The sequence below is a fragment of the Cnephaeus nilssonii genome (assembly GCF_951640355.1).
Source record: "Cnephaeus nilssonii genome assembly, chromosome: 17".
Lineage (NCBI taxonomy): Eukaryota > Metazoa > Chordata > Mammalia > Chiroptera > Vespertilionidae > Cnephaeus > Cnephaeus nilssonii.
In genome coordinates this window covers 40,725,169-41,288,305 of record NC_137088.1, presented here as the reverse complement: position 1 = coordinate 41,288,305, position 563,137 = coordinate 40,725,169, and the positions used below count along the sequence as shown (strand labels likewise).

The window sequence follows — 563,137 nt, the reverse complement described above, 5'->3', positions numbered from 1 at the left end:
TAGTAAACATGGGGTGAGTGTCCTGCATACTGTATGTTACCAGGGGGAGCGCAGACACCTTAGAGCACCTCTTGATCACCGCCCCCCCCACTACTTTCTTGACAAGGGTACTTTTCACTATCTTGAAACCCTTGTAGAAGTGACAGTATCATGAAGCCTGATTGTGTGTGTGTGATAAATTCTACTTAGTTCTTAAGGAAATCAGAGTGATTAGTAGTTTCCCAGAGTTAGTCAGGCTTTTCTGAAAGTATGTTAGGCAAGATATTATCCTTAGGGTACTAGTGAGTACCTTTTTTACACCATTCTGTCCTTATTGTGTATCATTATCTCCTGAATTGACAGTTAAATATTTTGAAAAATCTAGTTTATATACCAGAGGCAGTTTGTTAATTTGTAAAATATGAATTGGAGTTTCTAAGTAAATTGTTAAAAGAGACATCTTTTTTTTTTTTAAGAAAAGAAATGAATAGGTAGTGTTTTTTCCAGTAATATTGTTTCCTTTTGGTTAGTTTTCATTTTTATTATTGAGCAAAATGGGCAGAAGTAGGTGTCTAGTGGCAAAAGCTAGAAATTTGAAAAACTTGGGGTGTTTTATTGTTACAGTCACTTACGATACCTGAACCTTTTGATCTCTTACTGTAATTAATGTTTATTATTTTTGTTTTGTTTCTTTACAAGTAACACTGTATACAAATTGGGAAATAAACTTAGATCTGCCCCTAGACTTAACTGCACCTGGTTTTCCTCGAGGGCACATAGTAGCTCCCGGGTGAACTGAGAGAAGCTTTAAATGACTCTGTTGCCGACCCCCATTGCCAGCCGTGGCTGTGCCAAGGGAAACAGGCTGGCTCCTCTGGCCTCCCGTTTTTGCGTGGGCCTCCCTCCTCTGCAGTGAGTGCTTGAGGAGGGCTCCATGACTCCTGCAGCCAGACCTGGGGCTCCCCTCTCAACCCCGCCCCCCCTTGGCCTTTACCCTGATTTTGACTTCCTATTTTTTTTTTTTTTTTGGTTGTTGTTGTTAATCCTCACCCGAGGATATTTTTCCATTGATTTTTAGGAAGAGTGGAAGAGAGAGGGAAAGACAGAGAGAGACATTGATGTGAGAGAAACACATGGATTGGTTCCCTCCTGCAGGGTCCCTGACCAGGGCCCCGGGCTGGGGAGGAGCCTGTAACCAAGGTACGTGCCCTTGATCAGAATCGAACCCGGGACCTTTTGGTCCACAGGCCGATGCTCTATCCACTGAGCCTAACTGACTAGGGCTGGGCTTCCTATTAACGTTAGCTGAAAGGAGTTCTTTCCGGAGCAGCTCTACCAGTGAAACCTTAGGTTCTGATGCTGTATTTTTCACCAGCCTCCTGGAGGGGCTTCCCTACTCTCCCTGTCCCATCTTTGACCTCCTTGTGACCTCTTTTTTCTCTCAGAGTTTCAGCCCCTTCAGGCCTGGACCATTGTCTAAAATTTCATTCGCTTCCTGGCCAATGCCCTTTGCTCTGGCCCTCTTGCCTTTCTGAGGCCTCCGCTCTGTAGAATACCACCCCCAGCCAGTCCAGTCTGTGCCTTCTCTGCTCCTGGATACAGAGTACCCCAGAGTCAGGGACTCCTCCTGAGGTGGCCCTCAGTAGCTCCACACAGTCCAGTCTCGAGGCAGACCCTTTCTTTTTGCTTTCTGCGACCTTTTCAAACCTTCCCTCGCTTCTCTTTTTACATCTCTCGGTGGCTTCATCCACAGTTAGACTTCACAAGCTCTCCTGCCCTCCTACACCTTTCTGCTGAGCTCCAGGTGCCTGTCTCTGCTGTGTGGGCCGCTCCAATTTGGATGCCCACTGGCCCACCCAGAATCCCTCATGCTACCCTAAAGCTGCTGCTCCTTGCCTCCCTGGGTCTCTCCCTGGGTTCCTCCTCAGGGATGGTGTTTGTTTTGTCCCCTTGGCCGCTTTCCTGTGGAACTTGGAATCTTATTCCGAAATTACCGATCTCTGACTGAAGAACGTGCAGTTCTGACTCCTTGGCTTTCAAATATACTTAAAGTTATGGGACTCTTTGTTCAAACGCAATCTTTCTAGGAAGCCCAACATAAATAGAGCTGGAGTTCTGGTGGAGGGGTCTGAAGGACGCGTTTGCCAGGAAGGCCGCCTGGCTACAGCCTTCCCCTGGAGCGCTGCAATGGAGCTCCTGGGAGTTGCTGTCCGTAGCGCCCTGAGGGCACTCTGCCTGTTTGAAAACTGGTATCCATTCTGCACCCCACCCGTTTCCCATTGGTTTTCTTTGGAAATTTTATTTTTAGTGTGACTGATAAACATAAAACCAGTGCCAGTGATGAATCTTGCCAAGGAAAAAGAAAAGCCACTTTGGAAAATGAAACTAGGTATTTAAGAGCCAGCTCTGCTCTGGTCGGGTGCTCAGTTGGTTGGAGTGTTGTCTTGTACACCAAACGGTTGCGGGTTTGATTCTTGGTCAGGGCGTATACCTGGGTTTCAGGTTCAATCCCTGGTCAGGGCACATAATGGAGGCAACCGATCAATATGTGCTTCTCTCTCTCTCTCTCTCTCTCTCTCTCTCTCTCTCTCTCCCCCTCTCCCTCTTCCCACCCCCCCTCCCCCCGCCCCACCTTCACTCAAATCATAAAAAAAAAAAAAAGAGCCAGCTCTATTAAATGCTTCAAAAGTGCTCAGGGTTCCTTTTAAAATTTACATGTCTCTGCTGACTCTCTTTAACGCTGCATTCCTACAACATAAACATTCAATTACAGATGACAAAAGCTGTAAAATGTTACAAAATTCCTGTTAACTTGAATATATCACTAAAAGTGAAAATATTTTTATTCTTAAAGCGTATCCTAAAAAAAGAAATGGAGATGGAATTATGAATTTTTAGAAACTTAAGTTCTATTTGGGTTATCTGCTCCTGAATCTAGTGAGCTACAATATGAACATTCAAGGTATACTTAGTTTGGTTTTATTTTTGTTTTGTTCTTTTACCAGCATCTCAGGTTTGTTCAACTCTAACTAAAATGCTATATATTTTCTGTGAAAAAAATATAAACCTTGTTTGGTTGCCTTTAGTTGCCCCCCATCTCTCCTCTTCAGTCTATCCAACACACTGGGACCAGATAGATTTTTCTAAATAAACTTGATTTTATCACAAAAAAATCCCACTGCCGGCAGGGTAAAGTTCAGAATTCTCAGGAAGACGCACAGAATGCTTGAAGAGCTTCTCCCCAGGCACCTGGCCAGCGCATCTCCTTCTCACAGGTGCCCTCTCTCCGCCAGCCTGAGATCACGCTCTTCTGTAACCCTTTCCTCGGATGTCCCTCTGCCTAGAGTGTCCTTCCACCAGTGCAGTGCTCCCAAAATGCCAGCCTGGCATGTACCACTTTCATACTTTTTGCCACGTTTTACTATAATTATTTTAATATTCTTAAAATTAACTTTTAAAAATCTGACTTTCTAACCTAAATTTTTATAAAGTATTATCACATTTTAAAAATAAAAGTAATGGAATACAAGTAATAATAAATCTAATCAATTTAGGCAATGATTTTATTTTTTACTCTGACACCAAAAGCAAAAGCAACAAAAGCAAAAATAAAAAAGTGGGACTACATCAAACTAAAAAGTTTCCAAATAGCAAAGGAAACCATCAAAGAATGAAATGGAAACTGCTGGCCCTGGCCAGTGTGGCTTGGTTGGTTGGAGTGTCATCTGTACACCAAAAGGTGGTGCGTTGGATCACCAGTCGATCAGTGTTTCTCTCTCTCATCGATGTTTCTCTCTCTCTCTCTAAAAAAAAAAGTCAGTAATAAAAAAAGGCAACCTACTGAATGGGAAAAAAATATTTGCAAATCATATATCTGATAAGGGGCTAATATTCAAATATATAAAGTATTCATACAACTCAATAGCAAAAAAACCCAAATAATCTGATTTAAAAATGGGCAGAAGATCTGCATAGACATTTTTTTCTAAAGAAGATATACAGATGGTCAACAGGTACATGAAAAGATGCTCAAGATCACTAATCATCAGGGAAATGAAATCAAAACCACAATAAGATATCACCTCCTGTTAGAATGACTATCATAAAAAAGACAAGAAGCCAGACTGCATGGCTCAGTGGTTGAGCATTGACCTATGAACCAGGAGGTCAGGGCACATACCCGGGCTGCGAGCTCAACTCCCAGTACGGGGTGTGCAGGAGGTAGCCGATTAATGATTCCCTCCCCCTCCTCCTCCCCCCCCCTCCGTCCCTCTGAAATCAAAATATATTAAAATATATTAAAAATATATTAAAAACAAAAGAAATGTGTTGTCAAGGATGTGGAGAGAAGGGAACCCTTGTGCATTGTTGGTGGAAATGTAAATTGGTGCAGCCACTATGGAAAAAAGTATGGAGGTTCCTCAAAAAATTAAAAATAGAGCTACCATATGATCCAGCAAATCCCCTTTTGGGTATTTATCTGAAAGAAACAAAAACATTAACTTGAAAAGATATCTGTACCCCCATGTTCACTGCAGCATTATTTTCAATATATGGAAACAACTTAAGAGTTCATCCACGGATGGAAGGATAAAGAAATTGTGTTATATATCTACAGTGGAATATTATTTGGCCATAGAAAAGAGTGAAATCTTGTCATTTGTGACAATATGGATGGACCTTGAGGGCATTCTGCTAAGTGAAATAAGTAAAATAGAGAATGATTTCACTTAATATGTAGACTCTAAAATGAAAAAACAAGCTCATAGGTAAAAAGAATATGTTGGTGGTTGCCAGAGGTAGAGAGGTGGGTAGGGGCAAAGAAATAAAAATAAAATAATGAAATACAAGTAATATATTTAATCAGTTTATTAAAATACATTCCTGTAAAGTTCTCAACAAAGCACTTTGTACTTAAAATTTTAAAAATATGTACCTGATAATAGGTGATATTAGAGAATTATTTATTTATTAAAAGTACTAGAGGCCCCGGTGCACGAAATTCATGCATGGGAGGGGGATGTGTGTCCCTCAGCCCAGCCTGCACCCTCTCCAATCTGGGACCCCTCAAGGGATGTCCGACTCACAGTCCAGGACTACTGGATCCCAACCGCTTGCCTGCCTGCCTGCCTGATTGCCCCTAACCGCTTCTGCCTGCCAGCCTGATCACCCCCTAACCACTCCCCTGCCATCCTGATCTATGCCTAACTGCCCTCCCCTGGCGACCTGCACACCCCTAACTGCCCTCCCCTGCCGGCCTGGTTGCCACCAACTGCCCTCCCCTGCTGGCCATCTTGTGGTGGCCATCTTGTGTCCACAGGGGGGCGGCCATCTTGTGTGTTGGAGTAGTGGTCAATTTGCATATTACCTCTTTATTATATAGGACTAGAGGCCTGGTGCACGAAATTCGTGCACGGGGCGTGTATGTCCCTCAGCCCAGCCTGCACCCTCTCCAATCTGGGACCCTTCAAGGGATGTCCGACTGCCCGTTTAGGCCTGATCCCGGTAGGATCCTCTCACAATCCAGGACTGCTCTCTCCCAACTGCTCGCCTGCCTGCCTTCCTGATTGCCCCTAACCGCTTCTGCCTGCCAGCCTGATCACCCCCTAACCACTCCCCTGCCAGCCTGATTGATGCCTAACTGCTCCCCTGCCAGCCTGATTGACCCTAACTGCCTTCCCCTGAAGGCCTGGTTACCCATAACTGCCCTCCCCTTCAGGCCTGGTCACCCCTAACTGCCCTCCCCTGAAGGCCTGGTCACCCCTAACTGCTCTCCCCTGCAGGCCTGGTCACCCCTAACTGCCCTCCCCTGCAGGCCTGGTCCCCCCAACTGTTCTTCCCTGCAGGCCCGGTTGCCCCCAACTTCCCTCCCCTGCCGGCCTGGTCACCCATAACTGCCCTCCCCCGCAGGCTTGATCGTCCCCAACTGCCCTCCCCTGCTGGCCTGATCGCCCACAACTGCCCTCCCTTGCAGGCCTTGTCCCTCCCAACTGCCCTCCCCTGCTGGCCATCTTGTGGTGGCCATCTTGTGTCCACATGGGGGCAGCCATCTTTGACCACATGGGGGCAGCCATCTTTGACCACATGGGGGCAGCCATCTTGTGTGTTGGAGTGATGGTCAATTTGCATATTACTATTCATTAGATAGGATGTTTTTATTGATTTCAAAGAGAGGAAGGGAAAGAAAGAGGGATAGAAACATCAATGTTGAGAGAAAGTCATTGATGGGCTGCCTCCTGCATGCCTCCTACTGGAGATCAAGTCCACAACCTGGGCACGTGCCCTGATTGGGAATCAAACCATGACCTCTTGGTTCATAGGTCGATGCTCAACCACTGAGGCACACTGGCTGGGCAAGAATTTTTTTTTTTTTTTTTTTTTTTAGTGTGATAATGACATTGTGATTATATAGGATAATGCCCTTATTTTGGGAGATGCAAGTTGAAGAGTTTTTTTTTTTTTTAATAAATATATTTTATTGATTTTTTTTACAGAGAGGAAGAGAGAGGGATAGAGAGTTAGAAACATTGATGAGAGAGAAACATCGATCAGCTGCTTCCTGTACACCTCGTACTGGGGATGTGCCCGCAACCAAGTACATGCCCTTGACCGGAATCGAACCTGGGACCTTTCAGTCCGCAGGCCGACACTCTATCCACTGAGTCAAACCAGTTAGGGCAAGTTGAAGAGTTTTGAGGTGAGGTATCATGAGGTCGTCTACACTTTCAAATGGCTCATAAGTTACATACATATATATGTATGCACATGTATAAAACGTTAAAGCAAATAAGGAAATTTTTAATTTTTAATCTGGTGGAGAGTATTTGGAATATTTTCAAGATCTCTGTGTTTGAAGTTCGTTTTGAAGTTTTGACATGTTTGAAGTTCTAACCCCAACTCACAATGGGCAACACACACACACACACACACGAATAGAGTTACAGACCAACTTGTTAAAGTGACATTTAGATTATTGCATTTCAGTGTTGTAGGAAAATAAAATAATTGAGATTCTTAATAAGCCTTATTTAAGCAATACATTTGCAAGTTTTATATGTTAACTCCTTCTTTTGTCCCATTCCACCTTAATAATCTTACTTAAATGCTTTACTTTTTAAAGATTTTTAATTGATTTTTAGAAAGAGGAAGGGAGAGGCAAGGAGAGAGAAACATTGATGTGAGAGCGAAACATCCATCTACTGCCTCCTGCTCCCCTCCTGAGGATCCAGCCCACAACCAGGGCATGTGCCCTAAACGGCAACCCTTTGGTGCATGGCACAAGACCAACTACCTGAGCCACACTGGCCAGGGCTTACATGACTTAAAAAGAGTCTTTGGTATTCTTGTGTTCCAACAGTGGTGTGGGTGTTATGCACCAAGGACATCCCTGCCTGTACTCTAAGACTCAGGTATTCTGTGAAGTATTTCTGGACTCTTCCAGGCCGATTAACTACCCTTTGTCACAGCATTGTACATATCCCACTCTTATAAATATCACAGTTGTAATCATTTGTTCAGTGTTTCTTATCTCTACCAGCCTGTGAGCTGAAGGTCAGAGACCCTGTTTTATTCCTCACCACTATTTTGCACATAACTTCGCAGAGAATAGACGGTAGGTAAATAAAGGTACAGAAGCAATACTGCAGCACCGCCATTGGTAACATTATTTCTACTTGAAAATGTGTCATGGAGGAACTGTTATATGCTTAATCAGATTTCATTTTGCTACTTCCAGGCTTAACGCCTATCAGTGGCTTTCTGTAATAATTAGAATAAAATCCAAACTCCTTATGTGGCCTGTAAATGGCCTTTGTGATTTGTTCCCTGCCCTTCACTTTTCTGCCTGCTTTCCCACAATCCAGCCACTTGTTTTTTCTGCCCCTCCAAGTACACTGCTGCTTTTCATCAGAGAGGGTTAGCTCAACCATGAAGCCTTCCCTACACATCCTCACCTCCCGTCCTCGGGAGCTTTTTCTCATTACTGTTTGGTTTTCTTCATGGCAGGTATCACTATATGAAATTATCTTACTTTTATTTCATTTTAATATGTTAATTTTCAAATTTTAAATTATTATAAAATGTTTTGAAGCTACGCTGTAGAGAATATTAAAACCTACTCCAAGAATTATTTCCTTATTGTTCCTTGTGGGAAAGCTAGACAGTACACTAATGCCGTGGTCGGCAAACTGCGGCTCGAGAGCCACATGCGGCTCTTTGGCCCCTTGAGTGTGGCTCTTCCACAAAATACCACAGCCTGGGCGAGTCTATTTTGAAGAAGTGGCATTAGAAGAAGTTTAAGTTTAAAAAATTTGGCTCTCAAAAGAAATTTCAGTCGTTGTACTGTTGATATTTGGCTCTGTTGACTAATGAGAGTGCCGACCACTGCACTAATGCATTGTTCCTGTGTTTGCTATTGTAAAGTCCGTAAAGACAGGAACCGGATCTGTCTTTTAATCAGCAAGACATCCCTGGTACTGAAGACAGTGTATGGCAAATATATGGTAAACGGAGGTATGAAGAAGCAACCAATTTGTAAATGACTTGAGAAATATTTTTTTTTCTAACTCCAGAGATTTTTCTGTAGTGTTATAGTTTAGTTCTGAATATTCAGAACATTTTTTTATGAGAAATCAGTATTTTGCTGCATGGAATATCAATTTTGATTGTTTTAGGTTAGCAAAGTTTCTTTCCTCAACTTCATTTTTTTTATCATATTAATTTATAACATCACTTTTCCCAAGAGAACTGCATACCTTTAGATCTGTGACAAATGCATTTCCATTAGTCAAAATCAAATCGAAGGGCATAGTCATTTGTTTGACTTTTCATGGTAGTAGTTACAAAGAGACAATCAGCAGTCTGGTTCTAGGTGGGCTTGGGGTGTGGCAACTGCACTTCCTTTGCCCTGGTGTGACTTAAGAGAGCCTATCACGTGTAGGTGCGTGAGCCCCAGGTTTCGCTTCAGAATCAAATGCAGGAATTCACTGTTATTGAATCAGTGCTCTTACCATGGTGGGAGCATTGAAGATGGCTGTACCTGAATGAGGACCTGGGGGTCCCTGAGACAAGGGCAGGCGTCTACAGAGGTGGAAGAGGGTTGGATAGGCTTAGGCTTTGCCTATAATCTCCACCCCCTACTCTGGGCCAGTCCTGCTTGGAAATGGAAAAGGTTTCTAAAAATTGAAGCTATTGGGGGGAAAAACCTCTAATTGTTACTGAATTGATTTTTGGCTGGGGAGAGCTTAGGAAATTTGGACTCTTTGGTAATTCTAAAGTTCTTTGTTAATTTAAAATAAAAAATATGTTATGCCGAAGCCGGTTTGGCTCAGTGGATAGAGCGTCGGCCTGCGGACTCAAGGGTCCTGGGTTCGATTCCGGTCAAGGGGCATGTACCTTGGTTGCGGGCACATCCCCAGTAGGGGGTGTGCAAGAGGCAGCTGATCGATGATTCTCTCTCATCGATGTTTCTAACTCTCTATCCCTCTCTCTTCCTCTCTGTAAAAAATCAATAAAATCTAAAAAAAATATATATTAAAAAAAAAGTTGAACTTTACTCAAAATATGCTTAGCATATAATATTAACATATGATATGTAATTAACTGAACTTTAGTTGAGGACTTAATATATTAAAATCTTTTAAACTTTGATTACAACAGAGCAAACATTTAAGGGATTTTTGCATCTTGGTTTGAGAACAAGTATAACTTTTCTTTTAGCATTATGGCAAGAAATTGAAGTTACTGTTTTTGAAAAAGGGTAAAACAGACCTCTCCATATCCATCTGCCCACCCACCCATGTTTTACTGAATTTGAATTTTGCCACAAAGAACTTAGAGATAGTTAAGAAAGATGAGTTTGCTTTTAATAGGCATCACTTTTTCTACCATAATCCACAGACTTACCCATTTGTACGCCATAAGTGTCTATAGATGCAAGCGGCGGACCTTTTTTAAATTAAATTCAAAATATCGTGGCAGTTAACCGATTAAGTACTCTTTAATTTTTTTTAAAACAGGGATACATGTACACAGTAAAATATTTCTTGAATAGTGAAAGAGAGTGTACTCCTTACTGAGACCCCCAGTCCCACAGACTCTTCTGTAGGCCATTGCTATTCCTAGTTTCTTTTGTATTTTTCCAGAAAAACTCTATTTGTATAAAAACATAAATTTCCTCCTTTAAAAGATTAATTGGTAATGCCCTTTTCATTTAAAATATCTTGGATGTATCCAAGTACAGATGAATCTTCCTCATTCTTTTCATGGTTGAATAGTAGTCCATGATACACACACACACACACACACACACACACACACACACACACCAAAATTTATTCAGTTGGTTCTCTGTTTGTATATGTTCTGGGTTATTTCTAGGTTTTTAATTCCACAAGCGGTATCATGGACTGAGTTTGCTTAGATTAATACAAGCTTTTTAATACTTAAAATGTTTGTGTTTTTTTTTGGAGTTAGTATATTTGTAAAGGTAGATAGTTCTACAACCACACCCTCCCCTCCCCCCGAAAATGCAGAAGAGAACGGAACTGATGTAGTAGAGAAGACGAATGAGCTGGAGGTGAAGTCATGCAGAGCTTTCCACCTGCCCCACCATTCTTTCCCGGCCCCATGTTGCAGAAGAGGTGGCGGAGGCAGAAGTCTTGGGAGATGAAGCATCTGAGGTCTGACCATGCCTTTAAAGCCCAAGGCCTGTGTGCATGCTGCTTGTTATAAATTAATTAATTTATTTTAAAATGTTTTAATTGATATTTCGTTGTTTTTTAGAGAGAGGAAGGGAGAGGGGGAGAGAGAAACATCCATCGGCTGCTTCCTGCACAACCCCTCCCAGGGATTGAGCCTGCAACCTGGTCATGTGCCCTGACTGGGAGTGGAACCAACGGCCTCTCAGTGCTTGGGACTGCGCTCCACCAACTGAGCCGCACCAGCAGGACTGCTTGTTACAAATATAGCTAATTTTTTTGTATTTTGGTTTTGAGAAACTTGCAGCAGCATGGATTGGCTAACAAATTATATCAGTTTCTGGAAAAATTTTTCTATATTTTTTATTAATTGGCAGCTGATTTTTATCTGAGTTACTTGGTAAGGAATTTTTAATATTATGCTCTGGTTTCAGTGCAGTATTTCTGAAGACACTGAATTTGGAATCTTTAGGCATTCTGTAGTTGAACCCTACCTACACTGTTGTATATCTCGGTACTCCAAGTTCTTCGTTATTACCTTTATTGGGAGAACTTCAGAACATTTCTCAGAGCATATTTTCACACTTCCATCCATATCTCCTTTGTGTTCTGTCATTGCCTGCAAAATGCTTTCCAAAAATGTGTAACAATTTATGGTAGTATATTGTGTGTGTGTGTGTGTGTGTGTGTGTGTGTGTGTGTAGGTGTTGGTGTATTCCTAACCCATGACTGTTGTTGCTTGCTCAAAGTGTACGCACACTGAGCCAGTGGTGGGTGGTCTGTGAGCACAGTACACTTTCCTGCAGGGGTTCTCAGTCACTGAATGCTCTACTGGGCTTTCCTGAGTCAAGTGAGTTTGCTCTGCTGTAGTCTTCTTTCTGCCCTTAATTTTGTGTTCTCGTGAGCAGTTTTGACCCAGAAAGCAGACAGAGGGTGCAGCTTGTCAAATTGCACTTGTGGCAAAGAAACACTATCACATTGTATGTCAAAAAGCAAGTTTTATGGATCAGTAATGTGCTTTCAAGAAGTGATCTGAGAAAAAAAAAAGTATAGTAATTCCCACGTATCTGCGGTTTTGCTTTCTTGTTTCAATTACCTGTAGTTAACCATGATCCAAACATATTAAATGGAAAATTCCAGAAATAACATATGTGTTAAATTGTGCTTTGTTCCGAGTATGAACAATGAAAACTCGTGCCATCCGACTTAGTTCTGCCTGGGAAGTGATTCCTCCCTTTGTCCAGGGTGTTCATGCAGTATAAGCTTTCTCTGTTACCAGACCAACTGTCATGGTGTCACAGTGTTTGTGTTCAGATAACCCTTATTTTGGCCCCCAAAATAACCCTTAATAATGTTCAAGTAACCTTTAATAATAGGCCCTTAGTGCAAGAGTAGTGATGTGGCAATTCAGATATGTCAGAGAGAAGCTGCAAATGCTGCCTTTAGGGTTCGATACTATTCTGGGTTTCAGGCATTCACTAGGGGTCTTGGAATGTATCCCCCATCTATAAAGGGGGGACTACTGTATAGAAATCAGCAGGCAATCAGGGTTATTCAAGTTCTTTGCATTGTGAAAGGCTTTGTAAATAATAGGACAACCTGATAAATTGGACCATCCAAAAGTCTAAAGAACAGGTGGAAGAAACAATGGCTTGAAGGTATGTTTTAACCAGAGGGTTTAAGAAGACTAAGCAAATTGTGTATGGATAATGCCTAATAAATTTACACAGGGACTCTGCTTTCTTGACCTCTCAGATCCTTCCATCCATTCTTACTGAGAAAGGCACTCCTGGTGAGCTGGTGTGCACACTAGGGCTAGTCAGAGTGCTGGCCTCAAGGCAGGTGCCAGGCACTGCATTTCCTTCTCATGTGAAAAGGACAGTACCCCTCCGTGGGGCAGCCATTGCTGCATTAAAAAGTTGTATGTATATTTTCCTCATTAGTGAATTGGAGGTACCATGATCTGATACCTTAGAAATTCATTTAGCAAATGCTAAATAGGTGTGAAGTGAAGCAGTGGTGCCGGGGTTTAGGGAATGCAAAGTTGCCTAAAGTCCCTGGCCTGGAGAAGCTTACAGTACTGGGATAAGATAGGAGACAGAAGAGCTTGTTGAAAAGGTACAAAGTGACTATTATGGAAGATATTTTGACAGCGGTGTGGGAAGGGGCTAACCTTTCTGTAGGGTATTGTTTTGAGCAATATTTTTTGTGGGAGTAAATACCAGGGAGTGAGTCATCTGTGAATACTTATTCATATATTGTACTGTTAGCGTAAGAATTTCTAATAAGCTAAAATATTTGTTTTTAATGGAGAACAGGCTCAGTGTAAAATAAAAAACCCCGAACGTTTCCTTTTCAAATCCCTTTCCAAGCCTTTATCTCTAATGCTGCTTACCCCTGAAGCTGCCTTGGTTAGGTCCCTGCCTACTCCTCCTCCCTGAGAGAGGTAGAGGAAGCAGAACCCGCCACAGAGCTCGGGGCTGTTACATCTGGAACTGTGGGCAGACCCACATATGACTCTTGCTATTCTGTAACATGCCAAGGGGCTCCCTCCTTAGCACCTTTGCACATGCTGTTCCCTCTGCCTTGGAAGGCTCTTCCTGTAGATATGTTTGCATGATTAGCTCCTTTACTTCCTTGGGGTCTTTTCTCAAAAATCACCTCAGTGACCTGTGTAGCTAAAATTTCAATCCCCTTCCAACACTTCACTCCCTGCCCCTGCTTAGTTTTTTTTTTTTTCTACTTAGTATTTGTTGCCTCACACTGTATTTCACTTATCTGTCCTGTGTAGTGTCTCTCTTCTCCTAGAATGTAAGCTCTTCAAGGATGAGGATTTTTGTGCTATTTACTACTAAATCACCAGCGCCTAGAACAGGGTCTGGCCTATAGTAGGTGCTCAGTAAGAAAAATATTGTTGAATGAATGGATGAATGAACATTTCATAGCATAGCTCCCCATGCTGGTCTGTGACAGAGAAATTCTGATTTTGGCGGCTATCCACCAATTAGTGTCTAGTTAGGAAACCACTCCAGGTGCTTCAATCAAAAGGGGATATAATTATAGGACTTGGATATAAAAGGAAAGGCTGGAGGAGTTGGGGGAAGGTGGTATTACCCAGAGCCCACAAACTCCCAATTTTCTCTCTTGCTGCTGGAGTTCACTGCCACCACGGAGGAGCTTGTCCGTCTGCCAGGGCTGCTGCCAGTGGTCCTGGCAGCACAGCTGACAAGGGGGGTGGGGTGGGGAGGTAGATGAGTTGGGGAGAGTGTAGACGGGTAGGTGTGGGGCAGAGTACCAACATAAACTATCCAGCACAGGTGTATTATTCAGCTCACGTGTGGAGATAAACTTAGGTGCAGGACAAACTGAAGGGGGTAGTTTGGGCTGTGATGCCAATTAATAGCACAGGGAAAGATATTAGATTGCTAGTGAAACATTAAAAAGCTAAGAATTAAATCCCAGCTTAGCCTAGTCACATCCATGTGTTGAACCACAAAACTGAACTCGGCTCTAGAAATGGGGCACAACAGGAAATACATCTTCACTGTGGCCGTGATCTCTCTGTGTGATTAAGTGCTCATTTCCGTGACTTCAGTAAATCTGTGTTTAGGCCCAGTTGTGTCCCAGATTAGATCACTGTCACCGAAAGGATCGTATGGCCTCCCCTAATCTAATTACAGTCTTTACTCAGAGCCCTGCTGTCACTTATTTGCAGGTTTAAGATGCAACAGGCATGTGTTTGTGGCACCTCTAGGTGCTGCTCCCTTTGCTACTCAAATCATGCCTTGCTCCCCACTCCCCCAGGACACATGCCAGGATCTTGTTGCTCCTCTCCTCCCTCTCCTCCTCTTCTCACTTTGTAAACAAGGACTCCAGTGTCTCAGTATACTTTCTTGCTAATTATATTCATGTTCAGTGCTTGTCGATATTTATGACGTGAATCCACACTAATAAGCTTATATTTTTAAATTAGGGTTAGCAACATTTTTAATTTCTTGAGATGTAGAGGGAGAAAGTAGTGGATATGGAAGGAATTGGTGGGACGTCTGTTCGCCTTGCTTTTTTTTCCCACTTCCCTACGTCCAGGGACTTAGGTTGAGTGTCTGTTTCTTGGATGTGAGGTCTGTCATTAATAGACTAAGAAACTACCTTCTCCACCCACACCTCCCTAAAAAAAAAAAAAAAAAAAAAAAAAGACAAAATGAAATTCTATAAAATGATTACATCTACAGATTTAGAATTCTACCATAATTTATTTATTTATAAATATACATTTTTATTGATTTCAGAGAGGAAGGGAGAGGGAGAGAGAGAGATAGAAACATCAGTGATGAGAGAGAATCATTGATTGGCTGCCTCCTGCACGCCTCCTACTGGACATTGAGCCCGCAACCTGGGCATCACACCATGGGATTTGGTTTGGTGACCGGGAATCAAACCATGACCTCCTGTCTCATAGGTTCCTGCTCAACCACTGAGCTACACTGGTAAGGCCCATAATTTTTACAAAATTTACGTCCGTTATTTTTCCTCAAAACCTAAAATTCCTAAGGTATTTTAATGTTAAAAATCTTCAGAGTAATATGTCATGTTTTTGATGAATTAAACAATTTATGTTCAAGTACCAGATTATTTCACTCATCAGGTTGTTTCAGATTTCTGTATTGCTAGTTATTTTTATTTAAGGGTGGTCCTGTGCTGACATAAATAAATGGACCTTTCATGTGCTGGTTTGGATCCATCTTGTCATGTTTATGGATCCACTTGTAGGGATATAATTAGCTTTTAAAAATTACACCTCGCTGCAGTTCCTTAATTTCCTAATAGAATTTTATAATTTTTCTGCAAGCCAAGAAAACTAAAATAAACCTCTATTATTTTTGTTTTCCCATAGTCCAGAGTATTCCCATAGCAAGAAAGTTAAGCCCGGCCGGCGTGGCTCAGCAGTTGAACGTGGACCTGTGAACCAGGAGGCTATGGTTCAATTTCTGATCAGGGCACATGCCCACCCGGGTTGCAGACTTGATCCCCAGTGTGGGACGTGCAGGAGGCAGCCAATCAGTGATTCTCTGTCATCATTGATGTTTCTCTCTCTCTCCCTCTCCCACCCTCTCTGAAATCAATAAAAATATATTAAAAAAGAAAAAGAAAGTTAACTGCCAGCGCACTTTAGATTCTTCTGTTCTTTGTGCCTCCTCATAATTGAGGGCTTAATATTTGCATTTTCACCACTGAAAGCCATAACATTCTATTTAATGTTATAGAGAAGGAACCCATGAGAGGAGGAGCTATATTGGGCAGGGATACTGGCCTCTGGTGTATTTGCATTTTGTCTTCTGTAAGGTCCTTTCTGAATTTGAAGTGCCACTTTAAAGAGAAATATCACCTCATCAGACTTCTAGGAGAAAAATATTCTGTTTGAAATTTAAGCAAAAAACATTTTTCTCTTCCTGAATGCTTCCACTCCTTCCCCCTTTAAATGATTTCATTCTTCTCCTGAAGGTGCTCTGTTTTCGAGCTGTAGTTATTGCCGATGCATAGAAAGGTGCTGGCTGGTCGGGCTGGGGTTGCAGTGCTGGGACACTGAGCAGATGGGAGGACAGCCCTGCTTTCCTGTGTCCTCAGGGCTCCCAACGAGCTGATGTCTTATGAAAACACCTTTAAAAATTACCAACTGGTTTAAATTAAATCTCCAAATGGCAACAGAATACACGTGACCAGGAAAATATCTGTGACTCAGAGATATTTATTTGCTTTTAACTTCTTAGAGGCATTTACTTTTATTTATTTAACTTTTTATTATTGGAAATTTTAAACATACTTAAATGAAGAGATACTAATATAATGTATCCTCATTTACTGATCACCCTGCATTAATATTTTGCTATTTTAGAGGCATTTTCTAATGAATTGAGGCATAAAAACTTGCATTTTATATTTTCCTCTGTTTTAAGCAGACTTTTCTCCTAATTTACATTGACAAATTTACGTGTGCATTAGGAACTCCCAAGACAAGTTATAAAGAAGCAATAACTAAATTTGATCTTTCAATAGAAAGGCAACGAGTGTAAAATGAACACCTTGCTGCTAGAGCTATACGTTATGAATAGGTTGTTATATATAGAATATTACTGTTAGGCTCAACTTAGCCAGTGGGGAACCTCTATTTTCACTTACAGTATGGAAAAATCTGTATTATAAAACTCTGGTGGAAACCTATGTATAGATTGGGAATATTTTATTTCTCCCTTCTTTTTCTCCTTTCTCCATTTCCCATTTGTGTTCTTTTTGCTATTCATTCTACAAATATTTATTGACACTGCATATACAACCTAAAGAAGACGGAAGCTTATATGGTAGTAAAGTAGGCAGATAATAAACCAGTAAGGAAATAAATAGAATCTAGTATGTGTGATAAGTATTTAGCAGGTAGACTGAGTGATAATGATAGAGAATAAGATGGGGGTGTGCTCAGTAGGGTGAACAGAAAACATTTTATGTGCTGGTGATTTTAGACTAAGAGTGAAGGGTGAGAAGCAGCTGTGTTTAGGGAAAGGGAAAAGCGCTTGCAAAGGCCCTGCAGCAGGAGATAGTGTGTGGCGAATTAGAAAGCCGTAGAGGGGCTATGGATGGAAGGAAGGTGGAGTGGTAAGTAGGGACTTGTAGATCCTGGTAAGGAGTTTGGTGTTTATTATTTAGGAGGCTCCTGGAAGCCTTTATGTGGCATTGTGACAGGGTCTGCTTTGCCTTTTAAAAAGATACCTATCTGCTGTGTGGAGAATGGATTTATAAGGGTAAAGGGGAAGCAGTTTAGAGGCTACTGAGATAGTCCAGCGGATTGGATTAGGATGATGGCCGTGAAAACAGAGAGAAGTGATTGATTTCAAGATACATGGTGATAGTAGACTCAATAGAGTTTGCTAATGGACAGGGTGAAGGTGAGGGAGCCATCAGTGATGGTTTCTAAGTTTGGCTTGGTTGGTTGCATACTACTGAGATAGGGAAGCCTGGGGAGAGTTGGGTTTGAAGAAAATTAGAGTCAGTTTTGGATCCCTGCCCAACATTAAAGTGGAGATTCCAAATGTGTAGTTGGACATATGTGTCTGGAGGCCAGAGAGTAAACCTCTTAAGATTCATGTGTTTATAGCCATGAATTTACATAACACCACCTAGGAAGAGATTGTGAAATGTGTATGGGGGAAAGAAATAATTTAGCACCCAATTCTTAGGAATTCCAAGATTAAGAGTTTGTGTTACTCTGGAGGAGCCAGCGAAGAAGACTGAGAAGGGTTGGCCAGAGGGGAAGAAGAAAAACCAGGGGAGCAATGTCACAGTAGCTCAGAGAGGAAAATGCTTTGAGCAGGAGGTACAGTGAGGCTGGGGACCTGGTAAGATCGGAGAGGGAACCAATCATTGGATTTGGTGATTGGAAGGTCATTGGTGTGCTGGACAAGGGCAATGACAGTGTGTTAGGATAGCCTGTAGCCAGATTGGGGAGGAAGTGAGGAAATAGTGTATGTGTATGTGTATATGTATATGTATATGTATACGTATACGTATACGTGTATGTATATGTATATGTGATAAGACTTCTTACTGTGAAAGGAAAGCAGAGATATGGTAAGTTCTTGGAGGGCGTGAGGGGTTTTATTATTGAGATGGCAGCATTAGAGCATGCTTGCATGTTGTTTTGATGGGACTCATTTGGTAGAGAGGGATCGAGTACAGACAGAATAACTGAAGGTTATGTTATTAAGTAGGTGGAAGGGGTGAATCTAGAGCCTCGGGGGGTTTTCCTTTGAGGATAGAAGCAGAGGCTGCAGGTGGTGGGAAAATCAAGGAAGTTCTTGACACCCTCACATGCTCTGCATAGTTAACTTTTTTCTCTCCTAGCTCTTGCATAGATAGCCAATTTGTGTTAAATAAGTAAAGAAGCAGAAGTTTACTACTGCTTATTGTACATTGAAATGTATCTTTTAAGAAGAGGAGGAAAGGGGTTTAGAAATTGCCCAAGATGTACTGGTATATAGGTGCTTATAAGAAGTCACAATCATTTTGTTAAGGTAATTACTTTTGGAAGATTGCTAATAACGTTTGACAAGTGAAAAATGTAAACTGCAGGAGAAGGAAAGAGGCCGGGAAGCTTTATTTTGTGGGGTTCTCGCAGCATGAATACTGGAATTTCTCCGAGTTGCTGCAACTCGTGTGGCAGTCCTGTGATTGTGCTCTTTGAGGAAGGTTTCCTTTTTTTATGTGCTACAAGACACATCACTTTTCACAATTCTTTTTAAAAAAAATACGTTTTTATTGATTTTAGAGAGAGGGGTAGAGAGAGAGAAACATTGATGAGGGAAAGACATCATTGATCGGCTGCCTCCTGCATGCCCCCTTCTGAGGATCAAGCCCGCAACTCCAGCACGTGTCCTAACCTGGAATGGTCGGTGACCTCTTGGTTCCTGGGTTGAGGCTCAACCACTGACCCACACCAGCTGGACAAGGAAGTTTTTCTTTATTAAGTGTATAAGACTAAGTCATGTAGAAGGGACGTGGGAGAGTGCTTATGATCAGTTTAGGCTGTAAGACCCCCAAGAGGATAGGGACTTTGTTCACCACTTCTTCTCCAGAGCAAGGAACTATGTCAGGCAGGTAAAGGCACTCAGTAAGTATCTGTTACATGAGTAGTGTCACTATATTAGTGGGCCAGGAGAGTAAGTGACTGCAGCATCCTCAAAATGAAAGTTTCGCCCAGCCGGCGTGGCTCAGTGGTTGAGCATCGACCTATGAACCAGGAGGTCACGGTTCGATTCCCAGTCAGGGCACATGCCTGGGTTGCGGGCTTGATCCCCAGGACGGCGGGGGGGGGGGGGGGGGCGCGTGCAGGAGGCAGCCGATCCATGATTTTCTCTCATCATGGATGTTTCTCTCTCTCTCTTCCTCTCCCTTCCTCTCTGAAGTCAATAAAAAAAATATTTAAGCCCTAACTGGTTTGGCTCAGTGGATAGAGCGTCAGCCTGCCGACTGAAAGGGTCCCAGGTTCGATTCTGGTCAAGGGCATGTACCTTGGTTGCAGGCACATCCCCAGTAGGAGGTGTGCAGGAGGCAGCTGACCGATGTTTCTCTCTCATCGATGTTTCTAACTCTATCCCTCTCCCTTCCTCTCTGTAAAAAAAAAATGAATAAAATATATTAAAAAAATTAAAAAAATGAAAGTTTCTTCTTTTATCCAGAGATCAAATTCTTACATAAAGCAATGAGGTACGGTAGAAAAAACACAGGCATTAAAATAGGTAACGATCCCATCTTTATCTTTTAATACCATGGTCATGTTTCTTAGCCTCAATTTCTTTATATCTGTAAGATGGAAATAGTAATAATGTACTTTACATAATTGTATACTTATATAATGTATATAAAATACTGAATATACTGCCTGGCTTAGTAGGTCCTCAACAAAAGGACCATTTTATTAGTTTCCCTTTGTTTAGTGGTTGAGTCTAGCTCAGTACTGAGTCAAATCTAGTTCCCAGTGATTAGTTTTCTAGATAGGGAAAAAAGAGTGAAATTGGAGCTTTCCCTCATATCAGCTGGATTAAAGAACTGAATGTAAAAGGCATGATTAGAAAACTTTTAGATTATAATAGAAGAGATCTCTGTGACCTCAGAGTGAGGAAGAATTTCTCTTTTTCTTTTGTGATATTTAATTTATTGTGGTGGTCTGGAACCTAACCTGCAACATCATCTTTTTTTAAAATTAAATTTATTGAAGTGACATGGTTAATAAGATTCTGATACATCATCTGTGTATTGCACTGTGTGACCACTATCCAAAATCAAATCCTCTTCTGTCACCATATATTTGACCCCCTTTATCCTTCACCACCTCCAAACCCCCTTCCCTCTGTTAACCACCAGACTCTTGCCTGTGTCTGTGAGTTAAGAATTTCTTAAACAAGGTACAAAAAGCACTATCTAAAAAGAAAAGATTAATAAGTATGACTACATTAAAATTAAAACCATTATCAATAGATACCATAAAGAGAATGAAAACATTAGCCATAGAGTAGAGAATAAATCTTAATCATATGTAACTATCAGAATGTATAAAGAGCTTTCAAATCAGTAAGTAAAACGGATAGCCAGTAGAAAAAGGACTTGAGCAGGCTCTTATCAAAAGAGGAAATCCAGTGGTCAATAAACATAAGAAAAGGCGTTTCACTTCACTTTAACTGGGGAAATACAAATTAAAACACTGTTAGATACCATTACACACTCAGAGATTTGCAAAAATCTAAAAATCTCACTGTAGGAAGTGAGTATGTGGAGAATGAGAGCTTTATTCAACCTGTGAGACGGTACAACCACTTTGGGAAAGTTAGACATTTTTTTAAAAGTCAGCTATGTATACTCTTCCTGACCTCAGCTAGATTGGCAGGGCTGTGGCCTGAGGCTGGCATTGAGATGACCAGGGCTATGATTGTGAGGGTGCTAGAGCTCAGAATGGCCCTTGGTGTCTGATACTAAGCAAATTGCTCCTACTTTGGAGTTAGGAGTGAAGTTCTAACAATTTTTCTTCCTCTGTCCTTTTCTTTATTAACTAGAGGCCCGATGCACGAAATTTGTGCAAGAGTAGGCCTTCCTTCTCCCAGCTGCCGGCACCGGCTTCCCTTTGGCCACCCTCCGGCACCCGGGACCCAGGCTGGCTTCCGTCCGGCTGCCCACAGGCACTGGGACCCGGGTTTCCCTCTAGCCCTGGCTTTATCCGGAAGGACGTCTGGAATGATGTCTGGAAGGACGTCCAGTCTAATTAGCATATTACCCTTTTATTATTATAGATTACTCTGTTCTGGATTTTAGAAAGCCCATATTTTATTTTATTTTTAAAAGAAAGTTCTTTTACAGCTAAAAGTAGGATGCCCAAAAGCCCATATTTTCTTTTCTTTTTAAAAGAAAGTTCTTTTGCCGAAACCGGTTTGGCTCAGTGGATAGAGCGTCGGTCTGCGGACTGGAAGGTCCCAGGTTCGATTCCGGTCAAGGGCATGTACATTGGTTGTGGGCACATCCCCAGTAGGGGTTGTGAAGGAGGCAGCTGGTCGATGTCTCTCTCTCATCGATGTTTCTAGCTCTCTATCCCTCTCTCTTCCTCTCTGTGAAAATCAATAAAATATATTTTAAAAAAAATAAAAGAAAGTTCTTTTACAGCTAAAAGTAGGATGCCAAAAAGACAGCAGTTTAAATAAAAGAATAAAAAATTATATTGTTTTTGATGAAATAAGTCTTCCCTACTCCGTACCTTGCCATGTGAGGCAGAAAATTGAAAAACACAATTGTAGGCTTAACTTTTTTCTCTTATTTTTTACTAGGGGCCCAGTGCATGAATTCGTGCACCTTGAAAAGAACTGTGGGCTGCGAGGCTGCGGTAGGCACAGGGGCGAATCTTAGCCCATCCTCTGCGCCCCTACCCGGTCCCTCCCGCTGCGTCCCCCGGTCCCCTGTCTGCCAGAAGCCCCCCTCCCGCCGGCCCCGCTTGCACCTGTTGATGGCGCGGAGTGATTGGGGCCAGCACCAGCAGCGGGTGCGAGTGGCAGCTGCTGCTCCGATCGCCCCTCAGGAGCAGAAGGAGGTGGAGAAGCCCTCGGGGGCAATCAGGGCCAGCAGCCACTGCTCGCACCTGCTGATGGCACCGAGTGGTCGGGACTGGCACAGGCAGTGGGTGCGAGCGGGGCCAGCGCCAGCAGCAGGTGTGTGCCAGGTGGGATCACCTCCCGTGGAAGCAAAGAATTTTCAGTAACCACCAGAGGCTCGCCCTGATGACAGCAACTGGCGCTCCGCCTTGGTCTGGCATCCCTGCTCACCTTCACTATCCCACTGTGGCCAATGCCTGCCATGTTCCGCACACGCCCCCCGGTGGTCAGCGCATGTCATAGCGACTGGTTGTTCGGTTGTTCCAGTTGTTTCGCTGTTTGGTCTATTTGCATATTAGCCTTTTATTATATAGGATAGCTTAATTGAGTTATGGTTTACATGTTATACAGTTCACCTATTTAAAGTATACAATTCAGTGTTTTTTAGTATATTTATAGAATTGTGCAGCCCTCATCATCAACTTAATTTTAGCGCATTTTCATTATTCCAAAAAGAAACTTTGTACCCATTAGCAGTTACTCCCTGTTCCTCCTCCCCCTGCCTCCTCAGCCTGAGGGAACCCCCAATCCACTTTCTATCTCTTGATTGCCTATTCTGGACATTTTGTGTAAATGATATATGTGATCTTTTGTGATTTGCTTTTTTAACATAGTATAAAGTTTTTGAGATTCATCTATGTTGTAGCATGTATTAGTGCTTTATTTATTTTTATTGCTAGATAATCTACTTTCTGGATGTATCACATTTTATTTATTCATTATTTGATGGAAATTTGAATTGTGATAAATAATGCTGTTATGGACATTCATGTACAAGTTTTTGTGTGTAATATTTTCATATACCTAGAAGTGGAATTTCTGGGTCATATGGAAATTTTATATTTAACTTTTTGAAAAAAAATGCAAAACTGTTTTCCAAAGTGGTTGCATCCCACCAGCAATGTATGGGGCCTTTAGTTTGTCACATTTTCTTTTTTTTTTTTAAATTTCAATTACAGTTGATGTTCAGTATCATTTTATATTTGTTTTAGATCAGTCTGTCCACATTTTGCTCTCTCTTTTTTTAAATGTATTTTTTATTGTTGATAGTATTACAGGTATCTCCCGTCTCTCTTTTTATAGCCATCTTATGGCTTTACATGAGGAAACAGAAATTAAAACACAGTGAGATTCCATTACAAATTTATCACATGCAGATATTTATAGGCAGTGAGTATGTGGAAGTGTTTTGTTTTTTTAAAAATCTGATTCAGAAATGATTTTGGCTTTTTAAATGACTTTTGTTGAGGTGAAGTTGCTTTATGCTTTGGGGTGGGGTTCGCCAGCTTTATGATTTCTCTCTGCTGTATTGACGTTTATGCTAGCTGTGTCTATTCACTCCATCAGCACTCATGAAGGGCCTGTCTCTTCTCAAAACTCCCATCCTGTGTCCTAGGGACTAGGACATCTGATTTTGTGATGTGAGAATAAAGAGTGTTGTAAAATTAACTATAAAAGCTTATGTGTAAAGATTATGGTTTTGAATTGCAGCTTGGTATGATGGAGAAAGAACTTATATTTTCGATTTGGCTGTCCTTTAGTAGTTGTATAACCTTGGGCAGTTAAATTAACTTCTCCAACCTTCATTTCCTGACCTTTGCTATGGGAATATTTCAAAGGGTGGTGAAATGGATGCAGTTACCATATTGCAGAGTGTCTCGCATAACAAGCATTCACGTGTACTTTCCTTCCTCCCTGACCTCAATACATTAAAAAAAAATTCTTCATAAGTTAGCCGTGTTCCTTCTTGAAGTAATTACAGCTACTAGTTCACTGATTATTATCTAAGAGTAACAAAATTGTGAGAGCAGTTTGGGGAAATAAAAAATAAGAGTAAACATAGTAATATGTTTGGTTATAATCATTTTTTGAAATGTGACATAACTGATGAAATTTTGAATAAATTTTTTTTTTAATCCTCACATGAGGATATTTTTTCCATTGATCTTTAGAGAGAGAGTGGAAGTGAGGGAGGAGGGGTGGAGAGAAAAAGAGAGAAACATCGATGAGAGAGAGACACACACATTGACTGGTTGCCTCCCACAGGCACTCTGACGCGGCTGGGGATTGAACCTGCAACAGGTACGTGTCCTTGACAGGGAATCTACCCTTGACCCTTTGGTCCACAGCTGGCCTCTAACAACTGAACAAAAACCGGCCAGGGCTTAAATCACCCTTAATTCATATGAGATACACTGCTTTTTGTTAATTCTAGATTCTTCTGTTACTTCGAGGTATAAGTATAATTAAAAATTCTTCTCAGGAGATTTTTTAGGAGTCCTGGTTAAACGTATTCTAAAACAAAATGTACTTTTTTGTTATAGTAATATGTAAGAATGTTTCTGTTAAAAGCAGGGGAAAACGATAATAAAGTCAACATTTTATTATTTTCTATCCTTTTATTGAAAATCATTAATATGTCCTTACCTGAAAAAATGCTTTTTTAATATGTGGTAAGATGGCACCAGGCCGTGCTTTGTAAAACGTGAGGTTTGCATCCTGAATCAGTGACTCAGAAAGTATAGTAAACGTCTCCTACATTTCAAATGAATTTATGAATCCATAGGAATCTGTTGTTCAGAATTCTTTTGTCTTGTGGCATATTCTTGCATTCTGTTCAGTAGTAAGCAATTCAGAACCAGCAGTGGATAGAAAGGTGAATTTAGCAGAATACTTGCCTGTGGTCAGCTTTGAACAACCCAGCCATATGCCACTAAGAGTTGTTCTCATGTCATATTCTGCCCATTCTAGGTGTATATATTACTTATGGTTCCCTCTGTAGAAAAGCTTATTCTTCAGGGGGAGGATTGAAGAATGGCTACTTTTATTATTTTGAATATAGACTAATGCATAAGTTGTAACTAATGCATAAGTTATGACTGGGTTGGACTATCTGCATTTAAGGCTCAGCACTGGAATCAGATAAAAAATGTTTTTTTCATCCAGCCAGTAAGTGTTTTTGCCATTATAATCAAATCCTCTAGCACTACTATTCCTATAGCAAGTTTCTAGATGATTGTGATTGGTCTTTCAGATATTTTACTTGTAAAAATGTGATTTAGGATTTGGGAAAGGTGGAATGAAATATTTGTAATTTTTTATAGCATAACAATCTTTGTATTTTTGTTGTTAGTCTCTTTAGCATTCAGTTTTGAGAGATGTTAGCTTTTCAGCTGTAAAGCAGGTGGAATATGCTTTAATTAGTATATGCTAATTTGTTATATTTATAGCTGAACTCCATTTGTTGGTCATGGAATTGAGCCTGCAAAAACTAAATTGTGTCTGTCATTTTCCTTTAATTTTAGCACCTTAAGTCATATGCATGATGGGCCCTAACCTTTGAGTTTATTGGTCAGTATTTTGCTAATTAAAAAAAAAAAAAGGATTATAAGAACTGCATGACATTGCTGCCCTCTTTAAGAGGCCTTACTCATTTGTTGCCCAGATACCTAAATATACACATACTTTTCATTAATTGTATTCACTTTGTGCCTACCCATTCTCTTCTCAGCCCCCATCCTCACAGCCTCTGCTTCTGCCACACAGCGGGAAGTCTCCCAGGGGTGCTGTGGTCTTGGTCTTGGAAATCTAGTGCCATTTCTCAGTCTTCTTTCTCCTTCCTTTCCTGTTTGGCCTTGATGATGGTACACTCTTTGTGAGGAGGTTTTCTAATTTCCTCTCTATTTAATGTGTATGAGTGACTCTCCTAGTGGATGACAGAAAGTGTTAATTCCTTTCCCCCCTTTTTTCTTACCTCCTGTTCTTCATCCTCTGTTCTTTCTCCTTGGGTTTTTCTGATATATAGCTACTTGCATTGTGTGGTTTGACTTGTAAATTTACAGCTTAGCCTGTCTCATACTTTGTTGTCTGACAGCAGCCTGGTTTTTAGCTACTTCTGGAACTCTAAACCTGGGTGGCCCACTCTTGACCCCAGAATCCATAGAAGTCACAGTGGAATGCACCAGTCTTTGGCATGTCCCCCAATCACAAAGCTCAGTTCTTCTTCACTACTATTTGGCCTTTTACATGATAGAATTTGGAGTCATTTCTGATTTTTCTGTTGCTTCCTACTTTGCAGTGCCTCTGAGGTTCAGTCTTCCTTACCGTTCTGATGGCTGCTTCTCTGCCTTTCAACCAGGCCTTCAGCCTTTTTTCCCTGGGCTAGTCCCGCACCGCTCTGAAGGTCTGCCTCTAGTCCTAACTGCCCTTTAACTGTGTGTGTGTGACAAACTTTAAAATGTAGTAATTCTCAAATCTTCCTGTTTGTTGCCTTTTGTGTAGTATATAACTTCTGCATGCTATGTACACTCTTCTGTGTGGCCTTGTTATCCTGTACACCAGCAGGCTGATCTTTCCTGTCACCTTACATGCAAGCATGTCCCCTTCCTACACACACAGCTGATGCCTGCCTTGCTGCCTTTTGCATGTTGCTGGCCCTTCTTGGAATGTCTTTCACTCTGTTCTTTACCTTCCCATAGTTCTGTTCATCCTTCAAGATGAAGTTCATGCTTTGCTTTTTGGTGAAGCTCTTTGCAGCTATCTTGACCCACAGTTAATGCTCTTCCTGCATTTCAAAAATATTTGCCGTGGCTCTATCCATACTGTAAAACCCTTTAGGGCAAGGCTGAGCTTTGCATCATGCTCAGCCATCCCTAGGGTAGTGCCAGGAACAAAGGAGGTGCTCAGTAGAGGATGGAGGGAAATCGGGAGAATGGTCAAAAAAAATGTAAACATACAGGTTTCTAATAGTGTAGGTAAATATTGGAAGGCAGTTCCAAAGGTATAAAATAGATGTTTATAAGTTTGTGATCTTTCCCTAGGATGATTTTATCTTTTACCTGGTGGTGTTTTGTTGATATGGTGTAACAGTATTGTGGAATTTAAATTCAATGGGGGACGCTTTGAGCGAATCACCTTATTTAAACATCGTTTTATAAGTTAACCTCTAGATGTATAGAGAGGCTCATTTGCCTCTTTCTTAGCTCCTGTAAAACAAGTACAGTAAAGTCGTTGGACATACATACTATATTTTGGTTGTACAAATTAAGTGAATGTCATCTTACTTTGAAACATGGCTCCACTTATCCCTTATAAAGAAAGTTTCTTGTGTACATTCCTTTCCCAAAAGCATCTCTGGAATAGCAAGGGCTTACCAGCTCTACCGAGCGTTAGAGAAGGCCCCAGGAGTTGCTTTCCCGGCTGGGCAGTAGTGCTCAGTCACTGCCAGCTGCTGCTCCTGATGCCCGTCTCCCTGCGCCCTCTCCTGGACCAGGCCAGGAGGGGTTGCCTGCACCCCCGAGCCCCTTGCACTCCAGGGTGTAGGAGCAGAGTTTCCTGTTCTTCTCCTTTGACCTGTGCCTTGTTTGTTTGGTGAGAATGAGAGAATCTCTTCATTGTTTGCGTTCAAAGGTTTCTTTTCTCCTTCTCTGCTTGTGCTTCAGACAGTCTACCTTGTTACTTGCTTTTGTCTTCTTTCCTACTAGTTTGAGGAAAGGGTAATGTTTTATCTTTGTAGCTGCTACATAGGAGAGCACAGTATAGGAACAAGTTGAATGTGTAAGCGACTCATGTGTTTAAAAGCCAAACTTTAAACCCCCTCCCCCCCCCCCTGTATTCTCTCAAATTCTCAGTCAATTAACAACATGGTTGTTCAAAACTAGGGGTTCTTGTCCTGGCTTTTTTTTTTTTTTTCCTTTTCTTTTTTCTGGCCGGTTTTGCTCAGTGGTTAGAGTGTCAGCCTGTGGCCAAAGGGTTTGCTTTCCGGTCAAGGGCATATACCTAGGTTGCGCCAGTAGGGGCGAGTGTGGGAGGCAACCAATGGATGTGTCTCCCCCCACCCCCCTCCTTCCCACTCTCTCTAGAAATCAATGGAAAAAATATCCTGGAGTTAGGATTAAAAAACAAAACAAAACAAAACAAAACAAAAAACCCCAGTAGGGGGTTCTTAAGCCTTTTTGGTATTCATGTATCCCTTTGGTAAACTAGTGAAGCTGGTGGACTTGTTCTCGATTAATGGTTTTAAATAAATAAAATACATAGGATTGCCCTGGCTGGGTGGCTCAGTTGATTGGAGCTTTGTCCTGTACACCAAAAGGTTGTGGGTTTGATTCCTGGTCAGGACACATACCTCGGTGTGTATAGGAGGCAACCAATCAATGTTTCTCTCTCACATCGATGTTTCTTTCTCTCTCCCTCACTCTTCCTCTCTATCTAAAAAATCAATAAAACATATCCTCGGGTGAGGATTAAAAAAAGAAAGAAAATTACACAGAATTAAAAAGGAAATCAATTATATATAGATCTGCATAATCTGTAATGTGATAGGAAAATATCTGTTCGGTGGTGACAGAGTTACTGCTGATGTTGCTGTGGTTTGTTGCCTACACTCTTATTGGAAGGAAAGCTTAAACTTCTATTTGAGGTTAGTGAAAGCAAATGTAAAAACTTTCATTCAAATCCACAGACCCCCGAGTTCTCTTCATGGACCCTAGGACTCCAGGTCGTGATCCTTGTAAACAGCAGGAATAAGAGAAACTGCTTAAAGTAGAAAGACATTTTGAGAAATTTATCTCATATAACACTGTTGCTGATTTTTAGTAAACAAGTTTAGGATAGAGTAGACAAGATCATTGTGAATTGCTGAGGATGCTGATGGACAAAGACTTAGTGGTTAAATGATTTGTTTTACACAGATAACATTTTGACAACTGTGTGAGTAACGGAATAATTTCTTGAGTGCATAGGGTACAGAAATACCTTTCAAACACGTGTGTTGTTTCTTTCTTATTCACGTTTGGAAATGACAGAGATAACATTGGAAAAATTTATGAATTTTAGAGTAAGAGAGACCTGAATTCTGAGTTTTTAAATCTTGCTTGAGCCTTGATTTCCTCCCCTATAAAATAATCATACTTGCTTCAGAGAAGATGAAATGGGAGCATGTCAGGTGCCTGGTGCTCCAGACCAATGCTGTGTCTCTGTGATGGGAGACGCTTCGCCTTGCCTTGCGTAAATCCAGGTCCCATTTCCTTATCTGTAAAGCAAGGGTGTCAGAGTAAAGGATCTTTAACATCCCTTAAACTTGAAGAGTGTTTCAGATTAGGAAGCCTACTTTGGAGGCTCACTAAGATGTAAACTTATTAAGTAGATGGAAGCAGTAAATAGATTGCTTGGAAATGGGAGATAACTAGTTTTGAGTGTTTATAATCTGATAGGCATTCTCAAACATGCCATCTTATTTCATCCTCAGAGCCACTCTATAAAAAAGGTGTTTTTTCCACTTTTATTTATAAAGATATCGAGACCCCTCAGAAGGGTGAAACATCTTCCACGGTCAGTAAACGTCCTCTGGAAACCAGAAGTGCCTATGTTACATCTCTCTCTATATTTTTGGTTAAATCTCTACACCTTTTAAACAACAACAAAACCCCAATGCCCCTCCTCTTTTTCCCTTAAAAACTATGTTTTTCTCCTACCATTAATTATTTAAGTAAACTTAAATATAACACTACAATGGTTGCCAGTTTTCTAAGATCATCAGTTACCAATCTGTTCCACTTTCTAGCATGTAATACAAAAGTATCTACATAATTTTCAATCCTTAATAATACTGACTATGCTACAATAATTTTCATGTTTTACTTAAAAAATCATCTTTACAAAATATAAAACTTTTCAGTCTTGGACAAAACTATCATTGAAACAGAGACAGGTGCCTGAAGTTATCAAAACAAGTGGAAAAGAATTCAAAGCCTTGTTATTTGCAGATGAACAAAAAGCAGCCTTAAGGCAAATAACTGGTTATTAATTTTTCTCGGAAAAATATCCAGCTTGTGTTCCAAAGGCTGGTTGTTTTTTAGGATGTGGCAAGGGTAGAGAAAACAAGATTATTTTAATTGTATTTAAGCTGTTCAGAAAGTAAATGAGCTAGTTGGTCAAAATACAGCCCCTCACTCAGGAAAAACCAAGCACACACTGCATCAACATGTTTTCCTCAGTATTTTCTCACAGGACCTGAGACTATAAATACAGTATTATTCCCTATTAAAGTATGAAAAAGAATTTGGTTCAGTTGTTTAAGTTTACACTAAATTCTTCCAAAATGGTAATTTGAAGATTATCACAAGCTTAGCCACATCAAGGTTGGAATTTCATGGCCTACAGTCAGTTGATAGGATACTCAGTCAATCCTCGCTGACTTGGAAACCAAAACCCAATGATTGAAGAGTCTTCCTGTCAAATCTAACTATGAAAAAGTCATAAGCTTACTTCAGATTCCTCTCAGAGCAACCTTTTAAGAAATAAAAAGATCAATAAGCCATTCAAACACTTGACTGAATCTTTAAGAAAATGTCAAACAAATTCAGATTGCCAGTTAGATTTCAAAGAGCCACCTTACTGAAAAAGTCTCGTCAAGAAGGAAGGGAAAGAGCTCAGCTGGTGTGGCTCAGTGGTTGAGCAACAACCTATGAACCAGTAAGTCAGTTCCGGTCAGTGCATGTGCCCAGGTTGCGGTCTCAATCCCCAATAGGGGGCGTGTAGGAGGCCGCTGATCAATGATTCTCTCTTATCATTGATGTTTCTACCTATCCCTCTATCCCTTCCTCTCTGAAATCAATAAAAAAATATTTTTTAAAAAAGAAAGAAAGAAGGGAAGGAAAGTGTTCCCAACTTCAGCAAATACGATGATGAGAACTTTTACACATTATGGAATTTTGGCCTTGGGAATTTTGACATTAGCACAATTTGTAAAACAAACAGATAAACATTACTACAGTAGGGTTTGCCTGGTCAACATTGCAATTTTGAAGAGATATTGACGGAGTGGGGTAAAGTATGAAGAGAATAAAATAATTTTTCCATTCATCAAATGATGAGTGATGAAGTTCAAAATATAAACATTTTTTTCCTTTTGCTCACTCCCCCGCTCAATACTTAAATACTTCATACTCAAATCACTGTCTTATTTTCAAACATTTGCTTAGTGCCTGGCTGCCCCCTAACTGACCCCCTGCCGGCCTGGCCACCCCCTAACTGCCCCCCTGACAGCCTGGCTGCCCCCTAACTGACCCCCTGCTGGCCTGGCCGCCCCCTAACTGCTCCCCTGCTGGCCTACCTGCTTGCCTGATCACCCCTAACTGCTTCTGCTTGCCGGCCTGGCTGCCCCCTAACTGCTCCTCTGCTGGCCTGGTCTTCCCCTAACTGGTTCCCTGCCAGCCTGGCCGCCCCCTAACTGCCCCCCTTTTGGCCTGGTCACCCCCTAACTGCTCCCCTTGCTGGCCTGATCGCCCCCTAACTGGTCCCCTGCTGGCCTGGTTGCCCCCTAACTGGTTCCCTGCCAGCCTGGTCTTCCCCTAACTGGTTCTCTGCTGGCCTGGTCATCCCCTAACTGCCCCCCTGCCTGCCTGGTCACCACTTAACTGCTCCCCTGCTGGCCTGGTCACCCCCTAACTGCCACCCTGCTGGCCTGGTCCCCCCCTAACTGCTCTACTGCTGGTCTGGTCGCCCCCTAACTGTCTGGAAGGAAGTCGGACGTCCTGAAGATGTTCGGTTGACCCGGTCTAATTAGAATATTACCCTTTTATTAGTATAGATATAGATGCTGTGTAGGTGCCTGCAGTGATTTTGAGGGTTAGTAAGCTATCCAAAGGTCGTTGGTATTCACAGCTGATAATCTGCTTATTTTAGGGCCTTAAATTCTTTATAAAATTCCAGTGAAAATTACACAGCACCTGTGATTATAGTCTAGGAGTCTTTAAAGTCTAACAAAGTTTTTAAAAATACCTGTGTGCTTAATATAACAAAACAAAATGGCAAAAACCCAAAGCATCCGGCCTTAAAATCACCCTTTGAAGGCTTTGAGGAGAAAGAGAGGGAGTTAAAATTTTGTGAATGATTGGACAAGAGGCAGCCTCCAGGGATCTGGGCGCGTGAGTCACTGCTTCCCTCTGCCCCTGGGGTGAGGCAGAAGCTTCCTGCTCCTTAGTGCAAAGGCTTTGCTTCTGTGCTTTCCTCCTGAGTCTACGAAAGGGTTGTACCATCTGTGCTCTTCACCTGGTAACGAGAGCATCTGTTTCTCCCTGTCTTCTCCCAAATTGGATGTTATTAATCTTTTGTTTTTGCCAGTCTGATTGAAAAATAACTCGTAGCTATTGATGTTGAACATATTATCATGTAATTATTGGTCAATTGCATTTCTTTTGTAAAATTTCTGTTCATACCTTTTTTTCCCTATTAGGTTGGGGGTTTTTTTCTTTATGGATTTATATGGGCTTTCTGCTGTGATTATGGCTATTAATCCTTTGTCTATTATAAATACTGGAAATATTTTCTTCTAGTCGGTAGCTTGGCTTTTAAAATTGTTTTTGCCAATCAGAAGTTTTAAATGTTTATGTGGTCAAATGTAATCTATTTTATGGCTTCCTTGCTTAAGAAGTATACCCCAAAGTTATGCTTACAACTACTATATTCTCTTACGTTTTCTTTTTAATTTGTTTGGAATCTTGTTTTTCATGTTTTGCTCTTTTAATTCACCTGGAATTTTTTAATGTGACAGCATGAAGTAAGGATCTAATTTTTTCCCCTCTCTGAATAGTTTGCCAATTCTTACACGCTGTTTGTTCACCCTTTCACAATTGATATGCAATTCCATTTGATCACAGACTATACTCTCATGTAAATAGATCTACTTCTCAACCTTATTCTACGTTATCCATGTACTTGGCTTTTCTTGTACTAATACTGCACTGTGTTCATATTTTAATTAATTTCAGAGAGCAAGAAAGAGGGAGAGAGATAGAAACATCAATGATGAGAGAGAATCATTGATCGGCTGCCTCCTGCACGTTCCCCACTGGGGATTGAGCCCGCAACCCGAGCTGAGCATGTGCCCCGACTGGGAATCGAACCTCGACCTCCTGATTCATAGGTTTTTGCTTAAACACTGAGCTACACTGGTGGGCTATCAGACTTATATTTTTATCTCCCTAGTTAGACATGTAGCAGTAGTTTAAGAACAACAGCAACAAACAACTAATGAAGCAATAGATCTCTACCCCTAATAGGTAAGTTATTTGGCATTTGACAGATGGAAGCACAATATTTAATTAAGATAATCTGTCAAATAGGACATGTACAAGATCAGGGAGTGATGATGGACTTGTAGAGAGTGAAAAGTCAACAAATCTATAGCTGTTAGGAAATAAAAAATACAGTGACTGTACCACTAGCTTCCTGTCAGGGTTAGGGTCAACTGCAGATCTGCCAAAAATAGAGCATCTGATTTGCTGAATGTTTGCACTTACCAAATTTAAGAGTGTATTTGAAATTATTATTGGATTTTCATCTGTTGAGTAGAGGGATAGGAGTGTAAATTCAAAGATTTCAATGGAAAATTTCCATCACTTTTTAATCTATCTACCTACCTACTTACCTACCTACCTTCCTACCTACCTACCTATCTATCTTAACTGCCAGGTAAATGTTTATTGAATTAAAGTATTTTGTTGCAACCACCATACATACTGGATACATATATCTTTAGAGCCACACTGACTTCCTGTCCTTCCTAAGTGCTTTAAAAGTTATTTGTTGGACATGTCAGATCATTTGGCTGAGGAATCATCCTACAGAAGTCTCTCTCGCATTATTGTAACTTTTCACATATTCTTACTCATTGTTTCATTTTAGCCTTGGAAACAAAGTTCATTAACACTAAGGTAGTATAGGCTTAGAGTGTGGATTGCATGTGTGGACTCGATTGTTGTTCAGATGGCTTTTAGATCTTTTAAAAAACCTGTTAAAAGGTTAATTATTCCATGGTAGTTTTGTTTGATGTATCACTAAAAATGAAATAGTGAACTCAGTTTGATTTTATTCTAACTGGGTTTTGTGTTCGTGTGTGTGTGTGTGTGTGTGTGTGTGTGTAATCAAAGCTTATTTTGTACACTTTACTTTTTACATTTTTATTTATATTTCTTAGAAGTGTTTCAGATTTTAGTATGGCTCATTCTGGCTTCAAGTCTTATTAGCATCCCCTATAAATGTATAGGCATCTATATATTCTAAATAAGAAATATTCTAAATAAGATGAGCAAGGTCCAGATCAGTTAGTTCATGAAAACTTATTTAAATAAATAACTTTTGATGTATTCTGGTCACCACAAAAAGAAGTATACTACTAAATTCAACAATAAAATAAAGAGCGTAAAACAATTTAACATGAATAGGAAATAGATGGAATAAAAGGAAAAAAATGAAAGGTGAATTAAATGTCCATATTCTAAGCTGGATGTTTTATGGCTTTTTTTCTCCATCACTTCATAAGAAGGTAGCAGACTAGCAATAAAGAGAGAGATCTAACAGATGTTCCACAGCAAAAGGCTTCATCAATTTATTTCTCATGATCCTATTAACACAATGAGCTGATTGATTGTTCTTTGGTTAAAATTAAGTAATGTAAGATTGAGCAAAAAAGAACAAAAAGGAACTAATGGACATGGACAACAGTGTGATGATTGTGGGAGGGAGGGGGGTTAGGGGAAGGTAGAAGAGGGTATGTGGGGATAAATGATGATGGAAAAGAATGAAATTAAAAACAGAATAAAGCTTCTTTGCTTAAAAAAAAAAAGAGAAAGGATATCACAGTGTTCGCTTTTCAGCTACATAGGACTTGCATTTCTCCCAACTCATGTCTTTTTGGCTTTGAAACTTAATTTGTTGTTGCTGCTATTATTTTGTACTGTGTGGTTCTCTGTACAAAATATGCTGGCATATTTCAAGAGTTTATGAATATAAGCAGTGGATGACATCTTCAAAGCGTAGTGAACCTACAGGTATTTACTTAGCACTAGCTTTGTTATATCAAACCATGATGAAGTGTTAAGACTGTATAAAACTTAAAAAAGAATAAATGGGTTCAGAGCTTATTTTGGAGGGGTTCTCTTTTATACATATAATTGTAAACTAATATAGTTGATACTTTTTGGTTCTGTATAATATTTTAGGTAAGTGGAATGGAAAACTGAATAAGGTAATATACTGTATCTTAAGTATCATTTGTTAGGTAAGACAGAACATTGAAAGGTAACCCTCCACCCCCATAAATTCATTAAGAGTTAGAGTTTTTATGGATAGGAATTATGGAGCTAAGCATTATAATCTAAGTTTAAAGGTTAGTGATTCAAATATATGTTAATCTCTTGTGATTTTTAGATATCAAGATCTTGATAGTATGCTCTCTTTCTACACACACACACACACACACACACAATCTTCAAAATTAGAAAAGGTATTGGTATTTTCTCTAATCTCATCTATTCTGCCACTGTGTTTTTGTTTTATCTGCCCTCTCAACCCACGGGAGTGCCATGTCTTATGAATGAGTAAACACACTTGGGCTTCAGGCTATTTATATGTTCTTTTTTTTTATTTTTAGCACTTTCATTTTATTTGGACCCTTGGATGCCCATTGACGGATGCTTGAGACCTGCAAGTAATCTTCAGATCATAGCAGAACTGTAAGGCCCTTTGTATGGGAAGGAGATAGTCCGTGTGCTGTGGAAATGAACGGGGAGCAGCAGCTTGATGCAGGTATTGGTTTTGGTGAGCAGAATTCCTTCTTCAGAGTGCAGAATCATACTACCTTCCTGTGTGACGTTGTCTGACTTACCTTCTGACACTAAAGAGAGAGCTGGTTGAGGATATGAGTTGTCTTTCTCTGTACCTGGCAGAGAGCCTGGCACTAGGGGATACTCACAATGTTTCCTGAAAAACTAAATAACTTTTATGAATAGACTTCTGTTTTGAAAAAACAACATTTTAATTTTGATGGTTATTTTTAAATTATTTTGAAATAATTATATATTCATAGGAAGTTGCAAAGATAATACTGACAGGTCCCCGGTATCCATAACCAGTTTCTACCATTAGTTACATCGCATATAAGTATAGTACAGTGTAAAAGCCAGGAAATTGACATATGTAAAAAGTGTATGTAGTTCTATGTCATTTTATCACATACTAGAGGCCCGGTGCATGAAATTCGTGCATTCGGGGGGGGGGGGGGTTTCCCTCAGCCCAACCTGCGCCCTCTCGCAGTCCAGGAGCCCTCATGGGACATCCAACTGACAACTTAGGCCCGCTCCCTGGGGAGCAGCAGTTGGACATCCTGAGCACTGCCACTGTGCTCGCCAGCCGTGAGCCCAGCTTCTGGCTGAGTGGCACTCCCCCTGTAGGAGTGCACTGACCACCAGGGGCAGCTCCTATGTTGAGCATCTGTCCCCTGGTGGTCAGTGCGTGTCATAGCGACCCATCATTCTGCCATTCGGTCGATTTGCATATTAGCCTTTTATTATATAGGATAGATTCCTGTAACCACCACCTCAGTCAAGATACAGAACTGCTCCATCACCACAAAGAGCTCCCTATTCTACCCCTTCACACTTACACCTACTTTCTTTCCCCCAGCCTTCCCTAAGTCAGGCAACCATTAATCTGTTCTCTATAATTTTGTCATTTCAGGAATATTACACATATAGAACCACATAGTATGTGACTTTTTGAGGTTGGCTTTCATTACCCAAAATAATGCCCTTGAGATCCATCCAAATTCTTGCATATATCAATAGTTTGTTTCCTTTTATTGCTGAGCAGTGTTCCATGGATATACTACAGTTTGGTTAACTATTCATCTACTGTTGTACATTTTGGTTGCTTTCAGTTTTGGGCTACTAAAAATAAAGCTGCTTGAACAATAGTATACATTAGGTTTCATTTTTCTGGGGTACATGTCTAGGAACACAATTGCTGGATCATACATTTAATAAAGAAACTGCCAAACTATTTTCCAGGATGATTATACTATTTTACATTCTCACCATCCATGTGTGAGAGAGGTAGTTTCTTCTCATTCTCACTATCATTTGCTATTGTCACTATTTTTTATTTAACTCTGATGGGCATCTAATAATGACAGCTTATCCTGATCTTAATTTGCATTTTCCTAATGGCTAGTGATGTTGAACATGTGCTGTATCCTCTTCAGCACAATGTTCATTTCTTTGGTTTGTTTATTGTTTGTCTGCCTTTTTTGTTTTGTTTTTTAAATATACTTTTATTTATTTCACAGAGTAAGGGAGAGGGAGAGAGAGATAGAAACATCAGTGATGAGACAGAATCATTGACTGGCTGTCTCCTGCACACCCCCAACTGGGGATCGAGCCTGCAACCTGGGCACGTGCCCTTGACTGGAATCGAACTGGAATCGAACCCGGGACCCTTCAGTCTGCAGTCGGATGCTCTATCCATTGAGCCAAACCAGCGAGGGCCTTTTGTTGTTTTTTTTCAATCCTCACCTGAGGATATTTTTCCATTGCTCTTTAGAAAGAGTAGAGGGGAGGGAGGGAAAGAGAGAGACATATCAATTGGTTGCCTCCCACACAAGCCCCTACTGACTGGGGCCGGGGATCAAACCCATAACCCAAGTACATGTCCTTGATCAGGAATTGAACCTGAGACCTTTGATGTGCGGGATGATGTTCTCACCAGCCAGGGCTGTATGTCTGCTTTTTAATTAATAATTACTTCTTTAAACATTGAGCTTTTAAAAAACCAGCTTTATTGAGGTGTTTTTCTTTTTTTGAGGTATAATTGTGCCCTTATAGAGTGTACAGTTCAGTGCCTTTCAGCATATTCACACAATTTGTGACCATCACTACTATTTCTAAAACATTTTCATCACCCCCTAAAGGAAACAGTTAGCAGTTGTTTCTTGCCCCACTCAGCCTCTGGCAACCACCATTCATCTACTTTCTGTCTGTATGGATTTACCTGTTTCTGCTTCCTTTTGATAAATGCTTATTTACATGGTATATCTTTTTCATTCTTATACCTTCAACCTGCCTATATGTCATTATATTTGAAGTAAGTTTCTTATAACAGCACATAATCTTTTTTAAATTTCAGTCTTATAATTATTGTGTATTTAGACCTTCTACATTTAATGTAATTATTGGTTAGGGCTCAAGTGTGCTATTTTTGTTCATTTGTTTTCTGGGATTATTTTTGTCTTCTACCCCCTGCCTTCCTATGGGTTACTTGACTATTTTTTTTAGAATTCCATTTACATTTGTCTATAGTGTTTTTTAGTGTATCTTTTTGTATAGCACTTTAGTGGTTGCTCTAGGCATTACATTTTATGTACATAACTTATCAGTGTGCTGGTATATCATCATTTTATTGGTTTGAGTCACATATAGAAACTTTACCTATTTTTATGTCTTTACCTTGTAATATAATTATCATAAATATTTCCTTTTCATATTTTGAGAACCATATCAGATATTAAAATTTTTGTTTCAACTTTCAAACATAATTTAGAAAACTCAAGGAGAAGGAAAAATATTTTTAAATATTTTTATTCTTTCCATTGTTCTTCTTATACTAACTAGTTTTATTTATTTCTACTGTTCATTCAAAAATATAAACAGCCATAGCTGGTTTGGTTCAGTGGATAGAGCGTCAGCCCACGGCCTGAAGGGTCCCAGGTTCTATCCCGGTCAAGGGCATGTACCTCAGCTGCAGGCTCAATCCCTGGCCCTGGTCTGGTTGAGGTGCATGCTGGAGGCAACCAGTCGATGTGTCTCTCTTACATCCGCTGTTTCTCTCTCTCTGTCTCTCTCCTTCCCTTCCACTCTCTAAAAATCAGTGGGAAAATATCCTCCAGTGTGAATTAACAAGAAAATTTTAAAAAATAAACAAATAGGTTTGAGTATGTACAGGTATATTTATTTCTATACCTCTCTCACCATACACAAAAGTAGAGATACAATAAAAACTGATTTGTAGTTTCCAGTTTCACTGAATATATACTGGAAAGTATTCCACAGCAATATGTAGGAATTGTTCTCATTCCTTTTTACAGTTGTATAGTGCTGGATGTATAAACCATAGATCGTTCAGCCAGTTCCTTATTGATGGACATTGGGTCTTTGCAGTCTTGTTATCACAAGTAGTGCTGCAGTGAATAGCTTGTACATATGTCTTTTTGTATTTTGCCAGCATATCTTTGGAATATATTCCTAGAAGTGGGATTGCTGGATCAAAAGGTAAATACATATATCATTTTGCTAGATATTGCCAAGTTTTCTTTCACTAGGGTTGTATCATTATGCTTTACCTGCTTAACTTTAGCCTCACCATAGAGTATGTTGTCAAAGTTTGGAATTTTTCCCAATGTGATATTTCAGTGTAGTTTTAATTTGCATTTCTCTTAAAAATGAGTAGATTTTCATATCTTTCCATATGTTCCAGGACCTTCGAATTCCTTTTTTATAAATTTTCTTTTCCTGTATTTTGCTCATTTTTCTATCCAGTCATTAACCTGTTTCTTCTCCGTTCTTTAATAGTTTTTAATGTATGAGAAACTTTAGTTCCTTAGCTCATTATTTTTATTGTTGTTGTTTATTTTTATTTTTAAATTGGCATGCTGTTTCAGGGACTAGGCTCCTCCTAAGGACCAGGAGTGTTCAGCCCTGCTATGTGTTAGTAATGGAAATTGACTTTCCACTGGCCCATACTTCTAGGATATTTCCAATGTAGTCTTTGTTGGCTTGTTATATTTCTAGTGAAAAATTTCAAATACATAAAAATGAGTGGGAAACAATGTAAGAACACCCACATAGCTACCCTGAAGAATTAGTAAATGTTAACATTGTCTTACATTTGTTTCCATTGTTTTATTGTGGTAAAATATCCATTGTACACAGTTTACCATTTTAACCATTTTTAAAAGAGTGTACTGTTCAGTGGCATTAAGTACATTCATATTGTTGTGCACTCATGACCACAGTCCATCCCTAGAACATTTTTCATTTTCTCAAACTGAAGCTCTATACTCGTTAAACACAAACTCCCCATTCTTGTTGCCCCACAGTTCTGGAAACTACCATGTATCTTTCTGCCTCTGTGAATTTGACTACTCTGGCTACCTCGTATAACTGGAATCATACAGTAGTTATCCTTTTGCAGGGGGCTTATTTCACTTAGCATAATGTCCTCTAGGTTCATCCATGTTGTATTATGTGTCAGAATTCCTTCTTTTTTTTTAAAGACTGAATAAAATACTCCATTGAATGGATGTATCATATTTTAATTTCTTCTTCTATCAATGGATACTTGGGTTGCTTCCACCTTTTGGGTATTGTGAATATTGCTGCTGTGAACATTTGTGTTCAGATGTCTGTTTGAGTCTGCTTTCACTTCTTTTGGATATATACCCAGAAGTAGAAATGGTGTGGATCCTATGGCAATTATATTTTTAATTTTTGAGAAACCACCATATAGTTTTCCACAGTGGCTATATCATTTTACATTCCAACACCAGCAGTGCACAAAGATTCTAATTTCTCACTTCCTTGCCAACATGTATTTTCTGCTTTTTTTTTGTTAATCCTCACCTGAGGATATTTTTTCCATTGCTTTTCAGAGAGAAGAGTGGAAAGGAGGGGCGGAGAGAGAGAGAGAGGAGGAGAGAGGGAGGGATTTTTTAAAAAATTTTTTTCATTTTTTAAATTAAGGTATTATATGTGTACATACCTTACCATAGCCCACCCCACCCCACTCCCATACATGCCCTCACCCCCCAGTGTTTTGCATCCATTGGTTATGCTTATATGCATGCATGCAAGTCCTTCGGTTGATCTCTTATCTCCCCCACCTGAGAGAGGGATATTGATGTGAGAGAGACACATTGATTGGTTTGCCTTCTGTATGCGCTGGAATCAGAGCAGGTAGCGAACCTGCAACCCTGTGTACATGCCCTTGACCGGAATCGAACCCGGGACTCTTGGTCTGCAGGCCACTGCTCTATCCACTGAGCTAAATCGGCTAGGGCTGTTTGCATTTTTTAAAATAAATAAGTACTAGATAGGCACAACCAAGTTTATGCCTCCGTAGTATTTTTCTTCTAATCATGTTTTCTCCTCTTCATCCCCAAAGGTAGCACTGTTTATTGCAAACTTACTAGTGCCGGGCATTGGTTTGGTCAGCGGGGATACAAAGTTTCTGTCTTCATAGAGCTTGTTTTCTAAAGGGGAAGATAAAAAGACATGGTGTCCTGTCCAATAGGAATGAATGCCTTGAAGACCAGAAGGCAGAGCCTGGGAGTTTTCTACTGTGGGCACTGCTTGGAAGGCCTTTTTGGAGACAATTGAGTAGAGGCTTGAATGCAATGAAGATGTGAATGACACTGGGAAATCAGTCTTGGAGCTGCGGAAATAGCAAATGCAGAGGCTTTGAGGAAAGAACATGATTAAATTAAAAGAAGAATAAATTCGGTGTCACTTGAGTGCAGTGAGCAAACAAGAGGCTGGTTGGGAATGAAGTGGCAGGGTAGGTAGCAAGAGGGTCAGATCATGTAGCGAATTTGCAATCTCAAAGATTTTAGATTTTTCATAAATGTGATTAAAAAGTGAGTGATGGCATGGTTAGGCCTTGGACGAGAGAGAACAATAGGAATGGTGAGATGTGATTAGATTTGGGATCTATTTTAAAGGTGCTACCTAGAGAATTTTCTGATAGTTTGGATATGGGATGTTGGATGTGAAGGAAAGGGAGGAAAGCAAGGATAATCTCACATTTTTTTTGGATTGAGCCAAAATACCGACGAGGATATGTTTTACTTAGTTGGAGAGAGAGCACTAAGGAAGAAATCAGATTAAAAATTCAAGTTTGAAATGCCTACCTATTACGTATCTCAAATACTTGGTGTTAGGTACTAAATACAATCCAAAATGGTGGTAGTAGTTACACTCTCACCAGCGTTATGTGATCCATTTGGGTGAATCCCAGATGGATCCCAACAGGAGGCCGCATGTCACACTTCTGTGCTGTTGAGGTTCATTGACGCTCAGTGCACCAAAGGGAACCTACCATAAAGCCAGTTAACTTGTGAAGTAAATTGTAAGTTAGGTTTATTACTAAATTTATGTTTTTGCACCTTGAGTTTTCTTGGGGTTCACCTGTTTTTTATTTCTTTTATTTTGTCTTTGATTCCAGATGCTGGGTCTGGTGTGGAAGAAGTGGAATTAAGCTGGGAAGATTATCTAGAAGAGACGGGGTCCACAGCAGTTCCCTATGGATCTTTTAAACATGTGAGCAGCAACGGCATTGCTTCACTGTTTACATCTGTTTCCTTTGACTGTGCCATCATTAGACAGTTTGGAGTTGTTTTAAGTTGGGGGGCTTGAATGCCTTTTCCTGTTTTCTCCCCCTTGACACCCTTATTAAGAAAACTTGATATACTCTTAAAATTATTTTTGGTTTTGTGTACTTTCTGCCACTTAATGCAGGAATTGTTTTTTTGACTGGTCATGAATATTCCTTTATTTTTGTCAAACAATCTTTTTATAAAGATAATGTTTTTTCTTGCACTTTACATTCTAACATTTTATGACTATTGGTTTGCTTATTGAAAGTAATTTCAATAACACTGTTGTTTTCTATTATGTTGAGCAGAATTGTAGTAATGTCATCCAGTGAGTCACATGAGTGGCCTGTGCAGCATAGTTTTATGCCCTAACAGCCCAATTTAATGCTCTATCCATGGATAACGTATTTGCCTATGAAATGCCTTTAGAGTGTAAGAAAATACTCCCAAATTTTATTAATAATTTATATTTAGACTGAGTTTTCTTTAATCTGTTCACCCTTCACTCCTTCTTAAAAGACACAAAATTATTGATTCTTAAACTAATTATTTCATGTTTGTCGTAGTCTCCTCAGGAGCCCATAACAAATAACACAGACTGGGTGGCTTAAACGACAGAAGTTTATTTTCTTACAGTTCTGGAGATTAGAAGTCTAAGATTAGGATACCAGCATGGTCATTTTCTAGTGAAGACTCTTCCTGGTTTGCAGACAGCCGCCTTCTTGCTGTGTCCTCACATGGTGGATGTGAGAGAGCAGGCTCTCTGGTGTCTCTTCTTATAAGGACACGAATCCTATTGGATCAGGGCTCCATCACTGGGGCCTCATTTCATCCTTCCTGTCTTCATAAAGGTTCTATCTTCAAATATAGGTGCATTGGGAGCTAGGATTTGAACATAGGAATTTGGGGGGAAGGCAATTCAGTCGATAGCACTATTCAACAGGACATAGTTCCTTTTGTTCTAGGATTTGCAAAGATACTCAGTATTGTCTATGATTTTGTGAAGTTGAACTGTATTTTTTAGGTGTCTTTATAACCAAACGAGTACTGCTGTTTGCAGTTTGTTCTCATGTAAAAACTCTGGCACAGTAATTTACATTAAAAAAAAAAAAAAAGAGAATTGTTTAATGATTTTTAGAGAGAGAGGAAGGGAGAGAGAGAAACATCGATGTGTGAGTGTAACATCAATTGGCTGCCTCCTGCACCCGTTCTACCAGGGATCAGGCCCACAACCCGGGCTTGTGTCCTGACTGGGAATCAAACTGGCAACCTTTGGTACACAGCAGGACACCCAGCCAACTGAGCCACACTGGCCGGAGCATGGTTGTCGTTTTTTAGTATGTCTTCGTTCATTTTGTCTCTCTTAAGTTGAAGTGAGAATTACATATTTTAGGTAAGGAATTTATTTTGTATTGCATTGGCAAATCTTTTATAGTAGTTTTCAATATTGTTTTAACATAGAAAATCTGTGAGTGAGATACCTTTGAATTTTTATTTTTAATGTTATTACGAATCTGATATGTATTTACACAAGCTTATTTATTTATACTAAAATGCAAATGATGGACAAATTCCCTGATCAAAATTCTTGTCTAAAAAAAATCACTTTAAAGAGACAGATTTTACCTTTTCTTCTTTGAATGACAAAGCAACAAAATGAAAAATAAATGCATGCATACTCTTTCACTGTCAAATGTAGGAAGTATTTATTAACCTGAATCAGTATGTGGTGAAGGGCTGCCAAATATGCTGAAAATCAAGCCTGGGTGTAGGAAGATGCTGAGAAGGGATGCTTTTGGCTAGCAGATCACAGACAAAGCTAACACAGCTCAAATCTTCAGAATAATGGAGATGGATGTGACAGCCACTGGCAAGAGTTTTGTAGGACCCGGTTGGGAATAAAGGCGGGAAGGAAGACAGGCTTACGAAGGAATTAGAGATAAACCACATGTACAAGGAGGACACATCTAAGATAGTGAAAAAGCCTTCCTCAAGGTACATGTCTGGTGGATAGAACAGCACTCACTATGGGGAAAGGCACTATGCTTTACCTGGGTCTTTAAAAATAAAAACTTGAGCTCCTAGTGGAAGGGATGCAAACCCTATTAACCCCAGGGTACAGGTGGAGATCTCTGGTAGCCTGGAGCTAGAACAGAAGGAATAAAAGCCCTCTGTCTCTGGGACAGGGGTAGAAATTCATGCTGGAGCATTAAAGATCCTCTATAGTTGGGAGAGGGGTAAGATATCTGAGAAGTTCTCACCCCCTAGACCCAGGAACACAAAACCTGACAGACTAAGGCTACATCTCAGAGAATGCTCCTTTCAGCCTGTCCCTAACCACCAGTAAGAAAATGTTGGATAACAGCAGTTTATTTGTGGGAGAGAGGCAAAAGAGTATGGAGAGAGATGGTCTGTGAGATGCAGACACAAAGACCCTAATCTGAGGATGGAGCAGCAAACATTGAGGGGAATAAAATCCTCTAGCAAATGAGCTTACACCCTAAACACCAGAAAATGCCAATGGACTAAAAAGCCTGTGGTGCCCTGTGAATAATCATAGCAACAACAAAACCCAAACCCAGCTCCACTCCTTAGTAGATTGACTTAACATTCTCCCTCAGACTGATGGTATAAGAAAGAACATGCCCATTCCCAGGCATAAGTACTATTTACCTTCACCTTGACTGTTTTACACAGGATGTCTGGCTTTCAACCAAAAATTATGGGACACATAAAGAAGCAAGAGGAAAACAGCAGACTGTCAAGAGACAAAGCAGTCAACAGAACCAGGCTTACATGATTCAGATGTTGGAACTATCTGAAAATTTTAAATAACTGTGATCAGTATGTTAAAGGCTCTAGCATAATAGGTGGACAACATATGTGAATAGTAAAGGAGCATCACAGAGATGGAAACTATTAGAAAGAATCAAATGGGAATCATAGAAATGAGAAACCAGGTAAAGGAAATGGTGACTGCCTTTGATACAGGCTTATCAGTAGGTTGACACAGATGAGGAAATAATCAGTATACCTGAAGATAAGTCAATAGAAATGAAACACAAAGAGAAAAAAGAGTGAGAAATAAACAGATTCTAATACCAAACAGCTGTGGACAATATAAAAAAGTCTAATGCATGTGTAATTGGAATCTCAGAAGAAGAAAGTGAGGAAGAGATATTGGAAGAGATAATGGCAAACAATTTTCCAGTGAATGAAAGATTTCACATCACAGGTTGAAGAAGCTCAGGGAATGCAAAACAGAATAAATAATAAACAACAAACAAAACCCATCCTGGCACATTATATTCAAACTACTGAAAACCAAATATAAAAAACCTTGAAGGCAGACAGAGAAAATAGCCTATATAATAAAAGGCTAATATGCAAATTGACCGAACGGCGGAACCACTGGTCACTATGACATGCATTGACCACCAGGGGGCTGACGCTCAACGCAGGAGCTGCCCCCTGGTGGTCATTGTGCTCCCGCAGGGGGTGCGCTGCTCAGCCAGAAGCCGGGCTCATGGCTGGCAGGCGCAGCGTCGGTGGCAGGAGCCTCTCCCGCCACCGTGGCAATGCTAAGGATGTCTGACTGATGGCCATCACACAAAGGCTCCCAGACTGCGAGAGGGCACAGGCCAGGCTGAGGGACCCCCCTGAGTGCATGAATTTCCTGCACCGGGCCTCTAGTACATTACATAAAGAGGAATAAACGGGAAGATGATAGTAACATTTTTTGCAGAAACTATCCAAACCAGAAGACAATAGAGGAAGAAGATATTGTAAAAAAAAATAAACCTGTCAATCCATAATTCTATACCCAGCAGAAACTTATTCTAAAAGTAAAGAAGAAATAACGACTTTTTCAGGAAAACAAACATTGAGAGAATTCATTATTTGGAAAAAGATACTAAAGGAAGTTGTTAAGGTAGAAGGAGTTTGATTGATATAAGACAGAAATTTAGATCTATACAAAGAAATAAAGAACAATAGAAATGACATAAATGTAAGTGGATATAAATTTCATTTCTTTTATTATGTCTAAATAACTGTTTGAAACAAAAATGGTAGCAATATAATGTGTGTTTATAGCATATATAAAACTACACTAGCACAAAGGATGAGAGGGAGGATTTGTGAGTATATGGTTGTAAGATCTTTATGCATCACATGAAGTAGTGTATTATTATTTGTAAGTAGACCTCAATTGAAGATGCATATTGAAAACAATTCAGCAACCACTGAATTAAAAATATAATTATTATATTGAAATATACATAAAACTTACCATTTAACAATTCAGTGGCATTAAGTACTTCCTCAGTGTTGTACAGCCACTATCACTATCCATTTCCAGAGCTTTTCATAATCTCAAACAGAAACCCTATATCCATTAAACAAGAACTCCCCTTTTCCTTCTCTCCCTAGCCCCCAGTAACCTCTATTATACTTTCTGTCTTAATGTATTAACCTATGTAACCTAAGTGGAATTATACAGTATTTGTCCCTTTTATATCTGGCATATATCTGAACAATGCAGGGGTTAGAGGCACTAACCCCCCCCCCCCCCCCCACACACACACACCCCGGGCACTTGAAAATCCACATACAACTTTTGGCTCCCTAAAAACTTAACTAGTAACAGCCTACTGTTGACCTTACAGATAACATATAGTTGATTAACATATTTTGTATCGAATGTAGTCTTACAATAAAGTAAGCTAGAGAAAAGAAAATCATAAGGAAGATAAAATACACTTACAGTATTTATTGAAAAAATCTGCCTATAAGTGGATCCATGCAGTTCAAACCTGTATTGTTCAAGTGTCAATTGAAATTCTTTTTAAGACTTTTTTAGTGGTTGCCCTTGAGTTTGCAACATATACTTACAATTAATCCAAGTCCTCTTTCAAGTAACACTATACCACTTCATGGGTTGTGTTAGTATCTTAGAATATTCCCAGTTACTCTCTCCTGTCCCTTATAACATTGCTGTAATTTATTTCTCTCGTGCATAAGCTATATAATCACCAAATACTTTACTGCTATTATTGTTTTGAACAAACTTATCTATTAGATGAATTAAGAATAAGAAAAATTAGATTTTATTTTATCTTTATTCCTTTTGTAACACCCTTTCTTTATTACATCTGAGTTTCTGACCTATATCATTTTCCTTATTTCGGAAGAATTTATTTTAGAATTTCTTGTGAGACAGCTCTACTGGCAACAAAATCCCTCAATCTTTATTTGTCTGAGAAAGTCTTTATTTACCTGGATGTAGAATTTTAGGTTGGTAGCTTTTCTTTCAGTAATTTAAATACTTTACTCCACTCTCACCTTGCTTCCATGGTTTCTGAAGAGAAGTCTGATGTAATTTTTATCCTTGCTTCTCTATAGGTAGAGTAGTTTTTTCTCTTTCTTCTTTCAATTATTTCTTTTGTCTTTGTCTGCAGTTTGAATATGATATGTCTAGGTTTAAGTATTTTTTGGTTTTTATTCTGCTTGGTCTCTGGGATTCTTGGATCTGTGGTTCGGTATCTCATTGATTTTGGGACATCTCAGTGACTATTGCTTCAAATATTTCTTCTGTTCCTTTCTCTCTTCTACTTCTAGTATTCCCATTACACATATGTTACATTTGTAATTATCCCACCATTCTTTGATATTGTTTTATATTTTTCATTCCTTTTTCAGTTTTGTAAGTTTCTGTTGACATTTTTTTCTCTAGCTCACTGATTCTTTCCTTGGCTGAGCCCAGTCTCTTGGTGAATCCAGCAAGGCAGTCTTAATTTCTGTTACAGTGTTTCTGGTTTCTAACATTTCCTTTTAATTTGTTTCTTAAGATTTCTACCTCTCTCTTTACATTATCCACCTGTTCTTGCATGTTGTCCTCTTTTTCTATTAGAGGTTTGCTTTTTTAATGTAGTCATTTAGCTGTACATTTCCCTCTTAGCACTGCTTTTACTGCCACTCATCAGTTTTGATATGTTGTATTTTTGTTATGTCTCAAGGTATTTTCTAATCTCCCTTGTGATTTTTTCTTGAACCAACAGTAGTTCTCTCTTATCTACAGTTTCACTTTCCACAATTTTAGTTTAGTCAACTGTGACCCAAAAACATGAAATTGAAATTTCCAGAAACAAACAATAAGTTTTATTTATGCTTATTTTACTATATTTTTTTCATAAGTTTTAACTTGCATGCTGTTCTGAGTAGCATGATGAAATTTTGTGCTGTCCCACACCATTGCATCCATCCCACCCTGGACATGCGTCATCCCTTTGTCCAGCTGTACATGCTACCTGCTTTTTAGTCACTTAATAGCTGTCTTGGTTATCAGATCCACTGTCAGGGTATTGCAGTGCTTGTGTTCAAGTACTTATTTTACTTAATAATGCTACATTCATGTAACTTATTACAGTATATTGTTATAATTGTTCTATTTTAGTATTGTTGTTAATCTCTTACTGTGCCTAGTTTATAAATTAAACTTGATTATAGACTAGAGGCCCGGTGCACGAAATTTGTGCACGGGAGGGTGTTTGTCCCTCAGCCCAGCCTGCACCCTCTCCAATCTGGGACCCCTTGAGGGATGTCCGACTGCATGTTTAGGCCCGAGCCCGGTAGGATCGGGCCTAAACGGGCAATCGGACATCCCTCTCACAATCCAGGACTGCTGGCTCCCAACTGCTCGCCTGCCTGCCTTCCTTTTTGCCCCTTACTGCTTCTGTCTGCCAGCCTGATCATGCCTAACCACTCCCCTGCCAGCCTGATTGATGCCTAACTGTTCCCCTGCCAGCCTGATTGCCCCTAACTGCCCTCCCCTGCAGGCCTGGTCACCCCTAACTGCCCTACCCTGCAGGCCTGGGTTCCCCCCAGCTGCCCTCCCTTGCAGGCCTGGTCCCTCCCAACAGCCCTCTCCTGCTGGCCATCTTGTGGTGGCCATCTTGTGTCCACATGGGGGCAGCCATCTTGTGTGTTGGAGTGACAGTCAATTTGCATATTACTCTTTCATTAGATAGCATAGAGGCCTGGTGCACGGGTAGAGGCCGGCTGGTTTGCCCTGAAGGGTGTCCCGGATCAGGGTGGGGGTTCCCTTGGGGCATGGGGCGGCCTGGGCGAGAGGCCTGTGGTGGTTTGCAGGCCGGCCACGCCCCCCGGTGACCCAAGCGCAGGCCCTGGTATCTGGGTTTTATTTATCTCCTATAATTGAAACTTTGTAGCCTTGAGCGGAGGCCAGGGCCGGCCAGGAAGCTTGGCTTCCTCCATCGCCGGGGGCAACCCAAGCCTCCTGCTCTCTCCAGCTCCATGGCTGCTGCCATTTTTGTTGGGATTTATTTATCTTCTATAATTGAAACTTTGTAGCCTTGAGCGGAGGCCAGGGCCGGCCAGAGCAGGCGGTAAGCTTGGTTTCCTCCATTGCTGGGGAAACCCAAGCCTCTTGCTTGATCCGTGGCCACAGCCATCTTGGTTGGGTTAATTTGCATACTCGCTCCTGATTGGCTGGTGGGTGTGGCCTGTGGATGTAGCGGAGGTACGGTCAATTTGCATGTTTCTCTTTTATTAGTGTAGATATGTATGTATAGGAAAAAAACATATAGGTATATAGGGTTTGGTACTATCTGGGAATTCAGGCATCCACTGGGGGTCTTGGAAAATACCCTTTGTGGTTAAGGGAGATGGCCCCCATATTAGTTGTTTAAGAGTATTTAATCTTCAAATATTTGTGAATTTCCTAGTTTTCCTTCTGTTACTACATACCAGTTTTATTCCATTTTGATCAGAAAAGATACTTTGAATGATTTCAGTCTTTTTAAATTTGAGACTTGTTTTGTGGCCTAACATTATGGTGTGTCCTAGAAAACATGAGAAGAATGTATATTTTGCTGTTGCTGAGTGGGGTGTTCTGTTAATGTCTGTTAGTTTGCATTGGTTTATAGTCTTGTTCAAGTCCTCTGTTTCCTTTCTGGCTAGTGTTCTATCTATTATTGATTGTAGGGTACCAGTTTGTTTAGAGATTGTATAACCTTGATATCAAACCTAACATGAGTATTTTAGGAAAGGAAAATTACAGAGCAGTGTCACTCATGAAGATTGATGCATAAATATCTTCATACAAAATAATAGCAAGCTGAATGTAGCTGTATTTAGAAAGGATAATACATTAATAACAAGTTGATTTTTCCAGGAATGCAAGGTGGTTTGACACTTAAAAATCAACCAGCATAATAATGGTAGCAGAATAAAGGAGAAAAATCACATTATCATGTTACTATATAAAGAAAATTATTAATAAAATTTCATACCCACCATGATAAAACTTTTAGCAAACTGTAGATAGTAATTTTTTTTAACCTAATAAAGGATATCTACCCCCAAAAAAGCTACAGGAAATTTTATTAATGGTAATATAATACATGCTTTCTTTTTAATATGGAGCAAGACAAAGATACTGGTTAGCATGATTTTTGTTTGATACTGTTATAGAGGTTCTAGCCAGTACAGTTAGGTTAAAAAAACACAGTAAAATGTATAAGGATTAGAAAGGAAGGGAAAAAAATGTTATTTTTGCAGATAAATAAAATAATTTTAAGATAATTAATGAGTAATTTCAGCAGATTATTTGATACAGGATAGCATAAAAAATCTATTATATTCCTACTAGAGGTCTGGTGCACGAATTCGTGCATGAGTTGGTTCCCTCTGGGTGGCCTTCAGGGATCGTGCCGAAACCCACAGTCCAACGCACCTTGCAGCTCCTACCTGCCGCTCCCGCGCATCCCGGCCCCACTGTGCCTGCCGCGGGCTCACGCCCAGTCAGTCTCTGTATCAGGAGAGGCTTGTGCTGCCGCAGCAGCGCTCACCAGCCATGAGCCCTGTGTCTGGCATCCTCCCAAGGGGAGTGGCCTGTGGGATCGGCTGAAACCAGCTCTCCAGCATCCCCCGAATCCCCCGAGGGGTCCCAGATTGTGAGAGGGCGCCAGACACAGGGCTCACGACTGGCGAGAGCTGCTGTGGTAGCATGAACCTCTCCCAATCTGGGAAACTTGTTTCAAAATATGGAAAAAGAACTAATTTTTTAAAGGAGAACCTCTCCTGATTGGGCGTGAGCCTGTGGCAGGCGCAGTGGGGCCCCACCCGTGCACGAATTTGTGCACCGGGCTTCTAGTTATTGATATAAGTTAAAATGAAGGAAAACCTTGTTCATGTATTGGAAAATTCACTATGTAAAGATGTCAGTTCCCTGTAAATAGATCTGTAGATTTACTGTAAACCAAGTCAAATACCACCTGCCCATCCCCCCAAAAAAATCTAGGTAGAAATTGACAAGCTGATTGTAAAGTTTATGTAGAATATAAAGGAGCAAGGCTCGTCAGACAAAGCTAAAGAATAAGATGAAAAGACTTGCTGTGCTAGATATCAAAGTTAATTAAGGCAGTGTAGTGCTACTCTAAGGAAAAACAAATCAGAAACATCCACTTTTGTAGTGATGATATATAACAAAGGTGGCAATTTACAGTGGTGAGGAAAGGTAATAGGTCAATTGTATATGCATTTTCAAACAAAACCTGACCCCTATCAATATCTTATATAGATATTAATTCAAGGTGGACATTAGTCCTAAATATGAGAGGCTTATAGAAAAGAATGTGGTATATCCTTATTACCTCTAGCAGTAGGGAAACATTTGTTTCAAAATATGGGAAAAGCACTAACTTTTTAAAGGAGAAACATTGATAAATCTGACTGTATTAAAATTATGAACTTCTGTTTCTCAAATAACATCGTCAAGAAAGTGAGAAAATATTTGTAACACAAGTAACTGACAAAGAACTGATACTCAAAATATCCTATATAATAAAAGCCTAATATGCTAAGTGTCTGGTCATCTGATTGGCCGTTCAACCAATCAAAGTGTAATATGCTAATGATATGCTAAGGCCGCTCAACTGCTCACTATGATGTGAACTGACCACCAGGGGGCAGACAGTTGACCGGTCGACCAGTTACTATGAGGTGCACTGACCACCAGGGGGAAGACACTCCGACTGGTAGGTGAGCTTGTTGCTGGGGTCTGGCTCATCAGGGTTGAGCGAAACGGGCCGGATACATCCTGGAGCCCTCCCGTGGTCCCTCCCCAGCTGGCCAACCTCCTGCGTCCCTCCCCAGCCCCGATTGTGCACTGGTCAGGTCCCTCAGCCTGTTCTGCACCCTCTCGCAATCCTGGACCCCTCGGGGGATGTCAGAGAGCTGGTTTCAGCCTGATCCTGCAGGCCAGGCCAAGGGACCCCACTGGTGCATGAATTCGTGCACTGGGCCTCTAGTAGACTCAATAAAAAAATTGATAAGAAACTTAGCCATTTCCCAAAAGAAGAAATATGAATAGCTAATAAATATAAAAGTTCTTGACTTTATTATTTAGGTAATGCAAATTAAAATCATAATGAGCTTTACTACACACTTTCTAAAATGGTTAAAACGAAGACAGAAAACACAAAAATGTTGGAACAAAAGGATTTTTGCTATTGGGAGAGTAAATTGGTACAACCACTTTGTAAAACAGTTTGACTGTCTGTTATAGAAATCCATGTATGTATGCACCAAGGGACGTACAAAAATATTCATATAATCATGGTAGTAGTATTCTTTATAGTCTTCCAAAACTTGGAATTACCAGAAATGCTTACTATTAGCATTAGAATGGATAAATTGTGTCACATTTGTAAAGATGGAGTACTATACACCAATGAAAAGAAATAAAATACTGTTACATGCAACAGCATTTGTCTCATAAGCAACGTTGGGAAAGAGTAGCCTCACACAGAATAACATTGATACTGCATAATTCTACTAACAGAGTGTGAAAACTCAGGCACTATTAAAACATCCTATCTAATAAAAGAGTAATATGCAAATTGACCATCACTCCAACACACAAGATGGCTGCCCCCATGTGGTCAAAGATGGCTGCCCCATGTGGTCAAAGATGGCTGCCCCATGTGGTCAAAGATGGCTGCCCCCATGTGTACACAAGATGGCCGTCACAAGATAGCCTGCAGGGGAGGGCAGTTGTGGGCGATCAGAACAGCAGGGGAGGGAAGTAGGAAGGGGCCAGGCCTGCAAGGGAGGACAGTTGGGGGAATCCAGGCCTGCAGGGGAGGGCAGTTTGGGGGAAACAGGCTGCAGGGGAGGACAGTTGGGAGGGACCAGGCCTGCAGGAGAGGGCAGTTGGGAGGGTACCAGCCCTGCAAGGGAGGACAGTTGGGGGAATCCAGGCCTGCAGAGGAGGGCACTTGGGAGGGACCAGGCCTGCAGGGGAGGGCAGTTGTGGGCGATCAGGCCAGCAGGGGAGGGCACTTAGGGGTGACTGGGCCAGCAGAGGAGGGCAGTTGGGAGAGACCAGGCCAGCAGGGGAGGGCAGTTGGGGGGGACCAGGCCTACAGGGGAGGGCAGTTAGGGGTTACCAGGACTTCAAGGGAGGGAAGTTGGGGGCGACCAGGCCAGCCAGGGAGGGCAGTCAGGGGCAATCGGGCCGGCAGGGGAACAGTTAGGCGTCGATCAGACTGGCAGGGGAGAGGTTAGGGGGTGATCAGGCTGGCAGGCAGAAGCAGTTAGGGGCAATCAGGCAGGCAGGCAGGCAGGCAGGCAGGTGAGCGGTTGGGAGCCAGCAGTCCTGGATTGTGAGAGGGATGTCCAACTGCCTGCTTAGGTGGGATCAGACCTAAACGGGCAGTTGGACATCCCTCGAGGGGTGCCAGATTGGAAAGGGTGCAGGATGGGCTGAGGAACACACACACTCCCGTGCATGAATTTCATGCACCGGGCCTCTAGTCTATATATATAAAACCCTAAGCAACTGGTCGACCGTTTGACCTGTCGCTATGACGTGCACTGACCACCCTGGAGCGCCACTCAGCTGACCGACCCCGGGCTCATGGCTGGCGAATGCAGCTGTGGTGGCGCGAGCCTCTTCCACCTCCTTGGTAGCACTACCAGCGGTGGCAGGGGCAATGGGGCCGGGATGATCGGGAGTGGCGCCTGGCTGGGCTTGGGCTCCTCCCTGGCCGCCTGCCGCTTCGCACACTACTACATCCTCCAAGGGGTCCTGGATTGCGAGAGGGTGCAGGCCAGGCTGAGGGACCCCACTGGTGCACAAATCCATGCACTGGACCTCTAGTAGTGTTATAATTCAGGATAGTGATTACCTTTCAAGAGTTCAATGGGGGTAGGGAGGATTTTTACACAGAATGTGGGACTTTGCGTCTCTGGCTCTCTCCTTTCCAGAGGTTGTTATTACCCGTTGCATTTAGTGGTCAGGGCTCCATAGTCTCCTTCATTGCCTGGCAGTTCCTTAGCTTTCCTTGTCTTTCATGGCCTGGATACTTTTGAAGAGCAAATTACTTATCAGTTATTGTATAGAATATTCCACAATTTAGGTTTCGTTCTTCTCATGCTTAGCTCGAGTTTATGCAGATTTGGCAAAATGTCATAAAAATGATTTTGTGCTTTTTTTGTTTTATGATATCAAGGGTGTATGATATTGATGTTTTCAGACTGGTGATGTTAACTTTGATCACTTAGTTAGGGTAGTTTCTGCCAGATTTCTTTATTGTAATGTTACTGTTTTCCCCTTTGTAGTTAATAAGAATCTTGCAGGAAGAACCTTTGAGATTATGTAAATATCATAGCATCATAGTAATATTAGCACTGACTCATGATTCTTGCCTGCAGTGTTTACTTCTGTGGTGTTTGTCTAAAGTTGATTTTCTATTTTCATCATTTCCCCCTATTTTTATTAATTGGTCTACTCTAAGGAATTTCTGTCCCCTCTTCTCCGTTAATTATTTTTAACAGTATGAACTCATGGATATCAATGTAAATTGGTGGGTTATAATCTACTAACCTCATTTATTTTATTGCTCAAATTGTCCCACATGTGTCCATTGGAAGATGCTTCTAATTGGCTCTCATGTCCTTTCCAAATGCCCCCATCATTTTTGGAGCATTTCCATATTTTTTGGCATCACAAGATATTCCAGGTTCCTACTATGTTTTCCCTACCCTGGAATTTGGATCAGTTATTTCTCCTTGGAGACTTTGTTCTTTTTTATTGGAGGATGCTATTTAGAAATCAATATTTAAAAACTAAATTTGCTGTTGGTACTGAGTATCATTACTTCTACTGTGTCTGTCAGTTCACAGAGCTAGGAAATATATCTATGTTAACACATACATACATATACATCTATACTTTTTTCTGTATCTCTTTCTATTTATCTTTCTGTATGTCTGTAATCATGCCCTCATTCTGATACCTTGATTCCAATTCAGCACCACAAGATTCATTCTCCTCTTCCCCCTTCCTTATTTTCACTTCTTTCTCCCACATCACAAACCTGTCTCTCATCATCTACAATATACTGATTTATTTAATCTTAGTATACACATGCAATAGTCCTAAAATTGTTAACTCATACCTTTGTGACCATATAATTTTTCATCTAAAGTAGGACACTTTTGAGAGAGAAAGGGGCATTTTTAATTATTTTTCAAGGACAATTATTGAATAGTAATTAAACATAGACTCTTTCCCAGTGTGACTGGGAGGTATAGCTCCCTACATATGGCACATGTCATACTAATTTTTTAAAAATATATTTTATTGATTTTTTACAGAGAGGAAGGGAGAGGGATAGAGAGTTAGAAACATCGATGAGAGAGAAACATCGATCAGCTGCCTCTTGCACACCCCTTGGTTGGGGATGTGCCCGCAATCAAGGTACATGCCCTTGACCGGAATCGAACCTGGGACCCTTCAGTCCGCAGGCTGACGCTCTATCCACTGAGCCAAACCGGTTTCGGCTAATTTTTTATTATTATAGTTTATTTTTATCTCACCTCTTTTCTAGACTCATAAATTTTCTCTAGAATGATCTAGAAATCACTCCTGACAACTTAATATGTCAAGTATTAAGCTGTTAAAATGGTGAACATTTAGTGATGTATTTATTTACTAGAAAACATGTCTGTGATCATAATAGACTGATGGTGGTGAAAATACTGAGTTCTGCTGAGATGGAACAGAACAGCATTGCTGTTCCCTGCTTTGTTTGGGTCACTCCTGAGTTAGAATTGGAATTTCTCGAGTTTCCCTTGAGAGGATCTTACTGCATTTAGTACTTCAGAATTGTAAGTCTTAAAAAGAACGCCAGCCAAAGAAACACTCATTTGAGGTACTTGTCTGGTGGTTAATAACATTTCCCTGTTCAGGTGGACACACGTTTGCAAAACGGATTTGCTCCTGGAATGAAACTGGAGGTGATTGTGAAAAAAGATCCTGAAATCTACTGGGTTGCCACCATCATTACCACCTGTGAGCAGCTGCTCCTCCTCCGCTACGATGGCTATGGAGAGGACCGGAGAGCGGACTTCTGGTGTGACATCAGGAAGGCTGACCTTTACCCCATTGGGTGGTGTGAGCAGAATAAGAAGACCCTCGAAGCCCCGGAAGGTAATAAAATACTTCCTATTGCGACATAATAGAATATTGCTGTAGGAAAGCCTGTCCGTAATCTTTTTAAAAAATATATATTTCATTGATTTCAGAGCAGAAGGGAGAGGGAGAGAGAGACAGAAACATCAATGGTGAGAGAATCATTGACTGGCTGCTTCCTGCACGCCCCACACTGGGGATTGAGCCCACAACCTGGGCACTTGCCCCTACCAGGAATTGAACCATGACCTTCTGGTTCATAGGTTGATGCTCATCCACCGAGTCACACTGGCCGAGCTTCTTGTCCATAATCTTGAGGTTTTCAGTCTCCCATACACATAGGTTTTTCTAACTTTTTTGGTTTAGCATTTTGAAGGAAAATATTTATAAAGAATAATGCACATTCTCTTATCTTTTAAAGTTATTTTCTGTGCTCTATAAAGCCTCATGTTTTTGTGACACTCATAGGGAGCATCACTTATCGTTCTGTAAGACTGTGAGGCTCTCTGAGTTTGAGGATGTCTTTAGGTGCATTGGGCCAGATTGATTCTCTTTTTTGACTTGATTGTCCTCTCATCTCTCACCCACAAGTGATCTGGGACCTATGAACTAACTGAGGTTTTCTTCCAGATAAAAGCCTACTGGGAGTAGAATCCAAATTCAGTAAGACAGAGACAGTCGGACAAAAGAGAGGAGTCATATAAAAGTGGAGAAAGGCAAGAGAGACTGCAGATTTATGAAAATACCAGACCTTATATGTTTTTCTTTCAGCCTTTTATTCTGATACTAGAGGCCCGGTGCACGAGTTCGTGCATGGGTGGGGTCCCTCGGGGTGGCCTGCGGGGATCGGGCCCCAGTTCATGCCCCCAGGCTTGCAGCCCTGCAGCCTCACCTGGCACCCCTCAGTGGCCTGGCACCGCCCCCTCTCCTGCTCCACCATCCCACTGCGGTCCCGCTCTCATTGGGGCCCATCAGGGCCAGCAGCGCCTCCACTGCTGCCCACTGCCAGGGCCGTGTCACCGACGTCCGCCATGTTCTGCGCCACCTCCTGGTGGTCAGTGCACGTCATAGCGAGCGGTCGAACTCCTGGTCTCCCAGTCGAATTCCCAGTTGAACGACTGCCCGAGGGGACAATTTGCCAACCTGAAGAGATTCCCTCTGGGTAAAGAGACAGTTGAGCATCAATAGGACAAGAGCTGCAATGGCCTGAAACATATCATATGTGACTTAGTCTATAATTTTATAATTTTTAAACAAAATTCTCATTGGTCACTTTTGGATGATGGAAATATGCTGATAATTTTGAAGGCTGGTAAATACAGGGGAAGTATAAAGACAATTAAGCATATATCCTGTCTTCTTTTTGTGAACTTTAATACCTTAGGGCAGCGATTTTCAAACCGGTGTTCCACAAGAATTTTTAAAGCATGCAATACCTGACTATTTAGTCAGGGGCACTGACCTCTTGTCCCTTAGATTGTCAAATTAAAAAATAACTGCCAATACAACAGTAGCCATCTGGTGTGAATAAATAAAAATGATACCTATTTTTTGTCAGATCAGCAAAAAATACAGAATTCTGTGCCACAGAATTTTAATAATTAGTTTATGTGTGCCATGAGATGAAAAAAGTTACCTTAGGGTAATCACGCAGTTGAAGAAGAGAATTTTTTCTTCATAGAAGTGGTATATTGCTTAGTAAACGAAGGAGGGGTGATAGAAAAATTATCGTTTGTAGCCCCCAATGAATGAATGTATCTGTGTAGTGACATTGCAAAAGGAGAGACAAACAGACTGAATATGCCTCTTGATGGAAGGATGTAACTCCACTTACGAAATACTAGAGGCCCAGTGCATGAATTCATGCATGGATGGGGTCTAGCCGGCCTGGCCCCAATTGGGGCGGATCTTGTCTGGGCCTGTCGGAAGGAGGTGACGACGGGAGGTTGGCTGGCCAGCCTGCCCCAATCGGGGCCTGATCAGGGCCGGGCTGGCTGGGGGGAGGGGCTGTGGGCGATTGGCCAGTGGGCCCTGCCCCCCATTGGGGTGGGGTGGGGCCAATTGGGGGCTGGGCCGGCCGTGGGGAGGGGTTGTGCGCGGTGGGCCGATCCAGGGCCAGCGACCTGGGGGAGGGGCCATGGGTGATTGGCCAGCTGGCTCTGCCCCTGATTGGGGTGGGGGGGGCTGATCTGGGGTGGGGCCAGGTGGGGCAGGGGCTGTAGGAGGTTGGCCGGCCGGCCCCACCCCCCAGATCGGGCTGGTTTGCTGGCCGCAGTGAGTGTCATAGCGACCAGTCATTCTGGTTGTTAATGGCGTTCCGGTTGCTGGCTTTTTATATATATATATAGAGAGATTCTTGCTCCCTTTCCCCAAATCTAAATTTGATCAAGCCTACCAATTTTATAGAAAATGTAGAGGTCAGTAGAAGAACAACTGGTTACCACAAGGAGGCAACCAGGAAAAGCAGATTCAGAAAAACTCTATCCTATATAATAAAGAGGTAATATGCAAATTGACCATCACTCCCAACACGCAAGATGGCCGCCCCCTTGTGGACACAAGATGGCGCCACAAGATGGCCGGCAGGTGAGGGCACTTGGGAGGGACCAGGTCTGCAGGGGAGGGCAGTTAGGGGTGATTGGGCTGGCAGAGCAGGGCAGTTGGGGGTGACCAGGCCTACAGGGGAGGACAGTTATGGGTGACCAGGTCGGCAGGGGAGGGCAGTTAGGGGTGACTGTGCCAGCAGGGGAGGGCAGTTAGGGGTGATTGGGCTGGCAGAGCAAGGCAGTGGGGGGTGACCAGGCCTACAGGGGAGGACAGTTATGGGTGACCAGGTCGGCAGGGGAGGGCAGTTAGGGGTGACTGTGCCTGCAGGGGAGGGCAGTTAGAGGCAATTGGGCTGGCAGGGGAGCAGTTAGGCGTCGATCAGGCCTGCAGGGAAGTGGTTAGGGGCTGATCAGGCTGGCAGGCAGAAGCGGTTAGGGGCAATCAGGCAGGCAGGCAGGTGAGCAATTGGGAGCCAGCAGTCCTATATTGTGAGAAGGCAGTCATACATCCTTCAAGGGGTCCCAGATTGGAGAGGGTGCAGCACTGGGCCTATAGTATAGGATAAAAGGCTGAGTCAAGAAATATGCGGCAAGAAAAAGAGAGAGACGGGGTTGCAGAGGAGGAGAAGGAACATACAGATTAAATAAGGTGATACATCAACCATTTGTAATATAGATCTCATTTGGATCCTGATTTGACTGAGCAAATTGAAAAAATCATTTTTGAGACATTTCAGAAAATTTGAACATGGACTATATATATTTGATGTTAAGGAATTATTGCTAATTGTTTAAGGAGTGGTTATGTAAAAAGTTCTTTTATTTTGTAAATATATACTGATGTTATATTGGATGAAATTATATAATATCAGGAATTGGTTGGGTGGCTGTGGAGTGTGTAAAGTATAGATCAGGGGGTGGCAAAATATCTGTAAAGGATCAGATAGTAAAAGTTTTAGGTTTTACTAGCCATGCGGTTTCTGTAACAGTTGCCCACCTCTACCTTTGCAGTGTGAAAGCAGCCACAGACAGTATGTAAACAAACAAGCATAGCTGTGTTCCAATAAAACTTTATTTACAAAATAGACAGCAGGCTGAATTCAGCCCACATGTTGTAGTTTGCTAACTTCTCCAGATCTAGATGAAAAGATTGACCATGAAGTTACCATTGTACCTAGGATACAAGAGGATTCATTATACTATTTTCTGTACTTTTATATATATTTGAAAATTCTCATAATAAAAAATAAACTAGGTACCTTTTGGATAATTGTCCTTGTTTTGCCTACAACTCCTACTAAACTATTCAGTTGTAGCTCTTACCTAGGAGGATTTTGTTTTTACTGCCTCCTTACGTCCTCTCCTGGGGATCGAGCCTGCAACCCAGGCATATGCCCTTACGGGGAATCAAACCCTGGCTTCCTGGTTCATAGGTCGACACTCAGCCACTGAGTCATGCTGGTCAGTCAGGCGAATTTTTATCTTAAGCTCTCAAAGAAGCAATTGTTGGACTCTTTGATATTAAAACGACATACCTCTAAACCATTTTCACTGGTTTAATTCTCTGTATTCTGTTTAGTTTAGTTTCTCTGTGTTCCATGGCTGATTATTATGAGTAATCACTCATTTTATTCCCTCATCTAGGCATCAGAGACAAGGTGTCTGACTGGGAGGAGTTCCTGCGGCAGACTCTGAAGGAAGCGTGTAGTCCTCCTGTCCCGCTGCTAGAGGGCGTGAGTATGATGGCTTGCAGGATCAGTGTGGAAAACCCTTCCAGTCTTTAGTGAGATTTCCTGTCTAAGGAATCTTAAAATTAGTCGCTCATTTACTACCCCAAGGCAAATAGGCATTATTATTAAAGACATAGGCATGCGTACTGGGAGGTTTAAGCTTATTGTCCTCAGAGGTTACAAACTGCCGGCTTGCTCAGTGCCTAAAGTATTCTGAATTAGTTGCTAACACATAAAAATCTAGTTTTCCAGATGCTGTTATGTAGCTGGAAAATGTGGTGTTTTGGTGTTCTCACTCTGTAACGGAGCAGGCGTTGACTCGGCTTGAGGATGGGCATTTGTAACTCCCACACCAGGTGACTTGAGACTCTCCCCTTTTTAAAAAATATGTATATTTTTGCTTTCAGAGAGAAGGGAGAGAGAGAGAGAGAGAGAGAGAGAGAGAGAGAGAGAGAGAGAGAGAGAGAGAGAGAGAGAGAGAGAGAGAAACATCAGTGATGAGAGAGAATCATTGATCTGCTGCTTCCTGCTTGTCCCCCACTGGCATGTGCCCTGATTGGACATCGAACCATGACCTCCTTGTTCATAAGTTGGCACTCAACCACTGAGCCACACTGGCTGGGCAAGACTCCCTTTTTTTCAGTCAGAAGACAGTAGTGGATCTGTAGTACTTCTACCACCTACTTGCTTTCAGCAGTCCTTTTACGTTATTGTAGGTTTTGAGCTTGTTAGTAATAATAGATTTCTTGTTTTTATAAAAATCAGTTTATTGGTTATGACATTTCTAAATTATATTTTGTTACATTGTGCAATTGCAAAATGTAATGTATGAAGTTTCCAATTTCTCTACATCGTTGACAACGCTTATATTCTCTTTTTGGTTATAGCTATTCTGGTGAGTATAAAGTAGTACCTCATTTTGATTTAGGGAAGTCACTCATTTCCCTAATGACTGAGGATGTTGAGCATCTTTTTAAGTGCTTATTTGCGATTTGTGTATCTTTTTCTAGAGAAATGTCTTTGCCCATTTTAAAAATTTTAATTATTTATTTGCTTGTTTATATATTTATATGTTTTTTATTGCTTTTTTTTTTAGAGGAATGGAGGGGGGTAAGGGGGGGGGGAGAGAGAGAGAGAGAGAGAGAGAGAGAGAGAGAGAGAGAGAGAAGAGAGAGAGAGAGAGAGAGAGAGAGAGAGAGAGAGAGAGATATCTATTGGTTGCCTCTCATGGGCGCCCCAGCCAGGGATTGAACCCACAATCTAGGTATGTGCCCTGACTGAGAATTGAACTCACAACCTTTTGGTATAGGAGATTACTCTCCAATCAACTGAGCCACCTTGCCAGGGCGTCCATTTTTAAATTGGGTTATGTCTTTTAATTATTGAGTTGTAAGAGTTTCTTATGAATTCTAGTTGCAAGTCTAGATCAGATAAATGATTTCCAAATATTATCTCCAGTTCTGTGAATTATCTTTTCACTTTCTTGATATCATTTACAGCACAAACATTTTTTATTTTTATGTAGTCCATTTTATCTGTTTTTTCTTTTTTTTTTTTGCTTGTGCTTTTGGTGTCATATCTAGGAAAGCTTTGCTTAACCTGACTCATTTCATTATGTTTAGCTAGGACTTGGTACATGTTAAAGACTCAGTAAAATTTGAGCAAATACGTGAAATCATGAACAAATGAATTAATAAGTATTCTTCTGTACATTGACCTTGATTCTGCCATTTTATCTTTAGCTGTGAATGTGTTTCCTCCACTTGTTCCCATGTTCATTTGCATAATAAGAATATGCAAGTGTCACAGAGCAGTTCTTATTAGAAAAAATGTAAGTTTGAATATTAAGAAATGGTTATATAATAATGTTGGAATTAGCATTCCTCTTTATTCTTTATTGTAGCTTTTAATATATATCTAGAGTGTGAGACTTAAACTTTTCCTTTCTATCGGTGTAATCAAAGCACTGTGTTCTTAAGAACATTGTGAAATGAATAAAAACATCAGAAACAACCTAAATGCCATCAGTATATAAGTGGATCAATCACTGCCCATTTATAATACTGGATAGCAATAAAACAGTTTAAAATAATGAGGAAGCCCTAGCCGGTTTGGCTCAGTGGATGGAGTGTTGGCCTGCAGACCAAAGGCCTGGGTTTGATTCTGGTCAAGGGCAAGTACCTCGGTCAGCCTGGACCCTGGTGCAGGAGGCAACCAATTGATGTGTTTCTCTCACATTGATGTTTCTCTCTGTCTTTCCCTCTCTCTTCCACTCTTTCTAAAAATCAATAGAAAAATATCCTTGAGCAAGGATTAAAACTAATAGTAGAACAATGAGGAAGATTTGCATGTGCTATTATAGAAAGATAGCTATGATTTATTAGGTGACAGGCACAAATTGAAAAACAGTATACAGTGTTCCTATTAAAAAAAAGTGAGAGAGTGAAAGACACAGACTGTGTGTAGAAAACCCAGTCTCAGAGAGTGTGTGCCAAAGTGTTTATTTTGTTTTTCTTTTTAAAGGTGGGATTGTGAGGTATTTTGACTTCTGTTGTTTTTTTTTCCTTTGATGATCATATTTGCTTTTACAACAATCAGAGACTAATGATGATATTTTAAAAATCATTATTAGATTAAACTATATAACCTAATCCTCAAGGCAGAGATCTGTTAGGATAGTTTTATTGCAGGATAGGTAGATTTTTTTAAGACAAACATTTTATATCACCTACAAATAATATTATAGGTTCTTGTATACTATTAGACAGTTCAGTATCACTGACTTTGAATGGGTAAAAATATAAAGGCTTGTTTGAGGTTATTTAAACTTGACTTTGAAAAATATTATGTTAACTTCTCTTATTTAATATTGTCTCTTTTTTTACCTACAGCTCCGTAACGGGAGGAATCCTTTAGATCTCATTGCTCCAGGTTCCAAGCTAGAATGTCAAGCTTTCCAGGACACTCTAAGCACTTGGATTGTTACTGTAGTAGAAAACATTGGGGGAAGGCTGAAGCTACGTTATGAAGGACTTGAAAGTTCTGACAATTTTGAACATTGGTTGTATTACTTGGATCCATTTCTTCATCACGTTGGTTGGGCAGCTCAACAAGGATATGAACTTCAGCCCCCATTAGGTGAAGAGAAATATAACATTTTTCTTTTAACTACTATTGTTGTGTTATGTTTTTATTAATATTTATGAGGCTGAGAAAAGCATTATTCTGCATATTATAAAAGCCTTTGTTACTTTGCATAGAGATATTGAAAAAATATATAGGGAGTTGTTAAGCTAAACACCTATTATTCTTTTCATTTTTTTGCTTTTGAACTTTGCCACACATACTAATATGCATACCTTATAGATTTCTGCCTCACCTGATACTGACCTCTTACCAAAATTAAAGAAAAATTCCCTAGGTAGCATTCATATAGGTATTGGAGTGGGACAGATCTTGAGTTCAAAGCAGATTGTTGATTAAGATATTATAACTGGAGTTACTGTTTAAATCAATTTGCATTTATGATTATGTGCCCCAATTTGGATGTCGTATTATGTTATTTTGTGGACTACAGCAGTGCTTGATCTCACTAGAGGTGTTTCCCCTATACTTTACTACCCAGGCTCTGAACCGAGGAGACAAAGAAGGTGTAAATTCTTTGAGTGAAGATGGTATAAGTGGGCTTGAACCCTTTTCTTTCCCAGTGGAAAGTGATTTTTTTTATTTATGTAAATGCTTTTACAATGGTTACTAATATGTATATTCTGTAGTTATTTAAAGTTACCTGTCTTATTTTACTAAAGCCATCAGGCATCTGAAAAATGAAACTGAGTGGCAAGAGATCTTGGCCAAACTGAAAGAAGAAGAGGAAGAGCCATTACCATCTTACTTATTTAAGGTAAAAACAAAAATGAGTGAAACAGTCTGAGGGAGGTGCAAAGCATAAAATAACCCTGGAGTCAGAGAGTGTTGTGGCGTCCGAAGGAGGGAAGAGGTTTGAAGGCTGGACTGATGCTCATCCTTTTCTTCTTCTAAAAATAGTCTAGATTTTCTTCCCAAAGACCTCTTAGAGCATTTTGAACCTTTTCTACCCTTAAAGTTTTTTTTTTTTAATTTCCAATTATGGCTGACACAATATTACATTAGTTTCAGGTATACAACATAGTGGTTAGACATTTATGTAACTTACAAAGTGATCCCCCCAATAAAGTACCCATCTAACACCATACAGAGTTATTATAATACTAGAGTCCCGGTGCACGAAATTCGTGCATGGGTGGGGGGTGTTTCCTCAGCCCATCTTGCACCCTCTCCAATCCGGGACCCCTTGGGGGATGTCCGACTGCCGGCAGTCGGACATCCCTCTCACAATCCTGGACCACTGGCTCCTATTCGCTCACCTGCCTGCCTGCCTCGTCGCCCCTAACTGTCCCCCCCCCGCTGCTGGCCTGATCGCCTCTCATTGCCTCTGCGTGCTGGCCTGGTTGCCCCCAACTGCCCCCTGCTGCCAGCCAGGTTGCCCCCAACTGCCCCCTCCCTACTGGCCTGGTCACTCCTAACTGCCCCCTCCCCTCCAGACTGGTCACCCCTTACTGCCCCCCCTGCCAGCCTGGTCGCCCCCAACTGTCTCCCCCCCCCCCCCCCCCCCCCCGCCCCGCCTGCCGGCCTGGTCGCCCTATGCAGCCTGCTTGTTCAGTTGTTTGGTAGTCCCTCACTAACCCCCCTGCAGGCCTGGTCGCCCCACACAGCCTGCTGTTCAGTTATTTGGTAGTCCCTCACTAACCCCCCTGCAGGCCTGGTCGCCCCATGCAGCCTGCTTGTTCAGTCATTTGGTCGTCCCTCGCTAACCCGCCTGCTGGCCTGGTCATAGGCAGCCATCTTGTGAGAGCGTGAGGGTCAATTTGCATACTACCCCCTTATTATATAGGATTATTGTTATATTTCCTATGCTGATTTCTACATCCCTATTACTGTTTTATAACTGGTAATTTGTACTTCTTAATCCCTTCAAAGTGAAGGAATTTTTCCTACTCTTAACTATACAGTTTTGACTTATCAAGTAAACTTGCTTTTCTGTCAGATAGCCTTTGTGTTTAAAATGTAGAGAGTAGGAGTGCCTCCTGTGGTTTTATTCCTGAATAATGTTTTTCAGGGAAGAAAATGATAGGATTAGGTTATTTACCAGAAATTGGACAGGTCCATTATTTTAATTAACTAAGGGGTAGTATTCAGTTATATATGAGTATAAAATTAATGTGAAAATACTATGTTCTTATTCCCTCTTGGTGTTTGCATTTCAGGACAAACAAGTGATTGGTACACATTCATTCTCTGTAAATATGAAATTGGAAGCTGTGGATCCCTGGTCTCCTTTTGGGATCTCTCCTGCTACAGTTGTTAAGGTAAAATGGGGGCAACTTTCTTGGTAAGAATTCCTGTCAGGGTGACTGGTTTAGGAAATTAATAGTACCGTATTTTCCGGCGTGTAAGACGACCCCCAACTTTTCCAGTTAAAATATAGAGTTTGGGATATACCCGCCCTATAAGATGACACCCGGTTTATAAGACGACCCTGACTTTTGAGAAGATTTTTCTGGGTTAAAAAGTCGTCTTATACGCCGGAAAATACAGTATTTGGTTTCAGGCTCTCCTAATCCAACCTCTTCTACTGCCCACTTCTCTATGGCCTATTCCTTCTTTGGAGGTTGGTTGCCCCAGCGAACCAAAGCGCGGGCACCAGAGTGGAGGGGCATGTTTTGGGGGCAGGCCTGCCTGTAGTAGAGGAGATTCAGCCGGCAGGTGAGCCATGGTACCCGAAAAGCCTGGAGGCGCGGTGTCACTGTGTCCAGCAGGTGCAGGAGATGTGTGGGCAGCGGGTGATCAGTGTCACAGGATCTGCCACTTGGATTGCCCAGCCATGGTTTCCAGGTTCCGACTTTAATCTTTTGAAAGACTGACAAAAGCAAGGCTCTTGTTAGGAGTAGCCACAAGAACTGGGCAGGTGTCAAGGCCCAGTTTCTCAGTTACTAGACCTGGGGCATAAAGGAGAGAATTTCAGTTGAAAAGCCCCATTTACTGAAAGAAAAACCAAACGTCGTGCACAACTAGAGGAATAGTTGCTTTGATGCTGAGACATCCAACCTGTTAAGATTTAACCCTTTGTACTCGCTTGCTTTTTTCTCGAGCTGCTACCGATGCTAACCGTGTCGAGTCACACTCAACATCCGAGTGCAAAAGGTTAAAGTTTCTTTGCCTTGGAAAAAGAATCATTCTTAGAATGGGGAGGAATTCTGACCCTGCAATGGGGTCAGAAGACCGTAACTAGAGTCTAAAGGCTGTAGGTTGGTAAGGAGCCAGAGGAGGTTCATGCAACCTCTTTGACATTTGAAACTAGGCTAGGATCTGAAAATCGAATATACAGTCCAATTGACTCCTCAGTAAGCCTACACTAAATTTTCTTTGGAACCATAATACTAAGATTTGAATCCAGGTTCTGCTAGTTCCTGCTTGCTCCTGGCTATGTAACACGGGTCAAGTTATTTAACCTCTTTTCTTTTTTGGAGGGGGGGATTGTTGTTAATCCTCACCTGAGGATATTTTTTCCATTAATTTTTAGAGAGAGGGGAGGGAAGCAAGGGAGAGGGGGAGAGAGAGAGAGAAGGGGGGGGGGGAGGGAGAGAGAGAGAAACATCAGTGTGAGAGAGACATATCAATTGGTTGCCTGCCGCATGCTCCCTGACTGGGGCTAGGGAACAAATCTGCAACCCAGATATGTGCCTTTGACCAGGAATCGAACCTTTGGTGTGCTGGCTAATGCTCTGACTACTGAGACACATGGCTTAACCTGTTTTTAAACTTAGTTTATCTGCAAAATGGAGTTGATAATAGTGCCTACCTTGTTAAGATTGTCAGGAAGATTAAAACTGATTAATACAGGGAAAGTATTCAATTAAAATAGTGTCTGACACAGAGAAAACATTTATTGAATAAGTAGTAGTATTAATACCCATTGTAGTTAAGAACTTTTTTTTTTAATCATCATCCAAGAACATGTTTTCATTGATTTTTAGAGAGAGAGAGGAAACATCAATCTGTTGCCTTCTGTATGCACCCGACCAGGATCGACCCTGCAACCTGGGTGTGTACCCTGACCAGGAATTGAACATGCAACCTTTTTGGTATATGGGACAATGCTCCAACCAACCGAGCCACCTGGCCAGGGCATAGCTATGTACTTTTGTAACATGTTCAGTTGTGCCAAGGAAATGACTGTGTGTGTGTGTGTGTGTGTGTGTGTGTGTACATGTGCGCATGCACATGCATGCGTGCATGGGTATATACACATAAAACTATTCATCTATTTTATCATTGTATGTACAGGTTTTTGACGAGAAGTACTTTCTGGTGGAAATGGATGATTTGCGATCAGAGAATCATGCAAGGCGATCCTTTGTGTGTCATGTCGACAGTCCTGGTATTTTCCCTGTGCAGTGGAGTCTGAAGAATGGTTTACACATCACACCCCCTCCTGGTATTCATTCGTTCTGTTCTGAATTGTTTATCAGGAACTTTCCTTTAAAATGAGATTTATCAGATACATTACCTGGATCTCTTGTCCCTTTCTCTCTTTATGCCCCAGGCTATCCTTAACATTTCGGAGCCCAGGACAAGTATAAATGAAGGCCTAGGTTCCATATATTTAATATTTGAAAGTTATAAATTGTTAAGCTACTAAATGAAGTCTGTTCTGTCCTACCTTGACAAATGCATCTTCATGACAACCTGGGGTTCAATGTGGGTTCCTTAGTTCCTTCCATCTTGTTTCTGTTGGGAGGTCACAGAAGAGTGGGAATAGTTTGTACAGTGGATGTTGGGAGCTGACTTATGAGGAGAGATGTGATGAGAGCCAGAGCTAAGGAGGTAGATTACTGGTGATTTTTAGGTATCTGGGCCTTATCTTAGAGGAAGACTGTACAGATTCCAGAGAGAGGTTTATGGTCAAGAGTAGGATATAGAGCGGTTGTACATAGGAAAGTAGCAGCTCATGTTCTGGTGTTTGCAGCTTTGCAAAATATAATCTTTGACCCTTTAATCAAAACATAAATATGACTTCGTTGAGCTTGAATGAAATTTTTAAATTTTTTAACTTGGAATATTTGGAAGTGTCAGACATTTCTCTGACTTTTCTATCAGCAAACGAGATTGGTTGGCAGACTCTGCATCTTTTTTTAGTAGGCTTCTAGTGAAGTCCAGTTAAATGCTGACTGCTTGGGCATGGGGCTGGGAGTGCCCTGCGTGTGAGCAGGAGTCAGGAACTCAGAACTTTTGCCTTCCATTCAGTTTCTTTCATCCAGCAAACATTTATGGAATGTTTGCTATGAACCAGCATTGCCTTGTCACTAGGGGGTACAACACATTTCCTTCAAGGAGCAAGAGGGTGAACAGGAACAGAGCCTCCCAGGTCCCCTTCGTCAGTGGACAGAATGGGAGAGCCTGCCTGGTGGGGATGGGGTGAGGGGCACATCTGTAAGAGCAAGTTCTTGTTTTTCAGGAAGGCTCTGTGCATCCCAAGTTCTTTATCCTGCCTGCTGACTTTCGTGAAAAGGAAAACCCATGATGAAAGCTATTGGAACTTTCAGCATTGTTATAGACAACTCAACTGTCTTTGTAAATAGAAGGAAGTAGTGGAATATCTCATTGAAAATGGCAGATAATTTACTGTGGAATTGAGGTGGAGGCAGAGGTGGAACATGATACCAATCTCTTCTGTTGGGCAGAAGAGGTGATTGCAGGGGCTGTTTGGCTGTAGGACTGGCATAGTCTTGAGTAGCTTGCTTTGTACCTGTGAGATATAAGCTCTGCAGAGCCAAGAGACCTCAGCACAGCAGGCGCAGCCCAGCTCCTTGCACACAGATGCAGACACTTCTACTCGGAACCTGGTAGATTTAAGTGGAGAGTTAAGTTCAACTATTTTTCTAAAATGAATTCATGAGTCAGGTTATAAGAGCATTGAAATTCTGTAGGGCATGAATCATAGTCAAGAGTATCATATTCGTAGGAGCTAAGATATGTTTAAGGAAATAGCTTTATGATAGGAAAAAGTCTTCACTGATTAAGTAGTACTGCTGTCTCTCCTTTAGAGCCTGAGTCATAATAGGATTGATAATAAGATGAGATTTATTGGTAGAAATCAAATCCAATTATAACTGTCTTAAAATTTTTTTGTAAATTGCCAGTAATTAATCATATAAAATATTGTTCAAAATAAATGCCTAGTTTGAAATTAAAAGTTTAAAAATTTATCCAAAGAATTGTATTGTCATGTAGTTTGATCACATTTGTTCTGTTTTATAAAATTAACAATGCTTTGGGTTTATAAGGTGTTTTACCCCCATCTCTAGAATAATCAGAATCCCCAAATTAGCAAAATTAGAAGTTGTGTGTGTATGTTTGGCAGAGCAATAAAGCCAGGCATGCTTTTGTGATGTGAATCATTGTTTTTGTTTGTTTCTTTGTTTGTTTTTAATTATTATTTAAGGTATTACATATGTCTCCTTTTTCCCCCATCATCCCTTCCCCGGCCACGCCCACCCCCCAGGATATGTCCTCACAGCCCCCGTGTCCATGTCCATTGGTTATGCTTATATGCATGCATACAAGTCCTTTGGTTGATCTCTTACTTCCCCATCCCCTCCCCTGCCTTTCCTCTGAGGTTTGACAGTCTGTTCAGTGCTTCTCTGTCTCTGGATCTATTTTTGTTCATCAGTTTATGTTGTTTGTTATATTCCACAAATGAGTGAGATCATGTGATATTTATCTTCTCCGACTGGCATTGTTCTCTTGTCTCTGCCTAGGCTACCCTGGCCAGGACTTTGATTGGGCCGACTACCTCAAACAGTGTGGTGCTGAAGCTGCTCCCCAGAGGTGCTTCCCTGAGGTGAGAACCCCGGACCCGACCTCTCGACCCCTCGCAGCCACTGCTTCCTGTGCTGTTTATGATGAGTACTCTGAAGTCAGCCCTCTCACTCAACCCGAATAAGCATCTTGTTGATTGTAATCAAATGGTCCAAGGAAAAATCCATTCACTGCAGAAGCTAATTTGTTAATTTAATTATTTAAAGTTTATCAGTTTTATTTTTTATTAACTGAAATGTGAATTTAAAATTGTAGTTCATAATGATTTTTGATGGTTTAATAATATGAGATAAATATTAAGTGGAAAAAATTGTTAAACTTATTTAAAACTACTCTCAAAATAATTATGTTATTATTAACATGATAATAAATAATTTATTTATCAAAATAAAACCATGCACATGGCTTACAAAGCCAAACAGCAGTAAAAAGCTTTGAACGTAAAACAACAGTTCTCGCCCTAACCAGTTTGGCTCAGTGGATAGAGCATTGGCCTGCGGACTGAAGGGTCCCAGGTTCAATTCCGGTCAAGGGCATGTACCTTGGTTGCAGGCACATCCCCAGTAGTGGGTGTGTAGGAGGCAGCTGATCGATGTTTCTAACTCTATCCCTCTCCCTTCCTCTCTGCAAAAAAATCAATAAAATATATATATTTTTTATATAAGGAAAACCCACACAACAGTTCTCTGTCCTGTCCCTTTCCAATATCCCTTCCCATAGGAGTCACTTCTACTCTTCTTACTGTTGTTCTGATAGTTACCCTTCTCATTTCTAAAATAACAGGCTGTTTTTTGAATCATTCATTTTAAACATGTCTATTGGTTCTACATTATAGTAAATGAACATTTAGCTATTTTATATTACCTTTCTCCTCTGTCTTACCCCCACCTCTTCTTTCTATTAAAGTTATATTATAATTTTTGGTTCAATGTGAATTAAGTATTTATATTATCATGTGCATTCCGATATTATTCATAGCTTAGTACTGCAATATTTTATGATTGGTTCCTTCTTTAATTGCCTTGTTTTTCATAGCTTAATTTTCTTTGTTTTTTTGCTAGTTTTCCCCACACCTTCCAGTAGCCTGCCATAACTATTTCCACAAAGGCAATCACATTAGGAGATCTGTCATTCCCCCACTTTATGAAACAATTTATTTGAGAGATGGGAAAGACATGAATAATATATGCAGATGTTCCCTTATCTGACTCTGTCAGACAGATAATTAGTGGGTTAATTGAAAGTCAGATAAATCAGGGAATCATTTTTTTTGATGAAGCAGACTTTTAATTTAAGATGTATAAATATGCATTCATTTGTTTATCTTTTGGTAAGGCTTTTCCTTTGAGTATAGATTGTCAACAAGTGTTCCCTCGAGTGTTTTCTTGCATGAACTACACCTAACATAAACTCTGATTTTCAGTAAAATGACAACTTTGTTACTTTGAAACAATTTGAATGTAAAATTCTTATGCAACCAGACACTTTTGCAGGTGTTTCTTTCTAGTTAAAGGATTTTGTTATTGTTGCTGCTGTTGTTGCTTTAGGGTAGAGAGGTTAAAATATATTATCTCCTCTAGCTGTGTTTTCTTTTTCTCATATACATGCCATTCTAACACCCTGATATAGGAAATCTGTCTTATCTAATATTTTTCTTAGAGATATCCCTCTTAGCAACCTCCATTCTCTCTCCCTGGATGGGTTGCTCTCTAGGCTTGCAGTGTAGTTTTAATCCTGGAAACTGCCCTTCAGTGCCACCCAAGGAATTGACTCTCCACTTTCTGTTTTGTGTAGCTTGTGGCCTCCTCTTTCTTGGTTTACTCCCTTGTTTTGATGGAGCCTGTCTCTCAGTAGCTTCCTGAAATGTGATGTAAGGGAGGTAAATTTGTATAGGCTTTGCATTTTTGAAAATATCTTCATTCTGCTAATTTGATTGATTGTTTGGCTCAATGTGGAATTTTGAGTCAGAAGTTATTTTACTTAAGAGTTTTGAAAATATTACTTAGTTGTTTTCTACCTTCCAGTGTTGCTCTACCTTTGAGGCAAGTTGAAAGCCATTCTTTTTCTTGATCTTTCATAGATGGCCTGCCTTTTCCTTCCTCCTGGAAGGTTATAGACTCTCTCACCACGTTTCCCAGTGACGAGCTACGGGTGGCCTCTCTTCATTCACATGCTGGCTATTCAGTGAGCACCTTCTCTCTGGACATTCGTACCTCTCTGTGGGGAGGTTCTCTTGAATGTCTTCTTTGATTTCCTTCCATTTCTCTATTTTCTTTTTCTAGGATTTTTGAATTTGTATATTGGGGTTCTGGATGAGACCTCTGCTTTTCTTGTTTTCCATTTTTTAGTCTTTTTGCTTTGCTTGCTGCAAGATTTCCTAAACTTTATCTTTCAACCCTTCTTTTCATTATTAATTAATTTTGAGAGAGAGAGAGAGAGATAAACATTGATTTGATGTGCCCTGACCAGAGATCAAACCTGAAAACTTGGTGTTATTGGGTTGATGCTCTAACCCAGTGGTCGGCAAACTCATTAGTCAACAGAGCCAAATATCAACAGTACAATGATTGAAATTTCTTTTGAGAGCCAAATTTTTAAAACTTAAACTTCTTCTAACGCCACTTCTTCAAAATAGACTCTCCCCAGTCCATGGTATTTTGTGGAAAAGCCACACTCAAGGGGCCAAAGAGCCGCATGTGGCTCGCGAGCCGCAGTTTGCCGACCACGGCTCTAACCAACTGAGTGACCTGGTCAGGGCTTTCATACCTTCTTTTGAGTTTTCAATTTTTAATATCATAGTTTTGATATCCAGAACTATTTCTGTTCTGAGCATTTGGTTTTAATAGCATATTACTCTTGTTTTAAGGATGCAGTAGTTTTTCTTTTTTTAATTTATTGATTTCAAAGAGGAAGGGAGAGGGAGAGAGAGAGAGAAACATCAGTGATAAGAGAGAATCATTGATTGGCTGCCTGCGGCATGCCCCCTACTGGGGATCGAGCCTGCAACCCAGGCATGTACCCTGACCTGGAATCGAACTGTGACCTTCTTGTTCATAGTTCAGTGCTCAACCACGGAGCCAGGCATGATAGTTTTTCTTGTCAGAGGATGTTAATTATCCCTTCCTTTTGGGAAGGTTTCTTCTCACTTGATCTGTTTTTTCCAAATTGCTTGCTTTGTTTGTCTTGGTCTCTAGCTTTCATATCTTTAGTGCCTTGTAATTCTTGGTTGGTTGCTTATATTTAAGAATGGGAGACTAAAAGAAAAAGCTGACTGGGAGCTCTGAGTGTGTTGGTGGGGCTTGTCAACCTTGAACTTCCCTATAGGGTGGATCTGGCTGGTCATTTGTTGGGGACACCTAATCCATATTTTTATGTGTTTCTTCTTGGGCTTATCATGTTGCCATAAGAAGTTTCTTCTAGTCCCTTGCCTGGAGAGTAGAGGCAAGGGCTGGGTCTCTCACATTCCATATGCAAATCCTGTTTTGGGCACTGCATGCATTCCTTCACCAGTTCCTGTGTCCTCCTGCTCAGGGGTCTCGTGTGTTACCCTCTCTGGAGGGTAAATTTCATCTTATGTAGGGGAGTGGAAGGGACAGTTGTCCTGAGCTGTGGCGTGGAGGAGCTGATGGCATGACCCAAAGTTCAACAAATCTCTTTGTTTTACCTATTTCTCTTCCAACACTAATTTCCCCCTACCTGCTGCTGCCAATTTTTAGCTTTCTTCACTGTCAGCTTAGATTTACTTTTCTTTAATCTGCTGAGTTAGTTCTAGACCCTATTCTGAATTTTAGCTTATAGAATGTTGTCTCCTTTCTTGTTTATCCTAGCAGGTTTATGTCTTAAAAAATCACATAACAAAACCCTTTGATTTTAGTGAGTTGTCAAAAGAAAGAGAAAACAATCAAATACAGTTCAGTTCTTTATTTTGACCCAGAAGTTGCACGTTTTTAAGACATACATTTGAAATCACCCTTTCCCTTTATTCATAAGCATTATTCATCCTGACTGCCTTTTATGATACACATAGTGGTAGGAACCAGACAGTTTATTGTATGATGGGGTCCTTTATGGGAGGATCAGCGAACCAATAGTGGTGAGAAGCCATTTGATTCAGGCACAGAGCCTTAGGTATTTTATTTTATGGAAACATCATACTGACCCAGTGAGATAGGTGTTCTCAATTTCATCTGACATAAGAGGAAATTGAGTCAAAGGAAGTTATGTAACTTGAGCAAGGTCACAAAGCAAGCAGTAATGCAGGTATATCTGACTTCAGAGACTGCCCATAACACCAAAAAGAAAGACATTTTCCCGTTACTTCATTAGAAAACAAAACAAAGCAAAATAGACTTATAGCCTTAAAGTATTACTCTAGGATTAACTCTCAGAGGTCTCTCAGATTAGCTCATGAGTTAATATTTAGTATGTGTTGGACTTACCTTCTAGTCAGTTTCTGAGCACGAATTTAAGGAGCACATGAAGCTTGAGGCGGTGAACCCCCTGCTCCCCGAGGAAGTGTGCGTGGCCACCATCAGCGCCGTGCGCGGCTCCTACCTGTGGCTCCAGCTGGAGGGTGAGTGCCAGTGCCCCGAGAAGCCTTCGGGGCCACTCTCCTCCGCCTTTTCTGTTCACCCCTGTAACGTGGTTTGTTAAACTTAATCGATTAGCTAAAGAGGACTCTTGTTCAGACTTCTAATTTATAATTGCGATCCTAAGGTAAGCGTTTCTTTTCTTGTTCTTGCCTTTCAAATTTTAAGAAATGAATGTAAATAAAAAGCCTTTACTAGAGTCCCTTGTTTTCTTGAAGGGGAAAGAATAAGTCAAATAGCATATATTTTTATTTGACCAAAATATATGGGCACGTGCATTAACAACTAGCTCATTCAAGAGATGATATTTTGGCTGTCCTCATCCATTAGGACCAAAAAATATGTAAGTTAAAAGAGATATATTATACTAAAAGTAATAGTCAACAGTTGGACAGGTTTGTAGACAGAGGCACAGGGCACGTACTCAGCTCTGCAGTTATTGTGTGTGGCCTGGGTTTCGTTTTTATTCGGCTGCCAAATAGACTCAGTACTTTCTGTTTCCAGTTTGTAGAACTGGCATTTGGTACAGATATCAAGGACAGTGTTGAATATAAACTATTTTTTTAACCCCAGCTGAGCAACTTACCTACGTCACTTCCTGATTCGAATTCACTGATTTACCTTTGGCTTGTCCCATGTGCCACAACTGATGTTGAATAGAATTGTCACTTTTGCCACTTTCCAATTATTTCTTGGAGTTGACTGATATTTGTCAACCATCTGAATGATACCGCTGGTAGTTTCAGTTGCTTATTTGCTATTCTTTTTTTTTTTTTTTTTTTTTTGCTATTCTTTAAGGATCACCTATATATTCACCACCCATTTAAGTCTTTATATAGCTATGCATGAGGTTAACTTTTTTTCCTTAATGTTTGTCACATGTGAAAAAGTATGACTTATGTATGAAAGGAATTTGTTTAAGAGTCTTTGTGTCTGTATACACAGTAGAACATTGATTGTCTAGAAAGTGGTTTATGAAAAAGGGTATTCAGTGGCCTAAACATTTTTTTTAATCTAAGCAGGTTCTAAGAAGCCTATACCTGAATGTATAGTGAGTGTGGAATCCATGGATATATTTCCTTTGGGCTGGTGTGAAACCAATGGCCATCCCCTCAGCACTCCTCGTCGAGCACGAGGTACCTGTCTTTCTGGGCCAGAGGGTTGGTTGTTAAATAATCTGTTGTGTGGCTGCTACCAATTAGGATGAATCTGGACATTTCAGAGAAAAGCAAAATGATATTCTGGATATCTGTTTATGTATAGGAAATTGTTTATTGTAACAAACATTTATCATCTTACTGTTTCTATGGGTCAGGAATCTGGGCACAACTTAGAGGGTCCTCCGGGTCCGTCTCTCACGGCTGCAATCGAGGTGCCAGTCAGGGCTGCCGTCACCGCAGGCCCGACTCGGGGAGGACCTGCTCCCAAGTTGACACAGAGGAGTGTTGGCAGGAACTCATTTCCTCGTGGACTATTGGACCGAGGACCCCCGTTTCTTGCTGGCTGTTGGCTGGTGGTTTTCCTCAGTTTCTTGCCAGGTGGCCCTCTTTCTAGGGGAGCTCACACCATGGCAGTAGGGTATGATCAGCCAACAAGTGAGAGAGCAAGAGAGGTTGAGCAAGATGGAAGCCGGAGTATTTCTGTAACCTGATGCTAAAGTGACCCACTCCTCACCCCCTTTTAAATTAGCTTTATTGAGATACCACTTATATAACATAAAATTTGCTCTTTTAAAGTATAGCAGGTCCTCAAATAACGTGGTTTGTTCAACATCATTTCATTACAGAATTGATGAGATGCCATAAGAACTTAACTCTTGTTTATATCAATTAGCCTGTGGTGAAATTGGTTTTGCTATATGTCATTTTGCTTGAAGTCATAGAATCTATTGAAGATGTTAAGTGAGAACTTACTGTATACAGTTCAGTGGTTTTTAGTATATTCACAGAGTTTTGCCACTGTCACCACAGTCAATCTGAGAACATTTCATCATCAAAAGAAAACCACATTCCTTAGCAATCACCTCTTTGCCTCCTGCCCTGCAGTCCTAGCCATTCTCAATAGATTTGCCTGTTCTGGACAGTTCCTGTGAATGAAATCGTACACTATATGGTCTTTTGTGACTGCTTCTTTTAGTATACAGAGTTTATTCATGTTTTAGTATGTATCAATCCTTCATTTGTTTATATTTCTGAATAATATTCCATTGTTGTACCACATTTTGTTAATCCATGCACCAGTTGATAGATATTTGGATTGTTTTCATTCTTTAAGCTATTATGAATAATGAACATTTTTGTACAGATTTTTATGTGGATGGAGGTTTTCATTTCACTTGAGAATAGCACTCTGTGTGTAACACTGACAGGCTGTTTTCCAAAGCAGCTGCGCCATTTACATTTACAGCAACGGTGAGGGTTCCACTCTCTTCATATTCTCCCAACACGTATTTTCTGCGGATTTTTGTTTGCTATTTATAATAGCCATCCTGGTAGGTGTGGGGATGGCATCTTAACTGTGGTCTCGATTTGCCTTTCCCTAATGACTAGTTATGTGGAGCATTTTCTCATGTGCTTATTGGTCATTAGTGTATCTTCTTTGGAAAAATGTCTGTTCAAATAATTTGCCCATTTTTAATTGTGTGTTTTTTTTTATTGTTGAGTTGTAGGATTTTGTTACATATTCTAGATATTCTTTATCAGAAATATTACTTGCAAATATTTTCTCCCATTCTGTGGGTTGCCTTTACTTCTCTTGATAGTGTCCTTTGGTGCACAAAACTTTTTAATTTTGATGTAGTGCAACTTATTTTTTCTTTTGCTGCCTGTGCTTCTGTTGTCATAACCAAGAAATCACTGCCAAATCCAATGACATGAATATTTCCCTCTATGTTTTCTTCTAAGAGTGTTATAGTTTTACCTCTGAAGTTTAGGTCTTTGATCCATGTGGAGTTACTTTTTATATGTGGTGTAAGGTAGAGGTCCAACTTCATTAATGTGGATATTCAGCTTTCCCAGCACCACTGGTTGAAAAGACTAATTTCCATACTGTGTGTGTTGGCACCCTTGTCAAAACTAGTTTTTATTTTGAATATCTATTCCTGCTATAAAAATATTCATGGGAGTTGATTGACCCAGGGAACCTTAATTTTGGTCTTTGTTTAAAGACCCAGAAACTGTGCTTTAGTCTAGCTATTCAGACACATCAGCACTTATTTATAGTACTTGCTAGTTATATATACATATAGGATTCAAATATGCTAATGTTATGTTAATACATATGTAACTTTTCCTCTGTCTTATTTTTTTCTTGACATACACATTATTTTTTTCTTCTTACAGTCCACAAACAAAGGAAAATTGCCGTGGTTCAGCCTGAAAAACAGTAAGTAATATAATAGTATGTTTGAACAGTTGATATTAGAAAGTTAGAATTTCTAGAAAAAGAAATAATTAAGAGTATATCTCTTTACGTGTTAATTTCTCAGATGGAAGCATAATCCTTTAATTCAGCTTTTGATAGTTTACATACTTCTCCTTACAGTTTATACATTTCCTAAAATGGCATTATATACAGAAGGGTAAAATCCACTCTCAAGATGTTCCCCAAATTGAGTTTTCTTTGGCTTTGAGAGCTGGGAGGCATTTGAATAAGAGAGAAAATAGAGTCTCCATGCTGGGATTTATTAAGGAAGAGCAGAAATTGTAAAGTAGGCTGTAATTTGTGACAGTGGAACACTGGCGCTGGAAGACAGTCGGAAGGGAGAGGTGTGTGAAAGGAGTGCCTTTGTGTCCCGTCAGGAGGCTCTCCGTAGCACATCTGCCTACGCAGCTTCAGAGAAGCGGCTGGTCAGTGTTGCCTTAAAAATGTAAGGGTTTCTGTGTGTACGTGTGTTGTTTTTAAATACTGGGTTTTCAGTTTTGTATTAGTTTGCTCAGGTCACCGTAACAAAATGCCACAGACTGGGTGGCTTAGGCAAATTTACTTCTCACAGTTCTGCAGTCTGGGGAGTCCGAGATCAATTTGGTTCCTGGTCAGAGCTCTCTTCCTCGCTGGCAGACTTTTTCACGGGGTCTTCACATGGAAAGGATGGAGAGGGAAGCAGATCCTTCTCTCTTCCTCTTCTTATAAGGCCACCAATCCTATTGGATTAGAGCCCGACCATTTTACCTCCTAAAAGCCCTGTCTCCAAATACAGGCACATTGAGGATTAGGTCTTTGACATGGATTGTAAAGGGACACAATTTGGTTATAGCAAATCCTATAAAATTTATATCTGCTTTTGTGGCTATGTGAGTAATAAAACTGACACTAGAAGTAGGAAGGCCACAGAGTTCTAATCTAGGTAGTGATATCAGTGACAAAAATCTGGCCTTGGATTTTTCCTTGACTTAGTTGTCGAGACTGATCCAAAGTTTTAGTCAGGGAGTATTCTAAGAAGATAAATTAGTCTTTTCAGTGATTGCTGCAAATACAGTAATTCTCTTTTTTAATAATATAATTTGTCTTTAATTTTTAAACTGATGGAAGAAAACAGACTCTATATTAAAAATGTTTCTGTTCTTTGACAATTAAAAACAACAAATAGTCTACTTGCGTTTTCAGAATCCCAGAAGGAATTCTATGATTGTTGCTAATACGAATGGAAGTTTGTTTGAACGTGCAGTATCCTCTGCCTGTAGACCGTTGGCTCCCTAGGCTGTGTACAGTTGCCAAGGAAGCACCTTCTGTTACAGATTTTGCAATCTGCCACCTTTGCTTTCTTTTTAGTCTGAAAGGAAACTAACCCTCACACTTTACTGACTTTACAGATTATCTTACTATTTTGTTGTGTTTTATTGACTCAGAATGCCATCCTCGAGGACTGTCCATGAGGGCCTGAAGAGTCGGGAACTGAACTCCACAGACTCTGGTATGAGTTAGTGCATGCAGTCGTAGGGAAAGAGGACCTTTTTTTTTTTTAACGGACTGTATTTAAAAATAAACAATACATTTGATTTACGCAATGTAGCTTCAGAGGGGTCTCTTAATTGTGATTTTTGTCTTAAGATATAATTATTAACAATGATCTTTAGGCTGACATCTTTGTTCATTTACAATGTTACAGAATTAAGACATTAATATCTCCCACATGAACACAGTCAAGTTTGGGTTTTGTGATAGGTCAGCTTACCTTGGGAAAGGAGTCTTAAGACTGATCACTTACTGGGTGCCAAGGGCTCCGGAGGTCAATATTATTATCCCCAAGTTTAGATAAAGAAACAGGCTTGCCCTGATTGGTTTGGCTCAGTAGATAGAGCATTGGGCTGTGGACTGAAAGGTCCCAGGTTCAATTCCAGTCAGGGGCATGTACCTTGGTTGTAGGCTCGATCCCCAGTAGGGGGTGTGCAGGAGGCAGCTGATTGATGTTTCTAACTCTCTATCCCTCTCCCTTCCTCTCTGTAAAAAGTCAATAAAAAAAAAAGAAAAAAGAAACAGGCTTTCCAGGCAGTGCTCTTTCTTAAGTGGGGTGGTTGCGAGGTGAGTGTTTATTCTTCTCTAAACCCTTGTATGATATGCACAGTCTGTATATATGTATTTCACAATTAAAAAAGCACTGGCAAAACAGGTTGTCCCAGAGGCGATACCTGACCAATGAGACAAGGCTCTTTTCGGAGGCCAGCAATCTCTCCCGGAACTACTCTTGCCTCCCCCTGTGCTCGTTGTGTTACGCTTAGCATCTTGGCTGTGTGTCTTCTAGCACAGTTTGGGCATCTGGATAGTAGGTAGTAAATGCCTAGAAAAGAAAAGAAACCAAAGCTTAGAGAGATCATACAGTTTGAGTAGAAGGGTCAGGAATGGAACTCAGATCTTTCTCAAGTTCAAAACCTGCATTTTTTTGGTCTCTTCTACCCACTGCCTTTTCATTATATCATTTATACATAAGAGGATCAGGGCTGTGTAACTCATTTTTGATGTATTACTATGCCTACGGAAACTACAGAATTGAGACATTAATATCTCTCACATGACAGTAGTCAAGTTTGGGGTTTGTGATAGGTCAGGTTACCTTGGAAAAGGAGTCTGAGACTGATATTTATATGAAGGAGTTTTATTGGGGAGTACTTTTGGGAACAACTCCTTGGAGGGGTAAAGGAAGCAGGCCTGGGCAGAGGGAGAAGTTGAGCCACATTCAGAGTAACAATTCCGGTCCCACAGGGAGCCTTGGCACTGCTCGAGCCACTCAGACTCGTCCCTAACCGACGCAGTTCCTGGGACTAGGCTGCTGCCGCCTCTCCACCTCACAAAGGGTGGCGTCTTCGGCAGGGTGGCTCTCTAGTGAGGGAGGCCTAGACTGAGTGAGGGTAATTCCAGGATAGACTTCAGCCCAGAGCTATAAACTGTCCACATTCCCAGCAGCAGCAAGCGTAAGTGCCTTAATCCTGAAAGGGGGGATCTGGGTGGTAGAGTTCACATGCAGAAGTGGACACCGACATACTGACCGTGTGCCAAGACTGCGTTCTTAGTAGCATTATGTACTGCAGGGTCCTGCTGACAGTGGGCAGTGCACACATATCTCCTTCCTTAACGTTGGCTAACAGCATCCATCAGAAAAGCTTCTCGCTGTTTGATATAAAATGAAGATGTTTTAGTGTCTTTGAATTTTTTACATTCAGTCGCTGAATTGCCAATTACTATGAGGGGATTTTTAAAAAGTACTAAATTGAAGTACAGTATTCATATATAAAAATGGTTGAAGAGAGGGGTTTCTAGGCCCAGTTATACCCCACGGTACTGAAAGAATTAGAGATGTGACCGCAGTGTACTTTCAGCCCTCTGAGAAATCCCAGAAATGGGAGGACACCCACATCATAAAGGCTGCCGTTATAGTAGTGTGGTGCTTTTAAGGGGATGAAATGGGGTTCTGGATAGTATTCACCATCACCCCCTGGAAATATTCCAGAGTCCATTATGGAATAGTTGGTTGTCAGGAATCATGGGTTCTGGAAGAAATCTTCCACTTCCTTGACTGATAGAAGTATAAGGCTCTAGAACAGTGTCACTAACCCAGGAGTTAATCTGCACGTAATTTAGGACGTTGTCTGATTTTAGCAGTGATAAGCTCTATAATAGAGTTGTTGTAAGTATTTTAAGGGCATTCTCAGATAACATGTTAAACATCAAAATATGTAATTTCTAATATTATATAATGGTATAGATGCTTGTTTTTCCCACAGTAACCCAACTTTGAAAATAGGGGTTGGAAAATGACTGTTCTGAATATTTGTTTTTTTTTCTTTTTCTTTCCCAGTTATGATTAATGGAAAATATTGCTGTCCAAAGATATACTTCAACCACCGTTGCTTCTCAGGGCCATATCTTAATAAAGGAAGAATCGCTGAGCTGCCTCAATGTGTGGGACCTGGAAACTGTGTTCTGGTCCTCAGAGAGGTAAGGTTCTGGCCTAGAGCAAAAGAACTTGGAAACTTCACAGCAGTTTCATAAACGCATTCATGCAAAGATCTCTGCATGCCATGGACGTGACAGCTCTTAGGTTTTATCCTAAGTGATTAACGTTTCTCGTGTTGGACAGTGATGGGCATGACATTATTTCGGCCCCCCGGGACCTCCACCTAAGCGGTCATTCACACAGCAGGCTCACCTCTGTCAGTGTAAAACGTCTCTGTCAGAGCACACATGGGAACGGGGCAAGAGTCGGTGTGAGAATAGTCAGTCTGTGACCGAGAGGCTGTGTGGCATTAATCCGAGACCGGGATACAGCTGCGCGCCTGCTGGACTTGCAGAGCTTCCTGCCTGGATGCCACAGTGCCAGTAACAGATGTGAGGAGCACCGAACTGTTCAGCCCACGGGGTACAATGGCAAGGCAGGGCGGGGAGGCTGGCTCTCGGCCCGACTCCGCCACCCACACGAAGGCTCGGCTGTCCACAAAGTGTCCCGAAGAAATCTAGTTTTCTGAGTATTGTGACTGGGAACGGACTCTGAAGCACATGCTAGAGTAATTTTAAATCATGGTTCCATTCTTTCTGACCGTAACGTTTTAAATATTTCAGAGAGTCTGATTACTCTCTTATTTGCAATTTTGATCAGCTGTCAATATTTTCAATATTACTATTTTGTTAACTAATGTGACTAGAATTAATGTCATAAATGACATGCTAAGGGATAGCAAGGTTCTAATGGTCTGCTTTTCTCCTTCCCAACCCATATTTCTGCTTTGAAAATGGAGCACAGGTCCTCACCTTACTTATCAATGCAGCTTACAAACCCAGCCGTGTCCTTCGGGAGCTGCAGCTGGACAAAGACTCTGTGTGGCATGGATGTGGGGAAGTCCTCAAAGCCAAGTGAGTAGGCCCCTCCGCCTTTATGCGTCTGCATCCTTAGCAGGTCACAGAATCAGTTCTCCAGGGGAACATTAGAGCACGCGGGTTCCGTGGGCAGTGCTTCTTCAGCTATTTGTGGTGAAGGCCCAGGTTTGTTTTCTTGTAAGTTTCCATTCTGTCATGGGCCAACATATAAGATATGCTAAAAGTGAATTGTATGACATTTAAAAGGCATAGAATTCAAGAACAGTTTTCATTGTTACTAGATTTTAGAAACATAGAATTTCTTTTTCAAATTACTGTGCAAGTTCATAAACGTTTACTCTTGTTTTCTGCCCTGAACTTGTCATGGGTGAATGACAGTAGTCAGGTTTCACTGGGCCTCAGACCACACTCTGAGGATACTGCCTGAGGGTAAAGAAAGACAGTGAAAGTCACTTTTCTTTTATTAGTGTAGAAGTTACTATTTGAGAACCTTAAACTTAGGAACAGAAAGCAGGACCCTTATTTTGCCAATTTAAGTAACTCAGCTTTTAGTTGTCATAGCTTACTAGATTGTAAATGTAAGTATATAATATATAACTCCATATTATTTTCAGAGTCTTAAAATATAAAAGACATAGAATATTCTAACAAGCAGAAATATTCTCTATTCTAACAAGCAAATATTAATACACTTGACTTTTCTCTGGATAACCACTAGCCCAATAAACTTGGTGTCTGATGTCTTCCAATGGCAGATACAAAGGAAAGAGTTATCGGGCTACTGTTGAGATAGTGAAAACAGCAGATCGGGTGACTGAATTCTGCCGGCAAACCTGTGTCAAACTGGAATGCTGTCCCAATCTGTTCGGTCCACGGATGGTTCTGGATAAGTGTTCTGAGAACTGCTCTGTACTTACAAAGACCAAATATAGTGAGTCCTGTTTTTCAGATTTGTTAGCTATAGCAGCTGACCATGCCTTATATCTTAGAAAGTTTTTATTTTGCAGACTCACATATAGCAGAGGTATACAAACTTTTCTGTGAAGGGCCAGATAATAAATATCTTAGGCTGTGGGTCATGTGATCTCTGTTGCATATTTTTGTTTTATTTTCACGTTTTTAAAAAAAAACTTTTAAAAATCTAAAAATCATTTTTAGCTTGAGAGTTATACCAAACAGATCATGTGCCAGATTTTGCCAACTTTTATATCTAGCATGTATATAAATTAGCTATTGAAGGTATTAGGATCTGTAATTCATTCATACAATCTGCAAATGTTTATTTTGTGCCTGCTGTGTGCTGCCACTGTGCTAGCACTGGGATATAAGAGTAAAGGAAAAAAAATTCTGTTCTCATTGAGTTTACATTTAAAAAAAATTTTTTTTAATTAAGGTATTATATGTGTACATATCTTACCATTGTCCCCCCCACCCCACACCCATACGAGTTTACATTTTAATGTGCGAGACAGATAAACAAATGAATAAATATAGGGTGGGTAAGCATTGTGGATAAAAATGAAGCAGGATGAGCAAAGTAGGAGAGTTTTCTAAAAGGAAACAACCCGAAGGAAGCCAGAGAGCCAGCTGCACAGATGTAGGGGTAGAGAATGTTCTGGGTAGGGGTAGCAAGAGTACAGGCCTGAGGCAGGAGCATGCTTGGTGTCTGTGAGGAGCAGCAAGGAAGCCACAGTGTTTGGGAGGCATAAATAGTAGGAGGGGTGGTTGCAGATCTCACTCTGAATCATATAATGACACCTGTTCCTTCTCATTGTTTTTCTTCTCTCTTGTGAAACTGCAACAAAAAAGCAAGTGATAAAGGATGAAATTTCCAATTTGGAACTTTTTCAAGGCACTGTTATCCAACTACAAAATTCTGTTCCTAACTTTCCTTAAATTGTACAAGCCCTGATGTCACCTGGGAGAATTAACACAGAGCAGGACTTTATCTTGATAAATTTGAAGATTGCTTTTAGGGCTCTCTCATTCTGTGCCTCCTAAACTTTATCATGCATGCAAATTCCCTGATGATCTTGTTAAAGGGAGGTTCTGACTCATCAGGTGGGTGGGTTTCTGGGACCCAAGTGTCTGCATTTCTAACAGACTCCCAGGTGCTGCTGATACTGTTGATCTAAGGGCCATATTTAGCATGATGAGTTTTACAATCAGGACTTGAATGATAAATCATAGAAGAGTAACCTTCTAGTTTCTGTTTATATTTATTGGATTGTAAATTTCTTAAGGGTAGAGATTGTCTTAGCTTATTGTGTTAGATTCAGCACTTAGTTTAGCAAATTGCCAAAAAAAAAAAAGTTGCAGTTATTACTAGGTAAGTGAAATATGCTATTCATGTAAGTGTGTATATAACTATACCACTTTGAGGCTTTGGAAGATAATATGGATTTTATTATGCCTTTTATCTCAATTTATCTTTCACAATGATATAGTAAAATTAGACTAGATATTAGGAGTCTTTAAAAATTTCCTCAATTAATAATTTGAGTGATGTTAAATGGATTTATATCCTTTGGAATTCATTTTTTTGGTAAAAATTACAGTATATATTAATATTACTTTAGTATATAACAGAGCTAGAATGTATGTTTCAATTTTAGAATTATCTCTGTAATCTAAAATTTATATGAAAATGCAAAGGACCTAGAAGAGGCAAAACATTCCTGAAAAAAAAGAAGAAGAAAGTTGGAGGACTTACTCTGTCTGACTTCAAGTTTTACCATAGAACTGTAGTAATCAAGAGTTGGGTGTTGATGAAAGAATGGTCAGGTAGAGTGATGGGACCAAGGAGAGTGTCCAGAAATGGAGCCAAACTTATATAGTTAAATGATTTTCAACAAAGATGACAAATGTAAGGGGTGGGGGGGAGGGGAAGGGATTCTTTCAACAAATGGCACTGGTACAGTTAGATATCAAAATTGAAAAAAAACAAGCAAAACTCCTTGTCTCCTACCTCACTGAATATGAAAAGCAATGTAAGCTATGTCATAGTCTAAGGTAAAGCTTCTGGAAGAAACGGAGGATTTCCTCAAGACCTTGGGTTAGTCAAGGATTTCTTAAGAGAGGGACACAATACACTGACATAAAGGAAAAAATTAAGTTAAACATCAAAATTAAAAAAAGACTTTTTTTAAAATACATTTTTATTGATTTCAGAGAGGAAGAGAGAGAGAGAGAGATAGAAACATCAATGATGGGAAAGAATCATCGATCTGCTGCCTCCTGCACATCCCCCACTGGGGACCAAGCCCGAAACCTGGCCATGTGCCCTCACTGGGAATTGAACTGTGACCTCTTCGTTCATAGAACCTCCTGGTTCATAGATCAGTGCTCAACCACTGAGCCACACTGGCTGGGTTAAAACACTTTTGTTCTTAATAACACCATTTATAAAAAGGAAAAGACAAGCTACAATCATGGAGAAAATATTCTTTATATATAGTAACAAAGAACTCTCCAGAATATATTAAAAACTGCCACAACTCAATAAAAAGAGAAGTTTTGCAGTTAAAGAAAGGTGGTAGTTGTAAAATGTGAATACCACTGAATTGTATGGGGTGGGGCAAAAGTAGGTTTACAGTTTTTCATATGGAAAATAATGCAGTCTTTATATACAAAAGCCTAAGCGACCCGCCAGCCGGTAGCTATGACGTGCACTGATCACCAGGAGGCAGACGCTCACGGAAACCACAGGCGTGGAAACATGGAACAGACTGATGAATCTCAGAGGGAAAGGGGGAGGAGGAATGGAGGGAAGAGATTTAACCAAAGATCTTATATGTATACTAGAGGCCCAGTGCTTGGATTTGTGCACCGGTGGGGTCCCTCGGCCTGGCCTGCGCCCTCTCGTAATCCGGGACCCCTCGGGGGATGTTGGAGAGCTGGTTTTGGCCCGATCCCCGCAGGCCAGGCCGAGGGACCCCACCACTGCATGAATCCGTGCACCGGGCCTCTAGTAAATTAATAATAATACAAGAATAAACTGTTTTGCATAGTCACAACTGTAAACCTACTTTTGCCCCACCCTGTGTTTTTAAATGATTAATTGCATGTTATGTGACTGTTATCTCAATTAAAAAAAAAAAAAGAGAGAGAAACAAAATGTCCTGGAATTAGATCATGGTGATGGTTGTACAGTATAGTGCATATACAAAAAAACCACTGAATATGTACACTTTCATATAATGAAGTTTATGTTATGTGAATTATCCTATCTAATAAAGAGGGAATATGCTAATTGACCCTCATGCCATTGCAAAGATGGCGGCACCCACAGCCAATAAGGAGGGAATATGCTAATTGACTGTCACACCCTCAAAGATGGCGATGCCCACAGCCACAAGATGGCGGCCTGCCTCCGGAATCCCCTACTTCCCTCAGCCCCCCAGCTGCCCAGGGCCGGCCCGAGGTGCAGGCAAGCCTCGGATGTCGGCTGCCCAGCCACCCAGGGCCACCTGAGGCTCAGTTAATCAGGGCCGGCTGAGGCTTGCGCTGCCGGCAGTGACAGCAGCAGAGGTGTGATGGGGCATCGCCTTCCCTAATCACCGGGTCACCTCCCGCTCCTGAGGGCTCCCAAACTGTGAGAGGTGCAGGCTGGGCTGAGGGACCCCCCCTCCAATGCATGAATTTTCATGAACCGGGCCTCCAGTAGCTCAATAAAAGTGAAAGAAACAATAAGTGAATAAAAGATTTGAATATAGACACATCACAGAAAAACATATGCAAATGGCCAATAAGCACATGAAAACATAATATCGTTAGTGATCAGGAAAATGTAAATTTAAATTACAGTGAAGTTACTGCATATCCACTAGATTGGCTAAAATGAAAAAGACTGACAATCCCATATACTGGCAAAGGCATAGAGCACCTACATCTCTCATACATTGCTGATGGGAGTATAACATTATACAACCCTTTTAGAAAATTGGCAGTTTCTTTAAAAGTTACTCATACATGCCCTGCTGGTGTGGCTCAGTGGTTGAGCATCAACCTGTGAATCAGGAGGTCATGGTTCAATTCCTGGTCAGGGAACATGTCCAGGTGTGGGCTCAATCCCCGGTAGGAGGCATGCAGGAGGCAGCTGATCAATGATTCTCCCTGCCTCTCTGAAATCAATAAAAATATATATTTTTTAAAAAGTTAATCATACATCTATCATATGATCCAGCAATTTCTTTCCTAGTTATTTATCTAAGGAAAATGAAAACATGCCCACTAAAAACCGTGCACAGAATGAAAAGCCTGAAAACAGCCCAGGCACCACAAACAGGAGAATAGATACACTGGTATAGTCATACAATGGAATGCTATTCATCAATATGAAGGCATGAACTATTTACACACACAGCAGCAAAGATGAACCTCAAAAACATTATGGTCAATGAAAGAAGCCTTGCACACAATAGTACCTACTGCGTGGTTCCAGAGGTGAGACTAACTTCTAGTGATGAAAATCAGGATCATGGTTGCTTCTTGTGAGGGGGGCTGACTAAAAAGGGGCCCTAGGAGCTTTCTAAGTTGATGGAGATGGTCTGTGTCTTGGTGCGGGGAGGATCATTCAGGTTTATGCATTTGTTAGTACTAATCAAACTGTACATCTAAGGTCTCTACAGTTAAGATTATTCCACTTGTATGAAATTTAAACTTGAATCAAATACAGTGTACCTGTTTTCTGCAGGGCTAATAGAATCTCTTGTGGTTTGAGGTGCACAAACTTAATGAACTGCTTCATTTTTCTTTGTCATTCATTTAGCACACTATTATGGGAAGAAGAAAAGTAAAAGAATTGGGAGGCCGCCTGGTGGGCACAGTAACTTAGCATGTGCCCTGAAAAAAGCCAGTAAGAGGAGAAAGAGGCGGAAAAGTGTTTTTGTTCATAAGAAGAAACGCTCCTCTGCATCTGTTGATAATACCCCGGTGGGCTCCCCTCAGGTATGAGATCTGATTTACCTGTAACTTCTAGAAACTCAGGAAGAATACCTGGTCTTTCTCACTGAGATCCCTGGCCAGTAGAAGGTGGTTTTGTGGCCCCAGCACTGGTTTGTCCTGATTTTCAATGAACCTTCTCTCATTTTCCTCTAGGGAAGTGGGGGTGAAGATGAGGATGACCCCGATGAAGGAGATGACGATTCTCTAAGTGAGGGCAGTACTTCTGAGCAGCAGGACGAGCTACAGGAAGAGTCAGAAATGTCAGAAAAAAAGTCATGTTCCTCTTCTCCCACCCAAAGTGAGATATCCACATCACTGCCTGCAGACCGACAAAGGAGGAAAAGGGAGCTCCGGTCTTTTTCATTTTCTGATGATGAGAACAAGCCTCCTTCACCAAAGGTGCCCCCTTTTTTACAGCGCACGCTTCTCTCTCGGGCTTCTGTCTAGATGGAATATAACTGTTAACGATGTGGGCATTGCACTCATTTCATTACAGGCTTCAGTTGAATTTCCTGGTCGCTTTTTAAATGATTCCACATTCAGTTATTTATTTGTGTATCAAGGATTATTTGGAGATGAACTGTTTATTAGGAGGAAGGTCTCAGAGTGGCTGCTTGTCTTGAGTAAAAGAATGTTTCATTGCTAGCTTATTTGTAGCCTTTTAGTTTAGGGAAAACTTCCTTTTTAATATTTTTCATAAATGGTTTTATAGAAATATAATGGTTTTGTAGAAATAAATTATCCTTTTGTTCTGGTTAAGCCATCTTATTTAGTATATTTAACATATACATATCTGTATCTTATATAACAAACACTGCACACTAAAGAATGGCAGTTAAGTTAATGTTTTAAAACTGGGTTGCTTTTTAAATATATTCTACTAGTAGCCCAGCGCACAAATCCGTGCGCGAGTAGCTCACTGCCGCTTGCCTCAGGGGGCCGCCCGGCCCACTGCCGCTGGTAGCTCGATGCCCCACCTTCCTGTAGCTCTCCACAGCTCTTAGCTCTCTGCCCCACCCTCCTGTAGCTCTCCGCTCGTAGTTCGCTGCCCCGCCCTCCTGCTGTTTGGTCATTACGAGTCACGGTGTAACAACCATTTGCATATTACCTCTTTATTATATAGGATGAACAGAAGAAACAAATTATTTCTCCTGACAATTTAGCTAATACTTCTGTCATTGGAAATATCATTCCATTCACTTTAGCACCCACTAGAGAGTGAGTTGAAATTGACTGAGAAACAAACGGGGGATTTGTTTAAAAGTGATTTTTCTCTGTTAAATTGTCCAAATGATTTCTTCTGAAACTTTGAGATAAAATTTCCCCATTGATATTTCTTATGATAAAAGACCAACATTTCCTGAGTTCCTAGTGTATATGGGCCTTTGCCATCTTTGCTGGGAGAAATCACCTCATAAAACCACTTTAAATCCTGCCTTGAGGAGTTATGAATTTAAATAGAGAGACTTAAAGAATATAATAACTCTTACACCATTTGGTTTGATTTTGTTGTGGGGAATGAAGGAAATCAGGATTGAAGTTGCTGAAGGGCTTCACCTGGACAGTAACCCCCTGAAGTGGAGTGTGGCGGATGTGGTGCGGTTCATCAGATCCACCGACTGCGCTCCATTAGCAAGAATATTCCTAGACCAGGTAACCACCGGCACCGTTCATTTTTAGTAATATGTTTCTTTAGCAAAGGAATGTGGGTGTACTAGCAATTTATTTACAAGTCTTAGGAAGAATACTAGTATTTCTATGCAAAAGAAAAAACTCTTTTAGTACCCATTTTAGGAATACAAATATGTCAAAAAGTTATTTATCTGACTTCCTTCATAGTTGAAGCAAATTTCATTGCATTCTCATTTTTCCTAAGAATTTATTTCCATCCCACAAATATTTAAATGGCTTAAAATTAAGTATGCCATGCTTATTGTCCCCCTCTTTTCCAAAATAACAGTTTGCCCATTTTAAGAAAATAACATCTGTAATATATTAGGCTCTGAAGTTGTGATAAATTTTAAGGCAAGTTTTCTGAGACAGAAATATCTGTGGCCTTAAATAAATATTGAAATATGTTTGTTTTGATAATTGGGGAGATTCAAAGCTTAACATCTTTGAAGAACTTATCAGGCTTTTATGAATGTTATAGAGAAGGAAAACATTGAAGTTTATTGTTAATACCTTTCAGATTTAGAAAGAGTCCTCTGAAATGTTTCTTGTGACGCATTTAATTGCTAGTTACAAGGCTAGTTTCCTGAATTTCTGCAGAGCAGAAACTGTAGAGTGGAGTCTTATCCTTGGTAAAACTTTGTTATTAATTATGAAGATTCATTGGTATGGAGGACTATGAGAGGCGTCTAAAAGGAAAAGTGTGATACTTATTCAAAGGGGAAAAGTAATGAAAGCACAGGGACTCTGATTTTGACTAAGCCAAAGTGACTGGGGCTATCATGATTGAGCTGCTATTCATGTGCACATCGTAAATAATTTGTATTTTGTGTTTTAACAGGAAATTGATGGGCAGGCCCTGCTGCTCCTTACCCTTCCCACCGTTCAAGAGTGCATGGACTTGAAATTAGGCCCTGCCATCAAACTTTGCCATCACATAGAGAGGATCAAGTTTGCTTTTTATGAGCAGTTTGCCAACTGAGGACAACCAAAGTGAGCTGGATCTTTGAAGCACAAATGCAGCAAACCCTTCGCCTGCTCTGTGAGTGGAGCTGAAACAGCGCTGGGGCTCTGGGCCCTGCAGGTGTCGGCTTGCTCTCTCTGCACTTTCAGGGAAGGAGGTCCCACAGTGAGGAAGCAAACACTGCACAGAAGTGGCTCTCCTGCCAGTGGAAATGGGAGCATCTCTCATTCAGCAGATGGCAGTTTTAAAAAAATGAAGTTGTGAAGAAACGACTCATATAGAAGAATGAGCATTTCCAGTGGAGTGGCCTAAAGGAAGACTAATTTAGGCTGCTGGGAAGCACCCTTTGGTGGTTTTCTTTTTGTTCTGTCCCTTCCCATTGTAGATTGAACTTTGTTCTCTGCTTCTCTTTCTTGGAAAGAGAGGACCTAGCTTTAAGTCAGCACTGATTTGAGACTGCACCCAAGGCGAACCAGTGCTTCCTTGTCATTGTGTTTTTTGAGCTATTTTAAATTAAAACAGTTTCTTTTGGGGATGATTATGTGGCTCTAGGGTTTTGAATGTGCAGTCACACTTCGGTCCAGTTTGAAGTCTGTTCTTAGGAGTCCCTTTGTTTACTACCTCTGTTGATAACTGAGCTGGCGGCCATGTGTGAGGTTTTTGTATGGTGCCATTTTAAGGTACATGAACACTAAACTTATGGCAGAAGTTGGAGGGGGAAAATACTGTTTGCTTTCTCAAAAACATTGTGTGAGCCAGTTCCTTAACTGACCTGATCTAAGAACTCGACTGTCATTGTTTTCCATCTTGACCTAGCATGGGCTACCTGTTTTAAGAAATACCTCAAAGACTGTTGGTATTTCAGTTTAATTGCTCTCTCCGCATTAGTTTTCAGAGGGACTCCAGTGGCTTTTATTGTGTTTACTTTTCTTCACAGTTGTTTGTCTGTTTCATTTCTTAAAGTCCTTACTTTGGATAAAAATCAGTAGGTATTTCTTGGACCCACCATTAAGGCCATTTTCCCTTCTTTCTCCATGTCTTGAGGCAGGTAGTGTAGAAGCACAAGAAAGAAAACAGGTTTTGAGGGCTTATGCAGAGCATGGAGTTTCTGTAACCAATTCCTCAGTGGCTAAAGATTGAGAGGTGGTTAAGGATTCTGGAAACCTCTTTGCCTAGTCAGGTTTATAATTTTCTTCAGTTAAATCTTTAAATTGGATATTAATTTATAGTCTGAGGATTCCTACCCAATAACTCAGTTTTCTTTTGGGTGTTTCTTTGACCCAGCTCAAAGTGACATGAAGCTACAGGTGAATTTCACTTATCATTGCACTAATAGCTATTATAGGATGATAGCATTTGCTATACTGGTCCAGCTGTTGAGGAAAAAGAAAAGACATACATAGATTGCTTCCTTTAAATGGTTTGCTTTGCTGAGGGTATTTTTTAAATTATCCTAGTCAGCTGCAAATTTATAAAATAATCATTCCTCTTCAAGATTTGAAAATGTTTTGGAACTACAAACTGGGTAAATTCCAAACAGCTATACAAATATAAGGTAATATTATAAAGGAAAAATGATTGTGATCCCCCCCCCCTTTTTATTCCCTTGCCCCTCACCTGTTTTTATAGACATTGGTAAACATTCTGTAGTTTAGACCCTCTCTTCATTGGATAATTTATGAACCATCTTAATTCAAGCCCTCCAACCAAGCCATCTATTAAAACACCAGCTCTTTGTTTAGGCTACTACCAGATATACCTGGAAAGAAGCTTCATTTAAGTAAAAATTAATATGCTTGACCTTACAGCCCAGCTTTTGAAAATTTGACTTAAGTCTATGCCCATGGAAGAGAAGCATATATAAGATGCTTGGGAACAATTAGCATTAAGCAGATAGACTTTGGAGGAGGGATGTAGCCTGAATAATCAAGTCTCCTGAGAGCTCAGCAGTCAAGGCACCAAAGTAAGGAAGGTTCCTGGAAGATCAGTGGGACAAAAAATATCTGGAATTAATTAACGTTGTTGTCTTATTTAGGAAAATGAGATTGATTTTGTATAAGAGGAAATTCCCACATACAACAGTGAACACGGGGTGGGGCAAAAGTAGATTTACAGTTGTTCCTATGGAAAATAATACAATAATTAATAAATAATAATACAAGAATAAACTCGCATACTCACAACTGTAAACCTACCTTTGCCCCTCCCTTTTTTGTTATATTGCCTCTCTTTTGACTTCTCTAGAAACCACTGAATTAGGAACACCCCCCATCTCAAGTAAAGGATGAAAAGCTCCTGAAAGTGAAACAAATGGCCCTAAGTAGTCTGATCTGGATACAGTCGAGTCCCAACCAGCTTGTCTATGTTTCCCATGATTACTCAAGCTCAGCTTCCTCCTAGAGAGAGGCTGACTCTAAATTGGAAAAGTAAGTAGGGTTTCCCTTACTACTTTTTGCATTCTTACACTGAGATACAATTCATGAGGCAATGGCATTAAAGAACAATGATATATCCCCAGCTTCCACTCCCAGATATTGGATAAGAGGGGATACTTGTTTGGAAAGTTGGCATAAGGCATTTTTTTTTAAAGAGTATAATGTTTAAGCTTCGTTTGCCTCATAAAACTGCTGGGGCTGGGCTGGACAGTACCGACAGTCTAATTCCTATAATTCTGAATCAGATTTTAAGCCTGACACTAGTTCACCACATTGGGGTGAATGTTTGTATGTTGCACATAAGTGCTGAACTTTGTTTTTAAAGGCACCAACCTCTTAAATTTATGAGGTGCATGCAAGGTGCCACGTTTGAATCTCACCTTTCGCTGGCCCCACAGCCTGCCTGAGGCCAGAAAGTTTTCCATGATCCACTTTTGATCCTAAGTTGACAAGCTTGGAGGCAGGTGAATGAACTATATCATCCCTCTGGACCCTGAAGTCGGCTGACCAATATTAGCTCACGACTGCTCTGTGAATGTGTTAGGGAAGCCTCGTGTAGCACATGAAAATCTGAAATTTTCTCTGTACTGTGTCAGCTTCTGGGAACTATGCTATTTTCCTTTGTAAACTACCTTCATCCTCTGTTGAAGTGGCTAATGCAGGGAATGTATTAATGGGGGCTTTTACCTTATCTGGCTTTCTTTAACAATGTAAGTGGCTCCCAGCATCTACATTATCAATATACACTTACCAACATCTGGAAAAGGTGGGCTTCTTGGGAAATATTTGTTGACTTATGATAGAGTCACACATAGAAAACCAGTTTAGAACTTGGCCTTGGTTTGCCTCTTCTCATGAAAATAAAATTATTCTCACTGTGAGGGACAGGGCTTTGGACCAAAGCTTCCCAAGGACTTGAATACATTTTACTCAAGGACTTGAATACATGTTACTTGCTCTCTTGTACCAGTTCAGTAGCTAATGTGGTACCTGAATAGAGATTAAAAGCTTTAAAAGGCCTTAGGTAGAGTAGGACTCAGAACCATTGCCCTCTCTCAAGCCAAAAAGTATTTCCAGGGGACACAGAAGACATCAGGGAATTGTTAACAGTAGATAAGATTTATCTAGATGGCAACATTAGGAAAACTGTCACAGGCACTATTTACTTAGCACCTATCACCAAAGACTTTTATATTTAAGATGCCATTTACTGATTTGATTGATGCCCATAGAAGCTCTGAGAGAGTTGTTAGGAGCTTAGCCTCAGCAGTGGAAATACACACTGGGTTTGAACTCTGGTCCCGTATATTGGGGATGTTTCATGTATGTATGTGTAAATTCAAAAGTATTCTATGTTAATAGTTGGCCTTATGAAGATGAAGACGTCACTAACAAATGAAGTATAAATCTTGGTGGGGACTGGGTACCCCCTTTTAAAATTTGAATGTCTTTGGTCCTGGGGCATGGTCATGGTGCTGGCTCAGAAATTGTAGGATGGAGCATCCTGCAAAGCCAAGAAGAAATCAAGTGATAGTCATGCAATTATAATCCTTCCTTGACTTTATTCACTTTACAGTGTTTCGCTAATGAATTTTGATGATTCCCACCCACTCTGTGAGAATGTGCACACTTTGAAAATTAGAATTTATCCAAAGAAGCCTCTTTGGAGTGTTGGCACAAGAGTTCTCAACTCAAAGCTCTGTCCGAACGGGTCTGGTTTCAAACATGCTCACTTGGGGTTTCCTCTGTGCTGTTCCAGACCACATAGGTAATCTTGTTTCTGAAGGCTGCCTTAGGGATTCAGGTGTAGAAGGTGGTGGGTGGTAAATGCACTGGAGATTGATTTTCTTGGTTCTGCTATTTCAGAAGTCTTAGATTTTCACAAGAACCAGCAAAACCAGGAGTGAGGGTTGGGGGATAGAGAAGTAGGCCTAAAACTCCCTCCCCTTACATCTTTTCTGACTTAACACAATTCTTGGATCTGTTCTGTACTATGACCTATCACAGAGGACTATTTCAAAAGGGAAGTAAGCCACAGCCTCACAGGATAAGTCTTTAACACCAGCAGTGAAGTGCAACCCTGAGCCATGGGAGGCAAAGGATGATACTGACGCCACCATTTCTGATGGGGGTTCCTGTTCTCAGGATGTGTGGAAGCTCAGTCCTAAGGGCTTCTACGTGGTGTAGTCAATCTAACTGCATGTCTAGCTTGGCAAATAGTGTTGACAGGATGAGGGTAGGCTTTGTGGGCAAATCAGATCACAAAGCAGATGATGAGGGCAGTTATAAAATTTAGACAAAGTTAAAACTGGACAATTCCTTAGCTCCTTTTGCAAGAAGTCTCTAGGGAAGTGTAGTTTGAGTGTGAGAGTTAAGCACTCATTTCTTTTCCTTTCTTTTTTGGGTTGAGTATTCTCTAAAGACAATCAGAGGCCGGTGAGGGCAGGACTTCTGGCGGGTTCCAGCGCTGTCCCGAGGCCTCTATTTCTAATACTCGTTGGAACTGATGCACTTTGTTTAATGTATGTTGTTCTTTTATTTTTACTTTTTAAGCTGCTTGTTTGGAACAAAATGAAATGCATATTGCGTTGTATCCTTGCTTGCTGTTTTTCTCTTAATTTTAAAAGTTATGCATTGGGAATAAAATATACTTAAGGAGAAATATGCACAAGAATACCTATTTAAAAAAAAAAAACTTCCACCAAGTTTGATGTTATTTCAAGGGATTAAAAAATAACTATTTTGGATGACTATTTTGTGTGAGGTTTTGTTGGCTCCCCCCCCCCCCTGTAAATAAGAATGTATATAAACTTGTGGTATATTATGGCAGTTCAAAGTGGTTGTGAGAAAAGGAAAGCAGGTCTTAAGTTATGTTTAACTTCATTTAACAGCAAGAGGGCTTCTTGCCAAGAGTAAATCCTTCAAAAAAAAAAACTTTCCAGCGGGGCCTCATAGAATCATCTCCAAATGGAGAAGAATGTTCCTTCCTACTTTAATAAAATGAACTTTTCTAGAATTCTCCCCCCTCTCCTGCTGTCTGGGTCTTTTCCTCTCCCAATTTAGGTACTTTTTATTGCAATTCAGGAAAGGTAGGAAGAGCAGTTTTCCTCCACAGTGACTGCTCCCGGCACTGGGCACTCTGCTCCTGATCTCTGAAGATGCTTCTTGTTCCACTCCATTGCTCTGGTGCAGCAGCAAACAGGCCTTAAGGATCCCTCCGCCTCTGGATGTGCAGAGCAGGGCTTTGTCAAAAACTTCATTTTTCAGCTCTGTGTGCGATTTTCCTTGAGCTGTTTGTGTCTTCAAGCAATCAAGAGTCTCCTTATGCCCAACCACAGTCTCTTCTGCTTCAAGTACACATCCTCTTGTTTGGTTCTCTCTCAACATGGACTGTTAACTGTTGAGCATCTCCATAAGAGACCTTCTTAGACTTAAAGACAGTAATGCGAATTTCCCTCACCTATTTATTTTCTTCACCTGGTTTCCTGTATTTTCCCATGGTCAATACTTGTGGAGAGTTTTAAATTTTATAAATTAAAATTCAGTTTAATTTAAAAAGCATTCTGTTGCATGTTCTCTGTGCCAGGCACTATGTTGGACTCAAGGGTGAATAGAAACCAGTTCCTGCCCTCGGGAGGCTCACACTCAGCTGTGACCGTGCCTAATTTAGCAGTCTGACAAGTTCCAGTGGAGCAGCACGCACAAGGGCATGTGGAAGCGCAGTGGGGACGGGGAGGTCAGGCAGGCCTCGAAGCGTAAGTAGGAGTTCATGGGGCAGGGAAAAGGAGCAGTATTCCATGCAGCGGGAATACCACGGAAAGGCACACAGGTGTGAAAGCGCTTTGTCAGAAGGCTGGAGAATTGGCACTAGGCGGAGCCATTAGCATTTTTGTTCTCTGGATAATGAGGTTAATATTTCAGTTAACCAAGAAAGCTTTTGTATGGCATTGAACTCGTGTAATTAGCATTTCTTGGTGGCTATCTTTTAGGGAAAATTTCCCTAGATAGGGTATTTATCGTCCTACAAATGGAGCCCGGTGTCTACTGGAATAACCATGTGTGCACTGGCATTAAGGAGATGCAGCAGGAAGGTCAGGGACTCCACAGCACCAACAAGACATGCCCGGAGAGACGCCAGCAGGGGTTGAGAGGGTAGGTAAGGGAACGTGGACTAGAGGCCCTGTTCGAGGTAGAGAGTAGGTTTCAAGGAGTCAGAAAGGGTTAGGTGGGAGGAAATGTGTAAGTGTGAAGAGAGGTGTTGGAGACCCAGGCAAATACGAGTTGACTTTCTTTTATGAATCCCGTTCAATATAAAAAAGGTAGAGACATAATCACATATTTTCAGTGTAAACCTTGTATATTTCTAAGTGAAGGCGAGTGGATTGAAATGACAATTTAAAGTACATTTAGCAGAGAAAAAGAAGAAAGTCGACTAGGGCTGACTGGTGACTCTAAGATAAGCCAGGACACCGGTATGAACGAGGAAAGTAGAAGGACGCATAGGAAAGCATATGCCTCCACGCCGAGCCGTAGGTTGTTTTCCTCAACAACGAGCTTCAGAACAATCCAGGCTGCTTTCCGAAAAAGGCAGGTGATTCGGCCCTGTCTCAGAACTACTGAATCGGAATCTGCGGGTGGAATCCAGGAGTATTTTTAATAAATTCTGCAGGATATGAAGGATTTATCTTGGAGGGAAAAGGAATTTAGTCACAGACCGTCCCTGCTCCTGCCCTTCTGACTTGGAGCTGGTGACCCCAGGGCCGCTTTCCCTCCCACTCCCGAGTTTGTTCACCGGCTCACCTGGTCCTACCTGTGACCCGAACTCACGGCCCCGCCCCTCGCCCCGGCCGGAGCCCCGCCCCTCGAGGGGAGAGCCCCAGGGCCGAGGCCCGCCCCACGCCGCGCCGGGCCAATCGGGGGCTGCGATCTCAGACGTCGGGTTACGCGCGGTGCTGAGTCGGCGGCGGGGCGGAGGGGCCGGCTTGGACTCCGGGCTCCGGGCTCGGGCTCCGGCTCGCGGCGCGGCCCCCGCAGGCAGCGTGGCTGTGCGGACCGCGGCGACCCCGCTCCTCCGCCGGCTCCGTCATGCAGGGCCCTGCGGGGAACGCGAGTCGCGGGCTGCCGGGCGGGTCCTCCACCGCCGCGTCCGGGGCGGGCCGCTGCGAGAGCGGCGCGCTCATGCACAGTTTCGGCATCTTCCTGCAGGGGCTGCTCGGCGTCGTGGCCTTCAGCACGTTGATGCGTGAGTCCGGGACCCCCGCCCCTCCTGAGGCCCTGCACCCCGAGTGGCGGGCCCAGGCCCCTCCGCGGGGACCCTCCTGTATGAAGAGTTCAGGCCCGGGGACCCGGGCCCTTGGGCGGAGGTGCCTGCGCCCTTTGAGCCCAGCCCGGGCATTCCCAGGACCCGGGTCAGGACCCCCTGGTTCTACCTGTGCCGCCTGTAGCCGCGGGGCCCCCTGCTCCGCTCCTCTCCTCCCACCCGCACACACCTCTCCTGAGATACCGCCTAAAACTCGCTCCCCTCCCACCTGGTCACCGCGAAGTAAGGCTAACCACTTTCCGCCTGGGGCATGCCCCTCTCGGAGGCTGTTCTTAGCCTCCCCCCCCGCACTTTGAACCCGCATCTCTAAATCCCCAGTGTGATACTGGGCTTCTTTCCTGCACCTACACTCAAACGATTGCCATCTCCCGTTCGTATTTAAGTCCCGCTACTCTGCAGTAACCTGATTTGTTAGCTGGGCATGGCTACCTCCTCCCCGCCACCTCCTCCCACCCCGAACTGCTTTCTCGGGTTTATTTTCTGTTTTGATAGGGGCAGGACCCACCCAGACTCCCTTCTGCACATTTCCTTTCCTTCCTTCCAGAACAGGCGCACCTGTACCATCTCTGCCCCAAACTTTCCTAATTAAGTCTCAAGCCTCCCCTGGCTCTTCCTTTTCCCAGCCCACTTTTATTACTATATTTCAATTTTCTTTCCTTTCCTTGAGACTTGGGCAACCTAGTAGTGGCTTAATGGAGAAGGAGGCACAGAGGGTCTGGGAGGTCCCCGAATCCCTGTACGAAGTCACCAGGGGCCCATTCCTGATGGAGAAAAAAAGCCCCAGACGGCCCTTCTGGAAAACTAGATTTTCCAACCTGCTGTCATGTGTGCTGCCCGGTGTGTGTGGGGGGGGGGGGGGGTGGGGGGGTGGGGGAGGAGGAGGGGCGTGAGGGGGGTATTTTCTTAGTGCACATCCTTCCCTTTATTAAAGTAACAAGAAGCTTCCGTTGGCTTGTAGGCCTAGGAGTGTCCCTGCGATTGCATTTTGGGGGAAGGGTTATAACTACGGATAGAGGCATTAATTTCAAAATGGCTTGTTCTCATAACTTCCCCGCTGTGCTCAGGGTGGGAAGTTCCTGCAGAAAACACTCCCTCGGCACCCGGAGGGATCCTGCAGCCGTATGCGTGTGTCTTGTTGGGTCCAGTGGCTGGAGTAGCCACTTCGCTTGTTTGTGGCTTGGGCTTATTTGGGTGAATTCTCCCAGGCTTTGGGTATCTCTGAAGAGACTGTTCTTGCACACCACTTTCTCCTGGTTGCCTGGCCTTGATAAGTCTTGTAACAAGTGCCCAAGTGTATATGTTTGCCACGTTTTCATTTTAGTCTCTACTTGCCTTGCTATTCTCCTTGCTGAACAAATACCCACTTGTTCCCACAGTAGTAATTTGTGACAACAGAGCCAAAATCAGCTGCTGAGTTGGGTGCTTGAACTGTGTGTGTTTTCACGACATTGTGTGTGGGTCCTCACTCCCCTCCCACCTCGCTCCTCCAGCTGGCCTTCCTTTCTCTCTAAGCCTTAGAACAGGCGTCCTCAAACTACGGCCCGCGGGCCACATGCGGGTGTTTCTGCCGTTTTGTTTTTTTACTTCAAAATAAGATATGTGCAGTGTGCATAGGAATTTGTTCATAGTATTTTTTTAAACTATAGTCCGGCCCTCCAACGGTCTGAGGGACAGTGAACTGGCCCCCTGTTTAAAAAGTTTGAGGACCCCTGCCTTAGAATGTAAGGGAACTGCAGGCATGGCTGCTATTTTGTTCTCTAACCCAAGATTTCTTAGCTTAGCTCTGGCTAATTTTTGTGCCTTTGATTGATGCTGATGGCCTGACTTGCTCCCTGGGGTTTGATACTTGTGACTCAGGGAGGGAAATGTGATTATGACAGGGCAGAGTTCCTCGAAGCTGAGAAGTGTGCCGGTTTGAATGTGTGCAGAGGGATGGTGCTGGCCCTGCGAGCCTTCGGGGACACACTCACTGCTTTACTTAACCTTTGTGCAGATCCCACTGTGGTGCATGCAGAGGCCGGACTAGAAAGGGGCCTCTTGGTTAGCGTAAGGCTAGGCGTAGAGGGAGCGTGTGGAAATGGGTGGTAGGTCCTGGGACAATGATGAGTAGGAGTGATGGGGAGAAGAATTGGAAAGGCTGGAGCTGTGTCTGCCCTGGACACAGAAATGGAGGTGAGAGCCAGCGCCTTAGTCGCCCTAGAAGCAGACAGCAGGCCAAGGAGAACCCCCCGGATAGGGACCCAGTCAGGGAAGGTCCTTTCTTCCCTCTTAAACTTGGTTCTGGTGAAGTATAACTGGGGGGCTCCACCGTTTTGCACTGGGAAGAGGAGGAAATCTGAGGGGCGGCTGTACATTTGGAATGACTTGGCTGGGGAAAGGAAAAGGGGGTGGAGATGGTCTCAAGGAAGTACACCTGTGAGCTGTTCGGCTTTGTTGGAGCTGTTAGTCTTCTAGTCCCAGCGTCGCTTCCTCAGAAGGGCCAGGCTCCCGTGACAAGAGTGTCCACTCCGCAGCCCCTGAGGGAGGTCTTGTTAAGATGAGGCCACGCCACCCTTCGTCAGTTCCATCGTTACCTTCTTCAAGCATTCTTCTCTCCTCAACAGTTTGAATGAACTGTCCCTGCTTCCGTGGAGTCACAGTCTTTTCCCTTCCCGTGCTTTCGGCCCCCGGGCAGTGGGCTCAGTGCTTCTCTTCTCGGACACTGCCCCCGGTTCTGGGGCAGGTACTGTTCCGGTTCCCTGTTGGACCAGCTCCGTTCTATAAAGTGGACCCACTTCTCTGCCAGACATCACTCTGCATCCTGATTTCAGTGATGCCTCAGACCACTCTCTCTGTTTCTTTTCTACCCAGAAAATCACTTTTTTCTCTATTTACAAGTTGCTGTGATTTTTATTCTGTAGGATTTTGTCCTAGAGCAGTGTTTCTCAACCTTTCTAATGCCGCGACCCTTTAATACAGTTCCTCATGCTGTGGTGACCCCCAACCATAAAATTACTTTCATTGCTACTTCATAACTGTAATTTTGCTACTGTTAATGAATCGTAATATCTGTGTTTTCTGATGGTCTTAGGCAACCCTGCTAGCAGCTCTCAATCTGTGGGTCACAGATATTTACATTACGATTCATTAACAGTAGCAAAATTACCGTTATGAAGTAGCAATGAAAGTAATTTTATGGTTGGGGGTCACCACAGCATGAGGAACTGTATTAAAGGGTCGCGGCATTAGAAAGGTTGAGAACCACTGTCCTAGAGGAAGACTTCTCATATGTATTAACATCTTGGCTGAGGATTTTGATTCTCACAAGGATTTGTCATCCTGGCGCTTGCTTGGCTCACTGCGTGGGGGTTTTCAGATGGTCCCGGTCCAGACCAGGCGGTTGAGAGTTGGTGTGCCAGGTGCTATATGTAGCCGATTCTTCAAGCTCCCTAAACATACAGACTATGTATGACAGGCCGCTGTCCGCGGACATGTCCCAGTGTCAGCATCACCTTGTTGAGTTGGTGAGCCTTCCAGAGGCTCCAGCTAGGAAAGTGGAACAGACTCAGAGGCAAGCGTCTTCAGGGACTTCCCACACTGGGCTTTCTGGGAGGCCCCTGAAAGGTACTGCTGTCTACGTAGAAAGTAATGCTTTAAACAAGGGGCTTTGTCCTGAGCTGCCTGCCCAACAGTTCCTCCTGTTTTGGTGGCTTTGTCTCTAGTCTGTGACTCGATGGAGTCACTCAGACTAGAGCCACAGCAGAATGGAGCTGAGAGCCCCGGAGTCCAGCAGACTGTCCAGTGCAGGGCAGTAGGCCTGCTGGCAGCCAGAGGTCAGGACTGGCCAGGGTGTGTATGTGTTGGCCTTTGGGGGTGTTTGCTGTCAGGATGTGTGAGTGCAAAGCAAACTCAAGCCGCCTTCACTGTGTCCAGTCAGAGTTCTGGGCTGAAGTGTAGACAGAATTGGTTTCTCACAAAACAAGCATTTTGAGGGCTTGGATAAAGCACCCTGCCTATTTCCATGTTACAGACACGGGGACGAGCCAGCTGGGAGAAGGTGACATGGTCTTATAAAAACACTGCCGGCATTGAGAAATGGTAGCTTTTTCCCCTGAAGCTCAAAGTAACATCACAGAACAGTGGGCCCAGCTTTGAAATATTTATCTCAAAGAGACCCTAGTGTTTTCTCACATGGTGAACTAGCCTCCCTGTGTGTTCTGTACACACACACACACACACACACACACACACACTGAGGTTGGGACAACCTTTCCTGGGATCACCTCTTCCCACCCTATCCCAGTTTTTATTTTTAAAAATGTCCAACATATGGGAAAGACGGTCAGTAATAGAGTGAACAGCGGTCTGCCCTCCACCTGGATTCAGAAATTGTTCACATTTTGCCACATTTACTTTATCTCTGTATGCTTTCTTTTGGCATCACACTTGACCCCTAAGAACTTCACTCGAGTCTCCGAAGAATAAAGGCAGTCTTCTACATCACCACAGGTTCATGATCACACATAAGAAAATAAATAACTTCACTCTATCATCTAATACCCAGTCCATATTCCTTCCTACTTCCCCAATGTCCCAGGTCTCTGGAATTTTCAAGAACTATGATCCAATCAAGGTCCTCACATTGCTTTTTAAGTCACTTACTCTAGAAGAATCCACACCTACATACACGCACGCACACACGCACGCTTTTTTCAGTGGCATTGCCTTTTTGAAGAATCCTGGCCAGTTGTCTGGCGTTTCCTTTGTGTGGTGTTTGAGCTGTTTGGCTGACCCCTGTGTTTCCTGAGTTTGGTCTGGAGGAGCTGTGAGATTCACACAACCTTTCTCACAGTCAGACTCTCCATAAGTGGCGCTGTGTGCTGCATAGTGCATCGCACCAGGTGGTCCCACTGATAATAAGGTCAATTACTGAGCTGAGGGGGGAGGTCTCTAGGTCTCTCCCTTGTCAAGGTACATTTTCCTGTTTGCAGGTAATAAATTACCTCTGTGGTAGATACTTTGAGATCCTGCGAATATCCTGTCCCCCAGGAAATTTCCCCTCCCTGTCCACCTCCTCTTGGTAAGATACTAATGAAAACTAGTGATGGCTGAATTGGAGCTCACGAGTGAAGGCACCTGTCTCTGGGCCTAAACCCAAAACACACTCCCTAAATGTTGGCAGCCTTTCCTCCTCCCAGAGTGCCAGCCACGGCAAAGGGAGAACACCCCCGTTTCCTGTCCCAGGCTGGGATTGTGCCCACGGGGAAAGCAGGGTGGCTGGTTAGGAGCCTTAATGTTCAGAACTTTTCTGGTTTTCTAAATGCTGATTTATCTGGTAGCATTTATTCATAATGGTGATCTGCTCCTTTATTTATAATAACATTTCATTAATTTGGAATAAAATCAGGGCAAGAGAAACTTGTCTGAATTGTAGACTAATTTAAGGAAATGCATTTTTAGCCTTTTCAATACCTGCTTGTTCAGTGTTGCCTGTAGGGACCTATCAAACCTCTGCTGCTTTAATGATCTGTTTAAAATCCTTTGCAATTAGTATCATGTTTACAGGAAGGTGAAGTCGTGTGGACAGCGTTTTACAGGTGGTTACGAATAGCAGGATCCCTGGCTCGGGAACCTGTCTGACCTGCCTTCCATTTCTGCTTCTGCCCTGCAGTGCCCTTGGGCAGCCTACCCATTTCTCGAAGCTTCAGTTCCCTCCCCAGCCCGAGGGGATAAGGCTTTTTCTGGGAATGTGGACGTTGGAAAGAATGTCTGTAAGGAAGCTGGATCCCTGTCAGGCACCTGAGGCCCTCCTACGGGGCAGCGGTTGGGGGCCGATGCCATCATCTGCATTTTTACAATATTTGCATTCAGGAGTTCTGTTGAAGAACATTTCACGAGTGCTTGAGTAGCTTGTTTTCTGAATTAGGTTAAACATTCCCTTTTCATCTTGTTTGCATAGCACCTTTCCCGTTAGCCCTCTTTTCATAGGCTGCGTGATAGTAAAAACTTTACGGCATCGACACAGTGATTGTGAATTCCCACTTGGCATGTGCCCACACCCGGTGGCTTTAGTTGGTGTAATGATCTCCTTTCTTCACGCAGTCCTGGTGTTTCCACCTACAGAGTCTCCCGTGGGCCGTGAGAGGGCAGTGGGTGGACTGGGGCAGGCCACTTACAGCTGATGAACCTGTGTCCGGGTCCCCGGCGTTATTGGCGGCCAGGTCCCTTGGTAGCAGGTGGCGCACTGGCCGCCACAGCCAGCTTCTTTCCTGCCGCTCGCGCTTGACCGAGTCCCCAGGTGCGGGCACTTGTGCTCAGCACTCGATGTACTTCACAGGATCCTGGAAGGAGGGGTTATTTTTATTTTACAAACAAGGACAGGGAGCAGGTGAAGCATCTAGGACAGTGATGGGCAACCTTGTGAGCTTGGTGTGTCAAACTTCGCCAAAAAACTGAGCATAACTCGGGTAGTGTGTCATTTTGAGGAAAAAACATTATTTCGCAAATGTTTCATCCTCAGGAGCAGCAAATGTTTCATCCTCGGCATGCGGCCGCCTCAGCGGCCGCGTGTCATCAGAAATGGCTGCACGTGTCAGTGCTGACACGCATGTCATAGGTTCGCCATCACTGATCTAGGACAAAGTGCTGGTTAGTAGGTGCAGAGCTGAAATGTAAGCCAGGTCCCTCAGACTCCAAACGCGCTTAGCCACCCCCCCTACTCCGCCTGCCTGTTTGCTCCCCTTTCCACACAGGTGCACTTTCTGATTACTCTGTGGTCCTGGGCTCAATTTTTTCCTACTTGAATAATTTCAGTTTTCTTTCTTAATAATTCTTTTTTACATCCAAAGCATTATCTGAAGCTTCAGGCTGTTTTATGGCTATTGATAGCATTAAACATATAAATTTGACCCTAGCTGGTTTGGCTCAGTAGATAGAGCGTCAGCCTGTGGACTGACAGGTCTGGGGTTTGATTCTGGTCAAGGGTACATGCCCGGGTTGCAGGCTCAATACCCAGTAGGGGGCATGCAGGAGGCAGCCGATCCCTCATCATTGATATTTCTATCTCTTCCCTTTCCCTTCCTCTCTGAAATCAATAAGGATATATTAAAAAATAAATAAATTTGGCCCTAGTCAGTTTGGCTCAGTGGACAGAGCGTCAGCCCATTGACAATAGGGTCTTGGGTTCAATTTCGGTCAAGGGCACGTACCTCGGTTGCAGGCTCGATCCCTGGCCTTGGCCAGGGCACATGCAGGAAGCAACCAATCGATGTGTCTCTCTCACATCGATGTTTCTCTCTGTCTTTCTCTCTCTCTATTACTCCCCCTCCCTGCCACTCTCTAAAAAATCAATGGAAAAATATCCTCCGTTAAGGATTAACAACAACAACAAATGTCTTTTAAAGACTTGGTGTCAAGTATTTGCCAGTGCCAGGTGCCAAGAGCGATCATGCTTTTTCTTTACGTCTTTCTTTCACGAACAGAGTTGTATGCACAGTAGGTTGGGACACGTGCAGGGCCAACACTATGTTTTTACTGGTCCACCTTTCTCAAAATGCCCCCCACCCCTAGCTTTTGTTCTAGTCTGTGGGCTGTTCTAACCTCTAAGCTCATCACTGTTCTCCATGGGCTTTTCCATTTTCTTAGAAGACATTTTTATTAATAGCATGACCAGTGGTGTGGGAGATGAAGCGGTGCCAATTCCTGGGTTAAATGACCCAGACTTCCTGCAGGAACAGGTGGGCAGTCACAGCACACACCGCAGATCTTGCCCAGACCCTCACACAATGTGAACGAACATCCTGACCGACGCGGCACCGGAGCATGCAAGCAGGTTTCTGTTTGGGGTGGTGAGTGTGGAGCTAAAATATTTGCAGGTTGTCCAGCGAGCAAGGCTGCCAGTGCCGCGTGTACACAGGGAGGAGCGTCGTGTGCAGGGGACTTACTCGGAGCTCACCTGAGGGGTGCCTTACGGGTGCGGCTGCTCCTCCCTGGCCGGGTTTGCTGCTGGGTTTCTGAGGCAGCAGACAGGAAAGTTGCAGGTCTGCCATTTCCTCTGCTGGCCCCACCCGTGGCCCCAGGGGTTTGATGCAGGGAGACTTACATGCATGTGTTTTTTCCATCAAGAGCCTCAGTTTGTGGTGATATGAGGCATGAGGGCAAGGAGGGGTGGGCGGGGGCAGTGCTGTCTGAAGGTGTTCATAGCCTGTGAACCACTGAATCACAGCAGTGAGCTTCTCAGCCCTCGCGCCCACTGCTGGAGCTGCCAGTGGTGTTATGTGGTGCCTGGGACTGAGGTGGCCGTCTGGCATCTTGCCCGACTGCCGGACTCCTGGACCTGCCCATCCTCCTTTTCTGAGCTCTTTCTGTGCTATGGCCAGTGGTCTCCAACCTTTCGGACCTCACGGACCACCAGGTGGCGACCGCTGCTGTGGACACTGCAGTCACCAGGGTCTGCCCTGTAGCCTGGGCCAGGGGGGTAGCCTTGTGGTCAGACACTGGGAATGCAGCAAGATGCCCTAGGGCTGCTCTTCTCAGCCCCGGCACCTGCCGAACCCCATCCTGCCTTCTCCCTTACCCACGTCCCTTTTTCCCTTAAATGCTTTCCCCTTTCCTCCTTCCCTAGCCACATCCTCCCTTCTTCCAAGAAACTTTGCTTCATGACCGAATACATTCTCCCTTGAAGTCAACAGGATGGACAGTCTGTACCATACAGGTTAGGCCTCTGTGTGTCACTGCTGCTCGTGGGGCCTGGTCTGCTTGTCTGCCAGCCTGGTGCTGGCACATGCCTGGGCCCTGGCTGAGTGCTCAAGCCCAAAGTGGCCGGTGCTCTCCACCGGGAGGGTGAGCAGAAAGAGAGCAGTAACACTTAGGAGAAGGGGGTAGACTGGGATCTTTCCTTTCTCATCACTAAATAGTTCAGCCTGCAGTTTCTAAGGACACAGGTGTTCTCTTTTATAACCACAGTACAGCTATCCAAACTCAGGATATTTAACGTTAACGTGCTATCACTCCGCAGGCTATATTCAGACGTCATCCGTTGCCCAAATACTCTCTTCACAGCTATTTTATCCTGGTCCAGGGTCGTACGTTGCATTCAGTTGCCACATCTCTTTAGTCCCCTTTAGTCTGGAACGATTTTTCAGACTTTCCGTATATTTCTCAGCCTTGACGCTTTTGAAGAGTACGGATCAGTGATTTTGTAGAATATCTCAGATTGGGTTTGTCGGATGTTTTCTCGTGATTACGTTCAGGTTGTGTTTTTGGCAGGGATGCTGTGTAAGCGATGCTGGGACCTCCTCAGTGTGTGGGAACCGGAGGCCCCAATCTTGAATTATCCCAGTATTGCTGAGGTTCTCTTTCCTCCAGGCCTGGACACTGTGACGTTACAATTTTCCCCTTTGTGATTAATAAATGACTTGTGGGGAGATACTTTGAGACTATGTAGATGGAGGGTCTGTTTTCGGTCTTCCTTGGAATAATGCCTTCCCGGGTGGGAGGTCAGAGCTACAGGCTCTGAAGGTGCTTGGCAGAAGGTGCTTTGGCCAGTTTTTGGTTTGTGACAGTACCAGGGCGCATTTGCAGAGTGCTCAGTATGTGCCAAGCCCTGTAAGTGCCTCACAGATGCTAACTCTTTATTTCTCACGTTAGCCACGTGAGGTGGGCATGCCAGTTATCCTGTTTCATACCTGGGGGAACTGAGGCACAGACTGGTTACGTGAATTGTCTAAGGTTGTGGCAGCCACTCAGTGGACTACTGGGACTCAGACCTGGTGATCTCATTCTGAAGCCGGGGCGTCGCCTGCTCTGCCCGCCGTGAGCAGTGGGCACCACAGCCCCGACACAGGGACACTGCTTCTCTGGCCGCTGGCTTTCTGTGTCTTCTGCATGTGACGTTCACCATTTGGTTCCTATTGTTCCTCACCTGCTTGGCTTTCCACTGAGAGTGACATCGCAGTCATTTTTTAGGCATGATAAGGTGGACTGGGAAGAAAAAAGCCAAAGGCTTTTCGTTTTGAGGTTGAAATCAAATGAGGGCTTGTTGAATCAGAGGACCCTATCCTGTATGGCTAGATACATTTAATATTTGCGCCTGTTCAGCGTGGAGGAGGCGGCTTTGGTCGATTAAGGAGTCACCCATATAGAACGTGTCCTGTAAGCAACCAGAAAACAAAACAAAATACACGAAACAACTCTCTGCAGACACTGGGCACCAGGCAGCCAGGACAGTGATCCCCGAAGGCATGAAAATCGTGAGGTGAGCCCTGTAGTCTTCTCCCCAACTCTCTGCTGGAGGCAGTTTCCGGATCTCGGAGCCGCGAGGAGGAAGCCAGCAGAGCCAGCAGCCTTGAGTTGAGAAGACGAAGTTGAGGAAGCCAAGGCAATGGAATTTTCAGGTTCAACATGGAGGAAAAAGAGCGACATAGAAGAAAAGCTCTAGACATTTGCTTTTAGGGGTCTCCGCAAGTCTTTTTCCAAGCATTAGTCTGTGTGCATAGGGTAAAACTTAGGCAAAGCAGAGAACAGCTGCTGGGAAGCTCTAAGCTGAACTATTTCTAGGACTGGGAGATGGTTTTCTTTCCAGGTAGAGTGAGTGACTGTGTTGAACACTGAGGCATTCAGTAGACACCTCAAAAGAATTATGCCTCATATAGCCCCAGAGGGAAGGGTACATAGCTTAAAAACAAGTCTTGATACCATACACAAAAATTGAATAGAAATATATCACAGATCTAGATGTAGAAGTGAAAACTATAACACTTCTAGAAGAAAATATAGGAGAAAAGCTTTGTGACCTTGGGAGAGGCAAAGATTTCTTAGGACACAAAAAGCTTGAACCATTTTTTTTTAATTACTTTATTGATTAAGGTATCACATATTTGTCATCAACCCCCTCCCCCCGTTCCCTTCCCAAACCCCCCCACACGCAAGCCCCCCTCCCCCTGTTGTCCGTGATCACTGGTTAGGCTCATATGCAAGCACACAAGTCCTTTGGTTGATCTATCTCCCTTGTCCCCACCCTCCCCTACATTCCCTCTGAGGTCTGACAGTCTGATCAATGCTGTTCTTGTTCTTCAGTCTATGTTGTTCATCTTTTCCCCTAGATGTTGAACCATTTTTAAAAGAAGATAAATTAGACTTTATCTAAATTAAGCATTTCTGACCTGGTTGGTGTGGCTCAGTTGGAGCATCATCCCAAACACCAAAAGGTCACAGATTAAATTCCTGGTCAGGGCACATACCCAGATTGTGAGTTTGATGCCCAGTAAGGGCACGTGTGGGAGGCAATCAGTCGATGTTTCACTCTCACATCCATGTGTTTCTCTCTCCCTCTTTCCTTCCCTCCCTTCCTCTCTCTCTAAAATCAATGCATGTCCTTGGGTGATAATTATAATTAATTAGTTAATTAAGCATTTCTGGGCTTCAAAAAATACTGTAAAGCCACAGACTGGGGAAAAAATATTTGGAATATGAATATTTGACAAAGCACTTACATCAAGAATATGTAGAGAATTCTTAAAACTCAATAAAAAGACAATACAATTTAAGCATAGGCAGAGGATCTGCATAGACATTTCTCTAAAGAAGATGTACATACGGCCAATAAGCCTATGAAAAGATGTGCAATATTAGTCAGTAGGGAGATGCAAATTAAGCAATGATTAGATACTGCTGTATGCCTGCAACAGGGGCGAGGAACCTTTTTTCTGCCAAGGGCTATTGGATATTTATAACATAATTCAAGGGCCATACAAAATTATCAACTTAAAAATTAGCCTGCTGTATTTGGTCAAACATTTAATTAATTCATCCCTAATGCCATGGCAGGGCCAGACCAAGTGATTTTGTGGGCCTTACATGGCCTGTGGGCTGTATATTCTAAGAATGGCTAAAATGAAAAAGATTGACAATACCAAGAATTGAAGAGAATGTGTACTTTGGCATTCTTATACATTGCTAGCAGAAATTTAAAAATGGTATGACCACTTTGAAAAACTGAAATTTTCTTATAAAGAACAGTATACCTACCATACAGCCCAGAATGTCACCCCTAGATATTTACCGAAGAGACAAGAAAACAGGGCTACAAGAGGACTTGTACTTAAATAGCAACCTTATTCATGATTTCCCCATCTAGAAGCAATCCAAATGTCCATATACACATGACTGGGTAAACAAATGGTAGTATATCCATCAGCAACAAAAAGCAATGAACTAATACATACAACAAAGTGGTTGAATATGCTGAGCAAACGAATCCAGATAAAAAGCATACATACTAGTAGTATATTACTCCATTTATATGAAACTAGAGGCCCATTGCAGGAAGATTCCTGCAAGAATAGGGCTTCCTCGAGCCTATTCCTGCAAGAATAGGGCTTCTTGCAGCCAAAGCGAAGTAGAGAAGGCGGGTTTCGCTTCTGTCTCTGCTGCCTCGGCTTCGCTCCTGTCTCTGCCGCTTCGCTCCCTTCTTCAGCGCTTGGCTTCCTTCTACAGTGTCAGTCTGCTCCACGCAGGCATATGCAAATTAACCCCCATCTTTGTTGGGTTAATTTGCATGCTCACTCTGGATGGTGGGTGTAGCGGAGGGATGGTCAATTTGCATGTTTCTCTTTTATTAGTGTAGATTCTGGAAATAGGAAATCTAATCTCTAGTGGTTTCCTTGGGGTGGTAGGGATGGGACCAATTGCAGAGAGACATGAGAGAACTTTTTGGGGTGAAAAAATTATATCTTGATTGTAGTGAAGGTTATATAAATGTACGCATTTCTCAAAACTCAACTGTACGTCTGGTATATGTTATACATCAAAATTGACTTTAAAAAGAAAGGGAAAAAACCTTTGAAACGATCAAGCTGCTCTACAAACTTAAGTGCTTACAAAAACAAACTTGATACTCATTAAAGGAAGACAAAATCCAAGTACTTAATGTAGTAATCATAATGTATAGTTTCTAATCAAAAATTTCTAGACATGTGAAGACGCAGGCAATTGTGGCCTATAATCAGGAAAAAAGTCAGTCAATATAAATAGACTGAGAAGTTACAGAGATAATAGAAACACCATACAAGACTTTACAACAGTTACAATAAGTATGCTAAAGGTTTTAAAGAAAACCTGGAGCATAATGGGAGATGTAAAAGTGAACCAAGTAGAATGTCTTTAACTGAAAATACAATTTCTGAAAAATTCACTGGATTGCCCAGCCAGCATGACTCAATGGTTGAGCGGCAACCTATAAACCAGGAGGTCACGGTTCAATTCCCCATGAAGGCACATGCCTGGCTTATGGGCTCAGTCCCCACTGGGGGGCATGCAGGAGGCAGCCAATCAATGATTCTCTCTCATCATTGCCATTTATCTTCATCCCTCTACCTTCCTCTCTGAAATCAATAAAAATATACCTTTTTAAAAAGAAAAATGCACTGGATGGACTTAACAAAATTAAACTCTACAGAAGAATTGATTAGTGAGTTTGAAAATGTAACAACAGAAGCCTCGCGAATTGAAGCACACCTCTCCCATGTGGCTCAGGGTTAGTCTGTGCGCCCAGAAGAATGTGGCAGAAGGAATGGTTATTTAAAAGTGATTACGTTATTTAAAAGGCTGCAGCTTTTGTCTCGGGCTTGCTCTCTTGTTTGCTGCCTGCCTCTTGGATCACTTGTTCAGGGGAGAGCCCGCTGCCCAGTGTTGAGGACACTCAGGCCTCGCTGTGGAGAGACGTGTGGTAAGGAGCTGAGGACTCCTGCCAACAGCCACGTGTTGAGCCTTCTCAGAAGTGGGTCCTCCAGCCCCAGTCAGGGCCTCAGATGGTTTGTAGTTTGCAACCTTACAAGATACCATGAGCCAGGACTACCCAGCTAAGGCAATACTAAATGTTTATTGTTTTAAGCCACTAACTTGTAGATTAATTTGTTACACAGCGTTAGATAACTAATATAGTGAAGGTGAGTGCGGGAAAGGTTAGGAGACTTTATATTTGTTCCCCAAGAGTCTGCAATCTACTTAGGAAGACAGATCATTTGGACCAGTAACTAGGGAACCCAGGCTTGTATGCTGAGTGTTCATGGAAGGGGTATAAGGATAGAGCTACATACTGGGCAGACAAGTGAGAGCTTGTTGACTGGATTTCATCTTGGGGAGCAGGACTGCCAGAATCCCGCAGAGTGGGTTGTAGCATCACTGTTCCTCCTGAGTTTTTGAAGGTGGTGGTAGCAGGCTCAGCGATGCCAGCAAACATCTCATCCAACGTGGCAGTCGACTGCTTCCTCGATCTTAAGGGACTCAAAGAGGCCGTTTGTCGTATTCCTAGGATTGCTTTGTCTGTGGCAAGCCAACCTGGTTGCTCACTGCTTGTATTTTAACTGGTAGTAAATCAGAGTTTTATCCAGTGTGGATGGTAGAATAAGATAACGTTCAGACTAATTTGTTGACTAATTTGTTGTATAATGAGCCTTTGAGTTACGTGTGGGAGTCAAAAAGGGGCTAATAATGGAAATGGAGCTCGCTTATTCCGTGCACGGTTACTTTTTACACGTTCTCAATACCTTTTTGTAAGGGGACAGTCAATGGGTCTTCTTTTTCCCCTCTCTCAAACATACTGCAGCCCAAAGTGCTCATATCTCAATGTTACGGGAGAGGAAGTGCTAAAGTTCTAGCGTGTATACAGTATAGAGCTTTGTTATATCAAGTCTTTGTATAGAGTCTTTGTTCACTGCTCTGAGCTCTTGGTGAGTCTCTCCCAGCCACCTGCCATTCCCCTGCCCCTAGAATGTACTTAGGCATAATCACCACTCTCCTGATTCTCATCTCAGATTGTTTGGTCATTTCCTGGCAGAGTGCTTTAACTCCGTTTTCTTTGGATTCTATACTTGCCCACCCACATCAATGGTGCAGCCTCTGGCTCCTCTTACATAGTGTCAGGTGTGGTAAGATGCTTAGCTAATAAGTCTCCTGCAGGTAGCTTGGCTGATGAGCAAGCCCAAAAGAAGCATGCTCCCTGACCCGATAGCCGGTCGGAGAGTCTGAGGACAGGTAGGCAGACCCTACGCCTCCTTTTTTTTTTACATGGTCCCATGAATGTGTCTGGCCTTTCTGATCAGAAGCTGGCACAGGCAGGGCTGTCTCAAATAAGAAATAGCAGCGCCGGGGCATGCTGATTCTCGGGGGTTGCTTTACGTTCACTCTAGACTTCTAGGAAGGCTGGAACTGAGGGGGACACAGTTGTAAGACAATCCCAAAACATCACCCAGCAAGCCCTTCTCCCAAACTGCTTTCTCTGGGTTCTGTGCTTGCCCACCCACATCAGTGGTGCAGCCTCTGGCTCCTCCTGCATCGCGTCAGGCGTGGTAAGATGCTTAGCTGAATCTCCTGCCGGTAGCTTGGCTGACGAGCAAGCCCAAAGGAAGCATGCTCAGGTGCTTTCCCTCACTACCTATAGCTGTGGACCGTAGCCCTCAAGGAACGAGATGGAGGCACCCCTCCCTTTCGACCTGATCTTCAGCCAAGCTGTCTGTTTAATCTTTGTCCCTGAGGTGGCTCACTCTGTATTCTGTGCAATAGGACAAGGGATGCAGAAGAGCTTGGTAGTGCCTCTCATGACCACCATGCCACGTGGGGTGGTCTTCCCAGTGCCTTCATGGAAGGAAAATTGGAGGGTACCCAGCAGATAGAGGGACAAAGTGAGCACTGGCATTCAGGAATCCTAATCTGACTCAAACCACCTTGTCTAGGGCGCCTGGTGCTCCCAGCCCCACGGGCCATGGCTTATTTACAGTGTCTCGTTCCTCTACTGGTGTTCACAATTCTCGTTGGTCTCCCTTCTTCCTCTCACACAGACCCCCTACTGTTTCTCTGTGAAGAAGAGATGAAAACAGCTGTGAGAGGAACCCCAAGGTGCCTCAATTACCCAGCCCACCACTCTGAATGGGATTCCTACTGACGGCCAGGGAGGACCGCAGATGTTTTAGCTCATAGGGGGCTGATGGTTTCTTCACTTAAGGTCCCAAGCCTCCTTGGGGTCAGGTTATTACTTAAAGTTAAGACTTCCTCTGCTGCCCTGCCAGCTGGTCCCCAGGCTTTGGGACTGAGGAAATGGACTCTGTTGCTTCTCTTCTGCTCTCAGATTCTGGTTGGTTACACAACTTGTATTGTTTGAAAAGAGAAGACTCTAGGTGCCAACTTCAATAGCCAGGCCAGGGCATGCTGGTTCAGGGCCGAGAAGCTAGGGAAAAGGTCTTAAATACCATTTTATAACTCTTATATCAAGAGAAGAGCTGGTCTTCTGTTAATTTTTTTTTTTTTTTTTTTTTTTTGCTAAGCGTGCTTATTAATTCACTTCCATGAATAAAATTTGAAAGTGAAGCCCCAGCGCATTCCCAGAGGAAGTCTTCTGCTGGGTAGACGCGAGGTGTTCTAGACACTGGCCATCCACATGCAGTTGGCATGCACGTGGCAGTCCCACCAGCTCCCTCTGAAGCTACAGTGCACACTGGCTCTTGTCTGTTGAGAAGGTCAAACGAGGCTCTCTGAAATACTAGGGAACTAGTCCTCAGAACCCCACCTTTCCTTGCTCTTTCTGTGGCTTTGTAACCAGCCAGTTTCTCTTGGTTTTAGGTGTGTGCCCTTGGACATCCAGTGGAGACGTTTCTGTCTGGTGCTTTCAGAGAGCACCAGGACAACCTGGCAGATGAGTGCTTGTCATCTGAAGGGAGGGCTCCCCTGGGAGTTAGGGTTCCAGGACCAGGGAACAGAGGGGCTACCCCTGGGAGTTAGGGTTCCAGGACCAGGGAACAGAGGGGCTACCCCTGGGAGTTAGGGTTCCAGGGGAACAGAGGGGCTACCCCTGGGAGTTAGGGTTCCAGGGGAACAGAGGAGCTACCCCTGGGAGTTAGGGCTTCAGAACCAGGGAACAAAGGGGCTACCCCTGGGAGTTAGGGTTCCAGGACCAGGGAACAGAGGGGCTACCCCTGGGAGTTAGGGTTCCAGGGGAACAGAGGGGCTACCCCTGGGAGTTAGGGCTCCAGGACCAGAGACAGTCGTGATGTAGCCCACTGGTCAAGTGCATGGGCTCTGGCATCAAGCTGCCCGAATTTGAGCCCTGTCCTCTCACGGTCACCAGGCCACATTTTCCCAGTGCTGTGAGACTTCATCCCAGGTCACGTCATCCCTCTGAGATGGTTTCTTACCCTCAAAATGAGGGAGGCGATTACCTATCTTAATGGGTTATTATGAGACTTGAACAAGATAAGGTACTTGGCCTGGTGCGTAGTAGGTGCTGAGTAAATGTGAGCTCACTGAAGCCACCTTGGCTCACTGGCCTCCACAGCAGATGGAGGAAGGACAGTTCACACCATATCGTCAGTTATTAGAACTAGGAAAATACAGGTAACTTAATCCAAGACTCCATGTACTGGTGGAACTGGAGGGACTGAAGGGCTTGCCTGAGACTTCCAGCAGGTCAAAGACTGAGCCCGGACTGGACCGTGTGCCCTGCCTCCCAGGCCTCTGTTCTTTCCCCACCACTTCCCGGTCTGGCTACTGTTTCTCGCCTCCCGTCCCTCCCCCTCAGCACATTTACCAGTGCTCATTGGGTTGTCCAGGGAGTTTGTTCTAGACTGTGGCATCAGAAAGGGATCTACTCCCTCCTGGGAACCAGCCTTCCTCACTAACTGTGCCACTGGGCCATGACAGCCCGAGAGCACCGAGCCTGGAGCAGTGCGGTGGGAGGGGGTGAGGAGGTGGTGGTAGTGGAGGGATATTGCACTCTCTTGGGAAACGGGCCTTTCCTCTCCTGCTCCCAGCTGCGTGGCCTGGCCTGAGGCAGGTGCAGGGTTGCTCAAGAGCCTGAGCTGTGCTGAGGGAGGCTGGCTGTGGCAGGAGCAACCTCAGGCAGGGCTTGTCAGAGGAGACCTCTTCCAGCCTCAGCCGGTGTGGCCTCTTCCCTCACTGGTAACTTTCAACGGCCATCCTCAGCTTTAACCTGCATTAAGACTTAATTGACTTGTTACCGCAGCCTTGACATTTTGGACCGTGTGTGTGTGTGTATTGTAGCTGTACACACTACTAGCTAGCTTCAGTGTAGAGTAAAGTTCTTGAATTGTTTTTCTAACTATGTACATTTAAGTTTTCTGAGCTAATCCTCTTTTGGGGGCTATTCTTGACTTTCGATAATGCTGTGGATTGTGTATTGAGGTTTGTGTTTCCCAAGCTTTACGTTTTGTACCCAGAGGCCAACCTTGATCGGTCCCAGTGCTGGAACTTGTTTAATGGGGAATGAGGCTCAGCATATTCCCTGACTGCACTGAGCTCAACTTCTTCATCTGAAAATTGGGTTGATTGAGTGGATTTACCTTGAGTGCCTGGAGCTTTCAGTATTCCTGGTGATACCTTACCTCAGCCTTTTTCAACTTTTTCATCTCATGGCACACAGAAACTAAAATTCTGCGGCACACCAAAAAATACATTTTTTGCCAGTCTGACCAAAAAAATTAAAAAAGGTATAATTTTGATTCATTCACACCAAACGGCTATTGTTGAGTTGGCTTTTGTCATTTTTTTGACAGTCTAAGAGAAAAGAAGTCAGTGACCCGTATTAAAAGGTCAGGTATTGCATGTTTTAACAATTCTGGCCCTGGGCAGTGAGGCTCAGTTGGTTGGACATCATCCTGTGCACCGAAAGGTTGCCAGTTCAGTTCCCTGTCAGGGCACATGCCTGGGTTGTGGACTCCATCCTGATAGGGGACGGGGCATAAAGGAGGCAGCCAATCTATGTTTTGCTTTCACATCAATGTTTCCCTCTCTCTAAAAATCAATTTAAAACTCCTTTAAAAGAAATCTTGTGGCGCACTGGTTGAAAATCGCTGCCCTATCTGATTGGGCTTCCTCAGAAATCTTCCTAGGACTCAGCTGAATGGGTGATGCATATTTGTTTTAGGTGGTAGAGGATTCAGGTAGAGTACCCTGTTGGCCTGTCTCGCTCACACGGCTTCCCAAAGTGTCTACAAGGGTTGCTGGGTGAGGGAGGCAGGTGGCTGGTGGCCCCTTTACCTCTGCCAGGGAATGGCACTTGTGGTATGTGACCTGCAGGAGGTCAGAGGGCAAGTGGAGTCATTGTTATGAATGACACACGGTACATCGGGGGCTTTCTCCCAGTGAAATTCTTGGAGTTGAGTGACCTGGTTAAGTGAGTTGGCAGTTCCGTGTTCAGTCCTTTGGCTTGTGTTTAACTCTTGGTGGTTGGCTATATAGCTGGATCTCCACCCTTTCTGTCCAGGTTCAAGGTGTGAAAACAAGAACCTTCCCTATACCCGTTTATGTTCTGTTCTCTGCCGAGTTTGGATCCCCCTAAACGGCTGGGATTATGTCGGAGCCTTGGGTTACAAAGGGTGAAAATGCATCCTGCGATTTGCAGCTCATCCCTGCGCCAGGGGCTAGTGGGTGCCTCCTCTACCACAGGGAGCCATGGCAAGACAGGTTTTTGCACTGCCTGAGCTGAGGGTCATGTGTGGTGGGGCCGGCCGGGCCAGGGGCTGCAAATGTCATCTCTGAGAAACAGGCTCCCGGGCCATGCCTTTTCTGTTTGATCAGGCATGGGGTTGCATTGAAGGGCAGTCCTTTTTTTTTTTTTAATCAAAGGCCTTTTATTCAACACAGCCAGGATTAATTAGTGCTTGGTTAATTGGTTAATTTTTAAAGGCAGGGAAACTGGGAAGTCTACCAAATACAAACAAATACAATAAAGATTTTCTTTTAACTATGCCTGTGAGCATGAAGTGTGAGGGGAGTCCCTGGCCTGGCTGACAAGAGCACGGTGGGACGTTTTGTCCAGGGAGACAATAGCGAGCACAGCGAGGACCCGAGCCCTGGTTCGCGGGGACTGAATGAGCTGAAGTGACATCTCTAGTGAGTTCGCCTGCTGGAGTCTCTTCTCTCAGAAGGAAGTTTTCTAAATAAGGTTTGAGGAAGGCTGCTAATTACCTAATGTGCAAAAGTGTAATTTTGTTATTTTTAATTATTGTGTTTAGTAGCAGAAGCTTTTTCCCCAAATCTTTTTTTAGACTTTTTTTCTTACTACAAAATACGTGCTCTTTGTAAACAACTAAAACATGGAAATACATAGCATAAATTAATGAATGCCCCCTATAATTCTATTCTGTAGAGAGCTAACCACAGTTACCAGTTTATTGTGAATGCCGACAAATTTCTATACGTATTTATCATTTTTTAAAAAACAGGTTCACATGACACATTACTGTTGAGTGACTTGCTTTTTTTCCCATTTGACATGGCATTTTTTTTCATATCAATATAGACAGAGTTTATCTCAGTTTTAAATAGCTTTATTGAGGCATAATTTTATATCACAGAATTCACCCATTGCAGGTGTACCATCGCTGCCTCACTGTTTAACAGTTGAATTCTATTGTGTGATAACTTATATTTAACCCTTCTCCCACTGGTGGACATTTAGGTGGTTTTTAAATCTTCCGCTCTTTAGACCGTGCTGCGACGCACTCATTTACACAGACTGCTGGGCATTTGTATGTGTCACGGCAGAAGAAAATCCTAGAGGTGGAGTTTCTGGGTCACAGTAAATAAACATTTAAAATCCTAGTAGGGCCCTGACCGGTTTGGCTCAGTGGATAGAGCATCAGCCTGCGCACTCAAGGGTCCTAGGTTCTATTCCAATCAAGGGCATGTACCTTGGTTGCGGGCACATCCCCAGTGGGGAATGTGCAGAATGCAGCTGATTGATGTTTCTCTCTCATCGATGTTTCTAACTCTCTATCCCTCTCCCTTCCTCTCTGTAAAAAATCAATAAAATATATTTTTTTAAAAATCATAGTAGGTATTGCCAAAATACCTATTGCAACTTTTCAGGTGATCTGTCGATAGGAAAAACCACGCACATCTTTGCCCACTAATAGATGAAATGAAATTCCTAAGTTTACTTGGCCAGGGACTGTGCGTTACCATTATACTCATCTAATGTTTGCTAGTCTTTGCTAATCTGGGCAAGAATTATTAATTTGCATTTTAATCAGTGTTATTGAGGTTGCATGTCTTGTGTATTTGTCAGCCATTCATTCTTTCCATCAAACACCCCCGTGGAAGACTCCCAGGGACAGTGCGCCCTCACCCCCGCTGAGCATCTGCAGCAGATGGGTCCGCCCTGCTCCCGGGAAAGCTGTGGTTCTAAGGAGGCCCGTGTTTGGAGAACTGAGCATATTTATTTCCTAGACAGTTTGGCTTTTATTTCTTGTTTCCCTCTCAGTCTTTGGCAGAACCTCCACGTAGGAGGATGAAAGTTGGCTAACTTAGACACTCGGCTTCTTCCGGTCCAAAAATAGCCAAGTCTTTACCAAAAAATGGTCGCGAGCACTTGGACTACAAACCCAAATTGTCTGGTTCTTGCATCTACTGCTGGACATAGTGAGGGAGGGAGACTAGAGGACCAGTTCACCCTGCCTTGTGGTTGGTTAAGAGGGAGACAGGTTTGGGCTGGTTGTCCTCTAGCACTCTTACTGGCAGATTACTATCTAAAACCAGAGAGAGCTGAGCAATTTTAGTCCCATTGCAGGAATAATGGCTTGCAAACTAAGCGCTGGGAGAACCTGTTGTGCAGATTCATGGAACTGATTGAACTAAAAATAAATACCTGGGCAGGACTCAATAAATACAGTATTGAATGAATTCCTAGCTACCTGTTAAGAGCCAGGCACCCTTGAGGCACTAGGAATATAGAGGTGAACAGAACAGAAGTCCCTGGTCTTACAGAGCTTACTTCCTAATGTGTTCTTCTAGTGTATTCTGCTCCATTTTTTCAGGTTAGTAGGTGTCTGCTTTGTTCCTCTCTGCCTCTGTAACTAATTATCTGGTCGGAGAGTCAGACAAATCCTTAGTGTTGCATTTGAAATGCTAATCCCAAAGTAGCATAGAATTGTCTGACCTAAAACTGGAAGGATGCCTAAGAGTTATTCAAAAGAAAAAATGTGTGGGTCCTCCCAAGCCAAAGAGGCAATGTAAGTGACGGCACTAGATGGGAGGTGCAGGCGGGGCGACCTTATTTACCAACTTAAAACGTATGAACTGTGTTTCCAGGGGCAGGTGGTGGGGTGGGCACGGGAAGGTTTTAAGCAGGACAGGCCGTGCTCAGAGCGCTCCAGCTCCACGTGCCAGGGTAAGAGAAGAGGCAACTCGGGAGAAGCTGTTAAGACAAAGGAGACATCCCTCTGGGCCCCTTGGAGCAACCGCACCAGAACCACTGTTGTGGTGGGCCTTCTCAGCATGGCGGGAACAGACAGGTAGACTTGGGTAATCCAGAATTGCCGTCTTGTTGTGTGGCACCTCAGGGAGGGGTGTGAGCTGGGGCCCAGAGCAGGAGGAGCCGAGGGTGTATGCGAGAGAGGAGGGCAGGTGGGAGCCTGGCTGGCTGCAGGTGTCATGGCACCCAAGTGCCCTGGTGCGTGCACGCTGCAACCATGCTGAGGCGGCCTTTTCAGTGATCAAATTATCAAGGCAAAAGGTTCACTAATACGACGTGCTGGCCAGGATGTGGGGAAATGCTACAACTGCTGCGGAGAGCATGTGATAGAATCAGCTGTCCCAGCCGATGCAGCAAGCCCACCCCTGAGAAGGACTCACTCAGGCAGAGGTGGCACCTGGCAAGGACATTCAGTGCAGCAGGGCCTGTAGAGTGGCTCAGAGGTGGCCTGGCCATGCTGTGGGTACCATTTCCCAGCCCTCCTCTCTCCTTTCTGCCTTAGTGTCACTTGTCGCAGTCTGACATGCTCCATCTTTACTCCCCATCCCCCCAGAATGTAAGGAAGCTGAGGGTCTTGTCTGCTTCATCTCTGGCCAAACGGGCCTGTCAGACAGCAGGCCCCTCAATAAAATGTGACTGGAGAGACGAACACGTTTTTCTTTGTTTCTTCCCTATCAAGTTAGATGTGGAAGAGCTCTTTTAATGTTTCTTCTTCCTTTAAATAAAAAAAAAAAAAAGATTTTAGACTAATATATTCTGGGAGAGGGGATGGTAGATGGAGAGCCGCCGGCACCTCACTTCTGCTCTTGTGAGAATCCTAATCCACCCTGAATTCCATCTCAGGTGCCCCGTGAGGCTGCTCCCCAGCACGACCGGCATGCACACCCCCTTCTCCTTCTCCTTTTCTTGTCCCAGAGCCCAGCCCTGAGTCCCACGGCCTCTCCCAGGTCCCACTCTGCTGCATTAGGCAAAGTCTCTGAAACAGGTTTCTCTTTTATTTTTGAATTTTTGAAATAAAAGCAATGTGAGTATGGAAGAATGTTTTAAGCCATTCACAATGACATAAAAAGTGTACTCCCCCCAGTCCTTTAATCAAAGATAGCCCTTATTAATAGTCACATGTCCTTCTAGGGAAAAAAACACATGTAATACCAGCATAAATATATATCCTTTAAAATGGACATGAACAGAGTCATGGTGGGCATGTTATTCCGCTGTTAATATAATTTGGAGCCCTAGCCACTGTGGCTCAGTGGATAGAGCATCGGCCTGTGCACTGAAAGGTCACGGGTTCAATTCCTGGTCAAGGGTACATATCTGGGTTGCAGGTTCAATCCCCGGCCCCTGTCGAAGTGCATGTCTCTCTCACATCGATGTTTCTCTCCCCCCCCTGCCTTTGTCCCCCACCTCCCCACCATCTCCCTCCCTTCCATTCTCTCTGAAAATCAATGGGGAAAATATCCTTGGGTGGTGATTAACCAAATAATAATAATAATAATAATAATAATAATAATAATATGGAAATCTTTCCATATTGTTCCATACAGACCTGCCTTGGTTTCAGTAACTGCCTAATGTTGCGTTTTGCCATGATGTATGTGCCCAGCTGGGCATTGATTTCTTTCTGGATTTTTGTTATGACAATATTACAGCGCAGATCCCTATACATCTTGGCACATGTTGCGGTAATACCTATAGAACACATACCTGGCAGTGCATGGCAGGTTGAAGGGCTTGGGCATGTAATATTGTGATAGATATTGCCAAATGACCTCCGAATGGGCACATAGTTCATTCTTCTAGAGTATGTTTTCCTCCCAACTTTTTATTTCAAAAAGTGTTACATCTATAAAAAAGTCTAGTAATTTAATGAATACACCAATATTCTTCATTTACGCTCACCAGTTATTGTTGCCACATTTGTTAAAGCCGCCATAACAAAATACTGCAAAATGGGAGGCTTAAACAACAGGAATTTATTTTCTCACCATCTGGAGGCTGGAAGTCCCAGGTCTAGGTATTGGCAGGTTTGGTTTCTTCCACAGCGTCTCTCCTTGGCTTACAGGTGACCTTCTTCTCACTGTGTCCTAAGAATGAGGACGTGCCCTAGCCAGTTTGGCTCAGTGGACAGAGCGCCGGCCTGGGGTCTGAAGGCTCCCAGGTTTGATTGTGGTCAAGGGCATGTGCCTCCATTGCAGGCCTGATCCCTTGGGGTGCGCATGCGAGAGGCAACCAATCGATGTGTCTCTCTCCGCTCCCTTCCACGCTGTCTAAAAATCAGTGGGGGAAAAAGGAGGACGTTCTATTGGGATATGTTTCAATGCCCGTTATTTTATACTGATGGGGACAGATTCCCCTGAGGCAGAAAACCAGTGAGCATGACGTGGCTCCAGCCCTGACTGGGGCTTTCCCTCCAGATGGCTTAGTCCTGGCCCAGTCTCCTGCGCAACTCCTTGCTGAGCCCAGCCCATTGGTGAGACGAGGGTGCTGTGGGAAGGAGGCCTCCTGCCTCAGAAGGCCTTTGCGCGAGCAGTTTCTTGAGCATTGTTGATGTTCTGCATGAGTGATGTGTCAGCAGAATGGCAGACCACCTTACAATTCCACCTGCTTTTGTTCTCTATCAAAATGTCTCTCTAAACACCAGACTATGTCATTTCTGTGTACAGACAGTCCTTGCTTTGCATACTGCGGATTGCCTGTATTCATTTAGAGAAGTCAGGTTATTTTGATTGGGTGCCATTTTCTCCCTACCTATCGCCCTCCTCCCCGCACCCTCTTTGGTAGCTTAGTGCTCTGCCAGAGTTGATTCTTGCCTGCTGCCAGTGGTTACTTGGCATCCCCCACGGGCTCGCATCCTCCACAGGCTCGCATCCCCCGTGGACCTGCATCCTCCATGGACTCGCATCCCCCGTGGGCTCGCATCCCCCGTGGGCTCATCCTCCACGGGCTCGGATCCTCCATGGGCTCGCATCCTCCGTGGGCTCTCATCCTCCGTGGACTCGCTTCCCCCATGGGCTCGCATCCCCCGTGGGCTCGCATCCCCCGTGGGCTCGCATCCTCCGTGGGCTTGCAGCCCCGTGGGCTCGCATCCTCCGTGGGCTTGCATCCCCCATGGGCTCGCATCCCCCGTGGGCTTGCATCCATATCTGCTTCTTCCCGGTACTTGTGTGTGGGACATCACACATGCACACTCTCCGTGTTTGTTTCAGTAGCTAGAATCCTGTGGAAATAGTCTGCCTGGAGCTTCAGTGGAGGATGGGGCACTCAGACACCTTTGGTTTCCTCTGTTCAAACAGTCATGTCTGTAGAACCAAGTGAAGGGGTCAGGCTGTTGCTGAGTGGTCACCCACCCCTGCTGGCTGTTCTGTAGCTGGGAGTCCACTGTCTGGTCTGTGACAGAGCCAGTGTCCTTCCTCAGCCCTCTCCACCCCCAGGAACCCTATTCTGAATCTACCCAATTCAGAGCCACTTTTCCAAAACACAATTCCCACCGTGTCTTTGACTTTGCTTAGCATCTTTCCTGTTGTTTTTTTTCTCCTACAGGATTCAGTTCAGACTCCTTAGCCTGGCCTAAAGACCCTCCCTCATGTGGCCCCTGCTCATTTGTCTCCCTTGTTACCTGCTGTATCAAAGCCAAATCAAATTATGCCACACACACTCTCTGCCACGTTACATCCCTATACCTATGAGCTCATGGTGTGTGCTCTGTCCAGAACGTAGCTCTCTCCCCTCCCTGATCCATTTGCTAAACTACAGCCCAGCCTTCAGGACCTTCCCCTCCCACCAGCACCGCCTCTCCCACCTGCACCCTTCTTCCACGCAGGCAGGCTGGTCAGCCTTCCCTCGAGCTCTCACGCTGCCCCGAACTTGCCTCTTCCCTAGCACTTGCCACACATTGGTTATGTGCCTGCCCTCCTGCCAAGCCGCTGCCTTTGCCTGTGTCTCCGCAGTGGCTGGCTGGGAGTGGCACGCAGTGAACCTTGGGGTGGATGGCTGGCTATGTCGTTGGGTGGAGCATATCCTGAAGTCAGCAGTAGCGGCGTCCCTCTTTGTCGTTTCCCAAGAGCCTTGTCGCAAAAAAATAAGAAAATACAATTTTCCGCACACTGAGGAGTCATTCTTCCTAAGTGCCCAGTCCTGCAGAGTCTGTCCCAGTCAGCAGCAATACAGGGCCCCTGTGACCTTCACGGCTTATGGAGCAAGTACCTTAACTTGACATTGTAGGCACTGTGTGCGCATTTTGCTTTGTTATCACTGTGGAAAGCTACTGAATGTCCATCTTTTCTTTCAGTCAAACGCTTCCGAGAACCAAAGCATGAAAGACGTCCGTGGAGGATATGGTAGGTATTTAAATATTAGCTCATTCCTAGAATGGTTTTGACGGTTTGGGGGAGGGATGGGGCTGGAATGTGAGCAATTATAAGTGTTGGACTCCCTTAATGAATTAATCATTAGGAACTACGTATGCTATGAAAGCATTTCCATTTCTCAGATACATGTGGAGCCCTGCCTTTGTTCTCTCCTCACTGTTGTTCGATTTTAGAAGGTGGGAGATAACACAGAAGCATGGGTCTGGGCTGCAGGCTCCGTAGTTACGGCTCCCTGTTATATTATGTTAAGCCCTCAGGTTCTATAGTCTATATGTATGAGCAAAAAATAATCTAACTTTGGAGATTAGTCAAATGCACCACGTAAATGCTCCTCTCCCCAAAGCTAGTCTTTCTCATCCTAGGTTGACCCTGTGGTGACAGTTTTCCCTCCATAAAAACGGCAGTAAAGCTTCAGACATAGCTTCTATAGACAAAACTCCAAAAAAGAAGTCACTCGCAAGGAGACAGTTACCTAGCCCGGAGATCGGCAAACAGTGGCCTGCAGACCCATTCTAGCTCACTGTCTGTTTTCATAAATTAAGTCTTACAGGAACGGTAGTGACTACACCTACTTTTAGGCTACAGTGACAGTGTGGAGTAATTGCTGCAGAGAACAACAGCCCACAAAGCCTGCAATATTTATTCTCCGACCCTTTACAGAAAGGCCTGCCCACCCCTGACCCTGTCTGTTCCCCGGCAGCCGCTGACGGTGGCTCAGGGCTTCGGCGGCAGGCCTGGACTTGGGCGGGGCTGCTTAGCCCTGCACAGCACTTAGCTCAGTGCTAGTGGGGTCGAAGGGGAGCTCCTTAAACTAGAGGCACCTTGCACTTCATCACAAAGCTGGGATCAGACATTCCATTTTAAAGTAACAGAAAATGCAAAAGTAAAAACATATTTGAAATGTGTTGAATGTGTTTAAATATACAGGGAATATATTGTGAGTATGGGAATAAATATATTGTGAGTATGGGAAACAGTTAATTCTTGTATTACTCTTTATTAATTATTGTATTATTTTCCATGTGAACAACTATAAACCTACTTTCGCTTACCCTGTATGTTATTGATCAGTGGCCTTTTAGGGATTTGAGTGCAGTGTTATTGAGGGTTTTGAAAAGTAGCTGAATCACCAAGCCTGGGTTAGTACTGATGGCCCAGGAGGAGGTGATTGGTAATTGGAAGTTGGGGTCTTCCAGTGGCTTTTTCCTACTTCAGACTTAGCATTTCCCCCAGATTGGTTACTGCTCTATTGTCGGTATGATCACACGTGCCAATCCTATTTTGTACAGGTTTCTAGACACTTCCAAACAAGCCATAGGAATGCTGTTCATCCACTTTGCCAATGTGTACCTAGCGGATCTCACCGAAGAGGACCCTTGTTCACTGTAAGTGGTTCATATTTGAGTACAAACATCACCTGTCCCATCACTGAAAATGTCTTTCTGCTGCCAGCCGTGTTTCCTCTCGCTCGGGGAGGGGCAGCTTGCTTTGTCCTCTGCTCCTCCAAGAGATCTGAGTTCTGCCGGTCAATCTAAGTTCTGTTTCTTGGCTTTCTGGTACCCTTATGTCTCCCAGCTTCCCGGCTGGGCAGCACGATGCCCTGAAGGAGTGTCTCTGTGCTGGGACAGGACACACACGGGATTCTCTGTGATGTCAGCCACTCAGGTTCAAAGCCACTGTTGAACACGTCTTTGACCTCTTGACCCAAAGAGCATGGGTTGTTCCACCTTGTCAGTGCAGTGTGCCTTTCACACAGCCCCAGAGCAATCTGCCTGAAACCCCCATTGGGCCATCATACGCTGTCCTCCTTGCTGACAGCACCTCTCTCACTTAGCAGATGGAGTGGAAAGGGAGGCTCACCTGCCTTATCCTGACTCCATCTACTACCTTCCTGGCTCAGATTTGGTGCTTCAGCCATGGTAGAGCGACTCCTGGTGGCTCTCAACCCTGCCAGCTGTCTCCTGCCTCTGTGCATTTGCCAGCTGCCCTCAGCCTGGAGTGTCCTCCAGTCCTGCCCTGTCTCTATGGGAGAGGAGGGTGGAAGTCTGGTGAGTCTTGCCAAGAGGTTTCTTATGCATTTAAGATCATTTGGACTAGAAGATTCTTTTAAGCTGCTTTTTTGGTGACAGTGTGCAGTTTTGAGATTTAATAAGACCTGAGTAAGGTTGTGATCTGTTTGGATGTTTGGGTGTCGTCCCAAAGCTGGGGACTGGAAGGGTGATCGTCCTGCAGGAGAGATGGTTAGGAAAGGGCCCTGTCCTTGTGGTCCTTGAGCCCAGCAGCAAGCCCATGCCATCCTCTGGTGAGTCATCCTGATGTCATTGGTGGACGTAGTCTGAGAGCCAGCTCTGAGTCCTAGAGGTACTGGGGCCGGAAAACCTAACCCTGGTGCAGCCGTGGCCACATCACTCCCCCTTGCATCAACAAAAAGAAGATGAATCGGCTTTAAGCAGGACAATGACAAACTGAACCACAGCCAGGATGGAGAAGGAGCTGTTGACAGACCTCGAGTGCGTGACCTGCAGGAAAAAGGATCATAGATAGGGCATGGGGTGATGAAAAGAGCATTTGACTGAGAGGCCCAGACTGCAGGTGCGGGGCTTAACTTCCTTTGAGCCTCAGTCTCCTCCTCTGTCCTGTGTGTCCTACCAGGATCAGAGTTTTCATCAGATGATGAGTATAGCGCCATTGAAACCATAGGGGCACTTACCAGTGAAGATGTGAATAGCTCAGTTGGAGGATATTGTTGTTAAAACTTCAGGGAGACCCGAAAGCTCCAGCAGTCATTGAGGAGCTGCTGGGTGGGAGACTAGAAGGCAGAGCAGGCATTGCTTGGGGAATGAGAGGTGCCCGCCCTCTGGTCTTCGCACCTCTCCAGGGCCCTGATCGCTCAGCAGAGTGTGCACCCCCTGGTGTCGGAGGGCTGTGCACAGCAAAGCCTGGGCCTTGAGGAAGACCGAGTGCTGCCTGGGGTTCACACCAGGCCCACCTTCGCTTTGTCCTGTGACTTTTCACAGGGAGTAAGGGTTGGGCTAGCCCTGGGGCATCTTGGGAGTCTGCAGACCTAGAAGGGGAGCCAGTTTCAGCTCAGGAAGAGGAGAAACAGAGGGATAAGCTGCTTCCTGTGGCTTTAGGGGTCCCCTGCGTTGGGGATGCTGCTTTGGGTGGGAGTTGAGCCTTTCTGACATCCAGGGTTCAGTGCCTCTGAGGGGCTGCTGTTCTATGAACACCTCTGTCTAGTGCTTACTGTGTGGCAGGTACTGTCGCTATATATTGACTCATTTGATCCTCGTAAGAGCCCTGTAGCATCGATACTTTGATTATCCTCATTTACAGTCGGGGGACTGAGGCACAGAGTGACTTTATAGCTCACAGGAAAGAGTGAGGGAGCTAGGATTTGAACCCAGCCAGTCTGGCTCCTGGCCCCACACGACCCTGACTGCCATGGCACCTCACCGGTGTTGGGTTCAGAGTATAGAGGTTTCTGTCTTTATCCCAAGGCCTCAAATAAATACTTTGTGAGGGAACGAGTGAACTAACACACATACAGGCACATCTCAGGTACTGCAGGTTCGGTTCCAGGCCCCCGCAATAAAGCGAGGGGTAATCTTCTTGCTGGTGGAGGGTGTTGCCTTCAGTTTGTAAAAAATGTATCCTCTGTGAAGCACAATAAATTGAGGTAAGCCTGCAATGTGCAGTAGGTGTTCTCACTGTTTTCAGGATGGGTCTCAGATGCGAGAACCACTTGGAGCCAATTAGATGTGAGCATCTAAGAGCAGCCTAGCCTGGGCTGTGAATGTGGGGAAATTGTCTTGGAAGCAGTTGCTGTTCCTTCCATCTCTGGTCTGAGAGTGACCCCTTGTGATTTTCAAGAGGAAGGGCAGGCGGGAGACAATGCCGCCCACTCCAGGGCCCTGACCACACCGAGCAGAGTGGGCACCCTCTGGTGTCGGAGGGCTGTGCATGTCACCAAAGCCCGGGCCTTGGGGTGGGGGCTGGGCCTGCATAAAACGCCTCAAGCCTCAGCAGCTCGAAAGCACCGCAGGTGGTCTGTGGAGTCCAGAGCTTCTCTGGGGGTTGTGAGCCATGTGGCATCTGAGAGGGTGGAGCTGACCCGGTGACTGCTTGTCTCCTGCGGTCTGTCTGCAGAGCTGGGGCCTGTGGCCAGTGGTGCCCGGAGAGATCTTGGTGCAGGGCCCTCAGGAGAGGGCCAGAGGGCAGGGGGCCTTTCCTGGGTGAGGTCAGACAGGTGGAAACAGACGTGACGAGAAAGTGGTCAAGGTGGGCCTGGTCCTCTGCCTCTCGCCTCCCCTCTCCTTCATCATCTGGCCTTTTCCATGGGAAGTAAAGCTCGCTCCTTAGAAATCCTGACGTGCACTTGTCTCCATGGTGAGTGCGGCTCTGCGGCCCTGCCCTCTTTGATCTGAGACACCCCCCCCCCCCCCTGCGCCCAGGGCCATTTCTGAGCTGCCTGGTGCCGTGGCACTGACTGGGGGCCTTGGGTGGGCTGGACTGTCGGGGAGTGGACAGTTAGGGAGCAGGTCTTTTTATTAAGTTCTGTTTTCCTGTTGACTTCCTTGGCTGTTTCCATTCTGTCTTATGTCAAGTCTTTCCTTTGGCAGAAGCACTTGTGGTCTTTCAAGTTTCTCTGTCTCCTCCACCCCTCCCTCGAGCTGTCCAGCCCCTGAAGAGTGGCCGCACACTGCACGGGGCACTTCCCCGGGGCCCCCAGAGGACAGTACTGTGGCCTCCTGCTCAGGCACAGCGAAGGCTCTCTGCCCCCAGCCCCCGGAGCAAGGCCAGGCAGAGTGCTGGGCCGTCAGCCCTGACACTGGCCCTGGTCAGCACACAGGGCCGACTCCGGCTCTGGCTCCCTGACCCTGCCACCGTGCCCTCTCCTCACAGGTACCTCATCAACTTCCTCCTGGACGCCACCGTGGGCATGCTGCTCATCTACCTGGGGGTGCGTGCCGTCAGCGTCCTGGTGGAGTGGCAGCAGTGGGAGTCCCTGCATTTTGGCGAATATGGTAACGTCCCATGGACACTGGCGGGGCATGGGGGGGATTCCTAGAGGGGCTCCTTGCCCTGTGCACCCTCCAGGCCAGTGGATTCAAAGAAGATTCAGGAGCTGGTGGCTGTCTCTTCCGTGGTGGAGGGACTTGTTCTGGGTCCCGAGTGCCATCCTCCCGCCAATGTCAGAGTGCCCCGCGTCGGGGCCTGTGGGTGCTCACTTCACTGCTTGGCTTCAGCCTTGTAGCAGGAGACACACTAAATGCAGAGAGGGGGACAGCGCTGGCCTCTTCCACCAGAGGGCACTGGCGGCCCACCTACAGAGCCATGAGGCCACCGCACTGGGCCAAGCTGCCACCTCCTTAGAGATGGGGTGGCTCTTGGTTTGGAGGTGCTCAGTAGGGAGCTGCCCCTCTTTCTGTTCATTCTCTCCTTGGGCCACTTTATTACGGGGCTCAAAACTTCAGGACTGGAGGTCCATGCCTCTGGGCCCGTCACCTTGCTACTTCCTAACTGTGGGCTGGCCTCCCCCCAGCATCTGACACGTACAGTCACCAAGGACACCAGTTCCATCCCACTCGCAGAGACGCGACTTAACACAGGTGACATGGATGCTGGCCCCGCTTTGAGCCCCTTGCATCTTGTCAGACTGCATGGGACTCAGCTTGGGTAGGAGGCGGCCCATGCCGGTCCTGAGCACAAATGCCGTTTACTCCCAGAAGAAGGCCTCCTCAGGGCTGCGGGCGAGAGTGCCTTCTCCGGGCTCTGCCACAGCCTGGTGAGTCAGGACCCTGGTGACTCAGGGTCAGGGGACAGCAGCTCCCTCCACCGTCACAGCTGGCCCTGCTGCCTGGAGGAAGGAGCTCCTGTTCTCGGTGGGAACAGCATACGTGGAACCTTCGCGTGAAAGGTGCACACAGCTCAAGAGGGAGGGAATACAGGTGGAATTCTGGGTCCTCCTCTCCTTTCCTGGGATCGAGGGCTGCTCACTCCTACATGACTCAACACTCACTAGAGACTGACATTTCAAAGGGGGAGCCGGTGCGTGGAGCAGGCTGTGATGAGTGCCTGGGGTATTTCTAGAAACCTTAGTAATTGTCTGTCTCCAATGAGGGGAGTTGAGCTCAGGGGAGGGCTTTTCTTAGCCTCGTTACCTGATGCCTGGTGAGTCACTGACCTAAGATAGTGTCCGACACACACGTGTGCTCCCGTGGCTCCAGGGAAGGCTTCTGAGGAGCCCTGAGTCATGGACTCCTCAGCTTGGAGGTGGAAATGGACACAGCGCACGTGGACCAAAGCAGCAGCATCCTCAGTCATAGGATAGGCACCCTGAGGGGTTGAGTGACATAGGAAGCTCCCCCTGCCAGTGCATGGGGGAGGGGAGGGAAGGAAGAGGGGCTCGCGCCCGCCACCCTGGGTTCCTGAGCCTCCCATCACCTCCAAGAACAGTGCTCATAACTGCTGCCTTGCTGTTAAGATCCTTCTGGAAGGCAGCGTTCTCAACGCTAGCTTACCAGTGCCTAGGAAGTCCACCACAGCCAGTCGCGAGCCACTCGGTGACCCGGGAGCGGAGATCGGGTCTGGTCCTGATACACCAGGCATTATGGTTCCACCTGTTCCAGTGTGTTTTTTCTGCATCTCCAAGAGGAGATTGGAAGGAAGAAAGCAGTGGGGTTTGACTCTATTTCCATGCCACCCTCCTCTCACCTGTTTGGCCCCTGCCCTTGGGCCACCACTGCTGCCTTTGGGAATCCGAGTCATCACACCAGGGTGTCTCCAGAGGAAGCCCTTGATCACGGACCGTCTCGAGTCCTCCCACCCCAGGTGCAGGAGGATAGTGTGTGTCCTCAGTCACCTGATTTCTACTTCTGCCAATTTCTTTTGTTTCTGTTGCTCTTATAACAGATTATCACAAAGTTAGTGGCTTAAAACAGCACAAACTTGTTACCTGACAGTTCTGTAATTCAGAAGTCAGACATGGGTCTCGTGGACTGAAATCCTGGTGTCAGCAGGACTGGTTCTTTCTGGCGTCTCTAAGAGCAGAATCCTTTTCCCGGCCTTTCCCAGCCTCGGAGGCTGCCTGCAGTCCTTGGCTGGTGGCCCCTTCCTCCTCCTTCAGAGCCAGCAACAGCAGGTTGAGTTCCTCTCACATCCGATCACTCTGACCTTCTGCCACCTCCCTTTACTCTGAAGTGCCCTGAGCTGTCTTAGAGTCAGCAGGCTAGCAATTCCATTTGCAGCCTTAATTCCCTTCTGCCACGTTACCTGGCATGTTCACAGGCTCCGGGGACTAACATGTGGCTGTCTCCGTGGGGCCATTATTCGACCTGCCACACCTGTCAACCAGCCGTCCGCTTGAGGCAGTCGTTCCATGTGGACCCCATAGCTCTCTTCTCAGTAAATGAGGAGGAGGGGCTTGTTTTCTAGGTGCTTCCATGGTGCCTAGAAGAGAAGGTGAACTTGCTAACAAGAACATGGGACTTGGGGAATGCCACACAGCCCCGAGGGCTGAGACAGGATCCCGGCGATACGTGGTGTCCGCAGTTTGGTGACCGGGCTGCTCTTCCCCATGCAGAAGCCCTGAAAACAAGGTCTGTGTCCCAGGGGCACCAGTGGTTTGTGGCCTTGGCCGCCCGTCCTGCCCTAACGCTCCCTTCCAAAACCTCTCTAGATACAGACGTGGTCCCTCCTCTTGGCCCCTTTCCTGGAATTGATCCCGAGGAAATAATTCAACAAAGCAAAGCATCCCATGTACCTGAGGGTGTCCAGTGTGGTCAAAAGCATGACACAGCAAGAATGTCTGGCTTGTTTGTCCTTAAAAGATGAGACCACGGGGAACATAAGACTCTCAAATGGAACAGAAATCAGAAAAACCAGCACGTGGGCCCATGATGCGCAGGAGGAAATGATGTGAGAGTGGGGTTACACTTGATTTTTTTCCTTTTTCTCCATGTTTTTTCCACTTTCTTATTAAAGCATCTAAATGAAAAAGAGGCAGCTGCAGCTAAGTTGTGGCTCTGAAACTCAGAGCAGCGTGAAGGGCGGAAGGCAGATGAGAGAACAGTCCCTCTTGTCAGTCACTTAAAACTGCAGAGCAAAGGGAGTAAACACACTCTGAGTAAGTCGGCTTCTGAGATAGTGAGTGAGTGTTGCCACTTGTTCTGTTGACTCTTAAACACCCTCGTCCCCACTCAGATATTTCCTACCAGTGCTTTCTGCCTGGCTGTCCCCAGTCTTACTTAACGGTTTTTAACAAATATTTTGACCTGTTGTTTTTGAGAACTTTTCTCCGTAAGGTAAGGTAGTCTACTGAACTACAAAACTCCCCTGAAGATCTAGCTGGGAGAGACTGTGCTTTTGAAATGATGGTTTGGCTCACGTGTCGTCTCGCAGAAGTGGAGGTAGATAGGATGACCCCAGAAGAGGCAATGATGTCCTCTGCGTGCTTTCTGCACGCTTCTCCCAGGGTTTTCCAGAAAAGGGAATGGCCTGGTGTGTCATGACAGCTGCACGAAGGCATTCCCTGCGCCTCCACTGGGTGCAGTGAGCAGGCTCGGCAGGCTGCGGGCCTCCAGCGCGGGTGCCGGCACAGGGGTTGCCACGAAAAGCATAGAATCGAATGAGAAGCTGGAGATTTCTCTCTCGGCCAGATTCTTTCCTCAGCCTGGATCGGAGCCTTTGCCTGCCCCGAAATGTTACTCTCCAGCCTCTCCTCTGGCCAGCAGCCTCCCCCCACCCTTCCTCTCCCCTGGGTCTCCCACTGGGGAGGCGTGTGTTGCTCCTCAGAGGCCCATCCCATGGGTCCTGCCAGTCACTGAGGAAGTAGATCTCTCCCTAAATGGGCTGGTCCTCCACCCTTCTAGTCCCTTTTGAAACACCTGGAGGCACATCTGGGCCTGAGTGTCCCCTATTGTGGACTGTTGGATTCCTTCACTTCCCAAGCAGAGTGACTGGTGGGACCTCAGGTGGCACTTGGTCAGCCCCAAGGCACAGCCCATCTCTCCTGACCTTGAGGACGTCCTCTTTCCCAGTCCAAGGTGTTTTGGGTGCCCTATCCCAGACAGAATCTGAATTCCTAAAGAGACACATTTCTGCTTTTAGGGCTGAAGCAGCAGGGGAGTGGGGAGAGGGGGTGGAAGATGAACAAGGAGATTGTTTGCTGCCTTCATAATTCAAAAATGTTGGCCGCTCATGGTAGGGGGGGGGGGGCGGGGGTGCAGCACCACAGTGCCTGGAAAAATCAACAGTGGGTAATAATAGCAATCTTACTTAACACAGCTTCTGCTGCCAGCGGACGAAAAGAACCAGCTTCTGAGCTCCAGCAACAGGCACTTACTAACTTTAGTGCCTTTTAATTATGTCTCAGAATCTCTTGAAAGAAAAGACACTCTGGTATCTCCAAATTAGGAATTCTCTGGTTTTGTTTAAAACACCCACATTTGTCGGTCCGGGCAGAGGTGATTCTTGGTGCTTTTGGGGGTTTATTAAGTAGCTTTAGAGTTGGGGTTCTGGCATGGGGCAGGGCCGTGAGGGCTCCCGGGGCGCTGTGGGGAGTGGGGCGGGGCGTCACCAGCCTGGATCCCACTCTGAGCTGCCGTGACCGAGCGCCCACTCTCCCCGCAGGAGACCCTCTGCAGTGCGGAGCCTGGGTCGGCCAGTGTGCGCTGTACATCGTGATCATGATTTTTGAAAAAGCTGTCATCTTCATCATCATCCTGATACTTCAGTGGAAAAAGGTTTGCCTCTTCATTAGCTCTCTGAGACACTAAGACAGTACCCCTTCCCCTTGCCACACCAGTCCTATTGGAAAATCAAATTTGTGGTTTGTTTTTTTGTTTTTAGCTCCATAAATAGACCCTTGATTTGGTCTGATGTGGCAGCTGCTGGCTACCTAACAAGTCAGTTTTTTTTACATAGCATTATCCACTTCAGTGACACAAACATGTGCTCCAGAGTAAGCCAGTGGGATACATATATAAATCCAGGGAAAATACAGTCCTGTCCGATAGTAGTCTTCAGGCCTTGCAACACTGAATGTCAGGCAGGTGTTCTTTACTTCACACATCTCTCCTGGCCAAGGTTAACTGAGCCTTTGGGTGCCAGAGGCAGCAGCTGGTCACACATTGTTCCCAGGGTCCCTCGTCCCTGCCCTCTGCCCTCTGCCCTCTGCCCTCTGGCCCCGGCCCAGTGTAGATACACCTTCACTGCCTACTTCCTCCACATGCCCATGTGAAACCAGCCAAAGAGCCTTTGGAAACAAACATCCTTTGGCTTCATTTGTGGCTGAGTTTTATTTTTTAAGAAAGTAAATCAAGGCGTTATAGAGCTATTGTCCAGGAGGTGGCTGGGGTGCAGGATTTCGGTTAGAAGGTGGTCTGGCACCTCAGTGGTGGTATCTGTAGTGACCTCACTGCCCACGCCCACACCACAGGGAGCACTAACTGCTCCGATGGTCTCCAGGAGGGCCCTCATCAGCCCTGGGTGTGAGGTGCTGCGGTGAATGTCTAACCCTAAGTCCCCTCCCAGGGCCCCTCCTTCCAAGCACTTTCTCTGTGGCCTGCCCCCACCTCACGGAGTCTGCTTCTCTTTGCAGGTGGCCCTGTTGAATCCCATTGAAAACCCAGACCTGAAGCTGGCCATCGTCATGCTGATCGTCCCCTTCTTCGTCAATGTCAGTGCCATGTTGCATTTTTTTACCCCAGTTTGCGCCCTGCCTTCCGGTGTCCCAACAGCCGGCAGCTCTCAGGCCCCTCTGAGTGAGCATTTGTCATCTCCCCAGCCCCACCCGACCTGGAAATGGCACGGTGGGATGGCTGCCTCGCCAGGCAGATCCCTGCCCCAGGGCCTCTGTGCAAGGAGGAGGGTCCTAGGGACTTCGTCCTCCCCTCCCTGCCCGGTGGCCTCCCGCCGAGGTTCCCACCCGGTGTGACAGCAACTTCTCGGTCAGCATCATTAGGTCAGCTTTTCTCACCACAGAGTTTCAAGAGAAACTCACAAGCACACCGGCTAACAGTAGATATGAGAAGAAATCGTAAAGGAACCTGGGTTTGACAGATGTTTAACAGATGGCTGCCTCATCAGTTACCACCACAGTCACCCTGGGGGTAAAGAGGGCAGGCTTTTCTCTGATGAGAAAGCAGAGGAGATAGAGATTAGGAATCTCTCTTTAAGCTTCTGAGCGACAGCAGAGGGGTGGATAAGGTTTTCCTTTCCCTAGCTCAGGTGCTGTAATCTGGAGTGGGTGGGAAGGATGGGGATGTGGGCTGCCCTGCTTTGCTTTCACACATGGCTTATCCCGAGTAACCTGTATTTTCCTCCCTACAGGCTTTGATGTTCTGGGTAGTGGACAATTTCCTCATGAGAAAGGTGAGGACGAAAGCTAAACTGGAAGAAAGAGGAGCCAACCAGGACTCGAGGAATGGGAGCAAGGTCCGCTACCGGAGGGCCGCATCCCACGAGGAGTCCGAGTCGGAGGTAGGGCCGAGCTCGTGCTGCTGACCTGAGGGGTCTCACGTCAGCCAGGGGGAGGGAGACAGTTCCCATTCCGCCTGGACCCCTTCCTGCTGCCCCTTGAGCCTTCCCAGGGCAGGAAGGTGGAGCCCCTGTTTGGGGTGGCTTCCCCCCGGGTTCCCCACACCAGTGGAGAAAGACAGGAAAGGGAGGAACTGCTTTGTGCCAGGGAAGCTGTCAAGGACTCACGGGCCTGACCATGGGCCTTTAAGCATCAAGGTGTTTGACTCCCTGAACCACTACTAAGCGAGCCAGCTGGAAACTTCTAAAATGTAGGGGTCCTCATCTCCTCTTATTTTCAAGTTTCCTAACTTAAAGATTTGGGCCTGAGGGAGACTCCTGGTCACCAACAGGAGCGTGAGGCCAGGCGGTGTGTCTCGGGCAGCTGGCGGCACCCACCTGCCACTTCTGTGCTGCCGGCCGGGCAGGCTGCCCCGTGGGAGCCCTGGTTCAGCTCCCACGGTGCTGCCCAGGCGCTGCGAGGGGCTTCAGAAATGGCCGAGAGGCCGCCATAGGGGGTGAGGAGAAGGCGGTGCCTGCACAGCTCAGCATGACCACAAGGTCTGCTGGTGAGGCGTTAGCAGAACCTGGGAGGACCCTGGCGCAGTCCGTGTCACTCCTGGGCTTCCTGAGGGAGTTCTGAAAGCGGAATAGATGGCAGGACGGGAAACCCTGGCAGCTGGCCTGGGCCGGTCATGTTGTAGGAGCTCCGTGAACTTGAGGTGAGGGTCAGCGTTGCAGGCAGCAGCTGCACAGGAAGGAGCAGACATGGTCATGTAGCGTGGTCCTGTGGGTGACAGCCAGAGCAGCAGGTATTCGGAGGACAGGCCAGAATGACGGGGCGGCAGAGGTCTGAGCTCGATGGGCGAGGGCTTCGTGATCCAGGCTGAGGCGCTCGGCGTGCTCGTGTGGACTCAGCCGTGGTTTCAGCAGCCCACGGAGGGGTGTGGGGTGGGCCAGCTTATCCCCCTCTGTAAAGGAGCTTCCCATCATGCTCTTCTAAAGAAATACAAGACTGAGGCCTCCTGGAGGGGCTGGCACCCCGTGCCGGGGTCCAGGGCAGGCAGAGGAAGAGGCACCGCCGGCCGTGACGCAGGGCCATGCCTCTCCGCTGCCTCAGATCCTGATCTCGGCCGATGACGAGATGGAGGAGTCCGACGTGGAGGAGGACCTCCGCAGACTGACGCCCCTGAGGCCTGCGAAGAAAAAGAAGCACCGCTTCGGGCTGCCTGTATGACACATCCTGTGCGGGTCAGGTCTGGGGCCCGGCTGCTCTGCAGCCCCCTTCCTTCCCTCCTCTCTCCCTCCTCTTCTACCTCCGTCCTCGTGCTCTGCCCACTCCCAGCCACCGTGACTGCAGAGAGGGAGGAAGAGCCAGCGCCGAGCGGGTCGCGGCTGTTGGAGGTCCCCACTCAGTTGCACTACAAACACTGACCAAATATGCAAGCCAGGCGCTTTCTTCCTTTGCTGTCGTCCCGGTGGTGTTGTGAGGGACCCCGAGGCCCTGTCGGGTGTCTGGCTGGGTGGCCATGAGGAAAAAGCTCACGAGCACACAGACTGGGTGGAGCCTCTCCCCGGGGCGGGGGGAGTGAAGACATAACAGGTTTGGGGCTAAAAGTCACTCATTGACGGAGTTGGAACCACAGTGCTTTCTTACTCAAAATGGCTTTTATAACTATTGATTTCTAAAGTCGGTTTTACGAGATGTCACAATGTTAATGTTTTTTGAGTATGTGTTTATTTCCTATGGGACTAATGGGCAAAACATAGATTTTTAAGTCTTCCGTATGCTGTTGACTTTTATATTTTTAAGTTATATTTTCATACTATTGTATTTAAAAAGTCTTTTTAACCCCCAAAGAAATGGGTTTGTTTGCCTTTCATGGGATGGTGGGAGGAAAAAGTCGAGGGTTTTTTATTTGCAATATTGTTAGGTAATCTATGATAAGATGGAGTAGCGAACACAGTAGGAATGGAGATGGGTCCTTCTCTGAGGTCAGCAAACCCAGTGGTTCTGTAAAGGTCAGGCCCGAGCAGGAGGCAGCTGGCCCAAACGTGGGTCCAGTGCCCCTGTGCATGCCAGGCCCCACGGCTCCTTGGCATTTCTGCTGGCAGGACAGAGGTCTTAGTTAAATTGGACCAGGAAAGGGGGCTAAGAGGTCTTAGTGTCCAGAGAAATTGAGGCTGCAAGGCTAGTGCTGTTTGTTCCTCGCCTCTCCTCAGCACCTCCAAGTCTGCAGTTTAGAATGTCTCCTCAGCCTCCGTGCCTCCCCTGGCGCAGCCTTCAGGACCAGCCTTTGGACCCGGCTCCAGGTCAGGCTGCCCCGGCCTGTTATTGCGTCCATTTATTTTGCACAAGAGTCTGGAGAACACCTGCCTGACCAAATGGTCCTGTTTTCCACATACTCCAGGGCAGGGGGTGGCTGCATCCACAGCCAGGACAAGGTGCTTCTAACTGTGTCCCCGCCCTGGGGAGCGGCCCCCACTCAGCCTGGGCAGAGGCCCCGGTGGCTTTGGGAGTCTGCCGACTGGCAGTGGATTGGGCTGACGGGGCACTTGCCCTGCTGTGGATGCAGCAAGGTGGAGCGGCCCAGTGTTGTGTCAAGCCCGAGACAGCCATGGAAGTTTAGGAACAGAATACCCGCTGCTGAGATGTGAGCTGAAAGTGAGGCAGGTGCAGGGAGGCCACACCGCCCAGAACCTTCTCTCTAGATCTACACAAAAACGTCTTCACTTAGGAAGATTGGGTCTGAATTGTCACATGTGAGGCAAGCTGTTAAACCAGGCATCCCGGGCCTGTCCTCTGCCTGGCACCCATCTTCCCTAGGAGTCCCCAGGCCAGAGGGCTGAGGGGGCCTGGACCTGTGACTGCAGCAGGGCCTCGTGTGAGATTGGAGTGGGTCTCCTTCCTCACACCGCTTCCGCTCCCCTGTTGCGCCCGTCGCCCCCTCCGATCCCCTGGCTGTGTGGGTGGGTGTCTCCCCACTAGAACTGGCATTTGGGAAGACCGGGGCTGGTGTTCCTGCTGGACAGCAGTCCCTCATGGCATCGCTTCCTCTCCTTACTTTTCGCTCCCATTTCATTTTTATTTGAACAACCTGTGTCCACAGCTGTTTATTCTACCTTCTGAGCTCAGAATCAGAACTTCATTTTCAGTCTCCAGCTCCTAATGTGTCCAAACTGGAGATGGAGTAGAAGAACCATAGTCCATGGAAGATGGAAACTGGGTCACATAGACTCAGGTTATCTGCCCATCTCCAGGCTCGTCCCAGCGCCCACTGGGTAGTGGGCTTGCGGGGGACAGAGGCTGTGAGCACATGGTGGTTTCTCCCTGAATCCTGATCTTCAGTAAGGGCTTTGGTCTCGGAGCTGCAGCTGTGTAGCTGGCTAACTAGGGGATGGTGTCTGATTGCAGAGGGCCTTGCGCTGTGTGGGCCTGGACAGCGTGGCCTCATGCACACATATGCACACACATGCACACACACACACACATGCACACATCATTTCTCTGGGAGCGTGTCCTGCGTCACAGGGGCTTTCTGTGGAGCTGCCCGGGGAGAGCGGACGTAGAGGGTCTGTCGGGACTTCCTCCGAGCTGTCCTCCCTCCCTGGGCACATTTCCTCACCACCTGCTCCAAGGTGCCTTATGAGGTGCAGCTCTTCAGCCACATAGCAAACATCACTGTGCTTGAGAAACCATGGGACACCGACTGGATATTGTCCACCGTCCATCTCATTTGTCAAAATCTGGACCTTGGTCAAGACAACCATGATGGGGACTTGTAAGTCAGGGTCTTGACAAGTTTCTTGTAACAAATGGAAATCACCTGATGCGGCGGAACTGCCATATCCGAATGGGAGAGGTTATCGTGGCCCTTCTTCCCCTTTGCTGCCCGTGGGTGTGGGGATGTAAGGAGGGGTGCTGGTGAGGTCCAGGAAGCCGTGGCTGCAGCCTGCAGACCTGCAAGGCGAAGGTCTGTGGCCCATCGGCTCGCCCTCGGGCACACTGGTGGCCGCCTGCCTCAAGCTTTAACTTGCGCCCCTTCCTGGCAACAGGGAGTCCTGGGTTAAGGTTGGCCTGTCACACCTCTACATGGAAAATATGTAACGGCTCAAATCCGATTAGGTTGTGTCTTCCCCTCGGCAGTGTAGGCCGTGGCTGCTGCCCAGAGTCCCCTCTGAAGGGGCCCCCCTCTGCCCTCCACACTGCAGTTCACTGGCCTTTTTGCATCCGGGCCAGCGTAGGTGGCACTGGGAACGCCCCACCAGCCAGGGCAGCCACTTTGTAGGGTGTAGGGCAGCTTTCCGGAGCTTCACACACTTGCAACTAGGAGGGGAGAGCACTCTGTTTTACCCTGTGTGATGTTGGTGGCCTGAAGGGCTTCGGCGAGGGAACCTCTGGTCCAGCTGTCGTCGGCACCTTGAGCTCCTAGGCGGTGGGTCGGTTTAACTTGGTTTCTCTTTTCATGAAGTTTATTAGAAGCCAGACCTATGTGAGCAAACCATGGCCTACTTCTACTGTCTGCCTAATAGGGTGTTTAATTGGTGGTGTTACGATTCACAAAAACACATTTTTGAAATGAAAGGGAAGACGATGTACTTACATTGTAAAATGGTTTACAATAAAATTTGATGTCTTATTACTTTTTTTTTTTAAAGAAACCATCACTTTTGTGGCTGTTGGTGTGTGTTCTCTTGAGTTGAAACAGCTTAGTGGGGTCAAGAAAATTTCCCCAGTGGGTTGGAAGGTTCTCCCCAAGAAACAGTGAGAGCGGACCTTACATCGCCTCGGAGCAGATGTTGCGCCCTGTTGCGCCCGTCGCCCCCTCCGATCCCCTGGCTGTGTTGGTGGGTGTCTCCGCACTAGAACTGGCATTTGGGAAGACCGGGGCTAGTGTTCCTGCTAGCAGTCCCTCGTGGCATCGAACCAAAATCTGCTGAGGAGAAAACCCCGGCATACTCTCGCCATTTCCACTTCCCTGCTAATGTGAGTAAAAGCTTCCCTGGGGAGCAAGTGGTGCTGGGAGATGGAGTGTGAGGAGTGAGCATCCCACAGTCTTGTCCCTGAGGCCACGGGCCTAGAAGGCAGGTGCCTCCCTGGGCAGAGCCAGCTGGGGGGGCAGTGATGAAGCCCTCATCCGGGAGCTGGGCCCTCACAGGCCGGGTCTGCCCTCGCTGCCTCTTGGCCCCTGTTAGGAGCCTGGGTCTATGCCCAAAGCTGTCCGAAGGCGTTCCTCATGTCAGCACTCGTCTCCGATGGATTCTGGCAGTCTTCGCCTTGGCCTCCGGGGTCAGGACCAGGCAGGAGGGGATTTGGGTGGGGTTTGAGGGATGACCAAATAGCAGCCTGGTTGGGTCCCATCTGCTTGGAGCCTTCGAGTATAAATAACCTCACAATACTGCCCACCCCCACCCCAGCCTTAGAGTCCTGTGAGGTCTCCCTCAGGGACGGGTAGCTAGCAGCAGAGAACTAAGTGGCGCTTGTGTGAGCCCTTGGCCTGCCCCTCCCTCCACAGTCGATGCCTGCAATGGGCTTCACTATCCCCAACCTCTTCGGCAGCCTGAGTGCCTCAGGCCAGGGGCCCTTCGGTGACCTTGTCTCGGAGGCTCAGTGCTGTTCCTGCCATCAGCTCACCCTCAGCCACAAGGTAGTTTCCTCCTGGTCCTTTACGCTCTTCATCTCTTTGCTGAACGTGCTCTGGGAGCCAGACAAAGAGCGGGGCATCAGTAGAGCCACAGATGGAGAGTTCCCCAGGCTTCCTGTGGCCGCAGTCTCCACCCGTGAACCAGGGGTGCCCTGTGCTCCACCCTGAGGGCCCAGGGAGCTTGCAGTGAGCAGAGCTCGGAGACGCAGACTGGGAGGCCCGCCCTGCTGCTGTGCAGGGAGGGGGTCTCTCCTCTGGAATCCAGGGAAGGGGTAGAAGAGAAAGAAAAACAAGCTCAAAGCGGTCAGCCTGGCTCCGGACCTTCCCTTCCTCGGGGACACCCCCACACTGGGATGGACTGTCACAGATGGACAGCCCCTACTGCCACACACACATTCCAGCATCTGCATTCATAAACACAAGTCGCTGCCAGTCCCGTCCCAGCACCTCCCGCTTGGAAGTGGAGCAGCTGTCTCTGAGGGTGCAGGCTCCCCAGCTGTCTGTCACCAGGGCCGCAGCCCCCTGGGCAGAAGTGCTCAGCCATCCCCTATCATCTCCGAGAATAAACTCTGAAGCCAGTGGCTGTGTGGACCTGAATCATCGGGGTCGGGGAGCCGGTCGGAGCAGGGGGAGTGACTTCCCAGGACGGGCAAGTGGACTATATAAGCTCCGGAGGGCTGGGCACCCAGATCTCTCCCACCAGCTACTGCTGCCAGAGAGGAGCCTTCGGAGCAGCTCTCACTCAGCACCCACCATGTCCCAGGTAGGAGGGCCCAGCACAGGCGTGTTGGTGCGGTGGGGAGTGGAGGAGGGGGTGCACAGCTGGACACCGTCATCTCTGGCAGCTGTGTCTTGAGCTGAGCTCCAGGCATAAACACAGGAGCTCTGCAGCCCCTGGGAGGTGGGGGCTGGGGAGGAGAGTCCCCGCCCACCTTATCTGAGGGTCCCTGTTCAGCTTGGGTTTATGGCAGTCCATGGGTTGTTAGGAGGAGTAGGGTAAATGTGTGTACTTCTAGATCTTGTGTGTGCGGAAGCTGCTTGTGTGACTGGCAGTTTGTGAACGTTCATAGCTGTGTGTGTATGAGTGTGTGTGTGTGTACATGTGTGAGGCTGGATCTGTGGGTGTGCCTTCTGCCTGGGTGTCTCCAGCAGGATGTGTGTCTGTAGGGTATACTGTGTGGCCCAGGCTCAGGAACCAGGGAGTCTGCTGCCCCTAGGGCTTAGGAAGGAGGAAGGCCTCAGACTCCCAGGCACCTGGGGTTGAGGGAGGGTAGACACTGAGGCTGGGTATGCCCAGTTCTGGAGGGACAGACAGACCAGTCTGTCTATGGGTAGATGCTGATATATATGAATGTAACTTCATGGGCATCTGATTCCTCTACACTATTCCCACCCCAGAGCCCGCAAGGTAAATCCTGGCAGTTTGGCAAGAGAGGGGCAAACCTAAGGGACTCCTTGCCGCCACCCTGGGAGCAGGTCTTGGCATTCCCTGAAAGCCTGTAATTCAGCCTCAAAGCGAGCGCCTTTCCCCTTTGCCATGTGCCCAAGCTCGAGCTTGGCCAGCCAGGCAGACAGTGTGAGACCACAGCTCCCCGTCTGTGGAAAAGGACAGAGAGACTCAGGGTCGGGGGGTCAGGGGGTGATGCTTCGTCTGGAAGGCTTCCTGGATGAATGGGGCCTTGGACTGGCTAGAATTCAGTGAGCAGGGAAAGGTGGGCACGGGTCTCGGCCTGAAGGCCTGGGTTCTAAGGAGGCTCTGGTCTCGGCAAGGCTGGCCCTGAGGGAGCCCCCATCAAGAAGAAGCGCCCCCCTGTGAAGGAGGAGGACCTGAAGGGGGCCCGAGGGAACCTGAGCAAGAACCAGGCGATCAAGTCCAAGACCTACCAGGTCATGCAGGAGTGTGGTGAGTGTTCTCGGGGCTGGGGGACCAAGCGGGGGAGGGACGATGTGTGTCAGCAGGAGAGGGTGTGATGGGGGGGGGGGGGGGTTCTATGGGTCTTTTCTAAGAGTCCAGAGCTCATGGGCTCCCCACAAAAGAGACTTTCCCTCACCAGGAGGCTGGGCTGGGCCTCTAAACCTCCCCATCCTGCCCGCAGAGCAAGCTGGCGTTGCCGCACCATCTGTGTTCAGCCGCACCCGGACCGGCACTGAGACCGTCTTTGATAAGCCGAAAGCTGGGCCTGCCAAGAGTGTCTTTGGCTGAGAAGTACACACCACGCCACTCCCTGGGCACTGCCAACACCTCGACACAGGAGTCTTTCCCAAGAACTCTTCCATGCCAGCACTCCACTGCTCACCTGTTGCCTCTGGGACTTCCACCCCTCCCCTCTCCCCCTGGCCCCTCAGCCCAGGCACTCTGCACCAGGCCCTGGGGAACACCAATAAAGAGGATGCCCAAGCGGCCCCGGCATTTGGAGAGTGTTGTGTGGAACTGGCCTGGCCCCTACGTGCAGGGTGGGGCATGTTCTGTACCCGTCCATGTCTTTGGGGGGGACCTAGATGATCCTGAGGTGCTATTGCCACTGCTCCATCCTAGAAAGAGCCTTGGGTGTGAGATCTGGTGCTGATCTGTGTGACCTCAGACCATCTCTCCTCTCCTGAGGCTCCGCTTCCCCTTGTATTTGACAGGAGAGTTGAGCTGAGGCCCATTGCACCAACCAGGCCACATGTACAGAGTGAAGCAGCTGGGGCCTGGGCTCCCCCTCCCGCTGCCTTCCACAGAAGCCAGCGAGATGCTTCTAAGGACCCCAAGGCTCTACAAGAGCCAGAGACCTTGCAGGCCCCGCCCCCCTGAGCCCTTGTTCTGCCTCCTCACCATCTTGCATCCCTCCAAGACAAAGCCAGGTCAGGGTTCTGTGGCCAGAGGCAGTCTGCCTCCTGAGCTTCTCCCCTCTCTCCCAACTCCAGGGAACCTCCCCTTGCCACGCCCACAGCTCTGCCTGCGCCTTGGGAAGCCTGGGTTCTGGGCTTGTGTGAGATCCTCTCCTCTTGAATTCAGTGAGCAGGGAGTGGTGGCCGCAGTGTCCCCTGTGTGCATGGAGCTCTCAGATTTGGGGGAGTACAGAGGCCCATCCAGCTGTGAAGCAAGACCACGCACAGTCCCGGGCTGGTCTGGCAGGGCCTGGGCTCCCAGGCTTGGCTCAGGGCTGTGCCCTTAGGGAAGCCCTGCCTGTCCCCTGGGCAGGTGGAGCTGGCTGCTCTGAGCCTTTCCCACGCCCTGGCCTGGCCGGGCCTCCTTATATAGCTGTTTCCAGGCTGGGCCTGTGTTCTCTGCCCTGAGGGAGCAGACCTTCTGTGGGGACAGGGCCTAGGCCAGCTCACTGGGCTCTTTGGGGAGGCTCTTCCCCAGCGTGTAGAAGGCGGTGTGTGCCCTGTGTAATGCCAATCGTGTCAGAGCCAAAGGGCGAGCGGTGCCGTTAGGCACACAGATGAGGCTTCTGGCTGGAGTCCCCAGAAGGAAGGGGAGCAGCCACAGACAGCTCCAAAGTCCAGGCTGCCCTTCCCCAGGCCCAGATGCCACTGCCGCTGGCCAAGGCAGGGCTGATGGAGGACACCCCTTTCCAGGCCTCTGCAAGCCAGTCACTGCCCAGGGTCCCACGATAACTGCGCCTCTCTCTCCCCAGAGCTAGAGTCATGGAGTCCTCCTTCCCCAGCCCGGGATGTGGCACCTGGCCACACTTGTCTGCAGCATCTTTACCCCATCTGTGGCCACTGGCCCAGGGGCTAGGCTCTCCCCGAGCCACCAGGGACACACGCGCCAACTGTGTTATTTATTTGTTTTACTGCTGTTTGTTTTAAGAGCGTTTCAACGTTAGCCCTGGCTGGTATGGCTTGGTTGGTTGGAGAGTCGTCAAAAGGTGGTGGGTTCGATCCCCGGTGTGGGAGCCTGCAGGAGGCAGCCGGTACATGTTTCTCTCCCACATAGATGTCTCCTTTTCTTTTCCTTTCTCTCTCTCTCCCCCTCCCTGTCCCTCCATCCCTCTTTCCCTTCCTCACATCCTGGAGGATTCTCAGAAGGGGTGCGGGGTGTTCCTCTAAAACCATTTTTTTTTTTAAATAAAAAGCATTTCAATTTTATTAAAGGAAAATCTAGTCATTGATAATCCTACCCCAGGCCCTGGAGCCGCCCTCCATGGTTCTGGGCTCATGACAAGGCACTGCCTTGGTGTGCTGACGGAGCCGCCATCTGCCCTTTCTCCTTCAATCCGTGACTCATGGACTCCCTTGGCATGACTGCCTCCATGCAGGTCACCCGTGTGTACAGGCAGCACACTGAATCGCCCCCTTCAGGAGCTCTGTCCCTTCCTGTTTGTTCCACACGTTCAGTAAAGTCCCCGGAGGGAGGCCTCTGGGCCACAAGGCTTGGCATCTTTTTGAGTCTCAGTTTCTGTTGCCAAAGTGCAGGTCTTGTGTTGGGGCCTTGCTGGAGTTGAACCCAGAGCCCTGGCTAGATTAAAGGGGCCTGAACAGCAGCCTGGGACCCCAGGAGAGAGAAGGGGTCTCCTGGGCCCAGCCTCTGTCACCCCGGAAATAAGGCAGATCCACCCCGCCTTGACCCCAGCAGATCTGGCCCCACTCAGACACCCCAAGGAGTGCTCAGGGCCTGCAGAGCCCCACTGCCCAGTCACACCCACCTGGCCCTCAGGCTCCCTCCTCCCGGAAGCTGCCCCGCCTCCTCTTCCCAGCCATCCCCCAGCTGGGCTGATGGAGAGTGGGCTGGTTCCCCTTTGTGTCCCCAAGCCCCAGGGCACTTGTTGGTGGACCGACTGGTGTAAAGGGTAATGGTGACCTGGGCAGGTTCTGGACCTTTCAGAAGGTCTGCCCGTACCTAGTTCCCACCTGAGCCTGCCTTTCCTCAGTGTAGCAGGTCCTCGAATAAGGTCGTTTTATTCAACCTCTTTTGGTTATAATGTTGATGAGGAAAAACTAGATTCCCAGTGAGGGCCACTTTGTGGAGTTACATGTCCTCCCCATGTCTTTGTGGGTTTTCTCCATGGTTTCCTCCCACATCCCAAAGATGTGCACGTGAGATGAACCGGTGTGTCTCCATCGTTCCAGTGGAGTGTGGGTGTGTGGAAGGGTGACCTTCGATGGAGGGGTGTCCCGTCCAGGTTGGGGTCTCACCTTTTAAACCCTCCGCTGCTGGGAGAGGCTCTGAGCATTCAAAACCCTAAACTGGAATAAGCAAGTTGGAAAAGCATGATCTTACCTGTCTTTATGAATCTTTCTTAAATATATGTATAGCTCACGCTGACTTCAAAATTTTGGATTTTTATTTAGAAGTTTGGTGATGTTTTTGTGACCAGAAATATGCCACAGGAACTGAGCACGTTTGCCAGGTATACGTCATTTCACTTAAAGTTGCCGTTTCCAAGTACCTATCCAGATGACACTGAAGACTTATTGTACATGTGTATGCCCCCAGCCAAGGTCCACAGGACATTCGCAGTTGGCCTGCTTATCTGAGTCCACTGCAGGTTTTGGCTTGTAGATCCCAATTTCCTGCGACCTGCCCCCGGAGGGGCGGAGCAGCAAGCAGGTTACTAATTCATTCCCCCTTTCTCTCTCGTTCAGAAGCAGCCTGCCAGGCACTGGAGCCCAAATGAAGCCCCAAGCCTCTGCCCGCGCCTGTGTCATCGTGCTGGTACTTCTGCCGCTGCTGGCTGTCCTCCAGACCACCCGTGCCCAAAAGGTAGCGGGTGCCTCGGGCACCTGAGTGCGCACCGGAGTGTGAGTGGTATGAGCTGGTGAATGAGTGAGAGCCTGTGTGAGGGTGAGCGTGCAAATGAGCACGGATGTGTGTGTATGCAAAAAATGGTGCTGACCATCCACCAGGCGTATCCTGAGGGCTTTATGGACACCCTCTCCCCCTCCCCATTCCCTAGAAGGGGTGATCCTATTCCCATGTTCCAGGTGGGGAATTGCAGGTTAGCAAGTTGCCCCTGGAGGCCGGCAGTGGGGGGAGGGTAGGAGTGGGGATGGTTAGCTCAGCTGCCCTCTCCCTGGCTGAATGGCCTCAAGGTAATGATGCTTCCTGTCTCCCTTTCCTCATCTGTGAAGCAGGATGATAACAGACCCTATACAGAGGTTTGTTGTGAAGATGGAACCTGTAACACTATGAAGTGCTTAGTACGTGCCTGGCACAGAGCAGACACTCACGTGTGTAACAAGCCGCTCAGCCAGGCACCCACCTCTGCTAGGCTGGGTGTGCAGGTGAACAGAGCTGGCATGTACACAAGTGTGTCGTATGCAGGCTGGCAGGAGATGTGTAAGGCTTCTTATGTGAGCACATGCGAACCTTAGACCTGGGTTGAAGAGCAGGTGCCTGAGTCAGTGATCTGGGGGGACCTACCATCTCTGCAGGGCCAGGGCCTGTGCTGCAGGGCAGGGCCACGGGGGGTGGGGCCCACGGCTGCAGGGAAAGGGGGCAAAGAATGTTCTCAGCTCTTAGAGACTGGACCCTGGTCACCTCCAGATTCTCCCAGCTCCTGGAGGCCCCTGTGGAGACTGGCAGGAGCTGTGTTCCTCCATTTCTGGTCACCAGAAATCAAAGGACTAGATTGCTGTCCTTACACTGTTCAGAGCTAAGACCTTGAGCTTCCTGATCCCAACCAGGGCCTGGAAAAGTGCGAGTCCACTCCCAGACACACTGAGGCTCGGGCTCCACCTTCCATCCCCTGTGTTGACAGACTGGTCCCTGCCCCTGGCACTGTAGGGTGGGGAATGGAGCACAGAGCTGCCTCTTATTTGAGAGAAAGATCCACATGTGAAATGCCTCACGGGGTTTTGTCTGAGGCATCCATCGCTCAGTGGGGGTAGGGCCAGGGCTTGGTTTGGGACCTAGGTCAAGGCCTGGATCTTGAAGAGCATTGCTCCAAGCAGGGCTGGCATTGAGACAGTTCCCCCCTCCTCCTTCACTGGTCCAGAATGCCATCGACATCTACAGCCTCACTGTGGACTCCAGGGTCTCCTCCCGGTTTGCCCACACGGTCATCACCAGCAGGGTGGTCAACAGAGCGGATTCCATGCAGGAGGCCACCTTCCAGATGGAGCTGCCCAAGAAAGCCTTCATCACCAACTTCTCCATGTAGGTGCCTTCCCGCCCACCTCCGCGTCCCATCCTCATCCAACACTGCCATCCCCTCCCCGCTTGTCCCTCAGGAGAGAGGACCGCCTGCTGACAGGAGGTGTGTGCACTCCACCTGCAGGCAGCACAGGGAACCAGAGGCTTTATCAGGAACTTATTCTCAGAGATGTTCCACCCAAAGCCCACTCCCTTCCTTCCTCTGTTCATCCCTCCACCCCTCCCTCCTTCTCTCTCTTCCTACATCCCCCATCCCTCCCTCTATCCATATTCCATCTGTCCCTCCATCCCTTCCTCCTTTCACCCCTCCCTCCTTCTCTCTTCCTCCATCCCCCACCTCTCCCTCCCTCCTTCTATATCTTCCTCCATCCCCATCCCTCCCTCCATCCATATTCCATCTGTCCCTCCATCCTTTCCTCCTTTCACTCCTCCTTCCACCCACCTCTGCATTCCTCCCTGCCCTGTGCTGGTGGGAAGAGGGTTCAAGCCTTTTAGCCCTGTGACGCCCACTGGCCTGGGAGCCTGGCATCTCCCTCCTCCCCACCCTGCACCACATAACTGGGCACAGGGCTGGGTGCACACGCAGCTCAGAAAGCACCTGCAGGTTCCTCTGGGACAGGCTATGAGGGGGAGGGGCAGTTGGAATGTGGGGCCAGAGTGGAAGGGAAAAGAGAGGCCAGGACTTAGCTCAGCCCTGCCTCCTCTGCAACCTTCTCTCCTGTCCGTTCAGTAAAACGAATGTTCACTTACGTTGTGCGTGCCTCAGGGTAGATGGAGGCCTGGCACACCTTGCAGAGGCTGCCCGCCCTTACCCAGGGTCCTGCACAGTCTTGTACACAGTAGGTGCATAATAAACAGGGGTGAGGTCTGGTAAAGGTAGGAGTCACTCTAGTAGGACGCACAGCAAGTTGCAGAGAGCCTCCCTGGAGGAGGTGGGGATTGGAGAGAGGCCCCCCAACCCCACCACCAGGCTCTCAACAGCACTCACCCTCCTGCCCCAGGATCATCGACGGTGTGACGTACCCAGGGAACATCAAGCAGAAGGATGCAGCCCAGGAGCAGTACAGTGCGGCCGTGGCCAGGGGGGAGAGCGCTGGCCTCCTCAAGTGAGCCCAAGGGGGTGTGGGAGACCCCAGTGGGGGTGGGGCAGAAGTTGTCCCTGCCTTTAGTTCTGCATCTGCCTCCAGTGTCCATACCCTACCTGGTCTGGAGGGGCAGGCCTGATGCCCCTCTCCCCCAGGGCCACTGGGAGAAAGATGGAGCAGTTCCAGGTATCGGTCAGCGTGGCTCCCTCTGCCAAGGTCACCTTCGAGCTGGTGTACGAGGAGTTGCTCAAGCGGCATCTGGGAGTGTATGAGCTGCTGCTGAAAGTCCAGCCCCAGCAGCTGGTCAAGCACCTGCAGGTACCTGGAACTGCCTCCTCCCAGGAGGCCTCCTAGAGGACCCGGTGCTGCTGAGGGTGGCCCTCCTGCCCCCGCTGTCTCCTGTGAGGCCAGCCCTGGCTCCTGGCTAACCCAGTGACCCATTTCTTCTTCCAGATGGACATTCACATCTTCGAGCCTCAGGGCATCAGCTTTCTGGAGACAGAGAGCACCTTCATGACCAGTGAGCTTGCAGACGCCCTCACCGTCTCACAGAACCAGACCAAGGTGGGCCTGCCACAGGGGGTGGGAGGTGTGGGTACCGAGGGGCCTGTCTTCAGACCAGACATATGAGCCTGGATCTCCAGAGAGCGGGACAATTGAGCAGAATCTCTCAGCTGGCGGGCTTCTGAAGTCTCTGGGTGCACGCTGACATGTGGCAGATGAGGAGGGCAAGGCCTAGAGGAGGAAGGCGGGTGCTGGTTTGAACCTGAGGTTGGGGGGCGCCTGGGAGAGGACACTGACCTGAGGGTCCCAGGACCAGGGGGAAAGGCGGAGGCTGGATCGCACACATCCTCAGCCCAGGCTCTGCTGGCACGGCTCCGGAGCTGAGGCTCCTGGCTCACACCCATCCACTGTTCTGAGGCCGTCCACCTGGCAGCCCAGCCTGAGAGAAAGTTCCCTGGCATTTGACATAAGGTGGAATCCCCATCCTGGGCGATGCTCAGATGGGGTGAGGGGTGTGAGCGTGGCCTCGCTGCTCCCCAACATCAGCCCAGTGGGTCGTTCCTCTAGGCTCACATCCGATTCAAGCCGACGCTCTCCCAGCAACAGAAGTCTGCAGAGCAACAGGACACGGTTGTGGATGGCGACTTCATCGTCCGCTATGATGTGAACCGCACCCTCTCTGGAGGCTCCATTCAGGTGCGTGGGCTCCAGGGAGAGCAGAATAACCAGGAAATCCCTCCATCCTCAGGAGCCTGAGCCTGGCTGTTGGAGAAGAAAAGGCCAAAAACTGCTCCTGCCGGTCGGTGTGCACCAAGGGCAACAGCCAGAAAACACGCAGTTTCGTTCTGCTGTCCCTGAAAGAATTCCCTTTCGGAGGCAGAAAAGTTTCATCTGCTAAAGAAGGTTTATTACCTCTAAACTGCCTCAGCGATTCAAACGAACAGGAGGCAAAGTGGAGTAGAGTTCTAGTGGGTCGTGCAAAGCAGGGAAGTTTTCAGCAAAAGAGTAGCTAGACTGAGTGCTAAGAGATGGTGAGGAATGCGGGGGGCGAGGCGGGGTGTGAGTGGGAAGAGACCAACCAAAGGACTTGTATGCATATGTGCATAACCCATGGACACAGACAATCGGGTGGTGAAGGACTGGAGGGGAATGGCAGACTAGAAGAGGCCAGTGGGGAAAAAAGAGGGACATCTGTAATACTTTCAACAATAACGATTTTTTTAAAAAAGATGGCGAGGACTTGGGGAGGTTAGCAGTGGGACTGTGACAGAGGAGCTTAAAATGAAGAGAGGATGGGGACCTGGGGTTCTGGGGTAAGGAGGTGGGGCAGGGCAGGGCAGGGCTGCAGCTCTCATCACCTGGGGAGTGTCTCACTCTGGTCATAGATCGAGAATGGCTACTTTGTGCACTACTTTGCCCCCGAGGGTCTGTCCATGATACCCAAGAATGTGATCTTCGTCATCGACAGGAGTGGCTCCATGATGGGCAAGAAAATTCGGCAGGTGGGTACCATAGGCCAGGGCAGGGCCCGGAAAACTCTCAGCTGCCTCACACTGTCAGCTCTGGTCTAGCAGGCAGACCCTCCCTCCTCCAGCTTCCTGGGGAGGTGGCTTCCAGAGACTGAGGTCAGAGCTGGTCCTGCCCCTGGAGCATTCACCATGTGGCCCCTGCAGGTGTGGCCTGGGGGTGCAGCTCAAGGGCACATGAACCGCCATGGAGGTCCCCCTGAGACACCCACCTTGTTTCCCCTTCTCCTGACAGACTCGGGAAGCCCTCATCAAGATCCTAGAGGACCTCAGTCCCGAAGACCACTTCAACCTCATTAGCTTCAGCAGTGAAGCAACCCAGTGGAAGCCATCGCTGGTGCCAGCTTCGACCCAGAACGTGGAGGAGGCCACGAAATACGCTGAAAGCATCAAGGCTCATGGAGGTGAGCACCAGGGGGGCTTCCGGGCACGAGCCCCGCCTGAGAGGCATCCTGAGAGTGTGTGCCCCTCAGGAACCAATATCAACGATGCGATGCTGATGGCCGTGCACCTGCTGGAGACAGCCACCCGGGCGGAGCAGCTGCCCTCAGGGAGCGTGTCCCTTCTCCTCCTCCTCACTGATGGCGACCCCACTGTGGGTGAGGGCACAGCCCAACTCCAGGGCACACTGCCCAGGGGCATCGCTAGGGCTGCATCCTGGCTTGCTGTGGGACCGGGGGAAGGAGGGGTCCCTGAGGCCTCTCTGGCTCTGAGATTCCAAATATCCCCTGAGCAAATCCCTTTTTCTCAAAACGCTGGGTCCAGGCGAGACCAACCCCACGGTGATCCAGAAGAATGTGCAGGAGGCCATAGGCGGTCAGTACAGCCTCTTCTGCCTGGGCTTTGGCTTCGACGTCAGCTACGCCTTCCTGGAGAAGCTGGCGCTGGACAACGGCGGCCTGGCTCGGCGCATCTACGAGGACTCGGACTCCGCCCTGCAGCTGCAGGTGCCAGCCTACCCCTGAGGGCTCGGTGAGTCTGGGATGACCCGTCCTGGCCCTGGTGACACCCCGCACTCTTCAGGACTTCTACCAGGAGGTGGCCAACCCCCTGCTGACCGCAGTGACCTTCGAGTACCCAGGCAATGCCGTGGAGGAGGTCACGCAGGACAGCTTCCGGCTGTTCTTCAAGGGCTCCGAGATGGTGGTGGCCGGGAAGCTCCGGGCCCAGAGCCCTGAGGTGCTCTCCGCCAAAGTCAGCGGGCAGCTGGTGAGTGTGGCCGGCCATCCCGGCGTGGAAGGGTGGCTGCAGCAGGCATTCAGAGGGGCTGGGTTCAAACTGCAGCCCTGTCAGTCTCCGGCCGACTGACCTTGGGCACGTTACAAAGTGCCCCCTGCCACCATGGATGACCTCAGTCCCCACTGCATGGCTGGTGGTGGGGATTCAATGAGATAACGTCCTGATTCTCCTGAGAGCACCTGAGCTTGCCTGCACGTGGTAGGCACTCCGTAGTCAGTCAGTGTTGCTGCTGTGCCCTAGGGCACTGGGTTTGACATCCCCTCTGTTCTCCACCAGCCCTCTGAGATTGCAGTCAGGCAGGGAGGGCTGCTCCCACTTCACAGATGAGCAGACTGAGGACCTACTTGCCCTGGGGCCCATTGCAGCCCAGGCAAGACTCACCCCAGCTCATCACATGGTGCCCTCTCCTTGCCCAGTTCTCCCTGCCTCTGTGCCGCAGGGGACCCCTCATTCCACACAGAGAATCTGAGCACCTGCCCTGAGCCAGAACCTTCCTAGGCCCTAGGGATTGCCCTCGTGGGATAGTCGTTGGTAAATCGTCACACAAACAAGGAAAGACCCAGAGGCTGAATTGTCCCTGAGAGGATGAACCCAGGGACTTAGGGGAGCAGCACGGGAGCCCCAACCTGACCTGGAGGTCCGGGAGAGCTTCCTGGACAGGACTCAGCTGCGACTGTGGGATGAGTAGGAGGTGGCAGAACCAGATGGTGAAGTGATGGAGGAATGTCTCAGGCACGCATGGCAGGCGGGCACGCTGCGACAGGCCTGAGTCTCTGAGAAGTGGCACGTGTCACAATGAGCAGTTCATGCAGTGACCAGAAGCCTGGCTTCCACCCCCTCTTTGCCACCTCAGAGGGGTGAGGCCTGGGGATTTCACCGCATCTCCCCGTGCCTCCGTTTGCTCCCGTGTGAAAAGGAGAATCGGTCATCTTACCAGCTTGTGAGACTGCCGTGGGATTAACATCTGGCCCAGGGTAAACATTCCACACGTGTTAGCTGCTGGAGGCTGGGAGTTCCCAAAGTGCGGAACCCAGGGTGACGAGGGAGAGTCACACTTGTCATTGTTTGAGTAATTACGTGTTTATCCTAATGTATCTTCTGAGAAATGTAACTCCAATCCCAGACGTAGGACTTCCCTGATCGTATTGCTTGGGACGAGGCCAAGTGGAGAGTGTTAGTCTATTTAACGTTCACTTAAGGAAAACCATCGAATAGATATAGCTGTGCAGGTGGATAGGGCATTTGTGCAGGTGGCCTGCCGGTGACAAAGGTGTGGGAGGCCCGGCTCTGGTGAGAGACAGAGGAGGGCGTCTCCAGCAGCGGGGATGGGGTCTGATCCACATCGCAAAGGCTTTTGGCCGCCGGGCAATTGTGACAGGAAAGGCTGGAGTTTGTCTTCCCTCAGGCCCCACGTCCCAGGCTGCTGGCCAGGTCAGCCTGAGACCAGGATGCCCCACCCCGGGGAAGGAAGCAGCAGTCCTTCTAAAATTTGGGCACACGTGTCGCTGTCACCACTGGACAGTGCCTGGTCCCAGCAGCGGCACAAGTTTGGTCAAGGGGCAGCTTAATGGGGTCCATGGGGCTCCAAACCCTATCAAAGCCTGAGATCTCTTTCCACCTCTGCCATGACTGCTGGGGAAGGCACTTGTCTCTCTGTCCCCAGCGTCTCCACCTTTGGGGTGGGCCGTCTTGGGACCCTGTCTGCTTTAAACTGCATTTGCTGCTGCTGCTGCACTGGCCTGGGGTCCAGATCCCGTCCTCATTTTCCTTCTTCCCAAAAGCTGCACCTGATCTGAGTTCCTGGCTTTGCACCTGTGATAGTTTCTACCTTTCTCTCCACGTCCTTCTCATCCTTGGAGGCTCTGTGGCTGAGCCCCTTCCACCCCTAAACTCCCTCCCTGTTCCCCGCGTGTTTGAAGGGAATACAGTCCTCACAGCCAATCCAGGGGACCTGCCCAGTCCCAACTAGGATTCTCATGGAAGTGCTGGGATGCGCCAGGCCAGGTGCGGGCGTCAGGCCCTCACTGCTGCCGCCTGGCTGGGCCCCTCTTTCCAGCCCACGGAGAACATCACCTTCCAAATGGAGTCCCAGGTGGCAAAGCAGGAAGAGGAGTTCCGACAGCCCAAGTACATCTTCCACGGCTTCATGGAGAGACTCTGGGCGTACCTGACCATCCACCAACTGCTGGAGCGAATGTGGGTGGCCTGCACCCCCAAGGGCCTGCTGGGGCGGCCACACATGGCCTCAATGTCTTCCCAAGGTCCTCATGGGTGGGACAGCACAGGTGGCCTGCGCATCTCCTGTGTATGGAGAGAGGGGGTCATGGTGTGGTGTCTGAGCTCCAGACTCTCCCAGTAGGGACCCCGCCCCTCACCCCTAAGGGTCTGGAAGGGAGGGAGACTGGAGCTAGGCATCCAGGGAGCTGAGGGGCCTCTGATGCTCTCTACCTGCAGGGTTTCTGCGTCCGATGCTGAGAAGCAGGCCCTGGAGGCCCAAGCTCTGGGCTTGTCGCTCAACTATAGCTTTGTCACCCCCCTCACGTCCATGGTGGTCACCAAACCGGAGGGCCAAGACCAGTCTCAAGTTGCTGAGAAGCCCGTGGAAAGTGGTGGGTGTGAGAGTGGGCTCCTAGCCTCCGTGGCAGCAGAGTTGGACCCAGTCTTCTCCCCAGCCCCTCCCCCACATCCTGACCAAGACCCTAACCCTGCCACCCCGACTCCCAGGACCCCCAGGAGGTGCTTCCCATTTCATTGATGAGGAAACTGAGGCCAGGTCTCCCAAATGCACTGCACCTATCTAATGGTGGGGTTGGGAAGCAAGGTTAAATAAGCACGTCAAATGTATGAAAACGACCCCGATAGTATCTCCCTCCCTCTCTCACTCACTCTCTTTCTCTCCCTTCTCTTTTTGTTTTATGCAGAAAAGGTTCCCTCAGGTAAGGGCCTAATACCGTCACAGGCTGGCGTTGGTGACGGGTGGCTGTATCAGGACCTCGGACCCCAGTCCCACAGAGTTGCTGGCCAAGGCCTCTCCAGCCCAGCATGCTGCCAGGAGGGGGCATTGTCTGCCCAAGCACGTTGGTGCTTTAGTCTCCTGTTCGCTCAGATATTGGCTGTCCTGGCGCTAGGGGCACAGTCCCCATCCAGCTGGATGCACACCCAGGTCTTTCTGATTTCCAGGTCGCACTGTCTTCAGACATCCAACCATGGGACACACAGGGCCCGTATTACCAGGTAGCAAAGGAGGGGAGGTAATGGGAGGGGAGATTGACAGAACCTTGACCCTGGCCACAGGCTGGGCTCTGCCCTGACTGTGGGTGAGTGGCTTGCTTGGCTCACCTGGCTGGTGGCTGGGCTGGGTCTCAGTTCAGGTGTGTGTGATTAGGAGGCAGCCATGCAGGACCTTATGTTAGTGGCAGAAGAAACTTCAGGGGACAAGGTAGTTGGAAGTGACTGATATCCCAGCGGGGAGGACTTCAAGAAGGTTCCTTTTCCCAGCTTTGAGTTTCTCCGGGTTGTACGGGGAGAGGCTCTCAGAGTGGTGGGTGTGGGAAGGGAGCCCTCTGCCCTCTCTACATCCGTCTCCCGGGGTGGGTCCCAGAGCCCTGGCGGTGGGGCCCCATGACTCCACTTGAGCAAAGACTGCAGGTGTCAACTTTTCTACAGCAGGAGTTTCCCTGTTCACTCGAGTTGATGACCTGCCCAGCAAGGTAATGGAATCACATGACCTTCTTATTCCTTCTGAATATATTTATCCATTCTCTACTTTGGATTCGGATCCGAGGCAACCAAGCGGGATAGGTAAGCCACTTTCTGACCTCATTTCCTCACGGGGATAGGTAAGCCTGCCTGTAGACTTGGATGAGAGCAAGCCCCTGCACAGGGCTGGGCACAGACCAGGGACAGTTGCTGTGGGGCTTGACATGAAGTAGTGTGTCATGTATTTTCACTGAACCAGACTCATTACACTCTGGAGGCTGGCTCAGCATGGAACCTTCTAGAAAGGCAAGGCTCCCACCATTCCCAAAACTATGAGTGGCCCCATGAGCTGTTTCTGATCTCCAGGCTGGATTGAGACCCAGCCGCAACACCAGCTGGACCCTGTCTCCTCAGTGATTTTCCTAAAGTGTGCTCTCCTAGGCTGGGTGTATGGGGGGCAGGGGTCGCAGGGCTGGAGCTTGGCGGGTGGCAGGTGGCAGGGATGGCTGGAGCGCATGCTGATTGCTCTGAATCCTGACTGCCTTCTCCCTTTCTGTTTCTGGCCAATTCTAGCATCTTTCTCTGCCGGTGGTTCCAATATAGTGATTGATTACCTGGACGAAACAATGGAAGGTAGGCCCCCAGACCAGATTCCCTGGAGTGGACGATGGCCTACAGCAGGGAGACCCTGGGATGGGAAAGACCTGGGGGTCTCTAGGAACCTGTTACATGGTTTCTCAATGTTGAAGTGGAGAAGGAACCCTGGCCACACCCATACACCATTCCATCCTTCCGTTGCCCCTGCCCCCAAACTCTGAGGAAGGGGATGCCTAAACAAAGACTTTGTCTTTCAGAAACAAGCCCTACAGCCGCACCACCAGGTAAGTTGCCTGCCCTCCTCAGCCCCCCTTCCCATCGCTGCCCTCCAGATGGTTCTGCCTGCCCCAGCAACCGCATCTGTTTCCCCAGCCCCCATCCAGGCTCCCACCGTCATCCTGCCTCTGCCTGGGCAGAGCAGAGACCAGCTCTGCGTGGACATCAAGCGCACCTCGGGGCCATTATTAATCCTGCTCGTAGACCCTGAGCAAGGTGAGGCCTGACCAGTCACCTTCCAGAGAAACCCTCTGCAGGCAGTGCCCAAAGTGACCTAGAGGCAAAAGCCCAGAAGGGGAGGCCAGGGCTGATGGAGGGGCATATGAGGCTGCACGGGGTCACACGGGAGTGACTGGGCCTTGGCAGACAAGTGGGGGTTACTAGGGAGAGGCAGCGGTTGGCAGAAGCCCAGAGCCCTGAAGTAGTGGGACCTTAGAGAGTATGGAGGAGTGGAATGGAGGAGGAGGGAGGGTGTGACCAGACCTGCTCCCCACCGCCCAGAAGGGTCATACTGGTTGAGCTGAGATGTCACATGAGACGTGGGAACATACAGCACTCTGGGATGCTCACACACTGTCTCCCACCTCCACACATCAGGCCTAGTGTCTGTTTGCTCCCTGAGGGCGGGGACCGCTGATTTTCCATCTCACTCTTGGCCATGGCCCCTAGCTCAGGGCCAGGCGCACTACAGCGCTTTCTAAAGGTTCCTGGACCTCAGACACCATCTCCCTTCTCAGAGGGCTCATCTGAACCTGTCCATCACTGAGGGTTTGTGGCCCTTCCAAAGTCAAATGCAACCAAGGGATGAGAGAAAAGATTGTGGAAAGCAGACTCCAGTGTGAGGGAATGGTGGGCACAGGGCAGTGAGAAGGGGGCTGGTGAAGGACAGTTCTGGGGGACATAATCAGGGAGCGCCTCCTGTGCAGGCCAGTGCCCAGCCAGGCCATGCCTCTGACCTCTGCTTTCGGCTCTCAGGTGTTCGGGTGATTGGGGAGTATAAGGTGGAGAAGGCCCAGTTCTCACAGATCGAGGTGATTTTCAAGAATCCCCAGCTGCAGGTCCACGTGTCCCCTGAGCACGTGGTAGTGACTCGGGGCCAAAGAAGCTCTGAGTACAAGTGGAAGGAGACGCTGTTCGTGGTGATGCCTGGGTAAGCCGCTGGCTGGGTACCAGCAGTGACCTCTGAGGCTACGTGAGCCAGTGACAGTGCTGACCGCTGGCCCGAGGCCACAGGCTTGGGGATGAAGTGCTTGGGCATGAGTCCTCTGCAGGGGCCGCCCCACCGGTTGGGCAGAGCGAGACCTCTTCTTCTCTGGGGGCACCAGCGGTTGTCCCGGGGACCTGGCTGCTCACACACGGTCATGCCCCTGAGCACTGACCCTTACACTCATACATACCCCCACAGACCTTTCATTGGCCACCACACATGCAGGTCTGGGTGACCTGGCACTTCGGGGGGACCGGATGTGGGCTTACCCATCGGAATGGCCACACCTAACCATGTCCCTCCCCCATGCAAGGAACAATGTGGGTTGGAGCCACATTGCTGCTAATCGTGTGTGACCCTGGGCATGATGCTTAGACCTTCTGAGCCTCAGTTTCCGCTCTCATACCTGGGGAGAATCACCCCAAGCCGGAGTTAGAGGGTAAGGGGAGACCCAATGAGGGAGGTGACAGGGAGCACTTTGCTCATTAGAAGGGGTGGTGCCCACGGGGCATGCCGGAGGGCAGCTGTCTACGTGGGGAGGGAATGATGACAACAGTGAGGAGTTGGAAGGCACTGCACCAGGGGAGGTTAGGAAAGTCTCTCTTAGCGTACTCCTGACGCTCTGAGGAGGAGAGTGTCCACCCAACACCTGGCAGCGGGCAGGTCACGGAGGTGGATGGCGACCTCTCTGGGTGGGGCTGCCTGACCATCGAGCCTTCCAGAGGCAGCTCTCCGGGTGCAGAAGTCACGAGGGGCCTGGCGTGAGGCCGAGGCTCGGGCCCTCTGGGAGCACTGCCCCCTGGTCCCAGCCTGTGCTGAGTACAAAGAGCCTCGTCCATCCCCCTAACTGAGCCCCTCAGTGGAGCCGGGTTTGCACCTGACAAGTGAGGGAGCACCTGGCAAACCTGAGGGCTCACCTGAAAATCTCCCCATTTCATAAAAGGTCTTCAAGTTTCCTGTTGTCTGATAAATACATGCGCACCAGAACATGGGGTAAAGAGCTCCTCTTAGTCATAGTGACAGGCTCCACACACTTTCACGAGCTACAGATCTCCGTGCAGAAAACCAGACCACACCTCCTGTAGTGAGTCTCGTGGAGACAGTGGAAACTTAGTGCAGGTCCCTTTAAGGTAACCTCAGAGTACCAGCAGGGTCTTGTTCAACTTGCTCGAAGGAGCCTAACATTCCTAAGAGAACCAAAAAGGTAAGCTTGTCAGAGATTATTTTAAGTAAAGAAGACGGGGATAGAATCAGAAGAGACTTGCCCTTCTACATGTTAAACATACAAGTAAACACTGATCATCAAGGGCAAGTGGCTCCGACAGAGTGTGTCCGATACCCCTGGAATCATATCAAAGGAATTTGTGGGGAACCAAATCTAAGACAACAGAGGGAAAGGAACCGTTACTTTGTTGTGTAAATGCTGGGATCACCAGATATTATTAAATTAATTGGTCCCAGTTGCTAAGGAGAAAACTGAGGCTCAGAATATGTAATGGACTTCCCACCCAAGGCCGCAACAGGGATGCTCCCACCCATCCCACCCCAACTGCCAGGGTCCCCTGAGGGTGCCTGCATGCCTACTTGCTCTCAGGAGCCTAGGTTTTCCCACAGCCTCACGATGACCATGGACAAGGCGGGGCTCCTGCTGCTCAGCAGCCCAGACAAAGTGACCATCGGCCTGCTGTCCTGGGACGGCCCTGGGCAGGGGCTTCGGCTGCTTCTGCGGGACACTGACCGCTTCTCCAGCCACGTCGACGGGATCCTTGGTATGCTGCCCATGACCCTGGCTCAGGGCATCCTCCATCCACCTCTGCCTGGGAACAGGCAGTGCCGGGTGTCTCCCAATCCCCGTGTCTTCACCCCTCACTGACCACCCTTTGTCTCTCAGGCCGCTTTTACCGGGGCGTGCTCTGGGGACCCCCAGATGCCACAGATGACAGCAAGCGAACACTGAGGGCTCATGGGTTTGACTTCAATGCCACCAGGTGACTCCACGCAAACAGGCCGGGGGTGGGACTAGGAGGCTGAGAGCTGGTCCCTGGGGGCCTCCACTCCCCTGTCCGTGCCTGGGAACTAGAGATAGTCAGGTGAAAGGTTGGTGCTTTAGACATGTCTGACCCAGCCCTCAGTGTGACCCCACAAAAATGGTCAACTCAGACCCACAGAAAACACCCCAGCTAGAGATCACTAAGGGTGAGTTGGGGGCATTAGCAAACTCCCTGAAGTCTCAGAGTCCTGGACCCTGGACAACTGGGTGCCCTTGGGTGACTGGGCCTTGTCAGCCTGTGCTGGAGGGAATGCTAAGGGGCCCTGAAACTCCACCTTCCACTTGCCCGTCCCCAGCTCTCTCCCTCTCTTCCCACCACACCTGAGATTTGCTAACCACCCGTATGTCTGTCTGTATGTCTATCCATTCCAGAAAGCTCAAGCTGGATTACCAAGAGGGGACCCCGGGAACAGTGATTTCCTGCTGGTCTGTTGAGCTATACTTGTGATGGCAGGAGTTATACCCACCTACCAACCCCAATGCCAGCCCACTGTGTGCAGATGACTATCATCCTGTGACCACAGCCGCCTGTGGGGTCTCGACTGTGATGGGGAGGGGAGTTCCACTTATTACAAATAAAGGAAGGTAGTGTAAATCTGGGAGTGGGCGTCTCTGGTTCCATCCAGCCAACCCCAGGGCTGTAGAACCCGCCACTGAACACTTAGCATCATGTGACATTAGAATCTTCCTTGGTCAGCCCTCCAAGGCCTGTGGCCAATAGGTCCCTGAGGAGCTTTTGGTCCGCTCCCTTCGTTTCGTAAGATGGAAACTAAGATTTAGAGAGATTAAACCACCATGTAATATGTCACTTCAGACCCCCGCTTGGGGCTTAGGGCCGGAAAACATCCTCTAGGACCAGAGGTTCAGTTTCAGTCCATAAAAACCAGTTTTCATGTCATGTCATGTCATGTCATGTCATGTCATTTGTTAATCCTCACCTGAAGATATTTTTCCATTGATTTATAGAGAGAGTAGAAGGGAAGGGGAGAGACAGATAGAGAAACATCGATGTGAGAGAGGCACATTGATAGGTTGCCTCCTGCAGGTGCCCTGACTGAGGCTAGGGATCGACCCTGCAACCAAGGTACATACACTTGACCGGAATCGAAGTCAGGACCTTTAGTCCTCGGGTTGATGCTCTATCCACTGAGCCAAACCAGCTAGGACCATGGAAACCAGTTTTGACTCTTCCTACCTCTATTAAAAAAAGTGAACGGGTAGAAATTCTCAGCAAGCTTTCCAATGGGACTTGCATGATGCAGTTTGATTTTCACACCTGGGCTCCCCACCTGGAAAGAAGCTAGAACTGGAACACAGACATGAGGCCCTCATCCCAGGAGGGAAGCGTCTGTCCCATGGAGGTGTCCCAGGCCCCCAGCTCTAAATCCTCTCCTATCCATGCCCCAGGGGTAGTCACCCCCAGATTCCACCCAATTCCTGCACAGTCAGAGCGTATTTAAAAAAAAATTTATAGCCCAGGTAGCTCAGTTGGTTGAAGCATCACCCTGTACACCAAAAGGTGCAGGTTCAGTCCCCAGTCAGAGCACATACCTGGGTTGTGGCTTTGATCCCCAGTTGGAGCGCATGCAGGAGGCAACCCATTGATGTTTCTCTCTCACATCAATGTTTCTCTTTCTATCTCCCTTCATCTCTGTCTAAAAATACATACATACATACATACATACATACATACATACATACATAATAAATCAAACATATCCTTGGGTGAGGATTTAAAAAAAAAACTTTTTTAAACAAAGCCCATGGAAATAAGGGAAGAGCCGAGCTGGGGGACATGCGGTCGGGGACACCCTAGTGGAGAAGCTGCAGCACAAAACTTTGCTCTGAGCTTCCCCGCAGCCAGAGGAAAGCAGAAAATGAGCTCATTTGCTTGATAAGAGGAAGCAAACCAGATCCTCAGGGGAATCCTTTTCCCAGCTTTTGAGCTCTATAGGGTGTTTGCTGAGTGAGTCTCTCTAGAGGGGCCAGAAGAGAGGCCCATTGGGGGCTCCAGCAGCGGGTTTGCCAAACACACAGACACACTCCATCTGCCTGGTCGGCTGGCAGGGGTCTCAGGCTGTTGCTGTGAGACGAGGGAGCTGCCTTGGTGGCTCCATCGGACTTGCTGTGAGGCCAGCTCTGACACACCTACCAAGATGAGAGACGGGGGGCCCACGCCAAGCTCACCCCTCTGGGACACCACCGCCTGGGCTGGGCTCTGCTGTGGGGTTTGTATAACAGAAGAGGAGTCCTGGGTGACTTTCTGGCCCAGCAGCAGGGCAGGTCCCTTGGTGAACAATTGGAAGTAGGTCCATGCCCTTCATTGTTTTGTTCACTGAGTGCTTTCCAGCACCTCCTTGGGCCAGGCCCTGTGCAGAGAGCTGTGGGCACCATGACAGACAGTGCCTGTTGTGACAGCTGCCACCCAAGAACGAACAGGTGCTGCAAGGATCCCAGAGAGAGTCCTCTTGTTCTAGCTGGGGAGGATCCGGGAAGCTTCCTGGAATGGGGCATGGCTGGGGCTGAGTTTTGACGAATGAAGGGAAGTCAGCCCAGTGGAAAAGGAGGACAAGGACACTGGGCCGAGAGCCAGGACGTTGTGGATTGAGGTCAGGATAGGGGAAGGGAAGCATGGGGTGAGGAGGACGGTGGAGAGGTGGAGAGGCAGGGCCAGGCCAGCACTGGCTGGGTGCACCTTGCAGTGGAGCATGATTTCTATCCTGAAAGCCAGAGAGCCATCAGAGGCACAGCCAGAGTGACGTGGGACTGGGTTGAGGACAGAACCTGCTTGTAATTGGCCTGCAAGGAGGGCCTCCCTGACTGTGTTGAGGGAGGGGAAGGGGCAGATTTGGGCTGTGGGCCTCCTCTGCCTTTCTGCCAACCTTCCAGGCTAGGCTGCCAGCTGGAGCGGCAGTTCAAGGCAGGGCTTGCCTACTTTAGGATGTCCTTTCCCGGGCTCGACCCTTTTTGCCAGGCCAGCCTGGACACCTGCCAAGTTTACTCAGGAGCTGTGTCTCCTGTGGCCCTCTCCCTAGAGTAGCAGCAGCGCCAGTCCACAAGTTACCCCTCATAGACGCCTGGTGGGAGGGGGACTCCTCTGATGATAAATGTTTCCTCCTGGACTGCCCCCCCCCAATACCCTCTCCAGGACCCCAGGCTGGTGTCCCTAGGAAATCCAGAGGGGCCCTGGAGTGGGAGGTAGAAAAACCTCTTGTGGCCCATGACCAGATCCTATCTCCACCCCCACTGGCATTCATGATCCTTCCCAATCAGACTCCAACCTCCTCTGGCCTTATTGTGTCCCTTGCTGTGCCATCGAGCCAGGCTGCCCACTGTTCCCTTCAAAGGGGTGCCCTCGATCCAGCATGTTCTTAGCCCCGCAGGCAGAGAGAGCAGCAGAGGCAAATGATCTGGGGCAGGTGGGGCTATGTTTGCAGATCTTGAAGCAGTGTGTGTGTCTGGAACCCACAAAGTAAGGGGAGATGCCTGGTTCATGGAGTTGATGAAGCTGAGAAGCCATAGGAAGGACTTTTGTCTTTGTCCCAAGAGCAATGGGTGGGAGATGTCATTGACGGTGTAGGCAGGGAGCAATGATTGGTTCTGCTCTGGAAAGCTCCCTCTGGAAGCAGGGAGACCCAGGAAGGGGCAGTTACAGTTTTTCAGGTGCGTGAGGCTCGCAGAGCCCCTGATCCAGGAACTGGTCTGACCCCTACCCCACCCAGGACTTTGTGGGGTATGATTGGAGGATCCAAAGGATCCCCAGGCCAGCTGAATGCAAACTTGAGGCAACCATACACAGGAACTGGGTCACTAAGGTGTGTGCCCCCAGATTCTAGCTCAGATTATTGGATTTGTCTGATGAACAAATGGATGGTTGGATGGATGGTTGGATGGACGGATGGACAGTGGGCGGGTGGGTGGTTGGATGGCATCTACAATCCACTGCAGACTGTGCCAGACCTGGAGGACTCTGCTTCTGAGTCACAGAAGGACATCCAGGCCTGAAGGACCTGACAGGAGCTCCTGAGCAAGGACCAGACTTTCCTTATGAACCTTTTGGTCTCTAAATTACACTCGGCTCTTCCCAACTTCTCAGAGACTCTTTGCTCCAAAGTCAATTTTTTTCCCCATCATACATTTGACTTGCCAAAATGTGATGCCAACCAGCCCTGTCCTTCATTGGCATTGCTGGGGAGGCCCAGGAAGCTGCCTTCCTAGGAGCCAGTCCTTCCTTTGAGCTGCCTCAGGTCCCGGCTGGTGTTCCCCAGAGCAGGGGCTGAGAGAGGCATCCACAGGCTGGCAGCAGTCTGGTTTCCACCGTGTCCTCTATGGTCAGAGCCCTCCCTCAGGCCTAGCTCTGTTCTCCACTCCAGATGCCAGGCGAGCTGGGCCAGCCACTCAGAACAGGGCAGGGACAATGTAGTCGCTGTGGAGTCCGTCAATCACCCCTTGGCCGTTGTTGTGGACGAACCAGCAGCCCACATGTGTGCCATTATGGACATCCTTCCTGTAGTCTTTCTGGTAACCCCTGGAGAAAGGAGAGAGATGCTGTGATACACAGGGTAGACAAGATGGCTGCTTTGCTCATGGACCAAGGTTGGAAAAGGGTGTGATGTTGCTAACTACATAATTCTCTGGCCAAGAACGAGGTTGCATAGTTACTCCTTCTAGGGGACTGAGTGTGTCCTTTCCCTGGTTTGGAGGGGCCAAGAGGGGGCCAACACCACAGAGGGAAATGGGAGCACCCCACAGAAGACCAATGTGTGTGGGCAGAGAGGGCTCTTTCCTCCTGGCTTGGTAGTGAGCAGGGTGAGGGTGTCAGATGGGTCCCCTCACCTGGTCACTGCCAGCCGATGTTGCTTCACCAGCATTGTGGCATGTATCTTTGAGGGCTCATTGCCTGGGTTGAAGTCAGACACTTTAAAAGCAAAGGGGCGGAAGAATTGTCCTGGGAAGAAAAACATTTCCACTGTCAGCCCCTGCCATCGCCCAGGTAGCATGGCCACTGGCCTTCCAGGTTAAGGCAAGGGATGAGTGGGGTGCTGTGTGCTGGGCACGGAGTGGCTAGGATGGCCTTGCACATGGCTTTTCCCTCTGCCCTGAGCAGCCTGAAGTTTCAACATTCCATACCCAGCAGCCCATGTGACTTTGTTGACATCTTGTCACTGTCCAGCACATAGAAGCCCAGATAGTTAAGGTGGACGGGATGTTTCTTCCACACCTGGTGCAGAACCACCTTAAAGGTAATCCCTTTTCCAAAGGAGACCACCAGAGCCTCCCTGCTGATCTTCACAGAGAACCTAGGGGAGAAGAGGAGGACAGCAGGGGCACAGTGGCCATGACACCAGGCATCTGAATCAAGGACATCATGGCAGAGCCCACCCTGTGCATGGAACCTGACAACACACAGACTCCTGGAACTAGCTCAGGGCTGCTGGAGGAAAGACATGTCATGCATGCCAACTCTGCCTCCACTGAATGGATTCTTGCTCCTCTGTCAGCAAGAACGGGGCTGTCCTCAGAATCTGGAGGCCTGGGATCCAGTCCCAGCTCAGCCACTAGCTTCCTGGGCAGGTTCTTCCCCGTCTCTGAGCCTCTGTGGGAGTAACACTCCCGCCCTGCATACAAGGTTCTGGGTAATCTAAAGACATAGGAGAGGCTGAGCAGTTTGGGAACTAATAAATTCAGCCAGAGAAGATGCAAATAGGATTCTTGCTATTACCATATTGCCACGTCTACCTGATCCTTGGGTCCATGTAGCCTTTCCCTCAAGGTCAGCCCTATGAACTGTCCAGCTACCAATTCTGGTTCTCACAGGGGCCCTAGGCGTTGGCTCAGGTCTCCCATGGTCACCCTCCCCCAGGGCAGGGGCTGAACTCTGAGGCCATCTGTCTTCCCTGTAACCCTGTATGGGCCTTCTGTCCTCAGATTTCTACAAATCCTTCAAGCCTCCTTCAATCGAGTCCTGGTATGGGGCCTTACCTTTCCGAGGTGACCGTGACTGAATCCAGCCAGCTGAAAGTACTCTGTGCAGCCCCATTCTGCAGAGTAATCTTCTCTGTGGTCACCTCTATCCGGACGTCCATCGGAGCGTTGACAATGCCCACTTTGCCAAGGTAAGTCTTTCTGTTCTTAGAGCTGTTTCCCTTGTCACCAATGATCTGCCCATTTACTGTTAAGCCTGCCAGGGGCAAGGGGCAGTAAGAGACCAGCGAGATCTTCTGATCAGCTGGCCATTCAGGATGTGCCTTTCCCCTCAGCCAGACTTGCTGCGAGGTAGCAGAGCGGGGGTCCCCAGAAGAGACCAGAACTTCACAGTTAACCCCATCTGTTCCTAGACACTCTTGGGTCATGCTGGTGGCTGAGGGCCCACAGTGTAGACTGTCTCTTTGCCTGGGCCAGGAAGTATTATTGTTCAGAGAAAAATTATTCCCCAGCTGTAGGCTGAGTCCTGCCTGCAGGGCCTGCCTGCCCTTAACTCCAACCATCTCCCCAACACACTGGCCTTTGGGAACCTGGCTAGCCTGTGGTTCTGGACAGCCTTCTCCAGCATGTAATCTACATAGAAAGATGGGAGCAATGTGGGCAGAGTGAGGACCTGGTCCCCGTGCCCAGCCTGGGGGTCTCCAGGCCTTTTCAGGAAGACCCTTGGCCCCAGCCCCACCCTGCAGCCCCCACCTGTAACGGGGTCCTGAATGAGGCGCAGCACTGTGCCTGGTTCTTCATCAATGTTGAAGCAGATGGCATCCTTGTTCCCTCGGACTTGGATGATGAAGTGGGGGTCTCCATCCACTGAAGGCACATGAGAGAAAGGGCTAGGTGCTGGGGCCTCAACCTCTGGCCTCGGATGGACTCCTAGACAGGCAGGAGGCACTGGGCCCTGGGCCCTGAGCCTTGCTCCCGGACGAGCCGGGGAACTCACCATAATAGTAGGGTTTAGAAGGAGGCTGGTAGCTGGCTGTGGACACAAAGGGAGAGAGGGCTGAACTAAATAAGCAGGCCTGGGGAGGCACCAGGACCCCACCCAGAGTTTGGTTCATACCCCACCCCTTCCTGCTTCCTAATGCTCTCAACACCCACCCACCCCCATCTCCTCAGGATCCAACCATCTGCCTGCCCCAGGGAGCTGATTTAGGAAGACTCCAGGGGGGATGCGCAGGGCTGTGCTGGGGCAGGGGACTGTGGCCGCGGTGTATACTCACTCTGGTAAGCCGTGGCGGGGGCCACTGAAAAAAGAAGCCAAAGGGCAGTCGTGAGCGGGGGCCTCGGGTGCCCTGTTCCCAACACCTGTGCCTTTTCCCTGTCTTGGGGCTACCAGTGCCCAGTGAAACCCCAGCACTGACAGAGAGTGGGGATGTGAGCCTTAGCTTAGTATGTAGAAATGGGGCATGCCCGGGAACTTCTTTCTACGACTGGCGGTGATATGGCTGTGATTTTAAGGCCAAGGGCGGGGCACTTTGACATGGCTAAAATGCACGCCATCAGAAGGTCAGCTTCTCTGTCATGAGTAATGCTCACAGCAGATCCTGTCCGCCTCTCTTGAACTCCTGCCCCATCCCTCTTTGGGGTGCGATGTGGCTTACAGCTGTCCTTGACAGTAACACACACACACACACACACACACACACACACACACACACTATAGTCACATACACACAAGTGATGTACATTTGACAGGGCTGTTCTAAGGGGAAAGCTGGATAGAACAACCTGTATTGATGGAGGTGAGGCAGGCAGGGGCTGGGTAGCTCTGCCTGGTGGTGATGGGCTTGTGAGGGGTGAGGCTCCAATTTTATGATGAGACACACACAGGGTGCTGTGAATTCCAGCTCAGGCACTGCAACCAGGCTGCCTGGCCCAAATCCCCGGCTCAGCCACCTTTGGACAGAGTCCCTGATCACACAAACCTCTGTGCCTCAGTTTCCTCACAGTAAAATGAGAACCTTACTGAGAGGGTTGCCTTGGGACTCATGGAATGTGAGTGCCCGATGTGGGACATGCTCATTTTGCAGGCCACTAATACTCTCGTACGGACTGTCCCTCCTTGGGCTTAGGAAGCCACCTCCAGTCAACGGACAAGGGCCCTGGTGCTCAGAGAGGGCAGAGTCTGGCCCAAAGTTGCTCATGGGTGGGCAGCGAATCTGGGACCTGAGCCCAGGCGTGCTTGGAAAGGCCTCCTGGGCTCTCTCTTATCTCCCTCCCGGGACGCCCACCCAGCTGCTGGCTGAAGCTCACCTGATTCCTGAGGCCCTGTGAGGGAAGAAGGGGAGAGATGCGTTAGCAGCCACAGAGTCCTGGGGTCGGGGCCAATGTGATCAATATGCTGCCTGTCCAACCAGCCCCAGGCTGTGGGCCTCCCAGCAGCCAGCTGTGCTCCCGCAACCAGGAGCTCCTGACCTGGCCTGGGCCAGCTCTTTGCCTCCCTTCCCCCCCCAATGCCCACACCCCCAGCCCGTGTGGCCAGTTGTGGGGATACTCAGGCCTGCCCTCTTGGGGTATGGTGAGCAGGCCTGGTCCCAGCCTCCAGCTCTCAGAGCCTCTTCCTCTCGCCATCCCCAGGCGCGTGCTCAGGGCCTAGCTTTAAGGCTGGGATTGCTTCTTCCTGTCTAACTGAGCCCTTCCATGTTGCAGCCTAAGTCCCTCTCCCGGAAGTGACCCTGGGCAGGGGACTCACTCCTGTACTCATATCCCTTTAGAGACTCAGAGGATCCTGATCACCCCACCCCTCACTGTCCCCACTGATGGCTTCACTCCCTCCAAACACGCTTCCCAGCACTTGGCCAGTTTTCCTTCAGTGCCCCGGGGCCTGCTCCTCTTCAGTGGGGCTGGGTCTCCCCAGCCTGGCCCACTCCTCTCAGGACACCCAAGGCCCGGCCCTAGAGGAAGGCCTCCAAGTTCTGGCCTTCACTGCCCATGCCCACCTTCCCCAGGCTTGTCAGCTATAGCCATCTGGTTGTCACTGTCCTCAGGCTTGGTCACCACCATGGACGTCAGTGGAGTCACAAAGTGGTACTTGAGGGACAGGTCCAGGGCCTGGGCTGTGAGGTTCTCCTTCTCACTTCCATGGGCGTTCTTGCTGTAGGGAGGGGCGTGGCAAGAGGGTTAGCCTGGAGCTCAGCTCCCTGCCCATCTTCCCTGCTCTGACGCCCAGCACCAGGCCAGGAGCCCCAACGGCAGCCCAGGACCCCCTATGCACAGGGCGGAGCCTGCTAGTGCTCTGAAAAACTTGTTCACCAGCTCCCTGGGACGGATGGACAGACTGTGCTTTCTCTCTGAGGGGGCCTCCATTTCCCCAGCTCTCCCATCTAATGAAAGTTAATGTGCAAATTGACCATCATTCCAACACATGATGGTCGCCCCATGTGATCAAAGATGGCCACCCCCATGTGGTCAATGATGGCCGCCATAAGATGGCCAGCAAGGGAGGGCAGTTGGGAGCAATCCGGCCAGCTGGGGAGAGCAGTTAAGCGAGACCAGCCCTACAGGGGGGGCAGTTGGGGGTGACCAGGCTGGCAGAGGAGGGCAGTTAGGGGCTCTACGAGGGTTGGTCCTGGGTCACCGTTTGTCCAGCAGCTGCTCAATAGTGAGGTAGGCCCAGAGCCGCTCAATGTAGCTCCCGAAAATGTAGTCCTGCTCCTGCAGGGCCTTCTCCATCTCCTTCAAGTCCACCTCCTCTGTGAAGGTCAGGTCAGTGAGCGCCTGGGGCAGGGGTGGGAGAAGGTGAGAGGCGTAAGGAATGGAGGCCTGAAGCCAGGTGAGCCTGATTCAGGGGCGGCCACTGCTGGACCGTCAGCCTGTAGGCACTGGCTCCATCATTGCTTGACCCTCCATTCCCAGCCCATATCCAGGCCCAGCCCAGCTTACCCCGTGGCCCTTCACATCTGCCTTAAAGTTGTTCATGTCCTCGTCCACCAGGCGCCCAGCCACCACGATCTCAGAGCCATCATAGAAGTGCTGGTAAGTGTTCTGGGTCAGGTCCAGGATAGCGTTCTCAGGGTACTCCACCTCCACTCCCGTCAGCAGCGGGTTGGCCACCTCCTCATAGAAGCCCTGGAGTCCAGAGAGGGGACCTGGTCATCTCAGGCCACCAGTGCATGTGGGCACGGAGAGGAGTGTAGGAGGGTTCTCACTGTCGCCTTCGAAGGTTGTTGAGTCCCACAGGCTGGGCTGAGCCTGGCCCGATCTTCACTTCTACATGGCCCTGGCTTTGCTCTTCAGTGTGTGGGATCCCCCTCCGGCTCCTCCACCCCATCCCACCCCACCCCTCACACCCAGAAAAATACAACCGTTCATGCACTTAGAAAGCACTCATGAAATGTTTGTTGGCATGAAGGGAAGGAGGAGAGAAGGACAAGAGGAGAGGCTGGCTAGAGAAGGTGTCGGGTGGGAGCCGGTGGGTATGGAGGCCCAGGGGTCCACGGCAGAGTGGGAGATGCAGGCGCCTGGGCCAGGAAGGATTGGGGTTGCCAAATTTAGTGAATGAAATACAGGACATGCAGTTAAATTGGAATGTCAGATAAACAAGAAGTTAATTTTTATTATAAGTATGTCTGTTATGGGCTGAATTGTGTACCCCCAAAATACCTAAAATATATAGTTAAATGCCTTACCCCCAGTCCCTCAAGATGTGGCCTTGTTTGGACACAGGGTCTTTACAGAGGTAACTAAATCAAAATGAGGTCTTTAGGATGGACCCCAATCCAATGTCACTGGTGTCCTTATTGAAAAGGGGACAGACTGGCCCCGGGTCCGGGTGAGGCCGTGGGCCCCTGTATCCGGGTGAGCCTGGGTCCCGGGTCCGGGTGAGGCCGTGGGCCCCTGGATCCGGGTGAGTCTGGCCCCGGGTCCGGGTGAGGCCGTGGGCCCCTGGATCCGGGTGAGCCTGGCCCCGGGTCCGGGTGAGGCCGTGGGCCCCTGGATCCGGGTGAGCCTGGGTCCTGGGTCCGGGTGAGACCGTGGGCCCCTGGATCCGGGTGAGGCCAAGCGACCCTGGGTCTGGGAGAGGCCACGCGCCCCTGGGTCCGGGTGAGGCCACGTGCCCCTGGGTCCGGGGGAAGCTGGAGCCCGGGTCCGGGCGAGGCCGTGTGCCCCTGGATCCGAGTGAGGCTGGATCTCGGGCCCGGAAGAGGCCACGCGCCCCTGGGTCCGGGTGAGGCCATGCACCCCTGGGTCCGGGTGAAGCTGAATCCTGGGTCTGGGCGAGGCCGTGTGCCCCTGGATCCGGGTGAGGCCGTGGGCCCCTGGATCCGGGTGAAACCGTGCCCCTGGGTCTGGCCGAGACCAAACCAGAGGGAGTCGGACCTGCATTACCACCATTTGTCCACCATCCAGAGCTGAGGGGTCAGTGCCGACATGTACTCATAAGGAACTGGTGGACATTGATATTGGGTCTCAAAAGAACTGTTGGTCCAGAAAGAAACTCACTACAGACTGATCCATTTGCCTGTCAGCATAACTATTATTGCTCGTCGCACATTCAATTCTTATAAGTATATCTCTAGTGACACATGATTTCGCTCATCTAGGGGAAATGATGAACAACATAGACTGATGAACAAGAACAGAACCAGAAACAAGGAGGCATCGATCGGACTATCGGGCCTCAGAGGGAGGATAAGGGAGGGTGGGGGGAGGGGGGAGAGATCAACCAAAGGTCTTGTGTGCATGCATATGAGCCTAACCAATGCTTAAGTTCAACAGAGGGTTGGGGCATCCATGGGGAGGGGTGTGGGATGGGAATGGGGGGATGAGGACAAATATGTGACACCTTAATCAATAAAGAAATTAAAAAAAAAAAAGAAAAGAAAAGGGGACAGACACACACACGGGAGAGGATGGGAAGAGACAAGGAGAAGCCATGGAGAGAGGCCTGGCAGATCCCCCCTCGGGCCCTCAGAAGGAACCAACCCTGCCGACACCTTCATCTTGGACTTCCAGCCTCCAGAACTGTGAGAGAGTACATTTCTGCTGTAAGCCTCTCGGTTTGTAGCACTTTGTCCTGGCAGCCCCAGCAAACTAATGCTGTGTCCTATGCAACCTTTAGGGCAGACTTACACTAAAAAAGTACTTTTTTTTTTTCTTTACAGAAATTCATATTTAACCAATGTCCTATACTTGCTCTGGCAATCCTATGGAGGAACCTCTTCCGTGCAGCCCGATGACCACGTAGAACCATTAATGATGGGTAAGAACCAGAGGTAGATTTCAATTAAGAGGAAGTTCTTTCTAATTATTGAAATGATCACCCAATGGCACAGCTCCCTGAGGAAGGAGTGAGCCCCTCATTCCTGGAGGGCAAGACAAGGCATACCTGCAGCTGCAAGTTGGCATCGGAATCCTCATAAATGCGCCGGGCGAACCCATGGTTCTCCAGGGCCAAGCTTTCCAGGAAGTTATAATTCAGATTGTTGCCAAAGCCCAGGGTGTATAAGGGGAACCTGCCTCCAATGGCACTCAGCACGTTCTCCTGTATCTTAGCGGGTCTGCTCTCACCTGCAGGATAAAGGGGTGTTCACACTCTAGCGACCACCCGGACAACTGTCTGGACCCGCTCTGTCTGAGGAGATCTGACTCCTGCACGTGCAGCGCGGGTGGCGTCATGGCCTGGAGCCCTTGTCCGGCCAGAGGGTGGACAGCCCTGGCAGGGGGAGGCAGGTCCCTGACCTCGAGGGGCTCACAGTTGGCAGGAGCCCTGGGGAGAGCTGCCCAAGGTATTACAGCAAGCGGGCTACAGAGCCAGGAGGGGCAGCCATGCACTGTAATTCTGATATAGAGCCACGGCCCCCTGCCTCACCAACATTGGCGTCCCCGTCAGTCAGCATGATGACGATGGAGGTGCTCCTCTCCGGCACTCTGTGCTCCTCCCGGGCCTTGTTCAGCATGCTGATGCCTGTCAGCAGCCCGTCGTTCATGCTGGTGCCTGGCACACAGAGAGCACCATGGGAGGGGGCCCTCTGGGGACCACCGTGGAGGAGGGGGTCTGCTCATGTGCACAAGGACTCTGTCTGCCAGTACATGGTGATACTCAGTAAATACTGCCTAGTGAGTGAAGAATGAATGGTTTACCCTTTCAAATGGGGTAAAACCTGCCTCTCAGGGTTGCTGTAGGGATAGAAGCACCTGGTGATGGTAAAAACAATTTGGGAAACAGTCAGGTGGACTCCCACCCCTTCACTGGGAGGAGAGGGGAGCAGGAAAGACATCACTTGTGATTTTCCATAAGAAACGACCAACAGTAAAGGTTCTCTGTGGCCTTATCTTGCTGGGAGTTGAGGTATAGAAACATACAGATGGATTTTCTTGGACCCTGCGATCAAGCCTGAGGATCCCACCCCACTCCCACCTCAACCCCCAGCCAGGGTCTGCTGGCCTGGCCAGCAAACCTGACCCTAGGGAAGAGGGAAGCAGGCTGTTCAGGCAGAGGGAGGGGCAGTGAGAATGTTGCTCTCCCCTCTCTTCTGACCTCCGTTTGCTCTTATGTTCTTCACAAACTCCCTGGCTTCCTGGATGTTCTCAGGAGTGGCTTGAACTAAAGTGTCTTTCCAAGTGGTCACATCTCCACGGAACAGGATGAAGTTCAGGTGGTCCTCCTCTTTTATATCCTCCAGGATTTTGAGGAGGGCATCCCTTGTCTGGGAAAGACAAAGACAGGCAGACAAGAAGCTGGGAGAGCGCCCTAACCGGTTTGGCTCAGTGGATAGAGCGTCGGCCTGCGGACTGAAGGGTCCCAGGTTTGATTCTGGTCAAGGGCATGTACCTTGGTTGCGGGCACATCCCCAGTGGGGAGTGTGCAGGAGGCAGCTGATCGATGTTTCTCTCTCATCGATGTTTCTAACTATCACTCTCCCTTCCGCTCTGTAAAAAATCAATAAAATATATTTTTTAAAAAAAAGAAGAAGCTGGGAGAGGGAGCCACAGACAGCCTGGTGTCTTCGCAGCTGGGGCTGGTAGTGGGGCCCCTGTGGCCTGCAACAATGGGGTGGACTTTGGTGCCTTTTTTATCCTTTTCTCCTTCCTCCTCTTTCACTGGAAACATCAGCTGTCTCCACTTTAAAGAAACAGAAGACTGTCCCCCAGCCTAGGTGGTTTGGTTGGTTGGAGTGTTGTCCCGTACACCAAAGAGGTTGTAGGTTTTATTTCTGGTCAGGGCAAATACCTAGGTTGCAGGTTCAATCTCCAGTTGTTGCACCTACAGGAGGCTACTGATTTATGTTTCTCTCGCACATTGATGTTTCTCTCGCCCCGCCTTCCCCTCTCTCTATAAATCTACAAACATATCCTTGGGTGAGGATTTTTTTTAATATATACCCCCCATCTCACCCCCACTTCTCACCCCCACTTTCACGGAAGAGAGTACCTGCTTTATTTTCCGGCCAGACATGGAGCCGCTGACATCAATCACGAAGACCACATTCTTAGGCACCACAGGAAGGCCTTGAGGTGCAAAGAAGTGCACAAAGTAGCCATTGACTATCTGGAAAGGGGAGAGAGAGACTAGAGATCATGTCCATGAAGCAACCACACGGTGGCTACTCTTGTAAACAAAAGCTGACATTTAGCAGGGCAAGAAGAAGATGTCGATTTGGGTAAGTGTGCAACACAGGTTCTGGGCCGCCTGCCACCCCATGCCCTGCAGGAAACATGGCCTTAGACCCAGTATCCAGGGGGATGGCCCTAGATGCAGCTGTAGCCCCTTCCGCACCAGCCCTCACTCCACTGTGATGCGGAATCCACCAGCCTGATGAAGCCAGTAGGGACGTACCTGCACGTTGGCTGGAGACTCTCTGTTCACATCGTAGGTTATGATGAAGTCTCCATTGAGGAGGGTGTCTCCACAGGTTTGGCATGAACGCTGTTGGTCCAAGCTGGGCTTGAAGGACACATGGCCCTGAGGGAGGGAGATGGAGGGTCTTGCTCAGCTTGTCCAGGCACTGCCCACTGCAGACCTCAGCGCATGGGTGCCTTGGGGGCCGAGGCACAGCCCTCAGAGGGAGAAGCCCAGGGGTGGGCACCCGGCAGTCCTGCCACCACCCAGCATACACTGGACTTCCTGAGCACTTCTCTCTCCTCGGAGATCAGGGGCAACTTGGAGGACAGTGGCCTTATCTGACTCAGCCTTTGTCTTTCCCTGTGCAGCTAAGTCGCTGTGTTCAGCCTGCTTGGCCTTCAGCACTGAGAAGCCACTTACGGAGGGGAGCTTTGCACCGTGAAAAGGAACGTCATGTTGGGTGGTATGTGTTGGTGCCCAGAGGAGGAGGAGGAGAAAGGGAGCAAAGCAGGGAGGTGGGAGAGGGCATTGCCCTGCAGGAGCCAGCAGCCCTCTGAGTGTGTGCTCCTTGGGCCTTGCCCTAGAAGCCCTGAGTGACATAGGCTTGCTCTTCATGTAAACATGCATGCATCCACAGCCCATGGTCAGCAAGACCCCGGAATAGTAGGGGACTTGGGGATCACAGTCAACCACAAGCACCAAGCATAAAGTTCCCGTTCAAATACCACCCCGTCAGTGTGGAGTCAGCATATCTAACTGCCTCTGGCCTCAGTGTCCTTATCTGTAAAACAGGGGCAGTACTCTGTCCTGCCTACCTCCCAAGGGAGAATGAGACTGGGCTTTATAAATGGTCCCGCCCACACACACAAACACAAACAAGTTCCAACACAAGCACTTTGAGGTAATCAAGCACCCCTACTGGCACTGCTGAAACTGGGGGACAGGATGAGGGGTTGGGGAAGGGCTGCTGGGGCATGTCAGTTCCTCCAGCAGGTTGTCCTCAGCAAGCAGCCCCCTGCCTCCAGCATCCCCACCCCTGACCCAGGTGGTCAGGGAGACAGTGATGGCAGCAAATAGACACACTCTCACTAGCGTCAGCCAAGCCCTAGGGCTCAGAATGGTCCTGCTAGGGACTGGGTTCCTGCCCCTGCCCCCCAGGCCTGAGAGGCATCTATACCACCTTTTTCCCTGAGAAGGACTTGGTGAGGGCGCTTCCCAGGAGGTCATTGGTGATGAATGAGGCCTCAGCATCCAGCATGCTAATGCCCTGGGGCTCAAAGATGTCTACCTGGATCTGCAATGTGCAAAGGTAAGGAGATGTTACTCAGTGACAGTACACAGGCCAACCTCTAGGACAGGGCCCACAGAGATGGGTCAGTGATGGTGCAGGGACCAGCTTCTAGCACAACTCTGTGACAGCCACCCTGGAGTCTCCCACCAAGAAAATGACCCAAAGGGCCCGTGAAGGGTACTCTAACCCCAAAGCTCTCCAATGGCATGCCAGATGGTGTCCAATTTCCACCATGAAATCATTTCAGATCTCATGAAGGTAGAGCACCATTATAACCAGTTACCAGCTATACAGAGACACTTTGTGATGTTGCCTCAAGCGCCCAGCATCCAAAGATCTGGGTGAATCCAGCCCATCCTCCTCCTCCCCTTGGCCCAGTTGCTATGGCCAGAGCCATTGTAATTCCCCCAAGCTCCCTCAACCAAGTGGTGAGGCCTGGACTTCTGTGACTTTGACCTTGCTCCGAGGTCCACCCCAGGGGCCCTTCCCCAACCTCCTATCCTGTGCCCACAGTTTCAGCAGGGCCTGCAGAGATGTATGATTACCTCAAAGTCCTTGACCAGTTGTTTGGGCTGGACCTTAAGATACATCTCGTACTTGCCCTTGTTCCTCTTCAGCAGCTCTTCGTAGGTTAGCTCAAACGTGACGTTGCTGCCCGCAGCCACATTGACTGACACCGTGAATTTCTCCAACTTCCGCCCAGAGGCCCTGAATGGGGTGCAAGACAGCGACTGCCCCACAGACTGCACAATTCCACCCATCCTGAGCTTTGGGTTCAAGTCAGCCCCTTGGGGGAGACACCTACTCACTCTAAGCCTCATTTACCTCAACATCATAATGGGATAATGTTGTGAGAATTACGGACACATTTTGCAATAATAATAATAATAACTGCTGCCGTTGTTGTTTGCATCCCTTACAGACCAGACATTCTCCCCAAGGCCTGGGGCTCCATACTTACTTGACCAAACCAGCTGTCTTGCCCTGGGACACAGCCTTTTCATACTGCTTCTTGGCGACTTCCTTCTCCTTGACATTACCAGGGTAGGTAACACCGTCGATGGTCCTGCAGGGAAAGAGTTGGGGGGCTCATGCTGGGCCAGACTCCCCTCCAGAGCCCAGAGCCAGCAGCCATGGGGACACCCACAGCGTGAAGTTGGTGATGAAAGCGGTCTTGGGCAGCTCCACGTCAAAGGAAACCTCCTTGGCGACATCTGCCCGGTTGACGGCCCTCGTGGTGACAACATTGTGAGCAAAGCGGGAGGTCACCTTGCAGCTGACCTTGGTACTGTAGACCTCAATGTCGTCAGCCCTCTGTGGGAGAAGGGATGGTGATCACTGGTGACCTGCCAACCCGGGCCCTGGGAAAGGAGGTCTTCAACCTGGCCTCTCCCCTTCCAAACTCCCTTTACAGATTCTAAAGGCCCTGCCTGGGAAGCGTCCCAGTCACCCGTGTTGGAAGCCTGGTGGCCTCCTCCATCCCCTGTTCAGTTGGCCACCACTGTCCTGATGACGGCGCCTGGCAGTCCCGGTGCCCCTAGCCTGCGCGGGCCTTCCTGAGCACCTCTCTCCCCTCGGAGACCAGGGCCTGCTTGGAGGGCAGAGGCCTTGTCTGATTCAGCCTTTGTTTCTCCCTGTTCACTGGGCCCCACAGGTTCCTTAGCTCAGCCTATCTCGTTCCTCAGCAGCAAGAAGTCACTTAGGAAGGGGAGTTTTGCACCATGAGAAGGAACTTCACATTATGCCAAGAGGAGAGGGCGAGGGGAGGGAGCAAGCCAGGGAGCAGGGAGGGTGAACTGAGGGAGGCTCTAGGGAGATGTCTGGGTTAAACATGGCCTCCTTAACCCTGTAATCTGTTTCCATGCAGCCTGTAGCCAGGGAGATCTTGTAAAAAAACAAATCTGACCCTGTTCCCTCCCTTGTAAAACCTTCCCATGCTCCCCATTGCCCTCAGGACAGTGTTCCCCATGCTCTGAGGTCCTCCAGGCGGGTCCTGTCAGCTCACTCTGGTGCTCCAGCCAAGCCAGGTCTCTGCCCTCTGACCCCGGGGGTGGGGCGGTCAGAGACCTGTCCCAGCTCTTCCTGCTCACCTTTCACACTTGCATTGAGAAAGCTCGCCCTCTACCTCCTACTGTGCCCTTTGGTGATTGGATGATTCTACCTCCCAAATAGGCACTTATTTCCTGTGCTGACAAGAGAGTGTGGGGCAGGACTTCATGCTCCCAGTATTCTCTTTCCCCGGGGCCGGGGGGAGGGTGAAATGAGGGAGGCTCTAGGGAATCGTCTGGGTTAAATGTGGATATGAAGATGCTCCGTGAAGGTGTGACAGGGCCTTTCACTGCCCACCCAGTACCAGCAACTGCTTGGGAAGTGTTTGTGGAAGGAAGGACGGTGCAATGGCCATCCTGAGCTGCATCTGGTGAGGTCAGGGGGCATGGTTCTATGACACTCTTTCCTGGGGGTCGTGGACGTCTGCCAGGGTAGGGGCTGTGAGCTGTGTGTCTGCTGTGCAGGACCTGTGCTATGGCCCAACTCTTCAGCTGTTGGGCAACCAGCTCCCCCCTCCCCATGCCCCCTCCCTGGTGAAAGTCCTCACCTCTTCCCCGACGCTGCGTTTCTGGAAAAGCAAAGACAAACACACTGTCAGGTCAAGGCCAAGGCCACTGTGGCTGAGGGGCAGGTTCTTGGCAGACGCCAGGGTTCAATGGTGACCCCCACATACACCTTGAAGGGCCTCTGGATGTAGGACCCACCTGGAGCCAAGGTCAGAGGAGGAAGGGCTCTGAATAGATGGGGAAACTGAGATCCGGCGAGAGCAGGTCTCAGGCTACCCAGAGGAGAGGACAGGGCTTTTCCCTGCTGCACAGACCTCGGCGCACTCTGCCTGTCCCTGCACCGGGTCCATGAGGCCTCCCCCAGAGCACCCCGCACCATGCACACCACAGGCTCAGCCCAGCCCTTCCTAGGCGCCTCTGCCCTTTTCTCAGAGGTGGACCTGCACAGCTGCTCTGTGAGGTGAGCAGTTCCTGGTGTATCACCCATTTGACAGGTGGGGAAACAGAGGCCCAGGGAGATTTAAGAGCCTTGCCCAGAATCAAAGGGTAAGTTTGGAGCCCAGTCCTCCCAAATCCCAGCCCTGTCCCCTGCAGCTCACGACCCCGCCCTCTACCTCCCCCTCCCCCATGTGGAGGGCCACCCAGGCTGGGACCTCTGCCCTGTGATGGACCCAGATTGTGAAGAGAGGACAGACTTACCTCAAGTGGCCGGGAGGGGCTTCTTGGGAAGCCAAAGACCACCGAGATGGAGAGCAGGGCCACGATGAGGCAGGGCCACCGAGCAGACGCCATCGCTGAGCACGCAGGCCTGGCCCGCGGTCTTTATATGAGCCAGCTGACCGGTGGGGTCAGTGACCTCCAGCAGTGTGGGAGGCAGAAGCTGTCCGGGAAGCCAGCGTGTGGATGGAGTAACAGGACCTGGATTTGCCTGAACCAAAGGGGCCCCGTGGTTATTGTCAACAGCGTGTGAACTTCACTCCCAGCGGCTGGGGGACATGGAGGCCTGGTGTAAGCGGAAGCTGTGTGCTGGCAAATGGGCCCTGGGACTCCCTGGGTGGGGACAATGGTGACAAGGTGTGGAGTCACATTTAGAGCAAACAGCCTAAAACTCTCAGCCTCGCTGGCTCTTACCCGCACTGCTGGCAGGGCCCCTGGATCGCAGCCACCCCCTGCTCAAGGCGCCAGGGCCCAGAACCAGACCCCTCACTCTAAGGCTCCCATTCCCATGGCTGCAGCCCTTGCTCATTATCCTTCTCTGGTTCTCATGGCCCAGGGAAAGGGTGAACCCCAAGTCCTGTGGCCCAGCTCTCTCTGTGGCCTGGTTCCAACTTGCTTTTCTGCACTTTCTCTCCGCCCACTGGCATGCCCTCCCCTAGTCTGCACATCGCTTCTCTCATCTCTGCCCCCACTGTGCCCTCCTCCGGAGCCCTCCTCTTTCATCCCCTGGCTGACCACAGGCAGCTTGCTGCATTGGTACCCTGTGTTGAGGTTTGCATGTTGAGGACTGATTCTGGCCTCTAGATTCTGGGCTCCCGGAGGGCCAGGCCATGTCATATTCATCCCTGAGTTCCCAGGGCCTGGCCAGTGACTCAGCTGCCCTCAACTCTTAAAGAGTCATTTCCCGCCCTGGCAGGGGGGCTCAGTTGGTTGGAGCATCATCCATACACCAAAAGACTGTGGGTTCAGTTCCGGTCAGGGCACATACCTGGGTTGCAGGTTTGATCCCAAGTTGGGGCACCTGCAGGAGACAACAGATCAATGTATCCCTCTCTCCCGCTCTCCCTTCCTCTCTCTCTGAAAATCACTGAAAACCTGTCCTCAGGTGAGGATTAAAAAAAGAGGTAGAGAGAGTCATTTTCCAACAGTGTCCAGTGAGTCTGGAGGGCCGGTCTCCATGACAACGGAAGCTTCGGAGGCAGGGACTGGTCCCCTCCTAGTTGGGAACGAGACTCCTGGGCCTCACCAGGGCCCTACCAGCCCCTAGACCTTCCAGAGTGGCAACTATGAGCAAAGTGACCCACAAATCCTCCCACTTAGCCACTCTTTCTGTTTTTTATTTTAATATATTTTCATTGATTTCAGAGAGGAAGGGAGAGATAAAGAGAGAAAGAACTATCAATGATGAGTGAGAGAATCATTGATCGACTGCATGCTCCCTCCTGGGGATCGAGCCTGCAATCTGGGCATGAGCCCTGACCGGGAATCGAACCGTGACATCCTGATTCATAGGTCGAGGCTCTACCACTGAGCCCCACTTCCAGGCCCACCCCACCCATGTGACACCAGGAGGACGGCTTGGACCAACGATGGGCAACGCCAAGGGCAGAGATGCTAGCAGAGCAGCCCACCCAGCTGGTGACGGTAAGTCGTTGGTTCTTCACCACCATTGTGGCGTCTGTCTTTGTGGGGTCGGAGCCTGGGTGCAGGTCGGACACTTTATAATCAAAGGGGTGTAAGACTTGTCCTGGAAAGGCACAATGGAGGCAGCCGTTACTGGCTGGGAGCTTTGTTCATGCGTTGCACTTAGTAGGTGCTCACTGGAGGTTTAAGAGTTGGTTGCATTTTTTTCAAGAGCTTGACTGTTTCTCATAAATTTTGGCATCAAAGCCACTCATCTAGTTCACCTGCTATAGAGAAGCAGCTGTATTGTCAGCCGGTGACACCTCCTGTCTTTTTGGGCCAGTTCCTGAGGAATCTGGCTGGGAGAGAGGGTTGGTGGGTAGGGGCCCCAAGAGAACACTGTCTGCAGGAAGGCCACAGGAGAAGCACTGTGGCTGATGACCATCCCACCAGGGGCCTCTGGGCCCACTGGACCGTTCTGCTTGCTAACCGGGCCTCTCCCCATTTGCTCCCCGCCTGCTTACACTTGGGTTTCACTGTGCGTTTGCTTCATCAGAGCCTTTTAAAAATATATATTTTTATTGATTTCAGAGAGAGGAAGGGAGATTAGAGAGATAGAAACATCAATGATGAGAGAGAACCATTGATCAGCTGCCTCCGGCACAACCCTACCGGAGATTGAGCCTGCAACCCAAGTGTATGCCCTTGACTGGCATCGAACCTGGGACCCCTCAGTCCTCAGGCCAATGCTGTATCCATTAAGCCAAACCAGCTAGGGCAATGATCACAGCCTTTTTGAGGGGCAAGACCCTCACCAGGACAAGCCCTCTTTGGATCTCTGAGCCTTGGAAGTCATGTTGGAGGTGACCCTGATCGGATGCCCAACTTCAGAGGTGACTAGTCCACGGGCTTCAGTGCCCCACCCCCACAGCTCTGTCCTCTGAATCTGGATGTCCCCAGCTCTGGATGGACAGACAGACCAGTCTGTCTATGGGTAGATGCTGATGGGAATGTGACTTCATGGGCATCTGATTCCTCTACACCATTCCCACCCCAGAGCCCGCAAGGTAAATCCTGGCAGTTTGGCAGGAGAGGGGCAAACCTAAGGGACCCCAGGCCGCCACCCGGGGAGCAGGTCTTGGTATTCACCGAAAGCCTGTAATTCAGCCTCAAAGCGAGCGCCTTTCCCCTTTGCCCATGTGCCCAAGCTCAAGCTTGGCCAGCCAGGCAGACAGTGTGAGACCACAGCTCCCCGTCTGTGGAAAAGGACAGAGAGACTCAGGGTCGGGGGTCAGGGGGTGATGCTTCGTCTGGAAGGCTTCCTGGATGAATGGGGCCTTGGACTGGCTAGAATTCAGTGAGCAGGGAGAGGTGGGCACGGGTCTCGGCCTGAAGGCCTGGGTTCTAAGGAGGCTCTGGTCTCGGCAAGGCTGGCCCTGAGGGAGCCCCCATCAAGAAAAGCGCCCCCCTGTGAAAGAGGAGGACCTGAAGGGGGCCCGAGGGAACCTGAGCAAGAACCAGGCGATCAAGTCCAAGACCTACCAGGTCATGCAGGAGTGTGGTGAGTGTTCTCGGGGCTGGGGGACCAAGCGGGGGAGGGATGATGTGTGTCAGCAGGAGGGGGTGTGATGGGGGGGCGGTCCTATGGGTCGTTTCTAAGAGTCCAGAGCTCATGGGCTCCCCACAAAAGAGGCTTTCCCTCACCAGGAGGCTGGGCTGGACCTCTGAACCTCCCCATCCTGCCCGCAGAGCAAGCCGGCGTTGCCGCACCATCTGTGTTCAGCCGCACCCGGACCGGCACTGAGACCGTCTTTGATAAGCCGAAAGCTGGGCCTGCCAAGAGTGTCTTTGGCTGAGAAGTACACGCCATGCCACTCCCTGGGCACTGCCAACACCTAGACACAGGAGTCTTTCCCAAGAACTCTTCCATGCCAGCACTCCCTGCTCACCTGGTGCCTCTGGGACTGCCGCCCCTCCCCTCTCCCCCGGGCCCCTCAGCCCAGGCACTCTGCACCAGGCCCTGGGGAACACCAATAAAGAGGATGCCCAAGCGGCCCCGGCATTTGGAGAGTGTTGTGTGGAACTGGCCTGGCCCCTTCTTGCAGGGTGGGGCATGTTCTGTACCCGTCCATGTCTTTGCGGGGGGGGGGGGGACCTAGATGATCCTGAGGTGCTATTGCCACTGCTCCGTCGTAGAAAGAGCCTTGGGTGTGAGATCTGGTGCTGATCTGTGTGACCTCAGACCATCTCTCCTCTCCTGAGGCTCCGCTTCCCCTTGTATTTGACAGGAGAGTTGAGCTGAGGCCCATTGCACCAACCAGGCCGCATGTACAGAGTGAAGCAGCTGGGGCCTGGGCTCCCCCTCCCGCTGCCTTCCACAGAAGCCAGCGAGATGCTTCTAAGGACCCCAAGGCTCTGCAAGAGCCAGAGACCTTGCAGGCCGCGCCCCCCTGAGCCCTTGTTCTGCCTCCTCACCATCTTGCATCCCTCCAAGACAAAGCCAAGTCAGGGTTCTGTGGCCAGAGGCAGTCTGCCTCCTGAGCTTCTCCCCTCTCTCCCAACTCCAGGGAACCTCCCCTTGCCACGCCCACAGCTCTGCCTGTGCCTTGGGAAGCCTGGGTTCTGGGCTTGTGTGAGATCCTCTCCTCTTGAATTCAGTGAGCAGGGAGAGGTGGCCGCGGTGTCCCCTGTGTGCATGGACCTCTCAGATTCAGGTGAGTACAGAGGCCCATCCAGCTGTGACAGCAAGACCACGCACAGTCCCGGTTTAGACTGGCCGGGCCTGGGCTCCCAGGCTTGGCTCAGGGCTGTGCCCGTAGGGAAGCCCTGCCTGTCCCCTGGGCAGGTGGAGCTGGCTACTCTGAGCCTTTCCCACGCCCCGGCCTGGCCGGGCCTCCTCATATAGCTGTTTCCAGGCTGGGCCTGTGTTCTCTGCCCTGAGGGAGCAGACCTTCTGTGGGGACAGGGCCTGGGCCAGCTCACTGGGCTCCTTGGGGAGGCTCTTCCCCAGCGTGTAGAAGGCGGTGTGTGCCCTGTGTAATGCCAATCGTGTCAGAGCCAAAGGGCGAGCGGTGCCGTTAGGCACAGAGAAGAGGCTTCTGGCTGGAGTCCCCAGAAGGAAGGGGAGCAGCCACAGACAGCTCCAAAGTCCAGGCTGCCCTTCCCCAGGCCCAGATGCCACTGCCGCTGGCCAAGGCAGGGCTGATGGAGGACACCCCTTTCCAGGCCTCTGCAACCCAGTCACTGCCCAGGGTCCCACGATAACTGCGCCTCTCTCTCCCCAGAGCTAGAGTCATGGAGTCCTCCTTCCCCAGCCCGGGATGTGGCACCTGGCCACACTTGTCTGCAGCATCTTTACCCCATCTGTGGCCACTGGCCCAGGGGCTAGGCTCTCCCCGAGCCACCAGGGACACACGCGCCAACTGTGTTATTTATTTGTTTTACTGCTGTTTGTTTTAAGAGCGTTTCAACGTTAGCCCTGGCTGGTATGGCTTGATTGGTTGGAGAGTCGTCAAAAGGTGGTGGGTTCAATCCCCCGTGTGGGAGCCTGCAGGAGGCAGCTGGTACATGTTTCTCTCTCACATATATGTCTCTTTCTCTCTCCCACTCCCTCTCCTTCCCCCTCCCTTTCTCCCTTTCATCCTTCCTTTTTCCCTCCTTCCCTCCTTCCCTCCTTCCCTCCTTCCCTCCCTCTCTTCCTGCCTTCCTCTAAAACCAACTTTTTAAATAAAAAGCATTTCAATTTTATTAAAGGAAAATTGGTAATCCTACCCCAGGCCCTGGGGCCGCCCTCCATGAGTCTGGGCTCATGACAAGGCACTGCCTTGGTGTGCTGACCGAGCCGCCATCTGCCCTTTCTCCTTCAATCCGTGAGTCACGGAGTCCAGAGCTCAGGGGCTTCCCTTGTGGGAAGCCCCTGAGCTCTGGACTCTGTGACTCATGGACTCCCTTGGCATGACTGCCTCCATGTAGGTCACCCGTGTGTACAGGCAGCACACTGAATCGCCCCCTTCAGGAGCTCTGTCCCTTCCTGTTTGTTCCACACGTTCAGTAAAGTCCCCGGAGGGAGGCCTCTGGGCCACAAGGCTTGGCATCTTTTTGGCCCTCGGTTTGTGTTGCCAAAGTGCAGGTCTTGTGTTGGGGCCTTGCTGGAGTTGAACCCAGAGCCCTGGCTAGATTAAAGGGGCCTGAACAGCAGCCTGGGACCCCAGGAGAGAGAAGGGGTCTCCTGGGCCCAGCCTCTGTCACCCCAGAAATAAGGCAGATCCACCCCGCCTTGACCCCAGCAGATCTGGCCCCACTCAGACACCCCAAGGAGTGCTCAGGGCCTGCAGAGCCCCACTGCCCAGTCACACCCACCTGGCCCTCAGGCACCCTCCTCCCGGAAGCTGCCCCGCCTCCTCTTCCCATCCATCCCCCTGTCTCCTCCTGGCTGGGCTGATGGAGAGTGGGCTGGATCCCGTTGTGTCCCCAAGCCCCAGGGCGCTTGTTGGTGGACCGACTGTTTTAAAGGGCAATGGTGACCTGGACAGGTTCTGGACCTTTTAGAAGGTCTGCCCGTACCTAGCTCCCACCTGAGCCTGCCTTTCCTCAGTGTAGCAGGTCCTCGAATAAGGTCGTTTTATTCAACCTCTTTTGGTTATAATGTTGATGAGGAAAAACTCAATTCCCAGTGCGGGCCACTGAGTGGAGTTTACATGTCCTCCCCATGTCTTTGTGGGTTTTCTCCATGGTTTCCTCCCACATCCCAAAGATGTGCACGTGAGACAAACCGGTGTGTCTCCATCGTTCCAGTCGAGTGTGGGTGTGTGGAAGGGTGACCTTCGATGGAGGGGTGTCCCATCCAGGTTGGGGTCTCACCTTTTAAACCCTCAGCTGCTGGGAGAGGTTTTGGGCATCAGAAACCCGAAACTGGAATAAGGAACTTGAAAAAGCATGATCTTACCTGTCTTCATAAATCTTTCTTAAATATATGTATAGCTTACGCTGACTTCAAAATTTTGGATTTTTATTTCGAAGTTTGGTTATGTTTTTGTGACCAGAAATATGCCACAGGAACTGAGCTCGTTTGCCAGGTATACGTCATTTCACTTAAAGTTGCCGTTTCCAAGTACCTATCCTGATGACACTGAGGACTTATTGTACATGTGTCTGCCCCCAGCCAAGGTCCACAGGACATTCGCAGTTGGCCTGCTTATCTGAGTCCACTGCAGGTTTTGGCCTGTAGATCCCAATTTCCCGGAACCTGCCCCCGGAGGGGCGGAGCAGCAAGCAGGTTACTAATTCATTCCCCATTTCTCTCTCGTTCAGAAGCAGCCTGCCAGGCACTGGAGCCCAAATGAAGCCCCGAGCCTCTGCCCGCGCCTGTGTCATCGTGCTGGTCCTGCTGCCGCTGCTGGCTGTCCTCCAGACCACCCGTGCCCAAAAGGTAGCGGGTGCCTCGGGCACCTGAGTACGCACCGGAGTGTGAGTGGTATGAGCTGGTGAGCGAGTGAGAGCCTGTGTGAGGGTGAGCGTGCAAAGGAGCACAGATGTGTGTGTATGCAAAAAATGGTGCTGACCATCCACCAGGCATGTCCTGAGGGCTTTATGGACACCCTCTTCCCCTCCCCATTCCCTAGAAGGGGTGATCCTATTCCCATGTTCCAGCTGGGGAATTGCAGGTCAGCAAGTTGCCCCTGGAGGCCGGCAGTGGGGGGAGGGTAGGAGTGGGGATGGTTAGCCCAGCTCGCCCTCCCCTGGCTGAATGGCCTCAAGGTAATGATGCTTCCTGTCTCCCTTTCCTCATCTTGAAGCAGGGTAATAATAGACCCTATTCAGAGGTTTGTTGTGAAGATGGAACCTGTAACACCATGAAGTGCTTAGTACAGTGCCTGGCACAGAGCAGACACTCACGTGTGTAACAAGCCGCTCAGCCAGGCACCCACCTCTGCTAGGCTGGGTGTGCAGGTGAACAGAGCTGGCATGTACACAAGTGTGCCGTATGCAGGCTGGCAGGAGATGTGTAAGGCTTCTTATGTGAGCACATGCGAACCTTAGACCTGGGTCGAAGAGCAAGTGCCTGGGTCAGTGACCTGTGGGAACTGACCGTCTCTGCAGGGCCAGGGCCTGTGCTGCAGGGCAGGGCCACGGGGGGTGGGGCCCACGGCTGCAGGGAAAGGGGGCAAAGAATGTTCTCAGCTCTTAGAGACTGGACCCTGGTCACCTCCAGATTCTCCCAGCTCCTGGAGGCCCCTGTGGAGACTGGCAGGAGCTGTGTTCCTCCATTTCTGGTCGCCAGAAATCAAAGAACTTGTTTGCTGCCCTTGCACTGTTCAGAGCTAAGACCTTGAGCTTCCTGATCCCAACCAGGGCCAGGAAAAGTGCGAGTCCACTCCCAGACACACTGGGGCTCAGGCTCCACCTTCCATCCCCTGTGTGTTGACAGACTGGTCCCTGCCCCTGGCACTGTAGGGTGGGGAATGGAGCACAGAGCTGCCTCTTATTTGAGAGAAAGATCCACATGTGAAATGCCTCACGGGGTTTTGCCTGAGGCATCCATCGCTCAGTGGGGGTAGGGCCAGGGCTTGGTTTGGGACCTAGGTCAACACCCAGCTCTTGAAGAGCATTGCTCCAAGCAGGGCTGGCGTTGAGACAGTTCCCCCCTCTTCCTTCACTGGTCCAGAATGCCATCGACATCTACAGCCTCACTGTGGACTCCAGGGTCTCCTCCCGGTTTGCCCACACGGTCATCACCAGCAGGGTGGTCAACAGAGCGGATTCCATGCAGGAGGCCACCTTCCAGATGGAGCTGCCCAAGAAAGCCTTCATCACCAACTTCTCCATGTAGGTGCCTTCCCGCCCACCTCCGGTCCCCTCCCCATCCAGCACTGCCATCCCCTCCCCGCTTGTCCCTCAGGAGAGAGGACCGCCTGCTGACAGGAGGTGTGTGCACTCCACCTGCAGGCAGCACAGGGAACCAGAAGCTTTATCAGGAACTTATTCTCAGAGATGTTCCACCCAAAGCCCACTCCCTTCCTTCCTCTGTTCATCCCTCCACCCCTCCCTCCTTCTCTCTCTTCCTCCATCCCCCATCCCTCCCTCCATCCATATTCCATCTGTCCCTCCATTCCTTCCTCCTTTCACCCCTCCCTCCACCCACGTCTGCATTCCTCCCTGCCCTGTGCTGGTGGGAAGAGGGTTCAAGCCTTTTAGCCCTGTGTCTCCCACTGGCCTGGGAGCCTGGCCTCTCCCTCCTCCCAAGCCTGCCCCACACAGCTGGGCACAGGGCTGGGTGCACACGCAGCTCAGAAAGCACCTGCAGGTTCCTCTGGGACAGGCTATGAGGGGGAGGGGCAGTTGGAATGTGGGGCCAGAGTGGAAGGGAAAAGAGAGGCCAGGACTTAGCTCAGCCCTGCCTCCTCTGCAACCTTCTCTCCTGTCCGTTCAGTAAAACGAATGTTCACTTACGTTGTGCGTGCCTCAGGGTAGATGGAGGTCGGGCACACCTTGCAGAGGCTGCCCGCCCTTACCCAGGGTCCTGCACAGTCTTGTACACAGTAGGCGCATAATAAACAGGGGTGAGGTCTGGTAAAGGTAGGAGTCACTCTAGTAGGAGGCACAGCAAGTTGCAGAGAGGCTCCCTGGAGGAGGTGGGGATTGGAGAGAGCCCCCGCACTCCCACCACCAGACTCTCAACAGCACTCACCCTCCTGCCCCAGGATCATCGACGGTGTGACGTACCCAGGGAACATCAAGCAGAAGGATGCAGCCCAGGAGCAGTACAGTGCGGCCGTGGCCAGGGGGGAGAGCGCTGGCCTCGTCAAGTGAGCCCAAGGGGGTGTGGGAGACCCCAGTGGGGGTGGGGCAGAAGTTACCCCTGCCTTTAGTTCTGCATCTGCCTCCAGTGTCCATACCCTACCTGGTCTGGAGGGGCAGGCCTGATGCCCCTCTCCCCCAGGGCCACTGGGAGAAAGATGGAGCAGTTCCAGGTATCGGTCAGCGTGGCTCCCTCTGCCAAGGTCACCTTCGAGCTGGTGTACGAGGAGTTGCTCAAGCGGCGTCTGGGAGTGTATGAGCTGCTGCTGAAAGTCCAGCCCCAGCAGCTGGTCAAGCACCTGCAGGTACCTGGAACTGCCTCCTCCCAGGAGGCCTCCTAGAGGACCCGGTGCTGCTGAGGGTGGCCCTCCTGCCCCCGCTGTCTCCTGAGAGGCCAGCCCTGGCTCCTGGCTAACCCAGTGACCCATTTCTTCTTCCAGATGGACATTCACATCTTCGAGCCTCAGGGCATCAGCTTTCTGGAGACAGAGAGCACCTTCATGACCAATGAGCTTGCAGACGCCCTCACCGTCTCACAGAACCAGACCAAGGTGGGCCTGCCACAGTGGGTGGGAGGTGCGGGTACCGAGGGGCCTGTCTTCAGGCAGCCCGGTGAGCCTGGATCTCCAGAGAGCGGGACAATTGGGCAGAACCTCTCAGCTGGCGGGCTTCTGAGGTCTCTGGGTGCACGCTGACATGTGGCAGATGCGAGGGCAAGGCCTAGAGGAGGAAGGCGGGTGCTGGTTTGAACCTGAGGTTGGGGGGCGCCTGGGAGAGGACACTGACCTGAGGGTCCCAGGACCAAGGGGAAAGGCGGAGGCTGGATCGCACACATCCTCAGCCCAGGCTCTGCTGGCACGGCTCCGGAGCTGAGGCTCCTGGCTCACACCCATCCACTGTTCTGAGGCCGTCCACCTGGCAGCCCAGCCTGAGAGAAAGTTCCCTGGCATTTGACATAAGGTGGAATCCCCATCCTGGGCGATGCTCAGATGGGGTGAGGGGTGTGAGCGTGGCCTCGCTGCTCCCCAACATCAGCCCAGTGGGTCGTTCCTCTAGGCTCACATCCGATTCAAGCCGACGCTCTCCCAGCAACAGAAGTCTGCAGAGCAACAGGACACGGTCGTGGATGGCGACTTCATCGTCCGCTATGATGTGAACCGCACCCTCTCTGGAGGCTCCATTCAGGTGCGTGGGCTCCAGGGAGAGCAGAATAACCAGGAAATCCCTCCATCCTCAGGAGCCTGAGCCTGGCTGTTGGAGAAGAAAAGGCCAAAAACTGCTCCTGCCTGTCAGTGTGCACCAAGGGCAACAGCCAGAAAACACGCAGTTTCGTTCTGCTGTCCCTGAAAGAATTCCCTTTCGGAGGCAGAAAAGTTTCATCTGCTAAAGAAGGTTTATTACCTCTAAATTGCCTCAGCGATTCAAACGAACAGGAGGCAAAGTGGAGTAGAGTTCTAGTGGGTCGTGCATAGGAGGGAAGTTTTCAGCAGAAGAGTAGCTAGACTGAGTGCTAAGAGATGGTGAGGAATGCGGGGGGCGAGGCGGGGTGTGAGTGGGAAGAGACCAACCAAAGGACTTGTATGCATATGTGCATAACCCATGGACACAGACAATCGGGTGGTGAAGGACTGGAGGGGGATGGCAGACTAGAAGAGGCCAGTGGGGAAAAAAGAGGGACATCTGTAATACTTTCACCAATAAAGATTTTTTTAAAAAAGATGGCGAGGACTTGGGGAGGTTAGCAGTGGGACTGTGACAGAGGACCTTAAAATGAAGAGAGGATGGGGACCTGGGGATCTGGGGTAAGGAGGTGGGGCAGGGCAGGGCAGGGCTGCAGCTCTCATCACCTGGGGAGTGTCTCACTCTGGTCATAGATCGAGAATGGCTACTTTGTGCACTACTTTGCCCCCGAGGGTCTGTCCATGATACCCAAGAATGTGATCTTCGTCATCGACACGAGTGGCTCCATGATGGGCAAGAAAATCCGGCAGGTGAGTAACATAGGCCGGGGCAGGGGTTCGGAAAACTCTCAGCTGCCTCACAATGTCAGCTCTGGTCTAGCAGGCAGACCCTCCCTCCTCCAGCTTCCTGGGTAGGAGGCATCCAGAGACCAAGGTCAGAACTGGCCCTGCCCCTGGAGCATTCACCATGTGGCCCCTGCAGGTGTGGCCTGGGGGTGCAGCTCAGGGCACATGAACCCCCCAGAATGACCCCCTGAGACACCCACCTTGTTTCCCCTTCCCCTGACCAGACTCGGGAAGCCCTCATCAAGATCCTAGAGGACCTCAGGCCCGAAGACCACTTCAACCTCATTAGCTTCAGCGAGGAAGCAACCCAGTGGAAGCCATCGCTGGTGCCAGCTTCGACCCAGAACGTGGAGGAGGCCACAAAATACGCTAACAGCATCAAGGCCCAGGGAGGTGAGCACCAGGGCAGCCCTGCAGGGTGGGGGCTTCCGGGCACGAGCCCCGCCTGAGAGGCATCCTGAGAGTGTGTGCCCCTCAGGAACCAATATCAACGATGCGATGCTGATGGCCGTGCAGCTGCTGGAGACAGCCACCCGGGCGGAGCAGCTGCCCTCAGGGAGCGTGTCCCTTCTCCTCCTCCTCACTGATGGCGACCCCACTGTGGGTGAGGGCACAGCCCAACTCCAGGGCACACTGCCCAGGGGCATTGCTGGGGTTCCATCCTGGCTTGCTGTGGGACCGGGGGAAGGAGGGGTCCCTGAGGCCTCTCTGGCTCTGAGATTCCAAATATCCCCTGAGCAAATCCCTGTTTTCTCACCCCTGCCCCAAAACGCTGGGTCCAGGCGTGACCAACCCCACGGTGATCCAGAAGAATGTGCAGGAGGCCATAGGCGGTCAGTACAGCCTCTTCTGCCTGGGCTTTGGCTTCGACGTCAGCTACGCCTTCCTGGAGAAGCTGGCGCTGGACAACGGCGGCCTGGCTCGGCGCATCTACGAGGACTCGGACTCCGCCCTGCAGCTGCAGGTGCCAGCCTACCCCTGAGGGCTGGGTGAGTCTGGGATGACCCTGCCTGGCCCTGGTGACACCCCCCACTCTGCAGGACTTCTACCAGGAGGTGGCCAACCCCCTGCTGACCGCAGTGACCTTCGAGTACCCAGGCAATGCCGTGGAGGAGGTCACGCAGGACAGCTTCCGGCTGTTCTTCAAGGGCTCCGAGATGGTGGTGGCCGGGAAGCTCCGGGCCCAGAGCCCTGAGGTGCTCTCCGCCAAAGTCAGCGGGCAGCTGGTGAGTGTGGCCGGCCATCCCGGCGTGGAAGGGTGGCTGCAGCAGGCATTCAGAGGGGCTGGGTTCAAACTGCAGCCCTGTCAGTCTCCGGCCGACTGACCTTGGGCACGTAACAAAGTGCCCCCTGCCACCATGGATGACCTCAGTCCCCACTGCATGGCTGGTGGTGGGGATTCAATGAGATAACGTCCTGACTCTCCTGAGAGCACCTGAGCTTGCCTGCACATGGTAGGCTCTCCGTAGTCAGTCAGTGTTGCTGCTGTGCCCTAGGGCACTGGGTTTGACATCCCTCTGTCCTCCACCAGCCCTCTGAGATTGCAGTCAGGCAGGGAGGGCTGCTCCCACTTCACAGATGAGCAGACTGAGGACCTACTTGCCCTGGGGCCCATTGCAGCCCAGGCAAGACTCACCGCAGCTCATCACATGGTGCCCTCTCCTTGCCCAGTTCTCCCTGCCTCTGTGCCGCAGGGGACCCCTCATTCCACACAGAGAATCTGAGCACCTGCCCTGAGCCAGAACCTTCCTAGGCCCTAGGGATTGCCCTCGTGGGACAGTCGTTGGTAAATCGTCACACAAACAAGTAAAGACCCAGATGCTGAATTTGTCCCTGACAGGATGAACCCAGGGACTTAGGGGAGCAGCACGGGAGCCCCAACCTGACCTGGAGGTTCGGGAGAGCTTCCTGGACAGGACTCAGCTGCAACTGTGGGATGAGTAGGAGGTGGCAGAATCAGATGGTGAAGTGATGGAGGAATGTCTCAGGCACGCATGGCAGACGGGCACACTGCGACAGGCCTGAGTCTCAGATAAGTGGCACGTGTCACAATGAGCAGTTCATGCAGTGACCAGAAGCCTGGCTTCCACCCCCTCTTTGCCACCTCCGAGGGGTGAGGCCTGGGGATTTCACCGCATCTCCCCCTGCCTCCGTTTGCTCCCGTGTGAAAAGGAGAATCGGTCATCTTACCAGCTTGTGAGACTGCCGTGGGATTAACATCTGGCCCAGGGTAAACATTCCACACGTGTTAGCTGCTGGTGTTATCCTGGAGGCTGGGAGTTCCCAAAGTGCGGAACCAGGGTGACTAGGGGGAGTCACACTTGTCATGGTTTGAGTAATTACGTGTTTATCCTAATGTATCTTCTGAGAAATGTAACTCCAACCCCAGACGTAGGACTTCCCTGGTCGTATTGCTTGGGAGGAGGCCAAGTAGAGAGTGTTAGTCTATTTAACGTTCACTTAAGGAAAACCATCGAATAGATAGCTGTGCAGGTGGATAGGGCATTTGTGCAGGTGGCCTGCCAGTGACAAAGGTGTGGGAGGCCCGGCTCTGGTGAGAGACAGAGGAGGGCGTCTCCAGCAGCGGGGATGGGGTCTGATCCACATCGCAAAGGCTTTTGGCCGCCGGGCAATTGTGACAGGAAAGGCTGGAGTTTGTCTTCCCTCAGGCCCCACGTCCCAGGCTGCTGGCCAGGTCAGCCTGAGACCAGGATGCCCCACCCCGGGGAAGGAAGCAACAGTCCTTCTAAAATTTGGGCACACGTGTCGCTGTCACCACTGGACAGTGCCTGGTCCCAGCAGCGGCACAAGTTTTGTCAAGGGGCAGCTTAATGGGGTCCATGGGGCTCCAAACCCTATCAAAGCCTGAGATCTCTTCCACCTCTGCCATGACTGCTGGGGAAGGCACTTGTCTCTCTGTCCCCAGGGTCGCCACCTTTGGGGTGGGCCGTCTTGGGACCCTGTCTGCTTTAAACTGCATTTGCTGCTGCTGCTGCACTGGCCTGGGGTCCAGATCCCGTCCTCATTTTCCTTCTTCCCAAAAGCTGCACCTGATCTGAGTTCCTGGCTTTGCACCTGTGATCGTTTCTACCTTTCTCTCCACGTCCTTCTCATCCTTGGAGGCTCTGTGGCTGAGCCCCTTCCACCCCTAAACTCCCTCCCTGTTCCCCGCGTGTTCGAAGGGCATGCAGTCCTCACAGCCAATCCAGGGGACCTGCCCAGTCCCAACTAGGATTCTCATGGAAGTGCTGGGATGCGCCAGGCCAGGTGCGGGCGTCAGGCCCTCACTGCTGCCGCCTGGCTGGGCCCCTCTTTCCAGCCCACGGAGAACATCACCTTCCAAATGGAGTCCCAGGTGGCAAAGCAGGAAGAGGAGTTCCGACAGCCCAAGTACATCTTCCACGGCTTCATGGAGAGACTCTGGGCGTACCTGACCATCCACCAACTGCTGGAGCGAATGTGGGTGGCCTGCACCCCCAAGGGCCTGCTGGGGCAGCCACACATGGCCTCAATGTCTTCCCAAGGTCCTCATGGGTGGGACAGCACAGGTGGCCTGCGCATCTCCTGTGTATGGAGAGAGGGGGTCATGGTGTGGAGTCTGAGCTCCAGACTCTCCCAGTAGGGACCCCGCCCCTCACCCCTAAGGGTCTGGAAGGGAGGGAGACTGGAGCTAGGCATCCAGGGAGCTGAGGGGCCTCTGATGCTCTCTACCTGCAGGGTTTCTGCGTCCGATGCTGAGAAGCAGGCCCTGGAGGCCCAAGCTCTGGGCTTGTCGCTCAACTATAGCTTTGTCACCCCCCTCACGTCCATGGTGGTCACCAAACCGGAAGGCCAAGACCAGTCTCAAGTTGCTGAGAAGCCCGTGGAAAGTGGTGGGTGTGAGAGTGGGCTCCTAGCCTCCGTGGCAGCAGATTTGGACCCAGTCTTCTCCCCAGCCCCTCCCCCACATCCTGACCAAGACCCTAACCCTGCCACCCCGACTCCCAGGACCCCCAGGAGGTGCTTCCCATTTCATTGATGAGGAAACTGAGGCCAGGTCTCCCAAATTCACTGCAGCTATGCAGTGCTGGGGTTGGGAAGCAACATTAAATAAGCACTTCAAATGTATGAAAATGACCCCGATAGTATCTCCCTCCCTCTCTCACTCACTCTCTTTCTCTCCCTTCTCTTTTTGTTTTATCCAGAAAAGGTTCCCTCAGGTAAGGGCCTAATACTGTCACAGGCTGGCGTTGGTGACGGGTGGCTGTATCAGGACCTCGGACCCCAGTCCCACAGAGTTGCTGGCCAAGGCCTCTCCAGCCCAGCCTGCTGCCAGGAGGGGGCATTGTCTGCCCAAGCACGTTGGTGCTTTAGTCTCCTGTTCGCTCAGATATTGGCTGTCCTGGCGCTAGGGGCACAGTCCCCATCCAGCTGGATGCACACCCAGGTCTCTCTGATTTCCAGGTCGCACTGTCTTCAGACATGGAGCCATGGGACACATAAGGCCCAGAAAACCAAATAGAAAAGCAGGTAATGGGAGGGGAGATTGACAGAACCTTGACCCTGGCCACAGGCTGGGCTCTGCCCTGACTGTGGGTGACTGGCTTGCTTGGCTCACCTGGCTGGTGGCTGGGCTGGGTCTCAGTTCAGGTGTGTGTGATTAGGAGGCAGCCATGCAGGACCTTTTGTTAGTGGCAGAAGAAACTTCAGGGGACAAGGTAGTTGGAAGTGACTGATATCCCAGCAGGGAGGACTTCAAGAAGGTTCCTTTTCCCAGCTTTGAGTTTCTCCGGGTTGTACGGGGAGAGGCTCTCAGAGTGGTGGGTGTGGGGAAGGGAGCCCTCTGCCCTCTCTACATCCGTCTCCCGGGGTGGGTCCCAGAGCCCTGGCGGTGGGGCCCCATGACTCCACTTGAGCAAAGACTGCAGGTGTCAACTTTTCTAAAGGTGCAGGTTCCCCGTTCACTCCAGTTCATCACCAGTTCCTCAAGGGACCACCTGGATTTTATCCTGCTTCAAGTCATACTAATCCATTCTCTAATTTGGATCAGGATCTGAGGCTACTGAGCGGGAGAGGTAAGCCACTTTCTGACCTCATTTCCTCACGGGGATAGGTAAGCCTGCCTATAGACTTGGATGACAGCAAGCCCCTGCACAGGGCTGGGCACAGACCAGAGACAGTTGCTGTGGGGCTTGACATGAAGTAGTGTGTCATGTATTTTCACTGAATCAGACTCATTACACTCTGGAGGCTGGCTCAGCAAGAACTTTCTAGAAAGGCAAGGCTCCCACCATTCCCAAAGCTATGAGTGGCCCCATGAGCTGTTTCTGATCTCCAGGCTGGATTGAGACCCAGCCACAACACCAGCTGGACCCTGTCTCCTCAGTGATTTTCCTAAAGTGTGCTCTCCTAGGCTGGGTGTATGGGGGGCAGGGGTCGCAGGGCTGGAGCTTGGCGGGTGGCAGGTGGCAGGGATGGCTGGAGCGCATGCTGATTGCTCTGAATCCTGACTGCCTTCTCCCTTTCCGTTTCTGGCCAATCCTGTACTGGCATCTTTCTCCACCGATGGTCCTATTACAGTGCTTGATTACGTGGACGAAACAATGGAAGGTAGGCCCCCAGACCAGATTCCCTGGAGTGGATGATGGCCCTAGAGCAGGGAGACCCTGGGATGGGAGAGCCCTGGGAATCTCTTGGAACCTGTTACATGGTTTCTCAATGTTGAAGTGGAGAAGGAACCCTGGCCACACCCATACACCATTCCATCCTTCCGTTGCCCCTGCCCCCAAACTCTGAGGAAGGGGATGCCTAAACAAAGACTTTCTCTTTCAGAAACAAGCCCTACAGCCGCACCACCAGGTAAGTTGCCTGCCCTCCTCAGCCCCCCTTCCCATCGCTGCCCTCCAGATGGTTCTGCCTGCCCCAGCAATCGCATCTGCTTCCCCAGCCCCCATCCAGGCTCCCACCGTCATCCTGCCTCTGCCTGGGCAGAGCGGGGACCAGCTCTGCGTGGACATCAAGCGCACCTCGGGGCCATTATTACTCCTGCTCTCAGACCCTGACCAAGGTGAGGCCTGACCAGTCACCTTCCAGAGATACCCTCTGCAGGCAGTGCCCAAAGTGACCTAGAGGCAAAAGCCCAAAAGGGGAGGCCAGGGCTGATGGAGGGGCATATGAGGCTGCACGGGGTCACACGGGAGTGACTGGGCCTTGGCAGACAAGTGGGGGTTACTAGGGAGAGGCAGCGGTTGGCAGAAGCCCAGAGCCCTGAAGTAGTGGGACCTTAGAGAGTATGGAGGAGTGGAATGGAGGAGGAGGGAGGGTGTGACCAGACTTGCTCCCCACCGCCCAGAAGGGTCATACTGGTTGAGCTGAGATGTCACATGAGACGTGGGAACATACAACACTCAGGGATGCTCACACACGGTCTCCCACCTCCACACATCAGTCCTAGAGTCTGTTTGCTCCCTGAGGGCGGGGACCGCTGATTTTCCATCTCACTCTTGGCCATGGCCCCTAGCTCAGGGCCAGGCACACTACAGCGCTTTCTAAAGGTTCCTGGACCTCAGACCCCATCTCCCTTCTCAGAGGGCTCATCTGAACCTGTCCATCACTGAGGGTTTGTGGCCCTTCCAAAGTCAAATGCAACCAAGGGATGAGAGAAAAGATTGTGGAAAGCAGACTCCAGTGTGAGGGAATGCTGGGCACAGGGCAGTGAGAAGGGGGCTGGTGAAGGACAGTTCTGGGGGACATAATCAGGGAGCGCCTCCTGTGCAGGCCAGTGCCCAGCCAGGCCTTGCCGCTGACCTCTGCTCTCGGCTCTCTCAGGTCTCGAGGTGACTGGGGAGTATAAGGTGGAGAAGGCCCAGTTCTCACGGATCAAGGTGACTTTCAAGAATCCCCAGCTGCAGGTCCACGTGTCCCCTGAGCACGTGGTAGTGACTCGGGGCCGAAGAAGCTCTGAGTACAAATGGAAGGAGACGCTGTTCGTGGTGATGCCTGGGTAAGCCGCTGGCTGGATACCAGCAGTGACCTCTGAGGCTACGTGAGCCAGTGACAGTGCTGACCGCTGGCCCGAGGCCACAGGCTTGGGGATGAAGTGCTTGGGCATGAGTCCTCTGCAGGGGCCGCCCCACCGGTTGGGCAGAGCCAGACCTCTTCTTCTCTGGGGGCACCAGCGGTTGTCCCGGGGACCTGGCTGCTCACACACGGTCATGCCCCTGAGCACTGACCCTTACACTCATACATACCCCCACAACCTTTCATTGGCCACCACACATGCAGGTCTCCGTGGCCTGGGACTCCAGGGGGACCAGATGTGGGCTTCCCCGTTGGAATGGCCACACCTAACCGTGTCCCTCCCCCATGCAGGGACAATGTGGGTTGGAGCCACACTGCTGATGATCGTGTGTGACCCTGGGCAGGATGCTTAGACCCTCTGAGCCTCAGTTTCCGCACTCATACCTGGGGAGAATCACCCCAAGCCTGAGTTAGAGGCTAAGGGGAGACCCAATGAGGGAGGTGACAGGGAGCACTTTGCTCATTAGAAGGGGTGGTGCCCACGGGGCATGCCAGAGGGCAGCTGTCTACGTGGGGAGGGAATGATGACCACAGTGAGGAGTTGGAAGGCACTGCACCAGGGGAGGTTAGGACAGTCTCTCTTAGCGTACTCCTGACACTCTGAGGAGGAGAATGTCCACCCAACCCCTGGCAGCGGGCAGGTCACGGAGGTGGATGGCGACCTCTCTGGGTGGGGCTGCCTGACCATCGAGCCTTCCAGAGGCAGCTCTCCGGGTGCAGAAGTCACGAGGGGCCTGAAGTGAGGCCGAGGCTCGGGCCCTCTGGGAGCACTGCCCCCTGGTCCCAGCCTGTGCTGAGTACAAAGAGCCTCGTCCATCCCCCTAACTGAGCCCCTCAGTGGAGCCTGGTTTGCACCTGACAAGTGAGGGAGCACCTGGCAAACCTGAGGGCTCACCTGAAAATCTCCCCATTTCATAAAAGGTCTTCAAGTTTCCTGTTGTCTGATAAATACATGCACAGGAGAACATGGGGTAAAGAGCTCCTCTTAGTCATAGTGACAGGCTCCACACACTTTCACGAGCTACAGATCTCCGTGCAGAAAACCAGACCACACCTCCTGTAGTGAGTCTCGTGGAGACAGTGGAAACTTAGTGCAGGTCCCTTTAAGGTAACCTCAGAGTACCAGCAGGGTCTTGTTCAACTTGCTCAAAGGAGCCTAACATTCCTAAAAAACCAAAAAGGTAAGCCTGTCAGAGATTATTTTAAGTAAAAAAGACGGGGATAGAATCAGAAGAGACTTGCCCTTCTACATGTTAAACATACAAGTAAACACTGATCATCAAGGGCAAGTGGCTCCGGCAGAGTGTGTCCGATACCCCCGGAATCATATCAAAGGAATTTGTGGGGAACCAAATCTAAGACAACAGAGGGAAAGGAACCGTTACTTTGTTGTGTAAATGCTGGGATCACCAGATATTATTAAATTAATTGGTCCCAGTTGCTAAGGAGAAAACTGAGGCTCAGAATATGTAATGGACTTCCCACCCAAGGCCACAACAGGGATGCTCCCACCCATCCCACCCCAACTGCCAGGGTCCCCTGAGGGTGTCTGCATGCCTACTTGCTCTCAGGAGCCTAGGTTTCCCCACAGCCTCACGATGACCATGGACAAGGCGGGGCTCCTGCTGCTCAGCAGCCCAGACAAAGTGACCATCGGCCTGCTGTCCTGGGACGGCCCTGGGCAGGGGCTTCGGCTGCTTCTGCGGGACACTGACCGCTTCTCCAGCCACGTCGACGGGATCCTTGGTATGCTGCCCATGACCCTGGCTCAGGGCATCCTCCATCCACCTCTGCCTGGGAACAGGCAGTGCCGTGTGTCTCCCAGTCCCCGTGTCTTCACCCCTCACTGACCACCCTTTGTCTCTCAGGCCGCTTTTACCGGGGCGTGCTCTGGGGGCCCCCTGATGCCACAGATGACAACAAGCGAACACTGAGGGCTCATGGGTTTGACTTCAATGCCACCAGGTGACTCCACACAAACAGGCCGGGGGTGGGACTAGGAGGCTGAGAGCTGGTCCCTGGGGGCCTCCACTCCCCTGTCCGTGCCTGGGAACTAGAGATCGTCAGGTGAAAGGTTGATGCTTTAGACATGTCTGACCCAGCCCTCAGTGTGACCCCACAAAAATGGTCAACTCAGACACACAGAAAACACCGCAGCCAGAGATCACTAAGGGTGAGTTGGGGGCATTAGCAAACTCCCTGAAGTCTCAGAGTCCTGGACCCTGGACAACTGGGTGCCCTTGGGTGACTGGGCCTTGTCAGCCTGTGCTGGAGGGAATGCTAAGGGGCCCTGAAACTCCACCTTCCACTTGCCCGTCCCCAGCTCTCTCCCTCTCTTCCCACCACACCTGAGATTTGCTAACCACCCGTATGTCTGTCTGTATGTCTATCCATTCCAGAAAGCTCAAGCTGGATTACCAAGAGGGGACCCCGGGAACAGAGATTTCCTGCTGGTCTGTTGAGCTATAGTCCTGATGGCAGGAGTTATACCCACCCACTAACCCCAATGCCACTGTGTGCAGATGGCTATCATCCTGTGACCACAGCCGCCTGTGGGGTCTCGACCATGATGGGGAGGGGAGTTCCACTTATTACAAATAAAGAAAGGTAGTGTAAATCAGGGAGTGGACGTCTCTGGTTCCATCCAGCCAAACCCCAGGACTGTAGAACCTCCCGCTGAACACTTAGCATCATGTGACATTAGAATCTTCCCATGATCAGCCCTCAAAGGCCTGTGGCCAATAGGTCCCTGAGGAGCTTTTGGTCCGCTCCCTTCATTTCATAAGATGGAAACTAAGATTTAGAGAGATTGAACCACCCATGTAATATGTCACTCCAGACCCCAGCTTGGGGCCTAGGGCCGGAAAACATCCTCTGGGAGCAGAGGTTCAAATTCAGTCCATGAAAACCAGTTTTCATGTCATGTCATGTCATGTCATGTCATGTCATGTCATGTCATGTCATGTCATGTCATTTCATTTGTTAATCCTCACCTGAATATATTTTTCCATTGATTTATAGAGAGAGTAGAAGGGAAGGGGAGAGACAGATAGAGAAACATCGATGTGAGAGAGGCACATTGATAGGTTGCCTCCTGCACGTGCCCTGACTGAGGCTAGGGATCGACCCTGCAACCAAGGTACATACACTTGACCGGAATCGAAGCCAGGACCTTTAGTCCTCGGGTTGATGCTCTATCCACTGAGCCAAACCAGCTAGGACCATGAAAACCAGTTTTGACTCTTCCTACCTCTATTTAAAAAAGTGAACGGGTAGAAGTTCTCAGCAAGCTTTCCAATGGGACTTGCATGATGCAGTTTGATTTTCACACCTGGGCTCCCCCCCTGGAAAGAAGGTAGCACTGAAAGACAGGAGACAGACATGAGGCCCTCATCCCAGGAGGGAAGCGTCTGTCCCATGGAGGTGTCCCAGGACCCCAGCTCTAAATCCTCTCCTATCCATGCCCCAGGGATAGTCACCCCCAGATTCCACCCAATTCCTGCACAGTCAGAGCGTATTTAAAAAAAAATTTATAGCCCAGGTAGCTCAGTTGGTTGGAGCATCACCCTGTACATCAAAAGGTGCAGGTTCAGTCCCCAGTCAGAGCACATACCTGGGTTGTGGCTTTGATCCCCAGTTGGAGCGCGTGGACAAGGCAACCCATTGATGTTTCTCTCTCACATCAATGTTTCCCTTTCTCTCTCCCTTCCTCTCTGTCTAAACATAAATAAATACATAAATAAATAATAAATCAAACATATCCTTGGGTGAGGATTTTAAAAAAAACTTTTTTAAACAAAGCCCATGGAAATAAGGGAAGAGCTGAACTGGGGGACATGCGGGTGGGGACACCCTAGTGAAGAAGCTGCAGCACAAAACTTTGCTCTGAGCTTCCCCGCAGCCAGAGGAAAGCAGAAAATGAGCTCATTTGCTTGATAAGAGGAAGCAAACCAGATCCTCAGGGGAATCCTTTTCCCAGCTCTTGAGCTCTATAGGGTGTTTGCTGAGTGAGTCTCTCTAGAGGGGCCAGAAGAGAGGCCCATTGGGGGCTCCAGCAGCGGGTTTGCCAAACGCACAGACACACTCCATCTGCCTCTCCATCTGCCTGGTCGGCTGGCAGGGGTCTCAGGCTGTTGCTGTGAGACGAGGGAGCTGCCTTGGTGGCTCCATTGGACTTGCTGTGAGGCCAGCTGTGAACACCTACCAAGATGAGAGAAGGGGGGCCCACGCCAAGCTCACCCCTCTGGGACACCACCGCCTGGGCTGGGCTCTGCTGTGGGGTTTGTATAACAGCAGAGGAGTCTGGGTGACTTTCTGGCCCAGCAGCTGGGCAGGTCCCTTGGTGAACAATTGGAAGTAGGTCCATGCCCTTCATTGTTTTGTTCACTGAGTGCTTTCCAGCACCTCCTTGGGCCAGGCCCTTGCAGAGAGCTGTGGGCACCATGACAGACAGTGCCTGTTGTGACAGCTGCCACCCAAGAACGAACAGGTGCTGCAAGGATCCCAGAGGGAGTCCTCTTGTTCTAGCTGGGGAGGATCCGGGAAGCTTCCTGGACAGTGGCGTGGCTCGGGCTGAGTTTTGATGAATAAAGAGAAGGCAGCCCAGGGGAAAAGGAGGACAAGGACACTGGGCCGAGAGCCAGGACGTTGTGGATTGAGGTCAGGGTAGGGGAAGGGAAGCATGGGGTGAGGAGGACAATGGAGAGGTGGAGAGGCAGGGCCAGGCCAGCACTGGCTGGGTGCACCTTGCAGTGGAGCATGATTTCTATCCTGAAAGCCAGGGAGCCATCAGAGGACAGCCAGAGTGACGTGGGACTGGGTTGAGGACAGAATCTGCCTGGAATTGGCCTGCAAGGAGGGCCTCCCTGACTGTGTTGAGGGAGGGGAAGAGGCAGATTTGGGCTATGGGCCTCCTCTGCCTTTCTGCCAACCTGCCAGGCTAGGCTGCCAGCTGGAGTGGCAGGACAAGGCAGGGCTTGCCTACTTTCCCAGGTTGGGCCATTTTTGCCAGGCCAGCTTGGACACCTGCCATGTTTACTCAAGAGCTGTGTCTCCTGTGGCCCTCTCCCTAGAGTAGCAGCAGCGCCAGTCCACAAGTTACCCCTCATACACGCCTGGCGGAAGGGGGACTCATCTGATAATAAATGTTTCCTCCTGGACTGCCCCCCCCCCAATACCCTCTCCAGGAACCCAGGCTGCTCTCCCTATGGAATACAGAGGGCCCCTGGAGTGGGAGGTAGGAAAATCTCCTTGTGGCCATGACCAGATTCCATCTCCACCCCACTGGCATTCATGATCCTTCCCAATCAGACTCCAACCTCCTCTGGCCTTATTGTGTCCCTTGCTGTGCCATCGAGCAAAGCTGCCCACTGTTCCCTTCAAAGGGCTGCCCTCGATCCAGCATGCTCTTAGCCCCGCAGTCAGTGAGAGAGCAGCAGAGGCAAAGGATCTGGGGCAGGAGGGGCTATGTTTGCAGATCTGGAAGCAGTGTGTGTGTCTGGAACCCACAAAGTAAGGGGAGATGCCTGGTTCATGGAGTTGATGAAGCTGAGAAGCCATAGGAAGGACTTTTGTCTTTGTCCCAAGAGCAAAGGGTGGGAGATGTCATTGACGGTGTAGGCAGGGAGCAATGATTGGTTCTGCTCTGGAAAGCTCCCTCTGGAAGCAGGGAGACCCAGGAAGGGGCAGTTACAGTTTTTCAGGTGGGAGAGGCTCTCAGAGCCTCTAGTCCAGGAACTGGTCTGACCCCCACCCCACCCAGGACTTTGTGGGGTATGATTGGAGGATCACAAGGATCCCCAGCCCAGCTGAAGGCAAACTTGAGGCATCTGTACACACAGGACCTGGGTCACTAAGCTGTGTGCCCTCAGATTCTAACCCATATTGTTGGATTTATCTGATGAACAAATGAGTGGCTGGTGGATGGATGAATGGATGGATGGATGGATGGATGGATGGATGGATGGATGGATGGTTGGATGGACGGACGGACAGTGGGCGGGTGGTTGGATGGATGGCCTCTACAATCTGCTGCAGACTGTGCCAGCCCTGGAGGACTCTGCTTTGAGTCACAGAAGGACATCCAGGCCTGAAGGACTCAACAGGAGCTCCTGAGCAAGGATCAGACTTTCCTTATGAACCTTTTGGTCTCTGAATTGCACTCAGCCCTTCCCAACTTCTCAGAGACTCTTTGCTCCAGAGTCAATTTTTTTTTCATCATACATTTGACTTGCCAAAGTGTGACATCAACCAGCCCTGTCCTTCAGCCGCATTGCTGGGGAGGCCCAAAAAGCTGCCTTCCTAGGAGCCAGTCCTTCCTTTGAGCTGCCTCAGGTCCTGGCTGGTGTTCCCCAGAGCAGGGGCTGAGAGAGGCATGCACAGGCTGGCAGCGGTCAGGTTTCCACCGTGTCCTCTATGGTCAGAGCCCTCCCTCAGGCCTGGCTCTGTGCTCCGCTCCAAATGCCAGGTGAGCTGGGCCAGTCACTCAGAACAGGGCAGGGACAATGTAGTCTCTGTGGACACCATCAATCACCCCTTGGCCGTTGTTGTGGACGAACCAGCAGCCCACATATGTACCATTATGGACATCCTTCCTGTAGTCTTTCTGGTAGCCCCTGGAGAAAGGAGAGAGATACACAGGGTAGACAAGATGGCTGCTATGCTCATGGACCAAGGTTGGAAAAGGGTGTGATGTTGCCAACTACATAATTCTCTGGCCAAGAACGAGGTTGCATAGTTACTCTTTCTAGGGGGCTGCGTGTGGCCTTTCCCTGATACGGAAGGGCCAAGAGAGGGCCAAGACCCCAGAGGGAAATGGGGGCACCCCACAGAAGACCAATGTGTGTCGGCAGAGAGGGCTCTTTCCTCCTGGCTTGTTAATGGGCAGGGTGAGGGTGTCAGATGGGTCCCCTCACCTGGTGACTGCCAGCCGATGTTGCTTCACCAGCATTGTGGCATGTATCTTTGAGGGCTCATTGCCTGGGTTGAAGTCAGACACTTTAAAAGCAAGGGGGCGGAAGAATTGTCCTGGGAAGAAAAACATTTCCACTGTCAGCCCCTGCCATCGCCCAGGTAGCATGGCCACTGGCCTTCCAGGTTAAGGCAAGGGATGAGTGGGGTGCTGTGTGCTGGGCACAGAGTGGCTAGGATGGCCTTGCACATGGCTTTTCCCTCTGCCCTGCACAGTCTGAAGTTTCAGCATTCCATACCCAGCAGCCCGTGTGACTTTGTTGACATCTTGTCACTGTCCAGCACATAGAAGCCCAGATAGTTAAGGTGGACGGGATGTTTCTTCCACACCTGGTGCAGAACCACCTTAAAGGTAATCCCTTTTCCAAAGGAGACCACCAGAGCCTCCCTGCTGATCTTCACAGAGAACCTAGGGGAGAAGAGGAGGACAGCAGGGGCACAGTGGCCATGACACCAGGCATCTGAATCAAGGACATTGTGGCAGAGCCCTCCCTGTGCATGGCACCTGAGAACACACAGACTCCTGGAACTAGCTCAGGGCTGCTGGAGGAAAGACATGTCATGCATGCCAACTCTGCCTCCACTGAATGGATTCTTGCTCCTCTGTCAGCAGGAACGGGGCTGTCCTCGGAATCTGGTGGCCTGGGATCCAGTCCCAGCTCAGCCACTAGCTTCCTGGGCAGGTTCTTCCTTGTCTCTGAGCCTCAGAGGGAGTAACACTCCCGCCCTGCATACGAGGTTCTGGGTAATCTAAAGACATAGGAGAGGCTGAGCAGTTTGGGAACTAATAAATTCAGCCAGAGAAGATGCAAATAGGATTCTTGCTATTACCCTATTGCCACGTCTACCTGATCCTTGGATCCATGTAGCCCTTCCCTCAAGGTCAGCCCTATGAACTGTCCAGCTACCAATTCTGGTTCTCACAGGGGCCCTAGGAGTTGGATCAGGTCTCCCATGGTCACCCTCCCCCAGGGCAGGGGCTGAACTCTGAGGCCATCTGTCTTCCCTGTAACCCCGTATGGGCCTTCTGTCCTCAGATTTCTACAAATCCTTCAAGCCTCCTTCAATCGAGTCCTGGTATGGGGCCTTACCTTTCCGAGGTGACCGTGACTGAATCCAGCCAGCTGAAAGTACTCTGTGCAGCCCCATTCTGCAGAGTAATCTTCTCTGTGGTCACCTCTATCCGGAAGTCCATCGGAGCGTTGACAATGCCCACTTTGCCAAGGTAAGTCTTTCTGTTCTTAGAGTTAGAGCTGTTTCCCTTGTCACCAATGATCTGCCCATTTACTGTTAAGCCTGCCAGGGGCAAGGGGCAGTAAGAGACCAGCGAGATTTTCTGATCAGCTGGCCATTCAGGATGTGCCTTTCCCCTCAGCCAGACTTGCTGCGAGGTAGCAGAGCGGGGGTCCCCAGAAGAGACCAGTACTTGACAGTTAACCCCATCTGTTCCTAGACACTCTTGGGTCATGCTGGTGGCTGAGGGCCCACAGTGTAGACTGTCTCTTTGCCTGGCCCAGGAAGTATTATTGTTCAGAGGAAAACTATTCCCCAGCTGTAGGCTGAGTCCTGCCTGCAGGGCCAGCATGCCCTTAACTCTAACCCTCTCCCCAACACACTGGTCTTTGGGAACCTGGCTAGCCTGTGGTTCTGGACAGCCCTCTCCAACATGTAATCTACATAGAAAGATGGGAGCAATGTGGGCAGGACCTGGTCCATGTGCCCACCCTGGGGGTCTCCAGGCCTTGGCCCCAGCCCCACCCTGCAGCCCCCACCTGTAACAGGGTCCTGAATGAGGCGCAGCACTGTGCCTGGTTCTTCATCAATGTTGAAGCAGATGGCATCCTTGTTCCCTTGGACTTGGATGATGAAGTGGGGATCTCCATCCACTGAGGGCACATGAGAGAAAGGGCTAGGTGCTGGGGCCTCACCCTCTGGCCTCGGATGGACTCCTAGACAGGCAGGAGGCACTGGGCCCTGGACCCTGAGCCTTGCTCCCAGACGAGCCGGGGAACTCACCATAATAGTAGGGTTTAGAAGGAGGCTGGTAGCTGGCTGTGGACACAAAGGGAGAGAGGGCTGAACTAAACAAGCAGGCCTGGGGAGGCACCAGGACCCCACCCAGAGTTTGGTTCATACCCCTCCACTTTTTCTTCCTAATGCTTTCAACACCCACCCACCCCCATCTTCTCAGGATCCAACCATCTGCCTGCCCCAGGGAGCTGATTTAGGAAGACTCCAGGGGGGATGTGCAGGGCTGTGCTGGGGCAGGGGACTGTGGTCGAGGTGTATACTCACTCTGGTAAGCCATGGCGGGGGCCACTGAAAAAAGAAGCCAAAGGGCAGTCGTGAGCGGGGGCCTCGGGTGCCCTGTTCCCAACACCTGTGCCTTTTCCCTGTCTTGGGGCTACCAGTGCCCAGTGAAACCCCAGCACTGACAGAGGGTGGGGAGGTGAGCCTTAGCTTAGTATGTAGAAATGGGGCATGCCCGGGAACTTCTTTCTAGGACTGGCGGTGATATGGCTGTGATTTTAAGGCCAAGGGCGGGGCACTTTGACATGGCTAAAATGCACGCCATCAGAAGGTCAGCTTCTCTGTCATGAGTAATGCTCACAGCAGATCCTGTCCGCCTCTCTGGAACTCCTGCCCCATCCCTCGTTGGGGTGGGATGTGGCTTACAGCTGTCCTTGACAGTAACACACACACACACACACACACACACACACACACACACACACACACCATATGCACATACACACCAGTGATTTACATTTGACAGGGCTGTTCTAAGAGGAAAGCTGGATAGAACAACCAGTATTGATGGAGGTGAGGCAGGCAGGGGCTGGGTAGCTCTGCCTGGTGGTGATGGGCTTGTGAGGGGTGAGGCTCCAATTTTATGATGAGACACACACAGGGTGCTGTGAATTCCCCTCAGGCACTGCAACCAGGCTTCCTGGGCCAAATCCCCGGCTCAGCCACCTTTGGACAGAGTCCCTGGTCACACAGACCTAACGTCTGTTCCTCAGTTTACTCACAGTAAAATGAGAACCTTACTCAGAGGGTTGCCGTGGGACACATGTAGTGTGAGTGCCCGATGTGGGACATGCTCATTTTGCAGGCCACTAATACTCTCGTACGGACTGTCCGTCCTTGGACAGAGGACGCCATCTCCAGTCAACGGACATGGGCCCTGGCGCTCAGAGAGGGCAGACCTTGGCCCAAAGTTGCTCATGAGTGGTCAGCGGAGCTGGGACCTGAGCCCAGGCGTGCTTGGAAAGGCCTCCTGGGCTCTCTCTTATCTCCCTCCCGGGACGCCCACCCAGCTGCTGGCTGAAGCTCACCTGATTCCTGAGGCCCTGTGAGGGAATAAGGGGAGAGATGCGTTAGCAGCCACAGAGTCCTGGGGTCGGGGTCAATGTGATCAATATGCTGCCTGTCCAACCAGCCCCAGGCTGTGGGCCTCCCAGCAGCCAGCTGTGCTCCCGCAACAAGGAGCTCCTGGCCTGGCCTGGGCCTGCTCTTTGCCTCCCTTCGCTCCCAATGCCCACACCCCCAGCTCGTGTGACCAGTTGTGGGGATACTCAGGACTACCCTCTTGAGGTATGGTGAGCAGGCCTGGTCCCAGCCTCTAGCTCTCAGAGCCTCTTCCTCTCGCCATCCCCAGGCGTGTGCTCAGGGCCTAGCTTTAAGGCTGGGAGTGCTTCTTCCTGTCTAACTGAGCCCTTCCATGTTGCAGCCTAAGTCCCTCTCCCGGAAGTGACCCTGGGCAGGGGACTCACTCCTGTACTCATATCCCTTTAGAGACTCAGAGGATCCTGATCACCCCATCTCCCACTGTCCCTGCTGATGGCTTCACTCCCTCCAAACACGCTTCCCAGCGCTTGGCCAGTTTTCCTTCAGTGCCCCGGGGCCTGCTCCTCTTCAGTGGGGCTGGGTCTCCCCAGCCTGGCCCACTCCTCTCAGGACACCCAAGGCCTGGCCCTAGAGGAAGGCCTCCAAGTTATGGCCTTCACTCCCCATGCCCACCTTCCCCAGGCTTGTCAGCAATAGCCATCTGGTTGTCATTGTCCTCAGGCTTGGTCACCACCATGGACGTCAGTGGAGTCACAAAGTGGTACTTGAGGGACAGGTCCAGGGCCTGGGCTGTGAGGTTCTCCTTCTCACTTCCATGGGCATTCTTGCTGTAGGGAGGGGCGTGGCAAGAGGGTTAGCCTGGAGCTCAGCTCCCTGTCCATCTTCCCTGCTCTGACGCCCAGCACCAGGCCAGGAGCCCCAGCGGCAGCCCAGGACCCCCTATGCGCAGGGCGGAGCCTGCTAGTGCTCAGAAAAACTTCTTCACCAGCTCCCTGGGACAGATGGACAGGCTGTGCTTTCTCTCTGAGGGGGCCTCCATTTCCCCAGCTATAAAATATAAGGGGCTTGCAATGGCCACCGCAACAGCCACTCCTGGTGAGTGCTCAGCAGGTGCCAGGCCCTGTATCAGGGGCTTCACAGGCTAGTCCCTCCTTAAGGGAGTTGACATGATTCTCCAATGGGTCCCAGCTCTGCCCTCTGGGTACTGAGGCTGGGCCCCAGCCTTGGCCCCTCCATCACTGCCCCCTGATGTCAGGCTGGGCTCTGCCGTGGAAAACATTCTGATGGACTGGGTAGAAAAGAGGGAAGGCCAGCTGGGCATGTGCATGGGGTGTACTTCCTGGGGTGTGGGAAAGTCATCTTCCTCTTGGGCACCCACAGAGCAGTGCCAGCCAGGGGCAGGCACAGGGAGATGCTCTAGCAGTGCCAGGGCCCAGTGTGGGATCAAGCTCTGTGAGGGTTGGTCCTGGGTCACCGTTTGTCCAGCAGCTGCTCAATGGTGAGGTAGGCCCAGAGCCGCTCAATGTAGCTCCCGAAAATGTAGTCCTGCTCCTGCAGGGCCTTCTCCATCTCCTTCAAGTCCACCTCCTCTGTGAAGGTCAGGTCAGTGAGCGCCTGGGGCAGGGGTGGGAGAAGGTGAGAGGCGTAAGGAATGGAGGCCTGAAGCCAGGTGAGCCTGATTCAGGGGCGGCCACTGCTGGACCGTCAGCCTGTAGACACAGGCTCCATCATTGATTGATCCCCCATTCCCAGCCCATATCCAGGCCCAGCCCAGCTTACCCCGTGGCCCTTCACATCTGCCTTAAAGTTGTTCATGTCCTCGTCCACCAGGCGCCCAGCCACCACGATCTCAGAGCCATCATAGAAGTGCTGGTAAGTGTTCCGGGTCAGGTCCAGGATAGCGTTCTCAGGGTACTCCACCTCCACTCCCGTCAGCAGCGGGTTGGCCACCTCCTCATAGAAGCCCTGGAGTCCAGAGAGGGGACCTGGTCATCTCAGGCCACCAGGACAGCGGGCCTGGAGAGGAGTGTGGGAGGGTTCTCACTGATGCCTCCAAAAGTTGTTGAGTCCCACAGGCTGGGCTGAGCCTGGCCCGATCTCCACTTCTACATGGCCCTGGCTTTGCTCTTCAGTGAGTGGGAGCCCCCTCCGGCTCCTCCACCCCATTCCAGCCCACCTCTCACACCCAGAAAAATACAAGCGTTCTTGCACTTAGAAAGCACTCATGAAATGTTTGTTGGCATGAAGGGAAGGAGGAGAGAAGGACAAGAGGAGAGACTGGCTAGAGAAGGTGTCGGGTGGGAGCAGGTGGGATGGAGGCCCAGGGGTCCACGGCAGAGCGGGAGATGCAGGCACCTGGGCCAGGAAGGATTGGGGTTGCCAGATTTAGTGAATGAAATACAGGACATGTTGTTAAATTGGAATGTCAGATAAACAAGAAGTTAATTTTTGTTATAAGTATGTCTGTTATAGGCTGAATTGTGTACCCCCAAAATACCCAAAATATGTAGGTTAAATTCCTTATCCCCAGTCCCTCAAGATGTGGCCTTGTTTGGGGACAGGGTCTTTACAGAGGTAACCAATTCAAAATGAGGTCATTGGTATGGACCCCAATCCAATGTGACTGGTGTCCTTATTGAAAAGGGGACAGACACACACAGGGGAGAGGATGGGAAGAGACAAGGAGAAGCCCTGGAGAGAGGCCTGGCAGATCCCCCCTCGGGCCCTCAGAAGGAACCAACCCTGCCGACACCTTCATCTTGGACTTCCAGCCTCCAGAACTGTGAGAGAGTACATTTCTGCTGTAAGCCTCTCGGTTTGTAGCCCTTTGTCCTGGCAGCCCCAGCAAACTAATGCTGTGTCCTATGCAACCTTTAGGGCAGACTTACACTAAAAAAGTACTTTTTTTTTCTTTACAGAAATTCATATTTAACCAATGTCCTATACTTGCTCTGGCAATCCTATGGAGGAACCTCTTCCGTGCAGCCCGATGACCACGTAGAACCATTAATGATGGGTAAGAACCAGAGGTAGATTTCAATTAAGAGGAAGTTCTTTCTAATTATTGAAATGATCACCCAATGGCACAGCTCCCTGAGGAAGGAGTGAGCCCCTCATTCCTGGAGGGCAAGACAAGGCATACCTGCAGCTGCAAGTTGGCATCGGAATCCTCATAAATGCGCCGGGCGAACCCACCGTTCTCCAGGGCCAAGCTTTCCAGGAAGTTATAATTCAGATTGTTGCCAAAGCCCAGGGTGTATAAGGGGAACCTGCCTCCAATGGCACTCAGCACGTTCTCCTGTATCTTAGCGGGTCTGCTCTCACCTGCAGGATAAAGGGGTGTTCACACTCTAGCGACCACCCGGACAACTGTCTGGACCCGCTCTGTCTGAGGAGATCTGACTCCTGCACGTGCAGTGTGGGTGGCCTCATGGCCAGGAGCCTTTGTCCGGCCAGAGGGTGGGCAGCCCTGGCAGGGGGAGGCAGGTCCCTGACCTCGAGGGGCTCACAGTCGGCAAGAGCACTGGGGAGAGCTGCCCAAGGTATTACAGCAAGCGGGCTACAGAGCCAGGAGGGGCAGCCATGCACTGTAATTCTGATTAAGAGCCACGGCCCCCGCCTCACCAACATTGGCGTCCCCGTCAGTCAGCATGATGACGATGGAGGTGCTCCTCTCCGGCACTCTGTGCTCCTCCCGGGCCTTGTTCAGCATGCTGATGCCTCTCAGCAGCCCGTCGTTGATGTTGGTCACTGACACACAGAGAGCACCATGGGAGTGGGTCCTCAGGGGACCACCGTGGAGGAGGGGGTTGGAACATTAGGCCCTGCTCCTGTGCACAAGGACTCTGTCTGCCAGTACATGGTGGTACTCAGTAAATACTGCCTAGTGAGTGAAGAATGAATGGTTTACCCTTTCAAATGGGGTAAAACCTGCCTCTCAGGGTTGCTGTAGGGATAGAAGCACCTGGTGATGGTCAAAACAATTTGGGAAACAGTCAGGTGGACTCCCAGCCCTTCACTGGGAGGAGAGGGGAGCAGTAAAGACATCACTTGTGATTTTCCATAAGAAACGACCAACGGTAAAGGTTCTCTGTGGCCTTATCTTGCTGAGAGTTGTGGTTCACCAGCATCATGGGATAGAAACAGACAGATGGGTTTTCTTAGACCCTGAGATTAAGCATGAGGATCCTACCCCATGCCCAGCTCTAACCCCAGCCAGGGTCTGCCGGCCTGGCCAGCAAACCTGTGCCCCAGGGAGGAGGGAAACAGGCTGCTCAGGCAGAGGGAGGGGCAGTGAGAACGTTGCTCTCCCCTCTGTTCTTACTTCCTCGATCTCTAATGTTCTTCACAAACTCCCTGGCCTCCTGGATGTTGTCAGGAGTGGCTTGAATTAAAGTGTCTTTCCAAGTGGTCACATCATCAGCAAACAGGATGAAGTTCAGGTAGTCCTCCTCTTTTATATCCTCCAGGATTTTGAGGAGGGCATCCCTTGTCTGGGAAAGAGAAAGACAGGCAGACAAGAAGCTGGGAGAGGGAGCCACAGACAGCCTGGTGTCTTCGCAGCTGGGGCTGGCAGTGGGGCCCCTGTGACCTGCAACAATGGGGTGGACATTGGTGCCCCTTTTATCCTTTTCTTCTTCCTCCTCTTTCATTGGAAACATCAGCTTTGTCAACTTAAAACAAAACTGTCGCCCAGCCTGGGTGGCTCAGTTGGTTGGAGTGTTGTCCCATACACCAAAGAGGTTGTAGGTTTGATTTCTGGTCAGGGCAAATACCTAGGTTGAAGGATCAATCTTCAGTTGGTGCACCTACAGGAGGCTACCGATTTATGTTTGTCTCTCATATCAATGTTTCTCTCCCCCTGCCTTCCCCTCTCTCTATAAATCTGGAAACATATCCTCGGGTGAGATTTTTTATTAATATCTACCCCTCCACCCCCACCCCCACTTGCACAGAGGCTAGTACCTGCTCCAGTTTCCGGCCGTACATGGAGCCGCTGACATCAATCACGAAGACCACATTCTTAGGCACCACAGGAAGGCCTTGAGGTGCAAAGAAGTGCACAAAGTAGCCATTGACTATCTGGAAAGGGGAGAGAGAGACTAGAGGTCATGTCCATGAAGTAACCACATGGTGGCTACTCTTGCAAATAAAAACTGACATTTAGCAGGGCGAGAAGAAGATGTCCGATTTGGGTAAGTGTGCCACACATGTTCTGGGCCGCCTGCCACCCCATGCCCTGCAGGAAACATGGCCTTGGACCCAGTATCCAGGGGGATGGCCCTAGATGCAGCTGCGGCCCCTCCCGCACCAGCCCTCACTCCACTGTGATGCGGAATCCATCAGCCTGATGAAGTCAGTAGGGAGGTACCTGCACGTTGGCTGGAGACTCTCTGTTCACATCGTAGGTTATGATGAAGTCTCCGTTGAGGAGCGTGTCTCCACAGGTTTGGCATGAACGCTGTTGGTCCAAGCTGGGCTTGAAGGACACATGGCCCTGAGGGAGGGAGATGGAGGGTCTTGCTCAGCTTGTCCAGGCACTGCCCACTGCAGACCTCAGCCCATGGGTGCCTTGGGGGCTGAGGCACAGCCCTCAGAGGGAAAAGCCCAGGGGTGGGCACCCGGCAGTCCTGCCACCACCCAGCATACACTGGACTTCCTGAGCACTTCTCTCTCCTCGGAGATCAGGGGAAACTTGGAGGACAGTGGCCTTATCTGACTCAGCCTTTGTCTTTCCCTGTGCAGCTAAGTCGCTGTGTTCAGCCTACTTGGCCTTCAGCACTGAGAAGCCACTTACGGAGGGGAGCTTTGCACCATGAAAAGGAACGTCATGTTGGGTGGTATGTGTTGGTGCCCAGAGGAGGAGGAGGAGAAAGGGAGCAAAGCAGGGAGGTGGGAGAGGGCACTGCCCTGCAGAAGCCAGCAGCCCTCTGAGTGTGTGCTCCTTGGGCCTCCCCTTGAAGTTCTGAGTGACATAGGTTTGCTCTTCAAGTAAACATGCATGCATCCACAGCCCATGGTCAGCAAGTCCCTGGAATAGTAGGGGCCTTGGGGATCACAGTCAACCACTAGCACCAAGAATAAAGTTCCCATTCAATTTCCACCCCCTCAATGTGGAGTGAGCAGATCTAACTGACTGCCTCTGGCCTCAGTGTCCTTATCTGTAAAACAGGGGCAGTACCCTGTCCTGCCTACCTCCCAAGGGAGAATGAGACTGGGCTTTATAAATGGTCCCACCCACACATACACATACCAGTTCCAACACAAGCACTTTGAGGTAATCAAGCACCCCTACTGGCACTGCTGAAACTGGGAGACAGGACGAGGGGTTGGCCAAGGGCTGCTGGGGCATGTCAGTTCCTCCAGCATGTCGTCCTCAGCAAGCAGCACCCTGCCTCCAGCATCCCCACTGCTGACCCAGATGGCCAGGGAGACAGTGATGGCAGCAGATAGACACATGTTCACTAGCATCAGCCAAGCCCTAGGGCTCAGACTGGTCCTGCTAGGGACTGGGTTCCTGCCCCTGCCCCCCAGGCCTGAGAGGCATCTATACCACCTTTTTCCCTGAGAAGGACTTGGTGAGGGCGCTTCCCAGCAGGTCATTGGTGATGAAAGAGGCCTCAGCATCCAGCATGCTAATGCCCTGGGGCTCAAAGATGTCTACCTGGATCTGCAATGTGCAAAGGTAAGGAGATGTTACTCAGTGACAGTACAGAGGCCAACCTCTAGGACAGGGCCCACAGAGATGGGTCAGTGATGGTGCAGGGACCAGCTTCTAGCACAACTCTGTGACAGCCACCCTGGTGTCTCCCACCAAGAAAATGACCCAAAGGGCCCGTGAAGGGTACTCTAACCCCAAAGCTCTCCAATCGCCTGCCAGATGGTGTCCAATTTCCACCATGAAATCATTTCAGATCTCATGAAGGTAGAGCACCATTATAACCAGTTACCAGCTATACAGAGACACTTTGTGATGTTGCCTCAAGTGCCCAGCATCCAAAAATCTGGGTGAGTCCAGCTCAGCCTCCTCCTCCCCTTGGCCCAGTTGCTATGGCCAGAGCCATTGTAATTCCCCCAAGCTTCCTCAACCAAGTGGTGAGGCCTGGACTTCTGTGACTTTGACCTTGCTCCGAGGTCCACCCCAGAGGCCCTTCCCCAACCTCCCATCCTGTGCCCACAGTTTCAGCAGGGCCTGCAGAGATGTATGATTACCTCAAAGTCCTTGACCAGTTGTTTGGGCTGGACCTTAAGATACATCTCGTACTTGCCCTTGTTCCTCTTCAGCAGCTCTTCGTAGGTTAGCTCAAACGTGACTTTGCTGCCCGCAGCCACATTGACTGACACCGTGAATTTCTCCAACTTCCGCCCAGAGGCCCTGAATGGGGTGCAAGACAGCGACTGCCCCACAGACTGCACAATTCCACCCATCCTGAGCTTTGGGTTCAAGTCAGCCCCTTGGGGGAGACACCTACTCACTCTAAGCCTCTTTTACCTCAACATCAAAATGGGATAATGTTGTGAGAATTACGGACACATTTTGCAATAATAATAATAACAACAACAACAACAACAACTACAACTGCTGCCATTGTTGTTTGCATCCCTTACAGACCAGACATTCTCCCCAAGGCCTGGGTCTCCGAACTTACTTGACCAAACCAGCTGTCTTGCCCTGGGACACAGCCTTTTCATACTGCTTCTTGGCGACTTCCTTCTCCTTGACATTACCAGGGTAGGTAACACCGTCGATGGTCCTGCAGGGAAAGAGTTGGGGGGCTCATGCTGGGCCAGACTCCCCTCCAGAGCCCAGAGCCAGCAGCCATGGGGACACCCACAGCGTGAAGTTGGTGATGAAAGCAGTCTTGGGCAGCTCCACATCAAAGGAAACCTCCTTGGCGACATCTGCCCGGTTGACGGCCCTCGTGGTGACAACATTGTGAGCAAAGCGGGAGGTCACCTTGCAGCTGACCTTGGTACTGTAGACCTCAATGTCGTCAGTCTTCTGTGGGAGAGGGGATGGTGATCAGTGGTGACCTGCCAACGCGGGCCCTGGGAAAGGAGGTCTTCAACCTGGCCTCTCCCCTTCCAAACTCCCTTTGCAGATTCCAAAGGCCCTGCCTGGGAAGCATCCCAGTCACCCGTGTCGGAAGCCTGGTGGCCTCCTCCATCCCCTGTTCAGTTGGCCACCACTGTCCTGATGATGGGCGCCTGGCAGTCCCGGTGCCCCTGGCCTGCGTGGGCCTTCCTGAGCACCTCTCTCCCCTCGGAGACCAGGGCCTGCTTGGAGGGCAGAGGCCTTGTCTGATTCAGCCTTTGTTTCTCCCTGTTCACTGGGCCCCACAGGTTCCTTAGCTCAGCCTATCTCCTTGCTCAGCAGGAAGAAGTCACTTAGGAAGGGGGGTTTTGCACCATGAGAAGGAACTTCACATTATGCCAAGAGGAGAGGGCGAGGGGAGGGAGCAAGCCAGGGATCAAGGAGGGTGAAATGAGGGAGGCTCTAGGGCCGTGATGGCGAACCTATGACATGCGTGTCAGCACTAAATATTTAGTTTTTGGTTTATTAAATACAATCTTACCTTATAATAGAGAAACATGCAAATTGACCGCACCTCCGCTATGCCCACGATTGGGCCGGCAGGAGGCTGGGGGCGGGACTCCGGGTGGCATATCCACCGTTGAGAAGATCAAGATGGCGGTGCCCAGTGGCCGGGCCCATGCCGCCACTCCCGGGGGTGCCTGGGGCGATCGGCACCCCAGGGGGCGTGGCCAGACCCATCGGCACCCCGGGGGGGGCGTGGCCGGACCCATGCCGCTGCTCCCGGGGGTGCCTGGGGCCATCGGCACCACGGGGGGGCGTGGCCCCTCCCGGGGGTTCCTGGGGCGATCGGCACCCCGGGGGGGCGTGGCCCTGCCCATGCTGCCCCTCCCGGGGGTCCCGGGGCGATCAGCCACCCGGGGGGGGCGTGGTGGCCGGCCCCTCCCGCCCCTCCCGGGGGTCCCGGGGGCGATAGGCCACGGGGGGGGGGTGCGGGGGGGCGTGGCCCGGCCCCTCCCGCCCCTCCCGCCGCTCCTGGATGTCCCAGGGGCCGAGGCTTTCCGGGACTTGGGCACCAGCGGGGAGCCTGCACCGATCGCAGGAAACCACTGGGGGTCGGCTCCTGCGATCCTTAGCAAGGATGTTGGGTGCCGCGGAGCCCAAGGCCACCGCCTGGGGCCAAGCCCCGACCCTGAAAAAGGCAGAAGGCGGTGGCCACAGCCAAGGCCTGGGTCCCTGGTGCCAGCAGAAAACTGGTGCAGGCAGCCAGGTGAATGAAGGTCTATTGCACGAATTTTCATGCAAACGGGCTACTAGTTATATATAACAATTATACATTTATGTTATTTAAACTATAAATATCGCGAAATAATTTTTTTCCTCAAAGTAACACACTACCCAAGTTATACTCAGTTTTTTGGCAAAGTTTGACACACCAAGCTCAAAAGGTTGCCCATCACTGCTCTAGGGAGATCGTCTGGGTTAAACATGGCCTCCTTAACCATGTCATCTGTTTCCATGCAGCTAATAACCAGTGAGATCTTGTACAAAACAAATCTGACCCTGTTCCCTTCCTTGAAAAACCCTCCCGTGCTTTCCATTGCCCTCAGGACAGTGTTCTCCATGTTCAGAGGTCCTCCAGGCAGGTCCTGTCAGCTCACCCTGGGGCTCCAGCCAAGCCAGCTCTCTGCCCCTCTGACCCAGGGGAGGGGGGGAGGGGGTCAGAGACCTGTCCCAGCTCTTCCTGCTCACCTTTCACACTTGCATTGAGAAAGCTCGCCCTCTACCTCCTACTGTGCCCTTTGGTGATTGTGTGATTCTACCTCCCAAATAGGCACTTATTTCCTGTGCTGACAAGAGAGTGTGGGGCAGGACTTCATGCCACCAGTATTCTCTTTCCCCGGGGGCCAGGGGGAGGGTGAACTGAGGGAGGCTCTAGGGAATCGTCTGGGGTTAAATGTGGATATGAAGATGCTCCGTGAGGGTGTGACAGGGCCTTTCACTGCACACCCAGTACCAGCAACTGCTTGGGAAGTGTTTGTGGAAGGAAGGACGGTGCAATGGCCATCCTGGACTGCATCTGGAGAGGTCAGGGGGCATGGTTCTATGACACTCTTTCCTGGGGGTCGTGGACGTCTTCCAGGGTAGGGGCTGTGAGCTGTGTGTCTGCTGTGCAGGACCTGTGCTATGGCCCAACTCTTCAGCTGTTGGGCAACCAGCTCCCCCCTCCCCATGCCCCCTCCCTGGTGAAAGTCCTCACCTCTTCCCCGACGCTGCGTTTCTGGAAAAGCAAAGACAAACACACTGTCAGGTCAAGGCCAAGGCCACTGTGGCTGGGGGGCAGGTTCTTGGCAGACGCCAGGGTTCAGTGGTGACCCACACGTACCCTTTGATGGGCCTCTGGATGTAGGACCCACCTGGAGCCAAGGAAGGGCTCTGAATAGATGGGGAAACTGAGATCTGGAGAGAGCAGGTCTCAGGCTACCCAGAGGAGAGGACAGGGCTTTTCCCTGCTGCACAGACCTCGGCTCACTCTGCCTGTCCCTGCACCGGGTCCATGAGGCCTCCCCCAGAGCACCCCGCACCATGCACACCACAGGCTCAGCCCAGCCCTTCCTAGGCGCCTCTGCCCTTTTCTCAGAGGTGGACCTGCACAGCTGCTCTGTGAGGTGAGCAGTTCCTGGTGTATCACCCATTTGACAGGTGGGGAAACAGAGGCCCAGGGAAATTTAAGAGCCTTGCCCAGAATCAAAGGGTAAGTTTGGAGCCCAGTCCTCCCAAATCCCAGCCTGTCCCCTGCAGCTCATGACCCCGCCCTCTACCTCCACCTCCCCCATGTGGAGGGCCACCCAGGCTGGGACCTCTGCCCTGTGATGGACCCAGATTGTGAAGAGAGGACAGACTTACCTCAAGTGGCCGGGAGGGGCTTCTTGGGAAGCCATAGGCCACCGAGATGGAGAGCAGGGCCACGATGAGGCAGGGCCACCGAGCAGACGCCATCGCTGAGCTCGCAGGCCTGGCCCGCGGTCTTTATATGAGCCAGCTGACCGGTGGGGTCAGTGACCTCCAGCAGTGCGGGAGGCAGAGGCTGTCCGGGAAGCCAGCGTGTGGATGGAGTAACAGAACCTGGATTTGCCTGAACCAAAGGGGCCCCATGGTTATTGTCAACAGCGTGTGAACTTCACTCCCAGCGGCTGGGGGACATGGAGGCCTGGGGTAAGCGGAAGCTGTGTGCTGGCAAATGGGCCCTGGGACTCCCTGGGTGGGGACAATGGTGACAAGGTGTGGAGTCACATTTAGAGCAAACAGCCTAAATCTCCCAGCCTCGCTGGCTCTTACCCACACCACTGGCTGGGCCCCTGGATCGCAGCCACCCCCTGCTCAAGGCGCCAGGGCACAGAACCGGACCCATCACTCTAAGGCTCCCATTCCCATGGCTGCAGCCCTTGCTCATTAGCCTTCTCTGGTTCTCATGGCCCAGGGAAAAGGTGAACCCCAAGTCCTGTGGCCTGATTCCAACTTGCTTTTCTGCACTTTCTCTCCGCCCACTGGCATGCCCTCCCCTAGTCTGCACATCGCTTCTCTCATCTCTGCCCCCACTGTGCCCTCCTCCGGAGCCCTCCTCTTTCATCCCCTGGCTGACCACAGGCAGCTTGCTGCATCGGTACCCTGTGTTGAGGTTTGCATGTTGAGGACTGATTTCGGCCTCTAGATTCTGGGCTCCCGGAGGGCCAGGCCATGTCACATTCATCCCTGAGTTCCCAGGGCTTGGCCAGTGACTCAGCTGCCTTCAGTTTCTTAAAGAGTCATTTCCCGCCCTGGCAGGGGTGCTCAGTTGGTTGGAGCATCATCCATACGCCAAAATATTATGGGTTCGGTTCCTGGTCTGGGCACATACCTGGGTTGCAGGTTTGCTTCCCAGTCAGGGCACATACCTGCGTTTTGGATTTGATCCCTAGTTGGGGCACGTGCAGGAAACAACAGATCAATGTATCCCTCTCTCCCGCTCTCCCTTCCTCTCTCTCTGAAAATCACTGAAAACCTGTCCTCAGGTGAGGATTAAAAAAAGAGAGAGAGTCATTTTCCAACAGTGTCCACTGAGGCTAGAAGCTTCGGAGGCAGGGTCTGGTCCCCTCCTAGTGGGCAAGGAGACTCCTAGGCCACACGAGGTCCCTAGCAGCCCCTGGATCTTCCAGAGTGGCAGCTATGAGCAAAGTGACCCAGTAACCCTCCCACTTAACCACTCTCTCTGTTTTTTTTCCCTTTAATACATATATATATATATATATATTTTTTTAAATATATATTGTATTGATTTTTTACAGAGAGGAAGAGATAGGGATAGAGAGTTAGAAACATCGATGAGAGAGAGACATCGATCAGCTGCCTCTTGCACACCCCCTACTGGGGATGTGCCCACAACCAAGGTACATGCCCTTGACCGGAATCGAACCTGGGACCCTTGAGTCCGCAGGCCGACGCTCTATCCACCGAGCCAAACCGGTTTCAGCACCTTTAATATATTTTTATTGATTTCAGAGAGGAAGGGAGAGAGAGATAGAAATATCAATGATGAGTGAGAGAATCATTGATCGACTGCCTCCTGCATGCTCCCTACTAGGGATCGAGCCTGCAACCCTGGCATGTGCCCAGACCAGGAATCGAACCGTGACCTCCTGATTCATTGGTCAAAGCTCAACCACTGAGCAACACTGGCCGGGCCCACTCAGCCACTCTTAATGGAGTTGACAAGGATGCCTGGGCACAGGGCAGCTAATTTATGGATTGTACCATGGCCTTGGCTGAAAGTTCTGCCCCTGACTGTGAGATGTGCAGAGAGAGTTGACTGCTAGGAACAGAGAAACAGAGCGAGAAACCACCCCATCCCCAAATACATTGCGTTTTGTGGGAGGGTCAACTTGAAATAGCAATCTGAGGTTGCTCAGGAGGCTCCTGAGGGACAGCTGGGCACTTGGAGGGACCTAAGGTCATCATGCAGAATTTAGACTTAGATACAACCTAAGAGACCCTGAGACTCGCCCATTTTCTTTCTTCAGGAAGGGGAAATGAGGCCCCAATCCGGCAGAGCCTTGCTCAGAGTGACTCCCAGCTGGCAGCCCACGGCTCTCCCTGGAGAAGCCCAGGACACTCCAGACAACAGATTGATCTCTGGAACTCCATCGGCCGCCCCGCCGCCTGCCATGGAGGGCTCTGTGTTCCCTGTGCCAGGAGCAGCCACGGAACTCAGCGTTGGTGTTGTTGATGTGGGCCCTCGTGGGCCTCATTTGGAGTGGGAACTGAACAGAGAAAAAGCAGAAACCCTTTGGAAAGGAGTGAGTGGGGGCCTGTCCACGTTCACCTGAAGGGGCGGCAGCATCCTGAAGTTTAGGTTCACCTCGCTCCCTGCACCTGCACCCTTTGACATTGGGCTTTGCTGGGCCCAAGGCAAAGCCATGGAAAGGAAGGACCCTGGTGGAATATTCCATGAACCAGTATGGGAGCCAGAGAGCTGCTGTTCCTGGCCCCTGAAACCCCAGCTTCTAGCACTGGCCACCTCTGCCTTTGGGAAATAGTATCTCCTGTCAGAGGTTGCAAACCCCCCACGGGGGAATGGAGCGAAGGGTGGGGACAGGAACTGTCTCCTGAGACCCTGAGTCCAGCGGGTGCAGCCTCCAGCTACTGGTAGCACTTCTTTCATACATTCACTTTAAGTGATGCTGTGGAATTTCTAGTGTCAAATCCCACAAGGCTGTGGCTACCAGTCGCCCACCTGACTGGAGTATTGATATGGGAGTAGTAAAGCACTCAGATGCTGATGCCACACAGCACGGTTCAAATCCCAGCTCTGCCCCTTAGAAGATGAGTGATTTTTGGACAAATTGCCTCACCTCAGTTTCCTTAGCTATCAAGGGGCCTGATAAAAGCTCCCCCCCCCCCCCCCCCCCGCCCAGTGCTGCTGGGAGCATGCATTGAGCTCATTCAACGAAGGCACTTAGAACAGTGCCTGGCTCCAGGAAGCACTGAGGCAGGAGTGGCTGTGGCTGGTCATTCCTGTCCATGCTGCCAGAGTGTCATTTGGTCCCTGAACCTGTGGCAGGAGATGTGGGGTACTCTCAGGGCATTCAGATGGCAGAGGTTAGGGGGCAGGTGGCAGGGGAGAACAGGATGGGGTGCAGGCTAATTGGTGTGGGTGACCTTCCAACCTCCAGTTCTGCTGTGACCCCAGAGCCCTGCTGAGGGGCAACATCTTGAATTGCCTCCCTGCCATTGTCCCGTCCAAAGAGCAGCAGCCTGGAAGGGCATGGTCTGTCTTTAATGGAAGTCATGGATGCTTTGACACAGGGGACCCCTTGAACAGGGAGGTGTGGCCTGGGCAATAGATCAGGATGCCGTCCTCCTCCAAGGCAGGGCAGGTGTGCTGGCCAGGGGGCTCAGAAGATATCGGGGACGATGTAGTCAGTGTGAACACCATCGATCAGTCCGGCCCCATTGTTGTGGATGAACCAGCAGGTCACCTCGGTCCCATGCCGCGGGTCCTTGCTGTAGTCTTTTTGCAAGCCCCTGGGGAGAGACAGGTCAGCTGGGGTCACCTTGAGGATCCAGCAGGGCTACCCCTCCCAGGAAGCCCACCCCACCCATGTGATACCAGGAGGACGGCTTGGACCAACGATAGGCACCACCAAGGGCAGAGATGCTAGCAGAGCAGCCCACCCACCTGGTGACGGTAAGTCGTTGGTTCTTCACCACCATTGTGGCGTCTGTCTTTGTGGGGTCGGAGCCTGGGTGCAGGTCGGACACTTTATAATCAAAGGGGTGAAAGAATTGTCCTGGAAAGGCACATTGGAGGCAGCAGTTACTGGCTGGGAGCTTTGTTCATGCGTTGCACTTAGTAGGTGCTCACTGGAGGTTTAAGAGTTGGTTGAATTTTTTTCAAGAGCTTTACTGTTTCTCATAAATTTTGGCATCAAAGCCACTCATCTAGTTCACCTGCTATAGAGAAGCAGCTGTATTGTCAGCTGGTGACACCTCCTGTCCTTTTGGGCCAGTTCCCGAGGAATCTGGCTGGGAGAGAGGGTTGGTGGGTAGGGCCCCCAGAGAACACTGTCTGCAGGAAGGCCACAGGAGAAGCACTGTGGCTGATGACCATCCCACCAGGGGCCTCTGGGCCCACTGGACCGTTCTGCTTGCTAACCGGGCCTCTCCCCATTTGCTCCCCCACCTGCTTACACTTGGGTTTCACTGTGCGTTTGCTTCATCAGAGCCTTTTTGAAGGTCAAGACCCTCACCAGGACAAGCCCTCTTTGGATCTCTGAGCCTTGGAAGTCATGTTGGAGGTGACCCTGACCAGATGCCCAACTGCACAGCTGACCAGTCCACTGGCTTCAACGCCCCACCCCCACAGCTCTGCCCGCCTGGTGAGCCGTACCCAGCAGCCCGTGTGTCCGCGCCGACATCCGGTGACTATCTAGCACGTAGAAGCCCAGGAAGTCCTGGTGGATGGCACTCCCCTTCCACACCCGGTGCAGGACAACCTCAAAGGTGCCTCCATCCTCCACAGACACCACCAGGTTCCTCTTCCTGTTGATGGTCATCACCACCCTGCAGGGGCAGGTGGCCATGGGGACATAGGTGGCTGCACTGCATCCCTCTCCATTTAGCTGCCTTGTCCTCTGGGATCCAGCTCTTATGAGCCCCCCATACTCTCACTCCCAAATGATTGGGTGTTGCCTGCTCTATGCTTCTTCCCACATGCTGCTATTAAACATAGGGCCCTTGCAATGGGCTAGGACCTGTGCCTAGCCTTCCAAAGCAAACTGCACCATTCAGTTCTCACTCTGATCCTGTGAGGACGGAGGCTCAGAGAGGTTAAGTAACTTTCCCAAGGTCACACAGCTATAAGCAGCAGAGCCAGGCCTTGGACTCCAGCCTATCTAATGTCAGAGTCTGCGTTCTTTGACTCCCACATATCACCTCTTCCTATAGCTCTGCTGCCCAGCATTGGGCTCTGTTGCTCAAAGGAGTTTGTTGAATGAAGGTGTGAATGAAGGAAAAACACAAGGTAAGGCATACTAAGCAGGTGCTGAAAGAGAACTCTAAAGTTCAATAGAGGAAGAGACTAGGAGGGCTCCTGGGAAGAGGTGGTCAGCTTTGTTTGGTGGAGATGGGGTGGGCTAGGGTGCCAGGGAGCACAGGCATCCAGGCAGCTGCTCCAGAACACATGTCCAGAGATCGAGGGAAATGGAGTGGTTCACAGATTCTACATGTCTGCACAGCCCACACGGAGGCCACATGAAGGTCATTCACTGACATGGCTCAGGGGACAAGGGCCCAGCAGGCTCTCGCAGCAAAGCTGACTCTGGGGCTTCTGCCTTGCCTACCCCCCCTCCGCCCCCGCCCCTGCAACCCGCCTTCCCCGCTCCCCCACCTTGCCCCTGCCCCCCTGCCCAGGCCCAGTCCCAGCCCAGTTACCCATCCTGCCGCAGCGAAGCCTGGTCCCTCCAGGAAAACACAGGCCCATGTGAGCCAGGGTTCAGGGTGATGTTCTGAGGAGTCACTTCCAGTTGAAAGTCCGTAACAGGGTTTGCGATCCCCAGCCGTCCGAAGTATGTACCCTCGTGCTGCCCAGGGCTCCTGGCCTTATCGCCGATGAGCTGCGCATTCACTGAGAAGCCTGCAGTGCGGTAAGGGCCCATTCACTGACACACACCACCCCACCCATGCCAAGCCATCTTTAAGGGCCTCACCTCCCGAGGGGAGGCTTCAGGACTGGTCCAGGCTACACACAGCACTGCCTCCTCTTCCCTCCCACCACACTACCTATCCAGCATGGAGCCCTCGGGTCTGGGCCCTGAAAGAGGTCTTGCAGGACATGGCCTGCTCCTTCTCTCTGACCCCAGTCCCTGACACAGGGGCAGGTCACAGTAGGTTCTGTAGACACATTTGGGGGGGGGCCTCTTCCCAGAGGCCTCCCCTGACCTGAGCAGCCAAAAGGCCCCTTCCCTGCCACCACTGTCCTAACACAGCAGGTCTCATGCTCCAAAATTGTCATCTATGAATTTGTTCACCTGTTTGTCTCCTCTAAACTCCATGAGAGCAGGGACTTAGTCTCGGTCTCCACTGCGTCTCCAGCCCCTAGCACGTGCTCAACAAACATGTGCAGATGGACTGGCTGGACTGGGAGGACAGAAGTGACTGAGAGATGGAGAGGAAGTCATTCCCATCACCTGAGCACTGCTGGGGAGACGGATGCTGAGGCTCCCAGTCATGCCGGGGAGAAAGGCAGGGCAGGATGGCTACATAATTTGCAGGTCTCCGTACAAAACGAAAATAAGGGTCTCCTTGTTTAAAAATTGTTAAGACTTTCAAGGCAGCAACAGGGAACTATTAAACTGAGCCTGGGGCCCTTCTAAATGTGGGGTCCTGAGCACCCGCACAGGTCACCCACACATGAAGCAGGCCCTGAGTACAGGGCCCGAGAAGGTGGATGGGGTGAGAAAAAGGCCACTTGAGGCCACGTGACAGACAGAAGCACGGGATGCAAGAAGTGGAGGCCCCAGCCATCGTCCTGTCCTTGGCTGAATGTCAAGGGCAGAGGAGCCCAGGCCCTGCCCTGCCTGGCAGAGGGTGTGATGTCACCGTACCTGTGTTGGGGTCCTGCACCAGATTCAGGACCACACCAGGCTCTTCGTTGATGTTGAAGCACAGTGCGTCCTCTTTCTGGGGCACGTGGATGATGAAGTGGGGGTCCGTGTCCACTGGGAACAGCATGGAGTCCATTAGATTGGGCAGTGGACAGATGGTGCCGGCGGGGCCAGGGTTCAATCAGGCAGGGTGTCCCTCGGACCCTCCCAAGGACTCACCACTTGTGATTATCTTCTCCGGGACAGTGGGGCGAGTTGGAGAAGGCTGCTGCCAGGCCGGCAGCACGAACGCTGACCGGCAAGAGTGAATGGCATTTAGAAGGAAGGCCGCTGGGCCTCCCCGGAGCTGCTGGCTCCTTTTCCGAGGCCCCTCCCACCCCTGAGGCCACCGGAGCAGGAGTGGACACAGAGCCCGGGATGCCTCTCCGGAGGTAAGAAGAGAAGTTTGGCCCAGGGCAGGGGGCCAACCTGTTCTGTCTCCTGCCATGGGGACCTGGTGGGGCTGGTAGCAAAAGGGCGGGGGAGGCCAGGTCCTCCTCAGGGTGTTGTCTGAGGACTCGCAGGGAGCGGCATGAGGAGAGCCGGAGCAGAGGAAGGCAGCCCTGGGCTGGGTTTCCTCACCAGGAAACACCTAGGCTTTGCTCAGGACTGAAGGCACAGCTGAGGGACAGTACGGGGAGAGAGGTAGAGTTGTGTGTCATCAAGAAGGCTGCCACTTACTCCTTTTGGGTCCCAGCATCTCTGTGGAGGACAACGACAGTGTCAGCCTTGCCGCCCCCCACAAAAGGCATGTGCACCTTATTGTCCCAGTGCACCCTGGGCCCAGAGGCCAGTCAGGACCACCTCCTGGGGTCCCGGCCCTCCTCCTGGGGTGCCAGCCCCCCACAGACATGTGCTCACACGAGGCCCCACAGGAGGCCAGCGGGGGTTCAGGCTGTGCCAGGAGGCAGCAACTAGTGTGTGGCGACGTGGGCAAGGGCGTTGTGGGGAAGAAGAGGCCATGAAGGGCTGGAGGCAGGGAGATGGGGGTGGGAGCTGCCTGCCTGAGCCCGGGAGCACGTGCCACTTGCCCAGCCACTGGAAACCCCTTGAGAAAACCAATGTGATTTAAAAACTCACCCAAGGGAGAACCTGGAAGGGAGAGAAAGGGAGGAGAATTAAAGCCCCCAGAAGCCTCCCCAAGGCCCACAGCCTCCCCCACTGAAGAGATCATACCCTCTGTTGGCTTGTCAATGACGGGCTCCAGGCCGTCCTCATCTACCAAACCCCTCATGGTCATGGAGGTCAGCGGGGTCACAAATTGATAGGCTAGCGACATCTGCAGGGCCTTGGCCAACAGTTTGGCCTTCTCCTCCCCCTCCAACTTCATCCTGTGGAACAGACACCTGCTCCAAGCCCCGCAGCTTGGACAACAATGGACTTGCACTCCCTGGTCCTTTCCCTCATTTGCTAACTCACTCATTCACCAAACATGGATTGAGCACCTACAGTGTCCTTGGTCAGTGGCTATCATCATGGACCTCATGTCTTAAAGACCTCCCACACAGAAAGCCTGGAGATTTGGCAGGGTTCGGGGATGTGCCTCAGAAAAACTCCGAGAATTGAATAGCTGTGAGATTCTGGGCAAGTGGTCTCACCTCCTTGAGCCTCAGTTTGCTTATCCGTGAAATGGGGATGATGAGGACATTCTCCTGCGCTTTGTGAGGAGTAAGTGAGTGTGCCTGGACATGGTAAAGGGTAGCCTCCCCCACAGTAGCTCGGTTGGGGCTAAGAGCAGGCAGTCCTGTGGCCCCAGTGGGCCCTGCCCACACTATTGACTGACTGGTTGATATTAACTCAGTGAGCATAGCAGGACAGTAAATCTGAGGGTGAGGGGTACTCTGGTGTGGACAGTGCCTGCCTGGCAGCCACAAGGGTCATACCGCTTGGCCAGCAGCTCCTGGATGGTGAGGTAGGCCCAGAGGCGTTCGACGTGGTTCTCCAGCATGTGGCCTCGCTCTCGGAGCAGTTTCTTCATCTCTTCCTCGTCCACCAGGCAGGTTGTCTTGAATTCTCGGCCATCCTGAGGGTTGTGATGGGGAGACAGGCTGTGAGCTCTGAGGAGCACAACCACTGCTGGTGCTTGAGGCTCCAAGGGGCCCCACTCTAGTCTGATCTCAGCAACTTCCTTCTCAGCAGCCCCCTTTCTTAAGCCTGTTCTCCTCATCCCCATCCATTCATTCTTTCCACAAAAGCTTACTGAGCATTCTCTGTGAACCAAGTTGCTCTAGGCCCTGGGCATCCCAGGGCTAGGAGAACCAGGCCCTGACCTCATGGAATAACTGTCTTTCAAGGCTGCTTCCACCATGTGGCTGTTTCGACCATGCCCCGCTCCTCCAAACACCTGCCTTGCTGCCGGTGGGCTGCACCGTTCCAGCTGCCACAGCACATAGATGTCCCTTCTCTCCCCAGCTACAACAATGGGGCAGCGCTTCCTAAAGGCGTCCCAGGCACCGGGCACTGTGTAAGCATCGTATGTGGATCATTCCACTTACTCCACACAGCTCTCCAGGTAGTGTTACCCCCATGGTACAGAAAGGAAACGGAGACCTAGAGAGCTGGGTCCATTTGCTCAAGGTCACCAAGCTGCTCAGGGTGGAGTCAGGGTCCAGATCAGCTCTCCTCACTCAAAGCCTGAGTCCTGCACCCTCAACCACACTGAGGGCAGGGTCCAGGTCTCACACATCCTGACCCTCAATGTGCACAAGGACACATGCTCTGCAACTTGGCATAAAGCCGGGTGCACAGTAGGTGTTCAGGAAATGCTGTTCAAGTGAGAAGGAAGAGGCTGGCCTCTTGCTCTCTCGTGCCTTGCGGGGAATGGTGTGAGGAGTTACAGGTGGTCCATATCGGGCCAAGGGACTACAACTAATCAAGGCCATATTGGCTTCATACCATCCTGTCCCCAAGACACCTTCATGGAGGAATGTTCAGGCCTCGGGGGGAGGGGAGGGTTGCATGATGCAGGAGTGGGGAACAGTGTAGGTTTGCAGCGTCTGGGTACTGCCGGGCCTCTCCACCCTCCATGGCCCACTATTTACCGCATGGGCCCGCACATCCGCCTTGAAGCTGCTCAGCTTCTGGTCAGCGATGCGCCCAGCCACCACGATCTCCGAACCTTCGTAGTACTGCTTATGGCTGTGCTGGGTCAGCTCTGAAACAGTGTCCTTGGGGTATTGCAACTCCACATCCACCAGCAAGGGGGTGGCTACCTGGTTGTAGAAACCCTGCACGGATGGGAAGGGCAGCTTCAGAACTGATGGATTACCCTGGGCACCCAATGGGAAACACACTCACAAAGTGGGGTGTTGGGATCCACACTTTATAGAAAGAAGCATAGGTTCAGAAGGGTTATGTAACTGGCTTGAGGCACACAGCTAATTTGAATCCATGCCAAAGCTTTATCTGCTCCTCTAAGCTGATAGGCAAGTGACTGCCAAGGCGGGGCTCCCCATGGGCTGCCATTGGTGGTGCATTGGGGGCCGGGGCCGGGTGGGGGAAGGAGGAGACCTGAAGCTGCTGGGAGGCGTCATGGTCCTCATAGATCCTCTGGGCCCGTCCATTGTTCTCCATGGACATGACCTCCAGGAAGCTGAAGTCCACATCCTGGCCAAAGCCCAAGTTGTAGAGCGGGAACTTGCCCCCAATGGCGTTGCGGATGTTCTTGAGGATTTGGGTACGGTCGGTCACTCCTGCAGCCACATACCCAGGCAGTGACTGGATACCAGCTCACAGGCACGCGGAGCACAGGGGGGACTTGGAGGTACACTCCCTGGGACCCAAGCCTCCCCATCTTAGGCTTCTGCAGTTCCCACAAGCATCGTGAGGCAGTGCCTCTGCTGGCTAACTGTGGAACTGCAACAACTGCTAACAGCTCCTTGCCCATCTGCATGCATTTATCACAGCAGATCAGATTCTACTCTATACCCTCCCATGCTCCTTCTGTGGCCTGTGAAGCTCTGCTGACCTTTCCACCCTTGTTTCACCTGTTTTGTATTTGCCTGCAGTTCCTGGGCAGGCCCTGCCAGTGCACACACCTTTTTTTCCTTCTTCTTTTTTTTGCTTAAGCTGCCCCCTCGGCCAGGGATCCCTTCCTGCTTCTCCTTAACTCCCTGCAGTCTGAGCTCAGAGGTCACCTCCTCCACAAGTCTTTCTGGGACCTTTTCTGGGCCAAGTGCCCCTTGTCTGTGGTCCCACAGCCTCCTGGCACCATGTTCTTTCGGGACCCTCGACAGAGCTTCTGTTCCTGGGTCTGCCTCCCCCAAGGACCCTGGGATCCTCAAGGACAGAGACATGTCTGTTCCCTTGGCATGTCGCCTTGGTCCCTTGTCCTGTGCTTGGTCCCAGTTGGTGCTGAATATATAGCTCATTAAATTCACCCTAGGCATCCCACCCCTCCTCCTGGGCCCTGTGCAATGCTGTGTCGTGCAGGAACTTCCCCAATCTCCCAGCTGAGGACAGAAGTGTGCCTTGGAGCTCCCGCAGACTTTACGGTCTGAACTCTGTTTTTAGGTCAGTATTTGCCTTTGCCCTGAGCCTTTCTGACCCCCAACAGTATCCCCAGGGCTTGGCTTCCAAGTGAAGCTTGAATGCCTTCAGGAATGAAGAGATCATACCTCCCAAGGCCGCCCTCCAGCCGCTTACCCTCTGTGGGCTCGCCATCTGTCAACATGATAAGAATTGGGGCATGGTTGCTGAGTTCTGAGATGCCTCTCTGACCTTTGTTCAAGATCTCAATTCCCAGGAGCAAACCTCCATTCAGGTTTGTGGCTGCAAAGGAGAGAAAGACCAGTCTGTGCTCTCACTCTTAGGGCACAGACACCACACCAAGGTGGCCCGAGGCACCTGCCCTTACACCCGGCCAGGGAGAAGCGCCGCACGAAGTCCTGAGCTGCTTGCAGATTGGCAGCGGATGCCGGCACCAGTGAGCCCCTCCACGACTGCACTTGAGACCCAAAGAGGACCAGGTCGAAGTAGTCCCCTGGCCGTATGTCCTCCAGGATCTTAAGGAGTGCTTCCTTCGTCTGCAAGGACAAGTCAGTCAGTGGAGGGTCAGAGCCCCAGGAGAGTGGCTTCTGTCAGCTCCAGATATGCATTTCAGAGTTTCCCCCGGGCAGAGGTACATGGTGGACCAGTAGGAGGGGGTGGCCAGGTGGTGCCAGGAGAAGAGCATCCTGCAGGGCCCTGGGGCTGGTGAGGGGGAGGGAGAAGGCAAAGTACCCAGTGTGCGGAGAAGAAATAATTGGAGTTCGAGGGGCATGGGATTCAGAAAGAGGACCCCCGGGGGCTGAGTTGCTAAAACTGCTGGTCCTGCCCTGGTTAGAGTGTCGTCTCAATATGCCAAGGTTGCGGGTTCGATCTCTGGTCAGGGCACATAGAAGAAGCAACCAATGAATGCATAAATCCATGTTTCTCTCTATCTCTGTCTGTCTCTCTCTTTCTCCCTTCCTCTCTATCTCTAAAAATCAATTCAAAAACAAAGACAAAAACAAAAAAACAACCACCCACAAAACAACTCTGCTTGTCCAGCTGTGGTCCCACTGAACCATGGACAAGACACTTAAGAGCACTGTGAGCCACCTGTTGCAAGATGCCTCCCCATGAACCCCCATATTTATCCCCAGGTTTCATCTTCCAAGCACTCCATCATCAATAACCCATGACCCTGTGGGCACTATTATCATTGCCATTTTGCCACTGAGAAGTGAATGCACTTGCCCACAGTTGCACTGGGAGGGAGCAGGTGATTCCAGAACCCCTAACCACTGGAATTTCCCTTTAAGTCACCCTGCCTCTGAGCAGGAGCAGAAATCCCAAACCCAGACTCTGGCAGCAGAACGAGTGTGGTGTGGTGATCGGGCTGAAGAAGCTTCTGTTGGGTGAGTTGTAAAGGCACCATTTACCTGCTTCACTTTCTGGCCTTCCATGGAGTTGCTGATGTCAATCACAAAAACCAGGTTCTTGTTCAGGCTCGTCAAGTTTTGGGGGGCAAAGAAGTGGGCAAAGTAGTTATTGGCGACCTGAAACACAAAGGAATGAGTGAGGCCTCGGCACAAGCACCTCTGCCCACCCTCTGAGCCGTGGGCCAGAAGCTTCGGGCTCACCAGGAGGTCGCAGATCTGGTCTCGGTTGACATCGTAGGTCACCTTGAATTCCCCATTCAGCAAGGTAGAGGAGCATGTGGAGCAGGATTGCTGCTGGCCCACGGTGGGGCGGAAAAGCACATGACCCTGGAACCATCAAGGGTGTCAGGCATTACTGGTGTGTGCAGTGGCAAATAGGATGTTTGCAAAGACAACAACATCAAGTGTGTGTGTGTGTGTGGGGGGGTGTGCATGGGCATAGAAATGAGTCAGGTGTGGCCCTCACCCAGCTGCTGAGAGTAGCATTGTAGGTAGTAGGAAAGAAAGCCTGTTCCTTTGCTTAGATGCTTCTGAACCTTTGGCATGTTCTCTAATAAGCATCACCACTTAGGGTACAAATAAAAACAGAACGGCAGCAGTATGAGAGCATGAGAACATCAGTCAATTCAAACGATGGAGTAGAAAAGCCAGGCTACAGCCCTGTGCGGGGAAACAGAAGCACCTGGACGGCAAGGAGCAGAAGCTAGAAGGAAGGGCCCAGAGTGGGAGCTGCGGTCTGGACTGGCTTGGTCTTGGTGCTCAGGGAAATGGGGGATGGTTTTTACCCATTTCTTTTCTATATTTCTGTACTTTCCACATTTTCTTTAAGACCTTTTTTATTTTTTTGTTTTTCTTTGTTATAAAAATAAGATATGCTCATTTAAAAAAAAAAAAAAACTTGCCCTAACCAGTTTGGCTCAGTGGATAGAGCGTCGGCCTGCAGACTGAAGGGTCCCAGGTTCGATTCTGGTCAAGGGCATGTACCTTGGTTGCGGGCACGTCCCCAGTAGGAGGTGTGCAGGAGGCAGCTGATCAATGTTTCTACCTCTCTATCCCTCTCCCTTCCTCTCTGTAAAAAATCAATCAATCAATCAATTAATTAATTAATTAAATAAAAAAACTTGACAAGAATTGATAGGAAGACAAAGACCCATCCCTTTGATCCCTTGCTAAAAGCAGGCATGTTTGCTAACACTCTGGGGTGTCACATTTTGTTTAAAAGGACTCCCCCCAAAAAACCCCTGTAAAAATCATTTTTTTTAAATGATGTCTGAGTCATTACTAACACTAGATAATAACTGAAGGGTTTGCTCCTGGCTCCAGTTGAGGGCACTAGCTAGTATCATCCACCATATGCCATACTCCTCCAGGACTGGGGAGGCGCAGGCAGGGGGCTCTGGGATTCCTGCAAATGGGTGGTGAGTGACAAGTGGCAAGTGGCTGGGTAGGCCAAAGGCCTGTCTGAACTTAATTATGTTTCCAAGAACACTGGAGCTTGGAATCCTAACCTCAACAGCATCTGACGTTTGCTCGTGTGCCCTGAATGCTTTCCTACGGGCATGAGACAAGCAAAGAGGAGACTGAGGCTCAAGAAAGCCAGCTACTCACCCCAGACCATACAGCCACTGTGGGTGCCTTCCCCAGCCTCAGCATGCAGGCTTTGGCTAAGTGGCTCTAAGAACCAGGAGTGCCAAGTTCCCCTGGGATACCAACCGGAAAACACCTGCCTCTCTCACCCCAGTGGAAGCCTGAAGTCCTTGCCTGGTTCCCAGGACAAGCTTGGACCCTCCAGAAGGGCTTGGGCCAGCTGGAGAATTCCCAGAAGGCCGCCACCCCCCTCCGCCCCCCTCAGCCATGCCACATACCTCTTTGCCTGAGAAGGACTTCTTGATGAGTTGAGTTGCCAGTTCCTTGGGGAGGAAGGAGGTCTGGACATCCAGCTTACGGATCCCCTGGGGCTCAAAGATGTCCACGTCGATCTGCATCATTGAAGCAATTCCTGCACCAAGGCTCCCATTTGGGCCATCATCCAGTCTCAGCCAAGAGCCAGCATGTGCCCTGGCCACCTACTGTGTGCAGCGCCCACCTAGCCCCCAGCAAAGGGCCTGGTAGGCACTCCAAAAATATTGGCCAAATGAAGGTGTGCTTGCCTGTACCCCTCAACTCGGCCACCATTGAGGTGCCAGAGACAACCACAGTCCCTCATGCTGCCCAGGACTTTCCGTTTACAAACTACCTGGACATTTGTTATCTCCTGTGATCCTTGTGGAAGTCCTGGGACAAACAGGAATCCCCATTTAATAGACGAGAAAGCTGAGGCTCAGAGAGGAGGCTGAAAGGTTCAGGGAGCTCCCTGCCCATCAGAGCCCACCCTGAGGAGTCAGTCCCCTTCCTTGTGTGCTCAGGTCTGGGATGGCACACGGTGAGTGCCAGGCCAACGCTTAGAGCCACAGTGAGGGAGAGGCAGGAGCCCTGCTCCTGAGACCATCCCCCTGAGCCTGCGGTCACCTGCAATCTACCTCAAAATGATGCACCAGCTGCTTGGGCTTAACTTTGATGTCAATGTCGTACTGCATGAGCTTTCGCTTCAGCACGTCCTCGTAGGTCAGCCGGAACATGGCCTTGCTGCGGGGACCGATGGTGAGGTGGATGGTGAACTGCTCCATCGTTCTTCCCGAGGCCCTGTCCGTGCCACCAGAGGCAGCAACACAGACAAATGGTAAGTGACACGTGGTTCCTGCCACCTAAAGCACGGGCCTCAGAATCAAGCTCTCTTATTGTAGTGCTGCTCCGGGTATCCTTGGCCCTCCCCCTCGTCATAGCTGGCTGGTCAGAGTCAGGGCCCAAGGACAGGGCCCACTTCTCCTGCAGGCTGGTCTAGGGGACGGGCAAGTCAGCACCAGCCTTGCCCAGGGCACCTGTGCTGGCATTTGCGTTTGGGCAGGGTGCTCGCCTCCCATCAGCCCGGGGCTGCTCTGCACCCAAGGCCACCTGGCAGCCCTCAGGTCTATCCCGAGGGGAAGGCCGCCTCAAACACTGGGCCAGCAGGGCTCAGAACTCACCTGACGAGGCCGGCATTCTCTCCTGAGACCGCCGCTTTCCGGTACTGCTTCCATGCAACCGCTTTTTCCTTTATGTCCCCGATGAATGCTTTCCCATTTGCTGTGCTGCAGGGAGGAGGAAGCCCTCAGGGGAGGGGCCCTTCCCTGTCCACACATATTGGAGGTACTTTCAGCCCAGACCCTAGAAGGCCCTGTGCAGGTGAGCACTCATGGGGCGGATGGCGGGGGGTGGGGGGGTACGTCTCCTGCTGGCCTCCCTCTGCCCAAAGAGAGGCTCGGAGGCCCCTTGGCAGTGGGTGGGCAGCTACAGCCAGAGTCCAGAAAGTAGCTTTTGCTCTTCGGGCCCTAGGCTGGAAACATGGTCAGAGACCCCACGTTGCTGTCCTCCATGGGAGCCCCAAACAGACCTACTACAGGACTGTTCTCCCTTCCCAGCCGGAACTGGCCTGCGGCCCTTTGGGAGATGAGGAGATGGTGCACTGTCTGGCCACGTTGAGCCACGGTCCTGGGCTGGGCCCCGTGCATGGACAGTTCTGGGTGGGGGAGTCAGGCAGGGCACGCACATGGCAAAGTCACTGATGAAGGCAGTCTTGGGGATCTCCACATCGAAGGCCACTTCCTTGGGTTGGTCGGCGCTGTTGACCACTTGGCTGGTGATGACAGTGTGGGCGAAGCGAGAGGTGACTTTGCAGTGGACTTTCAAGCTCCGGATGACCACGCCGTCGACAGTCTAAAGTGAGACGTGAGGGCACGGTGGCCTGGGATGGGGGCCTCTGAGCCAGTGAGAGGCCTTGTGTTGTATTGGGGTCAGCACCCAGTTCTGACTGACACAAGGCGCCTGAGGAACAAACCAGACCTCCCAGGGAGACCCATCTGTTCTCTCTGCCTCAGACCGAGCACCTGGGGACGAGGTGGGGTGGGGAGTCCCCATCTCCAGGAGACAGGAGTCCCTCGGCCCAGAGCACTAACAGAGGGACACCCCCCTGGGGACGGGGAAATCGCGGCTGTAATAGCGGCCCCACCACAGACTCCTGTGCGGAGACTCACTCACTGTGTCCACAGCCTGTCGCTTCTGTAAAACAAACCGGGGTCAGTGTGAGTGTGACTGCTCGGGCGTTTTTGAGGTATGGGAGTGGGACACAGCCTGCATCCTCTGCTCCTTGGCCTCACTCTCCAGTCCCTGGGGTGAGGGTCTTGTGTCCCCCTCCCAGGCCCCATCCAGGCCCAGCTGCCTGTTTCTGCCCCGAGGGTTTACCCACATACCTCGCTGCTTTTGGGCCTTTGGGGTGAAGCCTGAGCGGGCAGGGCCTGCAGGGTGAGGAGGGACACCAGGGACACACACAGCAGCCCCCGCAGCCCCATGGCGCCAACCCTGCTCTCAAGGCTCCCGCTGCCTTGTCGCTTCACTCAGACCATCGGTCAATAAAGTGCTAGATAAACATGGATTAAACATTAGACAGGATGAAGACAAATATTACAATGGGGGGGGGTGGTAAAAAACTGACAGTGAAAGCTTTCTCCCTGGGCGGGGGGGGGGGGGAGGGGGCGGTTCTAAGCTGTGTAAACTGGCCAGACTCTGTATAGAACTGCACTCAGACAAGGTGAATTGGGGAGACCCTGGCTGCTTGTCTAACTCTGGGTCTGGCACAGAGCAACACTGGTGACACGATGACATGTGTCATGAAGCCACAGCTAAAAGTGGATTTCCAAACTTCGTTAAGTGTCACTTTCAAAATTCTTTAAGTATCAACAAACTTGTCGGTAAGTCCCACTTTGGCCAGGGAGGCCTGTGGCTTGCAAAGAGTCTGCCCATGCCCGTTTCTCATGGCAGTTCTCTACGGAGGCGCGCTCTGAGTCTGGTCAGGAGTTTACCCTAGCAGTTCTCCCAGAGGCGGCCTAGGCAGTCTTAGGGATGGGTAATGGGTGACCCCCTCCTTTTGGACAGTTGCCTCATCTCTCTGGACCTTCTTGCCCAGAGTTGGAAAGAAGAACAGAAGTAGCCCAGCATTCTCCCACCTGGGCAGGAGACGACAATGAATGCCCCTTTTCATAATGGAGGGCTGGTTATGTGTCATGCATTGCTCTGATCCCTTTATTGTCTAATTTAGCCTCCTGGTGTACCTCTGAGCCTGTGAGAGACTCCCGTGTTGCATTGGGGCTCAGCATCAAGCTCTGGTGCAAGGGGCCAGCAAGGGACAGAGCAGGTATCCAAACCCAGATCTTTCAGTCTCCAAAGCCCACGCCTATCATGTAATGGCAGAAAGGGCCTCTGCATTATTAGGAAGAAGGGAGAAGCTGAGTCAAAGACCCTTCTTTTACCTGAAATTTCTTAATTTTTAGGCCCAAACCCTCGCTGTCTCCTACAAACCACGGCACACTGGACAGACATGGCCCCTGGTCAACCCACTCCAGGGCCCTGGGTGAAATGTACTGGCTGCTGTGACCCCGATATGGTGAGGGGACCCAGGGGCCTCTTTGATCTCTATTTGCTTGTCCTGGACTTTGTCTCACAGAGCAGCTTCTGGGAAAGGTTTATTGTCCCCAGGCCATAATGACCTTTTGGCATGTTTTCTGGCCTCTGTAAAAGATGAGCTGGATCAACATTAAAATGTACCCTTGAAGTTTTCCTACATAGTATGGATCACCCTGTGGTAGGTTGGGCACAGTGCCAAGCACTAGGACACCACAGTGATGAAACTTGAGTGCCTTGCTGTGTTCTGTGAGCTGATGCTTGGGAAAAAGAGCTGATGCAAGTCAAAGGAAGCCCAGTGAGTCGAAGGAGTGGTCAGAAGCTAAAGGGGAGCATGAAAGAGCAATAGAAATCTGGAAGGGGTGGAGCTCATCCCCACAGGGCTTAAAAGAAGGCTCCTGGAGGAGGTGCCTGGGAAATAGAGCTGAGCAGGAAGGGACCGGAGGGAAGGGGAGGGACAGGAAAGCAGGTGGGTGATTGTGAAGCCCCACGAGTGCAAAATCCGGGCCGGGGCGGGATGCAGGAGGTTGGCCAGCCAGGAAGGGACTGCAGGAGGGCTCCAGGGCATGTCTGGCCCATCTCACTCCATCCCCAGCAGCAAGCTAACCTACCGGTCAGAGCATCTGCCCCCTGGTGGTCAGTGCATGTCATAGTGAACGGTTGAGTGGCCTTAGCATATCATTAGCATATTACACTTTGATTGGTTGAACGGCGGACTGGAGGACCACACACTTAGCATATTAGCCTTTTATTATATAGGATTATTATATAGGATTTCCAACAGGGGCGATATTGCCTCCAACTGGGCAAAAATTGGTAGGCAGAAGAAATCTTACATTTCAAAGAGATGAATTCAGATCCTTGAGAAAGCCACTCGTGGGTTGTAGAAGATAACATAGCTATCTCCTCGAAGGGACACAGGAAGGTTTAACAATCGCAAGCTTTTTTTTTTTTTTAGTAAATGCTCTAGGAGGGGAGGTGTTGCCTGGAACAATCAATAAGTTTTTTTGGTAGCTTTGAGTTTTCATAGGCAGGCCTTTAATGTGGGCCAGGGTGGGTCCTAGGGCTACTGCCTTAAGCTGTTGGAAGCCAAGCCAGAGTTTGGTCAGGTCACTTAATGCAGGGGGCTGGCTGGGATCCTAATGGATTTCTTTGCACTTCTCAATACAGCTAAAATGTTTAGGAGTTAAGCGTACTGATATATCCAATTTACTTTGAAATGATTAAAAAATAAGATGGATTGCTGGATCCATAGGTAGGCGGGAGGGGGGAGAAGGGGGAGAGTGAGACGAGAGTACCACCCACTCCCATTAGAATGTGAGCTCCAGGAGGGCCGGGAGTTTGTCAGCCTGGCACATGGTAGACGGGCAATAAATACTTCTAAAATGAATGATCAACATTCGCAAAGCGCTTAGAACAAATGCTCCACAAGCGGGCAGCTCCCATGACTGTATTTTGGCCGGCAACCCGGGAGTCCAGGGCGGTGGAACTGAGAGTGAGCGCCGGCCCGGCGGAGACGCTCTGGCCGCCCGGCACCTCGGCTCTATGGCGGGTCCTCCAGAGCCGGCGGAAGCTCGGTGGAGCCCCGCGGGCCGCCGGAGCATGCGCAGAGCGGCGCCGGCAGGGATCGCTATGGCAGCGGCGTCTCCGTGGGCCGGGCCTTTGCGCTCGCGCCCCAGCCGGGCCTTCTCGGCAGCCTCCGGCCCGGCAGCTTCTCGGGCATGAGCTGGGCCCTTCGCTGTGTCCCGCTGCCGCGCCGCACCCCGACTTTTGCCCCGCGCCGGGAACATGCCCCTGGCCGCCTACTGCTATCTACGGGTCGTTGGTAGGGGCAGCTACGGGGAGGTGACGCTCGTGAGGCACCGGCGGGACGGCAGGCAGGTCGGCGGAGTTGGGGCCCATCAGGGGGCGGGGAACACGCAGGGGTTCGCCCAGGGCTCTGTCCAAACGTTAGATCCCGGGGTGGTCTGCAGGGGACTCACCCCGGTGGCACTTCCTCGGGGCCAGTGTCCCAGTCCACCGAGACTAGGCCATACCTTCCTGTAACATGCACCCCGAACACCCTGTACTTCTCCTTTGTGTATTTTTTTAATTTCTTTATTGATTAAGGTATCACATATTTGTCCTCACCCCCCCATTCCCATCCCACACCCCTCCTCACGCATGCCCCCACCTCCCTGCTGTCCTTAACCGCTGGTTAGGCTCCTATGCATGCACACAAGTCCTTTGGTTGATCTCTCCCCGTTACCCCCACCCTCCCCTATCCTTTGTGTATTAATTGGTGTGCTTGATCTACACTTTTCCCGAGCACGCTCAACAATCCCGGGAGAGCAAACGTTCTCAGGACCTAACACAGCGCCTGGCAAATATTACTCCTTGAAGGAGGGGCCCCCCGTACATATGACCTGGAGACTAGTGGGCATACTTACACCTCATCTCATCACCTTTCTGCCAAACTTCTCCCATGGTCCCTATTTCAGTGAGTAGCACCACCAACCAGCCAGTTGCCCATGCTGGACACCTGGGAGTCCTTGATTCCCCTCTTCCCCTCACCCCCATTCATCTGTCCACTAAGCACCCAAGCTCTTCTCCACCTCCACGGGTACCACCCAAGCCAGGGCATCTTTATCTCCCGGTAAACTATTGCCACACGACTTTTGCTCTTCTCCAATCCATCCCTTTCATTGCAATCTTAGAGATTGTTCTAAAACTTAGGTGTAGGGTTACTCCTTTACTTAAAGCACTTTATCTTAACTTCAGGACAAGGAGCCAGTTCTTTAATGTGGTTTATAAATAAGCTGACCATATAGTATATTGTACAGACTGGGACAAGTTTGGGAAACTGAAAGGAGGTGCCATTAATTACACCAACACAATGGGGCTGCCCCAGGCTAGCTTACAGATGCCCACCTAAGTATAAGAAGACTCTCTCACTTACTCTTCTTTGTCTCAGGTGCTGGTTACTCTGCCTGGAACAAAAGCTCAGGCATAAGAGAGTTATTCAGTGGGCAAAAGGGTGTGTGTGAGCGGAGGAGTCATTGGTTTTTTGAGTTGAGGATAGCCCCTCACATTTGAGCAGAAGATTACATTTTACAAAGCACAATTATATATGTGTTTGTTGAATAATAACTGTGTGGTCTTTTGATTGATTGACAGTAGTATATCAGGTGTGAGAGGATATTGATTTTTTTTAAAGTGGGAATAATTTTGTATGTTGAGGGTCAGTGATTTTTAACCTTATTGGGCTATGGATCCCTTTGAAAACTTAATGCGACCCAGGGACCCATTCTGTCTGAAGAATTTTTTTTGGTGACTACCCTGCTATTAGTCTAACCTGTAAAAAGTACCATTAGTGAGAGCAGGTTTTTTTTTCCCCTAAATTTTGTGCTTTTTGAATAATAAAACGATTAGGTTATTGGACAGGTTCTAGAACAGGCTTCCTCAAACTATGGCCTGCGGGCCACATGCGGGTGTTTTTGTTTTTTTACTTCAAAATAAGATATGTGCAGTGTGCATAGGAATTTATTCATAGTTTTTTTTAAACTATAGTCGGCCCTCCAACGGTCTGAGGGACAGCGAACTGGCCCCGTTTAAAAAGTTTGAGGACCCCTGTTCTAGAAGATTAATTTTGAGGACATTCAGGAGAGCGCTAAATACTTCTGAACCTATACAGCTGTATGTTTACTTGTGCATTGTAAAAACACGTGTTTTCTTTGTAGTATGTCATCAAAAAACTGAACCTGCGAAATGCCTCCAGCCGAGAGCGGCGAGCTGCTGAACAAGAAGCCCAGCTCTTGTCCCAGCTGAAGCATCCCAATATTGTCACCTACAAGGAGTCCTGGGAGGGAGGGGACGGTCTGCTGTACATCGTCATGGGCTTCTGCGAAGGAGGTGATCTGTACCGAAAGCTCAAGGAGCAGAAGGGGCAGCTTCTGCCTGAAAGTCAGGTGGTGGAGTGGTTTGTGCAGATCGCCATGGCTCTGCAGGTACTGTCCAGCCTCACAGAATCCTGCTTGCTCCAAGGGGCCAGGGTGGATTTTAGGGAGATTCTTCCCAAAATGTGTACATGAAAAAAATTATTTTTTTGAAAATCCATTTGTGAAGTGGACCCAGTTGCTCATGTTGTAGCATTAGAATGTTTCTGACTGAGTGATATCCATATTGAAGTGGACATGGATTTCATGTCTAATTGGAGGAAAAGCCAATTCTCCATTCATTTAATATTTATACCAAAGTTCATTTTAAGGGCCCTGAGTTGACAGAGAGCAAAGAATGACCTTGCTTTGTTGTCAGCTGGTCAGCAGTAAGGTGGTTGGGCTAGTGAACATGCCTAAACTGTTGGATTTGGGGCTTTAACCCTGTGGCAAAGTGAGTGGAAATGTAAAACATGTTTGTGGTTTAATATACACATATTCAGTAGCTAGAAGGTTTATGAAATACTCTGGATTTGGGCAGACTTGTCCAGCATTAATTGACATTGTGGTTTAAATTCTAGGATACTCTCTCTAAATAAACATGAACTTGTTGTATTTGAAAATATCATTAAGCTGAAGATTCTATGAATCTGAGAGAAAAGTGCCTCTGACCTTGTAAAGTTTTTTCTCCTCAGTGGGAGTTTGTAAGCACTAAACGGTATAATGGGAACAATTGTGAAGGATACTGGAATTTAATTTTTTTACCTTTTTAAAAAGCAATTGTCCACCTTTAATATATGCTGTAGTACACAGGTGTGTGGTGGGGGGCTGCTGAGCATTTGGGGAACCCCAGGTGCCCAGGATTTGCCTGTGCTCAGTACTCCTGTGAAATTGTCTTGAGCCCATCGGTGAACTTTTGAGGCCCCAGAGGCGGCTCAGGGGTCAGGGTCAGGTTCACTCAGCCGGAGCCCATGGGGGAGCATGTGGCTTTTGTTGAGTCTGCAGACACAGTAGTTCTTGTAGTGGACATTGTGGGTGATGTCATTCAGGTCTTGGAGGTGAGAGCATGGGTTACCTAGTGCAGCTGCAGTGTCTGGGGTGGGGGCCCCTGCCCCAGGCCCGGTGGGGTGGACTTCCACACCTTAGATTTGACCAGTGTATTCACCATCATGTACTTGCGCCAACCTGCTCTGCCCAGCACCGCCACTCCACTGCCGTTGCTGCCATCACAGTTGCTATTGCTGAGCTCACCCTTTTTATTTTATTTTAATGTATAATTTTTTTTTAATTTCCTGATTTATTTTAGAGAGAGAGGAAGGGAGAGAAAGAGAGAGAAACACTGCCTTTTGTTCCACTTATTTATGTTTTCATTGGTTGATTCTTGTATGTGCTCTGACCAGGGATCGAACATGCAACCTTGGCATATAAGGACAATGTTCTAACCAAATGAGCTACCTGGCTAGGGCAATTTTTTTACTTTGGAAACTTGTAAATCACACTTTTTATTTAGAGACTATAAAACAATAGTGTTTTGATATGTAGATAACTACGGTGCTTTAACTCATGTAATTATTAATGGTATATAAGAAGTCAGGAATAAATGAGTAGTTAGATATATTTATACTTAGTGAAATTTTATTTCTCTTTTCAGTATTTACATGAAAAACACATCCTTCACCGAGATCTGAAAACTCAAAATGTCTTCCTAACGAGAACAAACATCATCAAAGTGGGTGACCTAGGAATTGCCCGAGTGTTAGAGAACCACTGTGATATGGCTAGCACCCTCATTGGCACACCCTACTATATGAGCCCTGAATTGTTCTCAAACAAACCCTACAACTATAAGGTAGGACAATATGCCAGCTCACCTTGTCTCTAGGACAGTATTCATAATTTCAAAGCTTATCAGAATAGTTATGTCAAAGAATTCTCCGTGAATTGGTGTAACGAAAATGTCTTTTCTTTTTTAGGAGGAAAAATGTAAATAAGGCATTCTGATATATAACCATTTACTTTTTTTTTCTAGTCTGATGTTTGGGCTCTGGGATGCTGTGCTTATGAAATGGCCACCCTAAAACATGCTTTCAATGCAAAAGACATGAATTCTTTAGTTTATCGGATTATTGAAGGAAAGGTAAAGAACATTCTGGAACTAATTGTTTTAAATATTTGGAGCAATGTTAATTAAATGCAACTTTGTAAGTTGCTACTGACAAATGTGAGTAATCGTTATTGTTGGGTGGATAATTAAGAACGGGGGTCTCTTCTGTGGGGAAGGTTGAACTGAAGGAGAAGGAATTGATCATTTCTTAATAATTTGTAAAAGTGGCTTAATGGCTCCAAGGAATTGGCTTTTTGAAAACCACTGCATATAGCCACAGGATGTGCAGGTGCCCTAAGGGACTATTGGTAGCTTCTCCTAAGCAGCTTATGGTTAAACTAAAGGCCTGGTGCATGGATTCATGCACCGGTGGGGTCCCTCGCCTGGCCTGCAGGGATCGGGCTGTAACCGACTCTCTGACATCCTCCGAGGGGTCCCGGATTGTGAGAGGGTGGTTCTTGGGTGATGCACCCCGGAATAGGGCTCCCTCCTCTCTGGTTCCGGGTGCATCACCCTAGAACTGCAACTGCCAAGTCACCACAGTTCAGCAGCTCCTGTGTTGAGCATCTGCCCCCTGGTGGTCAGTGTGCGTCTTAGCTACCGGTCGGACGGTCACTTAGGCTTTTATATATATAGATGAGGCCCATTTAAAATGAGTCTATTCTTGCCTGGCTGGTGTTGCTCAGTGCTTAGCATCGATCCTTGAACCAAGAATTTCCTGGTTCGATGCCCAATCAGGGCACATGCCCAGGTTACAGGCTCTATCCCAGTAGGGTGTGTGCAGGAGGCAGTTAATCGATGTTTCTCTCTTACCAATGTTTCTGTCTCTATCCCTCTCTCTTCCTCTGTCTCTGAAATTAATAAAAACATATTATAAATAATTAATTAATTAATTAAAATTAGTCCATTCTATTTGAACTTGTTCCTTTGATACCAGAGTGACCAACTTTATATGTTAGTTCCATGAGGTTAGTTGCCCTCTGTAGTGTCAGGCATCCATACACCAACAAGTTTAAGGCTATAAATGACCTACTGATTTAATTTAATAAAATTAAAATTAATTTTTTAATTTGAGAAATATTAAATTGTTTAGTATTTAAAAATTAGATATTGAAAAATACAAAAGAAGTAAAAATTTTCCATAATTATACTATTTAAAGAATCAAACAAGAAAGGAGTGAAATTCCCCTCTCCTATCCATTTTAATTCCCTGTAGATAACCATTGCCAACAATTTGGTACATGGCCTTCCTGGCTTTTTCTTGTCTTATATAGATATAACTCTAGGTGTATATATGCACATATACGCACATCTATAATAATAAAGGGTAATATGCTAATTAGACTGGACAACCGAAAGACCTTCCGGATGAAGCCATGGGAGCGGGGGACAAGGCAGAGGCAGTTAGGGGCGATCAGGCAGGCAGGCGAATGGTTAGGGGTGATCGGGCAGGCAGGTGAGCAGTTAGGGGGATCAGGCAGGCAGGCAAGTGGTTAGGGGTGATCAGGCAGGCAGGCAGGCAGGCAAGCGGTTGGGGGCTAGTGGTCCCGGATTGCAAGAGGGATGTCTGACTGACGGTTTAGGCCCGATCCCATAGTGAGATTGGGCCTAAACCAGGCATCCTCAAACTATAGCCCGCGGGCCACATGCGGGTGTTTTTGCCGTTTTGTTTTTTTACTTCAAAATAAGATATGTGCAGTGTGCACAGGAATTTGTTCATAGTTTTTTTTAAACTATAGTCCTGCCATCCAATGGTCTGAGGGTCAGTGAACTGGCACCCTGTTTAAAAAGTTTGAGGACCCGTGGCCTAAACCATCAGTCGGACATCCCCTGAGGGGGGTCCCGAGTTGCAAGAGGTGTAAGCCAGGTCAAGGGACCCCACCAGTGCACGATTGGGGCCAGGGAGGGATACGGGAGGTTGGCCAGCCGGACCACGGGAGGGCTCCAGGGCATGTCCGGCCCGTCTCACTCAGTCCTGATCAGCCGGACCCCAGCAGCAAGCTAACCTACTGGTTGGAGCGTCTGCCCCCTGGTGGTCAGTGCATGTCATAGTGAGCAGTTGAGTGGCCTTAGCATATCATTAGCATACTATACTTTGATTGGTTGAATGGATGACTGGTCACTTAGCATATTTGGCTTTATTATATAGGATATTCCCTATGCTAAACTTTACATCTTCATGACTATTCTGTAACTATCAATTTGTACTTCTTAATCTCTTCTCCTTTATCACCCACCCTACCAACTGCCCTCCCATCTTTTTCTGGAGCTTTGTTCTGTTCTTTCATTTGGGACATGTTTCTTTGTCTCTTCATTTTTGCAGCATCCCTGTGTTTGTTTCTATTATTAGGTAGAGTTGCTATCTTCTAGGCTTGGTAGAGGGGCCCAATGTAGTAGGTGTTCTATAGGGTCCTATGGCACAGCCTCCCTGATCACCCAGGCTGGGCACTCCAGGTGCACTCCCCATGTGGGCTGTGTACACCCTCCTGTTGTAGTTGAGCCTTGATTACTGTTAGCGGGTCAATGGGAGGGATTTACCCCCAGGACGATCCGCTGCAAGGACTGACTACAACCATCAACCTCTGACTACTGTGGAGGATCAGCTATGTGGTGGTCCACTCCATAGAGCAGGACTTACTTCAGCAGGGCTCTGGTGCCTGCTGAGTCTGCCCCTTGAGTTTGTCACTTGTGGAGGTGGTTGGGTGGTGGTGCTTCGACATGGTCTGAAGCTGTCCACTGGGTGTGCTGGCTCTGGGCCCTCCCAGGAGGTACAGGCCAAGGCTAGGCACCACCTGTGTTCTGCCCAGGGCCACATGACATGAGCTACAAAGTAATCTGCAGATGGCCACTACTTGTGCTGGGCTTAGAGGTACTCAGGTGAGGCCAAGCTGTGAACCAAGGTCAGGTGCTGCTAATCCTGGGCATTGGGTCACTTAGAGAGAGGTGTGGGCCTTCTGAGGCCAGATGCTGCTTTTTTGAGAGGTTTTAGGAAAATCTGAAGCAAGAGCCAAGACAGCTATTCTTATGGAAAAGCCACTGGAAACAGCTTGAGTGGGCTCAAAAGTTGGGTGGGGCAGGGCCTCAGGGAGTCACCAGGGTAAAGCAAACAGTGTGAGTGAGGTTGATGGAATCTTAGATATGGGGCCCACCTGCCAGCTTTGTGGGGGGATGGCTCATCAAAGGAACAGTGGCCTCTGCCAGCACTTTTTTCTGGGAGAAAACTGCCCCTCCCCAGCTGTCATCCTGATGCCAACCATTCAGTTTCTCCCTGTATGTCTCTGGTGCCTTTCAAGCTGCTGCCCCAGTGCTGGAGCTCAGACAGTGAGTCTGAGTAAAGTCTGAGTGTGTGCCCTTTAGGTGGGACTCCAGCCAGGCCTCAATCCCTACTGATTTTTATAGCCAGAGGCTATGGCGACTCTCTTCCTGGCACTGGAACCCTGGGCTGGGGGGCCTGGTCTGTGTCTGGAATCTATTGCTCCTCAGGAAGACCTCTGCAGCCGAACTATCCCTCCTGATTTTTAACCGCCACACATTGGTGTGGGACCAGCCTGTTCTACATCTCCTCTCCTCCTACCAGTCTCTATGTGGCTTCTTCTAAATTTCCTTGTTGTAGGACTTTGATTCAGCCAGATTTCAGGTGGTTCTGAATACTGGTTGTTCTGTAGTTTAGTTGTAATTTTACTGTGGTTGTGCCAGGATGTGAGTACCATGTTTACCTCTACTGCCATCTTGACAGGATGTCTCATGCCCTTATTTCTGAAGGAGGGAGTCCTTAAATGGGAATGCTGGTTTGAAGAACATACTTTTACAACCTTACAACTTGCTGTTATAAGCAGGACATCAGTATGCTTCCTGTAGACTAATACTGGTTATTTTATGCTTATGTGGATAATGACTTAAAATAAATATTGGAAAACTCTCCCTTCATTTACTTTGCTTCACAAGACGATTAGTCATAATTTTAGTATTATTTCTTTTTGTAGCTGCCACCAATGCCGAAAGATTATAGCCCAGAGCTGGCAGAACTGATAAGGACAATGCTGAGCAAAAGGCCTGAAGAAAGACCCTCTGTAAGGAGCATCCTGAGGCAGCCTTACATAAAGCGCCAAATCTACTTCTTTTTGGAGGCCACAAAGGCGTAAGATACTTCCCTTGCAAGTAGCTGGGCTATATAGATGGAATTAAAGAGGGTGGCTTCTATAATTTTAATTTGCAAGAATTTATGGTGAGTTCCTTTTAAACATGAAGTGAAATTGCGTGATTAGAACATATGTTGAGATTTGCGTAATTGCTAAAATCAGAAATTAAGAGAACCATTTAGAGAATCACTTTAACATTCCTCAGAGGATTCCAAGACATATTGAGTATGATTCTTTTAAAAAGACATGTACCGTATTTTCCGGCGTATAAGACGACTGGACGTATAAGACGACCCCCAACTTTTCCAGTTAAAATATAGTTTGGGATATACCCGCCCTATAAGATGACACCCGGCATATAAGACGACCCCCGACTTTTGAGATTTTCCTGGGTTAAAAAGTCATCTTATACGCCGGAAAATACGGTATTTTAGAAACCATATTAAAATGAGAGATTATCGCCGAAACCGGTTTGGCTCAGTGGATAGAGCGTCGGCCTGCGGACTGAAGGGTCCTAGGTTCGATTCCGGTCAAGGGCATGTACATTGGTTGCGGGCACATCTCCGGTGGGGGGTGTGCAGGAGGCAGCTGATCGATGTTTCTCTCTCATCGATGTTTCTAGCTCTCTATCCCTCTCCCTTCCTCTCTGTGGAAAATCAATAAAATATATTTTAAAAAAATAAATAAATAAATAAAAAATAAAATAAAATGAGAGATTATCTAAGAAACCTATACCATTATTTACTGTCCTATATAATAAAAGAGAAACATGTAAATTGACCGTACCTCTGCTATGCTCACCAGCCAATCAGGAGTGAGTATGCAAATTAACCCAACAAAGATGGTGGGTTAATTTGCATACACAGGCACTGGGTGGAGAGCAGAGCAGGAGAGCCAGTGGAGAGTGGAGCGGCTTGGGGAACTTGGCTCCCCAAGCTGCCAGACAAAGAGCAGAGAGGGAGAGCTGGCGGCTTGGAGGACTTGGCAGAGCAGGAGGCCATGGGACAGAGACAGAGCAGGAAGGGAAAACGAAGAGCGAGGGGAGCACCAAGAATTCTGGGAATAGTCATTCTGGTGGCAGCCCCAGGACCTGAAGTGGAAGCCCAGAGTGCGGGGAACACTAGGAATGCTGGGAATCGTTCTGGTGGCAGATGGATCTCATAGACCAGTGGTCAGCAAACTGCGGCTCTTTGGCCCCTTGAGTGTGGCTCTTCCACAAAATACCATGTGCGGGCACACACGTACAGTGTGATTGAAATTTCGTGGCCCATGCGTAGAAGTCGGTTTTCAGCTCTCAAAAGAAATTTCAATCATTGTACTGTTGATATTTGGCTCTGTTGACTAATGAGTTTTCCGACCACTGTCCTAGACACTAGAACAAAGTGAGCCTGGAGCAAGTTACTGTTGTGGGTGGGGGATGGAGGGAAAGCAAAGGTGAGAGGCATAAGTAAAATCAGAGTGTCTAGGAAAAATTAAAGGGAAGATATCCTAAAACTTCCAGGAAATCTCCACCAAGGAAGCAAAGGAAAAAAAAAGCCTCTATTATTCTGTGAGCAACAAACCAAACTGGGTTGGGGTCTCAGACAATTCGCTCACATGATTGCAAAGACAGACAGAAATTCCCAGATTGGAGAGGGCTCCCCTGAGGGCTCCCAGATTGGAGAGGGTGCAGGTCGGGCTGAGGGACCCACCCCTTGTGCATGAATCTTCGTGCACCAGGCCCCTAGTGTAATATAATAGTCACATCTAAAATATAGTGCTCAGATTTCTGAGACCTTCATAAGCTTCCCTCTTCACTCATGACTTCTCAAGTGAAAAAGAATTATTTTCTATGACTTGCAGGTCCTACCTTCACTGATCAGGTATTCCAGAATCTAAACCTTGAGGCTAAGCAAGGCCTTCATGATCTCTGCTTTATGACATGTTAAATTTGGGAGACAAGTCCCCAGGGATAAAGGACTACCTTTTTGTTTACATTGTCTCTAATTTTCCACCAAACAGAACTTTGACCTTCAGTCTCCAGTACTAGTCTTCATGCTTCCCTTGAATTTTCCAGAGGCTTATCCCCGTTGTAAAAACGTCACACTAGAACAGTTGGGGATATTATTTCTATATATATTTATTCTGCAAGTCAAGGCTGAGTATTACCAATCATTTTTACTCTCAAACTTGGCAAAGCAGTTGTGGTAGTATTTCAAACAAATGAAACTTGGAAGATGAAAATTATCCTGGTACTTCTATATGTGAGGCAATTTCTCAGATTTTGTTTTTAATCCCATCCAAGAGTATGTTTATTGATTTTAGAGGAAGTGGGAGGGGGAGGGGGAGGAGGAGGAGGAGGAGGAGGAGGAGGAGGAGGAGGCAGAGAGAGAGATTTCGATATAGAGAGAAACATGGACCAGTTGCCTCCCATATGCACCTTGACCAGGGATTGAACCTGCAACCTAGGTATGTGCCCTGATTCGGAATTGAACCCGCAACCTTTTAGAGCACGGGACAGTGCTCCAACCAACTGAGCCAGGCAGCCAGGGCAATTTCTCAGAGATTTTTATTTTGGAAAAATTTTGTATTTACAGAAAAATTGGAGAGATAGTACAGAGACTTTCTGTATACCTGCCATCCAGTTTCTCCTCTAACATTACCATGGTACATTTGTTAGTACTAAGAACCCCTATCAGTACCTTACTGTCGACTAAACAAACTCCAGACTTTCATCAGCTTTCCCCAGTTTTTCCACTAATGTCCTTTTTCTGTTTCAGGATCCAATCCAGGATATAATATTACATTTAGTCCTCATGTCTCCTTAGTTAGGTTGAGTCTGGGACAATTTTCATTTTCCTTGTTTTTCATGACCTTGATTGTTTTTGAAGAGTACTGGTCAAGTGTTTTGTAGAATTACCCCTGGTTTTTAAAAGACTGTTCTCTATAAATTAAGCAATTCTGTAAGGGAATGTTATACATTCACACATTTTCTCATATATCTGTCATCTTCAATATATTGATAATATAACGAAAAAAACTTTTCAGCTTCATTATATCGATAACTTTTTCTTTTCTTCCTCATAAAGAAAAACCTCCAAAAATAATATTAAAAATGGTGACTCTAAATCCAAGCCTGTTTCTTCAGTGGTTTCTGGAAAGGCTGAATCAAATCATGAAGTAGTTCCCGCCCAACCACAGCCTTCTGAGGGCTCCAAGACATATGTAATGGTATGTTTCTTTTTAAAAGGATACATGTTTTAGAAACTGTATTAAAATGATAGATTATATAAATAAGTTACTTTATGTGAAGTGATTAGGCTTTACTGGAGATTCTGTTGTGTAATTAATTATGTATTGTAGAGAAAGAATGCTGGTGAAGGTGATTTCATTTAGCTCACTTTATTCAAAGTGGGCTGTCAAACTTCATGAAGTCAGTGCTGGAATAACTTTATTCTAAGAATTTCTTTTATTGAGGTGAAATTTATATAACAAAGTTAACCATTTTTTTAAAAAAATATTTATTATTCAAACTATTACATGTGTCCCTCTTTTTCCCCCATTAACCCCTTATAACAAAGTTAACCATTTTAAAGTGAACAATTAATTGCATTCAGTACATTCACAGTGTTGTGAAACCATCACCTCTGTCTAGTTCCAAAACATTTTCACGTCACTCCAAAGGAAACTCCATACTTATTAAATACTCATCTTCATTAAATACTCCCATCCAGCCCCTGAAAACCACCACCAATGAGTTTTCTGTCTCTTATGGGTTTGCCTATTCTAGATATTTCATATAAATGGAATCATACAATATGTGACCTTTTGTGTCTTAGCTTCTTTCACTTAACATAATGTTTTTGAGGTACATCCATATAGCATGTATCAATATTTCATTTATATATATGTGTGAATAATATCCCTTTGTATGTATATACCACAATATGTTTATCCATTTATTCATTGATAGACATTGGGTGGTTTTCACCTTTTGGCTATTGTTATGAACATTTGTGTACAATTCTTTATTTTCTCTTAGTAAGTAATTTTATAAATTTATTGATTTTAGAGAGAGAGATAGAGATAGAGAGAGAAACATCAATTTGTTGTTCCATTTATTTATGCATTCATTGGTTGGTTCTTGTATGTGCCCTACCTGGGGATCAAACCTGAAACTTTGGTGTAATGGGACGATGCTCTAACTAATTGAGCTACCTGTCCAGGGCCTGTTTTCAGTTCTTTTAGGTATATACCTAGGACTGGAAATTTGGTAATTCTATCTTTAACTTTTTAAAAATATATATATGTTTTTATTGATTTCAGAGCGGAAGGGAGAAGGAGAAAGAGATAGAAACATCAGTGATGAGAGAGAATCATTGATCGGCTGACTCTTCCATGCCCCTTACTGGGGGTCAAGCCCGCAACCCGGGCATGTGCCCTGACTGGGAATCAAACCAAGACCTCCTGGTTCATGGGTCGATGTTCAGCCACTGAACCACACTGACTGGGCGAGCCATTTTTGAGTGTACCATTTAGTAGCCTTAATTATATTCACAGTGTTGTGCAACCATCACCACTATCTCCCAAAACACTTTCATCATTCCGAACAAAAACTCTGTACCCATTAAGCACTAACTCTACATTATTTCCAACTCCCAGGCCTTGTTAACCTCTATGAATTTGCCTGTTCTAAGTACCTTATATAAGTAGAACCACACCATATTTATTCTTTTGTGTCTGACTTATTTCACTTAGCATGTTTTCAAGGACTATACATGTTGTAACATGTATCAGAACTTCATTCCTTTCTCTGGCTTTATAATGTTCCACTGTATGTATACCACATTTTGTTTATCCATTCATCTGCTAGTAGACATTTGGGTCTTTTCCACATTTTGGTCTTTGTGACTAATACTGCTATAAACATTGGTGCACAAATACCTGTTTGAGTCCATACTTTCAGTACTTTGGGATATATACCTAGGAGTGGGATTGCTGGATCATCAGGTAATCCTGTTTAACTTTGTGAGGAACCTGTTGTTCCATTTTGAGTTAATTTGTTTATATGGTGTGAAGAGTGCTGTAATAACTTGGAAGCATTTCACTTAGGATGAAGACAAAGGTTTATCCCAGGAGAAACACATAGTCATTGACCCCTTGAAGACACATGCAAGTCTGAAAGACCACACCTGCAAAGCAGATATGAGCAGTACCACAGAATCACTAGCTACAATCAGTAGAGTGAACATTGACATCTTACCTGCAGAAAGGAACTTGAGCGACGGGTTAGTTCAAGAGAATCAGCCAAGATGCATAAATGCCTCTAATGAGCTAGAAGGTAAATGTAATATTTCTCAAGTGAAGGAGAGGCTGCAGGATAACACTAAGTCCAGCACTCGACCTGGAAACCTAATTCCTACGTGGTCCTCTAACAATGTCACTGGGGAAAGGAAAGAGAAGCGTCTGCAGCCCCTAAGCAAAGACCAAAAGCCAAAGGACCAGGTGAGTGATATGCATGAGGTGTTCATCTCAGAGAGAAGACTGGAAAGTGCGGTTGCAAAGGTATGGGTTGTGTTGTTTGGTTGTATTCTAGTTGTGGTTTTAGGAAGATCAGCTCTTCAGTGTACCAGTTTAAACATATGGAAACCAAAGGATGAGACCCAAGGGATTCTTAGGTGCCCTGGCATGAGGTACTTGGTGGAAGCATGCTATTTATATGTTTTTTTTTTCCTATTTCAGTATCATCATTCTTCTTTAGTCCTCCAAGTGGATAGGTAGTTCCGACACTTAGTTAATATCACATTCCTTCTTGCTTTTGAAAAGTTAGTGGAAGGGAAGGGAAAGGAAGGGATGGGGAGGGGAGGGGAGGGGAGGGGAGGGGAGGGGAGGGGAGGGGAGGGGAGGGGAGGATTTCTTAAGGAAGAAAAACAAATATTTTATATGTTGAAACCAAAGGGGAAGGAAGAAGAGAAGATAAGAAAAGAAATAAAAGTAACAAAAAAGAAAAGGAACAGAAGGATTTTGATACTGAGAGACTATTCTAAGTACATTTAGTGGTCATCTTCTACTTGAACTTGGAAAGAAACCTAAATTAGATGAAGCATGGTAATAGCTGAGGATTAGAGAGAAAACTAGAACATTTAATTAACTTTACTCTTTTTGTATAAAATATTTTATAAATAGATTTAATAGGTATATTGACTATTTTTATAATCTATGCTATATATATTTGAATTTGATACATTATATATTTTATTTAACATTTATATAAACATTAAAACTATTTTATACATTTATATTCAGATGTTTTTAATAAAGTTTTGTTTTTATAGAAAAGAACAAGTATAATGCTTTTATTATTTAAAGGCATTGGATTAAACCAAAATATAGTCTTAAGCTTTCTCTGGACACTGGAATCCTTATAGGTAAAGTTGTGTGTGTCTTACTTGTTCTGCTTGGCTGTCAAATTAAATTCAAGTTCACTTTTTAAAAAAATATTTTTTTATTGATTTCAGAGAGAAAGGGAGAGGGAGAGAGATGTGAAAGAATAATCGATCGGTACCTCCTACATGCCCCCACTGGGGATTGAGCCCGCAACCCGGGCATGTGCCCTGACTGGGATTCGAACCATGACCTCCTGGTTCATAGGTCCACTCTCAACCACTGAGCCACGCCAGCCAGGCTTTTATAAAAAATTTTAAGGTGCCAATTCACTGGTTTTTATTATATTCATAGACTTCTGCAATCATCACTACTGTCTAATTCCAGAACTTTTTCATCACCTCAAAAAGAAACCCCATGCCCAATAATAGTCAGTCTCCATTTCTCCTTGCTCCCAACCCCCAGCTCCTATTGTCTATATACGAATTTGCCCATTCTGAGCATTTCATATAAATAGAAGAGCCACATAATACAGCATATGGTCTTTTGTGTCTGGCTTCTTTTACTTAGCATAATGTTTTCAAGATTTATACTTATAGTATGTGCCAGTATTTCATTCCTTTTTATTGCCAAATAAATTCCACTGTATGTATGTATCATATTTTATTTCTCCATTCCTCAGTGGATGAACATTTGGGTTGTTCTCACTTTTTGGTTACTATGGATAATGCTGCTATGAACATTCTTGTACAAGTTTTTAGTGTGGATGTTCACTTCTCTTGGGTATATACCTAGATGTGGAATTGAGGGGTCATATGGTAACTCTGTATTTAACTTTTTGAGGAATTGCAAATTGTTTTTCAAAACAATTACTTGTTCTGCTTGGCTGTCAAATTAAATTCAAGTTCACTTTGTTTATATAAATGTTAAATAAAGTAAAAGCACCTTGTTTTTACTTCCTACCAGCAACTTATGAGAGTTATAATGTCTCCACATCTTTACCAACACTTTTTTTTAATTCTAGCCATCCTAGTGGGTGTGAAGTGGTCTTATTGTGGTTTTGCTTTGTATCCTTAATGACTAATGACGTTGAGCATCATTTCATGTGCTTTTTGGCCATTAGGGAACCTACTTTGGAGAAATATCTATTCAGATCCTTTGCCCATTTTTCAGTTGGTTTATCTTTTTGTTGTTGAGTTATAAGAATTCTTTATTCTAGATGTCAGTCCCTTATAAGATATAAGATTTGAAAATATTATCTCTCATTCTGTGGGTTGTCTTTTCACTTTTATTTTTAGTTTAGTTTATTGATTTTTGAGAGAGAGAGAAATATCGATGTCAGAGAGGAACAATTAGCTGCCTCTACACATGCCCCGACCAGGAATTGAACCTGCCACCTCCTGGTGCATGGGGTGACCATCCAACCAACCGAGCCACAGCGACCAGGTTGTATTTTCACTTTCTTGATAGTGTTTTTTGAAGCACTACAGTTTTTTATTTTATTTATTTTTAACAATTGATTGAAGATCCATGAGGGTGAAATTTGGGGGAAGGAGAAATATGGCTGGATAATCCATGCTTGTTTTAATAGCCATGTAATCAGAATCAATATGCAGAAGACATTTTCTGTAATAGTCTAAAATAATCTATATCTCATTAGATGGTAGTGTTAATAGAACAGAGTCTTGCCACAGAATATGTTCTCTGCAATCTGCAATTAATTAAGCGAAGGGACAAATTGTATTTAAAGACCTGTTGCAAGAATATCAACACCATTATTTTTCTAACACAAAGTGTTTTCCCATAATGCATGTGACCTTTTTTTCCTCTGTAATACTTGATTGCAAAGAAATTCTTAAAATAGGGAGAGTCCTCATTACAGAATTTTAGTTATCTCTGGAATGTGTCTTAGGTCCCTACATACCATCTTCTTTCACTGTTCTCTGAGATTTCACCCTGTGGTTCATTCTTTCTAACTAAGGCTTTGTTGCAAATTGAACAGAAATTCCTGGGTAGAGGTAACACATCTTTATTCTTTCCTCCCTCTCTTCTTCTTTTCCTTCTATCCCTTCATCCTTTTGTCCCTGTCTCCCTCCCACCCAAAATATCAAAAGACCTCAACATTTCTGAGTGGGAGTAGAGAACTTGAGGCACCATTGACACCCTTGCCACCACTTGCCCACTCAAGGCCAGCAAAGCACTTACAGATTCAGAACAACTCTGGGGCTCCCGTCGTCTAGATAATAGGGCAGCCCTGGGGAGTCTTCCTCACTTTTGCACAGTGCATGGAACACTGCCTCATGCCCTCTAATTGCTCCAACAATGAATTAAATCTAGACCTGCTGGCTGAGAATTAGGGAATTTGAAACTGGTTCAACTGTGTTGAGCTGACTGACAAGGAAATATTAATTCAAATGGGAATAAGGTTTGACTTTTCATGGTGTGATGAAGTGTTGGGCAGACATGGGTTCAGATCCTAACTTTGATTCAGAGCTGTGGTGGGACTCTGGGTAAATCATCTAACTGTCATAGCCTCAGTGTCTTCATCTTAAAACAGGAACAATAATACTTCATTGGATTGCTGGGAGGAAAAAGATTTTAATTGTGATGAAATTCAATTTTGTCCATTTTGTTGTTGTTGTTGCTTGCGCTTTTGGTGTCATGAATAGTTACCCCTATGTTGTCTTCTAGGAGTTTATAGTTTTAGTTCTGACATTAGGTCTATGATTCATTCTGAGTTAATTTTTGTGTATGGTATAAAGAAGAGGTCCAACTTTATTCTTTTGTATGTAACTATCCAGGTATCCCAGCACCTTCCATTAAAAGACTAGAGGCCCGATGCATGAAATTCGTGCAAGAGTAGGCCTTCGCAGCCGCGGTGACTGCCTGGATTCCTCCCTCACAGCCATGGAGGCTGCTTGAATCCCTCCCTCGCAGCTGCAGCGGCTGCCTCGATCCATGGCTACAGCCCCGCCTTTGTCCAGAGGTCATCCGGAAGGATTTCTGGTCTAATTAGCATATTATAGACTAGTGGCCCAATGCACGAAATTCATACACATTAAAAGGGAATTAATTAGAGGAAATATTTTAATATTGCTATTTGCCCTTTCTCTTAACCTTTTGCACTCGGATGTCGAGTGTGACTGGACACGGTTAGCATTAGAATAAAGGAATCGAGAAAAAAGCAAGCGAGTGCAAAGGGTTAATAAAAGTGTCAGAGATGAAAGAAAATTAGTAAAATGTATATGAAAATCTTTCACCTGTCAGAGTCTGGGGCACGCTGTGGGACCCAGAGTCATGTCCCCTCCCACCCGCGCGCACCTCAAAATCACGCGAGACCCAGACCCAGCCGGCCCTACCCCCGTCAAGCCCCTCCAGGCGGGGGGCATAGCCTCAGGTCCCCTGTCAAGCCCCACTGGGTGGGGGGCGCAGCCTCAGGTACCCCGTCAAGCCCTTCTGGGCAGGGGGTGCAGCCTCAGGTCCCCTGGCACACCCTCAGGTCCCCCGGCCCAGCATGGCCTGAGGGCAGGGGGCAAGACCTGAGGTCAATCGTCAAGCCCCTCCTGGTGGGGGGCGTGGCCTGAGGTCCCCCATCAAGCCCTGCTGGGCGGCGAACGTGGCCTGAGGTCCCCCGGGTCAGCGCCGGGGCGCGGGGCATGGCCTGAGATCCCCTGTCAAGCCCCGCTGGGCGGGGGTCATGGGCTAAGGTCCCCCGGCACCAGGGGGCGGGGGGCGGGGGTTGGGAGGGCACGGCCTGAGGTCCCCCGGCCTGGCACCAGGGCAGGGAGTTGCGCCTTGAGGTCCCCAGTCAAGCCCTGCTGGGCAGGAGGCGCAGCCTCAGGTCTCCTGCCCCTGCCCAGCACCACGCAGCCTCAGGTCCCTGCTGATTGCTCGTTATGGGAACCCTGCCTCCGCTGTGGGTGCAGCCATCTTATGACGTATGAGGGTTAATTTGCATATTACCTCTTTATTATATAGGATTATTCTTTCCCCATTGAATTTTCTTGGCACTCTTGGTGAAAATCAGTAGACCATAAATGTAATGGTTTATTCCTAGACCCTCAATTCTTTTTCACTGGTTTATGTGTCTAATGTTCGTAAAACCTTGTTTTAAATATTGGTGGTTTTGCAGTAAGTTTTGAAGTTGGGAAGTTTGAGTCTTCTAACTATATTCTTATTTTTCAATATTATTTTGACTATTTCAAGTCCTTTGCATTTCCATATGAATTTTAAGATCAGCTTCTCAATTTCTGGGGGGAAAAAAAGGGTTATCCTACCTTATAATAGACAAATATGCAAATTGACCGCACCTTTGCTACACCCAAGCCACGCCCACCAACCAAGCCACGCCCACCAACCAATCAGGACGAGTATGCAAATTACCCCAACAAAGATGGTGGCTAATTTGCATATCAAGACAGCATAGAAAGAAGCCAAGAGATGCTGAAGGGAGCAAAGCTGTGGAGAAGCAAGCAAGCCGGGGGGGGGAGGAGAAGGGCGGAGCGGAGGCGGGGCCGGGGGAGAAGGAAGGAGAAAGGGGCGGGCTGGCGGAGAAGGCGGGCCGGGGGACAAGGGCAGAGCGGAGGCGGGGCCGGGGGTGAAGGAAGGAGAGCGGGGCGGGCTGGCGGAGAAGGCGGGCTGGGGGACAAGGGCGGAGCGGAGGCGGGGCGGGCTGGCAGAGAAGGCGGGCTGGGGGACAAGGGCGGAGCGGAGGCGGGGCGGGCTGGCGGAGAAGGCGGGCCGGGGGACAAGGGAGGAGCGGAGGCGGGGCGGGGTAGAGTGCAGCAGGAAACCCTATTGCAGGATTTTTCCTGCAACGGGAACGCTAGTATATAATACTAGAGGCCCAGTGCATGATTGAATCATGCACGTGTAGGGTCCCCTACACGCTTTCGCTTTTCACAGTGGAGCTGGGTGCCTGTCCGCCGAGCCGGAGGCTTCTGAAAGGCCTGGTGCCGGAGCAGACAGGCACCCAGCTCCCACGCTTTTGATGGTCCGCGGCTGCTGAGGGGGGCTGCCGTGGACACCTGGCTACCCTGCCGTTGAGAGGTGCAGCTGGGTGTTCGCGGCAAGCCCCCTCAGTGGCCGCGGATCTGGCCGTTGAGAGGCACAGGGGGCAGGAGTCCCGCCCCCTGCACCTCTTAACAGCAGGGTAGCCCCCCTCAGTGGCAGCAGATCTGTGCCTCTCAATGGCCGGATAGGCCACCCCGAGTCCCGCCCCCCAGCCTCCCGCCGCCCAATCGTGGGCATAGCGGAGTGATGGTAATTTACATGTTATTCTATTATTAGATAGGATAAGCCTAACCAGTGGTTACGGACAACAGGGGGGTGGGGGCATGTGTGGGGAGGGGTTTGGGATGGGAATCGGGGGATGAGGACAAATATGTGATACCTTAATCAATAAAGAAATTTAAACTAGAAAAAATAATAATAAAATAATTTTTAAAAGTTTGCAATTAAAAAAAAAAGGGGGGGATTTGATAGGGAGTACATTGAACCTGAGGTTCATTTGCAGACTATTGCTATCTTGATATACAGAGTGGGGCAAAAGTAGGCTTACAGTTGTGAGTATGCGAAACACAGAATTTATTCTTGTATTATTATTATTTATTATACTATTTTCCATACAAACAACTGTGAATCTACTTTTGCGCCACCCTGAATGTCTTCGAACACATGGACATGAGATGTCTTTTAATTTAGGTCTACTTTAAATTCTTATAATGATGTTTTGTTGTTTTTTAGTTTGCACTTATTTTGTGGAATTTATTTCTTTGTATTTTATTCCATTTGATACTATTGTAAATGGAATTGTTTTCTTAATTTCATTTTCATAGTGTTCATTGCTTGTGTATAGAAATACAATTGATTTTTGTATATTAATGTTAAACCACACAGCCTTACTGAACCCCTTTATTGGTTCTAATAATTTTTTTATAATGGACGCCTTAGGATTTTCTGAATATATGATCATGTCATCTGTGAACAGAGTAGTTTTACTTCTTCCTTTCCAATCTGGATTGTTTTTATTTCTTTTTCTTGCCTAATTGCTCTGGCTAGAACCTCTAGTACACTGCGTAAATAGAAGTGTTGAGAGGGAACATCCTTGTTTTGTTCTTGATCAAACTAATTTGTTACATAAGGCTTTTTAAAACGTACATCTTAAATATGTTTTTATTGATTTTTAGAGTGAGAGGAAGGGAGAAGGATAGAGAGATAGAAACATTGATGAGAGAGAAACATAATTGATTGGCTGCCTCCTGCAAGCCCCCTACTGGGGATTGAGCCTGCAATCTAGGCATGTGCCCTGACTGGGAATTGAATCACTCAGCCTCTGAACCACACCAGCCGGGTTTACATCCGGGTTTTAGAGCAGATTTTTTGTTTGATAGAATTTTATGTCCAGAATTTCCTCTTTTTGTGTTGCTATTTTTAAAAGTAGAACTTTATTCCAAGACCAATTGGATTTTATGGAGAAATCCCCTAAGTCATTTATTCTGTCACTCTTGTACTGGTATAAGCTTTATTTTGAACAGCCTATGCTTACTACCAGCAGAGAAATATTTACCTCATGCTTCAGAATTATATCAATTGTTGTTTATTATCTTGGTTGTCTTGTTCAGCTTGTATATTATGTACTAAAATTGTAAAATTTAATCATTTACTATATTTTATACATAATGTTAGGTGTACTCTTGAAAGAATAAACTTAGCAAATTATTACCTATAGGAGTTGTTTTGTGTTTGCTAGAGATATGAATCATAGATGATGTCTTAATGATAATGGCTCTTAGAAGCAATTTCACCTTGTATAAACCTTGTATTAATACTACATTGTTAATTTTTCTTCCTAAAAATGTATCATGTAGTAGGCTCTTGAAAAAAAATTGTTGATTGAACCATATTCAATTATTTGAAAACCTAGATATTCTGATATTAAAACTTGTTTGAAAAATTTAAGTATCTACTTTATTATATTTTTAATCCTCACCCTAGGATATTTTTCCATTGATTTTTTTTTAGGGAGAGTAAAAGAGAGAGAAAAAGACAGAGAGAAACATCAGTGGGAGAGAAACACACCGATTGGTTGCCTCTTGCATGTGCCCTTGACCAGAATTGAACCAGGGGCCCTTCGGTCTGCAGGCTGACATTCTATCCACTGAGTGAAACGGGCTAGGGCTTAAATATCTATTTTAATGTGTGGTATGAAATTAGTTTCTAAAATAGCTACCCAATAAAATGCTAAGTCCTTGCCCTGGCCAGAGTGGCTCAGCTCGTTGAACATTATCTGTACACTGAAAAATGGTGGGTTTGATTCCTGGTCAGGGCACATATCCAGGTTTCAGGTAGATAGATGTTTTCTCCCATCGCTCGCTCCCTCCCTCCCTCCCTCCCTCCCTCCCTCCCTCCCTCCCTCCCTTCTCTTCTCTCTAAAATCAATAAAAATAAAACAAAACATGTACTCAGATGAGGATTTTAAAAAACAAATAAATAAAAAAGACAGCCTTTGGTGAACTTTATATAACTTAAAAGGCAATTTATTTTACCATTACTACTGCTCATAATAGCTCTGATTTTTTGAGTATTTAATGTGCTAGACATAGTTCTAAGTGCTTTAGTGCACTGTATTTCCTAATTCTCCAACAGTCATACAAATGTGTGTGAAGCATTTTACCCATTTATATATTGATGAAGAAACAGGTTCAGGAAGATTAAATTTCTCAGATATGACTCCATCTAACTCCAAATTCAATGCTCTTTTCATGGTGATTTAAAGGCATTTTTCATGGTGCATCTAAATTACTCATGTTTACTTGGGAATTACATATTGAATTGGATTTCATTTAAAATATTTTTTAGTTTTCTGAATATTAGTAGTTTCAGGTTAATAACAATATGAATAATTTAATTAAAATAATTATATTTTTAATTTGGGAAAAGAGAAAAAAAGCCAGAAAATATGAATAACTGATTTTAGCATTTTGTCTTTGCCTATAAATACTGTAAATAAGCTTTTATTTTAAGAAAAACAACTTCTTTTCGTTTTCATTTATAATTTTAAAAGTAGGTATAGAGGGTTTGGCTGTTTGGAAATTCAAAAGACTATTTTATTATTTTGTGTGTGTATTTTTTAAGGATCAAGTTGCCGGTGAGTGGGGTATAGAAGAACAGGACAGAATCCACCCAGGTTTACAGCCTGGGTCTGAGCCTTCCCTGTCTCGACAGCGACGGCAGAAGAAAAGAGAACAGACTGAACACAGTGGGGAGAAAAGACAGGTTGGACGAGATCTCTTGACTAAGTCATTGTGCTACTGCTTGGGAAATATATTTTAGGAAGCTCAAGTTCTACTTAGAATGGTTAGCAGTTGCCAGTAGGCACACGAGAAATGCAAGGAACATTTGGGGGGAGGGGTGTTTTACAAGGGCAAGATAGTAGTTTTCAAATGTCAATAATTTGGAAGCAGAGTAAGGATTTTGTCTTTTCCAGCAAAGATGGACAGATTGAGAGTTAAAGAAACAGGCTAATGAGTACCTCTGATTCTCCCTGTTATATTGATGAGCATTTTCTCCCTCATCTTCTGTATAAAATCATGTTGACATCTCATTTCTTTTTTTTTCCCTTTAATTGAGATATTACACCATTCCTTGAAGTAACTTTCATAGGCACACTCTCATAATACTTCACTTTTGGCAAAGTTTCTTTTCCCAAAAATTCAGTGTTTTGAAGTTTTTGAGAGCAAATTACTGTTGAATACATAAGAAACTAATAGGGGTACTTTGAAGGTGGGTTATCATTATCATATGAAATTGATAATGTCCCCCTCTTTTAAAAATATTTAAGTTCCAGGAGGCTCTGCCTCAACTTTTGCCTTCTCTTCCTGCTGTTGGAAAAGTGGATGTCACATCAACCCAAAAGGATGCTGAAAACCAAAATAGAGTGATCACTGAGTCTGTGAGCAGTTCCAGGAGCAGTGAGATGTCATCATCAAAGGTTTCTGGGGGGTATATGTTGGATTAAAAAAAAAAAGTATAAAGCTTTTTGGTTATGAAATCCTGCATATATTGTGAAGTTTTGTATTAAAATATCTTAGCCCTACTTTTTGCCAAACACTGTAAGGAATAGATATGTGATTCTTAGTAGAAGCACTGATTGAAGTGGACAGATTCTAAAGTTCCAGTGATGGTCACTTATGGTTAACTAGGAGACCAAGTAGATTCTGAATGGAGGAAATGCAAAATTCCCCAATTGTCCTTCCAAAAATGAGTACAGTACTTCCTAGAAATGGGGCTGCTGTGATTGATCCTAGCTAGTAGCTGTAACCCTGATGCAGACTGGTCTCAATGGACATTCCTTTAAGGCCTGTGCAAGGGCTTTCCTATAGGGCTACATGATACTTCATGCATTGTAGGTGTTGTAAGAATATTGAGTAGAAATGGACATAACTCTGACTTTCTTTAAAAGGACCGACCATTATCAGCAAGAGAGAGGAGGCGACTAAAGCAGTCACAGGAAGAGAGATTCCCCTCAGGTAAAGTTGTCTCTTTTCTTCATCTTTTGGAGGTTTGACTCGTGGACATAAGTATTGGTTCTGATTGTGAGGTGTTAAGAATTTTCAAGCAATAGTAATACATTTTGGAAACTGATTTGGAAGAAATTTTGAAATTCCTTAGTCAAGCCTTTAAAAACAATTCAGCATAGGCTGTTGGATCTGGAACTTGTATTATCAATGGAAGAGGATTCTAAAGAGAGCAAGAGGGCTTTGAGTGGCAGTAATTCCTGGGAGGTTTCAGACAGGAAATCGAGTGTTTAATTTGTTTCCATGTTCAGAGTCTGCTGGTCATAGAAGTGCTGTTTTCTCAGGAACAGAGAGAGGAAACTGGGAGAATGGTGGTGCCTAGGGCTACGTGCTGTGATCATTCCTATTACTATTAACTAAAGACAGTACAGGCAGTCTCCATTTATTGAATGCTCATTAAGTTTCATGCACTATGGTAAGCATTTTAAGGGCATTATCTCAATTTATATTTACAGTAACTGTCAAAAGTAGTCAGCATTATCCCATTTTGCAGCTGAAGGAACTGAGGCTCAGAGTGGTTAAGTATCTTGCTTAAGATCACAGAGCTGGTAGACCTAGAGCTCAACTGTGAACTGAAGTGTCAGATACCAGAGTGATGATGATATGCTGTCTGAGTTACTTCTGGGCTGGTCCTTGCTGGGTTATCTCCCATACCCATTGCCCTTTGTTGAGGCCAGCCCATCACAAACCACTGCTGGGGATGGTCACTTTTTCAGGCCCTTCAGTGAGGAGAGCTTCTCTGAGTACACCGGGGCCAGGACAGCCACCAGAGGAAAGCCAGCTCACCCCTGCTCCATGGTTGTCTTCTGACCGAAGCTTTGCTCAGGTACATTACTTAGCTCGAAGGAGAAAAGGTGGACATGTCTATATCTGGCAAGCCTAATATGTTGTATCATAAATCAGCGAGTGAGATAGAAGATGTCTTAATGAGCCAATTAATTAGGAGTCGTTTATTGCATGCAGCCCAGAGGGAGGTGTTTCTTCTAAATCTCTGAGCAAACAAATAGAGTAAGTTCTCTCTATTTATACCTTTCGGGCCCTTTGTCTGCAGATTTTACAAAGGGCTCTGTGTGAGTTATTGTTACAGATAGTTTGTAATCTTGGATACATAAAGAATAAACATTTGGCATAAGAATATGGGAATTATTATCAGTATTAGTCCAATACGTTAGATGGCTAGCTTGCAAGGTCAGACAGTTAAGTTTTTATCTTTTTCTATTGTTCAAACTAAAACAGTTATTCTACAGAATAAGAGACTGTCTAAAAATGACAGAGTTTACAGAACAGGGACTATCTAACAATAGCAGAGAATTTAAAACAGCAGTTTTTATACAAGATGGAGGTTACTATGCTTCAAATATAGTAAACTTCATAAATACCAGCTCCAGGGCAAGATTTGTTTCCTTAACAATATTCTGTGATTTAGTCATTTCACTAATTGAGATGGTCCTTTCCATTTTTCAAAGTTGTAAGGTTTGTGTGTAATTATATCAAATAATCCTTTAAAGTACTGTATTTTAAGAAAGTGTCTCACATATGAACAAACTGAGGTTGCTTTTATTTAGGTGGCATTCTACCCAGCTTAAAATGCCAATATTCCTTATGGTACCAGCCCTCTGCTTAGGAGTTGGAACACCAGAATTGTTTGTCCACTCTTGTCTGGAAAGGAAATGTCTTCATAGCTGAGACTTTCCAGGGCCTTATAAAACTTCACCTTGATGTTCCTCAGGCTTCGCTTGTGGATTTCATGGGTGAACTAGGACATGATTTTGGTAAAATAACTTCAATTTTTATATCCATTAGTTTCTCCTGTTAAATTGGATATAAGTGCACAATATAACTAGACATTGCATCTAAGACTTTTTCATTTATTGCATTCTGGTTGTGTTGTCATGTGGAATTTTGTTTTTCCAAACATTAATAGAAAAGGAGACTTACCCATTGTTTCTCTGAGGAGGAGTTAAGTTCTTCTACAAGTTCAACTGACAAATCAGATGGGGATTCCAGGGAAGGGTAAGTTCTATTTTCCTCTCTCTTCATAAAGTATTTCTGTTTGAATTAACCCTAAATGTATATTTATAGTAGTAGTCAGACCTGTAGTATTGTCATTGCCAACATTATAAATGGTTTTTTATATATGCTAGCATTAAAAATATCTCTTCTAATGAGCACATCTGATTTTCATTCAGAATTTTATGAATGTCTTCTAATGTTTTTTGGACCCCCTCCTGCCTTCTTGAGGATTCTAGTTATATTATTAATTACTAGAGGCCCGGTGCACGAAATTCGTGCACGGGGGCGAGGGGGTGTCCCTCAGCCCAGCTTGCACCCTCTCCAATCTGGGACCTTTTGTGGGATGTCCAACTGCCCGTTTAGGCCCAATCCCACCGGACATCCCTCTGACAATCGAGGACTGCTGGCTCCCAACTGCTCGCCTGCCTGCCTTCCTGATTTCCCCTAACTGCTTCTGCCTGCCAGCCTGATCACTCCCTAACCACTCCCATGCCAGCCTGATTGATGTCTAACTGCTCCCCTGCCAGCCTGTTTGCCCCCAACTTCCCTCCTCTGCCGACCTGGTCACCCCTAACTGCCCTCCTCTGCAGGGTTGATCACCTCCAACTGCCCGCCCTCGCAGGCCTGGTCCCTCTCAACTGCCTTCCCTTGCAGGCCTGGTCCCTCCCAACTGCCCTCCCCTGCTGGCCATCTTGTGGTGGCCATCTTGTGTCCACATGGGGGCAGGATCTTTGACCACATAGGGGCAGCTCTCTTGATCTTGTGTGTTGGAGTGATGGTCAATCTGCATATTACTCTTTTATTAGATAGGATAGAGGCCTGGTTCACTGGTGGGGACCAGTTGGTTTGCCCTGAAGGGTGTCCTGGATCAGGGTGGGGTTCCCTTGGGGCATGGAGAGACCTGGGTGAGGGGCCTGTGGTGGTTTGCAGGCCAGCCACGCCCCTGGCGACCCAAGTAGAGGCCCTGGTATCTGGAATTTATTTACCTTCTACAATTGAAACTTTGTATCCTTGAGTGGAGGCCTGGGCCCACCAGTGTGTGTGGAAAGCTTGGCTTCCTCTGTTGCCGGGGAAACCCAAGCCTCCTTTCTGGTAGCCATCTTGGTTGGGGTTAATTTGCATACTTTCCCTGATTGGCTGGTGGGCGTGGCTTGGCTGGTGGGTGTGGCTTATGTAGCAGGGTGATGGTTAATTTGCATATTACTCTTTTATTAGAGAGGATTTAAAGCTGTCCTGTAGCTCACCAATGGTATTAATATTTTTAGACTTCCTTTGTTTCATTTTGCATAGATTCTGTTGCGATATTGTTGAATTATTCTAGCTTTTCTTCTGTGGTTTCTGATCTGCTAATCCCATCCAGTGTATTTAACATATTGTGCTTTTCATTTCTAGAAGTTCACTTTGGGTCTTTTTTTTTTTTTTATCCTCATCTGAGGATACGTTTTTATTGATTTTATTTATTTTGAAGAGAGAGAGAGAGAGAAAGAAAGAAAGAAAGAAAGAAAGAAAGAAAGAAAGAAAGAAAGAAAGAAAGAAAGAAAGAGAAAGGGAGAGAGAAACATTGATCAGTTGCCTCCTGTATGTGTCCTGACTAGGATTAAACCCAAAACCTAGGTATGTGCCCTGACCAGGAATGGAACCGGTGATCCTTTGGTGCACGGGACAATACTCCAACCAACTGAGCCACACTGGCCAGGGCTAATTTGGGTCTTTTTAAATATCTTCCATGCCTTTCCTTAATATTTAATACTTTTATTTACTTTGGACATATGGAATATATTTATAACTTTATAGTTATTATAACTATAACTATATAGTTATTATAATAACTATAGTTATTATAACTATAACTATATAGTTATTATAACTTTAATGTCTTTATTTACTAATTTTATCACTTGTGTCACTTCTGGGTCTTTTTCTATTACCTGCTTCTTTTCTTTTCACAAATGTGTGCTATTTTCTTGCTTCTTTGCATGTTTGGTATTTTTGACTGGATTCCAGACATTGTCATTTTTCTCTCATTAGAACATGGTATTTTTATATTTCTTTAAATATTCTTGAGCTTTGTACTTGAATGCAGTTCTTATTTAGAGATAGTTGGGCAGAATTTATAGAATTCTGGGGCTTCCTCTTTCTGGCTCTCCCCTTTCCAAGATTCCTCTCTCTCTCAAGTGGCAGTGGTTGTCTTGAACTGTGTCCTTTGGTTCTGCAGGCCAGAAAGACTGTGGGTTTTCTGTTGTACTTTAGCACCATGGCCTTCCCTTAGGGTAAAAGGTGTTGACTTCCCTCCAGAATCTGCTCGAAGATTTTGTACATTCTCCAGTGCCTTCCTATAGTTGATTTCTGTGTTATGTTCAACCTTTATACTTGTTACTTGTGGAAGGGTCTGTCTGCAAGGAGCTTGCTTGGCCATTGGGAAGCAGAACTTCCTAAAGGTTATTTGGCATCTCATTTTTTATTTATTTATTTTTAAAATTCTTGTTTAAAGTATTACTTATAGTATTACATATGTCTCCTTTTCCCCCATTGACCTCTCCCCAGCCACCCCCACCCTTGGCATCTCATTTTTTAATGAAAGCTTTTCATGAAGCCAATTTAAGAATAATAAGGGGAATTTCTTTTTTCTAGGAAAGGTCATTCAAGTGAAATGAGTGATTTGGTACAATTGATGACTCAGACCCTAAAATTGGACTCTAAAGAGAACTGTGAGGATCTCCCAGTGCCAGATCCAGTGTCAGAATTTAAACTTCATCGAAAGTATCGGGACACACTGATACTTCATGGGAAAGTTGCAGAACAGGCAGAGGAACTCCATTTTAAAGAGCTACCTTTAGGTGATCAGTTTATTCTTTTACAGCAAACTGGAGAGCATGTTTATTGGAGAAATGTGTCAAACCAAGGAGCAGCTAATGCTTGCAAATTGTTTTGTCTTTTTATTCTTTCATTTGGATATCTCCATAAAAGGTATATCTTGTTTTATGTAACAGTTGTGTTCCTGAAAAGTTGCATGAAAATTGATTTTTAAAAATAAGTGTAAATAAATACATGTTTGGAATTTTTCACATGGATTCTCTTCAAATTAGACAGTTGTGTATTTTAAGATTAAGAGGTATTAATGATACATAAGGCATAAATTCATATATAGTTATACCTTGTTTTATTGTGCTTCACTTTATTACACTTAGCAGATATGGTGTTTTTTACAAATTGAAGGTTTGAAGCAATCTTGCATTGAGCAAGTCTATTGATGCCATTTTTTTCGACAAGCTCAGATGATGGTTAGCAATTTTAGCAATAAAGTATTTTTAAATTAAGGTATACACATTGATTTTTTTATTTTTAATAATTTTTACTGATTTCAGAGAGGAAGGGAGAGGGAGAGAGAGATAGAAACATCAATGATGTGAGAGAATCATTGATCAGCTGCCTCCTGCACTCCCCACACTGGTGATCAAGCCTGCAACCTGGGTATGTGCCCTTGGCCAGAATCAAGCCTGGGACCCTTGAGTCCGCAGACCGACGCTCTATCCACTGAGCCAAACTGGCTATGATTTTTTAAAACATCATTCATATTACATACTTCATTGACCACAGTATAGTGTAAACATAACTTTTATATGCACTGGGAAAACCAAAATATCTCTGAAGTATGCCTATATACATTTTAGTCATTGAAAATACATGAAGTCATTAAACTAAACTCTTGTCAAAATGAAAAAGATCTTAACATGACAAGATTTAAAAAAAACAACACATTGCATTCTTCTTGCTGCCATGGTGAAAGTATTCATTTTTCCCTGTCTTTGTTGTTACTTTTAAGCTATCATTCCAGGTTCTGAAAAGATCAGAAGAATAGTTGAAATCTTGAGAGCTGATGTAGTCCAGGGCCTGGGGATTCAGCTTTTAGAGCAGGTGTATGATCTTTTGGAAGAGGAGGATGAAATAAAGAGAGAGGTGAGTGTCCTATTAGCTGTGTCAGCTGCTTATGCTTTAAAAAAATTTTAACAGCCTTTTGAAATATAATTAACATTCTCTACATTTTACACATTTAAAATGTACAATTCAATGGTTTTTTAGTATATTCAAAATTGTACCACCATCACCACAACCAATGTTAGAACATTTAATTACTCCTCAAAGAAACCTTGTACCCATTGGCAATCACTCCCTGCTATCCCCAAAACCCTCCACCCCTAAGCAACCACTAACATTTCTGTCTCTATAGATTTGTCTATTCTAGATATTTTATTTAAATGGAATCACACAAAATATGTTGTCTTTTGTGATTAGCTTCTTTTACTTAGCTTTATATGTAATCCATGTATCACATACTTCATTCCTTTATATAGCCAAATATAGTCCACTAGAGGCCCAGTGCACAAAATTCATGCACTGTAGGGTCCCTAGCATCTGCCAGCTGCCGGCCGGGTACTCTCTCCTTTTCCCTGGCCACCTGCCACCACCAGCCAGTGCCTCCCGCCCTTCCCCCAGCCGGCCCTGCCCCATGGTTGAACTCCCAGATGAACTCCCGGTCGAGGGGAAAATTTGCATACTATGCTTTTATTATATAGTTTTATATGGCTATAGCGTGTTTTGTCTATCTGTTTATGGACATTTAGATTGTTTCCACTTTTTGGCTATTATGAATAATGCTGCTATGAACATTCATGTATAAGTTTTTGTGTAGACATATGTTTTCATTTTTCTTGGGTATGTACCTACGAGTAGAAATTGCTGAATCATAATTTAATATTTTGAAGAATGGCCAGATTGCTTTCCAGAGCAGCTTCATCATTTTACATTCCCACCAGTAATGTGTGAGGGTTCTAATTTGTTCACATCCTTGTCAACACTTGTTATTGTCATCATTTTGGTTATAGCCATCCTAGTGGGTCAGGAGTAGTTTTTCATTATGGTTTTGATTTGCTTTTTCCTATTGAATAATGAACATGGAGAATCTTTCATGTACCTATTGGCTATTTTATATATTTTTTGGAGCCATGTCTATTTTGATCTTTTACACATTTTAAAATTGTTATTTGTATTTTTATTGTTTAGTTGTAAGAGTTCTTTATATATTCTTGATACAAGTTCTTTATCAGATGCATGATTTGCAAAAAGTTTTTCCCATTCTGTGGTTATTTTTTTACTTTTTTTTAAAAAATATATTTTATTGATTTTTTACAGAGAGGAAAGGAGAGGGACAGAGAGCTAGAAACATCGATGAGAGAGAAACATCAACCAGCTGCCTCTTGCACACCTCCTACTGGGGATGTGCCCGCAACCAATGTACATGCCCTTGACCGGAATCGAACCTGGGACCTTTCAGTCCGCAGACCGACACTCTATCCACTGAGCCAAACTGGTTTCGGCTATTTTTTTACTTTCTAATGACATTGTTTGTACCACAAAAGGTTTTAATTCTGTTGAAGTTTAATATATCTTTTTTATTGCTTGTGCTTTTGGTGTCATATCTAAGAAGGCTTTGTGTAACCTAAGATCACAAAGATGTATTCTATGTTTTCTTCTAAAAATTTTATCATTAGCCTGGACAGTGTGTCTTGGTTGTTTGGCACACTGTCCCATGCACCAGAAGGTGGTGGGTTCAATTCCCTGTCAGGGCACATGCCTGGTTTGAGGGTTTGACCCTGATTGTGGTGTCAGGAATCTGCTGCTCAATGTTTCTCTCTCACATCAATGTTTCTCTCTCTTTTCTCCCTATCTATCTCAAATCAATGAAAACATATTTTTGGGTGAGGATTAATAATAATAAAATAAATAAAAGGTTTATTTGTTTTTTTAAAAAATATATTTTTTATTGATTTCAGAGAGGAAGGGAGAGGGAAAGAGAGATAGAAACATCAATGATGAGAGAGAATCATTGATCAGCTGCCTCCTGCACGCCCCTACTGGGGATGAGCCCGCAACCCAAACATGTTCCCTTGACCGGAATCGAACCTGGGACCCTTCAGTCCGCAGGCCAACGCTCTATCCACTGAGCCAAACCAGCCAGGGCTAAATAAATAAAAGTTTTTTTATTTAAATTCTTACATGAGTATCATGATAAAATCCCACCCAGGATGTAAATCATCCCTTGTCACCTGTCATAGTTAAATATTTTTTTATTATGATGAGAACTTTTATGATCTACTCTTAGCAGCTTCTAATATACAATACAGTATTGTTAAGTATAGTCACTATACTATACATATATCCCCAGAACTTATTTTATAACTGGAATTTGTACCTTTTGATCATCTCTACCCATTTCCCTTACCCCTCACTCCCCATCACTGGCAACCACTAATCTGTTCTCTGTTTCTGTGAGTTTGGTTTTTTGTTTTTCATTTTTTGTTTTTTCTGGGTGCGTTTTTTTGGGGGGTGCAAACATAGTTTAATAGGTTCTACCAAACAGTTTCCAAAGCGCTTGCACAGCTGGAGCCTGCACGTCCAGCCATCATGGCACACTGTGTCACGTGGTCCATAAAGGTTTTTTTGAGCAAATTCTGTACCAGCCCCTGTGGAAGGGTAGGTGACTTTGATGTGGTCTCTTACAGCAAGGAGCATAATCAAGATGAGGATCACACACTAATAACCACCATAGAAACTAGACTCTAAGGGCCAAGGCGATCTTCACTGATACACAGAACTTGACAGTCTGCATCCAGGACTCATTTCACTCTTACAACCAACAGCCTGCTGGGACATTGAGCTGGAGGAGGGGAGGGGAGGTATCATGATCCTGTCCCTTTATAGATGAGAAATGAGTGAGAACGGAGGAGGGCGGGACACAACCTCTGGGCCCTGTCTTGCGGTTCCAGCGCGATGTCTGGTGTCCTCCATGATGCTGAGAGCTGTTGGATACATTGGTTTAAGAGCAAGGAGGGCCTGGGGTGATGCTGGGAATGAGGCCTGTTCCCCTCCTCACTAGTTCTGTGAACATGGCAAGTCGCCCAGGCCTCAGGTTCTCCATCTGCGAAATGGGGTCGATGGTCACACTTTCTTCAGAGTTGTTGTGAGGATTACTAGTAAATGAGTCAGTGCCCTGTATCGTCAGGACTTTGGGTAAGTACTATAGATAGTATTTTCATAGCATGTATTTTTTTTCACTCATTTCAAAAGCCACATGTCCGTGTGTTTGAAAGGTGATAGTGAGGGGGACTCTTGTCCTTGTTTCTGGAGCTGTCAGACCATTGCAGGAAGGCGGGGCCCGTCTTCCTCCAGCACCTCTCCAGCCACCCTAAGCAGGAGGGGCACGCTCATGCAGGGCTGCTCAGGAAAGAATATGGGCAGGTTGCTGACAATGAGCTGCATTCTTCAGGGAGGCAGTCCAGTCCTGCCAGCTGATGTAAGCCCAGGGTGGACAGAGTGCACTCGGGAGGATAGTGGAGCCACCAAGTGCCCAGGGCATGGTCCATGAGCAGGGCCAGGCTGAGGCCACAAAGGGCAAGCCTTTCACCTATGACTTTCATTCCTGTGTTGGCCCTGGGCTGCCGGGGCCGGGCATGTAAAGTGCAGCAGTCACACCCGTGGATGCCAGGTGGGTGGGTGCTAGGTGGGGAGAGTGTCCAGGGAGCTGGGCAGGAAGCGAAGGCTCTTTGAGGCAGCACGGAGGGACCTGGAGAGTATTATGCTAAGCGAAATAAGCCAGCCAGAGAAAGACAAGTATCACATGATCTCACTTATATGTGGAGTCTTGAGTTTGGTTTTTTAGATTCTGACTTATTTCACTTAGCATAAGGTAAGGCCCAACCATGTTGTTGAAAATGGCAGTGTTTCCTTTTTTTCTCTCACTTTTGAGACATTATTCCAGATATAGGATTCTTGGTTGATAGGTTTGTATTTTCACTTTGAAAATACTGTCCCACTGACTTCTGGCCTCTGAAGTTTATGATGAGAAATTTACTGATAATCTTATTGGAGAATCTCTTGTATGTGATGAGTCACTCTTTTCTTGCTGCTTTCAAGATTCTCTCCTTGTCTTTAGCTTTCAAGAGTTTGATTATAATGTGTTTGGGTGTGAACTCTTTGTGTTCATCCTACTTGGAGTTTGTTGGAGTTTTTTGGTGGTGGTGGTGGTGGTGGTGGTGGTGGTGGTGGTGGTGGCGGTGGTGGTGATGCAGAGTCACAAGCACTCAGGAGGGCAACCATGGTGTCAGGCCTAATTCAGCTTCTGGCTGTGCCTCTTACTGTGTGAACTGTTATATTGCTTTTTTTGTTGTTTTTCCTTTTTTAAAAAATTAAATTTATTGGAGTGACATTGGTTAATAAAATTATATGTTTTATATATAATTCTATAATACATTATCTGTATATTACACTGTGTTTATCACCCAAAGTCAAATCTCCTTCCACCTCCATATATTTGGCCCCTTTACCTTTTACTACCTCCCACTTGGATGTTTATATTTATGGCATTAAACTTGGTAAGTTTTTTGTTATTGTCTTCAAATAATCTCTTCCTTTTTTTCTCTTCTTCTGGGACTCCTGCAATGCAAATCCCTTGGAAATTGTTTCTGTTGGAGGGGGACAGGTTTGTGACAGTCAGTAAGGGTTGCAACAATGGTTGCTTGCCATTGTGTCTGCGCCTCCATGATCAGAAGCAGCAATCAGCTATCTGTATACTGATCCCCCAATACTTAGAGGACAGGATTCCTACAAGCTGTGTGCAAGCTGCTCCAGGAACATCTGCATAGTTTCCTGCTATCAGGGTGGAGGGTACTAAGAGCTGAAATTAACCGCAATTTACTAGCAAAGCCTTCCCCTGAATGTTGCAAACCTTTAATGGACTCTCTAGAGTTCAAAAATAATTACATCAAGCAGATTCTGCCAGCACAATTTTTGTATGAGAAGATGTATTCATATTGCTTTCTCCTCTGCCATCTTCTATACATATATTATACAGTTGCTTTTAAAATCAGTTTAGAATAGAAAGGAGAAGCAATATGCAGGCATGTTGTTTTATTTACATAACTAGAGGCCCGGTGCACGGATTCATGCACTGGTGGAGTCCCTTGGCCTGCACCCTCTTGCAACCCGGGACCCCTTGGGGGATGTTGGACTGCTGGTTTCGGCCCAATCCCCGTAGGCCAGGCTGAGGGACCCCACCAGTGCACGAATCCATGCACCAGGCCTCTAGTATGCATATAAGATCTTTGGTTAATCTTCCCCCCTCTCTGAGATTCATCAGTCTATTCCATGTTTCCATGCCTGTGTGTTAAGTGTCTGCCCCATGGTGGTCAGTGCACATCATAGCTACCGGTCAAACAGTCGCTTAGGCTTTTATACTAGAGGCCCGATGCACAAAGATTCATGCAAAAATGGGCCTTTCTTCCCCTGGCTGCCGGCACTGCCTTTGTTTGCTCTGGCCGGAGCCGCCTTTCCGCCTTCCCATGCTGCCCGGAGGCCCCGAGCGGCTGGGGTGTTACGGAACTGCCTGCGTCATCGCCATATGAAAATCTCCCTCCTGTCAGAGTCTGGGGCGTGCCGTAGGACCTAGAGTCAAGTCCCCGCCCACCACCTGCACATGCTTTGAAAATGCAGGAGACCCAGACCCGGCTGGCCCTACCCCCGTCAAGCCCTTCTGGGCGGGGGGCACAGCCTCAGGCCCCCCGGCCCGGCGCCTGAAGTCCCATCAAGCCCCGCCGGGCGGGGGTGCGGCCTGAGGTCCCCCGGCACGGCATTGGGGTGGGGGGGGCACAGCCTGAGGTCCCCTGTCAAGCCCCACTGGGCATGGGGCATGGCCTGAGGTCCCCTGTCAAGCCCCGCTGGGCGGGGGATGCAGCCTGAGGTCCCCTGTCAAGCCCCGCTAGGCGGGGGCCATGGCCTGAGGTCCCCGGCCTGGAGCCAGGTGGGGGGCGTGGCTTGAGGTCCCCCGTCAAGCCCCACTGGGCAAGGGGCGTGGCCTGAGGTCCCCCATCAAGCCCCACAGGGCGAGGGGCACGGTCTGAGGTCCCTGCTCTTCAGTGGTGACATTACGGCATCCTGCCTAATTTGCCTATTCCTCTATTATATAGATATAGATTACCCTTATCAGTGTTTTTTGTGTTTTCATATAATTCAAATTATTGCCTGGGGTCTCTTGCTTTCAGCCTGATGAACTTCCTCTAGTAGGTCTTTTAAGGAGGATCTGCTAGCTACAAATTGTTTTTGTTTATCTGGAAATGTGTTTGACCTTCATTTTTGCAAGATAGCTTTATTGGATATGCGATTGTTGGTTGACAATATTTTTTCTCTGAGCATTTTGAATGTTATCCCACTGCCTTTTGACCTCCATTGTGTATGATGTCAGCTGTTAATGTTGTTTGGGTTCCCTTGTAAGTGATGTCATTTTTCTCTTGCTGCTTTTAACATTTTCTCCTTGTCTTGGGCTTTTAGCACAGTAATGTGTCTGTATGTGGATCTCTTTGAGCTGATCCTGCTTGGAGTTCATGAGCTTCCTGCATGTGTAATGTTTCTTTCAATAAATCTGGGAGATTTTCAGCCATTATTTCTTTAAATATTTGTCTACTCCTTTCTCTTCTTTCTCTGATCCTCCCATCACACAGGTGTTGGTATGCATAAATAGTGTCCCACATTTCCCTGAGGCTGTTTATTTTCTTTTCTCTCTGTCCTGTGGATTACATAATCTCTATTGATATATCTCCAAGCTTCCTTATTCTTTCATTAGTTCGAATATACTGTAGAGTCCCTCTGGTGAGTTTTTATTTGTTATTGCAGTACTTTTTAATTCCAGAATTTCCATTTGGTTCTCTTTATAATTTATTTCTCTTTACCAATATTCTTTATTTGATATGACATTATCATCATACTTTACTTCTATAATCATGATTTTCTTTAGTTTTTGTGAACATGTTTATAATGGCTATTTTGATGACTTTTTCTGTTAAATCCAATATCTGATTGTTCTCACAGGCAGTTTCTCTACACATGCTTTTTCCCCCCCAGTGAATGTGTCATAACCTGTTTCTTTGCATGTCTCATAACTTTTTTTTGGAAACTGGAAATTTTAGACATCTATATATATAAAAGGCTAAGTGACTGTCCGACTGGTACATATGATGTGCACTGGCAATTTAAAAATGAAAGTTGACTCGTGCATGCATGATACATATAAAGCTCTCACTGGTGCCAATGACACGTGTGTTTTCACTTATGATACTATCTTATATATACTATATTGACATGTAACTTTTTGCAGTAATGTAATTACTGCACAAATCTTTCTTCTAATTAATTTCCTTTCAATGTGCACGAATCCATGCACTGGGCCACTAGTGTTTTTATAACTTTGGTTACTAGCCTCCCTGGGAATGAGGGTTGTTACTGTTAATCGATTGTTTAGTAATTGGCTGGATTATTTTAGTGAAGTCTATTTTACCCCTTCCTCCTTTCTCCAGTGTAAAGCCTCTGATATTGCCCCTCAGTGGGTGCAACCTTGGGCATGTCCACAGCCACCTTGGAATGACAGGGTTTGGGAGAGCTCTCTTGATACTCTCCTTTTCCCTGACCTCACCCAGGTGTTTGCTCTGCTGTTTCCCACAATGTCCTGGCATAAATTGTGCTACAGATTGATCCAATCAAATTGAGACTCCTTTGAAGGGATAGTTCAAAAGGTCAATGTTTGATAATGGTTCTGACCCCAGGGAACATCCTCCCAGCTTCTTGCTTGTTTCCATGAAAGTAGCCTACAGTTTAACTTATATATCCAATGAATCTACAATCTTCTCCCCGTTGCCTTTCACCACTACCTCCTTCTTTTTGTTTTGTTTTTTGAGAGCACTTTTAGGCTTGAATTTTTCCATAGTCTGCTTCAAATGAAGTCAGTTCATTTAAGAAAAGATTCCAGGTAAAATATCTGAGCAAAGCTCTGGAGTTGAGGTGTGAGGACAATTAGCATGTTTGTTTCTGAGTGATACCCCCACTTTAAAAGCTCTGTGGACCTGGACTGCATGGTTCAGTGGTTGAGCATCGAACCAAGAGGTTCTTCGATTCCCAGTCAGGGCACATGCCCTGGTTGCAGGCTCAATCTCAAGTAGGGGCCCATCTTTGATGTTTCTCTCTCTATCTCTCTCCCTTCCTCTCTCTAAAAGAAATCAATAAAAACATATTTAAAAAATAATAATAAAAGCTCTGTGGGCCCTAGCTGGTTTTGCTCAGTGGATAGAGCATTGGCCTGTGGACTGAAGGGTCCCGGGTTTGATTCCAGTCAAGGTGACATGCCCGGGTTATGGACTGTTTTTGGTGGAGGGTGTGCAGGAGGCAGCCGATCTATGAGTCTCTCTCATCATTGATGTTTCTGTCTCTCTCCGGAGCTCTCCCTTCCTCTCTGAAATCAATAAAAATATATTTTGAAAAAATAAAATAAAAGACTGAAGCCCCTGTGGGGGTAAAGGGGCTTCAGTCTGGTCTTCTCAGCATGCTTCACCCAGTCTTGGGCAAAGGTAGATTAGGACTCCACTATTTTCAGTGTCCTGCACCCAAGATAGAGTCTCCTTCCTACAAGTCATGCTGGGTGTAAGAAGGAAACTGCCACCTCTTGGCTGCAGTCTTCCAAAACTTATCCTCAACAACAGGTATTGGGGGCAGGATGAGATAGATATTCTGAGCCTCTTCCAGGAACATAGCCTTCTGACTAGGAGTTGGGGGAAAGAGCCCTGTTTTGTTGGCTTCACCAGTCTGATGTACTTTTTGTCTCATTAGGCCTGGGAATGGGGAGGGAGGCAGTTGATCTTAATTCACATAGTACAGATTCTCACTATTCTTATTTTTAGATTATCTTGGGATGTGGAAAAATGTCTTTATTTGCTGTATGCCCATAGGGCCATTTTCAGAGATTTTTCCATCTGCAGAGCTCCCTGTGCTGTCCTGCCACATGTGGAACCAATTAGGATTACGTTTTATTAATTGTTACATCTCCTTTAATATGGAACAATTACCCAGTCTTTGTTTTTTACTACCTTGACATTTTTGAAGAGTGTATGCCATCTACTTTATAAAATGCCTGTTTGGATTTGACATCTTGAGTAGATTCAGATTATGCATTTTTGGCAGGAATATTACAGAAGTGATGTTGTGTCCTTAGTACATTATATCAGGAGGTCCATATCTGTTTTAACACATCTGTTAATTTCAGGCATTTCTTTCAACAGAATGTCACATAGTAAATTTTGACTTCTAGTCTTGAATTTTCTGTATGTTAATTAGTTATTTGTATTATTTTGTAAATGCCTTTGCTGAATTACATGTGGGATTGATTTTGTTGTTTTATCAATTCCGATGTTCAATACAATACTAGTTTTGATTCTAAGAGCTCTTTATATACTAACATATATGTATATATAGTGTCCCAAAAAATGTATACACACAGCTGATAGTTTTGAAAATGACATTATTTTAATAAACACTGCCTTTAAAATTATTCAAAGTGTATGTAATACGTTTTTTTGGGACACCAGATATATATACATATATTTTGTTGTGGTTCTCACCTGAGAATGTATTTTCCATTGATTTTTATAACGAGTGGGAGGGAGGGGCGGGGGAGAAACATCAATGTGAGGGACACACATTGATTGGCTGCTTCCCACATGCACCCCAACTGGACCCTGGGATTGAGCCTGCAACCTAGGTAGGTGCCCTTGACTGGGAATTGAACCCACAACCCTTCAGTGTGTGGGCTGGACATCTGTATATTAATATTTTTTGCATATGTTGAAAATATTTTCCCTAGTTTGTTTGCTTTTTAATTTCTTACAACTATTTTTTGATATCTTGAAGTTCAAATTTTTATATAAATATACTTAGTATTTACCCATATATCCACCTTTGTTATCATTCTTAGTAAAGCTGTTCTAAGATTAGAGAAATATTTTTTCTACTACACACTGATTTTCTTTTTATGTTTCCCAAATAGGTACGTTTGCAGGAGCATATGGGTGAAAAGTATACGACTTACAGTGTGAAAGCTCGCCAATTGAAATTTTTTGAAGAAAATGTGAACTTTTGAGAATTTATTCTAATCTGCTGCCAGAGCTAAAGACATATTCAAAGGTTTTTGGCTTAAACAGAAACAAACTCATAATGATGGTTGGAGGCTATTCACCATCTTTATATCTCTTGGGTGGTTGTTTTTTGTTTTGTTTTTTACTGGAAAAAAATGAGACAGACCAATGTAATATGAAGCAAAGTCACAACAGAAAGAACCTTTGGCTGTCTTATTTTCTTTGTGAGGAAAAATCTGTTATAAGACTTTGGTTATTTACTGAGCCTTAAACCACCAATTTTATATCTAGAACTTTATTTTTTTAAGGTACTAACTAATTAGCTTGAATACAGGACCATATAATATTGGAAGTTCTATATTATACTGCAGTGATAAAAGCAATAGGAGAAATAAATGACATATGTCCAGTGATACTACTTGTCATTGTTAATAACCTTAGGTAGTAGTTGATAAATTATTTTGGAAAAAATTCAAGATTCTAGTAGTATATTTAAAGAACATGAAGTTGTATCTAGTACTTGAGCAATTGAATTCCTCTTTACATACTGATGGACATTTAACATTGTATTTTCATGTAATATGCACCTCATCTAGGATATATAAGAATTGAAACTAAGAGATATTTTGGCTTTGTAAATGAATGTTTTTATATGCTTTTTTTTTTTTTAGATTTCTCCATGAGGGAAAACATTTCTTAAACAGTTATTCCTTTTCCAATTAAGCAATTTATAAGTAGAGTTCAGCTCCTTTTAGTTATGTTGGACATATTTCTCTCCTGAAGTTTGGCTTCTTGTGTTGTCTTCTCATGTTTCAAATGTATGTTTATGTATTACCTGTTAGTTATTTATGAGGGGTATTGCTCACCTAGTAAAGAGTTTTTATAAAGTAAGTATTGATTAGTAAATTTTCACCTCTGTATTCAGAGACTCTAAAAATGAAATCTGCTCCAGAAATTTTTTTTTATAATTAAAAATGTAGCTTCCCACCTGGCTGGTGTGGCTGTGTGGTTGAGTGGCGACCCATGAACCAGGAGGTCATGATTTGATTCCTGGTCAAGGTACATGCCCAGACTGTGGGCTCCATCCCCAGTAGGGGGCATGCAGGAGGCAGCTGATTAATGATTTTTCTCATCATTGATGTTTCTCTCTCTCCCTTTCCCTTCCTCTCTTGAAATCAATTAAAAAATATATTTTTTAAAAAGTATCTTCTTTGAAAATATATATACACACATAAAATACTCTAATGAAATGTTTCCTTTCCAGTCACAAAACAAACCTTTATTTACTGTTTTGCTAGGTGCTATTCCTGGAGCTGGGAATACAGTGATGGCTAAAACAATACTCCCTGTCCTTATAATGCTCATAGACTGGTTTCTGAGACCTCTTATTTTTACTTTGAAGGGTTTGTTAGAACTCAATTATAAAACCATCTAGTCCCAATTGGGGGGGGGGGGGGGGGGGAGAGGACACCTGTTAATAGTTTCAACAATAAATAAAAAAACACATCTAGTCCCAATGCCTAGATGGGGGCAAATCCTTGGTCTTCCTGAGCTATTCATTTCTTGCACATTTCAGAAATCTACATTTCTAGGAAGTCATTGATTATGGTTTCTAACTTATTGATATAAAGTTGTACATATTATTTTCTTAGAATGAAAAAAATCTCCTGGTCCTAACTTTTAAACCACATTTATTATACTTATTGATATATTTGATCTATGTATTTCTGCCTTTTTAAAAAAAACTTTCCTGACTTTTGCTGTATTAAGGTCTTTGCTCCCTTATTTTTAAACTCACAGTTTGGAAGTCCTATATCCTGGTATTGAGAAATAGAATATTATCTATAATAACCCTCCCCCTCACATAAAACCTTTAGAAAATTTTCTCTTCAGCCTTCTGGAAAATTTAAAAGGAATTTATAACTTCATAGGTTTTCACTCTGGTCCACCTCAGGTAAAGAATAATGAAATGTTTTCTGCTTAACATCAGCCTTATTTTAGTGGTACTAAAATACTACTTCATCACAAATTTACATTTGTAAATTTTTTCGTTAGGTGCTTGCTGTTGTTAAGAATTAGAAATGGGCTTACTGACACTTTCAGAACTACGAACTTCTAACTTTGGCTTTTACTAGTAATCTTGCTAGCAGAACAATGAATAAGACTCTTTAGGCATAGACTTGCACTGTGAGTTTTAATTGAAAATATTCAAACAGCTTAACTAATAATGATTTATAAAACTTTGATAATTAAGTTGTATTACCATTTATGAAGCAAGTATTACTTTTGTAGACCTGAAAGAAACTTTGCATACTTGTATTTTCTGTTCTCCATTTCCGAGAAAGATTATGAAGAGGTCTAAAATATGTACAAGTCAAAGCCCAACTGAGAAGTGAACTATAAAGAGAAAAAAAAATCTTTAACAGCTGTACCGTAGGAGCATAGGTGGTTTTTAGCTCTTGTTTTGGGTGTGAAAATTTAGGTCATCTCACAGGATACAAAATCAGGTGCAATAATAAAGCTGAATCATGTAAACCCCCAATCAATTATTTTTAGCATGCCTTTTAACTTTCCTTTCCCCTGGTTTCTTGTCTTCTGTGCCTGAATCTTGAACTGGTAACCACTTGAGGGGGTGCCGGCGATAAATGGGCCATGGAGGAAGTGTCAGCTGAGCCAGAACAGAGAAAATGAATCAGTTGTAGCCATTAAAGAGCATTATGTACAATGCCTGGTTCCCAAATGACTCCTACACTAAAGGTAAAACCAACAACAAAACTGACATTCGTATGAGAAAACATGCCACTGCTCGGACAAGATACTTTAAGTGATGCAAGCAAGCCTCACTGTTTACACATATGGCTTTAAGGGCTAAAATAAAGGAGGGGAAGAAGCAGTGTGAAGATCATAAAAAATACTTGGCCCAGCTGGTGTGGCTCAGCAGGTGAGCAACAACCCAAGACCAAGAGGTTACCGGTTTGATTCCGGGTCTGGGCACATGTCCGGGTTGGGGTTGCGGGCTCGATCCCCAGTGTGGGCTTAGCCAGGCGTCCTCAAACTATGCGGGTGTTTTTGCCGTTTTGGTTTTTTACTTCAAAATAAGATATGTGCAGTGTGCATAGGAATTTGTTCATAGTTTTTTTTTAAATTATAGTCCGGCCCTCCAACGGTCTGAGGGACAGTGAACTGGCCCCCTGTTTAAAAAGTTTGAGGACTGCTGGCTTAGCCGATTGATGATGTTCTTGTCTCATCCATGTTTCTCTCTATCCCTCTTCCTCCCTCTCTAAAAGATCAATTTAAAAATATTTTATAAAAATTTCTGCTAGCTTTAACTTTCAGATTATTGCTTGGAGCAGCTGCTAAAATAAATGAGGTGTATCCTTTTTATGCAACTTTCCTCATCTGACACTATTTGGCAATCTACTTTTCTAGTGACAGCAAGAGGAAACATTGGTGGAAAAGGATGAGGGAAAAGTTGGTGCTGGTTTTCAATAATAGGTCCAACCAAAACAACCCAATTCAGACAACACAAGTTGCCACTAATATTCAAACACCCACAGATTTCTTACCAAACACGAAAAAACAAATCCAGCCATGACTATATAGACAGTCCACCCGAACTGTTCAGCCACGTACCCGTAGATAAATCCAACTATCTAGAGACAAAGTATATTGAATACAGTCAGTCTGGGGGGAGGGGAAGAATAAGACCAAAAAAAAAAAGATTATGTAAAGTCAATACTTACTGCTGAAAAAAGGATAATTCCCTGAAACATCTGTTCAGCTAGCTTCTGGCCCTTGTAATCCTAGAGGTGAAGGAAAGCAAAGCAGGATTCGTCCCATCACCGAAGAGATACAATTCCTGCCCCGGTTTCACAGCTTTGGCACAGGGCAACCCCACGTCAGAGGTTCCCCAAGGGCCTGGGCGAGGAAGGAGATGCTGGGTTTCCCGGGGGAGCGGAAGCCTCCTAACGGAGTACGGGCTGGGGGATTCTCGCGGAGGAAGGAGGAGGGGACCCAGGGGGCACAAGTCGGGAAGAGTGTAAGGTAGGAGCCAGGAACGCGATGCAGCGGGTGGGTCTCCCACAAGGACTCCGAAGCTGTCAGACGGGCGAGCCGCGAGCGAGGCTGCTGGGGCCGAGGTGGGCCTCACCATTTGCAAGGGCAGCGAGCTCAGATGCTCCAGCATGACTGGCTGAGGAGGCGGGCAGCAGAGTGCTGGCGTCCGGCAGCGAGGCGAGGGCGTCCGGCAGCGAGGCGAGGGCGTCCGGGAGCGAGGCGAAGGCCGCTGCGGCTCAGGGACCGTACAGTTTGGGGACCGGTCCCGGGCACGGCTTGGCGAGCCTATCGAGCCGGGGAGAGCGATGGCCGCAGCCCCGGAAGCGGATGTCTCAGACAGACCCGGCCGGCCCGAGGCCCCGCCCCGCTCCATCGCTAGGCGCCCAGCGCTTACAGGAGCCCGCCGCCCTGCCCGCGGAGGTGGTGACCGCGGCGGCCTAGCCGAGCCATTGCGCGTCGGGGAACGGTTCGCCGTCGGTGCCGTTGGGTGCTGGGAACCGCGGCCTCGGCTCCCTACACTGTCCGGGACTGCGCCTCCGCGACTCAACGGCCGCCGGCGCGCGCCCCATCGCCATGGCAACGGGCTTTTTGTGGCGAGGACCCCGGCGCAGGGGCTGCCCGGTGGCGCCTGTTAGGCGGGACTCTCACCGTCCTTGCAGCGGGTGGGCTCGGGCCTTCGGAACGCCGCGGCGGCGAGGAGCCAGCGGGCGGACAGACTCGGTCCGCAGGGCAGTGACGCAGGCGGCCGGGCGGTGACGGGGCCGGGGCCGGGGCCTGCGGCGCGGCGCTGAGCTGGCGGGGCGGGCCGGGCGCGGGCGGCGGCTCCTCCTCCTCCGGCTGCAGGTAAGGGTGGCCGCGAGCATCCGCAGGGTAACGGCTCGCCCGAACCCGGAGTCTTTCTCTGGGCCTGAGGGGAACCTTGAGAGCGTCATGTCCCCCGCACCCCTCAGCGTAAGGCGGCCCTTTTGAGCCCTAGAATTTAGAAGGGAGTACCCCAGGTCATAGAAAGGAAATGCCTTCGGAGAGGAGGCCGGGCCCTTGGCTGTCCTTAGCACCGGAGTGGAGAGAGCTCGCACTCCAGGCTCTCCAAGCTGGCCTACCACTGACTTCACCGCGCCCTCCCGGGAGAGACCAGCCTAGGGTTCTCTCTGCTTCTCTCAAGGCCAGGGTCTGTCTCAGAAGCATAGGCCCCTTCCCTGTTTCAGAGAGAAACCGTTCTGCAGATGCCGGGCCTGTGCGCCCCAGCTGGCCCCCTGGCCTCTGTGCGAGGCTGCACGTAAGGGTCGCAGATGGCGGGATTCTAGGCGCTCCCAGGGCAGGTTGGTGTGTGGCTGCCGCCCCCTCATTCACGCAGTCAGCAGACATTCACGGCATCCTTTGTTGGGCCAGGCAATGGGCCAAGGATATGGCTGTGGCCAACACCAGGCCCTTGCCTTCCTAGCACCAGAGTGTGTCCAGGGAGACAGCCACGTACCCCAGAAATAGAGGACAGCAGCATTTACCCAGAGAGGGAGGCCGGGGAGATGTGGGAACTCGGGGGAGGTGCAGCTGAAGTTAGGGTTTGGGGGCTCCCTTGACTCCTCAAAGCCAAGTAGGCCCTAGCCTGATGAGGGGGGAGAAAATGGAGGAATTCCTTAGTGTTGTCTCACCTTTCAGCCTGGCAGACACTTAACAAGGTTTTTTTTTTTGTCTTATGTAGAAATAGACATATTCCTCTGTGTTATCCCTCTTTAAATGAACTTCAGCGGGTGGCAGTTGTAGAGACTTTATGGTACAGATAAGACGGGAAGAGGAAATTGCCTGTCAGGCTCCACTTGAGAGAGATCTCCATGGGAATCCATGCCCTTTCTCATGATTATCATAAAAGATCGATTTCCCTTTCCCTTGTTGCCCCTAGATGAATAAGCTCGATCATTCAACAAGTATTACATGCCTCCTACCATTTGCCAGATGTGATTTTAGATGGAGAGGATACATCAGTAAACACTTTTCATTGGGGTCGCTTTTCTCCTAGAAGAAATAAACAAATGAAATTTCATAATGGGGGGCAGGAAGAGTAACTTCCTTGATGGGTAAGAGGACAGAAAAATGACCGTGGTCTTGGGTGACTTTGATAAGACCCGTTTGAATGGAGCAGTAGGAATAGAAGTCTGGTTGGAGAGGGGTAAAGGGAGAACAAGAGAGGAAGTGAAGCTGGGTACTTTAAATCCCTTCAAGCTTTTACAGTGAGGGGATGCAGAGAAGTGGGTTTGAGGGTCAACGGGGTGAAGGAGTAGTTTCTTTCTTTCTTTTTTTTTTTTAAGTGGAAGATACTTGAGCATGATAATACGCTGATGGGTGTGATCCAGCAGAGAGAAAAAGAGTTTGCTGAGGCTGCACCAAGGAGGCAGTTATAGGGTAGGTTACAGACCATCAGTGGAATGGCTTTTCATGTACATAGTAATGGGGGAAAGCAGAAAAGATGAGCACAGCTGCTGAATGGGAGTGCTAATGCAGGTAACTAGCAAGTTAAAAAAGAAAAAAGTCTTGCTCTGGCCGGAGCTGCTCCGTTGGAGCATTGTCCCCTGTACTGATACATTGAAAGGTCATGGGTTCAATTCTTGGTCAGGGTACATACCCAGGTTGCGGGTTTGTTTGGAAGGCAACTGGTCAATGTTTATCTGCTTCTCTCTCCTCCTCCCTTCTTCTCTTCTGAAATCAGTAAGAACATATCCTTATGTGAGGATTTAAAAATAAAAAAGGAAGTCTTTTGCCCTATTGCCATATTTTTTTGGGTTCTGCCTTGTGTAAGTGTGTATGTGTTTTGTGAGTGAGTTGGGAATGTGGACATTTAAAAATTTCTAAACAAAAAAATATTAATTTTCATTTTGAATATTACTGGTCAAATTGTATATTGTTGTATACTCTTAACAAAAATATAAGCCATTGTTATACATTCCAGGGTCTACATGCAGTTTTGTTTTTAGAATGAATTCCTTCTAACCCAAATCAACAAATCCATTAGCAGGAATAGCACCAGGAAAGGAACTAAGGGTCAGACATACGCCATAATAATTGACATTTTGCGAATAGTTAATTGTGGAAGAGTTAGGAGCAGTGGTTTCTGCCATGCCGTCAAATACTTGCTAGGATTGTTTTTCTTGTGTCTAACCAACTGGAATAGCAAAACTACATGTGCCTCAATTCACATACTACCTGTAACTGTTGCTGCACATTGTTGAGCTAAATCACTGTCCCTTGTACCATTAACTAGATGAGATTTATTTGAATTTGAGTGAGATAGTTTTCTCCAGTCTTGGTGGAAGTTGGGTCCTAGTAAGCAGATGTTAGAGCTGTCTGAGCAGCTCCCCGCCTGCCAGCTTCTATAGGAAAGACAGCCCGTGTGATAGCAGCTTATGGCTTACCGTATATAGTGATGTACATTCTTTAGAGAGAAGTTCATTGATATAATGTACTGTATATATACTGCTTTAGCAGGAAAGGAGAGACACAAATAGTATTTTAGATTGTTCTTAGGGAGTCTGAATTATTTTCTCCTGAATTTGTAATCAGGCCTGTGACCCCCAGTTTTTTCCGACAGTTTCAATATATTTCTCCTGTTTTCAAAGGCCTTGGGAAATCAAATGCCTGATATGCACACTGTTTACTTAAGGTGTAATTAATTCAAACATACTTTGATTTTAGAAATAATGCTATATTTAAAAATGCTTTGTAAAATTAATAGCCTTTTGTAAATGTTAGGTAGTGCCATGGGAAAAGATGAAGTAGAAAAGGGTAAAAGTCTCAGCTATAGTATCACAATATCCTGGTTGTTTAAAATATGTTTTTAATGTTATTTAATTAATTAATCCTCACCTGAGGGTATTTTTCCATTGATTTTTTTTTTTAGAGAGAGTGGAAGAGAGAGGGAAAGACAGAGAGAAATATCGATGTGAGAGAAACACATCGATTGGTTGCTTCCTGCACGCTGGGGAGGACCCTGCAACCGAGGTATGTGCCCATGACTGAAATCGAATCCGCAGGCTCTATCCACTGAGCAAACCAGCTGGGCTAAAATCTCTTTTTAAATAAGCATTACCCAGAGATTATTGTGGAAATTTAATTGTTTAACTTAGTACCACCTACAATCTTGTTTCCATTGTTTTTTTGTTTTTGTTTTTTTGAAAAAGTGAAGGCATGAGCTGGGGAGCATAAGCTGCATGGAAGAAGCTAATTTTTTCTTTTAGCAGATTTTAATTTTCTGAGATTAGTACTCTAAACTTTTTTTATTGCTGTTTTGGGATTTTTTTGTTCTCTGAACTTTTTTTGATAGCAAAATTGGATTTTGTGAAAGAAAAATTTTTTTACAGAAAAACTGAATGTATTTAAGGAAAGGGCATAGGGGATGGGATACCCAAAGGGAAGGGCTACACAGTACCAAGGGATCGTTGGGCCTATGGTGGCGGCACCCAGGAGCTGGAGTTTCAGAGAGGAAGGGAGAGGGAGAGTGTGATAGAAACGTCAGTGATGAGAGAATCATTGATCGGCTGCAGGCCCCATACTGGGGATCGAGCCTGCAACCCAGGCATGTGCCCTAACTGGGAATTGAATCGATGACCTCCCAGTGCATGGGACAACACTCAATCAACTAAGCCACACCAGCAGGGGCATGAATTTTTGTTATGTTTTTGTTTTTTTCTGCAATAGTTTTAAATGAATGTGAAAAATGTTCTTTTTCCCCTCTTTAATTCCAATTAAAGGTGAATGAGATACAACTCAGAACAGGGATGTTTTGTACTGATGAGGCTGACCTCAGGCTACTTGATCATAGACAACTGAGCCCCTATAATTTTTTGTTGTTGTTAATTCTCACCTGACGATATTTTTTCCATTGATTTTTATTTATTTATTTTATTATTATTTTTTAATATATATTTTATTGATTTTTTTACAGAGAGGAAGGGAGAAGGATAGAGAGTTAGAAACATCGATGAGAGAGAAACATCGATCAGCTGCCTCCTGCACACCCCCTACTGGGGATGTGCCTGCAACCACGGTACATGCCCTTGACTGGAATCAAACCTGGGACCTTTCAGTCCACAGGCCAACACTCTATCCACTGAGCCAAACCGGTTAGGGCTCCATTGATTTTTAGAGAGATTGGAAGGGAGAGAGGGTGAGAGAGAGAGAAGTATTGATGTGAGAGAGACACATCGATTGGTTGCCTCCTGCGTGTCCGACCAGGGGCAGGGGTCAAACCTGGCCCTTGAATGGGAATCGAACCCAAGACCCTTCAGTGTGTGGGCTGGTGCTCTAACCAGTTAGCAACACTGGCCAGGACTCCCTGTGAAATTTAACAAGGAATTTCAAGTGGAAATTCATACTATACTTTCCAGGGTGGTTAGACCCCAGCTAGTCCTCTTGATAGAATTCCTTTTGTTTTTCATCTAGAGGTATATAATGTACAAGGTTACCTTATTTTTCCAAGTTATTTGGAAGTATTTTATTATGACTACCATAAAAAATTCAGATCCCAAATTGGGTTCTTGGAAACTAAGTTTCTAGCACAAGGTATGCAATTCTTGTTCCTATTTGAATAAAAGTGTTTAGGCATTTTGATGGCCTTTCTTCTGTCCCTGCTGAATTTGGGGGCTTCTTTTTGTTTTGTAGGATTAATAACTAATATTTATGTAAGACAGAAGAGGAAGATGTCATTCCGTAAAGGTATGCTCTTTCTACAGGTTATGTTTTTATTCCTGATCACAAGGTAAAGAGATATAATGCAGGCTTTCCCTCTGTGTTTCAGTAAACATCATCATCCTGGTCCTGGCTGTTGTTTTCTTCTTACTGGTTTTGCACCATAACTTCCTTGGCCTGAGCAGTTTGCTAAGGAATGAGGTTTCAGGTATGGGAACCCTTTGCATCTGTTGAGGAGCTGGAGTTACCTGAGTCCCACATCCTAAGTTATATCATGAGGTGAAAGGAAAAGAAACCTTTCTTAGCCTTACAAAAACTAAAGACCCTGTGTTAAGGCATGGTGGTACTCACTGTGCTCTTGTAGCCTTCCCTTTCCACCTCTTCTCCCTTCTGTGCAGTTGTTTGCTAAGGATTTGATCTGACAAAAGATCCTTGACCAAATCGGAGGCCAGTAAGGAGCCTCTGTGGGCGGCTTCTGTTTGCTCACATTTCAGCAGAGCCGGGCCTCAGAAGGTGGGTCCAGTGAGTGTCATAGGTGTTTCATGCTGGCTGTGTTCACTAGAGCATCGGTCGCCAACCTTTTGGACCTCACGGACCACCAGTGGTCCGCAGACCACCGGTTAGCAACCGCTGCACTAGAGTGTCGGTCAGTCTGGTTAATTCCCTTCTCCTGTTACTTTCCTATAACCTGTGAACTGTATCAGCAGGACTCTAGTAGTAAAACAAAACCATAAAGCCTGTCAACTGATCTTAAAAATCACTTTATTATATAATTCCATTGCTAGATATTTAAAATTAGTTGTTTATACTGCTCTGCCTTGGTATTGAGGCATGTTTGAAGCTTGAGTATTCGTTAAAAATCCATTTTGGATTGCCACATGCCATAGTTGACCAGAGCAAGAAAAAACTAATAGCTTTCCTGAGTGTTCTGACAGCATGTTTTATAACAGTGTGTATATACATGTGTATGTATTTATATGTATATATGTGTATGTATGTATATATAGTAGTATTTTCCATATGAACTATAAACCTACTTTTGCCCACCCCTGTATGTATGTAAAGTAATGCCTGCTTCTCATAGGAACTTTTATAGAAAAGAAAATAGCACTCAATCTCCATGAGGGCATTTTGTTTACTGCTTTATCTCCTGTGCCTCTAAGTGACGGCTGATATGTAGGGGGTGCTCAATAAAATATCCACTGACTAAATGATAAATGCCTAGAGATAATTATTATTAAAATTTTAACTTAGTACCTTCCAGTCCCCCTCCCCTCTATTTTTTCTGTATAGTTGAAATTATACTATATATAAATTTGCACATGACATGTTTTGCCTCATGATTATATCCTAAGTATGTTACCATGGCAGTGGAAACTTCATATGTAACTTTATTAATTTTTAAAATTATCTTGGTTAATTCTCTCCTGAGGATAGAGTGGAAGGGAGGATGAGAGACAGAAAAACATCTGTGAGAGAGACACATAGATTGGTTGCCTCCTGCACACTCCAACCAGGGCCTGGGATTGAGCCTGCAACTGAGGTACGAGCCCTTGACCAGAATCGAACCTGGGACCCTTCAGTCCACAGGCCGACACTCTGTCCACTGAGCCAAACCGACCAGAGTTCATATATAATTTAATGCCATATAGTTTACTTGTTTCCATAGGAGTCTTTTGGTACAATGACTTTCTGATTTTTTTTTAAATAATTTTTGTTCTTCTGATCAGAACTTTTTAAAAAATATTTTTATTGATTTTAGAGAGGGAGAGGGAGAGATAGAAACATCAGTGATGAGAGAGAATCATTGATCGGCTGCCTCCTGCACGCCCACTACTGGGGATCGAGCCCACAACCCAGGCATATGCCCTTGACCGGAATCAAACCCGCGACCCTTCAGTCTGCAGGCCAATGCTCCATCCATTGAGCCAAGCCAGCTAGGGCGACTTTCTGATTTTTTATGGCAACCCCACAATAAGAAATATGTTACATATAGCACACACATATACATGTGTGTGTGCTAATTGTCTACCCACCTTTCATGATGGTAGAGATTTGTCTTTTTTATTCATGGCTATAACCCCAGTGCCTAGATATTGCCTGGCACATAGTAGGCACTGAGTGTTCAATGAATGAGTAAATGAATGGATATATTATAAAAGGCAAAAAGGAAGGTTTACAAAACAGTATGTGCAGTTGCTGTGTGGGATGCACTCTGATATATATTTTTTCCCCACTCTGATATTTTCTAATTCAATGTTCTATTCCAATTCAGGAACTGTTTTCTACTCAAATTCTGATCATGACCCTCTAAATTGATTTCATGCCTACTTATGGGGCATGATTCATAGTCTGAAAAACTTTTTGTTTCTAAGTTTTCAAATTGTAAATAAAATCGTGGCTTTTGATTACCTCTCAGATTTTGTCCTTGAGAGGCAAGAGGAATTACATACTATGAGTCAAAGGCCATGTATCTATTTAAGGCTCTTAGTACAAATTGCCAAAAATTGCTAGAAAAATTCTGTTCTATTCCCATCAGTTGTGTATCAGAATTTTGTTGACCTGGGTGTTTGTTTTTTAATGCTGCTTCTGTTTTTCCAAAAACCTGGTTATATATAGGAAAACACAATTTCTGGGCTGTATATTCACATTGTAATGGGAATGAGGTAAATAAGCATCACAGTCCTTACCTCTTTTCATGTCTAGTGCTCTATGTCAATACCTCATGAGATTGTGTTTTTATCATAGGACCTTTCTTATGTGTTCTTTGCAGATTCAGGAATTGTGGGGCTTCAGCCCATAGACTTTATCCCAAATGCTCCCCATGATGCTGTAGATGGGAGACAAGAGGAGGTTCCTGTGGTCATTGCTGCATCTGAAGATAGGCTCGGGGGGACCATTGCAGCCATAAATAGCATTCAGCACAACACTCGCTCCAATGTCATTTTCTACGTTGTTACGCTCAATCATACAGCAGACCATCTCCGGTGAGCTCTGCTTGCCTGATGATTCTTCTAGAGAATGCTTTATAAGTGTATATTTTCTCTATACAATTGAGATTATACCACATACAAGTTGCACATGACAAGTTTTCCCAGGTGATATCATAAGCATGTCCCCACGATATCAGAAACAATGTAAGGAACTTTTACTAAGATGTAAATCAACTGAGCCACTATGAACACTGTTAACTCAAGGTGGTATTTTTTTAGTAATAAATTTTCTCAATGCAGGAAGTAATATGTTGATTTACATTCTGTTACAAGTTTCTTATCTCATGAAACATGCTCTGAGTATCTCTGGTCTAGAGTAGGAAGGGATGTGGGAGCCATGGCAAGGTAGTGTGAAGTGAGCACAGGCGCTGATACAAATTCTGGCCCAGAGTGATTGGGGAACATTACCTAACCCTTTGAAACCCTCATCTATAAATAGGGGATGAAAATATTCAACTTAGAGGATTATTGTGTCAAGTAAATGAGAAAATATATTAAAAAATACCTAGTACATAATTGCTCAGTAAATGGTTTACTATTATAGTGATTAATAATAGAAACCCAATCTGAGCAACAGTCTCATCCATGCTTTGAAAATGCTTTGATTTAATGTTTCAAAATTTATTCCAAGTAACATCTGGTCTAACACGTTAATAGTTGTCAGAGTTCTAAAACATTTCTGTCCTTGTGGCTTTCTCCATGTTTCATGTTTAGTGCAAATTATTTTTCGATTTCAAAAACTCTATCTAAAATAATATAAAACTACACAGATAACATTGTGTCCACAAAATGCTGAATTGAAATGGACCTAGGAAAAGTATGCAATACTTTTCTCACAGGCAGTACATTAGACTCGGGTGGAAGAATTATGTAGTCATTACAGTGAATTACTGTCTGTAGATTAGCTAATTACCAGCTTTGTTGATAATTACCTTTTACTGCCATCCTACTTTGACTCATTTTCTTCACCCATGTATTTGATCCATGTGGTGATCGGATGTTCTCAGTTCCATAGGGAGTTCTTCTACAATAGTTTCAGAAGAGGGATAAAAAATGTGAGCCTGGTGGGAGAATCTTGGCTCAGGGAGGGACTTTGGTGGGACTAGTCTTCAGATGTGGAAATCGAGGCTCAGAGAAGTGAAGAGGTTGAAAGCACCTATTGGTCCCTAGGGTTTCTCTTTGGAAGGCACAAAAAGATAAGGCTGTGATCTTGGGACATGATTATTTAAAACTGAAATTTTGGCACTTCATTTTCATTAGGTCTTGGCTCAGCAGCAGTATTCTGAAAAGCATCAGGTACAAAATTGTGACTTTTGACACTAAACTTTTGGAAGGGAAAGTAAAGGAGGAACCGGACCAGGGGGAATCTGTAAAACCAGTGAGTTCCATTCATCTTTGTATATGAGTCTTAGGAAATGATTGAGTATATGGGTACAGTGCAAGTAGTTTCCTGGGACCAAGCCTGGGCAATTCTAAGTGACCTTTGGCTGTCTTCATCATGGGCACTGAGAGCATTCTGGGAGATTCTAGTAAATGAAATGTACACACAGCCATTTGTTGAGTCCTATGTCAACACCTCTCGTTTTTCTTCCCCAGTTAACCTTTGCAAGGTTCTACTTGCCTATTCTGGTTCCTGGCGCAAAGAAGGCTATATATATGGATGATGATGTAATTGTGCAAGGTACCAAAGGATGTCTCACTCATTAGTGCTGTTCTGTCTGTAGAGTGTGGGCAGTAGTGGTTGTCTTATTTATGGTATCCTTATTAAGGTCATCCTAGGAAGTAGTGGGAAGAATAGGGAATCTTGAGACAACTAGTAATATAAATCTTATACCTTATCTATTTCAGGTGATATTCTTGCACTCTACAATACACCACTGAAGCCAGGACATGCAGCTGCATTTTCAGAAGATTGTGATTCAGCCTCTACTAAAGTTGTCATTCGTGGAGCAGGGAACCAGGTAAATTACTTATTAGAACCCTTGTAGACACTCCCTTCCCTAAAAAGCAGGTTAATGGGGAGGCAGCAAAATCTTGGAACTCTTCTTTTTGTTGCTGCATTTTATTTTTTTTAATATATTTTATTGATTTTTTACAGAGAGGAAGAGAGAGGGATAGACAGTTAGAAACATCGATCAGCTGCCTCCTGCACACCCCCTACTGGGGATGTGCTGGCAACCAAGGTACATGCCCTTGACCGGAATCGAACCTGGGACCCTTCAGTCCTCAGGCCGATGCTCTATCCACTGAGCCAAACCGGTTTCGGCTGTTGCTGCATTTTATATTCCCCAATTATTCCGTCCCAAAACTCAAGCCTGTTTTCCTATAGATTGGTGCATGGCTCTGACAACCTAATTCTCCTTGAACAACTTGACTTGTTTCTAGTTTCCTATTCTAACTTAGAATCCCACATGTCACTTTTATTTGCTTTATTTGTAGAGTCCTTCATAATAATCTAAGTCATAGGTTTTAAATACACAACTCTTCTCTTTACTGGCTGTCAAATTATAGCCATGTGCTGCATAGCTGTTTCACATATCCAACAGTGGTCCCATTAAGATTATAATGGGAAAATTCCTATTGCCTAGTGAGCTTGTAGTTGTCTTAATGTTAAAGTACAATGTATTATGTGTTCTTGGTGATGCTGATAAACCTACCATGCACATTGTAAGTATAGCACAATTATGAACAATACATAATACTTGATAATAACTTTATTACTGGTTTATGTACTTACTATATACTTACTATACTTGTTCTACGAATAAAAATGTTTACTGAACTGGCCAGTGTGGCTCAGTTGGTTGGACATTGTCCTGTGCACTGAAAGGTTGCAGGTTTGATTCCAGGTTTTGGATTCCATCCCCAGTAGTGGGTATGCAGGAGGCAGCCAATCTATGCTGTTTCTCTTCCTCTCTATAGAAATAAAAAGATCTGCTGAGATACTATGCCATTACACCTGAAATAGTCTCACAGATCTCATGTTTACTGTGTCATTTTTTAATTTTTGAGAGAGGAAGGGAGGAAATATCAATGTAAGAGTGGAACATTGATAGGCTGCCTCCTACACAGCCCTACTGGGGATTGAACCTGTAATCCTGAGCATGTGCCCTGACCCAAAATCAAACCTTTTGGAGCTGGAGTTGACACCCAACCGAGCCACACCAGCCAGGGCAACTGGATTATTTCCTCTTGTGCTTGATTTAATCTTGTGTTGTTTTGTATAGTAACATGCTATACAGGCTTGAGGCATGGGAGCATTAGGCTATATACACAGCCGAGGTGTAAAGTAGGCCACTTCATCTAGGTTTGTGTTAAGTGCACGCTATAATGTTCACACAATGATTTCGCCCAACGAAGTACTTCGCAGGACATATCTTTATCATTAAGCAGTGCATGGCTGTATATATTTACTGTTTGAAGCAGTGAACACACTATATATCCCATTTGTTTTTAGTACAATTACATTGGATATCTTGACTATAAAAAGGAAAGAATCCGTAAGCTTTCCATGAAAGCCAGCACCTGCTCATTTAATCCTGGAGTTTTTGTTGCAAACTTGACAGAATGGAAAAGACAGAATATAACTAACCAGCTGGAAAAATGGATGAAACTCAATGTAGAGTAAGTATAAAACTGCCCTAGCTGTATTTCAACAGGAATTAGTCATGATTCTTCACTAAACAGCTTACATTTATCTGTCCCAAGAGAGGGACTGTACAGCAGAACACTGGCTGGCAGCATCACAACACCTCCTCTGTTGATCGTATTTTATCAACAGCACTCCACCATCGACCCCATGTGGAACGTCCGCCACCTTGGTAAGTAGAATTAACAAAAGGCCTAAGCTAGTAAAGAATTAAGTATCTAAAGGACTATCCTCAGGGATGGGATATATTGTTTCCTTTTAAGTTTTCTCCAGTTTGATGTGGCATTGTCATGTCTGACCAGTACAATCATTTGGCTCTTTTTCTCTCAACATAAGGCTCCAGTGCTGGAAAACGATACTCACCCCAGTTTGTAAAAGCTGCCAAATTACTACATTGGAATGGGCACTTTAAGCCATGGGGAAGAACTGCTTCATATACTGATGTCTGGGAAAAATGGTATATTCCTGACCCAACAGGCAAATTCAGCCTTATCAGAAGACATACGGAGATCTCAAACATAAAGTAGAATACAGTTTATGCTATAAGCATTTCTCAGGAAATCCTGGAAGATAGTATGTGTGGGAAGTAATTGTGGCAACCCATGGAAAAGGAACATTTCAACTGGGTCAAGAGGACAAATGACACCGTCTGCTTCCTGACAGACTACACGTATCTCCATTTGCCTTACCAAGTGTTTGCTTACTACAGTACTGAACAACCAGAGGGGAATGGACTGGTAATAGCTGGCACAGCTAGTTCAACACTGCTGCTTGGTTTTACATTTGTAACCTGTGGCCCGATCTATAAGTAAATAAAGTGAAACCTACATTTTTCAGTAGGTATCTGACTTTTTGCATCCAGGTAAATAATTCTACCCATTCAGTGTACAAGAGATGAATTGTCTTTTTATGGAATTCAGATACTTTCTACATTGCCTGATTTTTTTTAAATGACTATTATGATACATATTTACAAAATTTACACAGCTTGTCATACCAGAAACAAACTGGTACATCATACACATAGAACAGCTTGTTCAAATTGTAAAAAAGACAACCCCTAAGAGGACAAAGTTACATTATACGTAGTCTGTACTGAAGTTGTAGGCATCATCTTCCTCTCCAGACATCCTATCCAAGACATAAGACTGTGCAGACTGTTCATCTATATTAGAGAGAAGAGTTTTTTTGTTGTTTTTTGTTTTTTAAAGTAAAAGCAATTTTAATGGATTTGTTATAAGACCCCTCTCCTCCCCCCAACTCACTCACCTGCCCAGGTCTCTTTAGCAGGGGATATGTTTGAGCTACTTCCCTGTGGGACAAAGAGAGGCAGTGCTGTATTAGTAGCCCCTGTGCTGCTTATTAATCTAATTAAAGATACACATAATGGAATCAACAAAACAGACTAATGGCTGGAAGACTTAAACACCTAAATTAGGGCTTTGTTGTAATCTATTATGAAATACTTAATTTCTACCTTTAGACCCTTCTCATTTGTTGCACATTATAATATTGGAAAACTTAATTCAGCTTAAACAACTCATGGACAGCATACTTACATCAGCTTCTTCATCAACACTTTTCTGGTCACTGTTGATGTCTCCCAAGTCCTCCCCCTCTTCCTGCTTCCTTTCTTTCCGTTTTGGCAATTCTTCAACTATGTCCTTTTCCTCTGTTATTCCATTTGTCAGACCCGAGGACTGGAAAAGGATGCTACTGGCTAAATGAGGGCCCCTGATGGCTAGTAAAGGAACACAGCACATGTTAACAGATGAGACCTTTATTGGCCTTTCAGCTGGTGAAAATAGTCAAACCCAAACCTTGCTGCCCTAGCCGGTTTGGCTCAGTGGATAGAGTGTCAGCCTGCAGACTAAAGCATCCTGGGTTTATTAATTCCAGTTGGGCACATGCCCAGGTTTCAGGCTTGATCCCCAATAGGGGGCGTGCAGGAAGCAGCTGATCACTGATTCTCATTGATGTTTTTCTCTCTCTCCCTCTCTGAAATCAAAATATATTAAAACAAAACAAAGTCTTGCTTACCTTGTATGCTGTGAGCATTGTTCTTTTCTAGTTCTTCCAGATTCAAGCCCAATTTCATGTCTGTCACAATGTTTTCATTGAAATGTGGAGAAAGAGTCCAGGATGGAGGGGGATGGCAATAGTAGCCTAAAGAGCCACTGGTATTAAAAACAAGACTTGTCAAAAACCAGTTCCTCTATTCTATGTGGTCATCAAATGCCTAAAAAGAAGCCTTACCCTGTCCACTGAGACCACAACAGTTTGGCAGCACCTTCTACATTTGGGTTTCCACCTTTCTGGTGCAGTCCTCTTCTCTGAGCAAGCGAAGTAAAAAATTCTGAAGGGCTCTTGAAGTCTGGGACAGTGAATTTCAGTACTACCTTAAAAGAAAAACAAACTGTCATTTGTCTGATACAGTGCAGTTATTAAAAAAACAGACTTTTCAATTTAAAATGTGCATGGAACTCAAAGGAAGGGGTTCTTCTACCTGTCGAGTGTCAGCCTGGGACAGGATGGCACTGGCAGCCTCCACTGGTCTTAGTTCTTCGATACTTGCTGGACTTCTCAGAGCAAGTGTGGCAGGAGAGTTAATTGGAGACACAATGAAACTTGGACTATCTATGATTGTGATTTGTTTGTCCAGGGGGACAACCTGCATGCTCCTGGAATAAGATACGGTAATTGGTGAGGGTGCTACTTTACCCGAAGGACTAAAGACAGAACACGAAGCTCAGGGTTGGATTGAACAAACTCAGCATAGTCTGTCAGATCCAGTTTATCATCATTTGCTTCATGTGCATCTAAATAAACCACACTGCTCCCCTTCCAAAGAGAGACACTACATGTGATAGCTTACATATCGACCTGAACACATGCTGCTTCCTCTGCCATAAATACACATTTGCATCAAGACCAGGTTAAAGGACCACCTCCTCTGAGGGCGCTTTCCCCACTCTGAATCTATTTGCTTATTTGTCTCTCAAACCCAGATCATGGGCAGCTATTTCATTTCAATTCTTCCCCAAACCTAGCACTGGATTAATCTCTTCCTTTCACCTCTAAAAGAATGAAAAATTGTCTTCCTTAAGATACCCAAAACAAAATTACATTTACTCATCTATAGTGAAATATTACAATTATGGAACAACTCCGTTTACCTTGTAAGTCCCATGGATACACCAACATTACATATCTGTTCTTGTTTTAAGCAGTTGATGAGGCTGCTTTTCCCCACATTTGGGAAACCTACAAATGGCAAATCTACAATTAAAAGTCATTGTGTTGGCAATTATAACTCCCCATTGTTTTATGCTTTCTTGATGTTTAGAGCAAGATCAGAGTTGGATCTGAGTGTCTTCACTTTAACACTAAGACCAATCTTAGCATCATCCTTTCTTGCACAAGTAATGAGAGGGCAGAAGATGATTCATTCAAATACACCCAGAGCTTTAAAAAGCCAACTTCCTACAGTGCCCAGTTGGGGGAAAAATGAATTAGGCAGAAATTACATAAGAAATTGTGTTTACAGTGTATGTGTGGTAAGGTGGGCAACATGCTAGTGTTTAAACAAGTCCTTTATTTAGCCAAGACCCCCATATACTCTTAACAGAATAATTCTTGGCAGGTAAGAGAGCAAGACATAAAATGTGTTGAATTGAAACTCACCAATTACTCCAACCTGAATAGCTTTGCCATAAATCTCTTGAAAATCTCTAAGGAGTTTCCAAAGGCCTTCTTTCCCAACACAGATTTCACTTTTGAATGGAATGTTCCTCCTTTCCTTCACGTTAAAAATGCAAACAATTAGTTTAACTACTTCTGACAACCTACCATATAAAACCCAAAAACCTGGCTTCAAAGACCAGCCATTAAATCACCATATTCTACTGCCTTTCAGATTCTCTCTGGCTGAAATCAGAGTTGGATCTTATATGTCCTCATTATTTAAATCAAGATCTTGTAAACTCATCATACTTCAGCCATCCAAAATCTGAAAGCAGCACATTTCCCACCAATGACAGTAAAGGGTACCTTGGTTATCTTTCTTTTGTACTTCAGATTTGTTGAGGCTCTGAACACGACTGTGGGCAATTCCTTCTTCAAATAATTTACCCAATTCTCCAAATTCTCCCTTGGTACCAAATCTGGTAGGGATTAGATTAGAAATAAAACACACAAGTTCCAATTTGGTCATTCAATTGAGATGAATTTGCAAATCTGATAAACTATGGATATCACCCTGTTTTGCCTTTGCCTAGGTTTGTTTTTTTTTCTTTCAGAAGGATTTAAATGGGAGATGGGGAGAGGATAAGCTCTCTACCATACTGCCCTTATTTTAATAGTTCAGTATGTATAACTCTGTATTTCTTCAATTCTCCTCTGTACTGCACACCCTCTCAAGATTAAGCCAACCTATAGATTATTACCTTAACCTTAGGGCTTTATTCCCCAATTTACTGACCACACAGTAACTGTAGATCCCATTATTATTCTCTGCTTTACAGGTCTCTATTCTAGGTTTTCCTGTTCCTGCTGCTCAAACCCAGACATAGTTAACTATGGATTTCATCTAAATATTGTCACATATCAACACTGTGCAGGTGTGGAGAACCTGACACAGAGCCATCACTTCCTATTTGCATAGTAAGGTGAGTATAGAAGTTTGTACACTTAAGACAAAGTTCTAAGTATTGAATAACAACAAAACCAAACCAGCAGAAGCCAGTCAAATCACTTGTAGAAAACACCACCCCTCTGCCCAACACTGGACTTTGGCAATAAAAGAGCAAATGCACTGGCTTTGTTGAGGTCAGAGTTGGATCTTATCAGTCTTCAAGGAAAGTCAGACTGTTCAGATGTTTTCCTCACACCTCACTAGTGCACATGAAACAAAGGGCATTCCTTTTGCTCACCTGATTTATTTAATACAAGTACCAGCCTTTTCTGTCCACCCTGGAGAATGGCATTTTCCACCTGGGGACACCTGCAACCAAGAGGATCTCTGGCATCCAACACTTCCAGCACAACATCTGAAGCTTCAATCACCTGTTAAGGTAGAAACTATCAGGGAACTCCTACACACAAGTATACTGGCCCTGTCCACTTTGCAACAGGGTGAGCTCAGAGTTGGATCTCATTTCTTCACTTTGGCATGAAGAATGTTCACATTCATCATTTCTCACAGGAAAGGTAACATAGGTGTGCTCAACAGCCTCTCACCTCTAAAAAGATTTAAAAAATGGAAATACACCCTGTCTGAATATAGCATCTCCCCATAATGATTTAGGTCTTTAGGTGAGTTTTTGTGGCCTTGCCAAGAGTTGCTGAGAAGCATGGTCAAGCTCTATTCACAGGGGAGTGAGCTTGAGAAAACAGATGTTGTGGATGGTCATGCTGGGGAGCAACTATACCAAGATACTCCTTTGATTTCCTACAAAGCACTCATTTTAATATATTTTGCAGTTTTAAAAACCACTGCGTCAACTTTTGTAAATCATGCTTATGGGGAACTGTTCCTGTGCAAAAATTTAAAACCACAAGAATGTTTTCATCAGTTAAACATAACAGAAAGGCCCTAAATAGGATAAACCAACTTGCTTCAGCTCTTGTGAATGGCTTCTTCCAGCTCAAGTGAACTCTACTTCATCTTTACAAGGTTGGTGTCAGAAAAAAATGACTCTATAGTCTTTTAAACCTCAATACCATTTTTAGAAAGACCTAAGGTACCTTTTTAAGTTCCAGACAATACAACTTCTTCGGGTGCTGTTTAGCCAGCTTGGCTTTCTTAGCTTTGTGTTGCCCAAATTCCTAAAGGACAAAAACAAAGGAAAGAGGATACAAAATCAGAAACTCAGCAGTTATAACTGGTTTCTCTATTTTCCATGGCTGATAAGGGGTACTGCAGTTGACATTTAAACAGGTAACAGTGTCTGAACTAGATCCTTTCCTTCCCAAGAGGCACAGCAACTCCTGTTTATGTGCTTTTTCTTCTACATCAGAACTCCTCTCTTTCAGAGACTTGATCATACCTCCTTCACAGGATCCACGTCAGATGGCTCAACACAAAGACTAGCTTCAAATTTCCTTTTCTTTTCCTGTTCCTTCTGCCTGTCAAGCTTCTGCTGCTGTTTTAGTTCTTCAAGCTGTGCCCAAGCCATAAGAGAAATAGGTGAGCCAAAATGACATGGTGGTATTACTTTACTTCAAAAATAAAAAAATACACATCACTTGTTGAAAATTTCAGCTAATATAACTTACCTGTTGTTTCCTTAGCTCAGCTTCCCGAAGAAGAGCCTCCTTAAAGGGAGCACTGTTTGGAACTCCTGGATCTTTCCTAGGTTTCTTGTGACCCCGTTTCTTAGCCTCCTTCCTCAATTTTTGATGGTGCTCTCGAACCTAACATGATAAAAAAACACAAATTTATCCGTTTACAAAAATACTAAACAGAATTATTGTGAAAAATTAATCTAGCTAGTTTAGTTTACCTGTAAAATGACTGAAAAAATAGAACTTTAATTGTAATCATACAGAGTTGCCTATCCTATATAATAAAAATGTAATATGCAAATGGTCGTTACTCCGTGAAGCGTAACAACCGGATCTCGGATCAACAGGAGGGTGGGACAGCAAGCTACAAGCAGGCAACGGAGAGCTACAGGAGGGTGCAGGGCAGCAAGACATGGGGAGGGCAGGGGGAGCTACAGGAGGGCGGGGCAGCGAGCTACTGGCTCAGGGATTTGTGTGCAGGGCTACTAATTTATGTACAAAACAGCAAGAAAATGTCACTGGGCCCTGGCTGATGTGGCTCAGTTGAATGAGCGTACTCCCATTCACCAAAAGGTCACCAGTTTGATTCCTGGTCAGGGCCCATGCCCAATAGAGAGCCTGCAGGAGGCAGCTGATTGATACTCACATTTATTTTTTTCTCTCTCTTCCCCTAATAAATTTTAAATACCCTACACCAACGGTCATCAACCGGTGGTCTGCGAGGTCTGAAAGGTTGGCGACTGCTGGTTTAAGGAAACCTTTGGCGCAGCGGTCTCCAACCGGTGGTCCGTGAGGTCCTAAAGGTTGGTGACCACTGCCCTACACAACGTATTTAAGAAAATGTCACTGGGAGATTCTTTTTTGTAAAGGTTGTTAACATGTTGAACAAAGTTTACAGACTTATCACTGAATTACTGCACTTTCCCACAGCTCTGATGCCTAAGAGGTTGTGCTGCCCGGTATCTCCATTGGTTAGGGTGTCGTCTGGATATGCCAAGGTTGCTGATTGGATCCCTGGTCAGGGCACATACAATAATCAACCAACGAATGCATAAATAAGCAGCATAACAAACTGATGTTTCTCCCTTCCTCTTTCTAAAATCAATTAAAAAAGAAAAAAAAGCTTGTGCCATGGTTAGTATGCCAACAGTGCCAACCTCCATTTCCTGAGATGAATCATAGTAATTCAAACCTTCTCCTGGAGGAGATGGGGCAGAAATCAGTTTAGCACTGTATTTGGCATAGCCCTCCCAAACACAAGTCTTACCTTTTTTTGGATTTTATACCGCTTATGGCAGGTCATGCGTTTACTTGCTTTCTTTAATTCTACAAAGAAACATATCACAAAAGAGATTACACACAAATGATCAGTTTGTTTAGGTCTTGGTGACTGAACTCTGCGGTCAGGACCCTTTTTGTGTAAAGTAATAAGCTCTCAAATCATGAGGGGCACACAATAAAAATACACTTGCCACTCAAATCCCGGAGAATTTGACTAATAGATCGAGAGTAGAGCCCAACTCCCCTTCTCCCACTCGTCCTGTATCAGATTGGGATTGTACTCAGGAAAGTAGGAGACCCAAGACGACAGCCACTTCTTGTCAACCAAGAATCACAAAGTAGGAGCAAAAGGTGGGTTTGAGAGATGACTCTCAGACCTCACTGGGGCGGGACTGAACGCAGTCGCATAAAGAAAAAAGCGGCCATAAACCGGCTCAGGCTGTTTTCCTCACGAGACTCTGGCCTGATGCCGACTTTTATGGCCCAGATCTCCTTCTGTACTTTAGGCCCGAGCTTAACACGAGCCTTCCAACTCTCGGTTCCTCGCGGGACCAGAACAATGGCTTATGTCACACCCGCAGGCCCCAATTCCTGCAGGGACCAAGCTTCAGAAGAGCACCCTCCACTCCGCCCCTAGACAACACTCACTCGGTCGCTTCATACTGGAGATGGAAGCCGCAGTGGCGGTAGGAGTAGCAGCTACAACCTGCCTTCTCCGCCACCACGTGGGATCTGAGGCCTCCGGCGAGCGTCACGCACTCACGCTGCCGCCGTAAAGCACGCCGCCGGCGTCCCTGTGCGCGAGCACGCAGTGTCGTGCAGAGATGGAATCGCTTGGCGGCCCAAGAATGGTTTTGCGGCAGCACGGGGAGGGGTGAGGGCGGTGAGGGCGGCGGGTGAGGAGCGACGGCAGCGGTCGCGGCCGGAGGAGCAATAGCAGCAGCCGTGGCGGCCACGGGGCGGAGCGCGGCGGTCGGGGACCGCACCCGGGGCTGCAGGCGGCGGAGCGGCTGGGTAAGGCCGGGCCTGGGGCAGGCGGGGCCGCTCCTCTTCAGCCGGCTCTCGGGCCTTTGTGTGGGCCCGGGCGGGCGGGCGGGAGCAGCGGCGGAGGCCCCGCCCCGCCGTGGAGACGCGCCGGTCAGGCCCGGAGCGTGGGGCGGGGCGCGGCGGCGGGCTCCGGGACCGGCCTGGCCTCCCTGCGGCACCTGTCGGCCAGGACAAAGGGCGCCGGCCCGGAAGCTCCCCGCGCCCCCCTTTCCCGCCGGCAGCTGGCCGAGTGCTCGTCGCGTACCCCTCCAAAGCTGTCAGCGTTTCCCTTAGTGCCCCCGCACCAGTGACAGGTCGGGAAAGCAGGTCTGGGCCTTTTTTTTTTTTTTTTCTTGACGGTTCCGACTTTTACACTTTCCAGATGACTGTTCAGACTGATTATTTTTCTCAATGAGACTTGTGTTTATAGTAGACGTCAGATATTTAAGTTTCTTATTTGCAACATCACAAAGAATCGAGATTTTTAAACTGTTCATTTCTGTGTTTTAATTTTCTTAGAGAAGTATAGTTTTGTTCTCACAGGTTGGCAAAAATGTAGGAAGAATCCTGTAAAACAAATGACAAGTACACTGTGTAGTGGATGTAGACATTATAACCAGAGAAACATGTTGGAATAAAGTATTTCGTTAACTTATTTTAAACTAGGTCTCCTCAGAATGATTTTTAGGTTTTTTCCCCTCCCATTTAGAAGTGCACTTTTCCCCAAATATCATTCAGAAGCAAACTGAACTCAGTACAAATGTAAGAGCAGTATATTTTTTGCTTTATTACTTGTTAACAGATTACCCATATTTTAAGATTCGAATGAAGATTGGGGAGTATTTTTTGAAGAAGTGTTTCAGATTAAAACAGTAACAAATGTGTGTGGTTAAATAGAAGGGTCTTGGACCACATTCTTTGGCTTTGAGAGTGTCCAGAATACCTCAAATATTAATATTCTATCCAAATCCCCAACATTAGAAAATAATGGGGTGTCTAGGTGTTAGACAATTATCAAGCCATCAAACATGTAGAAGAATGTTGACTTGGAAGAATCTTCCCTAAGTTACAACACAGGCTGCAAAATAATGCATGTGGTTTGCTAAAACTTTTGTTTAAGAAAAAAAAAAGGGATAGAATAAATACTGAAAGCTGTGAAAGCCAATGTTAAGGATGGTTTTTCTCTGGGAAATAGGATTACAAGTGATTTTCCCCCCTTTAAATCATGTTTTCCACAATTTTTGTTGTAGCTTGTATTATAAGAGAAGAGTACTAACAACTTATTGACCTTCAAAATATACCAGTTGGCTATACTGTGTAAATATTTTCCCAGTTACAAAGTTATTCTTTACTATAATTAATCTTTGGTTTTCAGGCCTTTAGACATGTCAGCATATTTAATGCCAGTTTAGAACTTATAATTCAGCTTTGGAATCTACTTTCCTCTTCATGGAAAAATAATTGCTGAAGGAATGCTCACAAGCTTTTTAAATTACACAAACTTTAAAAAATGTTTCACTTAAGTGCTCTTTTAATACGTTCATTAAAAACATAAATTGATCACCCAAATTATACCAAATATTATTCTATAAGCCAACCCTATAAAATTCTGTTTCTGTGCCCAGGGAGCATGCAGTTCTAGAGTTGAAACTTAACATTTTTGTTGTGCTTTGAAATTTCACAGTGATTTCACGAACATTTCACTGTCACAGCAATCCAAGGGAGATCTGTACACTTGACTGTTCTCATTTTAGAAATGAAGAAACAGATCTGAGAGGTTGTGACTCAAGCAACAAACAGATATTTAGAAGTGGAAAAACTGGGTCTCTTGTCTGCTGAGCTCAGATCTTGTTGCTCCTCCCACCCACCTGGCCACATTACTTTCCTTGCCAAACTTCCAAAGTACATTTTAAAATGTGTCCTTTGGATAAGAAAATATTCAAAAATTATTGTTACGTTGCATCTTTTTCTTGTCTTATCAAACTAAATTAATGATTCAAGGAATTTTGGATATTGAATAGTCTATAAACTATATACAAACAGACCCCGATGGTTTATATTTTTTTGTCATTTAATTGTCAGTACATTATTTGTAAAAGTAATTTTGACCTCCTGCCAAAATGATTGAAGGCTTTTTTTTTTTTTTTCTTAGCCTTTTTAAACTTGTATGTGGTGTTTTCCCAATGCTGCTAGGACTTTGGAAAGAAATGTTGAGGGGAAGAGGAGTTGTCCATACTCTTTGCTCACATGAGCCATTCTTGATTCTAGCTTGCCAACACTTGGTGTCACATGTGAGCCTTCCACATGTGTTCACTCTCCATTCTAACTCTCTGATTGAACTCTGCTCTCATTGACTAGGCGGCATTTGGGTAGGTACGCTTCATTCCTGGAATTGACAATCATCCCATGTGAGTAAAGGGGAACCTCAGTGAGACATCTTTAAGCACATGAAAAGCTTTTGGTTTTAAAATGGAAGAAATGTCAGGTACTTTTAGTGCCTGAGCCTTTGTAGCAGTTAGTTTCACTGGCAGAAGAAAACTGATAAGCCTATTTTCTCCAGTTCTCTTATCTTTCCGTAGCAGTTCTACTTGAATGTTTTCTATTCGTAGCCATTTTTACTTCTTCTGACTCTTTTTTTATTTCCCCTTTCTCTGTCTTGTTCTCTTTCAGTTTTGAATATATTCACACTGAATCAGCACTTTTAAAGCCCTGCCTTCTCCCACTGGCTTCACTTGGCCTTCAGACATAATGAGGAGACTGGCTTTTCGAGGCGCTGGTTGTGCTCTGGTAAAGCTGGTAAATTACTGATCATCTACATCCTTTCCCTTTTCTGTCCTTCCTTTCCTTTTCCCTCCACCTTCCTTAAAATTTGTTATCCTTTTCATAAAGAGCCCCTCCTCATGTTTATCAAATTCACTTGTGTCCTTGTCATAGATTTGTTTGCAAAGGGTTGGTCCGTCCTTTCTTCATCTTAATGATTGAGGACAGTTTATCAGCCTTTTATAAAACAAACCAAAATTAACAAAACTTGGCTATCTTTGGCCTAAGCCCTTTGAGCTTTTAGCCAGTCGTAGCCAATTGCAAGCTAATGCACTGTGTAACAAACCAAAGCCTTGAGGAAGAAGCACCTTGGTGGTGGGCTCGGTTTTCAAATACCACGTGGACTGTTGGAGGAATAGAAAGGAAACTTCTTGTTTCTTAGTTGCTTACCAGGATCCTTATTTGTTGGTTTGTTTTGTTCCTGCTTTCATTCCCTGGAGAGCCCCCATTTTTCTCTCCATACAACTGGCAACCCATTCTTAGTTTCCTGAAATGGAATGTTGATGAGTGAAACGGATTAGGTGTTTTTTGTTTTTTTCTTAGTTTTAGAGAAAGACCTTTGAAATCAAAACATACTATTTGATACTGTTGTTAAATTATATAAGCATTGTAAGACCTTCCCATGTACACCCTTCCTCTCTAGATGTAGCAGATCATTTCAGTGATTACATTTCTTGTGTTAGGTAGTCAAATGTGTATATTTGTAAAGTTGTATTAAGATTAGTTACTTAGCAGCCTGCCTGAAACTGAGGACACATTTATGCCTTTCTGAAAAGCCAAACAGGACCTAAAACACTCACCTCTGAGGTGTTTTTTCAGATCATCTACTGAAACTTTAAGCTGTGATTTCAAAATTTGCGGGGATAGAGTACCTCATGTAACTGAAAAGGAGGTTAGTCTGGATTGACAGAAAATTTTCAAAGCCTGGCTTTGCTCATTTGGCATAGGTATGGCAAGTCACATTACATGTTTTCTAGGAGTATGTCTTGTGAGTCCTTCAATAATGGAGAAAAGTCATTCTCTGTGTTAATTTTAGGGTGTATCTAAAACGCTAGAAGGTTAATTGTCCTCTGTCACCCTAATTTTTTGCACTTTATTTGCCTCAGGCACAACTTCCTATTCTTTTTCATCTCATAGCCCACCTGGGACATGCCCACAGTTGTAGGACACAGTGCGGAGGAGAAGGCTGCTGACTGCAGAGGACTGCCCTGGCCTGTCCCCAGGCCTCCCTGGCGGCCCCTGGGCTGAGAGATCAGTGCCTGCAGCACACTGTTGTACCACTGCACGTGGGTTTTCAGATTCCAGTCCAGAGTAATTTTGGGGCCAGAATTGGTTTTAGTCATTCAAAATTGGTGATACACAAATGAGTACACTTTTGCTGAATTTGTCCAATCCAAATTGAAAGTAGCATTCTGGTACATGAAGGGACTAAAGCAACAAGGTACAGGACTTCCATGGAAAACCTTCTGGTTAGACAGACTTTTTTGCCACAGTTAAAATATCTTCCTGAGTGAACCAGAAGCTTGATATCAGGGGCCAGCTGAGGGCTTGGTGGCAGAGTCTAAATTTAAACATAAGAACATAGCTAATTATTTCTTATAGAAGAAGTTGGATTCCATGGGTTCCAAAAGAAGAAGAGCGACCTCCCCTTCCAGTAGTGTCAGCGGGGATTTTGATGACGGGCACCATTCTGTGTCTACACCAGGCCCAAGCAGGAAAAGGAGGAGACTTTCCAATCTTCCAACTGTAGATCCTGTGAGTAACTTGGATCACACTGTTTCTGCCTGCTTTTCCTATAATTCCATATCTTTTAATGATAAGCATTAAAATGCAAGACCTCTCCATTTCTTTTTTCTCTGGCTTGATATTCTTTTTTGTTGTTGTTAATCCTCACCCGAGTATTGATTTTTTTTAGAAAGAGTAAAAGAGAGAGAGGGAGGGAGGGAGGGAGGGAAGGAGGGAGAGAGAGAGAGAGAGAGAGAGAGAGAGAGAGAGAGAGAGAAACATTGAGGTGAGAGAGACACACCCATTGGTTGCTTCTTGCACACACCCCAACCCAGGCAGGATTGAACCTGCAACCCAGGTATGTGTCCTTGATTTGGAATTGAAGGCTTGACCCTTTGGTTGGTGGGCGGATGCTCTAACCACAGAGCCAAACCGGCCAAGGCTCTAGCTTGATATCCTTAACCTTTCCTTTATGAAAAGTATAATTTTATTTAGCCAGAAGTCTTACAGTAATAGAATACTTCAATATCTATAATAATAAAAGCGTAATATGCTAATTAGACTGGACATCTTCCCGAAGAAGCTGGGGCTGTGAGGGAAGCCTAGGTCCAGGGTGCCTGCTGGCAGCCGGCAGCCGGAGGGCAGTTGGGGGCAACCAGGGCTGCAGGGGAGGAAGGAAGGCCTGCAGGGGGAAGGAAGGCCTACTCTTGCACAAATTTCGTGCATCGGGCCTCGAGTTAAGAAATAATAAAGAATAACAGTATGCGCCATTGCATAGTCACTCAAATAACTGTGTGCTTGTATGTGCCAAGCACAGTTCTGGTGATTGAGATACAGCTATATGTAAGACAAGACACTTTTTCACATGGCGCTTAGATTCGAATATGGGGAAACAGAATGTAAACAGGTGAGCAAATTAAAAAAATACCAATAAGTGTTAAAAAGAAAAGTTTGGGTGATTTGGGCTATTTTGGCTCAAACCTTCAAGGGGAGTCTGATAAGAAGGCACTAGCTCTGCAGAGCGCTGGGGAAGAATGTTCCAGGCAGAGGGGCTGGGTTGAAAATGAGTTAGGTGTGTTATGATTATACAGAGATGGTTAAGAGGGAGGAGATTGGCAAAGACTGCCTAGCTAGGTATGTAGTTATCCTATATACTCTGTGGTCAGTGTTAGAAATTTAGATTTTATTCTCCGATTAGTAAGAAGCCTCCATATTGGATGATTTTAAGCAAGAGAGGGATATGAACTGACTTAGTTAAAAAGAAAAGAAAAATCACCAGTAGCATAAATCTGATGAAAGATACCAAAACATTTATCAGTTAAATTACAATAAAGAGATACTGTCAGCATATTTCAAATTTGGTAATTTGGGGATTCATCCTTTTTCTTCTGTATTTGCCTTTTATGGGTATGTTTTTATTAAAGATAATCCAGATAATTACACTGGCTTTTTCTGTTCACTTTTCTTGTTATTTTTCTCTTTTCCTGTGTGTAGATTGCTGTGTGCCATGAACTCTACAATACCATCCGGGACTATAAGGATGAACAGGGCAGGCTTCTCTGTGAGCTCTTCATTAGGGCACCGAAGCGAAGGTGAGTTGGAAGGTGAGTGGGAGGAATTTAGTCTTGGGTCAGTGTTTAAAGTATTTGATAATTGATTTTCTTTTGAAAGTAATGGTTTTAATGATACTGAGGTTGGATTTGTTTTACTTGTCAAGATGTAGTGAAATATATTTAAAATTTTTCTTAAATTGTGGTAAAAAACCCATAACATGAAATGTACTATCTTACCCATTTTAAGAATACATTTCAGTAAGTATTAAGTATATTCACATCATTGTACATGCAACATCACCAGAACTTTTACGTATTGCAAAGTTGAAACTCTGTACCCATTAAACAGCTGCCCATTTCTCCCTTTCCCCCAGCCCCTGGCAACTACCATTGCACTTTCTGTTTCTATGGCTTTCACTACTTTAGATTCCTCATAGAAGTGGAATCATATAGTATTTGCTTTTGTGACTGGCTTATTTCACTTAGCATAGTGTCCTCAAGACTCATCCATGTTATAACATGTGACAGGCTTGCCTTTCTTTTTAAGGCTAATAATGTTATACTACCACATTTTCTTTATCCATTCACCCATTTATAAGCACTTGAGTTGTTTCCACTTCTTGGCTATTGTGAATAATGCGCAGTGAACATGGGTGTGCAAATACCTCTTTGAGATGTTGTTTTCAGTTATTTTGAATCCTATATAATAAAGAGGTGATATGCAAATTGACCATCACTCCAACACACAAGATGGGCCGCCCCCATGTGGACACAAGATGGCCGGCAGGGGAGGGCAGTTAGGGGTGACTGGGCCGGCAGAGGAGGACAGTTGGGGGCGACCAGACTGGCAAGGGAGGGCAGTTAGGGGTGACCAGGCCAGCAGGGGAGGGCAGTTAGGGGCAACCAGGCTGGCAGGGGAGGGCAGTTAGGTGCAATCGGGCCAGCAGGGGAGCAGTTAGTCGTCAATAAGGCTGGCAGGGGAGTGGTTAGGAGGTGATCACGCTGGGAGGCAGAAGCGGTTAGGGGCAATCAGGCAGGCAGGCAGGCAGGCAGGCAAGCAGTTGGTAGCTAGCAGTCCGGGATTGTTAGAGGGATGTCCGACGGCCCGTTTAGGCCCGATCCCTCGGGTCCCAGATTGGAGAGAGTGCAGGCTGGGCTGAGGGACACCCTCCCCCGTGCACCAATTTTGTGTACCGGGCCTCTAGTATACTGTACAACCGGAATTAGGATTGCTAGATCTATAGTTCTGTTTTTAATTTTTTGAGGAATCACCATACTGTTTTCCATAATTGCTGCATTGTTTTACTCCCTCTCCCCCCACCCCCCAATTTCCCCATATTTCACCACACTTGTAATTTTATAGTAAGTTTGGAAATAAAAAAGTGTGAGTCCTCTGATGGTTAATTTATGGGTCAACTTGACAGTCTTCCAACTTTGTTCTTTTTCAAGGTAGTTTGGCTACTTGAGGCTCTTTGAAATTCCATATGAATTTCAGGATTGATTTTTTTGTATCTGCTCTTTGAAATTCCATATGAATTTCAGGATTGATTTTTTTGTATGCTGCTAGGATTTTGATAGGGATTGTGTTGAATCTATAGATTGCTTTGGATAGTATTGATGTCTTAATAATGTTAAGTTTTCCAATCCACGAACATGAGATAATCTTTCTACTTATTGGTGTCTTCTTTAATTTCTTACAGAAATGTGTAGTTTTTAGAAGTGGCCTACTTGGTTAGGCTTACTCCTCATATTTTATTCTTCTTCATGCTATTATAAATGGAATTGTTTTCTTAATTTTCTTCGTAGTGTTTATTGTTAGTGTATATAAATGCAAATGATTTTTTTTGTATGTTGATTTTGTACACGGCAACTTTGCTAAATTTGCTTATTAGTAACGTTTTGTGTTTGTAATCTTTAGAATTATTTGCATGTAAGATCTTATCATCTATGAACACAGATAATTTTACTTCTTCCTTTCCAATTTGGTGGATGCCTTTCATTTCTTTTTTTTTTTTTTTTAATACATTTTATTGATTTTTTTACAGAGAGGAAGAGAGAGGGATAGAGAGTCAGAAACATCGATCAGCTGCCTCCTGCACACCCCCTACTGGGGATGTGCCTGCAACCAAGGTACATGCCCTTGACTGGAATCGAACCCAGTCTGCAGGCCGACGCTTTATCCACTGAGCCAAACTGGTCACGGCTGCCTTTCATTTCTTTTTGTTGCCTAATTGTTTGACTAGGACTTCCAGTATTATATTGAAAAGAAGTGGCAAGAGCAAGTATCCTAGTCTTGTCCTTGATCTTAGAGGAAAAGTTTTCAGTCTCTCGCCATTTTGTGTATGATGCCACCTCTGGGTTTTTCAAATATGGTCTTTATTATGATGAGGTGGTTTCCATCTCTACCTAATTTTTTGAGAGTTTTTATCGTGTGGCAGCTGCTGCCTCATCGGGAGACCCAGCCTCACTGGTGATGTTTCTATTTTTCAGTCCAAGCCTAATTCCTGAGTCTGTGTAACCACCCTGACTTGCAGTAAATGGCTTGGTGTCACTTGTTTCAGGGGAATCCCTTGCTGAAGTCTTTGTATAGGCTCAATGCTTTCTGACACAACACATTGCCATCAATTGGAGCGTATTTTTTGTTCATGTCTTCTACCCACAAATTTAATGCCTTTCCCATCTTAACTAAGCACTTATAATAACTGCGGCTGTAACTTTTGCATTTTGAGGTGTGACAGCAAAACTAGCATGAATTTCTTTTCCTTCTTCACAATGTAATGGATAGAAGATTCATTCTTGCCGTAGATCTTCGCAGCCTTAGCATACAATTTTTCCTTTTCCTTATTAAGTCGAGGACTTTCATCCTTTCACTTAAAGGTAGCACTTTACAGTCATAAAAAGTCAATTCTCTTTGGCATATCCAAATTGCCAGCATCACTACTCTTGCGCTTTGAGGCCATTCTTAAGTAGAATGAAGGTGACTTGAACACAAGCACTGCAGTAGCCACAGTTGATCTGATGATAACTGCATTGGATACTAAGTGGCTCACGGGCAGGTAGCAGATACAGTGTGGATTCTCTGAACAAAGGGCTGATGCACATCCTGGCAGGATGAAGCAGGATGGCAAGAAAAGCGTGTAACTTAAAACTTATTAATTTACTTCAGGAATTTTCCATTTAATATTTTTGGACCATGGTTTGCCATGGGTAACTGAAACCATGGAAAGTAAAATTGCAAATAAAGAGGGACTACTGTACATTCCCTCATTGGGTTCTCAGTTGACTACAGATAATCTCCAAAGCCTCAGAGGCTGTGGAAATAAATGATATTTAAAAACCAAGCCTCAGCAGGGAGCAGTGGACTATGACCCATCAGGCCCAGGTGGAGAGAGCCGTCTTAGGTATTAAGTTAACAAAGTTCCAATGCTTACTCTGAGAAAGTCCCTTGCTGTTGACACCACTGACACATTGATATTAGGCCTGGGTGGGCCTTTGTTGGATACTCACGGAGACCTTTATGTTCTTACACTTTCTCTGAATAACAGATTAAATACTCCTCTTATTTCCTCACTAGAGGCCTGATGCACGAAATTTGTGCAAGGGTCTCAGCCCTTGAAGCCCTGGCTGCCTCGGTCCTTGCAGCCCTGGCTTCATCCAGAAGGTCATCTGGACAGTCATTCCACTGTTGGGCCGTTGGGTCGATTTGCATATTATGCTTTTATTATTATAGACTAGGGGCCCAGTGCATGAATTCATGCACCTTGAAAGGAACGGTGTCCCGTGAGGCTGCAGTAGGCACAGGAGCGGGTCTCGGCCCATCCTCTGCGCCCCCACCCGGCCCTTCCTACCACAGCACCCAGTCCTGCTGCCAGCACCCCACCTTGGTCTGGTGCCCCTGCTCCACCATACTGCCACGGCCAACACTTGCCATGTTCCGCACACACCCCCTGGTGAAGAGTGCATGTCATAGTGACCGGTTGTTCGGTTGTTCCACCATTCGGTCTATTTGCATATTAGCCTTTTATTATATAGGGTTATTATATAGGATACTTAAGTTTATAGTTCTAGCGCCTCAGTCTTGGTTTTTCAATACTATTTACCACTAAAAGAAACTATACTTCTTTGGGAAAATTTCTGATTTCAAGGGCAAAGAAAGTACAAGATAGGCTTGTAAGGTCTTATGGGTTCCAGAAAATAAGCAAGTGCTCAAAGGGTAATAAGGACATGTCAAAAAGACATAGAAAATAGAAGCTATCTTGAAAGGACTCCAACTAGCCAAACCTGGAGTTGTTTAAGCATCAAAATCATTATAGTAATGTTTTTAACCACTGAGTAAAATAGGAATCCATCCTATATAATAAAGATGTAATATGCAAATGGTCGTTAACGCCTTGACGCGTAACGACTGGATCACGGATTAGCAGGAAGGTGGGGCAGTGAGCTACAAGCAGGTGGCTGAGAGCTACAGGAGGGGGCAGGGCAGCAATCTATGGGGAGGCAGGGGGAGCTACAGGAGGGCGGAGCAGTGGGCGGAGGGCTACTGGAGGGCGGCAGCAAGCTACTGGCGAACGTATTCGTGCACAGAGCTACTAGTAGTGATATAAATAAATTAATAAATTGATGAGGATTGGGCTTTTATGTAGTCTGGAGGTATCTAACAAAGTACAAGGAGAAAAAGAGTAACTTGGTCAGTTGAGAAGCTGGCAGACACCACAATAATCGAGTGATCAAAAGTAGCCTCGTCTGAATAATAGGATATTGAAATCATATGCCACTTGATAAGATACAGCGAGACTAATACACTATTATTTCTGTTATAATCCTGCTAAAGAAGCATAACATTAGCTTACTTATCAGGAAAACAGGCAAACCCAAATTGAGGGGTACTCTACAAAATAACTGCCCTGTAACCTTCAAAAAATCGTGAAAGTCAAGGAAAGACTGAGGAACTGTTTCAGAATGAAGGAAACGAAAAAAATATAACTATAAATGCAACATGTGATCCTAGAGTTGATCCTTTTGCTATAAAGGGCAATTTTGAAACAGTTGGCAAAATATGAGTGGGGTCTGAGGATTAGTGGTGGTACTATACCAGAGTTAATTTTCCCTTATTGATTGAACTATGATCCTTGTTTGTAGGAAATATACATTAAACTACTCAGAGGTGATAGGACATGTCAGCAGCTTACTCTCAAATGATTCTGAAAAAAAAAAGCATTCTTTGTACTATTCTGCAACTTTATATCAAAAGGTTTTTAAAGATTAAATATATCGCCAGAACTGGTTTGGCTCAGTGGATAGAGCGTCGGTCTGTGGACTGAAGGGTCCCGGGTTCGATTCCGGTCAAGGGCATGTACATTGGTTGCGGGCACATCCCTGGTGGGGGGTGTGCAGGAGGCAGCTGGTTGATGTTTCTCTCTCATCGATGTTTCTAGCTCTCTGTCCCTCTCCTTTCCTCTCTGTAAAAAATCAATAAAATATATTTTTAAAAATAAATAAATAAATAAAAAATAAAGATTAAATATATGTACATGGCTATAACATGTCAGCCAGGGTCCCAAGGCAGATTAAAGCATTAATGCATGACATTCTTTTTAAGTAACTTCTTACACATCTAGAATAAAATTTACTACCTACCCCCAAGGGAAAATTGAGAAAAATAGTCACATAGCTAATTTTTTAGAAGGTTTTCTTGTCTCATGGATCTTCATTTGAAAAAAGCCAGACAGGATAAAAATAAACATCCATGAACCCAAAACCCAATTTAAGAAATTATTGTTATAACTATCTTTGAAGTTTTCTGTGTGTCCCTCGCTGTTTCTCCCCTCTAATATATAATCACTATCCTGAATTTTGTGTTTATCATTCCCAAGGCATTTTATTTTTTTTAATTGTTTGGTCATGTTTGGATATGTCTGATATCCCTTTATCTTTGGTAAGCTGCTTGTGCCAAGGGCCTCAGCTTTCTCTTTTGGAACTTTAGTAATTGATATTATAGTGGTACTAGAGGCCCGGTGCGCAAAATTCATGCACTGGGCGGTGGGGGGTGGGTGTCCCTCAGCCCGGCCTGCACCCTCTTGCAGTCCGAGAGCCCTCAGGGGATGTCCAACTGATGGCATAGGCCCACTCCCTGCCTGCAGTCGGACATCCTTAGCGCTGCCATGGAGGTGGGAGAGGCTCCCGCCACCACTGCTGTACTTGTCATCCGTGAGCCCGGCTTCTGGTGCACTGACCAACAGGGGGCAGCTCCTGCGTTGAGCATCTGCCCTCTGGTGGTCAGTGTACATCATAGCTGCCGTTCAGTCGATTTGCATATTAGCCTTTTATTATATAGGATAGTATCTATGAGGCACTTGATAGTACTTGGCAGAAAAAGTTCTGTGGTCACTAACTGAAGAAATGCAGTCCATTTCGTAAGCTGATAAAAAGCTTTGAAATACCTGTTTTCAGCCACTATTGAACACCATGAAGTATAAATCATTTTCATTTGCAGGAGATACCATTGACCTGGTTTTTTTGGTGTTTTCTTTTTTTTAATTTAATCTTTATTGTTCAGATTATTACAATTGTTTCTCCTTTTTCCCCCCATAGCTCCCCTCCACCCGGTTCCCACCCCACCCTCTGCCCTTACCTCCCCCCCCCCCCCGTCCTCATCCATAGGTGTACGATTTTTCTCCAGTCTCTTCCCATACCCCCCACACCCCTTTCTCCCTGAGAATTATCAGTCCACTCCCTTTCTATGCCCCTGATTCTATTATATTCACCAGTTTATTCTGTTCCTCAGATTTTTAACCTTTTGCGCTCGGATGTCGAGTGTGACTCGACACGGTTAGCATTAAAATAAAGGAATTGAGAAAAAAGCAAGCGAGTGCAAAGGGTTAATTCACTTGATTTTTAGGTTCACTTGTTGATAGATATGTATTTGTTGTTCATAATTTTTATCTTTACTTTTTTCTTCTTCCTCTTCTTAAATAATACCTTTCAGCATTTCATATAATACTGGTTTGGTGGTGGTGAACTCCTTTAGCTTTTTCTTATCTGTGAAGCTCTTTATCTGACTTTCCATTCTGAATGATAACTTTGCTGGGTAGAGTAATCTTGGTTCTAGGTTCTTGCTATTCATCACTTTAAATATTTCTTTTTTTTTTTTAATATATTTTATTGACTTTTTACAGAGAGGAAGAAAGAGGGATAGAGAGTTAGAAACATCGATGAGAGAGAGACATCGATCAGCTGCCTCCTGCACAACCCCCACTGGGGATGTGCCCACAACCAAGGTACATGCCCTTGACCGGAATCGAACCTGGGACCTTTCAGTCCGAAGGCCGACGCTCTATCCACTGAGCCAAACCGGTTTCGGCCACTTTAAATATTTCTTGCCACTCTCGTCTGGCCTGCATAGTTTCTGTTGAGAAATCAGCTGATAATCGTATGGGTGCTCCCTTGTAGGTAATTAACTGTTTTTCTCTTGCTGCTTTTAATATTCTCTCTTTGTCTTTTGCTCTTGGCATTTTAACTATGATGTGTCTTGGTGTGGTCCTCTTTGGATTCCTTTTGTTTGGGGTTCTGTGCGCTTCCTGGACTTGTAAGTCTATTTCTTTCACCAGGTGGGGGAAGTTTTCAGTCATTATTTTTTCAAATAGGTTTTCAGTATCTTGCTCTCTTCTTCTGGCACCCCCATAATTCTGATGTTGGTACGCTTGAAGTTGTCCCAGAGGCTTCTTACACTATCTTCAACTTTTTGGATTCCTATTTCTTTTTGCTTTTCCGGTTGAGTGTTTTTTGCTTCTTTGTATTTCAAATCTTTGACTTAATTCTTGCATTCCTCTAGTCTGCTGTTGGGTCTCTGTATAATATTTTTTATTTCAGTCAATGTATGTTTCATTTCTAGTTGGTGCTTTTTCATATCCTCGAGGGTCTCGTTAAATTTATCGGCCTTTTCTAGGAAATTCTTGAAAAACCTTATAACCGTGGTTTTTGAATTCTATATCCAGTCGTTTGTTCTCCTCCATTTCTTTCATTTGTGATCTGTTTCTTTGCCTCCGCATTTTCACTGCTTCCCTGAGTTGGTAGGGTAGCTTTGTGTGCTAGGTTTCCTATATGGCCCAGTGGGTCAGCCTCCCCAGTTACCTGAAGTGGACACTTTTGGTGCACCCCTTTGTGGACTGTGTGTACAGCCTTGTTGTAGTTAAGTCTTGATTGTTGTTGGTATCACTGGGAGAAATTGACCTCCAGGCCAATTGGCTGTGAGTATCAGCTGTGTCTACGCCAGGAAACCTTCTGTATTGGAGACAGCCTTATAGGACCAGACTTGCAAACTTGCAAAAGCCTCTGTGCTCAGCTTGGATGGGGCGGAGTCTCAGGGCTGAGCAGATAGTCTTGGCTTCCCGTCAGCCCTGCCCTCGTGCACGCGCCTCCAGACCTCTGCCTTCCGCAGCTCCCCTGAGTTTCCGCCTGACAGTCCAGATTCCCCCTGTAAGAGCGTGGGTCCCCCAGGGGCTCACCCAGAACTGGGTTTCAGTGCAGTTGTAACGGGTTCAGCGCCGTCAGGAGCTTCTGACTCCCTTCTGCTAGGGAAAGCCTGCTGCAACCTCCGCAGTCAGTCCTCTCTGCGCGCACTCGCACGCGCCTCCAGACCCCTGCCCACCGCGGCTCCCCCGAGTCTCCGAGTGCCTTTCTCTCTACCTGACAGTCCAGACTCCCCCCATATGAGCCTGGGACCACGGGGTTTCAGCCGGAACTGGGGTTCAGTGCAGTCGGGGGCGTCCTTTCCCCTCCTGCCAGAGAAAGCCAGCCAGGCACTCGGTCGCCCTTCCTCTCTGCGCGTGTGTCTCTGTACCTCAACCCTTTGCAGCTCCTCTGATTATCCGTGAGCTTTTCTCTTTCCTTCTAGTTGTAGAATTTTCACTCAGCCAGCCTTCCTGTGGTTCTGGATGATGTCCGTTCTGTCTTTTAGTTGTTGTTTTGAAATTGTTGTGCAAGGCAGCAGTTTAGGTGCTTACCTATGCTGCCATCTTGGTTTCTCCTCTGACCTGGTTTTATTTTTTATTTTTTTCAGGATTTATTTTATTTCAAGAAAAAGGATTTTAAATATAATGTTACATGTGATAAACCTTAATATTTCAAGAAAAATTATCTTAAATATAAGAATGTACATGCAATAAACAACATCTCAAGAAAAATTATTTTAAGTATGATGTTACATGCAAATAAACTCCAATTATTCAAGAAAAATGATCTTACATGTAATAATACATGCAATAAACATTAATATTTCAAGAATAAAAGGATTTTAAGTATAATGACATTACCAAAACTGTACCAACATAGTATGATATCACAAAAGTTGTAGGAAATATTAAAAATCTGCAAATAACAGGATTATTTCTATTATATTCTAGTATATTTTACCCCCTCTGGCTCTGTTTATGTTGTTCATGATATTCCGCAAATGAGCGAGATCATATGATATTTATCTTTCTCCAACAGTGTTATTTCATTTAGCATGATACTTTTAAAGTCTATTTTGTTGGATGTGAGTATTGCTACTCCAGATTTTTTTTTCTTTTCCATTTGCATGGAAAATTTTTTCCATCCCTTCACTTTCATCCTGTGTGTGTCTTTTGTTTTGAAGTGGGTCTCTTGTAGACAGCATATAGTTGGGTCATGTTTTTGTATCCATTCAGCTGCCCTACACCTTTGATTGGAGCACTTAATCCATTTATATTTAGGGTTATTATTGAGAGGTAATGGAAAGCAAAGATCTGAGTCCAAGATTACTATATCCAGCAAGGCTATTATTCAAAATACACAAATAAAGAGCTTCCCAGACAAAAAAAAAGGCTAAAGGAGTTCATCACCAGCAAGCCAGCATTATAAGAAATGCTAAAGGGATTGCTGAGAAGAAGAAACAGAGAGAAACCTAGCTATACAGAATTAAAATGGCTATACTGGTAGTATTTAAGACTAAGACATATGTTCATTTAGGTTTTTATATCACTCATCTATATTTTGAAAAGGGCATGCATGTGTATCTTTCTTTTGCTACTCCCTTTTAGTTCCAGTAATGACAGTAAGTCTAGTGTGTTCTATCACTTGAAATATTGACATTACTATAGATAGTTTGAAATATAATTTTTATAGGCTTTGGATTAATACCTTTAAAAAATATTAAATTATAACAGAAATCAACCAGACTATTATGAAGTCGTTTCTCAGCCCATTGACTTGATGAAAATCCAACAGAAACTAAAAATGGAGGAGTATGATGATGTTAATCTGCTGACTGCTGACTTCCAGCTGCTTTTTAACAATGCAAAGGCCTATTATAAGGTAAGAAAGCATCAAATTTGGAAGGTATCCAATTTGATAATTGTCTGGCTTTTTAGTATTTATCAATTTTGTAAGTTTGTAGTGGTTTCTTATTTGATGGTTTGAGTTTGCATTTCTTTTCTTAGTAAGGAGATTGAACATTTATATGGTTATGAACTATTCTTATTCTGTGTCTGCTCAGATATTTTGTCTATTTTTTCCTTGAGTAGTTTGTCATTTTCATATTTCTAGAAATTTTTATAGTAGGTACTGATCATTTTTTTTCTTATATGTGTTGCAGATATCTTCTTCCATTGTGAGTCTACTTTTTCACTCTTTTTATGGTTCTTTTGATGAAGAGAAGTTTTTTAATTTAATATATTCAAATGCACTTTTGAGCTTTGTGGTTTTGAACTTTGTGGTTTATCCCTCTTTGTGTCTTGTTTCAGAAACTCCTCTTGCTTAAAGTTTATGAAGATATTCTTCTTTTATATTTTCTTCTGAAAGTTTAATAGCTTTGTCATTTACATTTAAGCCTTAAAGCTACAGAGATTGATTTTTGTGTTTTTTGTGAGGTAGAGATATTTTCCTCCCACAGGTATAGGCAGCATCTTGAAAAGGCCAACCCCTCTGCATTTGTCTGCAGTGTCAGTACTGTCATCGTTTCCATGTGCTCATGGCTCTCTTTCTGACCTTTTAGTCTGTTCCTTTTGTTCTGGCCAGTTTATTCCTGGGCTATTCTATTCCTGCCTTAATTACTATGGCTTTATAATTCTTTTTTTTTTTTTTAAATTGATTTCAGAGAGGAAGGGAGAGGGAGAAAGAGAAACATCAATGATGAGAGAATCACTGATCGGCTGCCACCTGCATGCCCCACACTGGGGATCGAGCTCACAACCTGGGCATGTACCCTTGATTGGAATCGAACCCAGGACCCTTCAGTCTGCAGGCTGATGCTCTATCAACTGAGCCATACCAGCTAGGGCATCTATACTAATAAAAGGGTAATATGCTAACTAGGGCAGACAAAGCCATAGCGGCTGTGAGGGCCTAGGGCCCAGGGCCCCACTGCGTGGGAGAGGCAGGTGGTCCGGCGCCACGGCACCTTTTGCAGAGGCGGCACAGGACAGGCCACAGCGCGGCCCTGTCCCAGTGCTGCCCCTTCCACAGAGGCAGCTACAGACGCAGCAGTGTGGGCCTGGTCCAGGCGCCACACCTCCACAGAGGCTGGTCAGGGTGCAATCTGCTGTGCCTCAACCTCCCACAGCCCCTCCCACAGCCGACCTGGCCCCAGATCCCCCCACCTACCAGTGGGTGGGGGGCGGGGCCAGCACTAAGAAGCGAGGGCTGAGGGCCCGCAACGCGGTGATGGGGGCAGTACCTTCCCCTGATCAGTCCGGTTGCCTCCCACAGAGGAGGACATCCCCTGAGGGCTCCTGGGAGCTCCTGGACTGTGAGAGGGGTTAGGCCGGGCTGAGGGACCCCCCCCCCCATGCACGAATTTTCATGCACTGGGCCTCTAGTGGCTTTATAATTCTTTATCTGTTAAGGAAAGCATGTTGGCTATTCTTAGCCTTTTCCTTATACATTCTTGGCATTTCCTTATACATTTTAATATTAGTGTGTTAAGTCAATAAGCATACAAAAAAAATTTTGGAATTATTATTGGGCCTGCATTGACTCTCTGTAGATCATATTTTGGAGGATTGACATAATTGTGATATTGATTATTCCAATCTATGAATTTGCTGTGTCTTCGTTTATTTAAGTCTTCTTTAGTTTATCAAAACTATAAATGTTCTTGCATAAAGATTCTATAAAAATGTTGTTAGATTTATTCTTGAAACTGTGTGTGTACATATATTTTTTATTTTATTTGAGCTATAATTCACACACTTTTTTAAAGTGTAGAATTCAGGGATTTTTAATATATTAACAGTGGTGCTACTATTACCACTATGTAACTCCAGAATATTTTCATTATCCCCAAAAGAAAACCATATCCATTAGCATGCACTCTTTGTTGTCCCTCCTCCGAGGGGCCTCTTGCAACCACCAATTTACTTTCTGTATGGATTTCCCTATTCAGGACATTGCATATAAATAGAATCATATACGATACGGCGTTTGGTGACTAGCTTCTTTTACTGAGCATAATATCTGTAAGGTTCATCCATGTCATAACATATAAAGGCTGGGGCAAAAGTAAATTTACAGTTGTGAGTACACAAAACACAGAGTTTATTCTTGTATCATTAATTATTGTATTATTTTCCATATGAACAACTGTAAACCTACTTTTCCCCACCCTGTATTATATCGATATACCACATTTTGTTTATCCATTTCCTAGTTAATGGACATTTGCATTGTTTCTACTCTTAGCAATAATAAACAGTGCTGCTATAAATTTTGTGAATATGAGGAGAGTGCTATCCAGTTGTCATGGCTCAGTGTTGGAGCGTGACCTATGAACCAGGAGGTCATGGTTGGATTCCCAGTTAGGGCACATGCCCAGAGTGGGGCGTGCAGGAGGCAGGCAGTCATTGATACTCTCTCATCATTGATGTTTCTATCTATCCCTACCTCTCCTTTTGTGATAATGGTTATCACAAAAAAAGTTGAAATATAGGTGATAGGAAAAAAACTACTGTTATACCCCAGGATTTCCATGGACACAGTAACACCCCACGGCGCCCAATGCCCACACTCCCCTCTTACACTTCTGGCCTCTCACAGGCCAAATTGCTCTGTGACAACTGAGGTTTCCCTACAGACACAAATCCACTGTGACACCCCAGGGCAAGCAGTGACTACACTCCTTTCCCATTCCCACTAGATCCCTGCTGCAGTGTTTATTTTTACTTACAAACGTACTACCTTCTTTATTCATTCTTTTATTTTTATTGAGATGTCATCTGTTAATATAATTATAGCTCATTTAAAGGTTATCTATCTTTCTTTTCTGACTATCTTTAGTATTTTCTTTTTGCCTTTTGTATTCTGTAGTTTTACTGTGATAAGTTTAGATGTGAATATATATTTATTTATATAATTTGGGAGTTATAGGACTCTGAATCTTTGGATGGATGTTTTTCATCACTTCTGGAAAGTTTTCAGCCATTATGGCTACATATCGCCTTTGCCCCATTCTCTCTTCTTATAGAACTAAGATTGAAAATTATATCAGAACTCTCTTAGGTCTCCATTTCCATTAACCTTTCACAGTCCCCTATTTTGTGTCTTTGTTGCTTTTCTAATTTTCTTTGAAATCTGTTTTTAAACCAATCCATTACATTTTTACATTTTAATATTTCTATTTTTTGTATCTTGGTAGTGTTTTTTTAGGGTTCCTTGCTGTTTGCTTAAATCTTTAATCCCATTGTTTCTTTAAACATATTCAACATGTTTTTATTTTATGGCAGATAATTCCAATATCTGAAGTATTTGCATGTCTGGTTTGCTGTCATTTCTGCTAGCTTTCTGTTGTGATTCTTTTATTCTTGTATGTTTCATGAATTTTTACCAGAAGCTAATAGTTGTTGGAATTTTATCTCTAGAGATTCTTTGAGGCTCAGATTGAAGTTGGATTGATCTAGAGAAGAGATTTGTTGCTTATTCTAGGCCAGATGCTAGGTCTAGCTCATGATGAGCTCTCACAGGAGATGATTCATCTTGTACCTCTCCTTTCCCACAGTGCCATGATTGAGCTAGGCATGGTTGAGCTGGGTGGAGATTGGGGTGTATTCCCCTTTATCTTTTTCACCTATCCCCCTCACCCCCTGCCCCTCTGGCAACCATCCCTTTGGTCTGTGTTTCTGAGTCTGTGTTTGTATTTTGTTTCTTCATTTGTTTTGTTTTGTTTTTTAGATCCCGCATATAAATAAAACCATACAGTATTTGTCTGACTTAATTCACTTAGTATAATACCCTCTAGGTCCATCCATATTGTTGCAAATAGCAAAATCTCCTTTTTTATTGCTGTGTAATATTCCAGTGTGTGTGTGTGTGTGTGTGTGTGTGTGTGTGTGTGTGTGTATGTTGTGTACATGTGTACATACACAACTTACACTTACCTAGATTGCTTCCATATCTTAACTATTCTAAATAATGCTGAAATGAACAGAGGGGGTGCAATGTGTCTTCAAATTAGTGCTTTTGTTTTCTATGGATAAATACACAGAAGTAGAATTGCTGGGTTGTATGTATTTTTAGTTTTTTTTTTTTTTGAGGAATCTCAATACTGTTTTCCATAGTGGCTTTCTTAGTAATAATGAGTCTTAATTTAGCAAATCATTTCTCTTCTGCCTCAAATCTTTCTGTAATAAGATAGGCATAAATAAATTAAATTTATTTCAGAATGCCTTTAAAACATACATTTAGTTCTTGAGAAAAGAAATTGTGTCCCATGTATCTTTTAATCATAAGGAGTTTAACATTTGTAGTAGAGTTTTTAAAGTTACATCTTAGAATACCGGTCTCTGCTAGAACAGGATGCTTTAAAAATAGTAATTGATTTATAATAAAATATTAAAGTGCTTTTTTTTTTCTCTTCTCTTTGCTAATATACAGCCAGATTCTCCTGAATATAAAGCTGCTTGCAAACTCTGGGATTTGTACCTTCGAACAAGAAACGAGTTTGTTCAGAAAGGAGAAGCAGATGATGAAGATGATGATGAAGATGGACAAGACAATCAAGGCACAGTGACTGAAGGAGTAAGTGCGCAGCTGGAATGGGCTGTTGGGAAGTGGACAAGGCCCCTGTGATTTTTCTCTGGGCTGTTGTGGTCTTTCTATATAGTTGTGTTGGTAACTGAGAGGGTCAAGGGGCATAATATAGACAGACCCACTGCAATTAAAAGGAATCATAAGACATCCAGGACAACGTGTCCCATGTGTGATTGCTTTTTTGAATTGCTCTTATTTATTAATGCATATTTCCTGCTCAGTTTGAAAGAGAATGTTCATATCATCAGTGATTCAATGTTCCTATTTGAGATATCATGTAAGAGTAGGCTGTGTTGTGATTAAATGTTGGAGAGTCAATGGAATCACCTTAGGAATATTTTTGTGGGTTAGACTGAGTACTGTTCCTAGAATGTGCCAAGTGTGTTCCTGTCGCTGGAATTTTGCAGTTACTCTTACTTCTGCTTGGAATGTGCTTCTTTTAGCTCTTCGTCACTGCTCTTTTTCATTATTCTAATAACACTTAATTCTAATAACACTGCTCTTTTTCATTATTCTAATAACACTTAACTGGGAGAGGACTTTCCTTACCACCCCATTTAAATTGTTTGCTCCACACTCGTTTTCCGTCATCACATCTCTTTGGTCTTCAGTCTTTATCAATATATAACTTGGTCAGCTAACTTGTTTATTAAATTAGATGTTTACTTTCTGTCTTCCCCCAAGTAGAATTATAGTCCACAAAATAAATCACCTTCTTCACCTATTCCTGACATGTAGACTGTGCCTGACTTGTAGGTACTGATAAATTCCTTTTTTTGAATTTTTGTTTGTTAATCCTCACCCGAGGATATTTTTTTCCCATTTACTTTTTAAAGAGACTTGAAGGGAGAGAAGGGGGGGTGGGGGGGGGGAAAGAGAGAAACACGGATGTGAGAGAGACCCATCTATTGGTTGCTTCCTATACATGCCTTGACTGGGGCTCAGGAGCAAACCCAAAACCCAGGTCTATGCCCTTGACTGGGAATCGAACCCTTCCTTGTGTTCGATCTAACCACTGGGCACACTAGCCAGGGTGGTACTGATACTTCTTGCTGAATGAACGTTTGAAAAAGAATAATTAATTCCTGAGGAATTACATCTCTCTTCTGCAGCTAAATAGTAAGACACCCAAAGCAGTGCATTTCCCTTTTTTTTCCTGAAACTTCAACACAGAAAGAAATATGGTGGGTGAATTTTTCAAAACATACCCTTTTTTTGTGGAGTCTCAAAAGCTAGTTTCTAGGGACCTTGTCACTTTCTTTCTAGAAGTTAAAAGATTGGAATTAGGTCGAAGGCAATTAATTAGGGATTCCCTGAAATTTTACTCTCTGATATTAATATGGGAACAGCAACATGCTTTCTTAAGCAGAAGATTCATTACCTACAGGGGGCTCAGCCTTAATTTAGGCCTCCAGGGTTCTAGTCAAAATGAGAATGCCTACATTTAGAAATTGCCTGTGCTTCTTTCAGTAAAAAATTGGAAGGATCTTGCACGTTCACTTCCCAAACTTCTTTCTAGCCCTAAGGTTCTCAAGAAGGAGGAAGGAATTTTCAAGTTTTTCATTTTTAAATTAAGAATGATGTCTTTGGAGTTTTCCTCAATTGTGGGAATAGGTTATATGACTGCATTTATATACCCTGCTTCTTTTGTGACCTGCAACACAAAGTAGCTGGTTTGACTTGGAGGAGAGGAATCTTGGCTGTAGAATATAATTCTCCTCTTTTTGAAGCTAACTCTATGGTGCCATGTTTTAGCCAGGAAGTAAATGACTTAAACATGGATATTTTAATCTGATTTCATCAGTGTTATGTTGGTTCTCTAAGCTTATATGGTTGGAGACTCTCAGCTAACCACGTCTTACATGTTACATATTTATTGTGTGTCTTTTTTTTGCCAGGCTCTGTGGTAGACCCAAGAGATTTGTTAAAGCCCTCTCTGTATAGTTAATGTTAGGGGACCTTAATATTGAGATTATACTAAATAAAAAGACCTATTAGATTAGGACAAAAATACTAGTGCATTCAATATTTAAATCAGAAATAATTATTAATATTTATATAATATGCACAAAACATTGTTTGTACTTGAACTACCATTTACTATAAACCTTGAATGAGATATCCCAGTGCTCACTATAGAAACTGGCCAGGTACTTTTTGGGTCATATACTTTCCATGTTGAAACAGTGACTAAGGTAGGATAAGCTGGCCATCTGGAGAGAAGTGATATGCATTAATTGACTTACTCTCCAGTCAGTTTTGATATAACTTGAATTCTGTTATTAGAGATGGCAAAGCATGCTCTGGTGAAAAGTATGTTGTTTCCACTTTACATATATAGTTATTCTACCAGAATATCAAGACTTCAGTAGATATGAACAGCAGGTGTAGAAATGACTCGGTATCATGGGGCATGTTTTTCTTTATTAGTTGCTCAGACCCAAAAAAGGTATGCATGTCTAATCATTTATACATATGGTACTTGAAATTCACTGTTAACAATATTTACTGTGGAATGGAGTTTATGAAAGGACTTTATCCAAAAGATTTAGTTACTGAAATATGTGAAGCGCCTCATTAGTTTCACATGTGCCATTCTGTGAGTACAGCCACCACATTCAGCATCCAGAGCATTTCTATGGTATTCTTAAAACTTGTACTTAAAATAAGTACTGTTTAGAAGTTGCTCTTTGAGTTGGCTTTCAAATTTTGGGAAGTATTTAAAGCATTTATTTTGGGATTTCTCTTGTAAAGTACTTATTTCTCCCCTCTCTTCTTTCTCTCAAACCCCTCCTTCCAGTCTTCTCCAAGTTACTTGAAGGAGATCCTGGAGCAGCTTCTTGAAGCCATAGTTGTAGCCACAAATCCATCAGGACATCTCATTAGCGAACTTTTTCAGAAACTGCCTTCTAAAGTGGTAAGTGATACAATTAAAGATAGATGAATTCAAGTGTGGGTGTTTTGTTTTATTTTTAAGTATTTCAAATGTTTTATTCTTAGTAAATAGAGTACAGTTAATGGAAGGCATTGGAGATAGCCAAGAGCTCCTCCTCATGGTCTCAGCAGCACACACGGGATATGTTCTATACTTGGCCAGAAGGTTGTATGTTTTGAAAAAAATTTTGTGTTTTTGTTTCTTGATTGGTAATTCTGTGTATTTTTTGTTGTCATAAAATATGCATAACATAAGATTACTATTTAACCATTTTAAGTATTTGCCAGTAATACTTAAAAGTTCAGTGTTATTAGTTACATTCATATTATTGTGCAACCATCACCACCATCCATCTTCAGAAATTTTCATTTTCCTAAACTCCGTATCCATTAAACAATAACGCCTTACTCCTCCATCCTCCCATGCCCTGTAACCAATATTCTATGTTCTGTCTTTCTCTGAATTTGACTTAGTACCTGATATAAGAGGAATCATACAATATTTATCCTTTTGTGTCTGGATTATTTCACTTTAGTGGAATGTTTCCAGAGTTCCTCCATGTTGTAGGATGTGTCAGAATTTCCTTCCTTTTTAAGGCTAATACTCCATTGTGTGTGTGTGTGTGTGTATGGTTTGTTTATATACCACATTTTGTTTATCTATTCATCTCTTCATGGGCTTTTGGGTTGTTTCTAAGATGGGTAATTCTAAATGATAAAATAAACACGTAAACTAACTCTTCTATAATAATAAAAGCATAATATGCTCATTAGACCGGATGTCCTTCCTGACGAACTTCCGGACGAAGCTGGGGCTGTGAGGGCCGAGGCAGCTGCCACGGCTTGCCTCAGGCCGAGTCCCTTGCACGTATTTTGTACACTGGGCCTCTAGTTTATTTATAAAAGACAAAAAACATTCTCTTTGCTCAGGAGACAGAATGAGAGGAAGATAAATTAATTCCTCCATTGTGATCATTTACTTTTGTGTCTACCTCCTTCCCTGGGCCCTGAATTTCTTAATGATAGGCACAAAGCCATATTTTCTTTTGTGTCTCTACCATGTAATTGGAACCCAGCCTGCCATAGATGTGCAAGAAGTGCTTGTTGACTGATGAGGGGCATGAAGCTTTCCCCACTAGTCATCAATAAGACTAGTTATTTAAATGTGTGTCTTGACTAGTTATAGGACACTTATGACATTAGGTATAAAGCACATATAACCATTAATGTCCTAAGTGTGGATCTGATTAGAAAAATAAAATTATTATATTGGACTTCAGTTTAAAATGTTAAGAAAAGAAGTCAGTAAGACGATTCCTCAAAACAAATTAAATATAGATTTACCAGATGAGCCAGCAATTCCACTTTGGGTGTATACACAAAAAGTGAAAGCAGGGTTTCAAAGAGATATTTGTACACCCATGTTTATAGCAGTATTGTTCACTATCACTAAAACATGGAACCAGCCCAAGTGTCTCTTAACAGATTAGTGGATAAAGAAAATGTGATATATACACACAATGGAGTATTATTTGACCTTTAAAATTTTTAAATGAAATTCTGACACATGCTAAAATAAAAATGAACCCTGAATACATTGTGCTAAGTGAAATAAGCCAGACACAAAAGGGCAAATACTATATGATTCCTCTTAGAGGAGGTATTTAGGGTAGTCAAATTCATAGAGACAGAAAGTAGAATTGCAATTTCCAGAGTCTGGTAGGAAGGGGAAAGTGGAGAGTTATTGTTTAATGGGTATGGAGATTCAGTTTGGGAGGATGAAAAGTTCTGGAGATGGATGATGGTGATAGTTGCACTATAATGTGAATGTACTTACTGTCACTGAACTATACATTTATAATGACTAAATAGTAAATCTTATGTATATTTTACTACAATAAAAAATATGAGAGATGAGTACAATTTTTACTCAAGGTTTATACTTACTGTGCAGGAGATAATCAGTATTAGTTGAGCCACCAAGGTTAATTTGGAGTAATAAAATAGTAATAACCTAGTTCCCCCATTCTGGGAAGGCTTTTGGAATACCATGCAGCAGGAGTTTGTTGGGGAAAGCAGGTTTCCAGTGGTCCTTCAGGGTGTAACAATTCCAAAGACAACAAAGAGAGGAGGGCAGATTTTACCTATCCTTTATAAATCTTTCCGAAGTAGGACTGGCTAAGTGGGAGGGGTGGGTTGGAAATACATGAGCCAGCAGCTTGGATTACATTGTACCCCAACTTGGGTGGCTGTGCCATAATTTGTCTACTAAACTGTTTCTCAGAAGTAGAATTGGTGAAGAGAGTGGACAGGAAAGGGGTTTAATCCAAGCAAAGAAAGGAGTAGTAAGGTTAAGAAAATAGAGGGATAAGCAGAGGGATCAGATAAGGTGAAGCATCACTGAGATCATCCCTTCAGCCTAGTAATTGAATGAAAGCTGTGGCCTTTACTTTTGTTGTTGTTTGGGCTCTAAGATTTGAACAGGTAGAAAGAGCCTGGAGAGCACAATCTGACTTCCTCTGACACCTATCACACCTGAGGAGATCAACTTTTGATTTTTGGTCAACTTCAGTTATTTACTTCAAGGAACATAACATATAGGAAGGGCTCAGGGCAGTGCATGCACTCTAGGCTTTGTGAAATCCTTCAAGGACGTTCCTCTAACATGTTTAACTTTACTTACTGTGATAAGCTAACATTTGATAAGAAAACAGAACTTTGCTTTGTTCCTTAAACATAGTTTCATTTTATAAGAATTTTATATGAAACTAGAGGCCCAGTGCATGAAATTCATACACTCAGCGGTGGGGGTACCTCAGTCCGGCCTGTGCCCTCTCACAGCCTGGGAGCTCTCAGGGAATGTCTGACTGAGGGCTTAGGCCCGCTCCCTAGGAGCGCTCCGGCAGGGAGCGGGCCTAAGCCGTCAGTCGGACATCCTTAGCGCTGCGGCGGAGGTGGGAGAGGCTCCCACCACCGCTGTTGTGCTCGCCAGCCATGAGCCCAGCTTCCGGCTGAGCAACAGGAGCATACTGACCACCAGGGGGCAGCTCTTGTATTGAGCGTCTGCCCCCTAGTGGTCAGTGCATGTTATAGCAACTGGTCAGCCGGTCGACTGTCTGCCCCCTGGTGATCAGTGCATGTCTTAATGACTGGTCAACCGGTCGACTGTCTGCCTTTTGGTGGTCAGTGCACGTCATAGTGAGCATTTGAGCGGCCTTAGCATATTATTAGCATATTATGCTTTGATTGGTTGAACAGCCTATTGGATGACTGGGCACTTAGCATATTAGGCTTTTATTATATAGGATAAGACATAATTGTATTATTTATTTACTTTTATGGTTGTGTTATTTAGATTGCAAAATTAAGAGAGCTTATAATAAGTCCTTAAAAAACATTCCTCTAGAGAGGATTTGAAATCTTGCTCCCCAGCATCAGTTTGGTTCAAATAAACTTATAAAATAACAACAACAAAAAGCATTCCTCTACTTCATTTCTAGGCACAGATATCTTGGGACCTTTAATTTATGTGATTCTGTGAATTTAGATTTTATTTTATTTGTTATTCCTCAACTGAGGATATTTTTCCATTGATTTTTAGAGAGAGTGGAAGGGAGGAAGAGATACAGAAAAAAACATCGATATGAGAGAGGCATCAATTGGCTGCCTCCTACATGTGCCCTGACCAGGGAATGAGCTTGCAACTGAGATACATGCCCTTGACCAGAATCGAACCCAGGACCCTTCAGTCGGTAAGCCAATGCTTTATCCACTTAGCCAAACCGGCTAGGGCTGAATTTAGAATTTTTTAAAACATTAAGTGTTAATTGTATAATAATAATTAAGTCCTAACTGGTTTGGCTCAGTGTATAGAGCATCGGCCTGCAGACTAAAGGGTCCCAGGTTCGATTCCGGTCAAGGGCATGTACCTTGGTTGCGGGCACATCCCCAGAAGGAGGTGTGCAGGAGGCAGCTGATTGATGTTTCTCTCCCATCGATGTTTCTAACTTTCTATCCCTCTCCCTTCCTCTCCATAAAAAATCAATAAAATATATTTTAAAATAATAATAATAATAATTAAAAGTACTAACTATAAACTATAACATGCTGAGGGTAGTTCATGAAGCTTGATATGCTGGACAGCTGTGTCTTTAGTTTTGAATCCCATAAAGCTGCTCAGTTGATTAAGATGGTCAGTGTCAGTGTGCTTCCTTGTTTTCTCATTAGCTGGATACTTTCACCTATTAAGCATGCCTGGCTTTTTGTCTTTCAGCAATATCCAGACTATTATGCAATAATTAAGGAACCTATAGATCTCAAGACCATTGCCCAGAGGATACAGGTATGAAGATGACCATATGTAATCGTGTGTGGTTTAGGGTAGATTGGCCTATGTTCTTATGGAGATTTAGAAAACGAGAAGCAGATGTCTCTGTAAGGGATTATCACATTAACGTAATGAAAGCAAATAAGAGTGGTAGATCACTTCCCGAATCATCAACTATTAAGGAGAAGAGTTAGGATTTGGATCCAGGCAGTCTGTTCTAAAAGTCTATGCTCTTAACCCCTATACTGTTACTTCCTCTCTACAGAGTAGGTGCTTATTAATTGAGTGAATGAAAATGAATGAGAATTAAAATTTGATTATCATAGGTTAAAGAAGGTATAGGAAAAATGAGCTAAATTATACCAAAAATCTAGTTTTTAGAATTTGGACTAACTTGGGTTATTTTCCTAGCTCTGCTTTATTTATTTTTTTATTTGTTGTTTTTTTGTTAATCCTCACCCAAGGATATTTTTTTCATTGCTTTTTAAAGACAGAGTAGAAGGGAGAGAGGAAGGGAGGGAGGAAAGGGAAGAGAGAGAGAAACATCAATGTGAGAGAGACACATCGATTGGTTGCCTCCTGCATGCACTCTGACCAGGGCCGGGGATCAAATGTGCAACCCCAGGTACCTGCCCTTGACTGGGAATTAACCTGTGACCATTTGGTGCTTGGGGTCAATGCTCTAACCATTTTGAAATACTAGCCAGGGTCCTAGCTCTGCTTCCTATTAGCTATGTCACTTTGGTCAGGCGACCTGCTTGCTTCCTCTGCTGTATGCTGAATGTAGTATTACTGCTTCACAGAGTTTTAGAGCTCGGTGATAATGTATGTGAAGCATCTCCTAGAGCATCTATGAGATGTGGCCTTGGTAATGTGAGTGACTGATCCTCCCAGGGTAAGGAGGCTACTAGCAGATAAAGCAGAAAGGAAAATGATGTGTTATATGGTGTCATTGAGAAAGGAACCTGAAAGCACAGTGGTTTGCCTGGAGGGAGAAACTTCCTTGGTTTTAAATTCTAAAAGAGTAGGAAAGAGTAACAGGGTAGTAATTACTGGTACCATAGAAATATTTACACTGAATGTTACAGTACAAATTCCCTCCTGGTTTTTCAGGCACCCTAATAGGTGCTACTGGGAGTGACTTAATCTCCTAGAACCTAAATCCCTAGGGTTTCTAACATCTATCTAGGGATAAAATGTTTTCATAATACAGAAAATCAGAGTGGGTCTTTAAACACCCATACCTCAGCTCCATTCTTCACTCTGTGACCTCTCACCTTATGTCCTTTTCCTTCCGAAGCCTCACAGAAGCAACTCCTTTCACCACATTCCCAATTAAGATCTTGGTCCTCTTATGTCTAAATAATTGTAATAGTCTTTACTCCCTCTCTGATGAAAGGCTCTCTAGTCCTCTCTGCATATTGCTTCCTGACCCTAGCTTTCTTCCTGCTATTCCACTACCCAGAGACTTGTCACTAGTTTTCTAATGCCTGCTGAAGGAAGTCGCAGCTGCTTGTGCCAGTTCAACAACAAGCTCTGGCTAATTTACGCAGAAAGGAATTCATGAAAAGGTATTAGATAGTTCATGGAATCATTGAGAAGGAAGGTAGGAGAGCTATGGGAAATAGAATTCAGGGCTGTCATGGCACAGGTTAGGTGATACGCAGTCTCTTTGTGGTGCCATTGCCGTTACCACTGTCACTTGCCAATGTGCGCCTTGGACACCCGCTGCTCCACTCCTGTACTCTACTCTCCTTCAGGAGTTAGGAATGCATTCCTCCATTCCCTTGCTGTTGTCTTTAGTCCCTCAAGGCTCAAGCATGAATTATTTCTCCTTGCCCTAGCTGCCAGGCTGCTGGCAAAGCTACCATCTGCCCACTTTTACCCTCTGTTGTGAAAGGTAGGTCCTTCCCTACCACCTGTGTTGGTATTTCCTACAAATAAAAAGGGTGCTCAGATATTGGGTATCCCTACAAGACAAATAACCAGCTCTTCTGCTTTGCCTGGTTCTCTGTACTCTGCCTCATTTTCCCTACTCTACCTACGCAGCCTGTGCTCATGGTTTTACCCTTCCCCACCATCCATTCTTCTTTATTTGGTTTCCTCATTCTCTCTAGAACATGTCAATTTCTGTGTCCTCATGTGTACCTTTTGAGTAGAGAGTCTCCCTCCTTCCTTTCCTTTGTAAATTGAGGCAATTATGAGTCTCCTGGGTTATTTTGGATTGAATAAGTGTCAAGATATGGGTACGCACAAATGTTAACATCTGTGCTAGACCTTTTTTTATCAGAAGTGGTCCATAAAACTAGAGGAGTTTTACTTCACACTGTTAAGTCCACCTTAATGAATTAGTATTAATGAAGCACTTAGAACAGTGCTTGGAACCTAAGTAGAAACTGTGTGTTTGCTAAGTAAAACAACTTTTACCTTGATTTTTTTAAAATAAATTGTAAGTTATTTTATGAGAATAATTTAGCTCTGGTTTTGTTAATTACCTCAAAAACTTGTTTGTAAATGGACAATATTAATAAATTTTTACTTTAACATATTGTTCATGTGTACTTTCCAATAAAGACTTGGAACATAGTGGCAATTAAAAAATATGTGGAGTTCTTTTTTAAAAAAAATAAGGTCATTCTGATTAATTTTAATAAGAGGAACTTGTATATTTTGTTGTTTACTATAGAATGGAAGCTACAAGAGTATTCATGCAATGGCCAAAGATATAGATCTTCTAGCAAAAAATGCCAAAACTTATAATGAACCTGGTTCTCAAGTATTCAAGGTTAGTTTTTTTTGTTATGATTTTTATTGATAAGAGTGGATACCTTAATTTAGAGCTAATAATTTTTATATAACAACATTATTGATAAAAAATTTATATATTGTGCATTTCACCTAATGAGTACAATTTAATGGCTTTTAGTTTATTCACAGAGTTCTGCAGCCATCATGACAATCAGTTAGCAGTCAATATCCATTTCTCCCCAGCCAGTTAGCAGTCAATATCTATTTCCTCCCAACCTCACCAGCCCTAGGCAACCACCAGTCTACTTTGTCTCTATGAATGTTCCTATTCTGGACATTTCATATTAGCATAATGTTTTCAAGGTATGCATGTTGTAGAATGTGTAAGTACTTCATTCTTTTCACTGCTGAATAATATTCTATTATATGTATATACCATGTTTTATTTACCCATTCATCAGATGCTAGACATTTAGTTTATTGCTGTTAAAAATAACTAGAGGCCCAGTGCATGAAAATAGTGCACGGGGGTTGGGGGGGAGGAGGGATCCCCTCAGCTCAGTCTGCACCCTCTCCAATCCAGGACCCCTCGGGGGATGTCCAACCAGCAGTCAGACATCCCTCTCACAATCCTGGACCGCTGGCTCCTAATTGCTCTCCTGCCTGCCTGCCTGGTTGCCCCTAACTGCCCTGCCCAGTGCGCGCCCCCCCTCCAATCCCCCCCCCCCCACACACACACACACACCGCCAGCCTGGTCACCCCCAACTGCGCCGCCCCCCCTGCCCCCCACCCCCCGCCGCTGACCTGGTCGCCCCACGCAGCCTGCTGTTCATTCGTTTGGTCATCCCTCACTAACCCCCCTGCCAGCCTGGTCGCCCCACGCAGCCTGCTTGTTCAGTTGTTTGGTCATCCCTCACTAACCCCCCTGCCAGCCTGGTCGTAGGCAGCCATCTTGTGAGGGTGTGATGGTCAATTTGCATATTACCTCTTTATTATACTGGATTATTATATAGGGTGCGCTACGAACATTCATGTATATTTTTATGTGGATATATTTTCATTTTTCATGGTTACATACCTAGGAATAGAATTTCTGGGCCACATGGTAACTATATAGTAACTTTTAGGAACCACCAAATTTTTTTCTAAAGCAGCTGCACCATTTTACATTTCTACTAGCAATGTGGAAGTGAAATTTCTCCACATCCTCACCAACTTTGTTTTTTATTTTTGTTTTTACTATAGTCATCCTAGTGGATGTGAAATAGTAGCTCATTATGGTTTTGATTAGCATTTCCCTAATGATTGGTGATGTTAACATCTTTTCATGTGCCATTCATATATCTTTGAAAAAGTATCTGTTCAGATCCTTAGTCTATTACTTAATTGGGTTACCTATGTTTTTATTGTTGAGTTGTTAGATTTTTAAATAGTCTAGACCAGTTACATGATTTACAAGTATTTTCTCCCATTCTGTGGTTTGTCTTTTCACTTTTAAGATAGTGTCCTTTGATGCACAAACATTTTTAATTTTGGTAAGTCCAGTTTGTCTATTTTTTCCCTTTGGTTATTTGTGCTTTTAGTGTTTTATCAAGAAACTATTACCAGTATTGTAATAACTATGTATGTTGCTAAGTGGGTACTGGAAATATCGGGGGGACACTTTGTAAAGTATATGATTACCTAATCACTATGCTTGTTGTAAACCTGAAACTAATACAAAATAATATTGGGGGCCTGGCCGGTGTGGCTCAGTGGTTGAGCATCGACCTAGGAACCAGAAGGTCCCAGGTTCGATTCCCGGTCAGGGCTCATGCCCAGGTTGTGGGCTCGATCCCCAGTCGGGCGTGCAGGAGTCAGCCACTGCATGATTCTCTGTTGATGTCTTTGCCTCTTTCTCCCTCTCCTTTCCTCTATACAATCAATAAAAATATATTAAAATAATAATAATAATAATAATATTGGGGGTAGGGAGCGGGATTAAGTCAGTCTAGGTCAGTGGTCGCCAACTGGTGGTCCGTGGACCACTGGTGGTCTGTGAGGTGCGAAAGGTTGGTGCACGCTGGTCTAGGTTTAAAACAAAACAAAAGAAACCATTACCTCGTTCAAGGTCATAACGCTTAACATCTATGTTTTCTTCTAAGAATTTTGTAGTTTTAGCTTTTACATTTAGGTTTTTGGTCCATTTTTAATTAATTTTGGAAACATGAGGTAAGTATTAGATAGGAATCCACACTCATTTTTTTACATGGGATAATTATTTTTCTTGTACCTCATGTTGAAAAGATTATTCATTTTCCCCAATGACTAGTCTTGGCACCCTTGTTAAAAATAAATTGACTATACATTTATAGTTTTATTTCTGGATTTAGTTCTATTTCATTCGTGTCTATCTTTATGCCAGACAAGGTTTGTTTTTTATCCACTTTTTGGTTAAATATTGATTTAGTCCCTGCATTTAAACCACATACATATAAAAAGCAATCTGTAGTATAATAAATATAAAAAATATAATGACTATTTTGTTGCTTTGCAGTTCCCTCAGAAGTTTTATAGTCCTGTAATGAACAGTTGTTTGTAGAAATTTCTTGAATTAATAATATATCATTGGGAATTTAGCACAGGGTGCTCAGAAAATCTTTTAGGAATAAAATATTTAGACTTTCTGAATGCTGATTCAAATACCGTTGCTTTCAGTAGTCAGTGTTAACCTTTCTTTTTTATCTTTTAAGAAACATTTAATGAAAACCAAGAATGAATTTGTAGTCCTTGTATTCTTAGTCCTTCATTAGACATTTTAATTGTGTAATACCAATTATTGATGCAGTTAAGAACTACTTTTTTGATGTGGTTATTTTCTCTAAAGTAAATTATAGAGAGAAGGGAAACTTTGGCTTTGATGTATTAGTAGTCTATTAATTTAAGTGAGTACATTCATTCTAAGTTTAAGTGGATAGTCTTTAATTAGAAGGTATTTTTGTTTCAATTTTTAGGTCAGTGTACACAGGTAGAGTTCATTGTATTTTCATAGACTTCATCATATTTTTACCACTGTTTTTCCTTGTTCATCATTACAACTTACTTAACTAATTGAAAAAGCTAGAAGGCTTTTAAACTTATATTTAATTAGAAAGATGTTTTGGAAGCTTGTGGAAAGGTTAGAGGATGCAGCTTTGTGGCTGTTGAATGAAAGGCTACTCCGGATAGAAGGAGTGCCATAGAAAATGTCCAGTGTACAATTAACATTTTAAACTGTCCTTTTTTCGATACTTTTTGTAAAACAACTAATTTTGTCTTGACAGGATGCAAATTCTATTAAAAAAATATTTTATATGAAAAAGGCAGAAATTGAACATGAAATGGCTAAGTCAAGCCTTCGAATAAGGTAGGTTTAAAAATGGCTAGTTTGCCCTGGCTGGTGTGGCTCAGTTGGTTGAGCATAATCCCGTGCACTGAAAGGTAGCGGGTTCGATTCCAGTCAGGACACATGCCCAGGTTTGGGGCTCGATGGTGGGGAGGGGTAGGCAATTGATGTTCCTCTCTCACATTGATGTTTCCCTCTCCCTTTTTCTCTCTCTATAAAAAAATCAGTTAAAAAAGCAATCTCTAAAACCCTTGTGCTTTTATTATTTGCCTAATCTTCTAGCTAGTGAAATCCATACAGTGGAAAACAAGAAATATTTTGCATTTCAAGATTTTATTTATAATGTGATTCTGAAGAGAGTAGGGATAACTTGCCCAGCACCTTCATTGCAGCTGAAGGGCTTTATTTAAAAAGAAACAATTTTTAAGACTTAGCATCACGATATGCTTTTATTGCTGTGTGTGTGTGTGTGTGTTTATGTATATAATATACATATATGTTATATGTATAGTTTTATTTTGTATATAACATATTATACACATGATGTATACTATATATGATATAGGTAATTTTATGATATTTGTATATAATGTATAGTAGAAGATGTTTATATTTACCGTGAGAGTATTTAGTCAGTTGTTGGAAGATCTAAAGTCTCATCCTGTCCTGGCTTTTCCTTGTGCTAGGACTGACTTTGAACAAATCTTCTGGGATTCTGTTTCCTCCTACTTGAATGGAAAGGTTGAGTGGCTACTTTAGAAGCTTTCTTCTGACCCTGACATTTGCTTGGTTACCAGATTCTTTGATCACTTTGGTGACCATAAGCTCTGTAGTACCAGCTGTGGTACATTCCCCAGGTTATGGAGCAACGCCTGCTGTACCATAGAGGCTCAGAAGTATTTGAGCATTTCTATTTAGATAAGAAGAAAATGGTTGTTTCCTTTTTGTTTACCCAGCATTCTGATTTTAGCTGTCAAGTTTCTGAGTTGTGTGTTTTTTTAATCTTATCTCTGGATAGGACTTCATCAAATTTGGCTGCAGCCAGGCTGACAGGTTCTGCACACAGTAAAGGCAGCCTTGGTGAAGAGAGAAATCCCACTAGCAAGTATTACCGGTGAGAGAGAATGAGTGTGTTTAGTCTGAGAGCTGACCCATGTTTATGAGGATAGGCATACTAGTGTTTACTTGATGGCCATCTTGAAGTAATATTTTGGGGTAGAGCTGGGTTATTATAAGAGTTTGTTATCAAGTACCTTATTTAAAAGGTTGAGATACTGCCCTGGCCGGGTAGCTTAGCTGGTTAGAGTATCATCCAGGTATGCCAAGATTGCAGGTTCCATCCCCAGTCAGGGCACAGGCAAGAAACAACCATAAGTGAAACAACAAGTCGATGTTTCTCTCCCTCTCCTCCTCCCTCTCCCCATCCCACTCCCTCTTCCTCACTCTCCCCTCCTTCTCCCTCTCCCACATCCCCCCTCCTTCTCCCTTCCCCCCCCTCCCCCTCCCTTCTTCCCTCACTAAAATCAATAAAGAGAAAGAAAAGGTTGGGGTACTACTTTAGGCCTGACCTCACCTCTTAGAAAATATTTAAGCAAAATTGTTGGGTATGTTTAATATTACCAGTAAAACATGTGGTAAAATCTAAAAAGGTTTTGTGTTCGTGATAGAATTTGTGTTCATTGTAAATATGAGCATCTTAAAAGAGAACCAGTAATTATTAACAAATCTTTACTTTTCATAAAATAAAGTAGTGTTGCATTTATATTAAAAACAAATTGCAAGTAGCCTGCTTTAGGCTTTCTAACACCACTCCCTCTTTTTTAAGATAAAAATATTGATACTGGATAAAACCGATTATGGAGAGTATAAAAGTACCTAAAGATAAATTGAGGAGGCAATTGAATAGAAATTCTTTTTCTTTGAATGTTTTGTTAACAGTTCCTATTTCCTATAAAGTAAACAAATTACTATAACATCTTTCCATGCCTTCTAATTGTTTGTTTTTATTTGTAGGAATAAAAGAGCAGTCCAAGGGGGTCGTTTATCGGCAATTACCATGGCACTTCAGTATGGCTCAGAAAGTGAAGAGGATGCTGCTTTGGCTGGTAGGCATTAGGCTGTGAGACTAGTTCAGTGCCTTTTCAATGGGTCCTTCTGGATAAGGAAATTACAGTGACTTTGGTCTGGCTGAGAGTTTGTCAGGTTTGAAGTACAAGCTATTTTGTGGCATTTTGATTTCACTCTTTGGTTGGCAAACTTATCAAAAGCTTATTGCTTTATTTTGTGTTAAAGTTTGTATTTGAGTAAATACTTCTTTCAGTACAGTTGGTTTGACAGCATTAGTAGATTCTGGTTTGAAACCTGTGATAGTGAGACTAGTGACAACATCAGGGAATCCCAGGAAGACATTCGTGCACCGGTGGGGAACCTTGGCCTGGCCTGAGGGGATAGGGCCGAAACCATCTCTCCAACATTCCCTGAGGGGTCCTGGATTGCGAGAGGGCACAGGCCAGGCCGAGGGACCCACTGGTGCATGATCAGGCCCGGGGAGGGACTACGGGAGGGCTCCAGGGCGTACCCGGCCCTTCTCGCCCAGTCCCAATCAGGGCTGACCAGGGAGGGACTGCCGGAGGGCTCCAGGGCATGTCCGGCCCGTTTTGCCCAGTCCTAATTGGCCAGACCCCAGCAGCAAGCTAACCTACTGGTCGGAGTGTCTGCCCCCTGGTGGTCAATGTTTGTCATAGCGACTGGTTGATCAGTTGAACGAATGGTTGGACACTTAGCACATTAGGCTTTTATTATATGGGATTTCCAGGTTATTGACTTTTCTCAGATATAGCTTATGACTTAAAGATTCTGGTTTGAAACCTGTATGTAAATTATAATCAAAGCAGAATGGTAAATTGCCATTTAAACAAGTCCAACAGAGGGCATTGAGCACTAAAAATGCATGTAAGAGTACATAGTTGGTTAAATAGCAATCTAAACAATAGCTATCCCATATAAAATGCAAATCGCCCAAACGGCAGAACGATAGGTCGCTATGACACGCACTGACCACCAGGGGACAGACTCTCAACGCAGGAGCTGCCCTCTGGTGGTAGGTGTGCTCACACAGTGGGAGCACCACTCAGCCAGAAGCAGGGCTCACGGCTGGCGAGCCCAGAGCTGGCGAGCCCAGAGCGGCAGTGGCGGGAGCCTCTCCAGCCTCTGCTGCAGGTGGGGTAAGGAGTGAGGGCTCCCGGAAGAGGGTGCAGGCCCAGCTGAGGGACCCACCCCCCTCACCCTCCACCATTGCATGAATCTTGTGCACCGGGCCAATAGGAAAGATATATTTGATGTCATTGTCAGTCTTTCTCTTAATATGATATAATATTTTTCATTTTATTGTAGATTTTTTTATATGTAGAGATAAAATTTGTTTCATAAAGTTATTTTGGCATATCTCTTGATTTTATAATCAAGTGTGATACAACAGATTTTTCCAGCTGTATGTTATTTTGTACTAAATCTATAAAAATTTCATAATTACTGTAAACTACTTATTGGAGTATGAATTTAACTTTTTTATACTTATCTACAGAATTAAATTTTTTAATTTAAATTAAGCTTTGTCATAAAAAATTGAAAGAAAATTGCTCTTTTCATTAGCTTTTTTTTGCTTATTATAAAAGTGACACACGTTTTATGTTTAGGTTTCCTTCTAACAGTTGGTTAACTTCATTAATCTTATAGTAACATGACAAATTGAGGGAAAAACCACACCATTTACAAAATTTTTAAAAAGTATTTATTGCCTTTTTTCAAATAAGTAGTGTTGTCACAAAAGGAGTATTATTTAGTCACTTCAGATATTAGGAAAAACAAAGTAGTTGCCAATGGCCAGGAAGATTCACACCTACATTTTCTTCTAAGAATTTTATAGTTTTAGCTTTTACATTTCAGCTCTGAGAACCATTAAAGGCTACTTGTTCCTTTTCTTGGCCAAACATACAGAACAAGGAGTCTCTGAGGAAGGCACATTTAAAAATATAAATTACTTTGTAACCTTTTGTTTGTTTGTTTTGTAACCTTTTAAAAATAGCAAATTTACTAGGTAACATTCTACTCTATTTCTGTATAACATTTCTCTAAGTAATCATACAGTTACATTGAGCATTACTAACATCTTTAGTGAGGGGTAGAGCTTACTCTTTTAAAATAAATATTCTCAAACATATAGGTTAACCTGGAAGGTTGTTAAAAGAGCTTTTCAAAGTATGGTTCTTTTCCTCATAAATACATTTTTTGTCTTTCAAGCTGCACGTTATGAAGAAGGAGAGTCGGAAGCAGAGAGCATTACTTCATTTATGGATGTTTCAAATCCTTTTTATCAGCTTTATGACACAGTTAGGAGCTGTCGGAATAACCAAGGGCAGCTAATAGCTGAACCTTTTTTCCATTTGCCTTCAAAGAAAAAATACCCTGATTATTATCAGCAAATTAAAATGCCCATATCGCTACAACAGATCAGGTAAAATGTCTGGTACATCACTTGGTATAAATTTATTTTCTTGTGGTTGAGCCTGCACATATATCTTTGTTGTTGTTGTTGTTGTTGTTAATCCTCACCTGAGGATATTTTTTCCATTGATATTTAGAGAGTGGAAGGGAGGGAGGGAGGAAGGAGAGGGAAGGAGAGAGAGAGAAAGGGAGGGAGGGATGGAGGGAGGGAGGGAGAGAAAGAGAAACATTGATGTGAGAGAGACATATCCTCCTACATGTGCCCCAACCTGGGGCTGGGGTTTGAACCTGCAACCCAGGTATGTGCCCTTGACTGGGAATCAAACCTGCACCCTTTTGGTGCGTGGGCCTGTGCTCTAACCACTGAACATACCAGCCAGGGCTGCACATATATCTTCCTTTTTTAAGTGGAAAAGGATATTAAAAGGTGAAAATGTTTTTCATATGTCTAGAGTATGCTTGAATATGGTTCCTATTGTGAGAAATAAATTTGATTAAATACAAATGATATTCTTTGTACTGCAGTAGTCAAGATGCAAATTGATGAAAGGTGTTCCAGCTAGACATTTTATGTGTCAGATTATGGATTATAAAAAGTCATGCAGCTCAAAATTTAACTTCATTTTCTTATAACTGAACAAAGTACATAAGTTTTCCTATACCTTCTATTGATATTTTAATTACAACAATTTATCTCTATTTAAAGTATATGTCTAAGTTGAACCCCTCTCCCCACAGAATAAGTTTAGACAGCTCTTAGAGAATTTGTCAGCTAAAACAATAACTGAAAGATGGTTCATCTTGGTTCCCTTTTTTGTTTAGACAATGTTAAAGTGATCATTGGGAATTCAGCCAGATAATACTTAAACCACCACAGTTTCATAAAAAATAGTAGGAAATAAGTAATATAAAATATGATGTTTTAGAACTTCCACATGTAGGTTAGGTTTTGCAATATACCCAGGTAGAGGCATGAAGCAGGTAAAGTATCATAACTGGGCAAGATCAAATTAAGCTGGTATTAACATGATGTTTACATGGCAGATATTTAACCTTCCAAATAGTAGCAATTAGCCCTAGCCAGTTTGGCTCAATGGATAGAGCGTTGGCCTGCAGACTGAAGGGTCCCAGGTTCGATTCCGGTCAAGGGCACATGCCCAGGTTGCGGGCTCGATCCCCGGTGGGAAGCGTGCAGGAGGCAGCCAGTCAGTGATTCTGTCTTATCATTGATGTTTCTATCTCTCTCCCCCTCTCTCTTCCTCTCTGAAATCAATATATATATATATATATATATATTTAAAAAAATAGTAGCAATTAAAATTCTTGTATTCACTGGATTCTCGGAAATAAGGTTGTTTAAACAAGCATGTTTTATGGTTTTGCTTTTGTAACTTTTATCATTTCATCAGAAAGATCTATGGTGTTTTTATTTAATCCAAACTTTGGAGGTTTTGTACACAAGTATAATATAGAAAATCAACTAATTTTACCCTCTTAAAATAACATGGAAATTAAGGCTGCCATTCATAAGAAAATAGCCTGGAAGTTTGTGGTTTATACTCTTCACCTTAGAAAAGATAGTCTTGTAAACGTTGAGAGAGTCTCTTTTAATTGAACGGTTTTTGTCATTATCTTTTATCCCACTGTCTTTTCTTTTAATTCAAATAGTCTAATTAATTTAGTTCAGAAGAAGACACATCTGCAGCCAGCTCATTCACCTGCCTACAACTTTCTCTCAAGTTAGAATTTTTTAATATAAACCTTATTTTGTCAAGTCAATAATCTACAATAACTTTTCCCTTCTTTTAAACTTTACTCTGGTAGTTATCTGGCACACAGGTAGGGGAGTGTGAGGAATAGAGACGTGGCTGAGGCCTATATGGTAGCACACTAGGGTTCTGAAGGATCAACTTTTTTTTTTTTTTTTAATATATTTTATTGATTTTTTTTACAGAGAGGAAGGGAGAGGGAGAGATAATTAGAAACATATATGTGAGAGAAACATCGATCAGCTGCCTCCTGCACACCCCCACTGGGGATGTGCTCGAAACCAAGGTACATGCCCTTGACTAGAATCGAACCTGTGACCCTTGAGTCCAAAGGCTGACGTCTCTATTCACTGAGCCAAACCAGTCAGGGCGAAGGATCAACTTTTAACCCTTTGCACTCGCTTGCTTTTTTCTCGATTCCTTTATTCTACTTGGGATTTAATTTTTTAAATACCCCAGATTTTACAAAGCGCGGCAGTAGAATAAAAAACTGGAGTTTCTTTTCATACAAACTTATTTATTTGGATTTTTTTATATTTCAAATTATTGATACATTCAATACAATTCGACATACGAGCTGCTACCGATGCTAACCGTGTCGAGTCACACTCGACATCCGAGTGCAAAAGGTTAAGATGTCTAATTTGCCTTCTTTCCAAGGAAAGATTGGCTAGTGGTGCCTCACAGTAGCTGGGCTACCTTCCATTGTGGTCTACAACAGCCAAAAGGGAAATCTAGAGCTATGCTGTCCAGTATGGTAGCCTCTAGTTACATGTGACTGGTGAGCACTTGTAATGTGGCTAGTGTAACTAAGGAACTAGCTTTTAAATTAAATTTTGACTTAAATAGCCATATGTGACTAGTACAACACAGTCCTAGTAAGATTTGTTGGCAGAAAGAAGATAGTAGAGTGTCATCAAAAGCAACAAAAATGGAAGAGTGGCCAGGCTAGTGTGGCTCAGTGGTTGAGTATCTACCTATGAACCAGGAGGTCATGGTTCACTTCTCAGTCAGGGCACATACCCAGGTTGCAGGCTAGATCCCCAGTGGGGGCGCATGCGGGAGGCAGCTGGTAGGAGATTCTTTTTCATCATTGATGTTTCTATCTCGCTCCCTCTCCCTTCCTCTCTGAAATCAATAAAAATATATATATTTTTTTTAAATGGAAGAGTGGGCAGAAGCTAGACAGCATGGCTCCATTTTTTATTTTCCATTATGTTCTTCCCTTGACCCACTATTCTTGATTAACTTCATTCTGATAAGTAACTTCAGATTTATTATGGATTGTCATTTACAAACTTGGGTTCTCTGTTCTTTGTGGGTGTTTCCAGCACATTATCCTTGGAGTTGACAGAAATAAGTCTGAGACTGTAATTGAAATTCTGGGTACTAGTTACATAGCTGGTACTGATAGCTGAGTTTGTGCTTAGTTGTTTTTTGCTTCATCCCAAAGATGTCCTCTAACATTCATAACTCTTTAAGTAGTACATGGAGTCTGCATATGATTTTGGTAAATTTTAAGTAAAATTTTACATGCAGGATGGATATCATTCTAAGAGGAAAGTGTGGAATTTATGCAGTTATTCTGTGAAGCTATTTACACATATTGTTCTTAATACTATTTTTGTGACTTTGATGAATAGGATACAAGTGCTATAATCAAAAGGTTGAAAAGTGTATCCTGTCTAAATTCATATATAGAGAGTTAGGCAGACCATGACTCTTCACTTGGTACAAAGTATACAGGGACTTTATGAGAATTGGTATTAGTAACAGCCATAGTGTCTCAGAGAAATATCAGGATTCTTAAGATTTTTTTTAAATTACTTTATTGATTAAGGTATCACATATTTGTCATCAACCCCCCCCCCCATTCCCTTCCCAAACCCCCCCACACGCATGCCCCCCTCCCCCTGTTGTCCGTGATCACTGGTTAGGCTCATATGCAAGCACACAAGTCCTTTGGTTGATCTATCTCCCTTGTCCCCTCCTCTGAGGTCTGATCAATGCTGTTCTTGTTCTACAGTCTATGTTCATCTTTTCCCCTAGATGAGTGAGCTCATGTGATACTAGGAATACACTTATAGGAACCGAAAATGAGACAAGCAATAATAGTTATGCTGAGAGGCAAATGAATCAGTCTATAGTGAGTTTCTTTCTGGGCCAACAGTTCTTTTGAGTCCCAGTTTCTATGTCCAACAGTTGTTTATGTGTTCATAACAGCAATGATATTTCAGTTCTGGATGGTGGACAAATGGTGGTAATGCAGGTCCGACCCTCTCTGGTTTGGTCCTGGGCAATCTGCAGTGACGCACATCTGCTGACTGCTAGTATGGCAAGGCATGATCAGCGTCTTCCATCTCTGGACTGTTTCTCTTCTGACTTCATGGCTGGAGCACTCCTGTCAATTCCTCTCTGTTGCAGGAATTCACATGGTCTCGGAGTTGTTTTCTGAAAATATACAAACATATTCTCGACCAAAAGTTAATAAAGGAATATTTTCTATAAATTTGACTTGCGATCCTTTTTCATTTTCTTGCCCAAACGATTTTCCTTTGGCTTGTTTTGACACCATGTATGTTTTACCCAGGTGTCTTGCTGTTAGCATTACAAATGAAAGTTAATTTTCTAAAGTAAAAATTTTCTAGATGTAATTTATTTACAGGATATTTTTCCTTACATGATATTCTTCTACTATCCCCCCTTTTTTGGTTTAAATATTGGGAGGCTTTTGGAAATTTTATGCTGTAATCTTGATAGCTTTTAAATTTTACTTTTTTGCACTAAAATGTGACTGCTTTAGGTTCATTATATGTTACGCAATTTTACCATGAGATGAACTACCAATAAAAATTTTAGTTAACACTTTAGGAACAGCTTTTTTGTCCAGTACAATTGATTTTTCTAGAGTATTTGCTTATTTTGATTGGCCAATTTAAATTAGTCTGAAAACTTAACTACTATTTTACTGTCAAATTTAATACTCTAACAACCATCTTGTTTTACCCTGTAATTATTAGTGGAGAGGATTATTTGCCTTGAGTAGGCCCTGAGCATTCCTGGTGCTAGGCTGGATTTAGATATCATAGACCCCAGTTCCCCGGATCATGGGTGCAAGACATCTCCATCAAATTTTGTTGCAGTGAGAGGGCATCTGCTGTCGGCCAAGTCTCTGTTACCTGGGTCCCGATTTGAGCTGGGCATGTGAAGCTGAGCAGCCATGGGGGCAGGAGATCTCCTTCAGCAGGGGTGAGGGTTCAGGCCCCTGCAAACTTGGGGGGGTGAAGGTCTGTGCCCCACCTCTGTTGACCCCCAAATTCTCTCCTGATGGCCCCTATCTGACTGTGCCTGTCTTAGGTTGTTCCTTCCCTGAGGAATCTTACCTGTCTCTGGCTAACCAGCCATCCTCCGGGGCCAAGCAGGGTGATGTGAGGTTTAGTTCTATCTCCTTGGTCGCCTATGCCCCCATGGCCTCCACGCCCAGCACCTGCCTTGGGATCCCCTTGCCTGCTGGCAGGGTCCCAGCACTGATCACATATCTTGTGGAACCCAGGTTTCCTCTCCAAGGAGGCCCAGCTCACCCCACTGGGCGAGAGACAGATCCATGGTACCAGCCATCACGAGGTTTCAACCTTGGCATGAACAGCTGTGAACAATTGGATTGTGAGAAGCAGGTCCCTCTTGGCCAAAAGGGCAAGAGGGGCCAATTTAGAATGCTCAGGTGCCTTCCCAGGGGGCCCTCTACACAGTGGAAGGGATTAAACCCTTTCATGTCCTTTTTAAATTGCTGCCAGACATTCAAAGAATTAGTTTGTAAGTTTGTTTGGGGTAATTGTATAATATGCTGTTGTAATTCTGAAATATCTAGAGATGTGTTACGTTTGTCTCCAAGCACCAAACAGATGATTTTTTTTTTTTTATCCCCACGGGTGTGAGGAACTATTATAAGTAATGGGGGTGATCCAAATCTGGGAAAAATTTTAATGACAGTGTAGAATAATATCATGTAAGGATATTCTTTGTTCTAGTCCATGGGAATTCCCTTTCAAACTGGCTGTTCATTTCTTTTTATATAGACAAGGTCTTAGTTACATTTTCTGCACCTCTACCGGGGGCAAGTAGTGATAGTAGTGACACCCTTTCTTTGGTGTCCACACAAGCCAGAAACCTCTCTTTAATTGTATACACAAAGGGACATTGTTTTGATTTTGTGTCATACAAAAGGGAAGCTGGGTGGAGACCCCTGTGTATTTATACTTTCTTGCCCCACCCATGGACCTCCTGGATGACCAAGGTGTTTGGTATTATTGGTAACTACATTAGTCAGGGGATCAGCCCACGTAAGGGGTCTTACCCATGAAGGGTCAGGAGCATAAGACCAAAATACTTACCCTCTTATCCCAGGTAAAATTACCGTACATCTGATGATTGCTAGCGTGGCTAGAAAGGCGTTCTCAGGCATTCTTGGATTTCTGGTTACCTCACAATTTCTTCCCTGAGGTTTGACGTTTTGATTGATGTTTCTCTGTTTCTGGATCTATTTTTTTCCCCATCAGTTTATGTTGTTCATTATATTCCACAAATGAGTGAGATCATGTGATATTTATCTTTCTCTGCCTGGCTTATTTCACTAAGCATAATGTTCTCCATCCACTATTGTTGCAAATGGTAAGAGCTCCTTCTTTTTTACCGCAGCCTAGTATTCCATTGTGTAGATGTACCACAGTTTTTTAATCCACTCATCTGCTGATGGGCACTTAGGCTGTTTCCAAATCGTAGCTATGGTGAATTGTGCTGCTATGAACATAGGGGTGCATATATCCTTTCTGATTGATATTTCCAGGATTCTTAAGATTTTTAAGTAAATTAAAAACTTAAATTTTAGTTGCAAATGTTTGTATTGGAATATTTCTGTCTCTCATTTACCATATTAAGACCAGTCTTCATTGTCCATATTTGATACTCCTGGGGGATAAAAAAGGTTATTCTAAGTGTTTCTTCATGGCATTGCCAGTACTTTCTCTGCTTTAACTTTCATGAACTGGAATGGTCTCTGATTTTCAGAAATGGGTAGATTGCCATGATTCTTCATTAAGGTCATTTAAACCTTCCTAATTTTTCTAGGGTTTGCATGTTAGTCACTAACAGAATTTTCCCATTAGGATTTTTGTTAGTATATTTGCTTTGTAATGGACCACCTTACTAGGTCCTCTGATTACATCTTACAGTGTTCTAGCTTATTCTTTTGGATTTTTAGTTAAATTGTCATATTGCCTAAATATAATGGTACTTTTGCCTCCTCACTTTATATCTTGAAAATGTCATTTTCAGACTTCTGATCAGTATAACTAGTAAAGATACCATCCAGTGCTTATCAGAATTTCTGCACTAAACTTTGAGGAAGGATGTTTCATAATTTTCATAATGGAAAATTCTAGCCATATGTTTGTCTTCTACAGAACAAAGCTAAAGAACCAAGAATATGAAACTTTGGATCATTTGGAGTGTGATTTGAATTTAATGTTTGAAAATGCCAAACGCTATAATGTTCCCAATTCAGCCATATACAAACGAGTTCTAAAATTGCAGCAAGTCATGCAGGTATGATATCTTTGTTTTGCTAAGTTGTTGCATGTATAACTGAAATAATTTTATACATTTTGAGAATGTTTTTTAAAGATGTATGATTTCCTCCAGCAAGATCACATAATTTATTTCAACAAAAAGTACTGCTGAATATTTTTTTTTAGCATCATGACCATGTAGAATAGAAATTATAGTTTAGACTGGGTTAGTTTTGTGAGTAGAAGAGGCAGGAATTTGTCTCTGGGGAGTGATTTTAGGGTCTCAGACAGGTTCCCTCCAATCATAGGTGATATTCTATGGATTAGGTGTTAATTTCTTTGGTTCTAGACTTTGTCTCTTTTGTGGTATCATTGGTGGTAGGAGAAGGGGCATCTTAAGGCTAAATAATCATTGTATAGAGTCCATGAGTTTATTAGATCCTTTCTGAGAGCACACCTTAAAGCAGGGGTCCTCCAACTTTTTAAACAGGAGGCCAGTTCACTGTCCCTCAGACCGTTGGAGGGCCGGACTATAGTTTAAAAAAAACTATGAACAAATTCCTATGCACACTGCACATATCTTATTTTGAAGTAAAAAAAACAAAACGGCAAAAACACCCGCATATGGCCCGCGGGCCGTAGTTTGAGGACGCCTGCCTTAAAGGGTACCTGAGGTTACGGGTCAGTTAGGGGTTTTGAGACAAAAGGCATAAATATGAAATAAAAATACTGTCTACTTGTCTGTTTTTGGTAGAATTTTTTTGGAAAGTGAATCCCAAAGCAAGTTATCAGCAAAAGCAATTTTAGATAACCTAAAGAATCTTCACTATGATCAGTGCTGTGGATTTCAAGTATTTCCCTTTCAGTACTTCATCTGTATTCCTTAAGTCTACTGTGGTTTGACTTTCAGCTGTGTTTGCCAGAAGGTCTTTAAAAATGCATGTGTTGAAAAGTAGATCTTTCACTTCTCACATCAATTTTTTTCTTAGCCACACTGTTGCTTAAGAAGTCGAGGGTACTAAAGGCCATCTTTGAGTTGGCTTTATGTAAATTAAATATGGCCACCAGAGCTGGGTGCCTCTATAACTTAACTTGCCTCAGTGCTTTTAACAAGTCAATGCCCTTTTTAGTATTAAATTCAGCTAGTGTTGATTCCCAAACCCTCTGGATCCATTTTCTAACCTTTTTTTATCATGCAGGCTTTTGTTAAATTGGGTTATTGAAAATGTTTAATGACTTTAATTTTGCGAATCCTACGTGTGGTTGTATCTCTCTGGGTGAATCTGATATGTCTAGCTCTTTAATATTAATATATTCTAGGAGTGCTCAGCAGAGTGAGCTTGACTCCCGGGATCTGCTCTGTTTTAGGCAAAGAAGAAGGAGCTTGCCAGGAGAGATGACATTGAGGATGGAGACAGCATGATTTCTTCAGCCACCTCTGATACTGGTAGTGCCAAAAGAAAAAGGTATATATACTTTTCTCATAACTGAAGACATCTTCTCAGTTTCTATTTATTTTGTCTTAGATAAGTACAGAAAAATGTTGTTTAAACTATTAAATATGAATTTTCTTATAAGATTTAAATATTTTATAACATGTATTCTTTTAGAACTATATAATTAGCACTTTTTTTGTGCAAGTACCATATTGCTTTTAGATGATATAGATAAAAATGACAACTACTTATATACGTTGGCGAAACATGTTCTTTTTGTAGTCCACGTTATTTTGTTTTAATAGTGCTACTTAAATTTAATTTAGGTAAGTTTTCATGGTAAATTACAAAAAAAATTAGTGCTATCACTGCAGTGAAGTAAGTCATTACTATTGCCCCTTTGTTTTTCCTTGTTAATCTGATCTTTATTTGCCATTTTAAGGATGTCAGATTGTAAAATTCCAAGTCATAACTTCTTTTAGTTCATAAACTATTAAGCTGTCTTTCACTTTCCAAAAGGATTCTACCAAAAATGGACAAGTAGACAGTATTTTAGATATTTGGCTTTCTTTTTTTTCTAACCTTTCTCTTAACTTCCCTAACCCTTTCTTTCTCTCATGGGTTTCATGGAAGGGGAACTTACTGTGAAATTCTGGAGCTGGACTTCTATAAAGAATCATGCAAGGCCATCTAAAGAATCATGCAAGGCCATCTCTTTTGTCTGTGCTTCCCACATGGAGTTTCTCTGGCTTGATCTTTGTGGAACACTATATTCCCCCTCAGCCTTAACTCTCTCACCATCTTTTTATCAGCAGTCAATCCAAGGAGGATACCTTAGACAAGGAATAAGCTAATCACTAATAGCAGGGCTTGACAGATTCAAAGCTGAATGAAGAAGTCATTAGTAACTGTTGATACAATTCTGTTCATACATTAAGAGATCCACTAAGATGAAGGGATTAAAAAAATGGTTAAGTAAAGAGAAGCTGTCCTGTATTACCCTCTTATAAAATAGCATTTGGGAAAACTTTTTTTTAGCTTGGAAAATAACTTTGTTTGCTAGTCTATGCCATGGTAACGAAATTGATTGGTGTACCCTGAGATGTGAGTCTCCTCCATTACTGGCCTATGAATTTCATCCTTCCAAGTTCTTAATTCCTTGTTATACCAGGGACAACGGAGGAAAAATGTGAAAGCAGATCAGAGACATCAAATCAAGAACATCTTTGAGTGTAATTATATAACTCTACTACAGCATCACCTGTGTTTTCCAGATCAGTCACCAAAGATAAACACTTCCCAGGCAAAAGAAGGTAATGGAGGCAAAAGTGATGGTACAGTTAGTGCCAACACTGAATGAAAAGAGAGATTGTAAACTAGTTAAGTGTTTAAAAACACACACAAATACAGTTCCACGGATGCATTAGCTCAGGCCAGATACTTAAAAATTACCTATATCTGTGGGACAACCCAAGTTGATTAAATGAAAGATATTACTCTAAAACCTGCTGTAAAAAGAAAACTGAGCATTAAATTCTTGAAATAATAAAATTCCACTTCAAACCAAAAGTCCCTTTATGAACAGATTTCCTAGAAAGTGTTTTGTTTAACAACGTGAAAAACAGATATAAGTGAACAACAAATATAAATCATAGCTAAAGCAGTAAAAGAACCTACCCGGTTATGAAATAATAGGCATGAGTGGTCATTAAGAGTTTGAGAGAAGTCCTATATTTTAGACTATGACAAAGGAAATAATGTAATTATTGTGCCTTCCTAAAGGCTTACTAATTTAGAAGATAGTTATGTTAAGAGGATTTGGGAATAAAAAGTATACTTCTCCAAAATTCAGGCAAACACAGTAGCCTAGGAATTTAAGTTAAGCTTGTCCAGGGAAGTCAGGACCACGTTTTCCAAGAATAATTCTATCTTTGCCCTATTTTTTTAATATTAATGAGTCTGAGAAAAATTAATGTGATGTGTTCTCTTCATTGTGGGATTGCATTCTTCCCCCTCAGCCCTCTACCCAAAAATCTAACTGCTGTCTTCCATGTTGAAATGTCCCAAGTGTTCTTATATCCTTTATCTTTTGGATTGAATAAATCCTTTTTTTCTCAACCATATTTGGTTTATACATAACCCTCCAATATTGCTTATTTTCTCTTCACATGTAATGTTTGTTTCTGCTTTCCCAGGAACACTCTTGACAGTGAGATGTTTGGTCTCAGGAGGCTATCCAGGTGTGCAGTCTTTTTTTATGAATAAACATTTTTAAAAGTGTAAGCTGTGGCATGGTCAGTAGTATTGTTTAGGTGAAAAGTGAAGTCTTAAGCATGTGAAATAATGGTTCTTACTTGATTGCTAGTTTATTTTATGAATGAAGAAAACAGTATAGTTTAGAAGTACAGTAGTAAAAGAAAGTCAGGATTAGTTAACTTAGATAAGTTCAGTAGCCTTAATTTGCTTGGTTGGCCAGGGGCAACAAGCCCTCTCACCAGTCATTGTGGCTGTGCTTCAACAGCAAAAGGTAGAGGGTAAGTTTATGATGGCATTGCCAGCATCCAGAAGCTAGCAGATGCTAATTCCCTTTCAGAGATGCCCTTTACCTATTGGGGATGGTGGAGGGATTAATATCAGTGTTGACAATCCAAGTGATGATGGTCTGTGTTGACACTTACCATTGGGTTAGTGCTTTTTGAGCATGAACACATTTTCTTAGTCTCTGATCTTGTCCATGTTTTATTTATTTAAAAGCATCCATTATTTTGCATGTTACTTGTGATTTTTAAAACAGCCTATGAGTTGCCATGTTATAGTCCTAGTATTCATTGTGTGGTGCTTTTATTTTTATCTTTGCTATCTGGCATTCATGGAGTGTCAATTGCTTGCAGAACACCAGACTCTGTTCTTACAGGTCATAAAGGAGAACGTTTAGTCATCACCTGTACCTGTCAGGAATTTATTAAGTCAGGAAAACAGGTTGAAAACAAATGAAACTATGTGGGAAGATTGTACTAAAATAATTACATAAGATACATAGTTGTGTAGTTGTATGGAAATGTTTTATGATTGCCCAAATAGCTTTAAGAAATCTGATTTTCCTACCATGTTTAAGTTAGTATTCTAAACTTATCTGTATATTGCTACCATGTGTAGTCCATCCTACAAAACCTTATTTAAGGACTTGGAAAAATGTAAACAAAATAACAAAAATGGATGTGTTCAGAAAAGATCCTAAGTGACTCTAATAAAAAAAGTTTGCTTGCCTTTGAGGATGGAAACTAGTTATACATCTCTCTTAAAGCATGAATGATACAAATGTAGAAAGGATGTTATTAGTAATACATGTCATAAAACAGTAAATTTCAGTTATTAGAGCAGTTCCTTTTCTTTAAAAAAAAAAATGTTTTTATTTCAGAGAGAGGAAGGGAGAGGAAGAGAGAGATGGAAACATTAATGATGAGAAAGAATCATTGATTGGCTGCCTCCTGCACTGCCCCTACTGGTGATTGAGCCCACAACCTGAGTATGTGCCCTGACCAGAAATCGAACCTTGACCTACTGGTTCATGAGCTGACACTCAACCACTGAGCTACACTGACCAGACTAGAGCAGTTTCTTAAACAGTTAGATTTTACATTTTGAGTATGTTCCATTCAAAACTGCCTAGTGTCAGTTATTCCAGTAGGAAGAACTGACCACTTGCCATTCTTTTACTTTTTGGCATTTTCCCTAAAATTTAGTTAAAAGCCTTTTCTTCTCTTTAAAAGTCTGATAAAAATTCTGCCCTAGACTAACTCACATTAGAATATGTGTAGCTTCATACAGAAAAGCCTAATGGTAGTTGTATTGGAGCTAGGAAGTGAATAGAGCTGATTTTTTGGTCTAGGTAAGGGCCTCAATTGAATTGTTCTGCTTGGTATTTCTGGAATGAGGAGTGATTTCATTCTGAGTAGATTATTAAAGAGCTCTTTTAAGCTCAGATGTTTAAAATAGAATTCCCTAGTCTTCCTTTTGAAGTTCAGCACCCACAAGTAAGAACTAAAGAAACCATATCTGACTTTATTAGTTTTAAGTATTCTGTTATATCAAATTTAGGTTCTGAAATGTTTCTTTAGAGGCTTCCTGAAGGTTAAAGTCATCTGTGATTTAATTTCTCCCTAGATGTGGAGTTCGTTGCTATTGGAGCTTTGTCCCAAGTTCCCTTTCCATTATCCACTTGCTAAAAACCTTTATTGAGAGAACTCTTCCTCTCACATCATTGCCCCAGGATGCCACTTTGGAGAAATAATTTTCAGTAGATGAAACATCTTCTAGATCAGCGGTTGCCAACCTTTTGGACCTCATGGACCATCAGTGGTCCGTGGACTGCCAGTAGGTGACTGCTGCTCCAAAGGTTTCCTTAAACCAGCGGTCGCCAACCTTTTGGACCTCACTGACCACCAGTGGTCCACGGACCACCAGTTGGCGACCGCTGTTCTAGATTGTCCTCACATAACAATCACTAATTTGACATAGAGACACAAAAATAATGATAGGAGGAAATGGCAGGAATGATCAAGGAGGCCACTAAGGGAAATGAGCAGTCTGAATACACAGCTTCTGGGGATGATCCCAGCCCTAGGAAATGGGGATCCGTTTTGTCACCTAATAGCTCCGTGATGCTAGGAAGATAGCATTTCTGAGGCATTTTACTTTTTGTTTTGTTTTGTTAATCCTCACCCAAAGATATTTTTTCCCTTGATTTTTAGAGAGGGTGGGAGGGGAGAAAGAAACATTGATGTGAGAGAGACACATCAATTGGTTGCCTACTGCACACACCCTGACCAGCTATCGGATTTAACCTGTAACCTGGTTATGTTCCCTTGAGTGGGAATGGAACCCATGACTCTTTGGTGATTAAGGATGAATATTTCTTTTCACATCTGTTAATTATTCTTTGAGTTTTGTTTCTTTTCTTTCTTTTAAGCATATTTTGAACCTTGGAGAGAAAATATCTGGCCTTTGGCTTCTTCGTGACCCAGCAATACAGTGACTGGTCAGAGGACTGGACTTGGAGACCCATTCAGACACATAGTTTGCTTCAAGGATGAATTTCCTTTCGTTTTTAAGATAGGGAACAGATAAAAAACTATTTATCTCTAAGTACAACATTATAGGATTTTAGTTTCTGTTAAATAGAAATTAAGTCATACGTTATTTCTTTTTATTACCTATATTCCTGTTCACTTTGAGACTGCTGGTTTGAGTCTGGCTAGAATTTCTTTATCAGTGTGTTGAAGACATACATTAGACCAGAAATCATATTGGAAGAACATCTCTTCTGATAATTCACTGAACCACTCACCTTGGGCAGGTCATTTAGCCTCTTTGAACCAGTTTCCTCAGCAATTCAGAGACTAGCCCATATGTTCTTGCGGGCCCTTTTTTAACTCAGGTCCCAATCTGATCCCTTGTACTTTGTTCCATACCACTCACTTCAGTTTCTTAGTATCATACTAGAGGCCCGGTGCACGAAATTTGTGCCTAGGGTCCCCTCAGCCCAGCCAGCACCCTCTCCAATCTGGGACCGCTGGCTCCTAATCGCTCACCTGCCTGCCTGCCCAGTCACCCGTAACTGCCCCCCCCCCTTCCACTGGCCTGATCTCCCCTCCCTGCCAGCCTGGTCGCTCCTAACTGTCCTCCACCACCACCCCACCCCACCGGCCCGGTCACCACTTACTGCCCCCCTCTGCCGGCCTGGTCGCCCCAACTATCCCCCCTGCCAACCTGGTCGCCCCACGCAGCCTGCTGTTCAGTTGTTTGGTCATCCCTCACTAACCCCCCTGCCGACCTGATCGCCCCATGCAGCCTGCTTGTTTAGTTGTTTGGTTGTCCCTCACTAACCCCTCTGCTGGCCTGGTGGTAGACAGCCATCTTATGAGGGTGTGATGGTCAATTTGCATATCACCTCTTTATTATATAGGATCTCATTGGGGGAATTTGGAGAATAAGACAGGGATCACACTCAAGGATGAAAATTTACTCAAGAGCTCAGATGAACCACAGACTATTTTTTTGTAAGAGAAATTTTATTTGGTAAATTATAGAGGTATAAAAATTAATTCCTAGGAGAAATGGGCTTAGTAAACAAGTTACAAAGGTAAAGGAAGGGTTCTTGGAGCTTGGGAGTGGGGAAGCTAATGGTAATGTGCTAGGGGGTGAGGTGTGTGGGGGGGAAGGGATAAAGGAAAAGGCACGGGCATGTTCCCAGGAGGGAGAGTGCACTGCGTCCTCCATCCTAGGGGTTAAGGATGGACATTTTAGGGAAGGCCCCAGGGTATGGTCTCAGAATATTCAGCAGTTTTCCAGGTGTGTCCATTCATGATTGTGGTCTCCACTGATTGAATGGCCAGCACCAGGGCAGGGGGGAGATTATTCAATGCAGCTAGTCCTGATGTCAGCCTTGGCTGGTTTTGTTGTTTATCTGGGCCTGGAACTGAAGTACAACTGAGGCTAGATGTTATCTCTAGGGAGAAATGGTCAGGGGGTCCAAACTGCATGACCAGCGATATGTTAGTGAGGGAAAAGTCACCCTGGGGACGAGGTCCCACCCTACAATTGATTGTCCATTGCTAGATACCTGGACTTTCCATCCTGTTGACCTTCTTTACCTGGCCCATCCTTGCTCTGCTCATGTCTGTCTAACTGCCTACAGCATCACCCCCTCAGGGATCTTGGCTCTGAAATCTCAGAGAAAAGGAGTGCAGGGTGTCTTCTGTACCAGCTTCCTGCTGAAAGGAGGTGACGTTTTTCTTCAGAGCCAAGAGAATCTTGCTGTCTGTCAGGGACTATGAAGCCTAGGCATGGAAGGAGGTGACAGTGGCGTCTACAGGTCCCTGAGGATGAGTAAGGCTTATAACCTGGTGGAGACAAACTGTGTTACAAAACATAGTATTGGGGCAAAAGTTGGAATGACAAGAGTTACTACAAATGGTCCAGTGGAAGGAAAAAGTTTTAGTTCTAATAATTCCAAGTAAAAGGATGGGAGAAAAATAAAACATTAGTTTGGAAGGTTGTAGCCAAATATTTATAAACATTTAAAAAATTTAGGATCCAGTTCAGTTCATAGGTGAAAAATAAAACTTTGGAGATAATTAATTGAATTTGTGTCTAATATTCACAGCTGTGTATTAGAGTCTATTGAAGTACAATTTTTCCCCCTAAAATCACCCTCATTTTTATTAGAGACCTATTTATTTACTGTATTACGTCCAGTTTCAGTTTGGCCTGATTGTTTGCATAAACATAACAAGAATAGCAATAGATTGTATAGGCTTTTTAAAAATCTGCTTTGCTGGAATCTCATGATTGAGCTTTAATGAGCCCGTTAGGGCAAAGAAGCCATCAGGTTTGATTGCAATACCTATAGACCTGGGTGAATTCCTCACATTCTTGAGGTTTCCAAAATGTCTTGAGGTTCCTTCCTTGCCATCTCTCAAAAAAGCAACCCTCGTTCCTTACCTGGAAAGACTGCCATGAACCACATGACCAAGCAAGGTGCCAGGCTTGCTCCAAGGGACTCCTATTGGCTTCAAAGTCAGTTTTCATTCCTTCAAGTTTTCTGGCGACACAGACCATTCTTTACACTAGGTTGGGGTTATGGAATACTGCTGATGGAGGAAGGAAGCAGGGACTGACCCTGACAGGGTAAATGCAAGAGAGACTTGTATCTACTATAGAAATGCTAATCTGGAAGACAGACCCACTTTGTTTTCTGGTAATTAGGATATGCAGGTGTTCAGAGTGGTTGTCTTAAGAGAGAGAACACTTGTGTGTGTGCATTTGTGTTTTGTTTTTTAAGTGAGGACTGTTAAGTAGGGAATTAATAGTTTTAATTCTCTTTTGCTGTATTCTTAAAAACAAAACATTTCAATTGATAATAAGATTTTATGTTTTTTGGCTGTCAGACAAGATCTTTTTTCAAGCATTGCATTTCATAAATATTCTAAACAGGTTTGTCTGGTGTTCATTGGCTGCTCCTCCATAGTCACTACGTTTTAATGATTTTGGAAATTTTCCTTATACTTGCTTATAGCTTCCAGCATGTTTACTGTGTTTGTGGCATACATAATCAACAAATTATAATCATTATGAAGCACCTGCAATATTAATTAATTTCATTTCATGTATATCCTTGTATAAAAAAACCTGAATTTCTCATTTTCCCCTTTTCTACCTCCCCTTTCAACAGTAAAAAGAACATAAGAAAGCAGCGAATGAAAATCTTATTCAATGTTGTTCTTGAAGCTCGTGAGCCAGGTTCAGGCAGAAGACTTTGTGATCTATTTATGGTTAAACCATCCAAAAAGGACTATCCTGATTATTATAAAATCATTTTGGAGCCAATGGACTTGAAAATAATTGAGCATAACATCCGCAATGACAAATATGCAGGGGAAGAGGGTATGATGGAAGACATGAAGTTGATGTTCCGGAATGCCAGACACTATAATGAGGAAGGCTCCCAGGTAAGGACATATCAGGAATCAGTTTTTTTCAGTGTAGTTAAGACACATTTTCTTTCTTTCTTTTTTTAATATATTTTTATTTATTTCAGAGAGAAAGGGAGAGGGAGAGAGAGATAGAAACATCAGTGATGAGATATCCTACCCTTCAGTCAACCATTCTTCAGAGAGAGCGCCTAAGCAGGGATTGTTGCTTTTCACAGATCAGATTCCAGACTGTGAACTCAGACTGATGCTAAATCCCATTTAACCTGGGACTTGGTTTGAGATATTCTCTCCAACTATTAGATATTTTTAATTTTTATTGAGCTAAGTCTGCTACTTTGAGGGTCCAGTGAAAAAGATTTATGAAGAACAAAACACATGTAAATATGTTTTAAAACTTCTGTAGTCACTTGCAATGATTCTACTATAGTAGTTCTCAAACGTTAGCATGCATGTCTGCACATTAAAATCTCCTGGAAAGCTTAAACAAATCAATTGAAGCCTAAGCCCACCGCAGAGAGGTGTGATTTTGTTGCTTGATGGTGATCTCAAGCTTTATTTCTTTAGTTCCAAACTATTCTAACCTGTATTTTTAAGACTTCTTTATGGATATGTATTCTACTTCATTAGTAAGTATTTTAGAAAATAATTGTAAATATATTTATGGAATATAGGTGTACAACGATGCGCACATCCTGGAAAAGTTACTCAAAGATAAAAGGAAAGAGCTGGGACCACTTCCTGATGATGATGACATGGCTTCTCCCAAACTCAAGCTGAGTAAGGCAACCTCACAGTTTGTTATTCCATTTAGTCTATCAAGGATAGATTACTGATTTACTGAAAAATACTTAATAAATGGTGAATGTATTTGAACTTGCACTCCAGCATAGAGTTTCTTTCTTCCTCTCAAGCATTCACTTCCATATTTTAAGTTGTTAAACTGTGGAAAGCATGTAGGAATAGAATATAATGTCAGTGGTGTTTTCTTGAATGTGATGGATATTTTGTAAATGTTAGTCAGAATAGGTTTTTTTTTTCTATATATGATGCCTGAATGGGTGTAGTGGCAAATTTTGGTTTTTGTATGTTTGCTGATTACTAGAATTAAAAATGAATCCCAGCAACTTCTCCTAGACAGAATTTGAGAGGGTAGGGATGTCCAGCCACTGTACTATCTATAAGTTAACTTAGCTGTCTTTAATGTGGTGTATGGATGGTATTAAAAACTTTGAGGGAAAAGAATAACTCAAAAATAATTACTACTATTGGGTTAAGCAGGACGTTTCTGCTTTATTAAAACTTATAATTAATGAAGCAAATACCAACAAATGATAGTGGTATTGTCATATATTTTTTAGGACCATATTTGCCAAATAGGGAAATAAGATCCTACTTTTTATATGAAATGGCTGTACACTGAATTTTACAATAGCTTTGGGTATGATTGCTAAGTGATGATTTTTTTCTGGTTATCTTTTCATGGAATTGTAAAAGCATACAAAAGGTTTGCAGAAATGAAATGCCTTTTAAAACTAGAACTGGGCCTGGCCAGGTACACATGCCTTTTAAAACTAGAACTGGGCCTGGCCGGGTAGCTCAGCTGATTAGAACTTTGACTGATACACCAAGTTTGCAGGTTTGATCCCCAGTCAGGGCACATAGAGAATCAACCAATGAATTCATAAATAAATGAAACAACAAATCCAGGTTTCTCTCTCTCTCTCTCTCTCTCTCTCTCTCTCTCTCTCTCTCTCTCTCTCTCTCTTCCCCCCGCTTCTCCCTCCCTCCCTCTTTCTCCCCCTCCCCCTCCCTCCCTTCCTCTCTCCCTCCTTCCCCCCCCCCCTCTAAAATCAACAAGTAAAAAATGAAAAAAACTGGAAGAACTAATTCTGTAAGTTGAGTTAGGACACTAAAGTTTGATCGATCAATAAATAGATAATTTAACAATGGCTAAATATATAAAAATACATGTGTTTCTTTAAGTTTGGAGAAGGGAGATTTTAATATGTAATGTTAACTTTTCATTTCTCTATTTTATATTACGAAAAATTTCAAACATACACAAATATAAAGAATAGTATAATGAAACTCTGTATGCTATACCTGTTGCTCAGCATTATCAAGATTGTATTGCCCAGCCAGCGTGGCTCAGTGACTGAGCATTGATCTATGTATTAGGAGATCATGGTTTGATTCCCGGTCAGGACAAATGCCCAGATTGCAGGCTCGATCCCCAGTGTGGGGCTTGCAGGAGACAGCCAATCAGTGATTCTCCCTCATCATTGATGTTTCTCTTCCCCCCTCCCCTCCTCTCTGAAATCAATAAAAACATATATTTTTTAAAAAGATTGTATTATACTTATTTCCTATATTCCCTTTTCTTATTTCCTATATTCCTCTTTGGTTCTAAATAATTTAAAAGAAAATTCAATCATGTCATTTAATTTCTACATAGCTTAGTATACATCTCTAAAATGTATAGATACAGTTGACCCTTGAACAACTTGGGATTTAAGGGTATATGCCTAAAATTCCCCTATAATTTATGTGAGCCCTCATATGCAGATTCCCATCCCAGGATCAAAAATACTGTTTTTAATCCAGGGTTAATTGAATCTGCAGATTCGAAACCCTGGGAGGCTCACTGTATGTTTATTGAAAAAAGTCCATCAGTAATGGATCCTTGCAGTTCAAATTAGTGTTCCAGGGTCAACTGCATTTTCTTAAAGTCATTATCACATATAGTGAAATTATCAGTTTCTTTTAAAAAAAATTTTTTTTTACTGATTTTAGAGAGAGAAGGGAGACAGGGAGAGAGATAGAAACATCGATGGGCTATCTCCTAGGGATCAAGCCCACAACCTGGACTTGTGCCCAAACTGGGAAATGAACCTGTGACCTCTTGGTGTGTGGGAAGGCACTCAGCCAACTGAGGCACACCAGCCGGGAAAAGTATCAGCTTCTTAGTATCTGGCTCTCATTTAATGACCTATCAAATTTTACTAGTTGTCTCACAAATGTATTTTTACAGTTAGTTTCTTCAGATCAGGATCTAATTATGTTCTACATATTACATTTGATTGTTATGCCCCTAAGCTCATAATCTAGAGCAGTTCCCCTCCTTTTTTTATCCTCATGCCATTGACTCTTTAGGAACCAGGTAACTTTTCTTGTACAGTCCCAAATTCTGGGTTAGTCAGTTCACTTCCTTGTTAACTTTTTCCTTTATTCCTCTTATTTCTTACAAATGGAATTTAATTATAATGGCTTGACTAGATTTCATTTTAGCTTGTCAAGGATGCTTCATAACAAATTTTCTACAATTGTGTTGTATCACGTTTTAATGCAACGTCTGGTTGAGGTAGAATACAAAGAAGGTACACACATTGCCTTTTTTTTTTAATTTTAAATTCTTTATTGTTCAAAGTATCTATATATATAAAAAGCCAGCGACTGCAATGGCCATAATGACCGGTCGCTATGACACACACTGTGGCCAGCGAACCAGCCCAATCAGGGGGGGTGGGGCCAGCCAGCCAACCTTGCAGCCCCTCCCCCCTGCCGGCCTGCCCCTAATTGGACTCTCCCACCCCGATCAAGAGGGGGGCGGCCGGCCAAACACCCTCGCCAGCCATACCCCCAATCAGCCAGCCCCACCACAGTAGGCCCGCAGCTCCTCCCCCTATGGGCCCCCACCATCCTGATCGGCCTCCAGCCCCTCCTCCAGCTGGCCCCGCCTCTGATCTCCCCCCCCACCCCAATAGGGGGGCAGGGCCAGCCTGCCAACCTCCTGAAGCCCCTCCCCCCGCCTGACCCCACCCCAGATTGGCTCCCCCACCCTATCAGGGGCAGGGCTGGCCAGCCAACCACCCATGGCCCCTCCCCCAGGCCACTGGCCCCCCCGACTGGCACCCCTTACCCCATTTGGGGGCGGGGTCAGCTGGCCCACCACCCAAAGCCCCTCCCCATGGCTGGCCCTGCCCCCAATCAGGGGCGGGGCCTACCAGTCAATTGCCCACGGCCCCTTCCCCAAGCCAGCCCAGCTCTGATCAGGCCCCGATTGGGGTGGGCCAGCCAACCAACCCCCCCCCCCCCCCCGCCCCGCCATCTCCTCCTCCCAACAGGCCCAGCCCCAATCTGCCCCAATAGGGGCCGGGCTGGCTATATGAATTCATGCACTGGGCCTCTAGTTACATATAGTATTACATATGTCTCCTTTTCCTTTACCCCCATTGAGTCTCCCCAGCCACCCTCCACCCCCCAGCACATGCCCTCACCTCCCTAGTGTCTGTGTCCATTGGTTATGCTTATATACATGCATACAAGTACTTTGGTTGATCTCTTACCTCCCCCACACACACACCTTCCCTCTGAAGTTTGAATGGTCTCTTCAATGCTTTTCTGTCTCTGGATCTATTTTATCAGTTTATGTTGTTCATTATATTCCACAAATTTATCTTTCTCCGACTGACTTATTTCACTTAGCATAATGCTCTCCGTTTCCATCCATGCTGTTGCGAAGGGGAAGAGTTGTTTGTTTTTTACAGCAGCGTAGTATTCCATTGTGCAGATGTACACATTTTTTTAATCCATTTGTCTGCTGATGGGCACTTAGGCTGTTTCCAAATCTTAGCTATTGTAAATTGTGCTGCTATGAACATAGGGGTGCATATGTCCTTTCTGATTGGTGTTTCTGATTTCTTGGGATATACTAGTATTCCTAGAAGTGGTATTACTGGGTCAAATGGGAGTTCCATTTTTAATTTTTTGAGGAAACTCCATACTGTTTTTCATAGTGGCTGCATCAGTCTGCATTCCCACCAGCAGTGCGTGAGGGTTCCTTTTTCTCCACATCCTCGCCAGCACTTGTTGTTTGTCCATTTATTGATGATAGCCATTCTGACAGGTGTGAGATGGTATCTCATTGTCATTTTGATTTGCATCTCTGGATGATTACTTTGAGCATCTATACATATAAAGAGGTAATATGCTAATTGTCCATTACGGTGTCCCAGTAAGGACCAATTTGCATATTGATGGAGACCAGCAGGAGGCTGCGCATGCAGCAGGGGGCGGGAGGCCGGAGCCAAGTTCCCGGGGGTCTGAGGAGAGTGCCTGACAGGAGCCCGGACTGCAAAGAAGGAAGAGGAAGCAGCCACGGGGAGCTCTTCTAATCCCTTTGCACAGACATCCTACCTCAGCCCCTGCACCCCTGGGGGGATGGACAGACACCTTACCCCAGCCCCCGCATACCCGGGGGGCTGGGGAGAAGACCCAGCCTCAGGGGTAGCTGCAGCCCTCACCTCCAACTCCCAATCTCTTCCCCTGCCACCCCCGCCAGGGGCGCCCACAACAATAGCACACTGGTGACCACCCATCAGCGCCCCCAGGGCCCGCGGCCCACCGCTGCTGGGCCCCCTCCACTGGGCCCGGCCACGCCTCTCTTCCCTATAGACTAGGGTGGAGGCAGGCCTGAGCGGCCCCCCAGGTTCAGACCCTTCCTCCCGACAGCAGCAGCTCCATCTCCACAGCAGAAGCTCGCTGAATCTCACTGGGGGCACGGCTAAGCCCTCCCTCCTAGCCCAACTGGCTCTGCCCTGGCCCAGCCCCCACCCCACTCCAAGAGATTGGAGCCCCGCCCTGAGCAGGTACAGCTGTGAAACAGCCATGTACAATTTAAAGAATGGTGCCAAGTGGGTAGGTTTGACAGTTACTGCCCCCTGCCAGCGCCTCCAGGGATGACCACCGCTACAGGGCTGGTGGCCAGAGCCCGCCCCTCCAAAGCCTGCGGAACCCTCTGCAAAGCTTCCATAGCTAGTCCTAGGAAACAATCATGCCCTCCTCCCCTAATCAGCACCTGCTACCTGCGAGGATACCCGCTAGCTTAAAAATAACAATCCCTTCCCATTTAGACATCACTTACTTGATGAAGCATTTCTAGGTTTATTAGCTCAGAACCTCCTCATGACAATCCAGTGAGGTAGGCAGAGAAGAGATTACAATTCCCATGATATATGCGTGTGTATTCAGAAATGAAGCTCAGAGAGGAAAAGTGTCAAGCCCAGTGGTTCCCAAGGTGCAGCACACACCCCACAGAGGAAGAAATTTTATTTTAAGTGAGGGCAATTTGAGAATGAGTTAACTGAATTTTTTGCATTTCTTATGGTTCTAGGGGTCCTCATCTACAGCGTATCCTACATAATAAAAGGCTAATATGTAAATGACCGAATGGTGGAATGACTGGTCACTATGATGCGCGCTGACCACCAGGGGGCAGACGCTCAATGCAGGAGCTGCCCCCTGGTGGTCAGTGTGCTCCCACAAGGGGAGAGCCTCCCAGCCAGAAGCCAGGCTCACAGCTGGTGGGCACAGCGGCAGTGGTGGGAGCCTCTCCCACCTCCGTGGCAATGCTAAGGATGTCCGACTGACAGTTTAGGCCCACTAAGCCATTAGTCAGACATCCCCCCAGGGCTCCCGGACTGCAAGAGGGCGCAGGCCAGGCTGAGGGACCCCTGCCCCAAGTGTACGAATTTCATGCACCGAGCCTCCAGTGTTTTCATAATGTCTCTTGGCCTTCTATATGTTCACTTTTGAAAAGTGTCTGTTTAAGTCCTTTGCCCATTTTTTTACTGGATTATCTTCTTTTTGTTAAGATGTATGCGTTCCCTATAAATTTTGGAGATTAGGCCCTTATCAGATATAACATTGGTAAATATGTTCTCCCATGCAATGGGCTTTCTTGTTCTTTAAGCTTCTACACAGCAAAAGAAACCATCAACAAACACACATTGCATTTTAATGATGCTTCTTTTAATTTGTAAATTCCTCTCTTTTTATTTTTTCCTTCACAGTTTATTTGTTGAAGAATTTAGGTTTGTACTATAGTTTCCCACAGTCTGGGTTTTGCTAATCGCATTTCTTTGCATGCTCTTTTGGCCTTTGTATTTCCTATCATTGGAGCCAGAGACTTGATCAGATTTATATTTGATCCTCATCCCCTCCCTTTGACACAAAATCCAACATCAGAGGTAATATATTGTCTTCCATCAGGTGGCATGTGATATCTGGTTGTTTCTGTCCATTATGTTAAGAGATAGTGATTTATTAAAGAGATGTAAAAGTAGTGATAATTTTATGTTAACATTTTTTACTCAGTTACTAGCTGGAATACTTATAGAGAAACTTTGCCTCATTCAATATTGGATTACCTGGTGGTACAGATTTTGGTTGTTTTTGTTTTATGAAAGGATAAAAGCTAGGTTTTCCTCCATCCCCCCCTTTATTTACCATTTTTCAGAATACTGCATTGGTTTACTGACATCTCCAACATTTACCCAGTTATTTGTTCACTAGAGGCCCAGTCCCTCAGCCCAGCTGGTGCCCTCTTGCTCCCTGTGGGGAGCGGACCTAAGCCATCAGTCGGACATCCTTAGCGCTGCCACAGAAGTGTGAGAGGCTCCTGCCACCGCTGCTGCAACTCACCAGCCGTGAGCCTGGCTTCTGGCTGAGCAGCATTCCCCCTGTGGGAGCGCACTGACCAGGGGGCAGCTCCTCCCTTGAGCATCTGCCAGAGACTTGATGGTCAGTGTGCATCATAGCGACCAGTTGTTCCACCATTTGGTTGATTTGCATATTCGCCTTTTATTATATAGGATTTTTATGTGTCGTTAAGAACTACTAGATTTAAACATATTGCTGAATTTTAACTCATTTAGTTATTGTCCTTATTGATGCTCATGTTGTCCCAGGCTGGCTGCTATGTTCTTTTGACATGGCCATGGTAAGAAGTCATTGATATTTTTTTTTTTTCTTTTACTGTCTTGTGTTTTAAAATATTCTAGGCTCATCTTGTACAGAGTGGGAATTGGCCATTTGCCAAAAAGTTACTGACATTAGTATTTGAAATCAGTATTTCAAAACTACAATATGTTCAGTCAAAACTATATAGGATATACTACTCCTGGGTTGGTCATTGTTTCTAGGTTTTTCATTGGACAGACTTAGGAAGGGTGTGTGTGTGTGTGTGTGTGTGTGTGTGTTTTATATTTAAAGATAAAATACATTATAAGTTCATACTATTACTCTCAATTGAGATGTAAAACTACAAGGTTTTTATTTAGTGTCCTGTTTTAACATCTTTCTCTTCTTTTACTCATGATGAAGCTCTCAGTTCTCAAGGATTCCACTGGTGATAGAATTAGAATGCCACATAACTACTCATTTTCTTTATTCTCCCATATTCAAATAACAGTATTTACTCTCCAACCAAAAACATGATTATTGAAACAGAATAAATTTTTCCCAGTTCTTTTTTTGCAATAGAATATATTTCACTAGAGATACGATAATTACTATGTTTTACAAATCATTTGAAATAGTCCCTTTCTACCAACTATGTACAAATTTAGGTTCTTTTATTTCATTTTATCCATTTAACATTAACTCTTTTTTCAGGTAGGAAGAGTGGTGTTTCTCCTAAAAAATCAAAATACATGACTCCAATGCAGCAGAAACTAAATGAAGTATATGAAGCTGTAAAGAACTATACTGATAAGAGGGGTCGCCGCCTCAGTGCCATATTTCTGAGACTTCCCTCCAGATCTGAGCTGCCTGACTACTACCTGACCATTAAAAAGCCAATGGACATGGAAAAAATTCGAAGTCATATGATGGCCAACAAATACCAAGATATAGACTCCATGGTTGAGGACTTCGTTATGATGTTTAACAATGCCTGTACATACAATGAGCCTGAGTCTTTGATCTACAAAGATGCCCTTGTCCTACACAAAGTCCTGCTTGAAACTCGGAGAGACCTGGAGGGAGATGAGGACTCTCATGTTCCAAATGTTACCTTGCTGATTCAAGAGCTTATCCACAATCTTTTTGTGTCAGTCATGAGTCACCAGGATGATGAGGGAAGATGCTACAGTGATTCCTTAGCAGAAATTCCTGCTGTGGATCCCAGCTTTCCAAACAAACCTCCTCTTACTTTTGACATAATTAGGAAGAATGTTGAAAATAATCGCTACCGGCGGCTTGATTTATTTCAAGAGCATATGTTTGAAGTATTGGAAAGGGCAAGAAGGATGAATCGGTATGTTTTCAAAGCCATTTCTTTTTTTCTTTTTTTTTTTTTAATAAACTGTGATCTTTATTGTAAAACTGAAGAAAGAATTCTGCTTTCATATACTCTTTCAGCTTAGGTGCATGATTACAGTTGGTGGAGTGCTATTTTGAATTCTAATTAACCATAACTTCTAGAGAGAAAGCATCTAGATTAGTACTGATGAGAAGAAGGAATAAGACAAAATTGGAGATCTGTTGAAAAGCAAAACTTAAAATACAGCCTTTCACAAATTTTTAGGAGAGATAGTGGAAGGAAGGGGGAGAGACAGAGAGAAACATCCATGTGAGAGAGAGACATTGATTGGTTGCTTTCTGCATTCAGGGCCAGGGATCGATCCTGCAGCCAAGGTACATGCCTCTAGCCGGAATTGAACCTGGGACCCTTCAGTCCACGGATTGACTCTCTATCCACTGAGCCAAACCGGTTTAGGTCACAAAATATTTTTTTAAAGGATAAATTTTGTAATTAGAAATCATATGGTTTCCTTTTGAAGGTTGATTTCTATTCAAGTATATTTTAAATAAATTAAAATTGTTCTAAGGTATTGATCTGAGATTAAACTGATTTAAATTTGGTCACCATTTCAAGTACCTAAAAGTACTTTTTTTTTCTTTTTGATCCTCACTGGAGGATGTTTTCCCATTGGTTTTTAGAGAGAGGGAAAGACATAAATATCATTGTGAGAGAAACATTGATTGGTTGTCTCCTGCATGAGCCCTGACCAGGGCCCAGGCTGGGAAGGAGTCTGCAACTGAGGTATATGCCCTTGACTGGAATCAAACCCAGGACCCTTCGGTCTGCAGGCCAACACTCTGTCCACTGAGCCAAACTGTCCAGGGCAGGACTTTTTTTTTTTTTAATCTCAGATTCTAACTTTAAGTGCCTTCTGCTGACATTAAATGTTCTAAAAGAAGCAATTAAATTTCTATCAAGCTTAAATTCCCTTTTAATTTTGATTTGTCATACATTTTTGCCACACAACAATAGTATGCTCGACTGTTAAAACAATTTCAGTTCAGCAATTACCGTGTGTCTTCTTTATGCTCTCAGAGTCACTTGGAGGAATATAAAAAGTTAAAGATACAGACTCTACCTTCTTAGAGCTTACAGTCTATCATGCTGAGAATTAGACTTTTAGGCAGTTGCCATGGGGTAATTCCTTCTGAGGAGTTTGTGAAGCCTGCATTTGTTTTGGATCTTGAAAGAAAAATTAATAGTAATGTTTGCTGTTCCTGTTTAGCACGTATTCTTTGTAAATCACCATGGTAAGCACATTATGTAAATAATCTGCAAATTCTAGATAATCTCTAGTATAGCCATTCTAGGTAGGTGATAATCTTCCTAGTTTGCATGTGAAATAGAAATGCACAGCCTTGCCAAAACCGGTTTGGCTCAGTGGATAGAGCATTGGCCTGCGGACTCAAGGGTCCCAGGTTCGATTCCGGTCAAGGGCATGTACCTTGGTTGCAGGCACATCCCCAGTAGGGGGTGTGCAAGAGGCAGCTGATCGATGTTTCTCTCTCATCGATGTTTCTAACTCTCTATCCCTCTCTCTTCCTCTCTGTAAAAAATCAATAAAATATATTTTTTTTAAAAAAGAAAGAAAGAAATGCACAGCCTGGCCCGTGTGGATCAGTGGTTGAGCGTTGACGCATGAACCAAGAGATCACCAGTTTGATTCTTGGGTTGGGGCACATACTCAGGTTGCAGGCAGCCAATTGATGTTTCTCTCTCTCCATCCCACTCCATTCCTTTCTCTCTAAAATCAATAAAAACATTTAAAAAAAAAAAAATAAGTGCACAGAGAGAAGTTGCCCAAAGCCACATAACTAGTAAGTGTGGTGGCTCATTTTGTTACCCACTGTAGAGGGCTAGGACTGAGACAGTCCCCAAGACACCAGTCATGGAGCACAGCCATGAATGATAAGACTTGAGCAGCTATATGCACTAAGAACTTGAAGTCTGACAATTGTGATAGGACCTATGCTTAGGAAAAAATAATTCCAGGCATGAGACAACATATAACAAATTGATATTTAGTAAAGATGATGCAGTAAGGAACTCTGCACTAGAGTTCTAAAAAGGCTTGAGACATCAGAAAAAATGGAAGCATGGGTGAGATTCACATAGGACAAGTGGTATGAGTGATGGCATAGGGTTAGGAAAGGAATATGGTGTGTTCAAGGAACAGGTCGAGTAGGGTTCAGATTGGAGAGGCCCTGGAGTGACCCATTTAGGAAAGGTCCTTATTCTTCAGCAGTGGAAATAGAAATAAAGAGGAAGACCAAGGGTGGGGGAGGGTGTGTGTGTGTGTGTGTGTGTGTGTGTGTGTGTGCGCGCGCGCGCACGCGCACAAATGCATTTTGCAGTCAAATCTGCGTTTGTCAATTATTTTTATTCAACAAATGTTTATCGAGTGGCTATCAGTTAGGATCATTATCTGGATGCATGGGATACACCAGTGGACAAAACAGACAAACCCTGCTTTCATGGAGTTTAGACTTCTGACTTCTGTTCTTGTTCTCAGTTTACTTTAGTCTGTAAGTCTAAAGTCACTCTCTACCACATCCCCATTATATCTTGGTGTTAGTTCTGTGAGTCTTTCAAAGTACATTTGTCTCTTAGATTATTAGCAATTTATCTTATATAGGTAACATGATTTATTTTAAGAATTAATCAGATTTGTATCCCAAGGAAATGAGTTTTTTTTTCATTCTCCTGTTGATGTGACTGATGCTTGCTTCTGAAGCCTGGGAGATAGAGTCTAAGGTTTATTTATATAAGAAAGTGATCCGTTTCACTCTCATGCCCAGAGCTTTGTTGTAAAACATGAGGAATGAATATCATACACAGTACTTAAGAAAAACTCATGCTGCCCGGACATTCTGGCTCAGGATTTGAGCATCAAGCTATAAACCAGAAGATCAGGGTTTGATTCCCCATCAGGGCACATGCCCAGGTTGCGTGCTCAATCCCCGGTGGGGGGGTGTGCAGGAGGCAGCCAATCCATGATTCTCTCTTACGATTGATGTTTCTATCTCTCCCTCTCCCTTCTTCTCTGAAATAAATAAATAAATACACACACACACACACACACACACACACACACACACACACACACTAGAGGCCCGGTGCACGAAATTTGTGCACGGGGGGGGGGGTTGAGGGGGTGTCCCTCAGCCCAGCCTGCACCCTCTCAAATCTGGGATTCCTCTCACAATCCAGGACTGCTGGCTCCCAACTGCTTGCCTGCCTGCCTTCCAGATTGCCCCTAACCGCTTCTGCCTGCCAGCCTGATCACCCCCTAGCCACTCCCCTGCCAGCCTTATTGATGCCTAACTGCTCCCCTGCCAGCCTGTTTGCCCCTAACTGCCCTCCCCTGCAGGCCTGGTCACCCCTAACTGCCCTCCCCTGCAGGCCTGGTCCCCCCCAACTGCTCTCCCCCACAGGCCTGGGTTTCCCCCAACTGCCCTTCCCTGCAGGTCCAGTTGCCCCAACTTCCCTCCTCTACCAGCCTGGTCACCCCTAACTGCCCTCCCCTGCAGGCTTGATCGCCCCCAACTGCCCTCCCTTGCAGGCCTGGTCCCTCCCAACTGTCCTCCCCTGCTGGCCATCTTGTGGCGGCCATCTTGTGTCCACATGGGGGCAGCCATCTTGTGTATTGGAGTGATGGTCAATTTGCATATTACTCTTTTATTATATAGGATAGAGGCATGGTGCACGGGTGGGGGCCAGCTGGTTTGCCCTGAAGGGTGTCCGAGATCAGGGTGGGGGTTCCCTTAGGGCGTGGGGCGGCCTGGGTGAGGGTTGCTGTGGTGGTTTGCAGGCTGGCCATGCCCCCCAGAGACCCAAGTGGAGGTCCTGGTATCTGGGATTTATTTATCTTCTATAATTGAAACTTTGTAGTGGAGGCCAAGGCAGGCCAGGACTGCGGGAGCTTGGCTTCCTCCATCGCTGGGGGCAACCCAAGCCTCCTGCTCTCTCCAGCTTCGTTGCTGCCCCAATTTTTGTTGAGATTTATTTATCTTCTATAATTGAAACTTTGTAGCCTTGAGTGGAGGCCTGGGCCTGCCAGGGTGTGGGAAAGCTTGGCTTCCTCCATTGCCAGGGAAACGCAAGCCTCCTGCTCTCTTCGTGGCCGCAGCCATCTTGGTTGGGTTAATTTGCATACTCGCTCCTGATTGGCTTGTGGGTGTGGCGGAGTGATGGCTAATTTGCATATTATTCTTTTGTTAGATAGGACACACACACACACACACACACACACACACACACTAGAGGCCCAGTGCACGGATTCGTGCACCGGTGGGGTCTCTCAGCCTGGCCTGCGCCCTCTCGCAATCTGGGGCCCCTTGGGGGATGTCAGAGAGCCGGTTTCAGCCTGATCCCCGCAGTCCAGGCCAAGGGACCCTACTGGTGCACAAATCTGTGCACCTGGCCTCTAGTATGCATAAAATATCTTTGGTTAATCTCTTCCCGCCCTCCCCTCTCCCCCCTTCCTTCTGAGATTCATCAGTCCTGTTTCATGTTTCCATGCCTGTGGTTTCTGCTCCTGCGTTGAGCATCTGTTCCCTGGTTGTCAGTGCGCATCATAGCTATTGGATGGTCGGATAGTCGCTTAGGCTTTTATATATATACTAGAGGCCCAGTGCATGAAATTTGTGCATGGGGGTTGGGCAGGTCCCTCAGCCCTGCCTGCACCCTCCCCAATCCGGGAACCCTCAGGGTATGTCCGACTGCTGGTTTAGGCCCCATCCTGCAGGGGATCCCTCTTGTAATCTGGGACCGCTGGCTCCTAACTGCTTGCCTACCTGCCTGATCACCCCTAACTGCTCCCCTGCCAGCCTGATCACCCCTAACCGTCTCTACCTTGGCCCCTGCACCTGGGACCCAGGCTTCCCTCCCTCTGGCTGGCCGAAGGCCCCTGGGACCCGGGCTGGCTTTCCCCGGGACCGCGGGCAGCTTCGCCTGGGCCTGTCAGGAAGGAAGTCCGGAAGACTTCTGGTCTAATTAGCATATTACCCTTTTATTAGTATGCACGCGCGCGCGCGCGCGCGCGTGTGTGTGTGTGTGTGTGTGTGTGTGTATTTAAATAAAAGAAAAACCTACACTGGGTGAGTGGAGGTGGAAAAGGGTAGGATAGGGAGGATAAATGATGATAGAAAAAAATAAAAGTGGGGGGGGACCCAGGCTGCTGAGATGGAGATGTATCATCAGTTTAGTGAATGATAATAAACCATGGCTTTATTTACTATATTGCCAGTCATGAAGATAGATGTCCCAAAAATATTAAGTTCATGAGTTTAATGAAGTCCATATGCAGTAGATTTTTATGTTCACACTTATCCTTATCCACCACTGCTCCCAACATCACATCACCTAGGACTTTATACCCTGAAATAGAAGGGATCTGAACAGTGAGGCATAGAAAAGTGCACTCAGATGACAGTAGTTTGTCTATCAGAAGTATTCAGTAATAGCACAGTGCTGACTCCTGCCAGTTGGCCTCAACTTTCCTAATCTGCTGGCAATAGTCCTGGATTAAGTATTCTGACTCCATTGCAGGTCTGACATATCTGTAAGGATTACCCATCAATTATGTGTAATAAAAGTTATTTCTTTTTCCATTTTGAGATTTTGTTATTGCACATTCAGGGAATACCTAGCTTCATAGATTAATAGATTCTTCATATTATTTTGTTTAAATAAATAAAATAGAAAGGATATGTCCGATGTTTAAAGGCTCTATAAGTAAACATCCAGCCCTTGTCAGTTTGGCTCAGTGGATAGAGTGTTGGCCTGCTTACTGAAGGGTCCCAGATTCAGGTTTGATTCTGGTCAAGGGCACATGCCTGGGTTGCAGGCTCAATCCCCGGCCCTGGTCAGGGCTCATGCAGGAGGCAGCCAATCGATGTGTCTCTCTCACATCAATGTTTCTCTCTGTCTCTCCCCCTCCCGCTCTCTCTAAAAAAGTCAATTGAAAAATATCCTCAGATGAGGATTAACAACAAAAAGGAATATCCATTACTAAACCACATGACATGATGGAATTATAAATTTGCCCCTTTTTTTCATTGTAATATTGATTACCAAAAGTGTTTTAATTTTATATTTAAAATTGTAAGCTATTATAAAATGATTTTTAATTTCTAGTGAACAGTCTTCAGATATTTCTATTCAGAAAACAGGCATCAAAATAGTGTTGTAGGAGTTTCCTTCATTGGTCAGTTTTATTCTTACTGCTTTCCCTACAAGTACTAGCATTTCTAAAATGTGCAAAGAGTTATAAAAACTTTCTGGAAACATCCATTTTGGTTGTTATTGGTAGTATTTTCAGATTTTTTGCAATTTCATCTTTTCTGATGAAGAGAAGCGGGGCAGGGGGAGCTTTGCTAAAGCCTGATGCTCTGGTAGTGGGTGTCAGCAGGCCACACTCGCCTGACCAGAAAGAATGTCTATTAAAACTGTTGCTAAGACTTTGTCTGTGGTTACTTTTGTGAATACTTTTTTCAGACCCTGGTATTCTTACTTAATATAGTTATACACAAGGCCCGGTGCACAAATTCATGCACAGGTGGGGTCCAGCCAGCCCGCCCTCATGGGGCCCCATCGGGCCCGGCCAGCAGTGGGGAGGGGCCGCGGGTGGTTGGCTGGCTGGCCCCTCTCCCGGTTGGGGTGTTGGGAGCCGATCAGGGGCCAACCGGCTGGAGAGGGGGCCGATCGGGGCCCGGATCAGGCTGGTTGGCTGCTGCAGTGCATGTCATAGCCACCGGTCATTCTGGTTGTTCCGCTGTTCCAGTCGCTGGGCCTTTATATATAGAGATTTAGGCCTTCCTCAGACCACAGTGAATTGAAATAGTAGTAAAATGTCTACCAGTACAAATTCTGAACTTATTTTGCCTAGCCCTCTCATTTAAAGACTTTTAAAAGTTTTCAATATGACATAATTTTTTCCATCTCTCACTCTGTTGCCTCTGATGGTTCCCAAGAATTATATGGTTATTTCTGGGAAATTAAAATGAACATTCACCTTGAACTATTATAGGATCCCGCATGACTTTACAGTTTAGGTCAAATATTCTCTGAGTCGTACCAACCTAGGCAACTATGATATGCAAATCCAAAAAGGAAGAAAAGAGACATTGCCTAAATCTTTTGTTAACACTTTATGTAATGCGTTGGTCCCTCAATTAAGAGAAAGTAAAAATTAATCCAAAGGTTAGATGCAAGTCAGCGTTGCACATGATATAGAAGCTTAGTATAGTTCTTGATTTTGGTAGCCTCCTTCTGTTGTCAAAATCAACTGGTGCATATGCCATGTTTCCCTTCTACCCCAAAACTGTACGAGGCCTTTCCTTTTATAGGAGTTGTGCAAGGAGCAAGCCTTCATGAAAAGGAAACTGGTGGGCATGAGGCTTACCAATGAAAAAGGACTTATCAAGTTCTGTTCTAACGAATTTTAAGGAGATAACCTTCTTAGAACTTTGCAGAAGTACCATTATATCAATTAACATTATAGAAGCATTTGATAGAATTTAATATGTAATTGGGGTGTTTAAAAGAAGCAGCTTGTATGTCAATAGATACTCTTGATGTTGTTATAGGACAGATTCTGAAATATATGAAGATGCAGTAGAGCTTCAGCAGTTTTTCATTAAAATTCGTGATGAACTCTGCAAAAATGGAGAGATTCTTCTTTCACCAGCACTCAGCTATACTACAAAGCATTTGCATAATGATGTGGAGAAAGAGAAAAAGGAAAAATTACCAAAAGAAATAGAGGAAGATAAACTAAAACGAGAAGAAGAAAAAAGAGGTTAGTTTCTTTAATATCAAGAAATATACTATACTATTTTCTAGCTTGCCTTGTAATTAGCTGTGGAGTAGAGTCCTGTTTGAATAAATGAAGACTCAAGGTGTTGACACTTTCAAAATAGACATGGTAAGATGGAAATGTTTTTTATCAATATCAATTTGGTCATCAGACTAGAAAAAGATTGGAAGTTACATGTGACACAGCTATTATCCTGATATTTCAGAAACATAGTCAATTAATTCACAAGTGTGGGAGATTAATACTATTTGTAGATAAAAACCTAAGGGGCCCAGCTAGGACTAGAAAGCACTCTCAGCTTTCTAGCCCCATTATTCAGCAATATGGGTCTTCTCATACAGACTCTAGGCCAGATAAGTAGAGGGTATTTTGACTGAACCTGATAACTAGAAGGAATTTTTAAAATTTTAATTGTACCAATCTAAAATATTACTTCGAGTCACTTGTCATAAGTTAGAAATATTTTGACAGTGGGAGCTTTTATTAGAAACTAGAGGCCCAGTGCATGATTGAATCATGCACGTCAGGGTCCCGATGGACTCACCATCATGTATCCCAGCAGGCCAGGCGGCACCTCCACCTCCTCGCCCCTCAGACTGCGGCCCTTCGAGTCCATCGGGACCCTGACGGATGGCCGGGGTGAAAAAGCGCCCCACAGGAGCGGGCCGGTTAACCCGGACTTCACAGGGCAGGAGGTGCAGCGTGTGCGCAGAGCGACGGGGCGTAGGTGGATGCGGTGCTTCTCCATGTCTTCCTCGTCGCTGCTCTCCATCCTCTGCCGGGTTTCCGTGGCTCGCTGACTGAGGCCAGAGCTCGCTCCCCCACTTTTGATGATCCGCGGCGGCTGAGGGGGTCTCCCCTGCTGTTGAGAGGCGCAGGGGGTGGGACCCCCTCAGCGGCCTGGATCTGGCCGTTGAGAGGCACAGGGGGCGGGAGTCCCGCCCCCTGTGCCTCTCAACAGCAGTGTAGCCCCGCTCAGTGGCAGCGGATCCGTGCCTCTCAATGGCCGGATAGGCCACCCTGAGTCCCGCCCCCCAGCCTCCGCCGCCCAATCGTGGGCGTAGCGGAGTGATGGTAATTTACATGGTACGCTATTATTAGATAGGATGTGTTCATTGCTGATAAAGTTCAAGTTCACATAGATACCTTGAATATATGACTTCCTAAGAGTTATACTAGTATTTAGCATCAAATCTGCTCTGTTTCCCCCGACCCAGGCAAAAAAAAAAAAAACAAACAAATTAAGTTGATTTAAACAAATTTTTATAAGCAATGGCATATGCAAAAAAGAAGAGAAAGGAACCTGGTTGGTGAGAATAATAATTTTACCAGCACAGGGCTAGCTGCAAAAATCCACCAGTTTTGCTGTCAGAGGGGATGAACTCATTTAGGATGGCAATTGGGGGGGGGGGGGGGTGAGGAGGGTCTCTGTCTTTGCCAGCAAAAAGTGATTGATGCAAAAATGAATGGGGTAAACCTACAGCTTTACTAGTCGAAAATGACAAAGGGGTTGAGGAATATTAGCTGTAGAAGGGGTGAGATAAGTTCTCCACACAGGCTTAGATGATTGGAAAACTATGCATGTGCAAGGGAAATATGAGAAGTGGATGTAAAGCAAAATGCAAGTGATACTTGAAAGTTGGCTACAATTTTGAATGTATTCCCCAAGCCACACTTTCATAAAGACATAAGACATATCAGACTGAATACAGATAAATCATTAGAGGTTGAATCCTTACAGGTTTGAGTACTTGAGTACAATCACCACCTAAATCATTCGTTGGTTGTTAGCTGTACAGACTTAGGAGCAGCCCTTCTTGTCATGTGTCTTAATATACTTACAATGGGAGTCTCAGAGGAGAGGAGAGGAGAGGAGAGAAAGAAGGGGGAAGAAAAGTATTTGAATACATAATGGCTGAAAATGTCTCAAATTTGATATAAACATTAACCTACAGTTCCAAGAATACCAAGTAAGAGCACACAAAGAGAACCATATCTAGATATATCATAATCAAACTGCTGAAAGAAAAAAATCTTGAAAGGAGCAAAACAAATCATCGTGTTAAATAAATAATATGGTAATGGCTCATAAGCAATAGTAGAGGCCAGAAAGCAGTGGAATGATATTCAGAGTGCTGAAAGGGAAAATATTGAACCAAGAATTTTATATCCAGCAAAACTATCCTTCAGAAATGAAGCTGGAATAAGACATTCCCAGATAAACAAAAACTGAGAGAATCCACTGCTGGCAGATCTTCCCTATCAGAAACCAGAAATAATAAGAGCTTTGGGCCAAAAGAAAATGATGCCAGGTGATAACTAGAATCCATAAGAAGTACTGAGGAGTATTGTAAATGCTAAATATGTGGGTAAATGTAAAAGACTGTGTTTGCATTTTTCCCCCACTTATTTTCTTTTTTAAAATATTAGGTTATTTAAAGAGATTATTATAATACTATTGTTACAACATTTATAGAATTACAGCAGATCCTCAAATACAAATTTTGTCCAATATTTCATTATAATATGGATGAGATGAAGTAAAACCTTAACTCTTGTTTATATCAATTAGCCTATAGTAAAAATTTGTTATGCATCATTTTGTTGTTGTTGTTAATCCTCACCTGAGAATATTTTTCCATTGATTTTTAGGGAGAGTGGAAGAGAGAGGGAAAGACAGAGAGAAACATCGATGTGAGGGAAACACATCGATTGGTTGCCTCCTGCATGAGCCCCGACCAGGGCCCGGGCCGGGGAGGAGCCTACAACCAAGGTACGTGCACTTGACCGGAATCGAACCCTGGACCCTTTTGTCCACAGGCTGATGCTCTATCCACTGAGCCAGACAGCTAGGGCTGTTATGCATCATTTTGCTTAAAGTTGATTATCAACTGCTAAGTGAGGACTTAATGTATATGACAGTAACAGCACAAAAAAACAGAGCTATATTGGAGCAAAGTTGCATTATTTAATGAAATTAAGCCAGTATTAACCTGAAGTAGATGGTGGTAAATTAAAGATGCATATTGTAATGCCACTTGAAAAAAATTAGCAAAGAAGTTAATACCGGAATTAAAATGAGACTCCAAAAATGTTTGCTTAATATCAATGAAAGCAGTAAAGGAGGAAAAAAGGAACAATAAGACATATTAAAACAAATAGCAAAATGGCAGGCATGAATTCAGTCATATCAATAATTACCTTACATATTGTGAATAGGCTAACCATGCCAATCATAATGCATAGATTATCAGACAATTTAAAAAGTAAGATTCAACTATATACTGTCTATAAGAAAATCATTTTAACCCAGCTAGTGTGGCTCAGAGGTTGCATGTCAACCTGTGAACCAGAAGGTCCCTGTTGGATTCCCAGTCAGGGCACATGCCCAGGTTGCAGGCTTGTTCCCCAGTAGGGGACGTGCAGGAGGCAACCCATCAATGATTCTTTCTCATCATTGATGTTTCTATCTATCTCTCCCTCTCCCTTCCTCTCTGAAAGCAATAAAAATATTTTTTTACAAAAAAGAATAATTTTAGATTTAAAGGCATAAATAGGTTGAAAGGGAAAGGAGGGGGGAAATATACCATGAAAATAGTAACCATAGTGAATTGGAGTGGCTATATTAATATCAGACAAATAGAATTTAAGAGGAAAATGTTACTAGAGATTAAGAGGAATATTTCCTAATGTTAAAAGGATCAAGACATTTGGAATATATAATATTCATAAATGTATATACACTTAACAGTGGATCCTAAAAAGGTGTGATGGAAAAGTGACATACTTGAAAAGAGAAATAATTCAACAATTATAATTCAGTACTCCTTTATCAGCAATTAATAGACCAACTAGACCAAAAATCAGCAAAAGTATAGAATATTGAATAACAATGTTATAGACAGAATGTTTGTGTTCACCCCCAACCCCCCAAAAAAAAATTCATGTTATATAGCCTAATCTCCAATGTTACATTATATGGAGATGTGGGAGGTAACTAGGTTTGCATGTAGTCATCATGCTGGGATTAGTGCTAGTATAAGGGGATAGATAAAGAGGAAGAGACAGCTGTCTATGAACCAGAAAGTGAATTCTCACCAGATACCAAATCTGCTGGCACCTTGATTTTAGACTTCTTAGCCTCCAGATCTGTGAGAAATGAATGTTTGTTGTTTCAATCACTCAGTATATGGTGGATTTTTTTATAGCAGTCTGAGCTAAGACAAGGACTATTAACCAACTAGACCTAACTGACATGTGTAAAACACTATACCCAGTGACTGCAGTATACACATTCTTGTCGAGCAGCATAGACCATTATTTAGGACTAGTAGCCCGTTTGCACGAAGATTCGTGCAATAGACCTTCATTCACCTGGCTGCCTGCACCAGTTTTCTGCCGGCACCGGAGACCCAGGCCTTGGCTGTGGCCCCCGCCTTCTGCCTTCTTTCAGGGTCGGGGCTTGGCCCCGGGCGGTGGCCTTGGGCTCGGCCGCACCCAACATCCCTGCTAAGGATCGCAGGAGCCGACCCCCAGTGGTTTCCCGCGATCGGTGTAGGCTCCCCGCTGGTGCCCAAGGCCGGGAAAGCCTCCGCCCTTGGGCTCTGCCACACCCCAACGTCCCTGCAACGGTTTCCTGGTGGGCGTGGCTTGGTTGGTGGGCGTGGCTTGGGCATAGCGAAGGTGCGGTCAATTTGCATATTTGTCTATTATAAGGTAAGATAGACCATATACTAGGTCATAGAAACAAAGTTTCAGAAAATATAAAAAGATTGAAATCACAAGTTTGTTCTCTGGAAACTGGGATTAGATTAGAAATCAGCAACAGGAAAAAATCTGGAAAGTCCCCAAATATTTGGAAATTAGGCAGTACCTTTCTAAGCCATGGATCAAAGAAGATATCACAAGGAGAAACCTTGAACTGAATGAAAATGAAAACACTAAAATGTATGGGTTATACCTAAAGCAGTTCTTAGTAGAAAGTTTATAGCTTTTAAGTACATATATTTGAAAGCAATAAAAATATAAAATCTCTATTTCCACCTCAAGAAGTTAGAAAACAAAGAGCAAATCAAACATGAAGTAGAGAAAAGAATAAAGATCAAAATGGAAATCCAAAAGAGGAAACAGAAAATGCCAATGCTATAAGGGGTATGAAGTTTGGGACCACCATGTTATTTCTATTGACAAAATTTATATAGAATTTTTTTATTTAGTTGGCACTTTTCCTGGCAATGCAAAATTAACCCCGTGCTGACCAGTCCTGAGTATATTTGTGTTTCTGTGTCTGAACATTGCTGACCGGTCACAAGTTAACCTGTGTCTTTTTCTCAACTTGTCAGTCAGTATTTCCAGAGACATGAGGATCAATACCTCTAATTCTTTCCATCCTTTTATTATGGCAAAAGTTTTTTAAAAAAGATGTGTCGAGGCAGAGAAGAACGTTTGAGTGATTTATATGCAAACACTTTTTTTTAATTGGCCGAGTGACTTTGGAAGTCAGTTGGAAGATAGTACTTTGTCGGAAGATAGTAATGAGTCTGACATTAGACATCACAAAGGCAAAAGAGAAATGTGATGGTTAGTATCCAAAAGTGAAATTGATTCTAAAGAATAATGGACAGGAAAAGACATTTTACCAGCCTTGGAGGATTATACAAATACGGTATTTCAAGTGTAACTGTTTAATTTGAAGACCCACAAAGTATAAGTGATGTAACCAGTTTATTTTTTTATAAGATTTTTTTCGATTTCATTATTTCTCAAACCAATTTATACCATCACCAAATGGGAAAATGCCACAAAACCTCTGCTAAAACTTCACCATGGAACGACATTACAAATATGGACATAAAGATGTTTCTTGGTTTAATTATATTGATGGGACTAACGAAGAAGCTAGAATGGAAAGATTACTGGTCAACCGATCCTTTACTTGAATCACCTTATTTCCAAAATGATGACTGGAAAGAGGTTCGAGCAAGTACTTACATTCTTCCATCTAAACAATAATTCACAAACAACGTGTAACACAGACCATCTTTACATAGTCAGACCTCTTTTTGATCACTTTATCTTGATATTTAAGTCTTTACATATACCAAAACAGCAGTTACCACTCAATGAAGCAATGATTCCATGGAGAGGACACATCAGATTCAAGACCTACAATCCGGCAAAAATAATAATTTATGGAATTTTAGTAAGGATACTTTATGAAAGTGAGAGTGGCTATTTTTGCAACTTTGAAATCCTAATATATAAAAACCCTGGGTCCGTCAGGACCGGAGGCTTGACCAACCAGAAGTCAGTCCTGCAGTCAGTATTGGGTTGCCGTAGCAACCCAGCACTGACTGCCTGCTGCTGCAGGCACAGTGACCCAGCACTGACTGCTGAGGGGGCTGCGAATCAGGCCCGGAGAGAGGCCTGAAGAGAAGCAGGGTCTGATCTGTAGCCTGTTTGGCAGCTGTTGATCAGCACTTGCCTCTCTCTTTCTCTCCTGGCTGGGCCAGCAGTTGCGCCTCCATTTCTCTCCAGGCCTCCACCGGGGCTACTGATCAGCCCTGCCTTTCTTTTTTTTCTTTTTTTTTCTTTTTTTTTAAATATATTTTATTGATTTTTTTTTACAGAGAGGAGGGAGAGGGCTAGAGAGTTAGAAACATCAATCAGCTGCCTCTTGCACACCCCCCACTGGGGATGTGCCTGCAACCAAGGTACATGCCCTTGACCAGAATCGAACCTGGGACCCTTCAGTCCACAGGCCGATTCTCTATCCACTGAGCCAAACCAGTTAGGACAGCCCCGCCTTTCTGATCAGGCCCCATTAATAGGCCCAGAGATGCTGATTGGCATAGAAACTGACCAATCAGAACCAGATCTGGGTGAAGTGTGAGGAGTCCATGGCTGCCTAGGAGGCGGAGCTTTTGACCGGCAGAGGAGGGCAGTTGGGGGCGAGGTCAGGCCTGCAGGGGAGGGCAGTTGGGGGTGAGATCAGGCCGGCAGAGGAGGGCAGTTAGGGGTGATCAGGCAGGCAGAGGCATTTAGGGGCAATCAGGCTGGCAGGGAATGGCCGTTGGTGGCAAGATCAGGCCGGCGGGGGAGGCCCGTTGGGGGTGAGATCAGGCCAGCAGTGGAGGGCATTTAGGGGCGATCAGGCAGGCAGGCAGAGGGTTTAGGGGCAATCAGGCAGGCAGGAAGGTAGCTTAGCCATTAGGAGCCAGCGGTCCCAGATTGCGAGAGGGATGTCCGACTGCCGGTTTAGTGGGATCGGGCCTAAACCAGCAGTCAGACATCCCCCAAGCAGTCTCCGATTGGAGAGGGTGCAGGCTGGGCTGAGTAAATCCCTGTCCCTTCCGTGCACAAATTTCATGCACCGGGCCATTAGTATATACACTGAGTGGCCAGGTTATTATGATCTCTGAACGCATAATAATCTGGCCACTCAGTGTATATCCTATATAATAAAAGGCTAATATGCAAATTGTCCCCTTGACCAGGAGTTCAACCACAAGGCAGGCCGGCCAACCACCCATGTCCCCTCCCCCTGGCCAGGTTGGCCAGACCCCACCCATGCCCAAATTCATGCACCGGGCCTCTAAAACACACACTGAGTGGCCAGATTATTATGCATTCAGAGATCATAATAATCTGGCCACTCAGTGTACATGTGAAAGCAAAAAGTTACAACAGATTCTATTATCTTATCTTACAACCTCTTCTTGGTTCTTAGCATCATATTTACCAAGATAATTACTACATCAGAGTATCTACAGCCAAACTATTACTGAAGAACAAAACACTGGTCTGTGGAATAATAAGGGAGAACCATAGGTTCCCAAAACTACTAAAAGAAAAGTAACCATCTTGCTTGAAATAACTGGTCAGCAAAATGTTAATGATAGCTGCTCCTTAAATTATTCTAGTGCAGTTTACAGAGTGTAGCCTCTAGGCAAGCATCAACAGCATCATCTGAGAACTTGTTAGAAATGCAGATTCTCTGGTTCCACTTCAGATCTGCCAATTCAGGAACTGAGGGCAGCACCCAGCAGTCTATCTTTTAACAAGTCCTGTAGGTGGTTCTGATGCAAACCTAAGTCTGGGAACCGCTGCTGTAAGGCCTTGGATTTAAAGAGCAGAGGAGCAAGAATTTATGGCACCTGTCTTCCTTGGTGGATTAACAATGACACATGAAGCCATTATTTGATGATAACATTCTAGAGAACGGGTAGTACTAACATTTTAAAGTCTACTGGTCTTTGCCCTTAATTGATCCGTAGCTACCAGGAACTATTTCCAGTGACTTAATAATCTATGAAGACCTATGGTAGAAAAATAGAGCCACATAAAGACCAAGACCATAGAAGATTTTTGTGCCTTTCCCAGCACTGTACCTATTTCATGACTAGAGGAAAGGGAGCCCTCCTACTTAAACATCCCTATTAATAACTCTCTTTTTTGCACTAACTCAGAGACTGTAATTCTCAGCAATGTGACTGGAAGTAGGTAAGGAATGTTGCTTTGCCATAGAATCTGAAGTCAGTACTAGAAGGACTGAGTAGGAAAAGCTATAGAAGCAGTGTGCTCTGAGGGTTATTGTAACTAGTTATTTTTAACCAGAGAAATAACTGTGGTCTGCTTCACATTGTCCTATGTCAGTTTACTTTATGAATATTAAAGAACAGCAAAACAGTAGAAAGTAGGATAGTGGTTGTATCTGTTTGCCCTCTCTGTGTGTAAGCCATGGAGGAAGTTTCTTAATCAGTGACAATATAGATCTCACATACCCTGATGTTATATTAACCTTTTGCACTCGGATGTCGAGTGTGACTCAACACGGTTAGCATCGGTAGCAGCTCGTATGTCGAATTGTATTGAATGTATCAATAATGTGAAATATAAAAAAATCCAAATAAATAAGTTTGTATGAAAAGAAACTCCAGTTTTTTATTCTACTGCCGCGCTTTGTAAAATCTGGGGTATTTAAAAAATTAAATCCCGAGTAGAATAAAGGAATTGAGAAAAAAGCAAGCGAGTGCAAAGGGTTAAATACCAATACTAACCACTCATACAAGGATAAATACAAAAAGATAAAGCAGCAAAAGAGGACTTTCACTTAAACATGGCAAACTGTAAACCAGTGCTTATTGCAGCTTCTTCCCAAAACATCTCTAAAATGATGGAAAGGGTAAACACAGAAGCATTTCCTGCCCACAAAAAAAATGTAAAAAAAAAAAAACAGTGGAAGAGGAGATAATGGCAATTAAAATTTGAAAGCTAGAAAATGGATTAGTTGCCAACATTAGCTTCAAAGATAGCATTGGATGAAGACCTTAAGAAGGCTATTTTTTTTCTAGAAATGCATAGGGATTAGAATACCAGGTATTCCTGAAAATACAGGTGCACGTGTGCTTAAAACAGAAAAGTCTAAATTTAAAGTTACTGAACTGCCAGATCGTCTCCCAAGCCCTTCCTGTGACTGTTCATCCTAAAGAGTCTAGACTTAGGAACAACCAGGATGACCTAAGGGTGAGGTTATAGTTCTGAAGAGAGAGATTGTAAGACCCCTGGCCTTCTTTAATAACTTAACTCCTAGGCTTAATAGTTCTGAGAACAGGAGATTTTTTTTTTTTCTCTTAAGAAATGGACCAGACAATGGGGAAAAGCTAAAGATAAAAACATCTGGAGGTCCCAAATAAAATCCAGCAGTCAACCAGCCCTGTATGTGCATAGAGAGCTTATAATCAGCTTTTTTAGCATTTTCCCTTAAAATAGGAACAGGTACTATTTAAATAGGACCAAATATTTAAGGAAAAATCTCTCAAATGTAAAATAGAGAACAAAACAAAAAAAATGAACTTGGAGGAAACAAGGGGAAATGGAAGGAGAAAATTTAAGAAAAAAGACAAAACCTATAACATTTAGACCTTCAGCGAGATGACAGGCTACTGCATCCATAAACAAATTATATGATGTGTGAATTACCCTTAATAATAAAAGCGTGATGTGCTAAGTGTGTGCTCAACTGGTTGGCCACTCAACCAATCAAAGCATAATATGCTAATGATATGCTAACGCCGCTCAACTGCTTGCTGTGACGTGCACTGACCATCAGGAAGCAGACAGTTGACCAGTTGACCAGTCGCTGTGACGTGCACTGACCACCAGGGGGCAGACTCTCTGTCCGTTAGGTTAGCTTGCTGCTGGGTCCGACTGATCGGGACTGAGCAAGCTGGGCCAGATACGCTCTGGAGCCCTTCTGTGGTCCCTCCCCCGCTGACCAACCTCCTGTGTCCCTCCCCGGCCCCTGATCGTGTACCAGTGGGGTCCCTTGGCCTTGCCTGCGCCCTTTCACAATCCAGGACCCCTCGAGGGATGTCAGAGAGCTGGTTTCGGCCTGATCGCGCAGGCTAGGCCGAGGGACCTCACTGGTGCACGAATTCGTGCACTGGGCCTCTAGTATCTCAATAAAACTGTTGAAAAAAATGATAGAGAGGGATAGGGGTATAATATTGATGTTTAATGGTACAATCTTGGAACAAGTAGTAAGTAAATGAGCCGTGGAACAGTATGATTAATATAAATAACAATATTGTACTAAAATTATGTAATGTGATAAATATTACTACAGTGGCAACAATATATAAAAGTAACAAAGTAGAGAACCAAGATGGTGGCATAGGTAATCACCTATACTTGCTGCCTCTCACAACCACATCAAAACCACAACTAAACAGCAGAACAACTACCACCCAGAACCGCGGGAAAGCTGGCTGAATGGAAGTTCCACAACTAGAGAGGTGAAGAAGGTGCATTGAGACTGGTAAGAGGTGTGGAGGCGTGGAAAGTGCTGGCACCTGGATGTGCTGCTCTTTAACCGGGAGGGAGATACAAGCTCCCACTTGCTCTGAACTCTAGTTCCAGGCAAGACTCTGGGGGACCCAGGCACATACGGGGAGAAGCTGGACTGTCTGACATCGGGACAGGAAGGCGAGGGCGGCTTTCTCTTAGAGGTGCTCGCGGCGATCATTGTTCCTGCACGGGGGCATAGGACATGGAGAACCAGGGTCCTCTCCGGTTCAGGGCTGACTGGCAGCCATTGCTGTTTGCTCCGCCCTGGTGATTCCTAGAGACCCCGCCCCACTCAATTTACAACCCCACCCAAGCTGTGCGCAGCAGCTTTTACATATGAGTGGCCTGTCCTTTCGCCTAAAACCTGTGAAACTGCAGCTGGGTCAGAGAGCCCCAGAGCTTCCAAGAGAAGGCCCTAGGCCCGGCAGCAGTAGCGGCCTTGCTTCACAGCTGGGCCTCGTCTGGGGACTTCTAAACCCCATACAAAGAGGAGGAATCTGCAGATGTCTCTGTATCTCCTGCTGGGCGGCCCCAAACAGTGGCTGACCTTGCACCTCCTTGGGGATCCAAGAGCCAGTGTACCCAGTGGTCAGATAAAGACCATACTGGATTACAACTTTTCACATCCATAAGAGACACACTCAGGGGGCAGACTCAGTGAGCACCAAAGCCCTACTGAAGCAAGTCCTGCCCCATAAGGGTGTCTCCTGTGCAACAGATCTTCCAGTGAGACACAGTTGGTCATCACAGCCAATTGGCCTGGAGGTCAATTCCTCCCAGTGATACCAACAGCATTCAAGGGTTAACTACAACAAGACTGTGCACACAGCCCACAAAGGGGTGCACCAAAAGTGTCCACCTCAGGTGACTGGGGAGGCTGAGCCACTGGGCGCTATAGGACACCAACCACACAAGGCCACTCTATCAACTCGAGGAGAGTTAGCAGCTACCCAGTGCATAGGAACAGACACAGGGAAGAAGCCAATATGTGAAGACAAAGAAACAAGTCACAAATGAAAGAAATGGATGAAAGCAAAACCTCCAAGAAATTTAGTGAGACCCTCAAGGATATGAAAAAGGACCAATCAGAAATTAAGCATACACTGACTAAAATAAAGAATAATATACACAGATTTAACAGCAGACTAGAGGATCCCAAGAATCAAGTCAAAGATTTGAAATACGAATAAGCAAACACTCAACTGAAAAAAAAAGCCAAAAATGTAAGGAGCCTCTGGGACAACTTCAAGCATACCAACATCCAAATTATGGGAGTGCCAGAAGAAGAGAGAGAGCAAGATATTGAAAAACTATTTGAAGAAATAATGACAGAAAACTTCCCCTACCTGGTGAAAGAAATAGACTTAAAAGTCCAAGAAGCGCAGAGGACCCCAAACAAGAGGAATCCAAAGAATACCACACCAAAACACATCATAATTAAAATGCCAAGGGCAAAAGGCAAAGAGAGAATCTTAAAGGCAGCAAGAGAAAAACAGTTACCTACAAGGGAGCATCCATATGACTGTCAGCTGATTTCTCAACAGAAATTATGCAGGCCAGAAGGGCGTGGCAAGAAATATTCAAAGTGATGAATAGCAAGAACCTACAACCAAGATTACTCTACCCAGCAAAGCTATCATTTAGAATTGAAGGTCAGATAAAGAGCTTCGCAGACAAGATAAAACTAAAGGAGTTCATCACCACCAAACCAGTATTATGTGAAATGCTGAAGGATATTCTCTAAGAAGAGGAAGAAAAAGGTAAAGATAAAAATTATGAACAACAAATACATATTTATCAACAAGTGAATCTGAAAATCAAGTGAATAAAAAATCTGATGAACAGAATAAACTGATGAATATAATAACATCAGGGGCATAGAAAGGGTGTGGACTGACAATTCTCGGTGGGAAGGGGGTGTGAGGGTGCAGGAAGAGATTGGACAAAAATCTTACACCTATGGACAAGGACAGTGTTGTGGGGGTAAGGGTATGGAGTGGGGTGGGAACCGGGTGGAGGGGAGCTATGGGGGGAAAAAAGAGGAACAACTGTAATCTGAACAATAAAGATTTATTTTTTTAATATATTTTATTGATTTTCTTTTTTTAGAGAGAGGAAGGGAGAGGGATAGAGAGTTAGAAACATCAATGAGAGAGAAACATCGATCAGCTGCCTCCTGCACACCTCCTACTGGGGATGTGCCCACAACCAAGGTACATGCCCTTGACTGGAATCGAACCTGGGACATTTCAGTCCGCAGGCCGACGCTCTATCCACTGAGCCAAACCGGTTATGGCAATAAAGATTTATTTTAAAAAATAAAAGTAACACATTGTACACCTTAAATTTATATATTTTATGTCAAATTTATTCAATTTAAATTTTTTTTAGTGGTAGCAAAAAGGAAACATTTAGAGAAGGATTAGAACAGTGGTTCTCAACCTTTCTAATGCCGCAAACCTTTAATACAGTTCCTCATGTTGTGGTGACCCCCAACCATAAAATTATTTTCATTGCTACTTCATAACTGTAATTTTGCTACTGTTATGAATCGTAATGGAAATATCTGTGTTTTCCGATGGTCTTAGGCATTAAGAAGGTTGAGAACCACTGGATTAGAAGATAAAGTTGAAATCTCTTAAGGAATAGAACAACAACAAATAAAAATAAAGAAAAAGATAACTAAAAGATCAGCCCAAAAAGCCCAGAATCCAAATAACTGCAGGACACAGGTCTGCTGTGTTTTCTGCTGCTGTACATATAACAAGGGTCCCCTTTCCTCCACTTTTCAATAACATTTTCTCTCATTTTCTTCTGAGCCTTCAACTGCCGAATTGTTGGTGTCCATTTCTCTACCAACAGTCTATTCAAGGCAACCTATGCTAAATTTTCTATCATGCTCTCAAAATTCTTTCCAGTCTCTGCTTACTACCCAATTCCAAAGTCATTTCCATATTTTTTAGATATTTATTACAGTAACATTCCTCTACCTTGTATAAAAACCTCATCTAAACTTCAAAAGTCTCAAATCTCATTTAAATCCTCTAAATTAGGTGTACGGGTAAGGCTCTCGGTGTGATCCATCCTAGGACATAAATTGTGGACCTGTAAAAAACAACAACAAACAAGTCCTCTGCTCCTAACAATATAGTGATGGGACATTCATAGTCTTAAGAGAGACATTCCCATTGGAAAAGGGAGAAATGGAAGGGGAAAAATTGTTATCAATTCCAAGCAATTTTGAAATCCAAACTTCATTAGGTTTCAAGGCCTGAAAATAGTCCTCTGCAACTCAGTACTCTGCCCTCTGAATCATCCTTTTTCATGAAAGGTAGCATGTGTTTACAGCTGAGTGTTTTATCAGCCTGTTTTCCTGTCTGTACAATTGGGGGTGTTTAATAGCCCTCTTTCATTTTGTACTCTTTCTGTTTCCTTTCAGCCCAGTTGACAGTGTTCCTGCTGGCATAAAATTCTCAAGAACCTTGTGAATATGCTGCATATGTTACAGGGATTTATCTGATTAATCAACTACTAGATAACATTTTCCACCAAAATTGGCAAAGCTTTAACAAAAGTATAAGGATCTAGTACACCAATGTTAGAGAGGGAGTGGAGAAATTGACCACTTGTAGCCAAACAATGAGGGACTTATTGGTTCAGGCTTGTAGGGGTCAGTTTGGAATAAATGTTTAAAAAAAATATTTAAAATGTGCCCTGGACTATGTGCTCAGCAGTTAGAGCGTCAGCCCATGCACTGAAGGAATCTCAGGTTTGATTCCCAGTCAAGGGCACATACCTGGGTTGCAGGTTTGATCCCAGCCCCCGTTGGGGTGCAGTCAATTGATGTGTCTCTTATATTGATATTTCTCTCTCTCGCCTTCCCCCTCCCTCTCCACTAACTCTAAAAATCAGTGGAGAAATATCCTTGGGTGATGATTAAATAAATAAATATTTAAAGTGCTTTTTTCCAGCTGTTTCATTCATGTAAAATTATCCCAAGGAAGTAATTACAAATGTTGGCAGAGCTTTATTCTAAAAAAGCAAACAAACCAAAACAACAACAAAAACCCTATGGTATTTGCAAATGCTGGCTTGTACTAGAGTCATTAAAAAGTCTTATTTAACAACAAAAAAAGTCTTGTTGAAAACCATTTAATCTCGGGAAATGTTCATGATATATTAAGTGTGTACGTATAGGGTTTATAGTGCTGTATCTATATATATAAAAGCCTAAGCGACCATTACAACCGAATGAGTGGAACGACCAGTTGACCAGTCACTATGATGTGCACTGACCACCAGGGGGCAGATGCTCAACACAGGAGCTGCCCCTGGTGGTCGGTGCACTCACACGGCCAACCTCCCATGGTCCCTCCCCACAGCCAGCTGGCCCCGATTGCCCTGATCAGAATCTCCCATCGCCCCTTCTCCCCGGCCAGCCAACCTCCCATGGCCCTGATTGGGACTGGGCAAGACACCCCGATCAACCCCGATTGCCAGCCAGGCCGAGGGACCCCACCCATTCCTGAATTCATGCACTGGGCCTCTAGTATTATATAATATACATGTTTCATATTTCCTCAATTCTAAGACTCCATTATTTGTGCCATATCCATGTAATAATAACTGTTAGGGAAAATAATTTCAGAGGCATTAAGATGAAGACATTAGATCAGGTGTCCTCAAACTACGGCCCGCGGGCCACATGCAGGTGTTTTTGCCGTTTTGTTTATTTACTTCAAAATAAGGTATGTGCAGTGTGCATAGGAATTTGTTCATAGTTTTTTTAAAACTATAGTCGGCCCTCCAACGGTCTGAGGGACAGTGAACTGGCCCCATTTAAAAAGTTTGAGGACCCCTGCATTAGATTATTTTTAAGATTACGTGATTTGCAAATGACTTACTCTTTATATCTTTCTGTATCATCAAGAATAACTACAGTGCCTAGCTGGTTAGCTCAGTGGATAGAACGTTGGCCTATGGACTGAAAGGTCCCAGGTTCAATTCCAGCCAAAAGCACATGCCCATGTGGGCTTGATCCCCAGTAAGGGGCATGAAGGAAACAGCTGATCAATGATTCTCTCTCATTATTGATGTTTCTATCTGTCCCTCTCTGCAATCAATAAAAAATATATATATTAAAAATGACTATGTTGAGCATGTATTATTATGATAATTTTTATTTTCTAGATCCTTAATGTATTTATTTAAATTAATAATGGCAGTTAGTTATAATTCAAGGAGACAGTTTTGAGAAGCTATTGGGAGTATGGATGTTATACTATTTGTCTTGAATCTTACTTTTGAATGTCTAGAAAAGAATTAAATGTATTAATATGTGTTATTTGAATCCTACATGTAATTCCAACATTTCTTTAATGAGAGCCTCTTTTGCCTTTTTTACCTAAGAGGCTGAAAAGAGTGAAGATTCCTCGGGTGCTGCAGGCCTCTCAGGTTTACATCGCACATACAGCCAGGACTGCAGCTTTAAGAATAGCATGTACCATGTTGGAGATTATGTCTATGTAGAGCCCTCGGAAGCCAGCCTACAACCACATATAGTCTGTATTGAGAGACTGTGGGAAGATTCTGCTGGTAAGTTCATTTTAAATTGAAGGGCACATTTGTGAGATGTGACTGTTTTACTCCTTGGTCCTCAGGGGAGAAAACTATAATTTACCCATTTTATGTCTTCTAACAATACTTGTTCTACAATGTATCCTCTCTAATAAAATGGTAATGTGCAAATTAACCATCACTCCGCTACATAAGCCATGCCCACCAGCCAAGCCACGCCCACCAGCCAATCAGGGCGAGTATGCAAATTAACCCCAATCCCAAGATGGCTACAGCCACAGAGAGCAAGGTTTCCCAGGTAACAGAGCAAGCCAAGCTTTCCATAGCCATTGCAGGCCTAAGCCTCCACTCAAGCTACAAAGTTTCAATTATAGAAGGTAAACAAATTCAAACAAATGGTGGCAGAATGGAGCTTGAGAGAGCAGGCCTGGGTTGCCGGCGGCAACAGGGGAAGCAAAGCTTTCCGCACACCCTGGCCGGGCTCACCCGCTTAAGGCTACAAAGTTTCAATTGTAGAAGGTGAATTAACTGCCACAGAAATGGCTGCCGCCCCAGGCTACAAAGTTTCAATTGTAGAAGGAAAATAAATTCCAGATACCAGGGCCTCCCCTTGGGTTGCCAGGGGGCATGGCCGGCCTGCAAACCACCATAGGCCCCTCGCTCAGGCCGTCCCACACCCCAAGGGAACCCCCACCCTTATCTGTGACACCCTTCAGGGCAAACCAGCTGGCCCCCACCCGTGCACCAGGCCTCTATCCTATCTAATAAAAGAGTAATATACAGATTGATCATCACTGCAACACACAATATAGCTGCCCCCATGTGGTCAAAGATCCTGCCCCCATGTGGACACAAGATGGCCACTACAAGATGGCCAGCAGGAGAGGGCAGTTGGGAGGCACCCGGCCTGCAAGGGAGGGCAGTTGTGAGGGACCAGGCCTGCAAGGGAGGGCAGTTGAGAGGGACCAGGCTTGCAAGGGAGGGCAGTTGGAGGTGATCAACCCTGCAGGAGAGGGCAGTTAGGGGTGACCAGGCCGGCAGAGGAAGGCAGTTGGAGGTGATCAACCCTGCAGGAGAGGGCAGTTAGGGGTGACCAGGCTGGCAGAGGAGAGAAGTTGGGGGCAAACAGGCTGGCAGGGGAGCAGTTAAGCATCAACCAGGCTGGCAGCGGAGTGGTTAGGGGGTGATCAGGCTGGCAGGCAGAAGCTCTTAGGGGCAATCAGGAAGGCAGGCAGGCAAGCAGTTGGGAGCCAGCAGTCCTTCCGACTGCCCGTTTAGGCCCAGGATCGGGCCTAAACGGGCAGTCGAACATCCCTCCAGGAGTCCCAGATTGGAGAGGGTACAGGCTGGGCTGAGGGACAACCCCCCGCCGTGCACGAATTTCGTGCACCGGGCTTCTAGTAAAATATAATTAAGCACCCCCTATATGAAAGACATAGGATCTAGCACTATGGAGCAATGGCACAGTTGAGTCAAAAGAAATGTAACTTTTTGAAATCTATTTGAGATTATTCATTCAACTGATACTTAATAAAAACACACCATGAGCCAAATTCTGTAGGTTAACAGAGACTCAGAAGAACAAAAGGCTCATGTTTTGCCCCTGGCATAACCACTCCAATAAAAATCCTATATAATAAGAGGTAATATGCAAATTGGCCATCACTCCAACACACAAGATGGCCACCCCGTGTGGACACAAGATGGCTGGCAGGGGAGGGCAGTTGTGGGCGATCAGGCCAGCAGGGGAGGGCAGTTGGGAGAGACTAGGCCTGAAAGGGAGGGCAGTTGGGGTTATCAGGCCTGCAGGGGAGGGCAGTTAGGGGTGACTAGGCCGACAGAGGAGGGCAATTGGGGGCACCGAGGCCTGCAGGGGAGGGCAGTTGTGGAGGAACCCAGTCCTGCAGGGGAGGGCAGTTGGGGGGGACCAGGCCTTCAGGGGAGGGCAGTTGGGGGGAACCAGGCCTGCAGGAGAGGGCAGTTAGGGGCAACCAGGCCAGCAGGGGAGGGCAGTTAGGGGCGACCAGGCCTGCAGGGGAGGGCAGTTGGGAGTGACCTGGTCTGCAGGGGAGGGCAGTTGGGAGGGACAAGGCCTGTAGGGGAGGGAAGTTGGGGGGGACCTGGCCTGCAGGGGAAGACACTTAGGGGAGACCAGGCCTGCAGGGGAGGGCAGTTAGGAGCGACCAGGCCAGCAGGGGAGAGCAGTTGGGAGTGACCTGGCCTGCAGGGGAGGGCATTTGGGAGGGACAAGGTCTGTAGGGGAGGGCAGTTGGGGGGGACCAGGCCTGCAGGGGAAGGCAGTTGGGGGGGACCAGGCCGGCAGGGGAGGGCAGTTGGAGGCCATTGGGCCGGCAGGGGAGGCCAGTCTGGCAAGGGAGGGAAGTTAGGGGCAACCAGGCCAGCAGGGGAGGGCAGTTGGGGGCGACCAGGCTGGCAAGGGAGGGCAGTTAAGGGTGACTGGGCCATCAAGGGAGGGCAGTTAGGGGTGACCAGGCCGGCAGGGGAGGGCAGTTAGGGGCAATCGGTCCAGCAGGGGAGCAGTTAGGCGTCGATCAGGCTGGCAGCTGAGTGGTTAGGAGCAGGCAGGCAGGCAAGTGAGCGGTTGGGAACAAGCAGTCCTAGATTGTAAGAGGGATGTCCCAGATTGGAAGAGGGTGCAGGCTGGGCTGAGGGACACACCCCCACCCCCAACCCCTACCCCCGGTGCACGATTTCATGCACCGGGCCTCTACTCACAAATAAAAAATTATTATAGAGAGACATGTGCCTTAGCTTAGAATTTGATTTCACCTAGAACAATTGTCATTAAACTTGAGACATGGAGAATGAAGTGAAGCCAAAAGCAGGCAGAAATATGATCCAGGCATTCCCATTCTTTCATCTGTTCATCATGTAAAATACTTTTATATTCCTGACCCTGAAAGTCTAGCAGAGTAGAGCAGATCTCATCACCTTCCTCATCCTATGTATTATGTATCTTTTAATATGAGAGAGAAAGTAGCATTTCTTAGCCTTATTACACTTCATTATTTGAAAGTATTATTTCTTCTAAGATAATAGTATTAAGGAATGTGGTCTAAAAAACTGAATTGGTAGGTTCAGGCCATGGCAGAATGGATGGATTTGCTCATTTTGCAAAGAATATGTGATTTCTGTTCATGGTAATTCTCTCTTTTTGTTTTTGAGGTGAAAAATGGTTGTATGGCTGTTGGTTTTATCGGCCAAATGAAACATTCCATCTGGCTACACGAAAATTCCTAGAAAAAGAAGTTTTTAAGAGTGACTATTACAATAAAGTTCCTGTTAGTAAAATTCTAGGAAAATGTGTGGTCATGTTTGTCAAGGTAAGAAACTTATTAGTTTCAAAAGTATAAATCATTCCATGGGAATAAAATTTATAAAAACACAAAATTGATACTTACAAAATTAGGAGCTCTTTTTAACCTGTTTGGGGAAAAAATTTTCTTTAAGCTGTGACTATATGGCTTTATATAAAGATTTAGGAAGAAATTAACCTGAACATAAAGGTGAAAGACTATTTGCTGCCTACACTATGTAGCTATATGCAATCAGCTTAAATTTTTTTATATTACCAGACTAATTTTTAAGGATAACATTTTCTGAAAGGTCATTATAACCTGCTAGTGGGGTAATAAGATGTATTTTTTTTTATATCTATCTGATGGAGGCACAGAAATCCTGCCCATAGCTTTAAAGGACATTACAGCTGTCTGAAATATTAATATATTTTCCAAAGGGGCAATTTTTAGGCTAAATAAGCTACACATTATGTATTTAATAAAGTCATTCTGAAGCAAGGAAATACTACTAAATCTCAATTCATTTACCATTTGTTGTTAACTGTCAGAAAATCTAAACAGTTTAACTTTTGTTTGTTTAGTTGGTGTTTATTTTTGGTTCATTGATTTTCAGAAAATTAATTAATTTTATTCTTATATCCCCTAGGAATACTTTAAATTATGCCCAGAAAACTTTCGAGATGAGGATGTTTTTGTCTGTGAATCACGGTACTCTGCCAAAACCAAATCTTTTAAGAAAATTAAATTGTGGACCATGCCCATCAGTTCTGTTAGGTTTGTTCCTCGGGATGTGCCCTTGCCTGTGGTGCGAGTGGCCTCTGTATTTGCAAATGCAGATAAAGGGGATGATGAAAAGAATGCAGACAACTCAGAAGACAGTCGAACTGAAGACAATTTTAACTTGGAAAAGGTATGTAGATAATAGCCACACAAAAAAAAATTTTACATTTCAAAATAAATAATATAAAACCTTAATCAAGCCCTGGCCAGTGTGGCTCAGTTGGTTGGAGTGTCATCCCGAACACTGAAATGTTGTGGGTTAAATTCCCAGTTAGGACATGTACAGGAGGCAACCAATCCATATTTCTCTCTCTAAAATCAGTTAACAACCCTGGCTGGTGTGGCTCAGTTGGTTGGAATGTCTTCCTATGCACCAGAAGGCCTTGAGTTCAATTCCTGGTCAGGAAACATACCTAGGTTTTTGCGTTTGATCCTTGATCTGGGTACGTATGGGAGGTAACCAATTGAAGTATCTCTCTCACATCAATGTTTCTCTCTCTCCTTCCTTCCCCTTTTCACCCTCTTTTTAAAATAATTAATAATTAATTAATTAATTAATTAATAAAAATAAACATCCTCTGGTGAGTATTAAAAAAATAAAAGCGTGGCTCAATGGTTGAGAATTGGTCCATGAACCAGGAGGTCACGTTCAATTCCCGGTCAGGCACATGCCTGGGTTGTAGGCTCTATCCCCAGTAGGAGGCATGCAGGAGGCAGCCAATCAATGTTTCTCTCTCATTGATGTTTCTATCTCTCTATCCCTCTCCTTTTCTCTCTCTAAAAGTCTATAAAAATATATTTTTTGCCCTAGCTGATTTGGCTCAATGGATAGAGTGTCAGCCCAAGGATTGAAGGGTCCCAGATTTGATTCTGGTCAAGATAACATACCTTGGTTTCAGGCTCAATCCCTGACCTCAGTCAGGCCACATGAGGGAGGCAACCAATTGATCTGTCTCTCACATCAATGTTTCTCTCTGTCTCGCCCCCTCTTTTCCACTCTCTAAAAATCAATGGAGCCCTAGCCTATTTGGCTCAGTGGATAAAGTGTCGGCCTGCGGACCAAAGGGTCCTGGATTTGATTCTGGGCAAGGGCACGTGCCTCGGTTGCAGGCTCCTCCCCAGCCTGGGTCCTGGTCAGGGCACATGCAGCAGGCAACCAATCGATGTGTTTCTCACATCGATATTTCTCTCTGTCTTTCCCTCTCTGTTCCACTCTCTCTCAAGTTCAATGGAAAAATACCCTTGGTTGAGGATTTTTTTTAAAATCAGCCCTAGCTGGTTTGGCTCAGTAGATAGAACGTCAACCTGTGGACTGAAGGGTCCCAGGTTTGATTCCAGTCAAGGGCACATGCCTGGGTTGTGGGCTCAATCCCTAGTAGGGGGTGTGCAGAGGCAGCCAATCAATGATTCTCTCTCATCATTGATGTTTCTATCTCCTCCCTTCCTCTCTGAAATCAATAAAAATATATATTTTTAAAAATCAGTGGGAAAATGTCCACATGGAGGATTAACAAAAATAAAATCAATGAACTATTTTTTAAACAAAAGCAATCAGAAAGAAAGAAACTTATAAAGACAGAAATTAATACTTAGACAATAGAATAGTAGAATTTACAAGTAAATCCAAGTGCTAATTCTCTGATAGGTCCAATGAGATAAACTACTAGCCATCCTAATAAAGAAAAAAGGGAATTCTAGATTTCCTTCAGACATTTAAAATGTGGAAGAAATTTAAAGGCTTTTGTACGTTATTGCTAATAAATTTGAAAGCCTGAATAAAATGAATAATTTTGTAGGATAATATAAAGTTACTAGAGTAAAATCAACAAGAGATATAACACATAAGTGGACAACAACATGAAGAAATTTTTTAAAATGTCAAAGAACTAACCCTGAAGAGTATTCAGATCAGATAATTCCATAGGTGGATTCTTTTAACCCTTTAAGCAACCTATAATTACAACTAGAGGCCCAGTGCACAAAATTCATACACGTGTAGGGTCCCTAAGCCTTGCCAGCCATTAGGGCTGATCAGATTCCCCGCCTCCTTGCCTCCTCTTTCCCTCTCTCCCTCATTGCCCCTCTTATTACCACTGGTCGCCCACCATGTTCCACACTGCCCCCTGGTGGTCAGTGCACGTCATAGCGAATGATCAAACTCCCGAGGGGACACTTTGCATATTAGCCTTTTATATATAGAGATATTTAAATTATTTCAGAGCATGGAAAACAAAGAAAACCTTGTTGTTTTTTTGTTTTGTTTTTTAAATATATTTTATTGATATTTCACAGAGAAGAAGGGAGAAGGATAGAAAGGGAGAGGGATAGAAAGTTAGAAACATGGATGAGAGAGAAACATCGATCAGCGCCTCCTGCACACTCCCCACCGGGTATGTGCCCGCAACCAAGGTACATGCCCTTGACCGGAATCGAACCCGGGACCCTTGAGTCCGAAGTCCGATGCTCTATCCATTGAGCCAAACCGGTTAGGGCACCTTGGTTTGTTTTACAAAGCCAGAATAATCTTGATTCCAAAGCCTGACAAAATAAAAACAAAAACTACAGTTCAGACTTGCAAATATTTTGGGGGGGCGGGGGGAAACTTGGGGAGAAAAGTATTTTTACAAGTGAAATCAAATTAGTTCTTTAAGAACAGGACCAACTAACCTGCTAGTGTGGCTCAGTGATCAAGTGTCGACCTATGAACCAGGAGGTCAAGTTCAATTCCTGATCAGGACACATGTCCAGGTTGCTCTCATCATTGATGTTTCTATCTCTCCCTCTCCCTACCTCTCTGAAATCAATTTTAGAAATTGACAAAATTATTCTAGCATTCTTTTTTTTTTTAATAAATCTTTATTGTTAAGATTATTACAATTGTTTATCCTTTTTTCCCCTATATCTCCCCATCACCCGGTTCCCTCCCCCCCCCCCCCGTTGTCCTTATCCATAGGTGTATGATTTTTGTCCAGTCTCTTCCCATACCCCCCACACAGACACCCCTTTCCCCCTGAGAATTATTAATCCACTCCCATTCTATGCCTCTGATTCTATTATGTTCACCAGTTTATTCTGTTCCTCAGATTTTAATTCACTTGATTTTTAGAATCACTTGTTGATAGATATGTATTTGTTGTTCATAATTTTTATCTTTACTTTTTTCTTCTTTTTTAAAGAATACCTTTCAGCATTTCATATAATACTGGTTTGGTGGTGATGAACTCCTTTAGCTTTTTCTTATCTGTGAAGCTCTTTATCTGCCCTTCAATTCTGAATGATAACTTTGCTGGGTAGAGTAGTCTTGGTTGTAGGTTCTTGCTATTCATCACTTTGAATATTTCTTGCCATTCCCGTCTGGCCTGCATAGTTTCTGTTGAGAAATCAGCTGACAGTCGTATGGGTGCTCCCTTGTAGGTAACTAACTGTTTTTCTCTTGCTGCTTGTAAGATTCTCTCTTTGTCTTTTGCCCTTGGCATTTTAATTATGATGTGTCTTGGTGTGGTCCTCTTTGGATTCCTCTTGTTTGGGGTTCTGTGCGCTTCCTGAACCTGTAAGTCTATTTCTTTCACCAGGTGGGGGAAGTTTTCTGTCATTATTTCTTCAAATAGGTTTTCAGTATCTTGCTCTCTCTCTTCTGGCACCCCAAAAATTCGGATATTGGTACGCTTAAAGCCATCCCGGAGGCTCCTTATGCTATCCTCACACTTTTGGATTCTTCTTTCTTTCTGCCTCTCTGGTTGGGTGTTTTTTTCTTCCTCATATTCCAGATCTTTGGTTTGACTCTTCGGGTGTGGTGGTCTACTCTGTATATTCTTTATTTCAGACATTGTATGCATAATTTCTGACTGGTCCCTTTCCATTTTTTTGGTATTCTCATTTAGGTCCTTGAAGGTCTCTTCAAGTTTCTCAGCAGTTTTTAGAAGATTCTTGAGTAACCTTATAAATATGGTTCTGAACACTGTGTCGTCCATTAGTTTGCTTTCATCTATCTCTCCTTCTTGTGACATACTTCGATGTCTCCACATTTTGGCTGCCTCCCTGTGTTGATGGAGTGGCTTTGTGTGGTCGGTGACCTATAGGGGCTGGTAGCTCAGTTTCCCCAATCACCCTAGGTGGTCGCTCTTGGTACTCCCCTTTGTGGGCTGAGTGGAAAGTCTTGGTGTAGTTAAAAGCCCTGATTGCTGTTGGGAGGAATTGACCTCCGGTCCAATTGGTTGTGAGGGCTTGCTGTGTCTATAACGGAAGAATTGCTGTGCTGGAGACACAGTAGGGCTTTGGTGCTCACTGAGTCTGCCTCTTGAATGTGTCCCTTATGAGAGTGGTTGAAATCTGGTGTCATCCACACCAACAGAAAAGTCACTCTCACTCTCCGACCGATGGCCGAGAGTCCCGTAGGCATCTGGGTCCCCCGCGTGTCCCCAGAAACTGGAGTTCAGAGTGGTTGGGATTGTTGGTATCACTGGCGGGAGTTGATCTCCAAGCCAGTTGGCTGTGAGGATCAGCAGTGTCTCCGCTGGGAGAGCTTCTGTGCTCAGCTTGGATGGGGCGGAGTCTCAGGGTGGCGCAGACAAGCTTTGGTTTCCCGTCTGCTCCGCTCTTAGAGGGGCGGTTTCTCCGTGCCCGAATTAATGGCTGCGCGCCTCTGAGAGAAGGCAGCTTTTGAGCCTCTCCCGCTGCCTAACAGACCAGTTTCTCCCCAGCTGGGGCTGGATTTCAGTGCAGACCTGAGGTTTTGTTTTTCTCCCAAACAAGAAATCCAGTGACTGGGAGGGCTGTGCTCAGCTTGGATGGGGCGGAGTCTCAGAATGGCGCAGACAAACTTGGTTTCCGTCCGTGCCGCCCTAAGAGGGCAGGTTTCTCCGTGCCCGAATTAATGGCTGCGCACCTCTGAGAGAAGGCAGCTTTCGAGCCTCGTCCGCTGCCTAACAGACCAGTTTCTCCCCAGCTGGGGCTGGATTTCAGTGCAGACTGAAGGTTTTGTTTTTCTCCCGAACGAGAGATCCAGTCACTGGGAGGGCTGTGCTCAGCTTGGATGGGGCGGAGTCTCAGAATGGCGCAGACAAACTTGGTTTCCGTCCGCGCCGCCCTATGACGGCAGGTTTCTCCGTGCCCGAATTAATGGCTGGGCACCTCTGAGAGAAGGCTGCTCTCAAGCCTCGCCTGCTGCCAAACAGCCCAATTTCTCCCCGACTGCAGCTGGATTTCAGTGCAGTCGGGAGGTTTTGTTTTTCTCCCAAACGAGAAAGCTAGCCACGCAGCGTCTGCTGCCCTCCCTCTCCGCGCGCTGCGAGCAAGCCTGCCACGTATTCAGCCGCCCGCCCTTTCCGCGCTCACGGATCTCCGTACCTCCACAGCTCCTGAGGCTCAGCGTCCCCCTCTCTTTTTTTCTCTAGATGTAGGTTTTCCACTCTGCCAGCTTTCCGGTGGTTCTGGACGGTGTGCGCTCTGTTTTCCAGTTGTAGTTTCAAAATTGTTGTGGTAGGCAACAATTAGGTGTTTACCTTATGCCGCCATCTTGGTTTCTATTCTAGCATTCTTATGAAAGAATAAATATGTGACAGTCACCAGAAATAGAAGAAAAAGAGAAAATAATCAAGAATACTTTGACAGCGTTTGAGATCCTGCTTCCCAATATGTCTTTTTAAAAAAATGCTTTGCACTGACAAATGTTACATTTTACAAAACTACATTTAAAAAATTGCGCATCATAGTGACTGGTCGTTCCACCGTTCAGTCAATTTGCATGTTAGCCTTTTATTATATAAGATTGAAAAATTCCCAAGTTATGTTGGGAAAAGTTGTTACTAAATAACAGGTTGCAGAATGAGATGTGGTTTATCATTATTCAAGAAAACAAAAATGGCCCTAGTTGGTGTGGCTCAGTGGGCTGGAGCATCACCCTATATACCAAAAGGTCTCAGATTGATACCCAGGTTACAGGTTTGATCCCCAGTTGAGGTGAGTGCAAGAGGCAACCTATAGATGTTTCTTTCTCATCTCTCCCTCTCAAATTAATTAAAAATAAAAAATAAAGAAAAAGTGCATGAATATGAAAACATGGAAAACCATGTACTAAACTGGGTAGTTATCTCGGGCTAGGTCACAGACTTTTGTTTTTTAAATTTTACATACTCTAATGTTTGAATTATTTCCAGCAAATATAAATCTTTTATATAATCAAGAAAAAGTTTTAAAATTGTTCATGTAAAAACTGGAAAAATTTGAATTCTTAGTATCTTAGGAAAAAAATATCCATTTTCATGTGCTAATACATGGTATTCCTTATATTTTACCAATATGTATAGGAATCACAGACATTAATTTTAAAAGAAGAAATATCAATGGAACCCAATGTGAAATTAACTTAGATTTGTAATTGTTATTAGAATTCATAAGTTCCCAGGGTCCTCTCTGTATATGAGTGACTATTTTGTTTAGTTATTTTGATATTGCATGGTCAAGATGAATCATTTTAGCACCTTTTTTAAAGGGTATCTTGAGATCAGAACCCATTCCTAAAATAAAAAAGTTTTTTTTTTTTATTATAGTTTACATACAATATTACATTAGTTTCAAGTGTGCAACGTCATGATTCAACACTTAACCACATGATCACCATGATAAGTGGAATAACGTGTCACTGTACAGTTATTACAGTATTGTTGGCTATATTTTCTGTGCTGTCCGTTACATCCCCATGACTTACTTATTTTATAACTAAAAGTTTGTACCTCTTTTTAAAAAATATATATATTTCTTTATTGATTTCAGAGAGGAAGGGAGAAGGAGATAGAAACATCAATGATGAGAGAGAATCATTGATAGGCTGTCTCCGGCATACCCCCTACTGGGGATCGAGCCCACAACCCAGACATGTGCCCTTGGCTGGAATCGAACCTGGGACCCTTCAGTCTGCAGGCTGACGCTCTATCCACTGAGCTAAGCCGACTAGGGCAGTTTGTACCTCTTAATCCCTTTCACCGTTTCTCTCATCCCTTCTGGCAACCATCAGTTTGTTTTCTGTGTCCATGAGTCTGTTTTGTTCTGTTCTGTTCTTTTAGATTCCATATGTAAGTGAAATCATACGGTATTTGGCTTTCTCTGTCTGACTTATTTCACTTAGCATGATACTTCCAGGTCTATTCATGTTGTTGCAAAGGACAAGATTTCTTTTTTATGGCTGAGCACTATTTCATTTTGTATATTTGTATGTGTGTGTATCACATCTTTATTCATCTGTCGATGGATACCTAGGTTCCTTTCATGTCTATTTTAAATAATGCTGCAGTGAACACAGGGGTGTGTGTATTTTTCTTTTTTTCTTTTTTTTTAAATATATTTTATTGATTTTTTAAAGAGAGGAAGAGAGAGGGATAGAGAGTTAGAAACATCGGATGAGAGAGAAACATCGATCAGCTGCCTCTTGCACACCCCCTACTGGGGATGTGTCCGCAACTAAGGTACATGCCCTTGACCGGAATCGAACCTGGGACGCTTGAGTCCGCAGGCCGACGCTCTATCCACTGAGCCAAACCGGTTTCGGCCGGGTGTGTGTATTTTTCAAATTAGTGTTTTTGTTTTCTTCATATAGGTACCCAGAACTGAAATTGCTATGTTGTATGATAGTTATATTTTTAATTTTTTTATAACCCTAAATACTGTTTTCCAGGCAGCTGCACCAGTTTACAATCCTATCAATACTGCACAAGGGTTTCCTTTTCTCCAAATCCTTGCTAACACTTGTTTACTAGTTGTCTTTTTTACTTGTTTGTTTTTGTATTGTTAATCCTCATACATTTTTCCATTGCTTTTTAGAGAGAGTGGAAGGGATGGGGGGAGAAAGAGAAAGAGAAAAACATGGATGTGAGAGAGACAAATCAGTTGGTTGTCTCCCACATGCATCCCGACTTTATTGTGTCATTTAAGCTTCCTTACAATCCCATTTAATGAAGACACTAAGGCATAAGAGGTCAAGTAATTTGTTACAACAGCCAGTAGGTGACATACCCTGTAATTTATTCAAAAACAGAATATGTGTCTTTAGGTCATGGAGACTTTGCTAGCCCTTTCTATTTTGGAATAACTCAAAATGATAAAAAATTGTAAAACTATTCATGGTTAATGTTAAGAAGTGGCGAGCTCAGTAAATGTAGTGAAGGGGAAGCTTGTGTAGAATTTGCTTCTTTTATTTTACTAGAGGCCCGGTGCACGAAATTTGTGCACGGGTAGGGTCCCTAGGCCTGGCCTGTGATCAGGGCCGATCAGGTTCCCAGCCTCTCCACCCTCTCCTTCCCTCGCTCCCTTGGCGCCCCGCCGCTGCTGGTCGCCCGCCATGTTCCGCGCCACCCCCTGATGGTTAGCACATGTCATAGTGAGCTATCAAACTCCTGGTCTGCCGGTTGAACTCCCGATCGGACAATTTGCATATTAGCCTTTTATTATCCTACATAATAAAATGGTAATATGTAAATTACCATCACTCCGCTACGCCCACGATTGGGCCAGCAGGAGGCGCAGGGGGCGGGACTCAGGGTGGCCGGGGTAGCTGATTGGGCCAGCAGGACGCTGAGCTCGCTGGCGCCGCGAGCTCAGCGTCTGTGCCATGGCTGCGCCGGAGGCTTTCGAAAGGCCTGGTGCACCAGCGGATAGACAGCCAGCTCCCCCGCGATCAAAAGCCAAAGCGGGGGAGCTGGCTGGCTGTCTGCTCCGGCACAAGGCCTTTCGAAAGCCTCCGCCGCGCCGGAGGTTTTCAGAAGGCCTGGTGCACCAGCGGATAGACAGCCAGCTCCCCCGCGATCAAAAGCCAAAGCGGGGGAGCTGGCTGTCTGTCTGCTCCGGCACAAGGCCTTTCGAAAGCCTCCGCCGCACTGGAGGCTTTCGGAAGGCCTGGTGCACCAGCGGACAGCCAGCCAGCTGGTGCACCAGGTGCATGATTAAATCATGCACTGGGCCTCTAGTATAGGATAATAATGCATTGACTAAGTCTGCTTCTGAATGCTAAGTCCTTCCTCGCCAGTGTTTTTGTTTGTTAGTTTACTACTAAAGGCTATGGGAATAGAAGAAAGACGGGGAGGTGATAAAAGCATCCTAGAGTAACATTTTGTGTCAATTAACTTGAAATTTAAAATATATACAATATTTGATGAGTCTTAGTTTGATTTCATTGACCTAATCTTTGGTTTCTTTTCTTCATCAAAGCTTCTGTTTATTGTTATTTTTTTCTTTTAGGTTAATTATGAAAGTCTGTTTTCCTTTCTTACCTTCTCTGTTTACTTCTTGATTGTCAACTGCCTATCCTCAACCAGTTTCCTTTACAACAGGAGAAAGAAGATGTCCCTGTGGAAATGTCTAATGGTGAACCAGGTTGCCACTACTTTGAGCAGCTCCATTACAATGACATGTGGCTGAAGGTTGGCGACTGTGTCTTCATCAAGTCCCATGGCCTGGTGCGCCCTCGTGTGGGCAGGTGAGTATTATTGAAGTAGGCGGATGAGGTTGGGTCTGAGAGATGTTGAGCCAGTAAAAAAAAAAAATCATCACTCTTTAGGATGAAGTCAAAAGTCTCTCTCCCAGTAACTTACCCAGCTTTCTCTTACATTGTACTTCCCCTGCTTTTGCCTCTAGCCATACTTCCTCTTTTATATTCCTCCATGAAATCTTTTTGTTTTTCTTCTACCATTTACTGAACTCTCAACCCTGAAATCCCCCTACCCACTTCATATGGTGAACTCCTTCAGCTTACATTTGAAATGGTACTTCTTTAAGGAAACCTTCTGTCTCCTCCAGACTGGGTTAGGTCTCCCTATTACAGCCTCTCAAAGCACCATGTATTTCCTTCTCCTCGGAGCACATATCACATTACATTATTCTCAGGTTCTATACTGGACTGCAAATTCCCTGAGAGTAGTCATCCTCTCTTTTTGCTCTCCTTTGCATCCACTATTCCAAACGTAGTGCATGAAACATAGTAAGGGCTCAGATTTTTGAATGAACAAATAAATGGATGAAATTATAAATGGTTGGATGGCATAAAACAACAGTAAAGGAGTCGGGGACAGAGCTGGGCAGTTGACAGTACTTAAGAACTAGTTGGTTCCAAGTGCCCATTAGTAGATGAGTGGATAAAAAACTGTGGTACATTTATACCATGGAATACTATGCAGCAGTAAAAAAGAAGAATTTCTTAACCTTTGGACAGCATGGAGGGGCATGGAGAGTATCATGCTAAGTGAAATAAGTCAGAGAAAGATAAGTATCACATGATCTTCACTCATATGTGGAATCTAAGTAACAAAATAAACTGATGAATAGAGTGGATCCAGAGACATGGAAGCATGGAACAGAGTGCGGAATCTCAGAGGGAAGGCTGGGTTGGTGGGAAATAATCAACCAAGAACTTGTATGTATATATGCATGTCCATAGCCACAAAGGGGAAGTGAGGACCTGGGGCAGGGGATGGGGGGTCAGTGGGGAAAAAGGAAGACATATGTAATACTTTCAACAATAAAGATTTATATAAATAAATAAATAAATAAATAAATAAATAAATAAATAATAACGAACTAGTTGGTTCCAAGAGATCTTGGTTTCAAATGATTACCTCTCTGAGTCAGTTTCCTGGTATTTATTTCATCATTCACTATTTATTGCACATCTCCCATTTGCCAGGGTCTAAGGATACATTAGTAAATAAGACAAATATCCTTAGTCCCATGGATCTTTGTACTAGTGGGAAGACAAACAATAAACATCGTGAATAAGTTAAGTGTATGGTACATATCATGTTAAAATACTTTTTTTTTTTTAAATACTTTTTCCCCCTCAGGTGAATAGCCAAATCTTCATTTGTCTTTTTCCAAGTATCTTCTCATGTGTTTAAGTGGGATGGGGGGTGTCAAAGAAATTGTCTTATCAAAATAATCAGTGAAACTTCTCTACATACTAATTTTTGGTTAACGGAATTTTTGTTAGATTAATCCTTCAAGAATGAAACTTATTATTAGAATTTTATTTTAATGAAATTTCTCCTTTTTTCACCACCCAAGAATTGAAAAGGTATGGGTTCGAGACGGAGCTGCATATTTTTATGGCCCCATCTTCATTCATCCAGAAGAGACGGAACATGAGCCCACAAAAATGTTCTACAAAAAAGAAGTGTTTCTGAGTAATCTGGAAGAAACCTGCCCCATGACATGTATTCTGGGTAGGTATATATGCTGTTACATTTAATCACATGCATTTCACAACAATCAATTGAATGCTTCTGTTCTAGGTGCTAGGTATACAGCAATAAACAAACGAAAGTCTCTGCTCTTTTAAAGACTTATGATAGGGCAGAGGTGGGGGATTCAGTAAATTAAAATTAAATATACAAAACCTCAGATAGTTATCCTATCTAAGAAAGAGGGAGTATCCTAATTGACCCTCACGCCGTCGCAAAGATGGCGGCGCCCACAGCCAATAAGGAGGGAATATGCTAATTGACTGCCATGCCCTCAAAGATGGCAGCGCCCACAGCCCCAAGATGGCGGCACCCAGTCTCCTCAGCCCTGCCGGGGTGGCAGGCGTGTGGCAAGCCCGGCCTTGCCACGTGCCTGCCTCGGGAATTCCCCGGTCCCCTCAGCCCCCCAGCCGCCCAGGGCCGGCCCAAGGCACAGGCAAGCCTCAGATGGAGGCTGCCCAGCTGATGCCTGAAGTGCAAGCAAGCCTCAGATGGTGGCTGCCCAGCCGCCGAGGGCCGGCCCGAGGTGCAGGCAAGCCTCAGAGGGTGGCTGCCCAGCCACCCAGGGCCATCCGAGGCTCAGGTAACCATGGCTGGCCGAGGCTTGCGCTGCCGGCAGTGGCAGCAGCAGAGGTGTGATGGGGCATCACCTTCCTCTGATTGCCAGGTTGCCTCCCGCCCCTGAGGGCTCCCGGACTGTGAGAGGGGGCAGGCTGAGCTGAGGGACCCCCCTCCAGTGCATGAATTTTTATGCACTGGGCCTCTAGTTAGGACAATAAATGAGAATAAAGCAGAGGAAGGAGGATAGAGATTCATGTTGCTGGGCAGTCCTGCTTTAGTTAATGTGGTCATCAAAAGCCTCTCTGATAGGTGACATGTGAACAGAGTTCTAAAGGAAATGAGGAAGAAAACCATTAGACTATCCAAGATTTTACTCCTTTTAGGCACAGCAAACACCAAATTCAAAGACCTTAAGGTAGAGTATCTGGGCTTGTTTGAGACATAATAAGCAAGCTGGGTGACTGGAGTAGGAAGGGTGGTGTGGTAGGGAATCAGCCCTCTGAGGTGGCTTGACACCCAATCATGGTAGGTCTTATAGACAGTGCAGAGATTGAGTTTGGAGCAGATAGGAAGTCCTGTGAGGGGTCTGAGCAGAGAGGCAGTGTGATCCCGCATATGCCTGAATGGAATCACTTGCTATGGATTGGAGAGTATGTTGTAAGAATAAGGTGGGAAGCAGAAAGAGCAGTTAAAAGACTTTTACAGTCTCTGTTGGACTTAACCCTAGTTATTGTCTCCATTCCGGAAATATGAAGGACTCATAATTTGGTTTCTGTTCCATCTTCCTGAGTGTTTCCACAGTAACATTCTGCTTTTCAGATCTAGATATATACATCATATATTGCCATCATTTCAGCTAGATTGTTTTTGGTACTGTGGGTTTTTCAGGATTGGATGTGGAAAAAGATTTCTGAATGGCCTGGTAGTTCAACACATTCTCTTCTTTCCACTCTGCAGAGAGGGACCCTGGCAAAGGCTAGTGAAGTTATTATATCCTTCTTGAGTTTCTTCAGCAGAGGATGTCTTCCTTGTAACTGTGGTTCATTCTAAAGCAGTGCACTAGAGCCTTACTCCCTACTGTAAACCCAGCCTGCAGTCAAAGGAAGCATAACAAAGATGAGACTAAAGTTTCCTTTATTTAGAGCAACCACATCATTTATTGTTTTTTAGTGATTTTCTTAGTGGCTAATCTGGAGATTACGTCTTAAATTTATAACAGTCTAGTTTGAATTAATACTAACAGTTTTGTTACTATACAGACACTGTTCTCTACAGCTCCATTTCTCTCCATTTGTGTTGTCAGGAATTACCTTTTTATATTTTGCGTGTACTTTAACATAGATATCTTTTTTCCCCGTGGTTTTATTTATTTTACATTAAAAAATTTTTTCAATTGCAGTTGATACACAATATTATATTAGTTTCAGGTGTATATCCCAGTAAATACATATTATATAACTTACTAAGTGATCATCCTGATAAATCTAATACCCATCTGACACCATACATAGTTATTACAATATTATTGATTATATTCCCTGTACTGTACTTTATATTCGCATGACTATTCTGTAACTACCAATTTGTACTTTTTAATCCCTTCACCTATTTCACCTGTCCCCCCAAAATCCCTCTCCCATCTGGCAAATGTCAAAATGTTCTCTGTATCTATGACTCTGTTTCTGTTCTGCTTATTTGTTTATTTTGTATTTTTTAAATTCAATTGTTGATAGATATGTATTTATTGACATATTATTGTTAATATTTTTTATCTTTTTCTTCTTCAAAAAGACCCTTTAACATTTCATGTAATACTGGTTTGGTGGTGATGAACTCCTTTAGCTTTTTCTTGTCTGGGAAGCTCTTTTATCTGTCCTTCAATTCTAAATTATAGAGTAATCTTGGTTGTAGGTTCTTGTTTTTCATCCCTTTGAATATTTCCTGCCACTCCCTTCTGGCCTGCAAAGTTTCTGTTGGGAAATCAGCTGACAAGCTATGGGGGCTCCCTTATAGGTAACTAACTACTTTTCTCTTGCTACTTTTAAGAGTCTCTCTTTGTCTTTAAACTTTTGCGTTTTAATTATGATATGTCTTGGTGTGGGCCTCTTTGTGTTCATCTTGTTTGGGACTACACTTTCTGTACTTATGTGAACATTTCCTTCACCAGGTTAGGGAAATTTTCCATCATCATTTTTTCAAATAGGTTTCATTTTTTTGTTCTCTCTCTTCTTCCAGCACCCCCATGATGTGAAGTTGGTATACTTGAAGTTGTCCTAGAGGCTTCTTACACTATCCTCATTTTTTAAAATTCTTTTTTCTTTTTTTCTGTTCTGACTGGGTGTTTTTCTTCCTTATATTCCAAATTGCTGTTTTAATTCTTGGCTTCATCTCCTCTACCTGTTGATTCCCTTTAAATTATTCTTTATTTTAATTATTCTTCATTTCTGACTGGTTCTTTTTTTTTTTTTCTTTAAAATATTTTTATTGATTTCAGAGAGGAAGGGAGAGGGAGAGAGAGACAGAAACATCAATGATGAGAGAGAATCACCAATAGGCCGCCTTCTGCACGCCCCCCACTGGTAGAATCAAGCCCGCAACCCAGGCATGTCAGCGGGCCAACACTATCCACTGAGACAAACCGGCTAGGGCTCTGACTGGTTCTTTTATATGGTTTCCATGTCCTTATTTAGGCTGTTAGAGTTCATCTCCTATTACCCTAAGTTCATTGAGCATTCTTATAACCTGTGTTTTAAACTCTGCATCTAATAAATTTACTTGTTTCCATTTTGTTTAGTACTTTTTCTGGAGTTTTTGTTCTGTTCTTTTATTTGGGACAGTTTCTTTGTCTCCTCATTTTGGCAGCCTCCTATGATTGTTTCTGTGTATTAGGTAGAGCTGCTGCGTATTCCAGGCTTGGTAGAGTGGCCTAATATAATAAGTGTCCTGTAAGGTCCAGTGGCACAGCTTCCCCGTTCAACTGAGCTGGTACTTCAAGTGGACCTCTAGCCCTGTGTGGGCTGTGTATACTCTTTTATTGTAGTTGTGCCTTAATTGCTGTTGACATGTCAATTGGGAGGGATTTGCCCCCAGGTCAATCAGCTATAAGGACTGGCTGTGACCACTGTGGAGTATCAGTTGTGTGGGGCCCACCCCATGGAACAGAACTTACTTCAACTGTGCTATGGTGTCTCCTGAGTCCACCCCTTGACTGTCCCTTGTAGAGGTGGTTGGGTGATGCTTCAATGTGGTCAGTAGCTATCCACGTGGTGCACTGGCTCTGGAGCTTCCCGGAAGGTGCAGGCCAAAGTCAGCTGCTACTTGTGTTCTGCCCAGGGCTACCCAGCACAAGCTATAAAACAGTCTTCAGATGGCTGCTACTTGTGCTGGCTTTGGAGTTATCCTGGAGAGGCCAACCTATAAACCAAGGCTGCTAGTGCATGGCTTGGGGCCACTTAGCAAGAGGTATGGAGCATTCCCTTGCCAGAAACTGCTTGTTTGAGAGATTTTAGGAAATTCTGAAGCATGAGCCAAGACAGGCCATTTATATGGAAAAGCCACTGGAAACACCTTGGGTGGGCCGCAAAGGTGGATGGGGCAGGGCGGAGTCTCAGGGAATCCCCAGGGCCGGGTGAACAGTGATAGCCAGGTTGATGGAGATTTAGCTATGGTGCCCACCTTGTGGCTTTGTGTTGGGAGGGCTCAGAAAAGGAACAGTGGCATCTGCCAGTACTTCTGTCTGAGAGAAAATGCCCCCCTCGCCCTAACCTCATCTCTTACCCTGATGCTGGACCATTCATTCCTCCCTGTATGTCACTGGTGCCTTTCAAGCTGTTGCCCTAGTGCTAGAGCTCAGAGGGAGTGAGTCCATGCATGGACCTTTTAAGAGGAACTGCCTGCGACTCCAACAGCCCTTTGTCTCACTCAGCCACAATCCCCACTAGTTTTCACAGCCAGAAGTTATGGGGACTTCTCTTCCTGACACTGGAACTATGGGCTAGGAGTCCTGGTGTTGGGCTGGGACCTATCGATTCTTAGGCGGTACTTCTACAGCCCAGATATCCCTCCAAATTTTTATCTTCCACATGTGAGTGTGGGACCAGTCTATTTCTGGTCTCTTCCCCTCCTACCAATCTTAATGTGGCTTCTTATTTATATCCTTAGTTTTAGGATTACCATTCAACTAGATGTCAGGCGGTCCTGAATAATGGTTGTTCTGTAGTTACTTGTAATTTTGATGTGGTTGTGGGCGAATGCAAGTACCACATTTACCTATGCCGCCATCTTAACCAGAAACCCCATAGATTTCTAATTATTGCTTTATGCATTTGTCTTTAAAATCTTATTGGAGGAAAAAAGAGGAGTTACCCAAAATATAATATTGGCTTTTATATTTACCTGTGTTATTACCTTTACTAGTGTTTTTAACTTTTTTGTATGGCTTCAAGTTATTGTCTATTGACTCCTTTCAGCGTTTCTTGTAAAGCAGGTCTGCTAGTAACAAACTCTCATCTTTTGTTTATCTGGCAATGTCTTGATTCCTCCTTCATTTTTGAAGAATATTTTTGATGGATATAGAATTCTCTATTGACAGATTTGTCTTCTTTCATTAAATTTGGGAAGTTTTTGTTCACTATTCAGATATTCTTTCTGCCCGTTTCTCATTCTTCTTCCAGGATTCTCATTATGCCTATGTTAGTATGTCTAATGGTGTGTCACAGGTCTCTCAGAATCTGTTTTTTGTTTTTTGCTAATCCTCGCCAGAGGATATTTTTTCCATTAATTTTTTTTTTAAGAGAATGGGAAGGAAGAGTAGAGACAGAGAGAAACATCGATTCAAGAGAGACACATCAACTGGTTGCCTTCCACACATGCCCCAACCGGGGCTGGGGATCAAGCCTGCAACCGAGGTATATGCCCTTGACCAGAATCAAACCTGGGACTCTTCAATCCGTAGGCTGATGCTCTAACCACTTAACAAACCAGCTAGGGCTGTTCATTTTTCTTTATTCTTTCTCTTTCTTGGACTGGTAATTTCAATTGATCTGTTTCAGGTACGCCTGTTCTGCCTGTTCAAATCCTCTGTTGAACCCCTCTAATGTATTTTTTTCATTTTAGTCATTGTTTCAGCTCTAGAATTTTCATTTAGTATTTCCAATTTCTCTCTCTTCATTTATATTCTCTGTTTGGTGAGACATCATTCTGGTTTCCTTTACTTCTTTGTGTGTGGTTTCCTTTAGCTCTTTGAACAGATTAAAGACAATGATTTAAATTCTCTGTCTAGTAAGTCTAGTGTCTGGGCTTCCTTATGAACAGTATCTGTTCATTTCTTCTTATTCTGTGAATGGATCATTCTTTCTTGTTTCTTAGCATGCCTCATAATTTTTTGTTGAAAACTGGACAGTTTGGATATTATAATGTGATGACTCTGGAAATTAGATTCTCCCCCCCTCCTCAGGCTTTGTTATTACTCCTTACTGTGGGCTATAGTTGTTTATTTAGTGACTTTTTATTATTATTATTGATTTTAGAGAGAGAGGAAGGGAGAGGGAAAGAGAGAAAGAGAAACATCAGTGAGACAGCTCAACATCAGTTGACTGCCTCCTGCACGCCTCTCACTGGAGATCAAGACTACAACCCGCGCATGTGCCCCAACCAGGAATCGAACCAGCAACCTCTCAGTGCATGGGACAGCACTCAACCAACTGAGCCACACCAGCCAAAGCTCTAAACTTTTTTAAAGAATGTGTTTTTTTGTTATGTGTGGTCACTGAAGTCTCTGTTCTGCTAGCTTAGTAGTCAGCTAGTGATTTAACAGATACTTTATTGTTATTTTTTATTTTTATTGATTTATTAGAAATAGAGGAAGGGAGGGGGAGAAATAGAGAGAAACATCTATTGGCTGCCTCCAACAAGCCCCCTACCAGAGTTTGAGCTACAACCTGGGCATATGCCCTGGTCAGGAATCGAACCGGCAACCTTTTGGTGCAAGAGACGATGCCCAACCAGCTGAGCCACAGCGGCCAGGACAAGAGATTTTCTTAAATGCTTAGATTAAAAAAAACCAACAACAACAAAAATTCCTAGTCTTTGAAACTGGATACTGTGTCTGTGTTGGAGCACACCTTCAACACACAACCTGGAAGTTTACAACTCTGCTTTACCTTTATTTCCTGCTTCCACAGGGATTGACAGTCAACCAAAGGTGAGAGCTTAGGGCCTTCTCGGATCTTTTCTGAGCCTGCACCCTGACCATGACATAGGCATGGCTTTCTAAATTCCCAGGAATACATGGAAGGTTTTCAAAACTCACTCCCAGCTTTTTCTTCCTGGACTTTTCAGCATGTCTGCTGTTTTCCCCAACTGACATCCTTTTCCGCAGTTGGGAGCAGCTGATTTGTTTGCTTTAAGTGTTTACAATAAAATTACCAAAGCCATTTCTCTGACCTTTGGAATCCAAAAAGGAGAGAATTTTAGGTCCGATGAAATGACCATAGTTGTTTGAAAACAAACTCTGCTCTCCTTCCAAGCTAGAAGACTTGGTAGATTTTGACTGGAACTGCAATCAATCTATAGATCAGTTTAGGGAGAACTGACATTTTTATGAGTCTTCCAGTTATAAACATGATAGATTACTTCATTTTTTAGGTATTCTTTAATTTCTCTTAATAATTTTCTTACAGTTGTGTGTGTTCGTGCGCAGGAGTCTCATACATCTTTTTATTGTTTTGTTGTTTTTTATGCTTTATTAAATGATGCTTTCTAAACTTTTATCTTTCTCTGTCTTTTGAGGGCCAGTCAGGGCACAGAGATACAATATGCATTCCAAGTTCATCAGTCATTTTTACTTTTTAGATGTGAGAAGAATTTTTACCCTTTCCAAATTTTTAGTTTTTCTTCTGTGAAATATAGAAAATTAAAACTGTTCTTTCTCTGAATTGAAAAGCCTTGGATTATGTAAGTAAAGTATTGTGTAACTCCAAGGAAGTGATGGTAATTATAGCTATTTTAAGCTTCTAAAATGTTTCTGACCTGTTGTTACATATTTTACAAGTATTGCTAAATTGTTAGTAATGAACACTCCTATTAAGATCAAGAACAAAATAGGGATTTTCTTATCACTCTTATTAAACTTTGTTCTGGAGGTACTAGCCAGCTCAGTTAGAAGAAACAGAAATTTAGCCGAAACCGGTTTGGCTCAGTGGATAGAGCGTCGGTCTGTGGGCTGAAAGGTCCCAGGTTCGATTCCGGTCAAGGGCATGTACATTGGTTGCAGGCACATCCCCGGTAGGGGGTGTGCAGGAGGCAGCTGGTCGATTTTTCTCTCTCATTGATGTTTCTAGCTCTCTGTCCCTCTCCCTTCCTCTCTGTAAAAAATCAATAAAATATATTTAAAAAAAAAAGAAAGAAACAGAAATTTAAAATACGGAAATTAAGTAGATGGAAATTTAGGAGAATCAGTTATACAACCATGACATTCAATAAGATGGTTGAGCCCTGACCTGTTTGGCTCAGTGGATAGTGTCGGCCTGCATACTGAAGGGTCCCAGGTTCGTTTCCGGTCAAGGGCATGTACCTTGGTTGTGGGCACATCCCCAGTAGGGGGTGTGCAGGAGGCAGCTGATCGATGTTTCTCTCCCATCGATGTTTCTAACTCTCTATCCTTCTCCCTTCCTCTCTGTAAAAAATCAATAAAATACATTTTTTTTTAAAAAATAAGATGGTTGAGTATAAAACTAACAAATCAATTTTATTTAAGAATTCACTAATTTCGAAATATGATACCTTGGGATAAGTGTTATAACATTTGTGCCACATCTGTATAAAGAAAGTTTTTAAATGCTTTCTTTAATGCATTTAAAAGGAAATCGCTTGAACAAATTGAAAAGCATACCATGTGCTTGACATAAGAAATCTCAACATCACAGAAATATTTGTTCTTCCTAAATTAATCTTTATAATGTGATTCCCAATAGATAAACCAATTAGAATTTTCTTGTGACAAAGTTGGGACTAAATAAATTGATTTTTTAAATCATGTCAAAAAATAAAATAAAAATCAGGAAAATTCTGAAAAGCATAGTGAATGGGGTTGGGTTGGTAGTTGATCCTTACCATATATTAAAACATGATAACACTATAGTAATTAAAATCATTTATGGTATACAAATAAACAGATTGAACAGAATAGAAAGTTTAGCACTAAACAGATATATTTTAATTTATGATAAAGGTGGTATTTCATATAAGTGGGAAAAGATGGATTTTTCTCAAGTTGGTATTTGGAAAGAATTGCCATTTGGAAAAAATAAAATTGTATCCATTCTTTTCAACTTTAGAATAAATTGGCAGGTGAATTACAGGTTTAAATGAACATAAAATGAAGCAACAAAGAAATGATAGGAAAGAAATTTTGATAACCTTTGACCTGAAACCCAGAACCCATGCAAGTAAAGATTTATAAATTCAATTATGTAAAAGTTAAGGTGTTTGAATAGCTAAAACTGATGGGAGCAAAGACAAGTGACAACTTTGAGGAATTTGCACTGTATATCATAGACAAATATCAGATTTTTCTCATATGTGAAGAGCTCTCTTATTAAAGCAGTTAGAAAAGATCAATATTGAACAGAAAAATGGGCAAAGGATAAGAGAGAGCAGAAGAAAATTACCAGTGATTCTTAAATGAAAATATGCTCAACCTCAGCCAAAGAGAAATTAAAATTAAAACTGTCCACATTCTCCTTTTTAAAAGTTACCTATCAAATTGTCAAAGATTCAGATGCCTATTACTAGTTAACAAGAACATACAAAAGCAGCATTCGCCCACTTTGTGTTGGGGTCATGTGTTTGCACCTCTATGGAAGGTGATTTGGTAATATCTATAAAAATTAAAGTGTACATACCCTTTGACCCAGCTTTTATACTTTTAAAAATTTATACCTCAAATATATTCACCCATATGCAAGTTAATATATGTCTTAAATATTTTATATCAGCAGTGTTTTGCTACAGTGGGAAAGCAAAAATTTGGAAACAACCTAAATATCTGTAGGGAACTAGTTTCAGTAATGATAGTATTTTAATACTACTAATCCGCAAGATATATTACTTTGCAACAAAATTTAGGTGCAAAAAATATAAGCAATATGCTGCCATTTGTAAGTTTTTTATTTTGGTAAAATACATATAGCATAAAGTGCAACATTTTAACTAGTTTTAAGTGTATGAGTCAGTGACATTAAATCCATTGACAGTACTGTGCAACCATCATCACAATGACTACCCATTTCTCCTTCTCCCAACTCCTGATAATATGTGTTCTTCCTGTCTCTGAATTTTGCCTCTTCTAAGTACCTCATATAAATGGAATCATACAATAGTTGTCCTTCTGTTTTTGGCTTATTTCACTTAGCATAATGTTCTCAGGATTAATTTATGGTATAGCATATATCAGAATTTTATTCCTTTTTAAGGCTGATTATATTCCATTGTATATATTTTTAATATTTGGCTAATTCATTTATCTGTTGATGGACATGTAGGTGATTTCTGTTTTTTGGCCATTGTGAATAATGTTGCTATGAAGATTGGTGTACAGTATCTATATGAGTCCCTGCTTTCAGTTCTTTTGGGTATTTATCAAGAAGTAGATTTGCTGCCCTAGCTGGTTTGGCTCAGTGGATAGAGTATCAGCCTGCGGAGTGAAGGGTCCCAGATTTGATTCCGGTCAAGGTCACATGCCTGGGTTGCAAGCTCGATCCCCAGTAAGGGGCGTGCAGGAGGCAGCCGATCAATGATTCTCTCTCATCATTGATGTTTCTGTCTCTCTCTCTCTATTCCTTCCTCTCTGAAATCAATAAAAATATATTTTAAAAATCATGTTTTTTTAAAAAAAAGTAGATTTGCTGGATTATATATCAACTATATTTAACATTTTGAGAAACTGCCAAACTGTTTTCCACAGCAGCTATAATATTGTACATTCCCATCAGGGTTCCGGTTACTCCACATCCTTGTCAACACTTATTATTTTTCTTCTTTTTTTTTTTAATATAATAGCCATCCTAATGGGTTTGAAATGGTATCTCATTGTGATTTTTTTTTAATTTGCCTTATGATTAATGATGAGCATCTTTTGGTCATTTGTATATCTATTTTGGAGAAATGTCTATTCAAAGCCTTTGCCTATTATTTTAACTTTTTTTTTTTTTAAAGAATAGTTTATTGACTTTTAGAGAGAGGAAGGGATAGGGATAGAGAGAGAGAAATATCGATGGGAGAGTGCAACATTGATTGGCTGCCTTCTGCACACCCCCGAATGGGAATTGAGCCCACAACCTGGGCATGTGCCCTTGACCAGGAATCAAACCAGCCACTTCCTAGTGCGTGACTGACGTCCAACCAACTGACCCACAATGGGTAGGGCCCTTTGCCTGTTTTTTAATTGGGTTATTTGTCTTGTTATTGTTGTAGGAAGTCTTTATATATTCTTAATACTAAACTCTTATTAGACATATGATTTGCAGATATTTCTGAGTTTATTGGGTTACCTTTTCACTTTCGTGATAGTGTCTTTCAAAGCACAAAAGTTTTTAATTTTGATGAAGTCCAGTTTATCTTTGTTTGGTTGCTTGTGATTTTAATATCACATCTTTGAAACTGTTGCCTAATAAAAGGTCACAAAGATTTACACCTATGTAAACTCTTATATTAAGAGTTGTGGTTTTTTTTAAATATATTTTATTGATTTTTTACAGAGAGGAAGGGAGAGGGATAGAGAGTTAGAAACATCCATCAGCTGCCTGCTGCACACCCCCTACTGGGGATGTGCCCGCAACCAAGGTACATGCCCTTGACCAGAATTGAACCTGGGACCTTTCAGTCCGCGGGGCCAATGCTCTATCTACTGAGCCAAACCGGTTAGGGCTATATTAAGAATTTTTAAGATTTGTAGCTTTTACATTTAGATCTTTGATGCATCTTGAGTTAATTTTTGTACATGGTATGAAGTCGGTTTCAAACTCAGTTCTTTCGCATATGGAAGTCCAATTGTCCCAGTGCTATCTGTTGAAGAGACCATTCTTTCCAAGTGAATTGTCTTAGCACCCTTGTCTATCAATTTTCCATAAAAATCTAATTGTATCAGTTTATTTCTATACTTTCAGTTCTATTCTATTGATCTACATGTTTATCTTTATGCTTGTGTATACCCTTTAAATCTTCTGACTTTTTTTTTAAAATATATTTTATTGATTTTTTACAGAGAGGAAGAGAGAGGGATAGAGATTTAGAAACATCGATCAGCTGCCTCTTGTACACCCCCTACTGGGGATGTGCCCGCAACCAAGGTACATGCCCTTGACCGGAATCGAACCTGGGACCCTTGAGTCCACAGGCCGACGCTCTATCCACTGAGCCAAACCGGTTTCGTCTAAATCTTCTGACTTTTGAATCAGATCATTGTATTAATTCAAAAATAATAAAAATTGAAAATAATTGTTAGCTATGACCACAATGTACTCTGACTTCTCTCCAATTTGCTCTTTCAGGAAAGTGTGCTGTGTTGTCATTCAAGGACTTCCTGTCCTGCAGACCAACTGAAATACCAGAAAATGACGTTTTGCTTTGTGAGAGCCGATACAACGAGAGTGACAAGCAAATGAAGAAATTCAAGGGACTGAAGAGGTTTTCACTCTCTGCTAAAGTGGTAGATGATGAAATTTATTACTTCAGGTAAAGCTTGAAAAACTAAGGAAGAAAGAACACTTCAACTCTTAATAGTAAAACTGATATCAAAGTAGTGTAATGCGAGTGTTTGTTTGTTTTTTAAATTTGTTTTAAACTAGATCAGTATACATTTTAAGTAGAAAATATTAATTAATTGTTAAAGATTCTTTATTTAGCCGAAACCAGTTTAGCTCAGTGGATAGAGCGTTGGCCTGCGGACTGAGGGGTCCCAGGTTCGATTCCAGTCAGGGGCATGTACCTTGGTTGCGGGCACATCCCCAGTGGGGGGTGTGCAGGAGGCGGCTGGTCTATGTTTCTCTCTCATTAATGTTTCTGACTCTCTCTCTCCCTTCCTCTCTGTAAAAAATCAATAAAATATATTTTTTTAAAAAATAAAAAATAAATAAATAAAGATTCTTTATTTAATCCTCACCCCAGAGTGAGGATATTTTTTCCATTGATTTTTTAAAATATATTTTTATTGATTTTAGAGAGGAAGGGAGAGGGGGGACAGAGATAGAAACATCAATGATGAGAGAGAATAATTGATTGGCTGCCTCCTGCATATCCCACACTGGGGATCGAGCCAGGCTCCACTGATTTTTAAAGAGCATGGAAGGGAGCAGGAGGTGGGGGGGGGGGGGGGCGGGGAGAGAAAGAGAAATATTGACATGGGACACACACATCAATTGGTTGCCTCCTTCTTGCACCCTGACCGGGGCCAGGAATTGAACCTGCAACTGAGGTACATGCCCTTGATGGGGAATCGAACCCACAACCCTTTGGTCTGTGGACCCACACTCTTAACCACTGAGCAAAACCAGCCAGGGTTAGTTAAAGATGAAAAGAAATCCTCATAATCTGCTGAGATGTGGTAACTGATCTAATGGTGCCTGTTGGCCTAAACTCCAATAATTATAGTGTGGAGGCAGAAATCTTTGGTTCTGGTTCATAGTCTGTTAAGATTGCACGGTTCACAAATTACAAAAATTCTTTTCACTACTATATAGGCAAGTAGATCCCAACTTTGGACATAGTACTTTTGTGGGTATTCAGTAAAATCCTTTAAAAACAAGCATCTGGCCCTAGCTGGTTTAGCTCAGTGGATAAAGCGTTGGCTTGTGGACTGAAGGGTCCTAGGTTTGATTCCGGTCAAGGGCACTTGCCCAGGTTGCAGGCTCGATCCCCAGTAGGGGACATGCAAGAGACAGCCAATCAATGATTCTCTCTCATCATTGATTTTCCTCTCTCTCTCTACCTCTCCCTTCCTCTCTGAAATCGATAAAAATATATATATATACTTTTTAAAAAAATTTTTAAAAGCATCTATAAGTAGGTGTGACTTTATAAATACACATTTAAGTTATTTTCCTTGCTGACTTAGAGTGTACATTGCAGATTGCAGGCAGTCATTTCTAAACATTAAGGCAGAACACTGCTTTCTGACTGGTTCTGGAGTTTTGTTAGCTGATTTTCTTTTTATGTCACTTCTTTTAGAAAACCAATTGTTCCTCAGAAGGAGCCTTCACCTTTGTTGGAAAAGAAGATCCAGTTACTAGAAGCGAAATTTGCTGAGTTAGAAGGTGGAGATGATGATATCGAAGAGATGGGAGAAGAGGATAGTGAGGTCATTGAGCCTCCTTCTCTGCCTCAACTTCAGACTCCCTTGGCCAGTGAGCTGGATCTCATGCCATACACACCCCCACAGGTGAAGGTGACAAGTTCCTGTTACTTGTCTTGTTCCCAGCTTTGGTTTGCTGCAGGCTCAAACCAAAGTAAGGAGGTGTCCAGCTCCTGTATATGTTGAGTTTCAACCTAGAATTCCGCAGGAAGAAACAGATTTCTTTTTCTCAATGCCATTAATTATTTAAAGTTTAATTTTTTTTTTTATTTCATACATTGCTTCTTTTAATGGCAAGTTTAGTTAGAAAGTTCTCCTTGCCTTGTGTTGAAGAAAAGCAGTGAGGAACAGCATCATCCTGGTACTCTTATCTTTTATTTCCTCTATCTTTTTAGTTTCTTCTTTAGGACCTCATTTTTTGATTGAGGTGATCCCTGTTGGTGTTTTTTTCTCATTCAGAATTTTCTCAAGACTTAATTATGAGGTCACCATTACAGATTGCAGTCATGGAATTCAGTGAAATTTCCGTTTATTTGTTATATGGTAAGAGGCAAGGAAGAGCTGTGTTTTAACCAAGGAAATGGCTTTCTATAAACTGAACATGTTTATAAAATAGTAACTATTGAGTCAAAAGTTCCTGGCTTCCAGAAACTTTGAGCAGTTAACCAAATATAATGTTCTGATGCACTCTAAGAGCTTTCTGTCTTACAGTCTACCCCAAAGTCTGCCAAAGGCAGTGCAAAGAAGGAAAGCTCCAAACGGAAAATCAACATGAGTGGCTACATCCTGTTCAGCAGTGAGATGAGAGCTGTGATTAAGGCCCAGCATCCAGACTACTCTTTTGGGGAGCTCAGCCGACTGGTGGGGACAGAATGGAGAAACCTTGAGACAGCTAAAAAAGCAGAATATGAAGGTAAATAGAGACTAGACACACCTGTCTCAGCTTTCTAAGCAAGGGGATGTTTTCAGGAATGCATGTGCATAGACAGGTTTTACTCTCTTATTCTTACCACTTGTACATGAACATTGTGCTGGGGACTGTCTCAAATGGCTCCCATCCAGCAATTGAAATACCAGCCTTGTCCTGACTGAGCAAGCACTGCCTCTGACTTGGCCTCTGATCCTGAGGTTTTTTGTTGTTGTTTTTTTAAATCTCTCAAACCAATATTTTGTTATTAAATATTGCATGATTTTCTTCTTTCATTGAGTCCTGTGAGCATACATGTTAAGCTGGGGAGTGATTGTACAAGGATATTAAATATAATTTTGCTTAAAATTCATCTGAAAGTGGGCTTTCAGTATCGATGGTCTTGTATTATGGCTCTTGATAAGCCATATGTTTAAACTTCATCCTGAAGCTTGGCTAAAGCACTTGGTTTCCTAGGCTAGTCCTGGCCTGTGCTGTGTCTGCATTCATAGTTACTTTTAAGGCACTTGGGGTCTCTTTGATAAAGCTCATCTGCCTTCATACTCGATACTGAAATCATTTTGGGCCATGAGCTATATCATTTAAGGATTTGGTGATTCTTAGCCATTAGGGATAAAATACTTGAGAGAGATTTTTTTGTTTTTCTGTTTGTTTTTTATTATCAGTCATGGCTTTAATAAAGAAATAAGTAGTAAACATTAGATTAGGCAGGACTGTTGCCCTTAGAGCTGTATTATTTCCATTTGGAATTATATGTAATGGTTTATTTTGCCAGTTTAGAGCCATCTCTCAGTGGTTGAACATAGTGGTCCACTATTACTCTGCTTGGCCTATTCCAAATCCATTATTTTCCATCAAACATAAAGAAATTAGTTGTTAAGACTGCCTCCTTTATTAAAGTTTATGGAGTTTCCAAAAATAAAAGGGCTCTTTTTAAAAAAAAAATTATTCTTTTCAGTTATTATAATTGATTGCTTATTATAAAATTACCTGACAGGCTTCTCCAAAGATCTTCTGCAGAAACCTAATCCTACAAGATGCTCAGCTAAAAAGCACTTGTGGCAAAATTAATTGAGAAGCACTCCAGACATTTTTTCTCTTGGCAACTTATAGTGCCTATTCTTATATTAAAATCTTTTAAGACCTACAGTAAAGAACCTGTGTGTTTTTTTTTCACCTGGCATTTTCTGAAACGTGGCCAAGTATTCAGATATTACCTGTTAATATCCTAAAGAACTAATATTTTATAGAATATACTTTGAGAAGCCCTAGTCAGTTTTGCAAGAACCTAGAACTTTGGAGAGCTTTGGTATTTCTGACCTTAGGAAAGGTTAAAACCAAATATATCACTCAGTTGGAAAAATGTTGGAATGAAGCTAATACTACATGGCTGATTACTTAAAGTGTGAACAAGAGAGAGAGAAGTGTCTGGAGATACTGTAACAGTAAAACACTGGAGCAGGGCTGAAAAGAGGAAGAAATGATAGCTCCTGGGACACCATGCCAAAATTAAAGGGTGGCTGAGATTCATGAGAACAAGTGAGAGTGAGTTATGAGACTCAGCAATGTCAGTCTGAGACACAAAAACTGAATTTTTGTTTTGACCCATTGAATTCAAAACCCAAAGTTTGGAGTTTAGCTGGGTTCACTTAATAACTTTCTTTTCTAACACAGCCCAAGTGGGCTCCCCCCAGAAAGAGCCAACAGTAGCCAGTCTTGTATTTGATCCACAGGCCTGAATTTTTCTATTTTCAGCTCCATGTCTTTGCTCTCCCATTTTACTGTATCATTTGTGTAATGAATGAAAATACTAGAATTTAATGTGCGGGGTCTAGATCACTGCTAGCTCAAGGAAATAAATAGGTTGTTTAAATGGCCTTTATCCCTCAGTTCATTGTACAGAGGATCTGTAAACTGGGACAGTATTAGTGAGTGATGACAAGTCTATGCAGGCAACTGTGTCAAAGCTGAAGAAGATTTGATTTGTTTGATTTTCACATTCCTACAGAAAGGGGGATTGGAGCTATTGCTTCTTGACTCTTTTAAAGCCATGTGACCTCGAGTTATTTTTCCCCTCCATAGATCAGCCAGTGGTAGGCCTTCTGAATTCCATGTTGGAGGGTCAATGTGTAGTAGTTGGAGTGTGATACCGGGAGTCGGGGCCACAGGTTGCTGGTTCTCTCTGTATCTTTGGACAAGTCACTGCCTGTCTTCCAGCCTCAGTTTGCCCAGATGAAGAGTGGGAAAGATTGCTTATTTACGAATGGTGAAGCAAAATAAACCCTGTATTGTGAGAGCTTTGGGAATACACATTACTAGAGTTCCCTAGTAAGGGTCCAGCCTATTAGCTCTCAAAAAGATGAAATGTGATCACTGGGGCTACAGGCTGTGGAGATTAAGGCAGAGTAGCTCACAGGAGTGAGGGATATAGGAAGGTGTGTTCCAGAGCCCAGAACTGGCACAAGCAAATGCTCCTCTTGCATTTCAGATGAAATAATAGTGAATTCTGGAACTTTTGCTTATATAGGATGATTTATGGTCAGTATTGAACTGCTCAGCTTCAGGAAACCTGGTTCTGTCACTATATTGTCCATTGCTTCATATGTGTATATGTAATTCCCTTCTTTTGATGACTATAGCCTGGAGTATCATGGGTGTTTTTTTTCCTTCGGGGTTTATTAAACATGACCTCTTTGCTTCATTAGAATGTAGAAATTAGCATTTAATGTCTCTAAAACCTTGTGGAGAGGCAGTGAAGTACTTTTCCCTTACAGAGTTAATTTTCTTCAGCTGCTAAAATCCCATGACACTAATAACAAGAGTCCTCAAATCTTAATAAAATTGGGTGCAAGGAGTCAGGAAAATATAGTAAGTAACAATTGTGCCAAAAATTATAATGGGCCATGGAATTGCTTCACGTTGAAATTATAAATAATTTGCAATGCTTTTAATACTAGAATAATGGTAGCGCTTCTCATCTTCAGGGTGCCTTGTGAGATTAACCACGTTGGTTACGCTGGTGACGTGTATAAATAAAACCTGTGCTTTCTGAATGTGTGTTGCAGTCTTAACATTCTTGAAATCTTTGCAGACCAGTTCTCAAGATGGGATAGGAAAGCTGGACTCTAGTTTACCAAGTGAAATCGGCCCGAATCCTCCTGTGTTGAGACTAGTCATCTACTGTTCCTTCCATTGAGACAGAACTGTTGCCTGTGTTTTTATTAGTCCTGTTGAATGCAATGGATGGTGTTTTGAATTCCTGGGTTAAAAACAGAATTGAAAATCTGAAATGCCTTTACAGAGCGGGCAGCTAAAGTTGCTGAGCAGCAGGAGAGAGAGCGAGCAGCACAGCAACAGCAGCCGAGTGCTTCTCCCCGAGCAGGCACCCCTGTGGGGGCTCTCATGGGGGTGGTGCCACCACCAACACCAATGGGGATGCTCAATCAGCAGTTGACACCTGTTGCAGGTAAAAACAGGAGCTAAGACCATTTTTTTTCCACTTTAAGAAATTCCTTCATTTTTTTTTTTTCTCCAATGAGGAGTAGGCCACAGTCTCTAGGCTTTCCTATGAGAGATTCAAAGTTTGAAGTCATCCATGTTGTCCTTACATTGCCTTTCCCATATGGGCAATGCCTCCCCTCTGCCCCAGAAATGGGCCCTGGGCCCCAGTCCTGGGAATTGGTAGGGAGCAGCTCTTCCCTAGCTGTGGGCCTAGTCTAGCGCTGTTCTCCACCCCAGACTGCTCTTGATAGAGCATTATAGCAGAAAATATCAATAGACCCTGAATTCTCTTCTGGAGAGACATCCAAGAGAAAACACAAAACTATTCTTTAGGTGATGTTGACTTTTCCATCTCATTCCAGTATTCAGTTTGCCTTGTTCTGCTGCAGCCATCCTTTAAAAAGACTGACCATTTAAAAGGATTTTTGACAATGAATTATAAATCCTTTTTTGGTCACCAGTGTGCATGACTGCTAAGTGGAATACAAAGTCCTTATTCAATTCATTGTGCCCACTCTGTAATGCTTTTCTATTTAATTACATTAAACTGCATTTTCTGTTAGTATCCCAGTCACATATTTTAAAAAGAAAAGAAAAGAAAAAGAAAGAAAAAATGATGAATGTGGTTTGTCTGTGTGTGTTGTCTCTGGATCTGGTAGCCATAGCAAATTTGGCTCTTCTAGAATTGGATATCGTTGTCTGACAAGCCTCCAACAAGAAGCCTGTAGACCACTTCTTGGGTCCCTCCTTCATGATTTCTCTAAACCTGGTGAGGTCTATACAAGCCCCCTTTCTCCTTAAGCAAAAGCAATCTGACCTCTTTTCCAGGGGCGGGCGAAGACAGTCTTGTTCAAGGAAGGCTCCATTGAGATGCTGTTTTTGTTCTTGTTTTTGCTTTTTTTGTATTTGCTTTTTGAGGAAGAGTAGCATAAGATAACTTTTCCATTGTTGCTCCTACCTTTCATGATGGCAAGTTCTCAAATGCACTGTCGCTGAACTAGCATTTGCACTCGCCAAAGCACATCTGAATCATGGCTGTTCAGTACTTCCAGTGTAACTGCTGTTGATCTAACAAATCTTGTCATTGCCTGCTCTATTCCATGGCCCATTTTGGTTAATGGGGTTCCAAAGGTTTTAGAAATCAGGCCTCGAACATGGGGACCTTGAAAGTTAGAATTCCCTTATTGACATCCTGTTTTGTTCTATTTGATGTGTGATATTGTAGCACTGTGCCCTTGACTAAAAAGCCCAGGGACACATTAACTAAATGAATTCAAACAGCTAAAAACATTAAAAACAAAAAACGGGGATTGGGGGGACAAAACCAGCAGCTGCAGCATTTTAGCTCCCTGTTGGGGAATAACATCATAGAGCTCTGACGGGTGAGGAGGATGGGGCCACTTTTTAGAAAGCCCCTGTTCCATTATTAAGTGTGTACTGCCCAGACTTGTGGGCCATGGGAGTGAAGGGCAAGCATTCGCTATAGGAACCAGTCTACAGTGGGAACTTTGCAGCTATCAGGGTGATCTTTCATGGGTTTACAGGTTGCATAGGGCCTAAGTCTTAGCCTGGTTACTGTCTGAGACCAGCTTTGCTTACAAGCATTGAAGCTCATTTGAACACATGTGACTGGGATAATAAATGCCAAAGTACAGTTTAATGAAGACAAGTGTCATGTCTTTCAGTTCTTAATTTCTTCAACTTCAGCCCGTGAAGGGTGCGTTCAGATGGGCTTTTGTAATTGAAAGCAAAGTCTCCTAACATTCTTAAATTCCCTAAAAGCTATATCTGGTGGTGGTGTTAAAAGGCAGTTTGGCAACATTGGATCTCCTCATGTTTAAGGTGATGGTGTCTGTTCAAAGTAGTTTTTACTCTCTGAACCCTCATTTTTAAAAACAAACTCATAATCCTATTTCGTGTATAGAAGTATTATTTAAAATGTGTTTTAATTGGTTCATATAATTGTACGTTTTTGAGTCAGCTTAGATGTAACTCATGACGCAGGCTGAATCTAAGAATTATCATTAATTTTATAGCTTTAAGAGACTAAACTTTTATAAATAAATACCTTTCAAATAATTCTTTAGGGAAAGTCAAAGAGTAAAATTCTTAGAATCTGGAGTTTTCCACTATTTCCCCGAGTCTCTCTACAGAGTCTTTTATAAAAATGAGGTTTGGCACCAGTCCCTCAACCCTCCCTCTGTGCAAGAAGTTGTGGCCAAAGGTGATTGCATTTTGGGGGGGAGTATTATGTTTTGTTCATTGTGATCATTTCAAATCCTAGAAAAGTCAAGTTGTTTTTCTTGCTTAAAAAAATGTCATGTGGCTTCAAAGGTCTTTTGATAGGTGAGTCTTTGACATTTTGAAATTATTTTCTTCCTTTCGCTCCTTTTGCCAAAAATACTTGTTTCTTGAAACTCTTCCTTAGCCAGCAGAAAATATTTTGTCATGTGAAGATGCACTTTGAAAATAAAGGAGTAAAAGACTGTTCACAGAAATTCTGTACCACATTTAAAATGCTCCCTGTTAAATGAAGGTTTATGTGAGGACATTTGTGAGCGTGGAGACAATGATGACAATTGGCATTTTCTCATGTCAGCAGAGCCTGATTCTCCAGCCATTCCTCCCTAAGGTCTGCATGCAGGCTTTGAGTGACCTGGACTTAGGTTGACTTGGGAGGGTTTAGTTTTGATCTTTATTTTAAACTTGTTTGAGATCTAAAGATGAAATATCAGACATTGTGATGGCTCTTAGTGGTTGGTCAGTCAAGCTCTAGCATGATCCATTCTTAGAAACAGTGGTGAGGCTAGAAGGGAGGAGGAGTGGATGAAAAATCCTTGCCATCCTCCCACAAGCTGGAGAACCATGCTTTGTGATCAGGGCTGTGCACCTCATTTCCTCCATTCCAGTTTCCCCTCGTGTGTACCCATGATAGGCATATGAGTGTGGGCAGAGTGGAATGATGGGGTTATTACTGTTCAATTAGAAACACAGTCGCAGAACTGGTCACTCTGAATAGCTTGCAATAATCATGACCTTGGGAAGGCTGTTACTGGAACTCCTCTTTATTTTTACCTGAAAACATACAGTATATTTATCCCAGGAAAGATAACTACAAGTAATAATATACTAAGTACTAATTCATCCAGAAATGTTGGGTTTCATATTTATAACTTTTTATTTTGTTCATTTTTGCAACAAAATAATTGCACTAATTGCTGTTGTATCATGCAATACTAAGGGTGCTTTATTCATTAGTAGTGCATGTGGGAGGTTTGTTATTACTTAGCTCATGTTGCATGTTAATGATGCATGTCTGAAATTTATTGTGTCCTTCAAGGCATGATGGGTGGCTATCCGCCAGGCCTTCCACCTTTGCAGGGCCCAGTTGATGGCCTTGTTAGCATGGGCAGCATGCAGCCACTTCACCCTGGGGGGCCTCCACCCCACCATCTTCCGCCAGGTGTGCCCGGCCTCCCGGGCATCCCACCACCCGGTAAGAACTTCATCCTCATTCACTCATTAATCTCATCTTTATGTTCTCTTTTTCCTCTCTCAACCAGTTGTTTTAGGAGGCACTTCCCTGCCTGTTATGAGCAGGCCTTCCCACACTGAGAACCCCAGAGATGTCAGCAGCAGGGTCTGTCCTGTGTGTAGAGCAACTGGATGCCTAGCAGCAGCACAGGACACAGCAGAAACCAGATTTAGCAGACATTGGGCATATAATAAATTTCTCAAATTGCTAGTTGAGAGTCACTAAAAGCACTTTTTGCCCCTGAGTGCATTACTTCCTCTGATTCAGTTCTTATCTCACAGAATCTTGTATAGGGTCCCTACTGTATCTCTTGCTTCTCAATTAGCACTTCTAAGGAATTAAAGTCACTAATGTGGAACTCGTCAGAAATCCTTCAGTCAGTCCTTTTAGGCACAAAAAGGAGGGAGGGAACAAATTTGCACTGGTTTTCTGTATCTGAGTTCCCTAAGAAGCATGACATAACATGTTAAAGAACAACATAGTCCACTCTACTAACTGTAGACACTGGTTTGTCTATGGACAGAAGCTCAGAAGTTATTTTACATAGAAACATATAAATGAAATCCAGCTTTAGCTACACTGTAACTTTATAATTAATTAGTAAGTTGAAAGTTTATTATGAAAGGAAAATCACAAGTTCCCATATTAATTATCATCATATTCAAAAGAACTGACCCTTAGCTATAATCTGGTTGGAGGGATTGTGATTTTAAGACAACTTGGAATTGCATTTGGTCCATTATCCAAAATAAAAGCTAAAGGCTCAGCCCAGATGATAAAATGTAACAACATTAGATTTGCTTACACCAGTATTGGACCTACTGATCATAGGATTATAAAGAGTTCCAAAGGATGCTTCAGAGGGTACACCCAGCAATGTGCAGGGTGAGTCAACATGGTGGCTTGGCCTAGAGCCTCCCGCCACACTCTTATTACTAGAGACTTACTAGAGAATGGTCATAACTCCACAAAAGTGTTTGATCCAGATGTATCCAAAGGAGGAAATATTTGTGGGAGAACATGCTTCATTATGTAAATGGTGACCTGTGTGTGAGTTGCTGTTGCAGCAGAAGTCAGTCATAAAATGGGTGTGCCCATGTGGCAAAATAGAATTGGCCTTAATTCAGTGCCTTCTCATCTTGGCATAGAGTGTATCACTGAGTCAGCAGACCAGGTTAGAGCTGACTTCTTAAGTACACATGGGACTCAGTGGGAAACACGTCTAAGGCCAGAACTGTGTAGGTAGCAGATATCTTTGATGGGTGTTGGGCACTGCTATTTGCCTTTTCCTCTTCAGATTTTAAATTGCGTTTGAAAGGAACAACACACCTGATGGAGACAGGAGACAGGGAAGAAACACTCTTAGTTCCTACATCCACACATTCCTGATCAGGCTTTGAGAGGAGAATTCGGTGAACTCCTCTGGGGATTTGGCCCACATTCTCACCTGCTGCTCCCTAGCATGGCATTTGTAAATAGAGAAAGGAGAGGGGTCTGCTGGTTTGTTTGTGCTGCTCTACAAAGATTGATACCGGCAGCTCAGGGAGGCCCACTGTGTTGTGGAATCTTAAGTCTGGTGAGTGAGTGGGAGGCAGGGGGTAGGGGTTATTAATATGTTGCAGCTTACCCACGACAACCTCTTCATTCATTCATAAATAATCATTAGGATCCTATCATGGTGATCCAGGTGTACCTACCCTTCTGAGTACTTGAAATATAAAAATTCCTGCTTTGTGAACAGAAAGCTTATTTTTACTTATTATTTTCTGTCTAACAAATGTCTCATACCTCCTGGAAGTAGCATTTAGTAATTCTGAACCTTAGAATATTGGGCTGGTTCTGCCTGGTCAAAATATTAACATTTTGAATCCAAAGGAACTATATAGAATATGAAGTTGGCTCCTCTTGAGCCTTTTATGCAGCCAGTAGGATTTGTTTCAGGTTTAAACAACAACTCACCAGGATTTCTGTTGTAGTTTTTAATGAAACGGGTTTCTTGTATCTCTTTGTTTAGAGAACAGTAAATGGATGGTCCTGAGATTATTAAAATAACCCTAGATACTAAATTTAGGACATCTCATTATTATCAGTTAGTACCTGTGAGACAGAATTGTTTATGAGGAGTCACCAAGAGTAATTTACAAAATTATTATCAGATACATATTCAAATATAGTAGGATCATATCTTTCTCTTTTCCTTCATTTTGCATTTGAAGTGATAGCCCTTTTCAAAGTGCTGTCTATCAGATGGAAGAGTCCTCTCTCAGCCAACATTAGTAACTCCAGTCAGAACTAGAGGTGCTGGTAGCCTGTGAGGGGACAGCAAGGATGTGCCTCCAACCTCCACAGAGTTCATTTAACTATGCACTTGCACAGCCTCTTCCCTGTGTCCTTATATCCTACCACACTGCATACTGCTGAGCCTGATTGAATGCCATTACTGCTGAACTTAAACACAGGCTTCAGGACAGGAGAATGTGTTGTCAGAAGAAAAATACCTTAAAAATATAGGTGCATTCTGAGTAAAGCTTACCTAGGGAAATACTAGAATTTTTGCAGGGTTCAAATAATTTCTAAGCCATGAATAATTAATACACATCTGACAAGTTGAACTACCATTGTCAAATACCTAGGAAACAAAAACAATAGGAATTTCTGTTTGAATGCTACATCCTGTGTTGGGTGCGTAAGGTTCCTATCCACAAAGACTCAACTGCAGAGAGATCCATAGGCTTGCATTATAAATGGCATAATTTCTTATCAGACAGTAGTTTTTCAGTCATGTCAACCAGAGCCTCTGATTGAGACACTGCATTCTGAATTACAGGTGTAATGAACCAAGGGGTGGCCCCTATGGTAGGGACTCCAGCACCAGGCGGAAGTCCGTATGGACAGCAGGTAAGCCTCCCAGTTGGATTTTCTAGGACTTGACAGAGTTCACATTATTTTCTTTCTTAAAACATGTACTAAGTCTTTTTTTCCCTCCTTATGTGGTCTGTGCTCTTTCAGGTAGGAGTTTTGGGGCCTCCAGGACAGCAGGCACCACCTCCATATCCTGGCCCACATCCAGCCGGCCCCCCTGTTATACAGCAGCCAACAACGCCCATGTTTGTGGCTCCTCCACCGAAGACCCAACGGCTTCTCCACTCAGAGGCCTACCTGAAATACATTGAAGGACTCAGTGCTGAGTCCAACAGCATTAGCAAGTGGGACCAGACTCTGGCAGGTAAGGAGAGTCCTTCTCACTAAGTATGAAATCCACCCTTTGTTCAAGCCCTCTTCTGCTATTGCCATATTATAACCCAGGGCAAATACCCATTTTTCTTATACAAGTAAAATAAATGGTATATTTAATACAGGGGTTTGAAGCTTCTTTGTATATTAACATCACAATTTGAAAAAAATTTTTTTGCTGAATCTCAAAGCTTAATTTTGTCATAAATATCACCGTCATCTTTTTAAGTATATTTCGAATTTTTTAAATTATTATTTTAGGCATTTGGACATTAAACATAGATACATTTGAATAAATTAAAGTTATTTCACCTCAATTTTTTTTGTGGTTAAACCTCACCTGAGGATACTTTTTTCCATTGATTTTTACAGAGAGTGGAAGGGAGGGATGGGGGCGTGTGTGTGTGTGTGTGGGAGAGAGAGAGAGAGAGAGAAAGGGGGGGGGGGGGGCAGGCAGGCAGGCAGGCAGACATGGTAAATTGGTTGCCTCTGGCACACCTCCAGGGATCAAACCTACAACCTAAGTACCTGCCCTTGACTAGGAATTGAACCCAAGACCCTTCAGTGCACAGGCCAGTGTTCCAACCACTGAACAACAACAACCAGGGCTCACCTCAATTTTTAAAAGAGAAAAATATATTAGAAAATATGTTTCTGTTAACCTATCAAGTTAGTCATTTAGTTCAACAGACTTATTTAGTACAAACTAAAATAACTTGCCTAGTCTCTTGAAGTTTGAAGTTTCTACTCTTTATTTCTAAACCAAATTTGATAATTTGGTTTCTTTTATAAGAGTAGTAGGTATGTTTTCCCTTTCTTCACATTTACCTTTTTAGGAGTTTCTCTTCACATGGAAGTAATTATTAATTATCAGGAGTGGCTACAACAAAATATTAATAACCTAATCTTTTAGGTGTTTGTACAGCTCTTTGGTGAAGTCATTATTATAAATTAGGTAATTTCTAAAATACAAAGCATAAAACAACACATCCCCAGTTAGGTAGTCTCATGCCTAAGTGAAGTAGTTTTCTAAAAACCAAGATGTCTAATAAAATTATATAAGAAATTTGCTTGGGAATATTCTTCAGAGTTAAAATTTGTAATATTTAATAAATCATTATGTTTTTATGTTCTAATCTATCAAACCTTAGGACTGAGGGAAAATTTGTTACCTTAAAATTCCTATTTATATTCCTCTGTCTACACTTTAATTTTCAGCTCGAAGGCGTGATGTCCATTTGTCAAAAGAACAAGAGAGCCGCCTACCCTCTCACTGGCTGAAAAGTAAAGGGGCTCACACCACCATGGCAGATGCCCTCTGGCGCCTTCGGGATTTGATGCTCCGAGACACCCTCAACATTCGCCAAGCATACAATCTAGAAAACCTTTAATCACATCTATTACGTTTCTTTTATAGAAGCATAACAAGTTTTGTGGAATAGTAGCCACATAGTTGCAGGGGGTGGGGGGAGGAACAAAGGATGATAATTTTTATTGCATTTTACTGTACATCACAAGGCCATTTTTATATAAGGACACTTTTAATAAGCTATTTCAATTTGTTTTTGTTATATTAAGTTGACTTTATCAAATATACAAAGATTTTTTGCATACGTTTCCTTCGTTTAAAACCAGTTTCATAATTGGTTGTATATGTGTAGACTTGGAGTTTTATCTTTTTACTTGTTGCCATGGAACTGAAACCATCAAAGGTTTTGTCTTGGGTTAGGGTTTTTTGGTTTTTGTTTTTATAAAAGAACAAAGTGAAAAAATACACACACACACGAGTTTACAGATTAGTTTAAGTTGACAATGAAATGTGAAGTTGGTCCTAGTTTACATCTTAGAGAAGGGAGTGTACTTGTGTCTGTTTCATGTGCCTGAATATCTTAAGCCACTTTCACAAAAAGTGTGTTACAGGTGAAGTGAAAGATTGTTATTTAGGTTATACGTGTTTGGCAGACATGGCACGTTTGCTCTATGAACTCAGAGGCTCGCTGCAGAAATCTGAAGTCAGTGCTGTGCATCTTTCTGCAGCTGGTGCGTCTCCCGGACACCTGGAGAGAGCACTTCTTGAGCTGAGTTAGATGTCTGTGGTGTCAGTTATTTTTGTAGAATATGTGCACAACCCTGAATTATATTTAGTCTTGGCAGGTAAGTTTAAGGGTACTTTTGATCTATTTATAATAATTCACAATTAATGCCTATATGTGTTAGATGATTTAAAATTTTAAATCTCTTACATTGAAAAAAAATTTGAAGTTCATCTTGAAGAAAGCATTGAGGCGTCCATGGAGGTGATTTATTTTTCAGCATAATACCTAAACTAACAAAGGGAGTGCATCACTAGATATGAGCTGCATCAGAGGCCTAATTGTAAGTGGGTAGACCGCCTGCATATGCAAATGTTTTAGTATTCTTTGTTTCCTCGTCAGATGTGGCTTTCTTTTTTTCTTCTAAATTTCTTCATTGTAATTCTCAACCAGAAATTTAAAACTTCCTAAAATATTTAAAATTCAGCTTGTGTTTTTAAATTTCAAGAGAAGAGCATCATAATTTAAGAAAATGCTCATGAAAAAGACTATTACAGATCCTAAACACTTGGGTTTGATGACCCTGTCTCTTATATGACCCTAAAACAAACATGTGGAGGCAGTGTACGATGCTCAGACAGGTAAAAAGCAGCAAATGTGGATCAGTGTTTCTAGGGTTTTTGGAAACCTGCTTTATTGTAGCAAAGTGGTTGCCATTGTGGTTGACCTTCTACTGCTGTTTGTAAGTTGAAAGAGTGACTTTCAGAGGATACTTTTTTCTTTTAGTCTGGTATGACTCAGTACCTGGATATTTCATTACCATTCTTACTAAATCATGGGGACAAAAGTGTGTAGAATGGATAAAAGTCTCTTGTTATCTACATAGGAGGCCCTTGTAACTTAATTGCCTATAGTCAACCACTGGATCTCAGTTTGCATCAAGTATTTTAAATAATTCTGAATTTTAAAAAAATGTATTGCAATAGTATATCAGTACCTTATTGTTAAACTGAATCAGATAAAGAAATCTTCAGTTCCTGGTTATTTGGGCCATTGAATCATCATGGACTGTATAATACAATCAGATTATTTTATTTCTAGACATCCTTGAATTACACCAAAGAACCTGAAATTTAATTTTGGTTAAGTTATTTATTTATTTCTTGTGTCCATTTTTTTTTTCCCTTTTTAAGGTCTGGATGAGACTTCTTGGGAAGCCTCTAAAAACTTTACTGTGGGCTACATGGGGCATTAGAAGCCAGAGCACTCCTCCTCCGGACTCCTTCCCAGTGTCTGGAGGTGCTGTCGGAACCATAGACCCGGCCAGGAGCGTCCCTAAGGCAGTGCAGAGTCGGGCCAGGGGGCCACTAGGCAGGCCCTAATTAAGTTTTTCTTTTTAAAAAATATAATTTATTTTAGAATCATGTCTTTCTGCATATTAACTTGGAGAATATCAGTTAATATTTAGGAAATAAGATTTGAGGTCAGCCATCTTCCAAAAAAAATTTCTTTGCTCATTTAAAAAAGTACAAGTTAACTATACACCTTTTATCCACGAGTTTTAGGAATTGTAGTGATATGGCTTAGAAAGCATAATGGCCTAAGTATTTTCAAAATATAAGTTCATGTGGAAAAGAATTTTGTTTATATGTGTGGAGGAAACCTATAGGTTTAAAATAATACGTCAGCCAACTGATTGAAAAGACCTTTAATGGTTTTGTTTTTGAAGCCACCCTTGTCTTCCTCTGAGGAAGAATTGAGAGGAGATGCTTCTCTGTGTAAAACTTCCAAATTGGTGGTGTTGACTTTTGAGCTTGAACATTTTCAGACTTGATTTAAACTTGGTTATTCTAATTTCTATATCAAAACTTGGTTTATTCTAATATCTGTATCAAAAGAGTTTTACGTGGTAACTAGACTTATAACATGTATGTATCATATGTTTGTTCATCTAAAGCTTTTTAATCCAAATAAAAATGGAGTTTGCAAAGTGATTTGGATTAACCAGATTTGGTTGTTCTGTTAAAGCTTGTCTCAGATGTTAGCTTCAAACAGGTTAACCCCTGCAAAGCTTGATTTTGTGCTGACAGGGATACCGCTGCTAATTTAGGGGAAGAGAGCTCCTCACAGTGTCCAGACACTGGTCCAGGGCTCAGGCGCATTAACACAGAAGCCAAAAGTAGCCACACTGCTGTCCTCAGGGTGGGCAGAAATGCAGGTTTAGGTTAAAATTAAAGAGTTACTGATTGCAAAATAAAATTAAATTAAATTAAAAAAGAGTTTCTGATTGCACAAGGTAAGGAAAGCATGTCCTAGATCATAAAGCAGTATAACCCGTTTCAAATAGTCAGTTGTTTGTGGTCAGAAGAGATGTGTCCCAGGTATGTCTTTAATCTATATATATAAAAGCCTAATATGCAAAGTGTCCCCTTGGGAGTTTGACCAACCAGGAGTTCGATAACTTGCTATGATGTACGCTGACCACCAGAGGGCAGTGCGGAATGAAGAAATGCCCCAGCCGGCAACTGGCAGCCAGGAAAGGGAGGCCCCAGCCAGCGGCCAGCAGCCAGCGGCCAGCAGCCAGCGGCTGCTAGGGACCCTACCCATGCATGAATTTCATGCACTGGGCCTCTAGTATGGTTATAAGCTCTTAAAACATGACCACACTTTTAATAGAAAGTGTTGGTAAAATCAACCAACTGCTTTCCTCTAATATCACTTTGCAAATCCCTGTGATTCTGTTCTCCTAAGAGCTTAGGGCTATGCATACATCTTTGCTCATGAGTATATTTTGGATCAGTGTTGTATAAACATTCCAACTAAACACTATGAGCAAACAAATACTGCCAAGTATTACTCTCTTTCTTTTTGGTTGGAAGTGTGCTAGGTCAGCTGAAGGAAAGTTTAGAACCTAACAGACTATTTCTATTCCAAAAATAGATGTATTCATTGGATTACACATAAAAATGGCAAGAAATTTCACACATGTGTGAAGACTAAAAAATTGATAATATTCTAGGAGGGAAATTCTTTGGAAAGCCTCATGTTCCCCAAGTGCATTTTGTTTTAAAGAGAGGTTATTCAGTTGGAAAAAAAAATCAAACTTACAAAAAGATATTAATGTAATTAATTTATATCCGAGAGATTAGACAAAACTTCCAAAAAAGGACTGCGAGATGAACAAAGTGACTATGTTCCTAACTTGGGTATTTTATCAGTTCAGATGATAAAGTGGAGCTCCAAAGCCCAAATTCTTTCCACAGCACTACAGTGGAGGTAGATTTCTAGCAATAACTGCTAATTAGGCTTGTCGTTCTAAATTGAGTATTGGGGGTGGGGAGGTTGTTATTCAATATTTGCCTTGTAGTTGACACTAGGGGGCACTGCAGTCCTATAATTGGCATATAAGAGCAATGCCTTTTTGTTGTTTTGTTAATCCTCACCTGAGGATATTTTTTCCATTGTTTTTGTTAGAGAGTGGAAGGGGGGGAGGTAGAGAGAAACATCTATGTGAGAGAGACATATCGATTAGTTGCCCTCCATACACACCCAAACCTGCAACCCAGGCACATGCCCTTGACCAGGAATCGAACCCATGACCCTTTGGTATTTGGGCCAATGCTCTAACCACTGAGAACACTGGCCAGGGCACAATGCCCTTTAAATTCATTCAAGTTCTCTTAAATCATTCCAGTGTCGGATGGGGTAGAGTCATATTCCTTAGGAGGGTTAGTTTTTTTGAGCCCTGGCTGTATTGCTCAGTGGTAGAGCATCAGGCCTTTGCACCCAAGGGTCCTGGGTTCAATTCCTGGCCAAGGGCAAGTGCCTGGTTGCAGGTTTGTTCCCTGGCCCAGTTGGGACATGTGCAGGAGGCAACTAATCAATGTATCTCCCTCACATAGATGTTTATCTTTTATACCTCCCCCCCTCTAAAAATCAATGGGAAAAATATCCTCGGGAGAGGGTTAACAAAACAAAGAAGTTTTTGAAGCAAAGTTAAAAAGAAAGCTTGCAACTTGGTTAACAAAGTTAATTTTTAAGTTATTGCAGGGATGGGGAACCTTTTCTGCCAAGGGCCATTTGGACATTTATAATACCATTTGCTTAATATAATTCACTTAATATAAATTTATATTGCTATGAAAAAAGCTCATAGATTTATTGGCAGGGCCAGACCAAACGATTTCTTGGGCTTTATACGGACCAAGAGCCAGATGTTCCCCATCCCTACTCTCTAGCATCCAAACTAATGTGCTCTGAAAGTATCTTAAATTTAATACAGTAATTGCTTTGCTAGTCTCCTTGCCTTGGAGTCAGAAATTAACCTGTCATCTTCAAAGGTTTGTTGCCTTTCAGTAAATTAGCACTCGTGTGTGTGTGTGTGTTAATAAAACATTTTTTATTAATTTGAGAGAGACAGTGATTTGTTCCACTTATTTTTGCATTCATTGCTTGCTGCTTGTAAGTGCCCTGACCAGGGATGTTGAACCTGCAACCTTAGCATATCAGGACAATGCTCTAACCACCTGAGCTACCTGGCCAGGGCTCTAATATATATATTTAAAAAGAAGAAAGCTCGCCCTAACTGGTTTGGCTCAGTGGATAGAGCATCGGCCTGAGGACTGAAGGGTCCCAGGTTCAATTCTGATCAAGGGCATGTACCTTGGTTGCGGGCATATCCCCAGTGGGGGGCGTGCAGGAGGCAGCTGATCGATGTTTCTAACTCTCCTTCTCCCTTCCTCTCTGTAAAATCAATAAAATATATGGGTCGGTGGTGGGGCGGGGGTGGAGGCGGAGAAAGCTCTAGGGAAGATCAACACAAATTTCAGACTAGTGATTCTAGGATGGGGTCAGGAAGGTGAGCCAGGGAAGGAACCCACAGCAGACATAGAATTAGATTATTTTATTAATATTTACAACTATTCTTTGTAAAAGGTTAAAATATGTGTGTTAAATATTCTATATATGTAGCAAATACTAAACTTCTAAATCAGGAGGTGGAGGAACATGGAATAAGGCCATATAATTGTATCATACCACAATTTTCTTATGCCGCAGTCCAACCAGTAAAATGCCTGTGAGGTGAGATTCACCAGCAGTTCCTGAGGTGATGCCAGTGCACCTGAGAACCACCTTCCTCTCCCTGGGGCTGCGATCATCACTGGTCTTCACACTCCATCTCTGGGCAGTGATTCTGAGTTTACTTCAGGTAGTACTTTAATGAGTTAATCAGTGGCTCTTTATACTGAGTTGGTTCTAACATAAATGGACTAAAATTAGAAAAATCCCCTAAACAGTTTAGGAAGAGATGTGTTTGTGATAGAGATCATTTGCTTCTTATTCATGAAAAAATAAACTATTTTGAAACAAGTGTTCTTTAATATGTAGCTATTTTCTTGTGTCAAAAGATGTAGGATATGGTTATCCAAGCATGGGAAGATGCCTTTGCATTTTCTATCAGCTGACCCAAACTTATTCTGGATCAAATTACAAAATCTCTACCAATAGACTGAGCCTACGATTTAGCCAAAGTCTATGGTTGCTTTACACTGTGACGTTTACATTTCTTAGGGAAAGAGCAGCCTCTTTATCTTTATTTAGCAGCTGTTTGAAAGCAATGTCTTTTATCACAGAGGGGCGTGTGAAGCCTGTCTCCCACCCCCACCCCACCCCCGTTCTCCAGGAGGTCCAGCCCCTGCATGTTAATGGAGCCTGGCAAGGGAAGGGTTTCACAAGAGCAAGTAATGTCAGGAATCCCAGCACCCTAGCAAAATGTTTACAAAGTGGCAGCTGACAAATGTAATCTGCATAATTATTCTGGTTACAGTGATCTTGTCTGCATCAAATTTTACTTAGATCTTACTTTTATGTCCGTGATGAAATGTGAATTCTGCAAAAAAGTAAAGTTAAAATTTTTGCCTAAAGAATTTCACCAAGAATTCAGGCTGCACTGAAAGGCATCCTGATTGATCCTTGAATTGTTTAGGAAATAGTTCCTGGACTAGATTCATTCAGTGGGTAGAGGTATGTTTTAGGAGGAAATAATTTTCACACAGGAAAGTAAGTATTCAAGCAGTGATAGGAAAATGAAAAAAGTTCTTTGTTAAGGCAGTTCTGTGTAAGAGATCTGAAAAGTACATTTTTATTTGTATTTATTTTACAAATTGGGAACATTTTATTCTTGAAAAACTGCTCAAACTTTGGTTAAGAACAGCAAGTCGGTGGCCTTATTACCTGGGGCTGTTTTCATTCAGTCTCTCAGCCCCCACCCACTTCAGTGGCAAAAACTGAGTGGCTTGACCAGTGTGGGTCTGATTGCAAAAACATAAAACCCAGCAGCTTTAATGCCAGAAAGAATGTAGCATCAATTTGGGGGCCAGGAGGAAGTCTGTGATTTTATCAACTAAAAGCGGCAAAATGGAGAGAAATGAATTAGGAAAACCTACAACTTTGCTACCCTGGTGTTGCAGTCCTGATTTAGACAAGCCGTGCATCAGTCAGATTTAACTGGTGTAAGGTTCGAGGCACAGGAAACGGAGTCACAGACCCAGACAAGTTAAAAGAGGAAGTTTATTCCGCACTAATGAGCAAGATTCATTACGAAAGAGGGTAGAAAAGCCAGGATTAAAGGAGAAGGACCCAGCCAGGCTGTCTCGCAAGGGGAGAACAGCAACACGTGCAGAGGTGAACACGCCTTTTGAGGGGAGGAACGGGAAGGGGTGGGGCCCAGGGCACTCGGCACGTGCTGATTGGTGGTTCAGTGTCTCGGGAATATCCCGGCTGCAGACACAGGTTACATCATACTCCGCCCACCAGTTGGGGGAAGGGAGGATCTATCATTCCAGGCTTTTGGTGATATTAAAAAAAAATTAAGAGTCCGGGCAAGGTCAGAGGGTGAAGGTCCGTTTTCTGTAGCTACTTCCTGCTGAGAGCGGGCGTCGTCAGGGGCGTCTACCCGGGGTCTCAAGGATTCTGGTGACATAGGTGTCTCTAGGTTCTGAATTCAAGGCCAGATAGATCTCTCCTACCTTCTGGTTGGTGAACGCCTGCATTCTGTTCTGCAAAAAACTAGTGAAACAGCGCATGAGACGGGCCAAAGAGCAAAATTAAAGGAATAGATACCAGTGGGCCTAATGGCGGAGCAGGCGGCGGGCCGTGGGCTGGAGGAGGAGGAGGAGTGCAGCGGTGGGCGGCCACACCAGGCCTGGCCCACGGGGTCAGGCTGTGGGAGGTCTCAGTAACTTTATTCAAAGAGAGGGGTTGGACTTTGCTGTTTCAAGATGGCGGCCCCCATGGGAGTGGCAAGCCATGTGGCCAGAGAGGGGTGGGCCTTGCTGTTTCAGGATGACGGCCCTCATGGGAGCGGCAAGCCATGCGGCCAACATGGCGGCTGCTCACAATACACAAGGGAAGAGCAAACCAAAATTTCTACAAACAGAAATCTCACTCAGCTGTTTGGAGCGGCCGGCGGGGGTGGCGGGCGGGCGGCTCTCGCGCTGCGCGGTGGCCTCTGCTTGGCTCTCGGCCCAAGGCGGCGGTGGTGGCACCTGCAGTGGCGGCCGCCGGCTGGGAAAGGGGCAGCCGTGGCGAAGGAGGAGGAGGAGGAAGAGCGGGAGCAGAAGGCAGGGCGGCGGGAGCGGGAGAGGTGGAGATGAAAGATCGGCTGGGTCGAAAGAGTCAGAAGACAGAGAAAGGGGCTGAGGACCGGTTTGAGGGGGTGAAGAAGACTTCGAGGAGGATCTGATGAGTGGAACATGAGGAGTAAAGCGACGGGCGGGAGCAAAGGGCTACTTTCCGGTTTGCCAGCAGAAATTACTGAGGTCAGTGAGGATGTTAAAATCAAAGTCCCGTTTTCGGGCCATCTGGACCCATCCCAATTCATACTGAGGCCATGCTACGTTACAGAAGTAAATGAGGTGTTTAGGACGCAGATCCTGGGACAGGCCTAGCTTAGCCAGATTGGTGAGGAGACACCCTAGAGGTGTGCTAGGATCCGGTTTAGATTTTTTTATTACCCATGTCTAATACCCGGGTCAGTAGCCAGGGCTCAAGGACCAGCGTCCCAGTCGTTCAGCCAAGGCTACGGACGGAGGGACGGCAGGGACGGCTCCACTGCCTCCCGGGATCCAGGAACCCCTTCCTGGAAGGGGGTCCAGAAAACGGAGGCCAAAGGCTGGAGAACCGAGGGGTGGCAGGAACATCTCCGCTGCCTCCCAAGGTTCCGAACCCCTCCTGGAGGGGCCCAGAATGCTAAGCCTGGAAGGCAATCTCTGACGCGGGCTGTGGTTTACGGGCAGAGACGCCGGAAAAACGACCACCAAGAATCAGCACGGGCTGGGACTTAACCACTGACGCTGCCGAGCCGGGGGGAGAGGCAGGAAGATCTTGATCCACGAGATGGGAGGGGGGGTACCCCAGACCGTGAATGGTCAAATGGAATACTCGCCCCTCCCGGGTTTCGGCACCAAATGAGAGATTCGCGACGCAGGAAACAAAAGACAGTCTGGCCGGTTAAAAGGGGGAGGTTCACCAGTCCGAGTGTGGGGCCGGAGAAGTTTGTGCCAAAAGGGAGTGTCGGTACTTCCTTTATACAGCTGTTTAGGGGGGGGGGGGGGGCATGAGCGGTGTGGAATTTACGCCTCGGGCTGGGGGTCCAGGAAGGCACCAGTTATCTGCGTCACCATCTACCTTGTGGCTGCATGCATCGGCTTTTGACTTCCCCTCCTGTGGGGCCGGTCCATGTCCATGCCTCAACCTAACAACTGGGAGAATCTAAAATGAGAAAACGTTAGGCAACGTGAGTCTCCCACATAGCTTGCTGCTGGAGAGCTACCACATGCCTGGGAAAGAACCATGTTGTCTAGGCAGTGATTGATTGCAAATGGGAACAATGGAACTTTGGGGATGACAGTAGTGTCCTAAAACTAGATTTGAATTTGAATTGGAACATTTATGATGACTGAAATTTTGGTCATGATAGGAATTATACCTCAATGGAGCTGTTTTTTTGTTTGTTTTTTGTTTTTTTTTAATATATTTTATTGATTTTTTTACAGAGAGGAAGGGAGAGGGATAAAGAGTTAGAAACATTGATGAGAGAGAAACATCGATCAGCTGCCTCCTGCACACCCCCCACCGGGAACGTGCCCGCAACCAAGGCACATGCCCTTGACCGGAATCGAACCTGGGACCCTTCAGTCCGCAGGCCGACGCTCTATCTACTGAGCCAAACCGGTTAGGGCTGGAGCTGTTTTTTAAAAAACCTTTGGCCCTAACCAGTTTGGCTCAGTGGATAGAGCATCAGCCTGTGGACTGAAGGGTCCCAGGTTTAATTCTGGTCAAGGGCATGTACCTTAGTTTCGGGCACATCCCCAGTAGGGGGTGTGCAGGAGGCAGCTGATCAATGTTTCTCTCTCATCGATGTTTCTAACTATCCCTCTCCCTTCCTCTCTGTAAAAAAATCAATAAAATATATATTTAAAAAATAAAATCTTTGGCTCTAGCCAGTTTGTTTCAATGGATAGCACATCAGCCTGCGGACTGAAGGGTCCCAGGTTCGATTCTGGTCAAGGGCACATACTTCGGTTGCAGGCTCCCTGCCCTGATTGAGGATGTGCGGGAGGCAACCAATTGATGTCTCTCTTTCACATCGATGTTTCTCTCTGTCTCTCCCTCTCCCTTCCACTCTCTAAAAAAAAAAATCTTGCCTACTGGAAAAAATCTACCATTAGTAGATTCAAGAAAAACGGTTCCTATATATTTGTCTAATATTGTCACAAAATAATATTCAATACTTATTAAAGGTCATTATTAACCAGTTATGCACTTTTATTATTCTAGTAGGATATTGGCTATTATGTAATTATATTCATTTTCCCTGTTTTTTATTTAAAAATAATTTTTATTGATTTCAGAGAGGAGAATCATCAATGATGAGAATCATTGATTGGCTGCTTCCTGCACACCCCCTACTGGGGATCGAGTATGTGCCCTGACCAAGTAAGGAAATTGAACCTTAACCCCCTGATTCATAGGACGATGCTCAACCACTGAGCCACATCCACTGTGCTTCATTTTTCTTTTTGTAAGAACTAAACTGTTGTAGTCAACCATTAAAACGATGTGTCATTTTCTTTTACTCAGACTGCCAATTTTTGAATACAATGAAATGTGTTGCAGTAAAATACTAACAAGTTGTCCAGTTTATTTTTGGTTGTTGAGTGCAGTATATGACAAAAAACAATTGAAAACTAAGGGATAGCCCTAACCGGTTTGGCTCAGTGGATAGAGTGTCAGCCTGCGGACTGAAGGGTCTCAGGTTCTATTCCAGTCAAGAGCATGTACCTTGGTTGCGGGCACATCCCCAGTGGGGGTGTGCAATAGACAGCTGGTCAATGTTTCTCTCTCATCAATGTTTCTAACTCTCTATCCCTCTCCCTTCCTCTCTGTAAAAAAATCAATAAAATGTATATATTAAAAAAAACCTCAGGAATAGCTATGGAAATTATAAATGTAAAGCTGCCTCTCTACGGTTAATAATTCACCTTTTATTGAAGGTGGTCAGAATGAAATTAAACTGACTCAGATGTCTTTGTATCAAACACAACTCCTGATCCCTCTCCTTGCCAAATGTACAGAAATGCCATTTCCTGGCAACTAGAGAATGCAAATTCCAGATTAAACTGCCTAGCATGAACTAGGTATCTAAGAACGTTTTTTATGCTTCAAATTTAATTCTCCCCTCAAATGTAGTCTGCACAGAAATGTCACTGAAGTAGAAAATATGGGATGCAGTTTTCCAAGCATGTTCAAATTCTCCGATGCAGACCTTAGAGCCAGGTGAACACCATCCATAAGTGCATAGGAAAGGAGGAACTTGCTAGGATGTTAGCAATGTGGTTTTTTTTTTTTTGTTTATTTTATTGATTTTTTACAGAGAGGTAGGGAGAAGGATAGAGAGTTAGAAACATCGATGAGAAACATCAATCAGCTGCCTCCTGCACACTCCCTACTGGGAATGTGCCCACAATCAAGGTACATGCCCTTGACTGGAATCGAACCTGGGACCCTTCAGTCCACAGGCCGACACTCTATCCACTGAGCCAAACCGGTTAGGGCAGCAATGTGTTGTTTTAATATTTTTTAATTGATTTCAGAGAGGGAGAGAGAGAGATAGAAACATCAATGATGAGAATCACTGACTGGCCACCTCCCTCACACCCACACTGCGAAATAAGCCTGCAACCTGGGCATGTGCCCTGACCAGGGAATTGATCTGCGACTGCCTGCTTCATAGGTCAACACTCAACCACTGAGCTACGCCAGCTTTTTGTTTTGTTGGTGTTTTTTTTTCAGTTTACTAGTATATTCAGTATTATTTTGTACTAGAGGCCCGGTGCATGAAATTTGTGCATGGGGGCATGTGTCCCTCAGCCCAGCCTGCACCCTCTCTAATCTGGGACCCCTTGAGGGATGTCCAACTGCCCATTTAGGCCTGATCCAGGTAGGATCGGACCTAAATGGGCAGTCGGACATCCCTCTCATAATCCAGGACTGCTGGCTCCCAACTGCTCGCCTGCCTGCCTTCCTGATTGCCCCTAACCACTTCTGCCTGCCAGCCTGATCACCCCCTAACCACTTCCCTGCCAGCCTGATTGATGCCTGTTCCCCTGCCAGCCTGTTTGCCCCTAACTGCCTCCCCTGCAGGCCTGGTCACCCCTAACTGCCCTCCCTGCAGGCTTGATCGCCCCCAACTGCCCTCCCTTGCAGGCCTGGTCCCTCCCAATTGCCCTCCCCTGCTGGCCATCTTGTGTCCACATGGGGGCAGCCATCTTATGTGTTGGAGTGACAGCCAATTTGCATATTATTCTTTTATTAGATAGGATAGAGGCCTGGTGCACGGGTGGGAGCCGGCAGGCCAGCCACGCCCCTCAGCAACCCAAGCGGAGGCCCTGGTATCTGGGATTTATTTATCTTCTATAATTGAAATTTTGTAGCCTTGAACAGAGCCAAGCCTCCTGCTCGCTCCATGGCCGCAGCCATCTTGGTTGGGTTAATTTGCACACTCGCTGATTGACTGGTGGGCGTGGCTTGTGGGTGTAGCTGAGGTATGGTCAATTTGCCTATTATTCTTTTATTAGATAGGACTAGAGGCCCGGTGCACAAAATTTGTGCACGGGGGGGCCCCTCAGCCCAACCTGCACTCTCTACAATCCAGGAGCTCTCAGCGGATGTCCTACTGATGGCTTAGGCCCACTGCCCATGGTTCTCTGCTCTCTGCGGGCCTGGAGGTTTCACTGCAGCCATGGAGATGAAGCCCCCATGCCCTGCTCTCTGCCGGCCTCCCCATGCGCCATGTGAAGGAAGCCCCAATGCCCTGCAGTGTGCTCTGTCTGCCAGGCCTGGGGCTTCCCCACTGCCATGGAAGCCTCCAGGCCCTGCTGTCCCAGCCCGGCTCTGTTTGCAGGGCCTGGGGCTTCCCCGCTGCCATGGAAGCCTCCAGGCCCTGCTGTCCCAGCCCGGCTCTGTTTGCAGGGCCTGGGGCTTCCCCGCTGCCGCGGAAGCCGCCATGCCCTGCTGTCCTGGCTCTGACTGCCGTGTCTGGGGGCAGATCAAAAACCCCTCCAGAGGTGGATCCAGCTTCGCTGCTCCTGCCGACAGGCTGGACACTCCAGCAGCGGAGCTGAGCGGACTGGGCACCGCCATCTTGATCTTCTCAACGGCCGGATAGGCCACCCTGAGTCCCGCCCCCCAGCCTCCAGCTGGCCCAATCGTGGGCATAGCGGAGTGATGCTTTTTTGCATAGTACCTTTTTATTAGGTAGGATTAGTTTCAAGTGTACAGGACAGTGGTCAGACAATCATACACTTCACAAAGTACTCGCCCAACACAACTGTATTTTTTAATGAATGTACATTTTTAAAGAATTTGAAACTAGAAAAATTTCATATTCACTTTATTGACTGCTGAAGTTCAGTCTCTGATGCTTCTTCCAGCCTTCTCTGATACTGTCTTTCTGAGGCTTTTCTACGGTAGACATCATCTGTATTGAACAAAAATTTTACTTAGGTTTTTAAGAAACTGAGGAATTAAAAATACTAAGATCTAAGTAATTTAACCAGTAGTATAGGTTGGTCACTATATCTGAATCTCAACAATGTTTTTTGGGGTTATTTTGTAAATTCTCACCCAAGGATATTTTTCCATTTATTTTTAGAGAGAGTGGAAGGGAGGGGGAGAGACAGAGAGATACTGATTGGTTGCCTCCCAGGACCAGGATGGAGCCTGCAACCGAGGTACGTGCCCTTGACTGGAATTGAACCAGGGACCCTTCAGTTCATGGGTCAACACTCTATCCACTGAGCCAAACCGGCTAGGGCTCAACATGGATTCAATGCCAAAGTAATTTAAAACATGAGTTAAATGAGGCTATGTCAGTGGAGTTCTGGACTTCAATAGCAGGGTAAGAGTTGGTATCTTCACTCTGGCTGGTGTGCTCAGGGGTGAGAGTGTTGGCCTGCATATTGGAGGGTCTGGGGTTTGATTCCGGGCAAGGGCACGTACTTTGGATGCAGGTTCAATCCCTGGCCCTGGTCACAGTGCTTGCAGAAGGCAACCAACCAATGTGTCTCTATCATATCGATATTTCTCTCTCCCTCCCCACTCCTTTCCACGCTCTAAAAAATCAATGAAAAAAATATCCTCTGATGAGAATTTAAGGGAAAAAAAGTACTTTCAAAGACAGGATCATATCCTAGCATACCTCTTAGCAATGATTTAAGATATTAAGACTTCCCGCACTTCCGTATCCCCCACAATTTCTACTCTCTCTGAAATCATCCTTCTTAACTAAAACGTGTCCCCTCAAAGGCACTTCCCGAGCTGTGGCTCTCTGCTGCTCCCTCTCCCACACCCGGGAAGGAACTTGGGGTGGGGAGTTGAGGTCAGTTTCCTTGTTCTCAGCTGCTGCTTTTCCAGACTGCTGATTCGCCACCCTCTTCCGTCAGGGCTTGTGCCATTTGCCACCATCTTCTCTGCACTGGCACCTGTTCTCCATGCCTTCCTTTTCAGTCCCTGAAAACAGCATCTAGCTCCGGCTCCTTGACCCTATCCTGTCCCAGGCAACACCCCTGTCCCCTTAAGGATAAAGCATAGCCTCCCTCACTTCCCTGCCTTCCCCACACAACTTCTCCCACTCAATGGCGCTGTTCCTATGAAGTCAGGAGGCGAACTAGCCTGTGCGGAGCTATAATGCTCAGCAAAGCAGCGCCCGGCATTCCCTTCCCAGTGCTGGGCCCTGGTGCCAATGACCTGCCTGTGAAAACAGTGGTAATTAGCTAAGCGGGCAGACCTGCTCCCTCCAGGGTTTGGACTACAGAGCCCAGAGAGGACTGGCCGGTTAGCAGGAGTTTCCATGAATCCCCACGTTCCTACCCCCGTCTACCGTGTGGTGAGCAAGTCTGTCCCCTAGGCCCACACAATGTCACCGGCGGGCTGGAGAGGAGGGCGTCCTGAGTGGAGTCCCGTGCACTCCCTTCAACGCGTGAGCAAGGTCTCAGGGTTGACGCCCAAGTGCCTTTGTTGCCCCGCTTACAGGAGACCCCGTGAGCCCGGGTGGGTCTCCAGGGCCCAGGGCAGGGAACCGCACTTGCCCTCCCGACGCGGAAAAAAACAGTTCAGCGCTGAGTGGAAGGAGCGGTCTGCAACCTGGGCATGACGATCCCCCAGGAAAAAGGGCCCTATGCCACCTCCTGCCTTCCTGAAATGGAACGGAGGCTGCTGCATGCCCACTTACAGAAGGTCTCCTGGCCCACGCGCACTTTAATCATGATCCACTCCATCGTTCCTCCCAGGACAAAAAAGAAGGGCAGAAACCTGTAGACGCCGAGTCGCTGCTTTCCGGGCACCCACTGCAGAACCCGCCTCACCTGGGCCCTGGAAAACATGCCTAACCGAGGCCGCGGAGAGGGGTACGGAGGAACCAGGACCGACGGGAGCTGCCTCAGACCCTGGACTGCAGCGCCCGGGTGGCGGCGAGGCCGTCCTGCCTGCCCTTGTAGAGCCCAGCGGTCGAGTTCACCGCGCCATCACGGCCCGGCCTCTGCTCCAGGCGGGTAGGTCTGCAGGAGCCCAGCGCGGAGCTCCGGATCCACCAATCAGAGCACGGCAAGGCGCGGGGATTCGCCCGTAGAATGCGGCCGAGTGCGCGTGCTCCGTGAGGTCGAGCCCGGCGGGGGAGCTCGCGCAGGCGTCTCGGCTCCGGAGGCGGGGCGGGGCGGGGCGGGGCTAGGGGGCGGGACCGCCCACGTGGCGACGGCCGGCGGGGACCCGGGCCTCCCGGTGAAGCTAGTGCTGGGAGTCGGCGGCCGTCCTCCCCCGCCCCCCGCCCCCCGTGCTCTGTCACCGCCATCTTTTTTCTTTAAGTCCTGATGGAAGTGATGACCCTCTGATGGACTAAACGTGTGCTGCACCATAATATAATTGCAATTAGGGAACGCCTTGCATTTATTTCGGAGTCAGTGAACGGTGACCAGACTTCTAAAAATAACAGAATTTATTTTTTTAAAATATATTTTATTGATTTTTTTACAGAGAGGAAGAGAGAGGGATAGAGAGTTAGAAACATCGATGAGAGAGAATCATCGATCAGCTGCCTCTTGCACACCCCCTACCGGGGATGTGCCCGCAACCAAGGTACATGCCCTTGACCGGAATGGAACCTGGGACCTTTCAGTCCGCAGGCCGACGCTCTATCCACTGAGCCAAACCGGTTTTGGCTAAAAATAACAGAATTTAATATGCCTTGTTGAAAGCTGAACTTTGTCATCACAACAAAAGTCTAGGTAAGCATGTTGCGACAAACGACCCTAAAATTAATGAAAAGCTTTCCTGTATGGGGCACTTACCGTTATGCAGGGACTTGTACGTGCTTTTTATGCATCATCTCACAATCACAGAAGAACTTAATGGTTCAACGTGGATGGGCTTTGTTAAACCACGTTCCCCCCCCCCCCCCCCCCCCCCCCGCACATAGTCCCTTAGTCTGTGCCTCAATTCGCTACACAAAATGGGGACCTTCCTCTGATGCTGTTAGGATTTAGAGATAATACAAATAAAGAAAGCACTTAGCACAGTGCCTGAAGTATAATAACTGATCAATTAGATTAGCTGCAATATGATGATAATGATGATTTATTGAACCCTAGCTCTTTATATGTATTCCGAAGCCTACTGGACCTCGCCTCTATTTTCATCATCACCTCTTCCAGACGGAGAACTGAGAGGTTGAGATTAAGCCAGGCAGAAGCAGAGATCTGACTTGAAAGCCTCTGGCTGAGTTGTGTTTGCTGAGGTCTTTAATGAAGCTGTCACCTCATTATCTCTGAGAAGGGAGACAACTATTAGACAATCAAAGAAAATAAAATGAAAACTAAGACCCAAGAAGAGAGTTTGTGGTGATATAGGCACAAAATCTACAAAAACAGGCTGGAAAAGAGAGAATGACAGCAGGGCCCCTGGAAAGGGTCAGAGTCTGTGGCTGAGCAGCCCTGCCCCAGAGGCTGCCTGGATATCCTGCCTTCTGGGGCCAACACGTCCAACGGCCCCACTCCGTGCTCCCTCCGTTCCTCCTGGTGACTCTGGGGGCCCATCTCCCGCCCAGATGAAGCTCACTGTGGCCAGCTCCCCAGGGCCCACCAATCTCACTGAATCCCTCGGGTGGGCGCAGCTTTGGGCCTCCATCCCGCATCAGCACCTGGCCAAGGGGCTGACACATTGTAGGTCTTCAGCCAAGGTACAGTGGACGTTCAAATGTATCACACCCTTGGGAAACAAAGTGTCCAGATGGCCAGCTCCCCGCCAACAGCCCACCCGAGCTGGTCTGGTCTCCTCAGGGCCCAGGGCATTAACTGATACACGTGCGGACTTAGAAAACGGATCTGAACGGCAGAAACAAGGTGGAGAGTGGTTCCAAGCAGAAAAGACGAATTTCATTGGAAAGTCTAGCGACGTTGCTAGAAGAGACCAAGGCATCTCAAGAGGGGGCCTGCGCGGGAAGCCAGGAGGGGGCTGTCGGTGCAGCCATTAGCTGAGGTCGGAACTGGCAGGCGCAGTGAGCCGAAGACCCAGCCCTGCTCCGAGTTAAAAGAGTTAAAGAGGGTCACCTGGGTGAGGTACAGGGCGGGGAGAGAAGGGGTAAACAGAGTTAAAGAGGGTCACCTGGGTGAGGTACAGGGCGGGAGAAAAGGGGCTGCTTCGCGTCGGCTGCGCTGCGGGCCTCACCACGCGTGCGGACGGCACCGGAGCGAGCGCGCGGTAAGGGCTCTTTCTTCGCTAACGGGGTGGGAGGGACCCCAGGTTCGCGGGCAGAGCTGGTCAGGGGCCCGAGGCGAGAAAAGGACCCCACAGCGGGGCTGGGGGAGGGGCGCAGGAGCTGAGGTCAGGAGGACTAGAGGTGGAGGAAGGGGCGGGAAGACCCGGGCATGGAGGAGGGAGAAAGGACGGGGGCCGGGTGGACCCGCTGCGCCCCATTCGTCCGGAGCCTCCCGGGAACGGCTGTTCTTAGACCCCCCGACCTCCCGAGAGGGGCACAGAAGGCGCGCCACCGCCGCCATACCGACCTAAGGGGGGCGCAGAGAACTCAGCTGCGCGGGAGACGGGGGAGAGGAAGGGGGCTGGGGAGCCCGTCCCTCCCCGTCCCGGGGCCTCCCGCCTCCCGGGCCAAGGGGCGCGCCTATTGGCCGGCCTGGCTCCGCGCGCCGCGCCCATTGGCCGGTCTCGGTGAGGAGCACGCGGCCACCGTGGCGGGCGCGCAGTCGGGGGGTGGTGGACCAGCCGACGGGCCGTGGGCTCGGCGGGCGGGCGGCGCGCAGCGGGCATGGCGGGCGTGGGGCTGCGGGCGGCCGCTCGGCGCTGGCTGCCGTGCCCAGGCCACGGCAGGCCGCGAGCCACCTCGTCCTCGCCCTCCTGCCCCGGCTGCGGCCCCCCGGGCCCCAGCGCCCACTGCCCCGGCGCTCCGCGCTCGGCGCCCGCCCTGGCCCCCGCTGGCGGCTCCGAGCTCAGCGCGCACTTGTGGGCTCGTTACCAAGATATGCGGAGGCTGGTGCACGGTGGGTGAGCCCGAGCGGGACGGCGCCGGCGGGGGGTGTCCTGGCGGCTGCGGGCGCGCGCGGGGGCACCGCCCCCGAGCCGTCGGGGTGCCGCTCTTCGTGGGGAGCGCTGCCGTGGGGCTCGCTGGGACTCCGAGGGCCGGGCGGTTGTCCGGGAGAGGCTCCATTGGGTCGTCCCGGGAGCCTCCGCGGACGCCCCGACGCCTGAAGCGGACAAGCTGGAGGTTTGTTCGCCGGCTCCGTGTGCAGGAGCTCGCGGCTCCTGAAGCGACCGCGGAATGGAGGGCCCCGGCCCTCTTTCCTCGGGGTCCCGCCTGCCGGGAGGCCGCTGCGGAAACGCCCCCAACCCCTTGTTCTCGTGGGGGCCGTGGTTGGGGCGGGAGCAGCAGGGACAAAGCCAGCCGGCGGCGCTGGCCGGAACTGGCTCCTAGGGACTGGCCGACCTCGGCGTCCGCCGATGAGACTTCCAGGCCCCCCGAGATTCCGCCCTGGAGGCCCGGGGCGCTCAGACCTGGAGGGGAAGGAGGGATGAGACCAAATGGCTCCAGTCCAGAAGGATTGCCGCGTCCTCGGCCGGAGTGCGCACTAAGTCTCCTGTGGCCTCCTCTCTCCCTCTGCAAAATGGGCTGAAGCCTCCTCTGAGGGGGCCAGGCTGGGGCGGGCTGGGGAGGCCAGAGAGTTGAGAGCGCTGATGTTTGTTCAGGGGTCCCCTGGGGCCCTGCCTCTGCAGCAGACAGATGTGGTTTGGGTCTCGGCCCTATCACTGTCCAGCTGGGTGGTGCCCAGTGAGCCTCACCCTCTCAGACCCTCAGCGTGTTAGGTCAGCAATTTCAACCAGTGCGCCGCGAGAATTTTTAAAACGTGCAATACCCAAGTATTTAGTCCGGGGCACTGACCTCTTTTCCCTTAGATGGTCAAATTAAAAAATGACCATAGCCGTCCACTGTGAATTAGTCAAAATTATACCTTTTGTTTTTCGGTCATATCGACAAAAAACTTATTTTATGGTGTGCTGCAGAATTTTAGTAATTCGTTTGTGTGCCATGAGATGAAAAGGGGTGAAAGTCGCTGTCTTCGGGTGTAAAACAGTCCTGGTGCGGCTGTCGCAGGGTTGTGGCGATGACTCAGACCCAGGCCAAGAAGGGCCGGGGAGCCTCCGGAGGTGCCCCCATGGGTGACAGGGCTTCGTTGTCTGATAAGACGGGGGCCCTGTCTGGAATATTCCAGCTGACTGACTGAGTGGGGGTTGCCCCACTGACTGTGTGGAAACCTGGGCGGGTGGGTGGACTGGACTCATCTCTTGAGAAGCTGGAGCAGAGCGGTTACCACCGACCCCTGAGGAAGGATGGCTTAGAAGCCCATGGGCCTCTCTGAGGATGCACTCCCCATCTGGGTGTAGGGGGCAGGCCTGGGATGCTATTTAAGGTTAAGACCTGCTGAAGAGCAGCTTGAAAAACCTACCTCGCAGGTGTTGGGGGTGGGATCTAGGGAGGTGTATTGGGCTTTGTCTCTCAGGACTCCCATGGATCTTCATATCTTCATGGAGGCCCCAAGCTGCTCTTGATGGGAAAGGGGCAAGGTCATTTGCTAATGCCAGGGTGAGTGCCAGGATGAACCAGCCTTCCTGGCCCCTTCCAACTCCAGCCAGCCCAACTCCCCTCTGACTGGGTTTTCTAGGTCTTGGGCTAATGCCTTTGGGCAAATTGTTGCCCAGTGCCAGGCCCCAGGCCAGCCCTGCCCCCTCCCACATCAGAGGGAGGCTGGGCTGAGGCTGCCCAGTGAGTAAGGCCAGTGGAATGGCTGAATTCAAATCTCTACTCCACTGTCTGCTGCTATCCAGTGGAACATGACTTGACCTCCCCAGTGTCTTCCTCTGGATGGCAGAGGAGTCAGTGTAATCACCTCACTGGATTGGAGTGAGGATTGAACAAGTTGAGCTTCTAAGGCACCCAGCGAGTGCACCCAGCAGCAGCTGGGAGGGTGGCACCCACAAGTTGACTTGAGCGGGGAGGGTTTAGCCTTGGAACTTGGGCAGGCTTTGGAGCTGGGGGCTGAGGAGGAAAAAGAAGGGTGGGGGCTGGGCAGTGAGACCAATGAACTTGGAAGGCCAGTGTGGCTGAGGGGCACCCCGGGCTCACCTGGCCCTGTGGAAGGGAGTGGGACCTTGTGGCCCAGAGCTGTGGTTTTTGTCAGTCCAGAGGTCGGGTCAGGAAGCCAGGCCCTGGGGCTGCTTCCCATCCTGCTTCGTTCCTAGGAGAATTGTCCATCGCTGGGAACATCCTCCAGGGGAGAGGCGAAAGCCTGGACTTGGCCAGAGCTCTGCCCACAGGGGGCTGTACTGCCGAGCAGACCCCTCCCCTCCTGGGGAACTCCTGGACATGGGTGGTGCCCAGGAACTCAGGGCCACGGGGAGGGGAAGGCCCAGGGTCCTGCTGACACCGGATGAGGGGCCTCTCAGAAGCAGCTCCCTGAAAGGCTAAAGGCAGCTGTCGCTCACGTGCCTCCAAGTGAGGAGTGTTTTGTCTGCACCCAGGAATCATCGTCTAAACAGCTGCCCTGTGCCAGGCCCACGTTGGCCTGGGTCCACCAGAGGAACCAGCCACACCTGTTCCCCCACCCACTCCCTGCACTTGGCCCCCAAGGAGAGGGGGTAGGGGTGGAGCCTGTGTTCAGGAGGAGCCTCCAGCCTGGGAGCTCATCAGCAAGTGTCTGCCTCCGAGCACAGGCAGCTGCAAGGCCAAGGGCTTCTGCTTTGAGAACGTGACCGACTGTGGCTGAGGCAGGAATTCCTAGAGGCGTGGGTGTTTGCTTGGACTTCAGCCACAGGCTGGAGGTCTCCGGAAAGGAGCCCCTGCAAGGCTCCTGTGCACCTTGTCCTGCCTGCTCCCTTCCCCCTGCAGCCCCTGCTCCCTGAGTGCCTTAGGGACATCCAGGATGAGGAGGCGCATTGACCGTTTAATCCTGCTTTGCCACAGGTGCAGAGTGGGAATGCGGCACAGAGCATTCCATGACCCTCATAGTAGTTCTGTAGGTTGGCACAATTTTTTTTTAAATATATATTTTATTGATTTTTTTACAGAGAGGAAGGGAGAGGGATAGAGAGTTAGAAACATCGATGAGAGAGAAACATCGACCAGCTGCCTCCTGCACACCCCCTACTGGGGATGTGCCCGCAACCAAGGCACATGCCCTTGACCGGAATCGAACCTGGGACCTTTCATCCCGCAGGCCAATGCTCTATCCAATGAGCCAAACCGGTTTTGGCTGGCACAATTTTTTTAATATCTCTATTGGTACAACTTTTATTTCCCCTTTCAGAGACAAGGAAACTGAGGCCCAAAAGTGAGGTGACTTTCCTGAAGTCACAGCCATGAGGAAGAGGGCTTGGTCTGATCTGACTTCAAAACCCATGCCTTTCCCCCACCCACCTCCCCTACTGTCCAGATAAGGAAACTAAGGCAGATGAGCCTGGGACCCTGAGCTCACTCTGCCCAGTGTCCCACTCAGCCCCTCTGGAGCAGCCAGGGGCTTGGAGTGGTTATGGCTGCATCCTCAGAGGGGGCAGCCTGGGTAACGGCCCACATCCCGACATCACACGTCCTGCCTGTCGTAATTAGCAATGTTCCCTGGCCAGAGGCAGCAAATGTCATTATGTGGGCTGGCAGGCCACTGAAATCCTATTAGCGAGGCCTTGATTCAAAGGCTGGCAGGTGCTCAGAGCTGGGAACACGAGTGGCAGGCGGGCTACCCAATATCTCCCACTCCAATAACGTTGCCAAGCCCTGATCCCAGCTTCAGGCAAGGTGGAGGGGGTCAGCACGTAGCCATGTGTCCGATGGGGCTTCTGAGAGCCTGGAGGAGGCACAGGCTGGGTGCACGTGGTGGGCAGCAGGTGATGGTGTAACCCAGGACCGCACGGTAGTTCCAGCCATTGCCAGCTCTGCCTGACCCAGCATGTGACCCTGGGCAAAGACCTCTCTGAGCCTCTGCGTTTGACCACCTGCAGCATTGGGCTAAGGACCCATCCTGGGTGTCTTGGGAGACTCCCAGGGCTGGGCACCTGGAAAGTGCTCGGTAGCCATTTGCTGCTTGCGTGGTCGTCATCTTCACACTTGCATCTCCTTCCTCTAGACCTCCTGCCCCCCGAGGTCTGCAGCCTCCTAAACCCAGCAGCCATCTATGCCAACAATGAGATCAGCCTGCATGATGTCGAGGTCTACGGCTTCGACTATGACTACACGCTGGCCCAGTACGCAGACTCCCTGCATCCAGAGATCTTCAGTGCCGCCCGGGACATCCTGATTGAGCACTACAAGGTGAGGCTAGCCAGGCAGGGTTCCCAGGCCCTGGAGAGCAGGTGGCTGAATTGATCCTGCGAGGCAGCTGCCCAGCCAGCGGTGTGGCCGTGCCACTGGCTCAGGCCTGGTCCGCTTTCCCCCAACAGTACCCAGAGGGCATTCGGAAGTATGACTACAATCCCAGCTTTGCTATCCGTGGCCTCCACTATGACATTCAGAAGGTGAGTGGCTAGACCACCGATCCCCCCGCCCCTCCTTACTGGTTGTGTATCAGCCACTTTCTTGGTTCCCCATCCCCTGTGGAGGGAGCTCGTCTGTCACCCCGTGGCCTCATTCATAGCTTTAGCTTCTTGGTGTGTCTGTGGTCCCCTTGATACCATCCAATTGGGGCTTCAGTGTAGGGGGTGGGAAAGGCTGGCTCATGGCCGAAGGCAAACTCCTTCCTCACCGCCATCCCGCTCCCCTGGTGCCCCCAGAGCCTTCTGATGAAGATCGATGCCTTCCATTATGTGCAACTGGGAACGGCCTACAGGTCAGTGCTGCCTCCGCCCTGACCCCACCGCAGTCGTCTGCTCCAGTCCACACTGTCCTGCCTCACCCCACTGTTCCCCACCCTGCACTTCTGCCCGGGCTCAGGACCACTTGGGACTGATGTCTCTGTGCCCACCCAGGGGCCTGCAGCCTGTGCCAGATGAGGAGGTGATCGACCTGTATGGGGGGACCCAGCACATCCCACTGTACCAGATGAGCGACTTCTATGGCAAGGTACTCACTCTGCTGTTGCCCAGGGCAGCCCGCTCAGTGATCTCAATGTGGGTGCTGGCTCCCTAGGAGGCCGTGCCCACACCCCTGACCCACAGGCTGCACCCCTCTACCAGTGTCGCAGGCAGATTTGGAGCCCTGGGTCCTCAGAGCTGGGGCTTGTGGGGCTGGAGAGGCAGCTGAAGCAGTGCCCTCCTCCTCCTCAGGGTCCCTCCATCAAGCAGTTCATGGACATCTTCTCGCTGCCGGAGATGGCGCTGCTCTCCTGCGTGGTGGACCACTTCTTGGGCCACGGCCTGGAGTTTGACCAAGCGCACCTCTACAAGGATGTCACGGTGAGGATGCTGGGCCCGTTTGGGGTGGCAGGGAAGGTGGAGTCCAGACACAACGGGCAGGCCCTCCTGGTCACCACTGCACCTCACTGTCCCTCCACTGCCCCCAGGATGCCATTCGAGATGTGCACGTGAAGGGCCTCATGTACCAGTGGATCGAGCGGGACATGGGTAAGGGTGGACAGTGGTTGCTGCAGCCTGCCCTGGCAGGCGCAGGGCTGGCTCTCACGGACGCATCTGCCCCCTAGAGAAGTACATCCTGAGAGGGGACGAGACGTTCGCCGTCCTGAGCCGCCTGGTGGACCACGGGAAGCAGCTGTTCCTCATCACCAACAGCCCGTTCAGTTTCGTGTGAGCCCCGCCCCACCATGGGGGTGGGGGAGGTGGGGGGGTCCAGGTGGGAGCGGGCTGGCCCCATTGTCCTTCCGACCACCTGTCCCACCTGTGCCCTTTCCTGCCCAGGGACAAGGGGATGCGGCACATGGTGGGTCCCGACTGGCGCCAGCTGTTTGATGTGGTCATCGTCCAGGCGGACAAACCCAGCTTCTTCACCGACCCGCGCAAGTATGGGCCTGGCAGGGGCGGCGGGCCAGGGAGTGGGGACTAGCTTTTGCTCAGTGCCGTGTGCTCGGGGTGCGATGCCCTCTCGCTCACTGCCGTGTGTTTGGGGTGCGATGCCCTCTTGCTCACTGCCCTGTGTGTTTGGGGTGCGATGCCCTCTTGCTCACTGCCCTGTATTTGGGGTGCGATGCTCACTTGCTCACTGCTGTGTGTTTGGGGTGCGATGCCCTCTTGCTCACTGCTGTGTGTTTGGGGTGCGATGCCCTCTTGCTCACTTCTGTGTGTTTGGGGTGCAATGCCCTCTTGCTCAGTGCCATGTGTTTGGGGTGCGATGCCCTCTTGCTCACTGCTGTGTGTTTGGGGTGCGATGCCCTCTTGCTCACTGCTGTGTGTTTGGGGTGCAATGCCCTCTTGCTCACTGCCGTGTGTGTTTGGGGTGCGATGCCCTCTAGCTCACTGCCCTGTGTTTGGGGTGCGATGCCCTCTTGCTCACTGCTGTGTGTGTTTGGGGTGCGATGCCCTCTTGCTCAGTGCCCTGTGTTTGGGGTGCAATGCCCTCTTGCTCACTGCTGTGTGTGTTTGGGGTGCAATGCCCTCTTGCTCAGTGCCGTGTGTGTTTGGGGTGCGATGCCCTCTTGCTCACTGCCCTGTGTTTGGGGTGCGATGCCCTCTTGCTCACTGCCCTGTGTGTTTGGGGTGCGATGCCCTCTTGCTCAGTGCCGTGTGCTCGGGGTGCGATGCCTTCTTGCTCAGTGCCGTGTGTTTGGGGTGCGATGCCCTCTTGCTCAGTGCCCTGTGTGTTTGGGGTGCGATGCCTTCTTGCTCACTGCCCTGTGTGTTTGGGGTGCGATGCCCTCTTGCTCACTGCCGTGTGTTCGGGGTGCGGATGTCCTCTTGCTCACTGCCGTGTGCTCGGGTGCGATGCCCTCTCGCTCACTGCCCTGTGTGTTTGGGGTGCGATGCCCTCTTGCTCAGTGCCCTGTGTGTTTGGGGTGCGATGTCCTCTTGCTCACTGCCCTGTGTGTTTGGGGTGCGATGTCCTCTTGCTCACTGCCCTGTGTGTTTGGGGTGCGATGCCCTCTTGCTCACTGCCCTGTGTGTTTGGGGTGCGATGCCTTCTTGCTCACTGCCCTGTGTGTTTGGGGTGCAATGCCCTCTTGCTCTGCCGTGTGCTCGGGGTGCGATTCCCTCTTGCTCACTGCCCTGTGTGTTTGGGGTGCAATGCCCTCTTGCTCACTGCTGTGTGCTTGGGGTGCAATGCCCTCTTGCTCAGTGCCGTGTGTGTTTGGTGTGCGATGCCCTCTTGCTCACTGCCATGTGTTCGGGGTGCGATGCCCTCTTGCTCACTGCTGTGTGTTTGGGGTGCGATGCCCTCTCGCTCACTGCCCTGTGTGTTTGGGGTGCGATGCCCTCTTGCTCACTGCTGTGTGTTTGGGGTGCAATGCCCTCTTGCTCACTGCTGTGTGTTTGGGGTGCGATGCCCTCTCGCTCACTGCCCTGTGTGTTTGGGGTGCGATGCCCTCTCGCTCACTGCCCTGTGTGTTTGGGGTGCGATGCCCTCTTGCTCAGTGCCGTGTGCTCGGGGTGCGATGCCCTCTTGCTCACTGCCCTGTGTGTTTGGGGTGCGATGCCCTCTTGCTCACTGCTGTGTGTTTGGGGTGCAATGCCCTCTTGCTCACTGCTGTGTGTTTGGGGTGCGATGCCCTCTCGCTCACTGCCCTGTGTGTTTGGGGTGCGATGCCCTCTTGCTCACTGCCCTGTGTGTTTGGGGTGCGATGCCCTCTTGCTCACTGCTGTGTGTTTGGGGTGCGATGCCCTCTTGCTCACTGCCCTGTGTGTTTGGGGTGCAATGCCCTCTTGCTCACTGCTGTGTGTTTGGGGTGCAATGCCCTCTTGCTCAGTGCCGTGTGTTTGGGGTGCAATGCCCTCTTGCTCACTGCTGTGTGTTTGGGGTGCAATGCCCTCTTGCTCACTGCTGTGTGTTTGGGGTGCGATGCCCTCTTGCTCACTGCCGTGTGTGTTTGGGGTGCGATGCCCTCTTGCTCACTGCTGTGTGTTTGGGGTGCGATGCCCTCTTGCTCACTGCCCTGTGTGTTTGGGGTGCAATGCCCTCTTGCTCACTGCTGTGTGTTTGGGGTGCAATGCCCTCTTGCTCAGTGCCGTGTGTTTGGGGTGCAATGCCCTCTTGCTCACTGCTGTGTGTTTGGGGTGCAATGCCCTCTTGCTCACTGCTGTGTGTTTGGGGTGCGATGCCCTCTTGCTCACTGCCCTGTGTGTTTGGGGTGCGATGCCCTCTTGCTCACTGCCCTGTGTGTTTGGGGTGCGATGCCCTCTTGCTCACTGCTGTGTGTTTGGGGTGCGATGCCCTCTTGCTCACTGCTGTGTGTTCAGGGTGCGATGCCCTCTCGCTCACTGCCCTGTGTGTTTGGGGTGCGATGCCCTCTTGCTCACTGCCCTGTGTGTTTGGGGTGCAATGCCCTCTTGCTCAGTGCCGTGTGTTTGGGGTGCAATGCCCTCTTGCTCACTGCTGTGTGTTCAGGGTGCGATGCCCTCTTGCTCACTGCCCTGTGTGTTTGGGGTGCGATGCCCTCTTGCTCACTGCCCTGTGTGTTTGGGGTGCGATGCCCTCTTGCTCACTGCTGTGTGTTTGGGGTGCAATGCCCTCTTGCTCAGTGCCGTGTGTTCAGGGTGCGATGCCCTCTTGCTCACTGCCCTGTGTGTTTGGGGTGCAATGCCCTCTTGCTCACTGCCCTGTGTGTTTGGGGTGCGATGCCCTCTTGCTCACTGCCCTGTGTGTTTGGGGTGCGATGCCCTCTTGCTCACTGCTGTGTGTTTGGGGTGCAATGCCCTCTTGCTCAGTGCCGTGTGTTCAGGGTGCGATGCCCTCTTGCTCACTGCCCTGTGTGTTTGGGGTGCAATGCCCTCTTGCTCACTACCCTGTGTGTTCAGGGTGCGATGCCCTCTCGCTCACTGCCCTGTGTGTTTGGGGTGCGATGCCCTCTTGCTCACTGCCCTGTGTTTGGGGTGCGATGTCCTCTTGCTCAGTGCCCTGTGTGTTTGGGGTGCGATGCCCTCTTGCTCACTGCTGTGTGTTTGGGGTGCGATGCCCTCTTGCTCACTGCTGTGTGTTTGGGGTGCGATGTCCTCTTGCTCAGTGCCGTGTGTGTTTGGGGTGCGATGCCCTCTTGCTCACTGCCCTGTGTGTTTGGGGTGCGATGCCCTCTTGCTCAGTGCCGTGTGTTTGGGGTGCGATGCCCTCTTGCTCACTGCCCTGTGTGTTTGGGGTGCAATGCCCTCTTGCTCAGTGCCGTGTGTTTGGGGTGCAATGCCCTCTTGCTCACTGCTGTGTGTTCAGGGTGCGATGCCCTCTTGCTCACTGCCCTGTGTGTTTGGGGTGCGATGCCCTCTTGCTCACTGCTATGTGTTTGGGGTGCAATGCCCTCTTGCTCACTGCCCTGTGTGTTTGGGGTGCGATGCCCTCTTGCTCACTGCTGTGTGTTTGGGGTGCAATGCCCTCTTGCTCAGTGCCGTGTGTTCAGGGTGCGATGCCCTCTTGCTCACTGCCCTGTGTGTTTGGGGTGCAATGCCCTCTTGCTCACTGCTGTGTGTTCAGGGTGCGATGCCCTCTCGCTCACTGCCCTGTGTGCTCGGGGTGCGATGTCCTCTTGCTCACTGCCCTGTGTGTTTGGGGTGCGATGCCCTCTTGCTCACTGCCCTGTGTGTTTGGGGTGCGATGTCCTCTTGCTCACTGCCCTGTGTTTGGGGTGCGATGTCCTCTTGCTCACTGCCCTGTGTGTTTGGGGTGCGATGCCCTCTAGCTCACTGCCCTGTGTTTGGGGTGCAATGCCCTCTTGCTCAGTGCCGTGTGTGTTTGGGGTGCAGATGCCCTCTTGCTCAGTGCCCTGTGTGTTTGGGGTGCGATGCCCTCTTGCTCACTGCCCTGTGTGTTTGGGGTGCGATGCCCTCTTGCTCACTGCCCTGTGTTTGGGGTGCGATGCCCTCTTGCTCACTGCTGTGTGTTTGGGGTGCAATGCCCTCTTGCTCAGTGCCGTGTGTGTTTGGGGTGCGATGCCCTCTTGCTCACTGCCCTGTGTTTGGGGTGCGATGCCCTCTAGCTCACTGCCCTGTGTTTGGGGTGCAATGCCCTCTTGCTCACTGCCCTGTGTGTTTGGGGTGCGATGCCCTCTTGCTCACTGCTGTGTGTTTGGGGTGCGATGCCCTCTTGCTCAGTGCCGTGTGTGTTTGGGGTGCAGATGCCCTCTTGCTCAGTGCCCTGTGTGTTTGGGGTGCGATGCCCTCTTGCTCACTGCCCTGTGTGTTTGGGGTGCGATGCCCTCTTGCTCACTGCTGTGTGTTTGGGGTGCGATGCCCTCTTGCTCACTGCTGTGTGTTCAGGGTGCGATGCCCTCTCGCTCACTGCCCTGTGTGTTTGGGGTGCGATGCCCTCTTGCTCACTGCCCTGTGTGTTTGGGGTGCAATGCCCTCTTGCTCAGTGCCGTGTGTTTGGGGTGCAATGCCCTCTTGCTCACTGCTGTGTGTTTGGGGTGCAATGCCCTCTTGCTCAGTGCCGTGTGTTCAGGGTGCGATGCCCTCTTGCTCACTGCCCTGTGTGTTTGGGGTGCGATGCCCTCTTGCTCACTGCCCTGTGTGTTTGGGGTGCAATGCCCTCTTGCTCACTGCTGTGTGTTTGGGGTGCAATGCCCTCTTGCTCAGTGCCGTGTGTTCAGGGTGCGATGCCCTCTTGCTCACTGCCCTGTGTGTTTGGGGTGCAATGCCCTCTTGCTCACTGCCCTGTGTGTTTGGGGTGCGATGCCCTCTTGCTCACTGCCCTGTGTGTTTGGGGTGCGATGCCCTCTTGCTCACTGCCCTGTGTGTTTGGGGTGCGATGCCCTCTTGCTCACTGCTGTGTGTTTGGGGTGCAATGCCCTCTTGCTCAGTGCCGTGTGTTCAGGGTGCGATGCCCTCTTGCTCACTGCCCTGTGTGTTTGGGGTGCAATGCCCTCTTGCTCACTGCCCTGTGTGTTTGGGGTGCGATGCCCTCTTGCTCACTGCCCTGTGTGTTTGGGGTGCGATGCCCTCTTGCTCACTGCTGTGTGTTTGGGGTGCAATGCCCTCTTGCTCAGTGCCGTGTGTTCAGGGTGCGATGCCCTCTTGCTCACTGCCCTGTGTGTTTGGGGTGCAATGCCCTCTTGCTCACTGCCCTGTGTGTTTGGGGTGCGATGCCCTCTTGCTCACTGCTGTGTGTTTGGGGTGCGATGCCCTCTTGCTCACTGCTGTGTGTTTGGGGTGCGATGTCCTCTTGCTCAGTGCCGTGTGTGTTTGGGGTGCGATGCCCTCTTGCTCAGTGCCGTGTGTTTGGGGTGCGATGCCCTCTTGCTCACTGCCCTGTGTGTTTGGGGTGCGATGCCCTCTTGCTCACTGCTGTGTGTTTGGGGTGCAATGCCCTCTTGCTCAGTGCCGTGTGTTCAGGGTGCGATGCCCTCTTGCTCACTGCCCTGTGTGTTTGGGGTGCAATGCCCTCTTGCTCACTGCTGTGTGTTCAGGGTGCGATGCCCTCTCGCTCACTGCCCTGTGTTTGGGGTGCGATGTCCTCTTGCTCACTGCCCTGTGTGTTTGGGGTGCGATGCCCTCTTGCTCACTGCCCTGTGTGTTTGGGGTGCGATGCCCTCTAGCTCACTGCCCTGTGTTTGGGGTGCAATGCCCTCTTGCTCACTGCCCTGTGTTTGGGGTGCGATGCCCTCTTGCTCAGTGCCGTGTGTGTTTGGGGTGCGATGCCCTCTTGCTCACTGCCCTGTGTTTGGGGTGCGATGTCCTCTTGCTCACTGCCCTGTGTGTTTGGGGTGCGATGTCCTCTTGCTCACTGCCCTGTGTGTTTGGGGTGCGATGCCCTCTAGCTCACTGCCCTGTGTTTGGGGTGCAATGCCCTCTTGCTCACTGCCCTGTGTTTGGGGTGCGATGTCCTCTTGCTCACTGCCCTGTGTGTTTGGGGTGCGATGCCCTCTAGCTCACTGCCCTGTGTTTGGGGTGCGATGCCCTCTTGCTCACTGCCCTGTGTTTGGGGTGCGATGTCCTCTTGCTCACTGCCCTGTGTGTTTGGGGTGCGATGCCCTCTAGCTCACTGCCCTGTGTTTGGGGTGCAATGCCCTCTTGCTCACTGCCCTGTGTTTGGGGTGCGATGCCCTCTTGCTCACTGCTGTGTGTTTGGGGTGCGATGCCCTCTTGCTCAGTGCCGTGTGTGTTTGGGGTGCAGATGCCCTCTTGCTCAGTGCCCTGTGTGTTTGGGGTGCGATGCCCTCTTGCTCACTGCCGTGTGCTCGGGGTGCGATGCCATCTTGCTCACTGCCCTGTGTGTTTGGGGTGCGATGCCCTCTTGCTCACTGCCCTGTGTGTTTGGGGTGCAATGCCCTCTTGCTCAGTGCCGTGTGTGTTTGGGGTGCGATGCCCTCTTGCTCACTGCCCTGTGTTTGGGGTGCGATGTCCTCTTGCTCACTGCCCTGTGTGTTTGGGGTGCGATGTCCTCTTGCTCACTGCCCTGTGTGTTTGGGGTGCGATGCCCTCTAGCTCACTGCCCTGTGTTTGGGGTGCAATGCCCTCTTGCTCACTGCCCTGTGTTTGGGGTGCGATGCCCTCTTGCTCACTGCTGTGTGTTTGGGGTGCGATGCCCTCTTGCTCAGTGCCGTGTGTGTTTGGGGTGCAGATGCCCTCTTGCTCAGTGCCCTGTGTGTTTGGGGTGCGATGCCCTCTTGCTCACTGCCGTGTGCTCGGGGTGCGATGCCATCTTGCTCACTGCCCTGTGTGTTTGGGGTGCGATGCCCTCTCGCTCACTGCCCTGTGTGTTTGGGGTGCGATGCCCTCTTGCTCACTGCCCTGTGTGTTTGGGGTGCGATGCCCTCTCGCTCACTGCCCTGTGTTTGGGGTGCGATGTCCTCTTGCTCACTGCCCTGTGTTTGGGGTGCGATGTCCTCTTGCTCAGTGCCCTGTGTTTGGGGTGCGATGCCCTCTTGCTCACTGCCCTGTGTTTGGGGTGCAATGTCCTCTTGCTCAGTGCCCTGTGTGTTTGGGGTGCGATGCCCTCTTGCTCACTGCCCTGTGTGTTTGGGGTGCGATGTCCTCTTGCTCACTGCCCTGTGTGTTTGGGGTGCGATGCCCTCTTGCTCACTGCCCTGTGTGTTTGGGGTGCGATGCCCTCTTGCTCACTGCTGTGTGTTTGGGGTGCGATGCCCTCTTGCTCAGTGCCGTGTGTGTTTGGGGTGCAGATGCCCTCTTGCTCAGTGCCCTGTGTGTTTGGGGTGCGATGCCCTCTTGCTCACTGCCGTGTGCTCGGGGTGCGATGCCATCTTGCTCACTGCCCTGTGTGTTTGGGGTGCGATGCCCTCTCGCTCACTGCCCTGTGTGTTTGGGGTGCGATGCCCTCTTGCTCAGTGCCCTGTGTGTTTGGGGTGCGATGCCCTCTCGCTCACTGCCCTGTGTGTTTGGGGTGCAATGCCCTCTTGCTCACTGCCCTGTGTGTTTGGGGTGCGATGCCCTCTCGCTCAGTGCCCTGTGTGTTTGGGGTGCGATGCCCTCTTGCTCACTGCCCTGTGTGTTTGGGGTGCGATGCCCTCTCGCTCACTGCTCTGTGTGTTTGGGGTGCGATGCCCTCTTGCTCACTGCCCTGTGTGTTTGGGGTGCAATGCCCTCTTGCTCACTGCTGTGTGTGTTTGGGGTGCGATGCCCTCTTGCTCACTGCCCTGTGCTCGGGGTGCAGATGCCCTCTTGCTGGCACGTGAGCAGGTGGGCCTTTGCCGAGTGGGATGGTACCCAGTTTGTGGTCTTGCCACAGACTAAGTCACGCCCTTTACCCCCGACCCTAGGCCTTTCCGAAAACTTGATGAGAAGGGTTCGCTCCAGTGGGACCGCATCACCAGCCTGGAAAAGGGCAAGATCTATCGGCAGGTGAGAGCCATCTTGGTGGGAGTAGCACCTGGGTGAGTGGATGGCACACAAGGCTCACCGAAGGCCCAGGGGCGGGGGCACCAGGGAGTGGCTCTCAGGCACAGGCCTAGGCAGTGTCGAGCGCTTGGCCTGTGGGGCAGGCTGCCTGCATTTGGATTCTAACTCCACTTCTGATGGAGAGGGCGCCTTGCCTCCCTCGTCTGTAAGAGGCATCGTACTGAGGGGTGCTAGGCCTTGGACTGGCCAGGCACTCGCTAAGTGTCCAGTAAACGGCGCTGCGGGCTCTGCTGCAGCCAGACATGCCTGGTTGGAGCGGTTCCCGGGCCTCTGGGACAGCGGTGGCCACCCTTTCGGACCTCAGGGACCACCGGTTGGCAACCGCTGCTCTAGGAGACCTCCCCGCCCCGTTGCCTAGGAAGATGAGAAGGCAGGCGCATGGTAGGGGGTTGCGGGGGTGGCTCTGAGCTGGAGCTGATTAGGCATTTGGCCCAGGATGGAATGCGGAAGTCCTGGCTGAGCTGGTGAGCGGGGCTTCTTAGGGGCTGGAGCTCTAGAAGCCGGGAGGGGGCGGGGTGAGGCCGCAGTTGGGCCAGGGAGCAGCCTCACAGTACCCGGTGTGGAGGCCTGGCCTGCGGGCAGTGCTCCCGCCCCGGCCACTGCTCTGTCGCCCACCCTGCGGCCCCCCAAGTCCTCATGGCCCCCTCGGGCAGACTTTCCCTTGCTCTGAGGGTCACGCAACTTGGTGGGGAGCATGTGACTTTTCCTTATGCCTGATGTTCGGACGTGTGTGTTGGATCCTGCTTGGCTCTTGTCTTTCTTTGCTCTCTCCCCTCCTCCCTCCCTTTCCTGTTGCTCAGGCTCCTTCCTGACTCAGCATCCGTGCCTCCAGATTCTCTCTCTTGGTTCACTCAGGGCACATCCCCTCTGCCCATCATACCTCCCTCTTCTGCAGGTCCCTGAACCTCAGCCTCTCCACTTGAGCTCCTGTCAACAGTGAAGTCTTTCGCAACCACCCGTGCTTTCATCTCCCTGGGCCTCCTGCTTTAGTAACTCCTTTTTGCTGAGTAACAGTTCTCACCTGGGGGGTGGGCTCTTGCCCTGTGGCTGCTGCACTTCTGCTCTGGGCCCCTGGCTTCTCCCCTGGGAGCTTCCTCCGTTGTGTGTGAGCCTGGCTGAGTGTTTTCATCTTTTCTCCAGCTTCGGAGCAGGAGGGGCAGATGGCCTCAGTGAGGTCTGCCGGGTCCTCTGGGCTCAGGCCAGGGAGGCCAGAACTTCGGGGCCATGGGGTCGCTGCTGCCGTTTATTTCCCACAGCGTGGACTTGGTCCCTCGCCTGGGGTGGGTGGGAGGCTTTGGGGAGGAGACTCTGGAGGCACACGGGCACCATGCCAGGCCTACAGGAGACCTTCCTGCAGCAGGCGACCCCCTGCCTGAGTGTGAGGCGGAGGTAGCAAGGGCCAGAGCCCCGAGGAGACAGGCTGTCTCCACAGGCCACGGGAAAGGGCAGCCCGGCATCCGGCCGAGAGGCCTCACTGTCTGAGGTTTGGGAGAAGGCGGGGGAGAGCCAGGCGTGCTTCTGGCAGCGTGGGAATCCCTGGGGTACACTGGGCTCAGCCGTGTCCCCCTCCTGTCCCCAGGGAAACCTGTTTGACTTCCTGCGTCTGACAGAATGGCGCGGCCCTCGTGTGCTCTACTTCGGAGATCACCTCTACAGTGACCTGGCGGTGAGGGGGGCGAGACTGGGCCTCTGGGCCGGGGCGGTGCCCCCCAGCTGGTGCTGAGCCTTGTCCTCCACCCTGGCCCCCAGGACCTCATGCTGCGGCACGGCTGGCGCACAGGTGCCATCATTCCCGAGCTGGAGCGCGAGATCCGCATCATCAACACGGAGCAGTACATGCACTCGCTGACGTGGCAGCAGGCGCTCACGGGGCTGCTGGAGCGCATGCAGGTGAGTGGCTGGCCAGGTTTCCCGGGGGCGGGACCGGGGCTGCCACCTGGGCGCACACATCCAGGGCACACTCGTCTCCCCCAGACCTACCAGGATGCCGAGTCACGGCAGGTGCTGGCTTCCTGGGTGAAGGAGCGGCAGGAGTTGAGGTGAGCAGGGTGGGGCGAGAGCAGGAGCCCCGTCCGGCCCTGTCCTGTGTGGCCCCCTTGGAGAACCGCCTGTCTCCCCGCCCAGGTGCATCACCAAGGCCCTGTTCAACGCTCAGTTTGGGAGCATCTTCCGCACCTTCCACAACCCCACCTACTTCTCAAGGCGCCTCGTGCGCTTCTCCGACCTGTACATGGCCTCCCTCAGCTGCCTGCTCAACTACCGCGTGGACTTCACCTTCTACCCGCGCCGCACGCCCCTGCAGCACGAGGCGCCGCTCTGGATGGACCAGCTCTGCACCGGCTGCATGAAGACGCCCTTCCTCAGTGACATGGCCCACATCCGCTGAGACACCTTTATTGTCCACAACAGGCCCCGGCCCTCCCGCCCCGCCCGCTCTGGGCGGCGTCTGTCCAGATGGGCAATAAAGTGGTCTCTCCCGCTGCGCCTCTGCAGCATCACTTGACTGCGAGAATCCTCTGGGTGTCGGGGATGTCCTCCTCCAAGAGCGAGTCCTGCAGGGAGGACCGAGGGTGGCTGGGCTGAGACCAGGCCCGGGCCCACTCCCCCATTCCCCGTCCCCCACACTCACATCGAAGGGCTCACAAAAGGCATCACTGCTGCCAAAGACTGGGTTGGGGATGGAGACCAGGGCTGGGCTGGTCCCTTCCTGCCACGGGGAGAAGTCGTCATCAGCTTCGTCTTCTGCCTGAGAAGAGGTGAGTGGTGAGGGGCCTAGAGCAAGATCCACGACCCCAACCCCCAACCTCCAACCTAGCCCTACCTGGAAGACAGAGAAGCCAAAGCCGGTGGCCTTGCCTCGGGCACGGAGGTAGACGGCTCCAGCCACCAGGCCCAGCAATGTCCCAGCGGCTACCACAGCCCCCACGCCTGCTGCCACAGGTCGGGCCTCGGGTGCCACCACCGCCCGCTGCACACAAGGAGAACATGAAGGACATGGCCACGCTGTCTCCGCCCTCGCAGCTCTGCCTGCCCCCCACCCCCACCAACTCACGGGCTGTGGGGGTGTCAGGAGGGGGCTGGCCAGAGTATGGATGATGCCATTGAAGGCCATGATGTCCCACACGATGACGTGGCTAACCACAACTGTCCTTGGGGCCTGGAGGGAGACCAGAGTCAGGTCCAGTGGGTGAGCGAGGGTCAGGGGGGCAGGGCAATGGCCAGACTTACCACAGGGGCCCTAGAACTGTTGTCCGAGTCCACACCACTGATGACAAGTCTGAGGCCTGAGCGGGAGAGGAGCAAGGTACCCTGGCTGACGTTGGTGCTAAGGAAGGTAGCGTTGGAGGCATGCAGCTCCAGGTCTGGGCCACTCAGTGTCTGTGGGTAAAGCCAAGGCCACTCACCCTGCTTGCTGGCCTGGGCCAGCCAGAGGGAGCAGGCCATACCCCCTGCTAGTTACCATGTTGTCCACAAAGCCTTCGTTGACCGGGACAAAGAGTGTCTTGTAGGTGAGCTCATCGTCCAGGAAATCCAGGAAGGCAAGACCTCGAGGAGTGGCATTTGCATAGTCCAGCAGCATCTGGGAGGTGGGGAGACAGGGCTGTGAGCGGGCTTCCTCCCCAGGGGCCCCAGCTACCCTGAACCCCCTGGGCCGCTGCACACCCCGTAGAAGGTGGAGAAGTTGGCGGTGGCGGCTAGTACATCAAGCAGCTTCCCGTTGCACATGCTGGTCCCATCACCCACAAAGCCATCGTGGCATCGGCAGGCCACATCTGTGGGAAAGGGGGGTTCAGTGGGTGGGTCAGTGGGAAGGGGCAGAGCGGGGGAGTGAGGCATGGTGGGGCGGCTGCACCTTGCACACGGTAGCAATAGGCATCCCAGCGCTCTGACAGGTTCTTCCGGGTGCCCAGGCTGACGACGCCCACCTGACCAGCACCACAGTCTGCCTCAGGGAAAACGACGGGGTGGGCGGCCGAGCCGTTGGCCAGCCAGCCCACAAGGCACAGGTGGAAGCCCAGCTGTAGAGGGAGAGGGGGATATTGAGACCCAAGGCCCAACCCAAGGGGCTCCCACAGGCTTGGCTCCATGCTCCTGGGCCCCACGCACCTGCTGGGCAGCCGAGAGCTGAGGAAGAGAAGCGAGGACAGCTCCCTGGGCCCCGCATGCCGCCTCAGCCTCGGAGAAGTTCAGACCGCTGGGGGCCTGGAGGTGGAAGACACCAGCCCGTTTCTCTGCAGGAGGGAGGGATGCAGTCAGCTGGGGCCCTGAGGTAAGAAACGGGCACAGGGAGCAGGCAGGGAAGCTCACCCTGGAAGTGCAGGTCCGTGCACACGGCATCCACGTGACACGGTGGGGGCTGGCCCAGGCAGCGGTCCACAGGTGGCTCGGGCTCCTCCAGACACTGCAGTCCGTCACCCACATAGCCGGCGTGGCACACACAGCGCCGTGTGTTCTGGGGCAGGAGAGCAGGCAGGTGCCCTTAGGGACTGGGCACCCGCTGGGACCTCCCCACCCAGCTGCTGGGCTCCCTGCCTGCTCACTGGGCCGGTACTCAGGCAGTCCGCGTGCTCGCTGCAGCCCCCTCGGTGGCTGTCTTCGCAGGGGTTGCGGGCCCGGCAGCTCCAGCCATCACCCTCGTAGTCTGGCAGGCAGGCACAGGTGACCACTGTCCCTACCTGGCTGCAGTTGGCATGCTCACTGCAGCCACCACGCCCATCCTGGCACAGGTCCGCCACTGTGGGCAGGGAGAGAGTGACTGGACCGGGTGACGGGAGGGGAATGGGCCTCCCACCTCATGTCCCCTCCCACCTGCTCACCTGTACACGTGCGGCCATCCCCTTCGTAGCCCAGGCTGCATTCGCAGCTGTTGCCTGCACGGCACACTGCCTGGGGTGCACAGGGTGGGACACACACCGGCTGCAGCTCTGTCCCCAGGGCCCACCCCACAGATCAAGGTTAGTAGCTGCCCTCCTGGATGCCCCAGCTCCTCCCACCCACCCTCAGCGCCTCCACCTGAGTGTGCAGTTGGGGCATGCACTAGTGTGGGCACAAGCACAGGGTCACTCACCCAGCTGCACTTCACAGAGTGGCCCGGTCCAGCCCTCATCACAGAAGCAGGAGCCAGAGCCCCCAAGGCCCTCATCACAGTGTCCATGAGGGGTACAGCGACAGGCTGCAGAAAGGGACAAGCAGGAGGATGGAGTTGGCACGTGGGCCAAGGGAGTCGGGGCAGGGCAGGGTGGGGCAGGACAGCCCACCTTGGCAGTGGGGCCCAAAGGCCCCTGGGGCGCAGAGCTCACAGGCTGTCCCGGCAAACCCCGAATGGCACCTGCATTGCCCGCTGCCGCTCATGCCGTCCATGCACACGCCATGGTCACTACAGGGGTGGCTGGCACCCCCAGGGCAAGCTAGGGGATGGAGTCGGAGAAGTGAAGTGGGGTCAGGGACTCTCCTCAGAACTGCCCCTGTGCCCCACAGGCAGCCCCAGCCCAGTCACACCGTCCATCCTCCACCCAGTGGCAGCCCAGGCTCTTCCAGATGCAGCAACCCACCCGAGTCCCCATGCTGCCGAGAACAATCCAGGGCCCCCAGGACACCCCACCGGGTCCTTTACCGTCTACACACCCCTCCCACCTCTTGGAGCGTTCTCTCCTAGTAAAATCCACTCACCACCCCCAGCCCCTGAGCACCCCAACACCTCTCAGAAAGAATGGCCAGATCTGTGCCCTTGGCAGCCAGAGCCAATCAGCAGTGTCTGCCACCTCGGGATGCTCACCGCGGCACTCGCTGCCATAGTGACCAGAGCAGCAGCTGGGCTTCCAGGTGGTGGTGACGCAGTTGCGGTGGCAGCCCCTGGCCAGACGTTGGGGCTGGCCCCAGAGGTTGCGCAGTGCAAAGGAGCGCAGGGCAGGGGAGGTCCAGAGCTTGGAGAAGTAGCGCAGGCAGGCCTGGGGGCTTCCCTGAGCCAAGAGGAGTCAGGCTGCAGCCAGCCTGAACCTGGAGGACCTGGGACCTACCCAACCCCCACTCAGCTCCCAGCCCCTCACCTGCTCCTGTGAGCCCTCGGGACATGGCGGTTCCTGCCCACAGACGCTGCAAATCTTCTAGAAGGAATGGAGGCCAATACAGCAAGGTCAGACGGATGAACAGTAGAGGTGGGCGTGGGCCCTTGCCTGTCTACCTCTGGCCTTCCTTACCAGCCACAGTGGCCGAGTCTCAAAGCGGTCACAGCGGGCTCCAAGGCCAGGTGGTTCCAGCAGCTGGTCAATGCCATAGGCCACGCCACCTTCAAAGGGCAGGTGCCGCTGCACAATTCGGGCATCATCCTCACCCACCATGAGCTCACCCTGCAGGTACAGGGTGTGGGATACGTGGGGGTCACAGATGCACAGCAGCCCAGCCCCTAATACCAGGGCCCCTGCCTCCTTCCCTCACTCCAGCCATCTCCCCAGACTCACCGGCCGAGCCCGGCTGCACGAGAAGGAAATGGGGTTCCCGTACAAGGTGCGAAGTGGGCCCAGGTTGGGCAGGTCAGACGCCGAGGCCTGAGCAGATGAGGCCATGATTGGAGTTGGGCAGGCAGGCTGGGTGGCAGTTAGTGGGGACCAAGGTGGGGGGTGCACCCACCCGTGTGTTACGGATCACATGGCCCAGAAGAATGGCTGCCAGCTTGTCTCGGTGGTCCTCGTGGTACAGCCAGGCCTGGCGGTCGGGCGGCAGGGCTCGCAGGGCAGAGTCTGTGGGCCACAGCATTGTGAAGGGCCTATAGGACTCATCTCGAAGTAGTGGCAGGAGACCAGCCACCTGGCAGGGAGGACGAGGTGTGCAGTCACGGCCTAGTCAGACTGGTGGGTGGAGGCAGAGGGCTGGGCCACAGAGACCCAGGCAGCCTTCCCACCAGCCACACTCCTCTGGAGCCATCCCAGGCAGATACGGGAACATACAAGGGATAAACTTGCGCACACACTGACTACTGTCAGGTACGTGGGCACAGAGCCAGCGCCTCCTTGTGCTCACACTGGGAAGCCCACTCACACAAACATGGCCTGAACACACTGACGTGCTCGCTCACACAGGGGACAGGTCTGTACACAGGTGGGTGTGCACACACCAGCAGGCTCACACACGGGAGCATACCGTCACAAGGCTGCTGAAAATCTTGTAACCGAAGCTGTCCGCAGCGGCGGTGACATTTCTCTAGGGAAAAGTGCGGGTGAGCGGTGAGTTCCGGTGGGGAGGGAGGAGGGATCCCACGCCCCCAGCCGCCTGCCTTCCAGGCCATACTCGCAGGACCGGGGCATCCTCAGGCTCCCAGTGCAGCACGTCGGGCGGCAGCAGGACACGGTCAATGAAGTGCAAGACGCCGTCCACCGCCTGGTCACTGCTCACCACTCGTGCGAAGTCATTGATGTATATGTTGCCCTAGGGGCGAGGCCGAAGCTGAATGAAGGCGATTGGTGGCTCAAGAGCTGTGGGTGGGGCCTGAGGCAGGGACCAAGCCTTGGTTGGGCAAATCTTGAGGCAGGTGGGCGGGGTCAACACAGAAGGCGGTCTCACCTCTCAGGGAAACAGCAGGGGGCACAGGCGGGATGGGGAGCGGGGACCCACCCAGGGCTGGGAAATATTGGGCCCCAGAACAGGCCCATGGTAGTGGGCAGGGTCCAGGGCGGAACTCTGAGCCCGCTCCGGCCCGGGGGAAGTGAGAGGGTCTTAAACGTATGGGGACGGGCACAGGCTCGCAGGGGCGGGAGCTCAAAAGCAGGGGAGTCCTGGGTCTGCGTCAGCTCCGGTCTGGTGGGGCCTGGCTCACCTCCTTCTCGCTGAAGCGAAGCGGGTGCCCCGAGAGCGTGGTGACATAGCCTTCCTCTAGCAGATCGGGGCTCCGCAGCTGCCGGCAGCCCACCACATGGTAGCGAAACACCAGCTGGTGATGGGCTCTAATCCGGGCCAGTACGTCCTGGAGTAGGAATCTTAAGGGTAAAGGGGGGCCCTGACTGCTGCCTTTGCCCACACAATACCCGTCCCTCCAGCTTTGCCCCGGGAGCTGTTACCTGCGACAGGTTGGTCATTAGATCCGCACGCGGCACGAAGACTGTGAAAGGCCCGTTGCCCTTGATTTCGGGGTAATTCTGGGGGAAGAGGGGAGACAGCTGGAGTGGAAGAGGGGCCTCCATGAATCTTCCGGGAAAGACTTGGATTCTGAGAGACCAGACCAGCCAACCCCTGAGCAAATGAGATCACCAAGACCCAGACAGGCGGGGCCAGTAAGAGCGTCCAGGCAGGGCAGAGGAAGTGGAGGCAGCCGGTTACTCACCAAGAGGTTGAAGTTGAAGAAAGAGGCGTGCCTGTCGCGAACGAGTTCCTGGGGGGGGAGCAGGGGAGGCAAGGACCAGCTCAGATTTGGGACGGCGCCCACTTAGGGCCCGGTGCCTGTCCCAGCACCTACAGCCCAAGGTCTGGCCGACACAGAGATGAGGACAGGAAAGCCAGGGGGTCTGAGCTAGGGGCAGGATTAGTTTCATGGACCAGAGGCCCAGTGGAGTCAGGCTCAGGGTCATGGTCGGGGCCAGGATCAGGATCAGATCACGGGTCAGACCCAAGCGGACAGAGCCAAGGCTGGGTCAGGGGTCCGACTTGGGCATCATTACCAGGCTGACGCTGCCACGGCAGGTGAAACCGTCCCCCACGGTGTGGGCTGGGTCACAGGTGCACGTCCTCTGACCGTCTCCTGTGCTTGTGCACACGGCATCGGAGCTGCAGCCTCCATTATTCTGAGGCAAGGACAGGAGAGAGGCATCAGCAGCTCCCAGGACTGCTCTGCCCCAACCACCCCTGGGAAAGGAGCCAGAAGGATGCCTGTCCAACACCCCTGGCCCCCCAAAGCTGTTTCCTACTGATCAGCCAGTTTTGAGCCAGTGGGGAGGTGGCTCACCCTTCAGAGGCCCCGAGAACCCTGCTGGGGACAAGGAGGGCTGGTTCCTGCCTGATCGCCTCCCCCTTGAAATGGGGTGGAGCTTGGGGCCTGACCTGGGAGCAGGGGTCCAGGAGCTCACATGTCCGGATGCCGTCCCCACTGTAACCCTCGCGGCAGCTGCAGGAGACCTGTCCCAAATCCTGATTCGGGGGGCTGCTGGGACCCAAGAGCAGGCCAGCACCCTGGACAGGAGTACCTCCCTCCCCAGCCCTGGTCAACCCCTACCCATGGGGAATGGCACAGCCCCAGGGCCCAACACTGCTGTGCTGACCTGCTGAGGGCCTGTGGGAATACATTCTGCGTGCACGTGGCAGCCCCCATGGTGGATGAGACAGCTGTTAGCTTCTGGGGGAAGAGACACTGGGATGAGGGGGGCCTTAGGTGGCCCCTGCATTCATCTGGTCATTTGGGTGCTCATCCCCTACTCTCAGCAGCCCCAGGACCCACACCCCGTGTGCCCCTCAGCCCTTCCTAGTCTGACTCAGATCACTGAAACCAGACCCCCGGTCCCACATACGCCCAGGTTGGGGATCCCAGCCTCACCCTGGCACAGCTCCCCATCGCCCGTGTAGCCATCCTGGCAGGTGCATGTCCGCTGCCCAGGCGCCACCTTGGTGCAGTTGGCGTGGGGGGAGCAGCCCCCGTGGTCATGAGCACAGGGGTCCACCTCTAGGTAGATGATCCCAAGGGGTGGTGAGGAACAGGCAAGGGGATGGAGTGGGGACAGGGGACGGCATGGGCGAAAGGAAAGGTCAGAGGGAGGCTAAGACCCGAGTGGGACAGGGAGAGACTGGGTCTAGAGGCGTGGAGAGGGCTCTGCGGGGAAAGCCCCTCCCCCCCAAATTTCATGGGGAACTCGGGGCATCCGTGTGGCTGGACCTGAACAGTAGGTGCCGTTGCCCGAGTACCCCGCGGCACAGACGCAGGCAGGGGCCGCCGCCGAGTCCTGCACGCAGCTGGGAGGGGTGACAGCCGTCAGCCGAGGCCCGCCCAGCCCCTGCCCTGCCCCCAGTCCCCCCCCCCAACTGCCCACCGGCTCCAGGCCGAGCTCACTCACTTGGCATTAGGGTCACACTTCGTCGGGCAGTGAGGGCCGGAGATTTCTGGGGAGAAGGATGGGATGGTTCTGGTCATTCCGACCCAGAAACTGCCTCCCAGGGTCACCGGCCTCCCCTCGGGGGCCACTCACTCTGGTCACAGCGTTGGCCCTGCCAGCCCACATTACAGACACAGCTTCCGTCCCCTCGCAGCCCCTCCTGGCACAGCCCGTGGGCACAGGCACACACTGGGAGTGGACAAAGGAGGACGGTGTTACCCGCTGCTTCTGTCCAGCCCCTGCTGCGGTATCTCCACGACCGCTGTCTGCCCGCCCCCGGCCTCACCTCCAGTGCAGTTGGGCCCGTAGCGGCCCAGCTCACACATCTCACAGGCTGTTCCGTGGAAGCCCTCGTGGCAGCGGCACGCCCCACTGCCCAGAAGCCTGTCCTGGCACTGTCCGCGGCCCGAGCACACCCCACCCAGACCCCCCGGGCATGGCTCGCACAGGGTGCCAAAGAAACCGGGGCAGCAGTCGGGCACCTGCGGGGAGGGGTGCAAGGAGAGGCCCACACAGGCTGGGACAGACATCAAGGAGAAGCAAAATGCTGGGAGCGGGGAGGGCATCTTGGGACCACAAAGCCACAGAACAAAGCAAACTGGATCCAGGGAAAGGGAGACCATCGGCAACCCTCCCCATGGCAGGGCTGTGCCAGTCCCACAGCGAGGCAGAGCTGGACCCAGCTGCTGCCCCTGGGGCTTGGCTGATGGTGTTCACTCTGGGCCTCTGTCCTCCTCCCTCCCCCTCCCCCTCCCTGGGGGCATGGCCACAGGAACAAACACTGTCCCCTCTGGCCTCAGACCTGTCTCTTCCCCTTTTTCTGGGCCCTTGCTTCACTGGCCTTGCCTAGTCCCAGCCCTGCTTCTGCCCCTGAAATCTAACCTGGGACCTCCCCTGGGCCCCCACTTCATTCTGGTCAAAGATATGGGTGTGAAGGTTCAGGGCAAACCTGGATCCTCTTGGCACACGTGTAAGAACAGCCCCGGGAGAAGGAATAGCCAGATCGGTAGACGCAGCTCTTCTTGGGAGTGTCCTGCAAATGGGAACAGGCAGGAGGGCTCAGCCGGTGGCTTGGGTAGGGCAGGACTGTGACTGGGGAGACAGACAGAGGGACCACAGGTATCCGTGGGTAAGGCATGAGCAGGAGAGCAGAAGGGGCAGCTAGATGAGACACACAGACCTGCTGAGAAGAGGGCAGGCAGGACCCAGGCCTGGGCCACAGGTCACAGGCCTCCGGGTGCAAGTCTGAGAGAGGCCTGCTCTGGGCAGACCTGGGCCCAGGCCTCCTGGCCTCTACCAGGGAGTGGAGAGGCCACGCCCTCCCAGTGCCCCACACCTGGGTGAGCAGAGCTGGGGCAGTGAGAGCAGGCGAGGCGGGGATGGGAAGCGCCAGTCCAGCCTCACCTCCAGCTGGAAGCCCTGGGTGCAGCGGAATTTCCGGGAGCAGTTTATACATTTCTCCTGTGGGGAGGGAGGGGGTTGCAGAGCATCAGGTGGTCCCTGGGACGAGGCCCCAAACCCGTCTTCCTCCCGACAGGCTGACAGCTCTCCTATCCCCGACCAAGGGCCCTGCCTGCCAGCCCGCACCTCCCCTGGCCCGCGTCTCACCCTCAGGGCCTCGGCATGGCTATGCAGGCAGCGGCTCGAGTCCACCGTCAGGACGCCCGACAGGCCGAAGAGCGAGCGGCCAGGAGCCTCCAGCACCGGGCCTTCCAGCGGCACGTGGTTCACCTCAGGCTGGGAAGGGGGGCAGGAGGCTCAGCCCGGCCCAGCCCACCCTCACCCCCGGGCTGGGCTGTCTCCACGACTGGGGGCTCCCAGGTGGAGGAACTCCAAAGAGAAGGGGCCTCGTGGTCAGGTCTCCTTGTCCCCACAAACCTGGCCACTGTGGTTGTAGAAGACAAGCCAGTGAGCGGGGCCCAGGAGGGAGTTGCGGTGCCCCCCCCTCCGCAGGGCCTCCGAGGAGAGCGCCTCCCCCAGGACCACGTGGTGTCGCACTGTGTCTGCATCCTGAGGGAAGGAGAAGCTCAGGGACTCCGGGCGACCCAGGGCCCTGGACGGGGCATTCCACCCACCGTGCCCCTTTGCCCCCCTCCCCCCTCCCCCCTCCCCCCCTCCGTCCCAGTGACCTCACCAGGCTGCTGTGGTTGCCCTGGGCCTCCAGAGAGTGATTTGTGGGCACGAAGATGGTGTAGGCGGTGGCGGCCTCAATCTGGGGCACCAGACTGTGGTGCTAGGGACAGGGGTCAGGGTCAGGGAATGGCACAATCGCATCATCACCCTCAGTCCTGCCCCTGGGGGCCGGCCAGCCCCCTCCGCACCTGGGGAAGGGCACCCCTGACCGTGAACGCCCCCTCTCCTCTCGCCCTCACCTGCAGCAGCTCCCGGAAGAGGCGGAAGGCAGGCACTGAGTCCAGTTGCTGCAGCAGGCTCTGCCCCGCCGGCACGTCCTTCCTGGGAGGCAGTAGGACCTGTGACAGAGCATGGGGGCTGGTTGGCATGTCACTGCCTCTCGGCCTGCCCGGGCGGCCCGAGCACACTCCCCTGCACCATACCTGGCTGAGGACATGCAGGACACCGTTGGTGGCAAGGAGGTCAGCCACGTCCAAGCTGGCATTCTGCACCCAGACTCTCTGGAAAGCAGCAGGCAGAGCTCAGCCACAGTGGACACAGGCAGACACGCACAGTGGGTGTAGCACCAACAGACAGGCTGCTGGGCACACAGGCACCCACAGGTGGCCCTCAGCCTGGTCCAGACACCCTCAGACTCAGGAGTAACCAGACGGGCACACGGACCCTCAGCAGGGCCCATGCATGAAAGGGGTGGTGTGTACACGAAGATGGACAGACAACCCCTGACAGGGCAGTCACTGCTGGGCCAAACACTCCAGCCCAGCAGCAAAAGTGTCCCTGGCACACCCTCCGAGCCTAGCCCTGGGCAGGGCGAGGGGACCCCAACCTCATCCCCTGGAGTTCCTGGTCCAGGAAGCCTGCAGTCACCCAAGTTCCCTCCCATGCCCTGCACAGTCCCCCCTTCTGCCCAGAGTTCACCACGTACCCCACTGACGTTGTGAATCTCCCAGCGTGTTGTGGGGCTCAGGGTGGCCACCTGCTGCCCGCCCAGCCGGGCCAGCTCCTCCTCAGAGAGGGCCCCCTGGAGAAAATGGGCCCTGAGGGGACAGTAGGGGGGGCCATGGGACAGATTAGTGTAACCTGCAGAGACCTCTGGGACTGGGCTCTACCCAGGGGTGGACACATGCCAGGCAGAGAACCTCAGGAGGAGCGGGGTCTCACACAGAAGCCCCCTCCCAGGGCCCGACCCTGGCTGCCCACCTGACCAGATGTGGCAACATCCTAGGCTGCAGCCAGAATGCCTGGTCCTCAGGGCTCAGCCTGTGGATGGCAGACTCAGAGGGCACCAGGGCTGTGACTCGGCTGTCGGCAGGAAGCGTGATGCCAGCTCTCTGTGCGTGCCGTGTGCAGAGGGACGGGAGGCGGGTGAAGGCAGCCCCCACCCTGAGATCGCCTGCTCCCAGCCTCCAGGCCTGCCCCCCTGCCCCCCGCTATGGAGATGTTATGTGGCACCCATGTCCAGGAGGCCTCCTGGATTGGAGCCCAACCCAGCATTCTGCCCTGTCCTACCTTGATCCACTGGTAGAAGACAGAGAAGTGGGCATTTGCCTCCAACTCCTAGGGGAGGGAAAGAGCTGAGGCCATGGGCTTAGGGACAAACCTCAGCCTCCCCCGCCCCCCAGGGACCTTAGCACTGCCCCTTCCCATCTGAGGTGCATGAGAGGGCCCCTCCCCCGGCACAGGGAACCACTCACCCGGAAGATGTCTCCGTAGCAACCAAAGCCATCACCCCCATAGCCAGGGGGGCATGTGCAGACCCGCTGGCCTCCCCCGACTGCCTGGCAGGTGGCCTGGGGTGGGGCACAGAAACATGGCCCTCCGTTTAGCACCCATGTGGCAAGCTGGACAGCACCCATCCTCCATCTCTCTGTCCACGCTTGTCACCCATCCTCCTACCATCTGCCTTTCCAACCACTTGTCCCTACCGGTTGCCTCTCCCGCCGCCCGGCTGCATTGCTCCTGATGTGCCTGGGCAGCTCAGATCACTGTGCATCTGACATCACCCCCGTCAGGACAGATGCGCCATGGAAGCCCAGGTCTGGGGAGGCCCAGGAGGCCCTGTACCCTCGGGAAAGGAGCTAGCTGGCCGAAGGCGGGGCTCCGGGAAGCCTTCCGGAATACACCGGTAGCGGCATGGTGGCCTCGGAGCGAGCGAGATAGGGGACAGCGAGGGGCTCAGAGTGACCATGAGAGGAGTGTGGAGGGCGGGCAGTGGGGGTCAGGGCAGAGAGCCGGCTAGGCAAAGGCTGGGCCGAAATAAAAAGTGAAAGCTCTATCCTGTGGGCAAGAGGGTGACACCGTTTGGATTTGTGGTTTAGAAAGATGTCGGTTCTGACCAGAGACAGGGGACACCCAGAGAGCTGCGACCGAGGCCCACCCCGGAGACACCCCCCAGGCTCCACGCCTTCTCACCAGGTCATGGCAGCCGCCGTTGCCTGCCCGGCAGGGGTCGATAGGGCTGCACGAGTAGCCGTCCCCGGCAAAGCCCAGCTTGCAGGTGCACCGGCTCTGGGGAGGGGAGCAGAGGGCCTCATCTCACCAGGAGCACCCCCTTTGCTCCTCCAGGAGGCCTGGAGCTTCTCCCAGCCCCACCTTGGAGAGCTGCGCTCCCGACGGGGAGACTGAGGCCTGGAGAGGAGGCTGGCTCTCGGATGAGTCCGGTAGTGATGGCATCGGCAGGGAAGTAACCGTGGAGAGCCTGGACCCCGCCAGGACTGCTGGGGTCAGTGGTATGGGGTGAGTGGGCTGGTGTTTGCCCAGGGCAGCCCCAGGGATGGCAGCTCGATCCCACCTCCAGCCCTGCTCCCCTGCTCAGCAGCTCCGGTCCTTCCCACTGTCCTTCAGTGGGCTTGTCCTCACTGCGGGTGACTGACTGGCGAGACTCCCCCGATCTCAGTTGCCCTTGTTTGCATCTCAGCCTCATTTCAGCCCTCAGGGCTGAACTTTAAAGCCCCGGGTGGAGTTTGGAGCTCCAGTGCTCATGCGCACCTGAGCTGTCACTGCGAAGGCCCCTGGGCTGGTGGCTCAGGCCGTGGTGGGGTGGGAGGGCAGGGAGTCCAGGGGCCTGCACAGGCCTGGGCCATGAAGAGGCTGATCCTGAAGCAGCCAGGCCTGGCCTCCCCGTTGGCGTATTAGATACTCTTAAACGCCAGTTTGTCCTCGAGCGTATCAGCCTGAAATGCCTCACCTGGAAGGCTCCTGGTTCTGAGACCCTGTGACGAGTCTGAGATTGCCGTGCCCGTGAGTGTAAAGATTTGGGGGTGTCACTTCCTGCTTTGCTCAACATCAAATCCCTACGTCTAGAACAGGAACTAGCAGGAACAGGCGCTGGCAACACGTGGGAAACCGATGAGTGAGTGAATGGACGGACTGCCAGAGACGCTGGCCCAGCGCCCAGTTAGAGCAGAGAACTCACTGATTTGGTGCTAAGAGTTCTTTCTCCCTGAGAGACGGGAATCACAGCCTCCGATTTGGAAAAAACGCTGCCTAGACTGGCCCTGGAATGCGCTTTCCATTAAACTCCGGGAGCCGTGCCCGGCCTGTGTGGTGCCGTTGGTTGAACATTGTGCCATGCACCAGGAAGCCACACGTTTGATTCCCGGTTGGGGCACATGCCCGGGGTTGTGGGCTCGATATCCAGTAGGGGGCGTGCAGGAGGGAGCCCATGTTTCTCTCTCATCAATGTTTCTCTCTCTCCCTCTCCCTTCCTGTCTCTGAAATCAATAAAAAAACGTTTTGTTAAAAATCCATATGCTCTAACATTATAAAAAAACAACAACACAACCAAAGAGCTCCCGGAGCCCTCTCATGGCTTCCAGCACCTGTCTGATGCTTCCAGATCGTACGACTCAGTACTTCAGAACTGGTTCTCATTTGTGTCTGAGATTGGAGACCCTGAGCTTCAGTTCTTGGAGTGGACATTCCTGGAGTCAGGGTGGGTATGGGGAGAGGAACGGATGTCCCCCACCCTACTCTGCTGTCCCCAGGCCTGCTGTGCCTCACCTGCCCGGGGCCCACGTAGCTGCAGAGGGCGTCAGCGTGGCAGCCGCCTCGCGTGTCCAGCTCACACTCGTCAATGGCTACGCAGACACGGCCGTCCCCGCTCCAGCCTTTGTGGCATGTGCAGTTGTGGGTGCCCAGGGCCCCAGGGACACACTCGGCCTGCGAGAGCCACGGATCAATGAGTCAGGGCTACAGGGCAGAGGGCAGAGGGCAGGAGTCCCTCCTCCCGCCCCTGAAGCAGGACTCAGGGAGTGGACAAGGAGACTGACGTTCTCTGAGCAGCCACCACGGTCAGGGCGGGAGCAGGGGTTGCTGGGTGCGCAGGAGAAGCCGTCGCCCTCAAAGCCATCGAGACAGAGACACCTGGGGAGGCGGGGAGGGGCCTCCAGTGAACCTCTGGGCGAGGCTAGAGGCTGAGCAGTGAAGTCACGGGCGGGCAGAGAGGAAGCTCGAGCCCTCACCTGGCGATGCCCCCCTGGCTAACACAGCGGGCGTGCAGGTGGCAGTTCTGGGCCTGCTCCGTGGACCCACAGTTCCCGGTGGACTCGTTGCAGAAGCGCCCGCTGAAGCCTGGGGCACATGTGCCACTCTGACACACCCCTCCACTGCCTGGACGATTGTCACATAGACCATGGACACAGCCGCAATCTGCAGGGGGGAGATGGGAGCAGGGAAACTGAGGCAGGGGCAGGGCGGGCTGGGAACGGGGCCGCACTCGGGCTCACCGAGTCAAAGGCGGGCAGAGGAAGTGAGAGGGGGCATTTGTTGCTTTCAGTCACCCCATTCGAGCTGCCCTGACCCCAGGTCCCCCACCCAGTTCTGTCTGTCTGACCGAAATCCTGGATGCTTTAGATCAAACCACGGTTCTCTTCCGGGCCTGGGTGGAGGAGACATCGACTTCTGCTCCCAAACCTCCCCCGCTCCTGGGGCTGACCCCTTCCTCCTGGGCTCTGTCCCCTTCCTGGGGTCCCCAGCCCCTTCCCAAGCAGAGCCCTTCTCCCCCTGGCAGGCAGCGGGGCCAGGACCACCCACCTTCCTGGCACTGGTCTCCATGCTTGTTGGGGTTGGAGCAGATGTGGCAGGCGACGCCCTTGTAGTCTGGGAAGCAGAGGCAGGCCCCGTTGCCCAGGACGCCATCGCTGCACTGGCGGCAGGAGCAGGGCAGTCACGGGGAGGGGTCTCCACAGCGCCTCCCCCCGCAGACCTCCCCCTGCATCTTCCAGGTCACCGGTGCTGCCCAGAGCTGCCCCCTCAAGGGCACCGGGCCGGAGGCTTCACGGGTGACGCCTGCCCAACCCAGAGCCAGCGCCTCTGCCCTCCCCTGGCCGGGGGCAACGTAACCCTGATGTCACAAAGGGGCAAAAACAGCCTTTATGAAAGGAGATCTAAAAAGCTGCCAAGTGATTATTTCTAACCAAAGGAGTAAAATATGACTCAGCTTCCACACCTCGATGTGAGGAACCTGAGGCCACACTGAGGCAGGCTCGGCTCGGACACACAGCCAGTCCCGGCCGCCCTGGAGAAGTCTACCTCCCCCACATCTCAGCCCGGGGCAGGGGACTCACGTTGCCTTTGCCATAGCAGGGGTTGGAGAAGCCCCCAGGACACTGCGCACAGTCAGGCCCGAAGAACCCTCTGCAGCAGTCAGGTTTCTGTAAAGATGGAGCGAGTCTGCCCCATGCCACCCCACTGCCCAGCTGCTACTGCTCCCTGGCCCCTTCTCCAGAGCGAGGGGTGCGGAGGCCCCTCGGGGACACCCCGCCCACCCTGAGGACGGCACATCTCTCTGAGGAGGGCAGCCCGCTCGGCCCAGCTGGGGGCCCCCGGGAGAAGCGGGTGCCCGCCCAGGCTCACCTGGAAGGTCTGGTTGCAGTAGTGGGCGCAGCCCTTCTTTAGGATGTTGAGCCCGGTAGGGTCATGGGTGTAGACACACTCCTCAGGGGACATGTCCTGGGTGGGCCACGCAAAGCTGGTCAGCAGGTCTGGGTGTTGGGCAGCCTTGGTCATGAGTCCTCAGTCCCCTGGGCCCAGCACTCCCCCCCTCGGCAGGGCTGAGGGGGGCTGAACCTTCAAGTCCAGCCTCACCTCCCGGCCCCACGGCCCCACCCTGACCCCGGGCGGTTAGGAGCCAACCCTCAGGGCTGGGCCAAGCTATGCTCACCAGCTTCACGCTGTTAGGGGGGCAGGTGCTACTGGTGTTCAGGGCGTGGCAGTCCACACAGGAGCCCTGGGCAGGGAGTAGGGAGCGGGTAGGGCAGTTAGTCCTGGTTTATTTGTTCAGCGTGCCCTGAGAAAGTGGCCTGGAGCCGAGAGCTGGGTCTGAGAAAGGCGACAGCAGGAGGGCCAGGAGCTGGTGTGGGGGCCGAGGGAAGACAAGAACCCAGGCCCTGCAGCAGGAAGGAGCTCAGTGAGTGAGTGCCGGGCCTGGGCAGGGAGGCTGCAGACGGGGCGGAAGATGCAAGAGAGGCCTCAAAGGGATGAACAGCAGCAGGGGATGTGGGCGAGTCCAGGCGGGTCTGTGGTCTGTGGCCGGGCCCAGAGCCACCATCAGCCCACCCTCGGGGGCGACCTCTACACAAGCAGCACTGGGTCTCAGCGAGGCCGGCTGTGCGGCGTGCACTCACCACCACGATCTTGTGCTGCTCCTGGCTGCAGTGCTTGGGCAGGATGGGCAGGATGGTTGGGGGCAGCAGGATGCCCTCCAGCACGTGGATCACGCCGTTGGCAGCCTGCACATCCACCCTCCGCAGCGGGACGCCCGCCGGTCCCAGCAGGATGCGCCCCTGTGGCAGGGCCCAGGGTGTAACGCATCCAGCCCAGCAGGCTCGGCCCCGCCCCGGCCGCCGCCCCACCTCCCTGCTGTCCTTCCTCCCTTCTCCTGGGCAATGCTTCCTGCTCTGGCAACACTGGTCCAGCCTCAGTGCCCTCACCACGTGGTTTCTGCCAGGGAGCACCCCACCCATGTGCTCTCCCTCCTCCTCCTTGGAGCCCTCCCAGCCTGTCGGGCGCCCGGAGAAGGATTTGACCTGTGCTGCCTCCCATAGGACCTCCACCGGGGCCTGCTGGCCACAGGCTTGGAGCGTGAAGGCAGGTCTGAAAGAGGCCGAATGGCCCCTCATCACCAGCCCCCTCCATTCGCTCCCGGTGCTCCTGATCTCACCTCCTCAGAGATGTTCACAGCCAGGACCTGGTTTGCCATGGTGAGGACGCGACCCTTGGAGATGAGTTTCTCAACCGTCAGCTGGGGCAGAGGAGAGGGTGGCCTCAGGCTGGGCACGAGCCACACACCTTGGGGCCACACCTGGTCCCTCCAGGTGACCACACTCTGTGGTAGAGCAGTCCAGACGGGCAAGGAAAGAAGGGCCCCTGGGAAGGCCGGAGCCCACAGACAAACCCCCGACAGGCCAGCCCCGGGTGCAAGCTGGCCACCCTCTGGGAGGAAGACCCTCACCTGGCCATGGTTGTAGATGTGGTACCTCACCAGCTCCTGCAGTTTGGAGAGACCCTGGCAAGGGACAGAGGGCTTGGCTGCTGGAGGCCTGGTAGGGGAGAGGGAAGCCCTCCTGCCTCCCATGTCCCCGGCCCCTTCTTTCCGCTCGCTTACCGCTGTGAAGAGGTAGATCAGGCGGCCGTCACGCAAGCTGTCCACAGCCTCGTTGCTTGGGGCAAAGACGGTGAAGGGCCCGGGCCCGTCCAGGATGGAGGGCAGCCCACAGTTCTGTGGTGGGCGAGGGAGGCTCAGGCAAGCTCTGTGGCCAGCCCCCACCTCTGAGCCCTGCCTGGGAACTCCACCAGGAATAAGTGGTAGGCATCACAGTGGGTCCTGCAGAACCTCAGGATGGGACGGGCAAGGGCTAGGATGGGGGCATGGGCAAAGGCCTGGCCACTGCAGAACCTCAGGTCACTGTGGGGCAGATTCCGGGTCATAAGGGATCCCGGCCCAAAAGGTCAGATAGACTAGGACCTTTCCCCTGAACTTGCCTCTAGGATGGTTTCAAACCGGCTGAAGGCTTCAGTGGAGGCAAGGATCTGGCCAATGGTTTTCTGTGGGAAGGAACAAGCATTAGGGCCTCAGAGGGGTCATCAGGGAGGCTGCTGCAGCTCGAGGCAGCTCCAGCCCTGCCCAGGACCACCTCTCTAAATTCTGTGGGGGTCAGAGGTCACCCAGTGGCAAGGGTGGGGAGAGAGGAGACACTGGCTTACCTTGGGGTCAGTGGGGAGCTCTGGTGGGGGCTGCCACCGCAGGACAGTGACTACGTGGAAGACGCCGTTAGCTGCTGGGTAGTTGGCCTTGTGGACGGTGAATGTCTGCTGGGGCAGGTCTTTGTATTTGTAGGAGTATTTCTGCTGAGAAATGAGACCTCTGGCTTAGATTCCACATGCCAGCCCCCTGGCCTGACTGTCCCACCTCCACACCTTTGCTGGAGCGATGTCCCTGCACCTGCGGCTCCTCTGGTCCCCAGTCCCCGCTCCTTACCATGAAGCGGTTGAAAGTGACAGTGATCTCCTGCCCAGCCAGTGTCCACCACCTGCGTGTTTGCTGCTGGGTCCCTAAGTCCTCCAGTATGTGCTGCCCTGCGATGATGTGCTGTCTGCAGAGCTGCTGGGCATAGGACGCCTGTGGGCACGAGGGGATCGAGTGCCTAGGGGGCCTGGGGCAGGTGGTCCTCTTCACGCCACCCTGCTCGAGCTACAGAGGGGATACATGCCTCCCAGGCCTCAGTGCCCCAGAGGGTAGAAGCCTGGGGCAGGGTCCAGGAAGGAGGCAAGGGCCGCAGCCAGCTCCTCAGTGGGGAGGGACTCACGTTCATGGTCCAGGAGATCCTGGAGGAGAGGGACGGCACCAGCACGGTGAATGGGCCCGATGTGGTGAGGATCTGCCGGCAGCCCTCCTCTGGGGGACAGGAGAGGGAGCGTCAGAACGGGTCTGGGGAGCCCCTAAGGCGCCCGTCCTTGGCTTTGGAGCGCTGTGCTAGGGGGCACTGGATCCAGGTCTAGGGTAGATGTGGACCCCAGGGTCTGGGGGACTAGCTCCCACCTGCACCGTGCACCCTCCACAGACACTCTGCTTCCACAGCACGTGGGCCGTAAAGCAAGCTCTGTCTGCAGAGTCCGCCCTGCGGCGGAGCTGGCTCAGGGGCGAGGCCTCGCACCTAGCATGGCGAGAGCGGTTCTCAGCCCCAGGACCCTCGTCACGCTGGCACTGGCCTTCTGCACCTCGTGGAGCAGGTGTCCGTAGCAGGCACGCCCATCCCCAACCTGGTCCTCCTTGCACACACAGCTAGGGGGCAGAGAACGGGTTAGGGCGGAAGGTGGGTCCAGACCCCACCTCTTGGCCCACCCCACCTGTCCCCACAGGGCCTTGAGCTGAGGGTGCACACCTCCCCTCGCCCAGCCCACCCTCTCTGCCCTGCCCGGGTGCCTACCCCAAGGCCCCTGTGCCCACCTGGTCTTTCCATCAGGGGTCACCTGGCAGGTAGCTGACCGGTCACAGGAGAAGGGGGAACAGTAGGCAAAGCAGCCTGCAGAGGCATTGCCGTTGATGCTGACAAGGCCTGGCTTACACGTGCAGGAGGCCTGGGCAGGGCCAGGAGGGTGACATCATGTCGGTGAGGACTGCTGGCACCTGCCACACCCACCGAGCTCTGCGTGGTCCCCAAAACCGCCCTCCGAGAAGAGGGTGTCATTCTCGTCCCACTTCACAAATGGGGCAGCTGCGGCTCCCAGAGGCCCTTGATCAGCCCAGGGTGCTGGGTGGGCGGAGGGGCTCACCTTGCCGGGCCCCTCGTACAGACACAAGGTGGAGTTGCTGGGGCAGCCACCATTGTTGGTGCTGCACGGGTCCTGGGGCAGACACACTGTCCCGTCGCCGTAGTAGTTCTCGGGGCAGCGGCACTGGGCCTGCCCGGTGGGGCTCACTGAGCACTGGGCCAGTGGGGAGCAGGGCGATGGCCGGCAGGGGTCAGGGGCTGCAGGGCAGAGAGAAAGCCCAAGTGTGCTTAGCTCCCAAGAGCCTGTCTCCTCCACAGCTTCCAGAGGGGTGGCTCAAAGAGGGGGTGCGCAGGCTGACCCAGACCCTGGGGACAAGCCCCCTTCACCTCCCTCGGGGACAGATTGCTCGCGTTGGTTTCAAAGGACATCCTCCCAGTGCCCGCTCACCCTGCCCCCGGGTCACAGACTCACCTTGGCATTCGCTGCCCTGCTGGGTGTAGGGAGGCAGGCACCTGCAGGCGGGGGCCTGTGCAGAGCACTGGGAGTTGCGGGGACAGCGCAGGGCCTGGCACTCGGGCAGCTCTGAGTGGAGAGGGGAGAGTACAGCAGGGGCCGGAACCCCAGGTTGGAAAGGAACACAGGAGCAGAGGTGCTCTGCCCGAACCGCTGTGCGACTCTGGCCGCGCCCTGCCCTCTCTGAGCCTCAGCTGAGACCTCCCTCTCCCCCAGACCAGCTGTGTGCCTCTCCTACTGAGAAAGAAATCAGGGTGCAGAAAGAGTTCCCGCTGAGGTTCAGGCTGCATCTGTCACCCAGTCGACCCCTCTCCCAGGCTGTCCCCGCAGCACGGCTCACCTTGGTCACAGTGGGGTCCAGTGTACCCAGCAAAGCACAGGCAGCTTCCATCCCCGAGGGGCCCGTGTCTGCACACGCCATGCACACAGCTGCACACTGGGAAGAACGCCCAGGGACAGGTGGGACCCTAGCCTCACCCAGGGACACACAGGACATCGAGTCCCTGCCCTCTGCATTTCCAGAATTCAGCCCAACAGGCACAACTTCGAGTGCAGAGCTGTGAGGGAGGACTACAGGGGCAGCAGGAGCCCAGGGAGGCACCTGGCCCAGGCTGGAGGCTCAGGGGGGCTCCAGAAGGCCCTCCAAGAACCTGTGCAAGGGCTGGAGGTGTGATGAACCAGTGTGTGTCGCTGGAGGGGAAGCGAAAGGCTGAGGGGCTGGGAGAGAGGCTGGTGGGGCTGGTGGTACAGCTGGGTCTCCCTCCAGAGCTCACCTGACTGACAGGCAGGCCCGAACCGGTTGGGGTCTCGGCATTCCTGGCAGGCGGAGCCACTGAAGCTTTCCTGGTGGAGGAGCACACCCAGTCAGCACGGCCCCTTCACTGGCCCCCACCCCCCTGCCCGACTCGTACCTGGCACACGCAGGTCCCATTCCGGTCTATGCCATCCAGGCAGGTGCCATGGCCGTTGCACGGGGTCTCTGCCCCTCCTGGGCACTCTGTGGACCCCCCCCCAATAATTCAGCTGTGGTCTAAGAACTCTAGATTCATCCCTGACCCCAGCGGCTCTTGGTGGACCCTCCCCAAGGCAGCCAGAGTCAGGCAGCCAGCTGTGTTGGCTCAGTAAGTGTCCGTTAAGTGAACAAGGTGGAGGGGAATGCAGGCAGATGCTGCAGATGGGGAGCCCAAGGCTGGGGTGTTAGGAACTAAGTGGGGACCCCCTGCTGTACCATAGCACTGAAACCCCCCAATACCATAGCACTGGGACCCCCCAATACCATAGCACTGGGACCCCCAATACCATAGCACTGGGACCCCCCAATACCATAGCACTGGGACCCCCCAATACCATAGCACTGGGACCCCCTAATACCATAGCACTGAAACCCCCCAATACCATAGCACTGGGACCCCCTAATACCATAGCACTGGGACCCCCTAATACCATAGCACTGAAACCCCCCAATACCATAGCACTGGGACCCCCTAATACCATAGCATGAAACCCCCCAATACCATAGCACTGGGACCCCCCTAATACCATAGCACTGGAACCCCCCAATACCATAGCACTGGGACCCCCCAATACCATAGCACTGGGACCCCCTAATACCATAGCACTGGGACCCCCTAATACCATAGCACTGGAACCCCCCAATACCATAGCACTGGGACCCCCCAATACCATAGCACTGGGACCCCCTAATACCATAGCACTGGGACCCCCTAATACCATAGCACTGGGACCCCCCAATACCATAGCACTGGGACCCCCTAATACCATAGCACTGGGACCCCCAGTAGCCAGGGCAGCAGGCCTTCTGCACCACGTCCTTCCAGCACCCCACGCTGCAGCCGCTCATGGACACCAGAGAGCTCCCTAGCTGCACCTCGTAGCTGAGGATAAAGGATGGGCAGGGAGGTGGGCAGGGCAGTAGGTAGGACAGTAGGCAGGGCTCCCACCCTGCAGCACCCACCCCAGCCTCCTGACGCGTAGGTTGCAGTGTTCCTACTCCACCTCCCGTCTGTGTGCCGGGCCCAGAGTGGAGCACAGGGCCTGGCACACAGCAGATACTCAGTGACCACCTGCCCCACCTTCTTGCTTATTCTTCTATCTTCCCCTCTGGAGGACCAACAAATGTGCAGGTGAGTGAGACCCTGCCAGGCCCGCCCGACCCCTCCTGCCCCCCTGACACCCCACAGGATACCCCTGGAAGTGGGCAAGGATGGGGTGGGGGTCCACACCGGCAGTCCTGTGATATCTTCTCCGGGAACTCACGAAGCCAGCCCGAGGGACACACCCGCTTCTTGATGGCGGGGCACACGGTGCAGGGTATGTGAGTGACAAACTTGGTCTTCACGTCGCAGCGTCTGGACCACACCTGGGCCACGGGTGGATTTGGAATGAGGGCCTGGACCCTGGACCAGTCCTGGCTCTGTCCTGACCAGGCAGGGCCTCGCATCTCTCTCCGGGCCTTGGTTTCCCACCTGCTTAGGGGGGATGCGATGAGGACAGGGAAGGCCCCGAGACACGGGGAAAGCTGCCTGTCACGGGCTGTGACTGCCATGGTATGTCCCTATGTCCACAGCCACATACCTTTGCCCAGGGCCTCACAAACACGCCCAGAAGTCCGAGTCTATACTTCTGACACCAAGAGAATCCAGCCACTTTGTTCCACCTCAACCCATTCGGATGAGGAAACTGAACCCACCGTGGGTGGCCCTTGCTCAGAGCTGCCCAGTGACAGCATGCAAATCAGAGATTAGAACCCGGACTCTCCACCCAGTGCTAAGTCTCACCTTTCATTTAAAAATAAATCAGTCAGTGACGTGGCTGACACTGGGAGGGGAGACCTGTCTCCACTCGGCCCCGAGCATATCTGCACCTGTTGCCAAATGACCCTCCGCAAGCCCAAAGGACCCAGGAGCCCGCCCAGACCTGAGAGGCTGGCTCCATGGGCAGGCATGCGAGGGCATCTGTCATGTTCTGGGAGCCCTGACCCAGGGCCTGGCTCACGGCCCCACTGGCTGGACCCAGCAGTCCACAGTCAGTCCATCATCAGATGGGCACTGCTGGCGGTGAGGGAGCTGAGAGGAGCCAGGCTGCAGGCCCAGGCAACTTCCTGGAGGAGGTGACAATTGAGGTAGGGCCTGAAGGAGGCAGGAGACTTGGCCGAGGCCATCGAGGCTCAGTTTGTGTTTTAAAGGGCTCTCTGGCTGCTGCAAGGAACACAGAGGTGGGGGTGAGGGAAGAGGCTGTCCCCTGAGAGAACCAAGAAAGCCCTGCAGCCCCGTTCACATCGCTCCTGCAAGTCCCTCCCTGGGCTGCCTCTACAGCAACTACGTCCCAACAGCCTACAGCACCGTCCCTCAGAGGGACGGGAGCACAACTCTTGGCTGTGAGTGGGAGAAGGGGCCACGGGAAGCTGTGCTTGGTGAAGGGGGCCCTGGGGCATGGCCTGGAAGGCTAAGATGTTTTCATCTAAAAAATGCTGACCACACTGGTCCAAAGAGCGCAGGCCATCTCCTTCCTAGAACACATTACAGATGTGGCCTCTCAGAGCGAGAAGAGAAGGGCCTTTTGCCGCTGAGATTTGCCCTTTTCCGCTCCAGCCTCTGCGGTCTGCAGAGGGAAGTTGCTGCGAGCGGCCTCAGGCCAAGCTGTGGGCCGGGAGTGCGGTCTCATTCCCCACCCCAGGCGGGTCTTTGCTGAGCCAGGGAGCAGCTAGGAAGTTGGGCAACTCTAGGGTCTGGCAGCTGCTGGCTCAGGGCAAAGGCTCAGCAGGCAGCGGGCTTCCCGGAGGGCCACCTGGATGGCTCGCTGGGCGCTGCTGCCACGGTGCTCACCACGGACCAGATCTGAGCGGAACGGTGGTTGGCCCTGGGGGGGCGGGGGGGGGGGGGCTCCGGGCAATGGGAGCACACTGCCCTCACTCTCTGCCCAAATGGCAGGTGGATTCGGGCACAGGAGGAGGCCAGAGCCCTGTGGGCTGGTGGACACTCATCACAGGACATCTCATTTGTAAATCTGTGGGAAATCACACTCCTTCTGGGACCCCACAGGCAGGCACGCGGGTCCCCTGCGAGGTGGCCTGGAAGGAGCATCAGCAGCCCCCGCCCCCAGTCTCACTGTCACTGCTGGTCCCGCTGGGCAGAGTGAGGCTGGATCACATCCAAGTGCTGACTCAGATTCCCTTTTTCCTGGGGGCACCTCAGGATCTGCCAGAGCCAGGCGGGTGCTGCCCGCCCCCCCTGCCCAAATCCAGAACTAATTTTGCAATGTCTGCTTCCCACAGAGACGCTGCTGGGGAAGTTAAGGAGACACGAGGTGTTGAGTCTATTGTGAGAATGTGGAAGAAATTCCCCCAAAGCGGGGGTCCAGGGCTCAGAACTGAAGTCCCTCAGAGGAAGGGACCCCCAACCTGCTTCCCCTGCCCTGGATCAACACCCCTCTGCCTTCAAACCCCGCTGGGGACCACAGGCCCCATTAGCTCCAGCACAGTCCTGGCACGGAGGTGCGTGGTCACAGACTGCGGAAGGGACAGGTGCTAAGACTCCCCTCCCCCAGGAAGCCTGCCATGCCTCTCCTGCCTGAACGGCCTGTGTTTGAGGCAGGTCCCGCCGCTCACTGGCTGTGTGACCCAGAGGTTATCCCTTCTCCTCAGAGCCTCAGTTTCCTAATAATTCCTAATAGCGGGTCTCACACAACACGGGATGCTGAGAGGGCTGAGTGACTGACAGGGTGTGAGGAGGCCAGCAATGCTGTGTCCCTGACAACAGAACCCCTGGGCCCTCTTCCCTGGCCCAGCCTGGCCGAGCCCTAGCCCCGGAATGCAGGCTTAGAGGTGGTCAGAACCGTGGGTCTCCAACAAGGAAAAAGTCCCGTCGGAAGCCCCTTACTGACCCCTGATCCCAGAACATGAGGAGGTAGCAAGGCTTTGAAATCCCCTTGCATTGTACACGTGGGGAAACTGAGGCAGGGAGGGAGCAGGACACCACCTGCAGGAACAGCTTGCAACCCTTGGCTCTTCCACCATCACCGTCACCTGTCCAGCCTCAGACCTGCCCGTCCCCATCCCTGACCTGGCCCTGAACCTGGTCCATTAGCTTGCCTCTTCCCGGAGGAACCACGAGAAAACGCCCAAAGGTGGCAGGGGCCTGGTTACCATCCTGATGCTGCCTGGCACTGGGATCCTGGTAAATCCTTCCTCTCTCCCGACCTCAGTCTGCCTGTTAGTGATACGGGGACAGAAGCAGCTGCCCCGAGACCAGATGAACTTGGCCTTGCAGGGGAGGGTCCCTCACCTGGAGGTAGGCCCCAGCCAGGTGCCTCTCTCCATACTTAAAGGCTCTTCCAGAAACTCCAGTTGGGGACAATGTCCCTGTTATGGGGCCTGGGGGGGCCCGCAGAGGGGCAGCCTGGAGGGTGGGATCATATGGGCCTGAGGGCCCCACACCACGACCCCTCTGCTGCTCCCACACGGCAGGCGGGGAGCTGCAGGTGGTGGCCTGGGGCACAGCCGAGCTGGACTGACCTGAACACCATCCTTGAGCTTTAGCTTCCTCAGGTGGAGAACAACAGGACCCACTGCCTAGGGGCGGGCAGAGTTTGAGGGGATAATACTGGGTGTGCCAGGGCTGTGTGCTCAGTAAACGGCAGTTACTAGGCGTGAGGGTGTTATCGTTAGCTGCCATTTACCCAGATAAACTGAGGTCAGTAGACCTATTCTGCCCCCGGGCACTCTTGGGGTTGGGACAGGCACACACACGCACAACACATACCCAGCACCCACACACATCTGTGCCACGCGAGCCTCTCGGTCAGCCCTGCGAGGGTTAGAAATCACATCTCTAATCTTCAGGCCAGGGACACAGAAATCAGGCCTCAGTCCAGGCTGGAGGGCAGGAACACAGGCCTGGCTCTGTGCCTCTCACCCTCAGGCTGGGAAGACCTAGGGACGGCTGCCCACACCATACCACACCACACGGCAGGCTGGCTGGGCACAGTTAGAGCAGAGCAGGCTGCCACCCCAAGCAACCACACACAGAGCTCAGCCTAAGGAGATGCTCAGGGAAGGTCGGACATGTACCAGCTGCTCATGTGTCCCCAGACCTGTGCCCGACCTGTGTACACTCCCTCCCTGCTCCCACCACTGGCCAGCAGGGCCTGGGCACCTGCATAACCCCCTGCTACTGGCTCACACTCACCTTCTGCCCCCCGACGATGCGGGAGCCTGCTAGGCAGACGGCCAGGAGGCAGAGCAGGAGGAGGCCCCGGGGCCCTGCCATGGACAGCGGTGGCTGGAGGCACACTGTCCAGGACAGAGCTGGGGCAGCCTGGGAGGGGAATAAGCTCTGGGAGGCAGGCACAGGGCGGGCAAGTGGGATGGGGGCGGGCACTCGCTTTAAAAGCAGCCTCGAGGCCCCGCCAGCTCACCCCCACAGGAACCCGCCAGGATTTCCTCCTGCCTATCAGCAGCCTGCAGGCGGAAGGGAAGGTGCTGGCTACTGACCCCTGCATGGTTGGCCTAGGTCTTGCTGGGGCTTCCTGGCCCCGGGACCTTCTCCTGGCACCACAGTCTCCAAGTCCACCATTAGCCACGAACCTGGGGTCTATCAGAGGCTGCAAAACAAATCCAAATGCAAATGCCCACCACTCTCCACCCCAAGCGTCTGCAGAGGGCCTGGGGGATTCAGCTCCTGAATCAGGTTTATGTGCATCAACCTTTCCAACTGCTGAGGGCAAGAGCAGGCCTCAGGCACCCTGCCAGGCTCTGTGCCAACGGGACAGTGGACTACTCCTCCTCTCACCTGCCCCAGCTACCCCTCCAACTAGTCCAGCCCCAACCTTATACCTACACCTCCCTTCTCTCCCCGGAGCCTCCGCATTGCTCTGCCTCCCTCCCGATCCATCTGTTCTCTGCTCAGGAGCCCTGCTCTGCACACCTGTCCACGCCAGGCCGGCCTCCCTGACCTCTGAGGCTCTCCCTCACCCTGTCCCAGCCATGTCAAGCAGCTGCCTTGCTGCTATCACTCCAGATCTTCTCTCAGGGAATGACCTCAAGGTCCAGTCTTGGGTAAAAGGTCACCAGCCTTCATCTCCTCGTAGCACTGGCCACAAGCTGACCCGGGTTTATTTTGTTTGTCCCCTGCTGGAATGTTATGGGAGAACAGGGACAGGGTCTTATTGGTTACACAGCAGAAGCTCAATACAGATTTGTGGAACAAATGAATGAATGTTACTGGTGGGGAAACAGGCTGAGGGGCTAGGTAACTTGTCTAAGGAAGATCAAATCCCACAACTGCTGCCTCCCGACACTGCTCAGCCTCTCCCAGTAGGTCAAGTCCTCACTGGGCCAGGCTGGTCAGCTGTTAACATGTTGGGCTGTGGAACCTGGGACAGTAGTTCAGGTGCTACCCCTGGGAATGGTGCACCCTGCCTCTGGGGTCACTGTCCTGTTTACAGAGGACTGAGATAAGAGGCAGGTGGCCGTCTGTAAATGCCTTTGGTAATGGCCTGACTGGGGGAAGCCTTGTCCCCTGCCCCCTCCTACTCATCCTCAGAAGGCTCGCACTCCCCCTACCAACTGGTGGGGCCACTCGGCTGGTGTGTGATCTGGCTGAAGAGGTTCAGTGGGGAGACCCTTTAGTGGCTCCCCCAACACCCCGTCTTCCTGAGGGTGATGGGTCCTCTAGGCCAGGATCCCCAACTGCTGGCACCAAGGAAAACACAGCAGAAGCAGGCCTGGGACCCAGGCTGGCCGCTCCTCACTTATCTCCTCCCTGATCCTCCCCAAATGGCCCTGCACCTTGGGGACTGAGGCTCCTGATTGGACCAGGATGAGAGGGGGAGGCAAGTGGGCTTAAGGGCCCTGCTCTGGAGGGGATAGAAATGAGTTAAAGTGGGGCACAGGGGCTGGGTCCCAAAGAAGTCCTAGGTTTTACCTCAGCAGGCTCCCTGAGACCATCGCACTTTCAGGACATGAGCAGACACAGATGGGCACGGGCCTCCTCTCCACGATCCCCCCTGGGCCAGCTCCCCACAGGCCTGCCCCTGCAGACCCCACAGTAAAGAATCCCGACTCTAGGCCTTACCCTGACAACAGGCTGCAGCCTTTGGTGGGGTTGGGCCAGGTGAGACATTCCAGACCTGGAGAAGGCAGAAGGGCAGTGAGCCTGTGTGCCAGCCGTGCCCTGGGGTTCCGCTCTCGTTTACCTGAGGCTCATGGTTTAGCCACAGCCCAGCATGGCCCTGTCCATAGGCCCCTCACACTGTCCCCGCCCTCTTCCCCCCCCACCCACCCAGCCTCTGGCCCGGGAGAGGCTCCCTTTGCCCATCATCCCCTCTGCCTCTTCTCCCTCCTTCCTTTCCCCTAATACCTCACCGTCCTGCGTCTCTAGGGGACCCTCTCCCTCAGGCATGTCCTGGGCCAATGCCCCGCTGGAACCCCAGTGGACTCTGAAATAAAAGACCCGGACAGTGTCACACTCACTTTATTGGAATAGAGAAAATAGGCAACAGGAGCCACACTCAATGCTGGCAGCTCCAGGTCCCCTGCTCCCATCCCTCAGCCCCAAGGCCTGGGGACTCCCACCCCCATGGGGCTCTCCTGCTTGTCTGGACCAGGAGGAAGCAGCCTTCACTGTGGAAAACTGCAGAGGGTGGGAACTTCCAATGTGCACTTCGCTGCCAGCTCAATGATTAGCAGCAAACGACAACAGCAACATCAACAAGACTGGACTTGACATTTCAGAAAAAGACGTGTAGGGAGTAAAGAGGACTCACGACACCCCGTGTTAACAACAGTCCTACAACAGATATGACACTGCTGTGCCTGGTCACGCACCACCAGGGGCAGGCAGCAGATCCACCACGGGAGGCCGATGGCACAGGAGGCCCCGGAGGGGCCGGCACTGTCACTCCCGGGATGGGAAAGAATCAACTGAACACGTATGTTCACATTCTACGGGAGGACAGTCAAATGAAGGTACCAAGAGGAGGAGAAATCATTTTAAAAAAAGAAAGCCTGCTTCCCCACACTGAATGGATGCCCAGGCGGGACACAAAGGGCCCTGGGCTAGCCAGTGAGCTCAACAGGCAGCTCCCGGCCGCACAGGGCCTCCCACTGGCGGGCCAAGAGTGAGATGAGCTTCTCTCGGCTCTCGGCGCTGGGGACAAACACCTGCCACTGGACCTCGTGGCCCTGGCCGGCTCTGGCTAGGCCATCTGGCACCTCCCCGAAGTGGTCCAGGGTGACGTTGCCCATGAGGTCGTGGCCTTGCACATCGTCAAAGACAAGCGTGAGAGCCTGTGGGTAGGTCTGGTAGCCCATGAGCACACGGTCCAAGTCCCGGACGCGGCGGCCATCGTCTAGTCGGTACCGGTCCCTCTGTGGCGGCTCTTTGGCAAACTCGGGCAGCGGGTAGTGGACAAAGTCCTCGTCCAGGAGGAAGATCTCGGCGCTGGTGAGCAGGAGCGTTTTGGGGCGCAGTGTGCCCCTGCAGCGCCCAGGTGGCGGTGTGCCCACCTGGAAGGCCTGCACATACAGCAGGATGCTGAGGGCCGGTGCCTTCCCTGGGTCCGCCATCGTCTGGGCCACGGTGAACGTCAGGTCCCCGACCTCCTCCTCACTGGGGTAGGTGAACTTGACACAGCTCGCGTGGACTAGCTCGTAGTTCTCCATCTTCCCTGCAGAGAGAGATGCCCACTGGGCTGGAGCTGGAACTGTGGTGCGATGGGAGTGTCAGTGGCCACAGGCCACCCAGAGGCAGGCGGGAGCACTCCAAGCCCCAATGCCCAGCGGAGACCCACAGGCCGGCAGCCCAGAGCAGGTGCGTCTCCCAGATGGTTAGGGGTTTGCTGGGATGGAGACTCTGCCATGGGAAACCCTAGCTGGCTGAGCGGGACAAGAGAGAAAGTGAGGAAGAGTGTGCTCCGGGCATGCTGCACCCTCGGGGCTGGCGAGGCCAGATGGCCTGTCTACAGCCTGAGCTGGGCGGTTACCTGTGGTCTTGTTCCCAAACTCCGAGTAGAAGTCCTTGTCCACAGGCTCAGGTGAGGGTGTGCGTTCCAGGGAGGAGAGCACGGCCATGAGGTGCTGAAGGAAGCAGTGTGTCAGGTAGCTGTCCCGAGTCAAGCACGTCACCACCTGCATCGGGGAGGAGCCTGTGGGAGAAGGGGCCGGTCAGGTACAGGCAGCTGCTCCCAGCCCTGTCCTTGCTGCTAGAGCGATCTCCAGTCTCTCGCAGGTCAGCCTGGACCTGGAGACCACACAGCCAGGGCCAAGAAGGCCCACGTGGGAAAGCATCATGGGGCCTGAACAGAGGCCACTTCTCAGGCCGGAAGGGCTGTGACAGTTTTCTGGAAGGGGATACAGAGGCATTAGGGAAAGAGCTTAGTTTTCTCTCCTCAGGAAGTGTGAGTCAGAAACATCCTGCCTTGAGCACAGGGCCCACTCAGCCTGCCTCCGGCACTGCCCCGCACTCGCTGCTCTGTCCCTCCAGCCCTGAGCCCTGGCCGGTGAGTTCTGCACTCTCAGCAGTTCCTGAAGCTGCTTCCTCCCACTCCCGTGAAAGGGCTTGTGAGCAGAGGACTCTGCCTGCGATAACGCACCCACAGATGGAAGGTGGGAGCCCACTGGTAACACTGGCCTTCACTAAAATAGGACAAAGCAGTGGTCACTCACCCGTCAGCCGGAAATACTGGTCAAAAAGCCCAACGTTGACTGTCTGTAGGTCACTGAGTTTTAAAACAAAGCACTGGGAGATGTGGAAGGGACTGTTGTTGTAGTCCGTGTTTTTCTGATGCCAGAAATCTATGGAGGAAAGGGGGGGGGGGGGTGCCAGGCGAGCATGAGGGGCCTATGCATAGCTGAGTCCAGCAGAAATGGGTCCCCTTGGCTGGCCTAGGTAGCTGAGGAGCACCATCCCCCCTCCACACACACAAGGCCTCATGGGCAATCTGAGCCGTGCCTGACTCAGGGGAGTCACCAGGAGCCCCCCACTGGGGTTCTGAGGGGCAGAGCTGCTCCAGCCAGTATCATGGCTAGTGCCCAGGTGCTCCCCAGGTCCTGGCTTGGCGCCTTCATGTCTGACCCTAGGTCCCTCATGGCAGCGTGGGAGGGGGGGCTGTTTCACCCCCACCCCCAAGAGATTCTCAGTCCAGTGCAGCCGAGTCACTGCTGACTGAGGCCATACAACAGGCCCACCTCTTGGGCACAAGCTCCAGCTCCCGGGCGGCAGCAGGCCCCGGTGCCTACCCTGCAGTGGTTCCGAGAAGTGGCGGCGGAGGCCGTCGTGCAGCACGAAGTACACGGCCTTGGTGGAGAGCAGCATGCAGGCGGTCACCTCCAGCCCCGGGGTCTGGTAGAACACCACCGAGGACCACATGAGGTGCCTCAGCTCCTCATTCTCCACCTGGACACCAAGGGGCTGGGTTAGGGCTGCAGGAAAGCAGGGCAGAGCACGCAGCTTCTCTTCCAGACCGCGCCTGAAACAGCCCTCCGGGCAGGCCCCCCATTAGACCCACCACCCTGTGACGTGCCCATAGCCTTGGATGAGGAGACTCAGGCAGGTCATCACATCGTGTCAATAGATTAATAAACTTGGAAGCAGAGAGGAGGTGAGGAAGGGGAGATGGATGTGCAGTGCGGTGTGCCGGGGGCCCAGGAATAGGAGTGGCCGCAGGGGGCAGTGATAATTGGACAACGGACCAGGAAAGGGCAGTCCGGGACCTCCCAACCTAGGCCCTCCAGCTGTGAACAGCTGAAGCTGGGGAAAAGCCAGCACAGAGAAGCCAGAGAATCTGAGGCTGACCCCAACACAAACTCTGCACAGTCTCCAGGACCAACCATGCTACCTCTCCACACAGGTGCCAGCCAGCAAGGCCAGCACCCAGGCCACTACCTCTGCAATGCTGCTGTGGAAGAACTCGACGATGGCACTCCCCCGCAGGCTGGCAATGTGCCGGAGCGACGCGCAGGCGGGCAGGTGTGAGGGGATCCGATTCTCCTCTGAGGTGGACTGGATCAGGTGCTCGCTTGGGTACTGGGCGGGGGCCTCAGCTGGTGCCGGGGCCTCCCCTAAGGCTGGAGCTGGGGTCTCCTCTGGGGCTGAGGCCTCTGTTGGGGCTTCTGCTGGAACCAAGGCTGGCACTGAGGTCTCTGCTGGGGCTGGAGCTGGGGTCTCCTCTGGGGCTGAGGCCTTTGCCCGGGCCAGAGCTGGGGCCTCCTCTGGGGCTGGTGCTGGCGCTGGAGCCTCTGCTGGGGCTTCCTGGGGACTCCGGTCAACACTGCACCTCCCAATCCCCCAAGAAAGACTATATTAAGATGTAGACCCCAAAGGAGATTCATATCACATGCTCAACCTCAGAAGTGTGAGGGGAACGCATGCACCACACACACTCCACCTATGGGGCCCTGGGAAGACAAAAGAGCAGAGAAAAGGTACCCAGGCCCTTTCTCTCGGGAGATAGATGGGCAGATGGGGGCCCCCCCGGGCTAGGACGGCCAGACACTGGTGGCCCATAAAACCAAACACTTATATTGAGCAGGTGGTAGAGGAGTCAGAAATGTCACTGCAGAGTCCAGAGTATGACCCAGGTACCCAGGGCTGGGATCTGGGTGCAATCAAGTCTGAGAACCAAAAACTCAAATTACCCCTCAGTCTGCCTTTGGGTCCTCTCAGGTGGCTCAGGCTTTCCTCCACCCCAACCTGGACACGGAACCCTTAAAGCTCCTGGAGGTTGGGGCGCTCCCTGCAACCAGACTACATGCCTACATGCCGGTGCCTGTGCTGAGGGAAGTCCTTAGGAATTGTCTTCTCAACTGGACAGTCTAGCTGTCAAATCAGATCCCTGCCCCCTGGCCCTGCACTGGGCCACATGCCTCTAAGAAGCCCCCCTGGCCCTGCACTGGGCCACATGCCCCTAAGAAGCCCCCCCCCCCCCGGCCCTGCACTGGGCCACATGCCTCTAAGAAGCCCCCCCCCCCCCCCCCCGGCCCTGCACTGGGCCACATGCCCCTAAGAAGCGCCCCTTCTGGCCCTGCACTGGGCCACATGCCCCTAAGAAGCCCCCACCCGGCCCTGCACTGGGCCACATGCCCCTAAGAAGCCCCCCCCCCCGGCCCTGCACTGGGCCACATGCCTCTAAGAAGCCCCCCCCTGGCCCTGCACTGGGCCACATGCCCCTAAGAAGCCCCCCCCATGGCCCTGCACTGGGCCACATGCCCCTAAGAAGCCCCCACCCGGCCCTGCACTGGGCCACATGCCCCTAAGAAGCCCCCCACCCGGCCCTGCACTGGGCCACATGCCTCTAAGAAGCCCCCCCCGGCCCTGCACTGGGCCACATGCCCCTAAGAAGCCCCCCTCTGGCCCTGCACTGGGCCACATGCCTCTAAGAAGCCCCCCCCCCGGCCCTGCACTGGGCCACATGCCCCTAAGAAGCCCCCCCCCCGGCCCTGCACTGGGCCACATGCCTCTAAGAAGCCCCCCCCCCCGGCCCTGCACTGGGCCACATGCCCCTAAGAAGCCCCCCCCCGGCCCTGCACTGGGCCACATGCCTCTAAGAAGCCCCCCCCCCCCGGCCCTGCACTGGGCCACATGCCCCTAAGAAGCCCCCCTCTGGCCCTGCACTGGGCCCCATGCCCCTAAGAAGCGCCCCTCTGGCCCTGCACTGGGCCACATGCCCCTAAGAAGCCCCCCTCTGGCCCTGCACTGGGCCACATGCCCCTAAGAAGCCCCCCGCCCTGGCCCTGCACTGGGCCACATGCCCCTAAGAAGCGCCCCTTCTGGCCCTGCACTGGGCCACATGCCCCTAAGAAGCCCCCCCCCCGGCCCTGCACTGGGCCACATGCCCCTAAGAAGCCCGGCTGTCCTCCTGCTGGCGCGAACAGAGATGCGGCTGCAGGAATGCAGCAGGGGCCTGTTCCTGCATGGAGTCCCACTGTGGGAAGGTTGCAGCCAGGCTCTCGGGTGGCAGGGAAATGTCACCAAAGCCTTAGCATAGGGGCAGGGAGATGGGGAGACAGCTGGGCAGGGCCACCTTGAGCCTAAGCTGTTCACTAGGCATCAGAGGTCTCTACAGAGGGCATGGGATTTGAGCTGGGCATAGGAGAGGCACCCAATTTAGCCAAAAAGAGGTTGGAAGCATCAGTTCGGCGGGAAGGTTGGAGGGAGAAGGCAGGCCCCGTGAGATGCTGGGGTGAGAATATCCACTGACCACCAGGATAGACGAGAAAGCGAGCTTGACTATGTCTCGGGGAACAAGAAGGTGACAAATGAAGGCTTTCTTGCCCATGAGGGGAAAGACCCAGCATATGTGCAGCCAGGGGGCAGTGATAGGAGATAGGGACCCCCTTAAGGGCACAGGCCCCTTGAGCCCCAGGTGGAGGTGAGCTGAGGGTGGGACCATGCCCTGCCCCCCCATAGACACCCCCTACCCCAGCCTCAGGCAGCCCTCAAGGAAACCCAAGGAGGGGGCCCAGGGAAAGCCAAGCTGGGGGAGGGGGCAGGGCAGAGAAGAGAGTGAGAATGAGCAGGACAGGGCTCCCAGCTGCCACTCCTTCTTTCTGTGCCTCAGTCTCCCCAAGAAAAAAAGGAGCTTTGCATAAGGTGACTACCCAGCTCACACACTCAGTTCCTTTGAAGGGGACTCCCCAAATTACATGCAGAAAGAGAGCCCCATCAGCAACCCTGACCTTCCTGAGCAGGGCTGGGTGGCTCTCAACAGGGTGAGGCTTGGCATGGGACTGTGAGCCCCTGAGGGGAGGAGATGGTGGGTGATTCTTGGAGGCTGGGCCTGGGCCCAGTGGAGCAGAGAAGGCCAAGCCAGGTAGGGCAATCTCCTCAGCCTGGCCTGCACTGCTGGCAGGAGCTCAGGCACCCGGACCCAGCCATGCAGGGCCCTAAGTGGCAGAGGACTGGGCCAGACTGTCCTTGTGAAAGGACAGCTTTCTCAGGCCTCTTCTGAAGCCCTGGGAGAGAAGGAACAACCCTGTGCCAAGCCCGAGGGAGTCAGGGACACTGCTGAGGGCGGTCAGGAGCTGAGGAGGAGCTGAGGGGCTGGGCCCACTCTAGACCCAAGCGCACTCTGCAGGTGCTCAGAGATGGGGTTTGAAGTGAGTGGTCTCAGACGTAGTGATGTGAACACCCTGCGCACGTACCAGTCCCATGCCCCTGGCCCCAAAAGCCTGTGCTCAGTCTCACCTGACCCTGTTCTCAGCAGGTTGGCCATCCACGAGGGGCCGCTGGGACTGGCCCCCAGTCGCAGGGGTCTTGGCGATGACCACGGTCTTCAGGTCCTGCAGCGAGGCCCGCAGCTGGTTGTAGATGCGCAGGAAGTGGAACTTCTCATGGGGCAGCACGAAGATGGCGGTGACAAAGCGGTAGCCCACAAGCAGCTCCAGCACATGGCCATCGGCAAAGGCACCCCGTGGCTGGGTGCAGCTGCGCGTCGGGTCCAGCAGCACAGTGGAGAGTGGCACGCGGCTGAGCTTGAAGCTGTTGCGGTTGCGACAGTTGTGGGTTCCACGGTTGGGCATGGGGTTGAAGTCAGCCTTGATGACGTTGAGGTGCTGAGGCGTGAGCAGCAGCCAGTAGGGGATGGCAGCGGATTTGACAGCCTCGGAGGGTGCACAGCAGGAGCGCCGCACGGCAGAGCAGAGCGTGCAGCTGGCCCACTCGATGTTGCCCGAATAGTCCCCGGCAGCCGTCTGCACCATGCGCTTGTCGCTGTAGACCAGGTAGACCGGGAAGCATCCTTGGCTGCGCTCCTGGCAGCCGCCCGCCACCTTGTAGAAGGTGAGCAGCTGGCGGAGGAACTCCTGCAGGCTGGTGTGGCTGCCATAGAGCACGGGGCTGCAGAGCATGGCCATGTGCTGTGGGGCGAAGCACGAGCGCAAGTCGGCGTGGAACTCGTGCAGGTTGGCGGCATCCGAGATGATGAAGAGCGTGTTCTCGCTGTGCCGCACCTTGAGCACCAGACACAGCTCTGGCATGAGAAAGCCGAACTCAGTGAGGTCGCCGTGCGGGAAGCAGAAGACGAAGCGGAGGGAAGAGAGGATGTGCTGGCTGCTGCCCCGCGACTCCTGGTGCGGGATCTCGAAGACAGCGATGCCGAAGTCAGTGAGCACGAGGCAGGCGGCAAACTGGCGGATGCTGCCCTGCACGTGGATCAGGAAGCACCAGAGCACCTTGAGGATGCGGATGTGCTCCAGCAAGAAGTCCTCGTCTGCACCCAGGGCCCACTCCAGGGCCAGGCGCTCCTCCTCACCATCTTCCTCCTCTTCTTCCTCCTCCTCTTCCTCTCCCCGGCCTCCTTCCTCCTCTTCCTCCACATCTGGAGGCCCCATTTCAAAGTAGCGGTTCTCAGCCACGTCCTCGTCGTCGTCATCCTCGCCCTGGCCCTCCTCCCGCTGGTTGGCTGCCTCTATCCAGGCGGGCAGCTGCCGCTCGATGGCCTGCCGGATGAGTGTGCTGAGGCGCTGGATGAAGTCCTGGTTGGTGGCTGTGTAGCCAATGCAGGTGAAGGGCAGGAAGATGATTTGGCCAGACCCAGGCACCACCTGGACCTCCGGCTCCGAGTGCTCTGAGCTGTGTGAGAAGCCAGGTCAGTGACACGCTGGGCTGGGACACCCCACCTCTCAAGTCTGGGGCTACACCCTGGTCCTGAGGAACCAACTCATGGGTATCCCAAGCCTGCTCAATAGCCGAGCCTATTCCTAGGACAAGTGCCCCGCTGGGGAGCCAAGGTGCCAGAAGGCTGGGGCCACCAGTCTCTCCAGAGTCCACATGCCCAGGACTCTGATGACAGATGTTCAGGCCAGTCCTGCCCACATCACACCGGTTCCCCCACCGGAAGCATCACAAAGATCTTAGTCATTCAGGCGCTGGCCGCGAGCCCCAGAGGCAGTGAGTGCTCTAGAGCATGGAGTCGCTTGCTGACAACAGCTCCCTTCGGGGCGTGCTTAGGACCTTCACATTTAAATTCAAGCCCCTCTCGGCCACTACTGCCCTCACAAAGTGTGTGTATATCGGGGCGGGAAACCTCCTCTGCAAAGGGTCACAGGATGAATACTTCGGGCTTTTGGGGCCCCCAACCACATAATCTTTTCTTTTTAAAAACAGCTCCTTAAGCATGGAACAATCATTCCTATCTCACAGGCTATGGACCAAACCAGCCTCGATCTGCTGATCCCTCGTGTAGGATGACATGTCATTAGACTCAAATTTAGAAGTAGACCAGAGCTTTCATATCTGTGTTTAATTTAAAGGAAGAGGTAGTTCTGGAGGACTCCTGTGAATACATATTTAACAAAATCCAACTAGTTACCACTAGCCCACAGCTGAGTGTGTACAGGCCTTCTCAACCTCTTCCTTACCTCGCACCGCCAACAGCTCCAGGTATGTCCCTTAAATCATCAGAAGGGGCCTGACAGAGAAGGAAATGTGGTCAGCCCCCACCCGCTTCGGCCATTCCCTGGCATTTTCTGGTGCTAGACCCTGAGCCAGGCACCCTGCCCTCTATCCTCCCTCCCTGCAGGAAGTTCCTCACCATCCCACACTCCATTCTGGGGTGAATTATGGGGCCTGGAGACAGAGAGACCCCCAGTTATCCTGCCAGTGCACAGCAAGGCTGATTCCCACCAGGGTCAGTTTGCCCCCAGCTCACACTCCCAGCTCCTGGGCCAGAACCTCTTGCCACTCTGAAATTCAGTTTGTGCCGCTGGGCCTAGCATCCGAGTGCTCCCTGTGCCACCCCAGAGGGTCCTCATGGGCAGTACACCAATTTGGCAACTGGCCAGCCGAAGACACGATGAACAGAGGCTGCACAGTACCTGGCAAGGCCCTCCCAGGGGTCTCTGGACAACAGGGAGGGAGAAGGCAGTGCCATGGTGTGCTGGGATAAGGTGAGGCCTCTCAGACGACCACAGGGTCACACGGCCCTGACTGTTGTTGAATAGAGATGGGGCTAGAGGGAGGTCCAGGTAGCAAGCACACTCTCCAACATGGCAAATGAGCCACTCACACCACACTTGCCTCCTCCTCTCTTCCCAGGACACACGGAGGAGCTCTGGAACCCTTAGCAGCAGCCAGAGAAGGTGCCACAGTCACACAGTGTCCCAAACTACCAGGATGACATGCAGGGATGGGCAGAATAGTCCTGGGGTGCCAGGCAACAGGCGAGAAACTCTTCCTGATGGGTTTGGAACCCAAACAAGGCCCCTTCCACTCCAGAACCTTCAGAATTGCTTTCCCCAAGGGAATCCACTCATGTGAACTAAAGGTTATCTGGCTTTGCCCTCCAGGGCCCAGTGAGAGAACTGTCTGTTTCCACTAACAGAGGGAGATGGGGAGGAGGGAGGGGGAGATGTAGACGGGGGAGAGGGAGAGAGGGAGAAGCGGGGCGAGGAGGGAGGGAGGGAGGGAAGAATAAAGGGAGGGAGGGAGGAAAACACAAAGCAGAGTACACCAATCGCTGGCAGCATCTGCCACAACTCTAGGCAGGCCACCTCCTACTTCCAGATAGCCTCAGACAGAGCTGCACAGAGGTAACCAATCCGCAGAAGCAGGAGGCAGGCATTACCTGTCCTGCAGGGATGGACTCCAAGGAATCAGAGCATCCCCGAGCAATGGGCCGGTCCTCGGGAGTAAGACTGTCGGTGGATGAGAGGCTGCTGGCCAGGGCCTCCTCTTGCACAAACATGATTCCTGGAGAGACCAGGGGCAGGCGGGTGGGACAGTGGGGCAGGAAGAGCAGCCATTCAACAAATGGGACTGGGTCCTCGGGATTCTGGCATGGCCGGGGGATTGTCAGACCCCCAAACCCAGCCACATGGATTACAGAATAAAATGTTAAAATTGAAATCTTGAAATAACTTGAACAAATGATTGCTTATCCAATTTCAAGATAGAGACTTTCTGAGCCTAAATCGAAAGGAAGAATTTGAAATGTGACTACATAAAAACTAAATTTCTATAAGTAAACAAAGAAATGAAAAAAAGGCATTTGCAATATTTGACGAACATTTATATCTTTCTATAAAAAGCTGTTACAGCCCTAACCGGTTTGGCTCAGTGGATAGAGTGTCGGCCTGTGGACTGAAGGGTCCCAGGTTCAATTCCAGTCAAGGGTATGTACCTTGATGTTTCTCTCTTATTGATGTTTTTAACTCTCTATCCCTCTCCCTCTCCCTTCCTCTCTGTAAAAAATCAATAAAATATATATATATTTTAAAAAGCTGTTACAGATGACAAAAATAAGGGATAAAGTTGGGAATCCCACTAGGAGACAGACTGCAAAAAATGCAGACACATTTCACAAAAGATGGCCAATAGATATCACACAAAACAATGCTCACCCTCCTTCACAAATAAGCACAGAGGGGCAAGCTGGAATAAGACACCAGTTTTGTCTCTCATTTTGGCAATGTTTAGACTGTGCGTGGCCCTGACTTGGCCCAACTGGGTAGAGGCAGGCACTGGCGTGGGAGCTGGCCCGCCTGTCAGGAGAGCAGTTTGGCAGTATGTCCATCAAGAGCCTTAAACATGTTCACTCCTAGAGCCTTTCCAGAACAATGGCTGGACACAGCCCACCCCAATCTGACATCTCTGCAGAGCTTCAGACACACAAGGGGCCTCGAGGACTACCCACGCCCGGCACCCGTGCCTTGCTTCCACAGGACCAGCCCTCTGGCCTCCCTAGCCAGCCTTCCACACGCTGACTTACGCACTGTGGAAACACTGGGTGTTTTTAAATCCTGCTGAGGCTGTTTTACGTTTAAGCCCGATATCTCACACCTAGACTGGCCGAGGGCAAAGCCTTTTTTAATGTTTTCCTAAGTGCAGTTTGTTGGGTGAACACGGGGCATCAACCTTGTTCCACAAAAATCTGGAAGAGCCCAAGGCTTGGCCTGGCTTTACAACCAGGCACCATACGTTAGAGCCCCAGAGGTCACAGACCCTAGTCCAGCTCAGCTGCTGCCCAGGGACAAGACAACTCGCGGAACCCAGGTCCTCTGCCCATGGGGTAGGCAGGCTGAGGGCCCAAGCCCAGACCCTGCTCCCCCTTCCAGCGAAGCAGCAGGGACTGCACAGGCAGGAAGGGCCAGCACACAGCTATGCATAAGCACACTGTTCTCTCCTAGAACCCCCTCCTCCCTCACATGCTCAGGTCCTGCCCAGCTTTTGAGGACCCCTACACACAACCTCCACTGCAAAGCCCCCTGCTCTAGCCATACCTCTCCCTCTACAAAACGCCCCCAGGCACTCTGTCCTGTTCTCCCTGGGGCACACAGCTTCCTCAGGGGCACAGTCCTGGTCATCTTGAAACTCCCCAACAAGGACGCGGGAGAGGGAGGCCTCCATGACCACTTCCGATGAGTCAGGAGCAGTGCTCGGTGCTTCCCGCGTTGGCTCACGCACATCTCGTTTACAGTTCATCACATCTAAGATGCATGGGCGTGCATCTTGGTCTTAGCAGGTGTCCACGGAAGGTTTCCACACGACTCCATCACGAGTACCAGCAACTATGAGACAACACTGACTGAAAGACGCATCTCAATTTCAGAAGTCGTGTGCATCTTAGAAGTGATGAAGTTGGGTGTTCACACTTTATAGTTGAGAAAACAGAACTTCAGAGAGGCTACAAGTTGCTTGAGGGAACACAGCCAAGGAGGTTGGGACACAAACTCAGCTGTCTGACCCCAGGAGCCTCCTCCTCACCCCTTCTCTCCAGCCTTTCAGCTCTGCCCTGCCTGGTGAGCCCACCCTGGCATTCCGCACATTAGCGCCTATCGGTCACAATCTTCTGTGGCTCCAACCAGCTGGCTAACAGCTTCTGAAATGACCAGAGGCCTGATGTTCACTGGACAGTTCCCCTTCACACAGGCCTCTGAGTGCCCAGTTTATTCACACATATACACACTTCTAGGGATCAGGCTGTTCCCACATGGAGAAATCCATGCCCAGCCACGCAAGACCCAGCAGCTCATGGCTGGACACAAAAATATCTATGGATTCCTCCATATTAGCGAGAAAAGAAAGCAACATTTTCTTGCCACACCCCCCTCCCCACCCCCAGCCCTGTTTGGAGCCAAGGAAGTGAGAACTGGGATCATCTCCCTGCTTCCTTCCTGGACCAGTCAGTACAAACAAGTGGTCAGAAAGGGCCACTCAGAGGACGGGATGAGGACATCAGGAGAGCAATTGGATGGGGGCCCGACTTTGCTTCTCACAGAAAGGAAAGAGATGTGCACACACAGACGTCCACTGCAGTTTTATTTGTAAGAGGTGCAAGTCTGGAGACAGTGTCTAAATGTCCAGCAGCTGGGGAAGGGGAACAGACGAGTGAGCCACTCGGTGGTGTGTCCCCAGGAGTGGGGGGCAGTGAAGAAGGGGGCTGAGGCCTGGGCCTGGCTGGTGCAGAGGCTTCACCATCAAATAGGGCGCTGCCTGTAGCTATGGCCCTGGGGGCGATGCCTCACTCACCCGCCTGCGTCTGCTCTCTACCAGCTTGTTCTCCGCTTGCTCGCTCACTCACACACTCGTTCATCACCTCACAAAAGCTGGCTGAGAACCAGCTAGTCCCTGGCCTACCTAGGACCACTTGCCTCCCTGTCCTCCACAGTGCTGTGAGGCCCAAAGAGGGTTTTGGCCCTGAGCAGGAGATGGGGGTCAGGGAAGTCTTCAGTGGGATACAAACCTCCTGCCCCTTTTATGTAAAAAAATAAAACTTTCTCAGTCAAGTGTTACAAAAACAAACTGGCAATCGCTCTGGCACGTGACATGAGCATCCGTTCTCAGGAATGCTCTCTGCATCTCTCAGCTGTGACCTCAGTGCACCGCCCTGCAGCAGGCCGACTTACCCTCAGCATTCTCCCTCCTTTCTACCCAGCCCTCTTCTCTGACGTGATGGCTGCAGAGTATTTTGCACCACTGCCTAATCTCCCTCTCATCCTCTGATGTCTGTCACATCCCCTGCTTTGCTAGCATAAATAGCGCTGCAGTGAGCAGTTCACCATCTCCCCTTCCCATTATCTTATCCCACCAAGATAAACTCCCCACCACTTGGGGTTACCAGGTCAAGGAGTGGGAACGTTTTTCTGGCTCTTGAAACATAGGGTCAAACTGTTTTCCCAAGACCTCACACCAAGTTCTGCATCTCCAGGAGCCCGGGTGGGCGGGCGGCGTTCCTTCCTGTGTGTCCCGAGCCTCGATTCCACTCGGGACGGCACACCCTCCCCTCTTCCGTGGGGGCCGGGCCAGCAGACACTCTCATGGGACCTGCTTCACTCACTCATCTCCGAGGATGCCTGGGTTCAGAGGTGAAAGCCCTTTGAAAACGCTAAGACAGTGGGCAGGTGAAAAGGCTTGGTCTCCCATGGGTCCTGGACAGCCTGTCTGGGCCCCACAAATAGTGTTTGGGCCTGAGCCACTGAGATGAGGCGATGACAAAAGCAAGTTCCCCATGCAGGGATCAAGGCAGCCGATTCAGGACAGTAACTTGCTTGGCTTCCCGTTAATGAGCCAATCCACCCACACAGCCTGCGGGGGAGCCAGCAGCCCTGAGCCTGTTCCAAGAGCAGCCTCAGGGCCGTAGTGACACCCTATGGTATCCTAGAGGAGCTGATGTGGGTGTCAGAACAATGGGGGGGGGGGTGGTCCTCACTAAGCAAACCACAGAGCTGAAATCAGGCCAGGCACCCCCACCACGTGCCACCCAGAAAGCAGCTGGCTGGCAGACAGCACCACACCCACCCTGTGTCTGAACCCTGCCAGGAGCAGGTGCCAGCACCTCCCCCCCGACCCTAGCCCGGCCAGGGCCCATGTGGCTCTGCTAGGCAGAAAGCTACATACATGATTACCTTGGTTGGAGAGGATGGGCTGGGGCAGGGAGGCGGAGGTGGGAGCCACGGTAGGAGGGGAGCTGCTGGGTCTGACACAGGGGGCAGTGGAGAGCTGGCAATCCTCGCCAACCTAGGAGAGTGCTCAAGTCAGCCCGGGAAAGAAGAGAAGGATCGGGAAGAACAGAACTCGAAAAGCCAGGGATGAGGAGGAGAAACTCAGAGGTTCTCACAAACATTGGGGATGGCGAAGTCAATTTCACCTAGTCCTCACAACCCTGTATAGCAGGTCCTCTCACCACCCCCACTGTGCAGATGAAAATGGACGGTATGACTTGCCCAAGGTCAGGACTCAGTGGCTCTGAGTATGCCCAGAGCCCAGTTCCACTGGAGCCAGCTCCTTCCTTGGCTGCTCCTCACCACCACTCCTCCATACAGACCCACCTTCTTCTCAGGCTGGCCCAGTTTGGACTTGACCTCCTTGGCTTTCTGAATTGCTTTCAGCACTTCCACCGTGTCCAGCTCCTTCTCTGTGGTCACTGAATTGTCCAGACAGACCTACAGAATCCAGAAACGGCCATCAGCCTAGGGACTGGCAAGCAGAGAGCAGAATGACAGGAGCCTGGCAATGTGGGGCCACCCATGGAAGTTCCTCACCCCCCATGGAAGTGACCTGCAAGTTCCTTAGAGCGGTCCAGGGAGGTCCCACAGGGCCTAGTCTGTTACTGGGAGTCCCTTTCCAAAAAGGTGAGGCAGGGATACAGGGTCCATTGAAGAGACCTCTTGGATGGCTGGGGTTGGGGGAAGGTGGTGACTTGAACTAAGTCCCCAATTACGGTGGAACTCAGATCAGCAAAGAGCCTAGAGAAGGCCTCTGGGCTGGGGAACTGGAGGGCAGAGGCATGGAAAGCAGGCACCCTGTCTGCAAATGCAGGAGGGGTTGTGGGCTGGCAGGCAGTGTGGAGTGGGCAGGAGGCAGCATATGTCACCTGGTGAACACTGTCTTGGTGACAGTGTGAGCAGCATTTGGGACTGAAAAGAGATTGAGGGGTGGGGGAGGATGAGAGAAGAATGCAGACTTCCAGTATCTTCTGGCCCGGAATTTGGGAAAACGGGGGAGGGGCCTGCTTGAGGCTAAGGAGACAGGTGAACCTGGCTAAAGACCTGTTCCGCTGGCAGGGTGGCTGTTGGCCAGACACACTCAACAGGCAGCAGATACTGCTGGGCTACACTGGCAAAGGTGGGCACACCCTTGGGGTCTGTAGTCAGACTTCATGGCCAGAAGTCATCCAGAACACAGGATTTAAAAAAATATCTTATTTCTGGCCTTGACCAGGTAGCTCAGTTGGTTAGAGCACTGTCCCAATATGCCAAGGTTGCAGGTTTGATCCCAGGTCAGGGAATATATGAGGAGCAACCAATGAGTGCATAAGTGAACAACAAATTGATCTTTCTCTAAAAAAAAGAAAAAAAAAGAAAAAATATTAAATATCTTATTTCTAACCCTTGCCTATAATAATCAATATTACTTTTAACAAGCTGAAGACAGTTCCTCCACACTCAGGCTGTGCCTGTGGGTTCATGGGGAGCCCTCCTGGGCTGCAGCTCTGCTGGAGGCGATGTGAGGAAGTCCTCTGGGGAACAGGACGGGCTGCAGGAAGGGTGAGGGAGTTTTTTCTTGGGGAGGCAGCAGACTTCCCAGAACTGAAAGGCCACTTAGGGCGAGGAAGTCCTTCTGAAGCAGGCAACGGTAATAAAACAGTGGACATCAGCAGTGGTTCTGGCTGTGAAGATGTGGACTCTGTCTAGACGGTCTCTTTGATCAAGCTAACCCCCACCCTACCCCCTACCCTGGCAGCCTACCTCAGAGGCCCTCTCTCCAAATTGAGCCAGCACCTTGGTCCGGTAGTCGGGGATGATGCTCAGGGGGTTGTTCAGCAGAGCCACATGCTCCAGACATGGGAGGCTGCCTATGCTCCGGACCTCCTCCATCTGCAAGGCATGAATTCCATTCCCCTTGTCCCTTCTTTTAACACTTTGGCAACATGACAACACATTTGACAGCCTTTTAGATGAAAGAAGGCTTAGCATTCTTCTTTAACGTGATAAACAGCCATCCCACAACCCTGACATCCGAACAGGGGACATGGCTCACCTGTTCGATTCTGTTGTTGCTGAGGTCCAGGTTGACCAAGGAGTAGAGCTTGTGCAGGCCACTCAGACTCTCGAGCAGGTTGCCAGCCAGGTTCAGAGTCTTGATGTTCCCCAGTTTGGTGTGAACCCCTTCCAAGGAGGACAGCTTGTTGTAGGACAGGTCCAGGTGCACGAGGTTGTACAGGTGCTGGGGCGACATTGAGAACAGGGTAAGGTGGTCTAGGTCAAGGCTCCAAGGAAAGGGAACCGACACTAATGGTGTGATGAGCCTCCAACCCGAAATGGCCAGCTCTGCAGGTCAGCTCCATTCCCTCTGGCCGATATTGGGAAGGGAACTCTCTTTTCCCCTGCACGTGCCACAGCCCAGCGGCACTCCCTGCAGAGACAGCACAACCCACAGGGTAGGTGTGAGCTTTGAAAACGAGCTTGTACCTTCATGATGGAGGTGCACCATCTTCACCTCGCTTGATTTGTACTTATGCATCTTTTCTAATTCTGGGGAACTACAGTAACAATCGCTCCGTGCATCACTGGGACCCTAAAGGGATAGCAGCAGCTCCTGCTCCTACAAACCTCTGGGGTACCCAGACACCTCTCCAGTGCCCGTGAGAGAAAACCCAGGGAATGGCCAAATTCCCAAGGCTGAGTCAGACTTCTGAACTCTCAGGGACCTTGTAGAAGCCCATAGGTGGCAACAGTCTTCAAAGACATTATTACCTGCAGGTTGTCCACAACTAGCACTCCATTGTGACTCAGGTCCAGGAACTCAAGCTTTGGAATCAGTTTCTTATGGGGAGAAAAAAGACAACACCTGACATTACTCTAAGAGGCTGGACCCTATGTCACCTCTGCACATGGTGGACAGACACCCTGGGACTTTTCAAAAAATGTTTTTATTGATTGTTTTTCCTAGAGAGAGGAAGGAAGAGGGAGATGGGGAGGGAGAGAGAGAAACATCAATTGGTCGCCTCCTGAATTTGTCTCAACCAGGGACCAAATCTGCAACCTGGGCATGTGCCCTGACTGGGAATCAACCTTTTGGTGCCTGGGACGACACTTGCCAAGGCCACCCTGGGACTCTTCCTTTTTTTCCACCCCCCATTAATTCTCACCGAGGATATTTTTTCCACTGATTTTTAAATAGGGTGGAAGGAAGGGGGAAAAGACAGAGAGAGGAACAACAATGTGAGAGAGACACATTGATTGGTTGCCTCCTGCATGAACCCCGGAAGGATTGAGCCTGCAACCAATGTACGTGCCCTTGAATGGAATAGAACTCGGGACCCTGCAGTCCAGACTGATGCTACAACTACTGAGCCAAACCGCCTAGGGCAAGGGACTCTTCCTTTTGACCGTGAACTCCTGGGCTGGCCATCTCTGCAGGGCCAATGATGTAACACCTCCTAGTGCCCACCCAGCGGCATGTGCACAGGAACACTCAGGGACTCCAGTGATGAGCACACACCCCATTTTTATGGAGCATGTGGCTTATGAAAATGACAAATGGCTAGGTCCCAGAGAAGGAAGTCTGCCCATCTTTTTCTCCAATCCCAACCACTAAGAAGCACAAATACCTGAGTCACACTCCCATTTCCCAAATGCTATCTGGATGTCACTCTTACAGAAGCACATCTGGAATCTGTGGAGTGGTTTTTACACTCCACTCCTTAGGAGTAAATTTCATCACTCACTATGTTTTTATATCAAATGTGCATATAATTGGTATGCCTCATTTGGTTCTAAGTACTATCTCACTTGCTTTAAATAATCCCATTTTCCAATTTTAAAAATTGCAGGCAATGCACAGAGCCCATGTTTTCTGTGGTCTTTCCAGAAAAAGCCACTTAAATACCCAACCTCGGGTAGAAAACCCCAGAGCCCACTGCTGAGAGCGTACCACAGACTCGTCAATCTTGGAGATGCTGTTGTGGCTCAGGTCTAGAGTGGTCAGTGCTTGCCATGTGGGGATGATGGCAGTCACAGGGCCTTCCAGGGCTGTGCCTTCTGGCTCCCACTCATCAAATTCCGAGGCTTCAGGAACGAGGACTTCCTGTGCAAGAACATCTGTTGAGCACACTTGGGCCCTCACGCAACACTCAGTGGGAATGCAATCATTGCAAAATTTCAGGAAGAGCTTGGGCATATTTAGCAGGTGGAAGTGAACTTGCATTAAACTTGGGCTTTGGTTCATATGTCTTTAAGCGATTGTGAAATAACTGAAAAGCTTAGCAACATACAGTTATTTGGAATACGTTCCGGTCCTGCTTCAGGAACAAAGGCTTTTCAAGCTTTTGCCATATATATATATATATGGTGATGCCTTTTCTGGTTTAAATTTCAAAGGCTAAAGGTCAGAATTCGTGGTGTTTCCAGGCAACTGTACTTTCCAAGCTGGCACTATGGACAGCAGGCTCTTTTAACCGTTACTTTACAGGTTCAAGTCCAACAATTCTGAGGTAGCAGCACAGTGCACAGGGGCACCATCGAAGGGGAGGGAGGCAGGCCTCCCCATTTTGACGTTTCAGGCCCACAAGACCTCTCCTCTCTCGATGGATCATTTTGAGCCCCGTGAGCCAGGCGGCAGGAAGTTCTTCAGAGAGAGACAAGGTTGCCTGACACCCTTGCTCTTCTGACACAAGTCTTCTTTTAGTCAGTAAGCCTCACATTTCACCGAACCTAAATCTTGATCTGACAGTCTAAGTCATAAAAGTTGCCACTATGCTTTTCTGGAGAATTTTAACATTACTAAAATGCAATCCATAAAAAGGCAAATAGAAAAGAAACCTCTTACATTCTCAATGTGATTATTACTGCGGCTCATATACAAACATCAGAGCCTAACATATCCACAGCCTCACCTGTCTCCTTTAAGTCCACTAAGAACAAGACACAAACGAGTGCTAAGTCGGCTTTTTAAGCTTAGAGAAACATTTATATCAATCTAGCTATAAACGTCCTGCCAGTTGCCACTGCTTAACAATTTGCTCATCAAACACCAGTGACTTTTTTTTGAGGGCAGGGGGTGGGGGACCCACTTCCTTAAAATGTCTTGTTTAACAGCATGATTTTTGATGAAGATGTGGACTAAAGCATACCAGGCGTTGCTAAGTGCTGGAATGTCTCCCTTGAGTGGATGGCTACCCAGGCCTAGGGAAGGTTCAGCTTCTGGTTTCTGACAGTGGTGCTGCGCACTCCCACCCTCGGTGGGGGGGGACCACAGCGCAGAATCCTGCCCTACAGACATCTCCAGGCAAGAAACAGGGGGCACTCGCCTTCATCGAGGTTGCTGAGAAGCGCACACTCATCGTGCCTAAGGTGGGCTTCGAGGCGACCAGTCCCCGGATGTGCTTGGCATCACAGTGGCTTATCTGGAACAAGGAACAGCCATGTCTCAGGAACGGCATCACTTATCCAACAGAAGCCTTGGGTAGTGGCAAGAGGTGATTCAAATCCTGTCTCTCTTTCCCCCAGCTTTCAGTGCTGACTAAACAGCATCTGAAGAATCTGGTAAGACTCACTGAGCCATGAATTCCATTTCCCATGTAGGGGGCTGCTTGGGGCTTGGCAGGTGGACAGAAAGTGTGGGCCACAGAGATCAGAGCTGAGAGCAAGGGGCCTCTGAAGCACAGTGAACACGGTGGACCCTCCTGTTCACCCTGCCCCACTCCCCTGGTGTCCGCTGTCCTGTGAGGGAGCACGGCCGGGGGGGGGGGGGGGGGGGGAGAGGGGCGGGTGCAAAGCCAAAGCACACTCCCCTGAGCCACTGCTGGAGTGACACATACCCAGGCCCTGGCAGTGGAGCCTCAGCCTGCTGAGCCAGGGCAAGGCTGGGCCGGGCACCCCTGACTTCTCAGTCCTCACTTGGCCTGCACTGGTCGAGTTCCCACCAGTTCCCACCAAGGGAAGCGATCCTCCAGGTCTCTGAGACAAGCCCAGAATGTTGCAGGCAGAACAGTCCAATGTGTAGCAGAGGCTCTGGTGTTGGGATCAGCTGAATTGAGATCCCAGCTTTCCCCTCATTAACCACGTGGTCCTGGCCAAACTTCCTAACCTCCCTAAGCCTCAGTTTTCTCAACTATAAAAGGGGAATAAAAGTGCCCACTTTACAGGGATATTAGGAAGAATCCACCAAGGAGTGTACATCAAACATGGGGCACAGGGTTGCACACAAAGGCCATGCTTGAGAAATAGATGTTTTAATACATTTCGTATTATTCGTTACAGAGTCCCCCTTTCATTTTAAAAATGGCAACAAAACTGGCATCCTGAACCCAAATGCTCAGCAGTGAGTAATGCAAAGTTAGGTATGGGCGTGCCAGAAGGTAGAGAACTCCAAGCCCTCTGCTGACCTGCCTTGGGAAAGACCTGAACTAGCTCTGCCTGAGCCTCAGGATGACTTCTCAGCACTTCAACTCGAACGAGGAGGCCCAAAAGGAGTGGGCACTGGTGCTCCATCCTGTTCAAATGTTGCCCATGCCAGGGGTAGAGACATGCAGACCAGCCAAGAGCAGCAGAGCCCCTCTTTCTCTGCCTTCAGGTTGGCCTTACTCCCCTAGATGAAATCTGCCACATACGAACAAACACGGAAGTAACAGTGCCTTACAACTAAGTCCAGTTATTCATAAGCAAGATGATCCCTGTGCAGGGCTCAGCCTTGCCTGCACTCCAGGGCCCAGGGCCTTACCTCCACCTGATGAAGAGACTTGAATATTGACAGATCAAAAGGCAGGAGCTGCTCCTGAATGTTGCTGGTCCCAAAAGGTCCTTCTGTGCCAGAAACCTGCAGCACAGATATGGCTTGTCAGGGATGCTGCCACATGGCTCCACATCCATGTTCACATGATCGACTCTAAGATCTGCCTGGCAATGAGGCATGGTGGACATGCACCGCGTCAACAAAGCAGGCTAAAGCTGAGGTTTAAAGTAAGGAACATTAGGTCATGACTGCCCCCTGGTGCTCACAGCCAGAAGCTCAGTGCCAAGAACACCAAAAGTGGCCTTCCTTCCTGGGATGGCCCACCAGCCTCTTCCACACACACTGCCAGTCAGTGAGCAGTTAGGCCCCGTGCTGGCTGTACGCCCACGTCTACAAATGAGCTGCTGCACTTACCTTAAGGTACTTAAGGCGACAGGTGAAGTCCAGGATGTGCCCGAGATCAGTCTTGGCGTCCCCACTGGCACATGTGGGCTTTCCCAGCTGCAGCTGCTCAGTGACCGCATAGAGCTGCAGGGGCCTGATGGCAAAGACCTCGCCGGCCCCCAGGAGCTGTTCTCCTGCAACAGCCATACCCGAGGCTGAGCACCCACCTCCAGCCCTGTCCTAGTCAAGCGGCCAGGGTGTCTGCCCACCTGGCTAACAGTTAACAAGCATTTGGCAAGCACCTGCTATGGGCACGGCACCACGTCAGCCACCATTCTGGGCACACAGGAGCAGATGCCTCCTGAACTCATGGTGGGCTCGGCACACCCAGAACATGGGATTAAGGAGGGAAGGGCCATCGGAGGTGTGCCTGGGGAGCCTCCCTAAGGTGAGGCTCAGTTAAAACCTGACGTATTAAGCCAGGATAAAGCTGACGCAAGGCAGCATTGTGGACAACAGACCTATGCTGCAACCTCCAAGATACAGACATCTTAGTTAGGTGAAGCCTCAAATGCCAGCACAGTGTAGGGCCTGAGAGCAGGCGGGGGTTCTGAGCCAGACAGACTAGCATTTGGTCCTCACTCTGCTCCTTCCAGCCACGTATCCTCAAGCAGATCACCAAGCCTCTCATCCTCAGTGCCCTCATCCGCACCACCCCCCCCACAAAGGAGAGAGAGGAGGTGGCATGGCAGTAAGATGCTGAACACTAGGCTGGACCACAAGAAGCACACCTCACATGTTAGCTACTGTAACTATGCTTTATTGCAGGTCCATGACCCACGCTCAGCTTCGGTTTGCCATCTGACCACTTTTAGGTAAGGACAAACCAGATGCAAGAGGGCACGATGCTACTCACCTTCCAGAATTCCACCATAGGGCTTTGAACTAGATCCTGAGCTTGGGATTACCCCCCAAGACAAGAACCTGAGCGCCCCAACGTGAAGGACCTCACCTCCTCAGAGTTGGCTGCCAACAGGGCAGGTAGGCGGGCAGGCTTGGCTGTGGATCAGATTCAGGGACCTGGGCAACTCCTGGGAGGTGAGCCCTGGCTAGGATTCACCTGGCACAGCCCAGCAGATGGAGTTCTGTGCCGCCTCGTGCCCCTGGCCACCTAACAGTGCTGAGTAAGTTACACCAGTATTTCGGGGACCCCTGGCCACATACCTTTTTCAAAGAGCTCCTCAGCCAGTGCGGCAGTGATGCCATTTATCTCCTGCAGAGAAAACAAAACCCAGTTAGGAAGTCCCTGCCCCTAGGCACTGGAATTTGCAGTCACTAGAACTTGCACACTCCCTATCTACCTGCTCTGCTATTGCAACACCAGCTCTCCAGAAAGTCAGACAAAATAAAGGAGTAAACCTATAACGAATCCAGGTGCCTAAGAAAGGGAAACGAAATATTCCCAGTTATATGGACATTTAAAATGTCTCCTCAAAAGCAGAACAAAAACCAGACTAATGCTGCAACTTCAAACTCACAGAGGCACTGGCTGAGAACACGAGGCTCAGGAGGCTGGCAAAGCTTGGCTATGCCAAGAGCTGGCCAGGAAGCCAGCAGCTCTGAACACCGGCCCTGGGAGATCCGAGGAGGGCATGGTAGAGAGGAAGCCCTGCTGCCCCTGGAAAAGGGCTCCCGTGACCCTTTGGGATAAGAGAGCTTCCAGAGCCAACCCTCCTGACAGGTTCCAAAGGTGTCTTAGGAAAGAGCGAGCTCGCCCGTCAGGCCCTGTAACAGTACCACTTGGCCCCAGGCCACGAGACAGCGGCAGGAAAGAACTTCATTTGGAATGATGTGACGGAGACATGACAAGGACAAGCTCTCAGTCACGTTCTGAGGTGCAAATTCACGCTGGGCAATGGCCCGAGTACTCGCCACGTGGTGGCTCACTCAATCCTCCCAACATGAGGCTCAGGAGGCTGGCAAAGCTTGGCCTACGTGGGGAAGACATTATTTTGAAACCTGCTTCGCAGATGAGCAAACTGAGGTGAGAGGTGCTGTGACTTCTCCAGTTCTATGTAGCTAGAAACTAGCAAAGCCACACGCCCAAGCACTTGGCCTTGAAGCCTCTCTGTACACAACCGATTGCTTCAGCACTTCAGTGGTGTCATTGTGGGGTTGGCAGGGCCCCCAGGCCTTCAGTCCCACATCCTGCAGGTAAGGATTTTAACTAATTGACGGATGGCAGCCAATAGGACTTTTCATAAACAGGCCCAGATGGAGGCTGCACAACTGCCTTCATAACTGACAGGAACATCTCTGCCACCAGGACGTGCAATTCACATATGTTTACAGGACTCAGAAGGCACCAGGTTAGAGGAAACAGGGAGTGCTGTTCCTGTTTTCTCTTTGGTTTGTTGGTCTCTTTCCTATCTTTTATACACAACTAGTGGCCTGGTGCACGAAATTCGTGCATGGGGTGTGTGTGGGGGGAGGGGGTGTCCCTCAGCCCGGTCTGCACCCTCTCCAATCTGGGACCCTTCGGGGGATGTCCAACGGATCGGGCCTAAACCGGCAGTGAGACATCCCTCTAGCAATCTGGGACTGCTGGCTTCTAACCACTCACCTGCCTACCTGCCTGATCGCCCCTAACCACTCTGCCTGCCAGCCTACTCACCCCCAACTGCCCCCCCCCCGGCCTTCTCGCCCAAACCGACCCCCTTGCTGGCCTGCTTGCCCCCAACTGCCCCCTCTGTCAGCCTGCTTGCCCCCCCCCCCAAATGCCCCCTCTGTTGGCCTGCTCGCCCCCAACTGCCCCCCTGCTGGCCTGATCGCCCCCAACTGCCCCTGCCCTGGCCGGCCTGCTTGCCCCCAACTGGCCCCCCCTGCTGGCCTGCTTGCCCCCAACTGCCCCCCCCCCCAGCCTGATCACCCCCAACTGTCCTCCCCTCCTGGCCTAATTGCCCCTAACCACCTCTGCCTCGGCCCCGCCACCACGGCTTTGTCTGGAAGGTCTCCCAGAAGGTCTCCTGATCTAATTAGCATATTACCCATTTATTAGTATAGAAGATGGGTATTTATATGCTGCATATATCTTCTCCCTGTCTGTGCATGCCTTTTACCATTATTCCTGGTGGTTTTCCTGACATATAGAGGGTTTTTCATTTTTATGTTGTTTAACATGTGATTTTTTTCCTTTGTGACTTCTGGGTCCTCTTCCCCCACTCCAAGATCATAGCAATATTTTTCTAATGTTTTCTTTTAGTACTTTATGGTATCTTTTAATTTCTTTTAATCTGCTTGAAATTCAGTTTATATACTGTGTGAGAATAACTTTGAGACCACCCCCGCACACACACACACACAAACAGACAAAAAGCCAAAAAGAAAAATGAGCAAACATAGCCCGAGCATTCCTGAGCTCAGAGTGTGCCAAGACGCAGGGTCTGATGTAAAGGGCCATCGGAGGGACAGAGCAGGCTCCGAGCAGGAGAGTGCCAGAAAGGGGAGAGGCTGCCCGTTCACACTGGAGTTCAAGTCCCGTCTCTCACAACAACTTAAACTCAATTACATTTTCCTTGGCTGCTGTGAAGAACTGAAGATTAGGAAAAGCTTGAATCCAAAGGCCCCTTTCCCTACCAACAGTTTTGAGAACCAAGCTCTGCCTCCAAAGCGGCCCTTCCCCATGCCCCATGCAGTCAGGATTGCCTCAAGAGCCTTGAGAGTCCTGAACAGCGTGAGCCCCTGCACCCTGTGTGACTCATCCTGGGGCTCCCTGCCCTCCATCAATACCTAACAACCCCCACCCTCAAAGTTACATCTCTTCAGGCAGCTGGTGTCTGCCAATCCCACTAGGGAGACAGGGCTGGAATTACAAGAAACACAGAAAGCTGAGATCCAAGGGCTCCTGCTAAGCAAAGGGCACATTTTCACTTCTGAGCAATCTAAAAAGCAAACTATATAACGATTTCTCTTCCCATACTTTGGGGCACAGGAAGTGCAGGCTGCTGCCATCCTCACCTTGGGAGACTTTTATTAATCAGGGAGCAACAAAGAAATGCCTCAAGCAATGGTCTCCTCAGAGAAACACCTTGCCTCCTCAGAGAGTATTCTGGCTATACTGCAGCCTGTGTGCATAGCAAAGGTGTGCAGAATCAAGCGTTCCTCTGGCCAGGCAGTAAGTGGGGCGTAGGTGGCCCCCAGTCAAAGCTGCTGCAGATACTACCAGGAGGTAATCTTCAGGGACAGATGACTCCCCACGTGCCCCACCCAGCCTGAGCTGAAGGCACCTGAAGTGCTTCAGGGTGCCATGAATTATCTGAATTGCAATGTATATTTTTAAAAAGACATTCTTTCTACCTCAATAAAAATGTCAATTAAAAATATTATTAGCTATGCTTACAAACTATAACACCCACCCCCAAGTGTATTCTAGACCAGCGGTCGACAACTGGTGGTCCGCGGACCACTGGTGGTCCATGAGGACTGAAAGGTTGGCGACTGCTGTTCTAGACCAAGACCAACTGATCAGGTTCCTGCAAGGATCACGTGTGTCGGTGTGCAGCCTTGGGCAGCAGTGTGAACTGCACACAAACACACCATAAACTAGGTGGGCTGTGGCTCTGCAACTGCCATTCTGACTGAGTATGTCTGCGTACATGGAGCCCCAAGACCAACTGCACCCCACAACTCATACACCTGCACTCAATGCACAACCCCAGGGCAGCCTGCTGCCTCTGCTTGGCACATGCTTGACCAAAACGCTCAATGGGGTATTAATGAGGGCTGTTACACATCACTGTATGGTTTAAACACACATGTTCATGTGTATGTCCCTGTATAACTTTCACTTCATGTCTGTGAAGAGGCATTATAGCAGAAACAGCTATACTATGTGCCATTCAACTTTAAGTAAAAATTCCCCATTGAGGAATTCAAGCCTAAACTTTTTAAAATATATTTTTATTGATTTCAGAGAGGAAGGAAGAGGGAGAGAGAGAGAAACATCAATGATGAGAGAGAACCAATGATTGGCTGCCTCCTGCATACCCCCCACTGGGGATCGAGCCTGCAACCCGGGCCATGTGCCCTTGACCGGAATCGAACCTGGGACCCCTTAGTCCGCAGGCCGACGCTCTATCTACCGAGCCAAACCGGCTAGGGCTCAAGCCTAAACTTTAACTGAACAGAGCTCCAAGACTGTGAGTTGCAAAGAAATCTGTTATCGTGTACAGGCTCAGTACTTTGCAACTAAAACAAATGATGGATGGGAATGCTAAGGCTGGTGTGAAGATGGTAACAGTTCCATCACAGCTCCTGATTTCCAATTTCAAAGTGTCTTTGTTCTAACCAACTGGCTTTAAAATAAGAAAATGATATAAATGCCACCTCTGAAGACAACTGAGAGCCTTTCCTTACCAGGACAGCCAGTACGGGCTGGCACCTGGTGTGCCCGGATGGGGGCCATTGCTCTTTCAGGCTCTCTACCTTCACTGCATCATCCCCTACAATCCTCAAGAACCAAGGCCACCACTCTCCAGCTCACAAAAGAGGAACTAGGACACAGAGAGGTTAGATGCCCGAGTTGGAAGCAGCCGGGCTGAAATAAACTTGGCTCTGCCTACCTCTCAAGTCCACAGTTACACAGCCTACCCCAAAACGGGGTGCTGGAATTCTACTTGGGGATCCCACTTCATTGAATTTTAAAACCTCTGCTCTAGGGTCCTGGATTGAGGTCTGTCATTAAGGGTCCAGGTTATGGGGCACAGCTATCTGAAGAGAGACAGCAAAGCAAAATAGGCCCAGTGCCCTCTCACTGCAACTCAGGGCTGCACCAGCCTCCAGATGCCCCATCTCAGAGTTGGTGGGAAAGAAGCAGTGCTCTCTTCCTTGCCATTAAAATCTGTGCTGCAAAAGAAAGAAGTTGGACCCCTACCTCACACCATGTACAACACAAAATGGATCAAAGACCTAAACATGAGCAAAAATTATAAAATTCATAGAAGAAAGCACAGTTGTAAATCTTTGTAACTTGGGTTAGGCAAGATACTGACACTAATGAAGAAAAAAACAACATAAAATGAACTTCACCATCATCTAAAACTTGTGTGTTTCAAAGTACACTATCAAGAAAATGAAGACAATCCATACAATGGAAGAAAATATCTGCATATCACATCCTACATAATAAAATGGTAATATGTAAATTACCATCACTCCGCTACGCCCACGATTGGGCCAGCAGGAGGCGCAGGGGGCGGGACTCAGGGTGGCCGGGGTAGCTGATTGGGCCAGCAGGACGCTGAGCTCGCGGCGCCAGTGGCGCCGCGAGCTCAGCGTCTGTGTCATGGCTGCCCCGGAGGCTTTCGGAAGGCCTGGGGCACCGGCGGACAGACAGCCAGCCGGCTCCCCCGCGATCAAAAGCCAAAGCGGGGGAGCTGTCTGTCTGTCTGCGCCGGCGCAAGGCCTTCCGAAAGCCTCCGCGGAGCTGGAGGCTTTCGGAAGGCCTGGGGCACCGGCGGACAGACACACAGCCGGACAGGTCCCCCGCGATCAAAAGCCAAAGCGGGGGAGCTGTCTGTCTGTCTGCGCCGGCGCAAGGCCTTCCGAAAGCCTCCGCGGAGCCGGAGGCTTTCGGAAGGCCTGGGGCACCGGCGGACAGACACACAGCCGGACAGGTCCCCCGCGATCAAAAGCCAAAGCGGGGGAGCTGTCTGTCTGTCTGCGCCGGCGCAAGGCCTTCCGAAAGCCTCCGCGGAGCCGGAGGCTTTCGGAAGGCCTGGGGCACCGGCGGACAGACACACAGCCGGACAGGTCCCCCGCGATCAAAAGCCAAAGCGGGGGAGCTGTCTGTCTGTCTGCGCCGGCGCAAGGCCTTCCGAAAGCCTCCGCGGAGCCGGAGGCTTTCGGAAGGCCTGGGGCACCGGCGGACAGACACACAGCCGGACAGGTCCCCCGCGATCAAAAGCCAAAGCGGGGGAGCTGTCTGTCTGTCTGCGCCGGCGCAAGGCCTTCCGAAAGCCTCCGCGGAGCCGGAGGCTTTCGGAAGGCCTGGGGCACCGGCGGACAGACACACAGCCGGACAGGTCCCCCGCGATCAAAAGCCAAAGCGGGGGAGCTGTCTGTCTGTCTGCGCCGGCGCAAGGCCTTCCGAAAGCCTCCGCGGAGCCGGAGGCTTTCGGAAGGCCTGGGGCACCGGGGGACAGACACACAGCCGGCTCCCCCGCGATCAAAAGCCAAAGCGGGGGAGCTGTCTGTCTGTCTGTGCCGGCGCAAGGCCTTCCGAAAGCCTCCGCCGCGCGGGAGGCTTTCGGAAGGCCTGGGGCACCAGCGGACAGACAGCCAGCTGGTACACCAGGTGCATGATTAAATCATGCACTGGGCCTCTAGTTTCTAATAAGGGTCTAATATCCAAAATATATAAAAAACTACAGCTCAACAAAAAAAGACAACCTAATTTTTAGAAGTACAAAAGTTTTGAATATTTTCTCCAATGATATGCAAATGACCAATAAACATATGAAAAGAGGCTCAACATCATTAGTCATTAGGTGAATGCAAATCTAAACCATAATGAGATATACCACTTCATACCCATTAGGATGGCTATCAAAAAAAATGGACAGTAACAAGTGTTGGCAAAGATGTGGGGAGATAAGAACATATACACTGCTGGGGGAATGTCAAATGGTGCACTTGCTCTGGAAAAAAATTAGGCAGCTGCTCAAAAAGTTAAACAATTATCATATGACCCAATAATTCCACTTTTACTACATACTCAATAAAAACAAAACATGTCCACACAAAAACTTCTATATGAATGTTCATAGCAACATCATTCATAATAGTCCAAAAATGGACACCCTAACCGGGTTGGCTCAGTGGATAGAACGTCCACCTGCAGACTCAAGGGTCCCAGGTTCGATTCCAGTCAAGGGCATGTACCTTGGTTGTGGGCACATCCCCAGTAGGGGGTGTGCAGGAGGCGGCTGACTGATGTTTTTCTCTCATCGATGTTTCTAACACTATCCCTTTCCCTTCCTCTCTGTAAAAAATAAATAAAATACATTAAAAAACAAAAACAAAAATGGAAACAATCTAAATGTTTATCAACTGATGAACGAATAAACAAAATGTGATATATCCAAATAGACTATTTAGCCCATGAAAATACCAAAGTACTGATTTCTGCTACAATTTGAAAGGAGTTTACACTATAATATGAAAACATTACACTAAGTGAAAGAAGCCAATCACAAAGGCCATATGAAACCATGGAGACAGAAGTAGCGATGGCTAGGGACAGGGCAGGATGGGAAATGACTTTGCTAATGGGTACAGGATTCCATTTTGGGGTGATGAATGTTCTAGAATTAGATAGTGGTGATAGATGCATAACTTTATGAGTATACTAAAAATCAGGGAACTGTACACTTAAAGAGTGCATTTTTTTGGTATGTGAATTATATCTCAATTTTTTAAAAATCCACACCTCAGCCAAATAGGGCTCCCTGGACCCACCCTGTTCAATGTCAGTGCCACGAGGTGGAGCATGCTGGGAACAATTTCAGAGAGGACACAGATGGGACAGAGGTTGAGAGAAACATTCTCTAAAAGCTCCCAGACAGTAGAAAAGGCTGACAAATCTTTGGCCCTCTTTGTTCAAACTCATTTGAAGATCTAATCTAGTGGTTCTAGATTAGGTGCAATTTTGCCCCTCAGGGGAATATCTGGCAAAGTCTGCAGACTTTGGTTGTGATTTTTTGGTTGTGATTAACTGAGCGGGAGAGGTCTACTGGCATCTAGTGGGTAGATGGCAGAGATGCTGCTAAAGAATGCACGAACAGCCCCACAACAATTATCCAGCCCTAAATGCCACGCGGTTGAGAAACCCTGATGTAATTGAATGGTCAATTATATACTTTTTAACACCTTGGAATTATAACTCAGGGGGCCTGTCTGATAACAGTATTTTAAATATGTCCATACTACTCCAAGCAGTAGAGCACGACTCAAACCAGAACCACACATGTGGGCCGACCCAGCCCACCTCAGGCAAACATATCTCCGAAGAGTAGTGAAGGCCTTTCCATGCTCAGAGGTGAGAAAACCTGAGGCAGCCAGAGAGACTACCTCCTCAAAGACCCAGGTCTTAAAGCAATGAGTCACACTTTCAAAGGGCTGCGAACAAGTTTTATCCTTAAATAGCTAATCAAAGCTTTCATAAAGTGCAGTATTTCTTAAAATACTAGCCAGTAAAGTTTGTCTGAAAGAGCCATGAACTTTTTCTCACATAAGGAAAGAAAATGTAAAAAGGTATCTACAGCAGGAAACTGCTGACCACATACATTGCTGGTATATATGCTAAACAAAATCAAAGCATAAATGCATCTCCCATCTGTAACTGCCATCCTTTCCCACATGGCCCCTTCAAGCTTAGTGGCCCAGCACTAGTGCTATGACCAAATGTTCAGGCTCAATCTAGCACTCAAGAAAAGTTCAGCCATCTTACTCTGAAAATACTTCAGAAATTGTTTTTTAAACATGTTTGGGCCTTTAAGACAACAGCCCCATAAGTCCCTTCTTAAAAGGTGAGACTTGCCGAAACCGGTTTGGCTCAGTGGATAGAGCGTCAGCCTGCGGACTGAAAGGTCCCAGGTTCGATTCCGGTCAAGGGCATGTACATTGGTTGCGGGCACATCCCCGGTAGGGGGTGTGCAGGAGGCAGCTGGTCGATGTTTCTCTCTCATCGATGTTTCTAGCTCTCTATCCCTCTCCCTTCCTCTCTGTAAAAAAAAAAAAAAAAAAAAATCAATAAAATATATTAAAAAAAAAAAAAAGGTGAGACTGAAAGGGGAATGGATTCTTTCCATCTTTAGCACAAAAAGGGAAAACAATTAAATGTAAATTTTTCAAAAATCTACCACCCAAAGATAACTAATACTATTATTTTGGCGTATAACTTCTAGACTTTTCCTACACAAATATATTCACAAAACTCTTTTTTAAAAAAATGGGACTATACATACTGTTTTATAGCCTGCTCTTTTCACATAGTAATACACTTATTTTCCTATGACAATAAATCCATAGCCACACCATCATTTTTCTAGAAGAATATCCAATTATCTGGTAATCAGATTCTGGTTGTACTCTTGATTTAAAAAAAAAAAAAATCAGCCCTAGCTGGCTTGGCTCAGTGGATAGAGCGTCAGCCTGCAGACTGAAGGGTCCCAGGTTCGATTCCGGCCAAGGGTACATGCCTGGGTTTCGGGCTTGATCCCCAGTAGGGGGTGTGCAGGAGGCAGCCAATCAATGATTCTCTCTCAACATTGATGTTTCTATCTCTCCTTCCTTCTCCCTTCCTCTCTGAAATCAATAAAGAAATATATATATTTTTTAAAAATCACCTCCTGTGGGACTTTTGTTTTCAGTATCTTGCTATAATCCTGGAATGACTACCTTTGTCCCTAAATCCTTTCCAAAGTTTCCTAATTCTTTTCCTTAGAATAAATTCTAAGAAGTGGAATTGTGCTCTGGCCAGTAGCTCTGTTGGTTAGAATGGTGTCCTGACATGGGTTCAATCCCCAGTCAGGGCACATACAAGAATCAATCAAATAAGTGCAGCAACAGATGGGTGTTTCTCTCGCTCACTCTCCCTCCATCTCAAATCAATAAAAAATAAAAAGTGGAACTGTTAGTTAGTTGCTGTTAATGTTTTGGTTTCACGGCCAAACTTCCTTCCTTGAAGCTCATCTTGTCACCAGTGGCTATGAAAGCTGTTCCTCCACACACACTCCCGTCAGAGGAAGCCACCTACCCTCCCTCACACCTGACCTGACAATGCCCCCACATGGCAATTCCGCCGGCACAAACATCCCTTAATGAGTCTTGACTGTGAGCCGACAACTCAACACTAGTCTATGCCAGGTGTTGGCTGTTTCTAATCTACCCCCATCCATTTGGATAGAAACCTGGCTTAAACACCCACAGACCGCTTTTGCGAACCAAAGTGCCTGTGGAGGAGGAAAGTCTCTCTGTAGACATAGTCTGTCTAACGTAAGGTAAGTCTGTCGATGAACATGCTCTACCCACACCCCATCCCCGCCAGGGTGATGGTCCTCCATCTTCTGACCTCAGGATCAAACTCCAGCCCACCTTTCCTTCAAGCTGAGGTGTGCTGCCTGGAGCTCAGGTGGTTGTGGGCGTGCAGGGGAAGAGAAAGCCTGAGAGGAACTTACGTAGAACTGAAAATGCAAGAAGTGAGCCAGCACTCGGGGGGCCACGCCGGGGAAGGCGGCCAGGAGCGTCTGGAGGTAGACCTCCAAATCCTTCTCCCTCTTTTCCACCAAACTTCTTGAGTTTTTCCCAATTATCTTTTTGGGTGGAAGCAGGTTTTTATCAATCTTCTTTTCTGCAACAAGCTGTAAAAAAACATAAGCATGTCAACCACAGACCAAGAGGTTCTGGTCTTTGCAAGATCAAGGCTAGCAGCCTGAAGGCAGATGCTGGTCTTGACTTCCCCAGCCCCTCGTGGCAGCTGTACAGGATTAGTGATCAAAGCAGGGCACCTGGGCTTGGCCTCATCAAGCTTGTGAATATGAAAAATACAGCATAATCCCAAACAGGAAGCCCCACTTGGAGACATTTAGAAAAGGAGACCTCCAGGCTCTTAAAATCACCATTTTCTCCAAACAAGAATGAAAACAATCAGGGTGGTGGCCTGTCTTTAAAACCTTCAGACTACAAATGACCCAGAGAAAGACATCTCTTTCCAAAAGCAAAGGAAGAAATGGAATCACAGCCAGTTTTAAAGTACAGGTTATAGAATAGCTATAGTCAGGTCAAGCAAGTTAAACCCTATTCCCTCCCCCAAGAAACTGTCCCGGCATCTCACATCCAAGCTAGGACTGGCTACCTTAACACTGAAGTTCAAATATGCTCCTCACACACTGCCTTATGCTAGGGTTGAACTCCCAGGAGCCACCAGTTTTTCTGGCAATTAAATTAGTAAACTTGTTTATTAAAGAGCACTATAGGCATGGAGTATGTTTTGTCCTAAAAGGAATCTGTGGCACAATGGGAACTTGGCCTAAAAGTCCCCAAGCTCTGAGACACAGGTCCCCCAGCTCTCATTACCTTTTCATGGAGGTCATGGAAGTCGCTGTAGCGGTGCTTGACTGTCCACTCATGGTTGCCATCAGTGACCTGAATGATGTAAACCTAAAAGAGGAAGCAGGCAGCCCTTGCCTAGTCAGTGACAGGAGAGCCCTGCCTCAACCCCAGCAATAGCTGCAGGACACCCAGACCCTTTCAAACTCCTCCTTCCTGCCCCCCCCCGCCCCCCCGCAAGCTAGGCTGCACCTGACTCTTGCTGCGAAGCAGGGCCCCGTCTCAGCCTCAGCCTCCTCCATGGTCCTAGCACTGGATCTGGCACACGAACAGAGACTATCATATCAAGCCATCTCTTTAGTTTTTTGCCTCCATTCTCCAGATAATTCAAAGCCCAATCCAACCAGAGCTTCAGGTAAGGCCACCCGTTCCGAGGCAGAACCAGGCCAGGTCTGGCAGGGCCAGCTTTCCTACTGTATTTTTCCCAGGTGCCTCCTATATCCTGGAAGCACGCCCTTTTCCAATCTTTTTAGCTGGTTAACAGCTGTGACTGCTGCTGCTGAACCAAGGGTCAAGGCACCAAGAAGCTGATGGGAGGTGGGGGGGGAGTGGTGATGAATTATTAAGCCATAACAGAAGGCAAAATGGCTTAGCGGTTAGGGGACTGGGCCTTGGAGTCGAGGAAGACGTGGGTTCAAAACGTGCTCTGCCATTCCCTGGCTGTGGCTTATGCATGAGTCACGTATATAAGTGACCGGGAGTTGAATTTTCACTGAGCCTCTGTTCCTCCATCTTAAAATCTGATAGGTTTAAGGATCAAGTAAGGTAATCAAATAATATAAGGTAATGCACGAAAATGCTTTGCAGCAAGTGTTCAATGAAAAGGTAGGTAGATTAATAATCAACTCAGCCCTAACAGGTTTGGCTCAGTGGATAGAGCGTCGGCCTGCGGACTCAAGGGTCCCAGGTTCGATTCCGGTCAAGGGCATGTACCTTGGTTGCGGGCACATCCCCAGTAGGGAGTGTGCATGAGGCAGCTGATTGATGTTTCTCTCTCATCGATGTTTCTTACTCTCTATCCCTCTCCCTTCCTCTCTGTAAAAAATCAATAAAATAGATTTAAAAAAACACACAACAGTAAAAAAAAAAAAAAAAATCAACTCAGCACACCTGGAGACAAAATGGTAGGGTAGGCCTGATCACCCACCTTCCCCACACCCATTCAAAGGAGGGGCTCAGCCCTGTGGAATAAAGAGAGCTTTTTGGGGCTGACCCTCCAGCTGAACGCAGCCCAAGGGTGATGGCCAGCCAGCCATTGGCTTAGAGACCTGAACCCTCACCTAGAGGAGGACCCCAGGTCCTAGTGCCCCGCCCCTCTCTGCAGCAAGGTGGGGGGAGGGGGGGAAGGGGAGGAGAAAATCATCAACTCAGCCGAAGCCTCTACAGAGGAGAAGCCATTTCTCTAGGGCCGGCCTGTGGCTCCATGATCCGCCCGCAGCCCCTCTTCCCAGCCTGGCAGCGTCCCGCCCCTCCCTTCCGCCCAAGAAGGCAGAAAGAGCCAGAGGAATGGCCCTCAGGAGGAGGGTTAGGATGAAAGCCAAGGGGATGGGACCAAGGCAGGGCCGAAGCCCCCCACCCTTGTGGGAACAAAGGACAGGAGGCTGAGAGGTGCTCAGTAACCCCCACCCCAGGCAGCCTTGTCAGGCCCATAGGCCTGACATCCAACCCAGGAGGACCTCCAACGCCATCATAGTCGGGGACTCCCCCCATTTTCTATTCCCCCCCCCCGCCCCGCACCCGTCTCTCCCATAGCCTTGAAGTGTGTGTGCGTGCGTGTGTGTGCGTGTGTGTGTGTGTGTGTAGGGGGGTGGGGGTCGGGGCCTGCTGCCCAACTTGCTCCCAAAGCTGTGAAGACCCCTAAGGTTCCTGGGTCTTGCGTTTTCAACCCTGAGCGACCCCCTCAATTCCCCCGTGTCTGGGCTCCAACCCTCCCCCTTTCTTGTCCCTGCCAGACCCCCAGAACCTTGGGGCCCCAAACGCAATCCGTCCTCACTTGAGAGCATTATCTCAACTGCGACCCCTGGCTCCCCAGATCAAGGCTCCGCCCCCTCTTCTTCTTCATGCCCTGCAGGGTTCCCTGAATTCCACCCATGACACCCCCTCCCTAATCCCCCTGCTCCCAGACCCCCCTCTTCCCCTAGGATGGCGCCCCTCCAGGCCCAGAGGACCTAGAGACGCCTCTGCCTCATCTAGACCCCAATCCTCCCGCAACCCCTCCCTTTATCCCTAGACCCTCCCCAAACCTAGCCTCCTTTCCTGAACGCGCACCCCTGCTCACAACCCCTTCTAGGGGCTCTTCCGGGACCTACGGGGCCCAGGTCCCTCTCCCAGAGGTTTTTATCCCAGGCCCCCTCCTCCAAATCGCTGGCCCCTACCCATCCATTCTCCCCTGGTCGCGGGGCCCAGAGCTCCTCCCCAAACCCCCAGGCCTCGGACTCCGGTTCCGGCCGCCACTCCCGGCTCGGGCGCCCGCGCCCCAGCACACCGTGTACGTGTCCACGAGCTCAGAGCCCACGACGCGCGCCTCCTTGGCCGGCTCGGCCTCCCGCTCGGGCCCGAAGCTGCGCGTCGTGGTCGCCATGTTCCGGGCTCCGCGGCGGCCCGGCGCAGACAGGCAGCAGCAGGGGGCGGGGTCAGCGTCCCACCGCCCCGCGGCCCCCTCGGCCCCTCGCGCTCGCCCCCGCCCCCGCCCCCGCCGCGCGCTGCGCGGCCATCTTGGCCCCACCGCCTCTCCGGGCCTTCGCCCCGCCCCTGCGCGTAATTGACAGCAACCACTCCTAGCGCGCGTGCGCAGGCCGCGCGGGCCTTTCCACTTGCGCCATCGGTACCTGCTGTGCGCCGTCCCCCTGCGCTCCTCGCAGCCCGGGAGGGACTGAGGCCCGTGGCGGGTAGCTTTGGGCAATTCCATTTGATGCCAGGAGGACAGAAGGCCTAGCACTTCCCTGGCTACCCGAAGCAAGTACTGCTTCGCCTGGCCTCACTTTCTCCCTCCGCTAAAGGGAAGAAGTAATCGCCCCCCACCTGGCTCGTGGGCTCATTCTCTGCAGGGCACGGAGGGGAGGGGGGAGTTGAAGAAGATGGAAGCCGTGCTTACAGCCCAAACAATAACTCTGGGCCAGCTGTTAACCTCTTCAAGACTCGATATCCGCTGTCACATGGGCTACTGGAGAATCGAGAGGGTTAATTGCGATTATGGGAACTCAGTATGGGGTGGGGGAGTGAAGACGGAGAGAAGGCATATGTGCTGTCCATTGGGCACAGGACTCCCCAGTGGTGTTCTACCGGAGCCTAAAAGGGCGACAGGCTGGCCCTGGACCCAGGAACCTCAGTGCTGGCATGGGAAGCACAGGCATAAAGACAGAGCTCCGACCCAGGACACGGCTCAGACTTAGAAGGAGGTGGAAACCCAGCTGGAGAAGGAAGGGGAGAGTCTGGCATAGATGGGGCATCGGTAGACGTGTTTGTTGGGTGACTGCAGCTGACCAAGCCCAGAGCTGGTACTGCTCGGATGAGAGAAGAGGTCTGGGGTGTGGCTCCTCGGGCACCACTGGCTGAAGGGCTCCAGACTACTCTGCCCTAAGGTGGGTCCCCAGCACAGCACCCTGAGCTTAGCGTGGGAGGCTTCCTTCAGCAGGGCCCTGTACTCCCGGCCTCTCCTTGCGCACAGCTGCCCCTTACTGCAGAGAAGTTAAGTTGAGGCTGGGGCTGCCAAGTCAGCCAGACTTTGGGCAAGTCATCACCCCTCTGGGAGCCTCAGTTTCCTTATCTGAAAAGTGGGAGTAATATAAGGTGACCAGACGTCCCGCTTTTGGTGGGACAGTCCTGATTTTTAACAATTTGTCCCGCGTCCCACGGCGTTTTTAAAAAGTCCCGATTTTTTTGAAAGAATGCACGACAAGCTAGGGAACGGCGGGAGAACGGGAAGGGAATATACGGTTTTCCGCGGCCATGTGGCTATTTAGCCAGGATATGAGTTTTATATTATTTTTGTTAATTTTATAATGTTAAATTTTAATAACAAATAATTGTTGAGAACTGATTATCAAGAACTGCTTATCAAAGTTCGCATTGTTGATCAGTTGTTAGAATTCGACCACCATTGTTTGGACTTAATGAACAAGGCATTTTTTGGGATTGGCAACAACGAAAACATTTTGTAACTGTCTCTCAGACGAGACACATCGTACTGCGTGCTAGTAAGCTAGTTAAACAAGTGATGTCATTACAAATCAGCTATTCGGATAATTTAGGTAAGTAATTTATTTATTTATTTCATAAATACATAAATTTTCTTGAATTTAGCAGACAGTACTTGTATTATTTATATTTTATAGTGGCGGCAAAAAGTCTAGTGCCGGCCTTGAAAGTGACACGACTTACGTTACGGCAAATTCAGAGGAAAAATAATACAAGTTAGTATTGTTATTATTTAGAAAGAAATATAGGATTAAAATAATTTTTAAAATATAGTTACTTTATAACAATCAAATTAACTTAATTTATAAACTAACAATAAAATATGTTCATGTAATTATGTACCTACTTACTGTGTTTTTAAGCAATATGTATATAATTTTAAATTATTTTTTTTAGATTTTTAACATAATGAGTAAGAAAAGAGGATGCAAATTCAACGATGATCTAAGAAGTGAATTTCCTTTTATTAAAAAAACCAAAAGCGATTACAATATAGACCAAATTTTTAATCAAGAACCCCCCCCTCCCCCGCCCCGACCAAAACCGGTAAACCGGTTTGGCTCAGTGGATAGAGCGTCGGCCTGCGGACTCAAGGGTCCCAGGTTGATTCCAGTCAAGGGCATCTACCTTGGTTGCGGGCACATCCCCAGTAGGGGGTGTGCAAGAGGCAGCTGATCGATGTTTCTAACTCTCTATCCCTCTCTCTTCCTCTCTGTAAAAAATCAATAAAATATATATATTTTTTAAAAGACCCCCCCCCCCCCCTGGTCAATGGTGTCCCGCTTTACCAATGTTAAAATCTGGTCACCTTAGAGTAATATCATCCATCTCCCTGATTGGGATGAGAGGTTGAGCTATAGAGCCCTGGCCTGGGCCCCACTGCTTTGTAGTTCCTGGCCTGTCCTAGGCTCATGTTTTCATTCATTCAAGAAAACTTTCCAGAGAGTCTCCCAGGGAACAAAGGGTAGGAGACCTGGTCTTTTCAGCCCTTCATCTTCCTGCCTTGGACAGAGGACACGGGGACTCAGGCCAGCCTGAGATCACCAGGGCTGGGGGAGGGGGACGGGGAGGGGAGGATGCTACACGCAGGGGTGGGCTGGGCCGGGAATGCAGCCGGGCAGGGCTATTTAAGCTCGGGGGCCTCCTGGCAACCCCAGCAGCCTGCCCTCTGAGCCGACAGCATGGATGACATCTACAAGGCTGCGGTGAGGGACTGGGATGGGTGGGCTCACTGAGGAGTCACTCCGCTCAGGATGGGGGGACAAGGTCATCCCAGGAAAGTGGTGGGGACCCAGGAGAAGACCTACATACTTTCAGCCCAGACCCTCAAGGGGATGCTGGGTCTGGTGTTCTAGGGTGTGGAAGGGGTGAGGGACTCAGGGATTGAAGAGTGGGTGGAGGAGGAGGTCGCACCTTTCAGCATCATGTTTGCCTCTGTCTCCGAGTGTCTGTCTGTAAGTCTGTCACTGTCTCTCGGCCATGCCTTTCTGCATTTGTGACTTTGGATCTTTGCCTTTCTCAGTGTCTCCATCTTTTTGTTCTGAGCTGTCTCTGATGGCTCAGAGACACCCATTTCTGCCCCTCAATTCTGCTTCTCACACTCTCATGACCCCCCAGCCCCCGCCAGCCCCTGGGCTGGCTGAAGATGCTGTGGAGGGGGTCATAGGGGTTGTGGGGAGGGGGCTGCATAGTCGAATCCTGAGCTGGGGAAGGGGCTTTAAAGTTAGGGACAGGCAGGGAAGGACTGGGCATCGGGGGGCGGCGGGGGGTGGGGGGGAGCCGGGAAGAAGGAATAGAAGCCGAAGCTCCCATCTGGCCTGGCAGGCTCAGGGCTCAGTGGCTTAGCCGGGGTTAGGGCTGGAGAGTGGTCACCCCAAGTCCCTGAAAGTTCTGTGGTCACTGAGGGGCTTCAGATGCTCTTCCATCTCGGTGCGGGGCTTAGTTTGCTGACTCCCCGTGCCCCAGAGACAAGGACATCTGACACAGACAGCTGTCTCCAAAGGGATCCTTCTCTCAGCCCCAGGACTGTGGCCCCACTGCTGGGCAGGGAAGGGCTACAGCTGGCTCTGGGGTGCCCCTGCCTAGCCTGCAGGAGTCCATGGAGCTGGGGGGAGCAGCCCTTTGCCTGTGCCCATACAAGGCCTGGCGGGGCTGGGGACTAATTTTGGCTCCTGAGGCACCAGCAGGCCAGGGGGCCAGATAACGCTGCCCCACCCCCTGCATGCCAGAGTCCCCAGAACAATCACCAGGTTTAACTTTGTCCCCCGTTAAAAATAGCCCAGTGGCCACTCTGGTCAGGTTACAGTGAGTGGCTTTACCTACCCCCACCCTGGTTTTATTGTCCCAACCTGAGGGACAGCTGTCCCTCGGGCCACCCAGCTTAGGTTTCAGCAGGGAGGCCGATAGGGCATTGAGTGGTCACTGACTATTGTTACTCAGGGTCACCTTGATCCTGGAGGGGGTGCCCACCTGCCACCCTGGCCCTGAGCCCACCCTCAGTGAGGCCAGCTGGGTCACCAGAGGGCTTTGGGGGCAGGAAAGAAGGACTGAGGTCTCAGTGACCTGGAAAGGGCCCGTCTCTCTGGCTCCAATTGTCCCACCTGTGAAATGGGTGGGTTTCCTCAACAGCAGCTAGAGCCTGAGCCCGAATCCTGAGACCTCTTTTCCTCTCTAGGTAGAGCAGCTGACAGAAGAGCAGAAAAATGGTGAGTTCCCCAACGTACATCCCGGGGCACAACAGGGCTGGGCTTGGGAACCATGAGGACTCCAGGCTGGAGACCAGATGCTGGAGTCTCTCTTGCTGTGACCTTCGGGGTCTCAGAGGGAAGTGGGCAGATTGGTAAGTGACCCCAGAGGTCTGGCCATTTGAGGTCCTGGCTGCTGAGCCCTGACCATTCCACTCCCCGTCCCCCATCGGACACAGAGTTCAAAGCAGCCTTTGACATCTTTGTGCTGGGCGCTGAGGACGGCTGCATCAGCACCAAGGAACTGGGCAAGGTGATGAGGATGCTGGGCCAGAACCCCACGCCTGAGGAGCTGCAGGAGATGATTGATGAGGTGGACGAGGATGGTAAGCCCCTCTGCCCCGCCAGGCCCCAGACCCATAGCACCGCAGGCCACTGGGGATCCGAATCCTGGCTCTGCCACTTAGTTCTCTGTGCTCTTGAAGGAGCTGTTTCGTCTCTGAGCCTCAGTCGTCTCATATATAAAATGGGTATAATGACCACCTTCCTCATGGAGTTGATGGGTGGCTGCAGTGAGGACACCAGGGTCAAGGGCTGTACCAGCCGTTCTGACGATTCCTCTCTAATGGCCATGCCTTCCACCCCTCAGGAAGTGGCACAGTAGACTTCGAGGAGTTCCTGGTCATGATGGTTCGGTGCATGAAGGATGACAGTAAAGGGAAGTCTGAGGAGGAGCTATCTGATCTCTTTCGCATGTTTGACAAGTAAGTGTGTGACCCTTGACCTCTGACCCCCACTCTAGTAGAGCTGGGGAAAGGGACAGTGTTATGACCTCCAGGTCTCCGTCTCCCATTCTGTGCAATGAGGGAGTGGGATGCCTCATCTCCCAGCGGCCCTGCTCTGCCTGCCTCCCTCCCTGGGTCGTGGGTGGGGCTGCCTCTTGCCCTCCTTGGCCCCCACCAGAGGCCCTGAGACCTTGCCCCCACTCCCTGCAGAAACGCTGATGGCTACATTGACCTGGACGAGCTGAAGGTGATGCTTCAGGCTACTGGCGAGACCATCACAGAGGACGACATTGAGGAGCTCATGAAGGACGGCGACAAGAACAACGATGGCCGCATCGACTATGATGGTGAGGGGGCGTGCACTGGATCTCCCGCTGCCCACGCCCTGCCAGCCCCCACCTCTGACCCACACCTGCCCTTCTCTCCACAGAATTCCTGGAGTTTATGAAGGGGGTGGAGTAGATGCCGACCTTCGCCCAGAGCTGCAGTCCCACCTTCCAACTCCCGCTGGGCCCTGGGGTGGAGCAGGGGGCCGGGGTCCCCACGATGTGATCCTGGTCATGTCCTTGACTGAGGGCCCTCCCTGGCTCCCTCCCCAGCCCTGTCCTAGGGAATACAAATAAAACCCTGCTCCCTGGAGGCCTGGTGTCTGGCCTTCCTTTGGGGGGACATTCTGTGGACATTTCCCCAGCCAGTGTTTACTCCTGCCCTGAGGACCACTTCCTTCCCTATCCCAGAGCCCATGCTTCAGCCACCCCTACACATGGCCTTCCGTAGGAGGGGTTGGATCAGAGACTACCATGCTCCGTACCCCGCTGCCTCCTCTCTATAACTACTGATGCCCAGGCCCTGTTTCCAGCTACTCAGCATCTGGAGTTGGTGGTGGCCCAGGCACCTGCATTTCACGAGCTCCTGGGGCAGCCGGGGGCCCTGTACCTGGAGGGAGGAATAACTAACTGCAGCACCCAGCTAAGCCCGGGATGCCCCTCGGCACAGCAGCCCAAGCTCCATCTCGGCTCTGGTTGGGAAGAAGAGGGCACTGTGGGGCCCAGTGGGCCTGCAGCTCGAGTCCATCTGTCACTCACTTGGATTTCCCTCTGGCCAACACTGACTCCCAGGGACCAAGGGGGCATACCTGCCCTCACCCGTGTGACAGGTGAGGACCTGGGGCCAGAGAGGCACAGGGACCTATAAAGGTCACCCTCCCAGGGAGGGCTCTGTTTGATGGACCAGGTTGGTGTGGGAATAATTTCCACTTTTCTCGAACTTCAGAGGCTCCGGGAACCCATTTTCCCTCCCAACAGGGAATGGAGGCTCAAGGCCTGGTGGCTCTCAACTTAGCGGGGGTGTCCAGGCCAGAGCTGAGGCCAGAAGAGTGACGCTGGCCTTGGGAGGGGGTGCTGCAAGGAAGTGGAGGTGTGAGCTGTCGTGCCGGCAGGAGGGACAGCTGCCATGGTGTCTGGGCTCCAGCCAGAATGTCAGCAGCTGTCCTTGCTCCACCCAGCCACTCTACAGCCTCTCCACCTGCGCCCCAGCCTTGACATTCCCCAGACAGGCCCAGCATTCCAGAGGCGGGCTTGGAATTCTGGAGATGCCTCCAGGGGAGGCCGGAGCTGGCAGGCGACCCTATAGATACCTGGAGGGAGAGAAAAGGGGTTCCCTCACGCCTGCCCTTGGGAGCTGGAGAACTCAAGGACCTGCACGTGCACCCAGGAATGACATCTCAGGAGAGGAGGCAGGGTTACAGAGGGCAGGACCACCAATCAGGGCACCATTCCATGGTTTAGTCACCCCTACCATGTGCCTGACACTGTTTGGATACTGGGACTCTTCAGAGAGAGGCCCAGTCCCTACTTGTGTGGAATTTATAGTCACCTCAGGAAGACATAGGCAGTGAGGAACCAGCACTGTGCTGGAATGAGGATTGTAGTGGTCATGGGTAGTGTGGTCCAGGAAGGCTTCCTGGAGGAGGTGGCACTGAGCTGAGGCCTCAGGAACCCCATGGGAAGGCTGGGGAGAGACTGGAGCATCTCAGGAGCAGAAAGACAGTGTTAGGCTGTGCACCAAGCCCCAACAGCCTTAGGTGAGAAAGCCAGGTGGCTCAGCACAGCAGGACAAAAAGGGTGGAGAGAGGTGCACAGATTCAGGGCACGTTTTGGAACTGGAAGGACTGAATGTGAGGTGTGAGAGAGTAGGGAGTCAAGGATGAAGCTGCTGTTTCCTGAGATATGGAAGCCTGAGGGAAGTACAGGTTCTTGGTGAGGGGGTGTTGAAAAGTGGAGGTTCCTTTTTTCCTTTAGATTTTTTTTTTTTTTACAAATTTTTAATGTATTTTTATTTATTTCAGAGAGGACAGGAGAGGGAGAGAGAGCGATAAGAACATCAGTGATGAGAGAGAATCATTGATTGGCTGCCCCTGCATGCCCCCCTACTGGGGATCTAGCCCACAACCTGGGCATGTTCCCCTGACTAGAATCGAACCCAGAATCCTTTAGTCCACAGGCCGATGCTCTATCCACTGAGCCAAACCAGCTAGGGCTTTACAGTTTTTAATGTTTCATTTTGAAATTCCAGACTTGCAAAAATAGCACAAAGAACTCCCATTTGCACTTCACTCAGCTTCCCCAAATGTTAACATCTTTAAAAAGTGTGTGTGTGTGTGTGTGTGTGTGTGTGTGTTTATTGATATCAGAGAGAGGAAGGGAGAGGGAGAGAAGGATAGAAACATCAATGATGAGAGATAATCATTGATCAACTGCCTCCTACATGCCCCTACTGGTGATTGAGCCTGTACCCTGACCAGGAATGGAACTGTGACCTCCTGTTTCATGGATCGATGCTCAACCACTGAGCCACACCAGCTGATCCCAAATGTTAATATCTTAAATAGCCACAGGACAATGAGCAAACCCAGGCTACTACTAACTCCTCTGCCCCCCTCCCTCACACTGTCAGTTACCCTACTGGAGTTCTCTTCCTAGACCAGGATCCAAACCAGGATCATACACTGTGTTTTGTCATCCTGTCCACTTACTCTCCTCTAACCTGGGTCAGTTTCTCAGTCTTTCTTCATCTTTTATGACCCTGACACTTGAAGCGGAAAGGCCAGTTGTTTTGTAGAATCTCACGGTTTGGGTTTGCCTGGGGTTTCCTCGGGACCAGAGTCAGGTTCTGCATTTCCGGCAGGATGACCACAGGGGAGACGGAGCGTGTTTGGTCCCTGTCCAAGTGGAGTTGCCTCTGGAACAGGACGCTGGAGATAAGGGAGAGGACAGAGGAGAGCTATAACCTCAGGTGTCATCATTGTGAACAGCGCTTTCCCAGCCGTGGTCCTGGCTAGACCCCAGGGAGGGGGTGTGTAGAGAGAGGAGGCCCAGGAGTGCACCAGGCATCCCACATGGGCAGTCTGGGGGAGGAGACATGGCCGATGGTGTGGGAGAGACCCTGGGTGAGGGAGGAGCCCCAAGAGCCAGGCGGGGAAGAAGGAAGCACAGAAAAGCTTCCTTGGGGAACTTGGAGGCTCCTGAGGCCGTGGCCACCCGGACATGAGGGTTTCATTGGAGCAGTGGATGGAGCGTGTGGACAACACTAATGAAGTTTTGCAAACACTCAGGGGACAGAAATGGGCGGGAACTAGGGGAGTGTGAGTCCAGGGAAGCTCATTTAGGGGATGGGGGGAGGGGGGGGCCGGAATCAGGGAATGGCCTGTCCGCTGATGGGAATCTGTGAAAGGGGTGTTGCAAGATGCAGGCAGGGCTGCAGAAGGTGAGTGGCTACAGGCCTCTGGGGGTGTTTTAAGGGTCTGGGGATAGCACTGGGCCTTGATCCAAGCTGGGCAAAGAGAAAGGGGGCTCCAGGCACTGAGGGAAGAATTGTGGCAGTGGGGACACTGAGTGCAGGAGGTGTGTCCAGGGGAAGGGATGTTTTGAATGGAGATACAGAAGGTCACATCCTTATTAGTGGTGACTTGCAGGACGGGTGGCTGAGGTGGGGAGAGGAGAAGGACAAGGCCCTGAGAGGCCAGGGGGCACTCAAAGCACGTGGAAGGCTGATGGGAGTGAAGGAGGAGAAGAGGGAAACCCCAAGTTAAGCCCTCTATGACTGAAACAGGAGGATGACTGGGCAGCTACAAAGAGGGTACATGGGCGGGGCTGGGGGGGCTGGTGCCTTAAGAAAGGGGTCATCAGGGAGGGATCTCTATGGGATTGTCCCAATATCTCTGTTCCAGGAAGAGGTTGGTGGGGGAGCGGCTGAGGCATCTCTTCCTTCTGAGCATCCCCACCCTCAGAATTCTCGCTGGGAGAGGCTGGGCTGTGACACTCTGCATACCCCCCGGGCGGCATCTGGGGCATGAACACACATCACACATGTATACAGCCAAGGGCTCACAAGCTCCCACCAGCACACGGCACTGAGCCCCTCTACATAGATCACCTAGTCCTGACTGTTGTGCTTCATTCATTTCCCTCCATTTCTTCTGGGCTGTGTCATCCGTTGCCTGGATAACGCTTCCTCCATGAAGCCTCCTTGGTTTCCCCCACCAGGAGCCATCTGCCCCTGCAGTGCACCGTCTCTCACTGCCCCTGCCTCTTCATGTCGTGATTGCCTGGTTATTGCCTGCTGCCCCAAGAGGCTGCGGTTTCTTCTGGGTGGCCCTGCTGCCCTGCCCAGGGCCGGACACAGCGGGCAGCGTGGGGACATCCCGCAGTTCCCACTTTGTCCATTAGATGGCACAAGATGTATGTGGCTGGGCCCATTGACTCAATAAGTCAGGGGTACCTTTGAGTCTATTTTTCATCTGCAGCTTGCAAACAGGGGCCTTTACAGAAGATCCCTTACCTTCTTCCCAGATTGGGAAACTGAGGCTCAGAGAAGGAGAGGACCTGCCTGAGGCCACACAAAAAATTAACCTTAGGTTTCGCCCCCCCCCCCCCCCCCCCCCGCCCCTGTGCCAGGCTGTGTGGAGTGGGCTGCCCTGACCTCCTGCTCCAGTAGATCCAGGCTCCCCTGCAGCCTCAGCGGGGAGCCTGGCTGAGCTGAGACGCCATGGCGAGCTGGCAGGAGGGAGAGTTGTCGGGCCTGCTCCCCAAAGAGGTGGCCACAGGCTGGCGGAGAGGCCACCTGGCTCCTTCTCCAGCCAGATATTGGCGCCCACCCCGGGTTACGCCCGAAACATCTCTCCAGGGAGATGGAGGCAGAGGGGCTTCACCTCTCAGAGGGACCAACATAGAATCACCATCATGGCAGCCCCTGCACAGGCAGCCCTCTCCGTTGCAAACAGCCTGTTACACCCAGGGTGGCGGGAGGAGACAGAGACCCAGCGAGGGAAGGCCTCGGCCCAAACTCTCCGTAGTCAGAGGTGGGTGGTCTGAGGGCTGTCGCGGCCTCCCTGAGGGCCCCTCACCCCCTGGGAGGAGACATGCATATGTCAGGGGGCGGTGGGGACAGGGAGACAGGGTTCAAGGTCCTTGGGTCCTTCTCATGCTTACGGGGCCTGACCTGTTTACCTTCCAGGGATGAGATGGGGACTCCAAGTGCCACCCCCAGGAGTCACCAAAGCAAAAGAGGACCCCAGGAAGGGGCAGGGTTGGTGGGCCTATTTCAGCCTGCCCCGTGGCCTGGGCCAGGTCCTTCCCTCTCTGGTGCCCCCAAGTTTCCTGACCCCAGTCTGGGGGCTTGAGCTAGTCCATCCTGGAGGCCTAATTTGCAGGAATTTCTAGCATTCCAGGAGCCCCAGTTCTGGCTCAAGTTTGAAATCTTCTTTGCTTCCAGGGCCTCAGGTTCTGAGTGTAGGGGTCTGGGTGGGGTGGAGTGACAGCTGTGGGGGGCAGGGACAGGAACTGCTGTGGGATAGGGGCATGCGGTAGTCCCCTCACCTGCCTAGATTCAACCCCTCAATCTCATCTCCTTGTCCCTGTCTGTGGCTTTCTTGCCCCTGGATCTGAGCTCAGGACAGAGGGGGCGGGGGTGTGAGCACCCTCCCTTCACCCTCACTCTGGAGGGATCACATGTATAGGGCCTATGATGCAGAGGGGGATTCTGGGAAGAACCCGCCCCTCACTGAGTGACACTCTGGGCCTGGGCCTCTGGAAGGACTGGATGGCTGAGAGAGGCAGGGCGAAGGGAGACTCCGCTGCCCAGTGAGCCGGGATGGGGCCTGGAGGCCAGACATTCATCTCTAGCCAATCTCAGATCTGTGAGGTGTGCAAACCTCACACCTTCACCCAAAACATGGAGCCCCTTCCACTGGAATGGCCTCCTCCCCGCACACAGGTAACTTAGACGCTGCAGGAAGCTGGGGAGCCAAGCCCAGGCTTCAAGGGTCTGAACCCTGCTGGGAACATGAACAGGGCCTAGAGTCCGTTTGTGGGAGAGGGGCTCTCTGCCACAGGCACTGGAGGGGCAGAGAGCAAAGGAGAGCCCCACCAGACCCTCAGGAGACCATCAACCTCCGATCTGACTCCTGACCTCTTTTCCAGGTTCTCTGCCTCTTGACCTCTTGGTAGAGCCTGGAGACTTGGTTTGTGGGCATTTCTGTGTAAACTACCCACGCCCCAGCTGGGTAAGTCTCCCCAATGGGGAACCCGGGAACCGACCAACCTGGTAGAGGAATCAGGGCCAGTCGGGGTGGAGGGAGCCACAGCAGGTGCATGGCAGGCACTCACTCCTCCCTCCTCCTCCTCCTCCTCCTCCTCCTCCTCCTCCTCCTCCTCCTCCCCCACCCTCCTCCTTCTCCAGCTTCCTGGCCCTGGACAGGGCGGAGCCAGTGCCTTATAAGTGGCAGGCTGGCGGCGAGAGAGCAAACTACAACCAGCAGTGGGACCAGAGGCTGGCTCCACAGGCAGCGAGGTGCCCTGGGTCCCCAGCATGGCCTCCTCGGCCTGGGCCATCTGCTGCCTCTTGGGGAGTCTCCTGTTCCACAGGGGCAGCCCCAGTCCCAGCGCCAGCATGCCCCGCCTGCGGCTCTCCTACCGAGGTACGGACTGTACGCCCTGTTCACGTGCATGGTCGTGGGAACCCGGGACCCTGCAGCACCCCCAGCGGTGGGGGCCCCAGCCAGCCCGGGCAGTCTGTCCTGCCGGCCAGAGGGATGCAGTCATTCCCTGCACAGCCAGTGGGAAGGACTTCGCGGTCCTTCCCCGGGATGGTGCTCCCCTGGCTACCGCCAGGGGCAGGCGCTGGGGAGGAGGCAGGCGGGGGGGGGGGGGGGGGGGGACACACAGCTCCTGGGGGCATGGCCAAGGTGGAGGTGGCAGGGGCAGGCACACTCAGCGGAAAAGCCAAAGCCGAGGGGACTTTTGAGGAAATGAGAGCGATGAATGGAGACCCCGAGAGACCTCAGTAGAGATGGGCAGAGAGAGATGGGGAGGGGCAGACAGGGCAGGTCTGGAGGGTCTGTCTGTACTGGGTGGGGGCTCCTTGCCCAGGGCAGACAGTGAGAGAGCAGGATCCTGTCCCTCTCCTCCCCCACTGCAATGGGGGCCCTCCCCTTGTCCCCACAGCCGCCCCCTCACCCACCTGCCTCTTGCAGCCCACTCCCCAGTGCTGGCCTCCCTCCTGCCTCCCCATCCCAGCCCAGGAGGTTCCTCTGCAGATCTAACCTGGTGCGGGGTGCTGCGGCCGGCGCAGGCCTCCTCGGAATCTGTAGGCAGTACACAGAAAAGGTTCCTGAGACACAGGCTCTCCACCGATTCTTCTTAGGGGAGCCGGAGAGCAGGGTGATCACCTTTCTCTGGGAATCTCAGTCCGAAGGGGAAACCCCCAAAATAAAGCGAAGGGGGAGACTCAGGCTCTGGAGAGGATGAGGGGGAAGACGTGGCTCTACTCTGGAGAGTCTGAATATTGGGTCTGGAGGGAGAATTTGGTCCTACCCTTGGAGCTGTGGTTTTGGAAGGAAGTCAGGCTATAGGAAAAGTTAAATAAGGCAACCCCCCTCCAAAGTACTGTCAGCCATGGAGGGCTTCCTGGAAGAGGCTGAATTTGGGGGTGGGGTGAGTGCTGGGCCAAGGATGGGCAGGCATAGGGCACTTGACCTTCCCAAGGGTGGCCAAGGCCCCTTCCCATTCATCTTGTCTGCCCCTTGCCCACCCATCTCCTCCACCTCCAGTGCCAAGGTTCCTTGACTCCTAGGACCAGCCTCCCCAGGCAGCCTCCCCACACCTAGGGCTGGGTGGGCAGGGTCAATGGAGGAGAAAATCCTCTTTAGCCGCATCCTGGACTAGAGCCTGCAGCTTGGCCACCCCTGGCCTCTCCCAGACCCAGGCCTTTTCCAGGTGTTCCCTCTGCTGGGAACACTGTCCCCTGCCTGTCCGCCTGTCCGCGGCTCACACTCACGCACCCTTCCTCCAGCTTGCTGCTGTTTGTTCTGCCAGTGCGAACATCTGCACAGTGGGGACTGCACAGAACACAGAGGGGCCGCTGGGAAGGAGATGTTAACTGAAAGATCAGGGCTAAGGAATGGAGGGCTAGGAGTTGGTCCTGGGTGGGCTGGGCTGGGCTGGGTGGGGGTTCAGAGCCCCCTATCCCACCCACCCCCGGGAGCCATTTCCCAGAAGCCCTCCTGGCAGCCCTGTGGATGGAAACATTTTCCAGATGTGAGTGTGTGGGGGGTGAATGCACAGCTGGGACCCTCTACTTCCACGCCTTGGCTGAGGGGCCCTAACCCCTCCCTTGCTCCCCTGCAGAACTCCTGTCTGCCAACCGCTCTGCCATCTTTCTGGGTCCTCGGGGCTCCATGGACCTGCGGGCTATGTACCTGGATGAGTACCGAGACCGCCTCTTTCTGGGGGGTCGCGATGCCATCTACTCTCTGCAGCTGGACCAGCCATGGGCAGACCCCCGGGAGGTGAGCTGGGCTGACTGGGGAGAGGATCTGTCTGAGAGTTGGGCAAGTCTGGATGGGGGGCTGGATGGGGAAACTGAGGCTGTGAGTTCGGGGGTCAGCCAGGCTGTGTTTCAGGTGCTGTGGCCGCCGCAGCCAGGACAGAGGGAGGAGTGTGTTCGAAAGGGACGAGACCCTTTGGTGAGTGCCCTCGGGAGTGACTGCTCTCAGCCCTGACCCACACCCAGGGTGGCCTGTGGCCACTCCTGCGGCTGCCTGTGCTGGGCCATTTGAAACAGACTCGGGGGGCTCTTGAAGGTCCATGAAGAATGTCATCCGGTTTGGCTCAGTGGATAGGGCATCGCCTGTAGACCCAAGGGTCCTGGGTTCAATTCCGAACAAGGGCATGTACCTCGGTTGCAGGCTCCTCCCTGGCCCGGGCCCTGGTCGGGGTGCATGTAGGAGGCAACCAATCGATGTCTCTCTCTCACATCGATGTTTCTCTCTGTCTTTCCCTCTCTCTCCCACTTTCTCTAAACATCAATGGGAAAATATCCTCGGGTGAGGATTCAAAAGAAAAAACAATGACACCATAGACCCCAGGGCTGATCAGCCAGGCAGGGCCCAGCCTTGGGACCTGAGGGGATGGTGAGCCGCCCCTCAACTCCTTCTCCTCCCCCCACCAGATGGAGTGTGCCAACTTCGTGCGGGTGCTGCAGCCCCACAACAGAACCCACCTGCTGGCATGTGGCACCGGGGCCTTCCATCCCTCCTGCGCCCTCATCGCGGTTGGGCGCCGCGGGGAGGTGAGCCTCGGGCCCCACAGGGACTGGGAACCAGTGACAGTCCTCAGGCGCCCGAACCCTCCCCGTGGAGCCTGGGTCGGGGCAGAGGTTTCAGAGGCCTGAAAGGCGCCTTTGTGCCGGAGCTGACCCCACTGGCAAGGCCCTGAATTGAGGGTGGCTTCACCCCCCCGCCCCCACTCTCCAGCTGCACGCGATGCATGATGGCCACTGCCCGTCTGGGGGGGCTGGTACTGCTTTCCCAGTGACACCCTGCCTCCCTCTCCCCAGCACGTACTTCACCTGGAGGCCCACAGTGTTGAGAGTGGGCGGGGGCGGTGCCCGCATGAGCCCAGCCGTCCCTTCGCCAGCACCTTCGTAGGTGGGTGATGCTCAGGGCTGGGTGGGCACAGGGAGGGTGGGAGCCGGCTGATGTCCTTGGGAACGGATGGCGGCTGCCCTCCTCCCCTGACTCTGCCCCACCACCCCAGGTGGGGAGCTGTACACGGGCCTCACTGCCGACTTCCTGGGGCGCGAGGCCATGATCTTCCGGAGCGGGGGTCCCCGGCCGGCCTTGCGTTCTGACTCTGACCAGAACCTCCTGCACGGTGAGCCTGGGGCCTGCTGAGGGCGAGGCTGGCTGGGGTCGGCCCCAGCCTGGGCCGGGGGCAGGAGAGCTGGTGCTGGAATGGAGACAGGAGGGGCAGCCCACCCCCCTTGACCACCTGAGACTCCAGCCTCCAGGGGGACAGTACCTGCCCCCTCCCCACTGGGCTCAGCCACCTGTCTTCACCATGAGGCTCCCCCCCAGCTTCACCCTGTCACCCCCCACCCAGACCCCCGGTTTGTGATGGCTGCCCGGGTTGCGGACAACTCTGACCAGAACGATGACAAGGTGTACTTCTTCTTCTCGGAGACTGTCCCTTCGCCAGATGGGGGCCCGGGCCACGTCACCGTCAGCCGCGTGGGCCGCGTCTGCGTGGTGAGGGCGGGGAAGGGGCGGTGAGGGCGGGGACGTCCTTGCTGTGCTCCCTCTTCCCCAACCTGTCCCCACCCTCAGCAGTAGGGAAACTGAGGCGAGGGTGTGAAGCCCAGGCCCCTGCCTCTGCCCTGAGGGTGAGGGTGGAAAGGGGAGGAGGGCGTCCTCTGGGCCCGAGGCTGACCCTGGCCTCTGACCCACAGAATGACGCCGGCGGCCAGCGGGTGCTGGTGAACAAGTGGAGCACCTTCCTCAAGGCCAGGCTGGTCTGCTCGGTGCCCGGTCCCGGTGGTGCCGAGACCCACTTTGACCAGCTGGGTAAGGGCAGGGCCAAGGGAGGCCTGGGTGGGGGAGTGGGGAGGGCCCCGAGCCAGCGAGTGGGGGACCATGGCAGTGGCCTTCTGTCTCCCAGAGGATGTGTTCTTGCTGTGGCCCAAGGCGGGGAAGAGCCTGGAGGTGTACGCACTTTTCAGCACGGTCAGGTGGGCGCGCTGGCCTCCCCTCCCGCACCGGCCTGGGCTCCGGGCTCCGGGCCCGGCTCCTCTGTCGCGCTTCTGCCTTCAGCTCCCAGCTTTGCCGTGGCTCCGTCTCCGTCCCTGACTTGGTGCCTGGCTGCATCTTCTGCGTCCCTCTCTCTACCTCTGCCCGGGGGGTCTTGTTTTTCGGTTCCTGCTGACTGCGGGCACGGTCACCCTCCGCCCTGCCCACAGAGCCAGGCCGCCCTGGCCTGACTGTCCCTGTCTGCCCTCGGCAGTGCTGTGTTCCAGGGCTTTGCAGTCTGCTTGTACCACATGGAGGACATCTGGGAGGTCTTCAAGGGGCCCTTTGCCCACCAAGATGGTCCCCAGCACCAGTGGGGGCCTTATGGGGGCAAGGTGCCCTTCCCCCGCCCTGGCATGGTGAGTACCTGGCCAGGCCAGGGGAGAGGGCAGGACAGAGATGCCAGGGGGCTCTACGTTGGGACGGCATTGTGTCTGCACGCAGCTCCATAGCAGCTGGGAGCCAGGGCTCCCGAGGGGAGGTCAGGCGAGGTGTGGCAGGGAGCCCTGACCGCGTTAAGGAGCCTCTTGCAGGCGACAGCAGTCCTCCGAGGTTGGCATGCCCAGACAGTGGGGCCTGGGACAGGTGGGTGGGAATGTGTGATCCCAGGATTCCAGGTGCTCCCTCTGTTGCTGCCACAGTGCCCCAGCAAGATGACTGCGCAGCCTGGGCGACCCTTTGGCAGCACCAAGGACTACCCGGATGAGGTGCTGCAGTTTGCCCGAGCCCACCCACTCATGTTCCGGCCCGTGCGGCCTCGGCGGGGCCGCCCTGTCCTCGTCAAAACCCACCTGGCCCAGCAGCTGCGCCAGATCGTGGTGGACCGCGTGGAGGCAGAGGACGGGACCTATGACGTCATCTTCCTGGGAACTGGTGGGTGGGCTGAGGAAGGCAGCGGACTGGGGAGCTGTGCGGGTGCCCAGGCTGCTCCTCCCTCTCCTACTGACCCCTTCTCCCCTGTCTCAGACTCAGGGTCGGTGCTCAAGGTCATGGCCCTCCAGTCTGGGGACTCAGCTGAGCCTGAGGAGGTGGTTCTGGAGGAGCTCCAGGTGTTTAAGGTGAGCAGGGAAGGGCTGACGGGAGGGGTCCCTGGTCTAGCCCTGGCTACAGGGAAGCAGGAGCAAAGCACAGGAGGGAGATGGGCTGCCTTGACTGAGCTTGCAGCCAGTGGGGATGAAAGGGATGACACCCCACTGCCGAGGCCTTGCTGATGCTTCTGAATGACCGAGGGGCCCGGGGATGCAGTTTGTGAGCTGAAAGTTGGGGGGCCCAGAGAGGGATGGCCAAGGTGAGCACCCCTGGACAAAGCCCTGATAGGCACAAGTCACTGTGAGGGGGTGGCTGAGACCCCAAGTGCCCAAGAGGTTCTGTTGGCCCCTCTACAGAATCAGACAGGGGGACTACCGCGCCTCCCAACATGGGATGGTGATGTGGGACAGCTGCTTCATCGCTGGGAACAGGGCTGTGGGAGGGGACACTGGAGATTTGTGCTTTCAGCCAAGCCTCCTGCTCCTACTTGGAGGCCAGCCAGGGTAAGGGGACCTTTCTTGTAACCTGACCTCTGGGAAAGACTGTCTGGCCTTAGTAGCCAGGGCATGACTGACCCAGGCTGGGAGATGGGGGCTCCCACCCAGGGGCTAAAGGAGGCTGAGAGCGGGGGTGCAGTGGAGGGCTCCCCAACACCTGCCCCCTGAGACCCTGCTCCTTCCTCAGGTGCCGACAGCCATCACTGAGATGGAGATCTCCGTGAAAAGGGTAAGAGCAGCTGCCGCCTTCCTCCCCTCCCCAGCCCGCAGAGCCTCCCTGAGCACTGCCTGTGTCCGCTGGAAAGCCCCGCAGCAGGCAGCAGGCGCTGGGCGGCCGGTCAGGCCCTGCAGAGGGTTGGGATCCAGCTGGGAGCTGACATTCCCATGCCAGTGGCAGTGGGGGGCCCTGAGTAAGTGAGGCTGTTCAGATAAGGGGAGATCCACAAACGCTGGCTCCTCAGGGGAAAACAAAATCCAGATTGGAAATCAAGCAAGGAAGGGGAGCCACTTCTTAGAGGACGGCTGTGTCCTTTCACAAGTGGCACATACCATCTTCCCCAGTTTGTCTGTCCGGTTTATCTTTGGGGAGGTCCCGACGTTGGTCCTGGGATTGCTTAAAGCAGAGGGCACCTCTAAGGCGAGGGGCAAGTCAGGATAAAGGCCACTGGGGGAGAGGACGAGGTGAAGGCCCTTGGAGAAAGGACCCCAGGTCTGCCCACCGCCTACATGTCCTAGCGCAGGATCTGGGGTACATCGTGTGGATGATAAGCATTTTGTTCCTGGGAAGGCACCCATGGTTCTGCTTGAAAATGGCAGGGACCTCAGGAAACCCTAGGGGCCTGGGAGCCGAGCAGCTTCTGGGGAAGCCGGGGCTCACCGTGGGCTCTGCTTGGGTCCGTCCCCAGCAAACGCTGTACGTGGGCTCGCGGCTGGGCGTGGCCCGGCTGAAGCTGCACCAGTGTGAAACCTACGGCAGTGCCTGCGCCGAGTGCTGCCTGGCCCGGGACCCATACTGCGCCTGGGACGGTGCTTCCTGCACCCGCTACCGGCCTGGCACCAGCAAGCGCCGGTTCCGCCGGCAGGACATCCGGCATGGCAACCCTGCCCTGCAGTGCCTGGGCCAGAGCCAGGAAGGTGAGTGGCAGCTACTCGCCCCGTGGCCTGGACTCCACCCTTGTGAAGTGGGGGCTCAGACTTGTCCTGTTGTGACAGCCCTCAATTTCCCTACCTGAGTGGCTCTGTCACTATACGGGTGTGGGGGTCTTTGGACAGAGTGACTGGCTTGGGGACTGATGGATATTGAGGTCCCTGGAACACTGGCGGGGGCTCTTGGACAGTCCCTGAGACGAGCCACCTCCGCCTCCTCCAGGGAAGGCTGCAGGACCGGCGGCCACCACTACGGTCTTCGGCACGGAGCACAACAGCACCTTCCTGGAGTGCCTGCCCAAGTCTCCCCAGGCAGCTGTGCGCTGGTTCTTGCAGAGGCCGGGGGACCAGGGGCCCGACCAGGTGAGTGAGGACCCTGCCTCCAGTTTGCATGTGTCCCTGAACCCCAAGTCCTGAGTCCTAGGAAGGGGTTCTGGGGGGAACTTGCCAAGTTCAATTGAAGAAAACTGTGCTTTAGGCCCCTGGGTGCCTGGAATGAGGTGCTGCTCTCCTGCCATCTGGGAACGCCCAGCCAGATGTGCCTGGAACTCCTCCAGCGGCAGGGAGCCCACCAACTCCCAAGGCACTGAGCTGAGCTCTGAGGGGTGGGTGGGTAGCAGAGATGGAAGAGAGGGAGGGGGGTCTGGGCTGCTCAGGAAGTCCCAGGCTTACATATATGGCTCACCTTTGAAGGGGGTCTTTTCCCCAGGGGCTCTTGGTCCTCCTCTGCCCAGGCTTGTGCCCCTGGCCACTGCCCCTTACCCCTCCAACCACACTGCCTGGCCCCACACTTCCTCCCTGGAGTCCAACAGTCTGTCCAGGCTCCCCACCCTCATCTGGAAAGTTCTGTCAACCCCAGAGATGGCTTCAGTCTGGGGCCTGAGGATGGGCGTGGGGAGGGCAGGGTGAGGAACAATTCCCAAGAGCTCCCACAGGCAGGGAGGGGAGGGAGCGGGTTGGTTACAGGAGGGGCTCTCCTTCAGCTTGGGGACTGGGGGAGGCCAGCCTTGGCCAGCTGTTGGGCTAGGCACTGAGAGACTCCCCCAAGGCCAGGCCAGGGGGAGCAACGAGATGAAATTACACAGCACTAACTGCCCAAGCAGGCCAGCTTCAACATCCAGTCGCACAGACTAAAGCCCAGACAGCAGCTGGGCCAGAGACCCTGGGTCAGAACAGCACTCCCGCCTCCCACACTGATGGGCGCTTGGCCCACCCTGGCTGGGGCTGTGGGCCCGCGTGTGGGGGAAGTGAACAATGCAGACCGTGTAGAGTGAGGGGAATTCTAGTCCTGGGGCTGGGGTTACATACCCCCTGAGTAAAAGCCCATATATACCCTCTTACCCTCTCTGTTCACTGGGAATGTGTGCCAGTGCCCACCCCCAGCCCCCCAAGGCCAAGACAGGTGCCCCAGAGCTTTGACTAGGGAGAAACCAGTCAAATTTTGGAAAAGCCCCTTCCCAGGCCATGGCCTGGGTTATGGGAAGGTGAAGCCCTGCCTGCAATTAGCTTAGTCTCCAGGAGGCTGAGCCTGCTGAGCTGCTCGTCCCTCCCTGGGAAGGGGAGAATGGACAGGGACGTGCCCACGTCCTGGGCCCTGAACTGGCACATCTGGAAAAGCAGGGTGCAGAGAAGTTGATGGTGTGTGCCCTGCTCCATGGCCCCTCACACCCTCCTGGTGCCCAGCAGGTGAAGACGGATGAGCGAGTCCTACAGACGGAGCAGGGGCTGCTGATCCGCAGGCTCAGCCGCCTGGATGAGGGCATCTACAGCTGCACTACACTGGAGCATGGCTTCTCCCAGACTGTGGCCCGCCTGGCTCTGGAGGTGATCGTGGCTGCGCAGCTCAACAGCCTGTTCCACAGGGGGCAGAGGCCGGAGGAGCCCCCGGCCCGGGGAGGCCTGGCCTCCACCCCACCCAAGGCCTGGTACAAGGACATCCTGCAGCTCATCGGCTTCGCCAACTTGCCCCGGGTGGATGAGTACTGTGAGCGCATGTGGTGCTCCTCCCGGGGCCGGGGCAAACAGGCCAAGGGCAAGAGCTGGGCAGGGCTGGAGCTGGGCAAGAAGGTGAAGAGCCGGGTGCAGGCCGAGCGGAATCGGACACCCCGGGAGGTGGAGGCCACATAGAAGGCAGAGGAGGGGGTGGTTGGGATGGGCCGAGTGGCCCAGTATCAGCCCCCAGTGTCTCCCACCCACCCAGCAAGGGCAGAGGGGGTCAGCAGGCTTGATCACCTCTTACAGATGGGAGTCTCTGCCCCCCAAACCCCTACCAGGCCGCTTCAGGAAAGGCTGGGGGCCTGATGGAGGGACCCTGTGTTTGTTCCCTGCACCTTTCTGCTCTGAGTTCCAGATGGAGCCAGCACCCTCTGGCCACTGGCAACCCCAGTGGGCCTGCTATTTGTTCTCAGAGGTGGTCCCCAGAGTGCATTTCCGGTTGTGCCCAGAGGCAAGAGGGCTGGGTGGTTCTTTCCCAGCTGCAGAACAAAGGCCATTCTGAGTAACCCTTAGAGTAGGCGTGAGGGTGCCTCTGAGGAGGTACTGGCAAGGTGCCCTTAGGCAGCCAGAGGAGGGTGGACATTGCCTCTAAGCTGGCAATGGTTAGAAGACCTACACTGACTGAGCTGGGGAGGAAAAGAGGAGATGCTGAGAAAGCAGACACCCCCCCGCCACACACACACACTTTGTGCCCTGATATCTTGGTGATCCCTTCCCACTGCCCACGGCCTGTTCTCCATCACAGAATCACAGAAGCATAGACTGCTCGACTCCCTGCAACCTGGGGGTGGGCTGGGCCTCAGGCCCTACTTCTTAAACCAAAGGGGCTTCTCAGCCTGACTTCCCTTCCCCAGGCTCCTGAGCTGCAGGCAGGTTTCCTGGGACGCCCATCCCATCAGGGTCTCCATGCTGACGAGCAGGGTGAGGATGGGTTCTAGGAGAACGTCTTCCCCAACTGTGTGGACTAGCTGGGGAGGAGTGGGCTGTCTTTGCTAGGGCGATGCCAGCACACCCACAGCCTGGGAGGGCGGCAATGTGGCAGCTCTGAGAGCATGCTGCAGCTGGTGGGCAGGACCAGGGGTAGGACTGCGCCCAGGCACACAGAGGATTGAGAGGCTTCTGAGATGGGAGAGGGTGGGACCCTAGGATGGGCTAGGGGACCCAGGAGCAAGCATGCTCAAGGATTCAAGATGGCATCAATTAGGTCAGGAGCCACTGGGAAGGCCAGATGTTTCCCACCCTGGAATCTTTGGTTTCTGCTAAATAAGGGTTGGTCTTGGATGGTTCATTTATGAAGGCTTTCTTTTAAGGGAAAAAATATGGGGGAAAGCTGCTAAGAACTCTAGGTCCTGCCGGTTCTTGGGGCTGAGGCGGGTGGCCAGGATGCATTCTGTCTGTGCATGTAGGCAGGTGTTTTGTCATTGGCAGCAATGTCTTTCTTGAGCTGGGGAACACAGCAGAGGAGGACTAAATGAAAAACCGTTCCCAGCTTGCATATGAGCAGGTCAGTGACGCACAAAACTGGCAGGAGGGAGACAGGAGCATCAGGTTCAAGATTCCCTCCTTTAAAAAACCGAGATGAATAAAGGAGAAAAAAGTAGATAAAAAGCAAGACAGGGCTTCCTGTCCCATTGAACTCAAACCCAGACTGAGTCTGCCTTGGATTCTATCTGTTCTTCCCCCCCCTCCCTGCCCCCGCCCCAGCTGGGACCTGAAAGAAGCCCTCCTTCCCCCTTTGACTGCACAGTCAGTGAGCCAGAGCATTGAGGAACCGGACAGCGTTCGGGGAAGCCTTGGCCTGGGGTTCGATGCTGGGCTGTCAGCAGGTAAAAGCAGCGGAGAGGACTTCGGGAAGGGGAGCTGGGGGAAAGAGGGGAGGGGACATAGAGGGGAAGGAGAGAGCGTAGAGCCCCAGGAAGGATGTCAGCTAGCTCTGCCCCTCAGCCCAGGGGAGCCAGGAAGACACAACCAGGCCCTCAATGGCCTGTAGGCTGGACCCAGGCGTGGCTGCCTCCGGGTAGGGTCCTCTGGGGAAGCTACTCTGGAAAACGGAGGAATAAGGAGCTCAAAATCCTCAACAAATACCTGCACTTGGAAAATTATGGACAGCTTCTACCAGCTCCCACCCCCCCATGGTACTATGTGTTATTAACCCCTGGAAATGCCTCTATGTGTGAATTCTATTTTTGTATTCAGATGTTGAGATGGGCTTTGTGATTTCTCTGTCTTCAGAACACACTTCTTCTAATTACTATTGTTATTTTGTCCTGACCACCCCTGAGCTCTGGTGAGGATAGTACAGTGGTCTACCACACAGAACCTACGAGGAGAGGAATGAAGCTACTATTTACATCACATAATTATATCATTATTGTATCTGTGTATTTCTGTACTAAACTGACTGATACCATCTGTGTGAGCTGGAAGTGAAGAGCCTTCCCCATCCACTCCATGAGGGAGACGACCACCCTAAGTGGTGTTTTCTAGAAGGGAGGGCGGGTATCAAGGGAAGGAAGGAGTCAGAGGGCGTTGTCTATAAGCTGAGATTGCTTCTTAAAATAGGAAAATCCTGCCCTTTGGGCTTCTGACACTGACCTTCTTGGAACTCCAGGAGGATCCTGAACCAGAAAAAAAAACAACAAATGCTGGCAAAGGGCAGCTGGGCACGTAGGCAGCCCTGCTTTTTTCACAACACTTGACATTTGTGACAACAACACTTGGCCTGATGCCCGTCTTCATCCCAAACCACATTCCAACGTTTATTAAGGCCACTGTGCTCTTGCCTGGGGGCTGCAGTTTCTGGGGAGGAGGGGAGGCCCCAATAGTCTGGCCTCCTGGGTGTGCTGTGGAAGCTCTCACTCCCTTGTGACATGCTGCTGCCCAAAGAGCAGACTCCACTGATGCTG

The 563,137-nt window shown here is 47.9% G+C and overlaps 19 protein-coding genes across 72 annotated transcripts in view; 12 read left to right on the top strand and 7 right to left on the bottom strand.

Annotated features, from left to right (window-relative positions):
- SFMBT1 (Scm like with four mbt domains 1) overlaps positions 1 to 97,920 on the top strand; it is a 106,413-nt gene extending 8,493 nt beyond the window's left edge. For 2 of the 4 annotated variants that reach the window (XM_079794714.1, XM_079794713.1), the window contains exons 2-21: positions 35,793 to 35,959; positions 42,413 to 42,507; positions 56,841 to 57,081; positions 61,254 to 61,342; positions 64,231 to 64,477; positions 65,146 to 65,240; positions 66,643 to 66,744; positions 68,723 to 68,873; positions 71,197 to 71,279; positions 75,704 to 75,830; positions 76,869 to 76,982; positions 79,188 to 79,230; positions 80,694 to 80,758; positions 83,138 to 83,277; positions 84,080 to 84,189; positions 84,909 to 85,084; positions 89,924 to 90,102; positions 90,253 to 90,498; positions 91,624 to 91,752; positions 92,612 to 97,920. In XM_079794714.1, coding sequence (XP_079650840.1) covers positions 35,920 to 35,959; positions 42,413 to 42,507; positions 56,841 to 57,081; positions 61,254 to 61,342; positions 64,231 to 64,477; positions 65,146 to 65,240; positions 66,643 to 66,744; positions 68,723 to 68,873; positions 71,197 to 71,279; positions 75,704 to 75,830; positions 76,869 to 76,982; positions 79,188 to 79,230; positions 80,694 to 80,758; positions 83,138 to 83,277; positions 84,080 to 84,189; positions 84,909 to 85,084; positions 89,924 to 90,102; positions 90,253 to 90,498; positions 91,624 to 91,752; positions 92,612 to 92,752 — 2,613 coding nt within the window. In that variant the 5' untranslated portion in view covers positions 35,793 to 35,919 and the 3' untranslated portion in view covers positions 92,753 to 97,920. Of the gene's footprint in view, positions 1 to 35,792; positions 35,960 to 42,412; positions 42,508 to 56,840; positions 57,082 to 61,253; positions 61,343 to 62,596; positions 63,171 to 64,230; positions 64,478 to 65,145; positions 65,241 to 66,642; positions 66,745 to 68,722; positions 68,874 to 71,196; positions 71,280 to 75,703; positions 75,831 to 76,868; positions 76,983 to 79,187; positions 79,231 to 80,693; positions 80,759 to 83,137; positions 83,278 to 84,079; positions 84,190 to 84,908; positions 85,085 to 89,923; positions 90,103 to 90,252; positions 90,499 to 91,623; positions 91,753 to 92,611 lie in introns of those variants that run through there. The other 2 variants (XM_079794715.1, XM_079794716.1) reach the window with 2 other exon arrangements.
- Positions 97,921 to 100,127: 2,207 nt separating this feature from the next.
- LOC307113384 (store-operated calcium entry regulator STIMATE) lies at positions 100,128 to 146,736 on the top strand. Of its 2 annotated transcripts, XM_079795025.1 has the most exons (10): positions 100,128 to 100,411; positions 127,024 to 127,072; positions 128,392 to 128,487; positions 132,008 to 132,129; positions 136,736 to 136,848; positions 137,706 to 137,783; positions 138,437 to 138,586; positions 139,743 to 139,853; positions 146,038 to 146,170; positions 146,364 to 146,736. In XM_079795025.1, the coding sequence occupies exons 1-10, from the start codon at positions 100,255 to 100,257 to the stop codon at positions 146,468 to 146,470; spliced, it is 1,116 nt and encodes a 371-aa protein (XP_079651151.1). In that variant the 5' UTR covers positions 100,128 to 100,254; the 3' UTR covers positions 146,471 to 146,736. The 2 variants fall into 2 exon arrangements, with proteins under 2 accessions (XP_079651151.1, XP_079651150.1); XM_079795024.1 differs by lacking the exons at positions 100,128 to 100,411; positions 127,024 to 127,072; positions 128,392 to 128,487; ... (3 more) ...; positions 138,437 to 138,586; positions 139,743 to 139,853 and adding an exon at positions 139,860 to 145,030.
- A 4,606-nt stretch (positions 146,737 to 151,342) lies between these two features.
- LOC307113382 (inter-alpha-trypsin inhibitor heavy chain H4-like) lies at positions 151,343 to 160,285 on the top strand. The gene is made up of 13 exons (XM_079795022.1): positions 151,343 to 151,354; positions 152,353 to 152,457; positions 152,890 to 153,000; positions 153,508 to 153,636; positions 154,326 to 154,442; positions 154,702 to 154,870; positions 154,940 to 155,065; positions 155,232 to 155,413; positions 155,490 to 155,675; positions 157,762 to 157,901; positions 158,160 to 158,314; positions 158,627 to 160,037; positions 160,259 to 160,285. The coding sequence occupies exons 3-12, from the start codon at positions 152,890 to 152,892 to the stop codon at positions 158,941 to 158,943; spliced, it is 1,632 nt and encodes a 543-aa protein (XP_079651148.1). The 5' UTR covers positions 151,343 to 151,354; positions 152,353 to 152,457; the 3' UTR covers positions 158,944 to 160,037; positions 160,259 to 160,285.
- A 23-nt stretch (positions 160,286 to 160,308) lies between these two features.
- LOC307113383 (inter-alpha-trypsin inhibitor heavy chain H4-like) lies at positions 160,309 to 169,512 on the top strand. Its single transcript, XM_079795023.1, has 6 exons — positions 160,309 to 160,493; positions 161,253 to 161,427; positions 163,099 to 163,253; positions 163,376 to 163,472; positions 163,907 to 164,119; positions 169,463 to 169,512. The coding sequence occupies exons 1-5, from the start codon at positions 160,334 to 160,336 to the stop codon at positions 163,980 to 163,982; spliced, it is 663 nt and encodes a 220-aa protein (XP_079651149.1). The 5' UTR covers positions 160,309 to 160,333; the 3' UTR covers positions 163,983 to 164,119; positions 169,463 to 169,512.
- Positions 167,697 to 182,976, bottom strand: LOC307113381 (inter-alpha-trypsin inhibitor heavy chain H3-like). The gene is made up of 20 exons (XM_079795021.1): positions 182,847 to 182,976; positions 182,189 to 182,209; positions 180,740 to 180,906; positions 180,554 to 180,658; positions 180,138 to 180,300; positions 179,482 to 179,595; positions 178,296 to 178,421; positions 177,891 to 178,007; positions 176,997 to 177,165; positions 176,328 to 176,453; positions 175,845 to 176,026; positions 173,399 to 173,584; positions 173,094 to 173,233; positions 172,456 to 172,610; positions 170,457 to 170,492; positions 170,213 to 170,326; positions 169,517 to 169,715; positions 168,665 to 168,834; positions 168,371 to 168,482; positions 167,697 to 168,062 (listed from the first exon to the last, which is right to left on the bottom strand). Exons 1-20 carry the CDS (start codon positions 182,937 to 182,939, stop codon positions 167,933 to 167,935), a joined length of 2,625 nt encoding a protein of 874 aa, XP_079651147.1. The 5' UTR covers positions 182,940 to 182,976; the 3' UTR covers positions 167,697 to 167,932.
- A 1,477-nt stretch (positions 182,977 to 184,453) lies between these two features.
- On the top strand, positions 184,454 to 186,522 carry MUSTN1 (musculoskeletal, embryonic nuclear protein 1; the record flags this gene model as incomplete). Its single annotated transcript, XM_079795067.1, is given in 4 exon segments — positions 184,454 to 184,508; positions 185,897 to 185,931; positions 185,934 to 186,048; positions 186,237 to 186,522. Coding segments are annotated over 4 exon segments (312 nt in total). The 3' UTR covers positions 186,344 to 186,522.
- Positions 186,523 to 187,054: 532 nt separating this feature from the next.
- Positions 187,055 to 203,977, top strand: ITIH4 (inter-alpha-trypsin inhibitor heavy chain 4). Its single transcript, XM_079795019.1, has 24 exons — positions 187,055 to 187,201; positions 189,798 to 189,915; positions 191,152 to 191,312; positions 192,188 to 192,292; positions 192,427 to 192,589; positions 192,725 to 192,835; positions 193,341 to 193,469; positions 194,159 to 194,275; positions 194,536 to 194,704; positions 194,790 to 194,915; positions 195,094 to 195,275; positions 195,352 to 195,537; positions 197,631 to 197,770; positions 198,029 to 198,183; positions 198,496 to 198,510; positions 198,755 to 198,820; positions 199,237 to 199,365; positions 199,871 to 199,900; positions 200,123 to 200,149; positions 200,238 to 200,357; positions 201,119 to 201,293; positions 202,962 to 203,116; positions 203,239 to 203,335; positions 203,770 to 203,977. Exons 2-24 carry the CDS (start codon positions 189,826 to 189,828, stop codon positions 203,837 to 203,839), a joined length of 2,718 nt encoding a protein of 905 aa, XP_079651145.1. The 5' UTR covers positions 187,055 to 187,201; positions 189,798 to 189,825; the 3' UTR covers positions 203,840 to 203,977.
- Positions 203,978 to 207,854: 3,877 nt separating this feature from the next.
- Positions 207,855 to 222,769, bottom strand: ITIH3 (inter-alpha-trypsin inhibitor heavy chain 3; the record flags this gene model as incomplete). The annotated part of the gene is made up of 20 exons (XM_079795020.1): positions 222,633 to 222,769; positions 221,986 to 222,006; positions 219,526 to 219,692; positions 219,340 to 219,444; positions 218,903 to 219,065; positions 218,247 to 218,360; positions 217,062 to 217,187; positions 216,656 to 216,772; positions 216,015 to 216,183; positions 215,315 to 215,440; positions 214,833 to 215,014; positions 213,470 to 213,655; positions 213,165 to 213,304; positions 212,363 to 212,517; positions 210,356 to 210,391; positions 210,112 to 210,225; positions 209,431 to 209,635; positions 208,579 to 208,748; positions 208,285 to 208,396; positions 207,855 to 207,984 (listed from the first exon to the last, which is right to left on the bottom strand). Exons 1-20 carry the CDS (start codon positions 222,723 to 222,725, stop codon positions 207,855 to 207,857), a joined length of 2,631 nt encoding a protein of 876 aa, XP_079651146.1. The 5' UTR covers positions 222,726 to 222,769.
- Positions 222,770 to 226,072: 3,303 nt separating this feature from the next.
- Positions 226,073 to 239,748, bottom strand: ITIH1 (inter-alpha-trypsin inhibitor heavy chain 1). 2 transcript variants are annotated; one of them, XM_079794517.1, is made up of 21 exons: positions 239,634 to 239,748; positions 239,422 to 239,442; positions 238,934 to 239,100; positions 238,371 to 238,475; positions 237,828 to 237,990; positions 237,174 to 237,287; positions 235,510 to 235,635; positions 235,309 to 235,425; positions 234,261 to 234,429; positions 234,050 to 234,175; positions 232,916 to 233,097; positions 232,447 to 232,632; positions 231,289 to 231,428; positions 230,568 to 230,736; positions 230,087 to 230,105; positions 229,586 to 229,657; positions 229,367 to 229,480; positions 228,195 to 228,396; positions 227,152 to 227,324; positions 226,441 to 226,552; positions 226,073 to 226,286 (listed from the first exon to the last, which is right to left on the bottom strand). In XM_079794517.1, the coding sequence occupies exons 1-21, from the start codon at positions 239,730 to 239,732 to the stop codon at positions 226,157 to 226,159; spliced, it is 2,706 nt and encodes a 901-aa protein (XP_079650643.1). In that variant the 5' UTR covers positions 239,733 to 239,748; the 3' UTR covers positions 226,073 to 226,156. The 2 variants fall into 2 exon arrangements, with proteins under 2 accessions (XP_079650643.1, XP_079650644.1); XM_079794518.1 differs by lacking the exon at positions 239,422 to 239,442 and having other exon boundaries at positions 239,634 to 239,742.
- A 2,713-nt stretch (positions 239,749 to 242,461) lies between these two features.
- On the top strand, positions 242,462 to 285,017 carry NEK4 (NIMA related kinase 4). Of its 4 annotated transcripts, none has more exons than XM_079795225.1 (15): positions 242,462 to 242,721; positions 244,560 to 244,826; positions 246,406 to 246,603; positions 246,784 to 246,891; positions 250,842 to 250,996; positions 254,066 to 254,207; positions 256,089 to 256,481; positions 265,497 to 265,637; positions 266,203 to 266,352; positions 266,824 to 266,890; positions 267,655 to 267,764; positions 268,863 to 268,951; positions 271,812 to 271,918; positions 272,775 to 272,908; positions 282,870 to 285,017. In XM_079795225.1, the coding sequence occupies exons 1-15, from the start codon at positions 242,629 to 242,631 to the stop codon at positions 282,960 to 282,962; spliced, it is 2,247 nt and encodes a 748-aa protein (XP_079651351.1). In that variant the 5' UTR covers positions 242,462 to 242,628; the 3' UTR covers positions 282,963 to 285,017. The 4 variants fall into 4 exon arrangements, 3 of the variants coding, with proteins under 3 accessions (XP_079651351.1, XP_079651349.1, XP_079651350.1); XM_079795223.1 differs by lacking the exon at positions 271,812 to 271,918 and adding an exon at positions 271,583 to 271,788; XM_079795224.1 differs by lacking the exons at positions 271,812 to 271,918; positions 282,870 to 285,017 and adding exons at positions 271,583 to 271,788; positions 275,512 to 277,026.
- A 115-nt stretch (positions 285,018 to 285,132) lies between these two features.
- SPCS1 (signal peptidase complex subunit 1) lies at positions 285,133 to 287,836 on the bottom strand. 2 transcript variants are annotated; one of them, XM_079795232.1, is made up of 5 exons: positions 287,662 to 287,836; positions 287,108 to 287,298; positions 286,701 to 286,760; positions 286,524 to 286,610; positions 285,133 to 285,625 (listed from the first exon to the last, which is right to left on the bottom strand). In XM_079795232.1, the coding sequence occupies exons 2-5, from the start codon at positions 287,141 to 287,143 to the stop codon at positions 285,500 to 285,502; spliced, it is 309 nt and encodes a 102-aa protein (XP_079651358.1). In that variant the 5' UTR covers positions 287,144 to 287,298; positions 287,662 to 287,836; the 3' UTR covers positions 285,133 to 285,499. The 2 variants fall into 2 exon arrangements, with proteins under 2 accessions (XP_079651358.1, XP_079651357.1); XM_079795231.1 differs by lacking the exon at positions 287,662 to 287,836 and having other exon boundaries at positions 287,108 to 287,652.
- Positions 287,722 to 300,179, top strand: GLT8D1 (glycosyltransferase 8 domain containing 1). 4 transcript variants are annotated; one of them, XM_079795227.1, is made up of 11 exons: positions 287,792 to 287,856; positions 289,317 to 289,410; positions 292,663 to 292,716; positions 292,799 to 292,897; positions 295,463 to 295,676; positions 296,943 to 297,060; positions 297,279 to 297,363; positions 297,531 to 297,643; positions 299,140 to 299,306; positions 299,391 to 299,503; positions 299,668 to 300,179. In XM_079795227.1, exons 3-11 carry the CDS (start codon positions 292,701 to 292,703, stop codon positions 299,856 to 299,858), a joined length of 1,116 nt encoding a protein of 371 aa, XP_079651353.1. In that variant the 5' UTR covers positions 287,792 to 287,856; positions 289,317 to 289,410; positions 292,663 to 292,700; the 3' UTR covers positions 299,859 to 300,179. The 4 variants fall into 4 exon arrangements, with proteins under 4 accessions (XP_079651355.1, XP_079651353.1, XP_079651354.1 ...); XM_079795228.1 differs by lacking the exon at positions 287,792 to 287,856 and adding an exon at positions 287,945 to 287,964; XM_079795229.1 differs by lacking the exon at positions 289,317 to 289,410 and having other exon boundaries at positions 287,722 to 287,856.
- A 38-nt stretch (positions 300,180 to 300,217) lies between these two features.
- On the bottom strand, positions 300,218 to 307,692 carry GNL3 (G protein nucleolar 3). The gene is made up of 15 exons (XM_079795226.1): positions 307,546 to 307,692; positions 306,884 to 306,942; positions 305,608 to 305,745; positions 305,379 to 305,492; positions 305,077 to 305,157; positions 304,263 to 304,395; positions 303,382 to 303,494; positions 303,016 to 303,130; positions 302,508 to 302,595; positions 301,838 to 302,012; positions 301,588 to 301,730; positions 301,372 to 301,508; positions 300,891 to 301,072; positions 300,601 to 300,643; positions 300,218 to 300,496 (listed from the first exon to the last, which is right to left on the bottom strand). Exons 1-15 carry the CDS (start codon positions 307,556 to 307,558, stop codon positions 300,411 to 300,413), a joined length of 1,620 nt encoding a protein of 539 aa, XP_079651352.1. The 5' UTR covers positions 307,559 to 307,692; the 3' UTR covers positions 300,218 to 300,410.
- A 67-nt stretch (positions 307,693 to 307,759) lies between these two features.
- Positions 307,760 to 442,046, top strand: PBRM1 (polybromo 1). Of its 30 annotated transcripts, none has more exons than XM_079795204.1 (33): positions 307,771 to 307,911; positions 310,594 to 310,719; positions 312,349 to 312,498; positions 313,963 to 314,060; positions 324,206 to 324,353; positions 328,905 to 329,048; positions 331,861 to 331,977; positions 336,268 to 336,336; positions 339,008 to 339,106; positions 342,373 to 342,455; positions 343,453 to 343,548; positions 344,448 to 344,539; positions 346,734 to 346,947; positions 354,166 to 354,307; positions 355,639 to 355,736; positions 357,902 to 357,946; positions 363,940 to 364,216; positions 364,873 to 364,978; positions 372,656 to 373,298; positions 380,936 to 381,147; positions 397,423 to 397,608; positions 400,777 to 400,934; positions 401,557 to 401,820; positions 410,996 to 411,156; positions 412,737 to 412,894; positions 425,023 to 425,206; positions 426,698 to 426,908; positions 427,533 to 427,734; positions 431,051 to 431,215; positions 434,591 to 434,746; positions 437,613 to 437,683; positions 437,795 to 438,011; positions 439,238 to 442,046. In XM_079795204.1, exons 2-33 carry the CDS (start codon positions 310,672 to 310,674, stop codon positions 439,408 to 439,410), a joined length of 5,187 nt encoding a protein of 1,728 aa, XP_079651330.1. In that variant the 5' UTR covers positions 307,771 to 307,911; positions 310,594 to 310,671; the 3' UTR covers positions 439,411 to 442,046. The 30 variants fall into 30 exon arrangements, with proteins under 30 accessions (XP_079651320.1, XP_079651330.1, XP_079651323.1 ...); XM_079795217.1 differs by having other exon boundaries at positions 307,772 to 307,911; positions 310,594 to 310,710; XM_079795215.1 differs by having other exon boundaries at positions 307,772 to 307,911; positions 310,594 to 310,710; positions 312,346 to 312,498.
- A 10,892-nt stretch (positions 442,047 to 452,938) lies between these two features.
- UQCC5 (ubiquinol-cytochrome c reductase complex assembly factor 5) lies at positions 452,939 to 455,224 on the bottom strand. Its single transcript, XM_079794516.1, has 2 exons — positions 454,847 to 455,224; positions 452,939 to 453,094 (listed from the first exon to the last, which is right to left on the bottom strand). Exons 1-2 carry the CDS (start codon positions 454,995 to 454,997, stop codon positions 453,003 to 453,005), a joined length of 243 nt encoding a protein of 80 aa, XP_079650642.1. The 5' UTR covers positions 454,998 to 455,224; the 3' UTR covers positions 452,939 to 453,002.
- Positions 455,225 to 457,854: 2,630 nt separating this feature from the next.
- On the top strand, positions 457,855 to 474,586 carry NT5DC2 (5'-nucleotidase domain containing 2). Its single transcript, XM_079795018.1, has 14 exons — positions 457,855 to 458,159; positions 462,291 to 462,475; positions 462,604 to 462,678; positions 462,934 to 462,989; positions 463,129 to 463,222; positions 463,426 to 463,554; positions 463,662 to 463,722; positions 463,800 to 463,902; positions 464,014 to 464,115; positions 471,966 to 472,047; positions 473,684 to 473,770; positions 473,854 to 473,994; positions 474,079 to 474,143; positions 474,229 to 474,586. Exons 1-14 carry the CDS (start codon positions 457,928 to 457,930, stop codon positions 474,488 to 474,490), a joined length of 1,674 nt encoding a protein of 557 aa, XP_079651144.1. The 5' UTR covers positions 457,855 to 457,927; the 3' UTR covers positions 474,491 to 474,586.
- Positions 474,495 to 539,501, bottom strand: LOC307113377 (nischarin). 12 transcript variants are annotated; one of them, XM_079795014.1, is made up of 69 exons: positions 500,741 to 500,991; positions 496,778 to 496,914; positions 496,314 to 496,429; positions 495,446 to 495,531; positions 495,308 to 495,377; positions 494,875 to 494,970; positions 494,493 to 494,603; positions 494,082 to 494,278; positions 493,756 to 493,886; positions 493,463 to 493,590; positions 493,115 to 493,203; positions 492,787 to 492,927; positions 492,513 to 492,656; positions 492,291 to 492,353; positions 491,914 to 492,027; positions 491,761 to 491,814; positions 491,470 to 491,550; positions 490,934 to 491,092; positions 490,471 to 490,536; positions 490,164 to 490,259; positions 489,875 to 489,961; positions 489,342 to 489,453; positions 488,771 to 488,957; positions 488,579 to 488,672; positions 488,310 to 488,468; positions 486,720 to 486,815; positions 486,002 to 486,097; positions 485,817 to 485,864; positions 485,508 to 485,638; positions 485,233 to 485,344; positions 484,730 to 484,807; positions 484,547 to 484,645; positions 484,309 to 484,407; positions 484,053 to 484,184; positions 483,783 to 483,911; positions 483,579 to 483,635; positions 483,124 to 483,207; positions 482,461 to 482,656; positions 482,268 to 482,363; positions 482,136 to 482,181; positions 481,958 to 482,034; positions 481,622 to 481,747; positions 481,350 to 481,423; positions 481,132 to 481,206; positions 480,753 to 480,875; positions 480,419 to 480,466; positions 480,156 to 480,233; positions 479,915 to 480,061; positions 479,389 to 479,526; positions 479,242 to 479,301; positions 478,732 to 478,908; positions 478,563 to 478,649; positions 478,302 to 478,451; positions 478,152 to 478,205; positions 477,881 to 478,064; positions 477,363 to 477,512; positions 477,173 to 477,277; positions 476,922 to 477,029; positions 476,646 to 476,839; positions 476,413 to 476,557; positions 476,212 to 476,336; positions 475,958 to 476,123; positions 475,768 to 475,877; positions 475,565 to 475,684; positions 475,333 to 475,482; positions 475,157 to 475,261; positions 474,926 to 475,072; positions 474,734 to 474,850; positions 474,495 to 474,656 (listed from the first exon to the last, which is right to left on the bottom strand). In XM_079795014.1, the coding sequence occupies exons 1-69, from the start codon at positions 500,819 to 500,821 to the stop codon at positions 474,600 to 474,602; spliced, it is 7,695 nt and encodes a 2,564-aa protein (XP_079651140.1). In that variant the 5' UTR covers positions 500,822 to 500,991; the 3' UTR covers positions 474,495 to 474,599. The 12 variants fall into 12 exon arrangements, 8 of the variants coding, with proteins under 8 accessions (XP_079651140.1, XP_079651136.1, XP_079651139.1 ...); XM_079795010.1 differs by having other exon boundaries at positions 478,152 to 478,208; positions 500,741 to 500,989; XM_079795013.1 differs by having other exon boundaries at positions 478,152 to 478,208; positions 492,513 to 492,653; positions 500,741 to 500,989.
- A 176-nt stretch (positions 539,502 to 539,677) lies between these two features.
- TNNC1 (troponin C1, slow skeletal and cardiac type) lies at positions 539,678 to 544,972 on the top strand. The gene is made up of 6 exons (XM_079794515.1): positions 539,678 to 540,357; positions 543,648 to 543,678; positions 543,897 to 544,043; positions 544,307 to 544,421; positions 544,653 to 544,789; positions 544,873 to 544,972. Exons 3-6 carry the CDS (start codon positions 543,974 to 543,976, stop codon positions 544,902 to 544,904), a joined length of 354 nt encoding a protein of 117 aa, XP_079650641.1. The 5' UTR covers positions 539,678 to 540,357; positions 543,648 to 543,678; positions 543,897 to 543,973; the 3' UTR covers positions 544,905 to 544,972.
- A 6,259-nt stretch (positions 544,973 to 551,231) lies between these two features.
- SEMA3G (semaphorin 3G) lies at positions 551,232 to 562,641 on the top strand. Of its 2 annotated transcripts, none has more exons than XM_079795192.1 (16): positions 551,232 to 551,418; positions 553,127 to 553,287; positions 553,402 to 553,464; positions 553,950 to 554,069; positions 554,337 to 554,427; positions 554,537 to 554,653; positions 554,882 to 555,027; positions 555,228 to 555,342; positions 555,437 to 555,506; positions 555,779 to 555,923; positions 556,206 to 556,437; positions 556,531 to 556,622; positions 557,278 to 557,319; positions 557,996 to 558,224; positions 558,460 to 558,599; positions 559,923 to 562,641. In XM_079795192.1, the coding sequence occupies exons 1-16, from the start codon at positions 551,310 to 551,312 to the stop codon at positions 560,361 to 560,363; spliced, it is 2,313 nt and encodes a 770-aa protein (XP_079651318.1). In that variant the 5' UTR covers positions 551,232 to 551,309; the 3' UTR covers positions 560,364 to 562,641. The 2 variants fall into 2 exon arrangements, with proteins under 2 accessions (XP_079651318.1, XP_079651317.1); XM_079795191.1 differs by having other exon boundaries at positions 559,920 to 562,641.
- Positions 562,642 to 563,137: the final 496 nt, after the last annotated feature.

Bases quoted from the DNA above. Each gene is read 5' to 3' on its own strand.
- NEK4 (XM_079795223.1), top strand. From the start codon at position 242,629: ATGCCCCTGGCCGCCTACTGCTATCTACGGGTCGTTGGTAGGGGCAGC. The intron at 265,638-266,202 runs GTTGGACGAGAT...AAAATATTTAAG, and splicing joins ACAGTGGGGAGAAAAGACAG to TTCCAGGAGGCTCTGCCTCA. The intron at 268,952-271,582 runs GTAAGTTCTATT...TCTTTTTTCTAG, and splicing joins GATGGGGATTCCAGGGAAGG to GAAAGGTCATTCAAGTGAAA.
- ITIH4 (XM_079795019.1), top strand. From the start codon at position 189,826: ATGAAGCCCCGAGCCTCTGCCCGCGCCTGTGTCATCGTGCTGGTCCTG. The intron at 200,150-200,237 runs GTAAGTTGCCTG...CTGCTTCCCCAG, and splicing joins CCCTACAGCCGCACCACCAG to CCCCCATCCAGGCTCCCACC. The intron at 203,336-203,769 runs GTGACTCCACAC...TATCCATTCCAG, and splicing joins TTTGACTTCAATGCCACCAG to AAAGCTCAAGCTGGATTACC.
- UQCC5 (XM_079794516.1), bottom strand. From the start codon at position 454,997: ATGTTTTCCAGGGCCCAGGTGAGGCGGGTTCTGCAGTGGGTGCCCGGA. The intron at 453,095-454,846 runs GTAAGTGGGCAT...TGTTCAATACAG, and splicing joins CGTGGGCCAGGAGACCTTCT to ATGATGTCTACCGTAGAAAA.
- SPCS1 (XM_079795231.1), bottom strand. From the start codon at position 287,386: ATGGAGCGGGGCGGGGCCTCGGGCCGGCCGGGTCTGTCTGAGACATCC. The intron at 286,611-286,700 runs GTAAGTATTGAC...CTTTGTCTCTAG, and splicing joins GAATTATCCTTTTTTCAGCA to ATAGTTGGATTTATCTACGG. The intron at 285,626-286,523 runs GTAAGAAATCTG...GTTCTGGCTCAG, and splicing joins GATTTGTTTTTTCGTGTTTG to CTGACACTTCCTCCATGGCC.
- PBRM1 (XM_079795193.1), top strand. From the start codon at position 310,672: ATGAGGAGACTGGCTTTTCGAGGCGCTGGTTGTGCTCTGGTAAAGCTG. The intron at 310,720-312,345 runs GTAAATTACTGA...TATTTCTTATAG, and splicing joins GTTGTGCTCTGGTAAAGCTG to AAGAAGTTGGATTCCATGGG. The intron at 438,012-439,237 runs GTAAGGAGAGTC...TTTAATTTTCAG, and splicing joins GTGGGACCAGACTCTGGCAG to CTCGAAGGCGTGATGTCCAT.
- LOC307113381 (XM_079795021.1), bottom strand. From the start codon at position 182,939: ATGGCGTCTGCTCGGTGGCCCTGCCTCATCGTGGCCCTGCTCTCCATC. The intron at 182,210-182,846 runs GTAAGTCTGTCC...TTGCTTTTCCAG, and splicing joins GCCCCTCCCGGCCACTTGAG to AAACGCAGCGTCGGGGAAGA. The intron at 173,234-173,398 runs GTAAGCTGGGCT...CCCCTGCCCCAG, and splicing joins CAGATGTGAAGGGCCACGGG to GCGCTCACTGACCTGACCTT.
- GNL3 (XM_079795226.1), bottom strand. The intron at 304,396-305,076 runs GTACCTTAGGTC...CTACCTTAACAG, and splicing joins ATTGTCTGGAACTTAAAAAG to GTGATTGAAGCTTCAGATGT. The intron at 301,073-301,371 runs GTAAGCAAGACT...TTCCTTTACTAG, and splicing joins CAATGCTCACAGCATACAAG to CCATCAGGGGCCCTCATTTA.
- LOC307113377 (XM_079795010.1), bottom strand. From the start codon at position 500,821: ATGGCAGGGCCCCGGGGCCTCCTCCTGCTCTGCCTCCTGGCCGTCTGC. The intron at 493,591-493,755 runs GTGGGCACAGGG...TCTGCCCCCTAG, and splicing joins ACCCCTGATGGAAAGACCAG to CTGTGTGTGCAAGGAGGACC. The intron at 477,513-477,880 runs GTGAGCATCCCG...TCCATCCCCTAG, and splicing joins CTATGGCAGCGAGTGCCGCG to CTTGCCCTGGGGGTGCCAGC.
- NT5DC2 (XM_079795018.1), top strand. From the start codon at position 457,928: ATGGCGGGCGTGGGGCTGCGGGCGGCCGCTCGGCGCTGGCTGCCGTGC. The intron at 463,903-464,013 runs GTGAGCCCCGCC...TTTCCTGCCCAG, and splicing joins AACAGCCCGTTCAGTTTCGT to GGACAAGGGGATGCGGCACA. The intron at 473,771-473,853 runs GTGAGGGGGGCG...CCTGGCCCCCAG, and splicing joins ACCTCTACAGTGACCTGGCG to GACCTCATGCTGCGGCACGG.
- LOC307113383 (XM_079795023.1), top strand. From the start codon at position 160,334: ATGGTTCTGCCTGCCCCAGCAACCGCATCTGTTTCCCCAGCCCCCATC. The intron at 160,494-161,252 runs GTGAGGCCTGAC...TTCGGCTCTCAG, and splicing joins GCTCGTAGACCCTGAGCAAG to GTGTTCGGGTGATTGGGGAG. The intron at 161,428-163,098 runs GTAAGCCGCTGG...GTTTTCCCACAG, and splicing joins CTGTTCGTGGTGATGCCTGG to CCTCACGATGACCATGGACA.
- ITIH1 (XM_079794517.1), bottom strand. From the start codon at position 239,732: ATGGGGCTGCGGGGGCTGCTGTGTGTGTCCCTGGTGTCCCTCCTCACC. The intron at 237,991-238,370 runs GTGAGTTCTGAG...TGGCACGGACAG, and splicing joins GAGAATGCCGGCCTCGTCAG to GGCCTCGGGAAGAACGATGG. The intron at 230,737-231,288 runs GTATGACCCTTG...TCTGTTCCACAG, and splicing joins CAGGAGCTGCTGGCCAAGCG to GATGAAGTTGGAGGGGGAGG.
- TNNC1 (XM_079794515.1), top strand. From the start codon at position 543,974: ATGAGGATGCTGGGCCAGAACCCCACGCCTGAGGAGCTGCAGGAGATG. The intron at 544,044-544,306 runs GTAAGCCCCTCT...TCCACCCCTCAG, and splicing joins TGATGAGGTGGACGAGGATG to GAAGTGGCACAGTAGACTTC. The intron at 544,790-544,872 runs GTGAGGGGGCGT...TTCTCTCCACAG, and splicing joins TGGCCGCATCGACTATGATG to AATTCCTGGAGTTTATGAAG.
- LOC307113382 (XM_079795022.1), top strand. From the start codon at position 152,890: ATGGACATTCACATCTTCGAGCCTCAGGGCATCAGCTTTCTGGAGACA. The intron at 154,871-154,939 runs GTGAGCACCAGG...TGTGCCCCTCAG, and splicing joins AAGCATCAAGGCTCATGGAG to GAACCAATATCAACGATGCG. The intron at 155,414-155,489 runs GTGCCAGCCTAC...CGCACTCTTCAG, and splicing joins ACTCCGCCCTGCAGCTGCAG to GACTTCTACCAGGAGGTGGC.
- GLT8D1 (XM_079795229.1), top strand. The intron at 292,898-295,462 runs GTATGGGAACCC...TGTTCTTTGCAG, and splicing joins GCTAAGGAATGAGGTTTCAG to ATTCAGGAATTGTGGGGCTT. The intron at 299,307-299,390 runs GTAAGTATAAAA...ATCTGTCCCAAG, and splicing joins TGGATGAAACTCAATGTAGA to AGAGGGACTGTACAGCAGAA.
- SEMA3G (XM_079795191.1), top strand. From the start codon at position 551,310: ATGGCCTCCTCGGCCTGGGCCATCTGCTGCCTCTTGGGGAGTCTCCTG. The intron at 555,028-555,227 runs GTGAGGGCGGGG...TCTGACCCACAG, and splicing joins GCGTGGGCCGCGTCTGCGTG to AATGACGCCGGCGGCCAGCG. The intron at 558,225-558,459 runs GTGAGTGGCAGC...CGCCTCCTCCAG, and splicing joins CCTGGGCCAGAGCCAGGAAG to GGAAGGCTGCAGGACCGGCG.
- LOC307113384 (XM_079795025.1), top strand. From the start codon at position 100,255: ATGCAGGGCCCTGCGGGGAACGCGAGTCGCGGGCTGCCGGGCGGGTCC. The intron at 100,412-127,023 runs GTGAGTCCGGGA...CTTTTCTTTCAG, and splicing joins GGCCTTCAGCACGTTGATGC to TCAAACGCTTCCGAGAACCA. The intron at 136,849-137,705 runs GTTTGCCTCTTC...TTCTCTTTGCAG, and splicing joins TGATACTTCAGTGGAAAAAG to GTGGCCCTGTTGAATCCCAT.